The sequence below is a fragment of the Lissotriton vulgaris genome, chromosome 1_1, assembly GCF_964263255.1.
Source record: "Lissotriton vulgaris chromosome 1_1, aLisVul1.2, whole genome shotgun sequence".
In the NCBI taxonomy this organism is placed as follows: Eukaryota; Metazoa; Chordata; class Amphibia; order Caudata; family Salamandridae; genus Lissotriton; species Lissotriton vulgaris.
In genome coordinates, this window is record NC_141685.1 from 314,872,025 (window position 1) to 315,307,281 (window position 435,257).

Below are 435,257 nucleotides of genomic sequence, written 5' to 3' on the forward strand. Positions count from 1 at the left end.
CATTTTCAGTCCCACCATCAGCTTGACTCAGAACAGCACCTAGACCAGTATTACTAGCATCCACTGTAATGAATGAGAGAGAGTTCCCATCAAACGGTTTGAGAGCCGGAGCATGTATGATCAATTCTTTTAAGGACTCAAAAGCTACTTTGTGTACTTCATCCCACACAAATTTGACATTATTCCTGGTAAGTGACCTCAAAGGCTCACTAACATGTGCAAAATTCTGTACAAATCTGGAATAAAATTCACTCAAACCTAAAAATGATCTTAATTGATCCTTGTTAACGGGTTGAGCACAATCACGAATGCCTTGTAAAAGATCATGTTTTGGAGCGATGCCTTTGTGAGAGATAGTATGACCAAGGTATTCAACCTCACTAAGAAGAAATTTGCATTTCTGTTTTTTTACAGTCATGCCATGGTCACTTAAAATACCAATAACTTGATCAAGTTTGACAAGATGTTCTTCTACAGTGTTAGTAGAGATCAAAATGTCATCTTGGTAGGCTAGGACATCACGAACTTCCCCAAATAGCTGAAACATAAGTTTCTGAAAAACTGAGGCCGCTGAGGCAAGACCAAAAGGTAACCTCAGATATCTAAACAGACCAAAAGGAGTGTTGAAAGCAGTTAAGTCTTTAGATTCATCACACAGCTCTATCTGGTGGTAGGCTGCTCGTAGGTCTATAGTAGAGAAAACCTTTGTACCTCTAAGCTGAGCCAACATATCTTGAATACGGGGAAGAGGAAAACAATCTACCTGAATATTTTTGTTTAGAGCTCTTAGGTCTACACATAGCCTGAGTTCATCACAGTTCTTCTTAAGTGCGACTACAATTGGAGAAACCCACAACGAAGAGTTAATGTTTTCAATGACTCCCTCTTTAGTCAGTTGTTGAAGATGGGTCTTCAATCTTTCCATAATGCTTAGAGGGACATGTCTCACCTTATGAATTACCGGGACAGCATCAGGCTTCAAAATAATTTTATGTTCGTAGCCTTTAACTGAACCAAGATTGTCAGAGAAAACATTGTTGTATTTCTTTATGATACATTCTAGAGTAAGTTCTTCAGTAACCAGAGCATTAATATTGACAGAACGATCTAAAGAAATGGGATTTCTGGTACCAGGTCTTAGTACTAAAGGGAATTTGCCTTGATCTCTCCAACCCAAGACATTGTAACCTTTTTTTGAAACGTAAATTTTTGCCTGAATAGAACGATCTTCAAAAGTTAAACTGTTATTAAAGAAACCCATTAAATCAATGACTTTGTCATTAAATGCAACAGTACGTATATCGGGAGGAAGAAGTAAATTTTTGTCCCAATGTTTAAGAAACAAGAAATCCGCAATAATAGTAATAGGGGATCCTGAGTCTACGGTAACTCTAACAAGAATCTCACCAATTTTAAGATCACATACTGGATCATAGATAGATGGGTCTTCATGATCATCTATCATGTCAACGGATAACAGAATTTTTTTTACAATTTGTTCTTCACATGCATTGAAATTATCAGAATCAGAAACTTCAAGGTACATTGTCTTGGACTTGAACTTGCAAACTGTAGCAAAATGACCAATCTTTTTACAATTGGTACATTGTTTTTTAAGTGCTGGACAGGAAGTTGAATTGGCAAGGTGTAATTTTGATCCACATCTATAACAAATGGGAGGCTTATCAGACTTTTTCCATTCAAGTTTTGGAGGTTGACTACGTTGAGAATTATTTCTTGAGGAACTAGATTTTACTAAATCTACATGTGTAGGTTTATTATTGCCTAACTCTTTGGAGGCAAAAGCGGATCTTTCTATGCCTCTAGCTAATTCCAAAGTTTCTTGCAAGGAAGGGTTACGACAACATAAAATTCTTTCCTGAACTTTGTTATTAGAGCAATTTACAACAATTTGATCCCTGAGATACTGGTCAATAGGGCCTTCAAATTCACAAGTTGCAGCCAAGATTCTCAACTCAGCCAAGAAAATATCAATCTTTTCATATTCCCTTTGTTTGCGTGTATAAAATCTATGTCTCTCAACAATTACACTTGGTTCATCTTGAAAATATTTTTCAAGACGAGCAATAGCTTCAGTGTACTCATTCCAATCATCTGAGGGAGGTCTAATGACAGGGGGTTGATGATCAAAGATTCTTTGACCCTCAGCACCCAAGGCACTATATAACATAGCATTTTTTCTAGCAGCAGAAAATTTCACAGCATCAATGGCAATTATGTAACTGTTAAAAGCTTTGAACCAATGTGACCATTTTATCTTTGGAGTACCTGGATCTGGAAGAAATGAAGATGGAAGAACAGCAGTTTGTTGGGCCATCCTGAATAAAAATTAAAATAAGTAAATCAGTATATATATATGGTTACAATAAGTATTTTGTGGAAAAAAATGAAGATTATTGTAAATAATACATATTGCGATAAATATGTAAGTAAGCTGTGTGTATCAGCGTAGAATGATATTAGTTGTGGAATAATAATACTAGCCAGCTGTGTGTATCAGCGTAAATGATACACGTAGGAAAACCAGTCTTAAATGAATAATTATAAGGTATAAGCTGTGTGTATCAGCGTAAATGATACACGTTGTAATAGTGATGTGGTATTAGCTGTGTGTATCAGCGTAGTAATAGCTGAGTGTATCAGCGTGGTATAAGCTGTGTGTATCAGCGTATAAGATACACGTAAAGGTAAACAGGCAAAGGTCGGCTGTGTGTATCAGCGAAGAAACACACTTATGTAGAGAATTAGTCTTGAAGTATAGGATTCAAAAAGTATTAAATACCTTGTCAAAATCGCTGTCAGAAATGAAAGTTATAAAGCGCTGATATCCGCTGAATGTTGTACTTGCGGTGATGTTGTGTAGCCGGTAGCTAGGCAACCACAAAATGGCCGCTGCGTTGTAGGACGTGCGTGAGAACGTCAAGTCGTGATGACGTATGTAGCTGAGAAGATTGCCGATGGACGATGAAGATGGAAAATTGCAGCGCGCGTTGCTCTCGAGGAAGTCAAACCGCCATGGCGATTACATTTGAACGAGGAGAGAATTCTAAGTAGGTGGAACAACCAATACATTAATTATTAAAATAAACGAGTTTGAAAAACAACAAAATGAAATGAATAATGTATATATTAGATGCCTCTCAAGAAACCGGGTAGAATGAGAGAGAGGATGTGAAAAAAATCTCTCGTGGGTTGAATTTAAAGGCAGTGAAATTGGCAGTTGAATGTAGTCTGCCGCAGGTGCAATCAAGAGCACTATTAGAATAACAGCCGCTGAAATAGTGAACTAAGAGAATTAAGGTGAATAATGAAAAGGAAACTGGCGCTGGTGCAATCAAGGCACAGTGAGAAGATAAGAGCAGGCGCAGGTGCAATCAAATCACAAAGAGTAAATAAACAGTCATAGTTATTTTCTCGTGGCTATAGTAAGATTTAGATTTAAAGCCAGAAGAAAGTGACAGCTGGAAAAGTAGGCACAATTAATGAGCAGCCGCCGGTGCAATCAGGGCACAGATAAAATACAGGCGCTGGTGCTATCAAATCACGTAATATAAGAAGTATCTTACTTTAATATGAAGTCAAGGTAGTTGAATCTTACAGGAGTCCAATTTTTGAAGCAGGTTGATGGGAGACTTGAAACTTTTAGAAAAGCAAGGATTCAAAAATCAAAGATGAGCATCTGAAGTCTGATGAGATCTTGAAAAAATAAATTTGGGCGTAGGTTCGTAGGTAATGCTGACTTGACCACCTCGTCGCCAATTTATGTTGTATCCAAGGAATCAGAGGAGAAGAAGGTAAACTTAAGTATTAAGTTTAATCAGGTATTTCAAGTACAGCATAAGATCCATCAGAGTGTACATCCAACAAAGCCCCAGTCTTCAACTGAAGATCAGGAGCAGAACATTCTACTATCACCTAGCAACTAGATGCTAGGATGCAAACATAGGAAAACCAATAGCAAAGAAAAGCATTAACATAGGATATAACACTTTGCCATTGGAGTGGTGCTTGAATACCTGAGTATTGCGATATACCATGAGGAAGCAAATCTCATGGTGGAAATGTAGGAAGAACTTGCTGCTTATTGTTGATAGATAATCCCTTTCTGGGCTAAACAGTTCCTCTCCCAACTGGGCAGGATAGTGACATCCAAAATGTTAATCATCCAGAGAATCATGCATCACTTCCTGGCCCTGCTTTAGACATTAGCTGTAAATGAAGTATCTCAATAGTTTGCGGTCAAAACTAATCTGGGGCGCTTCCAGGCGGAAGTTGATTGAGAAGGCTATGCGCCTAATCTGTGGGGACGTTTAGGCACCCCAAATTTGAGGTATATTATAAATCTAAATCCACATTTGTAAAGTGCAACTACTCACCTTTTCGGGTCTCAAGGCACTAAGGGCCATCGTAGAAATTAAGTGAGCTATTGCCCAGAGTCACATGGTGCTATTCTGAGTCGGGGATCGAATCATGAACGCGGTGCTCCGAAGTCAGCAGCCCTGGCCGCTGCACCACACCTCTTCCCTACTATTATGCAGAGGCTCAGCTGATTTGTCCTACTAATTGGATGGGTGGCCCCCTAAACTTAATCGGAAAGGGAATTAAGGAGATCCACCTAGACATCTCCATTAAAAGACGCCTGATTGGGGGTGCGCCCTCGGGTGGAGTTGTGTCACCAACACTGTGGAAGATCAAATATTGCTCACAGCTCTATATGAAAAAGCTCATCAATAATTCCCTACAAGCCCCAGAATTGTCCACTTGGTATTTTGCCAGATTCAGGAAGTTGCTTGTATCCATGCAGGAGATCCTGGAGGAGGCTGGGCTGCTGTGCATTGCAGATTTTTTTATCAGGGGAGAATATTTTGATATTTGAGTCCATATTTGGTTTGGCCCCAGTCATATTCATAGCCCATGGATGTGAGACCATGACAAGGATCCTGACTGGGGGTGTGGGGCGACAATCAATGATGCAGATGTATGGAGTGGTGGCATCAGAGTTTTAACCAAACGTTTCCACGCTGAAGTCCGTATCTAAGGACAAACATGAAACTGTGAGCCTGATTTACAAAGGGGCACCGCACTCATGGTGGAGGCCTCTCAGTCATGGGAGAGTCTTTACACTCGGGCAGAATCTCCGCAAAGAGAATTCCGCACCAAGGGCCATATTACCAACAACTAGCGATATTTATCACTAAGTAGGCTTAGCGGCAATTTTTTTATTGCCGCACATCGCCGGATATTATTGCTGAGATAACGTGCTATTAGCAACGTTTATCTCAAAAGCAATAATATTTCCGGCGATAGCTGCGAAATCGTGAATATCGCTGAGAATACAGCGATATTCACGCATTATCGCTAACAGGGTCTTAGCCATTATATCCACCTCCCATTGGATATAATGGCTAAGAACTGGTTTGAGCAGGTGTTAGTTTCTGGAGATATTTGCACTTAGAGCAAATATTTCATTCGCTACGCCTGCCTTGCTAATAGGCGATAGTGATATTAGCGACTGCTTTCAGTCGCTAACAGGTTGGGTACGCCCACTTTGCATGTCTTTAGCGATAAATATCACTGACATGCAAAGCGAGCCCCAAACCGCTTGCTATCGCCTACAAGCTGTCGCTAACTGCTGGTAGCGACAGCTTGCTAATAGGGCGATACAATTATCGCTGCTTAGCTAAAGCGGCGATAATCACATATCGCCCACCTTGGTAATATGCCCCCAAGTGCAGAAAACTCCCCCACAACTGCTGGGCTTCTGCCATAAGTGGCTAGGCCCTTTGCGAATCAGGCAAAGAGTTTCCAGATAGGGACTGGGTACTGATACCTGTCTATTCTAAGACTGTCTAAAAAAACTCCCCCTTTTAAGTCCACACAGATTATTATCTGCGAGAGTCCTATCTGTTAGATGGGCGCATGATAATTGTGTGCCTGAAGTATCCTAGGCATTGGTCAGAACAGGTGAACTTCACGTAAATGATGTGAGACTGTGCAGAAGTAACACGGTACTAGTCTAAGGGCTTGTGCTGTTGTAGAAAGTAACTGAGAAACAGTTGAAGCTCAAGTTGGAGGTATGCTGAGATCGATAGGCACCAACCCTTTATGTAAATGGCTTGATCATAGCCAACAGGAACAATGCCATGGATTGGGAGGCCAGTCTTGCACCAATTGCTGGAAAGTAGCCTATAGACATGATGAGATGCTGTACTGCCTAGGTGGGGACACTTAGGGTGGAGAAAGGGAGAGCAGGCAGTGCAATATATGCACTTATGCAGGGCTTCAAGTGGGCCGGGTCCTGCCGGTGCTCAGCATTGATAGTATTAAAAAGGAGGTGCTGAGACGGGTTACTATCGGCCTCTTCATTTTGCCCTCACCCACAGGGTAAAAACAACATTTTAACCCTGCAGCAATATCACTATTCACTGCCTCTGATGTTACTTCAAAGACTCTTAATAGTTCTTTTACAGTCTCATCAAGTCAGAACTGAAGCAGTTTCGATATGTTATACAACAAGGCCATAGTGTTTGCTTATTTATCTTACGGAACTAGCCACCATTGACAAAGCCAACAGCCCTGGTTTGTTGTAGGTGTAATGTTACTTGTTGTATTATATATCTGGATGCAATGGCAGAAGCAACCAAAATACCAGTCAAGCGGCACATTATGCTAAGCACATATTTTTAGCTTCCGTGTTTGTAAGCCATGCCCTAATTACATCGACCACACCCCTTTGAGAGACCTACAGTTTTATCTTTCCACTTAAAGCCCTGCATGATGAGTGTTGCGGGCTTGGGATTGAGTTGGGGGGCATTAAACAGGCCCTATTACACAGAGGCTTGCACAGGTTTGGAACTATTGATGCCCTAACACGCTACAATGGTAGGTTAGGAGACTGGTTGATAAAGAATACTGCCGTATTGTTTGTTGTTTTAACTGTCACTGTTTGCTCATAAATTGAACGTAATGCTTTCTCAATATATTCTGGTCTTATATGGTGCACAAGAATGATGGACGGATTTATCGGAAGAAATATATTATATAATAGAATAATGAATATGAATATCTTTGGTAGTACCGATTGCACTGTAGTTCTTGCATTAATGTTCTCCACACAAAATGTTAATAAAATGCTGTATGCATGGCCACTGGAATTATGGGAGTGTACTGCTGCGGCAATTTTTGCATAGTTATACATTTGCCGCATTTGTCACATAATCCATCATCTGCTCCATAAACTGCAGAGTTTAACAAAAAATATATGAATTTCTAGCTCAAACTGTTCACAAGTTACTAAAACTGCAGCGCCACGCGTTACTGTGCAGTGGAAGGTCTTTTGCAAAGGTTAACAGGTTGCGCGGCTTATCACCCATGAGGGTATCCGAGCACAGTCCATATGCACGCGCAGCTTCATTGATTAGCCCAGACTCACAGGATGTTGCGCCTCATCACCTTTCTATTGCTTATTGCAATGCTTGGGTATTAAACTAGTAATAATGAGGTTCACCCAACAACCAGACAGTAATAAACAAGTTCCTGCTTCCCTGGGGTGCCAAGATCCTCGAGAAACATATTAACATCCTTGTGACTGAATTTCTCGAGCACAACCATCTGCTTGACATTTCCCAGACGGGCTTCCGCCCCAAACACGGGACGGAGACTGCCCTGTTGGCAGTGACAGAAGAGGCAAGGCGGATCTTGGATCGGGGAGGATCAGTTGCAGTGATCCTCCTCGATCTGAGCGCTGCCTTTGACACGGTAAACCATAAAATCCTCATAAACCGTCTATCCGATCTGGGAATATCAGGAGAAGCCCTGGGCTGGTTTAAGTCCTTCCTGAGTGACCGCACCTTCCAGGTGTTTGAAAGCTCGGCCGTCTCTTCAAACAGGCCGTTGGGATGTGGGGTGCCGCAGGGCTCCTCGCTGAGCCCTACGATTTTTAATGCATATATGAGGCCACTGGCTGGGATTGTTCGTCCGCATGGTATTAACATCATTACCTATGCGGATGATACTCAGCTAGTGGTCTCCCTTGTGCGAGGGAACGACTGCCAACCACAAACCAACCTAGCGACGTGCTTGGAGGAGGTCAAGAGCTGGATGACCATGTCTTGCCTGAAACTCAACGATGATAAAACGGAGCTCATGCTCCTAGGCCCTGCAGCCCCCACCACCTTGGAGCTGCTATGGCCTCTGAGCATGGGTGCTCCCCCCACTCCCAGAGATAACATAAAAAGTCTGCGAGTGTGGTTGGACAAATCGTTGACTTTTAATACCCAGGCAACCAAGGTATCGGCGGTCTGCTTTGGCCTCCTTAGGACGATCAAAAAAATCCTTCCTCTTCTCCCTTTCGAGGCCAAGCAGATAGTGATTCAAGGCTTAATCCAATCTCGCCTTGACTTCAGCAACTCCCTGTACCTCGGGGCCCCGGAGTACAGCCTGCAAAAACTACAGCGGACACAAAATTGTGCAGCCCGCACTTTGCTGGGACTCCCTCGTAGAGCCTCGATAAGGCAGGGCCTAAGGACCCTACACTGGCTCCCCATCAGGGATAGAATTAAGTTTAAGACACTGTGTATTGCCCACCAAGCCTTTTGGAAAACTGGTCCAGAAATTAATCACGCCCTGATCCTACCCTATCAGCCTAATAAATCACTCCGCTCATCAAATGCCTTTTTGGCTAAAGTCCCTAGGATCTACAGAGCTAGATCAGGAGGCCGCTCTTTTGCCTATAACGCTTCCAGTCTATGGAATACTCTTCCATGTCATCTGAGAAGCAACTCCAATCTGGCGAGTTTTCGTAAACAGCTCAAGACCTTCTTGTTTAACTAACTCTGACCCTCCCGGGATCGTCTCTCTGGAAGATACTGTTCTAGTTCTAGCGCCTGGACGCCTCAGGGCAACTGTTGCGCTCAATAAAAACGCTTTTCATTTCATTTCATTTCATTCATTTCAAGTGTAAAAAGTGCAAAATAATGAAGTAATACTATTAAAAAATGTGCCACATCACACCGCACAACTTGCCTTTCTGTGCCACATAATTTGACTCTCTCCTGCTGCATAATTCCAGTGGCCCCGGCTTTACGACGAAACAATCTCCCCAGGAAGTGGAAGTAAGAAAGACTGCACTTGTGTATACAGTGCATCGATGACATTAAGCATTAAATGTGACTTGCTCTAGTGCACGTTTGACATGTAATCGCCTCTCGTGCATTGCAATGCAAGCCCTCAACAGGAGGGGATTATGCACCAACCAGAGGCAGCCGGTAAGGCTGCACCGCGATACTAACAAAGCATCGGCCAGACGGCTAAAGCTAACATGCCTTTATATATGCCTCCTCTGTCCCAAAATGCTGCTCACTAGGATCTCAATATAGTTTGGACATTTTATTTTTTGGTCTTTGTGTTCCACACAGGGCTGTGATTGGGATTCTTACTGTTATTTGTTCATATTTATTACCATAGTTGTTATCACCAAACTGACATTATTGAAAAATCAAAATATCGTGGGAATAAAAAAATTAAAAAAATACATAATGTCTACAATTAGAGCACATTTTTGTTTACAATTGGACTTCTGAGGTAATTTGTGGGCGACTACTGCATTTATAAATATAATTACCTTGAAACTTTTTACTACTATGTCAGAGTTCATATATCATGACAGGAGATACGGCTGCCTGAAGCAATCCACGCCAGGTTTGTGCCCCGCCCGAAATAAAATTTAGAGTCGAGAGGTGTTGGATTCGATCCAACTCGCCACGCCAGGTGATTTTACTTCGGCAGCAGAATTCCTCGCTGACTGTTTTATTCAGACAGCGCGGCAGTGACAAGTCTCACCATGGTCCCTGAAAAGCTCCCGGAGCTCCTGCCGGAGTTTGCGTCGGATCGCACCTTTCTCTCGGCTCTGGTCGTCTGCTCGGGGGCCTCCCTCGTAGCCCTGAGATGGCTGAAGCAGAGAAACATCCGCAGGAAGACGGAGGAGGCGAAGAAAAGGAGCGAACTAGGACTTCGGGAGATGGAGAGGGCAGTTCAGCGGTTTCAAAAAGAGGTATTTCCAGAGTGGAGGGTAAAGAGTTGGATGTGGGCTGGGAAGAGGTTTTTCCTACCACTTACCATCCTTTTACAAATTATGCAAATCCTTTTAATGTAAAACTATCAAGTTCCACAGGCCTACTCGTGAGTAGTTTATCAAATTGAGGGATTCTATAGTACTAAAAATACCAGAATTCAAATTAAAGATCCTATCTCTGGTTGAACTACTCATTCATTTTGCTAGAAGGAGTTGTAGTGAAATTTTTGTTTATTTAAACCAATGGTTAATCAAACTATACTGTGCATACAGTACATAACCATAAAAGGTTTTACACATTCAAAATCCCAGCACCTCCCCCGAGCCGATAAAAATCTACCCACAGCACACGTTACATCCATTTTTACTAGGAAACGTGAAAGCTCTGTAACTTTTCCCCTCATGGAAGTGACACGTGTCCCCATGCCTAGTGTGGGATTTCAGTCATTCCTGGGGCCTCATTTATGAAAAGTGACACATCGCTGCGTGAAAACAGCGATGCGCCACTTTTCACTGCGCACTCCTTGCGACACCAATGATGCGTCATATTTAATGTATGACGCATCATGTTGCAAGGACTTACAGATACGTCAGTATTTCTGACGCATCTGTAAGCGCAAAACTGACGCAAGACCTCATAAATAAGGGCCCTGGCAGTTTGCGTGCAGAGCAGGCTATAGGGTGGTGGACTGGTGCAGCTGCGCCTGGCACGACCTTGGGGTTGTGTTTAGAAATAACACTGGCTTAAAAAGCACCTGTTGCAGAGTTCCTTGTGTGTCCTGCAGTTTTTGGGCAACAATAGAAATGTGCAGATAAATAACTCTGGTGATTAATGTTCCTGCTGAAGAGAGTTTGGGGTTTTGTTTAGTGGCCCTTTCCATGCAGAGGGTTAATATGCAGCGGCACAGAACATGTACCGTGGAAAATACAGAACTGTATTTTATGTGGATCGCTCAGAGAGTTACTGCTTTTGTCACAGAGATTCTTTTGTTACTTGCAGGTAATAAGTTGAAACCCTAATATACCACGGTGAGCTATGCACTGTCATCAAAGAGCTGCTTGCAAACTGCATGGTATATGTTAGAAAGTTCTGTGTTTTTTCCTCCAGTCGTTTATTATACTAATGTTGCTAAAATGTTGCTAAAATGGATTAAATTGAATAGAAATAATTCTTATTGGTAAAGCCAACTACTGTTAAATCACGAGTTTCTGCTTCCCAGACTAAAAAATCCTAAAATATACTGCCTACTTGTATTGGTGACATGTGACTCCTACACCTTGTAATCCTTTGTGTAATGTAAAATTCCCTATAGGCGTATTTACATACGTATGACTCATTGTACCTTGATAATGTGTGTGGTGTTAAGTGCTCTTGCACCCTTCACTGGTTTGGGACCTCTTGCGTCCCTGAATTTTTGAGCCACACTTAGCTGCCAAGTTTTCAAGTTCTACGTGTGATGAACTGCTCCAGTCTAGGATTTTTCGTTTGAATCCTGGGACTTGCAGTTCTGTTTTATATCGGAATAAGGAACACTAGAAGTCTCAGAATTCAAGGAAAAAACCTAGACTGGAGCAAAACATCAGGGATGAACCAGGGACGTGGCAGGATTGCACTTGGGATGGTATATGAGATTGCACTTTTAGCAGAATCTTCTGTTTTTCAATCTACCTGCACCACTGATTCTCAACCCCGATCCTCAGTGTCAATTTTCACAATTTTACCAATGCTGCACTTCAAGAAATGTAGGGGCATATTAGCAACAACCTCATTAAAATTGTCGACGTTTTAGCAGCAGGAAACTGCCGCTAAAATGGTGATAATGGGTTTGCTAATATGCGTTATAGAATTCCAATAGAAGCCCAGGTTAGATGTGCAGGACATGGGCTTCTATTGGAATTCTATAACGCATATTAGCAAGCCCATTACCGCCGTTTTAGCGTCAGTTTCCTGCCGCTAAAACGGCGATAATTTTAACAAGGTTCTTGCTAATATGCCCCCAAGTACTGTGTAGATCACAACACAAAATTGATTACCCTTGTCACAGTAGGCTTTACGATGTCTAAGGGCTAAATGTTGCGTAAAGGTTTTGTGAACAAAAGATCACCAGCTCCCTGGGCCTAGAAACAGAATACAAAGGTTCCAACTCTCATCATGCACTCACTCGGATATGCTGATTAGCCGACACCCACACAGGCTCACCGTTCAGTCTGCCCTCACACATGCTTACTGCTCTCCCGGCACTCAAACTTGCTCTCACACTGGCACACCAAACAATCGTGCATACACATCGCTCACCCTGCATTTACACAGGCTCTACCCTCTTATAGTTTCAGAGGCACATACCTCCCCCTGCTCTTACACTACTCACTCTTGCACGCCTTTAGGAACATCACTCAATAGGACTGGAAGGAGCAAAGAGAATCAACGGAGTTAGGAGATAGAACAGAGAGGAGTGGAAGTACCTAAAAGCTGCAGTACGAGGAGGGAAGGGACGGCACACTTAAGAAAGCGGAGGAAAGACAATGAGTTGTAGAGAAAAAAGAGGATTCGCAAGGCCAATAGGTCTGGCTTCAAGGGACTGTTGGATGGTAAAATGAAGTATTAAAAGTAAAAAGCATGGGAATAGATATGTATTTGTGTGGAAGTTAAGGGCTTTTCAATATATTGTTTTAGGTTTACAGGTCCGGCAACAGTTACACTGTAAATCTACAAAGTCATGTAGGCTATGCCTGCCCTCCCCCATCTGTGCTGCCAACAGAGAAATACAACATAAACTATCTGGCTACCTAGGACAGTTTATTAGCACTGCAATGGCATGTGCATGCCAATGAATGTTCAAGATTAGGCAGCTGGATATAAAAACAAAATGAAAACAGCAATGAATGGGAAGCACTTTTGTTGTGGAAGCACACAACGTCTGCCCAATCAAAACATATATTTGTGGCTCTCAAGATGTGGATAGAGTCAAAGCCTCTCGCTTGTGGAAATATTGCCTGGCAATAGCTCTGCTGGAAGGTCGGATCATAACATGCACTGGCAATACTGATGGGTCTGACTTTAAAATAATTTTGTATGGTAAAGTGAGGTATTACAAGCAGATAGCAGAGGAATCAATATGTATTTGTGTAGAAGCAAATAACTTTAAAGTAATATTAGTGCAGGTTAAAAGGTCAGGAGATATTCGCACTGTCAAGCCAGACCTAAAAATCCATGAAGGTTAATAACTACCCTCTTGCCATCTGTGCTGCTGCCAGAGAATTACACCATAAATTACCTAGTTATCAAGGACAATTTAATAGAATGTGTGTGGCCTTGAAAGTTCAACCTCAGACAGTTGGCTAAATAAACAAAATGATCATAGATGTGTGGGGAGCAGGCACTTTTTTGTGAAAGCACATACATTCTGCCCATACAAAACATGTACTCCTGGATTCCCGATATGTGGGTGGAGCGAAAGCCCCTCTCTTGGTGTTCTCACATAATTGCCTAGCAACAGCTGCACTATGAAGCCAGAACATGAAAAGGAGGCAGAAAAGAAAGACAAGCATTGGCAAAGCCAATAGGTCTAGCCTTTTTGAGAGGTAGTTGTATTTTCTTTTTAGCTTTGGTCTGTAGTAGTGTAGGTATTTATTTGTGAGTCAATAATTTTGTATTTTTTATTTGTTTTCTTGCATATTAAACTTTTCAGTCAGTCAAAAAAGCTTCATTTCAACCGTGTGGCCATAAAAGCACATAAAAGGGAAACAGTACAATATATTTGACATAACAAGGAATGATAAAAATATGTAATCATAAACTTTGTGTACAATGGTGCTATATAAAAAGATGGTACAAGGATCGTTTGTGCAAAATGTACTAGTTCATTCATTAATTCACTCCCTCACTACCGCACATGGTACTAACCTTGAATACAAATCTGTAATCAACAAGGTAAATGTATTCTGCCATAGGGGCGGGAGGGTTTAAAATATCGCCTATTAAAATAGTGCATTCATTAATATATATATATATAGACCTCCTACCAATTGTAAAAAAGCTTTTGACCTTATATAGTACATGTGTGTAACAATGCTAAAAAAACACATTAAACAGGTAATATAAAACATTTTGAGAAAAAAGGAGAGGAAAGACCCTGAGGGAGAACATTTGTGGTAGCAATAATCATACATTGAATATGTGCACATGTAGCATAGCAGCATGTATAAAAGGTACTAGGAACTAGGGGTTTCCTGCAATAGTTTTCTTTACAATTGTACTGCGACTGCACAACATCGAGTGAAGGAACCTGAAAATAGCGAACACAATAGGTGCATCAGTTTTGTGCTTGAGGAGCCTGTAAACCTCTATGTAGTGTCTGATCCCCATGTTTCTACATTTCTACAGAGTTGTAACACCCACTTAGACCTCGGCCTTCCATAGGCGGGGCAAAAGAAAAGGACATGTAGTTCAGTTTCTTCAACTTGGTCACACCCTGGGCAATCAAGTTTGTGGGCTACCTGCCAGTTGTTGGTAAATGCTCAAAGTGGGAGCACCCCGTGTCTGAATTGAAGAAAGAGTTTCTTAGCCAAAGATGGTTGGATGTGATCAAGCGCTGATTCCAACCTATATTGCTGCTTGATATCCAGGAACCTGGAGGTCAAGCTACTTGATCTGGTCCCCATACATAATAGGGCCAGTTTGTGTTCTCTTTGGGAGTCGAGTAATGCCTTTCTGGAGATTGTGGGGCAGGTCTCTTCTGGTGTGGTCCACATATTTGCCCTCCCCTAGTGCCTGACAATAATTCATGACTTTTCACTGGAAAGGTCTGTTGGACCAGTATCTCAATATTACATTACCCTGACAGAATGAGCGTTATCACAATATTCAATTTATAGGAAGTGTAAATAATTGGTGTTACTTATCCCAAATTTAGCAGCAATCTATTTTTTTACCTTAGAAGGCTAAACCCTAATGTTCACCATGCCAACTCTGTAAATTGCAAACAGTAGCTGACAGCACCAATGTCAATACGAGCACTTAAATCTGTGAGCTGAGATTGCGGTATGGCTAGATTTCATAGAGAGAGGGATTGCTGAACCGAAGAACGGTGCCTGATGACCGTAAAGTCTTAAGTACCAAGCTCACACATTCTTTACTCAAGACATTTCCTGTTGTCAGAAAGCACGAAAGGTGGACACTGCAGTGTATTCCAAAAACACAAGATGGCTACTTCAATAAAACTTGCATTTAAAACAGGCAATGAGGCATTGTTTTCCTCTTTCATAGGTTTATTTGTGCACTTGCTCCTGTTTTTGCCTAACTAGATCCGGTGCAATCGAATATCCATTTCATTTTTGGGCAGTGCTGCTTTAATGTCTTGTGTCTTCAGCGCTGCCAGTAGAGGCTGCTACCGAACGGATATGGGGGGCAGCGGGAGGGGATTAAAAATACATTTAAAAAACCTTACCTGGATGAAGCCGTCCACCACCTTTCCTCCTTCCTTTTGTACTCTTCCTAGCTTTTGTGGAATCAGGAAGCACTGAGGCTCCCCATAGCTAATCACAGTGCTGCAATGCAGAGTTGTGGTTGGTCTGAGCGCCATGGTTTGGTGCTCAGACAGGGAATGATACCCTGTGCAAGTTCCCCACCCAGGCTGTAACGCAGCCTGGTGGAGAACATGCAAAGTACTCATGAATGTGCATATGCGCACTTAGGAGGGTGCTACCAGTCCTCCCCAGCCTCTAAATAAACCAGCCCTGCCCCATCCCAAACAACGGAACCAGTACGTTTCAATAAAATGATAATAATGTTAAGTTATTATCATTTTATGTTTCCGTTTTTAATTGCTCACTCAGTGAGCAGTAGAGCGACGCTTCCCCACCTTAGTGGAGGCACCGCCACTGAGCGCAGCTGCTGGCTACTCATTGTCTGCATGTAGAAGCTCACATAATACAGATCAGGTATGCGGTTTGGTGAAAAATGTAAAGCAATATTTTGCGATAATTCATTTTTTAAAACCTTGATCCAGGCTTAACAAGTGGCTGCACTATTCTTCTGTTTAATATTTAAGAAAAATAGACGATGAGCTGATATTTTATGGGGTTAGCAGAATATGCCATCACTGTGTAATATTGCAAGCCTCAGAGGTGTGAAGGAATGCAATCACACAGCATGCTTATATAGTAAGAGCTTAAAGGAGAAATTCACATTTGTTTTCACTTGGCATGCCGATGACCACTATGTGCTGTTATCCATAAACTGGAGTCTATCAATGGAGCTTTAAATTCATTGTGTGAATCAAAAAGAACAAGCTACAAAATAGATGCTCCTGTGTATGTTTATTCATAAGAAAACACATAGTTTTTTTTCAAAGACCCTCACTCGCCAACCTAGTTGGTGACATGCTTCATCATTGAGTCCCACCCAAGGTCCCGAATGTTCCTTGGATGTGCTTCAACGCCTGGATACAGCAGGGCTGGCTTTGTGCGGTGAGTGTGCAGTGATGGGTGAAGAAATATAGTTTAAAAAACTGTCCTAAGGGTCCAGGAATAAAGAAAAGACTATTTTAATATCTGGGCCCTTGGCAGTGGTTAAAAACGAGAGGCGGATATCCCTGGAGGTCTTTAGTAGCTCCGATATCCCTATTGGTCAACATGTTTCAGCCATGCTCCCTTTATTAAGATGGCTTTCGTCAGGACCTAAAGTTAATGAGTGCAAATGTGATATAAAAGGGTAGTGTGTTAAAGACCAGCTATGTGGCACACATATTAAGGTGCGTTATGTGGCAGAGGAGAGTTTCCTCTAATGGTGCATTCCTGTAAGGGAAAGAAGTTGACAGACAGACAAACATACACGAAAACATTTAGAAGAACAATTGTTTCTTGGTACATATACTGACTGTGGAGCGTGGCATCCGTGCTCTATATGGGCAAAAGTGTAATTAGGACGGAGGGCGGTGTTAGGTGGAATCAAACTACGCCTCATTTATATGCGATATCATGTGATAGTCAAAGCAATTTCATCATAGTGCACATGTAAAAAGACAGATTGCTTGTAAAGCGGAGTTGCTTACCCAGAGTATTTCTGGAAAATGCCCCATGAGTTCCCGTTTGGGGGCCGACCTATTGTCACACTCTGTGTGTTGTAGGAGAGAAACGAAGAATACATAGATATCCTATTTAATTAAAAAACAGAGAAAAAAAAGCCACATCGTGTTTGACTGCTTGTGTGCCTGGCCGCATGTCACCGGGATTCTTAAAGACCTCCCTGTAATTTAAAAAGAAACGCAACTTACTTCTTCAAAGTCGAGGACCCACCTCTGGACCTACTGTGGCCGCATCAGAACTCCATTGGTGTGTTCCTGGTGCCGAGGGGGGATATAAATACTCTCCAGTTGGATTCCAGGTGCCGGCAATATTGATCCGCCAGTAGCATCCGCAAGTGAAAATAGAAGACAGCGCATGCAAGTGTTGTGTGTGTTGCGATGTAGCGCCTCAAGTTTTATTGAGACTGTAACCTCTTGGAAGTTTTGTGCATCAAATTCAAGTCTTGCTGGGAATACAAGTTTGGTGTATGAAAAATATCGCAAAAAGTGCAATTGGTCTGTTACATTGTAGCCCATACAGTTTTTTTGAGACCTTAAACTCTTGGAAGTTTTGTGTAAATAAATTCCAGTCATGCTGGGAATCTAAGTTTGGTATGTGAAATATATTGCAAATGCAAAAGAGAAGAAAGAGTATGAATACATATGGAAGGTGTCATTTTCACTGTGCTTGTGATGAATGGGCATGTTTCTGCTCTTGATTGTAGGCATATGTGCTTTAGCAGAGGATAACGGGTGTGTAGGACTTACACAAGGGTTTAGCACCTGCATGGTTCCAGCGATAGGTCAGCATCTAAACACCGGCTGGGCTGTGCAAGTATGAATAGGCCTATTCCTACCTGCTTGGCAGTGGTTATTACGTACTATGGGAAAATGGTGTTGGTTAAGCTCACAATGGCGTTACAGCTGAGTTTGAATGCAATATGCTGTAATCTGTTGGTGCATGCTCAATGGTGGGATATCTGAGGCTCATATACTACTAGTCCTATGGTGTCAAAAGGGTCTAAAAATATCTTTTCAGGCTGTTCCATGGGATATTATAGTTTAATCCTGTCTTGTGTGTAGACAAGTGATAAACCAAACGTTGTTCTTTCAGTAGTAATGTTTTGTCGTTTGTGATATTCTGGGTGTCTATTTTCTCAATTACTGTCCACCGAAGGTCATTGGGTGAGTGACCTGCCTGTATGAAATGATCAGTGTACTTACTGAACTTGGAAGAGTTTGGACTAATCTGCCCTCTGCCCAAAAACTAAAGCCCATCCCTCTCCGCGTGGCCGTTCAGCTCACAGGACACGCTAGAAAGAAAAGTACCCTGACGCTAGTGTATGCGCCCAGGTCTTTTTTTCCTTTCACACAAATTTGTATAATGATACAAAAATATCGAAATTAATACCCTCACATATTCTGCGACCTTCTGCAAATCACCACTGTGAACGTTTATAATATGGCAGTCTCAATAAGATCAGAATTTAGTACTCACTTTCACACTAAAGTCACCAGGAAGCTAAAATCCGAGAGCAGCCACAAAGCAGATGTTTGTCTCCTAACAACAAGAGGCACGGTCACTTGTCTTTTATTGCAGACCGATGAAAAGAAACTGAAGTAATTTGCATCACATTCCAGAGCGAAGCAGGTCAAATGCTGTACATGCAAAAGATGATGTTTAAAGTTAGCAAAAATTTGTAAATATTCCATCTGATGAGCCCATTTTCATCTAAAATAAAAACACAATCCCTTTGGCTGAGCACATTTTGTCATAAAAGCAAACCAATAGCATTAAAAAGTGCATACCCAATATAAGCGTTCACAAATAAATGATTTAAATATAATGGAGTTCCCTTTTAAAATAAATAACATACAAATAAAAAGCCTTTACACGTTCACTTAATAAATATTTAGGAAAAAAGTGTGTCTGTTAACTAAACATTTCAAGAACTGAGCGGGTATTGTTCTGAAATCCAAAAAGCACTTAATTCCTAAAATACAAATTGAAACAATTAAAAAAAATAGTGCGTCAAAACTAACATGAATAGCCATAAGGTTAAGGCTACAAGTAATAACACCAGACTCCCTGGGAGGGAGCAAGACACGAAAAGGAGGAACAAATATAACATTAACATCATACAAGCAATGCTTTTCGAAGGGCATTCAAAGTACTGAATGAAAAGTGATGGGTGGGCTTTAAACCCACAGATTGGATGCAGCATGTCTAGAACAGACAGTACATGCACTGCCTAGCCAAGACCTAAAAACATGGAGCCGAAGTAAAAATGCTTTTGGTAATCCTACTACCTGTTCTCTGCAAGTACTCACGATACGCACTAGTGAAAGAGCAGGCAGGGTTGCACTCATACTCTTGAGGTGCTCTCCTGTCTGGGGGCAAACTGTGCTTCTGTGGTGCTCGCCCATCATATAACTACACTGCTTAGAGACTACGTCTCTCGAGGTCTTCTCTTTCTCCCACTATTACTTCTTAATTAGTGCTCATGCCATGTCAGGCATCACAGTGAAGCACAGTGACACCCAACTGGAATTCATAGCCTTCTGCACTCCTCTGCAAGGCCACTTGCATTGTGGAGGTGGCATTCGTAAGGAATGTGTATATTTATTTCACAGAAAAACAAAAGTTTAAAGTTCTCAGAAAAAACAGTTACATTGCAGTTCAAGCCACAAAAAAAACCTAACAACTACTGAAAGGTGCCTATCATGGTTAGGTAAACTAATCAGAACTCACTGCTTATGACCGTACATATTACATCACTTTTGAAATGTTAAATGACATCCTTGATAACTTCTCAAATTGCATAACTGATGAATGCATCTAGTGGTACCGATAATATGACTTTTGCTGTGGGAATTGAAAGTTAGCCAGGAGAAGACCCTTTGTTCACCCTCTGTGAGCAACCAACCAGCACTGTACACTGCTGTGGGGGTTGGCGCCATATCCTGGTCGAACCTATGTCTAACCCTCTGGAGGCTGCCAACTCCCACTGCACATGAGCTTCACCTGTGTTCAATGGGGGCTGGCTGCAAGGACTGATCTATAGTCAGGCATTGAGCCTAACCCTACACAGGTCGCCGAACCCCATGGTAAATTAGTCAAGCACAGCATGGATGAATCTAAGGGGAGGCCCACAGTCCATTCCTTTGAGGGTGACCACCCTCACAACGCATAGAGGCTGATTCACAGAACTAACTTAAGACAAAATCCTAAACTTACTACTTTTGGTATTCACAGAAGTTAGGATTTTGTCTTAAGACAGACTTAAGACAGAATCCTAACTTAAGTCTGTCTTAAGACAAAATCCTAACTTCTGTGAATACCAAAAGTAGTAAGTTTAGGATTTTGTCTTAAGTTAGTTCTGTGAATCGGGCCCATAGCCTTTTAGCAGTGCCTAGCTGGTGTTGACCAAAGGGCTTGACCTATGGCCGGCCATGTCAACAGCCTTCCACAGGTGGCCAAAATTCACTGCGCACAACCTAAAACTGTGTGCAGGGGTGGATGGCCCAAGGGCATGATCTTCAGCCAGCCCATGTATCGAACATTTGTGCACATTTGCAAATGCCCATCAGCCATGCACCGCATGGGTTAAATGCATAGCATGGTCTGTGGTCTGGCGCTGAACCTGTTAGGATTCAAAGAATCAGAGAGCACACAGTATGTGCAATGGTTTATAGAACCCCTTGTTTGTTGAAAATTGGAAGAAAACTTCAATCTTGGAGGAAGCCTTGGAGTTAAAGAAACTCCAAGATGGCCGACGTATGTGTTTGAGGAACAGTTCTAGTTGTTCCCTTGATCTGCTATGTGAAGCACGTGCCTTCTAGAAGCTGCTCACTTCACTGAAGTATTATCTAGGAAGTCACCTAGGTTGAGCGGTTCCATCGGGACTAGCTGAATTCAGGGTATAGACCGTCATGAGCGTCGTTCTTTTAGTACCCTCGTCTGCTGTATTTGAATCTCCAAAACATCCTGTTGGAATTTCGCCACTTTTTCCCATAGATGAGTGTCTCATTTCGAGCCGGTGCAGGGCTAGTCTGTACATGTCTTATGCAAGCCCCTTTTTATGTCTTGATAGTCGTTTACCTGAGTATGCTCAGCATTAATTCTTCCTTCGTCAAGACCAGAGAAGTCAACAGGGAGTTTGCACAGCCCCTCCATTCCCAGAAGAGGTGTTTGAGAACACTCATCCCTTCAGAGTTGCGCGAAAAAGAAAACACCAAATTCCCTTCTCGGTTGGATTTTATCTTCGCTTCTCTACAGAAGAGTGGTAAAGCTAAGTATCCATGTGCTCAAGGTTTACCATATTCTAAGAACACAAAAAAAGGCATAATTATTAATTGCATATATAGTATAGGTATGATAAAAGTGAGCTGAAGAAAAATCCTTTCAGTTAAAGGGGAAAACACTCACCGGAGATCTTTTGGGAGTCTCTCGAATTCCAGAAAGAGAAAAGTAAAGACAAAAGTAAATTCACAGGAGAATCTGCAACAACCTAATTTTGTGAAAGAAATTCCACAAGACAAAATAAGACAGCTATTCTCCGTAATAGAAGAGAAGCACAAGCCAGGGGTTTCTGACTATGTACAGTAATATACAAGGGATATAGTTTAAACTCTATTCAAATAAAGTGAAATCCTAACTAAATGTTACTGCTTAGTTCCTAGGGTCATCCATTTATAAGACAGAGCACTACACCAAGATAAGACAACGAAGTATAAACAAAGAGGGTAAAGAAACAAGACGACCAGAGGCAATCTCTTCTTGTTCTTTAATATTTTATCTCAATCACCTTTCCCCCTTGGAGTTTCCCTGTAGCCAACTTTCTAATTGGTCACTGGTGTGATTCAGGGAGAGGTATTGGAAAATATTTGTCATTCTGTTCCTGCGTAAGCCTAGAGGTAGGATCCTTGACAGAGTTAAGTGCCCACGTTTTAAAGCTTGCACCTGAGCAAAAAGGCATAGGTAATAAACCTGCAAAAGCTCGGAGAGGTGTTCAATGTCATAAAAAAAGAACTAGTGGCAGTCAGAGAGGAAAATAAAGGTTTGCAGCAAGAGATAATAGCCTTAAGGAGGGAAACCTCAGAGTTAGCATCTAGAATGAATGATATAACTTCAGGAATGGGTTTTAAATTCCTAGCTACAGAAAATGAAACTACAGGTTCCCCAACCAGTCCTACATCTACAGTAACCACCCTAGTACTACACTCATCCCTTAGCTTCACCAGAACATTTTAGTAGGGATCCACAGAAGGCACACATTTTCTGGACACAATGTTCCTTACATTTTATGTGTCGTCCCTTGATTTTTCCTGACATACAATCTAGAGTGGCCTTCATATTATCATACCTCAGTGGTGATGCAGCATCCTGGTCAATGCCATTAGTTGCTTGTGATGATGCAATGCTTTACAATTTTGAGGATTTAAAAAAGTAATTTCAACAAATATTTGATCGACAAAAAAATTCACAAACAAGATAATGAACTTCTAGAAGGAAAACAGGGTAATAAGGACTTGGCATATTTGGCTCAATTTAATAAGTTGGTTGTAGAAATGAATTGGTCAGAAAGCAAGAGATGGCAGTCTTTTATCAAGGACTCAAAGATGAACTAAAAGATATCCTAGAACAAATTCCGATTAAACCCATAGAGATATCAGCACTTGTGGACTTGATATTAGAAATCAATTCCTGCCAAAGTGAAAGAAAAGTAAAGAAAAGGAAAGATTTCTGACCCAGATTTGAATGAGTAAAAGTAGATTTTCCCAGAGTGGGCGAGAATGAATAGGGGGTAGAACAAATACAGATTTGACAAAAGAGGAAAAGGATAAGAGATGACAGAATAAGCTATGCTTATATTGTAGAGTCAGCTGACATTTTGTAAAGTTATGTCCAAAAAAAACAAAGACCCCATTGAAGGTGAAGGAAAACGTGCAGCACCATCAGTAGGTGGAGTTGGACTGGTGAGTGCTGAAAAGAAAATAACTCTAGGAGGATATTAGCTGGAAAATACCTTACAATCATCAACCCCTCACGCAGTGGCGGTTTTTCCATTTGGGCGGTGAGGCGTTGCCCCACTAATAATTATCGGGGAATTTATTCGAGCGGCGCGTTAATAAAGGTTTTATAAATTAACGCTCCGCTCGAATAAATTGCCCGATAATTATTGCCCTGCGGGCGGCCGTGGTGTCAAGCTTCACTCATGTGTGTCACAGTATGCACTGTCTGACACTGAGTGGCGCTGGAGTGCCGGCACAGTGCGCACTGCGCATGTGGTATTTGCCCGACTTCCTTTCTGCAGCTAGCAAACTCAATGGATTTTTAAATGCAAGCACCTGCCGAGTACGGGATTTTCCTATGCAGCATACCCCAGTGCTTGAAAAATGAGCTGCGTTTTTTTCATGCTCAGTCCAATCCTGATGCTGCTCTCTTTAGAGAGCAGTTCTCCACTAAAGAGAGCAGCGTCAGGATTGGCTACTACTGTAGTGTCCTGTAACAGTAGTACTACGACTGAGTGTTCTGTTCTTGACTTGTTCACTGTCTAGTGTCTCACCGCGGGGTGGGAGGATCTAACGTGGTGGGCAAGCAATGCCCAATCACTGTAGTGGCTTAGTGTTAAGCCATTCAGTGATTGGGCATTTCTTAGTTGCTGGGCAATTCGGGCCGGCCCACGGCCAGTCACCCTTCCTCCTCATGGTCGACTCGTGACTCGTGCGCATGAGGGAGAGGGACTGTCTGGTCTGAGGCCTCACCTAGTCGTCGTCGAGTCTGTCATCATCACCCACCTGCACTTGAATTATTTTTGGAGCGTTCAGCATTGGACCTGTGTGCAGGTATGGACCTTAAATATCATATAAAAGTTAAACTTTTATATTTAAAGTTAAAGTTGATATCTATGCTCAGACAGAGCCCGGCTCCGGCTCAGGCCTCCCACCGGCTGCAGCCGATAGACAATTGGTTGAATAAAGAGAACATGGGAAACTGATCCGGGGTCATTGGTTGGAATGTTTTTCTCCTATACAAGATGTAATGTTCACTGGCGGTTACTTTAGCGACATTCAGTTTCAGATGGAAAGGGATATGCTTGGTCTCCAAAGCTAGTGCACTCCGCCATCTTTACATTCATATTATCGCCCCTTAAAAAAAGGTATCAAACTAAAAGAGGTAGCGCTGGAATCCACACCTAAGAACACATCATGAACAGCTGCGCTGGCTCAGGGCAGAGCTGAGCACCTGGTTTATTGGAGTTAACGTGGTTGATTATGCCCAGGATGCCTTGCACAACAAATTTAAATATTGCCTGGGACTTATATTGGCTGCACAGTCTGCACTATTGTTCCAGCGGGAGCGTGCGTGACTCTGTACTGTGTATTCTGTACTACAATCTGTTCTCAGCTTGTGAACAATGTCCCGGGGTGGGGGATGTGGGGGGAGGGGGGATTGGGGTCCAGCAGCATGTCCAGGAGTTATTGTATGTTATTGTTTTTCCTATAAAGTATGCCGGACTAAAGGAGTCAGGTGTAGGGCACAATGTGAATACACACCGTCGACTGCACCACCAGCGGGTGCCTAAAGCAACCAATGGGACAGTTGGAGGACAGATTGAGGTTAATGTTTGGAGTAGACATTTTTTTAAAGTTTGGCTTTTTTTAGTCAAGAATCTGAGTTGTTTACTGAAGTGCTTGTTCATCAGTCAGTGCATGGGTGCATCTATCAGTGCAGGGCCTGGGAGCATTATTCTGTATGGGAGGGAAGGGTGTAATCTGCTTAGATTTGTTGCATCTTTTCAATAAACCATTAAAAAATGCAACACAAATTGAAAATACTCTATTAAGAATAGAGGAGAACACCTATAAAATCAATGCTTACGTTGTTCATGGAGAAAAATATTTGTGATTCTAGGCCTGAGATTGTCTAGCTATGATAGATAATTTATGGGTTTTCTAGGACTGCCGATTTGGTAAATACAGAGCCCATTGAGTGTCTTGCTTATTTGATGTAGGACTTCGAGGTTTCAGTCACTAACTTTGAAATCCAAGACCCGATGAGTCTTGCTGTTTTTGAGAAGAGATTCCTCTCGATACCCCTTTCTCATTTCTTTCCTCAGTGCAGAGTAATAGCATATACCTTCCCCTACCGTCATGCCAAGGAAAACGTCTTCCCTCCTCATCGATAATGCCTTCTAATGTTTCACACCCTCATTTCTTACGCTGCTCTTCTTTCCTTCCTGACTCTTTTGCCTTCTTGTTTACTCCTTACCTCTCAGACTCCTTCTGTGACTTGTGGGACTGGCTGTTTTCACTTCTTAATCCATTCCTTTTCCCCACTTGGAGTGAACTCTGGGGCGATGTATGGTGGCCCTCTGAGCTAGGCCCCACTCCCACTCCGGTCTTGGAGATAAAAAACTTAGGGGTGTGGTTAGATCCCACCCTTAGCTTTGTCTGCCACACCAAACGCACTGCGGCCTGCTGCTTTGGCATCCTGCGTAGCATGAGACCTGTACTTAAATTCTTTGATGCCTCGACTAGACAGCTCGTGGTACAGGCGACGGTGATGTCTCAGCTTGATTATGCCAGCTCCCTCTTGATAGGGTTAAATCAGGCCGAACTCACTCGTCTTCAACGCGTGCAAAATGCAGCCGTCAGAGCAGTTGTAGGCTTACCCAGGTTCTGCTCCGTCTCTAACACCTTGCGCTCTCTTCACTGGCTACCGATTAGGCAGAGGATCCAGTTCAAAGTGCTTTGTATGTCCCACAAGATCCTTAAAGGTTCCCCTGCTCTGATTCTTCAGAACCTGCTGTCTCCCTACATCCCTTGTCGCTCACTACGCTCATCGGACCTTGAACTAGCAGTAGTTCCACGGTTCAAGCGTAGTCGGGCTGGGGGACGTTCTTTTCGTGTACGTGCTGCTGTCCTGTGGAATGCCCTACCATTCGAAATACGCACCCTTGCTGATCTGTTTTTATTCCACAGGGCTGTCAAGACTTTTCTGTTCCCTTAGTCCCTTCCTTTTTATTAGCCCACTCTTTTAAGTTGTGTTACGTTACTTCCTTGTCGAGCGCCGGGACGCTCCTTTGCTGGAGCAGCTGTGCGCATAATAAATGCTCGTAACATAACATAACATAACATAACATAAGACTAGCTTCTTCCAGAAATTGTAAAATAACCGTGGATTGTTTTTACTCCTATGGGCTTTTATACTAGTTTCCGCCTTTTTGAAACTGGCAGATTGAGTGTCTGCATAGTTGCAGTCTCTGACATTGACAGCTGTAATAATTATCAGACAGATTCACACTGCTGGCCTTTTGGTGATGACTAACTTCTAGCTAATTAAAATTCTTTAGCTGACACTTGAATCCTGCATTTAGCTGTGCTCAGTAAATACCAACACGTGTGTGCTCTGAGCAATCACGCTAATCGGGCTTCAAAAAGGCGGCAGAGCAATACAGGCAGGGAGATGGCCAGTGTGCATGCCATGTCAGGTTGGAGAGCCAGGTCTCTGATATGCGCACTTCAGGAGGACTCGAACCAGCACAGCCCTCCGGGGTTCTTTTCGTGGAGCTTTGGGTTCATCTGTCCTGTCATCTGAAAGTCTCATAAGACTTAAATGTGGTTTGTTTTTCTATATCTTCTCAAAACGAAAAACCCATTATTGTGTGGATTTGTTTCCGACAGGCCGCTAAATGGGGAGGCTCAGTAAATAAATTAAAAAAAAAAATAAAGGAGATGAAAGTGGGTCAAGTCATAGGCTTTAATGTAACTGTGGCTCTGGGGCATGTTTGGCCTCGTTTTCGACATCAGAGGTGTACCCTGCAGCACCCAAGCTGTTATAATATAGAATATGTGGCAATACCACCAGAACGTCACCTTTCCTTCACTGTGTCTGCGCAAAGTAAAGGTCGAGGCAGCATTTTTTTAGAAACACAAGAGATGAGAGATGAGAGGAGAGAGAAGTGGCAGCACAGAGGAAGAGAGTGCGATGGAAAGAGGAGATATCAGAGATGCAGCAGGAGTGATGAGAATCACAGAACAGGGCAAGAGAGAATTAAAGGTAGAGCAGTGTAAAATAATATGCAACACACGTATTGGAGAAGAGGGGTAGAAATCTGAGAGGAGAGAAGGAGAGATATTAAGCAAGGAGAGAACAGCCGAGAGAGCAGACACTTTATCTAGCAATTAAACATTGTTAATCTGTCACCATATAACATCTGTGTAACCCACCCCAGCATGATGATGAACACATGAGCAATGATAATGAATGACCAAGAGTTTAATAGTTGTGCCTCTACATTTTAGACTGTAATTGCGTGTGACCACATCTGGTATATGAAGGCTGTAATGAACAGGTGATATCTACAAGGAGAGCTCACATCGTTTTTCTGCCAATATCATATATCGAGCATATACTGGGAATGGAAATAATGTAAGCCAGCAACCAGTACTTGTGCATGTTTTGTGTAAAGAATTAGCCTAGCTATTTTCAATTTTGGAGGGGCAGCAACATTGTCGTGGTGTCACCAGGGCTTTATGTGGAAGCTTTTTCATTGTTATATACAAGCCACAGTTGCTGCTTATTTATCTTTTGCAACTAACAACCATCGACAAAGCCAGTAGTCCTGACTTCTTGTAAGTATGATGTTACTTGTTGTATCATATATCTGAATGAAATGACAAAAACAACAAAATACCAGTTAGTTTTCAGTCTTCCTTTGAATTTGTATTGTTGCATATTTTCCATAGTGCATGTATTGTTTCAATAACTTAGTTAGCAGTTGATTTATAAATTATAGAGGTAAAATCTTCTCCACACAAAAGGCATCATTAGGATCAAGTCATTGAGAAGTTTGCTTCCATGAAAAACAGACGTGCTGATTTTAATTACAAAAAGTGAACACTCTATTTAAATGCTGCTAGTTTGCGTCCTGTTTATTTGTTTGTTATTAAAATACATCTGTGAGGTACTCAGCAATGCATTGTGTTTCAAAGTCTGTTATGAAGCTCTGTGATTATGCTGAAGATGAATAAGCAGCTACCTATGTTATATGACACCACTTTATTAATGTAATAACTGCACTTTCACAATTGCTTTATTAACCTTCCTGCTTTCACAAATTTGCTTGAAAATGCACCATTTGTCCACTCTTTTTTCAAAAAAATTTCGGGGGAAATCCCCCCGAACCCTCCTTAGGGGGTTCGGGCTCGCTCGCTACGGTGCAGTATGATTATCTTGTTACGCCTCACCACTTTCAAATGTCACCAGCCGCCACTGCCCTCAACTGATTTTATCAATGACATTAAGCTGTAGGCAAACCTCTCTGTCGGACGTTTCAGTGATGATCAACACTGATTCCACCGGATATTTTGGTGATTTGAAATTTGTGGAAAAAATTGTTTAAAGGGCCATTCCAAAGACTAAAAGTGAACCAGTATAAGTGGTAGATGAGACTAATCTATCATCTGGGCCATTTGTGAGTCATACTGAGCGAGTCGAATTAACATTTTGGGAAGTACAGAGAGAAATCATTCTGTTTAATTTAATAGACGCTCCCCAATTCCAAATTATCCTGGGATTGCCCTTGCTCTCTGAACGTAATCCAACAATTGACTGGAGCGCAAGAACCATAGTGATGAATACTGATTTCTGCAAGGAGAATTGTTTTAGGCCAAGAGAAAAGTTGAGAAAGCAAAATACGGTTACCTTACTGTGCGATGAAAGAGCTTCATTGTGTGTCATACACATGAATGAGATTCCATAGGATTACAAAGAATTTGAGGATGTATTCAATTAAGTAGAAGCAAAGAAACTTCCACTGCATCGGCCGTTTCACTACAAGATAGATCTAGAACCAGGTTCATTATAGCTAATTTTCTGCCTTGATGGTGAAGGAAAAACAACATTTAAAAGAATATCTAGAAAAATTCTTGGCCAATGGATTTTTCCCTCATTCTCAGTCACCAGTGTCTTCTCCATCATTTTTCGTCTCAAGAAATAAGGAGAATTGAGACTTTGCATTGATTATTGAGCAATTAATAAGGTCAGCATAAAGAATCGTTATCCTCTTCCCCTTGTCTCAGCTCTTTTGGATTAGGTGAAAGGAGCACAAATCTATATAAAACCTGATCTAAGAGGAGCTTATCACTTGATAAGGATTTGGGAAGGTGATGAATGGAAGACTGCTTTCCGAACAAAATTTGGCCGATTTGAACTTTGAGTAATGCCTTTTGGGCTATGCAAAGCGCCAGCAGCCTTTTAGCATTTTATGAACAGTGCTCTGGGCGAATTCATTGACCAATATGCAACAGTGTACATTGACGATATCTAAATTCCCTCCACCTCTGAAGAAGAACATCCTGATCAAGCAAAAAAGATCTTAAAAAGGCTGAGAGAAAATAAACTGGATGTGAAACTAAAGAAATGTACTTTCAATGTGAAGGAAGTGGAAATCTTGGGATTTGTGCTTTCTCCATCGGGAATCACTATGGATGTACACAAAATAAAGAAATAGAAAGAGTGGAAATCCCCAAGTTATGTGAAGGAAGTAGAAAGCTTTATAGGTTTTGCCAATTTCTACAAAAGTTTTATTAATGAATTCTCACACAAGATAATTACTCTCACTGATCTCCTCAAGAATAGTGTTCCATTCGAGTGGACAGAAGAGGGAGAGAAGGCTTTTCAATCTTTAAAAAAGGAATTCACCACTGCACCAGTTTTACTGCATGCTGGTCCTGCAGAACCCTTCTATTTGAAAACAGATGTTTCTGATTTGGCCATTGGGAGAGTTCTTTCACAATGGCATAAGAAAACAGGACAACTTCACTCATTGGCTTATCGGTCAAGGAAATTAACCCAGGGAGAGATAAAGTACACCATCACCGAGAAGGAATTGCTGGCCATTAATGGTACATTTAAAGAATGGTGACATTACTAAGGGTGGGCGTAGTTGGCGGAGTACTACTATGTGGAATTCTGCAGAATTGATCAAAAACTCAGTGAATTCTGTTCCACAACTCCATTCCGTCTTACCACAATTAATAAAACAGAAACCTCACATACCCTTGGTAAAACAACAAGTAACTCTATTGTTACATGCTAAGATGCATATAATCATCTCACAAAAGTGAAAATGAAAATACAGCAAGCAGTGAGAGAGGTGATGAGTTTGATGTCCTCACTGACCTAGGGAGAGAGCAAAGCAGATGCCTTGAACACAAAGAGCATATCTTGCTGAATGATTGGTGGTGGATCCATCCTCCTAGGACCACCCCAAGCCCAGTTATGGGCAAAAAATACAATCTGAACCAAAGGCCCTGCAAAGCATTATGGGATAGTATTCTAGGGTGCAGTGAATAATATAGTATCCAATATCAAAACATTCCTCAAGGGGCAGGCTCTCTGGCTCAGCTGAGAGCTAATACTATAATATTTACTATACTCTAGAATCTTGCCCCAGAATGAGTTGCTGGGCCTTTGGTTGGCATTGTATTTTTACCCATAACGTTGCTTGGGGTGGTCCTAGGAAGATGGATGCACCATAATCATTGAGCATGATCTGCTCTTTGTTTTCAAGGCACCTGCCTGGTCCTCTCCCCAAGGTATTGGGAACCCCAAAATCATCACCTCTCTCATTGACTGATATTTTTCAAAGCTCGCTTTTGTGAATTGGTTATAAGCTTTTTATCATGTAAAGATAAAGTTGTTTTATCAAAGGGTTGTGTGTGCAGTAGTTTACTCCAGAGTTTATGCACGAACTCCATTGTCGTATATTTATAAAAGTTTTAAAATGAAATCTCACATATCTTTGGTAAAAAAAAAATATCTTTGCATGGTAAAATACATATAGCCATCTCACAAAAATACAAATATAGCAAGCAGTGCTTTTAGTCAAATAATAAGTAATTCTATCTTTGCATGCTAAAATGCATATAGTCATCTCACAAAAGTGAAAATGAAAAGTAGCAAGCAGCCAGAGACGTGATAATTTTGGGGTCCTCCCTAACTTAGGGAGAGGACCAAGCAAATGTCTTGAACACAAAGAGCACATCATGCTGAAATTATTTGGTGGTGGTCCCATCCTCCTAGGACCACCTCAAGCACAGGCCTGGGCAAAAATACAATCCCAATCAAAGGCCCTGTTAAGCATTATGGGGGGATATTGTAGAGTGCAGTGAATATTACAGTATTCAATATCAAAACACTCCTCAAGGGGCAGGCTCTTAGGATCAGCTGAAAGCTAATACTATAATATTCACTAAACTCTCGAATCTTTTCCCATAATGTTTTGCTGGGCATTTGGTTGGCATTGTATTTTTGCTCATAGCTCTGCTTGGGGTGGTCTCAGGAGTTTGGCCGAGGCTCCTGCATAAAGGGCAGTTCTGTATCCCAAACTGCTGCTGACGAGGGCCTGGGTGACCAATCTTCTCGTTTCAGTGGGGATCCACTTGTAGATCCTGCGGAGCATGCAGAGGGTGTTGAAGTAGGAAGAGGAGACAACGTTGACCTGTTTACTTATGGAGAGGGGGGAGTCGAGGATGACCCCCTAGGTTGCGTGCATGGTCGGTGGGTGCTGGAGCGGTTCCCAGTGCAGTCAGCCACCAGGAGTCGTCCCAGGCTGAAGGGGTGGATCCGAGGATGAGGACCTCCATCTTGTACGCGTTCAGCTTCAGTCAGCTGTTCTTCATCCATTCAATGACGGCCTTCATTCCTTCATTGGTTGGTTTTGGCAGTGTGGGGATCTTTGGTGAGGGAGAGGATTGGCTGGGCGTCATTGGCCCAGGAAATGATGTTGAGGTCGTGCCGACGGGCGACGTTGGCGAGCGGTGCCATGTAGATGTTAAACTGCATTGGGCTGAGGGATGATCCCTGGGATACACCGCAGATGGTCTTGGTGGCTTCGGAGCAGAAGGGGGAAGAAGGACACTCTGTGTTCTGCCAGGGAGGAAGGAGGTGGTCCAGTCCAGGGCCTTCTCTTAGATCCCTTTACAAAAGGGGGTGGTGATGAACAGAGTGTCTGAATTGAGCAGACCACTCTTACCCAGTCCAAAGATCAGGGCTTGATCCATCACCGTTATTTATCTCACTGCCCCATCCCAGCTCAGAACCTGGCTATATGCAAATCAGTCTGTCCCTGGCCCAGTGCATCATGGGAACAGGGCAGACTAAACTACCAAGCCAATTCTTTACCAGAAAGGAGACAAGCTACCGGGGACCGGTTTCTGGCATTTCAGCCTCTTCGGCCCGGCTTGCTTGAATCCTGATGGAGCAGTGAGAAAGGGACTCATGTCTGAGTATACCCTGCCACACCTATAGTGGCCAAAATCGATTTACCAAAGGGGGTGGTGATGAACAGAGTGTCTGAATTGAGCAGACCACTCTTACCCAGTCCAAAGATCAGGGCTTGATCCATCACCGTTATTTATCTCACTGCCCCATCCCAGCTCAGAACCTGGCTATATGCAAATCAGTCTGTCCCTGGCCCAGTGCATCATGGGAACAGGGCAGACTAAACTACCAAGCCAATTCTTTACCAGAAAGGAGACAAGCTACCGGGGACCGGTTTCTGGCATTTCAGCCTCTTCGGCCCGGCTTGCTTGAATCCTGATGGAGCAGTGAGAAAGGGACTCATGTCTGAGTATACCCTGCCACACCTATAGTGGCCAAAATCGATTTACAAAAGGGGGTGGTGATGAACAGAGTGTCTGAATTGAGCAGACCACTCTTACCCAGTCCAAAGATCAGGGCTTGATCCATCACCGTTATTTATCTCACTGCCCCATCCCAGCTCAGAACCTGGCTATATGCAAATCAGTCTGTCCCTGGCCCAGTGCATCATGGGAACAGGGCAGACTAAACTACCAAGCCAATTCTTTACCAGAAAGGAGACAAGCTACCGGGGACCGGTTTCTGGCATTTCAGCCTCTTCGGCCCAGCTTGCTTGAATCCTGATGGAGCAGTGAGAAAGGGACTCATGTCTGAGTATACCCTGCCACACCTATAGTGGCCAAAATCGATTTACAAAAGGGGGTGGTGATGAACAGAGTGTCTGAATTGAGCAGACCACTCTTACCCAGTCCAAAGATCAGGGCTTGATCCATCACCGTTATTTATCTCACTGCCCCATCCCAGCTCAGAACCTGGCTATATGCAAATCAGTCTGTCCCTGGCCCAGTGCATCATGGGAACAGGGCAGACTAAACTACCAAGCCAATTCTTTACCAGAAAGGAGACAAGCTACCGGGGACCGGTTTCTGGCATTTCAGCCTCTTCGGCCCGGCTTGCTTGAATCCTGATGGAGCAGTGAGAAAGGGACTCATGTCTGAGTATACCCTGCCACACCTATAGTGGCCAAAATCGATTTACAAAAGGGGGTGGTGATGAACAGAGTGTCTGAATTGAGCAGACCACTCTTACCCAGTCCAAAGATCAGGGCTTGATCCATCACCGTTATTTATCTCACTGCCCCATCCCAGCTCAGAACCTGGCTATATGCAAATCAGTCTGTCCCTGGCCCAGTGCATCATGGGAACAGGGCAGACTAAACTACCAAGCCAATTCTTTACCAGAAAGGAGACAAGCTACCGGGGACCGGTTTCTGGCATTTCAGCCTCTTCGGCCCGGCTTGCTTGAATCCTGATGGAGCAGTGAGAAAGGGACTCATGTCTGAGTATACCCTGCCACACCTATAGTGGCCAAAATCGATTTACAAAAGGGGGTGGTGATGAACAGAGTGTCTGAATTGAGCAGACCACTCTTACCCAGTCCAAAGATCAGGGCTTGATCCATCACCGTTATTTATCTCACTGCCCCATTCCAGCTCAGAACCTGGCTATATGCAAATCAGTCTGTCCCTGGCCCAGTGCATCATGGGAACAGGGCAGACTAAACTACCAAGCCAATTCTTTACCAGAAAGGAGACAAGCTACCGGGGACCGGTTTCTGGCATTTCAGCCTCTTCGGCCCGGCTTGCTTGAATCCTGATGGAGCAGTGAGAAAGGGACTCATGTCTGAGTATACCCTGCCACACCTATAGTGGCCAAAATCGATTTACAAAAGGGGGTGGTGATGAACAGAGTGTCTGAATTGAGCAGACCACTCTTACCCAGTCCAAAGATCAGGGCTTGATCCATCACCGTTATTTATCTCACTGCCCCATCCCAGCTCAGAACCTGGCTATATGCAAATCAGTCTGTCCCTGGCCCAGTGCATCATGGGAACAGGGCAGACTAAACTACCAAGCCAATTCTTTACCAGAAAGGAGACAAGCTACCGGGGACCGGTTTCTGGCATTTCAGCCTCTTCGGCCCGGCTTGCTTGAATCCTGATGGAGCAGTGAGAAAGGGACTCATGTCTGAGTATACCCTGCCACACCTATAGTGGCCAAAATCGATTTACAAAAGGGGGTGGTGATGAACAGAGTGTCTGAATTGAGCAGACCACTCTTACCCAGTCCAAAGATCAGGGCTTGATCCATCACCGTTATTTATCTCACTGCCCCATCCCAGCTCAGAACCTGGCTATATGCAAATCAGTCTGTCCCTGGCCCAGTGCATCATGGGAACAGGGCAGACTAAACTACCAAGCCAATTCTTTACCAGAAAGGAGACAAGCTACCGGGGACCGGTTTCTGGCATTTCAGCCTCTTCGGCCCGGCTTGCTTGAATCCTGATGGAGCAGTGAGAAAGGGACTCATGTCTGAGTATACCCTGCCACACCTATAGTGGCCAAAATCGATTTACAAAAGGGGGTGGTGATGAACAGAGTGTCTGAATTGAGCAGACCACTCTTACCCAGTCCAAAGATCAGGGCTTGATCCATCACCGTTATTTATCTCACTGCCCCATCCCAGCTCAGAACCTGGCTATATGCAAATCAGTCTGTCCCTGGCCCAGTGCATCATGGGAACAGGGCAGACTAAACTACCAAGCCAATTCTTTACCAGAAAGGAGACAAGCTACCGGGGACCGGTTTCTGGCATTTCAGCCTCTTCGGCCAGGCTTGCTTGAATCCTGATGGAGCAGTGAGAAAGGGACTCATGTCTGAGTATACCCTGCCACCCCTATAGTGGCCAAAATCGATTTACAAAAGGGGGTGGTGATGAACAGAGTGTCTGAATTGAGCAGACCACTCTTACCCAGTCCAAAGATCAGGGCTTGATCCATCACCGTTATTTATCTCACTGCCCCATCCCAGCTCAGAACCTGGCTATATGCAAATCAGTCTGTCCCTGGCCCAGTGCATCATGGGAACAGGGCAGACTAAACTACCAAGCCAATTCTTTACCAGAAAGGAGACAAGCTACCGGGGACCGGTTTCTGGCATTTCAGCCTCTTCGGCCCGGCTTGCTTGAATCCTGATGGAGCAGTGAGAAAGGGACTCATGTCTGAGTATACCCTGCCACACCTATAGTGGCCAAAATCGATTTACAAAAGGGGGTGGTGATGAACAGAGTGTCTGAATTGAGCAGACCACTCTTACCCAGTCCAAAGATCAGGGCTTGATCCATCACCGTTATTTATCTCACTGCCCCATCCCAGCTCAGAACCTGGCTATATGCAAATCAGTCTGTCCCTGGCCGGAAGGGTATATTCAGATGTGAGTCCCTTGCTCATTGCACCATCAGGATTCAAGCAAGCCGGGCCGAAGAGGCTGAAATGCCAGAAACCGGTCCCCGGTAGCTTGTTTCCTTCCCAGTGTAAGAATTGGCTTTTGTAGTTTGGTTTGCCCTGTTCCCATCATGCACTGGGACAGGAACAGACTAATTTGCATACAGCCAGGTTCTGAAACTGGGATGGTGCAGTGAGCTAAAAAACGGTGTTGGATCTAGCCCTGATCTCTTGACTGGGTGAGAGTATTCTGTTTAATTCAGAGACTCTGTCCCTCACCACCCCTTGTTGTAAATATTTTTGTCCACCCTAAGCGTGGAAGGGTATACTCAGATGTGAGTCCCTTGCTCATTGCACCATCAGGATTCAAGCAAGCCGGGCCGAAGAGGCTGAAACGCCAGAAACCGGTCCCCGGTAGCTTGTTTCCTTCCCAGTGTAAGAATTGGCTTTTGTAGTTTGGTTTGCCCTGTTCCCATCATGCACTGGGACAGGAACAGACTAATTTGCATACAGCCAGGTTCTGAAACTGGGATGGTGCAGTGAGCTAAAAAACGGTGTTGGATCTAGCCCTGATCTCTTGACTGGGTGAGAGTATTCTGTTTAATTCAGAGACTCTGTCCCTCACCACCCCTTGTTGTAAATATTTTTGTCCACCCTAAGCGTGGAAGGGTATACTCAGATGTGAGTCCCTTGCTCATTGCACCATCAGGATTCAAGCAAGCCGGGCCGAAGAGGCTGAAATGCCAGAAACCGGTCCCCGGTAGCTTGTTTCCTTCCCAGTGTAAGAATTGGCTTTTGTAGTTTGGTTTGCCCTGTTCCCATCATGCACTGGGACAGGAACAGACTAATTTGCATACAGCCAGGTTCTGAAACTGGGATGGTGCAGTGAGCTAAAAAACGGTGTTGGATCTAGCCCTGATCTCTTGACTGGGTGAGAGTATTCTGTTTAATTCAGAGACTCTGTCCCTCACCACCCCTTGTTGTAAATATTCTCTTAGATCCCGGCATCGTGGAGGCGTTCGCGTAGTGTGCGGTGGCAGACCGTGTCGAAGGCGGCTGATAGATCCAGGAGGATGAGGGCCGCGGTTTCTCTGTTGTCTAGTAGGGCCCTGATGTCATCGGTGGTGGCAATGAGGGCAGTTTCAGTGCCGCAGTTGCTGCGGAACCCGGACTGGGACGGGTCCAGAATGCTGTTCTCCTCGAGGCAGAGGGTCAGTTGTTTGTTGACGGTCTTCTCAATTATTTCCACCAGGAACGGGAGCAGGTAGATGGGCCGGAAGTTCTTGAGATCCTAGGGGTCCGCCTTTGGTTTCTTGAGTAAGGCGTTGATCTCGGCCTGCTTACAACTCTCCGGGAAGGTTGCTGTCTCGAACAAGATGTTGATGTCTTTCCGGAGTTGGGGTGCGATGGTGGTGTTTGCATTGTTGAAGATGTGATGTGGGCATGGGTCTGACTGGGATCCGGAGTGGATGGTGTTCATGATTTTAATGGTGTTGTTGTCGTTTATGTTGGTCCAGGAGAGCAGGCGGTCGGTACGGATGGTGTTCGTGGGGACAGAGGTCTCTGTGGTTGTCGGGGCAGTCAAGGTGTTGAAGATGTCGTGGATATGTGTGATCTTAAGATGGAAGAAGGTGGCAAGCAAGTCGCACAGGTCTTGCGAGGGTGGTATTTCATTCGTGTTGGAGCAGGGGTTGAAGAGTTCCTTCACGATATTGAAGAGCTCTTTGCTGTTGTGTGCGTCGTTGTCATTGTGGTCGTTGTAGGAGGCCCTTTCGGCAGATCTGATGAGGTGATGGTGTCTTAGGGTGGCGTTCTTGTGGGCAGCGTGGCTGTCCAGTGTTCGTTCATGGTGCCAGTTCTTCTCTAGCTTTCAGCATGTTTGCTTGGAGGCCTGGAGGTCATCAGTGAACCAGCTGGCTTTATTGCTGGTGTGGCTGTTGGAGGGTTTCTTTAACGGGGCAAGGGTGTTGGCGCTGTCGTCAATCTACTGTCTGAGGTTGCGGGTGGCAGTGGCGGGGTCAGTGGGGTCGGCAGGTGGGCTCCGGGCGAGGATGGTGGTTAGCGGGTCTTTGGTGACTTTGTTCGAGCAGTGGCCAGGAATGTGTTGGGTGCGGTGATGCGTCGTGGTTTTCCGGAAGGTGAAGTGGATGCAGCGATGGTCGGATCCAGTGGAGTTCGTTGGTGTGGTTGAAGAAGACATGGGGGCTTGCGGAGAAGATGGGGTCAAGCGTATGGCCGGCGGAGTGGGTGGGTGTTGTGACGAGTTGTCTGAGTCCGAGGTTGGCGAGGTTGTTGATCAGGGTGGCGGAGTTGGTGTCGTTTTTGTTCTCGAGGTGGAAGTTCAGGTCCCAGAGGAGGATGTAGTCCATGGAGGCGAGGGCGTGGGTGCTGATGAAGTTGGTTATAGAGTTGCTGAACTGTGGTTGGGGTTCGAGGGGTCTGTAGACGAGGGTTCCTCTGAGGGTGGTCAGTGTGGATCTGGAAGTGCAGGAGTTCAGCTGCGCTGAGGGTGTCGTTGGTACAGGCTGAGACTCTGAGAGTGATCCTATGGACAATGGCGATTCCTCCTCCCACTCTGTTGGTGCGATCCCTGCGTGTGATCCTGTAGCCTTCCGGGATGGCTATGGCTATGGCGATGTCGGGTGCCGAGGAGGGGTTCAGTCAGGTCTCCGTCAGGAAGGCGGCATCTGGGGAGGTTGAGTCGAGTAGGTTCCAGAGTTCGACAGCGTGTTTGCGTGCGGAGCAGGTGTTGAGAAGAATGCCTCTGTGGTAGTTGGGTTCTTTTCCGAGTGGGCGGGTTGGTGGGTCCAGTACTGGTGAAGCTGCAGTCCCGGCGGGAGAAGGGTCCTTAGGAGCGCTTCGGGGCGGCCCACACCAGGTTTGTGATTGTCTGGTATTGAGTGCGTGGAGGGTGCTGGCATCATAGTGGTGTCAGGTGTTGTGTTGGTTGCCGGGGCTAGGGGTCCTGGCGCTGCGCATGGTCCAGGCACGGATGGGCGCAGACACCAGCGGCGTGGTCACGCAGCACCTGCCATAAGAGGGGAGGTGGAAGGGAGGAGCAGCTGGGAGGTGGTAGTGGACGAATGGGCGAGCCAGGGGGGCGGCGCCGAAGGGGACGCAGCAGCAGGAAAACTGGTGGCGAGGGAACAGAAGGCAAAAAGAGGGCACAGGGCACAAAAAACAATGGGGAAGGAGGAAAAACAAGGCACTTGACGGTGAAAAACAGAGGCAATACAGGACAGAGCAGGGGGGCGGGACAGAGGGGACGCAGAGGCAGGAAAAACGGGGGTAGGAACGGCTAGGGAAAAGAAGGCAAAAGAGGACATGGGTCACAGAAAACAACACGAAGGAGGGCAAGTAAAACAGAATGACAGTAAACAGAGGAGAGAAACTAGACAATTGAACAATGCAACAGGAGCAATGCAGTGCAACAAACTACAGCCAGCCACTGGCAGTGAGCAGGGGAACACAGGCACAACAGGTGGTGCTGTTGCGGCGTGGGGTGTGACCTGCACGGAGCAGGGTCAAGGGTCGCTCTCCTCAACACGCAGCGGCCGCCATAAGAGGGGAGGTGGGAGGGAGGAGCAGCTGAGAGGGGGAGAGTGGACGAAGGGGCGAGCGGGGAGGCGAGGCCGCAGGGGACGCAGAGGCGGGAAAACCGGGGGCGAGGGAACAGAAGGCAAAAAGAGGGCACAAGGCATAAAAAACAACAGGGAAGGAGGAAAAACAAGGCACTTCACAGTGAAAAACAGAGGCAATAAAGTACAGAGCAGGGGGGCAGGGCTGCAGGGGACGCAGCTGCGGGAAAAACGGGGGCAGGAATGGCTAGGGAACAGAAGGCAAAAGAGGGCCCAGGTCACAGAATACAATGAGAAGGAGGACGAGTGAAACAGAAAGACAGTAAACAGAGGAGAGAAACCAGACAAATAAACAATACAGGAGGAGTAATGCTTCCAGTGCTTAGAACTACAGCATCACTTTTAGCGGATGTCCTCTACTGAATCCTAAATTATCCCAATCAAATAAGAGATTTGTGAACTTAGGGGCATATTTACAAGGGAATGGCGGAGCGTGGTATTAAGCACAAAATGCTAACACCACGCTCTGCCATTCTGTAAATGCAGGGATGAGCTGTATTTACAAAGATACGGTACATCCCTGTGTTTTCCCTTGTGCTGGCGCTAAATTAAGCTGCCTAACTCCAATGCAGGCACCCTTGCACCATAGTGTAAGGGTGCCTGTATTGAGAGAATGATTGTTTATGTGCAGAAAGGTACACCTTCCTGCACATAAACAATCATTCATGGCGTTTTGCTGTTTCTATGTGTGCTGCAAATTTTTCCCTGGACTTAATTTTGGCGCTGCCTCCTATTTACACTACCCTTCGTTTTTTAGTAGGCGTCAAATTACATTGCTTTGACATTTTTATGAGTTCCTGTCAGTAGGGTGCCATGCATTTGCTCAAGAATTCTAGAGTTGTAAACATAGGAACTAGGTCAGCGCTCTTGCGAAACATCTGAACAAGTTGAGGCTAATACAATAATCGGTATTTATCTTCACTTTAGATGTAATTGGTTTAAAGTAACCTGACACCTTTAGAAAGATTAGTGCCTTAAGAAAAGCTGAAACTTCTAAGGAAGGGATTACCCAGCATGCTTTGTACTCGTTGCAGTGACTGCCGAGAGTTAAGAAGTTGTGTACATGCCAGGATTCAAACAAGTGACTTACAGTCTCAAACAGTTGACCACAGCAGATTCGTCACTGGAATACGAGCAATATGAAAAATGGTGACATTTAGGGAATGATGGTCGAGCCCTCCAGAGCAGATCTAATAGAGGGATTTTACTACAACAGGCTAACTTTCAGAACCAAAATTCCCTTTTCTGTAAAAGCATTTCTGAAATGTAAAAGTCCTGCTACTCCAAATAATTGTAGAAACAGTGAAAAATTGGTATGATTTACTCAGAGATGTATGTAAGCCTTACTGGTTAATCGTTTTATAGATGCTTCCTTTACTATCATCATTCAGTGAGCCACCTGATGCAAAAGAAGTGTTGAAAAATGGGTTATTGGTAGGGATAACTAGGCACCTACCATTAGTAACAGGTCCACCAAAACAGTACAGGGTCCAGTAAAGGTCTCAGTAAATTAGCCCCTTGCTCAACCCTTGGTAGCTGACAACGAGCAGTCAGGCCTAACTTAGGAGACAGGAGTGTAAAGCATTTAAAACAGCAATACATCAAATTATTAAGACACACAACACACAATCAAAATCCCACATTAACTTCTAAAAATAGTAAATATTTGTAATGAACAAATAGATATCAAAACAAAACAATTCCAATATAGGAAACAGAGATTTGAATTTTTAAAGATTAACCACTTTATAGTGCTTTAAAACAGAGCGCAACGCTGGGACATCAGATCGCACTTGACCGGGCTGACCGCAATTGAGCCCTGGTCAGATACACTTAGCAGGAGGCCTGGTCAAAATGTTACCTTCACAATTAGAAACTTTTATGGAGATTTTTCTTCTGTCGTCTCTTGACCCTCCACAGCAGGCCAAGTTCAGTGAGGGTTCGCCAGCATGACTTTCTGCAAGGCCCTTGTCAAATCCTGGAAGTCAGGAACTTTCAGTGGGACTAACCTGAAATACAGGCTACGTCGCAGTTTAACATAGTCGACATGGCTCCTGAGATCAGGTCGGTCACCTCATGGAGCTTTTTCACAAAACATCTCCAAAGTTCTTCAAACTTCAGAAGGTGTACCCTGAAAGTATCCTTGTAGGTTCAAGGTGTCCACATCAGCAATGTAATGGTCTGGAATCTCCTCAATGGTCTCTGGGATGTCTGCAATACAATTCCCACAATGTAACTGGCCAAATCCCTAAAAGTCCACAGGACACACTCCAGGATCGGGACTCTTGTTGGAGAGGATGCAGGTGGGCTCTGTGAACCTGTAGCTTGCAGGGAGTCCACTTGTTAATCCTTTTTGAAGCAAGGCACCGTCCCCAGGGCTGCAGTTCTAGATTGTGCAGCAGGCTTAGGCATTCAGAGTGAAGGCCTTTGGGTGCATATCCGGATCCCAGCAGGCCAGTCATTTCTCTCCTTGTAGTTTCAGGCAACAGATCTGAGAGACTATGCAGCTTGCACACATTTATTCAGTGCTTTGTGGCGACAAGCTCGGGAACACTTCTGTCCATTGGGGTTTAGGACACTTGGAACTTACAGTTTCATCACAAACCTAGCCCAAATCTGAACGGAAGCCACAGTGTTTTGAAAGTGAGCAACAGGAAATCACCTCTAAATGACTGTCAATTATGGTAATTTTTGAGTTTGCAGTGAATTTCACATAATTTTGTGGTAATTTCACAGAATTAGGCAACACAAAATTATCAGATTTACACACACCCCTTATTGCAACTCAAAACTGTTTGTCTAAAGACGTCTCATTTCTACATCTCCCATGAGCAGTGGATTTTCATTGGAGGTAGATGTGTTATGCTATTGGTGGAAAATATTGGCATACATCTTAGAGAAGGATAATGGCTATGAGGCAGAAAGCAAAGTGCCTGGAAAAGAGTGAATGGATCCTACATTGCCAAATTGGGCATCAGAGAGTTCGTTTTATTTTTTTGTTCAATTCCTTCTTTAGTTTATTATTTTATCTGTGGTTTTCGTGTGTCGAACCAGACACTGTTGAATGGATATCACTGTATTTGGTATAAGAAAAAATATACTGCAGAACATTTCACCTCCATTGTTTTTTTTTTTATTTCACCAGGAAAACCAAAGTTAAAGTAGGACAAATGGAAAAAAGTTTTCACTCATTAATCTAAAGTGTGTGGGACAACATTGAGTGCAGAAAAACCTCCCTCCTCATGCATTATCTAGGTCCAGGGCATCAGGAGGAGTTTAACATCTTCCGGAATTTTATGATGCAGAGGCAATAGGGCAAAGGGAATTTGAGGAATGCATAAAAACACTGGATACACATGACTTATCCAAAATTAGAACAATTTTGGAATGCTATCATTTTGGGTGACAGGTCCAGTTGGTACGAGTAAGTGGAAAATTATGTAACTCAATTGCATAAATTGGCATCTTTGAGGGAAGTATGAAAGATATATTAGGGATCATTTAATGCTAGGGTGCAATATAAAAAACAAGTAAGAGATGCACTTTGGTGAAAAGATGATCCTAAGTTGGATGAAGTGGTTCTCATAGCAAAGAAAATAGAACACTCCATGGCATGTGTGGGGGTTATTATGAAAGAGAATGGAGGGTTAACCAAGGAACAAGTACAAACTGTGGTGAAGTCCAAAGGTGTAGATGTACAAAAGAAAAAACGAAAATGTTTGCTGGGATATGCTTTAGTTGTGGCATAGTTGGTAAAATCGACATAAAGTGTTTGGCAAGGGATGTTGTGTGCAAAGCATGTGGTGTGAAAGGTCACTATGCAAAGTTCTGTAGCTCACAAAAGAAGAATGCAAAAGTAAAGGCTAGATCTGTATGATGTTCCTGTAGAGGGTGAGTATAATGACTTGCAAGTTGGTGAAAATGTTTTACAAGTGTGGGAACAAGAGAAAGGATGTGGACTGAAGGACCTAGGGCAAGTAAATGGGTGTTAGGTCAAAATTTTGATGCAGGAGCAAAAATCCCTCTCATTGGCAGAATTATATTTGAGGAGAATTTGGCTGACAAGGTAAAAATGTTCAAGCCTGATATAAGACACCTACCTTACCGAGATCAACCTATCAAACTGTTAGGACATTTCTCGGGGCAATTAGAGTACAAAGAGTGGATAACAGCAGGTAAAGTGTATGTTGCAAACAAAGGCGATAATAGCATTAGTTGGATTTATAAAGGAAATTTGGAAGTAATGTTGGATACGAAAAGTTCACTACAAATTATTTTTAAAACAAAGAACACAGTATGGATCAGGAGAAGCAAAGTAGTCCTGGATTGCGTTCAGTGGGAGTTTCCAAGTATGAGATGGGTCTTGAGAGGAATTTGCCTTGGTAGAAAGAAATCCGGGAAGTGTTCAAAGACCGGTTAGGGTGCCTGAATGGAAACACCCATGATATAATCCTTAAAAAAATGCTGTACCAAATGTTAGTTAGTAAGGGGGTTTCTCTTGCTATGAGGTAGCCTACGAAAGATGAGAATGACAGGTTGATGAAGGAATGCATTATTGAGGAAGTGGTGGTATCCGAATGGGTAGCTCCAATGGTTCTCGCTTGCCAAGCTTTAAGAGGTATCAATTCTGTGTGGATCCATGGGGTTTAAATAAAGAGTTGATTGTAGATGTCTTCCCCTTTCCCAATATCTCTGACATGCTGATGCAGCTAGGATGGGCAAAACTATTCTCTACATCAGATTTAGGGCTGCTTACCATCAGATTGTGTTTGGAGAACATTCTAAGGCTCTCACCACTTTTATCACACCCTTTGGAGTGTTCAGAAATATGAGGGTGCCTTTTGGCTTTGTATCTAAGGCATCAGCCTTTCAGAGGGCAATTGACAATGGATTAGAGATGCTAGAAGGCATCAAGGGGCCTCAAGGCAATGTCTTGGTCAATGGGGAAAACATAGATTAACATGATCAATGCTTCAGAAGGGCTTTGAGACATTTTGACAACATGGATTCACACTAAGGGAAAGCAAATATGAGATTGAGTGTAAGGAAATCATTTACTTAAGTCACAAACTGACAGTGAGTGGGATCAGTCCAAATAAAGAATTGGTAGAGACTATTAAATGGTTGGCTACCCCAGAAAGTAAGGAAGATTTGATTAAGTTCTTGGGAATGGCTGAATATTAACACAAATGTATCCTCTATTTTGCAGACCAGGCATGTATAACACAAGGAAGCTCTTAAAAAAGTAAAGTTTTTATGGTATGCAATGTGTAGCAAAGAATTTGATGTTCTCAAAAAGTGTTGTCAAATGCACCATCATTGAAAATCTTCAAAACACATGATGAATCTATTTTAGTTACTAAACTAGGCCCAGTTCTGAAACAAGGGTTGAATAGGAGGGACACACCATAACGTTTTGACCAGCAAGAGAGAGAGAATATGTGTGCATAATTTGGGCAAGAACGAAAATGAAGAATTTTCTATGGGGCATGCACTTTGTGGTCACAACCACCCACAAACCACTTTAATACATTTTTTGACAAAAAAGGGGTGGACACAGTGCCAAGTAGAATTTGCAAGTGGGTAATTTCTTACAGGACTTTAATTTCAGGGTTGAGTATATACCGGGAACGGAGACTTGTGTGGCAGATTGCTTATCCAGATTGGTTCATGGGAATATGCAGGAAGTGGAGGAACCATTGTAGGAACATTTGTGGGAACTGGATGAGTTTGAGGTGTGCGAAATCACAGATGGAATTATAAGTAGGAAGGCATGGGAAGATCAAGTAACTAGAGATGCGGAATTGATAAATGTTACAGAAATGAGTGATAAAGGCTGGGGGGATGTACGAATGTGAGTCCATTATGTGAGAAATATTGGAAGGTAAGAAATGAGTTAGCAACACATCATAGGTCGGTATGGAGAGCCACTAAATTGATTCTGGTTGCAGCGCTAGGATGTAAATTAACGAATGTAGCACATCAGGGACACCTAGACATCAGTGAAACAAAAGAAACCTTAGACTAAATTTTTGGTGGTCAGATCTTGATATATAGGTGGAATATGAAATCAGAGAGTGCCTGAGTTGCAAAAATAGCCACAAGGTTTGAAAAACAGGAAAACAACCCATGGTGGTAATACAACAACTTTAAAGCCCTTGTAAGCAGGTTGCTCAAGACATTTGGGGGCAGATTTACAAGCTCCTTGCGACACATTTACGCTGCCGTTGCGTCACTTGTGTGACGCAGCTGCAGCGTAATCCATGCGCCATTTTGCGCTGTAATTACAATGTGACCATCTAGGGAGATGCGTCACATTGCAAAGCCCTGTGCCACATATGGGCGTTCAGTCACAGGGATGGGGGGCGTTCCCTCGCAGGTACGCCTGGTAAAAGTGATGCAGTGAAATCTACAAGATTTCATTGAGTCACTTTTACGGCCATGCTGCGTCAAAACCCTGAATTGACACAGCATTTTAGGCATAGGGGTACCCCGGGCCTTGCTGGAGCTGCGTTGCGCTTGCGACGCGACTCCAGCAATGCGCCTCCTTTCCGCTGGCAGATGCAACACGCATCTGCCCATCCGTGCACCACGGCACACCGCATTGTAAATGCGGCGCACCAGTGGTGGCGCACGGGTGGTTTTGCAGGTCGCAAGTGTTCTGGCGCATTCCTGCTGATTTGCAGAGATGCGCCAGACCTTGTAGATCTGCCCCCAAGGGTCTGCTGAACAACAATATAGGTCTGTAATACTTTTTGGTTTTGGTGGATTCGTTCTCAATGTGTCCAGAAATAAAGATTACTCAAGATGTTGAGGCAAGGCTTGTGGTGAAAGGTTTGAAGGATGTCTTTGCTAGAGAGGGAGAGCCTGATTCCATTTTGACAGACAACGTTCATTGAGAGTGTAGGAACTGGGGTCACCTGTTCCCCGGGGGTAGCCTGGCACGAGCAGGTAGGCACTCGAAAGCTTAGGTGTAAAGTGACTACACAGCACACATAACCACTGAGACAATAAAAGGCACGCAATGACTGACACCACTCCAGTGTGTTTGATTAAAAATCAAATAACTTTTACATAAGATTAAGGTTCAGGAGTGGAAAATCACAGTATCAGTTAATCATCAAAGCATACCATGACATTTCATTACAAAATTAACATTTCATTAGTTACCGAGGAACATTTCCTGAAAGAATTAACATCTCATTAAACAGGAGCAAAACATCTCATTAGGTATGAAGAAATCTCCATTTCATCAAGTAGGTCACCTGTTCAGTAGGTAAAACAATTACCCTCTCACCGAGCAAGGGTGAACATTACATAAAACTCCTTAGCAGGAATAAACAGTGCATTAAGTGAAGATAAAACCTTTTGTTAAATGTAAAACATTTCCTTAGCCGCTGCCTTCGGTTAAAATAACTCTTTCCCTGTATCAGGAGGAAAACAGGTCATCGAAGGTAAAACATGTCCTCAATCACAGGGAACACCCCATAAGGTAAACATGACCCTTTTATCAGCAATGCAGCACATTTCAATAATCATTTCAGGAAAGAAATAACGTTTCTTTACATCGCAGTGAACCTTCACTTAGCTGGAGTGAAACGTTTCATTAGTCAGGCTAAACCATACATAAGGCTAAGGGTAGAACACTCCCCTTTTCAGGGATAAACACATTTCATGAACCATAGATTGGGTCTCTCATTAAGCCTCGGTAAATCTTCTCATTACAGAGAGTTGGCCGGTGCATCAGGAAACAGTAAGTATTTCATTAGTCAGGTATGAACACCTTGTTAGATAGCAAATCCCCATCTCATCACATGTTGGACCACCTCTCATTAGGAGGGCAAAGGGTGCGGTTCAATGATCCCTGTAGCATTGAACCGCACTAGCTATTTCATTAAGGGATTGCACATTGCAGTACTCCGTAATAACCATGTCACTATCTAACAGTAGAGCTTCAGGAAAGGCTGCACTAGGCAGGAGTAAAGCATTTCCTTAATCAGACGTACCCCTTCCAATCATCGCTTTAAGCAGAAATACACCTTTCCCTGACTAGGAATAACAATTTCATTTAACCTGGGTTGCATTAGCTCTCCCAAACTATATTTCCTTAGGCCTAGGTGGAACACTAGGGTAAAGGGCCGGACAACATCTCTTCACAGGTTAACAGGCATCTCATTCGGTAGGAATAACCGCCCATAAAATGTAGAACAGGTAATTAGCCAGGTAAACCCTTTCAGTTAGCAGAAGTAAACATTTCCTTATGTCAGGGAACAGCAGGCCAGAGGGAACATCTCCTTTACCCTGGGTAGCCTTTCTTTAGGCCGCAATATTCACCTGCTCATCTATAACACTCATTACGCCATGCAACAACAACAAGTCATGAGGCCAGTTCACGTGAAAACGCTGGGTCGGCCTAGGCGGTCGGGAGCATTCATTCTTCAAATGGGCCATGGTAATCGACCGTAGGCCCCCCAAGAGTATTTGAGGGGGCCCTGGCCCAGTTCTTTGCTTCTAAAGGGTCCTTCAGGGCCAACGGGGCCCAGCAACAGTTTTCAATGGGGCTATTCCCCAGTTCAGGGAGCCTTGTGAGGGCCAACGGGGCCCAATTCCAACTTTACCCCGGGGAGGGGCGAACGCGGGCCTCCTCCCAGGGGGTTACCTCCAATCTTTGGCCCTCCGGGCCCTTGCGGCGGCTTCCGAGGCTGGAGGGAGGGCTCGTGCTCTACTCAGAGCCCTCTGGTCTTCTCTGCGCTTTGGGGCCGGTTGCGGGGCTTCTCGGGGCCCGTGCCGGGGTTTCCGCCAGCCCTGATGGTGCAGCAAATCGGAGGGGGCTCTCTCACCTCCTGGCCCCCTCTGCGACGTTTCTCAGGCCCGGCCGGGGCTTCTCCCGGTACTGGGCCAATCAGAGGCCTGACTTGATGAGGGCGCAGCCCGGCGGCCAATGGGAGCGCGGCGGGGGCGGGATCACTGATGCGGGCAAAGGCTTCGGGGCCTGTCGGGCCTAGCGCCGCCTGAAGAATGTTGCGGCGGCCCTCTCCTCACACCGGGGGCCGCCGAGGGGGATGGCAAAAGCGGCACCAACAGCGACAGTGCCCGGGGCATTCGGGAACGCTCCAGGACACAGCGCGTCCACAGGCAGGATGGCGCTTGACGAGGGCTGCGGTGGTGAGTGAGGGCAGCGCTCCGGGGCCCGCACACAGCGCTAGAATGCGCGGCAGTGGTTCTAGACACCTGAGGGGGATAAAGCGCTTTTCCTGACACAGCGCTCTGACGGACACCACAGTTCCAGCGACAGCGCCACGTGGGCAATTTCACAGCCGGCTTAGCGCTCAGCAGAGTTAGCGGTCGGGGGCAATTACGATAATGGCGCTCCTGGCAGCAACATCTCCTCACATGACAGCACTAAGCAATCAGGGTCAATAATGTTGGCAAGGCAGCAGTCCCAGCAGTTCAGGGATAGTGCTATGAAGGAGGAGCGCTTTGCATTCACTTCAGTGGGCACTTCCCTCAGGACAGCAAATCAGCCAATTCATTCAGGGGGGGTAGGCAGGACAGCGCAGGCCAATACCTGGTTGACACCCCAGCAGACCTGTGGTAATTAGAAGGTCTTCATGGCGCTTGATGGTTTATCGCGCCCTTATAAATACCAGTTCCTTGCTTCTTGATTTTTGAAGGGGGGCTGAGTTGGGGGGCTGCAGGCAGGTTTCCTCTGCAGGTCACTGTAGATGGCCCCTGGGGTTCCCTACCGCCGGGCCAGATCAGGGGGCTAGTCTAGGACACCTCACCCAGCTTAAGAGGCAGCACCTAAATCCTGTCACTCCCAGTAGCATAGGTTCCTAACTAGGCCCTCCCGCCTAAAACTCCTGCGTGGGTTCCCCAGGTCAGTGATGCCCCAACTGACTGGAAAGTTTCCCTCCCTTTCCTTATATAGGCCCGGGTCAGGTGACCACCCTCTAAGGCGGCAAAACTAAGCTCTGCCCTTATTCTAGAAGGTTCCAGGAGCTTCCCTACTCTAACTGTGGGCAGGCAAGGCAGGCTGGAACGGCAACATTGTTTGGAATCCCTGCCAGCTCCTGGCAACTAGAATGTGCCTTAATAAGACCACACTGCAGTAACAGGGGCCTATGGCAGCCATGTTGAAGGTAGAGCACCTGTACCTAACATTGATTTTAATAATACACAGGGCATTATAACCTCGCAGGGCCTATATAATTACATTATAAATGGGGGACATCCTGAATTAGGGGAATCAAAAAGCAAAAAAAATCTGGGAAAAGGGCCAAGTCCAACAGAGAGGTATCCATCATAAGAAGTATGCTTTGTGCCGCCCAGAGTCTAATGGAGTAGTGGAAAGGTTCAATAAAGAGCTTCAGGATACCAATAGCCAAACAAGAAGCAAACGTTTGGAGAGATGAGATTTAGACAAGAGTCGAAGAGTTGCCTCACTCAACATTCATTTACTTGCAAGGTGCATTTTTGAGTTGTTCAGGGGAACAGATCCCAATTCTTTGATGTGCTCGCCTTAGATTAGCATCTCCAGGGAAAAGAGGCAGAGGTGGGAATGATTTGGAACAGGCGGCAATAAGAGAAAATGTTAAGTAGGAAAAAGTACTATGACATTAGACAGTCAGTAAAAAGTACAGTAGTTTCTGCAGATGATTTGGTCAGAGTAAAACTGCAATGAATGGATCAAAATTGGCAAAGTGTAGTAGCCCTCAAAGAGTTGTTATGGTCAAATTGGAAGATAACCGGATTTGGATTCTTAGCAGAGTGGTGGTGGTTAAAAGAAAGGATGAAAAGGCACTTTGAACATATCACTAAGAATCCTGAAGTAGACCCTGGTACAAGCCAGGCGGCAAACAAGCTGCTGAAGGGAAAACACATTGCATCAAGAGAAATGACACTTAAATAAATCTGTCTCATATCATAATAGTCTTTCGACTTCTTCACAACTACGATTTCAAGACCACTCACCTGTCCTCTTTCCTCTGCTCCCAACCGCACTTTCTTCTCTTTTTCTCTGCCTCCTCCTAGATTATTTTTAGGTTTCGCCTGGCGATCCGCTGCGCAGCAGCGTTCGCGCAGGCGAAATCTTTTGAGAACAGTCTGGGGCTTTGTTCCGCCTCTCTGTTCTATTGGCTAGCTCCATAAATGGAGGCTAGCCATTAGAACAGAGATGCGTCACTCATTTCCCGAGCAGATTCGTGGGCGTTCCGGCGATTTTTACTCATCCCGCCCATTTTCATGAGTCATGCGGCGGTGGGCGTTTTTTAGCAAAAAAACATTCCCCCGAATCGAGAAAATGGCGGCCCTTTTGTTATGCCATTTCGCTCTGATCTCCACCGGAAGAAGTTGTGCTTGTTCCTAAAAGCGATCTCTTTCAGTTTCGTGATTGCCCTCATGCTCCCTCCCTCCCCACTCCTGTCTGTCCATCTGTTTAGAAGCTCTCTCTTCTGCTGCCTTGACCCCTCCGCTGTGTGCTCACACCCTCAAAACCTTCATATTCGATGTGCGGCTCCCCCATTCGAGGCACATATTTATACCCTGGCCACAAGAACGGCGTTTACCTACTTGGTGCAAATATTACTTTTGCATCCCCCCACAGTCTTCATCCTCCCCTCCCGCCCGCCCCCCACCACCCATCACACATACTGAGCCCTCCTCGGGGAGGGGGGCAGCAGGCGGCTCCCCCAGTCAAGGCACATATTTACACCCTGGCCACAAGAACGATGGACTGGTGATTTCTAAACAGCGCCGTGAGCGGCAAGCCATGTTTTTATACCCCCCCCAGCCCCCACTATTCTGCCCCTGTATCTGCTCTCGTCCGCCATCACCACATCTATCCTAATAGAAAAGGGAATAATCACACCAGTAATAATATTACCGGCTCCGCACATCGCGTGTGACAACTTGACGAGGCTCTTAGGGGGGAGGAGGGGCGTGCTCACTGCCTGCCTGCGCACAAGTGCTGATGTGCGTGCATGCCGCATGCACGCGTCCCTTGGGGGGAGGGGGTGTTTGTGCATGTGTTCATGTCTTTGTTTGCGTGGATGTGTGTGCGCATGTGTGTGCGCGCGTGTGTGTGCGTGTGTGTGTGTGTGAGTTTGTTTGAGCATGTAGCCCGTGGAGCCTGCATCCTACTGACGTCAAGGTCTGAGTCTAACACCTCTTGTGAGAGGACCCAGCACCTTGAAGTGTATACTATAAGATTGTGAGTTATATAGTCATCCAATTTACCTACTTGGTGCAAATATTATCCAGAAAGGTCACGCTACAGGTGGCCTGGCAAAGGCCACCTTTACAGGCAAGTGGAACTGTGAAAAAGGACCTAGCCCTCTTTGTTTTCAAAATATATCAACTGACCAGTCCACATCCTGTAGTGTAGATTTGTTATTTGCTAACAAGGGAGTGGCCAGCAACGCCCCCCCCCCACACACACTTAAACTAAACGTGTAATGACTATTATATAATGAGATAGAAGCAAGTAAGCCCAACCCTTCCCTGCCCCCTTGCTGTGTTTGCTTCCCTGCCCCCTCGCTGTGCTTGCTATCCTGAGTGTGTGTGTGGCTTTGGGTGGGTGTGTGTGGCTCTGGGTGGGTGGGTGTGGCTCTGGGAGAGTGTGTGTGGCTCTGGGTGTGTGTGTGTGTGTGCGTGGCTCTGGGTGTGTGTGTGTGGCTCTGGGTGTGGCTCTGTGTGTGGCTCTCTCTGTGTGTGTGGGTCTGTGTGTGTGTGGGTCTGTGTGTGTGGGGGTCTGTGTGTGTGTGAATCTGTGTGTGTGGGGGTTTGTGTGTGTGGGTCTGCGTGTGTGTGGGTCTGTGTGTGTGGCTCTGTGTGTGTGGCTCTGTGTGTGTGTGTGGCTGTGTGTGTGGGGGGGCTCTGTTGGTGTGTGTGGGTCTGTATGTGGTTCTGTGTGTGTGTGTGGGTCTGTGTGATTTTGTGTGGCATTTGCCAGAGATTAAACTATTGGCATTGTAAATGACAATGCCATTTATTTATCTGTTTTCAAAACCAACACATAAATACAGATGTTGTCATTTACAATGCCAATACAATGCCATTTATTTATCTGTTTTCAAAACCAACACATAAATACAGATGTTGTCATTTACAATGCCAATAGCTCAAACTTTTCAAAAGGCGAAACCATTGCATTGTAAAGGCTTGTTCTTCTGTAACTTTCCCTACACCACTTGCCTCTGTACACTTCTTTCCCAGTTATCTTTTCTTCTTCTCACTTGTTTTCTGTATCCATCAGCTCTCATCTCACATGCCTCCCTCTCTCTAGGGTGTCTCTTATACACCTATCTCCTCTTGTCTGAACTGTGCTTTTCTCACCTACTTAACCACACTCTCTCACTTATTCGCCCTCTCAGGCATCTTTCTTACCTGCCTGTTTCTGTTGATCGAAGCTCATTATCTCAGCTGTCTTCCTTTTAGCTCACTTTCTGAACTATGCATTACTCATCTCTCTCCTGTCTTTCATTACTCACTCTCCTATTAGCTGTCTCCTTCTCCCATCTTTTTACTGTCTTACCCAGCTGACTTTTTCCTTTTTGCCTGTATCATTAGCACCTTTTCCACCAAGTTCCTACTCTCTCTCTCTCTGATACCACCGCTCTCATGTATCCTCCTCTCCCTCAGTTTTATTTCTCACCTATTTCTGTTACACTTAGCTAGCTATCTCTCACATATCTGTTTCCACCATTTCACAACTCCTTATCACTCCTCCCTTTATTCGCCGTCTCTTTATCTGCTGTCATCTACATTTGCATTTCTCTCTCAGCTGTCTATCACCTGTCACACACACACACACACACACACACACACACACACACACACACACACACACACACACACACCGGTCTCCATCTCACAGCTGTCTCCCACTTTATCTCTCAAATGTGTGCATGTATCACCCCATTCCTGTTTCCACATGTGTCTCTCTCTCATCTCTGCCTCTCATCACCTATCTCTTACGCCTCTCTCTTGTCTCTCTCCTACAGCTGTCTCTCTTACCTCGCTTACACTTCTCTCACTCACAACTGTATCTGTAGAGCCATGTTGCCCTCCTTCCTTTTTTCTTCCCTTCCACTGCTCTGTCTCTTATGTATCTTCCTCCTTACTCACGTACCCAGAGACACAGAGCGCTTGCCTCTCCTCTTGCAAGAAATTATTTTGCAATATTGTTACTAATACTTTTTGCTCACTGCTTGGGGAAGAGCAGTGCTGGGTTAACGCTGTAAGCAGATAAGCGAGGGCTGCTCTCAAGTACTGTGGGTACTTTTTTTCCCACAGACTGCAGAAATGGATGAGGAGCCCCCCTTAGGCTGGGGCCCCCCCACATCACAGGCAGTACGGGGTCGTCTGTTATGCCCCTGATGATATAGAGGATGGGTAAAGCGAGCTGAGAACATTAAGAAGGAATCTATACAATTTGAATGTAATGATAATGATTAATCAATGCAAGCTATCATCTGAGAATGTTTGCTAAACTTAAAAAAACTTGAATTAAAAACTCATAGTGATTTTCTCCTGACATGCTATTTCATAAGCACAGCAGGCTTCGCTGTAGATATGTTCATTTGCATTTTGCCAGAGCTGTTGCTTCTCTTTTGTTTGATCTTGAGCTTCCCACGCTTTGCAAAGTATAGACTTTCTTTGTAATATGATCGCCTCTATAAACCAAATTAATCTTATAATTGGGTGCTACGGTGTATTACTGAAATACTTTGATGTATTACTTCAATCTGTTGATTCGATGGAGTTATACAAGTCTAACAGGTGGGTAGTCTAATTTAATTAAGATTTAGGGGCAGATTTACAAGCCCCTTGTGCCTCATTTACACATTATACAAAAGTGACGCAACGGCGGCGCAAATCCTGTGGTGGGAGATGCGTCGCGTTGTAAAGCCCTGTGCCACATGTAGGCGTTCCTGCGCAGGGGGGGTGTTCCGGCGCAGGAACGCCTCCTTAAAGTGGCTGAGTGAAATTTACAAGATTTCACTCAGTCACTTTTAGGCCCATGCTGCGTCGAAACCCTGCGCCTGCTTGAAGCAGGCGTAAGGAGTGACGCAGCATTAACTAGATAGGGCCCCCAGAGCATTGCTGGAGCTGCGTCGCGCTTGCGACACAACTCCAGCAATGCGCCACTTTTACGGCACAGATGCGTCACGCATCTGTGCTGCCGTTTTTGCCCCATGGTGCGCCACATTGAATGATGGTGTAGCTGTGGCGCACAATAACTAGCGCATCCCTGCTGATTTGCAGGGATGCGCCAGTTATTGTAAATATGCCCCTGAGTTTTTCTGGAATCCTTTTCTGATTTTAGTCTGTATGTGGCTTGTATTGCTTCTGAAATTTACCACACAGCGCAGTTCAACTCTAGCAGTCCTTCTACAGATTGACCACCAATGCCTCAATCCTGTCCTGTAGGGCAGATGGCTAGTTTACAGCCCTTGCTCCGTCACCCTATGGCTTCTTTGCTGAGACTGACACAAGGTGGTGTATTTATGTGGTTTTATTTTATGGTGAAACTGACACAGTCAAATGTGCATATTCGGATCAACAAACCGGTATATTATGTCGTCAAAACACAATTTTGGCAATGCAATTTTGCTTTTCCGTCGTTGCATATATGGGTACTTTCATATATTACTTTGTCTCTTCTTGTGGCCCCAAGTCCGCCATAAATGGTAATATGCCATTAGTAAATGTTATCTGTCGTTTAGCTGGAAGTTCCAAGTATTCCTTCTCTTTCCTTTAACCTGAATCCCTTTGCCTGTCTATTTCAGTCTCTCTTCTATGGCGCCTGTAGTTTTCAAACCTATTTTCTTTGCTCAATACAATGATGCTTAGAAATCCACTGGAAGTTATCCTTAGTATTCTAATCTTTCATATCCCTTTTTTGTGTTCTTTGTATTCATTACCCTTCCTTTAATGTTAATGAAGATCCTGGTCTCTGCAGTATTCCCTCATTTGGCCCCCTTCAGCCTTTTATGATGATGAAGATGATGATTGCATTTTATAACGCGCACAGCTACACCAAAGAGTGTCCCCGCAAAAATAGTAAATAAATGGTAAATCTTGCAGTCCTTTTAACTGATTACAAATATCCCCTGAAATCCTACCTTTGATTGAGTCAATTTTGCACAAAGGTGTAGAATAATTTAAACTGTTTTCAGGTCTTATTTTGCACTTTTAAAATGATTACGTACAGTTAATTTGTCATTTCCTATTCTAATGTTGCTTTTATCTTAAGCAACAAAGTTTTATTCTCCTCTACACTTCCCAATAGATTGCAGCCTACATGGGCATTTTAAGGTATATATGCACAAAATGTTGCAGGAGAAATTGCACAATGTCTTAATTTGATTTTTTTCCCCTAGTACGTGGATGTAAAATCACTAGTCACTGTATTACATTATTAGAGTGGGTACACTTAAAAGAATATATATGTCGCCTTTATGGAACTTAAGCAACTTTAGCTATCTTATATTTTCTCAGGTGTAGTCACCAATTCCTATTTCAAGTTTTTGCTGTGCTATTAGGCATTCAGTGGTTTTGGTATGAACATTTTGTTTAAGTTTGTGTATATCTTGATCAATTATCAATGTTTCTTTTTTTCTGATATGATAAATTTGCACTGAAAATGTACTCAGAAATACATGACACCTAGTTTTATTATTTTGATTCCCTTTGCCAATAATTCCTTTATTGCCCATAAAAGTTCTAAAGGTTGATTTACCCTGAGAGAACATGACTGATTTTTATTGATCATATATACAGTGCTTGAACAAAGTATTTTAATGTCATTCCTAAACGGACACATTACCATACGACGAGCAGCGGGTCTTTCAAATAAAACAACTAAGGGATTATGGATGGTCGATGTACTTAAAAGCACTTTTATTAAAATACCATCAAAATATCTGAATCAATCACTAGAAAAACCTATGCAATGGGAACTTGTCTTAGAGCTTATCCAAAAACGTAAATGATACTGAAACTGAATTTGGCCGGCTTAGAGAGGGAATGGTAGGTACCGAATTTCAGTGCTTCCTAGGATTTAGGTTGAGGTCATAAGGGATGCTCTTGATGAGATTTTTTTCAGTTGTGTATAACTGTATTTGCATACTACATTTAAAGCAAACATCCTAAAATGCATTGTGATTTTCACATCACATCCTAATACAAAAATCTCCGCACCAAGAAAATTAATTCACAATTCCCTATGACAATCATGGATGTTCCTTCATGAAAACCAGCTTTCACATAGACTACAACTTCTGCTGCAATTAATAATTCCAAAAGCAAATGTAGTGCTTCTCCTTAATTCTGCCAAAAAGTATTTTTAGCACCTAGTTTGATGACCAACTGTGGCTCTCTCTGTCTTATTTATTTATTTATTTATTATAAAGTTTTGTATAGCGCGAACAAGACCCGTGGGTATCAGAGCGCTTAACATGAGGTAGGAAAAAGGAAACAAGGTTACGTATGTATACATCATTAGCAAGCAATCGCAGTGAGGTAGATGACATATAAATTCGTAACACAAGTGACGTTAGCAAAAGTAAGTATGCTATGATTAAATAAAATACAAGACATGTATATATAACAAATATGAGGTAGCACGGTATAGGTTCATGTATGAGGTAGCACGGTATAGGTTCATGAAAGATATTGTTCTTCTGTTCAATTAAATCTCCATTCCTGTTGGCTATTGGGTTGTTCCCGTATCCTAGGATACATATTCCATTATAGTATTGTCTGAGCCTTCTATTTTGATGGCGTACATGATCTGTACTAAGGCAGTATTATAGCAAATCCATGATCCGTGATCTTCATTAAGTAATGTATCTATTCATCAGCAGGCTCTTCACTTCCCGTTTGAATGTTACCAGATTCTGGATCTTCCTGATGTTTGGAGGGAGTGAGTTCCATATTCTGGGGGCCGCTCCTGAGAACGCTCTGTCATAAGTTTTTTTCTTTCGGAAGAATGCTGGTCGTAGTAGCAGCTCCCCAGCACTCCTAGATGTTCGGTTGCCACCGGACAACTGAATTTTCTTTGCTAGATATCTTGGGGTGTTGTCGTGTAATGCTTTATGTGTGATACATGCTAACTTCATTTGTATTCTTGCTTCATAAGGTAGCCAGTTTAATGCTTTTAGGTGTGGGGATATATGGTCATATTTCCTAGTTCCGGTGATAAGTCTTGCTGCAGCGTTAAGGCAGGCTTTTAGTGGTCCTGTGGACATTTTTGGTAATCCAGCCAAGGTGGTGCATCCATATTCAATCCTTGAGACAACTAAGGATTGGATTGCCAATTTGAGGTCTGACTCTGTGATGAAAGGTTTCAATTTTCTTAGGTAGTTCAAGTGAAATCGGGCACTTTTCGCCATTGAGTTAATGTGGGCTTTCATGTCTAGATTCTCATCTAAGATGATTCCTAGTGATTTGGCTGAGTTGACAAGGGTAGGGGTACAGTTTAGCGCAGTCACGACTTTCATCCATTCCATTATTTCTGTATTCCTCTTTGGTGGAGAGATTAATAGGAACTCTGTTTTATGTGCATTCAGCTTCAGGTGGTTTGCCATTAACCATTGAAGTGTCATTTTTAGTGTCTCATTTATTAATTCCAATTCTTTTATGGATCCGATCTTTACGTATATTTGCGTGTCGTCTGCATACATGTGATAGGATATTTGAGATTTTTGTAGAATTTCTGTGAGTGGCTCGACGTATAGGTTAAACAGATCTGGGGATAATGTCGATCCTTGAGGGACTCCAATTGTGGTAGGGCACGGAGGGGAGATTGATTGGTTAACCAGGAAGCGCTGTGTTCTATTCTGTAGAAAGGACTCGAACCATTTCAGCACTGTTCCTGATATTCCCATCCTGTCCCGTAGCCTGGCCAGTAATGCTTCATAATTTACCGTATCAAATGCCGATGACAAGTCCAGGAGGATCAGTAAGCATGCTTGATTTTGGTCAAGGGCCTGTAATGCGTCATCAGTAATGTGGAGAATCGCTGTTTCAGTGCTGTGCCCTGCTCTGAATCCTGATTGGCATTCATCTAACAGGGAGAATTTGTTGATGTGTTGGCACAATTGGTTCTGCACACATTTCTCAGTCAACTTGGCCAGTAAAGGGATGTTGGTCACTGGGCGAAAGTTATTTGGATCTGATGTATCTGCTGTGGGTTTTTTGATTATGGGAACGACTTGACCTGTTTTTAGGCAGTCTGGAAGGATCCCTTGTGACAGTGACGCATTTACTATTTCGGTCCATATTGGAATCAAGATGTGATTGATTTCTTTTACGCATTTTGCCGGTAGAGGGTCTTGGTGGTGGTTGTTAGGTTTGATTCCTGAGAGCACCTTGGCAATCATGTGTTGGTCGTATAGTTCAAATGTTTCCCAGCTTGCCTTGTTTTTTGCCTTAGTGCAATCTGTTGTAGAGTTGGCATCGTTAGTAGCCCTAGGTTCGTTGGGAAGGTTTAATGCCGAGTCTTTAAGCTCTATTTCGAGTGCTTTGGCCTTTTCCATGAAAAATGTGGAGAAATCATCACAGCTTAGAGATGTTTTTGAGTGTTCTTGCACTGTTTTGGCTAGTTTGTTTGATTGCTCCTTTAGGATTTCAAATAGTTTTCGTGGCCTGTTTTTGGCATTATCCAGTTCTTCTCTTATAAATTCCTTTTTTGAGTTGATGATCTTTTTATTATATTGTTTCCTTGTTTTTCTGAGGGCTTCCAGTTCAGGAGTTGATGGGTGTTGCCTCCATTTTCTTTCGGCCATTCTCAATTTGCGTCTATCTTCATTTAGTCTTTCGTTAAACCATGGGTTTTTAGTCTTTTCTGAGATTCGTTTCAATTTTAGTGGCATGGTGTTATTAACGATATTTTCGACAGTTGTTATGTAGTGTTCCGTCAGTTCGTTAACTGTTTCCATATCGTTGGGTGGCTTTAAGTCTCTTTCACAGCTCTTGACCAGTAGTTCCATATTTGTTTCTTTTGTGTCTCGAGTCCATTTTTTGGTCTCTTTGCCTCTATATGGAGCTTTACATCATCCCGCCATAGTTTGTTGACCTGTTGGTGTAGCCTGTTTTCAAACTTTGAATCCTAAATAAAAGACAGAATGCCTATGTTCCAGATACTGTACTTGGAACCCCAGTGCACATTGAAAAACAATCGATATTTTTAAAGCTTCCACTGACACCGTATTGTGTTTCATGCAAGTCTTTCATATATATCTGCAGTTATTACAATAATGTATTGGATTCACCTGTGTGCTATGTATGTGTATAACCAAAGAATAGGTCAGTGTGAACAAAGAGAATGCCTATAAAGGCAGAAATGTGTGGACAAGAAATCCTCATCTTGATGCAAAGGTATCGACAAATTGAACTCACAAAGTAGAGAAGGAAGCAAATGTAAAAGTACATCTCTGATAAAGTAGCATTATTTGGTGAGACAGGAAAAGACTCAAGACAATTACAAATAGAGAGTTATTCCCACTGTTATTATCCACCTTGGCCCCTCTGACAGTTGTTAGAAAATCATTGACAACATTTGATTAAGGATGCAATTGTAGGTGCATATATAGCTGGATCCCCTCCGATAACTTTTTTAGAACACCACAACACTGAAGAAATTCCTACACATGCGTGTGAAAGCGCCATTTGGCCACATCAAAAGAATAGAAGATTTTTGGGCTTTGACCATTCTTATGAAATTAAAAGCACCACATGAGTTTGTGTGTCAGGAAAATACATGGGGCAGCAGAGAAAATGGAGCTGGTATTACATTGTAAACGCCTGGAACCTGTTCAGAACCAATTTGTACCTCTCCAGAAGGCCAGAGATCAAGTGTGATAGGAATCCCTAACATAGGTGCACAAGGCAATAGCGGACCTTTATTAACGTACACAAAATCAAACCAGATTAGTTATGACGGTATACTTGCATTGCCCAAATGAAAAGCTTTATGAGCCGGCTAGGGCTCGAGGTGATCTCAGATGATGAAGGTCACATAGTATCCATTCTACACACCTGAAATGTTTTTGAAGGTCTGTCAAATTGCAAACTCTACAAGCTTTACAAAGAAGAGTTCAAAACGGAGACTTGCTAGAGATTGTTACCACTTGTACCCCCACCGGCCACAGAGAGATTCTAGTGGATTGGTCAGAAAATATCTTTTACAGACACTTTATATATTCTTGGCAAGGCAGTGCTTGTAGTAAACTTCTTTCACTACCAGATTATGAAAGAAGATTTGTGCAGTTGGTAATGTTTGACAAGAATATTTATGAAATTCCGTTGTGTTGACAATTGTGGTGGCATTGATGTGCTTTGTTCATTGCACTATTTTTGTGGTGCATAATCGCCTTGTTCTGTTTTTTGCACTTTAGTTGTTGTGCTTCGTTCTGTTTAGAACCTTTTTCTGTGTTATGCCTGTTAATGGGGGTAAAACACTACTCAAGCAGCAACCATAATCCTTATCAGGGTGAGACACAATCAAACCCCAAATTAATCTGTGTGCAACCCTCTTGTAGCTTGGTACAGAGGAGGCAATGTGTATGTATGCAGTACTTTGAACAGTAATAAAGTGAAAACACAAGAAAAATCCCACACCAGTTTAGAAAACTAGAGTAAAACATAATAAATAAATCAAGACCAAAACAACAAAAATCCAGTCAGTACAACTGGAGGTAAGCAATTTTAAAGATCTAAGTGAAAATTATGCCAGGAAGCCCAAAGCGCCACTCGTGGCTATCTGGTCAGGTGAGACTAGGAGAAAGTGACAAGTTCAGGCTGACTGTGATGAAGCAGGGACCAGGTTAGTCCTGCTGAAAAGTTACCTCTCGGTTCAGAGGAAAGAGTTCTGTTGAAGTGGAGAGTGTACCGAGGAACGGAGAAGCATCGTGTATGGTTCTTGATGTACCACAAAGAGCAGGCCTAGCATCTAGGATGGTCATTTCTGTAGCTTGAAGATGCTGTTGTCATTACGAACGGTTAAGCCGAAACTTCGTGATGATGCGAGCTGTCTATGCTGTAGTGTGAATTGTGAGGCTGATGAAACTTCGCATTGGTGGGCAGTGCGAGTGACAAGGTTTAGCACCAACTGGCATGTAGGCAGTCAAAAAGAGCCCAAAAAATTAAACTCCAGTGAGACCAATGGTCCAGGACCTGAGGGGCCTTGTTCAGGATCAGCGGCTTCCTCCAGCTGGATCTGGGTTTTGGTTTGTGGTGGTGGGGAGACTGATATGTCCATGTGGCTCTGAACAGGAGACCAGCAGACTAGCCATTGGAGTCATTCTGGGAGCCCCAATTTCAGAAACAGGTCCAATCCCTCTGACTCAGGCAGAAGGTCAACAGGGCAGTAGTCCAGCAGAGTGTCAGTGCTTTCAGCAGCAAAGCAGTCCTTCATCCTGGCAAAGTCCCCAGAGGTCCAAAAGTGTACTGAAGATTTAGCGCCTGAGCTCCAATATTTATGCCACATGCTTCCTTTGAAGCAAGAGAAGCTTCTAAAATTTTCCCTTTCGGATGCACAGGAATCTTGTCTACCCTGCCCTGGCAAGTAAAACAAAGGTTAATGGAGGGCCTCAGGGGAAATGGTTTTTATAGACCTACTGGTGCTTTGTCCCCCAACTAGACTATAAAACACACGAAAAGTACCAGAAGTCTGAATTATAAGTGTACTCAAAAGGAACCTGTGAAAGTGTACCCTTTGAAAAAGAAAACCAAGAGGTTAATGTACAAGAAAAACATTACAAATGTGTTAATGTAGGAATAAACAGGAGGAAAAGATACATAGTACCAGACTAGAAAGTAAACCCATCAGCCCACTCAATAGTGGAACTTCATCATCTGGGTTGTATGATAGTGGTATCTAGGATGCCTCTCCTCGGGAAAAACCCGGGGCTAGCAAATCTTGTACCATATGGTTGACCCTCAACCATAGAAGACGACCGAGTAAAGGCTGTAGGGTACTGTAGTGGTACTGAAAAAAACAAGTTCTATATTCCAACACTGAACACCAATGTAAGAACTGGGTTAATACTTGGGCTGGGAGATACAACTGTCATGCAAGTCTAATCATGTGGAGAGAGGGGCCAGAGTGTACGGTTTTAATAAGGTCCCCATATAGGCCACAGTAGATTGCCATGTGTTTGCCCACAGTATGTAGATATTGGAGGATAGGCAAATGGGGGAGCTTTACAGGAGGGTTCTGCTTGTGGCATACAAGCAGTGTGTGAGCTTGCAATACCACCAGTGATCTGCATTCTGAAGCCCAAATTATAGTTGCAGTGCTGGGGGTATTTTGACCTGACCACTGTCAAACATCTTATCTTTCAGATTTGGGCCTTTCTAATGTCAGGGTCACCAAAGACCAGTTTAGCTTTTATACTTAGGGCTGCATTATGCCATAGTGGTGCTTTAAGATGCTTCAATGGAATGATGCCCATGAGCTTGAAGGCCCCCATTTCAGGGTTTGAGGCTATAGCATGGTCAGTCGTAATGAGATACATCAATACGGACAGGAGCAGGTAATTATAAAGATGATGTTAAAGGCACACCCATAGCTGTGTCTCCCATCTGGGCCCAGTTGTGCAGTAAATTGTGACAAGCCAAAGGCTGGACTAAACGTTGTCATAAGAGTCTCATGCCTCAAGCCACAGTATCCACCCACAGACTAGGTGCTTGAAACCTGGGTTACCCCCACTCCAGATGTAGTACTTGATTTTTGATTCTGTGCCCATCAAGAGTTGAGGCGGGACCCATATGGACAGCATGCTGAAAAAATAGTTAAAACAGGGTGCTGCTGTCATTTATATTGTCTCCATTTCCCCTCATAGAGACAAATTCTGTTTGATGCATTCCAACGTAAGGAGAAAGTTATCCTCATCCATGCAAACAGTTCCTTTGTTGACATGAATATCCAATTATCAAAGCCCTTCCGATACCCTTATCCTATTATAAGGATGCATGCAGGCATTGGTGGTATTTCTGGACATAGGAAGCACCTCACATTTATTTCCGTCAATTTTATAGGCCAAAAGTTGGGAGTCTTCATTGATAGACAAAACTGCAGCAATTGAAGAGCGTGGATGGAACAGGAGGAGCAGCATATCATCTGAACATAGTACAGATTTCACCTTACCCACTTCAGTATAAATACCCTACAGTCCCATGACCGTGCGGATGCTGATAGCTGCCACCAGGAGCTCCTGAGCTAAGAAGAAGTGGAAGGGGAAAGGGGACATCACTACCATGTACCACGGCTAATGTTACTAGTCTCAGAGAGAAATCTCTTACAGGTGACCTCTGTCTCTTGAATGTCATACATGAGATGGACGTTGCGTATGAAGCTGTCACCTAGCTTCATAAGGATATGGGGCCCGATTCACTGAACTAACTTAAGACAAAATCCTAAACTTCCTACTTTTGGTATTCACAGAAGTTAGGATTTTGTCTTAAGACAGACTTAAGACAGATTTAAGACAGACTTAAGTTAGGATTCTGTCTTAAGTCTGTCTTAAAACAAAAACCTAACTTCTGTGAATGCCAAAAGTAGTAAGTTTAGGATTTTGTCTTAAGTTAGTTCTGTGAATCGGGCCCATGATTTGGAAGACATACCACCACTCCACCCAAACGTTTTCTCAGCATCCAGTGACAGCACTTACTCTGCTGGGTTGTCCTCTGTGCACCACAGAAGCTGCACCAGTGTCCACATGTCATTGTGAGAGCTGCGCCCTTTAAATGAGAAGAGCTTACCTGGGCGCACTTAAGTACGAAAATCGGGCAGTAGCTGGGTCCTTATTTTCTTTAAAAACAAGGGTAATTGTGAGAAATTGGGTTGAAACCCTACTCAAGCAGCAACCACAAACGTTGTCAGGGTGAGGCACAAGCAAACCCGAAATTAACCTGTGCTCAACCCTCTGGTAGCTTGGCAAAGAGCAGTCCGGCTTAACTTAGAAGCAACGTTTAAAGTATTTATGCACCACTTCAAGCAGTAATAAAGTGAAAACATAACACCAATTTAGAAAAACAGAGTTCATTTTGATAAATAAATCAAGATCAAAATGACAAAAAACTGGTCAGTAAACTGAAGATATGCAAATTTGAAGGAGTTAGTTGAAATAGCTTCAAAAAGCACAAAGATCTAACTGTGGATATCTGGTCGTGCCGCACCAGACAAAGTCATAAGTTCAGGCTTACAGTAAATGAGCACTGACTGGCTACAGGGACCTAGTTAGGCTCACTGAACAAGAGTACCTTAACCCCTTAAGTGCTGCTGACGGCCAACGGTCGTCAGCAGCGCTACCTCCCCAGTGCTGCGCACGACCATTGGACGTCCATTCAGCACTGGTTCCAATGGACAGCGCAGCACTGGGGAGGGATGTTTACACGCAGCTAAGGTGTTAAATCCTGTTTCCGGAGCGCTGAGAGGTCCAGCGTCCAGAATGCTTTTGCGCAACAAAGGAGATGCATCGGTTCCGAGGAGCTGCAATGCGAGGTTCTGTGTCATCATAGAGGATCCCATCAACGAGGGATTGTGATGGGAAGAATGGCAAAGACGATGCATCATGTAGTCGAGGAGTTGGTTCCGAAGGGCTGTGATGCAAGAATCTGCTTCATTATCAATGCTGCAGTTGACAAGAGATTTACAATGTGAGGTTCTGCTTTGGTGAAGCTTCACACATCGACGATGCGTCGGTTCTGCTCAGGATTGCACCTCGCAGCAGAGATTAGTTTGTTCTGCTGGTTCCAAAGATGTGTTGTCAGAGCACTTTCAGGCCCACTCCCAAAGGTCCATGGCTAGGGTGGCACTACTTGGCAGGTTAGGACTCACAAATGGCAGAGAGCATTTGCCAGACCCTCCAGGATTTCGCGATTTCACGGTTTGCCGCGAAATCAGCACTTTTGTAAAAATGCCGCGATTTTTACAAAAGTGCCCGCGAAATCGGCACTTTTGTAAAAATGCCGCAATTTTTACAAAAGTGCCCGCGAAATCCAGCCTAATAAAGCAACCTCACTAAACGGTCAGGACTTCATGAATAAATCACTTCACTAAATGTGTCATTTGGGAAGTAAGAGTACTGGCGCTCAGTGTCGTGTTTCCACAAGGTCTATGAAATCTTGTCTCACTATATCTACATTTTTTCAGGAGTGGAGACAACTGCTTCTTAAGATCTTGCTTGTGAACTACACCCCACAACAGGCTAGTGCTGTGACTTTTTTAGGAAAAGCTTTTATTATGGTTCTCTGCCTGAAATACGGGCCAAACAGAGAGGGTCAATCACCACTCACAAACAAAGCACTGAATGAACTCCTTATTCAAAAAGTTGTTGTACCTCCGTCTCTGCCCCTTTAGCTCCGCTGTAACTACAGACTTTAAGCAGAGCTTTCAAATCAGACCACGGGTCACTTTCCAAGTGGTCAAAGCATGAATGGAAATTTAATGAGCTTTATCTGGAATTTCCTGCCCACAGCACAAAGCATAACTGGAAACTGTATCAAGAGTTTTACCATACATTCTCAAACAAGGAATACCATAACTAACCCCAGGCTTTTAGATTCAGGGGCAAGGAAAGCGTGGAGCAGAGCTGGTATACTAATGACATCAGAAGGCACGTGTGACGAAGGCAGGGTTTTGGCATCCATTTACCAGTACCATCAAGTGCACGGCTGCCAGTAAAATAACCACAAAATAAGGACTGGCGATTTAAATAAAAAGGCAGGCTGAGGTCAGGGAACTTTACCCCCGAATAGGTTAAAAAAAAAACAATGTGACTTTCAACACCATTTTCTCCCTAAGCGTGGAATTTCAAACATTAGTTTCAGGTAATTGACATACATAAGTCACAAATTCAGTCATCGGGGAAATATTACCATAAAAAAGCCAGCAACAAGATATACATGTATGCATGCATTTTAAGCAGGCAGACTTCCCTTAAAATACATTTTTGACAAAAATCAGGCGATAAACATGTGACCTACCTTCTTAAAGAAGATATTACTTGTCTTTAATACTTATATAAGCAAAGTGAAAGTCCTTTTCTTGTGCGGCTTCCCGGATACACTTACACACGCCGGGCTCGGCGAGAGTCATCCAGGGCTGGCTTCAGCGACATGAAAGGGAAAGCAACGTCGTACAGCGCGAGGAGGAAAAGAGGACAGTCGGTGGAGGGAGGTGTGAGGAAGAAGAACAAGAGAGCGAGGAGAGAAAGACGGTAGGGAAGGGGGGAGGAAATACCAGTGTCGTCTTAAAGATTAACACGACAAGCATACAGGTTCCGAGGGGATTTATTCATTAACATGTTTATGTCCTATATGTAGCCTTGAAGCCAAACAAAGTGTCTACATTGTAAAAAAAACAAATATTCATAGCTTCATGTTGTTAAATAACGCAAAAACAAAGATATCTGTGTTTGTTGTAGAAAAAACTGCCCCAAAAAATGCAGCAAAATTGCTGCTAAATTTCCATATTTGTGCCGCTAAATTTGCTAATTCATGCCGCTATATCCTGGGGGTCTGATTTGCTTGGTACAAGATTGTTGGAGCCTTCTGTCCCTGAGGCTCCAGTCAGGAGGCCAGCCAATTTGCCCTTGGAGTCACTCTGGGGTCCTGGGTTTAACAGATGCAGGTCCAGTCCTACTCACCCAGGCAAGAGGGTAGAAGGCAGCTCAGGTGGGTAGCAGTCCTTCAGAGCAGCAGTCCAGCAGAGTGGTAATCCTTTTAGCAGTATGTCAGTCCTTCTTCCTGGCAGAGTATCCACTGGCCCAGAGGTGCAATGATGAGTTGGTGTCTGGGGTCTAATTATTATACCTGGGTCTTCCTTTGAAGTGGCAGAAGCTTTGAGAGCTTCCCCTTTGAAGTCCCCCAGCATCCTGCTTTCCCTGTCTGGGATCCAGGCTGAGTACAAGGGGTATGCAGATCTTTTTCTGGTAGCAGGACACAGCCGTGATGCCCCATCCAGGCTCATCCAAGCTCTCTATTGTGTGTGGCTGTCTAGGAGGAATGGACTAAGCCCAACTGCCAGCTATACCCATTCATGTGATCCTGTGAGAGGCTGCAGGTCCTCAATGGCTAAGGCACGAAAATCTGACCACCATAAGAGAGGACTTTTCATTCCAATTCCAAAGACACCAAACATGAATGGGTTACCTTCTCCCATGTGGAGATTTTAACTTATCTATAATACTATTATAAAGAGAGAGCTGAAACCTTTGAGGCGGGTAAACTCAAGAAGTACAGCACCAATCACAACACCCAATACAGCATTGGAAAGGGGAGTTGCAGCAGATGGACATAGGCTATACAGGTGGCCACCATATACATTAGAAACGTCAAAGAACCTTAGGGGTAAAGTAGTCCCTTGTGGGCGTTGGGGGGGGCATGTTCGTGGGCGTGTTCGTAGGCGTGTCAAACTACACACATTTTACTTTGTGGCCATAACCGTTGTCAGAGGGGCGTGGGCGTGTCAAACTACACACTCAGAGGGCCGTGGGCATGTCGGGGGCGTGGTCGTAGCTGTGTCAAAGTACACACATTATACTTTGTTAGAGGGGCCTACCACAACAGCGTTCTCAGAGGGACGTGCCACAAATTTTATAACAAAAAAATGGCCGCGTCATTCAGTAGCGCGCCTTTCCATTCACAAGTTATAATCACTTCTCACACGTCCTTATAGAAGTCACAAGGTGCGCCGCATTCACGCACATTGCCATTCAGGCAGCGTTAATATGTGCGAAGCAACCTTTGTGGGCATAAGCGTTACCGATCTCAACAGGGGATAAACACAGGCGTCTCAGAATGCACACGCCCACACCTCTCAGAAAGCACACGCCCACACACAACAACGCTGAACAGCACGCACACCTCACAACGTGCACAAACGCAAATCTCACTGTGATGAAATTAGTGTTCGTGCACGTTGTGAGGTGTGCGTGCCCTTCAGTGTTGTTGTGTGTGGGCGTGTGCATTATAAGACGCCTGCTGCATTGGAAAGCCATGGGGTAGCGTTCGGTAAGGTTTGCCATCCTTCAGGTAAATCTTTTTTATACTCGGACAACGTCGGGACGGGCAGCTAGTTAAATATAATAAGGTAACTGTACCAGTAGCCTATGGGAGAGGTAGTCTTTGCAGTAGTGAAAAAACAAATGTAAGAGATTTTCACTACCAGGACATGTAAAACTAAATGTACATGTCCCACTTTTTAAATACATTGCAACCTGGCCCATGCTGTTCAGGGCCTACCCTCGGGTGGCTTGCATGCATTAAAAAGGAAAGTTTGGGTCTGGAAACAGATTTATTTTGACAGGTCAAAACAGCAGATTAAAACTTCACACACTGGCTGAAATGGCAGACCTGAGACGTGTTTAAAGTGCTACTTAAGTGGGTGGCACAATCAGTGCTGAAGGCCCACTAATAGCATTTAATTTACAGGCCATGGGCAAAGGTAGTGCCACTTTCCTACGGATTTGCAAATTAATTAAATATATCAATTGGGTATTACGCAATTCGACCAACCATCTTGCAAGGAAGAGACCACAAGCACTTTAGCACTGGTTAGCAGTGATAAAGGGGACAGAGTCCTAAAGCCAGCAAAACCGAATTCAGTAAAAAAATAATTGGAAGGCAAAACAAAGTCTGGAGATGACCCTGTCGAAGGGCCTGGTCCAACAAGAATGGTGACTCTGTTAGATATTGTCCTTGAGGAACTGTGCTTCTCTTACTTCCAAAATGCACAGGTCAGATGGGGCACCAAGGTCTTAAATAATTCCCCTAGGAAACAGTCTTCCCTTGTTGACTTGCATGTGGAGAGTGCTGAATTGGCTTCAGCTACTTCCTCTTTGGCGAATTCACCTGCTAGTAAAGCACAGCTTGTTTCTAATAGGAATGGTAAAAGGAGTGGTGTTATAAAATACTCTGCCTGTGAAGGAGTGGTCCCCCATTCCAGCTTGAAGAGAGAAGTGTACTACGAGGCAAATCAATTTCCAAGATCACAGTATGTGTCAGGAAAGTTTCCTGCACATCAAAGATCACTGGAATGCTATGAAGATGTGTGGCCAGCAGCCTCCTGGCTTTTTCTCTATGATCATATTTACATCACTGATGTGTGACTGCTGTGGTTAGAAAACAGTTCCAACATCTTTTAGCGAGTTCCATCTGATGCTTTAAGGCAGGAGTAGGGGAGCCAAGTACTGGTCTGTCAAGATGCAGACATATATCTCTAGAAGGCAGATGATGAGTTCTGTCTCATCCTCCTTCTCAAAGTGGCCTTACTGGCTGTCAAGAGGAGCCAGTGAGATCCATACTGACCGCTCATCACTGGAAAAGTATGATTGGATATGGTCACAGAACTGCTCATTACCTTCAGGTAGTTTGTAGGCAAACAACTCCATTAACCACCATCTTGTAGGTAGAGGTATTAACCCTAGGTCCAGGCCAAAGAGTACCCTGCTATAATTGGCAAGGCCTGCCACCAGGATATCGCAACTTATTCCATTGGGTGGCAGCCTACCGTCGATAAGGAAATATTCTTTGTGAGACTGAGTTCCAAGATGGTAGGGAAAAAAGGTGTAGTCCCTGTAAGACGGTTTGAATATGTGACAAAATTCCACTACCGCATGATCTGCATTGAATTCTCATAGGAGGGCACTATTGTAGCTCATTATATGCATCTGTGTGACTGTTCCTATTCAATATTGGGTCTGGGGTGGGACTCCAGTTCCCTCCTAATATAACAAGTGATTTTCCAAATAAGAGTAAAAGTCATGCACAGAAGTGTGTTTTGTTAGAAGTATGTGCATAAATGGAACCTAGAATAATGATTTTCTGTTGAGGACAAGCGCCCATTGACCCTCTGCATCCTACCAAGTCTTTCGGATCTCACATTTTTGCGAGTGCCGCTTGGTTAGGGAGCATCGACAATCCTGTTACTTCGGACAACTCTGACAATCCAGTCCTGTCTGACCTTTAATAATTCTTCCAGGGAGAGGTGGGTCTCCTGTAGCATGGCTATACATGCCCGTTTCCTATTAAGAGAACATAGGATTTTTCTACGCTTAACATATCGGGATTCATGGAGACTGTGGTGAGTGGTTTGGTCATTATGGGTTAGTGGGCGTCAGATGTGAGCTCTGAGTACCAGAGGTGCATAATAGGTGTAGGGTCCTGGGGGTAGAGGACAGAGAGTGCTGAGGTGGCACTGGATAGAAGGAACGGAGAGTGAACTCTGCAGTTTTACAGAGTGAACATGAGTCATCCCATGGACAGCTAATCTATGAACTCTTGCGCATCTGTCCATCGAATTGGGGACAAAAGAATACGGTCCGAATCAAACAATCCATCTAGGCAGTATCCAATGGATTATGTGGGGTCAACCAAGAGTGCAATGGGTTAGATGGAGTGTAATCGTCTGTCACTGGCTAGGGTGGGGATTAGCACTTATGACGGGGAATGATGGGACACTAAAGTTCCAATTTCAACTTTGAAATCAGAAATATGTCCTGTACCAGTCATCACCAGATCACCTACTGGCAGAAGCATATTTATAACGATGGGACCTACAGATATCAACTACTACAGAACCCAGAGGTGCCAGGTCTATTCCAGCTTAAGGCACTGATTAACTAGTCAATGGGCCATTTCGATGGGCCTATTTGCCTAGTGTGCTATCCTCAGTAAGGGCAATACAATAAATGATAAGCATGATGAACAAGATGGGAGGTTCACAAGGCCCCCCCTTGATGACAGGATTTTAGGGACCAGGTGGAGCCAGATAAGGAAAAAACGTACAAAATGAGGGGAAGGGGACCCAAGAAGAAAAGGACAGCAGCTGATCAACCAGCAAAGGCTGTAGTTAGTTCTCTTCTCCTTCTTCACTTTCCCCAGGCACAGGTTTCTCAATTGTTGTGTCCCTGGGTTGTGACAAGAGGTGAGCTCACTGACCATTAGGGTCTCTTAGCTTTTGCGGTGGCTCTGGAGATGACTTCTCTTTGGGCAGTACACAGCAGGCACAGTCCCTCTCCTTTTCTAGCCACCAGGGCCAGCTGGTGCAGTCCACACCGGAGAAGCCTCTCTTTGCTGTTTTCATGGTACAGCAGGGTAGTCCTTCTTCCTTCATCCTTCCAGTTCAGTCGAGATCTGGGTTTAGGGTGTCATGGGTGCCCTGGATATGCTCAGAAAATGCCCTTGGGCAGTATGCAATTGATAGACAATGGACTACCACATTCCTGCCCACCTGATGACCACTTCCTGCAAAGCGTGGCATGTAGGCAGTGCAGGATGCACCAGTGTGTCCAAGTCCATAATGCAGGACCAATCTCCAATCATGTGGCGGTCCCTAGCCTAACTCAGAGGTGTGGCAACCAAGAGGGCTACACTCCCCTGGAAAACTGGTTTGGCAACTGGTTTCCCCTCTTCTGTTCCAAGTACCAGCCTATCTGCCTGAACAATGGAGCAGCCTATTTCCCAAGTGCTATGCATCTTTCCTTCAAAGGTGGCTTCTCTGTTGAACCTCACCTTTTGGGCCAACACCCATTTGGGTTTCTACAGATGGGAGGTCATACCTCCTTCCAGAGCAGGGCTCTATTAGTATCCTTTCCTTGGAATCATTAGCACGTCTCCCCGGAAGAGCAGAAAGCTGTCTTGGGGGCAGGACTCCGTGTGCAGCTAGGATGGGCACAGGGGACTTAAGGCCTCAAAAAGGCAACTTCACTAAAGCTGAACACAGCAACTTGTGATGTTAATTTTGATCTGAGAACCAAGTTGAGCTAAATGTAACAAGTTGTTTGATACCTAGTATGGCCCACTTTCGTCACATTGTTCCAGAGTTAGCACAGCTGAGGGTTCAACGTGTACCCAGGTACTGAGGTCTGGTTAGCAGGCGTCATTGCACTCTCAGAGTCCAAAAAACAGCAGCATCAGTCCAAAACTTTCAGATGATCTTACAGAAGGGGCATTTCCAATCTTGGCATACACATTCATGTGCAAAACCAACAGTTGATGAACAGAATGCAGAACAATATCATACATTCACCCCAGTACAGAGATCTGGGCCTAAATCCATCGTTTTATTGCTCACCATGCCATTCCAGTTTGAACCCAGACATATGCAAATCAGTCTTGTCCCGTGCTCACTACGCCACTGGAGTCAAGCTATCCTATCTGATGACGGCTGAAAGCCAGAAACCGGTCCTAAGATGCCTGATTTCGGTCCAGGGAAGACATGACTTGGCAGTTCGGGCTGGACTGTTCCCATGAGGCACAGGGTCAAGACTGATTTGCATATGGTCATGTCTGAACTGGGGTGGCGTGGCAAGGAAAATAAAGATGGAACAAACCCAGATCTGTGACTGGGGTGAATGTTTTGCCAATGTGCAACATTCCATCCATCATCTAGTGTGTTTTGCTGTTCGCCCTATGTGGGAAGGGTATGCCCAGATGGGGGTCCCGTGCTCACTACACCACTGGAGTCAAGCTATCCTGGCTGATAACGGCTGATAGCCAGAAACTAGTCCTAGAATGCTTGATTCCGGTACAGGAAAGATATGGCTTGGCAGTTCGGGCTGGACTGTTCCCTTGAGGCACAGGGTTAAGACTGATTTGCATATGGCCATTTCTGAACTGGGATGGCGTGGTGAGCAAAATAACGATGGAATAAACCCAGATCTGTGACTGGGGGTGAATGTTTTACCAATGTGCAATATTCCATCCATCATCGTGTGTGTTTTGCTGTTCACCCTATGTAGAAACGGTATGCCCAGACGTGGGTCCCGTGCTCACTACGCCACTGGAGTTAAGCTATCCTGGCTGATGACGGCTGATAGCCAGAAACCGGTCCTAGGATGCTAGTTTCCAGTCCAGGGAAGACATGGCTTGGCAGTTCGGGCTGGACTGTTCCCATGAGGCACAGGGTCAAGACTGATTTGCATATGGTCATGTCTGAACTGGGGTAGCGTGGTGAGCAAAATAGCAATGGATTAAACCCAGATCTGTGACTAGGGTGAATGTTTTGCCAATGTGAAACATTCCATCCATCATCTTGTGTGTTCTACACATTCATGTGTCATCAATAATTATAGGAATGGCTACAGCTGTTCACCTCATAACAAATGCTCAATAGGGGGTTATGAGCTGATAGGAACATTTTCAGATAGTGTGCATGCTTTTCCACAACATACTCAGACTCCGTAATCTTCAGACACCACTCACCCTGAGCTTTTCCAGAAGCTACCACCGCCTAAGGACTGATCCAGACATGTCAGTCCAGTCCACCCTCTAAACCCACCGCCCAAGCGCCCACTCAAGAAGTCCAAAATCCACTGCATGCTAACCACTGTGTTTACATTCTCCATAATGTGTGTGGGAGATCGTATTTAAGAAATTATTCCCCCATCTACTAATAATGGAGCAGGCAGGTGAAAAGGAAAATGATCCAGTTGTATTGTGGAAAAGGATCCAGTTTGTATCTAGCTGCTCCTAAGATTGTCTCCCATCACACCTGCTGCTGCAGTGATCTTCCTTTGAGTCTCTGGCTTGGCACCACAAGAGTTATCTCTGCTCCGTAGCTAATATAAACTGGTTTCAGAGGTAAATATAGATGGAATCCGGTATTTGAGTACATAACTGCTAAGTGTTTGCAATTCTTGAGTGACATTTCCATATTTTCAGTGTGGATACGTGTGGCATTTCATTCCCTTATGTGCAGCACTTTGAGTGACCCATTTGTCACTAGAACTTGCTAAATATAAATAGACCGATCCAAATCTCATCATGTTCAAAATAGCAAAGTTATCAAACTTTCAGGCCAAACTGGAGTGGGGAGTAATTGTAGGAGGGGACAACAACCTCTGATATATTTGACAAAGAAAAGTGTTACAGCTGAGGTGACTTATTCCCTTTGCGTTACTAAATACAGCACTTTCCCTGTGATCAAAAGACCTTGTAAAGAGAGGGACAGAAAAAGATCATTCATTCCTGTCAATACAAATTCACATGGAAGGATGGCATTGTTGCAGTGTTAGTAGCTGCCAGATGTATGAAGCATTGTACTGCTTGCAAATGGTCCATCGGGCCTTTGTCACCTGAAACGTGCATTTTCTATGTACAAATCATATATTGAGAGTTGGTAACCTATTACCGTCTAGCAAAATTGAGCTTAAAAGTTGCTATTAGAAAGGAAAGGGGTGTGCCAAGGCAATCCCTTCCTAAAAGTGAGTCGCAGGTAGGTGTGGGATGTTTTATGACCGGAATGCGGTAAAAAAACAATCACAGTTTACCACCTACTTCAACTACTGTGATTGCTACTGGTTTACCACCTACTTCAAATAGGTGGTAAGCCAGTTGCATAGAGGAACTGGCTCACCACCTATTTGAATAGTACCAAAAACATTTTTTAAGAGCAGGCAGTGATCCCAAGGCCCATCTTCTACCATTAAAAAATGAAACAGAAATGTGTCATTTTTCTATTTAAAACACATCCTGTTTTCCTTTAAGGAAAATGGGCAGCATTTTAAAAAAATGTTGCGTTATTTAAAAGCAAACACGGACATGGTGGTGTGTTGTCCCCAGCAGGCCACCATTCCCTTGTTATTGCCCATTCAAAATGGGTCGAAAATTGGAGGCTGCCTCATGTATATTGATGAGTCAGGACAATTGCAACCTCATTGGGAATCGCTAATGTATCGCAAAAAATCACAATTACAGACTCGCAAAATGAAATGAAATGATCATACATCTGGCCCGAAGTACCTACCTACAGCATCTCAACATTTTGTGCTGTATTTCCTGGGAGTTCGGGGAAGGGGCAATACGATACATTAAAATGAACGGGTGTTCCAACTACCATTTTACTCTAGACCTCAAAAATCAAAGTTTGCTGCAACAGAAATATCTCTGCAGTCCACTGAGGGCCACCTGTTGCATTGTTCTTATGATTTCCTATTCAGTTCTCAGCTTGCTTTTTGTCCCTGTGGTTGGTGACTTTAGTCTCCTCTTGATTTGAGCAGGATCAACAGCTTGACCAGAGTGGTCCCTCACAGACGTCCAAACTCCCTTAATCCACACACACACACATGACCCACATGCGCAGCTACAGCAGGCAAGAGCATACATAAAAGGCACGCCCAGCCAAACCCCATCAATCACAGACAATGCCATGGATAGGTGGCCAATCAAGAATGAAGGCACTCACATGGCCTGGTCTATCAGACAGATGGATGCAAACATTCTCCTGATTGTCTCTCTGTGCCATCAGGCAGAAGAAAACTTCAAAGTTCAGAACAAACGTAATTTTCAAGAACACATCTTGTCTTATTTGTGTAAGAAATCTCGAATGCTGCAGCAATGTGGGGAAACTGCAGAGAATGCACTACTCTAACATGCTATAAGTGACACTTGGCAGGGATGTGGGTAAGGGGCCGAAATTGAGATTTAACCATGAAATCTGAGGAACTGGAAAATCCCTCATTTCAATTCCATGTCAGACCTAAATTTGCACCTAAAGGTCTCATAGTTACTACCAAGTTTACATGGTGAGTGACTAGTGTCGTTTTTTAGGCCTCGCCTATGCAGCGCACATGTGCTGCATAGGAGAGAGACCTTTAGCCATTGGCACAGCTGTAGGGGCAAAAACGTGCACGCGTTGCTTTGCTTGCAATGGCAACGCGTGCACGCCTGGTGATTCCCTGGCGGGAGCGCGCAGCGCCATATGGTGGCGCCATATGGTTGCAACCATTGCGCCTTGCTGCACGCTCCCGCAAAGGGAATTGCACAGACCCCCTGCTGCTGTGCCAGGCCCGTGCTTGTGCTGGTTCTCTTTCCCTCGGTTGACTTGAAGTTGTGTTCCTGTATTGTCTGCATGACCACAGCATCTTGGACTGAAAGTGCATATTCCCATGTTGTTTGACCTTAGGTCGGCACTTCATCTATAGGTCTATTAATAAATATGTTCTTTTGATTTATGGGCTCATGAGGTTATTGTTAACCATAACTCACTTTTTCGTGTGCCAGATTGTATTTTTCAGTTTACCATGTTTGGTGCTTACGCCATTCATGGCGAACGTATGGATTCTATACTTACTTTGACTATGACTTTATGCAAGCCTCTTTCAGCCTTTGGCTTCTTTTGCTTCACGACCTTCAGCATTTGACTAGACAATGAGATATTGCCATCGAATCTTAGATCTTCCCACAGATTCTTTCCCCTCTCACAATGTTGTATTTGTTTTTCGGTGTGTCCTTCTGGCTGCATTAGAATACATGAGGGATATGGCACTAGGAAGCGAGCACTGAAAAACGCACCCAAACTTTGTATGCTACAGAAATAAAGCAAACCATTTTGTTCTGCAGCTTTAATTTTTAGATGCCGTTCTCTGCACCCGCTCCATGGTGCTGCCCTGCAAACAAGCAATTTGGTTCGATGTTTTCATGTTCATGTGGCACTCAAAAGCACAACCTGCAAGCCGTATAGCTTTCAAAACAAATTAGTTTTCCAATAATTGTGGATGTCGCGGTCCTACCTTTTAGGAGGAAGTGCCTCAAAGCTCGTAAAAGAGAGAACACCTTTAGGTCAACAGGTTCCCTTCTTCTATTGGATACATTCAGCTCTTGCGCATGACATGCGACAGTGTGGTCGGGTTCTTGAATTTCTTCATTTACTATTACAACTGAAGGCCCGTCACTGGCACGAGGTGTGCAGGTTTTTTAAACTGGATTACATACAAGTTTGGAAAGGTATTTGTGTTCATCGACATGTGAAATGTTTAGTTGCATTTTTTTCCACGTCATTCTTGCATTAATTAGTCAGCACTTTTGTCTTCTTGCTCATGTTGGTTTAAGTTCATGCTAGTGCAGTATTGCCCGGGTGTCAATGCACATCTGCTGAGTCACCGGTGTGATCCATATAATTTGTCCTTTCTGTGAATAACTAACTCGCTCAGGAGAGTGGTCTGCGCCTTTATGTTATCCCACTCCCTCTGCACCAACTTAAATATTAAACAGTTCTTCTTTTGCATAACATAAAGATGCATACATGTGATAAAGCTCAGTAGAGTATGAACCCACAAAGGGATTTTTCATTTTTAGTGGAAGATCAGTTTGTCCTGGAAGTTCTTTCCCTGCAGGTCAGGCTCCCCTGAGTCCATGAGTGATGCTGTGCTCAGGACCTTGTTACGATCGTCCTCGCAGCAGAGTGGATTGGTCCTCATTGTCAGCCTGCTAGAGGGAAACCCGTTGGCAAGACCCTCTGAGTGGCCCATGTCTCTGCACTCCTATGGGAATACCAGGGCCAGCTCTCCACGATGGATTTCCTCCCCTAGTAAAACAAGCATTGGCGTAGCCAATAAGTCTCGCCTTTGTGACCTTTTAAGTGTTTAGCCATGCAATGGTTGATGTTGTTGCACCAAGGACATTGTGCTGCATAACTAAATACTTGTAGGGTCCCAAAAGGCAGACCTATTGGCTATGCCAATGCTTGAATCTATCTGGGACAGAATAGTTCATGTTGTAAATACAACATAAACAATGTGCTTTGGATAATCCCATAATTTAGCCTTTCTACATAGATTTGACGAAACTACATTCATTTCATCAACATTGAATAAATCCAGCATTACTTGAAACATCCCTGAAAGTGGCACTGTTTGTTAATGTACTTCAGGTGAGCAACCAGTTTGGTTTATCTGATCTAAAGTACCAAGCTGTTGTGCCATTAAGACATTGCTGTGACGTATGGAGTGTGTAGTACCTTTAAGAACGTTTTTCAGTGAGCAAGCTCGTGGTTTGTGGAGCGAGCTCCTTTGTCAAATGTAAATACATTCTGATAGCTATATTTCTCCTTAAATTACTGTTTTGTGACCCGTCCTGCTGTCCCGCATTGGTTGCTCAGTCTTCGTGGGTCATCTGAGGCATGAGGACAGGCGGAGTATGGGCTCCATATGTATCACCTTGTGTTTCTTGAAATAAATGCTGTACTTATCTCCGCTTGACTCCTGGAGTCTATGGCCCACATGCATCAAGCATTTTTGGAGTCGCAAACGGTGCGATTCCTTAAAATCGTCCGTTTGCGATTCCCAAAATGCTTTTTGGAATGCATCAAGCATTTTTAGAAATCGCAACATTTTTGCGATTTCTAAAAATGCGATTGCTTTTAAGAAATCGCAAATTTGCGATTTCTTAAAAGCAATGCATGAATACTTTTTAAATTGCGAATTCGCAATTAGAGGGATAAATTTACCGAGTAGTTGAACTACTTGGTAAATTTGCAAAAAGTGAAAATCACGCTGAAAATGCATTTTTTTAACATTCATGTTACGGACACACATGTCCTTAGGACATGTGTGTGTGCAACATGATGCGAAAACAGCATTTCATGGGTGCAGGGGGGGTTCATTTGAACCCCCCTCACCACCCTTGAAATGCAATCAGGATTTGCGATTTTCAAATTGCGAATTCGCAATTTGAAAATCGCATTTTTTATGCGATTCGGTAAAAATAGCGATTTCTACCGAATTGCATAAAAATTAAAAAAATAATCATGCATAGCCTTTTGCGATTTCTAAATTGCGAATCGCTATTTATCCCAATTTAGAAATCGCAAAAGACGACATTGATGCATGTGGGCCTATGTGTAATACAAGAAAAATACAATACTAACCTACCAAACAAAAAAATGAGTGACTATCATATGCTGCTGCTACAGCCTCCATAAATGTTTATTCAAACTAAAGGTTAGCAACACCTTTTGCTAACTATCGCCATTAAGGCACCAAGTACAGACTCTGCAATTAAAGTAAATGGAGCAGCACCATTTTATGTGGATTTAAAAAATGACTGAGCTGACGCTCTGCAGTAAGCCACCGACCAGTAGTCTCTTTTCGGTGAAAAAGTGAAGATGGACTGCGGAAAATGGATATTTCTCAAGTGACTTATGCTGTTTGACTCTATCAGGCAGCGACAACTGACAATTCAAATTCATCAGTAAATCTGCGCCACCAGCGTGCACATTGTTTATGAAAACAAAGGATCCAGTGAGGTAAGTCCTATGTCACATATTCCCGCACCTGGGCGCTGCGGGCTCCCGTCATTGTGAGGGTGTCTGATTGTCCCTTAGGCAACCAGGTACTTCGGGGTTCCATTTAAAGTGCGATGGTTAAGGTAAAACATGTTACAGAACTGCAAATTAAAGGGGTGGAGCTACATAGCCCTAGTTCTGAAGCCACTAGTGAATGCTGTATTTCTAGGATTATACAGGAAGGTTCCCCTCATCCAGTCTTAACTAAGGAGTGAGGATTTACAACAATATCATTTAGAAAGCGCTACCATATATATTCTCAGGGCAGCAATTTAGCCTTTCCTACTAAGTCCCACATTTTGGTTACACTCAGGTCTGCACTAAGTGTGCCCGATTCACAGAACTAACTTAAGACAAAATCCTAAACTTACTACTTTTGGTATTCACAGAAGTTAGTATTCTGTCTTAAGTCTGTCTTAAATCTGTTTTTAGACAAAATCCTAACTTCTGTGAATACCAAAAGTAGTAAGTTTAGGATTTTGTCTTAAGTTAGTTCTGTGAATCAGCCCCAGTAAGTCTAAGTTTACATTAACTGGCGTTTTACCAGAGATTTACTAAAAGTTTAAATTCTTGCCGTGAAACTGTCCTGGATACATTTCAGTCTCTCAGATGCTCGGTTTAGCAAAACAGCAATCATGCAAATGTTCTTCCATTTATGTGGCACCTTGACTCTCTTGCATCCAGGGCGGTTAACTGGGAACACCCTTCGGGTGCGGTTCATTTACTCGCGTGTCATTTCTCATGATTTTTATTCAGTGTTTTTCCGTTGTGCCCTCCAATACTACCAGTCATGCTTAGAGTGCACTGATGTGCTCAGTCATGCAGTGCCAGTATGTCATTGCTGTATTCATGAAACCCACAGCACTGAGATTGGCAACAAGTGGATTTTCCCCCTCAAAAGACCAGTTATGTGGTCATTTTAAGCAATGACCCAGTGATCGATAACAGGTGAGATAGTAATGGCAGGACCCACCCATAACCCAAAGATTGTATTAGAAGAGCCTCATGTGCACTCTCTGCATGATATTCCAGGATTATGATAACCTGTGTGGCCATTTATGGAAGCTGAGGGTTAATCCCATATTCCCCTAAGTAACTCCATCCTGCACCGCACAAACTGCTCTAAGGAGTGTATTAATCGGGATGATCTGCCCTGCAATGTACAGAAAATGGGATAGGATACAGTATTAAGGGTCATTCTTACTCTTTACTTTTCTTGCCAGTTGCCCCTTGGCTCCTTGATTTTATAGCCAAAAAATGTATATCTTGTTATCCCTATTCTAACTATCCTTAATCCTATATATCTCCAGAGAGCCAACTAAATTTGAAGGTCACTTAATGGAGAGTTCCTTTCACGGTGTTAATACCACAAGGGTTGAGTTACAAATCCTTCATGGCTTAGCATCCACATGGTTATACACGAAGGGGTAAATTTACAATAACTGGCGCATTCCCAGGGATGCACCAGTTATTGTGCGCCACAGCTCCGCCACCCATGGTGCGCCGCATTTACAATGCGGCGCACCATGGGGCAAAAACGGCACAGATGCGTGACGCATCTGTGCCGTAAAGGCGGCGCATTGCTGGAGTTGCGTCACAAGCTCGACGCAGCTCCAGCAAAGCTCTGGGGGGCCCTCTCTGTCCAATGCTGCGTCAAGCCTTACGCCTGCTTCAAGTAGGCGCAGGGTTTTGACGCAGCATTGGCCTAAAAGTGACTGAGTGAAATCTTGTAGATTTTACTCAGCCACTTTTAGGAGGCGTTCCTGCGCAGGAACGCCCCCCCCCCCCCCGCGACGGAAGGCCTCCTTATGGCGCAGGGCTTTACAACGTGATGCATCTCCCAGATGTGTCACGTTGTGAATACACCGCACCATGGCGCATCTTTTGCGCTGCCGCTTCGTCACAAAAGTGACGCAACAGCGGCGTAAAAGAGGCACAAGGGTCTTGTAAATCTTTCCCCCATAATTTCCCCCCTGAAGAGGTCAAGTGCCTTAGCTACTCAGGATGGTGGTCCAGGTGAGTTGAACCACCTAATAATGGTTAAGGCACTACAGGACAAGTATTGACAAAGCAGTAGGTCTGACATATCGCTGAATTTGATTTTTCATAGATTTTTTAATTTAGGCACTCAATCAGACATCATTCATGAACTCTGTCATCCACCCCTGTATTCAAGCAATCATTCATTCACCATGTTGTTGTGTTCACCCACTCGCCTATCCTAAATTGAAGACACGCACGACAATAAATGGAGAGGTATTTCCAGTTATGATGAACATTATGGTCATTTATTCCTATTCAGTATTGTACACCTCTTGTAACTGCTATGGCTGGACTTAAGGGCAAAGTAGATTAATATTTCTTAGACATGGGGTGGGTGTAAGGATGTTATAAAATGGAACCAGCAAACAGGAATTGTATTCCTTTCTATGTGTCAGTGTCTGACAAATGTAATGAAGGTTGCAGTCACGGGTTGTTAGGGAGTCACTGTCCCTTATGTTGATGGTAAGACTAGCGGCTGGCACTGAAGCCATGGATGTGGTGGTGGACAGATGTTGTCAATGAAGGCTGCTGTATCGACAGGCACAAAAGCCATATTGCATTGTTTTCCATACCCTGTTTAGGAGTGTCTCCTCCCCGGGTGTACTTGCAGCTAAAGGTTGAATGCATCTGGCTGCGGGGAGGGTCACTTTCCATTGTTCCCAGGGCTCTTTACAAACTTTTCAAGTTTCTTCTCTATAGTGTGACATTTTTCCACCATGTTTCAATTCTCCTTTCCTTGGCAGGTTCATACTCTCCCCTCCACGTCTTCATAGAGTCCTGGGGTCCTGGTGCTGCTAAATGCAGCCTAACAGTAGAGCTGCAACAAACCCAGAAAAATCAGTGGACAGACTACAACAAAAGTGATAATTTTCTTCTTGTTGACGAAATAACTGTCAGCTTGGTTGTGGCTTGTTTTCATCACGGGATGCAGCACTATTGACCTCACCAATCTAATTACCATGCTGACAGATGTTGCCTCAACTGAGAGCGCACCTCTCAAGGCTATCTTTCCAGATGCCGAGATTCCTGTGCTGGTTGAATTTTCCATGGTTTATGTAACAGTTATATAAATACCCTCGGTCCTTATTTGAGATGAGAATGCACTCTACTCATGTCTGGTCATTACAGTCGTATCTGCTCCTTTACAGAGTCAGCAATGTACTTGTTACGGAGGCTGTGAGGAAAGGCATTTTGTTATATGATGTGGCCACCGTGTAGTACACTCACAAACCTGTCTTTGGTCCAGTCAGGTTCATTTGCAAGACCTTAGCTCAACTCAGGGTAACTGTGGCTTCAAGCAGTCAGGCTTTGACAAAGGACCAAGTGTGAAGCATTTAGATGTAGAAAAACAGTGAATAATAAAGAAACACAACACTAAGAAAATCCGACACCAGTTTATAAAAATAGATTTTATTTTTATGAATTTTAGACAACTTCACCGGAGGGTTCCAGAGATGAAATTAAATGAAATGAAAAATACATTAGTATAGCGCATGGCTACCCGGAGGCATCCCAGTGCTGGTAGCAGCAGATTATGGAGTTTGGCCATTTAGGGGAACAACCAGGTCTTTAAAGATTTGCGTAAAGCCAGGTGATTGGTTTCATTTCGTAAGTGGGGTGGGAGGGAATTCCAGAGCATGGCTGCGTTGTATAAAAATAACGAACCTCCACGTCTGACTTTCTTGATCCTGGGAGCAATGACAAAATTAATGTCCTCTGAGTGAAGACATCTTTTAGGCCGTTAAGGCTGAATGGTGGTGTGAAGAATGGTGGGACCCTTTCCAGCTAATGACTTGCGAACGACGCATAAGGCTTTAAATTTGACTCTCTCATGGACGGGGAGCCAGTGGAGGGATTTTGAAGCTGGTTTCGCGGAATGGTATTTGGGATTACCTAAGAGAAGTCTTACTGCCCAATTTTGTATAGTCTTGAGCTTGGAGAGGATTGTAGTAGGAGCGCCCAAGTAAAGAACATTCCTGTAGTCCAACCGAGACAAGATAAGGGCCTGGACCAGGATTTTTCTTGCCTGGAATGGAAGAAGGGGAAGTATCTTATGAATCCCTTTCAGGATGCCGTAGCACGTGGCATCCATCTTCTGGGCTTGGATCTTAAAAGTGAGGTCTTGGTCCACCGAGACCCCCAGGCTTTTTAGTTGAGTATTTGGGGTGGGGGCAGGACTGAAGGTGGTCGGCCATATTATATTTAGATCAAGGGGGGAGTGATTTCCCAAGATCATTATCTCACTTTTGTCCACGTTCAGTTTCAGAAAGGAATCATTCATCCAGTTGGAAATTTCCACTAAGCAAATATGAAGACTGGAAGGGGAACTGTCAGCTTGATTAAGTTGAACCACAAGTTGCATGTCATCTGCATAGGTAACTACATGTACCCCAAAACGTAATACCACCTCTGGTAAGGAGCACATGTAAGTGTTGAATAAGGTGGGGTTCAAGGATGACCCCTGCAACAAAGGGGCATCGGAGTAGAGGTCACCCCATTGTCAAAGACCTGAAAGGATCTGTTACTCAGAAAGGACTGTAGCCAAGCCAAATCAGTTCCGGTCACTCCCAGTTTTCTGAGTCTGTGGGCCAGTAGACGATGGTTTACTGTATAGAAGGAGGTGCTGAGGTCCAGCAGAATGACCACTCCAATGTCCACTATTTTCCTTGACTCTTCCACGGCAGATAGTAAGGCTGTTTTGGTTCCCTGGAGGGGTGGGAAACCTGTCTGGGACAGATGGAGGAGTGTATGTGTCTCTAAGAACGTGGATAGTACAGAATTAAAGTGTTTTTCAGCAATTTTAATGATCCCCGGAAGAACTGATATAGGGCAGAGACTTCCAAAAACCGAGGCTAGGGGGCATATTATCAACAAATAGTGATATTTATAGCTAAGTAGGGTTAGCGGAAATTGTTTTATCGCCGTGCATCACCTGATTTTATCGCTGAGATAACGTGCTATTAGCAATGTTTATCTCAAAAGCAATAAAATTTCCAGCGATAGCGTCGAAATCCGTGATTATCGCTGAGAATACAGCGATAATCATGCATTGTCGCTAACAGGGTCTTAGCCATTATATCCACCTCCCATTGGATATAATGGCTAAGAACTGGTCTGAGCAGGCGTTAGTTATTGGAGATATTCACGCTAAGCGTGAATATTTCCATCGCTACGCCTGTGTTGGTAATAGGCGATAGCGATGTTAGCGACTGTTTTCAGTCGCTAACAGGTCGGGTACGCCCACTTTGCATGTCATTAGCGATAAATATTGCTGACATGCAAAGCGGGCCCCAAACCGCTCGCTATCGCCTACAAGCTGTTGCTAACTGCTGTTAGCGACAGCTTGCTAATAGGGCGATAGAATTATCGCCGCTTATCTTTCGAAAACAGCCGCTAAAGCTGCAATATTTTCCTAACGCCCCCCTTTATAATATGCCCCTCGTTTTTTTAAAGTGCCTTTACCATTGCTTCCTTCCATAGGGGTGGGACCACTCCAGAAGAGAGTGAGACATTAATCAACTCTAGAGATGACCGGGGAAACGACTCCTGCCACCTCCCTCCATATCTTTATGGGTACTGGGTCTTTAGGTGACCCGCTTTTTACCTGGGACAGGATGCTTTCCAGTCCTGGCCTATCCATCAGCGGAATAGTTTCCAGGAGAGGTTGGTTACTATAAGTATTAGTATGAGGTGTGTGATCCTTAAAGAGAGGGTAGGAGGTGAAAATAGTGTTGATTTTCTTGAAGAACTCCTCAACTAAATATTCACAGCGTGTGCCTGCGATCTAAGTTGCTAAGTAAATCGTAAATCACTGCTTTTAACTCCAATTACATGCATTGGCAACTACCACACTTAAGTTACTTTTAAAACGTTTGTAAAGCTGTGTTTGGTTAGTTTGGCCTGCTTTGGGCAACCGGTTCCAGCAGGAGGCAAGTTGCAGGGGCAAATAAGGCTTAGCAGGACAGTAACCTTACAGTCAAAGCAGTCTCCAGTCTAGTTTTGGTCTCTATATGCTGAAGGATGCTTTGGCATCTGATCCAGTTGATGGGGAGGGGGGGTCTTCCTGGGGCCACTGCTAGGGTGCAACTTTGAGTGTCAGGTCTCAGTCTCCCAGGCTGTCAGTAGAGATCAAGCGATTGTAGCTATCACCTCACCAAGGCAGCCTTCTTCAGCTTTTGTGGCCCTGGACCAGTAACAGGAAGTCCGCTAACTGGCTCTTGGAATTCACCACTTCTGTTTGGGGTCTGGGTGAGCTTTTCTTTGAGCACGGCACCACAGGCACAGTCCTTTCCCTTTGCTAGCACAGGAGCAGCAGGTACAGTGCAGTCATGGTGCAGACTCTCTTTCCTAAGTTAGGGAACATCAGGGCAGTCCTATTTCGTTCCTCTTCATAGTACGGATGTGATCTGTGGTTGTAAGTGAGGTACAACACTTTTATGGCCACAACTTGCCCTCAAGGGATGTGTGGGTCCTGATAGTCCTCCATGGAGGTGTGGTTACCTGAGGGATACACACTGCAGAGAAAACAGGTTTTGCAACACTTTACCTTTCTTTGTTCCCGAAGCCAACCTGTCTGCCAGAACAAAAGAGCAGCCTTATCGTGTGTGTTCACTATTGCCCTTCAAAGGCTGCTTCACCATTAAAGCTCGCCTTTTGGTCGCTCACCTTGCTTGGGCTTCCTACCAGGTAGAAGTAACGCCTCTTCGAACGGCAGGCTCCTAATGTGTCCTTTCCTAGGAGTCATTAATACCGCTTCTCAGAAGGCCCCCTCATGGCTAGCAGCAGTAAATGGCCACTGGCAAACTTGGGAACTCAGTGGCAACTCTCTAAAGTTGCCTTTTACTTAAAAGTTACATACAACTCGACTTGGGGACTAACCACTTCCGCGCGGATGACAAAGCCAGCTCGTCATGGGAGTTACCTGCGCTGCGTGCATGACGAGCTGGCTTTGTCACATAACCCGCGATTTTTGAAAATCCAGCGCACAGCGGGAAAACGCGGTAGCGCGGAAGCGGTTAAGTTGGGTTTGATGTAATTATTCTTTTGTTACTGTTAAAATGCATTCTTTAGTTACCTTTAGTCCCATTCAGAAGTTAGCATAGTTGAATCGTCAGCTTGTAACTCTGTACTTGCCAACAGAGCTAGCCTTTCTACAGCAAAAACAAAAGTTTGGGGTTTTTGCTTTTAGGACGTACATCCTACTTTTTAATATAACTACCAAAACGAGGAACTCATTGATCATTAAAGTGATATATATTGATTGATTTGCACAGAAAAAAGATTATGTTGAGGTGGAGCGATTACCTCACCTGTGCATTAGGGTTACCTCACAGTGGACCGCGACATAGTCTTGTGTACGGACACTTGTTGGATATAAAAAATTGGGGTCTAGGAATTGATTTTGATTGTTTGTAATTTTGTATGTAGTGTATAATGTTTAGCGTACATGTAAATTGTTTGTAGAATGCATGTAAAAAGATGATTAGTTTCAACCAGATATGAAATAAGAAATAAAGTACAGTTGTTACTTGGAATGAATTATGAATGTGATTTATTTGAAAAATATATTGAAATTTGATGGGAGTAGGATCCTATGCACAAGGGTAATTAAATGTATTCTGGTGTAATTATTTTCATTTCTGTTCCTCCACCTCATTTTGTCTCTTGAACTTTTCAATATACAGCACCCTGCCTCAGGACTCAATAGGCCTACCTTAGGATGGATATGTAAATCTTATCAAGCAATTGCAGTGCAATAGATCTCACATTCACGAGAGTTTGAACTACTGGCATTGTAAATGATTGCCTTTTATTTATGTGTTGATTTTTAAAACATAAATAAAAGAGCCCTGCTGAGATCGCCGCCAGAGCTGAGAGACACTGCAGCTTCACTGCCAGACAGCCTTTTCAACACATGCTGGTCTATCATCACAGAACCTCCATGAGACGACAGTAAAGGCCTTAGCATCCTTCATCACTCTAGTCCTACTCCTACATCCTTTGCTTCCCAGTCCCTCCTGCCTTCTCCTGTCCCATGCTCTCAATTACATCCCTGCTCCCTCTCTCCTTTCCTACAAGTTAAATTCTAAAAAACACCCTTGCACAATGCACTATCTCTCAGTTCGGGGAGATACTAGATATTGGGGGAGCACTCTTTCCCCACAAGATCTTCTTTTCTTATCTTCTCTATGTTGTCGCTTTCCCCTCTTTCGGCTTATCATAATGATTTTCACACGTGCACTGCACATGTTATATTCTTGCTTATCCCCTGAGAAGATGTATTGTGATTTATTTTATTGTTATAAGTAATGTTGTAAGTTGCAACTACGTGTCTCCAAGATCTATGCACTAGCCTGAAACTTAAATCAATATGGGCATTCCTCCATGTTTTTGGCGTTTATATGAAATATGTCTGCATCTATGTGTATGTGGTATTTCTATAGCGCAAACCTATATAAAGGGAGAAGGAGCACAGCACTGCGCAGGTTCGAGAACAGGCATACAGTCAACAGGTGATAATGGAGGCAGCTGCATTGTAAACTGTTAATGCATTGTGATATAGTGGTATTTAAAGAGGTGTGTGTTCAACTTTTCCATAACTGTGAGTAGGGTTGAGGCGGTCCTGAAGGATACACTGGCTGTAGATGAGGCCGCAGATACCATCTTGTGCTTGGCAGGGATGGAGTACTGTATTTCGCCGAGTGCAGCCACCCCACTAACACTTACTTTTGTTATCGCTGCGCGACATCGAGCATCACGCCATGCGGGAAGCTGCCACAATGACAGTGCTAATGAGTTCCAGCCCTTCAGTAAACCTTACCCGCCCATTCCAGGAAAGGGCAAGATTATAATACATGGGCCCAGCCAGGCCAACTCCTGCTGCAAGTTCACAGTCGCACCCTACTTTTCATTAACCCTCCATCTTCTAACACCGACGGACTGCAGGCAGGCCTAGGGATGATGAATGTAAATGTAAATGTAAATGTACAGGAATTTATATAGCGCAAATCACCGAGCGGTTTCTAAGCGCTTGCTTAGGGAACCCGTCCTGGTATTCCCCTGTGAGATAACCCCGGCAGGGTATCCACAAGGTGAATGCCAGGCATCCCGCCACGAGGGGCCGTTGTGAAGATTAAGCAAGCTATTGCCCAGAGTCGCAGAGTGTGAACCCGTGAATCGAGTAGGCACCGGAGCGAGAATTGTCGAGTCCATGGACATTTTTTTTAGGACTCAAGACCCCGCTGAGACGGGAATTGAACCCTGGTCCCAGGCTGACCTCTGCTTCCAGGTCTGCCTCCTCTAACGAGTGAGCCACACTTCTCCACAGAAGCCGGCACGGCACGGATGCGAGTGAAGAGGGCGGTGAGGCCAGGGCAGGGCATGAGGCCAGGGGGGTGGGGGGTCTGTTTCTGATCATCAATGGTGAGCTCCACTGCTATGGTCGGACATCGTGTATGAAGTGTAGACATCTATTTGCGTGGAGGGAATATACCTGCGTACGTCGCTGTGATAATCCGACAGTACACAAATTGCATTTAGGCACACAGCGCCTCGTCAGGGCAGGGTAGTAAGCGCTATATACACGTAATGCAATAGGGCACGGAGCCGAGTCCTCACCTTGGCACCAACGTGATTTCTTGACGCAGTAAAAACATTGCACCTCCAACGAGGCCACTTTTCACTTCAAAACAAACATTTAACAGCCAGAGCCAAAAATCGAAGGCCAATGCAAATCTGGGAGCCATCTAGCAGGGGACGGCCATCAAGTGATGTGACCTCAACTGGCAAAAGGATTTGATGATCCACTTAATTGCAGACAGATCACCTCACTGCTGCCTGGTTCTCACATTCTAGGACATGGGGATATCAAAGGCCGTGGTCCAGAGACTGAGACTTTTTCACACAGTATTTATTCCGAAAGTGGATTAAAGATTCCGTCTTGTGTGCCGCCGCCATTTTCGACAGATTTTAGAGCTCGTTCACAAACAACATGTCGTCAGTTATCACTTCCTAATCCTCTCCAGAGAGGACAGTACATGTTCCTTTCCTATGACCCAATCAATGAATTCAGTTACTTCGTTCCACTTCTTCGGAAACATCGGTTGTTTTTTTTTTTTTTTTTAAAAGAAGTGTGCTTGTGTTCTTTTCTGTTCACACAGATACGTAATGTCATAAATAGATATAAAAAATCACTGTATCTGGTTTCAGAACTTTACGTGTTCTTGATAGGCAAACCCTTCACAAATGCAGTAACCAGTGTGTGCTTGAAAAACATCCTTGGTAAATTTGGTAATGAGCCCAGTGCCCGCCACCATTACTTACCGATACTACTCGATAATACTTTTCTTTGTACAGAAAGACAGTCAGTGACAGTCACGGTCACACACACAGTCGTCTCTGCTGCCTGAGCAAGAGGTGTGGCGAGCTGAGCTCCAGGGACCAACCACGCAAGAACCGACGTCACAGCAGCGCACGCATCCCGGCGAAATGGCCAATCACTGCATGGCTGCTTCACATGAAGTCACACAGTGATTGACCATTAACAGTGTCGCTGAGGCAGTGTGTGCCACCCCCATGCGTGGCATCCAATGACGGATGTGGTGCGGTGGACCAGCCAATCCTGGTGCTGCATGCAGCGCCAGGATTGCCTAGGGGGGCACATTTGCTGCTCGCCCAGTTGCCGTTTGTAAACCCCGGGGGCTGCGGCCGGCTAAACCAGCACCCCCTGGTCCCGCTCTGTGCTCTCTCTAAGGGGAACTTACAGTGCGCATGCTCGCTCTAGTTGCAACCCCAAATTACACTTGCGCACTACGGTCTGCTGCAGCCTGAGTGTATGGACTGTCTGTCACTCAAGCTGCAGCAGGCCACCCCCCCTGCGCACTCCGAAATTGCCGGGTGTGTCACGGATTCCCGGCGGCTGATTGGTAATTTTAATTATTGGGATTGCGCCCGCAATGCACATTGACGCGACGCCGACGGTGGGTCCATGTGGCTGGTGGGGCTACGCCCCTACGCCCCAATGGACGCACCACGGCTGCCTGAACTATATCTACCTTCATCATACGAATGAGGGAACTGCAGCAAAACTATGCACTCTTGGCATAAAAAAGGTTTAATAAAAATGCAGTACTCTTGTAAAAATGTATTGCTTTTCTACAGCTCCTAAGAGGTGAAGCGAGCAAAACTTTATTTTACCTGCTATTTACAATACCTTTTAATATGATAAAGATTCGGATGCCAACGCCACTGGTCCCTCCTGCCTGATTGATTGAGAATTTGTCATTCATTTCTTCTTTTCTATTTGTCAATCAGAACACTCACAAGATTTGTGACATGTGCCCGAGTTGATCGCTTAGCATCTATTTGAAAACCTGTAGCTCATTTGCCTAGGTTGTAGTCTAACTCCTCGGTTTGCCTTTCCTCTGATCCATGTCTATAATAGTGCAATTATTCACAGGTTCCTGGATGGCGCGAATGTCGAGAAGCATCGCTTCCTGATGAAGAGACCAGATCCTAATATTTTTTAAATATAAATGTCCTAGACATCGACAAAATACGATTGGACATTGCAATAGATTAAAATGTAACTGGCAACAGTGGGACTCAAACCCATCCCGCCGGAGAGAACGTACCTGTTTCACAGACTGAACTTAAGGCTCAATTCTAAACTTACTACTATTTTGGTATTCACAGAATGCACATACTACTTTTGGCATTCACAGAATGCACTTACTACTTTTGGTATTCACAGAACTAATTTCCTACTTTTGGTATTCACAGAAGTTAGGATTTTGTCTTAAGTGTATCTTAAGTCTGTCTTAAGTTTGCCTTAAGACAAATTTAGGATTGAGTCTTAAGTTCATTCTGTGAATCGGGCACAGAAGCCTTAACCCTCCAAGTTAGACTGCTAGGCCACTGGCCTTTCTATTGGACCAATCTTTAATTCTAAAATACAGACTGCAAAAGGGAGGCACTTATGTGCCGGACAGGGCTTGCAAATATGCTTTTTGCTGGCGGCTGCCTCTTTTCTTCTGCAGGAGCACTTCTAAAAGGATCCTTTTTCCATCAGCTTTTCACATTGTTTTTTAAGTACGTGACTCACCATGCAAAGGGGCACATGCAACCGGAATTCTTCTATCGGAGCAGTAGCGACGTGCGGGCGCGGGTGGGGGGGTGCCACTGGGAGATAAGGTGATTTATGGTAAGCATGCACGAAGCTCAGCGTCCGAGCCTCGGTAAAGAAAGTAAAACAGCGTTTATAACTATTTGCTTCCAGGAATAGCTTTGTTTTATGTTAAAGGTGAGCATGGAGGCATTCCTCTATGCTAGAAACCAAAACCAGTGCCTACCTCACAAATAAATCATCTTCATTCGACAGATTCTTGGCTTCCAACTTAAGAACGTGATGTTTTTAATTTTTTTACATTAAGCAGGCGCCTTGCTGAAACAAAGCACGGCGCCCGTGCACATAAAACGTATGTGCATGGCGGCCATGGCAAAAAATAAGTAGTCCCCAAACAAAACACATCAAAATCTACAGTGTAATGAAACTTTAGTTGGGCGGTGCTGCTGGGTTAAAAACAGAAATGACATTTCGCCAGCACCAAACTATAGGGAGCCAGGATATAGGAGCGATGCCGGAGTAAACCAATGCCAAGCAGCAGGCGGGATTACACTCCGTATTGTCATTATTTCAGGTCTTGCAGACAGCGCATACGCTACCTAGGCTCGACCTAAAAAGGATGGTTTAGGGTTTACCATTGCTTTACATGGCAAAGTCGCGTTAGCAGTCTAAGACTGCTCTACCTGTCTGCAGTGGCAGGCTGTGAGACATGCTTTTACTTTGTCACACTCAGAGTGGCACAACAAGTGCTGCAGTCCATGAGGCACCTTAACTTACTGGCTGTGGGTACCCCTGGTACCATAGGAACTTGTAAGTAAGTGAACTTATGCCAATTGGATATAAGCCAAATAATTATACAATTTAAGGGTCAGACCACTGGCAGAGAGGTCAGGTCAGCAGGCCTCAGAGCATTCGCAAGTTCTAAAAACCAGCAGCATCAGTCCAAACCTTTGGGGGATGATCGTTCAAAAAGTGCCATCTCCTTGCAAAGTCCTGCTAACTTTAGAATTCATTGCTCTATCTATTGAACCTCTGCTAGTGATGATTAAATAATCCTCAGCAGTAACTTCTGCGCGGGCTACACCACAAAAGTGATTGCTTATGCAGAAAACCTTGACATGATCACGTCCAAATCTGACACTGCTTTTGTGGCTATGCAAGATCAGTAGAAAAATACAGACATGTTCAGGTTGTGAGTGGAGCATCAGCAAAACTACAATCATTGTGGGACAGACTTTTCCAATATGCTAGACATTTTAGAATATTTTTACTTTTAAGAAAAACCTTCTGAGAAGGAGCTTGGCCATGTTTGAAGATGGTCACCCTGTAAAGAAGCTCTGAGTCACAGTGCACTGGGGGCCCATGTCACCGATAAGAAAGGCATTAATGTTCACAAATACTCTCCTGTAAAAGGAAGCCAACAGGCACCCCTGGAGGTGGCGCTTGATGGACTCCAGTTCTCGGAAGGACCACAAATAGTGCAGGAAGGAGTGTCTCACACATTTTTTGAATGTTTCTGAACCCCTTGCTGTGGCCTGCGGAAGTAAGTTGTGAGGAGGATATATCACAGAGCAAAGACGACCTGGTGCAAACAAAGTGGTTGTCTGTTTTGCCCCACAACCCTCACGGCCTTCCTTTGCTGTAACTAAGATAAATACAATGGGCCCGATTCACAGAACTAACTTAAGACAAAATCCTGAACTTACTACTGTTGGTATTCACAGAAGTTAGGATTTTGTCTTAAGACAGACTTAAGACAGACTTAAGACAGACTTAAGTTAGGATTCTGTCTTAAGTCTGTCTTAAGTCTGTCTTAAGACAAAATCCTAACTTCTGTGAATACCAAAAGTAGTAAGTTTAGGATTTTGTCTTAAGTTAGCTCTGTGAATCAGCCCCAAAATGAATCAGGAGAGCAGGCAAGGGGAAATGCGTGCCTTCCTATTAAGACAATGAGAGGCATGCATGGTATTACAGCCACTTGTATTAATGCCAGAGAGTTGCTTACAAAGAAGAAGAGTCCACTGGCTCCTTTAGAGAGTTGTCTAATAACGCCATGATATCTCTAATTCCTGAGGAGGGCAAAGATGCCCTACATAATGCGGCAGCTATCTCCCTATATTGGTAATAAATCTAGATATAGAAATATTGGCGAACATACTGGTGTAAAGACTGAGTAAACTAATCCCAGTGCTTGTGCATGAAGCCCCGGTGATATTTTTGTCATGACACACATTCTGGAATCATTTCAGGCTTTCAATCCTGTCTTCTCCGGCAAGTTAAATGCAGACCAGATGATACAACAGCTGTAGCACTTGTTGCAGAGAAAACCTTTAATACTGTTGAATGGAGAAGTGTGGCTCAATGATTAGCGGGGCAGACCCAGATGCAGAGGTCTAGCCCGGGACCAGGGTTCAATTCCCTGCCTCGGCGGGTCTTGGGCTCAAAATTCCACGGACCTGATCATTCTCTCCTTCGTGCCTATTCCAATCATGGAGTCCAACTCTGGGCAATAGCTTGCTTAATCTCCACAACGGCCCCCAGAACGCTAAGGATGCCTGGCCCCCACCCTCGGGGTGCCCAGGAGTGGACGCCTCACAGGGAAAGCCAGGATGGGCTTTACAGCGGTATTCGTACAAGCGCCTTGAGATCCTTGTGGGTGAGTAGTGCGCTATACAAGTATCAATTTACAATGGGGCTATCTCTTTTGGCGCTTATGACGGAACCGTTCTGCCATGCGCCTCGGGTGAGCTGTGCTAGTGACGGAACGGTTCCGTCACGGCCTGCTTGACGCGCCGCGCGGCACTGATTTCGCGCCTGTGCGGCACGTTCTATTGAGCGGGCGCGTTCATGACGGAACCGTTCCGTCACTAGCACAGCTCACCCGAGGAGCGTGACGGAGCGGTTCCGTCACAAGCGCAGGTGCGCCGTGCGACCCCCCCCCTCCCCCTAGCACTGCGGCGGAATTGCCGCCGCAGTGAAGGGTTTAAAAGAGCAGATTTTTGTAAAGATTTTGTATTCATGGTCAAGAGGATATATGATTCACCAGCAGAACGAGTTAACTATGGATAATATCTATCGAGAACCGTAAATATTAACATACAATCTTCAGATTCCTTTTCTACTGGCAGCAACAATCTGCAGCTCCCCAGAGATTAAATGCAAAGATTCACCTGTGGGACCAATGAAAGTGACCACTCAAACATGCTTTTTCTACGCTGACAATGTATCACCTCAATCATCAATTTCCAATACATTTTTATGAATTGACTGGTTTGTGCAATTCTCTGGATACAGAGTATATTGAGGCAAGAGTGAAGGCTTGTCATTATCGCATTGCAAAATTAGGGCTAGTATAGAGGGATACATAATGAAATGGGTGCTTAAAGGTCTAAAATACATTTGACTCTTGATCACTAAAGGCCTTTAAAGAATGTTGGGAGATAATTTGTAGCCACTGATTCCCCAAATGAAGCATGATTTTGCAAAATGGGCACATTTAAATCAAACTGGGGTCATAAATATATTCCCACTTCCTGCCTTGCCCTCGGCCACCCAGCGCACCGCTCTCCTTCCTGGACCTGCTTAATAGAGGCCACAGCACAAACTCATTGAACACGTCCTCACTCCAGCTTCCCCTTGCTGCCCGAATTGTCGTTCTTGCCTTGACTCCTTACTGCCTTGCTTGTTGGCCTTTGTTTTGCCCATTGGACTGCCTGTTTATTATTCACTTCTCTAGTCCCATTGTTCTGTCTTCCCTTAGTTGGTGTAGGTAACATTGTCTGTAGCGTAACTGTTTTGTGATACCTACTGTTTAGTCTTGTTTTGGTGCTTTCTGTATTGTTTGTGGGTTTTATGTATTGTATTCCGTTGTATTTTTCCTCCTTTGTTTTGCTGTTTATTGTGCCTGTTTTCACTCTTGCCGCTTTCCCACCCATTTTCTAGCTGTTTCCCTGCCGCTTCCCGCCTGCCCCCCCCCAACCGCCACCCAGTTCCCCTCCCTCCTCCAAGGCTCCACCTAATGAAGTTCGCAGTGTGGCCGCGCAGCGGATAGGCTCAGATGGGCTTGCCTTTGGATCACCTTTATATTTCAAACTATGTCTGTGTGGGTACACAGACAAAATATCGATTTTTAAATATCGATATGCAAAAATATCGAAGTTTAAATATCGAAATACAAAAATATCGAAGGTAAGTAATATCGATAGTCTAAATATCGATATTGGTATGATATCAGTAATATCGAAGTTGTAAATATCGATGTTAATAATATCGAAATTAATAACTTTGATGTTACTAATATCAATTTTTAAATAAATTTAGTGTATATTATATTGTATTTATTATGTTTTATTATTTATTTTTAATGTTATTTTATTAAATATTGTCTTTTACTACTGTAGCGGGTTGTGGGTTTATAGGGGAATAGGGTGGGAAGTAATTTAATTATGTTAAATTAATTATTAATTAGTAGGAATTATTAATTAATTAATTGAGAATTAATTTTTAATTATTTTTAATTAATTTATTAATTGATAAATATGTTCTGTAGCGGGTTATGGGTTTATAGGGGAATAGGGTGGGAAGTAATTTAATAATAATTAATTAATTGATATATGCTTGTACATATTTTAATTATTAATTAATTGGTTATTAATTTCTATTAATTAGTTAATTAATTATTATAATTTTTAACATATTTATAATTATTAATGAGTTTGTAATTAATTATTATTAATTATTTAATTACATTAATTATAGTGATTTTTTATATATATAATTTATTGTTATTCTTAATTAATTAATTGTGCAAAATAATATTAATTATTAAATTAAATTAATTACAGCAAATGTGCTAATATATTTACTTTATTGTTATTGTTAATTAATAATTAATTGGTAATTAAATAATATTAATTAATTTTGGGTACAGGGGTATTTTTAAGGTTCAGGGTCAGTTTTCAGTTCATGGGTACAGGGGTATTTTTAGGGTTCAGGGTCAGTTTTCAGTTTTTGGGTAAAGGGGTATTTTTAGGGTTCAGGGTCAGTTTTCAGTTCATGGGTAAAGGGGTATTGTTAGGGTTCAGGGTCAGTTTTCAGTTCATGGGTACAGGGGTATTTTTAGGGTTCAGGGTCAGTTTTCAGTTCATGGGTAAAGGGGTATTTTTAGGGTTCAGGGTCAGTTTTCAGCTTTTGGGTAAAGGGGTATTTTTAGGGTTCAGGGTCAGTTTTCAGTTCATGGGTAAAGGGGTATTTTTAGGGTTCAGGGTCAGTTTTCAGTTTTTGGGTAAAGGGGTATTTTTAGGGGTCAGGGTCAGTTTTCAGTTTTTGGGTAAAGGGGTATTTTTAGGGTTTAGGGTCAGTTTTGGGTTTTTGGGGTACAGGGATATTTTTTGGGTTCAGGGTCAGTTTTGGGTTTTTGGGTAAAGGGGTATTTTTAGGGTTCAGGGTCAGTTTTGTGTTTTTGGGGTACAGTCGTACAGGGTAAAAATAAAATAAATTTAAATTAAATCAATTAAATGAAATAAAAAAATATAAAATTACATTTAATTATTAAGATTTTAATTTATTTTAAATGTATATGTATTAGTTTTCATTTTTTAATTATGTTTTAATATTTTTATTTAATATTTGTAACGTTATATGTATTTTATAATTATTTTTACATTATTATTAATACATTTTAAAAAACGATATTTTTAATTACGATATTTTTGTACTACGATATTATTTTTTCGATATTTTTGTACTTACCTTTTTGTATTTAGATATTTTTGATTTCGATATTTAGTCAGACATTCGTCTGTGTGATCCAAACGTCTATAAAAACTATAACATTAGAAGCAAGGAGTCAGAGCAAAGGAAATCAGAGATTCAAGGAGGTCCATGGAGCGAGGTTCTAGCCGAACCCACAATGTAGCAATGTAGGAGTTGGCCTATCGGCTAGGGCGCTCGACCTCGGACCTGGGGATCTGGGTTCGAGTCACGGTAACGACGCCAAACATCCTGTGATTCTGGGCAAATTACTTATTCTTCCCGTGCCTAACAAAAAAATGAATGTGTGTCCTACGTAACTGGTGCTATGTAAAGCGCTCTGATACCCGATTTGGTTCAGGTCAAGTTCGACGCACATAAAAAAAGCAAAGTGGGGGGGCAGAAGTTTCATTACCAATGCAGCAAAGGCCTGAAACATGATTCCCCCATATCTCAGAGGCATGACCAACCTGTTGGCTTTTAGGAAGTCCCTAAAAACGTGGCTCTTTGAGAACAGACATATCTCTCCCACGCTTACATTCCACAGGTAGGATTTCACCATAGCCCTAGGACACCTCAGGGTATCAGCTGCGCACTACAAATCTAGTTAACATTAACATTAACATAAAACTCTGCCCAAAAAAAAAATTATACCCAAAGATCAAAGATGGTCACCATCTCTATACAAGAATTTGTGGTTGTGGGAAATTGCAGTTCATTGTCACCTTACTGCCAAGCAGTGCATCCTTTCTGATGCTCACAACCTGAATCCAGTCAGCATCAGTCCTACGGATTGACCTTCACCGTTCATTCGCTGACAAGCCACCAGCAGAGCCAGTTTAAAGCACTGCTTCCGCAGTAAGCAGTACCTCCAGGCCCATTTCCTGACAGACTCTCGGTTACAGTTACCGAGATATATAGACCAAATTAACACCGCAGCGGTCCTAGATTGACCAATCATGTGGTACAAAATGACTCCAATAAAATGATAAAAAAATGTTTAGATTTTTTCAAAAACTTTTGTTAATATGCTGAATGGAATATAGCCATCAGTAAAATTGACAAGCTTTTCTTGTGTGTAACCAAAAATCGGAATGCACTTTAGAACACAGCCTTCTTGGCGTTAGTGTTCTTCATAAACATAGCTTGAGTCGCTTGTAGGCAAATTGTCAGCAACAGAAAGCAGTTTTAGGGTTTTCAAAAAGCCAAGGCTGTTGGAAGAAGACACATTGAACACGTGCATGAAATGTGAAATGTAACCAACATTGAAACAAAAGCTTTTCATAGGAAACTGAATCTCAAATGTGAAAAAAAACACAGACATCTTCTAAAACATTATACTTATATTATGCATGAAGAGAATACACTGAAAACACACTCTCAATTGGCCCGATTCACAGAATGAATTTAAGACTCAATCCTAAACTTACTACTATTTTGGTATTCACAGAATGCACTTACTACTTTTGGTATTCACAGAAGTCAGGATTTTGTCTTAAGTCTGTCTTAAGTCTGTATTAGGTCTGTCTTAAGACAAACTTAAGACAAAATCCTAACTTCTGTGAATACCAAAAGTAGTAAGTTCATTCTGTGAATACCAAAAGTAGTAAGTGCATTCTGTGAATACCAAAATAGTAGTAAGTTTAGGATTGAGTTTTAAGTTCATTCTGTGAATCGGGCCCAATAAATTGGGATTTCTTAAGACGTAAAAAAAACTGCTCCCAAGACCACATTCATTGTATCCAAAGAGATAATTCATTTTGTTTCACAGCGTTTCCTGTACTTATTTGCCAATTCATTCCTTTGACTCTTGCAGTTGCGTGATCTGGATATCCAAAGTGCCACCTGTGCCAAACAGTGAACTTGCATTCAGATAAATATTGAAAAAAGTGTCACTCCTAATCAAATGGAATTGAATTTGTGTTTAAACTACCTGCTGCTACTTTAAGCACCGAAATTAAAAAATCTGATGTGTCCTAATCTCCAAATAGGCATGTGTGGTGTCAAGTTGTGGGACAGCTGCATGCATGGATACAAAATAATAAGAAACCAGCTGTGCTCACCTGTAAAAATCAATGTAATTAGACTTAAGAGATGAAAATTCTGTTTTCTGCTCATCATTGTTCTTGATACCATGTGAAGTCTCCATGTCAAGGCAATGAAGTCGTTTGTAACTTATATAAATATAAGTAAAGGACAATAAGTAAGCAGTATGAAGGGCTGAGGAGATCAGCACTAACTGCTGTCAATGTTCTCTTTCCACCCTCATCACATGCCACTTTCCACATTCTACATTACATCAGCTCCTACATTCTAGATACCACATATCTACCTCTTACACAATGAATAAAAATAAACTGCAAAAATTATATCCAACAGTATACACAAAAACAAATAAGGAACTATAAACAATATTTTAAAAACTAGTCATAAAATCACAGGACTCAAATCATATAACTTGTTAGGCATTGTTCAGGTACTTCTACTCCTCCGTAACACAACTTCATTTTGATTTTTTATTAATGTATCTGTTTCATGTACAATTTTGCCTACTTTGGCAAGGAGTGACTTGTTCCACCACTGCCTATTGGTAGTTTTTACAGCCTGAATTTTTATGTCAATTGTACGTGTAGGGTCCCTGAACTTTTAACTTTCCTTTTTCCAACAACAGGTTTTTAATAGAACATAATCCTCCACCTGAAAGGTGACATTCAGCCTCTTCCTCACGATATCATTTTCTTACACTTCTAGCCTTGTGAGTTTCGTCCAAAACATCACATTTTTCACCAAATATTTTGATTTCCCAAAAAGGATTCAATGCAGAAAAAACGTTCCTGCCTTTCATCACCTCAAACTGTATTATAAAAGTAACAGACTGTGGAGTAGTCCTGAAGGCTCAAATTCATCCGCGGCTGGCATGACTTGTGGGTGTGTGGGATGGGGTCACACAGGGGGTTTATTATTAAATAAAAAATAAATAAAAACTTACCTTTGCCGGTCCGGTCTCGCATTGTGTCGTTCGTGCAGGAAGCAGGCAGACTCCCTCCCATCCCCTGAGCCAATCACAATGCTGCAATGGCAGCATTGTGATTGGCTGGGATGCCAACCACACAGGAGTCTATGGTGAGCGGGTTTTGTCCATGTAGGCTGCATGCAGCCTACATGGAGAAAAGTGAGAGTTTACATGACTGGTTTGGTCGGGCCTGGGGCCGACCAAACAGTCAGTGCCTACAACATTGGATAGCCACTCCTCCCTTGCCCTCGAGCAGGACCGCCCGCCCGCCCCCAACCAAACCCTTCTTCTGCGTTCTCACAGTTTTTTTAAGGTTTTTTTGTAGAGCGCGTAGTAACCCTTGAGCATCCCAGCGCTTGAACCTGAATTCAGGAGGGAACAGCAGCGGAAGGGACAGAGAATCAGGGGAAGAGAAGAGTTTTCAGTGCCTTCCTAAACTGGAGGAGATTAGGTTCAGTTCTTAGTCTCCGGGGGAGACTGTTCCAACGCTTAGCAGTGTGTACCGAAAAGCGGCGGCCTCCAGACCGAGCTTTTTTTACTCTGGGAACAGTAATGAAGTTCTCGCGGCTTGATCGAAGAGCTCTTGTAGCTTTGTAGGGAATGATAAAATTATTGAGAATGGGTGGGCCTTTGTTATGGAGAAGTTTATGAGCCAGACAGAGGGCCTTGAAAGCAACCCTCTCTCTGACTGGGAGCCAGTGAAGAAGCTTCAAAGCTGGCTTTGCCGAAGATCTGGCCGGGGTGTGAGTGAGTAGTCGGGCCGCGGCGTTTTGGATTCTCTGCAGGGTATTGAATGTAGCTTCCGGGGCACCCAGGTAGATTGCATTGCTGTAATCTAGCCTCGCCAAGATGAGGCCCTGGATCAGAAGTTTTCGGGAGGTGGCGGGAAGCAGGGGGAAGACCTTCCTGCATGCCCTGAGAAGTCCGAAGCATATTCCTGCCGTCTTTTTGGCCTGAGTTCTAAAGCTCAGATCCCTTTCGAGCCATACGCCCAGGCTCTTAACCTCCTCCTTAGGGGCAGGGGGGTCACCTAGGCAGTCGGGCCAGATGTTAGGCGGCAAGGAGGGCCCTTTATGTCCAAGCAGCAGGATTTCGGTCTTGGACCCATTCAGTTTCAGCGCTGAGGTGTTCATCCAGCTGTGGATTTCAGTGAGACAGCTGTGTAGATCGGAGGGATCTTGGTGAGGGTGTGAGAGGGTCACCACCAGCTGGGTGTCGTCGGCGTAATTGATGATCGTCACGCCGAACGGGGTGACCAATTCCTCCAGCGGAGACATGTAAACGTTGAATAACGTCGGGCTAAGAGATGAGCCCTGCGGTACTCCACAGCGGAGGGGGATCGCGGGGGAGTGCAAGAAGCAGAAATATAAATGGTATTTATACCATTTTATGTTTCTCGCACTAAGAGAAAGGAGTGAGGCAACTCTCCTCCACCCACATGAAGGAGCCGCACCTGCCGAAACTAAATCTCTGATGGCAACCTCACAATCGGCTTTAGCCTTAATAGAACTCTGAATGCACTCCACTAACACCCTGTTAAACCTCTCTCCTTTGCCATTTGCTTGGGGATGATATGAAGGCGTGCGTGAATGCTTCATAATCACACTGTTAAAAAAATCCTGTATAATGAATGAAGAGAATTGTACTACATTGTCCGTTAATAGTTCCTTAACACCTTGGCTGCTAATGGTTTTCCCCTCCTGTGCTGCTCCTACTAGAATCCCATTATTCTTGAGAAGCTCAGCTCGTTATAAGCACAGCTCCACTGTGTCTCATGACGAGCTGAGCTCGTCATGAGCAGCGAAGGGGTTAAGGACTCATTCCTTGCTGAGGACATCCTGTAAAACACGAATCATTGACTTTGAATTGGGTTCCGACACACCTCGCGCTTTCACCCACCTGGATAAGTAATCTAGTAAACAATGAAATACTTCATAGAGTTGGGTAAAATGTGAAAAGGCCCTAAAAAATCTACAGCCACTCCCTGCCATACTTGGTCTGGACACAAAACAGGATTGGGGAGGTGTGGACATGACCAAAGGTTTTTCACTATATGAGCATTGCACACACTCCCTCACCAACATCTCAACTTTCCGATCCACACTTGTCATGCCTAACTGTTCATTTTGTAGCCAACATTCCTAAATGATCAGAGTGAGTGGTTTATAATATTCTTTGTCTGAAACGCTTTGGTGGTACCAATGTCACCCCTTACTAACAATTTGTTTTCTAGTGATAGCTCATTAGCCACTTTGCAGAATCGTTGTAAACTTGCATCAACTAAAGTTTCCTTAGGCCAACCTGTGATAACAAACTTCATGACTTGTTTCAATAAATCATCCCCTAGCGCAGAGCTTTCCAAACTGTGTGTCCCGACACAGTACTGTGTCGCCTGCAAGTGGTGGGTGTGTCGCGGGATGACACCACCGGTATTAAGGGCACATACTGCTAATTAAGAGGCATTCCTTTGAAAGAGTGTCTAAGAGTCTGCCGCAGCAGCGCGGACTCCGAGACACTCTGCTCTATGGGGGCCGGCGATTCACAACAAAGCCCCATTAACAAGTAAATGGTCTTTTAAAGACCTGCAAGGTACTCAGGTGTAGCTGTGTGTGTGCCCTGTAAGCTGGGGAGAAGTGACAGAGGTTGACAGGCAGAGGGAGGGAGATAGGCACAGGGAGGGAGACAGGGAGACAGGCTGAGGGAGGGAGACAGGGAGACAGGCAGAGGGATTGAGAAAGGGAGAGAGACAGGCAGAGAGAGAGAGACAGGGCGAGAGACAGGCAGACAGGCAGAGGGAGTGAGACAGGCAGAGGGAGGGAGACAGGCAGAGGCAGGGATACAGGCAGACAGGCAGTGGGAGGCAGACAGGCAGAGAGAGGCAGACAGGCAGAGGGAGGGAGACAGAGAGATAGACAGGCAGAGGGAGGGAGACAGGAATAGGGAGGGAGACAGGCAGAGGGAGGGAGACTGGCAGAGGGAGGGAGACAGGCAGAAGGAGGGAGACTGGCAGGGGGAGGGAGACTGGCAGAGGGAGGGAGACAGACAGAGGGAGGGAGACAGGCAAAGCGAGGGAGACAGGCAGACAGGGAGATAGAGAGAAAACCACCCGAACCTCCCTTAGGTGTTTCAGGCTCACTACACTGCCTTACTGTGTCCCAAAATGATGCATCTCCAAAAAGTGTGTTCCCAACATGAAAAGTTTGGAAAGCTGTGCTCTAGCGCATTGCTCCACTTTTGAGTCCACCTCCCCATCCTCCACAGGTAATCTAGGTAAAAATCAGTCATACATCCTGAAATTTGAGTAACAGCAAAATTAAAATTCAAAAGGTTAGTTGCCAGTCTTGTTAATCTGGCTGTCGCTCTCCTTATCTTAGTACTGGATAGCATATCAACCAATGGTTTATGGTTGGTTCTTTGCCAAAATGTCCTACCCCCCAAATACGGCTTGAAATGTTTCTATACCCACACACACAAGCTAACATCTCCTTCTCTATCACTGAATACCTGAGCTCCACTTCATTCATCCTCCAGGATGCACATCCAACTGTGGCTTCTCTATTACCAACCATTTGTGAAAGTGCTGCCCACATTTCTTAAGAGCTCGCATCAACTGTTACATATGTTTCACAACCCCCATCATAAGCTTGGAGTGCTGAAGCTGCCACTATACTTTGATAAATTAACTGAACATTCTCCTTACAGACCGGTGTCTAAACAAAATCTGCTCCTTTGTTTAGTAGACTTCTAAATAAATTTAGGTCTGTGAACTACCAGATTTACACTCCCTTCAAAATAAGTGCTTACCACTATTGAAACTCATCCACATCCCCACTATCAAGACAAGTGTATTCAGGCAAGTGGTGAAACACATTCTGACCCTCAATTCCCACATAATACTACAGTAAATTCATTTTCTGTTTTGAATTTCAGCCCATCAATAGTACCCAAATATGTGTTAAATGATCTAAACCAGAAACACCATTTTACCGGTGGCTCACCAGGTTCACGTAGAAAAGGACTAAGAGGTCATAATGAATCAAATATGAAACAACCCAGCTGCACACTAAGGGCCTCATTTATGAAAAGTGACGCATCGCTGCGTGAAAACAGCGATGCGCCACTTTTCACTGCGCCCTCCTTGCGACACCAATGATGCGTCATATTTACAGTATGACGCATCATTGCGCAAGGAGTTACAGATACGTCAGTATTTTTGATGTATCTGTATGGCGCAAAAGTGACGCATTGCTGGAGTGTGTCACAAAAGTGATGCAACTCCAGCAATGACTCCTTTCACATGGGTCAAGCCCCATGTGAAAGGGCCTGCGTCAGTCTTACACCTGCTGTGAGGCAGGCGTAAGAAATTGGCGCATTTGCGACCTTGAAGGGGCGCAGTGAAATCTTGTACATTTCACTGCGTCACTTCTATGACCTTTTCCTGCGTCAGAACGCCACTCTGCATACATTATACCTGGCGAAGGTATAATGTAGCACAGGGGTTTACAAAGTGACACATCTACCTAGATACGTCACTTTGTAAATATGGTGCAACAAGGCACATTTTTTAGGCTGCTGGTTTGTCGCAAAAAGTGACGCACTGGCGGCGTAAGAGTGACGCACGACAGTAGAGAAGAGAACGGAAAAAAATAAAGCACGGAAAATAAAAACAAATCTTAAATGATTTGCTACATAAGTGTGCAAATCACTGTTTGAACGCTCAGTATGCAGCAGACAACAATGAAATAGCATACCAATCAAAATTGATTTGCAAACAAAGGGTGCCAATAATGTCAGCACCACCAGAATTTTGCCGAAAATGGTGCAGGATACAATATTCAATGAAAGGGGAAAAACAATGTGCGAGTTGGTGTTGGTTTGCTAACCAAGTGTGCAAACCACTGTGATTACTACAGGATTCTGCAGAAAACGATGATTAAGTGTATCAGTCGCTGTTGACACCAATAGCCAGGAGAAGGAAATCCTTTATTTAAGATGACAGGCAACACTTCAGAGCAAGCAGCACGATGGGTAAATCTTCTCAATTTCCCTTGTTTGAAACTAACACTTCAGCTAAATTCAAGCAGCCGCTATCACTCAATATGCTGCACTGTCAACATTCCAGCAACTGCATTCACTCCATATGCTGAAGGAGAAACACAGTACTGCTTAAATAAGTAAGCAGTCCAAAGGGCCCAGGAGATCAGTATTAACTGCTGTCAATGTCGTCTCCACACCTTCATCACAGTCTAACTTCCATTTTCTACATTACCTTCTCCTTCATTCTAGATACCACATATCCTTTAACTGGTCCGGCAACCGTAGAACCGACAAGACATGCGCCTACGGTTAAGTAAATAGGTCAGACTTCTTGAATTTCTCAAAGATATATATATTTTAAATTACTTCTACAAATTAGATGGATTTTCGTTATCCATCAGCACCCTACAGTCATACCGTCCGCTGTCTTGTGTACACCTGTTACCTTGTAAGCACAGCTGCTATTTGAGACCATATATCTTACTCATCCATTAGCCCAGATGTTTTTTTAGCTTGATAATTTACATATATTACAAATCATTTAGTTACATTGTGGAGGTATCTGTACTGGGGTGAAAGGTTCTTGTAAAAGCTGGTTATCGGTTAAGATTTCTGTGAATCAAATAAGAAAAACGCGTCAAGCTCACTCTGGACCACTATTCAGATGGACTCAAACAAATAGCTCAGATGGTTGAACCTTTTCCTTCAGTGTTGTATTTCTTCTTAATGGTGGTTGATGCCTGCAAGTGCGCTTCATTAGATTTCAATTAATAATTATTCTAATTTGTTTGGGGCCCCAAATTGTAAGCAGTAGTCATTGAAAGCGGGCTCATTGACGATAAGAAGTGCGCGCTTATAGGGAAGTCCAGCCCTAAAATGTGGTAGTATTAACTATTAAAACATTGTAATGAAGTTGTCATTAATGGTGCAAAGTGCAACGTGGACCAATTGGCCTTCATCAAGAGCTATCTATTCAAAGCTTCCTACACAGTAAAAAAACACGTTCCAGACTGGCATTTTCCTAGAACATAACAAAAGTTATAACTAAAGCAAAAATATTCTGTAAATAACATATGTCACAGTACCCGCGACCGAGAACATAATGCTTTCATTACAGAGCACTTGTAGTAACAGGGAAGGTTAAAAAAACCCTAGGGGCCTGAGTTAGATCTTGGCAGATCGGTTATTCTGTCACAACAGTGACGGATATCCCACCTGCCAAAATAATAAATCCCATTATATGCTATGGGATTTATATTTTGGCAGACTGGACATCGGTCACTGTTGTGACCGAATAACCTGTCAACCAACATCTAAATCAGACCCTAAATAAATAAAGAACCATGAGACCCCTTTTGGAGCTGTATATACTGCCAAATGTTTACCAAATTCCAAATGACCTACCACCTACATATAGGTAAAAAACTTAAATTGAAGACATTTGCTATGTGCAATGTACAGTATGGTGTATATATCAGATAACAAAGAATTTGGATGTGGTAGTAGTGGTCCCTACTGGAAAAATTACTGCACCTCAAAAAACTCCTTTGGGTGTGACAAAGATGTTTTTATTTTTTTAACCAATTTGTTAAAGTATGGAAGTGATATTATGATTCTGTCACCCTACTACCATTGATGGCAATTAGTACAATAGAAATCTAATGTACAACCAAATACTTATATAATAGAACCTTGTTCAGCACTCTCCTCAATTAGTAAACATACTTATTCAGTCATGAATATATTGGAATCATAAATACAGTTAATCCAAAATCATTCCAGCACAAAATATCTATAGTCCTTGAATATCTTTGCTGCGAAGTGAAGATATTACAAGAGTTCATTTGTTTTTTCAAATTAGTAAGTAAGTAAGTAAGTTAGTAATTTATTTGTTGATTAATTAAAATCATTACAAAAAAATACATATCAAGCAACGAGTCTGAATGAACATATACAGATACAATGCCTCAACATAAGTTGATCAACATTGTTCAACAGTTTTCCAGATAGGGACTAAAGTGCGTTGTGCTAACAGAAAATATTGTCCATTTGATAGTAACAGTCAACAACGACTGAATAAAGTGCAATGAGCTCATGTCACCGAAACTAATATGCATTGTGCTAGCAGCAAATATTAATAATTTTTTCAATGACAATAAGCAGAGTACCACGATCCCCCCGGGAAGCCATCTTGGGCGGGAGGCGAGTCTCGGCTGGTATGCCCGAAGCGGCGTAGCCGGGGCGCGCCTTTTCCCGCCCTAGAGTGGGTTGGCCTAGACACTGACGCGGCTGGCCACGCCCTTGGGGCAGGCAGGGGCGGGTTTACGCCCGCCCTGAAGACGGATAAAAAGAGAAGCAAGATCAGAAGGCATCCTCTTGTTCCTGTGCTCTGAAGCTGCACCTCCTCGCTGCACGTGAGCTCGAGACGGAACGAAGAGCCAATTTTGAGCGTTGTAATCGTTCTTGTTTGTTTTTCAGATACTCTGTTGGAGAATGCCGAAGAAGGCGGGAAAGCGCATGACTACTGACCAGATGCTGCGCGTTCTCATGAAAGAGATGACCGAACTAAAGAGGCGAATGGATGAAAACGAGGAAGGGGGACCGAAACGTCCTTTGGCGGGAGCAGCCCCGGGAGGGAAAAACAAGAGGCCCAGGAGAGGAACAGCTGGGAAAGACATCCCGGGTCCCAGTACCCCGCTCGAGGCACCCACTCCCGTGCCGGAGGAAGGGAATCCGATTCCCGTTGTGGTCACCCCCGTGTCCGGGGAAGATATGCCGCCCGAGCTGGCAGCACAATTAGCAGCGTGGTTGAGTAAAGGTAGCGAGGGCACCACGGCTGTCGACGCACAGGTGCTGATGAAGCAACTGCGTGAGTCACGGGAAGCAGCGAAGGTGTCCACGCCGGCTGCAGCTGTAGAGAAGCCACAGGGGACGGGTTCAGTAGCAGAGGCAGCGTCCGGTTCAGGTAAGCGGCCATTGCCGATTGCGAGGGATGAGTCAGCACCCTCTCGTAGGGAAAAGTTGGGTCAGCATGTTCCTTTGGCTATTAAAGAGAAGATATGGGCAGGGGAGTACGTAAACATCTTCTCGTTGCTTACTGATCACTATGAGATGGAGCATGTTAAGGGCCAGAAGGATCTCATGCATCCGAGTGTTTGGCGCGCAAAAATGGCCGCCTTTAAGGTAAATGAAAACATTGGCAATTGGGGCAAAGCGTGGGGGGTTTTTACATCGATCTTGGGGGAACGAAGGCCCGATCTGTTACCTGAATTGCCGATTTATCAGTCACGAATCATGGGGTACTCGGTATCACACGAGGGTAATCATTGGTTCTGCTATGATAACCTGTTTAGGAAAGCTAAAGAACATGATAAAAACTTAACGTGGGATTGTTATGATTCTGTGTCATGGTCCAAAATGGAGGATACTGGTATGATAAAATTGCCATTAGTAGGGAGTAACGTTGGCGAATCCTCCCGCCAGTATGCGGGGACGCCCTTTCGATCAGGTGCGGGTACCGACAATTACTCGAGGCCTGCCGGCAATACAGGAAAAAGGGGGGTTTGTTGGAACTTCAACAGGGGTAAATGTACTAGGCCCCAGGGATCGTGCAAATTTAGACACGAATGTAGTGGGTGTGGGTAATCATCCCATCCTGAGTCCACGTGCAGAGCCAAAACGGGTGATAACGGGGGTAGAGGAGGCGCCAAACAGGTCTAACATAGTCCGAGGGGCGCCTTTACCTACCCCGATTGATACCTTGGCAATGATTCCTTGGCTCAGTGAATACCCGGATCGTACTTCTGCTGGGGTGTTACGGAACGGGTTTTCTTATGGTTTCCGCATCCCAGTGGGTGACTTTCAAGGTGTAGAGAAATGTAAAAATCAGCTATCGGTCTTCCAGCATACGACCGTGGTACAGGATAAGATCAGAAAGGAGGTTACTCGAGGTCGAGTCGCCGGTCCGTTTAGTGTACCACCGGTTCTTAACTTTGTTTGTTCCCCTTTAGGTGTGGTCCCAAAGAAGGACCCGGGTGAGTTTCGGCTGATACATAATTTATCAGCCCCACGTGGTCTTTCCGTAAACGAAGCGATAGACCCGGAAGTGTGTTCGGTGCGGTACGCATCCTTCGATGAGGCCGTAGCCATTTTGAATCGCCTGGGGCCCGGGGCGCTGATGGCAAAATCTGATATCGAGTCAGCGTTCCGGTTGCTCCCGGTACATCCAGACGATCAGCGGCTCCTAGGTTTCATGTTTCAGGGTCATTATTACATGGATAGGTGTATGCCGATGGGGTGCTCTATATCTTGTGCTTATTTCGAAAAATTCAGTAGTTTTCTACAATGGGTTTTCACAAGGAAGACGGGTTTCCAACATGTGATGCATTACCTTGATGATTTTTTGTTCCTGGGGGCAGCCGGGGATCCGGAATGTGGGCAGGCTTTGGCGCAGTTTTGTGTCTTGATGAATCAGTTTGGCGTGCCATTGGCACCAGGTAAGACTGTGGGGCCTTCCACTTGCCTCGAGTTTCTGGGGATCGAGTTAGACTCTGGAGAAGGTTGTTTTCGTTTACCAGCTGACAAAGTGTCAAAGTTCAGGACATCCCTGCAAATGTGTATAAGTGGACCTAAGGTTAAGCTGCATCAATTACAGCAGTTAGTTGGCCAGTTGAATTTTGCCCTGAGGGTTATACCAATGGCCCGCCCCTTTTCCCGTTCGATTGCTCAAGCCATGGTCGGCCTGAAGGAGGGCCATCATCGCACAAGGCTCTCGGCAGAGGTCCGCCAGGACATGCGCATTTGGTTGGCATTTCTGGCGGATTTCAATGGTCGAGTCGTCTGGAATAAACCGGCCGTGTCCTCTGAGGAGCTGGGGCTGTGGACAGATTCGGCAGGGAGCATAGGTTTCGGTGCCATCTTCGGCACAAGATGGTCTGCACAAAAGTGGCCGACATGGTGGCATGACAGTGGACTGACAAATAACATTGCTTTCCTGGAACTTTTCCCCATTTTAGTGGCCCTGAGAACTTGGCCCGAGGGGTTCAAAGATCACTCTGTGGTATTTTGGTCTGACAATATGACCGTGGTCGAGTGTATCAATAGTCAGGCAGCACGATGCAAATGGATTTTGAGACTGCTCAAGGAAATTGTTTTACTGTGTATGCAATTGAATGTGCTATTCAGAGCAAGACATGTCCCAGGGGTAATGAACCAGGCGGCTGATGCACTGTCTCGTTTTCGTATGCAGGCTTTCTGGGGTTTTCTTCCCACAGCGGACCCGGAGCCGGCACCCTTTCCCGAAGCTCTCTGGTCTCTCGGTGCCCCGAACTTCGTAACCTCGTGGGAGAGAGCTTAGCACCCAGGACGAGGAAGGCATATGAAGGGGCGTTCCGGTCCTATTTAGCCTTTTTGGGGACTGATAGAGAGGAGCTTTGGGGCCAGGAGGAGTGGGTGGTAAATTTTCTGATGTCCTTACATTTGGTCGGGAAATCGGTGGCCACGGCTCAGAGGCATCGGGCTGCCATTTCCTTTGTTGCTAGGGCTCATGGTATCCATGACCCGACAGCGTCTTTCGTTGTACAGAAAGCGCTACGGGGGTGGCAACGCCTTGAGGGTCGCAGAGTAGACGAGAGGCGCCCGATAGGTTTGGATAGGCTGGCCCAGTTATTATCCAGACTCCCTGCTACGTGTTCATCTCAGTTTGAGACAGTGTTATTCCGAGCCGCTTTTACGCTGGCATTCCATGGGGCTATGCGGGTAAGCGAACTAGTGGCGAGGAACAAGCAGGATGTGACAGGAGGATTGTGCCAGGAGCACGTCCAGATCAGAGGGGAGACAATAACGGTCTCATTTGTCAGGTCCAAGACCGATCAAAGTGGGATGGGTGACTGCGTAATCATACGCAGGATTCCCGGGTCCTCCATGTGCCCGGTAAAGTGTTTAGAAGATTATTTAGCACGAAGGGTGGCATCATGGGGGGGGACCTTGTTGAGACACGCTGACGCCACCCCACTGACAAAGTTTCAGTTTCAGAGGGTGCTTGCGATGTCGATTGCCGCTGCGGGCTTGAACCCGGGCGAGTTTGGGACCCATTCCTTTCGGATAGGGGCTGCTACAGAAGCTACAGCCAGGGGTCTGAATGTGGAACAAGTTAAACGGGTGGGGCGTTGGTCCTCCAATTGTTATAAAAGGTATGTGCGGTTGCACATGTTGTGAAGCTGTAACAATGTACTCACGCTTCTTGTTTTTGTTTGGTTTTCAGTTGCGCAAGCCTACGAGGCGGGGCGGACTTTGCAGTCGACCCAACACCGGGCCAGCGGTCAGACATCACCGGCTGTGAAAAAGGAGGTGTGGGTCGTGGGCCACTCATACGTGAGACGTGCCGCAGACGTATTCAAGGCAGGTGACATGATTCACGTAGCTGGGGAATACGGGTACAGTGTGTCCTTCTACGGAAGAGGCGGTCTCTGTATTGACCAGTTTCAATCATTTTTTGAGGGTTTGCTAGGGCGGACGAGGTCACCGCCGTCTGTAGTCATAGTACATCTTGGGGGTAATGATTTGGTCACCACTGGTAGACGACTTCTTCTTGAGGCGATGCTTTCCACTGTAAGTTGGATAGCGAGGAGAGTTCCAGGGTGCACAATTGCGTGGTCCCATATGATCCCACGAAAAGTGTGGCGGGGGGCTATTTCGGTTCCTGCTTTAAATCATTCTGTTAGAAAGCTTAATAACAAAGTGAGTAGGTTGTTCCGTTCCAAGACACTGCATTCTATTTCGCATGGGTGTATTAATGATGACAGTATGTATTTGGGGGATGGAGTGCATTTGTCTCGGGTGGGGAATGAGTTACTCATAGGAGACTTCTTAGCATGGCTAAAAACGTTATACCATGACCTTTAGGTAGGAGTGTTGTGGGGGGTCCGGATAGCCGGTCAACTATCCGGCCTGTGGCGGTAAGGTCATGATCGGTGAGCACTAATTGGAAGATCCCTATGAGTGGGCGTCACCCAGCATGGATGGGAGCGCTCGGGGGAGATGGCCATTGGCCCCTCAACGGGGAGGCGGTCCCTTCTAAGGATGGGTCGCCGAAAGAAAAGGAAAGGCGGTCAAGGCCCCTTCCTGGGTAGGAGGGGTTACAGCCCCCTCCTGGGGAATTTCCCGGGGCCAGGACGTCTGCGACGGCAGATGTGGTAAGTTGTGTGGGGTTTGGGGGGGGGTCTACGCTACCTTCTAGATACCTCACACGAGTCCTCGTACGACCTCTAAGTGGCGTCGAGTTTTATTGGGGCCCCCGTCAAGTCAAGGGAAATTGGTAATTGCACTTGAGGTACGCCTCTGGGCTGCCCCTCACAAGTGAGGGCGATATTTCTGGGTTAGGGATCTTGACACCGGTTACGACCTTGCCGTTGGCCCTTAAACGTTAGGATGTACAATTTCAAAATTTCAAGTAAATGTTTTGTAGGATGTTAGTTCGGCTAGGAGAACCTTTGTATTAGAGAATCTGTTAAGGTTAGCCAAACATCGCAATGTGGTAATGAAATTGTAAATAATATGAAACTGTTTATTTAATGTTTTAATTTTGTTTCATATTTTAATAAATACGGCCGGGAGGGTTACTCCCTCCCGTCTTCCAAAAACTTCAGAACTGTTTCCGGTTTCCCATCCTTGGGGATTGTGTTGAGAGGGGGTGGCGGGTATCTCAGCCATATGGAAAGGGGCGACCACTCGGTCCCCCCGAACGTATGGCGGAGTACCACGATCCCCCCGGGAAGCCATCTTGGGCGGGAGGCGAGTCTCGGCTGGTATGCCCGAAGCGGCGTAGCCGGGGCGCGCCTTTTCCCGCCCTAGAGTGGGTTGGCCTAGACACTGACGCGGCTGGCCACGCCCTTGGGGCAGGCAGGGGCGGGTTTACGCCCGCCCTGAAGACGGATAAAAAGAGAAGCAAGATCAGAAGGCATCCTCTTGTTCCTGTGCTCTGAAGCTGCACCTCCTCGCTGCACGTGAGCTCGAGACGGAACGAAGAGCCAATTTTGACCCACCCACCAGCCCCTGAGGACAGCAAGTGGTTTTTTGAATAAAGTTGATGGATAACTCTGATTTTCGTTTACAGGTTGTGGTATTATCGTGATGATTTTGAGTATGTAATAAAGAATGGTCGATTTGTGTTACGTTTCGCAAATAAAGAAATTCTGCTTTAGTGTTCATTGGTAAGCATGCTTTTAATAAAATTGTAGTTGCTGCTGTCTTTTTAGTTTAGTCATTTAGTTAGCATTGTCGTATTTATTTTGGTCGGGCGGTAAGGTCATGATCGGTGAGCACTAATTGGAAGATCCCTATGAGTGGGCGTCACCCAGCACGGATGGGAGCGCTCGGGGGAGGTGGCCATTGGCCCCTCAACGGGGAGGCGGTCCCTTCTAAGGATGGGTCGCCGAAAGAAAAGGAAAGGCGGTCAAGGCCCCTTCCTGGGTAGGAGGGGTTACAGCCCCCTCCTGGGGAATTTCCCGGGGCCAGGACGTCTGCGACGGCAGATGTGGTAAGTTGTGTGGGGTTTGGGGGGGGGTCTACGCTACCTTCTAGATACCTCACACGAGTCCTCGTACGACCTCTAAGTGGCGTCGAGTTTTATTGGGGCCCCCGTCAAGTCAAGGGAAATTGGTAATTGCACTTGAGGTACGCCTCTGGGCCGCCCCTCACAAGTGAGGGCGATATTTCTGGGTTAGGGATCTTGACACCGGTTACGACCTTGCCGTTGGCCCTTAAACGTTAGGATGTACAATTTCAAAATTTCAAGTAAATGTTTTGTAGGATGTTAGTTCGGCTAGGAGAACCTTTGTATTAGAGAATCTGTTAAGGTTAACCAAACATCGCAATGTGGTAATGAAATTGTACATAATATGAAACTGTTTATTTAATGTTTTAATTTTGTTTCATATTTTAATAAATACGGCCGGGAGGGTTACTCCCTCCCGTCTTCCAAAAACTTCAGAACTGTTTCCGGTTTCCCATCCTTGGGGATTGTGTTGAGAGGGGGTGGCGGGTATCTCAGCCATATGGACATAGCGTTACTACATGCAGCAAACTTTCCTCACATAGCCATAAAGCCTACAAATATTCGATGTCCATTTATACTCCCATTTTGGGATTCCGTCTTTAGTTGGATAATTGCCAAACCTTAATAGCATAAATTTCCTTTTAATCAAGGGTTTTTCAAATTAGTTCCACTGTTGGTTTATTTATTATTATTTCCAGCACAAATCAGCCACAGATCAGTCAACACGTGTTTAGTCTATTACAGACTTATTCAAGACAGTTCTAAGTTCTGTTGACTAGTCATTACTCTCTGTACGTATTCATAGCCACGACATAAAAATTTCACGCCCAGGTAATTTAAGAATAAATCAAAGTTTGGAAAATCAGTCCAATCTCTGAGTGAATCGTCCCCGATTGAATAAAGTACGAAGTGCCGTAAGGTCAAAGTAAACTCCTAAAGCACATGGAGGCTTGTCTTTTGCAATCCTAAATCGGAAGAACTGAATCAAACGTTTTGATGAGGAAGTCCCTGCTAAGCTTCCTCACTGAGTTTCTGCGTTTTTAGTGCTGGACACGGGTTCCTGTAAACCACAACATGGCCATTCAAGGCCGGTGCAACCTTTCCCATCCTTGGGTGCATGCTTCTTCATTGGGTCCGTGCTCCACCTTTGCATGGGCTCGTGCTCCACCTTTGCATAGTAGTACGTGACATAGGCAGTTCACCTCTGTATTGATTGACTTCTTTGTGCAGGTAAAGAGGTGAAGCTAGAGAGTAAAGGGGTCCCTATCAAGATGACTTGTAGTAGGTAAAAGGCTTATCCTGGACCCTGCTTCCAAAGAGAAGTGAAGGGATCAATAAAGGCGTGAATTAAAATTACTTCAAGTTAAATTTGAGCAAACCTTTATGGGGGGGCCATTCAAAAGTAATATAGAACAACAGTGATGTAAGTCCTACCCTAAGTATTGGTCAACATGTTTCACCTCTATGTCAAAGCCCAATGAAGAGTTAGTTTAAAGGCTTTCTTCAGGGCCTAAATCAAAACAATGAATTAGTCAGACAGCTAAAAGAGGCAGGTAGACAGAAAGATCTACCTTAACAACAGGTGGCGTGCAAAGTATGATAATGATATCTCAAAATGTAAAAACAAAATGTTAATACTGAACCTGGGAGTTTCTGGTGCAGTTGGATAGGTAATGTGTTGAAATTAACTGGGGTGTCTCCTAGAATAAGGGGAAGACATAGCTTAGAACAACGGAAAGAATAGAGATAACAAATAATTAATGGTGGTATACAAATGTTTTCTTGCATAAAGGCTTTTGATAGTGAAAAGGTAAAATACTTTTTTTTAAAAATGTAAACACTACAATTGTAAAAAAAGGCCTGATTCACAAAGAGCCTCTGCAGTCATGGCGGAGTCTCTGCACTAGTAGCAGAATCTCTGCAATAAGAAGTGCAGTGTGGAGATTCGCCCACGAGTGCGAAGCCTCCCCTATGACTGTAGAGGCTTTTTGTGAAACAGGCCCAGAATGTTGTTCAGAGACACTTATCCAACTTATTTAAGTTTTTTGCCTCCCAGGGTTACCTACTGTCGATATCCCAGAATAGAGCTGAAGCAAAGAAAATGAAATTCAAATTTCTTTTGTTTAAAAAAGAAGAAAATTGTCATATCAACCTAGCCACAGCTAAACTGCATAAGTTAACCTTATGAGGGTACTGTGAGGTCTGCGTATACAGTTGATCTCCTGGTGTGGGGGTCTAGAATATTGTATGATATTGTCATATAATTATATGCATCTAAAGGCAAAGCAGAACACCTATTGAATAGTAATAATACTAGTGGTCGTAATTTGAATGGCAAGAAAGTGAGACTCACCTTATTACCACCAGTGATGTACATCAGGTCATGTTATACAATAATTGCCAAAGTACTTTATCATTCAGGCTCCTCAAATTGGCGTGAAGTTTAAAGACCCTTCTTTTTTTTTAAAGGTTTAAAGGAGCTTTCCTCTGCAGGATGTTGTTACAGAGTTTCTCCAAAGTGGTCCATTCAAGTGGTCGCCTGTAGGGGCTGATTCTAAATAATGTTTAGTAGAAGTCCACTAATATAGACTGGTGCTTCAGTGTTCACTGAACCACAATGTTTCTTTTCATGTGGGCAAGCCAGTATAACGTAATTTGCATGGACAAGTAATTATGTAGATTATGTTGTAGCATTTGCAGTTGTATATGTTGTTGCTACATTTGTGGTGTATGTCCTAAATACAGATTGTGTACATGTTTGTTCATCAGAAAGATTCTGCAATTACCCCATGACACAGGGTAACTCCCCAGTGCGAGGTATTCATGAAAGTGTGTGGCAGATAAAGATTTTGTGTACTAGCAACCCTTTGAAATTTCATTCACATTGGAAGGTGAACAGTGGTATTTCTTAACAATTTTTACCAACATTGAGTATATGGCAATATTTTCTGATCGATATCAGATATTAATTATACGTAACAAAAAAGATACTGAGTCAGGTTATTCCTGACATTAGTGTTTTGAGATATGTCTCTGAGAGCTTATCTGTGACATTTTCTTGCTTTGTGTGTCAAGTTAATATGATACCGTTTGTATCAAAGTTTAGAAGTGCGGATCTCAGCCTGTTGGTATGAGAAAAGGACAGTTGAGTTTTTTTAATCTTTAAAATTGGCTCAAAGGTAGATTTTCCCTTAAAGATCATGGGTCCTGGCTATCACAACATAGCAGAAGTTAAGGTTGGCAAGTTTTCTGTAAACCCTGTCACCAACCCACTCCTGTCAGGAATAATCACAAGGTCAAGGAAAGGGAAGACAAGTACAGCTGATGCAGCTGGCGAATCTAAGATGAGGGTCTACGGTGTTTATCCAGATAATAAAGTTAGATGTCTCCTCTTCATTGCCTATCCCTAGGATGAGGTTATCATCAATCTAGTTCTTCCAGATCCTTAGGTTGGGTTTGAAAGGTTTTATCTTGTTACTGAGAAATGTAGTTCCAAAATAGTATACAAACACATGTACTAAGCTTGGTACATATGTATTCCCTTTTGAAGTCTCACATGTTTGTAAATAATCAGGTGACCTCAAATTGAAACAAATTCTTTTTTAGAGCCAAAGTGGCACATTTCATCACAAAAAGATGAGGGATTGTAGTTCAATCTTCCTTTCTGAAAATGTTGTCAATACTTTGCAGAGCACATTTCTTCATGATGTGTATAAACACAGGAGGTTTCTACCTCTATCTGTTTTTTAATGACATGTGTATCTCTGGTTCTAAGAGAGACTTCTTTTCAATTAATTTATTTTCATGTGCATGCATGATGACCATCCTGTACTGGTCAACAAGATAGCCACTGTATGCATACATTCATGTATGTCATGACTGGTACCGTGCATTTACTCTCATGCCACAACTAGCCAACCATTGCCAAAGACAATAGGTTGGCACACTTCTATTAAGGCGAGATCTACTGGCATTGCCTATGCTTGTTTATTAATTGGATGTAATGATAGCCACGAATCCTGAATGGCCATATGAAGATTATTATATATGTGTAATTACCGTTGGCGTCCCGACATTCTAATGTGGCATCAATTCCTTCATGAGGAGTCTAAGAATAGTTTTGTTTTATAGGTCCATTTGAGTTTGTTAGAAAATTGTTTAGAAGATGTTGAAGAATTATTTTGTCAGTAGTGGATGATATGCTAAAGGAGTTTGATGATGGCCTGACGTTTGCCTTGGCTTTGTTATACCTCTCAGCAACTTTCGGTGCGTTCGACCATAATCTGTTGGTGGACTGTGTGCAGGACGCTGCACTTCAAGGCTAAGCTGTTGATTGGTTGAAATCTTATTTGGAGAACTGAGCTCAGTCGGTCTGCTTAGGCCCTTATAAGGCCTCTATGGTTTATTTGGATTGCAGTGTTGCACAGGGTTCTTCCTTATATCAACATTGTTTAACATCTACATCAGACCCCTTTGTCAGGCCCTTGAAAACATGAACTGTAAAACCTATAAATATGTAGACAGCTCTCAGCTACATTTAGATTGGATGACTCCCTAACCTCTCAGAGAAACTTTCAAAATACCATGTGTTTTATATGATACTGGATGAGTACAACATTTCTAAAACTGAACATGGTAAAAAACGAGATTGTGATTCTGATCAAGAAAACTGATATTCAGAATCCTTCTTTTTCGACTACTGAAATGGGAAATCCTCGTATCCCAAAAACGTCTGCAAATAGTTCGGAGTTAATATTGAGAGCATGCTCTTACTAAGATATCAGATTGCCTCTGTGATTTAGTACTGCTTTTTGAAACTCCAAAGAATTAAAAAGATCTCTAGGTTTCTCATTCATGAGGCACTGATGTTGGTGGTTATGGCATTTGTAACCTCCAGGCAAGATTATGTCAATTTCTTATGTATTGGCCTTCCACAAAATCAGTAACACAGTCTACAAATTGTTAAGAAATGAAAAGCTAGACTTATTTTTACACAACCCAGCAGTTGCCATGGTAATCCTATACAGAGAGATATTCACTGGTTCCGTTTGGAATAAAGAATTGTTTTTAAAACTTGATGTATCACTTTCAAACCCTATCACAGGAGGGACCTCAATTCAGTAAAACCAGATTCTAGAACCCATCCTTGCCAGTAATCTCCTCTCCTCCTCTTTTAACTCACTGATTACCTCTAAATTCAGAAAGAAAAGGATGAAAGGTATCAGATTTTCTGTGCACACTCCCAGAATTTTAAATTCTCTGCCCCTAACAGTACGCAGATTGGCGGACTATTTGAATTTCAGGACTGAGCTTAAAACCTGGCTATTCAGGCAATCATTTTATTCAGGGCTATCAGCTCACATAATTTGGTTTTTGTCTCAGAGATTGCAGGGTATACAACTTTGCTGTGCCTCAGCCCCAGGAAATCATATGGTGGATGTGCGCAATACAAATTCCAGTTAACATAATATAAAATGAGTGGAAAACTAACACTGAGCAAGGAACTCCGCTCCGCTACCAGAGAGATTTATTAACTACACATTCCATTAAAACTACAAAGCAACTTTACTTGCTTAATCGCATATATAACCAATTCACAAAAGTGAATTTTGGAAGCGAAAAGTATCAGGCAATGAGAGAGGTGATGATTTTGGGGTCCCCCCTAACCTAGGGGGAGGACAAAGCAGATGCCTTGAACACAAAGAGCATATCATGCTGAACAATTCAGTTGTGGTTCCATCCACTTAGCACCACCCCAAGCACAGTTATTGGCAAAAATACAATCCCAACCAAAGGCCCTGCAAAGCATTATGGGAAAAGATTAGCAGTGGACAGTGAATATTATAGTATCCAATATCAAAATAATTCTACAACGAGCTCCAGTTCAACTAATAGTTACTGGGTGTCCCTTAGGAGTCAAATGCAAAAGCATTTAAATTATTGTGGTGGGATTAATTCTTGTAGTTTTTCTAACCACTGGCAGTCGCTTGGGGTAGCATTCCATCCCACTGTTCTTTTTCCCCATGCCACCGCAGCTTGTGGATCCCATGATCACTGTGACACTCAAACCATGCTACACCAGACTGAGGAGCCCTAATTCAGGGTTTGGTGGCATTGAGAGATGGTTTCACGACTCTTTTCAAACATAATACAAAAAGCTGCATGTGTAGCACTGGACTGACCACTTGAAATCAATTTATGTAATGGTGGACGCAGAAGTTATCTAAATTAAAAAACTGTTGGGTTGCATGTCTTCTGGTTTAGGGAGCACCTGGCCTGTCAGTTCGGACTGGGCTGTTGCTATTGGAGCAGGATCAAGACTGATTTGCATACTGCTGGGCCCAAACTAAGGGCCTCATTTATGAGGCTGTGCATCACTTTTACTCTGCCGGTGCGTCACTTTATGTGACGCACCAGTGGCTTAATAAATTTGCATTGTTGCGCCATATTTACAAAGTGACGCATCTAGATAGTTGCGTCACTTTGTAAACCCCTGCACCACATTATACCTGCACCAGGTATAATGTATGCAAGGGTCAATCAATCAATCAATCAATCAATCAATGACACTTATAAAGCGCGCTACATACCCGTAGGGTCTCAAGGCGCTGGGGGGGGGGAGTGGGTGGGGGTGCCGCTACTGCTCGAACAGCCAGGTCTTCAGCTTCTTCCTGAAGGAGAGGTGGTCTTGGGTCAGGCGCAGGTCGGGAGGGAGGGAGTTCCAGGTCTTGGCGGCCAGGTAGGAGAAGGACCTTCCTCCTGTAGTCGCTCGTCGGATGCGGGGGACGGCGGCGAGGGCGTGGTTGGCTGATCGGAGGTGGCGTTTGGGAGCGTAGAAGTTGAGTCGGCTGTTGAGGTAGCTCGGGCCTTGGTCGTGTAGGGCTTTGTGTGCGTGGGTGAGGAGGCGGAAGGTGATTCTTTTGTTGACGGGGAGCCAGTGAAGGTCTCTCAGATGTCCGGAGATGTGGCTGGTTCGTGGGATGTCGAGGATGAGTCTGGCTGAGGCGTTCTGGATCCGCTGGAGTCTCTTCTGGAGCTTGGCGGTGGTGCCGGCGTAGAGGGCGTTGCCGTAGTCCAGTCGGCTGGTGACGAGGGCCTGGGTGACGGTCTTCCTGGTCTCGGTGGGGATCCACCAGAAGATCTTCCGTAGCATGCGTAGGATGTTGAAGCACGCCGAGGAGACGTTGTTGACTTGCCTGGTCATGGAGAGGGAGGAGTCCAGGATGAAGCCCAGGTTGCGTGCGTGGTCTGTCGGTTTGGGTGCGGTGCCCAGGGCAGGAGGCCACCAGGAGTCGTCCCAGGCGGAGGGCGAGGAGCCCAGGATGAGGACCTCCGTCTTGTCCGAGTTCAGTTTCAGGCGGCTGGTCGTCATCCACTCGGCCACCTCTTTCATCCCTTCGTGCAGGTTGGCTCTGGCGGCGGCGGGGTCGTTGGTCAGGGAGAGGATCAGCTGGGTGTCGTCGGCGTAGGAGATTATGCTGAGGTTGTGTTTGCGTACGATGGCCGCGAGGGGGCTCATGTAGACGTTGAAGAGGGTGGGGCTCAGAGATGATCCTTGAGGGACGCCGCAGATGACTTCGGAGGCCTCTGACTTGAACGGTGGTAAGCGGACTCTCTGTGTTCTTCCGTCGAGGAAGGAGATGATCCATTCCAGCGCCTTGTCCTGGATTCCGATGTTGCTGAGGCGCCGTACTAGGGTGCGGTGGCAGACCGTGTCGAATGCCGCGGAGAGGTCTAGGAGGATGAGGGCCACTGTTTCTCCATTGTCCATCAGGGCTCGGATGTCATCGGTGGTGGCGATGAGGGCGGTCTCGGTGCTGTGATTGGCTCGGAAGCCGGACTGTGAGGGGTCGAGGGATCCGTTCGTCTCGAGGAAGGCGGCCATCTGCTTGTTGACGGTCTTCTCGATGACTTTAGCTGGAAACGGGAGGAGCGAGATGGGGCGGTAGTTCTTGAGGTCGGTGGGGTCTGCTGTTGGTTTCTTGAGTAGAGCGCTGAGTTCGGCGTGTTTCCAGCTCTCAGGGAAGATGGTGGTGTCGAAGGATGTGTTGATGATGTCTCGCAAGTGGGGTGCGATGACAGCGTCGGCCTTGTTGAAGACGTGGTGAGGGCAGGGGTCGGTCGGTGATCCGGAGTGGATGGAGTTCATCGTGCGGATGGTGTCTTCGGTGCTGATCTGGGTCCAGGCGTGGAGGGTGGTGGTGGGGGGTGGTTGTTCGGTCATGGTGTGCGTTGGTTGGTTGTTGAAGCTGTTGTGTATGTCCGCGATCTTGTTGTGGAAGTATGAGGTGAGGGAGTTGCAGAGGTCTTGCGATGGGGTGATGTCGTTGTTTCCTGCGCTGGGGTTGGAAAGCTCTTTCACGATGTTGAAGAGTTCCTTGCAGTTGTGTGCGTTGTTGTCCAACCGGTCCTTGAAAGCTGTTTTCTTGGCAGCGCGGATCAGCTGGTGGTGTTTCCGGGTGGCAAGTTTGAAGGAGGTCCTGTTGTCCGGTGTCGGTTCCCTTCTCCAGACTTTCTCGAGGGCTCGGCAGTTCTTCTTGGAGCTCTTGAGTTCGTCGGTGAACCATGGGGCCTTCTTGCTGCCGGGTCTGCTAGGCGGGGTCTTCAGTGGGGCGAGTTCGTCAGCGCAGTTGCTTATCCACTTCGTGAGGTTGTCGGCGGCCTGGCTGGGGTTCGCTGAGCTGGCAGGAGGGTGCTGGCTCAGGGAGGTGGCGAGCTGGTCTGCTGTGATCTTGTTCCAGCTTCTGCGGGCGGCCTGTTGCTGGTGTTGGTGGGTCGTCGTTCTCTTGAAGGTGAAGTGGACGCAGCTGTGGTCCGTCCATTGAAGCTCTGTGGCGTGGCTGAAGTCGATGTCTGTGCTGGAAGAGAAGACTGCGTCGAGTGTGTGTCCGGCGAGGTGGGTGGGGGTGGACACCAGTTGCTTGAGTCCAAGGTTGGCGAGGTTGTCGAGCAGGGTGCTGGTGTTGCGGTCGTTGTTGTTCTCCAGATGGAAGTTGAGGTCTCCCAGGAGGATGTAGTCAGCGGAGGGGAGGGCATGCGGGCTGACGAAGTCGGCGATGTCCTCGCTGAATTGAGTGCGTGGTCCCGGAGGTCGGTAGATCAGGGTCATAGAAGTGATGCAGTGAAATCTATGAGATTTCACTGCGCCACTTCTAGGATGCAAATGCGTCAATATCTTACGCCTGCCTCACAGCAGGCTTAAGACTGACGCAGGCCCTTCCGCGATGTCCTCGCTGAATTGAGTGCGTGGTCCCGGAGGTCGGTAGATCAGGGTCATAGAAGTGATGCAGTGAAATCTATGAGATTTCACTGCGCCACTTCTAGGATGCAAATGCGTCAATATCTTACGCCTGCCTCACAGCAGGCTTAAGACTGACGCAGGCCCTTTCACATGGGCTTGCCCATGTGAAAGAACACATTGCTGGAGTTGGTCACTTTTGTGACACACTCCAGCAATGCATCACTTGTGCGCCATACAGATATGTCAGAAATACTGACGTATCTGTAACTCCTTGCGCAATGATGCGTCATACTGTAAATATGACGCATCATTGGTGTCATAAGAACGGCGCAATGAAAAGTGACGCATCGCTGTTTTCATGCAGCAATGCGTCACTTTTCATAAATGAGGCCCTACGTTCATACAGGGGTCAAAGAACAATGGTTGGAATGCGACCGAGCGTTGCCAGTCATATGCCGGGATGCCTGTCACCCCCTCCCAACACAATCCCCAAAGGATGGGAAGACGGACGCAGTTCTGAACTTTTGGAAGGCGGGAGGGAGTTACCCTCCCGGCCGTATTTCTTAAAATATGAAACAAAATTAAAACATTAAATAAAAGTTTCATATCATGTACAATTTTCATTTATTACATTTCGATGAAGACATGTCCATTGGCTAACGTTAACAAATCTCTAGTACAAAGGTTTTCCTAGCCGAGTCTAACATCCTGCAAATGCATACTTTCTAAATTAAAATTGTACATCCTAGCATTACGGGCCAACGGCAAGGTTGCAACCGGTGTCAGATCCCTACTACCAAAACTCTCGCCCTCACGGTGTGAGTGGCGGCCGCGCAGAGGACTGTACCCTCTGTGCCAACTCCAATTTCCCTTGTCTTGTTGGGGGCCCCCCATTTACTCTACGCCATCTTAAAGGTTGTCCGAGGACCCGTGTTAGGTGTCTGTAAGAAGGCAGCGTGGACTCCCCCCCCACCCCCCACTGTCTATCACATCAGCCGTCGTGGATATCCGGGCCCCGGGAAATTCATAGGAGGGGCATATAGCCGCCTTGAGGTTCCGTGACAATTGTAAGTGGTGTTTTTGACTCGCACGAATATGGTCGAGTCTGGTATCTACGAACCGCAAATGACGAGTTTAGTAAGTGTGCGCAGTTTCGCTGTGCTAACTTAAACCGTTCGTTTGTTACATGGGTTTTTCATCTGTACCCACGGGTTCCATCTTAGATACGGCATCCATTTTGTCTCTTGCCCTCAAGTAGCCAGCGAACGGACGTTGTCCGCTTCGCGACCCTGGGGCTCCCAAGATATTTGCGGAAGACACATGTCCTTTGTAAGTGTCTTTATGATGAGGGGGATGATACTGTAAGGCAGATGGCCCCGCTCGAGGCTCATCTCGCCGTGCCGGTTTATTGTCTCAGCCGTGCATCTCATTAGGCACGTCCCTTTGATGCCTGTAGTTCGTGTTTCCCGATACCTCCCCTTTTACACCCTTTCCAATCTCCCCACTGTTTCCATCTTCCTCTGCACCTGTTCTTGTTCCTTCTTCGATCTGTTTTACTGCTGATTGGAATGTACTAATGGTGGAAAGATGGGTTTTTACAGTTGGGAACCGCCAAATGTTTCCACACTTATGTTCCGGACCTTATGAGTATCAAAGTGACCAAAGCGACCCCTCTCGGGGATAATTGTGGGAACCGGGTTGTAAACCTTTGTGTGCTATGTAACCCTATGGGAGAATTCTGTATATAAGGAGCGATCCACAGAACCAATTTGAAGCAGTCTCCCCGAACTACACTCGTTGTACTTCCGTGATTTCTGTGTTTCCCTGCAGCAAATAAAACCTTGAATCTTTGACGCCGAAGGAAGTGTCCCGTGTCTCTGTAATTCGTACGCCGGAGCAGGTTACCCACGAAGGTTTCAGGTGTTGTCCCCTGGCACCGCTGGGTCTTAAAGAACCCAGTCCTTCAGTTGGCGCCCAACGTGGGGCTGCATCAGTGGTACCGGTCCAAGCCCGACGATCGTGAGGAACTTCGTGTGAAATCTCCGAGGGAAGGTGCACTCCGCTTCATCGATCCTGTTGTCGAAACAAGTGGCCCGAAGACTTTTCCCGCGAAGATTCCCGCCTCCTGACGGCTGCGACGGACTGCTGCCCTGACTGTAGACCTGTTTTGGCGCCTGGCGTAGACCTTGGTAGAGCGAGACGACTGACGGGCCTTCCTGGTGACGCCATCGATCTTTGAGTTAAGTATTTGTGGGTCGCTCCCAGAGTTCTTGGTTGTGGTTGCTTAGTGGTTGCATGGTTCCATTGCATTTGTGGTTCTTGGTACTTTGTTGTGTTGTTTGACGACTGCAGCCGCCAAAAACCGAGGGTTTTCGCTTTTTGCTGGGACTTGGTAAATCCCGTAACCCTTGAAGTTTGTGAAACTCGGCTAGTGTGCAAGATGCCTGGTCGTAGTACTTTGTTTAGTTGTTTCAGACGTTGTGGTGCGGATTCCCGACTGGAGGACTCGTGTCCGATACCTCCGGTTGGAACTCCGACTTATGAACTGTACAGCAAACATGGGCTAGGTCCGATTACTTTTAATGATTATTGGATTCGCTATACTAAGAAGAACCGTGTCCTTAGTTGGCCACCCCATGGTAGCTTTGAGACCCCGATCTTAGATAACCTAGAGGCTAAATTGTTCGAGAAAAAGTCAAGGCCGGCCATGTTTGATGCCTTTCGGTTGTGGCGTAAAGAAGCCCGACAGAAAGAAATCAGACAGACTAAACAAAATCAGAGAGATGGTGTTGCTACCATTGTAAAGAAAGCAGAGCAATTTCAGCGTGATAAGGAGGTTAAGGAAAAGGAAGTGTTTGATAGACTGCAGCGTATGACTATAGATAAATGTTATCCTGCTTTGCCTACGGAGTCGGAAAAGAAGGAAGAAGCAGTTGAGGATCCTTTAATGTCTTATCTTATGAAGTCGCCCCCTCCATATGTACAGGGTACCGCAGCTCCTGTGGTTCCCCCTGTACCTATTCCACCTATTCTTCCTCCACCTGTTCCTCAACCTGCACCCGTTCTTCCGACTGTTCCTGCTCCTCTGCCTGTTGCTATCCCTACTGCCCCTCCGCTTCCACATACTCCTGCTCCCGCTACTGCTTCTGCTCTGTTAACTCCTGCTGTTGCTTCTGTCTCCACTCCTTCGCTTGTTAGTCCTGTGTCCTATACTTCTCCCTCTACTCGTAGTCGTACTTCTCCTCTTGCGGCTAGCTTCTTTCATTCTCTCGGACCTGTTCTTGGGTCTGCTGGTTCAGATGGTCCTCAGAGACGTAGTCAGCTTCCTGGTAACAGGGAACGTGCTTTGCTATATAATATGGCGATGGGTTGGATGACACATCCTCTTAGAAATCCACCATGTGTCGTTCTCGATACGTTTTGTCAATTCAATATACCAACTCAAAGGTTTGTGTTCGAAGAAATGTGTAACGTTCTTCGTGATCAGATATCGGCCGATGCACCTGACGAGGTGCTGACCGCTTTGTCTGACCTACAGCTTCAGTTCTCGACTGGACTGATAGTGGATACCAATCTTCGACGTGCTGTTGAACGGTTGCTATCTTTCCGTCCCACTCCTATACCTCAAGCCCTCTTTGTTGAAGATGTTGAAAGACAGCCAGATGAGTCTGGTCAGTTTCCTATGCGTGAAGTTCCACCGGTGTGGATGCCAGGTAATCCTGCAGCTCAACCTCCGATCTTGCCGTTCTTTCAGAGAGTATGGATATATCTCCCATGGAAACGCTCAGAAGTGTTGCAGGTGAAGCAATCATTGCCTGACCCTCGCAAAAATCCTACAGGGTATTACAAGGAATTATCGCAGCTCGTAGATGCTACGGTAATGAATCTTGCTGATATTGACATGCTGTTTGGCAATGTTGTACCGCAACCGGTATGGGCTAAGATTCGTCAGGAAAATCACGCAAACGAATTAGGTGGTGATTGGGCTGCCATTGTAGCGGCGGATGGTCGACAAATTGGTGGTGCTAAACCCGAGCAGTTGATTGCTGCTCTTCCCCAGAGAATAATCACGCTTATGAAAACTCTTATGCCAGCTATGAGATTGAATTGGGACAAATTGTCAGCTTGTAGACAGAAGAAGGACGAGAGTGTCTCCGATTTCTTTACGAGATTTGAGGAGGCATTCATTGATCACAGTGGTCAGGATATGAGCACTGAGGGTGGTCAACGGCTGTTCGTGGACAAATTTTTTCGAACTTATTACCCGATTTGAGCAATAAATTGAAAAATTCTGAGAGTGCGTGGGCCGTTTCTACCTCAGCTCAGATATTGGCCACAGCACAATATTATGAGAATAGAGAGAAAGAGGAGAACGACCGTGCTGATAAAAAGAGGAAAGAGCTCAAAACTAAAGTGTTGTTACAGCAGGCCTATCCTCCACGTTCGAATCAGAATGCTTCGCAGCAAAATAGATCGCAGCCACAATCGAATCGATCACAATCTCGAAATGACTCCTCTTCCCAAAGATCTTCGTTAGGGTACAATCAATGTGCCTATTGTAGACAGGAGGGTCATATCAAATTCAATTGTCCTGTTCTAAACGATCGTAATAGCGGTAATTCATCCAGAGGAGGTCGTGGTGGTTCACAGCAGACATCACGCAGTAGGGGTCGTGGTGCTCAGAATGACCGTTCAGATAACTCATCAAATTCCGATAATTGTTTTGATCAACGTGGATCATCGCAAGGACGATCTGCGCAGTACAATGTAGACGATTATTACGTCGATCAGGGAACTGATGACAGTAATTACTAGGACAGCCATAGACAAGGAGAGGGAGTGGTATCAGTTCCGGTTGATCAGAGAGGGCCTTACGTCGCAGTTGCTACATCGGGCGTCGTTGAGCCTTTTCTGTTGGACACTGGTGCAGCGAAAAGTTCCATAAAGCATTCGAAACTCCCTGGCGCACCTTTGTCTGGCTTAACAAATGTTTCCGTTGGATTCTCTGGCGCCCCCGTTAGCAACCCAGTTTCGCGCCCTCTGCCCCTTACAATTGGGCCTTGTGAGCTAGAAGCTCCGTTGATTTTGACCACGGGCTGTGGTGAAAATCTTTTGGGCCTGGATTTGCTTAAACGTTTGTATGCAACTCTGTACTGTTCTCCTGCGGGTGTAAAGCTTACTTTAGGAGAGAGGGTCGTCTCTCCTATGTACTTGTCTCTCGATAAGCTTCCACCGGAATTGAGTTCTCTTCCTGCATCTTTGTGGGCAACAGGTCCCAATGACGTGGGCCTGCTTGACATCTCCCCTTATGTTGTTCAGTTGAAATCTAATGTGCGATTGCCACGTATTCCCCAGTATCGTATCTCTCTTGATGGTGAACGAGCATTGTTAGCGATCATCTATGATTTGATCGAGAAAGACGTTATTGAGGAAACGCGGGGAAACGTGTGCAACAGCCCTGTACTGCCCATTCTTAAACGTACTGATCCTTCGAAACCACCTGTTTATCGTTTTGTTATCGATTTACGGGAGGTGAATAAAATTGTGATTCCTCAGTTCCCCGTTGTGCCTGACATCACGGCACTACTGACTCTGATTCCAGCTTCTGCATCTTGGTTTTCGGTGATTGATTTGAAGAATGCGTTCTTCAGCATTCCCATTGCAGAAGAGAGCAGAGACCTTTTCGGTTTCTCTCTTGGAGGACGCAGCTTCCGGTTCAAACGCGCTCCTCAGGGCTACTGTGAGAGTCCATCGATTTACAGTCAAGCCTTGAAGGGTCAGCTGGATGCATTTACATTGCCGGCTGGTGCGGCCTTAATCCAATATGTCGACGACTTATTGGTAGCTGCAGATACTCAGGACATTTGCAAAATTGCTACGGTATCGCTGCTGCAACATCTCTGCGAGTTAAATCACAAGGTGTCACCTTCTAAACTCCAATATTGTTGTCAAGAAGTAACCTATCTAGGTCACTTATTGTCAAAGGAGGGAAGGCGGTTGCCCCCAGAGAGAATTGCAGCAATTGCGCGAATGGCTGTGCCAACAACCCAAAGAGATGTGCATGCCTTTCTAGGTATCACGTCGTATTGCAGGCAATGGATTCCAAATTTTTCATTGCTGGCGAAACCATTGGTGGCTCTTACGTGCAAGGATGTTTCAACTCCTTTACCATGGACGGAAGAATGTCAGAAAAGTTTTTCTGAATTACGTGACTCATTGTGTTCGGCTCCTGTGTTAGGTACTCCTGACTATAGCAAGCCGTTTACATTATATGTTCACGAGAGGGAAGGTTGTGCGTTGAGTGTCTTAACGCAACCTTTTGGTGGTAAGCAACGTCCATGTGCATATTTTTCCTCGACCTTGGACCCGGTAGCTAGAGCGTTGCCGAGTTGTTTGAGAGCAACAGCGGCAGCTGCGGTGTCCATCCGACAATCAGCAGGATTGGTCATGGATAATATGCTTACGGTGATGGTTCCGCATGCAGTCGACACTCTTTTAAATCGTACGAAAACCCAGCACTTGACGAGTATGAGATTGTTTGGGTATGAGCTGACGCTGCTGGCAAGTCATATTCAGATAAAACGTTGCAATGTTCTGAACCCGGCGACTTTGTTACCAATTAGTTCAGAGTCAGATGAAATAACAGAACACGACTGTTATTTGAGGACAGAGGAAGAAACAAAAGGTCGAGTGGACCTTAAAAACACTCCTTTGGAAGACCCAGATGGAACGCTGTATGTGGATGGTTCATGTTTTAAATTACCGAATGGCGATGTGACTACTGCGTATGCTGTTGTAACGTTGAATACTGTTGTTGAGACTGCACGATTAAATCAGAATTCTGCCCAAGCTGCAGAACTGATCGCTCTAACTAGAGCGTGTGTGTTAGCGAAAGGGAAACGTGTGAATGTGTTTACCGACAGCCAATACGCTTTTGGCGTCACCCATAGCTTTGGACGGTTGTGGAGAGAGAGAGGTTTTCTGACATCGCATGGTACGAAGATTCAGCATGGCCAGCTTGTGAATGATCTTTTGGATGCACTTACGTTGCCTAAGCAGGTGGCGATTGTTAAATGTAGTGCGCATCGTAAGGTGACGGATGATGTTGGTCGTGGTAATGCGTTTGCGGATGAGACTGCTAAGGAGACTGCCCGGAACCTTAGCACTCGAATGTATGTGACGAGTTCGGTTAGGTGGCCTACAGAATCGAGTATGTGTGAGGACACTATCGAGAGTGTGAAAGCGATTCAGAACGAGGCCACCGAGACTGAAAAGACGAAGTGGAAAGAAAGTACGGGAAAGTTGGATGTAAATGGTTGTTGGATTGATTTATCGGATCAGAAAAGATGGATGTTGCCTGATGCGTATGTGCTGGCTGTTGTGACATGGGCACATGGGTTAGCACATATTAGCGCGAAAGGTATTTGCAAGTTGCTGTCTCCTGTGTGGAAGAACGATGGTATCACGAAGTGTGCTGAACGCTTGGTTAAGAATTGTATGGTATGTATGTTGTACAATCCTGGTAAGGGAACCCCAACTCCTCCTGGTAGTTTTGCTCCCCCTTCATGTCCCTTTGAGGTGATCCAATTAGACTTCATCCATATGGAGCGATGCAATAACCTGAAATACGTTTTAGTTGTGGTTTGCGCGTTCTCCCGATGGATTGAAGCCTACCCTCTTAAGGACAACACTGCTTTGTCAACTGCAAAAATCCTACTGAAGGAATATTTTCCTCGGTATGGAATGCCTCGGATTGTATGGTCGGATAACGGAAGTGAGTTTGTGGGGAGTGTGATGAAGAGTGTGTGTAAGGGCCTTGGAATTAATCAAAAATTCCATAGCGCCAATCATCCCCAGTCAGCTGGTTTGGTTGAAGGGTATAACGGCACCCTTAAACTAAAGCTAGCGAAGATTCAGGCTACGACTGGTCTCTCGTGGCCTGACGCTTTACCCTTAGCATTACTGTCAACAAGGGCAACCGTACACTCCCGAGTAGGGCTCAGCCCCTATGAAATAGTGTTCGGTCGTCCTGCAAATGTTTGGGGGGTCCCTAGACCGGGTGTGTTCTGTGATCTTGAGTATCCAATGTTGATCGATTATCTCCATGACTTGACTGCTAAACTGAGGTTAATTCACCAACAGGTTTACGAAGCATTGCCGACGCAGACGGAGGGTCCAGGCCACGAGCTCCAGCCCGGAGACTGGGTGGTGACGCGAAATTTCTCGCGCAAGAAGAATTTGGAGCCCAGATTCACTGGACCCTTCCAGGTCCTCCTTGCCACGAGAACTGCTGTTCGTCTAGAGGGTCGGAAAAACTGGGTGCATGCCACCCATACCAAAAAAGTCCCTATGTCGTTGCCGGCAGACTCGTGGGTGAGGAGAGGCATTGCATCAACTGAAACCGAAGGATTGCCGGCGTTTGTACCTTTCAGCGACGCACAACCTGTCGGAGAATCCTCAGTGCAGCAGAAAGACACTGTTGAACATTTGTCATCAAAAGACTCAAGACCAGAACATTCAACTGATCAACAGAACGCTGTCTCTTCAACGGATCCTTTGTTTGACGAGCAGACACGTCCTGGGAAAACCCGATACTTTTTGCGATCCAGCACTAAAGACTAATAAAAGATCCTGTTTTGTCCCTTGACAATTGCATTATCCCGTTTTCCACGATCAGTTTGAACACTCGTATCATTGTAATTATTCCTGTATATATACATTGAGTTTTTGTTCCTCATATTTTTGCTTCCACAGCTGAGAGACACTTTGCATACACATAATTGTGAATAAAGGCCGTAGGGCCACGCGTGTACTTCCTTCTGGTTAGTAGGTCTTGACGCTAGGTTAAAGACCGTCGGTTCCTGGGAACTCCTAGGGATTGACTACTGCTACACAGAACGAAGTGCGTCAAGAAACGTTGCGGACGGTCGTAGGGGATGGCATTTTCGAAGCTGATGGACTTGGAAGAAGCTCAGGCGCAAAGGTTCAAGTTGCAACAACTTAGTCGTACCAAATGTTTTATGTTCCAAATATTCGTATTGCTTTTGACTGTTTCTGCATTATTGGCGGGTGGGGTGTATTACATGATGTCTTGTTTCTTATCTCCTGCCATACCTACTCCTACCCCTAATCCTAAATCTACCACTGTTGCATCTCCCCATTCTTTTCACTTCTTACCCGAACACGAACAGGCTAGACGTGCAGAATTCCACAACAATTCCTTTATTCAGCTCCTTCACCAGCATCAGTTAGTGGTTAACACTACGAATTGTTGGGTGTGTGGGTTGATGCCACATACCACGGATAAGGGAATTCCATATCTGGTGTTACCGTATAGTTCCCAAGGGTCTGCTCGAGCATTTCAAACAATGTTTCGAAGCGCATTAGATTCTCAACCCAATCGAGAGCCACGTTCTCCCTACCTTGGCCCTGGCTCGTACTATAAGCCTTTGTCTATAGCGATAGAAGACTTAGATAGAGATATCTATGAGCCGTCGCTCATTCCAGTGGAAGAGGTACAAGCCTATAGGGTCCTGAGTAAGGTCGAGTACAGTGCGCTCACGAGTGATAAACAGCTTAAAGGCTCGCCTCCGATATGGGTCGTACCCCACATTGGTAATTTTTGTCTAATGGGTCGTGGCCGAAGATCGAAAGCCCGACTTGGAGAGAGTGCTTGCACTGAAAATTACATGCTGACGATGATCTCGTCCCCTGTGTTTCTGGCTGCCAAGGGTACCTACTTTGTCTGTCATGATCGTGCGTATGCATGGTTGCCCTCTGACTTCATGGGCTCATGTTTTATCGCAAACTTGTTGCCTCCGACGTTTACCGTAGATGCAGATTATCACAAGACTAGAGTTGTGAGAGGCGTAATTAGCGAAGAGGATACTGCCGGTCAAGAGGCAGGAGACTTTTTCAAGGGTTTCCTCCCGTTTTGGGGACCTATGGTTAATAGTGGAAACCTGAGACAATTGACTCGAGTGGTAGAATCGACAGCTAATATTACCGCCAGTGCCCTTGGTAATATCACCACAGAACTTCAGGCGGATAGACTTATGACGTTACAAAACCGTATGGTTTTAGACGTGATCTTAGCAGATCGAGGTGGGGTATGTAAGGTGATCCATTCGAGCTGCTGTATTTTCATTCCTGATAACGCTCCGACTGTCTATCAAGCCATCTCAAAGTTGCATAAAATCTCTGAATCCATACACGTGGATGTAGGGGATTGGACGCTACTTGGGTGGTTTTGGGGCCTGATGTCGACTTGGGGTTGGAAGATTCTGATGATCATCGGAGTCGTTGTGGCGTTCCTGTTCACGTGTTGCCTTTGTGTGCAGTGCGGTCCTGCCTTATGTGGCCTCTGCGCTACAACGTGTATGAGACAGCCGCCTGTTGCCAATGGAACTCGGTTGGACAGAGCTATGCTACAGCAACATCTAGATGGTCTGATGAATATCGAGTATGATTCCGACTAGTGCTTGCCTACATGAGGGCAAAAGGAGCGTCTGAGGTTCCGTGACAATTGTAAGTGGTGTTTTTGACTCGCACGAATATGGTCGAGTCTGGTATCTACGAACCGCAAATGACGAGTTTAGTAAGTGTGCGCAGTTTCGCTGTGCTAACTTAAACCGTTCGTTTGTTACGTGGGTTTTTCATCTGTACCCACGGGTTCCATCTTAGATACGGCATCCATTTTGTCTCTTGCCCTCAAGTAGCCAGCGAACGGACGTTGTCCGCTTCGCGACCCTGGGGCTCCCAAGATATTTGCGGAAGACACATGTCCTTTGTAAGTGTCTTTATGATGAGGGGGATGATACTGTAAGGCAGATGGCCCCGCTCGAGGCTCATCTCGCCGTGCCGGTTTATTGTCTCAGCCGTGCATCTCATTAGGCACGTCCCTTTGATGCCTGTAGTTCGTGTTTCCCGATACCTCCCCTTTTACACCCTTTCCAATCTCCCCACTGTTTCCATCTTCCTCTGCACCTGTTCTTGTTCCTTCTTCGATCTGTTTTACTGCTGATTGGAATGTACTAATGGTGGGAAGATGGGTTTTTACAGTTGGGAACCGCCAAATGTTTCCACACTTATGTTCCGGACCTTATGAGTATCAAAGTGACCAAAGCGACCCCTCTCGGGGATAATTGTGGGAACCGGGTTGTAAACCTTTGTGTGCTATGTAACCCTATGGGAGAATTCTGTATATAAGGAGCGATCCACAGAACCAATTTGAAGCAGTCTCCCCGAACTACACTCGTTGTACTTCCGTGATTTCTGTGTTTCCCTGCAGCAAATAAAACCTTGAATCTTTGACGCCGAAGGAAGTGTCCCGTGTCTCTGTAATTCGTACGCCGGAGCAGGTTACCCACGAAGGTTTCAGGTGTTGTCCCCTGGCACCGCTGGGTCTTAAAGAACCCAGTCCTTCAGCCTCCTCCCCTGGAAGGGGCCTATGGCCGTCTTCCCCTAGGCGACCCACACTTAGTGGGTGCCGCCTCCCCATGGGAGGGGCCAATGGCCGCCTCCCCCCAGGCGCTCCCATCCATAGTGGGTGGCGCCCCCCTCTAGGGACCTTGAAATTACTGCTCACCGATCATGACCTTACCGCCACAGGCCGGATAGTTGACCGGCTATCCGGCCCCCCCACAACTCCTCCTACAGGTCATGCTTCCTCAAACCCCTTAGCCAAGCTATGAAGTCTCCTATGAGTAAGACATTCCCCTCCCGGGACAAGTGAACCCCATCATCTAGATACATGCGATCACCCCGAATACACCCATGCGGAATACTCTGCAACTGCGCCGAGCGAAACAACCTACCAATCTTGTTGTTGACCTTCTTTACTGAATGGTTCAGTGCTGATACCGAAAGGCCCCCCCGCCATACCTTCCTGGGAATCATGTGGGACCATGCAATCGTGCACCCCGGGATTCTTTTCGCCAGCCAGCTAACAATAGACAAAACTCGCTCGAGTAATACTCGCCTACCGAGTGTAACCATGTCATTGCCCCCCAGGTGTACTATGATTAAAGATGGCGGTGACCTCTGCCGCCCTAAGAGTCCCTCGACAAAAGATTTGAACTGGTCAATACAGAGCCCGCCCCTTCTGTGGAAGGTCACTCTGTACCCGTATTCCCCAGCTGCGTGAGTAGCGTCACCTGCTTTGAATACGTCCCCGGCCCGCCTCACGTATGAGTGGCCCACGACCCACACCACTCTCTCCTCAGCCGGTGATCTCTGACCGCTGGTCCCCTGGTGCCGGGTCGACTGCAAATTCCGCCCCGCATAACATGCTCGCGAAACTGTAAATCAAACAGAAGACAAGAAGCTTGAGTGCATGTCACTTGACTTCACAACATGTGCAATCGCACATACCTTTTAAAACAGTTCGAGGACCATCGTCCTAACTGTTTCACCTCTTCAGCACTCTGACCCCTGGCTGTAGCCTCAGTAGCAGCCCCTATCCTAAAGGAGTGGGTCCCAAAATCGCTCGGGTCCAAGCCCGCCGCTGCGATTGCCATTGTTAGCACCCTCTGAAACTGAAACCTCGTCAGTGGGGTGGCATCGATGTGTCTCAGCAAACTCCCACCCCATGTATCCGCCCTCAGCGCCAAATATTCCTCAATGCACTTTATCGGGCACATGGGGGACCCTCGCATGTGCTGGACAACAACACTGTCTCCCATAGCTCTCTGATCAGTCTTGGACTTAGCTATTGTGACTACCATGGAATCACCCCTAATTAGGATGTGATCCCGACACAGGCCTCCCTCCACATCTTTCTTATTCTTTGCGACCAGTTCGCTCACCGGCATAGCCCCATGGAACGCTAATGCGAAAGCGGCCCGGAACAGAACTGCTTCGAAATCGGAGGAACATGTCGAGGGTAGTATCGACATAAGCAGGGACAACCTTTCCAACCCAATCGGGCGCCTCTCGTTTACTCTACGACCTTCAAGGCGTTGCCAGCCACGAAGGGCTTTCTTTACCAAAAAGGAAGATGTCGGGTCCCTGATGCCATGCACCTGCGCCATGAATGAAATGGCCGCCCGGTTCCTATTGGCCGTTGCTACTGATTGGCCTTCCCTGTGTAATGCTAACAGAAATTTTAGGAAGCAATCCTCCTGACCCCATTTCTGATCCCCTGCCGGACCCAAAAATGCACAATAGGAACCAAACGCTCCTTCGTATGCCTTCCTCGTCCTGGGGGCTAAGCTTGCTGCCACGAGGTCTTGTAATCCGGGGCACCGAGTAGCCAGAGTACTTCGGGGAATGGTGCCACCGCTAGGTCCGCAGAAGGTAGATAACCCCTGAACGCCTGCATATGTAAACGAGAGAGTGCATCAGCAGCATGATTCAGTACACCCGGCACATGTTTCGCCCTGAACTGCACATTCAGTCTCATGCAAAGTAGTACGATTTCCTTCAGCAATCTCAATATCCACTTGCAGCGTGCTGCCTGATTATTTAAACATTCAACAACAGTCATATTGTCGGACCAAAATACCACAGAGCGATCTCTGAACTCGTCCGGCCATGCCATCAGAGCCACAAAAATAGGGAATAGCTCTAGGAACCCAATGTTATTTGTGAGACCGCTGGTGTGCCACCACGTTGGCCATGTTTGCGCCGACCATCGATTACCAAAGATGGCGCCAAATCCCACGCTCCCCGCCGAGTCAGTCCACAAACCTAGCTCGTCCGAAGACGCTGGTGGCTTGTTCCATACCACTCGACCGTTGAAGTCTGCCAGAAATGCCAACCAGATGCGCATGTCCTGGCGAACCTCTGCAGACAGTCTTGTGCGGTGGTGTCCTTCCTTGAGACCAACCATAGCTTGTGCAATAGAGCGGGAAAAGGGGCGGGCCATTGGTATCACTCTCAGGGCAAAGTTAAGCTGACCCACTGCTTGTTGTAACTGATGCAGGGTCACTTTCTCCTTACTAAGGCACAGTTCCAGGGAAGCCCTGAATTTCGCTACTTTCCCTACTGGTAAACAGAAACATCCCTCCACAGAATCGAGTTCAATTCCCAGAAACTCCAGTGAAGTGGATGGTCCCACCGTCTTACCTGGTGCCAATGGCACTCCGAATTCCTTCATGAGGATGCAAAAATCCTGTAACGCCTGCGCACATTTTGTGTCGCCGGCTGCCCCCAAGAACAGAAAATCATCTAAGTAATGCATAACATGGCTATGGCCAGTGGCTTTGGTGAATGTCCATTCCAAGAAACAGCTAAATTTCTCAAAATAAGCACAAGAGATGGAGCAACCCATTGGCATACATCTATCCATGTAGTAACGTCCTTGGAACACAAAGCCCAACAGATGCTGATCCCGTGGGTGTACCGGGTGCAACCGGAACGCCGACTCGATATCTGACTTCGCCATCAGCGCTCCGGGCCCCAGGCGATTCAACACGGTGACAGCATCATCGAAGGATGCATACCGCACCGAACAAACTCCCGGGTCAATCGCATCGTTCACCGAGAGACCCTTCGGAGCCGACAAGTTATGGATCAGCCTAAATTCCCCTGGGTCTTTCTTGGGGACCATCCTAACGGGGAACAGATGAAATTTGTTACTGGCGGGTGCCCATATGGGCCCGCCACCCGGCCCAGGGTAACCTCTTTTGCAATCTTCCTCTCCACCACCGCTGGATTATGCTGGGCTGATAATTAGTTTCTACAAAGTGGTTCCCCACGAAAATCCCCCGCCGGGATGTGGAAACCATATAAGAATCCATCCCTCAACACCCCAGCGGAGACATGATCAGTAGTGGATGATATGATTGATATCAACGGGGGTAGGTAACGGTACACAGTGGTCCCCCTCAGTCTTGTTTGGACCCTCCTCTACCTCCCGACCCGCCATTCTTGGATCTGCACGAACTCTCTGGGTGCGAGGAATTCCCGCATCCCGCACACGCATGTCTGAACTTACATGTCCCTTGTGGCCTGGTGCAGTTGCCCCTGTTAAAGCTCCAACAGACCCCTCTCTTTCCCCCATTCCCACCAGTCCTTGCTTGGTGGTCGCCACCCGGGCCCGCTCGAAAGGGCACCGCGGGCTGTTGGCGGGAAAACCCCGACCCATTCCCGCCTGGCGAGGACGTCTTCGTCGCGCCCGGCAGGAGCTGCTTCTGCCAAGAAATCGATTCGAGACAATCCCACGTCAGAGATGAATCGTACTCTTTGGCCTTACGGAATTTCATATCGTAACCCATCCACTCATTGCCCTCATACGTTTCATAAAATCCATTATTCGTGCCTGATAGCAAGACAATTCAGGCAAAAACCTCAGGCTTACGTTCCCCAATAATTGCAGTAAACATCGCAAAGGCCTTGGCCCAATTTGTGATTGTCTCATCAACCCTGAATCCCGCCATCTTGGCTCGCCAGACACTCGGGTGCCACAAATCTTTCTGCGTCTTAGCATACTCCATCTCGCGATGGTCAGTCAGCAGAGAAAACATATTTACATACTTGTCAGCCCATATCAATTCTTTCGTGGCCAACGGGATATGTTGAACCACTCTCTCCCGTCTCGAGGGCAAAGAGCCCTCCCCCACAATTGGCAATGCCTGCTTACCCGGCTCGGTTGTTGTTCCCGCTGTTTTTCTGACGCCAGCTGCCGGTCCTTCCGGGGTCACCTGTGGGGGGACAAGAGGGAGATTCGCCTTTGCGGCATCTCGCGACTGCCGCAACTGCTGTATTAGTAACCTGGCCTCTTCGGCCGTGTCTCCAGGTGCCGTAGCACCCCCTGTTTTTCTGCCGAGCCATGCGGCCAACTGGGCGGCCAAATCAGGAGGCATGTCCTCCTCGTTGGCGGGCGTAATCACAACCGGAATCGGCTGACCCGCGTCCGGGATTGGTACCGGAGCCTCGACTGGAATGGCAGGGCTCGCCGGGGGTACTTCGGGGACCGGAACCTCCCCCCCTGCCGCCTTATTCCTGACCCGTTTACCCCTACCCTCGGGGACAACTCCCGGCAATGCCGGGCCTATTACCTTCTTTGGTTTACCCGGATTGTTCATCGCAGCCATCTGCTTCTTCATCTTCGCCATATCTCGGCCAAGCGCCGGGACCATAACAACGTTTCGTTCGATCTTCGCCATTCTGCTTACCAGCATGCGAAGCACCTGGTCAGTCTCGGACTTCTTTCCTGCCTTCTTGCCAGACATTGTTTTCAAATACTCGATCCAAGGTGGTCAACACGGTCCTGGATCCTTAGCCTCGAAGTCGCTGGAAGAGAAACACAAGAATTACAAGTTCTCAAAATTGCTCCTTGTTCCGTCGAGGGCTCACGTGCAACGAGTGGGTGCAGCTTCCAAGCACAGGAACAAGAGGATGCTTCTTCGGATTCCCGCTCTCTTTATTCCTCTTCGGGAGGGCGTGAACCCTCCGCTGGTACGCCTACTGGGCGTGGCCATCGGTGTAGGTGTCTAGGACAACCCCTCTTGGGCGGGAAAAGGCGCGCCCCGGCTACGCCGCTTCGGGCATACCAGCCGTGACACGCCCCCCACCCAAAATGGCTTCCCGGGAGGATCCGGGCCCCCAACCATACGTTCAGGGGGACCGAGTGGTCGCCCCTTTCCATTAGACTTATTGCAAGCATTCCTCCCATCACTTTTTGTGTGCTTCATAAATCACTTGTAGTCAGTGTTAACAATGTGGTCAGACTACCTGGCACAGCTTCACTATGGTTCTCACTTTGGTGAGTTTCCTGAGGCACATTCTGTACAGTGAACCCTCTGACATACTCTGTTCTTTCTGTAGATATGATCTGTATGTAGATCCCTCTGTATAGAGATCCTTGTCATGCTCTCTGTCTCTGGCCAACCATCCCCTCAGACGCATACCACACATTCTACTCTTATGTATTCACTTCACACACACATTCTGTCCTCTCCTCGACCACTGGCCTAAATCTTCACAAAATCTGCAGACACCAGGCTCACATCGTCTAAAATCTGCTAATGTTATCACTTGAAAAAAACAAAACTTGAAGAGAGAAATAATAAGAATTTGTCAACTGCAACTTTTGCCATAAGATGAACAAATATTGAAGTGTGCTAACAAACAGGTATGTTACATGCAAAGTATTAAAACGTTGCATACAAGCACACTGCAGGACTGAAAACGTTGTTTGGAAATACATATTTTATAGATTAAAGGGTCGTTTAGATGCCGCAAAAGTAACTGCTTGGATTATTTTAATTATCTGAGGGAGAGGTCGCTATCATCCTCTAAACAAGTCACATAGGTTTTGGTCGTCTTAATTGCAACACCCAAAGGCAAGGGGGCCTTAAACGTGATCAACAGGTAGGACTAGAACTCTTTGGTGTTCAGGGTCACCACCCACCCTCCATATATGGATATGTAAGAGAAACTTTGTAAATTCTTCTTGAAAATCAGAAAGAAAAATATTCACCACAAACAGAGCAATCCTAAAGGTCAAGGGTCTCCAGCAGGTGCACCTTGGAGCACAAAGGGAGTTCCACAGGCCACCAAAATTCATTATTGGGGGGTGGGGCCTGAGATGGCGCATGGTGCTCTTTAATCCCTCATGGGACGGCTGGGATTCTGACTAACAGTAGACAGGCATTGGTTTGCCTCCGGCTTGTCAGGAGCCTGCTGCAAAAAAAAAGGGTGTCAAGGCATTTACATTTAATTAGCCTTAAATAGTTTTTAGGTGTTGCTTCTGACAGGAACAAGACTGGCTAGACTTTCTCAGAATAGATGGCAGCAGTTTGTTGAATTTACCTCTGACACAGGGATTGCCCCTGAGCCAACTCAACCCCGTAATCAAACGCAACATAACTTTGCCCACAAAAGAGCTGGAGGTCAATTGTTATGTTGCATGCATTGTGGTATAATCTTGCTTTTGATGACGCAATACTCAAGAGTTAGGAATATGAGTCATTATTACGCAAACCATTACTTTGCAAGCTTTTGCTACGAAGTTATTACTTCGCAAATACCGTTACTATGCAAGTTTTTAGTGGACATGCTTTAATTTTGCAACTGCTTTTAAATGTATTAAAAATGCTTTTACTACGAAATAAAATATCACGCATACAAACACAGCACATTTTAGGATCATTGTATTCATAAATTAATTCTTTTAGTAACCTATTCCCTGGGACGGGATGCCAGGGAAATAGGGGTTTTGGGTGGGGGAGTGTTTTTATTTGCGGTTAATAAATCATTACTCGGGTATTAGTTTTAAAACATACTCAAATAATCACTTCATTCCTTCTGTTTCTTTAACATTTATTATATAATGATATCAAATTCAAACGTCACCACTTCAACGTTCTTCTTGCTACTTTTTCTCTTTTCCTTTTTTTTACATTTTCCAACATGTAACTTTTCAACTCGTCACTATTCCAAATATGCTCCCTCCATTCTCCTTCTATTAAGAAGTTCCTCTACAGACAAAAAAAGTAATCATTTTAAATCTCTTACCTGTACAGCATGCTTTCTAATGGTAACTGCAAAGTAAAAGATGCGTATGAATGGTAATTCTAAGTAGTGGCTGCGTAGTAATGTTAATTTACCAGATTTAGGGGTGGCAATGCTATGGGTTCCGAGGAGCCGCCATGTTGTGGAAAGCAAACTTCTTATGGGGCAACCCAGTGTCCCTCAGAACCTGGGCAATACAATGATAATATCAACAATGGTCCTGTCGGGTATGAACAAAATTGCTTCAAATACTGTACGTATCTCAAAACATATTTACGGCATAATAGTATTACTTATTATGACATCTAGATTAAATCATTAAGTGCAAACCAAACAAGAAGAAGGGTCAGAGCATGTTTTAATCAATGAATTATTTTTCATTCATGTTTTGTCTTTTAGTTTTCAACTGACTCCTTAAGATATGCATAGAAATTATTTACAAATACGGCGCATCAATTCGTGAAAGTTGTGACATAAAGTGAAATATTGCGACTGAGTGACAAAACAATTAGTGACCTATATACATGTGGATGGGGAGTATTGAGGGGGAAAGAAGTTAGAAAGCCAATCTCTGGTTTAATGATCCTCAAATCCAACACGCTATATTAGTTAGCTATGATACGCTGGACTCGGTTGACTGGTCCTTATGGTATTTTGTCGACGTTTCAACCCTATAGACGCCTTAGTTGTGGGTCTCTGGCGGGTCTTCTTCAGGATGGGGGCAGGTTTGGATTTTGCACAAGGTTTACATTAAAAAAATAACAACTTTTTTTGTGGGGTTGGGAATCACAAATTACCGGATATTTTGGCACCAGCCTGGGTCCCCTCATGGGTTGGACACCTTGGAGTAGTGCTGCTTAGGGTCTCCTCTTCTGTGATGTTTAATCTGTGTGACATGGTAAAATTGTCAGGGGTGAGTAAATTGGACTCTAATTAAAAGTTTTGATGTAACCCTAGGTGATATTGTCAACTCACCAAATGAGAACAGACATATGCCTCTCATAATGATTCAATCATGTTGACCTAGGCGTTTCCTCGTTTTATGTAAATCATCTGTCGATTATTTCCGACGATCTGTAAGTTAAAGTTCGAGTGGATCAATACCTTATACAGTCTTTTAGGCTTATGGCGGGTTTGTGGCTAATGTTAGAAGTACGGCGCTAAACTCACCCTTGAGTTGCCTCCGTTAGTCTAGGAGATGACTCACTGTCTTAGTCTTGCTGCAATCTGATTCTCCGTTAATTATTTGCGGCAATCTGGAAGTTTAAAAATGGAAGTTTAAAAATGCGGGACAATAAATGCTAGTGCGTTATTGTAATACGGGATTCTAGGCAAGTATGCCCGCTGTGATAGCTGTACTCACCATAGTTTAGATTCTCGTTGTTACTCAGGGAGTCTAGAAACGGCCACCATCCGTTCTGCTCTATCAGTAACATTAAATCAAACGACCACGAACGCCATGTCATCACCGCAATTTGTGAAATTTGTGGTCGATCACACTAAAAGTTCCCCGCATTTGAATATAAGCTTTTAACATAAATACTGCATAGTGACTCAGTTTTATAATTGAACACCGTAGTTGCGCAATGACTACCAAGACAGGTCACCTAGCAACGATAGACCAAACAACCGTGAACGCCATGTCGTCACCACGATTTGCGTGTGACGTGTGGTTGCCTAGTGACGAGGCAACGTCCTCGAGGCAAACGCGGAAGAGAACATATCAGCGGCCCCGCACTCGGAGCCCGATTAGGACTGATATCACAATATTTCACTTTATGTCACAACTTTCACGAATTGATGCGCCTTATTTGTAAATAATTTCTATGCAAATCTTAAGGAGTCAGTTGAAAACTAAAAGACAAAACATGAATGACAAAATAATTCATTGATTAAAACATGCTCTGACCCTTCTTCTTGTTTGGTTTGCACTTAATGATTTAATCTAGATGTCATAATAAGTAATACTATTATGCCGTAAATATGTTTTGAGATACGTACAGTATTTGAAGCAATTTTGTTCATACCCGACAGGACCATTGTTGATAATATCAATGTTGTGGAAAGCATCATGGATATATGTCTAGATGCCTGTGATATTCTAAGTATGCGGGTGCATGTGAGTCCTAGGGTGACACCCGCGGGCAGTCCCTGGGACCTGTGTTCGGGCTGCAACCATCTTCTAGGGAATGGGACGGGGTAGGCCTGGCGACAGAGCAGCAATAAGGGACGTCTACACATTTGCTCTATTCGTGCCGTCAGCCACGTCTCTGACGTCACTCTTTATTAAATACTCCCTGGTCCGAGAGCGGCCCAGGGAGTTGAGTGCGATACAAAGTTTGGTAGCAGCCGGGTGGCTCACTACCTCCCATCCAACTAAGAACTTGGAACCAAACAGTAAAATATAATGTCACTCTGTCAGATGACAGAAACCACTCCCTGAACTAGTCCCCTCAGCATAGAACTTGGTCGGCATTCCCTCTGAAGCCCTTAACACTCAAACAGGTACATGCATCAATATTGCATTTTGCGATTCCTTAATTGCGAAAAATAAGGAATCGCAATTAAGGAATTGCAAAATGCAATGCATCAAGAAATCGCTAAATAAATTGTGATTTCTTAATATTCCTTAATTGCAACTCGCAAATTGTGAGTCGCAATTAAGGAATACCTCCCCATTAATTCCTATGGGCCTAGAGGCCTATAGGAATGAATGAGAAGACATTCTCAATTTGCGATTAGCAATTTGCGATTCGCAAATTGAGAATGCGATTTCAAGTGTGGATGGGTGTCCTTTGGACAGCCTGTTGCACCCCTGAAATCAATCTGTGCACATATTTTGTGCACACACATGCCCTAAGGGCATGTGTGTGCACAACAAGAAACTTTGAAAAATGCACATTTTTCAAAGTTTTCGCAAATTACCATGAGGTTCAACCAATAGGAACAGTCTAGCCTGAACTTCCAGGTCAGGTCCACCTTGAACTGAAACACAATCAAGTTAGACCAGTTTCACCCTTATTGGGGCTCTTCCGTCAGGTGTAGCTTGTTCTAGAGGCAAAATGAGCAGCTGAACCATGTCTGGGCATACCCTTGGCCACTTCGGGCGTTACATTGAACACACAAAAGGTGATGGGAGAAATGTTTGCAATAAGCAACCCCTGCCAATCGCTCGGATTGGCATTCCAACCCATCACTTTTTTCCCATCTTGCCACCTCATTTTGGATGCAGCCATAAGGAAATCTGTCTTAACCTTGCTCCGTCCAAACTACTTGGTAATGCCCTCCCTTAAGTACAAGATAAGCTTCCCCTGGCTGTTTTTTCTTTACATAACTTTTGTTTCACTACCTCCACCATTACATGTATATATTTCAAGTTGTCAGTCCAGCACTTCAATCAATCCATCCATCAATCAATCAATCAATCAAGGGCATATAAAGTGCAGCTACTCACCTGTGAGAGTCTCAAGGCGCTGTGGGTGGGGGGCTGCTGGTCGTACTGGGTGGAGGATCATTCAAAGAGCCAGGTGTTGAGGTCCTTCCTGAAACGAGTCAGTGACTGTAATTGCCTCGGTGCAGGGGCAATTCCAGGTCTTGGCTGCGAGGTAGGAGAACGATCTTCCTCCGGTTCTTGTCTTGTAGATCCTGGGGATGGAGGCGAGGACGAGTTGGGAGGATCGAAGTTGTCTGATGGGTATGTGGAATGTGAGGCGGTTGCTCAGGTACGCTGGTCCTTCATTGTGTAGGGTTTTGTAGGCTTTGTAACTCTCTTGTTGACTTGAAGCCAGTGTCGTGTCCCACTTAAATTATACACGGACACTGACTGAGTATATACGAGCTCTTTATTAAACATCTAGCTCGGTCCCCCGTCCCTACTCTATCTGGCCCTTTCCTGTCTTGACCCCACCTCTTCCCCTCTGCCCACCTAGCTCCACCCACCCCAACTACTGGACTGTCAACCCTATTACATCTCCCCCTTTCTTAACAAAATATCAGTGAAAGTGAAACTTAATCCATTTCAACGATCAGTCTCTTTGGAGGCTGCACTTGACGTCGGGGTCGAGCCGGTGTAGACACAATGTTCTCTACCACTTGTTCCTGCACCATGGGGGGTGCAGAGTCAGGTGCGCCAGCCTCTGGGACACTGTGGTTCTCCAGCGTAGAAGCTGCAGGTGTGCAGTCATGTCTTTCAGGAGGGCATTTCCTAAAGTGAGATGCATTGCGGGTGACTCGCCTATTCTCTGATTCAGCGGTCACCATGGTGCCCTTTTGCTGCACGATCGGTAGAGGCTCGTCCTTGAAACAACAGTCAGTTTTCTGGCGCTGCTCTTGTTTGACGAAAACCCTGTCACCTTCCTTGAGGGAGGGTGACCGTGCCCTCCGTTTGTGATCAGCATGTTCCTTCATCTTCTCCTTGTGATACTGATCTGTTGCAGCCATGTCTTTGAGCTGATGATCTGAGAGGGGTTTCTTCAGTGCTCCTTCCCAGGTTGGAATCCGGGTTCTCATTGTCCTCCCAAGCATGAGAGTGGCAGGGCATATGCCCGTCGTGGAGTGAGGAGTGGTTCTGTAGGCACAAAGGACTTCGTTCAGTGCCGCTTGCAGATCCTTCTTCTCGGCGGTGGCCTGTTGGAAGGTTTTCTTGATGGTAGACATGAACCTTTCAACGGTGCCGTTGGCTTGCGGCCAGAGCGGGGTGACCCTGCGGTGCTGGAAATCCATCTGTTTCGCAAAGTCGCCGAATTCATGCCCGTTGAATGGGGGCCCATTGTCTGTTTTGATGATTCTGGGGACACCCCAGGTTGCGAAGACCTCTTCAAGTACCTTGAGGGTACAGGTGGCGCTGGTGGAGGGAATAAACTGAGCTACCGGGAATCGGGAGTACTCATCCACGATGACGACTACGTATTTCCCTGACTGTAGAGGCCCATAGAAATCCATTGCAACTTCTTGCCACACCCCGTCAGGTAGTGGGGTCATCTGAAGTGGTGCAGGCGGAGTGTTGGGGCCGGTCAGTTGACAGGGGTGACAGTCCTTCAGAGTGTCCTCGACCATCTGGTCTAGAGCTGGGAAGCTCTCTGAGTGCTCTCTTGGTGGACACGACCCCTCGATGACCCTCATGCGCTAGGTCGACGACTCCTTGTCTCAGGGTGGCTGGGATGACTATCCGGTGGTCTCTCAGAAGGAGGCTGTCCTCGGTTATTGAGAGTTCGTCAGAGACGTGTCGGAAAGCCTGGAGTTCTTTCTTAGTGTCGGGATTCTCTTCTTCGTCTTGTGGATGATGTCTCCACCTGTTGGACAGTATGCGTTTCATCACAATTTGTAGAATGGTGTCCTTGTTGGTTGCTTCCTTGATGGTGTGCATTGGTATGGCTGGTGGGCGAGCATGACTTGACACGAAATGAATGTATTCCTCCGCTATGGAAGAAGTTGTCTCTGCAGAGTCCCGGGGGTGGCGGGACATGTAATCAGCAGGGTTCTCTCCCTTCCCCGGTTTGTGGACGATTCTAAACGTGTACTCTTGCAGGCGAAGGCCCCACCGCTCAATCCTGGGGGGCATCTTGCACTTCGAATTGCCATAGATCGTGACGAGCGCCTGGTGGTCGGTAATGAGCGTGAAGTGTTTCCCATAGATGAAGATGTGGAAGTTCTCGCACGCCCACACGACCGCCAGGCTCTCCTTCTCAGGCTGGGAATACTTCCTTTCCGGATCGGTGAGGCTTCGGCTGGCGTAGGCAATGATTCTCCGTTGTTCTGAATCGTCGTCATACTGAGCCAGGATCGCCCCTAAGCCCACCGGACTGGCATCTACGGTGATCTCTGTTTTCCGTCTGGGATTGAAGTAGGAAAGGCAGTCAGATGATTCCACTGCCTGTTTGATGTCTCTGAAGGCGCGCTCGCATTCCGGGGTCCAGTTGAAAGGCTGGTTGGCTTTTGTGAGGAGCCTCAGTGGGTGACTTATGGTGGCGTAGTCGCGAATGTAACGAGCGCAATAGCTCGCCATTCCGAGAAAGGAGCGCAGATCGTTCACGTCGGTTGGGCTTTTGGTGTTATTGAGCACAGCTACCTTGTCGGGATCGGGTTTCATGCCGCTCGCCGAGAAAATGTGTCCGAAGAATTTCAGTGTTGACTGGTGGAACTCGCATTTGTCTTTATTAAGAGTTAAGTTTGCGTCCATTAGAGCATGGCAGACATGGTCAAGGGCGATGTCGTGTTCTCGGAGGTTTGTGCCATACACCAGAATGTCATCACTGTAGTTGAGTGAATTTGGGATGTGGTGGATGATCAGGCGTATCGCCTCTTGGAAGATTTCGGCAGCCGAGGAGACGCCAAAACTGAGACGTTTGTACCGGAAGAGGCCAAGATGCGTGGCAAATGTGGTGATGGGGCGAGAGCTGTCATCCAGCTCGAGCTGGTGGTAGCCCTTGTTGAGGTCCAGTTTGGAAAATACTGTAGCTCCGTTGAGTGCCGTAATCATGTCGCTCAGGTGTGGGCCGGGGTGCCTTTCCCTTTCGATTGCCGTGTTCGGCAGGCGCATGTCTACACAGAGACGGACCTTGTCTGGAGTCCCTTTTTTGGGTACAATAACCACCGGGGACACCCAGGGAGTGGGCCCTTCGGTGCGTTCGATGATGTCAGCGTCCAGGAGGTCTTGCAGCTCTTGGGCCACTGTGGATTGCAGATGAAAAGGCACTCACCGCGGATGTTGAGCAACTGGTTTGACTCGTTCATTGACATGCAGATGTACTTGCCGACCTTTCAGCTTGCCCAGGCCCTGGAACAGTGATGGAAATTTCACGGCATAGTTGGAGCTGTCGTTCACGTTGAATAGGATATGCACCAGGCGCAGGCGCTCAGCAGTCGGAAGGCTCAGTAGGCAGTCGGCATCGGGTCCTTTGATGACGTGGATGACTGCTGGGATAGTGGTGCCGCCGTGCGTGAGGGTGGTGTCGAACTTGCCCAGGCACGGGAGTGGTTTTCTTGACATCCAGGTGTATACCCGGACGGGTGCAAAGCGCAGATGAGGTTTGGGAACCATTCGCTTGTGTTCAGCCACGGAGATGTAGTTGAGGGATGCACCACTGTCCATTACGAATTTTGCTGCATGATTGCCCACCATGATGTCAAGCCGTGGGTAGCGTTTGAGCTGATCGTTGTCAGCAATGTTGATATATTCTGTAGTGTAGGACGATCGCCTGGATGATGAAGACCTGGAGTCTCTCGAGGGGGAGCGGCGATCCCATCTGGAACGTCTGGATTCGTGACTGGAGTGAGAAGATGCAGGGGATCGATCAGGTTCATCCTGGACGGCTCTGACATGGTGCCGTTTGGTCTCCGTTCTCGAGGATCTTTGCTGGCTGGCACGTCGGTCATTGCCACCACGTTTCTCTCTGTGGTAATCGCTGCACATAGCCTCAAAATGATTGGATCGTCCACATTTTCGGCAGCGCTGGCCCATAGCAGGGCATGAGTCAATGTGAGGGTAGTCATACCCGCACCTGAAACACCGTCTTGTGCGTTCAGGTCGTCGATCTCTCCTCTCCGAATCTTTTGGCCGGTGGTCTGTTCGACGTCTGGGTGAGAATCTGGATCGGCGTGATCTGTCACGCGGGTTGCTTCTGTAGTCCTGTCGTCCATGTCGTCGGTCGGAGACACGGTTGGCATGTTCGCGGCTAGTGCTGGGCTTGACTTCGATATCCGCCGCATTTTCTTCGGCTTGGTCATATATCCGGGAGTTCTCTTCAATTTCTGCCAGCTCTTGTGGCTTCCTTAGCAGTCGTCGCCTCAGTGACTCTGAGTGGCATCCTGAGATTATTTGGGACTTGATGGCTGCATCCGGCGAGAAATTTGTGAAGTCGCAGTATTGGGACTGGCGTCGCAGTCGGTGTATGAAGGAGGTTAGTGGCTCATCCTTGTCCTGGCGCTGTTGGTGGAACTTGTGTCGCTCATAGTCAACATTTCTTTTGTGCAGGAAGCGGTTGTTCAATACATCTTTCACTTTGGCATAGGTGTCGCCGTCGTTGGTTGGGATTTCTCGCACTATTTTGCTGATCTCGCGTCCTCCTAGATTGCGAAGGGTTATTATTTTGTCTTTGTCCGTCTCAATTCTAGAGCCTTCAATATAGTCCTCAAAATCCTCCAGCCATTCCTGCCATTTTAGGCCCATGCTACTTCCTGTGGTGATCGTCAAGGGTTCCGGCGCACGCAGATGCGTGCCTTTGATTTCCTTTTTCGCAGAAGGGTTTTGGGCGTCTTGCGCGGGAGGGTTGGACATCTTGGTAGTGGTCCTTCCGGGCTTGCACTTGACTCTGGTCGCGGTCACCGACGTTCCCTCTCACTACTGTTTGCTGCAGCTACCAATGCTTGTTTGTTCACTACTGTTTGTTGCAGCTACCAATGCTTGTTTGTTCCACTTGTTAGCACTTGCCTGGCGGTAAGTGCTGAGTTATCAGGACACAGTGCATTAATTTTGGTGGTGCCAGTGCTTGTTTTCGACCTTCGCCTGACTTAAAGATGGCCGCCTTTCAATCAGGTAGGGTTTGTCCTTTGGGCTGCCTGACCTTAAGATGGCCGCCCCCTTCTGCAGTCCACGAGGTTCCTCTCTCTCTGGGCACACACACACTCGGTGTTGGGGAACTCACGGTTGTGCTGGTCAGATCTCCACTCTCACAGCGGGTTTGAGGTAAATGCTGTCTGTCCTGCGAGGGTTGCTGGCCTCGCGCACCGCCCGCTGCTTGGCCGGTCTTTGCTGTTATCGGCCGATTTAGCGCTGGCTTCTGTGTGGTGCTGCGCGTACTTGGGGGCTCTTCTTTCGCCTCCTCTCGCCTTCGCGGCGTTCTAGGCTCACCTGGGCAGCGTCGGAGTGGGCTTCCGGCCCCCCGTCAGTCTCGACGCACTGCAGGCTCTTCCGCGCGTCCAGCGCGACCGGCGTTCTGGCGCTCTTCACTTGGCGCCCTTTCTGCTGCGTTTTCGGCGCTCTGACTCAGCGCTCTCTCGGGACACTTCAGCGCTCGTTCGCTGGGTTGCTGTGTCTCCTCTCGACCCTCTTCCACTTGCGAGGGGAGATCAGGCCACTCCTGGGGGCTCGTCACCGGCGCCGCAGGGGCTACGTTGCAGCGGAGCTCACTCCACGCTGCAGGACGGGGCATTCGTGGGTGGGGGGGTCTGTCCGATCCCACCCTCGTCGCCAGCTGTCGTGTCCCACTTAAATTATACACGGACACTGACTGAGTATATACGAGCTCTTTATTAAACATCTAGCTCGGTCCCCCGTCCCTACTCTATCTGGCCCTTTCCTGTCTTGACCCCACCTCTTCCCCTCTGCCCACCTAGCTCCGCCCACCCCAACTACTGGACTGCCAACTCTATTACAGCCAGTGGAGTTGTATGAAGGTGTTGTGTGATGTGCCGTGGCGGGGACTGACAAGGACAAGCCTGGCGGTGGCATTTTGGACATTCTGTCGTTTTTTAGCTGTTTCTGGGTGATGCCAGCGTATAGTCCATTGCTGAAGTCTAATCTGCTGGGTGACCATCCCTCTGGAATCTGTGGGGATCCATCTGAAAGTCTTTCAGAGAAGAAAGAGCATGTGGAAGCAGGCTGAGGAGACTGCGTTTTTTTGGCAGTTCATTGTGAGCGGAGTGTCCATTATAATGCCAAGCTTTTGTTCCTGGTCCGTCGGGTTGGCTGTAGCACCCAGATCTGCTGGCCACCAGGAGTCGTCCCAGGTTGGCTTCAGGCGCAACTCTTTCAGCCCTGCCAAGTGCCATGCATCAGACAGTAGAATAGTGCGTTTTTGGCCCATCCTCCGCATCACCGATAGTATAGGACATTGTGAGGCAATCAGGTGAGTCCATAAGCTAATTGCATCCCTGCATTATGGATGTCCTCTGTGATTTATTTATTTAAGCTGCTAGTAGAGTAGGACCTTGGAGCAAACATGCGGGTCAGGCAACCGTAAAAAAGTACCACCAGCCTCTAAAACTGTGCAACTGGCAGTAGCGGGCTAAGAACAAGGACACACTGGTATAATATAACAAACCTTATTAAGGCACACTTTAACACTCAGCTTTATGTGGTCCTACTGCCCCTTGGCCACGATAATGCAAAGTCCAACTTTAGAAGAAAAAGAGTGTGTAAAAGTCCATCAATACTTTTTCTCACCAAAATTCAAAGAATAGCGTTCATTCCATAACTCTTTCTAGGCCACATTCAGCAAATAAACACTTGGGAGTCTTGTGTTTCTTAGTACAAATCCAAATTTTATTCAATCAATGCTTTCCATCAGAAGCAGTCCACGCAGCCCAGTCAATGCCTTTCGTCCCTACAAACATCATCGGGGCTCAAGATCAACATTAAATTTAAATTTCAAGATTCAGATCTTTCGTTAACTATGTTTGCCAAGGAGCAGCACATTTCACATTAGGTTCTGGTCTCCCGCTCTCATTGAACTCTTTGTCTAAAAAGCCCTATACAGGATGCTGGGATATGGGTTTTCGGAATTAATTAAAACGCCAGAGTACCACAGTCAACGCTCCTGCCACAGCTGGGTGACACAGCCCCGGAGTGGATCGCTACACGTAATGTGATCAACCACATTAATTTCTCAGCCATCTTACAGAGTCTGATACTGTTATATCACATGCTCCGCCCACTCAGCTCAGCCTCTTTCTGAAAACTAAAGTGAAACAGCCATGTGGGCTCCAAGTGTCCTGCAGGCTGCTGTCCTTCATACAGCTCATCTCTGTAGGGAAGTCCATCTTAACGCCAACTGTGTTTAGCGCCGACAGGTACGGTCCACCTTACCTAAAGAAATTCTGTGGGGACGTGTTTGTATGTATTTCACATCTTACATTCTACACCAGCTGCAAATAAAACGATAATAAAGCAGGTTACTAACCCTCTTCATTGTAATTTTTTTAAATACCCCTGGACCCGCCCCAGACCTCTGACGAGTCTTTAGGGTGAGTCAAGGGGTTAACACTGTGTTGGGGCAGTGCACTGCACATGGGGTGATTTCTGGCCGTTTCAGGGCAGCCAAACACTCATGCACAAGTAAGCTTTCCCCAGCCCCAGCTGCATTGCTGCGCTGGAGAAAGCAGTCACAGGCTCCCAGGCTGCCTGGGAGCACAAGGTTGTAGCGCTCAGCCGCAGTGCTGTCTGGGAGCCTGTCCCACAATCAGGAAGAGAGAGCTGGAGCGAACTGCGGAGGCGATCAGGTAAGTTTCTTTTTTATTTTTATTTTGTGGCCCCCTGAGTTCCCCCTCTCCCACCCCCTGCTCCCTTCCCTGCCCACCAACAACTTTTGCAGTGGACGGGCCGTGACTGGTCTATGCTCAAACTTATACAGTAGTCATACTTTTGACCCTGTCAGAAAATGTAATGAAAGAATGAGCTCAGTTGACGCACGACTGCCACCTAGTTGTCAATTGTGTTCAATAAATTTATGGCACAGATGGGAATGCGTAAATTAATAGTTTTGTTAAGAAGTTGTAACTCATATAATGGGTAGTATGCCTTACATGAGGGGACATATAATAATTGGAAATGATCATCTGGTAGAAACCAACAAAAAAAATGTGTATGTTATATATAAGATAAAATGTAAACCAGCACTGTCTGAAGTTTGGTGGCCTTTAAATTATGGATGCTGCAAAGCCATGCAAAAGTGAATCTGTAATTTGACCCTCACCCCTACCACTACCAAGGGCTGTGCCTTGGGAATTCTGATCAGACCACCCTCTTCCTGTCAAAGACTTGATTAAATTTGTAGTTAGGACCTTCTGTTTCACAGGTTTTGAAGTAGTTTCAAAACATTTTTAGAGCTTATCTTTGCTCAAAAGTGTGTAAGTTCTAATACATTTCTTTTTCCATGGTCTTCATTGATTGGATCTTGTTAGAACTGGGGGTCTCTAGTTGGCAGAGGTAGGTGTCTTTTGTAGGAGCGTAGGATTGGCTTACTATGGTTACCCCCACTTGTTGCTGGTGTTTCACTGTTTTTCGACTTTAGTCTGGCTGGGGCCCTGCTTTCCAGAACCCCAGCCTAGCTGCTTCCTCTCTAAAACGATTGCCTGTACTTTAGGTACACTCCAGTTTGGTTACTGAGTTACCCTTGTGAGTCCCTGGTGTATGGTACACTAGGTTCTAAGGGCATAGGTACCCCAGAGGCCTACTAGGGGATGAAGCATGTATTATATCACCCCTGGGAAGCCTTCCAAAATGACACCACAGGACTGCTACTGCGCCTGGGTAAGGTGATGCATACTCCCCATACTAAGATATAGGTTACCTATATCTACCTTTAAGCACTGACACATATAAGACTATCAGTTACTCCTATGGCAGGCCTTATCAATCCTGAAGGCAGAGTGCTTGCTTGTGTGTGGGAGGGTGTCCATGCATGAGCTGGGCCCCTCTGCAGCTTTCGGAGCCTCTTCTCTGGGGCTATTCTATGATGCAGCCAGACCACATTCTCTTAAGTGCATTATAACCTCGCCTTAAATGCTAAATTTGGAATGGCTGCATGGAAACCTGTCGTGTTTGATACTTAGGAATCCTACCCCCCGCCAGTCTTGGCGCCGGGGGTAGAATTCCACCCTTCTAAAGGGAGAGACATGTACACACTGGTCTGACCGGTAATAGTTTAAAACAGCCCTGGTATCACAAAATGGATGCTGCTGCCACAGACACGAGTCTGGCTTTCTGCTGCTGACCGAAAGTCCGGCAGGGGAGGCCTGGACAATAGGTTTCCTGTCACAAGGAGGTGTAACGACTTCCCAGACAGGCTTTAGTGTATTGGGGCTGGGTGGGTGCACTCTGAGAGTGCTTTGAAGTCTGCACTGGGGGCACATTTGGTGTCCCTGTACATTGTTCAGTTCAAACCGGTTGCAGGGCCTACCATCCCCTGCTCTGGCATGAAACTGGACAAAGGAAATGAGTGTAGCCACCCCTATTTCCAGACCCTCCCATAGGTGGGTCCCCAGAGTATGTCCAACCCCTTTTCTTTGTATAAGCAAGGCACCCCCGACAACAGGACTTTAGATTACACCTGGACGAAAATCTGAAACTGAATCCTGGAACTTCGATGCTCTACTAAAGACTAGAGAATGGAAGAATCTCCCTTGGGGTCAAGGAGTGACTCCCCTGCTCAAGCAGGCATCAATGAAGCATTTGCCAGTCTGCATTTTTAAAGCTCCTGCCGTACTCTGAAGTATTTGCAGCCCAGGAAGAGGATTTCTAGACTTCTCAAAGGCCGACCCGAGTCCCCAGCAAAGCTGAGACCTGCAGCCCTCAGGAGTGACATGGAACCGGAACCCCTGGACACGTGCACATTTGCTAAGTGCATTAACTTCCCAAGCTTTCCTCAATTTGTGCTTTGGGTTAATTATAGCCCAAGCCTCGCACACCATCTGCACCAAAGATTGTGGACCTACACTCCACAAGTGTTCCGTGAGCCTTCTTCTTGCATTTCTGCTTGAGGCTCCTTTGCGATCACTGGTCTGTCGACTGGTGGGTCCCCACGAAGGCCATTCTGATTTTCCTTGGGCTTTCCTGGTTGCTCCAGACTTGCCCTGACTCTCTACCAAGTGGTGAGTCCCTCAAACTTTGCTGGTCCACACCAAAGCATTTATTTGATTCCTGTGTGGGTTGCTGTTGCCAAGGCTTGTTGGGTCCCATCTGGAAACCAACACTGCAGCACTCAACACCCTTAGTGGCACAGTTGGAATCCAGCTCCTGGTCATCCTCAACGCCTCCTGGTCCTTGTGGCTGAAGAGTCAAGCTTCACTTTCTTCACCTGAAATCACCCGACACCTGTGGGCATTCGACTATCGTGCCCCTGGTCACTGGCTAGTGACCCAGACTCTGTCTCCTCTGCTTTCTGTTTTTTTCTGATCTTCGATCCAGGCTTGTATCACCCCGGACACTTTCTACTTCTTCGGCAGCAGCACTTTGCAGCAGATCGCCATTGAAAACGACGACGAAACCCGACACCAAAAGACACCTATGCACCCGGCTTCCCTGGGTGAGGTAACTCGAGTACTCCGATGCTCCCAAGGTGGTTGGCTCTAGAACCCCTTAAGTCTAAAGGGGTTTGCGGAAAGTCCTCCTCTAAGTGTCCTTTATCTTTAAATTTCCAACCGTGACTTTCACCATAGAAGTTAATGGTGAATCGTGGCTGTGTTTAGACACTGCATGTGTCCCCCGTGGATCCCCTGTGTCACTACCTTGGGTGGTTCCTGGTGGCTCCAACGGTTCTTCATGCTCTAGACCTTGTATTTATGCAAGTTGTGGTTCTTATACCACTTTCTCAATATATTGTTTGGTACGCCCCTAGGGCTCAACGTATATTGTGCTAATTTACTGTGTGTTATTGAGTTTACTGAATGTACTTTTGCCTCTAGCCTCATAAAGCGACTAGACGGATGTGTTTAGAATAAATACATATTGTTTATACAATGTTAATGTCCACTAATACAGATCGCCCTAAAAAACCTGTTGAGATTGCATGGGAAACTGACCTTGATATTTCTTTCTCTGTTCTTTTGTGGGATTGTATATGGTCCAAATTGTTTAAAGTATTTCCTGCTGCTCGCATTACCCAATCTTTATTTTTCATTTATCATAGAGTCCTTCTCACCCCTGTCAGTGTTCATAAGTTTTCCCCAACATCCTCTTCCCTCTGTTGGTCATGTTCTAGAGACACTGGGTCCCTTAAGCACCTATTATACGAATGTCCCCCAGTTTTATCATTTTGGAAAGAAGTTTGGAAGTTATGCATGCAAATATTTTCCTGCTCTATTCAGTTATCTTTACAGGCTATTTTCTTGGGATCGTTGTCGTCTGATGTTGATGTTATCTCTTCTTCTGCTAGATTATTGGATTTGTTAGAATAGCAATTTGCAAATGCAGGAAAACAGAAGGGGTGAAGTCTGGTATCCCTGAGACTTCGGTCAGGAGGCAAGCTCAGATTCAAGCCCTTGGGGAAATATTCTGCAAGATGAAAGTTCCTTAAAAGTTCCATCTCCTTTCCTTGGCAATAAAAAAACCCATTGCAGGCCAAACCAGCAAACAGCACACGGGCAGAGGGGTGGTTCACACTACTGCAGCTTCCTTGGTTCTTCTCTTTGGCAAAGGTTTGTCTTGTATTCCCAAACGTGATCTAAAGTCCTGGGGCGGCCGGCGGCGGGTCTATGTTGCAAGTCGGAGCATCCCTCATGGCTTCGATGCAGTTGGTGACGTCGCTCGCTGGCGTCAGTGTAGCAAAGTTCCTTCTGTAACAGCTAAAATTGCAAGTTCCAGATGCAGGCAAACAGAAGGGGTGAAGTGTGGTATCCCTGAGACTTCGGTCAGGAGGCACGCTCAGATTCAAGCCCTTGGAGAAATATTCTGCAAGATGATGAAAGTTCCTTAAAAAATCCTTCTCCTTTCCTTAGCAATACAGAAACCACTGCAGGCCAACGTAGCAAACAGCACAGTCCAAACTCATGCAGCTTCCTTGGTTCTCCTTTGCAAAGGTTTGTCTTGTGTTCCCAGAAGTGATCTAAAGTCCTGGGGTCTGGGCCCCAATATTTATACTGCAAAATCCTTTGTCCTCTGAAGGCAGAGGGTCCTGCACCTAGTCCAAACCAGTTCTGTGCAGTCCTAGAGCACTTTGTTTACATGACTCCTTCTTTCCTTTGGCAGGGTAGGCAAGGGTCCTCTGACACACCATAGGAGGTGGTGCCAGCATTGTGGAAGGCAGACACAGTCCTATTCAGGCCCAGGTGCTACTCCTCCCATCATTGTATATGCAGATAGGTCTATTCATCCCAGCCCCTGTCACTCACAAACAAGACATGTAATACACAAGCTAGCAGAGGCAGGCTGGATGGTTAGGTAAAATGTAAATGTAAATGTATTTGTATTTATATAGCGCCTTCTATATATATATATATAAATCTTTATTCGGTTTATTCACAGTGGAAAAAAACCATAAAAGAGTACAGTGTAACATACATTGTAAAAATACACAAGTTTAAAAACGATTCAGATAAAATTCATTTCATAATTAGGGAAAAAGGAAATTATTCTAAATATACAGGGTGCCGGTTGTGATAGATAAGACCTAGTCTTTTTACAGATTTTTTCTATGTTTTATAATACACTTTAAGAAACTGCTGACAAAGTAACAAACATTCACTGTTTCTAGCATTTGCAATCTTAGAAGAGCAGGTCGACACTGTCTCAATCCCCATGATTTAAGTATTGGTAGAAGCCAGATCTTTCTATGGGCTTGATGGTATTTACAAAGCAGGATCACATGCAGATTTGACTGCGCTGATAATCCGTCACAGGGACAGGGGGGCAATATGGGGTCCCAACAATTTTGTGATGGAAACGTGACCATCCTAAAAAAGATGTTTAGCCTAAATCTAGTAATTAACATTCTTTCGTAAGTTGTTAGCTGTAATTCAAGATACGGGTGAATGTCAAAGGCTACTTGGATCATATTTGCATGGATCACTGCCGTTTTCGTGGAATTGGATGCAAGTCTTAACAGTTCGAGATGACTTAATGCTTTCTGTTTCAAATCTTTTTTGGAGATGTCCATGATGGAAGACGGGTCAAGGTAATAATTCTCAAGGCCTAGATCATTGAAGAAGTTCCTAACATATAAAAGCCACTTTATTTTCAAAGAATTATCCAGGCTCATTGAGTCTGCAATGATAGCTTGTGACAGGGCATTTTTCTTTGACAGCCAAATGCGACGCCACAGCATCAAGGGCTCTATTTTGATTAGATCCTCCAGGTAAGGAATAGCTAATTCTAGGTGCATTGCGTAAATTGAGGTGCCTTTGGGGGTAGCTAACAAAAATCTTAAGAAAGTGTTTTCCACCTTCTGGATGGTACTGATGTCTGTATACCCCCAGACTCCTGCACCATATGTTGCAATAGCCTGGCATTTGGCTTTATATATCTTAAGGAGCTCTACTACGGGTCTTTTGCCTAATCTCTGAGAAAAGGATATTAAAGCGGCTATGGATCTCCTGAATGAAAGTGCCCTAGTATTGATTGCTTGCTTCCAGCTAAGTTGATCATCAATTATAACCCCCAAGTATGGATAGTGGGGGGTGCACTCTAACTTTTGATTATTCAGGAAGGTAGGGTGTGGTCGTTTTTGTCCTCTGCCAGCTGTCATGACGAACGTTTTTTTCACGTTCACCTTTAAATCCAGGTTGCCCATAAATGACGTGTATCTGCTTACTGATTTCTGGAGTTCTCTAGGGGTTCGGGCTAAAATAACCGCATCGTCAGCGTAGAGCAGAGCGGGGATCAGGCGGCGGTTTATGCGTGGGAGGTCCTGGGCCCCCCTCAACATCTCCTCCTCCAGACCATTAGTGTAGAGCGAGAAGAGGAAGGGGGCCAGGACACATCCCTGCCTCACCCCGCGCTCTACACTAAATGCTGACGTCAGCTCTCCGTTAATGCCAAAACGAACTCTCGCTGTGGCCCCAGTGTAGAGTTCTCTAAGGAAATCCAACAGAGGTGGATCTACTCCTAATTGGGCTAAGACCCTCCACAGCTTTGTGTGAGAAACACAGTCAAAAGCTGCGGAGAGGTCTACAAAGACCATATATATTTTCGTGGGGGTGGCCTGTGTGTATTTCCCCATTATTAGGGTAAGATTGAGGACTTGCTCCAGGGTACCAAAACCTTCTCGAAAACCGAATTGTATGTCCGAGATTATGCCCCTTTCCTCAGTCCACTGCTGGAGACGCTCGAGTATCACTCTTCCCACTACCTTTCCGAGCGAATCCAGCAGCGAAATGGGTCGGTAGCATTTTACATCTTGCCGGTCCCCCTTTTTAAAAATGGGGACCATTATTGACTTTGTCCAGGAGGTAAGGATTCCCTCGCTCGCTGCTGCAGTACATACTCTAGTTAGAATTGGGGCCCATAAATCTTGATTGCTTTTAAAAAGGTCCACCGGGACCCCATCGGGTCCTGGTGCCTTGCCTGATTTGCTGCTCTGCAAGGCGTCTATGAGGTCTGGGATAGCGAAGGGCACCAAAATGGGATAGTTCACGTTGGGGAACAAGGGTTCTGTTGGTTGAGTGTTTTTAAAAATTTCCCCAAAGTGAGAGACCCATGTCTTTTCATCAATGGCGACCTCGATTTTAGGGGTGTCATTTTCTGTAAGGAACGGGGATCTGACTGTACGCCAGAACAAATCACTGTTTTTTAAAACTGCGCCTTGATGGAGATCGTCCCATAGTTTTTGTTTTAATTGGGCCGTTCTGAGCTTTCTTTCTCCTATGTATTGGCGCCTCAAAAACTGGATCTGGGCCGGATCACGTGGGTTATTTTTAAGTGCGGATTTTAGCTTTGATAGAGCCGCTGTGCAGTTACTATTAAACCACTTTGGTTTATTGTTGCTGTTTGCCTTAGGTTTGGACGTAAGTAGGTCCTTTATAGTATCTAATATTAGGTTAAAATTTCTAAGGACTTCCTTATGGGTAGTTGTGAGATCCAGGCATTTCACTATATTAGGATAGGACCGATTTATTAGTTTTTCCATTATGTGTGCTGGATTAATTTTGGCCCATTTGATGGTCAGTCCATTGCGTTTACCAACCTGGATCCTATTCTGTTTAAGAGTGATCGCCATCTCCAGTTTGTGGGAGGCCTTAGCTGGGACAAGTAATGTTATTTTTAGAGCCGCGTGGTCGCTAAGGGGGGTGACTATGACCTCGAATTCCTTCAGTTTGGTCATTATATTTTGAGAAAGGAATATAAAATCTACTGTGGTCTTGTGTCCTCTGCCCACGTAGGTCGGGATAAATTCGTTCGGATCTGCATTTGGATGATTAACGATCTGGAGGTCCAAATCGGATAAAGCAATATTAATTATATTGCCTAGTTTAGTGTGGACAAAGTGAGATAGTGGAACGTTAGATTCGTCGACTATCCCACAGCACACCAGATCAGGAACTGTACAGGGGTGGAGGTTAAAATCGCCTCCCCAGATTATGTTGGTTGTCTTGTTTGCAGGGGACCGGTGTTGGATTTGTTTTAGTTTGTCAGTTAGATAAGTGAGGAGAGTTATGAACTTTTCATCGCTTAAGTTATTATATATATTAACCAGGATAATTATGTCCTTATTGAGAAGGGTTAGTGCTAAGATTTGATGATTGGGATCCTGGGAGAGTGAATCCACCTTACTAAGAAGTAGAGAGTTTGAAATATAGGTGGTAAGACCACCTTTTGGTCTACCCATGGTACTGGTTATAGCTGGGACATTATAGGTTTTGTAGCCTTGAATGTGCAATTCTTCTAGAGACCATGTCTCCTGAAGACAGATTATTTGATTTGGGTTTAAAAATTCCTGTGCGGAGCCATCGTTAATTTTATTACGTAGGCCCGCGCTGTTCCAATAAGTTACTATGATTTGTAAGGAATCATTTCCAAAATCAGCTTCTAAGGTTATAAGGTCTTCATTACCTATCGGTTGAAAAGTGATGGCAGGTTGTGATGAGGAAGATAATTGGGTGTTAGTGGGGGAAATTTCTGTTAGTGGTCAGTCAACCAGATCTAAACCGCTATACCTGTTGTTTAGCGGGATGTTGTGCCATGGATCCCATCGTGGTTGTTCTCTGTGTGGGGGCCATTGCGTATAGGGTTTTCTATCATCCCACCTTCCTCCCTGGTAACGATGTTTCACTGTATGCCATGAGTAGTCTGGCTCATACAGATTGGGGGGACCATGATATCGGATGTTTGATTGGTCATCCTGCCTAGGGAAGGGGACGGACCAGGGGGGTTCCTGCTCCTGTACATATCCGTCCACTTGCCTAAAGGGATAAAAGAAGGAGAGTGACTTGATCTTAATTCCTCCGTTTGGGGTAATGTCTTCCCAGGCACATACATAATCCGCTATTTGGGGATCCTCGAAGGTGATTGTTATGCAATCCCCAGGAATAGTTTTTCTGGTATTGCCCACCCACGGAACCCTAGCTACAGATCTAATTCTGCCACGCCAGGAGGATGGAATTGGGCGGTTGGTCTGGAGCCAATGCTGGACCTTATTTTTTAGGGACCAGACCGGTTCTGGGGTAAGATCTGTTAGTTCTGGGACTCCAGCCATAACCACCACATAGGGTGAGGCCTCAGGGGGGAACTCTGCCGGGAGTCTTGGGGGACCAGGATTCCTTGCAGTATTCCTCTTGGGCCTGTCTATAGGTGTTTTTGGCGGTACAGGTGGAGGGAGTTGGGTTTTCGTCGCTGTTTTATTCGGGTTTTTCGCTGGGGTTTTGTTAGCTGTGCTAGTAGTGGGTTTCTGAGTCCTATCAGTGTTCACGGCCGCTGCTGAGGCGGTCGCGGTACTTGTCTGTTGTGAATTACTAACAGAAGTTTGGGCTGATACAGTTTTTGTTGTTTTAATCGGATTAGTGGTATTTTTATTTGGGGGGGGGTTTGAAGTTGTTATTCGAAGGGTCTTTTGTTGTTGATTGGGAACAGATTGATTGGCGTTTGTTACGTTAGTATTGGTTAATTTTTTATTATTATTTCCAGGGAGTTTTTGAGGACATGGCGGAAGAAGTGGCTGTTGGTTTTTTAATAGGTTGGAGATTTGTAATTCAATGGCTGCTAACCGATGTTCTAGGGGTAGTAAAGCATGTTTGACTACATTAGCTATGCTAGGAAGGGTTAGTTCCTGGGCCTCCACCAAGTTCAAATCAACTGTGATTTGTTTACTGGGTTGGAGAACCGGCACTGTCGAGCAAGGTGGTTCCTTCTCTATCTGATGATATGATACTAGAGTCTCAATGTGTGACCCCCTATCATTTTGGGTTAATGCAGTGTTTGATGGTGATCTATGAATTGCGGGTGTGTTTAAGTTTCCGGAAGCCCTGTTCTTACTAATTGCTCCCTCCTTCCTGCCCCTTTCTATTCTTTTTTCTAATGAGGAGATTTGCGCCGGTGTTGTTGGGAGCAGTTCGGGGGTTTTCTCTAGGTCATCGCTGAGTTGGGAATCCGCTAGTTGTGAGACTGATAGATCCACTGTATTTGGTAAGCTACGTCTCTCCCTAGTCGGTACCAATTCAGCGTTTGAGGCAACTAGTATTGGTGATCTGGCTTCCGCTAGGGTGCCTAATGAGGATCTTTTTGCGAATGCCAGATCTAAGGAAACCCTCTCTTCAATTATAGATATACTTTCATCTATGAGTGTATTGGCCTTCGCTAGAAAATCGTCCATGGGGCCGAGCAGTTTACCCGCTGCTGTGGGGAGTTTGGTTTTATTCCCTCTCGTGTACACCATTTCTATTACTGTGAGGTTTAGGAAATACAGGGGATGCGGAAACGGTACAATAGAAAAAAGTCAGATTAAAAGATAGATGTTAAAGGGGTTGCCCAGTCCAGTCTCTACCAGCCTCTAACGGCCTAAAACGGCCCGGTCTTTGCCCGGGTCTTCGCCCCGGGCTGCGACCCGCGGCGCGACCCGCGGCGCGTCAGAGGCAATGTAGAAATAGAGGAAGGAAAGAGGGCGTGGCCGCCGGGGGAAGAGGCGCCGGCTGCAAAGAGCGGTGGTTTCTGGGCCTCGCAGTCCCCCGGTAGGCTTTTCCTGGGCACAAAGCAGCGCACTACAACCTGGGCGGGTCGCGCTGAGAGCGAGATGACAGACTGCCGATTGCAGTCACGCTCCCACCAGCCGACCACCGCCTCAGGGAATGCAAGTTCAACGAAGGGTAAAAGAGCAGTTCCTCGGACACAAAGCAGGTCAGTGAGCGGCACCCGCGCAGCGGGTGGCGCGAAAGGTATTTAAAGGGCGTTCAAATCAGTGGGCGTGGCCGCCGGGGGAAGAGGCGCCGGCTGCAAAGAGCGGTGGTTTCTGGGCCTCGCAGTCCCCCGGTAGGCTTTTCCTGGGCACAAAGCAGCGCACTACAACCTGGGCGGGTCGCGCTGAGAGCGAGATGACAGACTGCCGATTGCAGTCACGCTCCCACCAGCCGACCACCGCCTCAGGGAATGCAAGTTCAACGAAGGGTAAAAGAGCAGTTCCTCGGACACAAAGCAGGTCAGTGAGCGGCACCCGCGCAGCGGGTGGCGCGAAAGGTATTTAAAGGGCGTTCAAATCAGTGGGCGTGGCCGCCGGGGGAAGAGGCGCCGGCTGCAAAGAGCGGTGGTTTCTGGGCCTCGCAGTCCCCCGGTAGGCTTTTCCTGGGCACAAAGCAGCGCACTACAACCTGGGCGGGTCGCGCTGAGAGTGAGATGACAGACTGCCGATTGCAGTCACGCTCCCACCAGCCGACCACCGCCTCAGGGAATGCAAGTTCAACGAAGGGTAAAAGAGCAGTTCCTCGGACACAAAGCAGGTCAGTGAGCGGCACCCGCGCAGCGGGTGGCGCGAAAGGTATTTAAAGGGCGTTCAAATCAGTGGGCGTGGCCGCCGGGGGAAGAGGCGCCGGCTGCAAAGAGCGGTGGTTTCTGGGCCTCGCAGTCCCCCGGTAGGCTTTTCCTGGGCACAAAGCAGCGCACTACAACCTGGGCGGGTCGCGCTGAGAGCGAGATGACAGACTGCCGATTGCAGTCACGCTCCCACCAGCCGACCACCGCCTCAGGGAATGCAAGTTCAACGAAGGGTAAAAGAGCAGTTCCTCGGACACAAAGCAGGTCAGTGAGCGGCACCCGCGCAGCGGGTGGCGCGAAAGGTATTTAAAGGGCGTTCAAATCAGTGGGCGTGGCCGCCGGGGGAAGAGGCGCCGGCTGCAAAGAGCGGTGGTTTCTGGGCCTCGCAGTCCCCCGGTAGGCTTTTCCTGGGCACAAAGCAGCGCACTACAACCTGGGCGGGTCGCGCTGAGAGCGAGATGACAGACTGCCGATTGCAGTCACGCTCCCACCAGCCGACCACCGCCTCAGGGAATGCAAGTTCAACGAAGGGTAAAAGAGCAGTTCCTCGGACACAAAGCAGGTCAGTGAGCCTTCTACCCAGAGGTCTCGTAGCGCTGTATTCATACCGCTGTGGAACCCTTCCTGGCTTACCTGTGAGATGTCCACTCCTGGGCACCCCCAAGGTGAAGCCAGGCATCCAAGCGCTGCTGGGGCCGTTGTGGAGATTAAGCAAGCTATTGCCCAGAGTCACAGAGTGGGACCCATGATTAGACTAGGCACTGAGGCAAGAATTATCAGGTCTGGGGAGATTGAGTCTAAGAGCCGCCGAGGCGGGAATTGAACCCTGGTCCCGGGCCAGACCTCTGCATCAGGGTCTGCCGCTCTAACCATTGAGCTACGCTTCTCCATGCTTCTAAGAAAATACCCACTTTCTAAAAGTGGTATTTTCAAACACAGAATGTTAAAAAACGACTTTAATAAAATATATTTTATTCTCCTGAGTTCAGGCATACTAAATTCGAATTTCTGCTATGTTCCCTGGGTCAGTTAGGATTATAAGACGTTATAATCAAACTGCCCATACTGGCCTATGGGGACAGTTAGCCTTGCAATGGTGAAAAACTAAAATGGCTGTAATTCCCCATCAGGACGTGCCACACACATCAGTGCATGTCCTACCTTTTACGTAAAATGCATCCTACCCTTGGGCCTACATTAGGGGTGTCTGATATGTAGAAAAGGTAAGGTTTAGGGACTGGCAAGTGGGTGCACTTGCCAAGTCGATATGGCAGTCACAGGCTGCACACAGGCTCTGCAATGGCCTGCCTGAGACACACTTTACGAGCTGCTTTTGTGGATGGCACAATCAGTGCTGCAAGCCCACCACCAGCATTTGATTTACAGGCCCAGGGCACACATGGTGCACTGTACTAAGGTCTGACAAGTAAGTCAAATACATGAATTTAACATAGGGATCACTTGCACTGTGGCACTGAATAGCAGTGGCGCAGTTCCGAAAGAATCTAAACCAGCAAAACATATAAAAAACATAGGAGGCAATCAGTAAAAAATGGAAGGGCGACTCACCCCAATTGTACCAGGACTAAAAGGTCTGTTTGCAAGAAAGTTTGACTCCAAGTGTCACACATTTGTTGAGTGTCACTCATACGTATACTGAAAACTTGAAAAGGTCACACATATGCAATCGGAATACATGGCAGCTATCAAGTATGACCGATTAAGAGAGAGGAATTACTGAGACCAAGGACTGTGAAAAAATAAGAAAGTGAGGAAGGACAAGGGTATATTACTCAATATAGTAAGGGTAATAAAGAAATATTCAGGTGCCTCAGAAAACATTGAGGTATAACGTAATTAGACTCGATTTTACCAGACACACTGATAATTGACTTTCACAAAACATTGAATTTGTATATATTTATATATATTACATAGTGATAGTTAGGACCACATTTCCATAGGAAAAATTGTGTTTTCTTTGACTTACCTATCTCCTTGGTGCCGGTTGACGAATCTTCACAAAATTCTCCCAAAAGGTCCGATGCTCGCTTCAGCTGCTGTATGGGAAGTTTTGGGATGATTCGTGAGATGAGGCACGAGAAAAAGTGGGGGTCCTGAAATGTGTTATCCCGATGTTAATTCCTGTAAGAGTTTTGCACATGACTACAGCCCAAAACTCTAGACGGAATTACACTAAATATGGGTGAATAGTAGCTTTTGTTTGCAGATCACACTTTTTAGATTTAATGTAAATCCATTCAGTAGTTTTAGAGATATGAATAAAATCAAAATTTGTATGTATAGGAACGCAGATTCTCGGCAGATGCATGCGCCAAAGCAAAGTCCTGATTGGCTGGCCGCACCTTCACATAAAATTTGCAGCCACTATTTTGTTTGTCGGGGAACGGTTCCTGGGGCTGAGAATGTCTGTGCTAAGTGAATAGAGGGGTCAGGGTAGAGGTACCCTGACTCCATGGGTGAGTTAAAGGGGTCCCAGAGGGACTCATAAAGGACAACGTTTATTTATTTATCAATATGCGGTAATCTGTGGATCCTCTGGGGTGCTCAGTGTGACCCCTTCCCTGTGGAATAGCGAATCCTGATACAGCTCATCAGAGGCCCCGTCCCCTTTGTCCACCACTCTGCAAACGTGTCTCCTGGCCCACTTCTTGTTGGGAGATGAAGTCCCCTTGGATGTTAAGGGTCCTTGGGGGCCAAAAGCCCTCCTGTTCCCTCCAGTAAGTCCCACACAGCGCGATTGCTGAGAGCTGGTTGGAGGCCCGGCCCCTTTCTTCACCACTCCTCAAACACACCTCCTGGTACCCTACTGGTTGGGGATGAAGTCCCCTTGGGTGCTGCAAGTCCTTGGGGACTAATAAATTCTTCCGTTAACTCCAGTGAGTCCCACAAAGCAGGATTGCTGATAGCTCATCAGAGGCCCCGCCCCCTTACCCAGCACACTGCAAACACGCCTCTTGACACATTACTAGTTTGTGGATAATGTCCGTATGACTCCCGAGGGTCCTTGGAGGCCAACTGTGCCTCCTGTTACCTCCAGTAAGCCCCACACAGCGGGTTTGCTGAAAGCTCCTTGGAGGCCCCACCGTCTCTCTCCACCCCTCTTCAATTGTACCTCCTAGCACACTATGGATTGGGGGATAAAGTCCCCTTGGATGCTGAGTGTCCTTGAGGGCCAAGAACCCCTCCTGTTACCACAAGTAAGTCCCACACAGCAGGATTGCTAAGAGGTCATTGGGGACCCCGTCCCCTTTGTTCAACACTCTGCAGATGCCTCCTGGTGCACTACTGGTTAGGTATGAAGTCCCCTTGGATGCTGAAGAATATTAGGGCCCAAGAACACCTCCTGTTTCTACCAGTAAGTCCGACACAGAGGGATTGCTGAAAGCTGGTTGGAGGCCCATCCCCTTTCTCCACTACTTTGCAAACATGTCTCCTGGTGCACTACTGATTGCGGATGAAGGCCCTTTGGATGCCAAGGGTCCCTGTGGCCCATAAACCTCTTACCCGTACCACCAGTAAGTTCAAAACAGCTGGATTGATGAGAGCTCTTTGAAGGCCCTGCCAATTTATCCACCCACAGTGCAGCCCTATAGAGCTACTCACACACCCCTCAGAGCCCCATAAAACCACTCACAAATCCACTTGCACACCCACATAGCTACTCACACACCCACTCAAAGACCCGTACAGCCACTCACACATCCACTCACTGACCTATTCAGTCACTCACACACCCACTCTGAAAGTTTAGAGGTTACAGTAGAAAATACAATTTTAAAAAGCTTTGAAATTCACAAAAAAAGACATCACTGATAACATCAGTGTTGACATCATCCATCGAGCCACTCACTCACCCATAAAGCCATTCATACAACGATTCACTTCCCATACAGCTACTCACACACCCACTATCTCACCCTTAGTCAATCACACAGCCACTCACTCACCCATATAATCACTCACACACCCGGTCACTCACCCATACAGCTTCTCAACAGAAACTCACCCATACAGCCACTCACATAGATACTCACTGTCCAATTCAGCCACTCAGACAACCAATCATTTAACAAAACACCCTCTCAAATAGTCACTCAGTCACCCATACTGTCACTTATACACACAGTCCCTCACTGATAAAGCCACTCATACAGCCACTTAGTCGACAATACAGCCATTCACATATCTCCTCACAGACCCATATAGCCACTCACACAGTCACTGACTCACCCATACAGCCACTCATATACCCACTCACTCACCAATACAGATACTCACACACCCACTCACTCATCCATAGAGCCACTCACACACCCACTCACTCATTCATAGAGCAACTCACAAAGCCACTCACACACCCATACAGCCACTCTCACACCCACTCACTCACCAATACAGCCAGTCACCCCCCAGCCCCCACACCCATACAGTTACTCATACACCCACATATTCACCCATACAGGTACTCATCCCCACTTATTAGCCTATACAGTCACTCACACACCCACTCACACACCTATACAGCCACTCAGACATCCACTAACACATGGATACAGACAGTCACACAGCTACTCACATACCAGATGTTAGAAATAGTAACAGGTGAATGTCTTTTTTGGGGGGATTTAGATATTTCCATGTTTGCAGGGGCCCAGGGATCTTGTTTCTTTATCACTGCATGTGCAGTGCAGTCTCGACCTTGTCGGGGACAGAGCAGCTTGGGGAACTGGCACTGCGTGTGTTGGGTTTCATTCAGATGGTGCAACTGTGCAAATGTGGTTCAACAACTTAGACAATAAGTTGGTGTTTGGCTTAAACTGGTGCATTGCCACCCAAATACTAACTGTGCAGCTTTGAGCGCCTCAATCAATCTTCAACTAAAGTAGAACATGCAAAATACAGGAACCGACAGGCAAGCCGTCAGAACAGGATACTCCATAACCTGATTCCTATGCCTCAAGTCGTGGCATGGGCAGGAGCTGAATGCTGAAAGGAAGACAGCACCGAAAATGTTACTTTTGCAGAGCTGGGTGCTGGCCTGCTTGACGGACTAGAGAGTAGACAGATCTCTAAGAAAGCACCTTTTTTTGTATGACAATTCAGGGGAGTTTAGCGATACAGGAAAATGAACAATCTAGTGTTACTTTAACCCTTGATGACATTTGGTAGTGCTAATTTTATTGATCAAAATGCATTTTTGATAGGAAACAGTCTTTACAATGAGGTTTTTACTTTGTTAAGCCTTTACAACGCATTTTTAGAGCAGATATTTTTACCATGAATATGCATTTAAAACGCATGCCAATACAACACACTTAATGTAAGTTGAGGGGGATTGGGAGGTCTCCCTCTTACAAATAAATTGTTTTTAAATATAAAAGGAATGTGTGGTATTGGCATGCTTCTTAAATGTATTTTCACAGTAAAAACATGTGCTAAAAATGCGTGTAAAAGGCATGCAAAGTAATTGGTATGCAATGTACCGTCATACAACCATTTTTGATGGGTACTGGTGAAAGAGGATCATGCTGGGACATGTACCTGTAAGACAGGATGTTCTGTGAGCTACTGTGACCCATTGCTGTGACCTTTGATTTTACCTATGCTTCTTTCAGAATCCCAAATTGAACTCTAGGACGATCCTTTCAATGTCAATGGTGGACCTGGCTGATGGCCTGCAGAATGGATCTATCTCCCCAGAAAGTGTCCTCTACTCCTATATGGGGAAGGTGAGTAAACCTATATGGCTGTTTTAATGAAGCAATCCTGTTTCTTAAGCTGACATGAAACTGTAATATAAAAATGAAGTTTTCAGTCTTGGATCTTTCATTTGCTTTCAATAACAAGAATTTCCTGAAGCCTGATGGTGAGCATGCGTTTATTCATTTATGAATTGTTAGATTTGTTTTTGTGTTGCTCATTTTTGTTTTTTACTATTTGTGAAATTCTTTGATGAAATCAGCAAAAAATGTCAAATGTATTTAAAAATCAGGTGATGCAGTGAAAATCAAAAGAAACGTGCCTACTCTTTCCATCATGGCTTCCACCTGTCACCCATAAAATCCATGTAGATTTGTTGACAGCTGTAGCAAAACATGTCAAGAGTGTGACTGGCCACCTCAAGAACTAGCAATGCAGCGTCGCGGGGTGCACTCCAGTTACTCATATCTTAACCAACTCATCCAGTACTGTAGAAGACTGCGTGCAGCCTGGTAAAGTGCCTCGCCCTGGTGGCACTTGGATTCATGACAGAGAGATGCCTTAGAGGCACGAAAACAGCGGGCTCGGGACAAATGTTTAATGCATAATTTCTTTATAGTAATGTGATTAGTGTGTGATGGCTAAAAACATAGTTTGTCTATCGTCATGTATGGAAACTGGCCGAGGAAACTATGGGTGTATGAAGTATATTTAGAAACACTTCTGTGGTGAAATCATGTATTTAGTAGCTCGTAAACTGCAAATAGCATAACATACATATTGGAATGCATAAATAGTATATGAGTGATACATTGTATTCTATGAACGCCACATTAACATTCAGTCATGTAATTGAGTAATGTTTTCTGTTATTGTATAGTGTCCCCTGACGAAGGGCGTATCCCGCCCGAAATGCATTGGGCTTTTAATAAACACTGCTTGGAACGAACCGTGGTATCTATCGTGTTTAAATTTGAGGCTTGGATTGGCACAGTTTAACATGAGAAATTTGGGAAATTGCCATAGGAAACCCATAAACGGAGCATTGAACAAACAGAACAAAAATATGGGTTAATGTATGGAATAATTGGACAAGATGGATGAATTGATGGTTAAAAAGTTGAATCTCGAGCCATGTTGGCGCTATATATGCTGTGCGTCTGGTTTGAGGCGGAAATATGCCTCATCTCTCTGTCACCTCAAGAACTAATCACATCTCTTGTCAGGCTGAACCCTGAAAATCACTACTTACGGTAATATGTAAAATATTCATACTGTACCAATACTGTATTGAAGTCAAAACACTAAGCAATACAAAAATACCAATCCAAATTAGACAAATAGAGTACATTTTAATAAACAAAATTACACCAAAAGGACAAAAATCCAATAAGAGCAACCAGATATATGATTTTTTTTACATGTTAAGTAGAGATATCAACAAAAAGTGCTAATGGCTGTCTATCGTCACAGTGGCCCGGGACCTAAATGCAATGTCGTGCTGACCATGCTTGAGCGCAGGTCAGATACACGAACCAGGTTCGTCCCAGTCAAAAAGATTACATTATGTCTTTGGAGTCCCAACTTTTCAGGGTTTTCAGGAGAAACTCCTCTGGGTCATATCTAAGGCTCCCAGGAGCTAGGTCAGGACTTGGGGTCTGATCTCACTCCAGCAGGGTCCACCTGTAATGTCCAGTCGCAAGTGATCAACTGGGCACACTAGGGAAAAGGAATTTTGCCACTTTTTGTGTCCGTGTAGCTACACAGGATGTCAGCCAACTGTCCTTTCAAATGCACTTCTTAGTTCTAGGCTTAAGGGGGAAGGGTCCAGTCCCTCGAAGCTCTTCTCAGGTCACAGACGGCAAGTCTAGTCCTCTTTCGTTGTTCTGCAAGTCAAGAAATGTGTTCTGTGCAGGTGTCTTTGGGCGCCACATTTAAGACTGGCACCAGCTATTGAGTCGTGGAGATATCTGGCCACTCCCTTATCAACTGGTCAAAGTTTCTGGGAGCAACCCTACCCGCTTTTCCAGTAGTACCTGTTTGCTAACTTCAAAAAGGACAAAATGCAATGAGTCACAAAATGTTCAAGATGACAAAATCCTTTGATCAAATTAAACTTTGGATCTGAGGGTTGTGCTTGTGTAGGGGGATGCATTATGGGTATTACTTGTGTCCACCCACATCTATAACTAAAATCCAGTTTGAAGTAGGCACTGTACCAAAAACAAACCCGGAGACAGAAATCTAGTGGGACAAAAGCAGGGTCTTTAAATCTTTATTCGGTTACATGTCAACACATAAAAGCATAGACTCACATTCACAAATGCAGCACAATTAGCAAAATACATTTAAAACATGTAGCACAGTGAACACATTCACGAATACCTCAATCTCACAATGTCTTGTAAAAAACAGTCAACACTTTTTATCAATTAATAACTGTAAAAACTTAAAAGCTGATCAAACTTTTAAAAATCTTGGTTGAGCAATGAAAAAATAAAAGATTTCCTTGGCATGTTAAAATATCTACAAAACATGATACAATGCACTGCATCCTGTGGAGACACACTGTCGCTGCCAAAAGAACCAGGGGGCATATTAGCAAGCAGGGCGTTAAAATTATCGCCGTTTTAGCGGCAGAAAACTGCAGCCAAAGCAGCGATAATGGGCTTGATTATATGCCCTGGAGAATTCCAATAGAAGCCCATGTTCACACCAGAACATGGGTTTCTATTGGAATTCACAAGGCCATATTATCAAGCCCATTATCGCCGCTTTACAGCAGTTTTCTGCCGCTAAAACTGCGATAATTTTTAACGCCCTGCTTAATGTGCCCCCCAGAGACCCTATCTCATGCCAACCTCTACGTGAAGCAAGCAACAGGTGCACTAACTTAAATCTAAACCTAGTAAGCAAGAATCATTCTATTTTACTATTCCCACTTGCTAGTTAAGGTTCCGTGAAATGGAACCAAGGGTTAGATGTAGGTAATTTAAACTTTCCGATTTGAAAATACAGAATTTTACTGATTCTGTATTTTCGAATCGGTAAATGCTATGTGCGTAATTAGTCGGTAAGAAATACACAGAAAAGGCAGTCGGATCGGAGGATCGATGCTCAGTTGGAGAAGCTTGGAATACCAGACTCTCTGTGCCCAGTCCGTAGCCACAAGCATGAGTTGAAACTGGTTATTCCTGATGTTTTTGAGCACTCTGTACAGGAGTGATAGTTGCAAAAAGGCATACAGGAGACCTGAGCTCCACTTGAGATAAAAAGCATTGTACAGCGAGTGCCGTCTTTGAAACACCAACTGCTTACATGCCTTCTTGGCAGGGGCGAGCAGATCTAACCAAGGCTCTTCTCACTTCTGAAGGAGACCTTGCACCACCTCCGGATGGAGATGTCAGTCACCACTGAAGATCCTGTTCAGTTCCCACCCAGATCTGCACTACAGAGCTCGCATATGCCATCTGGCATGTGTCACAACAGGACGGAGGAGGCCATGAGGCCCAGCAGCCTCAGAGTCAGTCTCACTGAAATCCAGAATAGAGGCTGAATTAAGATATTAGTATCATAGCCTGAATATCCTAGACTCATCTCTTGGGAGAATAGGCCAGAAACTGCACGGAATCCAGAACAGCTCCAATGAAAGGGAGCGTCTGAGAGGGAGTCTTTGTGACTTTGGCACATTGATAGTGAACCCCAGCGAAAGCAGGTGATTCCCCATAGTCTGAAGGTGGAAGAGGGCAGTCTGGGGTGAGCTCTCATTAGACGGCTAGTAATCGAGATAGGGGAAGACTGGCTCCCCTGATCAGCGCAAATGGGCTGTGACCTCCACCATCACCTTGGTGAACATGCGAGGGGAGCTGGTAAGGTCAAAGGGGAGCACTGTAAACTCCAAGTGCTTGTGGCCTACCATGAACCACAGGTAGCGCTGATATTCAGACAGGACGGAAATGTGAAAATAGCCTACATCTGGCACCAGAACCCTCTCTTTGGCTCTCTTGGCCAAGAAAGTCCTGACTTCCTCTTGAAGCAAGTTCAGGTGGTCCTCTCTCAGTTGGTCATAGGTCAGATGCATGGATTGAGTGGTAGTTCCCTTCAGACTATCCGAAGAACCCACTTATCCTTTGTGATGTTTTGCCTGTGGTGGAGGCAATGGCTGATCTTGCCATCAACTGGCTGTTCATGATCTTAAAGGGCCAGACTAGGAAGGTTTAGAGGTTGCATGGGGAGGAGTGGACTGACTACAACTCTGGCCACCTGACCTATGGCATTGAAAGGAGCAGCTCTCACGGCCGCACTGAGGTTGCTGAACTTGCACGGTTTTGCGGCTGGGATATGGCTGGCATGGCTGAAAACCCCTGCCGTGGCCACGAAAGGGGTGAAAAGCAGACTGGGACGGATAGTCACCGAAAGGCCCAAAGATTAGTCACAGCCCATGAGTCCTTAAAGCGCTCCAGGGCCATGACTGCCTGGTCTCTGAAGAGACTGGTGCCATCAAAGGGCAAGTCTATATGGGATGCCTGGTCATCCCCAGAAAAGCCAGAAGTTCTGAGCCAGGCTTGGCATTGAACGGCCACCATCAATGAAATTGCTCTACCCAGCAAGTCGTTGGTGTCAAGCCCAGAATAAATTATGAACATTGTAGCATCTCTCCCATCTCGTACCACTTGGGAGAGAATGGCTCAGACTTCCTCTGGGAACTGTGACAATATTTGCGTAGCCGGGTTTCACATGGAGTGGGCGTAACGGCCCAATAGACATGCAGTGTTCACTGACCGCAATGCAAGGCTGGCAGAAGAAAAATATCTTCTTGCTCCAACAATCCTGGCTCTTGGATTCTCTGTCCGGGGGTGGGAAGGGAACATGGCTTATGAGGTAGAGGCCTGGATTACCATGATCTCTGGGTAGGGTGGTTGGTGAGGAATTGTGGCTCGCCTCGTGCAGTACAATGACAGCGGGCGACTGTCTTATTCACAGGAGTCCCTGTGCTGGGCTTGGACCAGGTGCCCCGAAGTACATCCATAAAGCCCTCATTGATAGGCAGAACTTCTACCAGAGGGAGCTGAAGGCCCAGGACATCGGCTGCCCTACTCACAACCATAGCATATGAGGATCCCTCCTCAGTAGCCATGGTAGGGGGAGGAAGCAGACAAGAATCGTGGGAGGTGTTCAGTCCCACAGGCCTCACCCAGTTTGTCATACCAGTCCATTTTGTGCTCAGGCTGGTCCTGAAAAGGGTCCAGAGACCCCTTCAAATCTTCCTCCATTTCAAGCCCCTCCAATTAAGGATGAGGAACCAACCTAGGACCCTAGGGTGCCATCAGCGCCGAAAGCAGCGACAATAGGCGCCGATCCAGCTCTGAGTCATCGGGGAAAAGCCTGGGGTTGGCACCGCAGGGGAGCTCCAGCAGCGTCGGGAGTGTCAATGCGGAGGCCAGCGCTGAGAAAGGTCAAAGGGGCACGACCAGCGCCAGTCCAGATCCACAACCGGAAGCTGTGGGGGTATCGGTGCCAGAGCCGCAGGTGCAGATCCTAATGGAACCTCCTCTGAGCATCCGGAGACCGAAGGCACGCCAGGGGTTCAGGTCACCTAAATGAGACACATGGTGTCATAGAATTCCTGAAGCTGGGTGGGGATTGCTCCAGCTCTTGTAAACAAAAATGCTTACGAAGAACTAGGTCTAAAGCATTGAAAGGCAGGTATACTTTAGTCAATTAATTATAACTTGTGGCCCAATCATGCATTCCTTTTCATCACATATGACATCACCTCATGACACGTTAAATGGCGTCATTGATGGCATGACTCGTTAGATATTGTTCCAATTACTAACCAGTACTGTGGTCTCCAATGTTAAAATGTGAGGCTATGTGTTTTTAATTATTTAAAAATTATTATTTATATATGTTGTTATTATAGCTAATTTAATGAATGAATTACTTAATACACATTTATTTAAGTTCATTTGATGTAACATTTTATTTTATTAGTTCTAGTTTGAAAATATATATTTAACATGAATTTACATTCCTATTTTACATTAACTTTTTTTATTTCAAAGAAGTATAAACTTTAATCATTTTCCTTATACTTTTCCATATGGAGACCTCACCACTGTGGCGGACATCTTCAACTACATGTGCAACATTACTAAGTAACTTTGCTCTAGTAAATCACTTTGTAGGAGGCTCCACCACCTTATTTGCTGGACTGAAGACATACAAGTCTACAGCTAGGTGTAAATTCACACTCAGCAATAGTGAAGAGCAAGAAAGTGTAAACTTACATCTAGGTGCGGTAGTAAGTATATGTGAGTGGAATTATACAGCCGTATATTTACCTTTGTGAAAAGGCCCCATATAATGCAGTGTAGAGGAAGCAAGCTTGTTGGTGTCCACAAAATGAGCTTACATACAATTGAGCAACACAGTATCTGAATAGGAATAATACTGTCATACAAATTGTGTAGCCAAATATTAGTGCTGAGATTAAAATTTCTGAGGGCCAAAGGAGCAACACTACTTTATTTCCGGCAATCCCTTAACAGCAGAACTATTAAAAAAACAAACTGAAACCAAGTTTTTTAAGATGCTTGCCTCAAAAGAGGTAAGGGTTAAAAAATAGCTGTACAGAGAAAAAGGTATCTAAAATTATTATCAAGACAGAAAATATCCAAAGGATTCAGGTAGGTTGATCGGCATGAAGGGAACACACAAGAACCCCCGCACACTGGAAGTGAGATGTAAGGACTCTGAGAGCATGTTTGTTACTACTTCCACTGATGATGAACTAATGAATCCACCCCCATTGTAAGGCAGAATGGTACTTTGTTGCCCTTTGTGCAGGGTAAGCATTTCTTCGGGTTTGTGACACCTAGAAGAATGACTTCCCAACACCTCTCGGGACAATTAGCCTCAGTAGGTAGCCTTATTTTTTTTTTCATGAGATTATTTCAAGAAATTTCTGGGGAATGTTTCAGACTAAATTCTTTAAAAAAGTGTTGTAAAGTTCACTATTTGACTCAAACGTTACTGATTTCTGTTGGAGAAGTAAACCTAGTCCCTGAATTCTCTGAAGGGTTGTCAGCCTGTTGGGCTATGGCTTCAAGAAGTACCGAAATATTCTTTATTTCTAGAAGTCACTTTCTTGTTCTTCTCTCTAAAAATACAAGGTTGTGCTCCAAGGTAAGAGACACACCCACTGATATGAGACTGTTAAGCAAGGCATTAGACCAGCTCACAATCTGAGATACAGCACCCTGTGGTGTGGACCTATCACCAAATGAGATAGGCTCAACTTTAGCAATGCTTCCAAACAATGAGTGAGACTGTTTTCCCAGATGGAAGCTCCCGCTCCAAAATTTGTGAGACTCGCGATGTTAGTGAGATTGTATTTGTTCCTGTCGGCTGTCTATCTTTGTCCTTCCTGTTCGCCCCCTCTTGCGTGTGTCCCTGTGACGTGGGCTGTTGTTGGTCTTCTGCTATATGACAACGCTACAACACCTTCTAAGATGACCGGCCCATTAAGATGTGGCCCTCTGATGAATTTCTAATTCTGGACACATTTAGGAGAACAGAAAATGGTACCACGGATAGCATTTGTGGGAAGGCCTTGAACTCTAAAGTTGCTGAAATATTAGGTAGCATTTAGAAATGGAACCAACAAAGTTGATTTGATATCTCATCAGTGCATGGCTTTTACCTGTAGAATCGTCTTTTTTGTTGAGTTTTAAATCATTTATTAATGTACAGACCTATTTTTTAAATTGAGATATAAACAAAATATTGAATGGTACTGGAACTGGTGTATGGACCTTTCTGATGTCTGGTTTCTCTGTGGATTATACTCCAGTAAGAGATATGAGCGCTGCCACCTTTGACTAAGAGGCACTGTCAACCGAGCACCAGAGGGGAAGATTGGCTTCTCTAGAATGTGCACATTTCAGTTTGATAATGTGTATGCTGTTTTGTTTACATCCATTTCAGGCCTTGGAGGTGCACAAGGAGGTGAACTGCATCACGGATTTTATGCAGGAGTGCGAGTTACAGCTGCATGAGCTCAAGAACCAGAAAGAAAAGGGGCCTCTCTATGGAATACCATTCAGTGTAAAGAATTCAATTCCTTGCAAGGTATTTCTTTTTTATGTCTTTTGAATATTTCATGTTAATCACTCTCAATGTGAAATGAAACTACACAAAAAGTATTCTGTGGGACTTGCTCAGGTCATTCATTCGTACAGTAATTCAGTCAATGCATAGGTTTTACCAAACATGTTTCGCTGCTAACAATGGAATGATAATCATGAGGCCTTCAGACTGAGTGGGCGCTGATTTTTCTAACTAGGTAGTAACAACTCAATTGTTTTCCTTTACTCAGAGCGACCACATGTTTCATAAAAACACTAATATATAATCAAAGTTGGACTTTAAGTTCATCAACAAGGCACCTTCTATCTAGCCACATTTTTTAGACGGTAAAAGTTGTCTTCTACTACAAATTCATTGTCCATCAGTTGATGCGATTGATCTTAAACCCTTAACACTAGAGTCATATTTATGTATATTAATACATTTTGAGAGAAACATAGGGTTGTGATGTATAACAAGAATATTACAACAGCTACATCAAATATTACAAATTTGAATCCAAGATATTCTCTGTACCAGAGATGCATCCTTTTTCAGCTTCAGACGACAATACAGCCCTCAGGTCTGCAGTATGCTGGATGCACTTTTACCTTAGGAGTTGTGCAAACACAGTTTGTGAAACTGCTTATTAGTGGGCACTCAATTACTACATGATTCAGAGTTTCAGACCACACAATGTGAGACTAATTGTACATTTGCCTCACATTCTTACGTCCACAAGGTTGTAAGTAGTGCTTTTTGTTTACAAGATAGGCATCACGTTTTGATAAATCCTATTGACAAAAAAAAACAAGGGGTGGGAACTATTAGCACAGAGTCAGAATCTTGATTTGAGCTCCGATTGGAGTTTAAGAATACGGATGCCACAGATGAAATCCATTTAGAATCTACAGATGTGAAGACTGAGAGCTTCACAGGTGAAACAAATCAACATGTTAGGATTTAGATTACTTATGCTTGAGTTCAAGGGCAGGAGAGCTACTTGCAAATTGTATGTAGCAGCTGATGGCTCATCAGATTTAGGTTGGAAAGACCTTAGGGCGTTACATAACGTTCTTGATCCTAATAGTCCAGAGCGGGTGTTGATTGCTTGTGATGGGGAGGAAACAGAAAATTGGAAAACTTAAAGGTTTCACTCACAAAACAGAGTGAAAACCTCTACATACCACAAAATTCACAAAGTACATAACACACCCATAATTGTCAGGGAAGAGGTGAAGCTGCAGCTCAAGAAATTACAAGAGTCTGGCATCTGAACTGACGTAACCACTAACTAAGCATGGGCGAATTTTGCGAATTCGCGATCCGCGAATTTGCGGATTTGCGAATTCGCGATCCGCAAAATTCGCGAATTTGTGCGAATTTGAGGATTTTTGTTTTTTTGCGTGTTCGCTGGGTTTTTTGCGTGTTCGCTGGGTTTTTTACATGTTCGCGGGGATTTTTGCGTCTTCGCGAGCCGCTTGCATAGCGAAGTTACCCATGCAGTCGTTTATGGGAGAGGGAGAGAGAGATAGATAGATAGATAGATACATAGATAGATAGATAGATAGATAGAAAGAAAGAGAGAGAAAAAGAGGGAAAGAGAGAGGGAGAGAGAGAACGAGAGAAAGAAAGAGAGGCCGGATCTCTGAAGGGCCAGATTCCTGAGTTGCCCCTACAGAACTTACAGCTTTTTATTTTTAGCAAAATGCATATGAAAATTGTGCTGTAAAGGTCTCTTTTAGTTTAACCCCTCCTGACAACTCAAAATGGGTGTATTTGCCATCCTCTCCCTTCTTCCTGTTTTTTATATCTGTAAGTGCTTCCTGATGAGGTTTAATTCCTTGGACAGGTGCCTCGTTGCCTACTTGTAACTATTCTCTGACCCTGCTTCAAGGGTCAGAGCAGGGTCAGAGAATAGTTGCAAGTAGGCAACGAGGCACCAGGGAGCAATTAGCAGCAGGTGTCCAAGTTGAAGGTAATTTGTTTGTAACCCTTTTGTAAAAGGTTACAAAGAAATTAGGTTCAACTTTTGCACCTACTGCTGTAACCCTTGCTTGGCTGAAAATTCGTCCCCGCTGATTCCGCGATTTCGCGAGATTCGCGGATCGCGAAATCGCGGAAAATCCGCAAATTCGCCCGCGAAACGGATTTTACGCCCACCCTTACCAATAACAGACGCTTTGCCCAAGGCACCCGCAAGATGAGCACTTCATTATCAACGACGGAGCAGATTGTCTTAGCCCTGCTATAACCGTCTGCAATTGGTGATGTTTACCACTAGATAGGGGCCCAAAAGAAAGCTTAATTCTTACTGAAATACAGAAGTGATTTCCGTTGACTCGGTCAATTACTCCGAAACTTACTCCACAAGAGATAAACCTGGACTTGAATTTAGCTGTAGAGCGTTCAGAGAAAGCTTAAGTAGCTGAATGGAAATATTGTTGCTATTTTTCCAAAAGATAAGTGAACACAATATTAAATTCCTTTGGAAACATGGGTGTAGGCGCAAGAAACAGGAATGCTTAAACACCAGTTAAATTTTGGAAACATCAGTGTAAAATTAGATAAATTAATCCTTTGAGAAGACCAATTGTAGAACAAATGAAGTTTAATCCAGAGCATAAAATGTCCCATCCATCAGCAAGCAGGAGTCAGGTGCAATTGACTCAACATTCATCATGAACATTCCATCTCCATGGTGCTAATCAAAGAGTAACGTATACATGGAAAATACAGATTGAATACAAACATAAATATAAACTATTTAACATAAGCACTATATTACAGTCAGTAGATTAAAACAAAAGACCTACCCATTTTGGAAAATATTTATTTTCTTTAACCCTGAAAGTAATATTGATTTTAGCTTTGATTCTTTCAATCTTCTATATGAAGCTAATTTTGATATTAGAATACATCAGTAGACACAAGTGGGTTCATGCGGCCTAAGGAGTGCATGTGCAACCCAGAAAATCCTTCATGAATAAAGTTGTTTGAGATTGATAAAGGGGATGAGGGCGTAGCTTGGACGGAGTTGAAGATTGCATTTTAATACTGCCGCTCCATTCCATGGTGCTACTTTTTACTTCCACAATGGCATCAAGTTCGACCTGTCCTCTGGAATGGAACATATTATGAGCATTGAGACATCCAATGCCCTATCGATGTGAGGAGAAACCCTGGTTTACAGCAAAAACTGAGATAAACATCTCTTCACCTTTGTGGCCTGATGCAACCTACACATCTGCCTGAACCACTCCAGTCTTCTCTCCCGGCTATACCAATGCAAACTTAATTTCCTTGTGAGAAGACACAGATGGTACTGCCTCAGTGATTCCAAAGTGGTTTTGAGGCTCTTGTGAGTGAACACTGATTCAATTTTTCACTGCTGTCTTTCAATAACATTTTAAGACAAACACACCTTCCCCTTTTTTCTGATCTATTGAGCCCATTCCAAGATAGGGACTGCAACAGGAGCTCAGATGCAATATTATCCCTCAGTCTCCAGTGTTGTCCTAGATAATATGGGGCTCTTCAAAGACTCTTTGTTTGCCCTACAAAATATATATGATTACAGCAAATCCAATCCTTGAAGCCAAACACAACTATTGATCTACTCGTCTTGTATACCATAAACTAAAATGGTTGCTATATGAGTATGGGGATGCCTAATTTGACCATTGTCACTGCGGCTGGGAGTGCTTTGGACTGCTTAACCCAGGACGCTTTATTGTGCTGTACCCACCTGCGTTGAGGGTAAGGTGCTTTTAGATGCTTGCATATCCATTACTATTCTTCTGCTTGTGACTTTTCCTGTAAGGCAACTTGGCATTTCCGAGACACTCCCAGTATACTCCCTGTACATTTATTCCAGGAGCTGAAAAAACTTCATTTCACTTGATTGGAGAGCGGAGGGGTATCAAACTATGCTTTGTGGTGCTGTATTGTACTGGTTCTACGAATACCAACGGGGGTCTTTACTAGGATAGTGAGTTAGTGGGGGATGGACACTTTCATGTAATAACTTGCACCTACTTTTCATTTTACTGTTCTGATTTATGACTATTTTCTGATTGTATTGCTATAAACTTTCTCCCCTATAAAAGCATTTCTTAAACATGGGCATGAGAAAACACACTCTTTTGCCAACAAATCCTTCACCCAGCCCCCAGACAAATCACAACTGTCTTTACTAAAATATATTAACAAGCATTGGCATAGCCAATAGGTCTCGCCTTTGTAACCTTATAAGTGTTTAGCCATGCAACAGTTGATGTTGTTGAACCAAGGATATTGTGCTGGATAACTAAACACTTATAAGGTCCCAAAGGTGTGACCTATTGGCTATGCCAATGCTTGTTTTTGTAATGCTTTGATATTTCTTTGAGTGAGATGGGGTTCTGCTCTTTTTCTCACACAGCTAGGTAGAAGGGTGTAGTTGATACTACTGTAGTCAGGTGAGGACTAACCAGGGCTCCATCATCCTTACCTCCAGGTGGTTGTGGGTGGCTGATGGCTCGTGCCCTTGCTGGCGGTGAGCTGGAGACCTCATGGGCTCAGACTTACAGTAAAGCCTGTGGCTTTCTTCTAGCAGTGTGGGGTGAATAGTTGAAGACCTGATCTCGGGCCGGCGTCCTTTTCTGAAAGCGTCTCTTAAACGTTGTGCAAAGGAAAATGGACCATTGCCACGTCATTTATTGTATGTGACGAGGAGTGAAAGGCTTTACAAAGGAGATCTTGTAGCAACAGGAAACCATCAAAAGGCTTTTGGGACAGGACAGGTGCAGTCCCTTTACCTGCAGAAGTTGTCTTGTCGCTTTGTTTTGACGTATTTTACCTCATCTCGAGGTTATGAGAGGTGTTTACATGCCCCAGACGGTAGAGGTACAGGGCGGAGGCGCAAGGGGCACAAGAAAAAGAAAATATATCTCAGGAGAGCACAAGAGAAGCATTCTTAAGGGGTAAGAACTGTAAAGGAGAGAGAAGAGGCGTGAACGACATTACTGGAACGGCGATGTAAGTACACTGAAGAAGGGGGCGTGGATTACATCAGGGCAAAGGCCTTGTGATACACCCTGCGGCAGTGAATTGTCTGTCATGACTCATTTTTCTTTACCATGCGTATCTCTGTGAACAAGCTGTCATCTCCACTGGCTAGCAGAGGGCGCTGCTGTTCCATCCTACTGCAGACTACATGCTTTGGGTGTTACAAACATGGGCGCACATGCAGGTCCCCACATTGTTATGCAGATGCGAAGCGGCTTAACTCCGATTCAACATGTGCACCAATTTTGGAGGGATAAAAAATGCTTGATTCCGAGCCAGGAAAGACATGGCTTGGCAGTTCGGGCTGGACTGTTCCCATGAGGCACAGGGTCAAGGCTGATTTGCATATGGCCATGTCTGAAATGGGGTGGTGTGGAGTGCAAAAAAACAATGGATTTAGGCCCAGATCTCTGTACTGGGGTGAATGTATGACATTGTTCTGAATTCTGTCCATCAACGTTGTTTTTGCATTTGTCACCCGAGTAGGATGGTATGCTCAGACGTGAGTCCCATGCTCTCCTCACCACTGGAGTCAAGCTATCCTGGCTGAAGACGGCTGAAGCCAGAAGCTGGTCCTAGGATGCTTGATTCCGGTCCAGGAAAGAAATGGCTTGGCAGTTCGGGCTGGACTGTTCCCATGAGGCACGGGTCAAGGCTGATTTGCATATGGCCATGTCTGAACTGGGGTGGTGTGGAGTGCAAAAAAACGATGGATTTAGGTCCAGATCTCTGTACCGGGGTGAATGTATGACATTGTTCTGCATTCTGTCCATCAACTGTTGTTTTTGCATTTGTCACCCCGAGTGGGATGGGTATGCTCAGACGTGAGTCCCATGCTCTCCACACCACTGGAGTCAAGCTATCCTGGCTGAAGACGGCTGATAGCCAGAAACCAGTCCTAGGATGCTTGATTCCGGTCCAGGAAAGACATGGCTTGGCAGTACGGGCTTGACTGTTCCCATGAGGCACAGGGTCAAGGCTGATTTGATATGGCCATGTCTTAACTGGGGTGGTGTGGAGTGCACAAAAACGATGGATTTAGGCCCAGATCTCTTTACTGGGGTGAATGTATGACATTGTTCTGCATTCTGTCCATCAACTGTTGTTTTTGCATTTGTCACCCCGAGTGGGATGGGTATGCTCCGACGTGAGTCTCATGCTCTCCACACCACTGGAGTCAAGCTATCCTGGCTGAAGACGGCTGATAGCCAGAAACCGGTCTTAGGATGCTTGATTCCGGTCCAGGAAAGACATGGCTTGGCAGTTTGGGATGGACTGTTCCCATGAGGCACCGGGTCAAGGCTGATTTGCATATGGCCATGTCTGAACTGCGGTGGTGTGGAGTGCAAAAAAACGATGGATTTAGGCCCAGATCTCTGTACTGGGGTGAATGTATGACATTGTTCTGCTTTCTGTCCATCAACTGTTGTTATTGCAAAATACATTATATGACAAGAAGGCTACATGAGAGAGACTTAAGTAGTAAGTGACAGAAGCACAACATTTTGTAAAATAGCCAACATTTTGAGGACTTTCATAGCGGAGATGAGAGAGTGTGTGTGTGTGTGATTTTTGTCAGTGTGTGCATGCAAAAATCCCAGGTGAAATCCAGTACGCACCTCACCATACCTAACTGAAAGCACCTGACCCAATTAGTCCTCAGAAAATACATTTATTAGGGGGGCGTAACACCCCAAACAACCCTCCACCACCGAAGCTACGCCCCTGGCCCTCTGGCCGAACTGGTACTGCTACACTGACCATGTTTATGGGCATGTCATTGGTTAATCCAGCTTGGTTATCGTGAGATGAAAATTTTTCCAGGGATCCAAGTCCCATCATCCTCTTTTTTCCTGTGGCAGCTGGACATTGGCGTGGACACCACTATTAAAAGACCAGAATTGGTGAGAAACTTTACAGAATCAGGTGCCCAATGTTTTCTTAGGCTGGGAAGTACCTCTAAATTGACCACCCCAGGAACCGAAAGATTGAGTTGGTGCCATCCTTAAAACATAGGCTGGGAAACCATTTCCACCAATTCTTTTTTAGGAAAAGGGTTGGCAGAAATCAGATGTTTGTGATAAGTTGTGTTTTGGATGTCAGGTCTAACAGAGATTTATACATTTTGATGTCATTGTTGAATGTGAATCCTGCTTTGTGGAGATTTCATCCTATGGGCCATGAAGGACAGCTTGGCTTGGGGTGCACTCAGTGTCATCACACCAGCAGTGGGAGCATTGTAGGATGCTGACAAGTGTGATGACTGTGGGGTATTTGGAGGCCACATGATGGTGAATAGGTTGTCTCACAGCTTGCATCAGGAGAGCTTGAAATGGCCTAACAGATATGTTACTGGAAGTAACTGAATGGGCATTACACAGTGATATAATATAAATACATCTGGTGATCATGGTTTGGCATAGGGTAACAAGGGCCATGTGTGGCTATTCTAGCCGACTACTGGTCACTTGTGGCATTTTCCAACACTAGCCACCCTTAATAGTTTTATGGAATGGAGAATCCTTACTTTTTCAGCTTGTGAAATGTAACGGGTTTATTGGTCATGCACATATTTCTTCCTTTTTTTGCTTACAACATGAAGGGGATCTGAGTCATGTAAAGATGCAGGATTGCTTCTAATTGCGCCCTATGTCTTTCCTTCGTCATTGTTTACCTCTATTCAAACGTACTTGTACACATTAGCTCTCGATTTGCATTTTTTGTTATTAAATGAAACACGGTTTGGGACCAGCTTTTTGATTTATATGTGGTTCCTTTTTCTTGTCCTTTAGGGTTATGACAGTGCTTCTGGCCTTTTACAATTGCACGATGTTCTGGACCAAGAGGACTGTGTGCTCATCCAGGTTTTGAAGAAGCAGGGAGGCATTCCCTTTGTGAAGACTAATATCCCACAGGCGTTGTTTAGGTAATTATGTGCTTTTAAGTCATATGGCTTTTTTTTTTAAGAATGAAGAAATAAGTGTGGCAGGTCCAACTGTTCATGCTTTGCATTCCTTTATTGAAGCTGGATGCTGAAAGAACATGACTGGGAAATAGTATTTTTAAATTGTGGTGTTACACAGGAGGAGCGAAAGGATAAACAGCAGCAAGAATTTAAAGTCATATATTGAAGTTCTAATCTAAATGTCATGTGAAGGGCAGACCAAATACCTTTACTAAGAAATGCTTCTTTAGTGAGTTCCTGTACTGTAAAAGCTTGTCTTCTGAACATAGGAATAAAGAAAGCAAGTTACAAAATTAGGAGCACTGACACATTATCAGCCACCAATATTGTGTTTCTTGTAGGGTGAACATCAAAATGTTTTGTGCAGCCATCCTTAGGCATCTGGTCAGTTGATAGGGCAGAAGCACCTATGAAGATTAGTCTGGTGATGGACCATTGAGAGCCTGGTGTGCAAAGCATAATCCATGGAAGACAGTCCGTTGTTTTACTGGGATAAAGTGAAGCATCATCAGAGAGGCTAGTGATATGATGTGTGCATTCCAGTCTGTAGAGAAGTTGAGTGACAGCATTGCTTTGGACTCTATTTATAGTATTATCAGAGAGAATAGTGTATGTAACATTACAGTAACACTTTCCAAAGAGGGCAGATTTGTGTCAGGGGTTTAGTAACTGATCCTGCCAATGACCCAGAGTGCCCAACCATCTTAAAGTATTCAGGACTTGACATATCACAGTTTCAAACTGTAGAATCAAAGGGAACTGGAAAACAAGGGGAGGGAAGTTAGTGAGCACATGTGCTGCTGGTAGGCAAAGAAGACTTCAATATCAATCATGGAAAAGCGTAAACTAACTGCCAAAAGAGTCAAATGGAGTGGCACTCACCACCTGAAGTAATGCAGGTATCGTTTAATGCCAAGTCACTTTCGATGCAAGTCTATGAGTAACATAAATAGAGTTCACAGTAGAAATAAAAAAAAACCATCATAGCGAAAACAAACAAAACAATAAAAGTGCACAACGGAGACTAGGCTAGTTAGAAAGTTCAGAATTAGTCTGGTCACAAACTATAATCTAGGAAACTTAACCAAAATATACACTAGTCAGGCAGCGTGCCAATATAATCCACACTGAATGAGGCTGTACTTACGGTAACTCACAATACATGGCTGCCATATTGGTTTAGGTAACTAAACCTTATGAATTATTGTATTGCCCATCAAAGCATGAAGCGTACCATAGGAAAACATTGTGAGCCCATAGTCTCCTGCTACCCTGATCATCTCCAGACCATAACAAGCCCTCTGGTGACGTGTTATGGCGGAATTGCATGGTAAGTGTGCCATATCCGAAATTACTTTTAGGTTTTCACTAACCTGTGAGCCTGTGTTTGGGAATATCCAGAAGTCCAGACATGCTGCTGAGCCTATCACCCGGGGGAAGGCATGTCAGCATGTGTAGGTTGTCTAAAATGTTTTTAGATACATTATTCAGCTGGCGGATCATTGAGACATTGATGTTATTATTAATGTGCAGGTTACAAATACTTTGATCTGGATGTGGATCATCCAGGTCAAGAAGGAGAATCTTGATCTTGGAGGAGTTGAGACAAAGGGTATTTTAATGTGTACATGTGAATTTATTTGTCATCTGCATACATTAAATTCAGAAGGGGGTGCCCACGACCTAAGGGGGACACCCCATCAAGTACGGCCCTCTCTGGCAAACCTGCTGGTTTATTTTAAGGACTCTCACCCACTGTGTTTTCACTCTAGTGGCGTGCTTCATCAGCTAGTCCTCACCACCTATATTCTAAACATATCTGGGGGGCTCAACCTTTGGGATTCCAAGGGAGCTCTTTTAGTCTCGCCTATTTTTAGGAATAGGGAACCTGCATATTAAAATTGTCTCAGGTTGCCCTTGTAATTGTTTTGTTATCCATATGCCCAAGACCCAGCAAGTGCAGCAGAGTCTTTAATTTAACATGATATTCGGGTCAAGAACAAATCCAACATTAGGACGCTGAGGGGGTGTTTATCTGGTTTGTGAGCATGCACATTTCTGAATCCTGCTCCAAAGTAGGAAAAAGATTAGTAAAGGACTCAAAGAAAACTACAACTAAATATCTGCAAAAGCCTGGCCCTAAAGCTTTATTAAATGTTCTGTACTGCTGTAGGGCACATATCTGGATTTGGGGAAGTAGGTTGTATCTAGTCTAGGTAGACTTGTCAAGAGTCATAGTTAATGAAGGGCTTGGCAAGTGTCCTCTGTGTCAGTGGAAGGATAGAGTGAGGTCTTTCTGTGGGAGAGCAAGGTTTCTGTACTCTCTGAGGACCCATGGGAAAGATGAATTCTTCTTGGTTGGATTATCTTATCTCATGCCTCAGACTCCATTTATTCTCTTGAAAAGAGATACATTTCTTGTGACTGCTTCTTCATCTCTGATATTACCCACAGGTGAGGTTCGTAAGGAATTCTGAATTTACTCCCAAATACCTCTTCTACTTTGATATCAGATAATCAAACATGATGACTGGGCATAGCTAGGTCATTTTTGCTTCCTAGACTTTGTTAAGAGACTTTGTGAAGTGCCTTCATCATTAGGTAGTTTCAGAGTCCAGAACTACTAATATAATTTCGAAACCTAAAGTACATTTTGATTTATAAAATGATACCAGAATGGAAAAAATAATTCACTTACCGGAAACATCTAAAGATGACAAAGTCAGCCCCCTTGCCCTGCACACGAATTGTTCGCCTACAAATATCACAGGTGCTTATTAATATGTTTAATCATTCCTTGTCTCATTATTCTAAAACGTTATGGTGCTTTATATGTTGAAACTCAGAACATGTATATGATCCAATTTTTACTCTTGATAATGTTTATTTTTCATCTCATTTTCCTGTACTTCAAATATACTGTTCTCTGATACTAATTGTGACTATTTTGTAGTGCCAATAAAGAAAGCCCCCCCCCCCCCAAAAAAAATCAAGACAGCAGAAATGAAGATAAGGACTTTTAAAGTTGTAAGTAAAAAAGCACCACCATCAGCAAAGCACCATCTGAAGATATCTGGTCCTGCAAGTTCATGCCGACCACGATGGAGTGCAGTCCGGGCGCGGACTGAGTTTAGCCTGCTGGGAGTTGTACCTTATATCCTTGGTGCGAGGTCTGCACGGCAGTGCTTTGCAAGGCTTCTTAGTGCTCTGCGTTGGTTCCAAAGAAGCTCTGAGCTGTGTGATGAGGCTTTGCAGGGCTTGGTGTCGCTCTGTATTAGTTGCGATAAAGCTTTCAGCTCTGCGGTGAGGTTTTGAAGGACTTAAAGGCGCTCGATGCCAGTTCCGTTGAAGATCTTAGCTCTATGCCAAGGCTTTACCTTGGGTCCGATGAGCTCCATCAGCTGTGCATTGAGGCTTTGCTGGGCTTCTCTACACTTTGTGCCAGAATCTTCAGTTAGGCAAGAAGGAGTTCTCTCTGATGCCAGCCAAGGGTCCAGGCCTTGGGCCACATCTTTTTCGGATCAGGACTCACTCCGGCAGAGACCAGTTGCAGGGCTCAGGCTGGTGGACTTGCAGGTCCAGAAATGCCCTGTTGCAGCAGGTCAGCTGGGAAATTGAACAGAAGCCTCTGAAGCTTGTTGTGTTCCTGAAAGCCGAAACCGGTCCTAGGATGCTTGTCTGCATTCCAGGGAGGACCTGGCCTGGCAGTTCCGGCTGGACTGTTCCCTCTGGGCACAGGGTCAAGACTTATTTGCATATGGCTGGGTCCTAACTGGAATGGCATGATGATCAAAAAACCGATGGATTTAGGCCCCAATCTCTGTACTGGGGTGAATGTATGACATTGTTCTGCATTCTGTCGATCAATTGCTCTTTTTTTTTTTCAAAACCGTTTTTATTAAGATCGCAGAGATAGACATACACAGTACTCCGAACCCCGGAGGGGCTGTGACAACAATCATGTTTCAGATGGTGCGATACATTGTAAGTGACAAACCCCTACCCTCCACCCCCCCCCCAACTTCCCAACCCTCCCCTCCCCCCTTCCTGCATCACGATTCCTCTCCGACACTGTTTAAGGTAAGTATCAATTGTCCGTAGAAATACCCTTGTCTCAACATGCCCATTACAACTGCCCATCCTCGCCTCTGGACGGTGACGGAGGCTCCAGCCACATTCCCCTGTAGTCTGCCCATCGCTTCCATATTTTATAGTGTTTTGTGGGGCAGCCTCATGCCTCAAACACCGGCCTCTCCAGTCCCATGCAAAAGTCCAGACCCTTCTTCCACCCGACCACTTTGGGAGCCCTGGGATCCTTCCAGGCCTGCGCTATATCCTGTTTAGCCAGAGTCAGCCCTAGCAACAGCAAGTGCCTCTTGTAGATGTTACCGCCCACCCCTTCTAGCACATGGAGCAGGCCCAGTTTCGCCGTACGGGGGAGTTCCCACCCCAGCACCTCCGACAGACAGTCCCATACACCTTTCCAAAATCTCGCCAGGACACTACATTTCCACACTGTATGTAAAAGGGTGCCTAACTCATGACCACATCGCAAGCACTCCGGGGACTCAAACAGGCCAGCCCTCCACAATCTCTCTCTGCTATAATAGGCACGGTGCAAGTATTTGAATTGAATGAGGCGTAAGCGGACCGCTATCGCCGCCCCCCCCCCGGGGGACTCGAGAGCCTCCCGCCAATCCTCCTCCACCAGCTCTCCCACATCTTGCACCCAGCGGTCTCTCAGGGGCTGTAAGTCCGAAGAACAATGTGTCACTAATGTTTGGTAAATTTTGGAAATCTTTTTGTCTTCAAGGTCCCCCATAAATACCTTCGCCTCTATCGGGCTGAATTCAGGCAGCGTATCCAAGCCCACAAGCGCAGGTGCCAGCGCGTGCCTAAATTGTAAGTATCGAAAAAACTGCGTGCGGGGCATGTCAAATTCTGCGCTAAGGTCCTGAAAGGATTTGAGTGTGGTGCCCCTTAGGACCAGGCCCAATGTGGAGATTCCTACCATATCCCAGCCCCTAAAACCCGGGAGGGATATCAGGGCTGGTAGGCGCCCGTTATGCCAGAGTGGGGTTTCCCCTGTCAATGTTCCCCACCATCCCATACGACGCAAAGACTGTCGCCAAATCTGAAAGACAACTTGTGTTGCCCGAGGCAATCCTTGCTGCAGCTGCGCCGAGTACAAGACCGTGTGTAGGGAGTCTGGTTCCATTAGGTACCTTTCCAGGGCGTATGCCGGATCCTCTCTGCCACTGTACCACCAGTCATTTAGAACTACCAAATGTGATGCTTGGTAGTACCATAGAAGGTCCGAGGTCGCTAGTCCCCCACAATATGTGGACAGAAAGCAGGTCCGCAGAGCTACCCGCGACGCGCCTCCGGCCCACAGAAATCGACCAAGCACCGAGTTGACCATTCGGAACCATTGTGGCGGCACTGGGAACGGGTGATTTTGTAGATGGTACAGCAGGCGGGGAAGCGCCACCATTTTAAAAATGGCGGATCTACCATATATGTTGAGGGGCATGCGGGATCAGCACTTCATTTCCTGTTGCTCTCTGTCCCACACGGGAACGACATTGCGCTCCCAGGCTATTGTCGGCATGGTCGTCAGGAACACTCCCAGATATTCAAGACCCCCGATCGCTCGTTGCAGTGGCGAGGCCCACGGTCCGACCTCAAAGAGGTCTCCCAAGATCCAAATAGTGGATTTCTGTGGTTTCAGGCAGAGGCCCGAGACTTCGCCGAAGATTTTCATAATGTCCAGAACCCGCGGCCCGGACCTATTCACATCCGTGAGGAAGAATAGGACATCGTCCGCATATAATGCGATCCTGTCCAACGGTCCCGCCTGCCACTCAAAGCCTTTCAGCTGTGCATCACTCTGAACCCATGCAGCCAGCGGCTCCATGGCTAGAGCGAATAAATAAGGCGAGAGGGGGCACCCCTGCCGAGGGCCTCGTCCCATCGGGAAGGCCGGCGATACTTCCCCCGCCACCCTCACCGAGGCCCTCAGACCGGTATACAACAGTCGGGCATAGGACATAAAGTGAGGCCCCAGATTGAGGCGCGGAAGGAGGGCGAATAAGTAGGTCCAACTCAAAGAATCAAAGGCCCTGTCAATATCTGCCAGTAAAAGTGCCGCTCGGTCTCCGGTCCTACTCATCGCCTACACCGCCACGTGGGCGCGTCGAATATTATGCCGCGTCGCTCGGCGGGGCATGAATCCGGCTTGATCCGGGTGGACCAAGTCCGATATGTAAGGGAGAAGGCGATTCGCAAGCGCCTTTGCAAGGATTTTGGCCTCGGTGTTTAGAAGAGAAATTGGCCTACAGGACTCGTGACGGTCCGGTGGTCGGCCGGGTTTGCAAAATACTACAATTTCAGCATGTCTCCAGTCTGCCGGCAGAAGGCCCTCCTCCCTCGCCGCCTCCAGGGCAGCCTTGTAATGTGGCCCCAGTTGGAGGTGGTAGCGCCTGAAGAATTCGCCTGGGAAACCGTTGGGCCCAGGGGCCTTACTCGCATTGAGCACCCCCAATGCCGTGCCCAATTCCTCAGCTGATAGCGGGGCCTCAAGGCGCTCGCGCACATCGTCCGGAAGCGCTCGGGGAGGGAGATCAGTTATAAATTTATCAATATCTAGCGCTGAGAGAGAGTCCCGCGGGGCGCACTGCACCGCAAAGTAGCCGGCGGAGCTGTCCACTAGCTCCCTTGGAGCAGAAATGGAGGCCCCGGCGGCATCTCTGAGGCCCGGCAGTTCCTGTGTCTGGAACACCTTTTGGCAAAGTCTACGGAGCATCGTACTGGATTTGTCGCCCCATTGATAAATCCTACTTCTGGTCGCCAGCCAGATCTGCCGGGCTTAGTCCAACTGGAGGGAGGTATACGATTGCTGCTCCAACAAGAGCTGCCCCATATCTTCAGGGCAACCCGCCACCCCACATTGAGTCTCCAGCCGCTCCACCTCCGCTGCGGGCCGCACCAGTTCTGCCTGTCGCCCGCGCCGCGCTGCCGCGCACCATGCAATATCTACCCCGAGCAACGTGGGTTTCAGGGCCTCCCAAGTTGTCCGTGCGTCAGACACCGTGCCTAGATTGCCATCCCAGTACTGGGCGATGGCCACCTCCATGTGCTGTTGATACGCCTCCTGCTGCAGATGCCAGGTGTAGAGGCGCCACCTAAACGGCCGTCTCCCTTTACCTAGGGCAACCTCTACCACCACTGGGGAGTGGTCCGAAAGTCCCCGCGGTAGGATAGTCGCCGAGACCACCCTGGGGGCGACAACACTGGGAACAAAAATGTAGTCTAGTCTCGAGAACGATCGGTGGACCGTCGAGACGTATGTGTACTCCCGCTCATGTGTATGCAAGTATCGCCACGTGTCCACCCAATTCAGACCATTCACCATATCATTCAATTTTGTGGGGGTATCAACAATGGGGTCACCCCTGAATCTGAGACGGTCGATCCAACACTGCATGACATCATTCCAGTCCCCGCCTATGACCGCTAGACCCTCCGGGATCTCAGCCCACACTGTGAAGAGTTTTTCAATCAGGGCCCATTGCAATGGGGGCGGAGCATATACGCTCCCAAAAATGACCGACTCTGAGCCCATCGTCCCATGTACAAAGACATAGCGGCCCTGGGGGTCTATCCAGTGTTTAGAATGTGTAAAAGCCAGTCTGCGGTGCAACAGCAGTGCCACCCCCAGAGATCCCCTCCCAAAGCACGCTTGGTAGACGTGATCATTGCCATATCTCTGTAGGCTCAGCGCTTTATTACCCATCAGGTGTGTTTCTTGCAGCATCAAGACATCCACTTTCTCCCTCTTCCCCTGTCGCAGCACTGCACCTCTTTTAATCTTGTCGAGCATACCCCGCACATTCCAACTCATCACCTTCATGAGGGCGCCAATACGCGCCCGCCCAGGAGTTTCAGCCCCCATCTAAGGCAGGTGGATTCGTATGGCAAATGATGGGCACAGCAGGCGTAGAGACCACAACAGCATCTTTCGAGACATTTGCGTGCAGAACAACACCCCCTCCCCCCACCCCCAGGACCCAACCACCCCTCCTCGCCATCCCCCCTCACACCAACAGTGATCAACTTCCCCAAACTCCCCCCCCCACCCCCACCCCATACCTCAAGGAACGATGAAGTACCTGTCGCGGTGTAGCCTGACTTCTGCCCCCAATATGAGACAGACCGTCCACCCCACCAATGGATCCCCATAGCTACCCTTAACCCACTAACAACTAAACTCAACAGAGGGGTCAAGTCCGCCCTCCCTATGCCGTCCCCCCACCCGGGTCCCAAAACCACAAAGTTACTTGTATAGGTGAATTCTTATGATGCAGTCCGTCATGGCTGTCCAAGTCTGGGAGAAGCAAATCAACCTCCCTGAATCCTGAGTGAGCAACTATCAATCACTGCGACATCTAAGAGGCTGGATCTTGAGAGTTCGGGGCCCCAGTAGTTTCGGCCGCCCCATTCTCCGGAGAAGAGTTCTTCTTTGAGCGGGACCTCCAGTTGCTTCTGCTGCATGACCGTCGCGGGGTCCGAGGGGGCCCAGTAGTGGAGGAGTCCGAATCACGACCCGGGGGTGTGTGCACCCTAATACGGACCGTCTCGTCCGTCCAGGCAAAGACCTCCTCCGGGGTGTTAAAGAATACAGTCTTGGACTGGAACACCACCCTCAGTCTGGCCGGATAGAGCAATGCATATTGAATTTTCAGGCCCGCAGTTTCGCCTTGGCCTCAGTGAAGGATTAGCGCTGCCTTTGCACCAATTTAGTGTAGTCTGGAAAAATCAGGATTTTATGATTGTCAAACAGCAGAGGTTCCTTCGCCCGGGCCTGTCGCAGGATTGTGTCACGGTCGTGATAGTTGAGGAGTTTGGCTATCACAGGGCTAGGTCGTTCCCCAACCGGCGGCTTCTGGGTCAGCGCCCTCTCGATAATAAAGCATCGCGATAGGGACTCCGGAGGAATCCAACTTTCCAGCCAAGTGGTCAGGTAGGCTTCCATGTCGCCCTTTTCACAATCCTCTGGAAATCCCACAAAACGTAGGTTGTTCCTCCGGGCCCGCCCCTCTGCATCCTCTGCCCGCAGGGCTAGGCCCCTCCGGGCACCCTCCAGATTCGCCACCTTCTTCTTAAGAGTCGCGACGTCATCCTCCACTCCAGTAATCCTCGTTTCGGCTTCGGTTATGCGGGCCACAGCGTTGCGCAGGTCCTGGCGCAGTAGAGTACATCTGCTCCGACCGCCCCAATTTACGCGTCCAGCATGTCCCAGGACTGCGTGATCGCCGCCAGGAGGGCGGCATTATCGGGGACAGACGCCGGTGGACCCCCAGCCGCACCGGCACCCCCGGGCGGCCCCGTAAACCTATCGATAGTGCCCTGCTTCGAGGTGTTTCCGCTGTTGCCGCCTCTAGTCCTAGTTGTAGGTAGACACAGTGAGCAGGTCCGGGGCGCAACCAAAAGTACTATCGGGGTGCAGGTGACCTTCCCCCAGGTCGAGTCGCGCTGCCACCTAAGATGCCGCACTCCTGCGCTCCAGCTGCACATCCACGGGGTCTCTCCTCACCCCGGAAACCAGTAGACGGGCACTGCCAGGGCCCGGGCAAATCACTTCACAGGGCACACTCCAAGGGGCCCACCACCACCAGGACACAAGCCCCCACCATCTGGACAGGCCGCAGGATGGAGACCCCCGTGGGATCGACTCTCCGCAGCAGTTGTGTTGCTGACCGCAGCTGCTTGTGGTCACCGCTGCACAAAAGGGCCTGCCCTGGCCCACTAGAGTCCCAAAGTCAGACAAGGAGGGGTCCCAGCACACCACGGGGGAAGCGTCTGACAGTGCGTCCCAGTCCAGAAGTCACACCCCCCCCCCCAGACAGCACCAGGATCCGCTGCCCGGGCGTTACCGAAGGAGGGGGGGAAATGTACAACGCCAGCAGGGGGGTGTTTCCCGCCACACAAAGCGGCCGCCGCCGCCAGTCCGCCGCAGCCTCTTGGGGGCCCATCCAGCTGCCGATTGAACTCCTCACTCGGCCGGCGCTTCAGAGCGGAGCACCCGGCAGCCAACCCACCAGCCTCCTCACCGGATCTCTCAGTGTTCCACCGCTCCCAGGGCTTCCAGGGTCACAACAATTGGGGACCGGCCATAGCTCTGGCAGCGCGCCGGCTATGTCGCACTTCCGGTCCGCCACCGCCAATCGAGGATCCCGGCGTCACTCGCGGCAGTAGGCCGCACGGCTCCGGGGGCCCGAGGTGCCGCCCAGCAGTCCGGCTCGTCTCCAGGTGATCGCCGAGGCACCGCGGCGATGTCTGACTGCTAAATTCACCGGTTTTGGGCCTCCCAGGGTAGTGATGACGGAGGATAAATACAGGATAGTGAGGTGGCGGGACGGAACTCACTCGAGCCACGTCCGCTATGATCGTCACCTTGGCCACGCCCCCAATTGTTCTTTTTAACTTTTTTAAAGTGGCATTTTCAAAATAGTAACTTTTCTAAAAGTTTAAGGATTGTAACTTAAAATTCAAGTTCACCATTAAGAGGGGTTTCCATTAAAATTCATTTGAGTGTATACATCATACCTCTATTTGCTCTCAATCTAAAGTTATCATTCGAGAACAAAGGGGTTGGGCCCATAGGCAGCTAGGTAGGGCTTATTCAACATTTTAAACAAACAAAGACCCAGCTGTTATTTTCGAGTGCTGCTTTTACTTCAACAGACTAAGAGCATTCTCTGATGCAAATGATCTGATGTATTTATTTACTTCTCTTTAAATCTTTTTGTTTGTTCATATCATTTGTGAAACATGTCAGTCTGAAAGACAGACCACCTACAACAGTTATCTACACACATATACACACTATACTAAACATTAAACTAAACATACAATATATACAAAGTATAACACCAATGAGCCAAAAAAATGAGGAGCACAACCAGAAATGTTTGCAAGAGTCTAGGAAGATTTCGTACATATCATAATGTCTTTAGCCAAATTATGACACAGTTTTTGACAGCAAACAATCCTAGAATACACAATATTCTTTCGGATTGCTTTTCATAAATTTCATTCGTAATTTTCCAAGTAAAAACAAAACGACATGTCCAAGATGAACAGCCAACATGTTTCGTCCCGATTCACTTGAGACTTCTACAGGGCTGTTAAACATAAAAACGTACAAACAAAACAGTACATCAGAATAAGCAATCAGCCACAAAATAATTACCAATAACAATAATTCCCCTGAGAGGAGTTCCTTATAATTAATTGAACAAGTAACAGATGAATTTCTTAAAAATATATCTATATACATTTATATACACACATTAGAGGTAGTCACTAAGGGTGGGCGTAGTTGGCGGAGTAACACTATACGGAATTCTGTGGAATTTATCAAAAACTCAGTGAATTCCACCTTCATTCCGTCTCACCACAATTAATAAATAAGAAACCTCACATACCCTTGGTAAAACAACAAGTAACTCTATTACGTGCTGAAATGCATATAATCATCTTACAAAAGTGAAAATGAACAATAGCAAGTAATGAGAGACGTGATGATTTTGGGGTCATTCCTAACCTAGGGAGAGGACCAAGCAGATGCTTTGAACACAAAGAGCACATCATGCTGAAATGATTCGGTGGTGGTCCCTTCCTCCTAGAACCACACCAAGCACAGGTATGGGCACAAATAAAATCCCACCCAAAGGCCCTGCAAAGGATTATGGAACGAAATTCTAGAGTGCAGTGAATAATATAGTATCCAACATCAAAACTAAGGGTGGGCGTAGTTGGTGGAGTACCACTACACGGAATTCTGCGGAATTGATAAAAAACTCCATCCACAACTATGAAAACTGAATCCTCACATAGCCTGGGTAAAACGACAAGTAACATTATTACATGCTAAAATGCAAATAATCATCTCACAAAAGTGAAAATGAAAATACAGCAAGCAGTGACAGAAGTGAGGATTTTGATGTCCCCACTAACCTAGGGAGAGAACTAAGCAGATACCTTGAACACAAAGAACACATCCTGCTGAACGATTGGTGGTCGTCCCATCCTCCTAGGTAGTAAATCTTCACCACCAGCCAATATCCTATCAATAGTGATGAATGACTTGAGTAGAATCAAGTTCTGTTGCTCTTTCACGCAGCTCACCATTGCCATCCATGGGCTGGGGAACCAGCTCCATTGGTGGAAGTAGGGCATATTTGCTGTTATTCTGGCTCAGTAACACTTTACCATCACTGGTAGGACTGGTCTGGTCGACATAGTATGGACTACAATACTGCTTCAACAAAACTCATATACTAATCCGTGTCTGTTTCACCTCGTTAGGTTCATGTTGGGCATGTCTGGCACTCTGCAATGACTAGGACTAGGACTAGCTTATCACATATTGGAAGTACATGTGTCTCATTCCACAATGGATCAGTGTTCCATAGCCCATATCTTCATTTAATTCGGAGTCACAGGTAGGCGTATCTAGCTTTCTTAACCCAGAGTATACAAGAGAGGTTTTGTATGGTAGACACTTTAACTAAGTACTTCCAGGTGCTCTCAATTGAGATAAATGTTTTGAGGTAAAGTTGTTTGCTTCCGATCACACAATTGGTCAAGGGAGGATCTGAATTTGAACCCTTATTTTCTCATTGCAGTATGTGCATTTCAGCCACCAGAAGGAAGCATCTTTTTTGTTTAACAATGACGGACAATGCTTTGTGTTTAAATATTTGAGGTGTTCATTTATACATATTAATAAATAAGTATGCATACAATGGTAAACCAATCTGACAAAAGAAAATGTTCTCGAAAAAAGTGCAAACTTATGGTAAGGGAAGGCAGCACACCCTGCTTTCCGGTCTCGCGTACAAACAGGTCTGGTTGTTGACTGTCAGAGACCTATTTTGAGCATTTTATATAATACATTTTAAATTAATTTAAAGATGACAGGGAAGCCTGGGCACTGGAGAAAAACTCTAATAGATCCTATTTACTGCTGAAATCCATTGCTGGTGTTGAACCTTATGTCACAGCATTCAAATATCCAAAGGACAGATCTTTGCTTAGTAGATTTCGTCTGGGTTCTATATGTTCAATCATCTGTTTCCCTCCAGGCCAGTTTGATCCCCATGCTCTTTTAACCTGCTATAGTGATGACAATCCTCCCCAGACCTTGATTCACCTGGTTTTAGTCTGTAAATATTATGATTTATCATATAGAAGGTATTTATTACCACTTTTAAAAGAGAGGGGTTTTACTCTGTTTCGCCCTGCCTTTTTATATTTACAGCTATTATCGGATCAGGAGGTGATATTGGTGGTTATTAAGTATTTAAAATGTGCCATACACTGGAAAAAAATAATGTGCGCCTAGTTGACTAGGTTAGACTGGGTTGCAAATTCTTATAAGAAATGTATAAGGTCCTTAAATGCTCACACATTGTTTCTTGGAATGAACTGTTTTGTAGAATGTTTGTAAGATAAGGTTATTTTAAGGTTTTAACGTGGCTTTTATGTATGTTTTTATCTTTTTTAATTAAGATATATATATATATATATATATATATATACATATATATTCAAATAAAGATTAATTGAAATTGAATTGAGCATAGAATGCATAGAGTGGGCTTTGAGACAGACCCTTCCTTACTTATGATTTGATGGTTTTCTTGTATCTCACACTTTCCCGGCCCCTGATTCAATTGCTTTACTACCTGTTTCTGTGTTTGCCTAAGGTGTATTTCCATTCCATTCCATTTTCTTTATTTCGGCAAATTAGCCATAAAAGATAAGACATACAATTTAGACACAACGGGAATCAGACATGGTATTACATCAATAGCAGGATAGCAGACTAGTACAAACAGAATAAGAAAGAAGTTACCACAGTACAATACAATTAATACTATAAAAGCCGATGGATAATCAAGACTGGGTAAAACAGGCTAGCAGGTTACAGTTAAAAATATAATCAGTTTAACTAAACAATTTTAACAGTCCATCTAAATCTTACTTGAAATAACGTAATATCTAAAAATTTGTGTGCTTGCTAGTGCGTAGTCTGAATGATAAGTGGAGTGTCCTGAGTGATAAAACGCAGTCTCTTATGCCAAGCTGCCTCTAAAAATGTGGCCATTACAAAAACAGTTATGTAGGAGAGGTCAGTCTTCAGGATTCTGAAGGCCTCGTGGCATTTAATAAACCCAAGATTTTTACAGTATGGAATTATCCAGAACCTTCTAGCCGCAATATATGCAGGACAAAAGAAAACTAGATGCAAATCATCTTCAAGACTGCAATTGAAGCCAGGACAATTTTCCGGTGAATGTTGCTTCCATTTACTGGTAAATGCCCTTAGCGGGAGAGTACCGTACCGCCATTGGAGATTGAATTTCTTGGCCAAATTCGGGAAAATATCATCGAGGACTGTCTCAAACTTGTAGGATTCTTTAACCCCAAGAAAGACCTTGGTTAGGGAGTCTGGTCGTGGAATGTGTGTGTGGGATGCAAGTTTGCAAGCATGGAAGGTGGCCACCAGGTGTTTGCGGGAAAGTCCAGGACAGGCTTGTTCAGGATCAGTCCAAAGAGTCGGGAGACCGAGCCGGGCAAACTCGGTTTTTGGGTATTTAAACCAGGGAATGTTCTCTATTGTGGGGAGAGCAAGAATTTCCTGTAGTTCCTGTTTGTAGTTGACTAACCCAGGAATGGACCATAATCTTCTCCAGAAGGTCAGGGGCTTTACACCCAGTACTTCATCCAAGGGTTTCAGATCCAGATCCAGCCTAAGGGGCAGAAGGGGGGTGCTGGCCGGTAGCTTTAAGAGTTGTCTAATAAACATGTTTTCAACAGTGACCAGCTCTTTTTTGCACACATGACCCCAAAGTTCACTGCCGTAGAGGATAGCACCTCTGGCCTGGAGTCTATAGATCTCCATCGAGGGGCCTATCGGTGTAGCAGATGATTTGTTGGAATTGACTAGCCTGATTATTCCCCCTGTTAATTGAGCTAATCTGATCTGGGACTTAGCTTGATGGTCACCCCATTCCAATTTATCGTTCAAGGTCACACCCAGATATTCAAACTGTATTTTGATGGAATGACAAGTATCCTCCCACTACTGAAATCATGCAATGCATTGCATGATAGTGCAATGATCTCCCTGTCCCCCCCACCCCTACATCTTGGGATACAAGTGTATAATGAGATATAAGTGAAGTTTAGTAATTGACTGCAGGCACAGTTTTATGTACTTGTACATGTTCCATACATGCTAGTATTTTCAAACTAGAAAGAGGGATATATTGAAAGAATCGGTGGTCTTTATTTACCCCATTGACTTACATTGACATAAAGGCATTTTTAGGCAGTAAACTGAAAAAATAGAGACTTTTTTGCTTAAGAAAATAGTGAGTTTTCTGTCTGAATAAGGTGTGTTCGCAAGTATGATGTTCGGCAAATGAGCGACGAGAAAATCACCATATCCGCCTAGCAGTTTTGTCTTTTAAAAACTATATTAACTAGGGGAAAAAGGAAGTGTCTGAGATTCCACCAGAACTCTATTACTCGCTCGCCAGCTGCCATGGGCCAGGGGCCGGGCCGGGCCAGAGCCTGAAATTCAGCCCACACCAACATTTATTGGCTCACGCACCTTTGGTATTGGAGGTGTATAAATCAGGGACTTCTGAACCTCTTTGATAAAACAGGGATACACCAGCATGTGCTAATCAATGACACAAGAATTAAGGTGTAGCGTTAGCACTATGTTTCACTGCATTGTTCTCTATGTGAAATAAACTTATTTTCCTATCCAGACAAATCTAAACCACTCCTTCTAAACATAATTTCATTTTGTTTCAACACTCACTCAGTTATGACTGCAGCAACCCAGTGAATGGGCAGACCGTCAATCCTCTTAACCACAAAAAGGCCCCTGGAGGATCCTCAGGAGGCGAAGGGGCTATCATCGCCAGTGGTGGCTCCATCATAGGACTGGGGTCTGATATGGGTGGAAGCATCCGATTTCCAGCCAGTTTTTGTGGATTATGTGCCTTGAATCCAACTGTTAGTAGACTAAGGTAAGTTCTGAAAACTGCATTTGGATGGTCCATGTTCGCTTGTGGTATTGCAAGCACGCTTTAACGCAGGAAATAACATTCTACTTTTCTCGGTGCCTTCTTATTGTGTGCAGGCCCTTGATCAACCGATGTCCGTTTGATAGAAATAGCATTTTGATTAGAGCTTTTTATATATGCATAGTAAATTGGGGCAGTAAAGATTTATAGTGTATCTTCACTCTTGCGAATATCATTCATTAATAGTTGAATCAGTCATAGTAATTTATCTTTCTATAGTTATGCACCTGTGGAACTTTCTAATGACTTTGGCTGCTTCGATACAGAGAACAAAAGCCCATTCCTTGGCTATTGTAGCATAGCACCAAGTGTACCTGCATGTGAATAGAAGTAATAGAGTTGTGATATAAATAAAACAGATTATGTGTGAACAGGTACAAGTTGAAATTGGCTTCATGTGTCTGCATGTGAAAAGAAAAGTTTTTAAAGTTCAGAATAGCGCCAAAGAGCTGTAAGCACCAACTGAGGTAATTTAGTTAGCTTGACTTGTCCCTAGGTGCTAGTTACGGCTGACCGTGATGGAGCATTGGTCAGATGCAGAAACCAGGTTCGACCCAATCAGAAGTTTTACCTTCAGACATAGTCTCTGAAATTCATGTCAAAATTCCACAGTGGTGCACAACAGCAGGCTGTGGTCGAAGAGGACTCTGAGTCACTAGAAAGTCGCTGGATGAGGCCTCTGTAAACAAATTGACTTTTGTCGGGAAAGCACAGAGGAATTCAAATTTTGCACCCAGTGAAGGTCACTCACTAGCTGGATACTTTTTGCGCCTTTGCCCGGGGAAGAGTTCTACCTTCAGACTTTGTCAATTTTTGGAGCTCAGATTCTTCCAGTGAGGCAAGGCTACAGGTTGTAGTCAAAGAGGGTTCTGCAAGGCAAGATACCTTCTCAGGAAATTGGATCTGCTGATGCGGAAAAGATCCAAATGGGAGCAACATGAATCTTTAGCCCAACGGCAAAGTACCTTAGTCATATCAGCTCAGCAGGTTGTTCCTAGTCCTCTGGTGGTCTTTGAAACCAAAAAGGTTTTAAAGTCCCAGGTTTCAGTAAATGTTAATGGAAGTACACTTTGCCACTTGCCCTGGGTCCAGGGCCTTGCAGACAGCACTAGGGGTGAAAGACTCACTCCAGCAGGGTCAAGGACAGGTCCAGTTCCAACTGGTCAGCTAGGTAATTGCAAATTATTTGTACTAGTTACAAGAGGGAGGACAGGACCAGTGTTCACGGCTCTTCTCATGTCACAGACAGGATGTCCAGTATGTTTTGTTCTTCCACAGGTCCAGAATGTGTTCTGAGGTGGGTACTGTGAGTGTCACCTTTATGTCTTACCCCAGCGTTTAGGTTGGTAATACCTCTGGCCACTCTTTAGGCAATGGAGAAACATTTCCTTGTGATGACCCTTCCCACATTTGTAGCACTTTTTGTGTTCTCTACTGCAAATAATCCCACAGTGCCCTTGTCTAACTAAAACCAAGATGGCAGAGGCCTCTATCCCTTGTGCAGAACTCCTGTTCCACCCTCGTGGTGAGACCGGGCAAATGTGCAGCCTCTGCACTGTGACCATGCAAAACTGTTTCAAGGTAGTATCTCATCTCCCAGTGGGATTGGTGCCTGGCTGACTAGAGGGATAAAGGAGTCAGACCCAGGTGTTAGCTACATCTACCTGAATAGGCACAGTTGAAGTTAATTAAAGTCACAAACACAGCCCAGATGGGCTTCCTGCTAGAGGAGTCAGAACAGTTCCCCACACCTGAGCCCTGTGTCTCTGCTATGGAGGTAAGTTTACAACTTATCAAAGGGCTATTCAGTTCCTGTGTGACAGCAATAACTTTCTAAAAGTCTCTCTTCCTTAATATTTATTAGAAATCCAACAATATTACATTTAAAATTCGATACTAATGCTTTCTTAAGGAACAGCCAACCCCGCTACAGTGAAAATAACGTTTTAGGCCTCTTCACTTTAAGGACATGTTTAAGATTAAATGTCTAAATGTCTTATTTTTAAATACCATGTACCCTACCTTAGGGGCAAAAGGGCCTAGTTGGGGTGGCTTATTAGTATTTGAAAGGAAGGCTTAGGCCTGTCAAAAGGGGTTATTTTGACAGGTCCAATTGGCAGTTTTAAAACTGCACAGCCAGGTTACAGAGTGTAGAGCTACAGTTTTGTTAGCATCGTCACTGCAGGGGGTGGCACAATGGGTGCTATAGCCCACTAGTGGCATTTAACTTACAGGCCCTGGGTACACTTTGTACCACATACTAAGGACTTATAGGTAGATTGAATATGCAAAATATGGGTATACCAATTTCATCAGATTTAAAAGGGACCACAGTAACAGGCTGCATGGAGTTCTGCAGCCAGCAAAAACAGTCAAGTCAAAAATGTGGGGATGTACTATCTTAAAGGAGGTCATTTCAAATATTGAGATTCTCAAATAGCTCTCTAAGAATGGGCACAATTACCATTACTAGTGGCATTAGTGCTAATCACTGTAGATATTCATACTAGCTAGAACCAGTACCAAAGTGCTCACAGACACAATCAATCAATCATGGACATTTGTATAGCGCACTACTCACCCGGTAGGGTCTCGAGGCGCTGGGGGGGAGGGGTCTGCTACTGCTCGAAGAGCCAGGTCTTGAGGATCTTCCTGAATGAAAGGTGATCCTGGGTCAGTCAAAGGTGGATGGGGAGGGAGTTCCATGTCTTGGCCGCCAGGTAGGAGAAGGATCTTCCTCCGGCGGTGGCTCTGCGGATGCGTGGTACGGAGACTATACATGTTTGTGATGCCTATAACTCTGTCAGTGGTCAGTAGTCTCTCTGTTAAAGGGAGGCTGGAATGTTGGCTGTTGATTTTTCAAAAATGGGTGCTTGTCATACATTCTCCAGACATCAATATATGATATAATAATTCCAGAGTTGGCACAGGAATCTTTAATGGAGCCTTAGGTATGTTACTTACTTTGTTGAGTTAGAGTATTTAATATAACATATCCTGAAATGCTGATCATTAGATCCATAAATACTGGCCTGGTAAGAAAGGTCACTTTTTGATTGTATAGGTGTAGCCTATCACTCAGTACGTTTACTAACTGCTGCAAGGCATTGTAATATGGTGTACCTTGTGCTTTGTGCTTGCATGCATTACAGCAGACTTGACACTCTTTAATGCATCTTTCCAAGAGGTACATGTGTAACAATTTTAGTAAGGTTGATTCTTCTCTCCAGAGACATTAGCTCATTTGGATATATTTTGAAGTCTTATATATGTTTGTAATATAATTTGTTAATTATTATATTGCATTTATATTAGGCTCTAGAGGCGTCAGCTCATTTGGATGTCTTTTGAAGACTTATATATGTTGGTAATATCATTTGTTAATTATTATATTGCATTTATACTAGGCAGAGCAACACTTTAATCAATCATTCGTAATTTGTGAAATTTCTGACATTTTATGTTTGGCTTGTTATGCAAAATTATAAAAAAGTACATCATGTATGTATGTATGTATGTATTGGTGCTTTTATATAGCGCAATGACTGTCACCCATCGGGTATCCAGGCGCTTCGTTTTAGATGATACAGACACAGTGTTTAGGCAGTTGCATGGCTTGCAGAGAAGAACTTTAACAGGTTTTTGGAAACAGGTACGTTTTCAAAGCCTTCTTAAAAGGAATAAATGTGTCCGTGCGGCGTAAGCATAATGGTAAGGAGTTCCACAATTTTGCTGCGGTGAATCTAAAGGATTGGCCTCCCATCCGAATCCTCAGAATCTTGGGAACTATCACCATACATGCTGAGGCCGAGCGGAGAGGTCTAGATGGTACATACCAGAAAAACAGGTCTTGCAAAGAAGAAGGACCTTGTCCGTGAAGGGCCTTATGTACCAAGCAAAGGGCTTTAAACTCAATCCTCTGGGGGATTGGAAGCCAATGGAGCCAAAGGTCCCATTTGACGTCAGGCGCCATTATGGATCAGTCGGAGCAGGGAGGCCGGACAAATTTGCATAGATTGTTCTCTGAGGAATAAAGAGATTGGGAGGACATCCCCCTTGCACAAGCGGCCACTAAAACAAGCAGGATTAATACTGCACAGAGGCATCACAAAATAATTTTGCTTTCCCTGGGCCATACTTAGCTTCGTGGACATAAACCAGAACTTATTAACGGTGGTTCCTCTGAACATCCGTATAGCTCTCCCAGCCGTAATTTAGGGTAAATTGTCATTGACGAACAGGACCCATACATCCATTTCATGGTTCACGGTACCTTCAAAGACAGAGTAAGGAGAATAAGCATCTCCCTAATTGTGCTAAGCTAAAGAACAGTCCTGAAGAAGGTGTTTTTAACTTCAAAAAAACGAAACGCTGCGTCGACAACTGCTTCTTGTTTTAGCTTTTCATACAGTACTTTGATACTGGTTTTTATTCCTTGTCTTATTTTTGCGTCTCATGCACGTGACAATTTTTTTATATTATAAATGTATGGAATAAATATGTATGAGATTTTTTTACAATAATTTGTGATAGTCTTGTTGTTCACCATTGGTTTAATTCTTGTGTTATATTTTTTGTTCTTCTTTATTATCATTGGCATTACGATTTTGTAATAAGAGAGCTCTTGTTATGTGATCTAGTGAGCTCTTGAGTATGTTTTGTGTGCTACATTTATTAGTTTATCCTTTTGATAAATTGGGAACCTTTGCATTCCATGACTAAGTCCAAGAAATAGAATCTCTACCAGAAAGAGCATTACCAAAAGTAAATGACTTGTTTATTAAATATGTCCTAGAGTGGGGAGGAGATCCAGGGGATGGTAGGTAGTTCCGAGTTTGGCAGGAGTCAGCGTTTGGAAGACAGGAGGGTGTGCGGCTTGCAATCAATCAGTCAATCAATCAGGGGTTTGTGAAGTGCACTACTCACCAGTGAGGGTCTCAAGGTGCTGGGAGGGCGGGTTCGGGCAGCTCCGTCTCATCCGTAGAGCCAGGTCTTGAGGCTCTTCCTGAATGCTTGCAGTGCGGGGGTTCTTCCGATGCTGAGGGGGAGTTTGCATCTGGTCTTCGCTGTGATGTAGGAGAAGCCTCTCCCTCCCACTCTGGCTCTGCAGCTGCATGGAAATTTGCCCAGGGCAAGGTCGACGGAGCGGAGATTTCTCTTGGGCGCGTAGAAGGAGATACTTTTGTTGCGGTATTGAGGTCCGGTGTTATGGAGGGATTTGTAGGCGTGAGTGAGCAGCTTGAAGGTCCCTTTCTTTTCAACGGGGAGCCAGTGGAATTCTCGTAGGTGCTGGGTGATGTGGTTTTGTCGTGAGATGCCAAGGACTAGTCTGGCTGCAGGGTTCTGTATGGTCTAGAATTTGAGGAGTAGAGATTTGCTGATTACGGTGTAGAAGGCATTCCCATAGTTCAGTCTGCTGGTTAAGAGTACGTGGGTTAAGGTCTATCTGGATTCAGGGGGGATCCATTTGAAGTTTGTGCGGAGGATGAGGAGGATATTGATGCACGTGGAAGATACAGCGTTGACCTGTCGGTTCATGGTGAGGGAGGAGTCCAGAATGATACCGAGGTTAAGAGCATGATCCATGGGTGTGGGAGGGTTGCCGAAGGCAGAGGGCCTCAAATTGTTGTCCAATGTTTAGGGGGTAGACCCGAAGATGAGAACTTCCATTTTCTCTGAGTTGAGCTTCAGACAGCTGTTGCTCATCCATGAGGCGACGTCTTTCATTCCTTCCTGGAAGTTGTGTCTGGTGATGTTGGGTTCATTGGTGAGGGAGAGGATGAGCTTGCAGAGAATCAAAAGGAGTGGGAGAAAACACAGGAAAGGAGCAGGAGAGAGAAACAGGCAAAGAGCACAAAAGGTAAGAGAGGATGCAAGAGATGGTGAAAAATGGGGGCAAATTAGCAAAAAGAGGGAAAAAAGTTCAATGGTCAAAGTAAAAGAAAGCAAGAGCGACATGTTAAAATAGGCAAAAAGGCAAAAGCTGGAAGGTAATGTAATAGTGACTGGGGAGGAGTGAAAGGAAAACAGGCAAAAAGTTGCGAAAGAAAGCTAGAGTGACTGCTCAAGAGTGATATGAAAAAACAGGCAACATGATAAGAACGTGAGGGAGCAGAAAGAGCAGAAAAACAGGAGTGCAAGGCTGGCAGCTTGAGTGTAGTGTTATGAGGAAAAGGGTCCAAAAGAGCAAGGCCTGAGGAACGGTGTTGGAACTGGTGATTTCTGGTTGGCTGAGGCAGTGCCAAAGCCTGGCAGAACCTATCACTCCTGTCAGGGTTAGGGGATTACAGTCACTGTATTACCTGCGCTCACCCTTGGGTAGCTTGGCACTGAGCAGTCAGGCTTATCACAGGGGCAATGTGTACACGTGGAGTATGTACATAGTGATTGTATTCAACACACACATTAATTAACACAACATGAACATCATGTATTTTTGGGCATAGATCATACTTGGAAATTTCACTCGCAGTACTAGGCCCAACATCAGTAGTATGCACACTTGGGAAAAATCCTATTTTACCCCCAGCACACTTACGCAGTGTGATATGTATAGATTGTCGGAACTGGGCCCACCCTGACAAAAAACACAATTTAAATCCACACATTTTCACGGTCACCCCAGGTCACAGCGATATCAGGAATGTGTACACACAGGAAGTTATAACACTTTTCAGCAGCACCAAGGGCCGAGGTTGAACGGTTAAAACCAATGTCAAAACAGAGTATTCGTTAGGTAAAGAAACAAACAAATAAAACCACACTGCAGCACAGTGAACTATTAGCAGGCTGTTCTTATTCAGCACACTTTCCCACACTCATACAGCACTGTAAAGTGGTACCATGGTACCAAGGATATTGGCAAGCCCATATGAAGCAAACTCTCACACACACACACACACACACATACACGCACACTCACACACACACACGCACACATACACACACACCAACCAATCCGTTGATATGAATGCGGATGCCTTGGTACAATCCCCCACAACTCTGCTAACCCCTACTACTCTGCCACCAGGCTAGAGTAAAAAAAATATATCCCTTACTAGACCAGTTTAGGGCCGGAGTCTGGGCCCAGGGGAGAAGGTTGGAGTAACTATTGGGGTAACCAGAATACAGTTGACAAATGGGTTGGTCACCACTCTGGACGTTTTCCCACTTTATGTGGAGCAGAAATGGGCTAAAGGCTGTCCCAGTTCATTCCAGCGGTCCCTCAGTTTGCCTTCCGGCACCAGCCCAGTTCTGCAATGCACAGGAGGGTCACACAGTCTCTTGACCCACTTCTGAACGCTCTCTGAAGTGTTCCTCAGCCCAGTCACTTACTCTCACCACCCAGGCCCGATCTGGGCGATATTACCTGGCAGCACGAAATTGTCGGGCAGGGCAAGGAGAGGGCATTCAATCTGGTCACAATGAACCATGGCTCATGTTCCCTGTAAATTAGGCACACTGTATGGTGCACAATGATACGAGACACACCAGACAATCCAGGCACAATGAACCAAATGTTGGGTTCGCCGTACCTCCCTGGAAATGAAAAAAAAACAATCGATGGACAGAATCCTGAACAATGTCATAAATTCAACCTAGTACAGAGATCTGAGCCTAAATTCATCATTTTTTCACTCAGCATGCCATTCCAGTTTGGACCCAGCTATATGCAAATAAGCCTTGACCCGTGCCCAATGGGAATAGTCCAGCCCGAACTGCCAGGCCAGGTCCTCACTGGACTGGAAACAAGCATCATAGGACCGTTTTGGGGATTTCAGCCCTCATCAGCCAGGATAGCTTTTCTCCAGTGACATGGAGAGCACGGGACTTACGTCTGGGCATACCCATCCCACTCGGCGTGACCAATGCAAAAAGAACAATTGATGGACTGAATACAGAACAATGTCTGCCCAGACGTAGGTCCCCTGCTCTCCAGGCCACTGCCATGTTGGTATGGTTTAGCGGCTCCCCACAAGTGTATCTCTGTCCTGCTGAATTATGGCACCAATAGATACACTGTATCATGCCTTTGAAGTTGAGTGTTGGTCTGAGGCTTCTCCTTTGAACCACAGATGTCTCCCCTAAATTTCAGTCCTGTCTTCCATGAGGCCTTGAAATATAGATCTTAATCTTTGGTGGGACTATATGGCTTCCCAGGGTCCAAGTGTCAAAACCTCTCCCCCTAATCTAGCCAGCCAAGTCCTCAAATGGTAAAGATCTGTCATTCCAGTTACATGCCTAATGTTTATGGTGGTCTATGGGGAATGCACATATGTGCTCCCCCAGCCTCCAGTGTGAACTAGAGTCAAACTAAAAGGTGCACACAAGAGTTTAGCACAGAGAAATGCCCTCTTTCTAAAAGTCGATTAACAAAAGGGGGTGGTGATGAACAGAGTGTCTGAATTGAGCAGACCACTCTTACCCAGTCCAAAGATCAGGGCTTGATCCATCACCGTTATTTATCTCACTGCCCCATCCCAGCTCAGAACCTGGCTATATGCAAATCAGTCTGTCCCTGGCCCAGTGCATCATGGGAACAGGGCAGACTAAACTACCAAGCCAATTCTTTACCAGAAAGGAGACAAGCTACCGGGGACCGGTTTCTGGCATTTCAGCCTCTTCGGCCCGGCTTGCTTGAATCCTGATGGAGCAGTGAGAAAGGGACTCATGTCTGAGTATACCCTGCCACACCTATAGTGGCCAAAATCGATTAACAAAAGGGGGTGGTGATGAACAGAGTGTCTGAATTGAGCAGACCACTCTTACCCAGTCCAAAGATCAGGGCTTGATCCATCACCGTTATTTATCTCACTGCCCCATCCCAGCTCAGAACCTGGCTATATGCAAATCAGTCTGTCCCTGGCCCAGTGCATCATGGGAACAGGGCAGACTAAACTACCAAGCCAATTCTTTACCAGAAAGGAGACAAGCTACCGGGGACCGGTTTCTGGCATTTCAGCCTCTTCGGCCCGGCTTGCTTGAATCCTGATGGAGCAGTGAGAAAGGGACTCATGTCTGAGTATACCCTGCCACACCTATAGTGGCCAAAATCGATTAACAAAAGGGGGTGGTGATGAACAGAGTGTCTGAATTGAGCAGACCACTCATTGCACCATCAGGATTCAAGCAAGCCGGGCCGAAGAGGCTGAAATGCCAGATACCGGTCCCCGGTAGCTTGTTTCCTTCCCAGTGTAAGAATTGGCTTTTGTAGTTTGGTTTGCCCTGTTCCCATCATGCACTGGGACAGGAACAGACTAATTTGCATACAGCCAGGTTCTGAAACTGGGATGGTGCAGTGAGCTAAAAAACGGTGTTGGATCTAGCCCTGATCTCTTGACTGGGTGAGAGTATTCTGTTTAATTCAGAGACTCTGTCCCTCACCACCCCTTGTTGTAAATATTTTTGTCCACCCTAAGCGTGGAAGGGTATGCTCAGATGTGAGTCCCTTGCTCATTGCACCATCAGGATTCAAGCAAGCCGGGCCGAAGAGGCTGAAATGCCAGTTACCGGTCCCCGGTAGCTTGTTTCCTTCCCAGTGTAAGAATTGGCTTTTGTAGTTTGGTTTGCCCTGTTCCCATCATGCACTGGGACAGGAACAGACTAATTTGCATACAGCCAGGTTCTGAAACTGGGATGGTGCAGTGAGCTAAAAAACGGTGTTGGATCTAGCCCTGATCTCTTGACTGGGTGAGAGTATTCTGTTTAATTCAGAGACTCTGTCCCTCACCACCCCTTGTTGTAAATATTTTTGTCCACCCTAAGCGTGGAAGGGTATGCTCAGATGTGAGTCCCTTGCTCATTGCACCATCAGGATTCAAGCAAGCCGGGCCGAAGAGGCTGAAATGCCAGAAACCGGTCCCCGGTAGCTTGTTTCCTTCCCAGTGTAAGAATTGGCTTTTGTAGTTTGGTTTGCCCTGTTCCCATCATGCACTGGGACAGGAACAGACTAATTTGCATACAGCCAGGTTCTGAAACTGGGATGGTGCAGTGAGCTAAAAAACGGTGTTGGATCTAGCCCTGATCTCTTGACTGGGTGAGAGTATTCTGTTTAATTCAGAGACTCTGTCCCTCACCACCCCTTGTTGTAAATATTTTTGTCCACCCTAAGCGTGGAAGGGTATGCTCAGATGTGAGTCCCTTGCTCATTGCACCATCAGGATTCAAGCAAGCCGGGCCGAAGAGGCTGAAATGCCAGAAACCGGTCCCCGGTAGCTTGTTTCCTTCCCAGTGTAAGAATTGGCTTTTGTAGTTTGGTTTGCCCTGTTCCCATCATGCACTGGGACAGGAACAGACTAATTTGCATACAGCCAGGTTCTGAAACTGGGATGGTGCAGTGAGCTAAAAAACGGTGTTGGATCTAGCCCTGATCTCTTGACTGGGTGAGAGTATTCTGTTTAATTCAGAGACTCTGTCCCTCACCACCCCTTGTTGTAAATATTTTTGTCCACCCTAAGCGTGGAAGGGTATGCTCAGATGTGAGTCCCTTGCTCATTGCACCATCAGGATTCAAGCAAGCCGGGCCGAAGAGGCTGAAATGCCAGAAACCGGTCCCCGGTAGCTTGTTTCCTTCCCAGTGTAAGAATTGGCTTTTGTAGTTTGGTTTGCCCTGTTCCCATCATGCACTGGGACAGGAACAGACTAATTTGCATACAGCCAGGTTCTGAAACTGGGATGGTGCAGTGAGCTAAAAAACGGTGTTGGATCTAGCCCTGATCTCTTGACTGGGTGAGAGTATTCTGTTTAATTCAGAGACTCTGTCCCTCACCACCCCTTGTTGTAAATACTCTTTCTAAAAGTGGCATTTCCAAGCTATTGATGACAAATCCAACTTTACCACAAGAGAGGGTATGTGATTGGGAATCCAATGATAGGACACATTATAAGGCTGCTCCACTGTCAGCCACATTTGCAGCGTGAAGTAATTTCAACTATTCCCCTATGTTAACCTATGGTAAGAGCAAACTTCATAGGTAGTGAAAACAGACATGGGTTTTCTTCACTACCTGGGCAGGGAACACACATGTGTACTTGACCTGCCGTTCATGTACCACTTGCTTCACCTCTCCCTAGGGGTGCTATAGTGTTAGTGAAAGGCACCCTCAGCATTGGCCAATTAATTAGAAAGACCACCTGGGTATAAGTGCAAATGCGCAGACACAGGCCTGCAATGGCAGGCTTGAGACATGTTTGAAAACACCAGGTAAACACCACTTCCTAACATGTGTAGGAAGGGCGGGCGCACTTTCACAATATATCACAGTGGGAAAATGCCCAGAGTCCTAAGGCCACAAAAAGAGAATCAGATAAACCTTGGAGGAAAAAGCCGAACGATTACGGATACGCTACCTCCAGAGTATCCGGTCTAACATCCAGGCACAGGTAAAACATGTGAAGTGCCTTATTCCTAAAGTATGTGCTCAATAACATGCATTGCCATCTAATCCCAGTTAAAAACCTGAGGCACTGCATGTGTGTGGCGGTGAGTCATCATAGAGCACTTTAAAAGATATTGGTGGAAGGGGTGTAATATCTGTGTCAGAATGTTAGTGCCCTTTGAGCTTTCTATAAAAACCTAATCACAGTGAAAAAGAGTACCCTGGTTCAGACAGATTGGGAAATTGTCCAGACTCATAACCAGGAAGGGAATGGGATGGATCTGGTTGCTAAGCTTGCTCGGTGGCTAGATGGCAATAGCACTCCAGATTGCCTTATCTCCATGAAGTTGCTTGGTTTTTATAGTTTGAAATTTTGTATTGTGGTGTTAAATGTTCTGTGAGTCTTCCCATTTGGTAATGAGCTCCTGGACTTCAGTTGTCCACGGTGCAAAGTTTTCCCCTTGTACTTCAGAATGAGGTGCATTAAGCATTGCACACGAAAAGTCACAAAGAGCCAACATAAGGTTAGGTTGTGCATGAATTCTTTTGTCAAGACGTTTATATGTGAGCACTGCTCGCGATTGTCCTGTTCAAGTTTCCAAATTTTAGTCAGGGGTTCCGATTTTGACATATTGCAATAATAGTCTTGATTGTTGAGTAGAATTACTCTGCTACCAAAGAACTACCAACCCCTATCATTTGGATGAGTAAAACGTGATTTGAGAAGGTATTGATTGGTTATTTGGATGAAGGGTCAGTTGGTATCTAATTGTGTCCTGGCTTATTGTCATAATCAGCTTTTTGCAGTCAAGGAATCGAGGTTCCACATACCAATATTTTTTCTGAAATATGTCACCTATTGACTGTAGAGGCAATGTTGGCCTTTTTCGAGTTTAAGGCTGAATTTGATAAGGTTACTTGGGTGCTTCTAAAGAAATACCTGATTGCATAAGGATTTCTAGTTACCTAGGGGTAGATCTATCAACATCCATGTTTGCGATTCTGAAATAGCGATTTTTTGAGAATCTCTATTTGAGAATTGCAAAATGGGATGTATTTAAAAATGTGCAATTCTTTTGCAAATTCTTACAATTCCTTAATTGTGATTAGAAAATTGCGAAGTCGCATTTAAGGAATGCCTTACCATTCATTTCTATGGCCCAGGAGGCCCATTGGAATGATTGTGAAGTCATTCTCAATTTTGCTATTCCTAATTTGAGAATCGCAAATTGAGAATAATTTCAAGGGTACAAGGGTGTCATAAGGACACCCTGATGCACCCCTGAAATTAACATGTGTGCGCATGTGGCACACATACATGCCCTAAGGGCATGTATGTGCACCACATAGCACCTTCAAAAATGCCAAAAAGTGCATTTGTGAAAGAAATCGAAAATTACCACCAACTTGAAGTTGGTGGTAATTTGCGATTTCTTAATGAGAAATCACACAACTTGGGTGCTTCATACATAGCATTTAAGGAATCGCAATTTGCGATTCCTTAAATGCTTACGCAATATTAAGAAATCGCGAAATTTGCGATTCCTTAATATTCCGAGGCAAATTCACACATACATCCCGTTTTGCGAATTTGTAGTTGCAAATGCTGCTTTTTTGTGAATTGTAGCGTTTGCGACTAAAAATACCCTTGATACATCTGCCCCCTAGTGTTGTAAATTCTGTGTTGTCACCTCAAAATTTCCCCCTTTTCATAGACCTTAAATTTGTTCAAGGGTATGAATGCTGAATTACGTGACTTGCGAATTGCTGCTCCTGGTGCCCAACAGCTTGACCTCTAGCTGCAGGAAGGCTGGGACATTGTCATTTAGCAAGGGCTATCCGACTTGGATGGGGAGAGAACAGCTGGCAGAAAAAGGACATCTTTCACAGCTCTCCAGATTATTTGAAATGCAATAGGGTTGTCAAGAACTGCTACATATCTCTGGCATGGTATTCCCCAAAACGTTGTACTTTCTCTCAATCCCTTTAATTTGTTGAACTCATTTTGTTGGCATTAGGACTTTACACCCCTGCTAAATCAGTGCTAAATTGCTGGTACTGTCTCCTTAAAACATGATAAAACTGGCCTACACCTAATTAGCTCATTTAATGTACTTGTAAGTACATGATACTACCTGTACCAAGAGCCTGTGAATAAAACTCTACCTGTTAACAGCAGCAATTATAGTGCCACCCTCAAAAACAGTATCAACCACATCAACACCGCGGGCCAAACACACAAAGGAACTCTTCAAAATCATCAAGGAGTTCTCCAACCCAACAGCCACAAAGAACACCTTCCACCCCTGACAAAAACTCCATGCCACCCGCTCAGACTACTACCACAGCAAGATTTCCAACATCTACAACAACTTCGACCCCCAAACAACCACTCTCAGCCTCAACAACCTCAACCACCAGGAAGCACCAGCTGAACGATAACCTCCTGGTCTCTGCTCACCACTCAGACCACCAAAGCCATCATGTTGTCCATCCACTCTGGGGAGACCAATGACCCCTTCCCCCACCATTTCTTCAACCTTGGATCCAACTCAATCAACACGGAGCTAACCCGCATAATCAACTCCTCCATCCTAACAGCAACCTTTCCAAATGGGTCGAAACACTCAAAGGTCAGACCGCTCCTAAAGAAGTCATCTGCCGGCCCCAGCCTGCTCAATGCCTCCCAATCAGGATTCCATGACAAGCACAGCACTGAGATTGTGCACATTGCCGCCACTGACGGAATCAGAGCTCTCCTCAGTCACAGAGAACTTTTGCCCTGATCCTACTTGACCTCTCTGCTGCATTTAACACCGTCTCCCACCACACCCTTATTGAAAGGTTCACAGCATAGGCATACAACAAAACGCCCTGAAGAGGATTACTTCTTTCCTCTCAGGACACGCACAGATCATCTGACTGCCGCCTTTTACCTCTGCACCCAAGAACATCATATGCGTTGTACCCAGTGCTTTAAAATGGGCCGGTACTCACCGGTACTGAGTATCGGCACTTTATATTTTTATCCCTTCAAATTCTGGTAATTCTCCCCCAGCAATGAGAGTTCTGGTACTCTTGCTGGTACTCTTGTCTGATATACTGTTTATTACTAATTCTGCAGAGGCAGGGTGGATCCTGCCTCTAGGATACTCTGACACCAAAGAGCTCCTGTAGCCCTGTGCTGTGCCCCTGCGGAACCGTTGAACAGCAGCTCAGTTGCATTGTGTCTTGGAAGTGTGGGTGTTGAGAATTTCACCTTCACTCTGAGCTTGACAGAGCAGGGTCCCTACCATTCAGACACTGCTCTGTCTATCACATTTATACTATGGTGTGCATTTGTGCACACCCTGGAATCCAGGCGACCACTGAGAGCTGCAATTAATGTAGCTATGGGCTTATATATTTTAGTGGTTCATAACAGTAAAATGGTTATTATTTAAAGCAGGTGTAGAGTGCAGAGTGTAGAGGGAACCTGCACATATGGGGAATTTAAGATTACAAACTAGGACAATGCAGTACAAAATGAATACACATCAGATGGAAGAAGTGCCATTGTTTCATATCCCACCCCTAGCTTCGCCCCTAGTCCCACCCACTACCCACGCCCCTAACTCAATTTGAGGAGTACCTGCACTTATTTTTTTCCATTTAAAGCATTGGTGGTACCCCTAGGATAATCCCTCAACCCCACCCTGCTCAACATCTACATGACCTCCCTTGCAGAAGTCATCAGATCCTACGGACTCAACATAATCTATTACGCAGACGACATTCAACTTATCCTCTCATTCACTGAGAACCCCTCTAATGCAAAACCAACTTCTGCAATGCCATGACCAAGGTAGCCAAATGGATGAGAGACAGGGGCCTCAAGCTCTACTCCGACAGCCAACTGACCTTGAAACGATAAGTCAGTGCAGCCACCTCTTCCTATATCCACATCCTCCGCATGATCTGCAAACTCTTCAGATGGATCCCTGTCAACACCAGAAAGACTGACACACAGGCCCTTATCACCAGCCGCCTCGACTATGGCAACACTCTGTATGCTGGAATCTCCACCCAGCTCCTCAAAAGACTCCAAACCATACAGAACATCGCAGCCAGACTCATCCTGGACCTCCCAAAACAGACCCGCATCACCCCTCTCAGAAACCTGAACTGGCTCCCCATAAAGAAGAGAGCTGCAGCTGCAGTGGAGGCCACTCCTTCTCCTTCATCACTGCCAAGACATGGAACGACCTGCCCCTCCATCTCCGAACAGCAGCCTTCCTGGTAAACTTCAGAAAGAAACTCAAGACGTGGCTTTTCAAAGGAGATTCTTCAACCTCAGAGCCCAGGTACCCTTAGGGGTGGCAGTGCTGCGCTATAGAAATGCTGTTTGATTGATTGATAGTAAACATGTCTCAGGCCTGCTATTGTAGTCTGTAGCGCAGTTTTACATTGAAATTTAGACCTGATAAAATAAACCTTTTGCCAGGTCTAAACCTTTTATTTAATACTTATGTCACCCCTAAGTAGTTCCTGATGGCTCCTAGGGCAAAGTGCATGGTATTTAACCGCATCGCTGCGGCGGTAATTTTTGCGCTACGCGGCTTTTTTCAAAAAGCTGCATTAGATGACGAGCTCAGCTCGTCATCCGCACACGCCCCCCGTGGCTGATGACGAGCTCAGCTCGTCATCAGCATCGAAGGGGTTAAAAAGTAGGATATATGTTAAAAAACATTCATGTCTTAGCAGTGAAAGTAATTTTTTACTGTTGCAAGGCTTACTCTCCCATAGACTAACAATGTATTGCCTTATTACACTTAATAAGTGCTAACTTCAGATGGGGGGAGGTGAGAGGAGATAGGGAAATTATGTCTACACTCAAATACATTGTAATTTAAAATCCTCTTATGATGGTGAAGTCGGATGTTATATTACAATTTTGGAAATGCCACTTTTAGAAATTATGCATTTTTATGCCCAAACCAACTATGCTTTTCCACCATGATGACATGACTGTGAATGCCTCTGCTGTTGTGGGTTGTGTATTGCTTCCAGACAGTGAGACAAAGGAAGCGTAGGTGTTAGGGGAGAGGGTGTGGAGAGGAGCTGTACCCTTTGTGGATTGCCTTTCAAAGGGCCCTGCCTGCAGCACACACAAAGGAACCTTCCGTTGCCTTTGTAACCCTAGACATTGTGGGAAGGGGAAAAACTGACCAGAACCCGTTTTGCTACCAGTACAGGGAATTCCCCCATTCAGAGACTGGCACCAGGTATACAATGGGACCTTCAGAACCTCTCATCAAAACACTCCTGGAAGATTCAGGAATGCTCTGCTGTCTGAGGATGAGGGATTGTACTGCTGCCTAAGGAAAGGATTGGACTTGCTTGCCCAGGTTTCTCAGAGTGACTCCTAATGTCAGCTTGTTGACCTCCTGTATGAATTACACAACACACTTCCAGAGGCCTCCCTGCTACTGCCCCGCTGCCCAACACCAACTAGACGAGCCAGAGCCCTGCTGCTGGCCTCTCCTGGAGTGAGTAGTTCTGATCCCCAAGAAATGCACCCCAGGTCCTGGACCCTTGGCTGGCATCAGTCTGAAATCCTCCTAAAGAAAAGGTGAAGTTCTAGATTTTTTTGGCTCCTCGTGACGCCAAAGTGACCTTTTCACTCTGAGAATAGACCGTCTGCGATGAACCGCCAATGTGGTACTCCAACATGACCAGCTCTTTGCGCTGATGGTGACCGCCCACGAATGCCAGCAATGCGAGACCTGCATTTGACGCTGACAGTAACAGCCTGCAATGTTTGCCAACGTGAAGCTCCAGTGACAACCAGCTTCTCACTCTGCAGCAAAAACCTTCTGCAAAGGTGCTGACAGCCTACTCCTCGTGTCCTATACTTAAAAAGATAACTCTTTAGCGGATCTAACCTGGTCCTTGCTTGTGACCTGCTCTCTATCAGTACGCCTGAAAGTTGAAAAAAGAAGGCTCCGTTACTCCTGACTCCTGGCATCCAGTGATGGACAGTGCTCTGCAAAGGTCAACTGTTTGACCTGCAGTTAACTACAACAGGGTTGCAAACCGCAGAAAGACTCCTGAATCCAAGTAGGTCCACGTGATCACTGAGGGCTGGAACTTTCCTTAGTCCGGGCTGAAGAAAGAGTCGGTGCCTGGAAAATTGGCCTATGGAACTGCGGACTGCAGGTCTGCAGCAGTGACCAAAACGAACTTTTCCAGAAAGTTGTAAGGAGTGGCAGTTAGTAATGTTTCCATCGCTCGAGGATTTGCATTGGGTGCTTCTGCTTCTGCATGGAGGGAACATCTGCTGCAGGCGAAAATATCAGATCTGTTCTGCCGGAACCTTTTGGTGTGCTGAATGTGGTACACAAACAATGATGCGTAGTCTAGGTGTAGAAGTAGATCCCTCTATATTAGTAGGTAGTTAGGTCGCAGGTTACAAGATAGGAAGTTACAAGGAGAAACCCCACCAGGAGAGAGCTACCAGCTCCTCAGCCTCAGATGACCAACTGACATTCTCAACACAGGGAGGCACACTAACATTCCATGATGTCACAGGACATTCTGATAAAGTGGTAGAGAGGGAAAATACATAGAACCATTTACCACACATCCTCTTCCGTTAACAAACAACAGCAAGTAAGAAGTCAAGACGAAGCAGAAGGATTCAGAGGAGACTGTAGACACAAGAGCTAGTCAAAGAGACAATTTGAAAAGCAAGAAACTCAAGCGTGAAAGCAGAAACGAAGGACAATAAAAAGAGGCATGTAGAAAGAAAAACATAAGATGCACAAATGGTCATGAACACAAGAATGCAAATTACATAACATTCCCATCCACCCTCCTGAATAAAACAAGGTAGCGATCCTGGCAAATCAAGCAGGGTGTAACAACTGAATGACAAAATGAGTGCAGATGGAAATAAGCACAATAAGATGAAGTAGCAACCTTCACAGAAAAAGGGGAAAAGGCCTGAAATAAAGACTAACACTAGTCTTCATCGCTAATGCAAGACGTGCACTACAACCTCCCCTTTAAGGGTACACCAAGAAAGGCAACCTTTAAACTGTGGAACAAAACAACTCCCCAAGAAAGGGTACACCAAAGGAAACTAAAGCCCCTGGAACAAAATACACAGTATCCACACACTAACAAAAGTGGCGGAACTACACCAAGAGGTAGCGCTGACAACGCACCCCGACTACCCACAAAGAGTGATGCAACTTAGACCAACACAGACAACCTCCCCTAACGAAAGGGTACACAATTGAACAATGTAGAAATTGTTCAACGCGACATCACTTAATGGCGGCGCTGACAACGCACACCACCTTCACCAGAAAAGGGTACACAAGGATACAAATCCTTGAAACTTTCAAACAAAATAGTTACATGCAGACAACCTCCCCTAAAAAAAGGGTACACCATGTTAAAAGTGCGCAACTTAACTTCCCCAAAGGGTAACAACAAGACCCTAGGAAACAAAATGTAGGCACTGACTGGCACCACAACCCCACAACTTCCCCTAAGTAAGGGTACACCATAAGTACTAACCCTACGTACATGGATGGGGTAAAATTAGACAGAAACACCCTAGCTGCCAAAGCAGTGTGAAACACAGGATGCACACCTTGTGAGACCAAAACTAGAACATCCCCTATAAATATACAGGGTACATCATAAAGCACAACATCGCCCTAGTTTCAAAATATGGCATAGACTAGCCACAGACCCTCCCCTAAATAAGGGTACACCGTAGGGTAAGATGTTGCCTCAGGAAACTAAACCCCCACAAAAGAGAACAACAAAAAGTACAAGATCACCCAGAGAAAGTTCTGTGTAACTCTAGGTGTACGTCACTCACACACAACATGCACGGAGATACTAAAAAGTTCACCACAATGAAATAATACAACCCCCCAAAGGTAAATGGAACAATCCATTATGCCCAACACACACATCAACCTTCAACATACACCAAAATACAAATAAGGTGAAGCATAGGCAAATGAAAAAAAAAAAGAGTTTTTAGCTCCGGTGAGCGATTTCTCACCCGAGATCTTCATGGCCAGGATTGTCCATAAACTCCGATGAGTGACTTGACACCAGGTGACGTGCAGGCAAGACGAGGAAAGTAGTCCAGGAGATCCTACGCCCAAGGAAACAAAATATACAACGAAGGGAATAAAACTGCAGAAGAAGTACATCTAATGCTGAGACGTCGACCGTCCCTGCGCCAGCATTGGAGAGGAAGGGAAACTTAGGCAAAAGCAACCACTCCACAGTAACTACGAGAGTCCCAGAACAAGCACCAACGAAACTGGAAGATGATATGCCAATAGTGCTTGACGCTTGTAATTTTACTGAAGATTACACTGTGGTTGGCAACGCTCGTGCGGAAGAAACAGCATGGGAAGCTGTCGCAAAGTGACCAGAGTAAAGCAATCCCAAGATGGCGGTACGTCCGCACGACGCACACAGGATGGCTCAAGGCACGTTGCTGCGCTGCTGCTGCGAGACTTCTGGGCAGCCAAGGCAAGACAGACGTCATTGAGAAATGACGGGGTGCCGCTCGTGGAGAGGTAAGATGTGCGCAGCTCGCGCACATTTCGAAATTTAGACAAGACAACGGTAATGGAGGGGCGGCCACTTACACCTTCAGAGTTGTTTGTGCGTGCCGTGTGCATCACAACAATGAAGGAGAGACGTCCACTCGCACCTTCAAAGTTGTACGCGCGCCCCGTGTGCTTTTCCAAGTTGAAAAATGCTTCAAAAACAGTAATTGAGGGGCGGCCACTCATACTTATAACTGCGAGAACGGCCAAGTCCCAACGGCACTCAGAATAAGACAAGTAACACTCAGGGCAAAGTAAAACACTCTCCACATAGAAAAAAAACGTGACTTCAACGACGAAGGTTGCTGTGCTTGAGAGTGAACTGCCAGCGCCAGGGGACCTCCATGGAGCAAACAAAAATAGTGCTCAAAATAAAAGTCTACACTGTGTGAAAACACACAAAATACACCGTGGCTGTAATAAAGGCGAACTGTCAATGCAGACAAGAAAGCCAGAAGGCACAACAGGGTGATCAGGCCCGCTGAGACAGTGGCACTTGTAGCAGGAAACAGTCAAACTCCAGATGTTAGAGAGATGGCAGTTACAGCTCTCACAACACAGACGCCCAGGGTGGAGGCTGTCCAAGATAAAAAGGACACTGGTGGGGTTTACTGGGCGTTACTCTGATCTCCAGGAGATAAACTTACTTAAGTTTAGAAGAGTCCTTGGTTTCCTTATAGGTCATTTCCAGTATTCCTTCTTTGCAGCAAAGGTTAGTCCAAAAACGTCGCCAAAATGTGGTACACAAACAAGGATGCGTAGTTGTAACGACCGGATTTTCCGCTCAGATGGAATCAGCCCCTAGGGGCCCCTCTAACCCAGCCGGAACGTAATCACCTCCCACCTCAGGACGTATTTACAATGGGTATATACATATATGTACGTACATCTCGTACCTAAGGATGGGGAAATAGCAATAAACATGCATAGGTTTTCTACAATATCCTATTTATACCACCTAGTCTTGCGGCCACTTCGGCCCAGACTGAATATATATCCTTACACACTGATCACTATCAGTGCTCACTCGACACACAATCTGGCGTGTCTACACGCATAGGTCTGCAGCCCCAGCGCTCTCATTTTCCAAACGGTTCACAATCAGGTGAACCTCCACACTGTATCCCCCCAGTGCTCTCACTTATACACACGGTTCACAATCCAGCGAACCTCCACACTGTATCCCCCCAGTGTTCTCACTAATGCCGTTCACTAATGACGACCACATTCCTATGAACACCTTCAGCTCTCTGACTCTCTATGTTGGGAAGTATCTCTCTCTATTCACTAAGGGTTTGCTACTACACTAATAGAAATTGGTATAAACTTTATCCCTTAGTTGCAGGTTTCCTATCTCCCTAATTACTCACTATCACTCACCTGATCAGGGGTAACATCTGTTCAGACAGTAATACCTGGCTAGGAAAACGAAGCTACCCCCACTGTATGGGGACAAAGGATATACACCACACTAGTTCACTAATTAAATGGGGTCATTTATTGTAACAATAATAAAGTACACATATACAAAACTATGGGGTCTCTATAACTAGCAATAACTTTAACACACTGCTGAAAGAAAAGGATTAAACATACAATTTATCTGCGGGGTAACAGGATCTTTTAACACACCGCTGAAAGGGAAAAGATTAGACATACAATAGCCTAGGGAATAAGGACAAGATTAAGATGCAAGTGTAAAGTAAACTAATGTGATGAAATTGATATCACCTGATTAGTGTGAAGTCTTGTTCTAGCTGTCATCTGGGTTCCTCTCTCGTCTGTGCCTTGGCTCATCTCAGACTCTCTCTCTCTCCTGCACTCTTGGATACACCTCTGCGCTGATCACTTTGCACTGGACTCCTCTTCCCCACGAACTGTCTCCACCTTCCAGCTTCAATCTAATGGTTCCTGCCGCTCTAATGCTTTTCATTCCACTAGCTTGTTCACTCTGTCTCTGCGCCAATGTCCAAATAACTCCAGCTGCTCCCACAGGTTAGTCCACGATCTCTCCTCCGTCTCTTCTAAAAGGCATTACTTCAGACTCCAGCTATTCACACCTCCTCCTGATAAGTAACTGCTTCTGAGTGCTTCCTTCAGTTCCAGCTCACTATTCAACTCAGCTCTCTCCAGCTTGAACCCTCTCTCTCTGCCAACTCCACTCGACTGCTTACCACTCCTCCACCTCAACACGACTGACTGGCTCCGCCACCTCCACTCGACTGCAACTCTACTCGACTGACTGACTCCGCCTCTGCACTTCACTGATATAGAATGCTGTTTCCTCATGGAAAGTTCCAGCCATCAGCCTGCCGCCCACCAGATCTCTGCATCACCTCGCATCAAGGACACACACCCAGCCGGCCGGCCTTTTGTTGTGTCTTCCACACAGAGAATAATACAGCCTACCGATAAGGGCTGGCCCAGACCGGTTCTCTCCAAGTGAAAAACAGCTTTAACTATAAACTTTACCTTTACCCTGAAAAGCCTCTCAGCTCCATCAAGATGGAGTCCCTCTAGTTCTAGGCCTGTAGGCCTGAAAGGGATCAAATACCCCTTAGCTCTGTCAGAATACCTACATAAACCATACCAATGTGTCAAATATGTCAAAGCCAATAGGCAATAGGCAGGTTAGAGTCAAGAATAAGGGATCTATCATCATATTAAGCAGCTATCCTCTTCTAGGTCTGGAAGAAAGGGCTTAAAAGGGCCAACACAAGCTAAGAATAGCTATCCTAGATGTGAGCAAGACTAAGATCTATATCACTGCTAAATAGAGCCAAAAACCCTGCCATTACATTCCACCCTTAGATCCTTATCTTGCGAACATCTATAAACAACAACATCCATATAAACAAACATCAACACAATCTATCAACAAACCAAAAACTAAAAAACTCTCTAAAAAGAATGACAACTTAAGGAAATTTCACCTGAAACTCAATGTAGGGAATACAAATCTAACAACCAACTGAAAACAAATCAAAGCACCCTTAACTTGAATGCTGAAACATATCTAAGATTGGGTCTGATAACAACAGAAACTAACCAAAGCATCCTCAAACTAAATGTGCCTCAACTTCTAGTGATAACTGGTGAAGTCTAGTGATGTAGGGACTTATGTGTTGAATGAAAACAGCAAGGGGCCTAAATGGGGCCTACCTACTTCGGACAACTTAAGAACTAAATGTGTTTCAACTTCTAATGAAAAAACAACAAAGGGCCTAAATGAGGCCTACCTACTATGGTCAACTTAAGCTAATGATGACTCATGAAATCTATTGGTGTAGGGGCTTGTTTGTGGGATGAAAATAACAATGGGCCTAAATGAGGCCTACCTACTATGGTCAACTTAAGCTAATGATGACTCATGAAATCTATTGGTGTAGGGGCTTGTTTGTGGGATGAAAATAACAATGGGCCTAAATGAGGCCTACCTACTATGGTCAACTTAAGGAAACATTTTGGTGAAATCTGAGAAATAGACATGACAAAGGTTCTCAAGGTCTGGGCAAACATTAATACATAATCATACTAAAAGACACACCTCCCAGGACAACCTAAAGTCTAGGGTAACCACCCTTTGATCAATTAAGGTGAAATTGTAATAGCAATAAAATAAAAACAACCCCATTCGTACAAGATAGCTGGTGTAGCACTAAGCAATGATGTATATATATAAATGCAGTGTATATGTAAAAGCACAATATCATAAAACAGTTAGCATCCATTTTACATCACACTGTGGAACACATGTGTGCACCACCATTCAAAAAAAAAAAAGTCCTTCATTGGCAAAAACAGTTTTGAAGAAAACAGGAAAACTATAATAGGTGACTGCATCCTAAAAAGCAAAGCAAAACCATGATGACATGTTTTTTTTTTAAAAGTGGGGCCTGCTCATAGTGATTGCAAAGAAAAAACATGGGAATAATGCAGGCCAAGGAATTACATAACCAAATCCTTTTGCGATTCTGTCACAAATAAAAAAGTATAATTGTTTTAAAAAAAAAAAAAAAAAAGTCCAATGTCAATTTTGGGACATCAGTGTAGGTCACCACCCTGCATCTTCGGTATCCGGACACTTCCTCCGATGCGGCCATCCACCACCCTTCCGGTCTGGTCTGGTCTGGTTCCATCTTCCAAAAATAACAAACTAACATAAAAACATGCATTTAAAAAACTAAAATAAGAAAGGAAGTGGGGGGGGGGGGGCCGACCCACGCACCAACACCACAACCCAGCAATCCCAGGACAAGAAAACAAGTATCATTAATCTTGCATGATAAAATTTTCTATTTAAAAAGCACCCCGGGTGCCTTTCATTATTGAAAAGCAAATATCCTAATTAATTAAAAACATTAGCAAAATCTAATTTTTAAGTACAACTAGAAGGGCCTAACATACCCTAATCCTCTGTGAGGCAGCCCCTCCCTTCCGAATACGCAGGAGCCAGGCTACAGTGTGAAGCAATTTGAAACACTGCCAAGTGGTGATCTCACAGCAGGAGCAGGGCGCTGCAAGCCTCCCTTTCCCTGATCAGGGAAGCCCGCCCAGGCCTACAGTATCTAACTAACTCCAAGGGCCAAGAGTCTGCAAGAATCCCTTATCAGCAGGCAATGAAGCAGCCTGCGTCGACAGCCAGGAAGAGCGAGTTCACCCCTCCCTTACATAAACATTCCGTCCGCAGAACAAAATTGGATTATAGCCAATCATAACAGGACAGGCTGCATTCGAAGCCTGCAGAGGAAAAAACCTGTCTTCACAAACCAGCTGGTCTGCCAAGGTCGACAAACAAATTCCTTGTAAGCTTGTTCCCAGGCCTGATTTCTCTAACTAACGAAAGCTAGCATTTAAAAAAAAAAAAATTCTGTTACAATGTACTGCTACTTAAAAGCTCCACTTTCTAAAAAGACTTTTGTCTAACTAATTCAGTTAAAAGCAAGACATTAGAAATATGAGCAGTTATTGAGCATGCAGATCAACATACAAAAAGGGGCAATTTACTTCTGCACACAAGATTATGCATTCTGCATTTGAAAAAACGAATTATCATGGACCATTGGATTTAATATTTCTCTGCACATATATCTATCAGGCAGCATGTTTATCGTGCAAGGTATTACCTTTCCATCAACAGCTTGTCAAAATACATAGGCGAGCCTTATAACTAAATGCAAATTAAACTAATGTAAGGGAGATGGTAGTGTGTTATAGTTATCATATTTTAACAATATATTCTGCTCCACCCTAACTATACACACTATCATCCAAAAAAATAAAAATATATACTGTCAGCTGTTGAAAGAGAAATAATTTTAAAACAACATAAAATGCAGACACATTTCACCATTGTATTTTGTTCAACCAGGGACAACATGTAATTTTGCATTACAGCGTAATTTATAGCGCAAACTTTGGAATTCAACCTAATAAAAGGGCCACATTCAGATATTATCAAACAGCCATTTATTTTCTAACTGAGTTGGTCAACTTACCAATGCCGGTTTTGCTGCATACATACACATTAGAAAAAAAGTTCAGTTTGCATTTGGGAAAATAATAATGAGAACACATTTATTTTAAAAGCACACGGTTGCCTTTCACTAATTAAAAGCACATGTTACCATGCACTGTTGGGCAAGATTGATTACTCTCAACCTTTGATCATTGCAAAACATCGGCCAGCACATTCCTTTCTAGATGGAAAACCCTCAAAGAAATAATTAATGAAAACAGCCCCGTAGCGTGCACTCTAACTGGGCCATCTTTTTAACATTTCACAGATTTTAAATCATGCATTCAAAAATAATTCTCCACACGTCAGTGGATGCATATTAAGAAGCACATTTACTCTCTCCGTGCAAACCCTTATCTCAATCCGACTGGTTGATTTATAACCGACCGACCCCTAAGAGTCAGACATATGAAGTCATCAGTTCCAAGGCAAACCCACACAAATTCGTAGACGCATTTCAAAAAGAATGTGAAATGAGCAGAACCCTTCGCAAAGCACAAGATGGTACCTTTCCGTCAAGAAGCTGACAAAGCACGTAGGCAGACCCAGGAACCAATAAAAGTCAAAATCAAACCACAAATCCTTAAAATAATCCACTGACTTTTAGAGTCAGGTCAAATAACCATGCAAGTTTAAACAGCATGTTAAAAATAAAGACTGCCATCTCAATCCAAGATATTAACCATTTGGCAGCACAAGCACAATCATTCCCCAATGTCCGCGGATACATGGGAAAGTCTTGAGCACATCTCTTCACGTTTACAGATAACACGTACACACATTTTCAAAACGTTATCCCCAAGCACCCGAGAGAGATCCAGCTCTCTCCTGCCAAACGTAATGATAACATGCCCTGTCCAAGCCATTACCACATGGCGCTATTCACAAGCCATATTTTCAAGACAAACTCTTCACAAACAATATATCCAAGGCGCAATTCACAAGGAACACAGCAGGTCAACATGAGAACATGCACCTCATAAGCCACAATAACATGGCGCTATTCACAAGCCATATTTACAAGACAAACTCTTCACAAACAATATATCCAAGGCGCAATTCACAAGGAACACAGCAGGTCAACATGAGAACATGCACCTCACAAGCCACAATAACATGGCGCTATTCACAAGCCATATTTACAAGGAGCTATATACAAAGAACTCCACAAATCAGAACACATTTCACATTGCACAACATAAGCAGATGCAGCAAACAATTTAAAAGCATTTTTTACACACATTTATACAATTGGACCATCATAAAGATGTAACTGGCTCCCTCATGTAATGCCATCCTTCAACCCTGACAGTTTAAACACCAAGATGAAAACCATTCCTTCCACCCTGAATAAACCAAATGCCATGATGTAATGCAATCTCCTCACGCTGCAACTGTTCAAGCCCATAGGACACACAGGCTACATAAACTGCAACATTACGCCAGATGGAACCGGCGCTCAGGGCACTCCCTCACAACACATGGGAAACTCTCTAAGCACATGGCCAGGCACACAGGCTTCGTAAACTGTTCGTAGACGCCAGATGTAATGTCTGGCGCTCAGGGAACTTCCTCCACAACACATGGGAAACAATCTAAGCACATGGCCAGGCACACAGGCTTCGTAAACTGTTCGTAGACGCCAGATGTAACGACCGGATTTTCCGCTCAGATGGAATCAGCCCCTAGGGGCCCCTCTAACCCAGCCGGAACCTAATCACCTCCCACCTCAGGACGTATTTACAATGGGTATATACATATATGTACGTACATCTCGTACCTAAGGATGGGGAAATAGCAATAAACATGCATAGGTTTTCTACAATATCCTATTTATACCACCTAGTCTTGCGGCCACTTCGGCCCAGACTGAATATATATCCTTACACACTGATCACTATCAGTGCTCACTCGACACACAATCTGGCGTGTCTACACGCATAGTTCTGCAGCCCCAGCGCTCTCATTTTCCAAACGGTTCACAACCAGGCGAACCTCCACACTGTATCCCCCCAGTGCTCTCACTTATACACACGGTTCACAATATAGCGAACCTCCACACTGTATCCCCCCAGTGTTCTCACTAACGCCGTTCACTAACGACGACCACATTCCTATGAACACCTTCAGCTCTCTGACTCTCTATGTTGGGAAGTATCTCTCTCTATTCACTAAGGGTTTGCTACTACACTAATAGAAATTGGTATAAACTTTATCCCTTAGTTGCAGGTTTCCTATCTCCCTAATTACTCACTATCACTTACCTGATCAGGGGTAACATCTGTTCAGACAGTAATACCTGGCTAGGAAAACGAAGCTACCCCCACTGTATGGGGACAAAGGATATACACCACACTAGTTCACTAATTAAATGGGGTCATTTATTGTAACAATAATAAAGTACACATATACAAAACTATGGGGTCTCTATAACTAGCAGTAACTTTAACACACTGCTGAAAGAAAAGGATTAAACATACAATTTATCTGCGGGGTAACAGGATCTTTTAACACACCGCTGAAAGGGAAAAAATTAGACATACAATAGCCTAGGGAATAAGGACAAGATTAAGATGCAAGTGTAAAGTAAACTAATGTGATGAAATTGATATCACCTGATTAGTGTGAAGTCTTGTTCTAGCTGTCATCTGGGTTCCTCTCTCGTCTGTGCCTTGGCTCATCTCAGACTCTCTCTCTCTCCTGCACTCTTGGATACACCTCTGCGCTGATCACTTTGCACTGGACTCCTCTTCCCCACGAACTGTCTCCACCTTCCAGCTTCAATCTAATGGTTCCTGCCGCTCTAATGCTTTTCATTCCACTAGCTTGTTCACTCTGTCTCTGCGCCAATGTCCAAATAACTCCAGCTGCTCCCACAGGTTAGTCCACGATCTCTCCTCCGTCTCTTCTAAAAGGCATTACTTCAGACTCCAGCTATTCACACCTCCTCCTGATAAGTAACTGCTTCTGACTGCTTCCTTCAGTTCCAGCTCACTATTCAACTCAGCTCTCTCCAGCTTGAACCCTCTCTCTCTGCCAACTCCACTCGACTGCTTACCACTCCTCCACCTCAACACGACTGACTGGCTCCGCCACCTCCACTCGACTGCAACTCTACTCGACTGACTGACTCCGCCTCTGCACTTCACTGATATAGAATGCTGTTTCCTCATGGAAAGTTCCAGCCATCAGCCTGCCGCCCACCAGATCTCTGCATCACCTCGCATCAAGGACACACACCCAGCCGGCCGGCCTTTTGTTGTGTCTTCCACACAGAGAATAATACAGCCTACCGATAAGGGCTGGCCCAGACCGGTTCTCTCCAAGTGAAAAACAGCTTTAACTATAAACTTTACCTTTACCCTGAAAAGCCTCTCAGCTCCATCAAGATGGAGTCCCTCTAGTTCTAGGCCTGTAGGCCTGAAAGGGATCAAATACCCCTTAGCTCTGTCAGAATACCTACATAAACCATACCAATGTGTCAAATATGTCAAAGCCAATAGGCAATAGACAGGTTAGAGTCAAGAATAAGGGATCTATCATCATATTAAGCAGCTATCCTCTTCTAGGTCTGGAAGAAAGGGCTTAAAAGGGCCAACACAAGCTAAGAATACCTATCCTAGATGTGAGCAAGACTAAGATCTATATCACTGCTAAATAGAGCCAAAAACCCTGCCATTACAGTAGTCCAGATGTAGAAGTAGATCCCTCTTTATTAGCAGGTACTTAGGTGGCAGGTTACAAGATAGGAAGTTACAAGGAGAAACCCCACCAGGAGAGAGCTACCAGCTCCTCAGCCTCAGATGACCAACTGACAATCTCAACACAGGGAGGCACACTAACATTCCATGATGTCACAGGACATTTTGATAAAGTGGTAGAGAGGGAAAATACATAGAACCATTTACCACACTGAAAACAGCATCTGTAAATAATTTATCATTATGTAGTGGCATGTTATTGATTTTGTAAAGTGCGCAAATGCCCTGATTGCTTTAGTTAAATAAAAATTCACGGATAAAACCTAATTTGACCGTGTTAAGCAGATTATTAAATCCTAATTGTGCACAGTCTGTCTTTGTAGTAACTTGTACTGGGGCTGTCAATTATATATAGGCCTGTGCAAAATGCCCTTAATTTCTTTTGCAGAAATTATGTGAAATTCCTAAAACTTAAGAAAAAATATGTGAAATTATGCTAAATGCTGAGTTAGACTTTTAAGTGCAAAATGCATGAATGCTTTTTGGGGTAATAAATAGCATAAAATCACAATATGACGTGAACAACATCAGCTTGCCGTCTTTTCGTTTGCGTTGTTCCTGTGCTTCTGAAATAGGATTGTTCCCAAACAGAGGCAAATGCATGACATATTGGAAGGGCATACTTCCAGGCATGTTGTGTAGCAAGTATTACAGGAAATGTATGCCATCTCAGACAGGAACCAACCATATGCAAATTAGCTCTTGACCTGCACCAATAGGAGCAGTTTCCCAAACTGCCAGGACAGTTCTCTCTGAACCGGAACAATCAGCCATGGAATTTCTGAATCGTCTGTTGCCATTTGGAGCAGGGTCCATACTGATACTGATTTGCATAATATAGCCCTCTGCTGCCTAGAGTGGTACAGTGGGTAGTAATTGATGGACTGGAATGCTACCCAGGTGAGTGTTTTAGACTATTTGCAAGCTTTGTATGTTTGACATAATAACATAACTGGCCAACAGTATTACCAGACATGGGTACCTTGCTTGCTGTTCTATAGGATCCTATCAATACCTCACTGATAGGCCCTAAAAAAGGCCAAAACGTTCTTGGGATGCTTGCGCTTTCTTTTGGAGGCATCCATGCCTGGCAGGTCGAAAAGTGTTGTTACTATGAGGAGCTTGCTCAGTACTAAGAGTGGACATCTGTCTAGAGTGGCAAAGTGGGTGAACACTGATGGGCTGGAATGCTACGCAGACCAATTACCAGTGCTTTAGATGATTTGCAAGCATTCCTCCTATCAGCTTTTGTGTGACTGTTTTGATTTCTGCCTGTTATTGTTACATAACGTTTGAGGTTGTGTATGCAGAAAATTATTTTTATTTGAATAATTTTATCTAAAATAAACATTTATTGGCCGATTTCCAGTGGTATTAAACAGGGAGATAAAACTCAACTGCTTGGTAGTTTGACTCCATGATAATATTCCTGTTCCTTCAAAGCCCACTAAAGCTGGCTCAGTCCCGAGAACAGAGCTTCTTCGGGATTACTTACTTGTCAGTTGTCAGGAAGTTGCCAGGCACAACATGCTTCAAACTTTTGACAGAGTTGAGATCAAAGGTATAATGTAACTAAGATTCTGTCCAGCAAGCCCTTTGGCACACTTTTACCACTAGGACTGTGCAGGGCTGGACAGGCCATAGCGGGCACTGGGCATTTCCCGGTAGGACGCTAGGGTGGAGGCTGGTTTTGGGCCCCTGGGGGCCATTTTTGTTACATGGGGTCGGCAATATCGGCCCCCGGTAACAAAATCGGTCAAAACCTGCCCTCGCAAATTGCTCGGCTGCACTCCCCCTCACCCCAGCAGGGGGCAGCTGAGCAGTTGGCCAGGGCCGGTTTCTGGTCTCAGTCCGGCCCTGGGACTGTGCTGCCGAGCCTTTTAGAACAATGACTACGGGGCATATTATCAAGAAACAGCGTTAAAATTATTGCCGCTTTAGCAGCAGGAAGCTGCCGCTAAAGCGGCGATAATGGGCTTGATAATATGCCCTTGTGAATTCCCCTAGAAGCCCAGGTTCTGGTGTGAAAATGGGCTTCTATTGGAATTCTCAAGGGCATATTATCAAGCTCATTATCACCTCTTTAGCGGCAGTTCCCTGCCGCTAAAGCAGCGATATTTTTAATGCTGTTCTTGATAATATGCACCAACATTTTTAGAAGAATACACATTGCACCCCTCCTCGCTTTAACAGATGTGGGGGGTGGGGACAGGGGGCATTTTTTACATAACAAATGAAATTGTTTGTAATTGTCACATCCTTGACGTCGCCTTTTGAAATTGGACTTGTCATTAAGACAATGATCTTCTAATAAAAGTGGCAAATGTCGAACTGCACTGAAGTCTGCACCTTGAACACTTTTCGGAGTGGGGTACTGGCCTGTGGCATATCAGGACTTTGCAACCACTTGTTTTACTTTCAGTACACTTTTAGACATCTGGATTTTCAAGGAGAAGAACAATCTTCAGGCTTTTAAACCTCCCACTCCCTCAATACAATTGTGATTTCCCTTACATGACATTGGATTTTTTTTCCTTGCTATACATATTTTTTTTTACATTTAAGATAACAATAAACTTTTGACAGTATCTATCAAAAAGTCATTTCTAAAACTAATTAACGTTTTTTTCTTTATTTTAGTGTTTCAGGTATGAGTATTCCAGTAGATGGACAATATCTAGGTATGTTGTTTAATATTTGCTACACACTTTAATATACATTAAATACACTATGTTTATTACAAACTACTTTAGAACATTCTTCAGTCTGTTTTACATTTAACTTGATTACAGAGAGCATTAATATTTACCAGAGATTCACAACCATCCATATCGCTTTCATAGCCCCTAATGTTAAACACTGTCTGTGATGTTTCTCAACTGTCTGAAGAGAAATGTGCAAAAAAAGCGAGGTTTTAATTCTGTTGTCATTACTAGGGGCTTTATTACGATTTCGGTGAGCCCGCCACCGCAAGCCATCGGTGGGGGCCCACCGGCATCTATAGCAGAGGTCCGACTGATGGATTAGGATCTGGCGGTCAGAGGCATCGGTTGTAGGGAGTGACCACTGCTTTTTCAAGCCTGTGGGGGTAGCGGTGGGACTGTAATCCCTACAATAGTAGCGGCGCCTGCTCAGGCACAGCTGTAGGGATTACGAAGACCATCCTCCCTTTTTCATGTAAATGCAGACAGAGTTAGACTTTGGGGGCCCCTAGCAGAGCCCCTGTGCCCCGAGGGCCTTTGCTATGGGCCCAGGAGGGTACATGTTGTGCCCCCCTGAATGTCCATGCACCTTCGGCCAGGCACCACATGGTGCCTGGTACACAGTGCATGGATGTTTGAAAACTGCTCTTTTGCATTGTAGCTTGTGCTGCAACCTTTTTCTATTGCAACAGCACAAGTTGCAATGCAAAATAGCAATTTTCCGACCGCCTGCAGGCGATCGCATTGTAATTGAGTAGGTGTAACCACTCACATGTAGGTGGTCAGACACCTGCCTGATACGACGACGGTCGGACGCTCGTCTGAATGCCATCGTAATGAGGGCCCAAGTTGTGGAGAAAGCCCTTCCCCAACAGCCCCATCATTGCCTATTGGCTGATTAAATCTGTGACCATTTCCAGGGTGGAAAAGTGTCAGATTGAGGTTGAGAGTGGCCACAGGGATGTTAATGGGTGTTCCAAGATGAAAATGCTATTGTGAACTGGACCCTAAATGTTGATGCATGTACAGTAATTTGTTAGGTTCATCTCATTTTGGTATGATACTGATACTATTTAGAAATAGTTCTCAATTGCAGTGATTTCTGTCTGTGTCAGATGAAACACACATTATCACTACTGGTTAGCACTGGATTTACAACGCAGCAAAGATAACAGATCATGATAGCACTAGATGTGAATACTGATAGATAACTTATTTTTATTTTTGAATGTTTTACATTTTCCAACTTCTAAAAACGAATATAAACAGCTTAAGCCCCTTTCTAGTAATCATTTTCATCCGACAACTCATGCAGACCTTCACAATATTCTACAGGGAAATAAAAAATGTTTAGATTTAATCAATATATTGCACGCATATTTTCTCAACTTTGTTTGCTTTGATGTAGAGGTAACAGCATCCTGAGACCTCTCAAATTTAAACTTTCGTGATTCCAGCATGCAGAACAAATCTGGTTCCCCAGAAGTCTGGTCCTCCCTTAACAAAACAATTAACCAAACTCCCCCAAAATGCAATCATCATCTTTAGTGGAGACTTAGTTTCCCAATAGATGGAATATTAAACAGACTTTTGACCTCCAAATTTCACCCATTAAGCTCACACAGACAGATTAGGAATCTATGCATAACACATAAACTAGAGGATGTTCGGAGACTATACAATTCTGGTGGTTAAGAATTAATTTTTTTTCTCTGTCCCACATGAATCACATTTGGGCATTGACTATATACAAGCTAATAACCCCACACCTGTATTCTGCTATGGATCTAAAGATCAAACCTAACCCCATGTCAGACCATGCATGTGTCATTTTGAGAACCCCCCCAATGGAGTAAACCCTGTGGGTAGGCCCTGGACAGTCTAGACGGGAAGGTGCAGTGCATTTAAAATCTTTGACATGTATCTTTAGGTTTTGTATGTCCTGGTAGTGAAAAACTCTTACATTTATTTTCCAATACTGCAAGGCCTGCCTCTCTCATAGAATAAGGTTAAAATGACCTTATTGCATTTAGTAAACTGTAATTTCCAAATGAGAACAGGTAACCAGTTCAAGTTTCGTGTCTTTGGAATTGTAATGAATCAATCAATCAGCATTTGTAGAGCACAGCACTGTCACCCCTGGGGGTATTTGGACACTGGGGTGCGAGGTCTCTGTCGAAATACTAGATCCAAAGGAAACTGTGGGGAGAGGGAAGATACAAGCAGAAATAGGAAAAAGAGTGGGCAGAAAAATTAGCAGATAGAAAAGGCAAGACAGAGGGCTGAAAATCAAGCAGAAAAGAAAAACGGAGCAGAAGAGGGAATAACAGGGGCCAGAAAAGACAAAATAGAGTCCAGAAAAACAAGCGGAAAGGGCAAATCAGAGGGCTGAAAAGCTGAAAAGGACAAGCCAGAGGACAGAAAAATGAGCAGAAAAGGCAAATCAGTTCAACAAATGAACAGAGGAGGTCAAACAGAGGGCAGCAGGTAAACAGGTGGCAGGAGAGGGTAGCAGACTGCGTGTGAGCTGGACAGGGGAACTGTCACAGGGGGAGTTGCTTAATGAAAAATCCTCTTCATGGTGAAGTTGGATTTTAACTTACAATTTTGAAAATGTCACTTTTACCAAGTTGACACTTTCCTGCCTTAGCCATTAGTGCCTGCAGCCTGTCCCTAAGGCACATGACTGGGTGTAGTTGATAGTTGGGCTTGGTGTATTCCTCCTAGACAGCCACACACAATGGGTAACGTAGGTGTGATCCTGGATGGGTCATCACTTGCTGGATGGAAGGGCAGAGCCGGGCACAGCCTTACCTACACTTGAATGGGCTGTTACATGCCTCCACACAAAGGCCTGCAGGTAGTGTGGAGCCAGGACAGGGAAGGCAGGGTGGCTGTGGACTACTAAGGGAAACGTCTAGAATGTTTTCCCACTTCAAAGGAAGGCCCAGGTATACATATTGGACCCTCGCCACCATCTTTTCAGTATACTTCTGGACCAGTGGATACTCTGCCTGGAAGAAGGACTGCTGCACTGCTGAAAGTACTGGCAGTCTGTTGGACTGCTGCTCTGAAGGAATGCTGCCCTGCTGTCCTTTTGCCTGGGTGAGAAGGAATGGACTTGGCATCTCTTGAACCCAGGACCACAAAGTAACTTCAAGGGCTAGTTGGCTGGTCTCCTGACTAGAGCCTCAGAGACAAAATGCTCCTACAACATTGAACTCAGCACCTGCACTGTACCATCTATTAATCCTACCATTCCAAGTGGTGCCACCCAAGTCCTGGACCCTTGGAAGTGGGCCTGAAATTGCTTTGTCAGCCTACCTGTGGATCAAGCAGAACTGATGCTTCGCCTCTACTGTGTGGTACAACCCAAGCAGAACCGATAAATTGCCTTTTCTGCAAGGGTTCTCCCAGTGTAACGACTCCACAGCGTACTTCGAAATCGCCACTGTGCCTTGCATCGTAAATATCTAATTGACTGCAGCTTCTCATTGCAACCTCACAGCTCCTCAGAAACAATGCATCTCCTCGACTGCACATGCTTTCTCGATGCCAGACTTTGCACCACAGCCCTATTCGGCAGGATCCTTGTCAACGACGCAGGACCTCACATCAGAGCTCCTAAGCTCCCTTGAACTAATGCATCTCATTGGCGGCACAACGCATCCTCGACACAGGACCTTTCAACAGTACGTAAGCAGGAATTAAGGTACAATTGTTCAGCTGGGTCCCTTTAGCCAACCCATCTCCATCGCAGTAAGCCTGAATGTGTGACTTTGTCCTTGTCCGGCATGACCAGAGATCCACAGTTGGAGCTTTATGCTTTTTAGCACTATATTTACTGAACTCTTCTATTCCATATCTCTAGTTCTACTGATTGGATTTTGTTTGTTTTGTTATTCGTTTATTTAGTAAAATCTATTCTGTTTCTAAATTAGTGTTGATTTTTTCATGTGTGGTGTTTTCACTTTATTACTGTTCGAAGTGCTGCATTAATATTTTACACAATGTCTCTAAATTAAGCCTGACTGCTCTGTGACATGCAACCAGAGAACTGAACACAGGTTAATTTGGAGTTTGCTTGTGCCTCACCCAAACAAGGATTGCTTATGCTGCTCGAGTAGGGTTTCACCCCATCCAACCAGTAGCACAATGTCTCACTGTAGGAAAAGGGAAGCTAAAATTATCTAGGATGCAATCATATATGTTTTTTAATGATGGACATCCTGAAAAGATAAAAAATGAGTACTGTAGTAGGACTATAATGGATACCTGAGGAAACTTCTGGAGGAATAGCTCCCAAAAGAAGGTCCATTTCAAGACTGGAACTTCCAGACTTCCGGAGGAATGGGACAAACCACCCCAAGCATCGACGCTGGGTTAAAAAATCAGGTTTCTTCAGCTTGGACCTTCTCTAAAGCGGCAAATTTGGTAGTTGATGTCAGCTGGTCCCTGGTTGTGGAGGGTCTTGAAGGTTTGGATCAACATCTTGAGCTGGAATCTCTTCTGAATGGGAAGCCAGTGGAGCTTCTTGAGGTGGGGTGATATGGGTCTGTTTTGGGAGGTCTAGAATGAATCTCACTGCTTAGTTCTATAGGATTTGCAGTCTCTTAAAGAGGTGCAAGGAGATTCTTATGTAGAGTGTGTTATCGTTGTCCTGGAATGGGGAAGTAACCCAGGACTCCCAGTGTGGATGGATGCAATTTGTGTTGCACATTTGTGCCTTTGCGTACTGGCGTAGGGGCAAAAATTTAAACTTTGTTGGGTACATACTCCACCTGGCTGTGTCTCTTTACTTACTCAAAAGTAGTTGCGTGTGATCTCTGACTGTCTCTGTCTCCCATCTATTGCTGGCGCCACTCCTGCTGTGTTAGGCTTAGGCTGTGCACATTCATCAGCGTGGTCCTTTAAATTACTTAATTCCACTTCTGTACCTTTCTTTGTATCAAGGTTGTGCAACATTGCGCAAGTTGCAATGATCTTACAGCAGATGTGGAGGCAGAGGAACCGGCTTTTTAACAGTTCTAAGGTGCGCTCCACAACGTTCCTAGTAGATTTGTGTGCCACGTTGTGTTGTCTCTCGCTCAGGGTTGATGGGTTCAGGTAGGGTGTCAGAATGAACGAGCGGACGGCATATGCACTATCACCTATGTGGAAATGAGAGAGCCATTAATCACATGCGCTACAACACATACATTTGCAATATCTATCAGTGTGTGTCGCAGTGTTTTACCTAGCAGGTATTCCCCGCTGTCAGGCATGTGTACATCCCTCTGTTCTGAAATATGTAGGAGTCGTGGGTGCTTCCTGGGAATTTGGCCACAATGTCTGTGATTATGTTGGCAGTATCACAGATTACCTGCATATTGATAGAGTGGGTTGACTTTCTGTTTCTGTAAATATACTCTGTGGCTGCAGGTGGACAGATTGGGATGTGTGTCCCATCAATACAGCCGATGACGTGTGGGAACTGTGCCAGTTGATAGAAGTCAGTCTTGGTCTTTAGCAGTTCCGCATGTGTGTCAGGGAAGCTGATGTAATGATGCACTCTATGCATCATGGCCTCCAGGAACTTCCAGAAGAAACAGAACAGGCAGCTCTGGAACACCCCACCTACTGCAGCTATCATCCTCTGGTAACTCCCAGATGCAAGCAGGTGTAGGCTACAGAGCACCTGCACATGTGGTGGGATGGCATGAGCCCTTGGTGTTGGGTGCTCCAGGAGTGGGTGCAGATCCCTAATCAAGTCCAGGATGGTGTGGGGGGGGGTAGCCTATACCTTTGCAAGATCTCTGCCTCAGTAAGTTGGAAGAGCGTGATCCGCTGTCTGTAGACTTGCTCCTCCCGTCTCCAGATCCTCTCACCTGCTGCCTGTAGCCATAGCCGCCTTGCTATCACATAGAATGGCGCCATTCTGGTCACACTGTTGCATTTTTGGGCCTTTTTTATAGCCTGCACCTGGTTACCACCTGCTTTCAATCCATGGTAATTACCGACTCTTAAATACCAAATTTCATTAAATTCGGTATTTTAAAAGTTACTTACATCTCTATTCTCATTTTTTACCATTTCTTATTTACCGATTCCGTAAATAAGAATTCTGTATTTTCCGAATTGGTAAATACTGAATCTGTAAATACCGATTTGGTAACATCCGCTTCGGAATTTACTGATTCATATTTACTGAATCTGTCTTTTTTGGGCTCGTACATCTCAAAAGCCTAATACCAGTCGGGAACGGACAAAATTCAGTAATTTTGGCCGCTACCGACCGGTATTGGGCTACATACATCTGGCCCTTAGTAACAACCAGTGGAACTGCAGCTTTGTGTAAGAACTTAATTGCTTTTGCATTTCATCTGTTAGGAATGTCCAGCAATCGCTAGTGGAACTGCAACTTCATGTAAGAATTTCAATGCTTTTGCATTTGACTTGTGATGGACACCTAGTAATGACATGTGCAACTTCATCTTCACAAAAGAAGATCAACGTTTTTGTAGGAATTTGAAAACTTTTCCATTTGACTTATGCGGAACACCTATTACCGAATTGTGGATTTACGCTTTAACAAAGGAATGTGAATGCTTTTGCTTTTGACTTGTGAGGGTAAATTAATAATAATTTGCAGTTTCATAGACGAATTTCAGTGCATTTCCATTTGACTTTTGAGGGACACCCAGTAACGCTGCATCTTAATGAAATAAAATCAAAGCTTTCGCATTTGACTTGAAAGTGATACCTAGTAATGATTAGGGAACCAGCAGCTTCAATAAAGGGTTTCAGTGCTTTGTATCTGAGTCAAGAGCAAACTCTAGTAATGTCTTGAGGAACTACAGGTCTGAGTAAGAATTTTGAAGTTTTAGCATTTGACTTGAGTGGGACCCTTGGGAACTACTTGAGGAAATGCAGATTTGATTGTGTGTGTGTGTGTGTGTGTGTGTGTATACATATAACCCTTCACCAAAATATATTTATATATATTACATGCTAGAGGTCGCCAGTAGATAGTAATAATTAGGACCTAGTGTCCACAGAAAGATCTTTTTTTCTTTTGCCAATAACTTTAGCGTTGTTTGACAAATCCTCGTGAAATTTTCAAAACGAATATAACGTTCACTTCTGCTGCTGTCCTGAAAGTTTTGTGGTGATCAGTTAAGCAGGTGCCTAAATAAAGGGGGTCCCAAAACACATTTCTTCTTGTTAATTCCCATAGAGATTCAGAGAATTTAGACATGACTATATCCCGAACCGCTCAACAGAATAACTACAAATTTGGCAGGGCAGAAAGGTAGCTGTTGGACAATAAAGTGAACTTTTACTAAATTGGTGTAAACCCATTCAGTAGTTTTGGCAATATTAAGGAAAACCCAAATTTGTATATATAGGGAAGTGGATCTTCTGAGGATCTGACAGTCCACAAGCTGAAATCTGATTTGCTGCCAACACTTCAACCAGGAAGTGTTGGAAGCCGTCTTGGGACATGGAGTCTGCAGAGTCCCACAAAAAACGTCTCAAAAAGGAGAAGGTGTCAGGGCAGGAATACTCTGACCCCCTATGCCTCTTGGTGGGTCCCAGAGGGTCCTCACAAGGACTGAAAAAATTATTTTTGCTTACATTATAGACGTGAACGCGTGACAGAGTCACAAATCTAGGGTAAAAAAAGAAGCAAGCATGGTCTCCTACTCTTGTTTCTGTTATAGCACCCTGGTGGGCCAGGTCCCACAGACATACTACAAAAATAGGAGGGGGAGCTCGGGCCTCCCCTCCTAGAGCTTATGAATGCCCTGGGGACTACCACCTCCCATGGACAAATGTGTGTAAATGAATGTAGGGGGGCTCGCAGGGCCCTCCATAGCCCCAGGGACCGCCACCTTCCTGTGGGGGCCACTTTGCCACCCTGCATCCCCGGGGGCCGTCACCTCAAGAGGCACCTAAAAATATGTATGCATGCGGGCCCACAGACTCACGCCGGGGACCACCACCTTCCTTGGGCAAATCACAATATAATAACGCAGGAGGGCCCGTGCAGCCCCGCCTGCAGCCTGAGGACCCCTACCTCCCAGGGGCACTAAAAAATATCTATTCGCAGGGCCCTGTACCCTAGGGACCTCCAACTCCATGAAGCAAATACAGTAAAATAATGCGGTGGCCTTCATGTCCCCGCAGCCCTGGGAACCACCACCTCCCCGGAGCAATATATTCGAACTAATGTGGTGCTGCGTGGCTTTACCACAGCCCCGGGACTGCCACCTCCCTAGGGCTGAAATTAATTAATGTAGGGGGTAGATCATTCTAATGTTCTCTGTTTTCTGTGACACAGGCCTTGGGATACACATAGTGGCACAAAGACCGCAGATGGCAGGGCCACACTGTACACAAAGACAACAAGAGAAAATTATGGCCAAAACCATTCCAAGGAAGGTTAATATCTTCCATCCCCAAGTGGACAGTAGTCCCCAAAACCATCCTATCACAGACCAATCTCCTGTGTTCTGGTGTATAGACTCGGATATGATATGCAACTTAGAGATGGCTTGGTATTCCGTAGGGGTATTATCAGGAATGTAAATGCAGCAACTAGACCCGATCAATTTACAGACTCCTCCACGATCTGCAAGGACAATGTCTAGAACCATTCGGTTCTGCAAAATCATAAGGCAATCCGCCTGAAGTTCAGCTGTCAAATTACTCAAGGCTCCAGAAGTTACATTTATGGTAGCCTCAACAACATGAACTAGCTGTCTGATGTCTCTGCTGTTGGCCATTGGGCCCCAAAAAGGAAGCAACCCTTTAATAAAGTCACCTCCTTCTTGTCCTGCTGTGTCCCTAGTATCAATAAACCCTCTGCCATATCTTTTTCTATGATGACCTGAAGGAGCGGTATATGTTGGAAGAAGAAGAAAAGCCACATAGCAAGTTCCTGGGAAGTAGGTAGGAAGCCACGTATAGAATCTATCATGACAGACAAAATATGTGCCTTGTGATGGCACTAACGGTGAAGAAATCTGAGGTGAATAGATATACGTATGGGAACAGACACTCTTCTCCTGTTGATTTTTAACATTTTGGCCATTGATCTGTAGACAGAAATGACCTCAATGAGGTAGAGTCCAAATTGGTGGGGATCTCCTTCGTCTAGCCTTATCTGTAAGGCTAGTAACATAATGAGTCACGTTCCAGCCATCATATGCTTGTTTCTCATCAACGGGAATCTTACTAATCTCAGCAATTCTAGCCATTGCCACTATTCCCTTTATCAAAGATCTGTGACTAAAATCTGCTCCACCACCTTATGGACTACCAGGAGGATATGGAAGTTGGTTCTGATATACATTAGAAAACATGGCCAAATAGGCCCAAGCAGAGCCTTCATAGGAAAATGGAAGAACTAAATATGGCATCCCTTTCTCTGTATTATGGGGCATAAGCCCACAGACCCAACAGTCAGTGGTGTGGATTACCAGTTGATGCTGATGAAATAACTGAATAAATGAATTATTGAAGTATTCTGTTCTCCTAATCTGCTCATGCTCTGGGAGTGTATGAAACTGATGTGGGAAGGCAGTAGTAGGAAAAGACAAAGAAACAGAAGTTGGATCAGGTGCTTGCTGCATAGTGTAAACAACCCAACTCACACAAGCCAATAGAATACATGAACATATTAAAATACATAAGGTTATGCCACATGGACTAACCAACAATTCTTTATATTTACTTTTCATGTTTGCATTCTTATCACTGCTTTCCACTTTAATATCCATTCTCTAAAGCGTTGCTCACGGCAATCTTCCTAGATCACTTAGCTGTGATTATTAGCCGTCCTATGCACTGCAAGTCCTGCAGACCTACTGTCACTACTCAGGTCACAGCTTAAGACTCCTACCGTGACCCTGCAACTTGATGGATAGTGGAAAAGAAATGTCTCTCAAAAAACGTAATCAGAAAAAGGAAAAAGAAAGTTCAATTGTCTTTCGTTGATCTGGATCTTAAGTTGTACCGAGTCTTATTAGGGATCGTTTGTTCTTGAAACAAAGTCTCTGGATTTACTGTGTCCAGTCGCAGATGTGATGGTACAGCTTCTTGCAACACGTCGTCATCTTCTTTCTCAGAGTTCGTTCAATCCAGGCGTGTACTTCTAAAAGGTACAAATCGAGGGGCCCTTTCGCCTTCCCTGTCACTTATACCCTAGCGGACCCACTGATCAAAAGGTAAAGGCAAATGTACCCTCTTACAGTGCACGCCATGGACCCAATTATTCATCCCGACGACCTTTACTGCTGTACGTGTTGCTAGTAGAACTTGCCCAGGCGGACCCCAATGAGGTTCCAGATAATTTTTTCGCTGGAAATTCTTCAGACAGACCCAGTCACCGGGTTGGATGGAGAGAGCTGGATCCGCAGAGGCCTCCGGTAAAGATTTTGAACCTGTTGGTGAAGAACACGCAATTTAGTGGTGAGGTCATGCAATTAGTCAATCAACATTGGGTATGGGATGCCAGAATACTTTTTTGGTCGAGGGACTCCCCAGACATTTACTGGGCGCCAAAAATTGAATTCATATGGGCTGAGTCCTAAACAAGAATGTACAGTAGTTCTCGTGGATAAAAGTGCCAAAGGCAAAGCGTCAGGCCAAGCAAGACCCGTGCTGGCCTGAATCTTCGCCAATTTAATCTTGAGAGTTCCATTATAGCACTCTACCAAACCTGCTGACTGAGGGTGGTTAGTCGCATGGAATTTCTGCCTAATACCAAGACCCGCACAGACTTTCTGCATAATTTGGCCTACAAATTCACTTCCATTGTCACTTCAGACAATTCGCGGCAAACCAAACCTCAGGAAAAATTCCTTCAAAAGGACTTTGGCAGTAGACAAAGCAGTATTGCCCTTTAGTGGGTAGGCCTCTATCCATCTGGAAAAGGCACACACCACCACCAGAACATACTTGAGGTTATTACAACGATCCATATGAATGTAATCAATTTGTAATACCTCAAAAGGGTAAGTAGGGGGAGCAAAATGACCTGCTGGAGTTGGGGTTCCCTTTCCTGGATTATGCATTAAACAAATGATGCAATGTTTCACCATATTCTCCGCACATTTAGGAATTCCTTCATTCTGCCATACTGGAGCCAAAAATTTACATATCCCTTTTGCACTAATGTGGGCTGGACCATGCGCCATAGTAACTACAGGTAATACATAGGCGTCTGGTAACAGCCAACGCTGATGTTCTGACAATTCCGTCCAACACCCTGTCGCGTCCAACATTCCCGTACTTTCTTTCCACTTACTCAATTCCTTCTCAGTAGCTTCTTCTTGAATCGTTCTCACACTTTCTATTGTGCCTCACACATTCCTCCCTCTCTGACCCATCTTGCAGGGCCTGCAACACATATGCGACTCGTAGCATCTCTCGCTGTTTCTTTCGCTACCTCATCTGCAAAAGCATTCCTGCGACCCACATCATCAATAATCTTCTTATGAGCACTACACTTTACTATCGCTATTTGGGTAGGCAAAGCAAGTGATTCGAGAAGGTCAGTTACCAATTGACAATGCTGTATCTTAGTCCCATGGAAAGTAAAGAATCCTCTTTCCTTCCACAAACGACCGAAGCTATGAGCCACGCCAAAGGCTTATTGGCTATCAGTGTAAACATTCACTCTCTTTCCCTTAGCTTACACACACGCTCTCGTCAGGGCAATTAGTTCAGCTGCTTAGGCTGAATTCTGTGAAATGCGTGCTGTCTCCACTACCGTATACAAGGTAGTAACAGCATAAGCTGCAGTCGTCTAGCCATTTGGAAGTTTGAAACAAGACCCATCCACCCTTAGGATCCCATCCAGGTCCACAAGTGGTGTGTCTTTTAAGTCTATTCTACCTTTCGTTTCCTCCTCTGTTTGGAGAAAACAATCATGCTGTTCTTGAGTGTCTTTCTCTTTCGGAATGGGCAACAATGTTGCTGGATTTAAAGTATTAAACCGCTTGATGTGTATATGGCAGGCCAAGAGCGTCAGCTCATATCCAGACAAGTGAGCACTCGTGAGGTGTTGTGTTTTGGTTCTGTTTTAAAGAGTATCCACTGCATGTGGTACCATAACAACAAGAGTGTTATCTAATACCAATCCAGCAGATTGACGAATGGAGATCGCTGCCTCTGCTGTAGCTCTGAGACAACTAGGCAATGCCTTGGCTACTGGATCCAACGTAGCCGAAAAATAGGCACATGGCCGTTGTTTGTCTCCAAATTGTTGTGTTAAAACTGACAATGAGCAACCTTCTCTTTCGTGAACAGAACATAGAGTGTGAAAGGCTTACTGTAATCTGGAGTACCTAACACAGGGGCAGAACACAAGGCAGTAGGTAAGCCAGTAAAACTCTTCTGACATTCATCAGTCCAAGGAAGAGGTTGGGGTGTATCTTTCAGAGTAAGTGTCAGCAGAGGTTTAGCCAACAAAGAAAAATTTGGAATCCACTGTCTACAATAAGAGGTAATGCCCAGGAAGGCCGCACCTCCCTTTATGTGGATGGTACAGACATTTGCGTGATTGCTTGCATTTGTTCTGGGGTCAATCGTATTCCCTCCTTCGACAAGAGATGACCTAAATAAGTAACCTCTTGGCGGCAATATTGCAACTTAGAGGGTGACACCTTGTGATGCAGGTCAGACAAATGACGCAATAATGAAACAGTCACAGTCTTACAAACATCCTCTGAATCAGCAGCAACTAACAAATCGTCCACATACTGAATAAGAGTGGCACCTGGGGGCAAAATGAAAGCATTGAGCTGAGATTTCAAAGCCATACTATAAATGGAGGGGCTCTCACAATAGCCTTGAGGCGCACGTTTGAATCGCAAACTTTGGCCTCCAAGAGAGAAGCCAAAAATATCCCTACTTTCCTCAGCAATAGGAACGCTAAAGAAACCATTTTTGAGATCAATAACCGAGAAACATGCCGTTGAAGCGGGTATCATAGTAAGCAAGGCAGTGATATCTGGTATAACAGGAAACAGGGGAACAACAATCTTGTTGACCTCCTGAAGATCGATCACAAAGCGATATACAGGAGGCTGAGAAGGATCAGTGCGTTTAAGAACAGGTAGAACAGGACTGTTACAAACATTACCTCTCGTCTCTTCAACCACACCCTTCTGAACCAGATCATAGATAATAGCCAACAAAGCTCATTCACCATCATTGGAAATCTTATACTGAGGAATGCGTGGTAATTTAACATTAGGCTTAATGGTAACCACGTAAGGCGGAATCTGAAGCAGACCAACATCATTCGGACCTGTAGCCCAAAGCGTGCAATTCAGGCGGAAATTGGGCCTTAGATAAATACATAGGAGAAGCCAATTTCTTACCCAAGGTAAGATGCACACCAGAAGGGGAACAATACAACGTTGCATGAAGACGTTTCAACAAGTCCAAACCCAACAAGTTCTCTCCGCAACCAGTCTTTAAAATAAGTGGAGCTTCCAAATCGTAAGGACCACACGAAAGAGGCAAAGGACAAGAAACCGGGTTAGTAACTGGGGCACCAGAAAATCCTACAGAAACATTGGTTAAGCCAGACAAAGGTGCCCCATGGAGTTTGGAGTGAATGATAGAACTTCTCATTGCACCAGTATCCAAATGAAATGGCTCTGAAACACCCAATGCAACAACCTCAACATAAGGCCCATTCTGATCCACTGGAACTGATACGACTCCCTTACTTTGTCCATGGCAGTCCTAACTAGAATGAAAATCCTGAACCTCACCCTCAACACATTAATCGTCATTGTAATATTGCGCAGACTGAGTATTCTGCTGATCAAAATAATTCAAAGAATTCTGAGGGGGAAAGGAACGCTGTCCTTGAGGCAACGCACCACGCCCTCTACCTCTAGGTGCTGATTGAAAACCACCACGGCCTCGCGGCCCTGGGAATCCACCATTACGCTGCAATAAAACCGTACAGCTATTCTTAAAATGGCCTTTCTGTTTACAATAGGCACATTGATTAGGACCAAGCAAAGGTCGTGGAACAAAAGTTTCAGGTTTTTGTAACAACCTCTGAAGCTGGAGAGGCTGTTGAAACTGGTGCTGGGCAGAACGAGGGGGATAAGCCTGTTGCAAAAGAACCTTTGTTTTTAATTCTTTAGTCTTTTTCTTGATCTTATCTTTCTCTTCTTTATCCGTATTCTCACAATACGGAGCAGTAGCCAATATCTGCGCAGATGAAGAAACAGCCCACAAACTTTCTGAGTCTTTCAGCCTTTGCGATAATTCAGGAAAAAAAAATTCCACAAATAATTGCTGTCCACCTTCAGTACTCATATCTTGACCACTATGATCAATAAATGTCTCCTCAAAACGAGTAAAGAAATCGGAGACACTCTCATCTTTCTTCTGCTTACACGCAGCTAACTTATCCCAGTTAACACGTAAGGCAGGCATCACCGTCTTCATTAAAGCAATGATTCTACCAGGCAATTGTGCAATCAAATCATCTGGCTTAGCACTACCCACTTGTGCTGTATCTGCGGCAGTTATAGTGGCCCAATTACCACCTAAAGCTTGGTTGAGGTCCTCCCTACGAATCCGAGCCCACACGCTTGTGGAACTACATTCCCCATCAGCATATCAATATCGGCCAAATTCATAATATACGCGTCAACAGTCTGGGACAGCTCTTTATAATATCCAGCAGGATTTTTACTAGGGTAGAGACTGTTTGAGCGCTAATACTTCAGATCGTTTCCAGGGGACATGTACCCATATACGCTGAAAATGAGCAGGGACACGCGGAATATTGCCTGCCTGTGGAACCTCCTCTCTCCATACTGGAGGAACTTCCCTCATAGGATAATGTTTCATTTTCTGTCTAAATGCAGGATCAGGTTCAAGAATAGTCTTAGAAGAAAATAAAGACCTGAAAGTGACAAGTGTCCTTACAGCGTCCTCAACTTCGGAACCCACAATAAGTTCTTTATCAGACTTATCCTGCACGTCCAACATACCCTGAGGAGTTATATCCAACTCCATATTCTCCCATCCTTTGACAAGAATATCACACATTACATTGAAAACATATCTCTGCGTGGGCGCATTCCTTTGGAGAAAGGTACTCAAAATATCGGATACACTATACTGTGGACCACTCATGATCCATTTGTGAGCAAGGGAGTCCAACACAACTCGTTCGTCAGAATCTGGAATTTGACTACGGGATTGCCTTTGAGAAAAAGCAGGAGTCCTATTAAAAGACCCAAAGAAGGGGGAGAAAAGACCAGAAACAGTATCAACGACTGTTTGCGAGTCGGGGAAGAATCAGACAGTATTACTGGAGACAAGGTATTAAGCAAAGGAAGAGAAGGACTAGTCGCGACAAGAGAAACTAAAGATGAAGGACACTGAGGTACAGAAGTTGGTGGCAAAGGAGGAGGGGGTGGCAATGCAGGAAGAGGCAATTGCGGAAGAGCCGGACCAACTGGCTGAACAACAGGTTGCTGGACAGGTGGCAACAATAAGGGTGTATTAGCTCCTGGTACATAAGGCGGAGGCAATCTCAACAAATGGGACATTAAGGGATCTTCGTCAAAATCCTTATTCTGTGGAGAAGTAGGCAACACAGGGTAGTATCTATCTATTGCCATACGTTGTTGTCTGTCTGAGACTTCAATGGCTCGATCAGTCTCATTGTCCTTGAACTGCTGGGCAGCCTGTATAATCGTAATATCCTTCTCTTTTCCATCTCTTTTTGCCTGCTTAATTTCTCTCTGCTTGGCTTCTTTACGCCAAAGGCGGAAAGAGTCAAACATTGCCGGCCGGGCTTTTCTTTTGAACAAAATTGCTTCCAAATTGTCTAATATATCAGGTTCAAAGCTACCATTTTGCAGCCACTGTAAAACACCATCTTTCTTTGTGTATTGGATCATTGCCTCGTTAAAGGCAATGGGGCCAACACCATGTTTAGAATAGAGCTCATAAGTGGGAGTTCCAACCGGAGGAATCGGACATGAGTCCTCGAGCCGGGAATCCCTATTACAACCAAAACAACAAAACTTCCTAAATTTGCTAAAACCGGGCATCTTTAATTCTCTGGCTTGTTTACCAACTTCAAGGGGTGAAAGCAAAGAACACAGCACAAACGTACTCACCCTTTGGCTTCGGCTATTGCAATAGTCGAATAACAAAATTCAAAAACAAAACAAAGAAGTGGGCGCTACCCACGAATACTTAACTAAGTGGTCTTCTCACGCCAACAGAGGTCCGTCTAACGTCTCGCGATACCAGTCATCACCAAAGGGACCAAGGCAAGGCGGCAGTCAGGGCAGCAGTCATCAGCAGCCGTCGGAAAGGAGTAGCCGCGCTGCAAAAGACCTTCGGACCACTTCGACATACAGGGATCGCTTGACGTGGTTCGCGAATCCTCCGGAATTTTTTTGCGAGGCTTCTCACGACCCTCGGGCTGAACCGCTACCACTGAAGCCGCCCCACGTGGGGTGCCAGTTGGAGAACCGGGCCTTATGGGCCAGCCGGCAGCGCAGGGCATGCCTTAAATCCCCTAGTTCACCTGCCATGTCGAACAGAGACACGAGACACTCTGTTGGGCGTAGAAAACCAGGTTTATTAGCTGCAGCTAAGCACAGTTGTTCCAGAAGTACGTGCAAAGTATATTCTGAGGAGACTGCCACTCTAGTCGGTGGCGCACAATCTTTTATAGCACACATATTTACAACGTTTACTCCCTATACATACAAAGCAAGCCAATAGGTGTCCCAAATACGCCACTCTCTCAAACCCCGTGTGTTACCCCTCCCAACAAATTAATCAGTGCTAGTACCGACAATCCAATTTGCAGGTGGCAGGACGTATTTGTGTGCCTCAAAGGATAGTTGTGTAACAAGAGAATACAAGGAGAGAATAGCGACGGCCAGTCGGATAAGATAATGTAAGGAAAGAATAGGAGAAGCCAAATAGTCAGTCGAGACAGGGATCAATCAACCCAGACATGGATTAACGAACTCGGCCAGACCCTGACATCGGTTTCGTAAACAAGGGCAGGGGGTTACTCTTTAACAGAAGAGAAATGTAGCAGCTGAGAAAAGCAAAAACACTCTGTTCGCCGTGCTGCCTGAGTGAGGGCAACACAAAATGGTGACGAGACACAAAATGGTGGCTAAATACGGGACGAAGTCAGAAAGCAAAGAACCTCACGGTTTACACCATCGATGATTCTCAAAAAATCGCCAGTGTCCTTAATGTAGTAATTAAGATCTCTGACCCATGGTGCCAGGAAGGAGGCTATGTAAATATAACAGTTCTCTAGCAGACTATTGATGGAAGCAACAATAGGTCTTCCTGGTGGTCTACCGCCATTTTTATGAATTTTGGGGAGGTGATAAAAAGTAGGGATTGCAGGATATTCACAGAGTAGGAAATTATATTCATCTGTGTCAATCAAACCCTCCTCCCTCCAAGACATTAACAATCAATGGAAAGTCTTGATACAGTTTGCATAGACCACTTTATTGGTTGGCAAATAGAACTCTTTATCTTCGACATAAATATATTACCCTTCACCAAATATCTTTATCTATTGGCTTGAATTTTTCTTCTTCTTCCCACAGTCTATATCATAAGGTAGCAGGCATTTTTTTTTGACTGGGGCATAACTATAGTAGCACACAAAAAAACAGTTTCTCATCAGTGCGGTAGAGTGCACTTGATTGCTAGTAACTATATATAGTAGGTTTTCTTTAAAATTGTCCCATAATAATTAAAACATTTATTGAAAGTTAGCTATTGATTCAGCAGCATTTGAATATTTACTTTTCCTATTGAAATAAAGCATAATGTATTAGAGAAGCAAAATTAGATTAGTATCTGTTTTATTTTTAATCCACACCTCTAAACTGTATGAAGGACATTTGAAGCAGTTGCATCTTACTCAAGTGGAACATTTAGTAAAGTTCTGAAGGGTTACAGCCTTTTTAAAGACTTCATAAGTTTTCTTCTGATGTGAAAAGAATATCTGGTAATTACTTGAGTTACTGTAACTATATTAAGGGCCTGACCGATTGGCTTTGCCAATGCTTGTTATAAAGTGGAGTGAGATTTTATTTGTGTTTTTGATTTTGAGCTTTACACCGTTTTAGTACGTCTAAATGCTTTTGCACTTTTTCTCAAAGTTGACGCTGTTTTCTCTGTGCATAGTGACCAGAGGTTGAACTCAGAATTAAGTGACTGAAACTTTTCACTGGACCTATCAAGATAGTGCCCTTTATTACTTGTGATTGTACAGCCAACTCCAACTGATAAACCACTTTCAAACATAACCCAATCATAGTACCTTACTCCAAATTGACTTTTCCAGATACATCCATGACTTTACTCAGTGTGGAAAAGTCTCTAAACAATCAAGTGTGTAATTCTGCCCTAATTTCATTATGGAAAACTACAGGAATAGTAAAAGACAAAATTCATGCTCTCAGGAAACCCTGGGCGTAGTTTGCTTAGTAGCGCTACACGTAGCTACGCTAAGTTCACTTCGCATTATGCGTAGCTACGCGAACTGCGTAGTGCGGTAGGAAAAATGCTGTTCGCTCTGATTGCAAAGTGTCGGATGCTTATCCGCACTGTGCAATCATTGCAAACAGCATCTTGCACAGTGCAAGCGGTCGTTTTCTGGCGCTTGAGTAGATTTGTACTCGAGCTGCAGCTTTCTCAACGCGGACTGGTAGTTTCTCCTCCAGAGCGGTCGCGAGCATAAGCAACCACTCGCAATGAGAAACCTGGCCTCCCTGCGTTGAGAATGTCGCCGGGAGGTATATTTTCCACGCTTGCAAATGGCAACTTGATGTTGCTGATTGCAAACGAGGAAAAAGTCTCACCTTGATGTTGATTTTGCTCGCTCGCGGTTGCCAACTTGATGTTGAGGACCGCGAACAAGCAAAAAAAGCACGCTAAGCGTTTTTGCACAGTGCTATGTGCAATTTGTGCAGCGCGTAGTAGCGCAAACTACGCACGCTCTGCGAGCATAGCGTAGTACTTCACCCAGGGTTACTCAGTACTTCCTAGGCTTATGAAGGAATTCTGTTAATAACATACCTACCTAAAAACAGCCAACCACTCTCATTCGCAGAACAGCAAGCCACCCAGTCTCTCCTCAACATAGACTTGCACTACTTTCTACATCAGGCTTCTCTAACGAGCACCTTGTGAGCTACTGGTAGCTTTCCAGCTACCTGTAAGTATCTCTTCTATGTCTAGACAACCCTATTAAATTTGAAGCTTTTGCTTGGCTGAAATAATTTATGTATACCAACATTCAGTTTGCATTTGAGATGAAAATATGTTAATTTTCAGAACTCATGAGTTGAAATTTTAGGGAAAATGGCTGATATTTGAGCAATAAATCCAGTGGCATTGAGGAGACTTTTTACAAATGTTATTATCTTGGTATCAGAGGCATTGCACCTAAGTCTGTTAAGTATTACCCATGTAGAGGTATTTCATATTAGCAAAGCCTTTTTTCACATGACTGTTGGCAACCATGCCTGATGTGAGTGCTGGTAGTAAATGTGCATATAGTGGCCACTAATGTATATTATCTGATGATGACACTATTGCAGTGCTAATAATATTAGTACCAAAAGTAGCTTTCATCACAGAAAAAGGTTGTGACCACAGGTCTATATATTAAAGTCAAACTCTCAAAATAAGACTCCCTAAGTCCTCGTTCTCCCAATCCTTCTCTAGAAACTGAATAAATCATGCCATGTAGCATGAAAGATCTATCAGTCAGTCAGTCAGTCAAAAGCTCTTATTTCGATTAATTAAAATCATAAAAGACAATACAGGAAAAAATAATCCTCCACACATTTAAAAGTGAATAAAAAAATAAAATAGTCATTCGATTATTACAATTCATGGGTACACTGTCTGCAATACATTAAAAACATCATATAGAGTATAAAAAAGACCCTTATCCCGCGGCTAGTAAATCCAGTATAAAGTGCATCATTAGGTGTTTCAGGTTAAAACTATAAGCCCCTTTTGACCCAGTTAGATGTTTACATTTGAAGGAGTCTTCTATTATTTACCCGGGCCGAGGCCGCCAAACAGCTGGCTACGCTATACATGACCTGGACAGAAGTAAGCATTTGTAGGTAAATGAGGGCAGGCCTTACTTGTACAAATCCAGCGTCACGCGAGATTAGGTTTAAAAAATGTTTGCACGCCTCTGAATAATGCTCACAGAACATTACCAAATGGAGTGTATCTTGCGTGGAAAACCTGTCACAAGAACATTGTGCTGCGTCTTGGAGTTTCCCCCATTTAAGAAATATACCCAGCGTAAGATGAATAAGGATGAACCGAAATCTGACCAACAAGAAGCGATAGAAAGGCTTGATGACACACATCAGATACGGCTCAATAGATGGGGAAGTTAATAGACCATAAATGCTTCTCACCACTGGTTTTCTTAGCTCCTGCTCCCCCCTTTCCGCCTCCAACAGATTACGAAAGTTGTGTTTAATCCACCCTATATCCTCTTTTTTTTATGCCCTGTGGCAATGAGTATAATTCTGGTCTACCCAGCCTGGCGTATGCCGCTCTAACATACGTCAGCCATGGGACCCTGTCCGCCTTCTCAAGGGCTACACAATCCTTCAGGATCAGGTGGTTAAGAGTTATCTCCTCGTTCAGCCAGGTTTTTGCCCAACAAATCAACGGAGCCATTTTTAGGTGATCCGAGACATAGCCCAGGCCAACTTCAGAGTGTATTGAAAATGTAGGGGATGATTGCGGGAGTGACAGGAGAGTTCTAAGAAACCTGTTTTCTGCAATTTGTATTTTGGGCGAAGCTACATAGCCCCAGATAGCCGCACCATAGGAGGCAATCGCTAAGCACTTGGATTTATAAATCTTTAGCAAGGCCTCCATGGGTCTTGCTCCCATTCTCTTAGAGAAGTTCAGGAGAGCTGTTGCGGATCTTGCTACTACATTACTTTTCAGCTTCAGCTGGGGACCCCAGTTGCCCTTCTCATCAAAGAGAACTCCCAAGTAGGAGAAAAAAGTACCCTCGACAGTTCCCCACCATTACACGTGAAGGTTTTAACCTTAGTATTCCTACGAGCTCCAGCCACCATTACATGGGATTTTTTTATGTTAACTTTTAAGTCCAGGGCCTCCATGAAGCTACCGAAATGATCCAACAGCCTCTGTAAGCTGAGGACCGTGCGGGCAAGTAAGACAGCACCGTCCGCGTACAGGAGGACCGGAGTACCCAATCCCCTATACGTGGAGTATCCAGTGTAGCCACACCCAGGGATTTTTCGAGGGCATTAATATAGATCGTAATGAGAAGAGGGGCCAGTATACAGCCTTGTCTGACCCCCCTCCTAGAACTGAATTGCCCTGTACATCGGCCTTCCCTCATAACCCTGACAGAGGCACAGAGGTCCTGGCGAAGATTACTTAAAAAATTAGTCAAAGATGCATCTAAACCGATTTCACGCAAAATCAACCATAATTTTGAACGGTTAACTAAATCAAATGCCGAAGATAGGTCCATGAAACCCAAATATTAAAATACCTCCTTTGCAACAGTATATTTGCTTATGAGGAGGTGTAGATTTAAACATTGGTCCATGGTACCCCTGTGCTCTCTAAAACCATACTGGAGGTTAGAGAGCCCCCAATCTCTGGAGAATAACTCTGCCCAAGATCTTTACGTTAGAGTCTTACAATGAAATTGGCCTATAACAGGCGGGGTCCCCTCTATTCCCCTTTTTAAAAATAGGGACTATGACAGAGGAGGACCAAGAAGAAGGGAAACCAGCTGTGGATACCGCGTTGAACACATTGGTCAAAATCTTAGACCAAAACTGCAGATACAAAATATACAAATCAGCAGGTACCCCGTCCGGATCTGGAGCCTTATGTCTTGTAGTCTCTCTGATCACCCTTTCTACCTCGGCCGGGTAAAACCTGACCTGCAAAGCATGCCGAGTAGTAGCTATGATGGCAGGCACTGTTCCCGTTGATCATAAATGCTCTTAAAATGTTGGAGCCAACTATCATCAGGAATCACGCAATCCGTGTCTTGGTTCTCCTGTTCCGAGAAGAACGGCTGATTTATAATGGCCCAGAATTTTCTGCTATCCCTTATCACGTCAGTGGATTTTAGATTTTCCCAAGCCTCTTCTTTAATTTGACGTTTGCGTATGCCAATGGTGATTTTATACTCCTTACGGAGATAAGCAACTAGGGCTCTGTTCCTCGGCCTGTTTTTAAGTGCCTTGAGTAGGGCGCCATGCGCCTTTGAACAGTTATTATCGAACCATTTATAGGCCCTCCTTCTATGTATACTATCGCCAACCTCTAAATCTGGCAATCTGCTTGGACACTGCTACATAAGCTTCAACAACGTCGGCTCCTCTAGCAGTGCCATCAAGGTAAATAGCTAAGTTAGCCTCGGTTCTACTAGCAAGCTCCTCGAAAAAGGCTTCTGGGACAACCCTGTTCCATTTGATCTGTCTCCCCTGGTCTGTGGTCGATAAATGCCTAGGCGCCCCCCCTTAGATCATTTTGGTCCCTAGAAACGCCAAGGTCAACTTCCAGAAGAACCGGGTTATGGTCACTGAAGGTTGAGGTCGCTACTATGTAGGCTAATGTTTTGGCCAAAACAACATGGGATAAAAAAATATAATCAATGATGGAATTAGCTCTCCGTCCTATAAAGGTAGGAGATCTCTCCTCTCCCTCACCGATACCTGGTTCAAATAAATTCATATTGGAGAGGAAAACCTCAAGGGCCTCTCCCTCTTTGCTGTGCTCAAAATGGGGGACCCCCCCACAGGGTTTCCCACCGTGAACATCACTGTAACAGTCCCATAAACAAGGGTGTATATTAAAATCTCCCAGAAGTACCACCTCTGGGGCAGAAGACTGATCAAGTTTGTAAACTGACAAAAATTGCTCCAAGGCACTAAGGTGCTCATTCTGAGGTGAGCCCTCCTTGGAATTGTAAACATTGATTATTAAAAATGTATGATGATCAGAAACAGTCCATTCAAATATTAGGAAGTTCTTTGAATCAGTTTCAAGTTTTTTAAAAACACCTGCCAAGTTAAGCGAGAAAAGGACAATCAAACCCCCTTTAGGTCTTCCCACTGTCCCAGGAACAGCGGGGGTGGCAAAACTAAGGTAACCGTCCAGTAAGAAGCAGGACGATGTGTCCCAGGTTTCCTGGAGGGCTAGAATGTTGTGCTGCCTTATTAACTCCATCCAAATCAGATCTGTGCATTTGGGTCTAATACCAGCCACGTTCCAGGTCAAACCTTTACATGAAGGTGTCTGGGCTCCTGACTAAGCCCTCAACTCTGCCAATCTGGGAGGTAGTCAATCATTCGACTCCATTGGAGACAGGGGAGAGAAACGATTTGAAAGACCTATCTCTAGAGTGGATTGACCACCGTGATGAGGAACTGATGATTTAATGGAAGGACCCCATTCCACCCTCCGTGACATCTCCTTTGTGGACATTTGCTGTGGGGTATTGTTAGCCTGGTGAAGTGGCGTCTGCAAACTGGTATGAGGGGGACCTTCCCGGTAAGAGACCGAAGAGTTACCTATTGACCTGACTGGCCTAACTTGGGGGTAGAAAAACTCAAGGGAGAGTGGTCTAATACCCTTGCTCGTCAGATCTGAGGAATCCCAAAACAATCGCTCAGCACTAAACTGATTGTTAAAATTTACCACTACGCAATCCCCTGGAATGCATTTTGGACAGCACCCAACCCAACTAACCCTCCTTGCCATAATGACAGAACTTGTAATATCAGCACCTCCACTACTAAACTGGGAACACCACTGCCTAGCCAAAAACATGAGGTCATGAGTTGTTCCGTTAAAGCCAGCCTTTGCTGGGGGGACCCCAGTAAAGACAGCCACTAGAGGGGCTGCCTTCGGGGGCAACTCCAGATAGCTGTCCCTTTGTGGGACCGGCCTGTGACCTTCTATACCGTTGTCCCTCCTGTTGCTATCTCCGGCGTTGATACTCCCGTCCCATTCCTCATGGACCCCCGCCCATCCAAAGCTCCCACTTTTACCGGGCATCTTTCCCTTAAGGCTTCTGGGGCCTTGTTCAAAGTGTTAACCAAAGACTCATTAACCATTGACTTTTGAGAGTGAGCCAAAATCCCCTTTTGACTTGTCTGTTGTTTGAGAAAAGCATCAATTTTATCACATTTACTCAATAGTCCCGCTACACAAACGTTCAGTGTGTCCACAATATCTTTCGCAATGGTCACAAGTGCGGGCTCGACTCGAGATGTGAACAGGTCTTCTATGATTTTGCCGATAAGGACCCTTAGGCTAGCGTCCATAGGGTTAGCCTTACCCGTTGTGTTTTTCCTCCTAGATGGTTTTGTCATTAGCCTTCGCTTGTGAATATGCTTAGGTGGGGAAACAAGTGGGGTTATGTCCTTTTGAGGAGCAGGATGGTGCAAGGGTCCTGACGGGGCTATCTGGGAGGGGGTTTTGTGATCACAATTGTTGGTTCCAAAGGGACACTCGGGTTGTAGTCAATTTCAAGTGCTGGATCAGTATTGGCAGGTCCCAACCCCAGTTCTTTCTCAGCACTCGCAATTTCTTTTGTTAAGACCCCCACAGCTGAAGTCAAATATGAGATTATTGATTCCGATTTCCTAGGAATCTTAGCGTGTTTACCTTCGTGTTCGCCCCGAAAAAGCTGCTTTCTCTTACCCATAGCGGATATTAGTGGGGTGGCCCAGCCCGGCTTCTGCCGTCCTCGGACGGCCTCACATGGCCCGCCCTTTGCCCGGGCTTTCCCCGGCTCGTTCCATGTCGCGGAGGTCAGTGTCAGCTAAATACTCCTCCTGGTGCTTTAGCCGCGTCGATTAGGCGCGCCGCCGCTGAGGCTGCCGGGAGATGTAGTCCCGGGGCGGCGGCAACGCTGGTGGTGGTGCCTGATGACACCTGGCGATGGTGGCTGCAAGGTAAGCCCCCCAAGGAAAGTGGGCTTGCTGGTAGCGTTTAGCATGAGGCTTCTGCCTAGGTCCCCCGCTCCACCGAGGTCAGTGTCAACGAAATACTCCTCCTGGCGCTTTAGCCGCGTCGATTAGGCGCGCCGCCACTGAGGCTACCGGGAGCTGTAGTCCCAGGGCGGCGGCAACGCTGGTGGTGGTGCCTGATGACTCCTGGCGGTGGCGGCTGCAAGGTAAGCCCCCCAAGGAAAGTGGGCTGTGCTGGTAGCGTTTAGCGTGAGGCTTCTGCCTAGGTCCCCCGCTCCACCGAGGTCAGTGTCAGCTAAATACTCCTCTTGGCGCTTTAGCCGCGTTGATTAGGCGCGCCGCCGCTGAGGCTGCCGGGAGATGTAGTCCCGGGGCGGCGGCAACGTTGGTGGTGGTGCCTGATGACTCCTGGCGGTGGCGGCTGCAAGGTAAGCCCCCCAAGGAAAGTGGGCTGTGCTGGTAACGTTTAGCGTGAGGCTTCTTCCTAGGTCAAATCAGCAGCAATCATAAAATTAAAAGGTCCTCCCTACTTTAACAAATACGAGAACAACTTAAAAGCACACTAAGAAAACCCCTTTTCAAGCTCACTTGGCCGATGTATGTGTACATCTTGCCAGGTGTACGTTGATTCCTGCACTATAATTCAAATCAGAATATTCTCAGTTCATCAAACACTCCGCCCAATCCAAACTTTCTAAATTGTGGCTAACTGACACAGCGACTTCTTGAAATTGTAAGGAGACCCTTTGTAACTCTGAACATATGCGTTTGAGCTGTAAATATATCACACTCTTCTGGGATAGAGTTGCCTCATACCTCAAGGACATCTTCAGAAACAACATCACTCTTGACTCTGGAGATTCTAGCGGCTGCAGCTTCACTGAATCTCCTAAACACAGACTTAATATTGGTGGAAGTGTTAATAGCCACTTCCATAAAATAGCATGGTGGAAAACCTCCAATCATATCTCCTTACATGCCTGGTGGCCGTGGGTAGTCTATTGTTGAGGTGCATGCAAATAATTCCAAACTCCACAATATATTTTTGTCGACTCTTCTCAGATATGCAAAACCCAAAACAAATTCCTTCAAAAACTAAAACCTCCATGAATCTTCAAGCCTACATCCTTCACAACTTTATTTCAGAGGAACTCTTTCTCTCTCTCATAAATTCCATCCTGGAAGTGGTAGGAAAGGTGCTCCAGCCAGTGGCTGGTGTATCGCACATTCCATGATGGGAAGGAGAAGAGACCACACCCAGATTTGCTGTGGTTTCAAGGGATGGGCTTTCTGCACTGGGAAATTGTGTTCCAAAGGAGGAAAAATGTGTATATGAGTAAGAGGCTCCATTCTACCTATGTGGAATTTAACCAAATATAACATTCCACACAGATGAAATAGAACCGTGTGGGGCATTCACAGTAATACACCTGGAAAGCTTCACAATGTGAAGATTTCCAGGTGTACTACTACAGATATTGGTGAATATAAAAAAAAGGAATTCTTCATATGTACCTAGGTACGCTCTTATGGGTACAGATTTACTTCTTACTTTGTTAATAAGACGTCTTTAAGTATTTTTCGCAAGAGCCCCTGCATAAACACTTGATGATGAATAGTGGTGAATGTCTTGGGTTTACTCAAATAAGGCTCTGAGGTTATTAGCCTTTTAATATACTTTATGTACGGTGATGGGATAGTTTAACTTTAAAGGATCGGTAGCAAGAACATTCTAGGGCAAACACTATCTACTCTCCCTTGGTCCCTTCAATGGCTGACACTCTTTCATGTTTACTTTGTTTTATGAAGTACATGCAATCTTAATACACAACAATTCTCTACCATACACTATGCATATTAAGCAAATGATTATTGATAACTTCATCATAGAAGCTGTATCACTGTAAAGTTTGGCTTTATTCATGACTTACTACAATGATAATATTTTAATGTGTTCTTTGATCTCACACTTCTAGTGCCTATAGCGATTGCCCCCATGGCAAAGGATGTGGACAGCCTAGCCCTGTTCATGAGATCCCTCCTGTGTGACGAAATGTTCCTCCTGGACCCTACCGTGCCACCTCTTCCCTTCAAGGAGAAGGTAAACAGACTGATACATTTAGTCATACAAATTTTAAAAAAGCACTAAATACTGATTATTATCTGATTTGCGGATTCAGAAAATAAAAAGAATGGCTTTAACTTTCCTTGTGAATTCAAAATTGTCAAGATTATATGTCACAACTGGGATGGAATGTAAAGCTTGGATTACAACTGTGTAAGAGTTGATTTAAAATTAAAAAAAAACAACACAGCACTTGGTGAGGAGAGACAACTTTTGAATTAACCGGACCCTGTGGACAAGTGAAGGTAATTGGTGAAACCTTTAGGAATCACTGTTGAAGACCTAGTGACAGAGAGAAATACATAATGTTCTGATAAAAAATTGGGAGCAAGTTGTGTGGATAAGGGATGTTATTTTTGTGCAGAATTATTCTACTAGTGGAAGAACTTGCAGAGCAACATGACTTTTTCAGTCTCACCTAAGACCACTCTTGCTCTGTGATTTGCAAGATCCTTTATTTTACTGAAAGTGGGCTTCAAGCCCCCCTTTACTTACAGTTGGTTGGCTCCACTGCCACTCCCAATTCTTTGCTTCTTACTGGGCAGCTGCCGTTAGCTTCCTTCCTCTTCCTGTTTTTGTCCATCCCCTGGGCGTATGGGCACATTACATTCCCTGCTTGCTTATCTAGGCGCTACTTATTCTTGAGTGTAAGTAATCGAGCAGTGAGCATCTTGTCACCTGGCTCAGTCATGTATTTCTGTCCCTTCCTTGTTGGCTTTGCCACCGCCCTACCCACCGCTATCCATTTTGGCCTTGCCCTATCCCTCCCACTGTTCATGTTGACTTTGCCCTCTCAATCCGTCCCACTGTCCTTGTTGTCATTTCCTGCTCTCTCTCCCTCTCTACATACTGGCTTTGTCCCCTCCATTGTCCATGTAGACTTTGTCCCATACCTCCCACTGTCTGTGTTGCCTTGCCCCAGCCTTCTTTCATACTGCTGCCCAAGTTGCTTCGTCCTCATTCTCCCTCCAGCTGTCCATATTGTCTTGCCCCCACCCTCATTTCCTCTGTCCATATTGCATTGTCCCCAACCTGAATCCCTCTGACCCATATGCGTTGCACTCCCGCCAGCCTTAAAAAAGTTCTATCAAGCGAACACCGCTGGCAGCGTTTTCCTCCCTATCTGCCCTCTTTGTTTCTTTCCCTCTCCCTCGGTGTTGCAAATTGCCCAGCCCTCCCTCTTGCCAGCAATAATAAAAAGTACCTTTGCACAGTTAGCACTGGCCATGTCTTAGTCCTTTTTTAAAACTGTATGCATGCTGCATTGCAGCCGCACTGCTGTGCATGTCTAAATAATTTGCATAAGCCCAATATCAGGCATAGGTGAGACCTGGTGCCTTTGCGAATGCTTTTCGAGGTTAAAATGGTATTAACTAGTGAAGAAAACGATGGACTGCTGAGAAGCAGCAGTTAATGAGATGAATACTGCAGAACTGAGGTTGGGCCTATGTGCAATAGTTTAAAGTGACCTATGCGATGGAACGAAAACACAGATGTGGATTGCATGTAACACATTGACTATATTGTCCGAAAGTTATCATTTTCACCCTGATCATTCCAATTATTTGACTAATTCTGATGATAACCAACTCTGATTGTGCCCTGGGCTCTGCTAACCAGATCCAGGGCCAGTGCTCTGTGTTAAAGGTAAATGGTAATTGGGTGTAATTACAATTGGTATGTCACCTTACCTGTAAACCCCTAGTATATGGTAGGGCATGTAGGTTTTAGAGGCACAGCAGATTTGGAGGCCCATTACTAGTATGGCACTCCACAGACCACCGGATTCATGGGGGGGCGGCGGGATCCCGACCACTCTATTATGATTAGGGCGGTAGGACCACCTTTGTTCTGCTCCCTGCAGGAAAATGCTGTTCCCTGGCGGTGTTGTGGCAGTCTCGAGGCTGCAATATGCTTGGCAGGACTGCTGCAGTCGTGTCAAGAATAATCTGAGTTTTCTTTCTGCCAGTGCTGTCTTTGAGGTTCCTTCTCCATGAACATCATGATAGAGAGTAAACAAAGGGCCCCTGTGCCAACTCCTCATGGAGATGCATGGAGGGAGGCACAACATATGCTCCCCTGTGTGCATGCACCCCAGTTTCTGCATGCATGAACATTTCAGCCTGTGCCATGCAGGAACTCTTTTGGCGTTCCCATTATGATGCCCATTTCCCGAGGCACTGCCATGGGAAATGCCAAAAACCGGCCTGCCAAACAGGAGGGAACCCTAATCTGACTACAGCTTTGGCAGTGCTGCGGCAGGCAGGACCCGGCGCCACACCACAAAAGCTGTTATCAGGACCTTAATATACTTAAGTGTGCACTGTTCAGTTGCCTGCTGTCAATTTAAAGGCAGCCCTTCTTTGCAAGCTGCTTTTAAAATTAAATTATATGCAGGTTCAACTTTGGAATTAAAGTCACTTCTAAAGTCTAGAACTACCTTATTTTTTCATATGTCTATCCTAAGGTCTCCTCTAAGGGCCCGATGAGGAGTCTGGCAGTCCCCGAACCTCCAGACTCGTGGTGGCATGGCAGTGGTGGTCTATACATCACAAAAATTGCAGTGCACACCTTTGTTCGTATGTTTATTCCTTCATTTCTCCCAAATCATTTTAAACTTGCTCTTTTTAGCGTGCTCCCCGAGTTGCGTGATCTACCCTGGTACCACGCTGAGTTAAACATCATGCATAGAAGGAGCGAAGTTTCACTCTTGAACCAGGTGCCCAGCTTTAAATTGGGGTTATCCCACTATTTTTGTCACAATTTTCCAATCCTTGACGAAAATGAATCACCGTACCCCAACATGTTTGTTCAGTTTCATTTATTTTCTTTGTTTCATTCACATGTGAAAAGATTATGAGTTTTACTGCTTCTCATGATCCAGATATGCTCATCCAAGCCTTTTTCTGGTCACGCCTAAACTCATAAAAACATCCTCAGTAGCAAATCATGTTATACCCAATGCATTTCGGGCTGTTCATAAGCCCTTTTTCAGGGGTTCACTACAATAAAAGAATATTGCAATTAGAATATGGCTTCATGCCCTGTGGCTGACAGCAAATATGTTTAAAAAACCAGTCTTATTACCCCAAATGTTGACAGCATTTTCCCTCTAAAACAAAGCATAATGCTACCGCGACAATGCCTGAAAAACCACCATTCTTCCACTTCGAGTTTTAAACTTTCCCCAAATGTAACATCACAGTTCTGCACTTATCCATGTTATCTGCTTCATATTACCTATTGTTTATCTACCATATCTTATCCCTGATTTGCTCATACCTACATTGCTTCTTGCCACATCTTTCCCTTTCACAACGGTTCCCTTCGTAAAACAGTACTGCTCAGCACATCGTAACTCCCCTCTGTTTTAAATCATGTGACATCACCCTTCTTCTGGGATTAACCTATCACCACCTGTTTTTAATCATCAATCACAGTGTAATGCCTTGTGAACTTCATGACCCATAATGCACCTCTTCTTGCATAACCGTCTATCCACCACCGCACTGGCAGTCCGGCAGCCCAATCACAAGTAGGCTGGTCAGACCACCCTTGGACTGCGGACGCCACCAGGGAACCACCATTCCCTGGAGGTGGGTTGGTGGTCAGAGGCCGCAGGGACCATGTGAGGTGTTCCCATTGTGGTGCCTTCAACAGTTTTTAAAAGAGGCACCACCATGAGAACACCACACTGCTACACTACAAATAACTTGTAATCTGGTTGGGTGGCAGCGGCGAGTCTTAGCGCTGTAGGAGCGCAGCAGTGGAGTACCGTCGTCCCCCGCATCACCAAAACTCGTAGTCTGGCCCTGAGGTTTTCAGGGGTACGGTGCCTTGTACTTATAAGAATCGGCATTTAAAAAAGATGCTTTATATGCCCATGTGGGGAAAAACTGCCAATTCCATTTGTCATTTTTCCCCTTTATAGTACTCCATAGACTAACATGGGAATGCTTTAATATAGTAAATCTTACTTATAAGAGTTAGCTGAAAATATACTTCAAAGTATTAAAATGGTGGAATAAATCTTGCAAAGGTTAGATTGATTATAACTATCACAGATAAGAAGTTATAGAACTTGCTTTCCTGATAAACCAAAATCCAGCCTCTCAATACCCTCTTCTCATTTCCAGATTTGGCATACTGAGCCAAACTGCTCTTATGAGATGTGAAGTGGCCTGCATAGAGACAAATAACATCTGGCGGGAGGAGATCTGTAGCTGCAGAGCAAAAAGGCAGAAGGGGGTGGAGTAGCCAAACTGGTCTGCAAAGAGGGACTGACAGTTAAGTTTGGACACAAGCTCACTTACACATCATGCATACCCAGCCAGACAGGAGCCTCAACAATTGAATTAGCAGAGGGGCTGGAAAGGGAGTGCTAGGGAAACTTAGCCACACCAGTGGGTTGGCTAAGTCAAATTTTAACATATAGGATAGAGTTTCTCCATTTTGGATTTCAAAAGAACAGAGTGCTTTCTGGGATACGAATATGCCACACTTTGGAGGAAGCAGTCATTCTTCTGGGTGGCACTCTGGCCCTTGTTGGTCAGGGGTGACCCCCTGTTTGTCGCCCAAGAACACTGGATGACTATGGGAGAGCTGCTCAACAATTCAAAGCCCTGCCTGAACTACAAGAAGAAAAAGGACTGCCCTGCTGATACATTAGCCTATACCAAGAGGATGCACCCTGAATGAATGAAGCTGCTGCACACTTTGGTATGAAAGCCCCAATGACTTTACCTTGCTTTGAAAAGTAAAGGAGTGGACTCCTTGAAAGCAACAAGCTAAAAAACCTCCACCTGCATCATCTCTAGCAAGAAGAACCCGACTGACTACCTCCAGCTTGACTTTAAAGAATTTGGCAAAGTGCATTGTGGAAGACCTGGTCCCAAATCCCAAGGAGCAATTTGGAGCTTCTGGAACCTTGGATTGGTGTTGTGGACACTTTGGAGCCCCAAAAGGACCTACTGAAAGAAGATCCAGAAGTTTGGGAAAATTTGGAGAATTTTTGTCAAAAAGCTCCTAAGTTGACTGACCTGTTGTCAAGAGTCAAGCCGACCACGCCGCACCACGACTCAGCCTGAGATTCAGGTTAGCCCTGCTGATGGTCCAGAGCTTTTCGTCATTGACAAGACTTCCAGGAGTTGACCGAGGCATCAAGCTGAGCCAAGCCACTGCCGAACCCAAAGCTGGCCTACCGAGAAGCCTTGCTTGACGTTGGGAGAAACAGCTCCAGAAATAGTGACTAAGTCATAAGGGACTTACCGCTATGTGTATCTGACCTGTGCTCTATCGCGTTTGGCCTGAAACCTTGCCTTTGTCCAGGTTAAGCGAGACCAGATATCCCAAAGTGGCCTTTTTGGCGTTTTTGGCTCAAGAACGTGTTTGTTCTTTAAAAATTATTATTTCCGATTCCCTACATTGGATCTTTGTCATTTGGTGTTATTTAATCATAAACATATTTCCTATTTTCATAAATTGGTGTTGGTTTTTTATTGTGAGTTGTGTCTTACTTATTTAGGGTATTGATGTTTTTAAATACTTTACTAACCTGACTCCTAAGTTAAGCCTGTCTGTTTGCAGCCAACTTCCAGAGTTGAGCAAGGAAATCATTTATTGAGACCTTGACTGGGCCTTATATTGTAATTATGGCCTTATTACTTAGTGGTTGGTACCTACTAACCTCTACTAATAAACCACATTCCAACATGGGTGATGTACAGAAACTGAAGTAAACCATGAAATCTGTCATTATAACTGGCCGACTAAATCTGATGTTGATAAGAATTACATGGCACATTGTGTCTATGAGTTAAGTGGAAACACGGCTGATAAGTGATAGTTAACCCAGCAATGTCACCTGTTTTCAGTAGGGGTAAGTCTACAAGTAGAGAACTGGGAAAAAGATGCTAAAAACTGACACAGATTGTCTGATTTCTGCATATTATTACCCCAAAAAATAATTATTTCGCCATCCCTGAGATAACTGGATTCCAGTAACAGTAAATTTGGTGGAATAACATAAATTATTATGGGCCGCTCGCAATGAGGGCTTTAACTAATGCTGCACAGTACCCTATGCATAAATAGTAGGCCTGTGCAAAATGCAAATTACCACAGGGTAATTTGCGTAATTTCTGGAATTTAGCATTCCACTTGTTAACGCAAAATTCCTTAAATTATGCCACTTAGCATAATTAATTCTAGAAAACAAAGGTCCTAAGGTTAGTGTAATTATACATGCAATGAAGTTATAGTCTTGAATCAGTACTATATCTGATTTTCCCGTACCCAGCCGGGTCAGGAAATTTTATTCAACATGTTTAACGATTTTTAGGTGACCACGAAGAGGGTCAAATACAAACATTTGATAGGGTACAAGCCTGTACCTATCCAAGAATAAGCAGTCAAGCAGTTTATTATGGCCGCCATGGCACACGTACGTTAGTCCTTTCACGCTATCTATAGGCCACCATTCCGACTTAAACTTCCGGCGTCCCAGACAGCCCTGAACCGATTTCCGTGCTGTCGATATCGGCGACCACTGAGTCCCTCGACGCCCGGTACATCGCCCGACTGTGGAGCACTACCGTTGCATGTAAACCGATACCAGGTAAGCACTTGGGCAAATGCAAGGCAACACTGCTCGATCCCATGCCCCCAAGCTGCCTCCCCTGATTCCTCTTATTATTAATATTTTTCAGCATCCCCTGAGGAAATACCGCCCAACTCTGGCAATCCCCGAAACGTGAGCCCTGACCAGGAGGGCAACTTGTTAAGGATCTAAATGCCCTCGACCCTCACCTGTGTCTAGACACGGCAACGAGAGGTAATTTCCTAGTCTTGGCACCGCCCGCTCTTGATGGCAAGCCCAGCTTCGGCAATAACACAACTTGTTTATTTTCTTAGGTATATTCACCGCAGACCAAGGTCGCGCTACGAGGAACAATCCGCCATTACCTAGATTCGCTTTTTGCATGATCTTGGAACCTTCCAGGTCAGCTGTTCTTTCCCATTACATCTCTATTATTACGAACACTGCGACAACATCGCCACTCGTGTGCATTAGCAATGGTGTAGCTCACTTCACGAGAACTCGGCCGCCTCTAAAAACTAGTTTAGAATAAAATCAATTGCAAATAGCTGCTGGATACGTTCTGACCACTTGGACAATACCGGAACTTGCCACTTCACAATTCGGCACCAATCACTATGCACCACCTATGGGCTCCGCAGAAGGAAATAGCCATCACAATGCCTGTCACTCTATTTAACCAATACACACACGACCTATAGTGTTCATAATGAGGTTGTTACTTTTACTGTACATAGCTCGGGTGTGAAGCATGTGGTAAATTATGAAATGGGCATGACATATGAAGTACATTATTTATGAATTCTGTTCGTTAATTTAGATATTGCTTTCTCTTTTCCCCTCTTTTTTCCCTACAGGAGCTTTAATATCTTAAACAGGCAACTAATTGTAAAGTCCTGATGATGGTCCCGGTTCATTAGGAGCCAGGGGACCGAAACGTCGACCGTCTAAACAATTCTGTAATATATCCATTGAGCCTATTTTTTTTACAGAGATTGTGTGTCTAAACTTGCTTCACCATTTACTCAAATAGCATGAGACAGTTGGCTCCCATGTCTTTTTTTGCCTGATATTGTTTGTTTTCTTTGACCTCTATCTTTCCTCTAAACTGCTTGACTGCTTATTCTTGGATAGGTACAGGCTTGTACCCTATCAAATGTTTGTATTTGACCCTCTTCGTGGTCACCTAAAAATCGTTAAACACGTTGAATAAAATTTCCTGACCCGGCTGGGTACGGGAAAATCAGATATAGTACTGATTCAAGACTATACCTTAATTGCATGTATAATTACACTAACCTTAGGACCTTTGTTTTCTAGAATAGATTGCCCGCCCATGGTCCGTAGGTATCCATTGGGTTCCCTTGTTATAACTTAAAAACTTAACATAATTAGGCACAATTTGCTGTAATTATCCTGAACACGCAGGAACAGCAGAACGTAAGCAACTGTTGTTTGCTGTGCTTTTGTTTTTTTCTCACTATTTTAGGGACAAAATGCACCCTCACTTTAAAAACTGACATGAGGATGCGTTTTATGCTAAAATATAGCCAGGAGTCGCAAGCTAGTGATGCAGGAGGCTATGCAGACAGGAGTTAAGAATGTCAATCACAGACTCAAACAGGAGCTGCAACAAAATTAGACCGAGTCAACCAAGTCTAAAGCCTCTGTAACCAGGGGGGAATCGCAGGGTAACACAAGAAAAGACAATAGAAGAACTGCTGCCCAGGTATCCCTACAGTCTACGTTATTAGTAGGTGCCGGGGCTATTAAAGTATCTTTCTGAAAGGACGATGGTCTTAGACACCGTGGAAGTCCCCCCCGTGCGACCCGGAATCATCCCTTTCTTGGGAGACACAAAATCCACCACAAACCGACCTTTTAGAGTCAGAAACAAGGACAGAGTGTGAACTTGGGATGGAATCCAAGTCGCATCTCAACAACAGCCCCACATAAGACATGCAGACTTCGGACACTCAATTACTGAGCCAGAAGACAACAGCTCACAATTACCACCCTGCACAATTTAACCCCAATAATGCAGGAAGGCAATTTAATGATCTTGAAAGACTTGTAAGTTGGATACCGCCTTACGCCTATTGTAATGTAGTTCCTATAAATCTATATAGGATCTGTGCGTTTAGACTACATAAACTATGGGATTAGTGTCCAGATTGCTTACAGACATCCCCATCAGGTATGTTCGCCTGTAACCCAGATAGCTCACACTACCACTGTAAACTTCTCTTACCAAGGAGAGAATAGTTAGTAGGAACTATCGAACATGACAACACTGTCCCTTGTGGGATCGTGGAAACAGTACAGTACTTTTCGCTCAGTCAATCGAGCTCACTTTGTCTCAGAGAAATACACAGAATAAACGGTGGGGGCGTTTTCAATAATCTTTTATTGAACTAGCGTCATTCTAGTGTAAAATAGGTGTGCCGAAACAACCATAAGACAGAAACAGATAGTAATGATTATAAGCACTAACAGAGTAAATGGATCGTAGATTTCTACAGTAGATCTAAAACAATGAATATGTGCAGGCATATAAATACATGACAATAATAATGCGTACTCGTACAATGCAACCCTAACTAGATCTGTCTAGCTTGTATGTAGGTGTAGAGCCAAGAATCTCCCTAGGATAAAACCAACCCCACACTCTGGTGTGAGAGAATGAAGGACCCCATCTTGGTCTTGAGATGGACCCCCACAAGGGATGTCAGACTACTGCGTGCTTGAGTGTCTGCGACCAGGAACCTTAGTGTCTCACACCAGTGTGTCAGCATGGACGTCTTTCTCCTCTTCTTGCCCCAGCAAAGATATGGGGTTCATATACCCAAAATATACCCTCAGGGGTTCTACCTTGCTGTGTCATTTTGGCGGAGGATGACGAGTATTATGCAGAAGATGCTAATCCTGCTGCGATTCAGAGAATCCTCGTGCATAACAAATGGCGCTAGTTTTCTGGGAAAACATTTATGCAGTGCCCAACTAGGTAAAAGGCCCATACTAAAAAGTTTTTGGTTATGTCGTACGATGGCAGAGAAAATGAGGGTGAAAGGTTAGGTGACAAATTAAGCCTATATTGGGGTACCTTACAAATTATAGCACAATGCACTAGGGACACAAGAATTAGCTGAAATGCATTGCATATGCTGAGCTCTTTGAATTCACGTTTTTTCCATTCTACTTGCAGTCCATAAAACGAGTGTGAACAAAATCAGTAATGGCTGACCATCTTGGATTGGAGAGCAGCCAAGATTACTCGTATCCTCAAGAGTTGCTAGTGCTCAGTACTCTTTTGAGATGGCTGCTCCAATACAATACAACTGTTGCACCTCTTTTGCTTTAAGATAAATGTAAGGAAATCTCGTCTCCCTGGGCGGGAGTAAACATTTTTCCTAAAAGCAATAACAGATACGCAGCAGGCAATAGCCTGTCCTACATTAGTCAGAATCCATTTTTATTTCAAAGTCAATTTCCCTTTACGAGACTTCACAACCTCTGACAAAATTGATTTGTTGGGAAGGTTGGCATCATGAATACATCTCGCACCAGTGTTTAACTTAAAAAAAGGTAAGTGGCTGTGTCCTTCTTGGGAGACCACTGCAGCCTGCACCACCCATTGCCCCTGCCAGCCCTGCCAAAAGCAGTAGCAAGTGAACTACTAACCATCGCACTTCTACAAGTGTGAACATTCTGCCTATTCTAGGCCATCCAAAGCTATAGGAATGGCGTGAGTGGCAGGTGTTGCCCTTCTTTAATGTGTTAGGCAGACAGCGCCAACATATGGTGGACTATCATTAGATCCGGTGTTGACAATTAAGTGCCGGTGCTGGGCACCGGAAACCACTGACTCAAATTAAGTACCTTCTTGCACCCAATGAAAGTTTATACTTGAGCAAAGTCCATGAGTGGCTTTACATCCAATTTCCACAGTCCTCTGCTGATTGACACAATTTTACAATGATTTTAAACAAATGTGCGGATGTCACTGTATTTGTGGAATATTTCTCATCTGACACCAGGCAAGAATTAATAGACCCTCAACCCCAGGAGCTTACACCAATGCAGGGACAGCCACAGGGCAGGTTGAGGTTGGCAAAGTCAGCACGTTCAGTGTGATGACTTGTTCCTGTTGTGCAGTAGGGAGCTGCAGAGGCACACAAAGGCTGTTACAGCAAATGCCTACTTTAAAAATGGATTTTGGGAGGGCAAAAATCATTTTCAAAAGTACCATTAATAACAATACCAGAAACCATGTTAATGTGGTTTAGCGTCTACCTCAATTTTGAAGCATGGTGGCTACATATCTTTCTAACAGAGACGATAACAAAGTTGGAAATATTACAGAGACAGAAGGTGCCTAATGTTTACATCTGAAAGGGGCTTGGCATGAACACATGGTGAATTTGACATTCTTTATGCCAAAACTAAAAAGCTTAGATCCTCAGGGGAGACTGTTGAAAACCTTTTAGACCAGAATATTTAAAAGGCTGGTACTGGAAAAGGTAGACCGAATAGTACTACAACCATTCCCAGTTTACATGCCGGGTCACGAAATGCAAGAAACAGTGCTTCTGGTGACAGTTACTTCAGAACAACTCCAGGATAAGAACTCGGCCCTAGTTAGCTCTGATATTATTCAAAGGAGAAGTATTAATGAATTATATGTCTATACTACCACTGCATCAACTGGAGTTGTTTTAAAAGTGTGGTGTAAAAAAGATTTGTAATTTAATTTACTGGACATTTCTATCACTCCACATAGTTCGTCCCACTTCCAGTTGAATTGTGTTGTATTTTGCATAATGCTTAGATGCCACAGTGCTTGAGTGTAACAGAATGTCCTGTAGGTTCCAATGCACAGGAGTTGGAAGCAGCAGGAACTGTGACGTTAAACAGCTTCAAAGCACATGCAGTTGCTACTTCTGCTACGTAAGTAGGCCACAATAGATAATGGTATAATGAAGTTATCATTTTCCTGGTTTATAACCAACTAGCTGACCCGTCACGCGTTGCTGCGATCTCAGAAGAAAGGAAATTTGAGGAAACTTGTTATGATAACATTCAATTTACATTGTGTCATTCTTATTGAAACGTATTCATTTTAATATGGAAAACATTTTAAAGTGTTGTTTTAATTCTGTTTATTTATTCTAGTGCTTGTGGATACATGGTATTTTTTGGTTTTCCGTCTAGTGCGTACACAAAAAAATCAGAAGGTTTTCCGACTCGTGAGCTGGCCACTTACAGTTGTCTATGTGAGAAGCAAGGATTCTCCAAAATTAGTCCACCCACTTGCAGCGATTGTCCTTGTGCTTTGTTGATGGTCATTGCAAAAGCGAGTCGCACCAGAAACTGTAAACGTTCAGTATTGGAAAGATTATGAGGGCACTGGGGGTCTAGGGAGCCGATATTTAACAAATGTATTATTTTTTTTTTGCCAGAAACATTTGCAAGAGTGTATTCAACAACTTACCAATGTTTCATGGCGATCGGATGAATGGTGTAGTAATGCGTAAAGGAGAAACAGACATATTTTCGATTTTATATGTATAGATAGTCACAAGTCAGTATTTATATTCCAAACATTTCATAGGCCATATCATGTACACAGTGCGCCTAGGTATGCATGCAGCAATCTGTATTTATTTTCGACACATTTCATAATGCGATGTTATGCACACTATGAAGCACAATGTCACGCATTAAGAATCGCGTGTAAATGATGCCAATCCAGAATGGGGAAATGCAAGGTCAAGTTGTGGAAACTAGGGGTGAGCGATACATTCTGCTGAAAGTGGAGTTGCTGGAGTTTTGGCCCCTCTGTATTACACATGTAATGCAGCATTCCTGCCAAATTCTGCCAACTGCTGCATGGCTGAGTTTTTTCTCAAGCACGGCTTACGAATAATTAGGTGGTGGGAGCGATGAGATTTGACATCCCATTGCATGATTTATGGTCGCTAGGAGGGCACCTGATGAGATTTTCCCAACACAAGCACTGCAATCATTTGTGTTCAGAAAGCAGCCTCTCAAGTAGAAAATCTCCTCAACTGGCAGCAAAATCAAATCAAGAAGGAGTGCCCTCTGGCTTGCTGCCGTTTGTGCTGTTTGATCAGCACGGAACGAGCTCCTGGCACTAAGATTCAGAATAAAAAGTGCAACATACCCAAATTCCATCTGTCATGTACTCCACGAAATTCCATGGAGCGAAACTCAGCGAGATCTACCCACCCCAGGTTGACGCAAATGCATGTCTATGTGAAGACGAAAACCAAGATGTTGGCATGCAGGCATAATAGCAGTAGTGGGCATGACTGGAGGGCAAGCACAGCAATGTTTGGAGCACGCTTCAGCCTTTGGATCATAGCCACTGCGCCAATGAAGAGAAAAACAGCCTACCATAGACATGGTACCGTTGTCACGTTTCCGTTTATAATATATCCACCAAACCTATTCCACACCAACGTAGAATATGCATCTGAATAACAGTATTGGAAATGTGGCAGGGATCGAAGAGAGCTCTGGTATCTCTCAATTTTCCTCATCAATTCCATGCCAGGGATGCATGCAGTTCAAATTTATAAAAACAACTGATGCTAGCAAGAAAAGTATAGGAGCTGTGCTCACTCAATTGGGAAGGATGGAAGGGAGATACTAATAGCATTTGCTTCTTGGTCATTAACTCCCATTGAACAGTTTCCTGTAATTGAAAGAGAGAATCTGGAGTTTTTGCTAAGTTTGGAATATTTCCATCCCTTTGGGAGGGGTCTGACAGTCATACTGAGGTGTGATCATAAACCACTTACAAGGGTGCTTACCACTAAACAACTTAAGGGAGTTTCTCTGCACATTGCACGTATGCCACTCAAATTGTTTGTTTACAATTATAAAGTATAATATGTACCAAGAGTAAAAAATAAGATGGCTAATTGCTTAATTCAGCTACCATTGCAAGTGTTAAAGCGAAGGAAGATGACTCGGATACTTGTTGTGTGGCTAGGTTACTAGGAATGGAAATCTCAGGGTTAAGTAAAGAAGAATGGGAGAAAAGTATGGAAGAAGATACCATTTTAAATAAAGTTAGTAGACTAAGTAGAGATTGATGACCTGCAAAGAATAGCATTACTAAGGAGTTGTTTGCTTTTTGGGAAGTAAGATATGAGTTTTTGGTGGATAATGGTAAGTTGAAGTTTGAATATTTGTCCTATAGGACATCACAGTATAACATAAACCAAGGTTAGACTTAAATCCTCATATTGGTGGATAGGGATGGATGTGAGGGAGGAGGGATTAGTGGGAAATTGTGTACAATTGAGAATTCAAACAAATCCTGTTTTACGTCAAGACCGCCTTTGTGTCCCATTGTTAGTCCCAACATGTCTTGGGAAAGGGTTGGGACTGTTATTATGAGACCATTTAGGGAGACAAGTGGAGAGGTGCAGTATATAACCGAGATATTAGACCATTTTTCTAAGTGGCCGGTGATAGAGATAATGAGTAGTGTGGATGGGCATGTGGCAGTAGGGTTTCTAGACAAAGTGTTTCTGAGAGAAGGATTACACAAGCATGTCATAAGTAATCATGGGCCGAAGTTTTTATCAGACTATTTCCTGGATCTTTTTTTAGAAAAAATGCCTTCGTGCATAAGACTACATTGGTTTATCATCCTGAAGGAAATGGTTTTGTGGGACACTTCAGAAGAGCAGAATTTGTAGCGGATGAAGGATGTCGCACAAATTATGTGATCATATAGGATTACGCCCTCTGTAAGTACTGGGCATAGTCCATTTGAATTGTTGAGGGGAAGGATAGCTTTCACTAAGGATAATATGTGTTGGATGCAAACATCTAGAAAAGTGGGATAGTCACCTGAATAAGTAAGAAAAGAATTTGCACAGGCGCGGTAAACTTATAAATCCTTGTATGATTATAAGCATGGAGGTAAATCGATGACTTTGGAGGTTGGAGATTTGGTTAGTTAAGGAATGTGTGTTGAAGTTGAAGGGTAAAAGCAAGTTTTCATCACCCAAGATGGTCATGAAAATATTGTGTAATAATTCAGGATAGTTGAATGATGGGAAATCTAGCACTATAGTGGATTGGCAAAGTGTAATTAGAATGGTAGAGAGGGTCATGTTGTTGATGAAGTAGATGGGAACTTGGATTGGATGGGGGATGAAAGAGTTGCTGGTGGTAGTGAGGGACACAGTGATAATGTAAGGAACTCATATGAAGGACATAGTGAAAATGTAAGGAATTCTTGTGAGGGAATTTATGGAGAAAGGAGAGTGAATGCAGAAATTGGACAAGCTTGCTTCATGACTGAACAGAGAGGGATATTTGGTAGGAGAATTGTAACACCAGGGGATCTGAAGATTTTGTTTGTGAATAAATGTATTCAATATATTGCAGGTACTAATACACATTTGATAGAGTAACCTGTAGGTAGTAAATATAGTAGTTTATATAGTGGTCACAAAGTAAGTTTAAATATATATGTATTTTGTCATGTCTTTATATGTATATTGTTAAGGGAGAAGATGTACTGTATTTTGCATCATGCTTAGATGCCACCTGCCTTGAGTGTTCCAGTTCACAGGAGTTGGTGGCAGCAGGAAGTGGCAGCAAGAGGAGTTGTATCCATGTACAGGGCTGTAATAAAGAGATACATCTGACTGCATTTGTTTTTTCTTTGCAATAAAGAGGTCGAACGTGCACATGAGACAGTGGATTATTGAACAAACTTCTGAACAGAGGTCCTGAAAGTCATACACCATATCAGGGCTGATGGAACAAAAATGGCAAGGTGGTTTATTCTTAATAATCTGATTTAGTTCACATTATATGCCATTATTGTTTATGAATAGGACTGTTCGCAACAAATTAAAAAGAAATATTGGCCCACATGCATCAAGCATTTATGGAGTCGCAAACGGTGCGATTCCTTAAAATCGGCCGTTTGCGACTCCAAAAATGCATTTTGGAATGCATCAATCATTTTTGGAAATCGCTACATTTGAGCGATTTCCAAAAATGCGATTGCTTTTAGGAAATCGCAAATGTGCGATTTCCTAAAAGCAATGCATGAATACATTTTCAAAAGAGAAATCGCATTTTGCAGGACAGATTTACCGAGTAGTTGAACTACTCGGTAAATTTGCAAAAACTGTAAATAATGCAGAAAATGCATTTTTAAAACGTTCATGTTACGGACACACATGTCCTTAGGACATGTGTGTGTGCAACATGATGCGAAAAATACATTTCAGGGGTGCATGGGGGGGTCCTTTGGACCCCCCCCCTGCACCCATGAAATGTTCTAAGTGCCACTCGCAATTTGCTACTGGCTTCAAATTGACTACATTGATTCCTATGGGCCTCTAGGCCCATAGGAATCAATGTAATGCGATTCCTTAATTGCACTTCGCAATTAAGGAATCGCAATTTTCGAAAATGAAGAAATCCTAAAAACTTTTAGGATTTCTTGATGCATAGCATTTTGCATTTCTCAAATAGCGATTCCTTAATTTTCGCTATTTGAGAAATGCAAAATCCTACATTGATGCATGTGGGCCATTGTTCCATACTGGATAAAGAGCACAGTGGCACATTGTAAGCACAGTATGTTTTCTTAGTTTATTTTTGTACAGCGCTAAATCACCAACAGGTCGCTAAGCGCTGCTAGAGAGGGAGAGGCCGGGCGTATGCTAATGGGTCAAGGGCAGCAGAGGAAGGGGATAGTTAGACAGTATTCAAGGCCTCCTTAATGAGGACAGTCTTGAGTTGCTTCCTGAAAGGGAGGAGTGCTGGTTCCATACGAAGGTAATCCGGCAGCTGATTCCAGAGCTGTGGGAGAAGGACAGAGAACACTCTGCCCCTTTTAGATGCAGTTTTGCAACGGGGGTATACAGGCGGCAGGCCTACGATGATCTCAGTGCCCGGCCTTGAATGTAATTCTTGAGTCGGTCTTTAATATATTTAGGGCTATTTCCGTAGATTGCCTTATGGGCAATACAGAGGCCTTTAAATTTTGTTCTTTGTTTGATAGGGAGCCAGTGTAGCTTACACAGGAGGGGGATGGCGTGAGCACTTCTGGGGAGTCTGAAAATCATCCTGGTTGCGTCATTCTTGTAGTTTATGGATGAGGTTTTGGGGGAGGCCGATGTAGAGGGCAGTAGACGAAAATTGAATCACATCTGTTGATGAAGTTGAAACTAAACAGACTAATTTGTGGGAGTTTTGTAGTTTAGGTATTTTTAAGTATAAGCTAGTTAGTGTGAGGCATCTGGCAGGTAAATACGAGCACAGAAAAAGAGACCCTTAGGAGGTAATACAAGTCAACATTTGTTTTTTTCAAATATATTGGAAAACGTGTGAGCCATTAAATGTGCACTCCATTTACTTTTGCTTAAGTGAAACCTCCATTTTAAACAATCACATCTTGTCATTCCAGGTTTATTCCAGTTCAGAACCTCTTAGGATTGGCTATTTTGACAATATGAGCTGTTTTCCAGCAGTCCCGAGTATGAGACGAGCAGTTCATGAAGCTAAAAAGCTTCTTGAAGAAGCAGGACACACGGTAAGCAGTGCCGAGCTTTATAATCTGATGTGGTACCACAACATTTTAATATTGGTATCCTCCTCCTTCAAATATCATTGTAATGGATCTTTTCTAAAGATGTTATCTTTACCACCATTTGTATCCATTTACCTATGTTTTAGGTGCATAGTCTTTCTTTTCCATGTTTCTTTAATTTAGGGTAATTGCTTGGTTTTATTGTTTTCTTTTCATTGAAATATGAAACATAGTATACCTTTGAAGTATTGTAACTCTAACGTTAAGACTCTCAAATACTAGTAAGTTATATAGTCATTATAGTCCGACTGATGTTTCAGAAGTCGGGCAGACCGCCACCAACGAGCTTTCAAATCCCTTCTGTCCGACATCGTAATGAAGCACAGGTTCTGAATCCCACCATTGAACACATTTGTGTGAAAGTGGATTATTACTTGTGGCACTATCCCTGTAAGGTCCAGTAAAGGCTTCAATCATTTAAACCTGAAATCAACCTCTCATAAACATGGCATAGAGCAGACAGGCTTAACATAAGAAAATGTGTAATGTATTTAGAAATACCAAACACAACACAATAAATACCCACCCACTCCACTTCATAAAAATAAAGAATATTTTAATGAACAAAATGAGATCAAAGCAACCAAACTCCAATTATATAACCGTGTAAATTAATTTTTAAAGTCTGAATTGGGTCTTAGCTCCACAAAGTGCCAACCAATGGCAACTGATCGTGCTAGACTGGGTCAAAGTCATACCTTAAGGCCAACTACAATGCAGTGCATGTCAGATACACAGACCAGATTCAACCCAGTTGGAAGCTTTACTTTCTGACTCAGTCTTTGAAATGTAAGTCAAATATTCTCAGTGAGGCAAGGCAGCAGGCTCTGGCCGAAATGGGTGCCACAAGGCCGGATAGCCATCAGATGAAGTCCCAATAAAGTTGTTGGCAGAACAGTTCAGTTTGGGGAAAATTCAAAATTCGCTCCCAAGGAAAGTCCCTCGCCGGGTGGAGACTTTTGGCGTCTTCACCAGGTGAAGATTTATCCTTTCAGAACTGGTCCTCTTTTTTAGAGCTCGGATTCCTCCAGCGGAGCAAGCCTGCAAGCTGTAGCGAATTAGGTTTCAACAAGGCTTCATACAATATTTGTGATGTCTTGCTGAAACTGATTAGCTGCTGTAAAAAATGGGAGCAACCTGAATCTTTGGCCCAGCCGCTAGCACCTTTGTCATAGTGGCTTGGAATGTTGATTTTGGGCTGCTGTCGGTTCTCGAGGAAAATATCCTTGAAAACGTTTCTAAGTCTCAGCTTTTAGGGTTAGGCAAAGAGTCTGAGGATCCTAGGGACACCACTTAGATGTCAGCAATAACTCTAGGATAATATAACAGCAGGGTCCAGGGAAGGTGCAGTTAGAACTGGTCAGTGGGGTCTTCAGGAAAGTGTGCTTCTTGTAGCTTTTGTGCACCTGTAGCTTAACAGGAGTCAGTCAAAGGACCCTTGGAGTCCACGTCTCAGATCTAAGTACAAGTGCTAGCAGGTCCTGCCCTTGGGGTTCTCTTCACAGGTTGCAACAGAAGGTGCAGTCCTTCTTCTATCTTCCACAGGCCCAGAGGTGTTCAGAAGAGGGTACGGTGGTGCCACATTTATGCCTGTACCAGCCTATTGGAGGGGGAAACTCGTGGCCACTCCTCAACCAATGGGGTAAAAGTTCCCTGGGGTGTTCTTCCCCACTTTTGCAGCACTTCCGGGATGTGTTTAACTGTAAACTTCACCAAAGTGCTACTCTTTAACTAAACCCTAAATGGAAGAAACTTTATTTTGCTGTGCATAGCTCCCTGTGGCCATCCAGAGGTGTGCCAGAAAAAACTCGTCTGTGGTCACTCAAAAGTGGTTCTCATGGCAACTCGTATCCCACTGGGACAGGCGCATTTCTGGTTCGAAGGACAATGAAGGGGAAAGGCACCGGTGTAAACAACATCTGCTTATAACAGGGTAGGCCTCCATTGAAGATAATTTTGTTCTTGGACACAGCCCAGATGACCATTCTGTCATGGAGAGAAACATCTTCCCAGGCAACTTGTCCACTGTCTGGAAGCAATACACATTTCACACAGGGGAGACATCAACAGCCAGGTGTCAGTGAAATCTGGCATAAAGGCACCTTTTTGTCAGGCAGGAAATGGCAACTTTCTAAAAGTATGCAAAAATTGATGGATGGAATGCTTGAATTATTCTCAGCCACCGGAAATAACTCGGGCCACATCCCAATGTGTTGTTATTTTGCAAACCATGGCACCTCAGTTTGGACCAAGGTATATGCAAATCAGACTTGAACATGCTCCAATGGGAACAGTACAGCCCAAACTGCCAAGCCTGTTCCTCCCTGAACCAGAACATAAAACAACCCAGAACCAGTGTTGCCCTCATTACATATAGTAAAAAACAACTTTCACTTCCATGGCATTCAAAACTCAAGTACACATGCCCTAATTTCCAAATACCCGGCACCCTGCCCTGTGGTCATGCAGGGCCTAATTTAGGGGTGAATTGTAAGTATTAAGAAACATGTCTAGGCCTAGCAAGGAGGTTTATTTTGCAAAGTCGGCTTGGCAGTTTCAATACTGCCTCCCCAACTTGCAGGGCCAGGCCTGGGGACATGATTTGAATGTCTCTTTAGTGGTAGCACAATAAGTGCTGCAGTCAACAAGTGAGATTTAACTCACAGGCCGTGTGTACACTTTTTTATCATAGACTAAGGACTTATAGGTAAGTTAGATATGTCAATGAGGATTGTAGCTAAATATCTATATGTTTTAGGGGGTCAGAGCACATATACTCGGGCCTAGTTGGCAATGCCCTAGTGTGCAGAGTCAAAAACTAACAGCATAAGTAAAACAAATAATTACTTGACCATACAAAAAGAGGCATTTGCCTACACACACAATTATACAGTAGTAAACTGCCTGAAAGAGGTGAGGAATGGTTGCTTCAGGGCATAGTTTGCATTAAGAGATCGTAAATATCCACAAACTCCTCTCTGAGGCTTTTTCATCATGGCAGTGGTTGGAGATTTCCTGGAAATGCTTCAAAATGCCCTCCTTCAGGTGTGCTGGTATACATATCACAGGGACTAATAATGAAATGAACATATTAGAGCACTGTATTCACACAGGCCTATATGATGGTTCAATGAGATAAGGCTTGATTACAGTATGTGCACATTGTGTTAGGATAGTGGTGGACAGAATCTTCATGTTTGAGGCATGTGTGGCTGTAGAAACAAATGTTGTGCATAGTCCTGCCATCAAATGTTGGGGCTGGGGGTGTGCCAGTTGTTTTTTTTCCAAGAAGGCTTTCCGGTCCTGAGGTATTGCAACTCCTCTTGGTGATAATACGCATGCTCATCGGCTCCATTGTTAGATTGGTTACTTTCTGCAGTCGGGGTTTGACATGTGCTCCAGTTCTCTGGGTCAATTCCATCAGTATTGTACTTAGAATCTGTCTTCCTTATTCTCTGTCTTGGATTGATGTTTGGTTACTTCACTCAATGGAGGTCTGGGTTGACATTGGCCCTTTCTGGCCCTCACCCTTCATGCCCTACTCCCATCTGTCAATCGAATCTCTCCACCATGCTCCGACAGTGAAGGAATGGATGCCATTTTGATATTGTCCTTGCTGCCACACAAAATATCTTGGATCGATCTCCGTCAGGTCTGCAATCTGTGTCTGTCGCCAGAACACAATGAAGTCCCCTGCCACGCCTGACACCCCTTCCGTTCTAGGAACTCTTCATGACCGTTGGGCACGTCAACTCAAGACGTCATGTAGGAGTGGGTACAGCACAACCCAGACCTCTTTGGTCCAGAGGACATTGGGAGGAACATCGTCCACAACTATTCGCTGCAGATGCAGAGGCCTTCTCTCCCACAGAAAGCTCTGCCTCTCAACTAGGGATAGAGGACTTTCCCCATCCCAGCAGTCTGTGAGTATCGCACCCCCCTCCACACCACTCTCAATCTGAGCAGACGACCACCAAAGAGCACTCAGCCACTTTAGGGCACCAGAGACAGACTTATGGACCACCACTGCCTTCAGGCTATGATCAGCACCCATAAGCTGCTTCAGATGCTTCACCCATCTCCAGTATGTTACCAAAGAAGTCTTCAAGACTGGCCGCTTTGGTGTGGCCCACTCCGACTCTAGCACTGAGCCAACCCTCAGCACCATTCACATCTTCCTCGGCACTGACCAGAACCTCAGTGCCGAAACTGAAACCAACTTTGGATTCAAAGACTTCAGCATCGACCAGCAAGACCAATGTTGGCCCAGTCAAGATGATTCTCCACAAGCTGCAGGAGTAGATTCACTCAAGACAGAAATATCTGGTCTTCCATGCCCATACAGATCCTTGCCTATCCTTTGGGCCCTCCTGTTCCACCTTCGAAATGCCAGCTGTCCTTCAAGAAAGCCTTGACCATTCAGATTCAACCAAAGCAGCACAAGAAAGCAGAAAAGGCTACCAGCCCCTTGGTGGGGGTGGCCCCTCCACATGGTGAACCATGGTACTCATATGATGCAGACCCATCAGGGGACCCCGACCCTGACATTCACCCTGCTGTCCCTCCCCTCAGGATGATTCCACCTACTGGAACTCATTGGGAGGGATGCTTTATTTCATATGGAGGACTTCCCTTTTGAAAAACTCTCCTACATTAACTGCTCAATTCAGTACTTCCCAATGGTTAAAGACATGCTATACCACACTAGCACTTATTCAAGGACCTAGCAACGGTCATAACCCATAGGGTGGATACAAAATATAAAACTTGCCTACTGACTCCATGTACATCCATGTCCAGCTCCTGCCTGATTCTCTGGTGGCCATTTTTGCTCGTAATAGAGCCAATTCCCAGGCCAGTGTCGAAGCCCCACGACCAGAAAATGACAGTAAGTGCATAGATGCTGGGGTAAAAAGGTTGGCAGCGCAATCAGCCAAACAACAGCATATCGCTAATTCTATTGGCCTTCTTGCAAGTTTGGATTGTGCACACTGGGACGAGATGGAGGAACTCCTCCAATACCTTAGTGGAGCACAGAAAAAGGGGGCATGAAATATTCTCTCAGGGCAAGCAGATATTAAACACCTCTATTCGCTGTGCCCTAGATGACACAGAGACCACTGTCAGAGGGGTCCATTCGAGTAGTCTTCTATGTAGACATGCCTGGTTCCATATCTTTGGGCTTAAGCTGGAAGTTCAGCAGAACCTGTTGAACATGCCTTTTGTTAGCCAGCCTCTCTTTGGTTCACAATTGGCTGATTTGCTTCACACTTTATCATGGAGGTTCAAAGACAACCTCCCCTGAAGCCTCCACGTCCTACCAGCACACCCAGGAATGGCAGTCCTCTTATTTCATTTATTTTAGAGGGTCCTACAAGGGGCAAAAACGCCCTCGGCTTGAAGGATACCTATTTCCACATACCAGTACATCCGGCCCATCGCTGATATCTCAGGTTTGCCGCCAGCGGAATACTAATTCAAGGTGCTCCCCTTCAGGGTTACTACTGTACCTCAAGTGTTCACCCTCAAGTGCCTTGTGGTAATGGGCACACTACTGAGCAGGCAGGGCGTCCATGTTTTTCTTTATCTGGACAACTGGCTTATCAAGAGTGGCACCCATCAGCGATGCCACGAACACACACAGGTCTACTCTGTTCTCAAAATGTATTGACTGACATTTTTTATTGTACTAATATGTTCTTTTAAAACACATTGGGCCCGATTCACAGAATGAACTTAAGACTCAATCCTAAACGTACAACTATTTTGGTATTCACAGAATGCACTTACTACTTTTGGCATTCACAGAATGCACTTACTACTTTTGGTATTCACAGAATAAACTTACTACTTTTGGCATTCACAGAAGTTAGGATTTTGTCTTAAGTTTGTCGTAACTTAAGACAAACTTAAGACAGACTTAAGTTAGGATTTTGTCTTAAGTCTATCTTAAGTCTGTCTTAATGTTGTCTTAAGTATGTCTTAAGTCTGTCTTAAGTTTGTCTTAAGACAAACTTAAGACAAAATCCTAACTTCTGTGAATACCAAAAGTAGTAAGTTCATTCTGTGAATGCCAAAATAGTAGTAAGTTTAGGATTGAGTCTTAAGTTCATTCTGTGAATCGGGCCCATTCACTTTTGGTGTTTCATGTATATTGATTTTTTTATTTGTGTAACGGTTCAGTTCTGAGCTGCCTTGTCTAGGGCTGTGAGGTAAATTATGTATTTGTAAAATGTGTAAGTGGTCCCTTTTCATGACATGTTAAAAATCTAGCATAAGTGTTAATGAAAGATATGTGATTACATTCATGGGCCAAGATTAATCAGATTCTTGTCATCGGTTCCAAAAAGAAGTGGATTAAAAAATCACAGCCAAATTCTGTTAATGTTCTGAATCCCTTACAGGTTGGGAAACACACTTTTAGGATCGGACCGTCCAGGGACAGTGTGAACCCAAATACTAGGGCCTCCACATCAACTACCTGAAACTTCTAGCCATTCAACTAGCGTTGAAGGCTTTCTTACCTCAACTGATAGACAAGTTTCCATTAAGGAAACTTCGTGCAGCCACTGCCAACCTATTGGTTCAGCCTAGATTTAAAAAAATCATGTTGGGGTGGAAAGAATATTGTTAAGGAAGCATCCAAAATATGGAGCACGTTTCCTCTGTGCAAAAAAAATTAATCCAGTCTTCTCTCTTTTGGGAAGGCTGTAAAGACCTGGGGCATATTATCAAGGATGGCGTTAAAATTATCGCCGGTTTAGTGGCAGAAGACTGCTGCTAAAGTGGAGATAATGGGCTTGACAATTTTCCCTGGAGAATTCTAATAGAAGCCCATGTTCATATCAGAACATGGGCTTCTATTGGAATTCTCAAGGGCATATTATCAAGCCAATTATCGCCGCTTTAGCAGCAGTTTCCTGCCGATAAACCGGCGATAATGTTTAACGCCGTTCTTGATAATATGCCACTTGGTTATTCAAATCTTTGTAACTCTTTCGGCAGTATTGGGTGACACTCGCAGCTGAAACAAACCAGCGCTTAGACGCCTCAGGGCAATAATGCGCAATACAAATAAAATTAACATAACATCCTTCTTTCTCACTACAGTCCTTCGTGTGTTGTTGTTACTCGCACATAGATGCCTTTTTGATGACAGCAGCACTCAATAAATTCCATTTCATGAATTAATTCTGCAACCTCTCTCCAGGTGTAATGTCCTCCATGATGAATGAATCATGATAGAGAGATTTTCAGGCAAAGCTGAAATATGACACTTTAATCTCTCACTAATTGAATCTGCTATTCCTAATTGTCTAGCAACATTTGATCACAATACAGAGGTGTCTTCCCAGAGGTGAGGCTATGGATTACACTCTCCATTTACCTAATTGTGTCACACAATGTCTACTCACAGCAGAGGGGTCCAGTGTGTTCTCTCCTGCTACTTATTCTCTGGTAACTCATTTCCTAGAACCCAACAATTGGGACACCTTTCAAGATACAGGCAAGGTTCCTGACTGGCCCCAGCAGGGGATCCCTATGAGATCTCTCTCTGCAGGCAGTTCTGAAAGGCTAGCATCTAGCATGTAACAGAACCTCTCAGACAGTGTAACTGGAATGTTCACTGTTCTGTATCTGAATTCTCCCTCAAAATCAGTTCATGTGCTCTTACCGGTCAGACTTCAAATCATGTAAGATGTACTATGCATTGAATGTACCAACCAGCTGTGCAAACTAATCATAATGCCCTCACATCATAGTTCAGATAATGTACAGAGCATAGAGGCAATTAAAGGAGGCAATCAGTGTTCACTAACCTGTGCTGCACAAAGTGACAGACTTAGTGACAAAGAAATCCCTAAACACAACAGATCCAAAAGAATTTGACAGTTGTCATTTCCTTTGAGCCTCACAATGTCAACATTTGGGGTTGTTACAAATTACAGGAAAATTGGACACACGCCTCTTTTCTTATGACTCTGGAAATTGCACCAATGGTTTGCAAGCACTGCAGCAATCTTGGAATATTAAAAGTTTATTGACTGTCCTTGCTGGTTTGGAACCATTTGGCCGGTGGATGGCCTTAAAAAAACAAAGTACTTACACTTTGCAATTGATTTTGGTGACAATGCGAAAAAGGAGATATCCACCCCATGGTCCACTGCGTCTGCATTCTCATTATGACACGATTTTGACCTTTCAGCTGCCCGGGGTTCTCCTAATGTTAACACCCTGGATAACTTTCCGCCTATCCACGCCGAACTGCTGCAAATACTGTGCAATAAAGTCGAGTCTGTCTCCCCTCTAGACCCGTTTAGGCCTGACCAATTTAGAAAAATGCTTCCTACTATTCTACCTTCCATGGGCCAAGTGATAAACGGGTCACTTGCTACAGCCACTGTGCCCAGGGCATGGAAACAGGTCATCGTAGTACCCTTGCTAAAAAAATCCTCCCTCGATCATGCCAAGCCAGAGAACTATCGCCCCATCTCTCTGCTTCCCTGGGTGGCAAAGATTACTGAGGCCTATGTCAAGTCTCTCCAGTCATATTTCCTGACCAGGAACAACTCATTAGACCCCTCCCAGAATGGCTTTCGACTGGGTCACAGCACGGAATCTGCTCTTCTGGCTGTGACAGAACATCTCTGGTCCGCCCTGGACGCCAGCTAAACGTCAGTGCTGATCCTGTTGGATCTGAGCACTGCGTTCGACACGGTGTCCCATGCCATTCTACTGCACCGTCTGGAGTAGACCGGCATCACTGGACTGGCATCAGAGTGGCTCACCTCCTTCCTCCGGGACAGATCATTTGTGGTGACAGTCCCCCCGTTCGCCTCAGGCATACACCCCATCAAACTAGGGGTACCACAGGGCTCTTCTCTCAGTCCTCTGCTATTTAATCTCTACGTACAACCCCTAGCCATTGTAGCTAAGAGCAGAGGACAGACCATGGTCTCCTATGCTGACGATACCCAGTTGGTGGTAGCACTCTCCAATAACACTGAGCGGGATGCCCTTAAATTTCAGGGCGACCTAGCGGCAGTTGCCGAGTGGATGACCGCCAACTGTCTCCAACTCAATGCCAGCAAGTCGGAAGTACTACTGGTGGGGAAGGACCATGGTCAGCGGAGTGACCGGTGGTGGCCTGCAAGCCTAGGCTGTGCCCCCCGCCCCCCTCTTAAGGAGGTTGTAAAAAATCTGGGAGTTTGGCTTGACTCATCCCTCAACTTCCGAGTCCAAACCAAAAAAGTGGCAGGTACATGCTCTGGACTCCTGCGGGGCCTTTGACCTCTTTTGTTTTTTTTTACGCCTCTGATCACCAGATCATCATTCAGGCATCTGTTCTATCTAGACTAGACTATGCCTCCTCGCTTTATCTAGGTTCTAATAAGGCAGAAATCCTGAGGATTCAAAGGGTACAGAACGTGACAGCAAGAACCCTTCTAGGTCTGCACAGGTCCTGCTCTGTGTCTAGCGCCATCCAATGCTTACACTGGCTGCCTGTGGTCAGGCGTATTGAAATGTAAGGCTCTCTGTATTGCCTTTAAATCCTTGAAACTGTCTTCTCCTGACATCCTGGCACAACTGCTCCTGCCCTATGTTCCCTCTCGCCATCTTCACTCACAGGGTCAACATCTGGCAGTTGTTCCCCGTACACTGAGAGTTTGTGCTGGAGGCCGCTCATTCGGTAGTACAGCTACCCTCCTTTGGAATGCACTCCCAATCCACATCCGGGGCCTAAGCAGCTATCTAGAATTTAGGAAGGCTATTAAAACCCACCTTTTTTCTGCAACTTAGTTTCTATCTCTGGCCCATCTGTCATGTCAGTTGCTTTGCTGTCAGCGCCAGGATGCCCCTTCGCTGGGGCAGCTGTTTGCGCTTTACAAGTAATGTTAACACAACATAACATAACTCCTGTAAAACATAGGGGCTGTAATACTTCTACTTAGTGAATTCAGAGAGGGAGGTTTGCTGTGAACTGGAGACCTCCATATGTGCAATCAATGTTGGCTGCAATGATTCACGGATAGAATCCGGATCATTAACATTTATGAGGCACAATTTACACAATTGCCTGAGAAGAGCCTCTGTGAACTTTGCCAGATTGATACACCTGGCAAGGTGCATAGAATTACCAAGGTTGCATTTCAGTGGAGCCTGGGCCAGTGATACATTTGGCCTAGTATATGGATTTTACATGATACAAATAACACAAATTGCCTTGACATTTCACAGAGATGATTGGCTTTCTCTAGTCCTCCAGTGGAGATGCAAATGTAATCAAATGAGTTATGCCGTTGCACTGGAAAGGGACACTTACTACCTAATTTAGTAGATACTGTTTACCTACATTTCTCAATATTAGCTATTACAACTCTACATTGCTTTATTGAGAAACCATTTACTCAAACCACTCAACATAAGCATTGACTTACCATTGATAAAAATGTGAAAATGCATTATAGTCAATAACATTTCATATTTCTCCTCCATGGATTACTACTTCACAAAATGGTTATCTTCCCCGATTGCTATTCGTGGTTGGATTCAATCATCTAGTGGAGCTCAGGCAAACTGTGACAGAAAATAAAATAACACAATAATGAAAGTCATACTTACAAGGGGAACGAATATTCAATGCTATGTATCAAGATAAATCATACCAGTGTTAAAAATACAGGACAGTTAATCAAACCAGAATTTCTACTTTTGGACAAGAATCATCATTCCCTATTGGAAAAAAACTTGTAAAGCATCCTTCAGAATACATTGTGTGTAGAGCAACGTATATCAATCAGGGTTGAGTAGCCAAATGAGCACATCATTATTTTTATGTTAGTTTTTGTTGATAAGGAAATATTTTCACTATTGTTGCTAACATTGACATTATTATGATTGCTTCTTAATGCAATATCATTTGGCAGCAACACAGTCAAAGTTACTGACCTCAGACAATCTCTGGGTGGGGAAAAGTGTCTTGCGCCTACATAATATTAAAGTACTTGTGGATCCCCTTCAGTCTGTAGGTACAGCTCCCTAAATGGTAGCCATACAGATGCAGTTTGCTCTTTAACCATTATCATCATTATTGAAAGAGAAGGAATAGGTTATACAATGCAAATAGTCAATATACATGTATCATGCCCTGCAAATAGATGTGGAACCTGCATGTACATACAAGGCCAAATATGTAATTAGGTACCAAATCGTTTGCTACTTAGGGCCTGATTTTTGGCATATGGAATACTCCATCTCAAAATGTGACGTATATCCCGGTCGGCATATTACATTTGCATTACACCGTATGGCATTTGTAATTCTGTGACGGAATATCTGTGCTGTTTGTGACGCAGTATCTCATCCATCAAAGTATAAATTGGGCCCTTAGACATTTGGCTGGTCTGGACGATTCTGATCTCATGGAGGCCTGCTAAATCAGAGGTTAATCTCAAATTGCAAGTGTTTTTTTCTGGGTTTGAGCATATGCATTGTTTAACAGATATCTCCACGAATGCCTCCTAGGATTCACTTATACCAGACCTAAGTATGGAAAATGCTGTGTAAGTTCTTTGTCATCTTGCCACGAGTCACCTATTTTGAGGCGTAAATTTCCTCCTGCCAAAGGAAGCATTCCCAGTCTGAAATAATGTATAATTCCAAACGTTTTTTTGGGTGAATCAAATGAAATATGGGCCGGGATGCCCACCACCCCTCCCAACACCAATTTCCCCATGAGAGGAGACAGACACAGATTTGAACTTTTGGAAGGCGGGGGGGCCTCACGACCCCCCCCGGCCGTATTTATTAAAATAGGAAACAAAATTTAAAACTTTAAATTAAAAACGTTTCATGAATTATGTACAAATTCAACTTCAATTACATTTTGATGAAGACAGGATTTTTAGGCTAACCTTAACAAATCTCTAATACAAAGGTTTCCTAGCCGAGTCTAGCATCCTGATAAATGCATTACATTTTTGAATTTGTACAACCTAATATTAAGGCCAACGGCAAGGTCTTAACCGGTGTCAGATCCCTATCACAAACTTCCCGCCCTCACGGTGTGAGTGGCGCATGCGCAGAGGACTTTACCCTCGCAGCCAACTGTAACTTCTCTTGTCGTGGGGGCCCCCTTTCACTCGACGCCATCTTAAGGTTGTCTGAGTGCGTGTGCGAGGTATCCGTAAGAAGGACAGCGTGGACTCCCCTCCCTTCCCCACACTCTCTTCCGCCGGAGCGGATATCCGGCCCCCCAGGAAATTCGTGGGAGGGGCATATAGCCGTCTCCCCCTGGGAGGGGCCTATGGCCGTCTCCCCCTGGGCAACCCATCCGTAGTGGGTGCCGCCCCGCCCTGTGGGAGGGGCCAATGGCCGCCTCCCCCTGGGCGCTCCCATCCATAATGGGTGGCGCCCCCCCTAGGGACCTTGAAATCACTGCTCACCGATCATGACCTTACCGCCCGACCAAAAAATAAATACAACAGTTGTTTTACCTACTAAGGAAAGAAAACTATGCCTAAATCTGCAACAGTTTGATAATTCAACGACTTCAACTTTGCTACAAAGGGAAAAAAGTCCTAAAGCAAAAAACAAAACCTTTCACAAAAATCTGCAACAAGGGGCTGGTGGGTGGGTCAGAAAAGTGCAGCTTGTTCCCTTGAGGGCTCACAAGCGACGAGTGGTGCAGCCTTCAGAGCACAGGAACAAGAGGAAGCTTTGTTGGATTCCCGCACTATTTATCCAGCTGCGGGAGGGCGGGGGCCCGCCTCAAGCACGCCCATCCGTGCACGGACTTCCGGGCGGGTGTTTAGGACAACCTCTTTTGGGCGGGAGGGGTGTGCTCCGGCTACGCCGCTTCTAGCATAGCAGCCGGGTCACGCTCGGGGGATCGGGGCACCCATCCATACGTTCGGGGGGACCGAGTGGTCTCCCCTTTCCATATGGGCCGGGAGGCCCGCCACCCCTCCCAACACCAATTTCTCCATGGAAGGAGACAGACACAGATTTGAACTTTTGGAAGGCGGGGGGGCCTCACGACCCCCCCCGGCCGTATTTATTAAAATATGAAACAAAATTTAAAACTTTAAATTAAAAACGTTTCATGAATCATGTACAAATTCAACTTCAATTACATTTTGATGAAAACAGGTTTTTTAGGCTAACCTTAACAAATCTCTAATACAAAGGTTTCCTAGCCGAGTCTAGCATCCTGATAAATGCATTACATTTTTGAATTTGTACAACCTAACATTAAGGGCCAACGGCAAGGTCTTAACCGGTGTCAGATCCCTATCACAAACTTCCCGCCCTCACGGTGTGAGTGGCGCATGCGCAGAGGACTTTACTCTCGCAGCCAACTGTAACTTCCCTTGTCGTGGGGGCCCCCTTTCACTCGACGCCATCTTAAGGTCGTCTGAGTTTGTGTGCGAGGTATCCGTAAGAAGGACAGCGTGGACTCCCCCCTTCCCCACACTCTCTTCCGCCGGAGCGGATATCCGGCCCCCCAGGAAATTCGTGGGAGGGGCATATAGCCGTCTCCACCTGGGAGGGGCCTATGGCCGTCTCCCCCTGGGCGACCCGTCCGTAGTGGGTGCCGCCCCCCCGTGGGAGGGGCCAATGGCCGCCTCCCCCCGGGCGCTCCCATCCATAATGGGTGGCGCCCCCCCTAGGGACCTTGAAATCACTGCTCACCGATCATGACCTTACCGCCACAGGCCAGATAGTTGACCGACTATCTGGCCCCCCCACACCTCCTATAGGTCATGCCTCCTCAAACCCACTAGCCAAGCTACAAAATCTCCTATGAGTAATTCATTCCCAGCCCTGGACAGATGCACCCCATCATTCAAATAACAGTGATCACCCCTAATACACCCATGGGAAATGCTTTGGAGATGAGCGGAGCGAGACAGTTTCTCAATCTTGTTGTTGACCCTCTTTACCGAGTGGTTCAACGCTGACATAGACAAACCCCCCGCCATATTCTCCTGGGAATCATGTGGGACCAGGCAATCGTACACCCCGGGAGCCTCTTGGCCAACCAGCTAACTGCAGACAATATGTGCTCAACTAACACCCGTCTTCCCAGTCTCACCAAGTCATTGCCCCCCACGTGCACTATGACTACAGATGGCGGTGACCTGTGCTGCCCTAAGAGTTCCTCCACAAACTTTTGCAATTGGTCAATACAGAGGCCTCCCTTCCCATGGAAGGTCACTCTGAACCCATATTCCTCAGATGTGTGGATCGCATCACCTGCTTTGAATATGTCCCCGGCACGCCTCACGTATGAGTGGCCCACGACCCAGACCACTTGATCTACATTCGGTGATCCCTTCCCGCTGGTCAGCTGATGCTGGGCCGATCCCAATTTCCGCCCCGCGTGACAGGCTTGCGAAACTGTAATCCAAACAAAAGACAATAAGCGTGAGTGCATTTCATCAGTCTTTTACAACATGTGCAGTCGCACATATCTCTTGAAACAATTCGAGGACCAACGGCCTAATTGTTTCACCTCGTCCGCCTGCAGACCCCAAGCCGTAGCTTCCGTAGCGGCCCCTATTCTAAATGAGTGGGTCCCAAAATCACACGGGTTCAAGCCCGCCGCTGCAATTGTAATTGCCAGCACCCTCTGAAATTGAAATCTTGTCAATGGGGTGCCGTCCATGTGTCCAAGCAGGGCCCCCCCCATGTTGTCAACCTCTGTTTCGGGTAGGCCTCCACATGCCCCACTGGACAACCGGGATTCCCCCGAGCGCGCTGCAACACCACACTATTCCCCAGGGCCTCCTGGTCTGTTTTTGACCTGGCAATCGAGATCAGCAGAGAATCGCCCCTTATTTGGACGTGATCCCTGCGTAGACCTCCTTCCACATCTTTCTCATTCCCTGCCACTAGTTCACTCACCCGCAGGGCCCCATAGAAGGCCAATGCGAAAGCTGCTCGGAACAGTATTACCTCGCTGGGCGAGGAGCATGTCTCATCCAGTTTCGCCAGTAAGGTGGTCAATTTATCCAACCCAATCGGGTGCCTGTTATCCTGTCTGCGACCCTCCAGGCGCCGCCAGCCGCGGAGAGCCTTCCTGACTAAGAAGGAGTTCGTCGGGTCCCTTATCCAGTGGAGCTGTGCCATAAATGATATGGCGGCCTTATACCTGTTGGCGGTTGCCGCCGACCGGCCTTCCTTATGAAGTGCCACCAAAAATTGGAGCAAGGACTCTTCCCGCCCCCATCTATGCTCCCCTACTGGCCCCAGAAAGGCGCAGTACGAACGGAACGCCCCTTCATAAGCTTTCCTCGTCCTTGGCGCTAAACTGGCTGCCACAAGGTCTTGTAGTCCGGGGCACCGACCTGCCATAGTGCTTCGGGGAAAGGTGCCGCCACTAGCTCCGCTGTGGGTAGATAACCCCTGAAAGCCTGCATTTTTGAACAAGAGAGTGCATCAGCTGCATTATTCAGTACACCCGGCACATGTTTTGCCCTGAACTGTACGTTCAATCTCATGCATCGCAATACAATCTCTTTCAACAGTCGTAAGATCCATTTGCAGTGTGCTGCCTGGTGATTAATGCACTCGACCACTGTCATGTTATCTGACCAAAACACCACTGAGCGGTCCTTAAAGTCTTCTGGCCATGCCATCAGAGCCACCCAGATGGCGAATAACTCCAAGAAACCAATGTTACCTGTTAGGCCGCTTGTGTGCCACCACGCGGGCCATGTTTGTGCCGACCACCGGTTTCCGAAGATTGCGCCAAACCCCACGCTCCCCGCCGAGTCGGTCCATAAGCCGAGTTCCCCCCGACGAGGCTGGGGGTTTGCTCCACACCACTCGACCGTTGAAGTCCTCCAGAAATGCCAGCCAAATGAGCATGTCCTGGCGAACCTCTGCCGACAGTCTAGTTCGGTGGTGTCCCTCCTTAAGGCCCACTATAGCCTGTGCTATGGAACGAGAGAAAGGGCGAGCCATCGGCATCACCTTAATGCAAAGTTAAGCTGACCCACTGTCTGTTGTAACTGGTGTAGGGTCACCTTCTCTGTTCGGAGACATTGTACCAGGGAAGCCCTAAACTTGGCCACCTTCTCAGCCGGCAGACGGAAACACCCCTCCTCTGAGTCTAGTTTTATTCCCAGAAACTCGAGGGAGGTAGACGGCCCCACCGTCTTCCCTGGCGCCAATGGGACCCCAAAACCCCGCATGAGCACACAGAAATCCTGTAATGCCTGCGCACAGTCCTGAGTGCCCGCTGGGCCCAGAAAGAGGAAATCATCCAAATAGTGCATCACCTGTCTATGCCCTGTGGCCTCTGTGAACACCCATTCCAAAAAGGAGCTAAACATTTCAAAATAGGCACATAAAATCGAACAACCCATGGGCATGCATTTATCCATGTAGAATTTCCCCTGAAACGTGAATCCCAGCAGGCGCTGGTCTCGAGGGTGTACTGGGAGTAACCTGAATGCAGATTCAATGTCTGATTTAGCTAACAATGCACCGGGGCCCAGGCGATTCAACAGTACGACTGCGTCATCGAACAATGCATACTTCACTGAGCATACCTCGGGGTCAATTGCTTCATTTACTGAGGCCCCCCTCGGGGCCGATAGATTGTGAATGAGTCTATACTCCCCCAGGTCTTTCTTCGGAAACACTCCTAAAGGGGAACACACAAAATCCGCTACTGGTGGGCCGCCAAATGGTCCTGCCACTCACCCCAAGCTAACTTCTTTCGCTATCTTTTTGGCGGCCACCGCTGGGTTGTGTTGAATAGACAGCTGGTTTTTACAGGAAGGGCTCCCCCAAAAATTGCCCGCCGGGATCCTGAAGACATATGAAAAGCCATCCCTCAGAGTCCCGGCGGACGCATGATCAGAGTATCGGTTTAGCCAAGGGGTCAAAGCCAAGATATCTACGGGCGAAGATGTTTGCTTCCGAGACACCGCATCAATCCTGCTTGGGACCCCCCTTTCCTCCCGCACCATTGGCTTTAGATCAGCAACTGGTTTCCGGGTGTGAGGAATTCCCACAGCCCGAGCAGTGTGCCGGAACCTACACATTCCCTGAGGCCTGTTACAAGTTCCTTTGTTAAATCCCCAACACACCCCTCGCTTGCCTCCGTTCCCGCTTGACCTGGGCTGGGATTCCCCCCGGCGCTCGCCCGAAAGGGCTGTGACGGCCTCTGATGGAATCCCCCGGAGCCGTTCGTGCTTGACACTGAAGCACTCGCCGGTCCTGGCAAGAACTGAGCGTGCCTTGACACTGTATCCAAACAATCCCATTTCAAGGCCTGGTTAAACTCCTTCGCTTTTCTAAAGGCAACATCATAGCCCTTCCATTCATTTCCCCCATACATCGCATGGAAATTCATGATCCTGTTCTGATAACATGCCAGGTCACTCAACACTTCTGGTTTACGTTCTCCGATAATCGCCGCGAAGATAGAAAAGGCCCTGACCCAGTTCACCATGGTCTCTTGGACCCTGAATTCCGCCATCTTGGCCCGCCATACACTGGGGTGCCAGAAATCTTTCTGGGTCTTTGCATATTCTAACTCATGATGGTCAGTCAAAAGTGAAAACATGTTAATGTACTTGTCTCCCAACACCATCTCTTTCGTAACCATGGGAATATGTTGAGATAAACTTTCCCGCCTTGAGGGCACCGGGCCCTCCCCCACCATTGGCAACGATCTCTTACCGGCTTCAGCCGTGTCCGTTGTCTTCTCCCGATCGTCAGCCGTGACCACCTTCGCCATCTGCGGGGAAATAGAAGGTACATTCGCTGTCCCGGCATCCCTTGCCTGCCGCAACTGCTCAATAATTATTCTGGCTTCTTCGGCCGGGTCTCCCGCAGCCACTGATCCCTCTGCTCCCTTCTTTAGCCATGGTAATACCGCTGCTAACTGAAGTGCTAATTCCGGGGGCATCTGGTCATCCCCCAGTGGCGTGATAACCACGGGAATTAGCAACCCCCCATCCAGTCCAGTCCTGGCGCGACGGGAATTGGTGGAGTTACTACTGGAACTGGGGCCTCGCTGAGACCTGCCCTCCCCTTCCTCTTCTTAACCTTATCCCCTGGGTGACGTTCGGCAATGCCGGTCCTATGACCTTTTTAGGCCGTCCCGAGGGGGCATTCTGGGCCTCCACCTGTTTCCTGATGGCCGCTAGGCCTCGATCTAGCCGGTCAACTTTACCCAACTTTCGGTCCATCGCCGCCACTTGGTTCACCAACGTGCGCAACATCCTTTCCATCTCGGAGCTCTTTCCGGGTTTCTTGCCAGGCATGTCTTCGATCAATCCGTCCGACCTGACTTGCAAAGGTGACTCGATCTCCAAACACGCCTTGATAACTGAAAGAGAAAGACAAGGATTACAAGTTCTCAAAAAAGTGCAGCTTGTTCCCTTGAGGGATCACGAGCGACGAGTGGTGCAGCCTTCAGAGCACAGGAACAAGAGGAAGCCTCGTTGGATTCCCGCACTATTTATCCAGCTGCGGGAGGGCGGGGGCCTGCCTCAAGCACGCCCATCCATGCACGGACTTCCGGGCGGGTGTTTAGGACTACCTCTTTTGGGCGGGAGGGGCGTGCTACGGCTACGCCGCTTCGGGCATACCAGCCGGGTCACGCCCCCCGCCCCCAATGGTTTCCCGGGGGATCGGGGCACCCATCCATACGTTTGGGGGGACCGAGTGGTCTCCCCTTTCCAATAGCTCCCTCTTACCGGCTGGTCCAGGTAAATCTGAGTCACAAAGGAGGTCATAATATCCATTAAACATCGTGCTTATTCTTTGAGAATAATCAAATCACAACCCACTCACAGTCCCATTAAAAATGTTTCCGATAAAATACCTTGCTATATTGTATTTTTAAGACCCCCTTTTGTATTGCAAAAAGGAAAACGGAGATGGAGATTTGTATATGCTCCTGCAAACTGTGGTTGGGGCTTTCTTACTAAATGTGCCTGTTTTACCTGCGTGTTTGTATGGCACAACATCTTGCTGTAAAATAGAAACCAGAGGGTATAGATTCTCCTGGATCTTTTGGAGGTAGTCAGCACTATCAACCACAGAGAGATTGTTCAAATGCGAGACAACATACGCAGGGTTCAGGGACACCACCTGATCCGGTTTCACATTATGCTTGAGGATTCTAGCTAGGCTCCAAACATTCTGACTGTATGGTCCCTAAATGAGCAACTGTCTCAAGGATCCTTCTAAATCTCTCACATTTTGAATGTCTATCACATCAGGCACTATATGTATGCTGATGTCTCACTCTCACAGACAATCCTAAATTGAGGAAGGATCTGGAAGCCTTCAAAAAAAGTGCTCAGCTGCGTGAAAGATGTCCAGTGCTGAACAAAACTAAATTAGATTTACCTCATCATTCAGAAAACTGAGATCCTGCGGAAGGGCTGTGTGTGCCCCCCCTTCCTACTGTTAACCGCAGGATTGGCCTCACCCACAGCAATTAAAAACGCACATAACTTGGGTATGCTATTTGACATTGATCTTTCCTTCAGAATTCAACCATCTTTGACTACTTTGTGATGTCCTCTTTGATTTCTGCGCAGCACCTTCCTCATAAGGTAGCCTTTCTTTTTATTGCTGTTGTCTGATTGCTAGGCTACTGGACTGACTAAAAAAGACTTTGCTACTTGCCAAAGGGCCCAAGATCATCACCGATCATCAGCGGCACTCCCAACCCCCCCGTGCCGGTGTCGCCGAGCTCTTTGCCGGGGCCGGTTTTCTGCCGATTTTGTTACAGGGACGATTTTGCAGCTATGCTGCAAAAACGGCCCTGTAACAAAAACGGCCCCCAGGGGCCCAAAACCGGCCCCCACCCGTGCGCCGCACGGGCGATCGCCCGGTGCCCGCTACGGCCAGTCCGGGCCTGCCTTTGATGCAGACATCACTGTGGGTGACATCTAAGTGTAAATTCCAGTCAATCCCTTGAACTATGCTTTAAACAATCAGCTTCAGTATCATGTCCGCAGTGGCAGACCTCTTTCATAAGGGAAGATGAAAAGTAGAAGTGCCCCAAAGCAGAGCTCCAACATAAAATGTCAAAGACCCAAACCCTAAATTACATTCGGTGTCTTGAAAAGGACAATAAAAAGGGGAGATTTGAGTCCCCAAAAATTGTCATCTTCCAGGCAGCTAGAAGAAGTGAGAAGGGGAAGCTCTGCAAGACTTCTGCCTGTGGCCAGGACTGGGGGCCAAGTCCTGCTAGTCTCCCTGCTGGGTGAGGGGGCATCCCCCAGCAAAGCCAAGACCACCTGCCCTGGAGCACCAGTGCCTGCTTGATTGCCAAGACTAGTGTGTGCCCTATGAGGAAGAGAAGAATGTTAGAGGGAGCATGGCCCAATGGGGAGTCTTACCAGAAGGACTCCTAATGCAAGGTATGAGGATTCGCTTTACACCGAGTGGGTCATGGACTGTGTGCTGGATTGCTTTTAACAACCCCGGTATGGCAAGAGAGGGCCACCATAGCCTGAGCTGTCGGTTGAAAGCTGTGTGGCTCTTGCTACACCCATACCAAGGCGCTGCTGTGACCCCTTCTGCCAGAGGAAGCCACTGATAAAGTGCCCATTTCAAGGAGTGTCAATACTTGTGACCATCTGGGCCGGGTAGTTTAGACTGGAAGGGCCTGAGCCTGTATCACCGTTTACCACGGCCACCCCGTAAGCCAGGAGAGGCAGACTGGACCACTGTTGCCCAAAGGTTTCACCCGAATTAGAAACTGAGGCTACCACTATTCAGTTGGCCCCGCGCAGTGAGGGAATTGCCCCTGACTCACCGCCGAGGACTGTCTCCGTGGAAGATGTTGCATCCTCTCTGTCTCCATTCATGAGCTGTAGAAAGGATTTCCCACCCCGTCGACCCAAATGAACTTAGTGCTTCTTGAGCTTCATGAAGCTTCATGAACCTACTCTTACATCTGAGGGGCCTCTGACTGAGTCGTTTTGTACAGACAGCTTGTGCCGCCGGGTGCTGCAGTGAGGGCCACGAGGAGCCTGACTTCTCTGATTGAGCAGGACTCACAACTGTGTATTGAGGCACCCGCTGCATTGCTGAATTAAGCTGGGATGCAAGACATGGTAAGATGAGAACAGGGCCAGTTGGGATCCGGTCAACCAGCTGCTAATGGTGCTGTGGCATCATAGCCACTTTTTGAGTAAGTTCTTGAAGAGTCAGAAGGAAGCACACTTAAGTGCGGACTAATAGCTTGCATTCTCTGGTGTGGTCACCAGTGAATGGGAAATAAGTCAGAACACATTAAAGTTAAGAAGGGAGGAACAGAGATTTGCCTAACCACTTACTAGAACCCCAACCTCAAGGGGAATTGTGTTATTGCTTCTAAATGTGGTATTCCTTTGCATCTGTCAAGGTAGAAATAAATTACAACTTTTCTTATAAAAGTATGTTTTTGGCTGGACATTGATTTGTTGTTCTTACTTTTTGCACTGTGAGTTATGAGTCGTGTTCACTGACCTGTATCTACATCGCCCCCAAACTGAGGGAGCCTTGACTGCTCGACCACAGCTATCACTGAGATTCAATTGCAGGTGGTGTACTTGGCCTAGTTGCTTAGGATCAATAGTAGACCTGGCCTTGGACATCAGGAGTAAAAGGCCTCAGCCTACCACATTTGGTCCCAGTAGCCCCTGCATTCCCCGTGGCTCTCTGAAAGGAGTTCTGACAATAATCAACACATCCCCACATGTCAGTGAACTTACTTATCAGTTTGCAGTGGTTATAAATTATTTATTAGAAAAACAATTTCATGGCAAACCATTACTGAGAGACCGTTTAATTTAAACAGTTTAATGGAAAATTTCAGAATGAATGGCATTTATCTTTTCATGGAAACCAATTCATAGAATGTCTTTGTGGTTGACATCGACTTTTGAATGCTCATCATTTTAGTCTAAATGCAACTGTGGAATGAGTTACTTTCAGAAACAGTTTTGTTTGAGTTATTTATTTCAGGGGACCTTATTCCATATTTATACCTCAAGCAATTACTTTGAATGCTTTTAATTTGCTGACCTATCACCACCTATAAACACTATCCATTGCTGACCCCTCACAACCCCTAAACACCATCAATCCCTGCCCCCTAAAACCCTTAAATTAACACCTGAAGCCTGAATGCCCTTTCTTCCCCTAATAGCCACCATCATTGAACTATATAATCACTCACTACCCCTAACATCATTCATTCCTGAACCCTCAGGACCCCTTTCTATGCCTCAACACCACCCATCCCATAGCCCTTGAAACACCTCAGCACACCCAAATTCCACCCATCCCAGAACTCCAAAAATACTCCACGCCCTTAAACACCAGCCATCCATGACCCATAAGAACTCCACATCCACAAAATACTCGGCCCTGAACCTTAAAACCCCCTTTATACACATAAACTCCAACCATCTCTGAATCCTTGTAACCCCTTACCACCCTAAAACCCACTCCATCCTGAACCCCAAAAAGTTCTTTACCACCGCAGACACTACCCATATATGAACCTTAAAAACCCTCACCAGTCCTAAACTCTGTCTATCCATGAACCTTAAAATTTCTTAATTCCCTTAGTTTCCACCCATCCCTTTACACACCTAATTACCATTCATCCGTAAACCCTGTAAACTCCTCATCACCCCAGCACTCCGCCCATCACTGAACCCTAAAATCCCTTTCTCTGCCCGATCTCCAATTATTCCTGCGCCCCAAAAAGCCTCACCATCCTAAACATTTCCCATCCCTGAACCCAAAAACCAACAGTAGTCCTAAACTCCACCCAAGTTTAATGTAATTTTGGATTTTGCCTTAAAATTATATTCCCTTTATTTCCATTTTCTAATAATTGCCTTTCCTTAAAACTACTTTTCCGGTTGGAAGGATTTGATAGCACACCATCACAGAAAAACGATGAGACGCCCCATTATGTTTTTAAGTTTTATATGATGACCACGTGGGTCTGCCCACACCCCTCTTTTATTGGCCTCTGTATCGTTCATTTTAGCATTCACTTTGGATTTGGGGCTCGGGCATTATCTAGGTAATGTGTTTTTATCTGCCTTTTCCATCTCGTTGATATTCCAATGATCACTGCAATGAGCGAAATGATGGTGATAACTTACGATGTACTTGAAAAAAGTTCAATAAACACGTTTAACAAAAAATTATATTTCCTTGGTTTCCATTTTCTAATAATTGTCTTTCCTTAAAACTACTTTTCCATGGTTTCGTTTCCTCCAGTGTGGTTTTTCAGTTTCCGTTTTCCCCTAATTGACACACATTAATTTGTTGCAACTTTTGCAATGAAATATTTAAATAAAGCACATTAACAGACGTATGCTTTGTCCATTCAATCACTGCAGGTACACATAGCATTTTCACACATTAATTTGTTGCAACTTTTGCAATGAAATATTTAAATAAAGCACATTAACAGACGTATGCTTTGTCTATTCAATCCGTGCAGGTAAACATAGCATTTTTATAGGGAGCCTAAAAAATTAGAGAATTGAAATTAAAACCGTTATGCCAATGCTTATAGCACAGAATAAAGGAGTCTGGCATTCAGAATTAAATCATCGGACATCCATCATTTATTTGGAAACGTGCACTGAGGATCGAACCTTTAATTCAAATTGGGGAAATTTGTGCAAGAGAAACTTTTTAGATTCTAGGTTAGTGATATGACTGATAACATTGATTTACTGTCTCTTATTTGAATTATTAGTGTCTAAAACCTTTTCTGTTAGCCTTGCATTCAATACAGTCCAGGACTGCTGTTTATATGTGACGAGCATAAACCATATATTGTAGTTGTTATCAATATGTATTCATTATGCCACTTATTTTAAGTGCGTTCCAATGACAAAATAGCCCATGCAGTAAGGAAAACCTCCACATCAGTATGCCCATCCCATCTCAGTTACTTTACTTCATTTTCACATTATACGTACCATGTGAATTAAATTAATCTTTATTTTCAATCTTAGTATTTCACTGCTAAATGTTTAAAACTGTAATGTGTTACTCAAGAAGGTATTTTGAACAGCTCTATCTCTCTACACAGCTTGTGGCATTTTCACCCCCTGCACTGGAGGGCGGTGGTGCCAGTGAGATGTTTTGCAAGTTAGTCTTTGCAGATGGAGGATCAACATTCGCAGACAAATTGTAAGTACTTAACAGTTCACCAAGTGACAATAACAAAGTCAGCAACCTTCACAAATAAATTATTAGGATCCTTGTATTTCACCAAGTGACACTAGCGAAATCAGTAACCTTTGTCATATTGTAAATCCTTTACTGGTCACTGAGAGGGATTAGTGAAGCTAGAAACCTTTGTGAATCAATTGTGAGATCCATGCAGTGCACCAAGTGACATTAATGAAGTCAGTAACCTTTGTCATTAAATTGTAAATACCTTGTGGTACACCGTGTGCCTGATTCATAAAGGCAAGCTTACCCTTTTATGTTAGCTTACAATTTACTGCAATTCACAAAACAATATTACGAGTAGTATCTTTATGACTGCTGAGTCTCTGCACATGAAAAGACAGACAGTCGTAAAGATAGTACTCGTAACATTGCTTTGTGAGGTGGAAGAAATCATACATTTACAGAAAAGTGTACGTTTACCTTTGCGTATCAGTCTCTGAGTGACATCAATATTAATTCCTTTGTCAAGAAATCGTAAGAACCTTACATGTACTCAAGCGACATTAGCAAAGTCAGCAACCATTGTCAATAGTTTGGAAGTAGATTACAGTTCATTGCCTAACATTAGTGAAGTCAGCCTTTTAAAAATGTGAATGATTGAAGCTACAAACAAGATACAATATCTCAAATGAAGAATTCCAGTTGAATGTTAGATTACAAATGAGTCCCATTTATTGATGATTAACATACATTTTATATCTTGGATTCAATGTGTGATTCTCTACCTTCTTCCGGCTCTTCAATCAGGTAGAATTCCAGACCTGATGAGCTCTGCAGGAAAGATTCCAGGTGATGTATGTCAAGTAGATTGAGACCAGGGTTGGGTCTGATTATTCAAGCAGAAAATGAATGGAACCGATCCCAGGAAGAGTGGGATTAACTAATAAGTAGAGGACACTTCTTGTGTAACTCCACTATTGATAAGCTATATACTTTCTAAGGGCCTTATTTATGAAAAGTGACGCATCGCAGCGTGGAAACAGCGATGCGTCACTTTTCACTGCGCACTCCTTGCGACACCAATGATGCGTCATATTTAATGTATGACGCATCATGTCGCAAGGAGTTACAGATACGTCAGTATTTCTGACGTATCTGTAAGAGCAAAAGTGATGCATTGCTGGAGTGTGTCACAAAAGTGACGCAACTCCAGCAATGCGTCCTTTCACATTAGTTTATTGAAAAATTATTTGGTAGTAGCTGTGAGAGGCTGGCGCAGTATATGACTTACACTTAGGAAGTGGACACCTTGCATTGATCCAGACAACCCTTATTGTTATTTTAGTGATCTTAGACAACTTAGAAAGCTCTCTAAGTGGTATCTGTGAAGGGCAGCCTTTAGGCTTATCAAGAAGGAGTGTAAAGCAGCTTGTTTTACCTGTATATAATCTTTTAAGTATAGATTAAATGAATAAGAACCAAACGCTGTATTTATAAAAATATGTAGTTATTATTAGACACTCACTAAAACATTTAGGTATCTCCCATCTGGATATATACACAATGCACACAATACTTTGCAATAGAAACAGGTAAGTAGCACATAAAACAAAGTGGTCACCAGGGGGGGACCGAACCATATACTAAAATAGTGGTATGCTAACCACGACTAGAGTCAAGGCATTACTTAGAGGACGTAGAAATTCCGGGAACCCAAAGCACCACCCAAGGTGAGTATCTAGGAGCCCCACGGAGGTTGTGTGCAGTGCAGGAACACGACCGTGTTCTCCCTACAGATCAACGTGTAGGTTGCGGTTGCAATTCTGAAGATTAAAGACCCTCCCCATGGGACCCTGAAGAAACCCTGTGGAAGACAGAAGGTTGGAGAGTCATCCCACCCGTGGATACCGTAGGAACCTGTCCGAGGGGAGCCCGGTGCAAATGTGTGAAGTGGTTTCGGAACCCGCAGTCAAACCCAATGTGGACTTCAAGAAGATGCTGCTGCTGGAGAAAGTGAGTGTCTAGTCGAACCCAAAGGTTGATTCAATAAGAGAAGTACCTAAAAACCTAGGGGACAGAGTCTATGCCACTTGGAAGTGACGAGGAGTCACGGGAGGCGAGGGCCCACTGATGTCGGGTGCTGTAAAAGAGTTGACAGTGACTTGGGGCTGCAGCTTTGAGGGCAAAGCAATGCTATGGACCTGTTTATGAGCTGTCCCACGTTGGTTGACGAGAGGGGTCGGTGTCCATCGGGATCACCAACAAGCCTTGGCAACTGCAACCAACAGGAAAATTGAAGAAGGTGCAATGTCGGGACCAGCAGGAACCAGGAGACTGACCACAAACAGGGGAGTCAGGGCAGGCCCGATCGATCAGGGGAGCCCAAAATAATTCAAAGATGACCCTCAAGAGGACCCACAGGCCGGAGCCACTGGAGTTGCAAAGGACCTAGAGCAGCTCACCAAAGATGCAGGCCCACTGTACAAGTGATGTGGTAAGGACAAATATATTGGTCACTGGAGATTCCTGAGGTTGGGGCTACTTGGAGCCCAAAGATCTTGGTGGGAGAAAGCTAACAAGCCTTTGCAACTACAATGTGAGGCAATGTGACGCGGTGCACAGAGGTTCGATTCCTGCAGCTCTGACACAGGATGCTGTCCTCAAGCTTGGTGAGCGGACAGGGCAGGCCTTGACAGATATCAAGAGGTACTACTTGTGTTGCTGAGCCTTTCGTAGTCAGTAGGAGCTCAGGATCAGCAGTCTGGTCAGCTTCGTTGTAGTGCCTGCAGATACAGGGAAGTGACTCCTTCACTTCAAGGGAGATTCCTTCAGGTGTCTTGGATGTCCACAGGCCCTGGACGGGTTCCTGTATGGAGCACAGGCACTGACGTTGCAGCAGACAAGCATGGCGAAGAGATCAGGAGCAGCAGGAGTATTCCCAGTTGCAGCCTTGATGCCCAGAGCGAAGTCCAATGAAGTCCAGAGTGCCCAGATGGTCAAAGTTGAAGTGGTGTCTAAATTGTATCATGTCCAACGATGAATCTAGGTACCCACCCACAGGTAAGCCCATAAATAGCCTAAGGAAAGGGTTGGGATGATACAGGGTTCCCTCCCTAAGGAGGGGCTGGACAAGAGGGAGATACTCCCTCGCCTTTGTCCAGTTTCACACCAGAGCAGTAGTTAATGGCTACCTGAACTGGTTTGAACTGTACTATGCATGAAGGGCACTAAATATGCCCTGCACGCAGACTATGTGGTGCTGGCAAGTGCACCCACCCTACCCAATGACCTAAACCCTATCTTTGACAGGATGCCTATTGTTCTGGCTTCCCCTGCTCGAGGTTGGCTCAGCAGCAGGAGGGCAGAATCGTATCTCTGGTTGGCCGCAGCCGTGTTGTGCTGTCTGGGTCTAGAAAACTGGTACCGGGAGCACTGAGGGCCTAACGGAGGGCCTTTACAGTGCTTGAAATTGGAGGTATGATTCCAACATGTTTGATACCAAACATGACCGGGTTGGTTACGGTCAGTTTCATGATGGTTATCGCCTAATGACGCGGTGCCCCTCTTTATGCTATATAGCTGTCTCACTTACAACCCAGGAGAATGGACTCAGAAGGTTGTAGGGGTGACCTGCTCATTCAGGGGCACCCTCACACTTATACCCGAGCACCCTGCCTTCAGGAATAAAAGGCCTGTGTTAGTGGTGACTTATAGGTTTTAAGTGCAATGACCTCTGATATATGCTAGCACCAGCTTACACAGGCTGCACTCTCAGGCCTATTGTCACAATTTGAGTGATCTGCCACAGGTGGAACAATACATGCTTCATGGGGACCCCTAGTGCATCTATGCCCTGGGAGCCTTAGTATCAGATACCAGGGAGTTACAAGGGTACATCAGTAGCCAATCTGGGTTACCCAAGTACTCAACATGTCCAATTTAGGGAGGAAGCACAGAGGCTGGTTAGCAGGTGTCAGTTCAACATTGAACATTGGGCTGGTTCTCTGAATGCCAGAGCAGACAAACTCAGCCGAAGGTGTCATGCAGATCATGAGTGGCGTCTCCATCCGGATGTGGTACAAGGTCTCTTTCAGTGGTGAGGAGAGCCTTGGTTAGCTCTGCTCGCTTCCGAAGAAAACGTGCCATGTCAGCAGTTTTGCACATTGGAGTTTCCAAGGCGGCTCTTGCTCAGCAACGCTTTTCGTCACGAGTTTCAGGCCTCCTGTATGCCTTTCCTCCCATACCACTCCTGCCCAGGGTGCTCAAGAAGATCAGGAGCGACCGGGAAAAAGTCATTTTTGTGGCTCCAGAATGTGCACAGAGAGTTTGGTATCCGGAGCTTCTAGCTGTGAGCATCAATCCTCCAATCAGGCTGCCCCTTTGGGAGGATCTTCTGTCGCAGCAGCAGGGGAGGGTCCTCCACCTGAACCTGTCTACTCTCTGCCTCCTTACCTGGAGAAGGACCAGCGACAGTTGACAGCTTTGGCATTCTTCCCAAAGCCTGCAAAGTTATTCTGCAGCCAGGCGCCCCTCCACCAAATCGGTATTTACCAGCAGATGGAATACATTTTGTAAATATTGTACAGAACCGTCTATTTACCCCTTATCTGCTTTTCTGGCTGATATTCTCCTGTTTAACCTTTCCTTGGCCCAGCAGGGATCTAGTTTGGGCACTTTGAAGGGCTATCTTTCGGTCTTTTTGATTTTCTTCGGCTTCCAGATCAGCCTTCACTTTTTAAGTCCCCTCTGATGCAGAGGTTTTGGAAGGGGTTAACGCAATTGTTTCCCGCTTCTCCTTTTCTTATGCCACAATGGGACCATCATTTTGCCCTTACTTACTTGATTTGTACACCGTTTGAGCTGGTGCACAACTCCCCTCTATGATTGCTCACTATCTGATCAGCTTTTTTGGTGGCAATTACTCCTGCCAGGAGGGTGAGCAAACTGCAGGCACGGTTATCAGAGCCTCCTTACCTGACAGTCTTGTGGTGCTAATAACCAGGGCATCTTTTTTGCCCTAGGATGTAACTTCCTTCCATGTGGAACAGTTTGTTACTCTGACCACTTTCCATGCACCTACACACCCTTCCACAGAAGAGGCTAATCTCCACCGCCTGGACCCAAAAAGAGAGTTAACATTCTACCTTGATCGCACTAAAGAGTTTTGGGTGGACCAGCAACTCTTTATAGTGTAAGTGGTAGCAAAGAAAGGGTATGCTGTCCAAAAGAGGACCATATCATGATGGGTTAACCTCTGTATCAAAATATGTTACGCTTTAGCAAAGAAACAGACTTCTGAAGGCATTAGGGCCCATTCCATCCGGCGAAGGCAGCCACCACATCCCTCCAGTGTGGTGTTCAAATTTCTGACATGTGCCAAACAGCCAAATATGCATCTCGGCACACTTTTGCCGGACACTATTGCAAGAATTCTCAAGTTTGCAGAGAGAGCCTGTTTGGCTTCGCTGCCTTACAGGATTTTATGATCTAAAGCTTTTTTGCAGTCCCTCCTCTGGGGAAGGTATTGCTTGGGTATCTATTTAAAGGTAAGGAATCTGCTGCTAGATGTTTCTATCAGATGGACAAGTTACTTACCTTTGGTAAAGCCTTATCTGGTAGAGACATGATATAGTTGCGTACTCCTTACTGACCCACCCATCCTCCCCTGCAGAATTGTTGTTAGTGTTAGTGGTTTTCCCTTTCAGGGACCTAGCTGTCTTTTTTAACACACCATGGTCAGTCACTTGATGGTTCCGCGCTTCTGGCATGGAAAGTCATGAAAAGTACTGACCTCAGCGCTCTCAAGTCATGCAGACGTCACAATGATGACAAACACAACAATGACGACAGCACGCGGAGTCGAACGACCTCACCTAATGGCAAACAAGGGGACTGGTATGAAAATATTCCAGATCCAGCCTGTCCCCTGTAAGTTCAAAGGTAAGGAATATGTGGCTAGATAATGTCTCTACCAGATAAGGCGTTACCAAAGGTAAGTAACTTGTCTATCACTCATGTATAAACCTGGAATGGAACAGAGGTAAGATAACAAACACTATCCCTACTTGAAGATGCATGTTGGTTTATTTAAAATTAAAATTGAGAAGTGCTTACAGAAAGTATCCACAAGCATTCCATGGAGAATAACCCTGAAGATACTCATCTGCAAATACATTGGCATGCCTTTAAGGCCACTCTCCTAGCAGTTGCATTAGCAATAACACACAGAGCTTGTTGCTAGTTGGCAGAAACTAAGCTGCAGGAATGACTGCAGTAGAAAAGAAACATAAAACCTATCCATGAAATTATGCAGAGATATGAACTTTATCCAAGGCTAACTTTTAGAACGAAAAAGGGGATGGCTTTGCTGCACTAAGGCAGTAATTCTGTGAAACAGAGAATAACTCAGATACTCTGTTAGTGCTATCCCTACTTGCACAAAGGGCAACAGCATACATAGCCCAAGTTAGGACAACACAGGGTGAACTGTCACAGAGAAACAGGACAAGAGAGCAGTTTTTGCCCAATTCACCCTAGGTTGTATGAGGTGTATTCTGCAGTCTCTTGCTAGGTCATGAGTCTGTTCTTGCAATACCTTGATAGCCTCAGACTAGACTGAGGAGCTGGGCAAACAACTTGGGAAGCAAGAGAAATTAATTTCCATAAAAACCATGAAAAACAAAGATGGCATCCTTCTGGCCTGCTACAATGATAAATGGGATCCTTTACTTCAAGCACACAATAACTTATTTAATTCTTTTATTTTTCGAAGTGAAAAGGAGCCCATTCAGGGATCACAAATGCTCGTATGTGGACTATGTATCCCACAATGCAACAAAATCAGCATATCAATGCGGAAACCCACTAAGGGTGAAAATCCAATAAAAGGTCAAGAAACAAACTAAGAGCATTTCCTGTTTTCACTTGGTATGCAGGCCTAGGAGGAAGAGGTATTCCAGCCTCGAAACGCGTCAGGCCAGGAAACATAATCGAGATGCCAGGGTGAGATCGTAATTGCAGGCCGGATGGCAGGAGCGCTGCTGTGTGCCCCTTCGAAGTTTAAGGGCATTTGATATTGAATATTTCTCACGCGGCGGCCCCGCTGCGGGAGGGAGCACCATCTCTAAGATTCAGAGCAAAACTGAAGAGAGGCTTTTGATGTGAACTGGTTACATCATGTGAAGCGCAGTAAGCCGAGTTGAAGACTCACCCAGACACCACGAATCCTACTGAAGGACATTCATAAAGCTTTTATTTTTCGAAGTGAAAAGGAGCCCACTCAGGGATCATAAATGCTCGTATGTGGACGGGAAACAGCTACTACAACAAGGCCGTTTCCACGAATACATTAACCACGCATGCATTACAACGCATGCGTGCTTACCATGAACGCCTTTACCACGCATACCTTTACTACGAGGTATGTAGTAAAGGCATATGTGGTAAAGGTTCAAATTAAAAAAGGGGGGTTTGGGGGGGTCTCCCCCCCAAACAAAAACCTCACCTGAAATCACGTCAGAATGTGCGGGCAATCGGCGTCGGTTAAGAGGAAACGGAAAGAAACTTCCGCTTCCTCTTAACGACGTACGACGTCACCACGGCAGACTAGAGGAAAAGGTTAAGCGTTGAAATACCATTCCGTTGTAACGCATGCGTGGTAAAGGCATGCGTTGCAATGGAATGCGTGGTAAGAACATACAACCGTGCGGAGTAAGCACGGTTGGGTGGTTTTGGAGTATGGTGGGGAGGGCGTTAAAGGGGGAAGGAGGGCTCAGGAAGGCAGACGCATGCACACTGATTGGGGTAGGGGCAGAGACAGAGGTGCTCCGGAGTGGGGGCAGGGGGACACTGGTTTGGGCAAATAGAGAAGAGGCAGCAGCATGTCTGGTTACAAGGTTTAATGTGGGAGGGAGGTCGTCCAAAGGAAAGAATGTTACAGATAAGGAGAACGGGGTGGGGGCTGGCTGTGATACATGGGGCGGTGGCTCATATCTGGTTGGTACAAGGGGGTTGGATGTGAGGTTGTATTGGTGGTAAATGCGGGGGTGGGGTTCTGTATGGGCCTCTTCTGTCTGCGACTAGGCAGACCACAGCATATAATGAACACAAGCATTTGCAATGCAATAGTCTTGCATTTGAAAGAGTTTGAGGTATTGGCATTGTAAATGATAATTCCTTTTATTTATGTGTTTTGAAAACCAAATAAAAGCCATTGTCATTTACAATGCCAATGCTTCAAACTTTGGCAAATATGATACATTTGTGCCATTTGCACTTTAGCTGTATACATCGGAAGCTAAAGAGCAGATGCAGAAATTGCTTATAAAGTAAAGAAAAGGGAAAAAAGGTCTATTTGGTTACTTTTTTAACAATCGCTGCACCCGCACTTTAGCTTACTAAGTTTACAGCTTAAGCACGACATTGCTGAATAATTCCCCATAGAGAGGGGGGTGCCTGGTCCTTTTATGGGCACTCATGGTGGAACTTTAAGTTCTGGCTTCTTTACAACAACGTCAAAGAAAAATAAGTTTAAAATGTTAGTTCGCACCAACCTTGGCTCGCAAGAGATGTATTCACGACGCCTGGGAGACCAATAATAAACCAGCTTTCGTGAACTGTTTAAGGTAGGAGGCATGATGTCACGGCCCTCCTTGGATACCTGGAGCTGTGGGGGGAGCACATTTGCAGTTTTCGGAGTCCTTCACCAGGGGTGGGGAGGGAAGGGGGCAGCAGGATCTGAGGGCTAGGTTTCCAGAACGCAAAGGTCAGAATCCTAGTTTGTCGCTCGAAACACGGTCCATAGCCATAGAGGACTGGAAAGCACTCTGTGGGTGCAGGAGGAGGCAAAAAATGCGCACAGTGGCGGTGTGTTTTGAGTGCTGCCTGGAAGTGCAGGAAAAGGGAGGGGGGAGAGGTCGTCGATGCAGGGTCGTACCTGAGGAGGTGGAGCATGGTAGAGTTTACCGAAGGCGGGCAGGGGCGCGTGCCTTCACCAGGAGCCCTCGGCCGCTAAAGTTTACCGAAGGCAGGCAGGGGCAGTAGCTACATGCTGTGGCAGGAGCGCGTTAACAAAGGTCTAAGGGCAACAAGCCCGGGAGTTGTGTGTGCACGTGCGCTAAAATAATTTTTTTTAAAAACTGGTGAGAAGTTTTACTACCGAAAGCAATTTTGTTTTATGAAGAACAAAAATGCAGTAGGACATGCGTAGAGTCCCAACTCGCAACAAGGCAACCTTACTAACAAGCAGCTCTAATAAGGCACAGTGTTTCCGCCGCATTAGGAGCTGGAACGTGTGAAGCTTTTTTTCTGGTTGGTGAGCAACCGGAGGAGGCAAGTCGTAGAAAAGCTTATTTTCTTTGTCTAATTGACAAGCGCAACATGTGAAACCGGAACATTATAACTGTGAGTCTCGCAGTCCGAAAGAGGCTGCAATAAAACCTTGGTATTTGTTGCGGAGGTAAGGAGTGCGTGCCACAATATCTCCTCCATTGTTCTGCTTGCCTGAGGCACGGACGCGCTGCAGTGTAATTCATTAGGGAGTATGGCTCCGACGCACGCACACTGCTTGTTCTGGAGCGCCAGCTGCACAGTGTGATTAAAATCAGATTTAAATACCACACCCCCTTTAACTGATCCACAGCGTAAAATTCCCTCAAACTTAACTTTTATTGATTTAGGTTTCCAAAATAAACAACCCAACAAGAAAGCTCTGCTCTATGTTTGAACCGCGTCATGCGAGCACTGAGATAAACTCGCTTATTTCACTGTTTGCCGATTTTTCTGGGTAGTGTTTGGCAAAAACAAGTATGGTTTGTTCACGCATTGCTGGAAAAGCGGGACGCGAGCGGTGCTTGGAGCTACAAGCAGGAGCAGGGAACATAAGCAGGAAATTAACAAAAGAAGCAAAGGCATAAGAAAAAGTAGAGCGCAACAGTTACTTATTAAGACCAACCGTGAACCAATGCAGGCAAGGAGGGCAGTCTCCAGGGCATGATGAAACAAGCGGGAGTAGTGCTGTTTGCCGATTTTTCTGGGTAGTGTTTGGCACACACAAGTGTGGTTTGTTCACACATTGCTGGAAAAGCGGGACGTGGGCGGAGCTTGGAGCTACAAGCAGGAGCAGGGAACATGAGCAGGAAATTAACAAAAGAAGCATAGGCCACAGAAAAAGTAGAGCGCAACAGTTACTTATGAAGACCAACCGTGAACCAATGCAGGCAAGAAGGGCAGTCTCCAGGGCATGATGAAACAAGCGGGAGTAGTGCTGTTTGCCGATTTTTCAGGGTAGTGTTTGGCACACACAAGTGTGGTTTGTTCACACATTGCTGGAAAAGCGGGACGCGGGCGGAGCTAGGAGCTACAAGCAGGAGCAGGGAACATGAGCAGGAAATTAACAAAAGAAGCATAGGCCAAAGAAAAAGGAGAGCGCAACAGTTACTTATTAAGACCAACCGTGAACCAATGCAGGCAAGAAGGGCAGTCTCCAGGGCATTATGAAACAAGCGGGAGTTGTGCATGCGCGCTAAAAGAAAATAAACAAGACAAGCCCAGCTTTGAAAGTGGTGCACGCACGAACGAAAGTGAAAGCAGCGCATGTTTCCAATGAAAATGAGACGCTGCGGGGGAGGGGCGGTGGAACGTTCACAGAGCAAGCGAGAGAAAAGCCTCCCGCCTAATCGGGTGCTGAAAGCTGCCAGCTGCGCGTGTGCACGCGCGCGTAACCACAAGTGCAAGGACAGCAAAAGCCTGTGGTAGCACTTTTAAAAGCCCACTACTAAATGTCTCGCAGAACAGCGCATGCGCTAGCTCAGGCGAGACCTAAAAAAGGACAATATCATTTTTGAAAGAATTGAATGGGATACAGTTGGTGATTTCTTTTTTTGAGGCACCAGTGGTACGCAGCAATTGGAACACATCAAGGACTTCAACGTAATTAAAAGGGATACCATTGATTATAAAATCAAAGCGATATGGACGTGGGGTGAAGGGTACTCAAAAGGGCGCACTGAATAATGACTACTTCTGCCACATCAGAAGAGATTAGTGTGTCTGAAGATGAACCAATAGGGAGAAACAAAACAACGGTCATTGGAGAAAAAAAGAGTGACAGAGAAAAGATGAATTGAGATCATGCCACAACATCAAGAGGTCCTGCTTTTTTAGATAAGAGTCCAGTCTCCAACAAGAGACCTATGATTAAAAATGTAATTGAGAAACAAGGAGAGGAAAAAGAAAAAAACTAAAGAAACAGAACGCAAGGACCTGAGAAGTCAAAGATCTAGTGCCACATGTACATTGAATTCCTTTTGCGAGTTTCAAATAGCACATTTTTGTGATTCGCTATTAGGAAATCACAAACAGCTATGTACAATAGTGTGTTTCACCCTGTTAGCAATTCCCAGTGGGGTCGCAATTGGCCTGCCTCATTAATATTCATGAGGTAAGACGCAATTTGCACCCCATTGGGAATCGCTAAAAGCACAGGGATGGTGGCCTCCTGAGGCCAGCAGACCACCCTGTCTGTGTTTACTTACATAAAGCAATGTTTTCGTTTTTTTTTAAATGCAGCCCGTTTCCCGTAAAGGAAAGCAAGATGTGTTTAACAAACATTACATTAAAAGTTTCAGTTTCATTTTTTTAAAAGGTTTTATTTATACCACTGCCTGCTCTTGAAAAAGGTTTTAGCATACATCCACTAACGGGAAGGGGTCTCTTGGGAACACCTTCCTGTTTGCGAATGGGTTACCACCATATTTTGTATTTTGTGGAAAAAAGGGAATGTTTTGTGACTGTGTTTTAGTCGAAAAACATTCATACATACAACTCCGAGTCACTATGAGGAAGGGACACCCTTAACATGCCCCTTCTGAATACCGAATTACTAACCTATTTTGCAATTCGGTAATAGGCTACAGTATCGCAAAACAGGGTTTGGTGCATGTTAAAATGCCTTTTGCATTAGCAAATGGTCTCAATTCTGTAAATCGGTCTGTTTGAGACCTCAAAAAGGCTTTGTACATGTGGCCCGTAGTGATTAATATTTTCTCAACCTCCATAACTGCACACCAAAACAAAAGTATTACCTAAGGGGACTTATTTGGTACCCACATACAAAACCAATAAGCTGTATATTGAAGTTGCATTTTTTTATTTACGTTGATGAGGAATCTGTGGTGAAAATTCTCCTTTGAAAACCTCTCAACAGTATTAATCAATCCAGGTGACCACATCTACAAAATATTCCAAACCTAAAATTACCTTAATGTCCTCTCTTGACATAAGACATTGGGCAATTTTAATACACTTGTCAAGAATGATTTAAAGAAAAAAAAATATGGTTTAATAGGAAAATTACCCAAACCAATTTCACTCAAAAGAACAGACTAACCTTGCGGAAAAACAAAATACCATACTACAGATGGGAGAAGGGAGTGGCTTTAGTAATAAACTCATAATGTATACAGGGCATTACACATGCAATGTAAATGAGCATGTCAATTACACCAATGTGAACTTTAAGTTACAAAGAGATACCACAAAGTAATTCCAAATATTCTTGAAATCATGCTCAACACCAAACGTTTTCTGACAAAAATGTATCCTAAAAACTCTAGATTCTACATGCTCCTAAAGATCCCTAACAACTTTATAGACCCTACTATTTTCCCATCATCACAGTTCTACCCATGAAACATTCAGTACAAACACTAACTCTCTCAAAATTTACAGGCAGTCACATTCACTGAGGTCAAACATTTGGCTGTATGCTATTGGTATTACTGCCTTATATACCTATATTCCCCACCTCAAGGTTTGGATGCAATGGAATGGGCATTGTTGTAGGAAGAGAATTTGGGAGCAAATAAAAGATTTCTATTAGATGTATTGCATTTTGCCTCGTTTCACATCTATTTCAGTTGGAAAGATGAGTTCCATCTACAGAAGAATGGCACGCCAATGGATTTTACCAAGGCCACCAACAACATAAATATTTTCATGCCACTTTTTGAGACAGTAAAAACAAGAAGGTGATTGATGGAATGCTCAAATTAACCTCAGACCCAGGCAGTCACTGTAGACCACATCCCAATCCATCGTATTTTACCCACAATGCCACCTCAGTTCAGACCCAGCCATATGCAAATCAGTCTTGACTCTGCTCCTCATGGGAACAGTCCAGACAGAACTAGCAGGCCAGGTCTTCTCTGAAGCGGAACACAAGCAACTCAAGATCTGTGTCACCCTAGTTAGGGCTCTTCAGCCAGGTAAAGCTTGGTTCCAGTGGCATAGTGAGCCAGGGACCGACGTCTGGGCATACCCAGCGCACTTAGGGTAGCAAATGCAAAAAACAAGGTGATGGATGGAATGTTCAAATAATCCATCATTATTTTGCCCACTATCCCACGTCATTTTAACCCCAGGCCATGACCAAAAGCAGTTTCTAACATGTGATTAGAATACACACACTCTTTCAAACCTAGACCTAATGACACACACCACAAGAATTCACTTGTCAATACCTCATTGGTCAACCTTAAAATAGTCTGTTCACATCTGTTAAGGTCACATCATTGTCAGTTCTTAGTGGAGACCTCGGGGCTGCCTATGTGGTCGTCCAGAATGTATTCTGCACCATTGATATGCGTATATATAGAGACTTTAAGCATTAATGCTTTTTATTTGATTGACAAACAGACAATTAGTATATTAAAACCACTGGGCTTTTGGCAGCATACAATTGAGCTATTCCTACCTTCATCTACCCTCTTCCTGTTGTTTTCAACAAGTAAGGTGCTGGATTTCCATCGAGTCACTACTAAAGATGCCTCAAGATGAGCTAGGTAGAGGTTGCATCCCTACAGTAATAGGTAACAATGAAATTGTGGATGTTATGCAAAAAATTTGGCCCGGGGGTAAAACTACCCTTCGCTCGCGTAGTTTGCACAACTACGCGCTACACAAATTGCACATAGCATAGGGCAAAAACGTGTAGCGGGCATTTTTTGCTTGCTCGCGGTCCTCAACGTCAAGTTGGCGAAAGTGAGTGAGCAAAATGACATCCTGGCGAGCCTTTTTCCTCGTTCGCGATCAGCAACATCAAGTTTCCGATCGCGAGCGTGGAAAATAAACCTCCCGGCGAGATTCTCAACGCAGGGAGGTCAAGTTTCTCATTGCGAGTGGTCATGTATGCTCGCAACCGCTCGCGATTGGAAACAACCAGTCCGCATTGAGAAAACTGCCGCTGGAGTACAGATCTGCTCGAGCGGCAGAAAACGACCGCTTGCATTGTGCAAGATGCCTTTTTCAATGATTGCACAGTGCGGACAAGCATCCGGCACTGTGCAATCATTGCGAACAGCAGTTCCCTACAGTATTACGCAGTTCGTGTAGTGCTACACGTAGCTCGCATAGTGCAATGTGCACTTCGCGTAGCTACATGTAGCGCTACTACTCGAACTAAGCCCGGAGTTCCGAAAAATGAACAGGCAGTTTTCTGCTGAAGGTGTTTGCAGTGAATTAGATACACCTGTGTATTTATCGCTTTGTGTTTTTGTGGGGCATGGATGATTGATGTGTTTTCCTTCATAATAGGGTACATCTCATGCATGGATTGTTACGTACACGATATTGCAAATAATGAAAAAATAGCTTGTTTTTTTACTTAATAATGCATGTCTCATCTTCATCAAGTAATTTTGTTCATTTTTGTTTGATATCCTTCTGAAATGCATCAGGGATGAGCAGGTGATGTGTTACTGGATACAGGCAATGACTATGCATGATACCAATAAAATATGAGAATGTGAGGAATAAAGTCACATGAAAACCAACACAACGGATTATCAAGAAAAGGGCAAGATTCGTTTTGAAAGAATTGAATGCAGTACATTTGGTGATATATCGCTTTTGTGGGGGCTGTTGTTCGCAGCATTTAGAGCAGTAGGTCTAAGGGACTATGTGTCATTCGACATGTCGTTTATTTTAATAGCAGGGCAGATGGCCAGCCCAATTAGTAATGGATTTTTGTTGACTTGCAGCACAGTTATATCAGTCATAACTGAAATTTGCAGCAAAATACCTCGGTATCCAGTATAAGTGATGCTGTAATCCTGCAACGGCAAGTTTGCACCCAGAATTACCAATACTGAAAATATCAGTCATTTTGTGATACAGAATTTGAGTCCATTTCAGAGTGTGCTCCTAACTGCTTGTTGAGAAGTAGAGAATTACTGTGTGAATCTGCACTCATGCACCTGATTGTGACAGTAATTTATCCAGTTTCCCACCCAGAGGTTTCACCAGCTTGCAGGTGGTGAAATGCCCATGAGGGGAAACACTAAGAGGCTTATTTATAAGCCCCTTGCGCCACTTTTGCGTCACTTTTAACATGGGAAAAATGACTCAAAAGTGGCGCAAGGGGCTTGTAAATCTGCTCCTAAAAGAGCGGCTTTCCCACTGCGTTTGTAATCCTGATTTAGCTGATGCCTCCAATTTGCATACTCATGAGGATTACCTCCCCACTCAAATCTGGTCCCTAGAAAACAGTGTGAGAAGCTGCCTCTTTGCTTTTGACCTGGATGCTCCTGGGATGGTGCATGAGTCTAGTGGGATAGGAGGACTGACACTCTACATTCCACATCATGAAAACTAGGGTTTACTCAGGCCCATCTCAAATCACAAATACTACTTGTGGCCACTATGGGCAAACCTAATCTGCACTTACAGCGTTATTCCCATATAATGTATTTACCCAACTGCTTTCACAATATACATTTTGCATCTTTCCAGCAAAGGAAATATTATTGAGCCGCTTCACCAAGGCTTAGTATCTACATTGAGGAGTCCAGTTTTCATGAAGAAAATGCTGGCCTTCTTCATGAAACCTTGGGTAAGTTGTGTTTCTTTGCATGCTTGCATTCATGTGGTAATTTCTTTGGTTAAATCGAGAATAAATAAACAATGGGAGTATTATTTTACTTGGGTCAATAGCGAATGCTCATGGGTCCTTGTAATGAGTGGACTCGAGATGGTTGTGATATTTGTCACACCTTATAAAATATGAGACATCAGAATATGCCAATGAATAAATAGTACATATTATAAGTGTATCCACAAATAATGGGAAATAACAGTACAAAAATCCAGTATTTACCAGGCATGTCTACCTTGTCACGTTCTCATAGGTTTGACTTGTTGAATTTAAACAGGACGGGCACAACATGTTGCACTCAGTTATTACCGGGTACAATAACATACAATGTACAATAATAATTCCAACTCATGCGCAACTATGGGTTTGCAAAGAGGTTGAGATACAGGGCTACTCATGAAATTGACATTAATCACACAAATTACAACCGATCCAAAATGCTTCAGCACAAGTAGTAGGAGACCAAAAAATATAGGCTCACATCTCTCCCACATTCGTCAACTGCCCTGGCATCTGGTGCACAAGAGATTCCAATTGAAGTTCTTATGGTTATCTTAAAAGCACTTTATATGCAATTACCCACTTTTTGGGTATCCAGTTTGAATGGCACATTCCTTCTTGCTCTTTTAACTGTCTGCAAAAAAGTGCCTTCGTTTCCTGTGATGTCGGTCGAGTCAATGGCAACTTTCGGGTTCTGTCTTCTATGTTCTTGGCTGCCAGAGGTAAGGCAGGCCTCTTCCAGTAGCTACAGTGATGCCGACTAGGTATCACCTATCAGCAAGGTCCTTCAACAAATGAGCCAGAAGAAGAAAAAAAGCAGCTGGCAAAAAATCGCCATAGAAGATGGTAAAGAGTAGCATTTGGGACTTGCAAGGCAGCTGGAGATGAAGGGAGAAGGATTTATAGAACTTGATAAAAAAGAAGAGTTAACCAATTCCTAGAAAAAACGTGGGACAAAAACAGGAAAGATGAGCAAGACCAAAAATATCTTTGTGAAAGCATGGAAGTGACAAGAAGCTCCCCCTCTTATAGCGTGTATGCCGGAAGGTATTCCACAATCTCTAGACCTCCATTTTTGTTTGCCAAAAATTAGATAGAATATTAAGTCCCATCGGCCATCTTGAATTTGGAAATAAGGTGCTTCCTCAACTCAACTCCCAGTGCTTTTTGGTAGGAGAAACAGCCATAGTGAGTGCAAATATGCGATGCAATCGCCCTGCAGCACTGTGTCCCCCGACAGGGAAGGCAAGTGCCTTAAGGGAAGCCTGCACCAGAGAGTCGGCCGCCTCCTGGTGAGTAAGTCCCTGTCAGTGCTAATGCAATGTCATGGCCCACCATAACCCAGCCCACTCCCATCTGTGCAGGCCTATGTTATTTTTCTCTGGGCGAGGCATCTGGTCAGAGCGAGGCGGAAGGAACTGCGTCAGCTCAATAATATTCCTGTCCTGCGAACAATCAGACGTATCTGGAAATTGCTTGAAGAATCTGGGTACCAATGCTGGAGCAGGGGCCAATGACGCATCTTACCAAGAATTTTCACTGAGCGAGTGACCTTTCAGAAATTGTAACTTTGTTAAAAAAAAAACAATGAGGCACAGCATTCCTATAATTCAAATTCTGCGATCAACCAAAATTGGAAAAGGTAACCTATAAGAAGGGGGACCTCCAAACTTCTACTTGCCACAGTACCCTAGTAACCACATCTGTTCTGCCAGCAATACACTAGTGACCACACAAACAGGCACAAATGTCAGTACAAGTGTTATTAGTAAAAAAATTGCAATGTCAGCAGTTCTGCAGTTTTCCAAGGCGACTCTTGCTTTTTAATGCTCTTTACCATTTTTACAGTATGCAATAATGGCAGTTACAAAAATACAATACAATCATATGCCATTCTGGGAGGTAATAGTAATTATAGGGAAAGCAGGATCATAGGTCAGCCCAAGAAGGAATAAGCATGTGCAACTGTAGAAGGAAGGCAGGCCAAATGTTAGCAGGCCAATCCACTAAAGGCCTAATTTAATTATGAAGGGGAGGGAAATTAATGAGGCGGGCCAAGCAATATGTTGTTGTTGTTGTATGACTTTATTCGATACAAATATCATAAAAGTGTACACAATTCCTTCATCGATTTAAAAAGACATCAGTGTTATAAGAAGAAAAAGGGTATCGTTTTGCCATACAAGCAGTACAAAATGGAATTTAAAAACAAGGTGTAAAAAATATAAAAGATCTATTAAAAAGTTGCACAGAATTTAAGAGCAATTTATATACAATAAATACCACAGCAATAGAGGGACGTTGCTGGAGCTCCACAAACTACAACTTGTTCGCCCGGAGGAGCTTTGATCTAATTAACCAGACACATCCCAAATTTTTTGCTGTCCCATAGATTACACTGGGGACGGAGGTGTCCATTGTGAGAATACGCAGTGCCTCCCTATAGTTCTTGGACCCCAGATTGGAACACACAGGTTTCAGCCATCTGCTTCTCGACTGTCTGAACACTGGACATGCAAAGAGAAAGTGAGGAATGGATTCCGTGGGAGAAGCACAGCCAGGGCACCCACTTTCCCTCTCCCTCGTGTGTTTCCACCCCACTGTAAAGTCGTTCAGAAGGAGTGTGCCAGACCTCAACTTCAGATACAGTACCCTGTCTCTAGGGGATTCAATGAAATCTAGGAAGGGTTCCAATTTGGGGGTAGGCTTGAAGTCTAGAAACATCTCTGTCAGAGAACCATGTTTCAAATTTCGTGTGACTTCATTAGACACCCACTCCCAATAGGCCTTCTTGACTACTTGCTTTAGTGGCGGGGTCAGGCTTTCCCAGGCATCAAGTTCAAGTTCAGAGATTTGTATAGCGCACTACTCACCCAGTGACTCTCAAGGCGCTTGAGGGAGGGGGGGTGCTTTTACTTGTCGAATATCCAAGTTTTTAGTTGCTTTCAATGCGATCTAGCAGGTATTAATATGGCAGTCTGGCGCTACGATACCAATCAGCAGGGAGCTGGGAGCAGCGTGAGGAGCGACCGCTTCTGAACAGATCAGGCATCTGCTAGACCAATGGCCCCCACCAGCTATTTCAAATTGGATACCCAGGATATCTTATGGCCTGTGTCTATGCGGACCAGTTCGCTCAGGCCGGAGGCATAGTTGCACAGTTCTGGGGTCCTTCTGAGGCGTACCCAAAATAGAAGAGTGTTTAACCTTGCTATGTCCCTTATGGAGTGTTTCCCAAAATCATGGTGAAGAGGGACCAGAGGGGTCGATGGAGGAAGTGAGACCAGGTCCCTGTAGAACTTATTCTCAGATCTCACTAGCTCCATGATGTTTTTGAAACCACACAGTTCCGCCCCATACAGGGACGAGTGCTGGGCTTTCTCCTCATAGAACTTGATGGCAGGGGCGACAGGTCTGCTATGGGAAAGGCTCTGGTGTCTTGTAATAGCCCCTGACACACTTTTGTCATTGAGTAGCTTCTTTGACAGATGGGGGTTCCATTTCATCAGGTTGGTGACCCGTACACCCAAATAGTCGAATGCTTCGAATAATTCTAAAGGGGAGTCATCCAACTTGATGGTGTTTCTAAAACGCTTGAATGAGGCCAGAGCCATTAGCTTGGTTTTAGTTGTATTTATGCACAAGCTATGTGACTCACAAAACTGGCTGAACCGATCCAACAGTTTTTGGAGACCTATCGGGCTTTTAGAGATCAAGAGGGTATCGTCTGCAAAAAGCAGCATAGGCGATTTTTTTCCCTGCCAGGGTTAGCGCGTCGGCGGGGTCCTCCCTCAGGTGCTCCACCACCCCGTTGACAAAAAGGGAGAACAAAGTCGGGGCCAGAACACAACCCTGGCGTACCCCTTTCTCTACCGCTACTCTATCGGTCAGGTGTCTCTGTTGGCCCCACCCCTCACTCTGGCAAAGTTCCCCTGATGAAGGCGTACAATCAGATCCAAGATCAGGGGGAGGATGCCCAAGTCGGACAGAACCTGCCAGAGCCTGGCACGAGGGACTAGGTGGAAGGCTGTTCTTAAGTCAATGAATGCCAAATAAAGGTTTCCTTTCTTGATTATTACAGATTTCCAGTAGATCATGAAAAATCTGAAGACCTGGTCCATCGTGCCCACCACCTGCCTGAATCCTGCCTGGAAATGAGACAGGACCTCATCCTCGTCTATCCAAGACCTCAGTCTCGTAAGGAGGACCCTGCCAACCACTTTCTGCAATACGTCAATTAGGCTAATCGGCCTGTAGTTGGCAGGATCCTCCCTATCCCCCTTCTTGTTGATCATCACCACCTCGGCTCCCTTCCAAGAGTCTGGAACAGGATAGCCACCCGCGATGCGATTCAGAACCCGGAGGAAGAAGTGGGACCAAAGCTCTCCATCATGGCGTAATAAATAGCAGATTGTACATCCTCGAGCCCAAATGCATCCCCCGGATCAGGAATCCCAGAATTGACCAGCCGTGGCCCCTGCTCTGGTGGCAAGTTACCCCCCCCTCCCGAATACAGACCATGGAATTGCTCAAACCATTGACGACCTGAGATATGTTTTGGAATTGGGGGATCTCCCTTCCTTGTACTGATATTGATAAGTTCCCAGAATGAGGTAGAGTCCTTCAACTGGGCAGCGGATTTGAGCTCCTGCCAGTGCGTTTCTTCCCACGCCCGCTTAGCTTTGTCAATGGTCCTATAGTAGATCTTTCTCGCTTGAGTTATTTTTATCTGATCTTTTGCTCTAAGAGCTAGCGATAGGTCCTGTCTCCTTTCCCGACATAGGGCAGTATACCACAGATTTGTTGCTTGTGTGGAATATGATTTGCGACCCCAATTGTCCTTTATACGGAATCCAGTGAGGCCATTGGAGTTGGGCTGGATAGTGAATCAAGCTCGAGAATCTTCAGCTCCAGTTAATCCCTAATGCATTCCAGGGTCTGGCCCTGCTTAGCGACCATGTGCCACCTCAGGCGGCGATTACAATTAGATGGTTTTGCCTCCCTAGTCAACAGCAACGGGTTATACCCATGGCAGTAAATGTTGTGTCTGTTGCTCGGATGAGTTGCATGGACAGGAGATTGTGATCACTGTCTATACTCGGAATGAGCTCCATATCAATAAGGTTGGCCCATAGACCCACATCTAACAAAATATAGTTGATGCGGGAGGGGGAGCTAATCCTATTGAAGGTGTATGCCCCACTAGGGTCGGAGCGATTCCTGCCATTGGCTGCTCTTAAGTTGTGCTCTAGGGCCAGAGCGTTAATTTGTATTGCTCTTTGGGACCATTTCTTTATTGGGGCTAAATTAAGTGTTGGAATATCCTATTTAGAGTCCTCGTCCCTGGTGCCCAAGATGTCTTCTTCACTCAGGGTTCGAAGGTGCAGTTAAAGTCTCCTGCAACGATGAGTGGAAAAGAGCGAGGGTTAAGCCACACCTGAAGAAGGCGACGGCGGATCCGTCTGGGCTGCAGAACTAGAGGCCCATTTCACTCCTCCCCTGGTGTGAGAAGATTATTGAAACTCTGTCCCACTATCTGGAACAGAATCACTGGATCCCTCTCAGTCTGGATTCCGTGCATCACATAGCACAAAGGCTGCACTGTTAGAAGTGACGGACACCATCAGGATGACATTAGACGGAGGGACTCCAGTAATCCTAGTCCTCCTTGATCTGTAAGCAGCATTTGATACCATGTCACACTGGTTGCTGCTTGTCAGACTGAGGGGGATTGGGGTAAGAGGTAAGGCTCTAAAGTGGATTCAGAGCTTTCTAGTGGGGTGGATACAGAGCATCAGTTGGGTTCATTTGTATCACAGACGATAGGGGTGGACAGGGGTGTCCCGCAGGGTTCTGTACTTAGTCCGACCCTGTTTAATGCATATGTGACACCCCTAGCCGACATCATCAGAGGCCACAGGTTTGAGACTATTTCCTATGCGGATGAAACACAGCTAGTTGTTCCCATTGAGGAAGATGTTATGTCAACCCAACGGAAATTTAGAAGCTGCATGTCTAGTATTGCCATCTGGATGAGGAGAAATTTCTTACAACTCAATTCCTCAAAAACAGAAAATCTACTATTTGGGAAGGCTGAGACAATCTGGTCCCCTGAGTGGTGGCCGCCCGAGTTGGGCAAAGCTCCGTCACCCAGGAGATGGGCCAAGAATTTGGGCATCAGGATAGATAGATGATGAATTATCTATGGAGGAGCAGGTCAAGACAGTGTCTGGCATGTGTTTTGGCACAATGAGGATGTACAGGACCTTTTTTTCCTGGGTCCCTTTGTCAGCGAGAAAAACCCTTGTCCAGTCACTCCTGGTGAGTCGGCTGAACTATGGTAACTCGCTGTTGGTGGATGCCAAGGAGGACCTACTAACACGTCTGCATGTAGTGCAGTACACTGCAGCCCGCCTTGCCCTAAACAAGCCGACACTGACCCCAACAGTCCCTCTGTTGAACCAGTTACACAGGCACCCAGTGAGGAAACAAGCTATTTTTAAGATGCTCTGTGTTGTTTTCGAATCATTACAGGGGAAAGGCCCTGTTTATCTCAGCAATAAACTCAGGCCGTATCATCCGGCCCGACAATTAAGATCTAGTAATGCCAACCTTCTGTGTATTCAGAAGATACAGAGGGTAAGGAAGGGTGGTAGAGCCTTCTGTTATTTGACCGCAAGCCACGGGAATAAATTGCCATCAAACATCAGCGCTCAATAGAACGCTCAGCGCAGGCACGGAATTCGCGCCGCGCATGAGCGGCGGGCGGGCCATGACGGAACCGCTCTGTCATAAGCATGTTTCGGAAGGTGAGTAACCCAATATACCCTTGCGGGCTCGGGCAGAGTTTAGTAGAATATGAATTGGCCAGCAAGGGATTTCATTTATATGAGTTTTCAGCACTAGTTTAGGACTTGTTGAAAAGCAATCCAAGTACCTAAATTTGAGTTCAATCAGTGGCTGTTCGAATAAATTTAAAAGTTTCTAACAATGAGAAAACACAGGATGTTACCACACTAACATCATAAGTAAAGTAAATGAATAATAAAACATGAAACCAGGATAGTTTTTTTATCTGAGGAGTTATTATTTTTAGATTCAAGACAAAGAATAATTCTGTGCAAAAAATCAACAGTAACATAAAGCAGGGTACATACAAAGATATATAATGGATATTCAAGGTATTGGTTACTTTTCCTATAGTATATCCAAGAAAAACTGTCCAGACTGCTAAAAAGGTGACAACTTGATTTCTACTATCAATCAGGAGAAAATCAACAGTCGGTACAAATCATACAGTGCAGAATTGGACTAAGTGGGTCGACGTTTCGGTCTTATCTTGATCATTTACAAGACCATCATCAGGACGGAATATTGATATATACAAGGTTGACCCTCTGTAAGAAAAACAACATAACATTACAGTGTATTCTGTTACTTTTAGATACTTTTAAATTCCTGGTTCGCTAACTTAAAAACTTTTGTAGTTACATCTTTATTCAGCAAATTTAAAGACAATCTAAAACAGTCGGTGTGGCGACTGGAGCAATACAACATCATTCAACAATCGTAGGATTAAATTGTTCCTAAGTCTTATTTGAGCATATGTTGGTTTACTCACTTTTTTATTCCAAATCACAACACTTATAGGCTTAAGTGACGGCCTCAGCTAATTTCTTTAAGAAGCGGGCAATGTGCAGACTCAATTTTGAGTATCACGCACTATTGGGGGAAAGAAGGTACTTTTAGTTTGTATCTTACTTTTATGCGCTAGTACATATATATTTCATGTTTATCAGGGGTTTACCTTGTGCATACAGCAGTGTTGCGAAAGACCGATTCTGGTGGTTTATTCAAATCGCGGTTCTTTTGCCAAGTGTTCACAGTTATCTAGGCGGAAATCAATTTAACCATGTTTTAGGAGATAACATATTGATGGGTTCATACAGTTCACGATACTTTCCAAAGGTGTGGGGCACCCTGATAAAGGTATCTTATATTGTGTATCTTTTTACTTTGACACCAAGCTTATTATTGGCAGAGAAAGTTATACTAGCTATATTGCATATTTTAGTTATCATAATGCATATATACAAACTGAGTATAAGGAGTCGGTTGTTGAAGCCCAAAACTTGTGCTGTTTGTGGAACAGAACAGCGCAACCAAGGTGCTTCTTTAATAGAAATATTTAGCATTGAATGGTAGAAAAAACGTCTTCTGCAGTGGTTGGAACGCATTACCGGCTAGTAGTGTGCATAGACGTGTTATGCTCCCAAAGTTACATAGGTTAAAAGTCTAGAAAGTGTGTAAACAAGAGTATTAAGTTTACAACAAACTAGCCCACGAAGCGTATAGTTAACATTGAATGGTAGAAAAACGTCTTCTGCAGTTGTTAGGACGCATTGCCGGCTAATACTGTGCATAGACGTGTTATGCTCCCGTAGTTACATAGGTTAAAAGTCTATAAAGTATGTAAAAAAGAGTATTAAGTTTACAACACACTAGCCCACGAAGCGTCTAGCTATCCCACCATTACATAGCATTTAGTACAGACGGGCATCGGTTCACTTACTTGTCACGATCGCGGGACGTCAGCAACGAACAGTCCGGAAAGTAACATTGTTACAATTTACCACTGTTTAAATACCGGTGTTGGTTCGAAGAAGGAATTGCGTGATCTCGCGATATTATGTGTGGCGATTTGGAGAATCAGAGTTGATTCGTTTCATGGCGGCCATCTTAACACAGGTTGGATAATGTTATAGTTTGTATGGACGGAAGTAAAAAGTATTGTTTCTTACTTATACAAGGTGATTTTGGTACTACGATTGCTTCGTAGGTCAAATTGAAAATTATTTTGAAAGTTCTTTCAATTATTAAATCCATTTTATAAACTAACTCGTTATGTCACTAGATTTCGTCTGTAAGTAGGATATTAAAGTGACGTCGGGCAGCAGAATATTATTCAAATGGAAATGTTAATAAGCCACTCGAAAACCGGTATCAGCCAGTGTTGCCCATTGAAGGTATAGAGGCTTAAGGGGCAGCCATCTTGGATTGGGGGAAGTCTTTGTTTTTTAGTAAAAGTCATCCTATCCTTAGTTTATTTTCGATTAACAGGTAAAGACCCTGGGTTTGAGCATTGTCACATTTTGAATAGGTACATTTGACTCTGTACAATATAGTAAAAATTACATATATTGGACACATAGTTCTTACAAGGTCAAAAAGCTTAAAGTACAGCATGCCTATCAGTGCTGTCACCAATGAGGTGCTCACATTCTAGTCTAGCCAAATGCACACAAAAAATAGTTCAAGTAAATACAGAATATATGGGTGTATATGGCTAGGGCAACTCAATATATGGATCAGGTTAGACAAGCAAGGGTATGCCATTCTGTACATACATTTAGTCCGTTGTTAACACTTTTGGCTACCTCAATCCAACGGTTCTCCTTAATGATTAGACTTTTCTCACAGTTTTTTTGTCTAATAGATGGTTTGATCACGTCTATCACCCACCAGATCATGTCATTTTCTGAGTGTTTGGCGGAGGAGTAGTGATCAACTAGGGGTGCATTTACCACTTTGCAGCGAATACGCGATTGGTGCTGGAGGATTCGCTGCTTAATCATTTGGGTAGTTTTCCCTATATACAGTTTGCCACATGGGCACTGTATACAATAGATTACATTGGTGGTTCGGCAGTTGGAGAAGTGTCTGATCGTGTAATTGCGTGCATTGATTTCAAAAGTTTTGATGTTTTTAGTTGTTTTGCAAGCCATACATTTGTTACATTTGTAGTGGCCCACGACCGGGGATAGCTGTCTCATGCTGTCCACTACGTTGGTGTCTTGTTTGTCATACGCATGCACCAAGTGGTCCCTGAGGTTTGGCCCACGCTTGAATGAGAACATTGGTTTTTCTCTTAGTTCTGGTAGCTCCTGTAGCAGGGACCAGTTTTTTGTTATGATCTTTTTTATTTTTTGACTATATGTCCCGAAAGTAGTCACACATACCAAGGGTGCCTGGTTGGTCTTGTTCTTTGTTTGCAGTAGACTTTCACGATCGTTGTACCATGCCCGTTTCATGGAATTTTTCAGAAGTTTGTTAGGGTAGCCTCTTTCCAGTAGTTTGTTCTTAAGGATTTTGGCCTCATGGAAATAGTCACATCGCTTATAGCAGTTCCTACGCAATCGTAGGAACTGCTCGAGTGGCTTATTAACATTTCCATTTGAATAATATTCTGCTGCCCGACGTCACTTTAATATCCTACTTACAGACGAAATCTAGTGACATAACGAGTTAGTTTATAAAATGGATTTAATAATTGAAAGAACTTTCAAAATAATTTTCAATTTGACCTACGAAGCAATCGTAGTACCAAAATCACCTTGTATAAGTAAGAAACAATACTTTTTACTTCCGTCCATACAAACTATAACATTATCCAACCTGTGTTAAGATGGCCGCCATGAAACGAATCAACTCTGATTCTCCAAATCGCCACACATAATATCGCGAGATCACGCAATTCCTTCTTCGAACCAACACCGGTATTTAAACAGTGGTAAATTGTAACAATGTTACTTTCCGGACTGTTCGTTGCTGACGTCCCGCGATCGTGACAAGTAAGTGAACCGATGCCCGTCTGTACTAAATGCTATGTAATGGTGGGATAGCTAGACGCTTCGTGGGCTAGTGTGTTGTAAACTTAATACTCTTGTTTACACACTTTATAGACTTTTAACCTATGTAACTACGGGAGCATAACACGTCTATGCACAGTATTAGCCGGCAATGCGTCCTAACAACTGCAGAAGACGTTTTTCTACCATTCAATGTTAACTATACGCTTCGTGGGCTAGTTTGTTGTAAACTTAATACTCTTGTTTACACACTTTCTAGACTTTTAACCTATGTAACTTTGGGAGCATAACACGTCTATGCACACTACTAGCCGGTAATGCGTTCCAACCACTGCAGAAGACGTTTTTTCTACCATTCAATGCTAAATATTTCTTTTAAAGAAGCACCTTGGTTGCGCTGTTCTGTTCCACAAACAGCACAAGTTTTGGGCTTCAACAACCGACTCCTTATACTCAGTTTGTATATATGCATTATGATAACTAAAATATGCAATATAGCTAGTATAACTTTCTCTGCCAATAATAAGCTTGGTGTCAAAGTAAAAAGATACACAATATAAGATACCTTTATCAGGGTGCCCCACACCTTTGGAAAGTATCGTGAACTGTATGAACCCATCAATATGTTATCTCCTAAAACATGGTTAAATTGATTTCCGCCTAGATAACTGTGAACACTTGGCAAAAGAACCGCGATTTGAATAAACCACCAGAATCGGTCTTTCGCAACACTGCTGTATGCACAAGGTAAACCCCTGATAAACATGAAATATATATGTACTAGCGCATAAAAGTAAGATACAAACTAAAAGTACCTTCTTTCCCCCAATAGTGCGTGATACTCAAAATTGAGTCTGCACATTGCCCGCTTCTTAAAGAAATTAGCTGAGGCCGTCACTTAAGCCTATAAGTGTCGTGATTTGGAATAAAAAAGTGAGTAAACCAACATATGCTCAAATAAGACTTAGGAACAATTTAATCCTACGATTGTTGAATGATGTTGTATTGCTCCAGTCGCCACACCGACTGTTTTAGATTGTCTTTAAATTTGCTGAATAAAGATGTAACTACAAAAGTTTTTAAGTTAGCGAACCAGGAATTTAAAAGTATCTAAAAGTAACAGAATACACTGTAATGTTATGTTGTTTTTCTTACGATAGGGTCAACCTTGTATATATCAATATTCCGTCCTGATGATGGTCTTGTAAATGATCAAGATAAGACCGAAACGTCGACCCACTTAGTCCAATTCTGCACTGTATGATTTGTACCGACTGTTGATTTTCTCCTGATTGATAGTAGAAATCAAGTTGTCACCTTTTTAGCAGTCTGGACAGTTTTTCTTGGATATACTATAGGAAAAGTAACCAATACCTTAAATATCCATTATATATCTTTGTATGTACCCTGCTTTATGTTACTGTTGATTTTTTGCACAGAATTATTCTTTGTCTTGAATCTAAAAATAATAACTCCTCAGATAAAAAAACTATCCTGGTTTCATGTTTTATTATTCATTTACTTTACTTATGATGTTAGTGTGGTAACATCCTGTGTTTTCTCATTGTTAGAAACTTTTAAATTTATTCGAACAGCCACTGATTGAACTCAAATTTAGGTACTTGGATTGCTTTTCAACAAGTCCTAAACTAGTGCTGAAAACTCATATAAATGAAATCCCTTGCTGGCCAATTCATATTCCGTCATAAGCACAGCGCAACCGACGCTGGTGACGGAGCGGTTACGTCACCAGCATGTGCCCGCCGCTCTTCCGCCCCGCCCCCTTAGCACTGCGGCGGAATAGCCGCCGCAGTGAAGGGGTTAAGAAACTTCTAAAGACTTGGTTGTTCTAGATGGGTGTGCCCTCCCTACTTCCTCCCATAGCGCCGAGAGATCCCCTTTTGGGATGATTTGCCTGCGCTCTATAAGTCCACAAATTAAAGTAAAGAAGCCCGAAGGCCAGTAGTGAGCAGGTGATGGGCACGCACAAAACAGGGCGCAAAAGTCTGCATCCTGTTTGAGGCAGTGGGGGCAAACCGCGTAAGCACCAGGAAAGTATCTGTTGATTCTTTCCAGAGCTAGATATGCTGTGTGAAGCATAAAGAATTGCAGGAGATTTAACTAGGCATTTCACCATACTGTCGCCGAGTAAACCAGGATTCGTTCCATTCCTTATGAGGGAGGGATCTGGTCTTGTCAGCCTCCCATTTGTCACTCAGGCGCATGAGGGTGACCTGCCTGGGGTATTGCAGTGGCCAGATAGCCAGGTAATAAGGCAGACTCTGGTTCCAAGTGTGTGAAGATATTAGAGGAGTGAATGAGACAAGGTTTAAATGGTAGTTATGTGCCGCATAGCACATAGTGCCCACAGCACAGCAGGATGTGGGAGAAAGTGTGCTTGCAGGGCATTACAGTTGCCAACTAGCGCAGCATAATGTATGAAGGCGCCATCCTCAAAGAGGTAGTCCAGGGTCAAAAAGCCCCCTGTTTGCCACTCTTTGAGCGTCGCTGGCGACAATGGGTACCAGTTACTCTGAGAGCCCTGTAGAGGCAGCAGAGGTGTATGATGGCAGCAATTTAGTAGTCTGCACGCTTCTTCTCGATTAAGTTGCCAATTCTGGGCAGCATGTCCTGCTTCGGCAGGAACTAGCCAGAAAAAGATGGTGTTTGCTGTGTGGTGTTGCTGGTGTCATTTGAGGAGCTGTGTTGACCCAGCCTAGCATGCATCCCAAGGAAATTTCCACTTGGGTACGGTAGCTTCCTGCTTCGAGGAACAATAGTATGACCTGCATTAAGGGATCCTTTACATTTTCAGGTAATACAGATTTGTAAAAACAACTAAACAATTATGAATCCATAGGAGATATTGTCTTCGTTGTGTGGCAATTAAGTTGAAAAGGCCTTGTCAGTAGGAGAGGTAATGACAGCCCATATAATAAAAAAGGTAATGCACAGGTTCGTTGGTGAGCCATTCCTTAACAACTGTGGAATAATTAGTCTCCTAACGAGCAGGTTTCAGCTAAGAAAAAGGACCATATTCACAAAGCTGTATTCGTCCTGGGTGAGAATTGCTACAAACGCTGAGAGAGAGAAATTAACTGAAGTCAAGACATTTGAAGACCTGCTCAGTGGATAGAGCTGCTTGAAGATCATGAAATGTCCAGAAAATGACATTAGATCAATGCTTTTTCAGGGGATGTGTCTCTTTCAAGAGATGAAACGCAGACTTTAAGCAGCTGGAATAAAGTACGAAATCAAATGTCTTTTTGGTGGCAGGTTAAGGGAGAGCTCGGATAGCTTCTCTTTGACCCTTTATTCGTATTAGGAGGAAACCTGTCTTGCTCACAGAAGGAATCCAAGTAGTGGACTGAAAAGCCCCCCCCCCCAAACACCTATAGCAGGATCACGGGAACCATGGTTAAGGTGGCTACCTATAAAGTTTTTAGGGCATTGTGAAAATGCAGAATATTTGTTGTTCAAAGTTAAATAGTAGTTTTTAATTCTGAAGGAAATATGTTCTCACATCCACTTATTTAAAATAGAATATGTGCTTTTAGAAAGTGCAGCTTTTTTCGTGAAATGGTGTTGATGCTTTTCAAATGATCTCTTTAGTTCCATCTTGATTGCATTAGAAAGGGTGATTCATTCAGGTAAGCACAGTGCTTCACAGAATAGTATACCAGAAAAGTGTAACCTTTTTCCTTCATGGCCTTGAACTCGTTGTCCATGAAATGAGCGCTCCTGTTTGAACTACCCACATCTTCCTCTATCAATAAAAGTAAGTTACTGCCTTAGGGTAACTTCAGGGGGTAAATGTAGGATTATTGCAGATAGGCAAGTTCTAGTTAAGGCATCAGTTTGCACTTCATTCATCGTGCGTTGCTGTTCTATGTCCACATTTTATCACGCAAAATACTTAGGGCCCTATTTACGAGAAACTAACACAGCGCAGGGCCGCAACTCATTTTGCTGCGCCATGCTGCCTTAGTTTCGAAGTACAGGCATTCGACATAGTTACAACAATATGTCACATCTTTGTGCTTTAACCTGCACTGGCGCACAAACTGCTGCCATGCGCCAGTGCAGTCACCCTTGCACCATGGTGCAAGAATCGCTGCGTCGTGAGGAGATTGTTTTTCTGCAGGAATGGGCACATTTATGCACAAAAACAATCAATTGAGGTGATTTCCTCTTACAATGTGTGCTGTAAAATGCAGCACACATTGGGAAAGAGGAAAAATGCAAGGCGAAATTCTCCTTGTTGCACCTTGCTATGCCACCCTTGGGGTGACGTAGCATTCTGACGCATTTCCAGGTTTATGATTGCTCGTAAGTATGGAACTGCATCAGGTGGACATGGGTGTCACATAGGAACACCCACAGCAAAACCCATGTCACGCTCCTAACAAGCAAAGTGTTGTGTGAAAAGGGGCTATATTTACAAGCACACTGAAAGCCATGCAGGGTGACTTTACATGTGCTTGTAAATATCACACAGCAGGTTGCACCGCCAGTGCGTCAACGCAACATGACGCACCAGCGGCGCAAGAGGCTTGAGAATAAGCCCCTTAACTTATAGCAAATATGTTATATTTGTTCCTTTTAGAAACCTTTCTTTACGGCTGGTTACTTGATTATGACAGACAAGACAGACACAGAGCACAGATTGCACTGAATGCTTTACGCAAATACCTACCGGTAGTTTTACATATATAATTCAGCTTTTTACTTTATTTGCGCCGTTTAATGTTTTATCCGTTTTCTCCTTGCCACCTAACAAAATTGCTTACTACCTACCAGATCATGGTGACAGCAGTGGGCGCCCTGCAGTCTCCCCGTTCCACCGCCAGTCATTAGCGGACTGTTTGATGTGGAGGGAGACTACGGGGTACAGCCGTTCTTTCAGAGTGCCTCACTTCCTGCCAGGGCCATCGACAGCTGCCATCTTGGAGAGGTTAGCAGTATAGTTTTCATGCTATTAGCCAGCCAGAGCACTACAAAGGCCAAGCCCGTCTGCGCCCGTCCGCGCCTCAACCGGGCCCAGGGCCTCTCCCCCTGGCCGTCAAACATAACTCCAAGTCGAATAGTTTTATCTTACTCCAGCTCCCAGCTACTTGACTTAAACAATACTGTCAATAATCATCACTGCCCCCTCTTCAAAGAGGATGCTTTATATAATAAGCAACTTTCCAAATGTCCTAACTGCAGATTTTGCATCGAACCAACATGGGATTTACATGCTTCAAGCACACACACTTCCCTAATTAAATCAGACACTATCAATTTCGCACTTATAAATGCCCGCTCCCTGCCCAAGCATAAGCTCGAAATACGAGATTTTCTCATCAATCAGAACTTGGATTTCCTATTCCTTACTGAAACCTGGGGGGATCCTTCCTTGGGCCCTGATTTTTGCGTAGCCACACCTGAAGGCTACTGTGTACTTAGGCAGGTAGGACATTAAAGAAAGGTGGAGGTTTAGCAATCATTTATCGAGATAAATACACAATTACAACTGAAACCTTCAACTCTCCAGTCTGTGAAGCATTAACCTTTTCTATCATGCTTTCAAATACTCAATTCTTTAAAGGTCCCCTATTGTATCGACCACCATGCTCGCTAACTGATTTTCTTGCGGAGCTCCATACTTTATTAGAATTAATAGCAGGAATATCAGATTATACTATCCTGGGAGACTTCAACTTTCATTTAGAATCTCCCAATGACAAGGAATCTTCCTCCCACATCACTGATCTTCTATCACTAGGCCTACATCAGCTAGTTACATTACCCACTCACAGGGCAGGACACACACTGGAGGGTCTTTTTACCAATAATCCCAACATCTCCTTACTGTTGGTTACCCCTTTGATCTGGACCGACCATTCTGCAATTACCTGCACCATTCGGACTAAGAAACCCAACTCTAGGGATATGGGTTCTCACACACCTAAATACATTTGTGCATGGAATAACATCAATACTCAGCTTTTGCAAACATATTTCTCCTCTCGCCATTACACTCCTTCAGAAGACCCTGAAATAGCATCTAATAACTACTCGATCTGGTTAGATGACACCTTCTCTATGCTAGTGCCATCCAAAAGGGTCTCTACGAACCGAAGGGTTCATTCCGCACCTTGGTTCTCAGAGGAGTTAAGACATTAGAGACAACGCTGCAGGAACTTTAAAGAGACACTGGCACAAAGACTATAATAACAACGCTAAAATATTATGTAAAGAGACAATGACAAAATATAAACATCTGATTACATTAGAAAAAAGTAAATACTACCTTACGCAAATAGAATCTGCTCAAAACTCCACCAAGGAACTATTTCAAGTAGTAACTAAACTTTCCACACCCCCAACAGGTACGTCTGTTGAAGCTTCGCAAGATTTATGTAACTCTCTTGCTAATGTGTTTAAAGAGAAGGTCACTCATATCTACTCAAATTTCGTCTACCCCTATATCCATCAAAGATCATTGAAAAAATTTATGAAAAGGCAACTAGCTCAATTCATCGACAATAATAAGCTGCTCGATGATACTCTATTCGGGTTCCGGAATGGTCATGGGACTGAGACAGCCCTCATCAAGACCTCGGACTTGATCAGGCAGATCTTGGATAAAGGTGGAGCGGCTGTCCTTATCCTGTTGGATTTGTCTGCGGCTTTCGACATGGTCGATCATACCATCTTGATCGACCGTGTCGCTGCCATTGGCATTGAACAAAAAGCTAGGGCTTTACTAGCATCATTTCTTGCCAATTGCACTCATTCGGACAAGCTGGGTGAATTAGTTTCCCCATCAGGGTGTAAATGCGTGTTTGCATTACAGCACAAGGCGTGACCCTGTGGCCATGATGTGTTCTGATTCTTTTGTCAGCTTGATTATACCTTTCTTCTCCTTCGCTGTATTGTTCTACATTATGCATAACATTCTCTATTCCCTTTTAGAGCTTTACATTCTGTATTTGTGTACATTCAACATGTGTTTCACTTCCAGAAGGCATTTGCTTCTGTAGGGTCAGTTTCTGCTGGTTGTGGGGTCCTTTGCTGCATTAAACTTCTAATAACCTAAAATACTATGCTCCTGTAGCTGTACTCTTGCCACAAATTGGCGACGAGTTGTTCTCTTGAGCCTACCAATACTTTTCTGACCACTCAACAGCCCTCTGCCACCCCGGGTGAATCTATTGATACAATTGTTTTCCACCTCGCACTGCTTTACAGATTGGACCTAAGAATGAGATATATAAAACAAAACTCTTTGCAGTCATTTATTTCTTCATTCAATTTGTCCTCCTTTTGGTGTTCTTTCTTGGCTTCAACACTTTTTTATGGCCTCCATACAGCATGCTCTACAACCACCACCCTTTTTACAACAGCCAGGAAAACCAAACATAAAATGGAAGGAATGGTTGTGCAAAGGAAAATAGCGATTTTATTCAATCATCTTGGGCAAACAGGTCAGAGAGTGTTTGATAACCTATGGGATGCACACAAAGTAAATCAGGAGACTTTGATGTTTACTCTGAAGCCAAAGAAATACTGTGAAAGCAATTTTCCGAGGGGCCAAGTGTACAATTAAAGAGAAATAACCTATTTAGAAGGAAGCAAGGAAGGGATGAAAGTGTTGATAAATATGTAGCAGCCTCACACATTATTGCTTACACTAATTTCGAACACTCCATTGAGATATATATATATATATGTATTTATTAGATGTTATTTTTGTTTTCAATTGCATCTCTAATATAAATTAAGAAGGCTTACTCAGTTGTATAAATGCCACTTTAAATTAAATGTTTGACACTGCAAAAAAGCATTGAAAGATCAATGTTTCAAGAAAAGCGTTCTGTTGGTGAAGTGCATTCACCTGCGAGCTCTTCTGGAGATGTAGAACAAGTGAGTATGATGAACACAAGAAGGAAGAATCAAAAAAGTATTAATTGGCGAAAATTGGTCTATTGTTATAGGTGTCGTTGGGAAGGACCTCCGGGTAACACTCTGATGTGTCTTGCTGCAGTGTAAAAATGTGTTGCTTGCAAGAAAATTGGCCACTTGTAATCAGTTTGACGTCGTTACAAGAATCCCACAAAAATTAGCAGTGTGTACATCAAGGAATGCAAGAGTAGATTGAATAACCTTGTACTTACCATTGATTGTGATGTTAATATCTTAGAAACATGCAATAAGAACATTAAGGGTCTGATTTGTGGTATTACCATTAGAGGCAGTACTATCAAAGTAATGGCTTATTCAGGTGCACCCATAAAAATGATCGCAGACATCCCATTTCTTAAACATTGGCCAAGAGGAACTATGTTACAGTGCACTGACGTTAACTTTAAAGCCTTTGCAGAATTTGATATAGACATGCTGGGCCTCTTCACAAGTTATTTTGAGTGTTAAGGAAGATAAATTGAAACCGAGATTTATCTGATAGTCAAAAGTTGAGACATCATTGGGTGGATGCACTTGGTAAGGTTGGGTCTCTATCTCAAACCATGTACTGATAATCCCATTGTGTTGGGAGAGCTTCCTGTTTTTGCCATTGGTCTTGAAGTGGAATTTGTCAGGGACTATGATCACTAAGGGCCCGATTCACAGAACTAACTTAAGACAAATCCTAAACTTAGTACTTATGGTATTCACAGAAGTTAGGATTTTGTCTTAAGTTTGTCTTAGGACAAACTTAGGACAGACTTAAGACAGACTTAAGACAAGTCTGTCTTAAGTTTGTCTTAAGACTGTCTTAAGTCTGTCTTAAGTTTGTCTTATTGATTAGCGACTCGCAAAATATGGTTTGTACATAGGGCTGACCTATTTTGCGGTCGCAAACGGGCCAAATTCCTGTTTGCAATGGGGAGAACATATAGTATCGGTGTTCTTGGTGTTTGGTTTATAAGATAGTCTCCCTCTTTTTTGGATAGCCATCCTTCCTCTTCTCCCAAATCTTTAAGCTTGGTCAGTTGCGAGATATGGATAATCTCGACAACAAAAAGAAGTACTATACCAAATGGAACTTACAAAAGGAAGAAAAACAAGCCCTGGACAAACTGAAGGAAAACAGCAACCTTATAATAAAGCCGGCCGATAAAGGCGGCGGAATCGTGATTCTACCACGCGACATGTATGAAACTGAGGTATTAAGACAACTAGCGGACGAAAGATACTATCGGAAAACAAAAGAAGATTGGAACAAGAACATAAAAGAAAAACTGACCAAGCTTAAAGATTTGGGAGAAGAGGAAGGATGGCTCCCCAAGGTTGTTCTCCCCAAGGTTCACAAAGACCCAAGAAATCCGCCAGGACGCCCCATTATTTCGGGAGTTAACTCAATACTAGAGCGGCCAGCAAAATACGTAGACACGTTTCTAAAACCTCTGGTGAGCTCTACGTCAAGTTACATCAAAGACACCACGCAAGCAATAAACTTCCTTGAAAAACATCCATTCGATGAGGAGTGTGAAATACTGGTAACTATGGATATTGTCAGCCTTTATTCGAACATTCCCCAAGAAGAAGGCCTAGAAGCATTAGAATTCTTCTTAGAAACAAGAGAAAGACCACACAATGTCCCATCCAATTTCCTGCTTAAACTAGCAGAAATATGCCTCAAGTACAACTTCTTTACCTTCAATAATGTACAGTATTTACAAACAATGGGTACCGCGATGGGTTGTCCCTTCGCGCCGGAGATGGCGATTATGTACATGGCGCTATATGAAGAACAGTGGATCTACAACAACAACCCCTACGACGCCCATATCAAGATATGGCGTTGTTACATAGATGACGTGTTCATGCTATGGAGAGGTAGTGAGGAACAATTACATGAATTTGCAACCTGGCTGAACGATAGGAATCCGAATATCAAATTCACAACATCTCACAACAAAAGAGAAATTAACTTCTTGGACCTAATGATAAAACAAGAAAACGGTGAAATCTACACATCGCTATATACGAAGGAAACTGACAGAAATACTTTCCTCCACTTTAATAGCTTTCATCAACGCAATTTGAGAGAAAACCTGCCATTAAGCCAGTTCTTCAGACTCAGGAGAAACTGCTCCAAAAAAGAAGATTATTTCTTCAATGCCAAAGAGCTCTCAATAAAGTTGGAAGAAAGAAAGTACCCAAAGAAGCTACTAAAGCGAGCCATGAAAAGGGCATGGTTTTCCCCACGGGAGTCTCTCCTCACCCCAAAAGTAAGAAACAAAGAAACGCCCTTGGTATGTGTCACGACGTTCTCCGGGGCCACTAATGATATCCAGAAAATTGTTCGCAAGAACTGGAACACAGTAAAGGGCTTGGAACCCTTTGAAAGTGCACCAATATTTGCCCTAAAGAGAAACAACAACATCAGAAACATGCTGGTGAGAGCAGACACCTATATGCCAAGACAAGAGACGTCCCTCAGGTCCATGTTGAGCTTACCACCAATCCAAGGCCACCGTAAATGTGGCAATTGCGTATCGTGTGACAGCACCTTAGAAGGAACAAAATTCGAATATGGTAACAAATATATTCTCCATGAAGAATTTACCAACTGTAATACGCACAACGTCATATACGGCATTATATGCCCATGCGCTATGGCATACATTGGAAAAACAAGCCAACCGGTTAAAGCCCGTATCTCACAACACCGCTCCAGAATTCGACGCAAGACCCCCAATGCACCAATGGTAACACACTGCTCAGAGAAGGGCCACAGACCAGAAGATTTAAAATGGACAGTGTTGAGACACATTACAGGAGAAAACAGGGAAAACACCCTTTCGAGATTGGAAGCTAAAACTATACTATACCTGGGAACAATGAACAATGGATTAAATGAAATGTCGGAGCTCTCTAATTATAACTAATAAAACCAACTTCCCCATACACTTCACCCCCTTACAAAATGGAAAACAGCAGCTGTAAATCACGAGCGAGATAACCCCGTTCTTTAACAAAAGGAGGATTCAAAAAAAGCATTCAAAAAAGGATTCATAACTTCAGATCCCCACCGCATTGATATCTACCCGAGAGAAGTAAAACCACGTCCAGTCACCTAGCAACCACGGCCAAACAACCAAGCACGCACCACGTGATTCCATCCAATCCCCATGCAGCTAACTGGAGCCAATCAAACCACATCTGCCTCCGGAAAAACAAATCACAGCAGAACGGCGCATGCAGATGCATATCGAGCAGGAAGCACGAAAGAGACTAACCGCGGAACGAGAAGAAAACCTAGCAGGTATGAACTCAGATCGGTCACAAAACCGTGTTCCGCCCTTTCAAAATAGAGCGCAACGCGAGCACAGGCTTGTTTTGAACACAAAAACGCGCCCTTACAAAACAGAGCACAACGCGAGCACAGGCTGCGTTAGGCTCCAGCGCCACAGCAAACACACGAGAGCCAACGCCAGGGGATTCTCGGATAAATTGTACAAGCCTTCCATAAACCGCAAAAGGGGTGATACAATAAAGATGAAGAATAAGATAAGATAAGAGTCCGAACACGACAGATTTTCACGCAGATAGCATTAGCGCTACCAGATAGCACACAAGCTTCAGCGCTACTGTGGTTTCTAATGAACTTCTAGGGGTTGACCAGCCCTCAAATCACCACAGAAAGTATGGACACAGCATACAGCCCCCATGAGACAGGTCACTCTAAGAGCAAGACTATACCAGCCACTCACAGAGTCAGTGAATTTCAGGCGTCATAGTGAAACACAAAAACCAACATGCCTGTTTTTTCGCTTTTTCCACACAGAACAGACGTTGATATTTGCAACAGAGATACAGAGTTGGGAGAACTGAGCCCATCACTATGGATTAAGAAAACCAAGGGTACGTGATCATAAAGCTCCATAAGCATATTCAGTTGGTTCTAAGTTAAGCGCATACACATACTGAAAACATATTATTATAATTTTCAGGTGACGTCCTACAGCCCAAGCACACAGCCCTGATGAAGACCGCACACAGAATATTTACCTTGTCCTAACCTTAAGACGGTCGAAACGCGTTGGCATCTAATAGTGGATTGGAGATATTGATGCTCTCTTGACCTTATTCACATGAGGAACACTGGACAATTGAACAATCTTTCAGTAGAGCACCATTGTATACAGTAATACCCTCCTACACTACCTAGGACCAGAGACACAGCTTCTAAATGAGGGACTAAATATCTAATCTCCCCAGTTAGCGAACCCCTGACTATATTAAGTAGGACCTATTGAATACTATTATTGCTTCTTGGAATGATCAGAACTAACTAAATGAACATGCACATAATGAAATAATTAGTAGCATGTACAGTGTATATATGTTTTGTGTATAGTTAAATGTACTGTGAATTTAAATGTATTTTGTTACAGTTGAATGTACTGTGAATTTAAATGTATTTTGTATTTTAATAGCAATATATGATTTGTATAATGGAGAGCTATGAAATGAATGCAGATACCAATATACAATAAGAGACATAAAGAAAAAGTCAAAATGCAAGACAGCACATAGTCAATAAAAGGGACTTATGTGTTAAAAATAACAAGCGTAATTTATGGTGTCAGAGGTATCCTTTGTGTTATAATAGTGTTACCGATTCCAGCCTCTGAAGTCCTTAATTGAATCAACCCCCCACATATACCAAAACTTCATGGGAACAGTCCAGCCCGAACTGCCAAGCCATGTCTTTCCTGGACCGGAATCAAGCATCCTAGGACCGGTTTCTGGCTATCAGCCGTCTTCAGCCAGGATAGCTTGACTCCAGTGGTGTGGAGAGCATGGGACTCACGTCTGAGCATACCCATCCCACTCGGGGTGACATATGCAAAAATGCTCAGACGTGAGTCCCGTGCTCTCCACGCCACTGGAGTCAAGCTATCCTGGCTGAAGACGGCTGATAGCCAGAAACCGGTCCTAGGATGCTTGATTCCGGTCCAGGAAAGACATGGCTTGGCAGTTCGGGCTGGACTGCTCCCATGAGGCACAGGGTCAAGGCTGATTTGCATATGGCCATGTCTGAACTGGGGTAGTGTGGAGTGCAAATAAAACGATGGATTTAGGCCCTAATCTCTGTACTGGGATGAATGTATGACATTGTTCTGCATTCTGTCCATCAACTGTTATTTTTGCAGAAACAATCTGTAGGCATTCCTTTTGGACTCTTTTAACTGAATCTAGGGGAATTCAGCAAGCATATGTCCAGATATTGCACACGTTATTGACCAACCAAATCAAGACTGTTACAAAACCAGAAAGTAAGGCTTTCCATCTGTAAATCCCTCTATTAATACCATCTAGTTAGCATGTTAGCACAGTTGTATTATATAAAGCAAAGAAAGTTTAGGTGATGCACATTTTTGTGATCTACAAAGGACTACTCTGCTGGACCAGGAGAGGTAACTCTTGCAATACAACTCCTCTTTGATGACTGCCCTAGCAATGGTCTCATAACTGTAGAGAATTAAATACCCATTGTCATAAACTGTAAACAATAAATCATGTTTCTTTTCCAGAGTCCACGTATTTCCAGGTTGCTAAGTACATTGTCGTCGCCAAGGTATGATTAACTGTCTTTTCCCTTCTTTGTGGTTTAATGAGTATGGTGTTACAAATAGTTGCATGTACAAATTTTAGTGAGCAGCAAATGCCATATTTATGTGCAAACATACATATATAGTTAATACATTTTTTTGTGGTCAGGTAAGTAATTCCATAACCTTTCTTTGAAAGTGTGTTCCTACATTCTTTATTCACTTTAGTATACCGTTTACTTGAGTTGATACGTATTCTGTTCTTTTGGACTTTTTCAAGGCTTCATGACAATCTGTATTTGTTTCTTATGAGTTCATTTAGTTTGTTGAAATATATGCTATATAAATTACTATCATCCTGTTTAGGAGTGACTGCACATGAGTCTCTTAACGAATTTTGAGTGTCAATAGCCATTCAAATGTGCATACTATTTGCATTGATGCAGTTGCATTGGAAGGGTGGGGACCCAGAAGTAAATCATCAGAACAACAATTATTCACTAGAAAGGTCAGTACCAAAATGTTGAACATATGAGACATAACATGAGGTATCGTAAACCTTACTACATAAAAAGTGAATAATGGAAGCCTAACTAATCTGGAATATATCCACTCATCCAATGCATCCTCATTCAAAACAACTCAGAAGGATGAGCAAAGCAGGTTGACTAGGGGTATGTAGGGTTAATTATACTCCCAATATATAACTGGTGAAATTGTTTTTTTAAGTAATTGTATTTGGAAAGGGAATATAGGGAGGTGAATACTCACCAAAGAGGGTTAGTTGGTGGAAGATATACTCGGATAGCCACACTAGGCCCTGTATTGTTCATGGCCCAACTCTTGTCAAAATGATTGCACTTCATACTAACTCTGTGAGTCTAGGCATCCAGTGGTACTCACACGTCCTTCCAACTAGGAACAGACACTGCTCTCTGCAATCACTGGTAATACCCATTTAAACAACCTACTATACAGCATATGTTTTTATTCACCAACTACCTTCTCTTCTGAAAGTAGGAAAAGTTGGATATCTTAAGAAAGCATTTGCCACTGACATCTTACTGACAAAGATTTACAATGAAGACATATGAACATTGTACATTCGTATCATAAGACTTGTTTTTCCTTTGAAAGCAAGTTAAAGCCCACAAATAAATTATCAATAATACGCCTCCTTGTTTGTCACATAAAGCTCATGGCAGATAACATAAAGTCATAGGTGGTGTGGGTAATCAAAGTCGTGGTTCATGCCATGTTTGGCATATAATGTAATTAACAGGACTGAGGAAGCTTGAGCAGTATGTTTGAGGAAGATTTTCATAGGATGAGGTCAAAGGAATACAAAGAGGAGTGGGTAGTAGGTAATGGACAGGTGATCGTATGTAACCTAATTTAACAACTATTAGCATATATCCATGAATTGGCAAATAACATTTTCACAAGTGCAATCTATTTTTGCAATTCACCAGGTTTGTAATTGTAAAAGGATTCACTCACACAGAGACTTCATCTGAATATATAACCTCCTGTGGGACAGCAGAGGACATTCCAGAGCAGAAAAGCTCATAAAAATATGCGAGCACCCACAAGCATAGTCATTATTGGGCTTTCACACACCAATCTCTAAACCTTTCCCATCCTAGAAATCGTGGGACATAGACTCTGGCAGAGGAGATAACGACTCACTACCATTGTTGCAAGGACAAGGGAACGTTTGTCAAAAAAAGTATTGCTCCCAGGTAAAGGGGTTGTGTCTCTGAAATAATTTTCTTTCCCCATGGAAGAAAGAAGGGAAAAAGTAGCAAGTGCTTGCTATATTTTGCTGTGCTAAAAAGTACTCTGGTGTGTGTTTGCCTGAGTAAAAATAATTCATATAACTTTCTCACCATGTTTAGTTTAGTTTTAGTTTAGTTTTATCGTTTTGTAAAGTGCATAGTTACACCACCGGTGTGTCCCCACACTAATATGACTACTGAGTGGAGCAGGACCTGTAGCTATACCAGCTATGGGTCACCAGAACATTAAAGAGGATCTTAGTTTTCTTGTTTGAAGATGGGAACAGCTTTCGCATGGTTCAGTTCTCAAAGTCCCTGGCATGATATTCCAAATCTTGGCTGCGAGGTATTCAAAAGATCGACCTCACATCATGAATTTTTGCATTCTTGGCACCCTGGCCAAGAAAGTTCCTTTAAATCTTAAATTACGCGCCGGTATGTAATAAGTTATCATAGGGCGAAGGTATATCTGCATTTTTTTCCATAGAATTCTTTGACAGTAGCACATAGCCTTAAAAGTAATACTCTTCTCCACTGGAAGCCAGTGGATGGGTAGGCAGAGCCTTCGAGGCAGGTGCTTTCATTGGAAGGTTCAGGACAAGGTTGCGGACGCATTTTGAATAGATTGAAGCTTGGTTAGGCCTTTTTGATACTCCCAGATAGATGATATTACCATAATGTATCTGGGATATGACCAGGCATGAACAATTATTTTTCTGGCAGCAATCAGTAATAGATCTAGGAGTTTCCTTAGGACTTTGAGAGTCCCAAAATATTTCCCAGCCACCTTCCTGATTTGGCTCACAAACGTTAGTTTGGAATCTAGCGAAACCCCTAGATTTTTAGCTTCTGCTTTCTGGGCAGGAATTTGCCCCAAAGCCCCAGGCCACCATGCTAATGACCATATAGAAAGGGCTTTCTCAACTATCAGTATTTCAGTTTTGTTGCCATTTATTTGTAGGCAATGGTTGGGCTAACTCCGCAAAGCATAAAGAGAACTGAGGGGAATATTATCAAGGCAGGGCGATGAGAGATTATCGCCGCTTTAGCGGCAGTTTACGGCCGCTACGCGGCGATAATTCTATTGCCCTATTAGCAAGCTGTCGCTAACAGCAGTTAGCGACAGCTTGTAGGCGATAGCGAGCGGTTTGGGGCCCGCTTTGCATGTCAGCGATATTTATAGCTAATGACATGCAAAGTGGGCGTACCCAACCTGTTAGCGACTGAAAGCAGTCGCTAACATCGCTATTGCCTATATCAACGCAGGCGTAGCAATGCAAATATTTGCGCTAAGCGCGAATATCTCCAAAACCTAACGCCTGCTCAGACCAGTTCTTAGCCTATATATCCACTGGGAGGTGGATATTCAGGCTAAGTCCCTGTTAGCGATAATGCCCGAGTATCACTGGATTTACAGTGATATTCACGCATTTCACCGCCATCGCCGGAAATGTTATCGCTTCAGAGATAAACGTTGCTAATAGCACGTTATCTCTGCGATAAAATCCGGCGATGCTTGGCGATAAAAAAAATGTCGCTAAGCCTATTTAGAGATAAATATTGCTAGTTGTTGATAATATGCCCCTGAGTGCTCTGGAATGCTGTAATGGGTGTAGTTTTGTAAGCTGGACCTGGAAACATGTTTTTGAAATCCAGACTGTCATAACACTGCCTCAATGGTGGGCTTCAAGTCTGAAGACATAAACTTACCACTGTTTTTGAGATTAAGCTTGATTGAGTAGTGTACAAAGTAGATGTAAATTAAAAAAATGCTTTCTGCAGTTGAAAAACCATATCCAACAAACGAACCCTAAAGTTTCCAGTAATTCTGGTCCCATTCTATTTACACAAATCAGACAACTTCAGAATGACTGAGAGGGTCATTCTATGAACACCTTGAGGAATAAGTAAAAATAAATAGAAAACGTGACACAAGGAAAAGCAGAAAGCTCACAGCCGGAACACCAAGATCACAGCGTAGTGTAGACCTAACTTACATGCAACGTAGACTTTGTTGCAGTGATTTGGTCTGTAGTGTTTTCAGCCGACCACTCTTGTCACTTAGGCTCAAGGCAGTCTATCCCTAACAATGTATCAAAGCTCACATAAAAAGGGGAATTTGTCAAGGATGTTGCTAAACTCAAATTAAGACTATTTGTTTGAAATATCACCAAGAGCCAAGACTAAGGAAAATATCATTTTAAAATTGACATATGCATCTAAAGAATTACTTCCATATCACGAAATACTAAAAGACTAAACAAGATTTGCAGCTTAATACAGATTATTTTAAAACTGATGTCCATTTATGTCCTTTCACCCACTTTTGTAAATGATGATCATAAACATTGGTTGCAATTTGTTTTAACAATATGGGGTATTGCAACTCTGTATGGCCAACAATGGTAGACACTGGGTACAGTTCATTTAGTAGTATGTTATTATTTCAGAATACATTGGGCGCTGGTAATGTGAAAATGCATCATCTAACTAATACCTTATTCCACAAGACAGTGGATCAGTTATACTGTGTATTTTGCATGTAATCTACAAATGTCTTTTAAAAACATGTAGGTCGGTAAAGACACTGTGGGCGGCCCAGAAAGAACAGCAGGTACTTCATTTTTAAATATCATTCATTAACTATCTTTTAAAATGTCACATTTTACTTGCCTCTATTCTTGTGGTGTACTCCTATGTTCCCATCCTTTTCACCACAGCAGCAAGCCTTTAGGTTCAAGTGTTATTAACCATTTGACAAGGTGTCTTTTGCGTACACTGTGAAAAACCCAGAAAAGCTTAACATCACAGCATGGGGCATGGTGTGAAAATGCCACAGTGCACAGATTAGATTTACAAGGGCCAAACAGCTAGAAGATAGAATATTGAAATGATTGCTACTAATTGGTAATGGGGTTGAGTTATTCCCCAAGAATTCAAGAAATATCTAGGCCAGATGAAAGGGAATTGTAAGGGATGGAAAGGATGTACCGCACAACCTTGCAACCACACGGGGAAATTAGAAAATATAAAAAGAATGGGTAAAATAGATAGATATTGTTTGTGGCAGAAATGTAGGCTCTGAAAATAGACGTAATAACCCAATAACTGTCCAAGCCTCATTGCTCACACAACTTCCTATTTGATGTGGAGAATAAGGATCTCTGACTACTTCCCACAGATGTAGTTATTGTTATTACCACATCTTGTCACAATACACATACTGTCACAATGCAATCTATGTGAATACCTGCTTTGTCTTTTTCTCCACTGTGCATGGTCCATCTTCTCTTAGCCAACTCTATTTTGCCCATGTTTTTGATTGATATGTGAACAATACAGGTGCTTGCTCTGAAGAACAAGAAACACATATCTATCCACCATGTCAGTTTTACATATTTTCATACATCGATTCACTGAGACAGAATTGTGTAGCCTACTCAGGGGGGTCCAAGACTGCTTAGAAAACTAAATACTATTAAAAGATTAACAGGGCATATAAATGAACAAGAAAAATGTGCACTTGAAAATTTGAATCCGTTTTGTAAATGTGAAGGAATTTAAATTTGAGGTTGAAAAATTCAGTTGCATCCTCAGTTTGATTAGTGTGAGCAGTGCAAGTGCATTAAACAAAATATAGTACAATGAGTGGGCTCAATTGAACTTAGAAAAGCTCCAACCTTCCTATTCTGAGTTGTTAATATTTGTTGTTAATTAAATAACATTTTTCATCATTTGTGTATATGTGTGATAAATCCTTCTTTCTGCATGTTTTTGTGTATTGTTTTTGCAGGTCAAATCATTGAAAATACTTAGGCCTTTGTCCTTGGCTTTCAGTAATGACTCAGTGGGGTCCTCAGATTCCAATAATGACTCAGTGAGGGTCGACACATTCTAATAATGATTCATTTTGGGTCCTTGGGTTGCAGTAATGAGTAAATGGGGGTCCAAAGAAGTCAAATGGTTAAGAACCACTGGTTTGGGGAATATGCCAACGTTGTTAGATTAGCAAAAAAGTCGTGGACTATGTGTTGGCCTTTCAGTCGCTTGTAGTAAGAATATCCAAGACGGTCCTCTGGGATAAAAGCAGTTGATAGTTATTGTAGACGAGCCCTTAAAAAGTTTTCAATAAAAATAAACCAATAAAATAAATTACATTAAATATATGCCAGAAACGGTGGGGCAGATGCCCAGATGTCGCTCCTGGAAGTTATCCATCAGGAGATCCTCGCCCACAGAGAGGAAACCCAGCAGGACAGCCGCAAGTCCCAAGCAGTAGTTAGGAAAATGCATCGCGTCATCAGGAAACTCTCCAAGGTCTGTACCAACCTGGGAGACCGGGTCTTGAACCTTGAGGAGAGAGTAGTCTCAACGGAGATGGAGGCTGCTGCTGCTACCAGCAAGGTTGATGCCCAAAGCTCCCAAGTCACAGACATTTAGTGGAAACTGGAGAACATTGAGAATCGCCTCTGGCAGAATAATCTCTGGATCCTTGGTGTGCCCGAGGGAGTCGAAGGAACCGATGTAAGAGCCTACATAATTAAGCTATTCGAGCAGGCTTTCCCGGAGCTCTCAAGCTGGAATTGGTCCGAAAAAAATCAGCGGGCACAGCAAAAGAAGGTGATAAACCTAGGGCAATTTTTATTTTCCTGGGCAACTCTGTGCTGAGACAAGCAATCATGGAAAAAGCCAGACCCGATGCCAAGAGGGTAGTCGAAGGGATGGCATTCTTCGTCCGTCGGGACTTCTGTCATATGACACTAGAAAGACGCTGGAGACACAAACAGATGATTAAGCCGTTCCAGGACAAAAAAATGCAGGCCTATCTGATCAATCCGGCTCAATTAAAAATAATTAATGAAGGAAGGACACTATTTTTTGCCTCAGAAATCAAAGCCAAAGAGTATCTAGAATCCCAGGGTAAGTAACGTATTGTATGCTAGTCTTTTTTTGCGTAGGTAATTGAAGGACCACACAAAAGGTCCGGCGGGTCGGAGGACTTCGGAGCACTGTTAGTTTTTGAGATGTAAGGAGCATGGTGATGGATGATATCCGAATGTACTGTATTTTCTCCACTGCTCCAACTGTGACCATCACGTGCACAGACTAGGTCTGAGCGCCTCACGAGTGAGGGTGCAGGGGATGGGAGGGGGGTGGGGCTCGGGCAGGGTGGGGACAAAGGGGGTGGAAGGAGGGAGACCTGAGAGGCCAGAGGAGTGTAGTTGGGGGGAGACGAGGGGGCAAGGGAAAAAAAGCAAAAAATTAGATAACATGGTGTTTTGAGGTAAACAATATTAGTTTGTCAGTATCATTGAACGTTGTTGTAGCAGTAGCAGTCAAGGAATGCTTGGAAGGCTCAGCTCAAAGACATGACAGGCATTAGAATCTGTACAGTTAACGTGGGGGGACTGAACGACTGGAGGAAGCGCCAGAGGCTGGGACACGCTACTAAGTACAATAACATCGATATTCTCTGTTTACTCATCTTCCCTGGGCATAAAGAAACCATATGAATATCACGGGGTATGAGCTGCTGGCTTGCTCATCCCAAACATCGACAATAAGGGGGTCGCTATCCTGGCAAGGCCCTCTCTTGGGGGGAGTAAGCGATCCAAGGCAGATAGCTCAGGGAGGTGAGTAGTAGTTGAGCTCAATATAGGCTACACCTTGTGTGTAGTTTAAAGTTCCAACCAGGACGACACATAAATCTATGATTACCTGGAAGGAGAGCTAGCCAACTGGCCTACCCCTATCATAGTCTGCGGGGATCTAAATATCTTGGTTGACTGGAATGGGGTAGCCGGTTATTCAGGACGTAAACCCAGAGTATATCGTGCACTGGACGCTCTTACAAAATCACATGGGCTTATGGCTGTCTGGGGGGCCAAGAAGCCGATGGATTCTGGCTACACATATTTTTCTGGCCCTTCTCAACGATATTCTAAGCTCGATTATTTCCTGATCTTCTCTCCAGAGATAAACAAGGTGCATATTAAGAAACTACCGAAGTCAATTTCGGATCATAATCCTCTGATGTTGGTCTGCAAAGTGACTAAGGTGGAGTGGAAGCACACTACACATATTTTTCTGGCCCTTCTCAACGATATTCTAAGCTCGATTATTTCCTGATCTTCTCTCCAGAGATAAACAAGGTGCATATTAAGAAACTACCGAAGTCAATTTCGGATCATAATCCTCTGATGTTGGTCTGCAAAGTGACTAAGGTGGAGAGGAAGCACACTAGCTGGACATTTGAGAGGAAACTACTCTCAGATGCCAGGTTTGTGGAGCATATTAGAAAATGGGCGAGAGAATTCTATGATGCAAACCGCTATAGTACGTCACGTAACAGTGTCTGGGAAGCATTCAAAACCTCTTTAAGGGGCTAAACGATTAGCTGCTCAGCAAGGTTAAGGAGAGAGGATAAGAGAGTGATCGAGAACCTCATGGGGGAGCTAGCGATAGCGGAAGAACAGCACATTAAAGATATTAGTGAAGGGGTAGATGGTCAGGTAAACTTAAATAAAATTACTACTATTAAAGCTGACCTCCAGAGAATAATAACACAGAAGGAAGTTAGAAAATACCAGGCTTCTAGGGCAAGGCGCTATGAAAAAGGAGAGCAGGCAGGGAGGGCACTGGCCTTACGGATAAGACAAGAGAGGACTAAGAACACCATCTCTTGCATACAGGAAAATGGAAATGAGTATAGCGAGCCAAGAGACATTCTAAGGGTCTTTAAGAACTTTTACCAAGCGTTGTATGATGATGTGGGAAGGATGTGCGTTCAAAACCCGGTTTATGAGGACCGGGGTCCAGGGCTAGATGAGCAGACCAGGGAAGACCTCGATAGAGACCTGGCTCTGAGTGAAATAACTACTGCCCTGCAGGAGCTAGCTGCCGGCAAGGCCGCAGGCCCAGACGGGATCCCCTGGAGGCTTATAAATGCATGGAAAAAGAGATTGCCCCTATCCTTCTGATTCTATTTAATGGTATCTTATGTACAGGTATAATACCGGACTCTTGGAAAGAGACCAACATCGTCATCTTTCATAAGAAAGGGAAGCCCAAAGAGCTGCCAGGGTCCTATCGCCCAATTTCGCTTATTAACGGGGACACAGAGTTATATTCCAAGGTCTGGGCTAACAGGTTGGGGGGGATCATAGGTCATCTTGTCCCCCTGTGGCAGCATGGGTTCATGCCGGGTAGAGGTACGACGGACCATACCAGTCAAACAATAGCCTTATTTGACGCCCTTGGTGCTACTGGGAGGGAGATGGCCATGATCCTCCTAGACGCGGAGAAAGCTTTTGACCGCGTGGTCTGGGACTTTCTGTAGGTCATTCTGGCCGGTAGAGGCTTGGGCCGCAAATTTGTGAGGGCTATTAAAGCCATGTACGCTGATCCGGTGGCTAGGGTCCTTGTTATGGGCCAGCACTCAGACAAAATATCAATTAAGAGGGGGACGCGCCAGGGATGCTTATGCTCCCCGATTTTGTTTTCCCTGTACATAGACCCCCGATTTTGTTTTCCCTGTACATAGACCCCCTCATACAGAAAATGTTAGCCTCCCATCAGATCAGTCCGGTGGTATGTAATGGCTTTACCACGAAATTGCTTGCTTACGCCGACGATTTGGCAATAATAACTACGTATCCTCATCGAGCTATGCCTGTCTTATCACAACTGGCCAAGGAATTTAGGCGTCAATCAGGCTATCGATTAAATGAAGGGAAAACCCAGATCATATGCACTAAGAATTCAGATTTTTCACAGTTCAGTGGGTTGAAAATCATGATTTTATTAAAGACACGGAGGCTGATATTATGCATATTTCTTTAATTGCCAACTCACAGCAGCAACAGCAAACAATGCAAAGAATTTAGAATTTAAAAGATAACATTCTAAAGTCAACAAGGTTCTGTGAAGGGCAGCCATATTCATTCATTGTTGCTGCTCACAGCCAAGATAAGTCATGTTTCTCTGTGTACCTGTTAGTTACCTTGTTTTGCCTGATTTTGGCCATGTTTGAGAACCTGTGAACTTGACTTCACCGTATTGACATTCTGTAATTGTACTTACTGATCTTGAGGACACTTTTCTTGTATTTTACGTTCTTCTTACTCCTCCATATGTTTGATTGTAAAACGAATGTTGTGATTTGAATGTAAAACGTTACATCTTGCTGTTTTACATCTTGGTGATTTCATAGATATGCGCTTTTCTCCATATACCTAAGGTTTCCCAGACCTATTATTCCTGAGTTTCCGTTACTTGTTATTCCTGAGTTTCCACATTACCACCAGAGATCTCCCCCTCGCCCCCTTCCCGTGTTTACCGTCAAGATCAGGAATCCCCTTTGTTGCCGGATCTAACACGGAGAAAGAAACCCTCCGTTTCCTTACTCGATCTTTCATTCACCCGATTCCGATTCTTATCTGATAGATCAGGAACCCCCTTCACCGCTGCATCTAAGATGTCTAACACGTAGAGAGATACTCTCTGTTTCCTTACTCGCTCTTTCACTTACCAGACTCTTCTCCTTCCTTTAACCGAAAGCCTTCCTCCGCTTTTCTCCTTCACACGCGCGATCTTCGGTCTGCACCCTAATGCATTTTAACCCTCTCGGCTTCCTGTCCCCGGTCACTTACGCGACCACCATCTTTGATAGTGATCCTGCCTATCAAACCCATGGGAAACCATCGGCCATCTTTTGGACATGTAAAAAGAGCCGGTTTTACAGTTTTCCCTCGGGACTTCAACATCGATCGACGAAACCTCTGTGCTCCTCACAAATTGATTGGATTTAACCCTCACAAATTAATTGATTTTAACCCTTTACCAATTTAACTTCCTAATTTGAATTTTTGAAAGGGTCTGATAACAATTATATTATGTTTAAATACTAAGACGGATCAAAGATTTGTAGATTCAGCTGTATACTTAGGGGTTAGGGTTAATGCCTCGGTAGGTAAGATCATTGAAGAAAACTACCCACCCCTTATAGAATCAATCGAATCCGACCTGAAAAGAATCAACGTGTTACATCTCTCTTTGATCGGCAGGGTCAATGTCCTAAAAATGACTATGTTCCCTAAAGTGTTATATCTCTTCATCCCACTATTATTAGGAGACAGTCTGATTAGGAAAATTGAAGCCACGTTTGTAAGATTTGTCTGGCAATATGGTAAGATTAGGCGCTCAATCAATCTTCTGTCACTTCCATTGGCAAGAGGGGGATTGGCTATGCCGAATCTCAGACTTTATCATCTTACTTGCTTACTCACACAAATGAATATACTGCTCCAACTCGATTCCGCTCTTCAGGAAGACCTGGCCAGGAATCAGAGCCTCACATCTATTTTTGAGCTGTTGTTGGGGAGGAAGGCCCTAGGGGTGTTGAATTGTGAAGTTGAGCGCAGGTACTACAGCAAAGCCAGATAAAAGATTATGGAAGGTGTATGGGGGACCTGGAAGGCCATTAGAAAAATTCGGAATATCCCTAAAATCAATGTTAATACGAATCTGTGGAAATCCAGCCTTTTCCCCCACCTTGGACAGTCTAATAACTCCATGGTTTGGAGGGAGCGTGGGATAAGGTGTCTGGGAGATATTATGTTAGGTAATGAAATTCTTAGCTTTGAGGTGATACAGCAGAAATACGGTGTCCCTCAAAGCCATTGGTTTTTATACGGGCAAATAGGTCAATCATTGTCGGCACTAAGACCAAGGTTCATGCTGCCTCCTGGTGACTCAATGGTTGACTACTTAATGGGAGGGGGTAAAAAGATAAGAATAGTCTATAATCATCTGCTCCTCAGTCTGCAGGACGACTTGGAGAAAACTGAAACCTCGTTGGCACAGAATCTGGGGGACCCTGATGTCGATCTAGACCTTGCCCTGCTTTTAAATAAGAAAATATTCAGGTCCTCAAACCTAAGGGCCCAACACTACAAGACCCTGTTCAATCTCTATTATACCCCCGCAAAACTGTATGGATTGGGAGTAAGAGAAGTTGATAGAAGCCCTAAATGTAATAGTGGCCCTGCAGATCTATTACACATGTTTTATTACTGCCCCAATCTTATTTTAATTCGTAGGGAGATAACTCTGTTTCTGGAGGGGCTGCTAGGTCACAACATCAATCTATCCCCTACCCTGGTTTTAATAGGGACAGACGACAAGCTAAAGGCGGGGAGGGATGCTAAAGCCCTTGTCTTTATCTCAGTCGCTGTATTGCGAATCCTAATTTCTGCAGGGTGGAAAGATACCACTGCCCCTACTTTCCAGATGTGGCTTGCCAGACTCCTCAGCATGCACAATGTAGAGTCATGTCTATACGAATTTAAGGGCAAAAAATCTCAAGAAATGGGCAGAAACATCTGGGCACCACTAAAAGATTGGAGGGATTTGAAATAATAAAACTTATGATGCATATTTATTTGGGGTTATTGGGTCTTACCTACCTTTCTGTTTATTTGGTCTCCTTGCATTTTAACTTGTATAAAATGTACATCCCCTGACTGTTTTTATGCCAACTAAATTAACGCCTATTAATAATATTGTATCCTCTGTATCAGGTTTTTAATGAACTGTATTTGTATTGATTTATGTTTTGGATCACAGCATGTCTCTCAATAAATAAAAATTTTAAAAAATGTATGCCAGAAAAACATGTCTGAGCGTGATAGAGTTTACACTGAACTGTGAGTGCAGGCATGTAGCATAGCACACGCTATGGGGCCAATTACAAGTTTAACAGTACGGCGGCGGGACTGCCCTACTGCCACACCGCCAAACCTGTGTGAGAACCTCCTGCTGTATAATTACTGGTGGTTCCTATAAAATAGGCACCGCAATGGGAACGTCAAAATAGGTTCCAGCACGACATGGTCCATGCCGTGCTGGAATTTCTGTGCATGCACACAGGTGGGCACATGTTTTGCCCCCCTCTGTACATCCAAGGCCTCCTTTGTTTCCTCTCCACCAGGGTTTTCATGGAGGAGAAACCACCATGACTACCTTAGCGGAGAGGAAACTGCTAGTATGCTTGTCGGGACCAAGCTGGTCCCTGACAACAGTCTCAAGTCCTAGTGCTCACCTCAGCTCGTTGCAGTAGCTGGGTCTAAATTACAGACTGTGCTCATTGGTAACAGCATGCTGTCCTAGTAGTGGGCGCAAGGGGATCCAAATGCATCTTTGGCGTGCAAGGCCTTTTAAGTGGTGATAGGTGGCTGTCAGAAAACCTTGGGCAACAGTCTTCACATTTCACTGCATTCCCTACCTAGTTTGGGGCCAACATTGATGTATACACAGCACCTCAGTTGCAGCCCAGCATAGGCAAGTGTAGGACTCATGTAGCACAGCAGATTGATACCTACACGGCCGGTTCAGAAGTCATGCAGCATGGCAAGTGCTGTGTAACATGGGTGGATATAGCATTAATGCAAGTTGGCAGTTGCAGCATGATATGGGCCAGTACAATATTCACACAGCAAGACAGTTGCAGTCCAGCACATGCCAGTGCTGGATCAATGCAGCTCAGCAGTTAAAGCCTAAGAGAGGTTTGTGCAGTTCTCACAACAACTGCGAATAGTGAATGGGATAGGTATTACAGCATGTGTCACAACTGTCTTCCCTCTTCCAGGCATTCCGCTTTCTCAAGGTGTCCTTCAGTCCAGAATCATGTTGAACTTGTCCTCTTGGACAACCTCTCCTCTTCTAGTGTCAGGTAGAATCTTTCCCTCTCTCAGCACGCATATAGGTTTCAAGTCACAAGGCTGACCTTGACCTCGAAAGTAAAGACCATCACCTCTGGGAATCTGGCTGTCAGGTAGACATCAGCTCTCCACACACAGCAGTCTTTTGAACATCTGTGGAGCACACCCTTAATTTGTTGCAAAGAACTTGGAACTACAACAGCGTGCAGTAGTATGAGTCCCACCTTAATTCACATTTTCTAGAAGTGGGATTGCAGAGCCAGTTTGGGGTTGTTCTCTTATATTTATACTTGCCAGATTGCTTTTCATAAAGTGATACTTCTTCCCACAGGTAGTATTATGGCTGTCTCCAAATTGGAGCATTTCCAACATTGGCATAATGAAGTGTGAGGTTTTTGCACTTAGCAGTACCTGTGAAGCAGTAATCAGGGTAAGACAAAAGGCCAGACTTGACCCAGAAACTTCCATAACTTGAACAACAGAAACTGCAGTTCTACCTCACCCCTACTGCAGTAAAGTGGGTTACTCGTTGCTGGAGGTGAAACCCTACTCAATCTGCAACCACAAATATCATCGTGGTGAAACACACGTAAACCCTAAATTAACCTGTGCTTAACCCTCTGCTAGCTCGGTACAAAAGCAGCCAGCCTTCACTTAGAGGCATTGGGTAAAGTATTTATACAGCATACAAAGTGTTATAAGGTGAGAAAACAACACAGGAAAAATCTCACACCAATTTAGAAAAATGGAGCAAAATTAAATATTTTTTTTTGACAGCAAAACATCAAAAATGTAATTAGTAAAACCCAGAAACATGCATTTGGAAAGGTTTGGGTAAAATTCATCCTTTAAAAGCAAAAAAACGACAACTGTGCTTATCTGGTCACGCTGGACTGGGGTAAAAACACATGTTTAGGTCCACCACAATGGCGCACGGGCTGGGTACAAGGAGTAAGATAGGCACCCCGATGATGGTTCCGAAAGCTGATGCGAGATTTGCGTCACACAGCTACTGTTCCGATGAACTTCGAGGGCTGCAATGTGGGTTTGCATGAAGGATGCTTTGTGCTGCATTCTTTCGTTCTGTTGAGAAGTTGTGATGCCGACTTGCGTCAAAGCGGTGTCACACGTCAGTTCCAATGAGGAACTGAAAGGACTGCGATGTGAGCTTGCGTTGAGGCTGTATCATTCTGATGAGGCGATGTGAGGCCGTGGTAGGTTTGTGACACTTTGCATTCATTTTGCTGAAGTGAAGGAATGGCAGAGTACCTTCAACCATGCTTTCAAGAGTCCATGTCTGGAAGGGCATCATTTGGTGGGGTAGGACTAACAGTAGGCATAGTCCAGGTGCAGGGATTAAGATGGTTAGAGCCATTTCTGTCCCAGAGGCTCTGGCAAAGAAGCCAGCCAACTAGAACGTGGAGTCACTCTGGTGGTCCTGAATTCAAGGTACGGTTTCTGTCCTTCTCACTCAGGGAGCAGAGTAGCAGGGCAGCAAAACAGTCCTTTTTTGCAGCAGAGCAAAACAAAAGTCCTTCTTGTAAGTCTTCAGCAGACCCAGAAGTGTACTGAAGAGTTGCGTCGGAGGATCCCCTATTAATACCTGGTGCCCACTTTGAAGTGGGAGAAGCTTCTAGAGCCCTCTCCGTAAAGAGGTGTCTGGAATGTCCAGCATCCCTGCCCTGGCCCCAGCATGACTTTGGGTGTTAAAGACTAGTTTAAAACTGTGTGTGAGTATGCTGTGGCGGAACAATTGTGATGTGCAGCTGTCAATTACTCCCCCTTTTCTGACAGAGATGGCCCATCATGCCAAAATCTATTCTCACTGTGTGTCACTGTCTGAGAGCAATACACAAAGGCCAACAGACAGCTACACCTAGTTATGTGTCCCAGGATACAGGCTGCAGGCACCGAATGGTTGGGACAAATTTCTAAAAATGGCATTTTCAGATTTGTGACTTAAAATCCAACTTTACTGTTAATGAGGGTTTTAAATTAAAATTCCTTAAAGAACAAACTTGACTTCCCTTACTGCTCACAATTGACGTTTTTCACATATTAAATGTAATAAGGTAAACCAATGTCATTCTATGGGGAGGCAGGCCTTTCATTAGTGAAAAACAAATTACATCGTTTTTTACTACTAGCACATGTAAAAGTTAAAAATACATGTCCAACACTTTAAATACACTGCATCCTACCCTAGGTATGTATTAAAAAGGAAAGTTTGGACCTGGCAAAAGGTTTATTTGACCAGGTTGAAATGTCTGTTTACAAGTGCACACATAGACAAATGGTTAACGGGCTGCTTCAGTGGGTGGCACAATAGGAGCTGCAGGCCCTCTAGTAGCATTTAATTTACATGTCGGAGGTACAGCTTGTACCGCCTTACTATGAACGTAATAATAAATTGAATGCTCCAATTAGGTGTAAGTCAATTTCACCATGTTGAAAGGAGAGACCACAAGCACTTTAGCACTGGTTAGCAGTGGTAAAGTGCAGAGAGTCTTTAGACTAGCAAAAACAAAGTCAGAAAAAACAGGAGGATTGAAAGTAAAAAGGTGAGTAAAGCACACCAAGGATGTTAGATCACCAACAATCAACCAAATGACTGTGCTCAGGAAAAGCTAATCAGACAACCCTTTCTTAAAAAATCTTGATGGAATTTATGAAGGTACCCATATCTCAATCCTCCCTACTTAATTGACTGGATATCCACCCTCCAGCCACATGAATGCAGGCAGTACACTACTGTTGTCCAGGGAAGCTGTCCTCATCATCTACCGTGCACTGTGATAAACCATGAGCATCTAAAATGGACCCAACAAGCTGCATAACTCAGACTAGTACACAGAGTCCGGCAACTGTAAATTTCCAACAAGCATACTATACATGCACACACCATCAACATACACACAGGGCCCGATTCACAGAATGAACTTAAGACTCAATCCTAAACTTACTACTATTTTGGTATTCACAGAATGCACTTACTACTTTTGGCATTCACAGAATGACCTTACTACTTTTGGTATTCACAGAAGTTAGGATTTTGTCTTAAGTCTGTCTTAAGACAAACTTAAGACAGACTTAAGACAAACTTAAGACAGACTTAAGACAGACTTAAGACAGGATGTTGTCTTAAGTCTGTCTTAAGCCTGTCTTAAGTCTGTCTTAGGTTTGTCTTAAGTCTGTCTTAAGTTTGTCTTAAAACAAATTTAAGACAAAATCTAACTTCTGTGAATACCAAAAATAGTAAGTTCATTCTGTGAATGCCAAAAGTAGTAAGTGCATTCTGTGAATACCAAAATAGTAGTAAGTTTAGGATTGAGTCTTAAGTTCATTCTGTGAATCGGGCCCCTAGTTTCTAGGTTTCACATAACAGTGAAACTTTACATAAGAAGGGACAGTAAGACATACTCTCAGATAAAACATTTTGGTCAACTATGAGGATTCACAAGACACAGTATGCTGCCACCACTGCTTTACATGCTAAACACTGCTCATCAAGCCCTTCATAGTTCCAGCTGGCCTGTTCCCATTGGAGCAGGGTCATGGCTGATTTCCATTTGACTGGGTCCAAACTGAGGTGGCATAGTGGGCCAAAAACAATGGCTTGGGTTGCAGCTCAAGCGTTTGCCAGTGACTGAGATTAAATCAAGCACTCCATGCAGCACTTTGTTTTTCCATGCCTTAAGTGTGATGCATATTCCCAGACATGGGTCCTGTGTTGACTGTGCCACAGGAATCAACCTATACTTGGCTGATGAGCCCATAATACACATGAAATCAGTCCTGGGTTTCTTGTATTCCAGTTCACGGAGGACCTCACTTTTTGGCCTGGACTGTTCCCAGTGGAGCAGGGTCAAGGCTGATTTACATATGGCTGGTTCAATTGAGGCGACATGGTGAATGAAAATAATGGATTGTGATAGGGCCCAAGCGATCAACAGTAGTTGAGAATAGATAAATCATTGTATACATCACTTTGTTTTTTTATACCCTTGGAGCTAACAGATCAACCTATCTTGGCCCCGCTGCAAGAATGGTAGGGATCTTGAGGATTTCATCTGAAAGAACTGAAATATTCCTTACTGGAAAGTAGCTAACCAATTCAGGATGAACCCAACTATCCTCTTGCTTGTGAAGATTGAATGCCAGTTTTCCCCCCGAATATTAAAAAAAAAAAAAAATTATTCTGCTATTGGATTGCGAAATTATGCAAAGCTGGCAAAGTTTAAAAAGAGGAGAGAGAAATGGGGATTATGTGACAACAGGAAACACTTGTAGGTTTCCCCTTAGCCAAACTGTGAGTCCCACTGGTGGAAGTCCAACCTTCTGAGCAGCAAGGAATTGCCTAAACCTGCCTGACAAGCAGAGGTAGGTTTACCCAAGGTTGCCCAAAGTTTTTGGTATACCTGAGTGCAGTAACACAGTAAGCTGTCATGTGCCTTACTGCGCACAAGGAAAATTGCCCCCCTAGGCTCGCAAGTGGGTAGGAAAAAATAAGTATAATTGGGTGAAATTCGGCCTGTTACACTTATGCCCTTAGTGCCACTTGACCTGCTGCACTAATAATAATTGCCTTGGCGATAGTATTAAAAAATCCTACTTTAGGCAAACAAAGCACCAGTTGACTATAGCTGGAAGTCCCACCCTGCCAGGAAGGATCACATTAACTCCAGGGAGTTTAACTTGATCTTGGGCATAATCATGAAACTTTGCCTGCCTTTTCACTTGGTGAATTTGTCCGGGTCTGCTGCCAAAACTTATTTCGACGCCCACTTAATCAAGGAAAGATAATGTCAGTAAAGGTGAACATTGGTGAACTTTCCTGAATTATGGTAATAAAATAATATTGATTATTCTTTTGGAATACTGCATTCCATATGTTCGCATCTCTAAATGCTGTATTAAAAGATGGTTATTATCCAAAATAAAGGTACTCGGTTTACCAGCCTACAGCATTGATGAGCTTGTCACCTTCAGACCAGAACTTATCCATAATAATAATAATAATTAAATCAGATTTATAGAGTGCATGGCTACTTCATTGAAGTGTCCCAGCACTAGAACTCCATTACAATAAGAACTGCTCATACGAGAGCTTAATAACATAAGGGCAAGAGCCAAGTTTTCAACAATTTCCTAATGGAGGCTTCAGATGGTCCATGCCGGATTTTTAAAGGAAAAGTGCTCCAGATCTTGGAAGCCGAGTACCTAAAAGATATGCCTCCAATTCTGACTTTTTGAAAATTTCGGACCTGAGCTAGCCTGGCACCAGATGATCTTAAATTCCTAACTTGGGACATAAGGTTTAGTCAAACACTGAAGTTATCAATGTCCATCATTTGACAGCACCTTGTAGAAATAGCAAAGAACTTTAAAGGCAATTCGCTTCTTAATAGGGAGCCAGTGCAGTTTTCTCAAACCGGCTCCAGTAGAGATGCGTCTGGGGAGTTTAACCCCTTAACTGCTGCTGTCGGCCAACGGTCGTCACAAGCACTACCTCCCCAGTGCTGCGCACGACCGTTGGCCGTCGGGCCAGCATTCGTTCTTCGAACGTTCAGCACTGGGAGCTGAACGTTCGAAGCTCTGATGAGGTTAAACAACAGATGCACAGAGGAATTTTGGATATGCTGTAATCTATTTAGTCACGTTTGGGAAAGCCTGAGGTAAAGGGGACAGTAGTCCAGCCTAGAAATAACCATTGCTTGAATGACTATTTTCTGGGATGACAAAGATAAGAACCCCAGAATCGTCTTAAGGACTTTTAATATCCCAAAATATTTTCCTGCTAGAAGATTTCCTTGATTGTCTAACAACAACTTATGTCTAGCCAGATACCAAGATTTTTTACTTTGTTTTGGTGGTGGACAAAATATCAGGCTGACAATCCAAAATCCTGTGGGGTATGTATAAATAATTAATTGATGGAAATTGACCTTGAAAAAAGAAAGCATTTAATTACTTTAGGACAGTTTTGGCAGTCACTGTCTAAGGCAATACAGACAAAAACACAGTTTTCCATTAAGAGATTTACAGAGCTGTTTTTCAGTTTAGTCTCTTGTGAAGAGTTTGCTACTCCTACATTTTGTTCTCTACTTCACTAAACTTATAAAGTACATGGCTACTCGAAACCAGGCTTCCCAGTGCTAGGGAAAAGAACAGTGAGGGAAGAAAGACAAACAAACCAATTATGGAGAAAGGTAAGTTTTTAGCTGCTTTCAAGTTCAAAAAGTTGTTTTTGCTTCCCAAATTAAGAGGCAGAAATTTCCAGAGCTTGATGGCAAAATAAGAAAATGAGCGTCTCCTACATCTGGCTCTGATTATTCTGAGCAGCAGCAAAAGATCAAGGTTACTAGATATGAGAACCCTATTGGGTTGATACGGTGTGAGGAACCAATGAAGACCTTTTGGGCTCATCCTGTGTTTGGCCCGATGTACAAGGCAAAAAGCTTGAAAATGAACTCTGTAGCTTATGGGAACCCAGTGATGGGATTTTAAAGCTTCCCTAGCTGACTGCAACTTAGGAATACTTCATAGTATCTTGACTGCAGCATTCTGAATTATTTAAAGACTTCCCATCACAACCTGGGTAGAGTGAATTACCGTAATCAAGGAGGGATAGGATCAGTCCTGGATCACTATTCTTTTGTACTCAGCCGGAAGCCATCTGAGAGTTTTCCTCAATGTTCTCAAGAGACCAAAACAGCTACCAGCTAACTTGTTCAACTGTGATGCCAGCTGGAGAGAGAATATATTCATGGAATCCAACACTTCAGTGGGGAAATGGGATATAGCCTAGCTCCCTCAAATTAGCATCCCTAGGAACTAATCTGGGATTATCCTCACCATCATTATGGGGAGGAGCAGGACTGAAGGATGAGTCCTTCATCCTGCTGATGAAGGTCTCAATTACAAACTTCCTTCATCAGCAGTGGGTGGGGAGAGAGAGGGAAAGAGAGAGGAAGAAAGAGACACTTACTCACTCTCTCACTCGCCCCTTTATTTATCTCTGCTCTATCTCTCTCTCTAACTCTCTGTAGATAGGTGGATATTATGCCATGGCAGTGAAAATAAATGTGGCCTAATAACTTTATTTAGAACCATGTTGCTGATAGACTTGCATTAACATATTTATTGCTAAAGTGGAAAGGTATTGGATTTTAACAGTACAGCAAGGATGACATGGGAAAAACCACATTTTACAGCCCCACAGTTTGCATATAGCAATTAATTCACAGATGGAAACAACTGTCCTTCTAGTCACGAGTGTGATATTACTTTGCTACACAAATTTATTCCCTTGTATCTGGGGTATGGTTAAATAAATTGGTTAAATACATACAAATGAAAAATTGTCCTGGCATAAACCGTATATGCAGAAGAGCAGAGTAATAATATACCATAATATAATTTAATATAGTAGGGCTAAAGTACCCCCCACCGCCATGCATTATAAAGATTTTGCAAGCCACTAAGAAGTTCCATGTCCTTCAAATGGAAGGTCATGGAACTCCAGTGTCACTTGCAATATCCATATAGTGAACCACGGGCATTTGTCAGATTGTCACATCAGCACCCTTCCCTCAACCACTTAACTGTTTTGTGGCATTCTCTTTATATGAAAGTGATAATATGACTGCAGACAAAGAATTAAAGTGGGATTTTAATCGAAATTAAGTACATCCAAAAGTAATTTGTTGCCCAAAGATTTCAGTGCTGTGAAAATCAAAATCTTAAAAATGCCTACACTAAGAAAGTGTAGAAAAATGCTGAGAGGTTTTATTTTTCCCTGTAATGACCTTTATTGAGAAAAAGTAAACATAGTGTGATACATATCTCCTTTATGCTCATTTTCTTCTGGAAAACATTTCTAAATGTGCAGAAGCCTATAAATTTAAAATGCATCAAAACTGCGAAAAAAGCATATTTACCACGGTTTGGGGACTTGGTCAGTACGTGGGGAATGCAAAGGGAGGGATTGGGCAGAGAAATCCAAAAAACTTGTAACAGGCAACCATAGTAAATCTATTTTAATAGCAAGAGTAACAGGGTAAACATAAGCCCTATCCAATCTGTGGTTGTAGCAAACTTCATACCACCAAGCTTGAAAGGAAATACTGGAGGTATCCTTCCAGGATTTGGTGATTTGTTGAAATGCAACAGCTATAAGTAAATCAACAATATTAGAATGAGTAGTGGATTGAGACCATATATCAGTGATACTTCCTAGAAAAATGTGTGACCAAGTGAAGGGAAACTGAGATGAAAAATTTTTATTGATCTGGAGCCAAACCTTGGACCAAAAAGAATGAACTGAAGGACACGTGAATAACATATGTTTGAAGTCAGCAACATGAGCAGAGCATGACCAGCAGGCCGAGGAGATGTAGGAGTCAATTTTATGTAATTTCACAGGGGTAATCAAAAGTCTATTATAGATAAAAAATAGGGTCTGAGTCGTATTTGCTGCTCTACAAGATTTCCTTATTTTAGACCAAATTTTTCGCCATGTTGAAATGGAAAAGGACTCGTTTAGGTCTAATTCCCAACCTAATTCAGTGGCAGTCTTATCACGGGTATCAGAAACTTCATGCAAAGTTTTATAAATTTGAGATGCAGAAGAGGAGGAATGCAAACATGAAATCGTAACAGGGTAGGGCTCAGTACGGGAAGAAGAAGACAAGAGAGCATCATAACTGCTTTGTGCAGCTGGGCAAAGTAATGCATATTTAGGAAGAAAAGAGGATGTTAGGGAAAATTGAGATTGAAGTAAAGAGAAGGGAATACAAACGCCCTCTCAAAAAATTTGATGGTCCAAGATTGTGTCAATCCTTCCAAAAAAGAGTCTTATTTTTGATTTTACTAAGGGGATTATACCAAATAGAGGATTGTAAGAAGTGGGAACGATCGTCCACACCATTCATGATAAGAGGAGAAATCCAGGAAGTTGACACCACCCATATGTTTAGGACATTTGAGTTTGGTGAAAGACATTCTAGCCTTTTTGTTTTGCCATAGAAATCGAGAAAGAATAGAGTAAATATTTTTATATGCAGATTTGGGAATGTTACCTGGAAGATTGGAAAGGAAAAATAAGATGATGGGGACTAACATCATTTTTATAGAGTCTAACCTACCCCACCAAGATAAAAACAAAGGATTCCATCTCTATGTGGAATCTTTTAAAGTGGTATGAAGAATTTTAATATTCAATGCAACTGTATCTTTAATTACTGGGGTAAACCATAAGCCTAGATATTTAATTTTAGTAGGGTTCCATTGAAAAGAGGAAGATAAGAAATCAGAGTGAAAACAGAAAGCATTCAGAGGTAAGATCTCACATTTATCAACATTAAGTTTGTAACCCGAAACCGACGCAAAATGGAAGACTTCGGATAAAAAAGCTGGAATAGACGTTTTAGGAGTAGAAATGAAAAGGAGAATGTCATCCGCATAGGAAGAGAGTTTCAGCTGAGACTTCCCATAAGGAAAACCCAAAATTTTGTTGTTCAGTCTGAGTTTTGTTAAAAAGAGTTCTAAAGTTAAAATAAAAAGAAGAGGGGAGAGAGGGCAACCTTGGCGGACTCCTCGAAGAAGAAGAAAGGAAGAAGAAACAAGACCATTGGCTAATATAAAGGATCGGGGAAAAGAATATAATAAAGAAACATAAGAAAGGAATTTTGTGCCAAAACCAAACCAAGTAAGAGTTGAGAGCATAAATTGCCAATCAACCCTATCAAATGCCTTCTCAGCGTCAAGGGCAAGGGCTGCCAACGAATGTTGATAGGATCTAGATTTGCTGAGAACATTGAAAAATAGGCGTGTATTGTCTGAGAGGTGACATCCTTTAATAAACCCGGGTTGTTCTTTACCAATAAGTAGTGGCAAAATGTTATCAAGACGGAGGGCAAGAATTTTAGCAAATATTTAATAATCTAGATTAATTAGTGAGATAGGACGATAATTTTTGCATAGAGTATGGTCTTTATTATCCTTAGGGATGAGACAAATCAAAGCTTCTTGAAAAAAGCCTTCAGACTTCTTGGAATCAATAAATTGAATTGATTCACTTTAGATATTAGAAGGGTGGAAAAATGTAAATAAAACTTGATGGTAAAACCAACTGGTCCCGGGGCTTTACCTTTCTTGATTACATTTATGGATTCTAAGATATCCTTAGACGAAATATCAACCCCTAGAGGGGCAAAGTCTAAGTCTGGATTTAAAGGAGAAGCAATCGTAGATAAATATTGGTCGATAATTGCAAGTCGAGGAGGGTACTCTGGAGTATAGAGTTGCTGATAAAAATTTGTAAATTCACGTATAATGTCTTCGTCTTCATGTAGGACGGTGTTAGAGGAGTTCAAAATAGACTCTATTTTAGTCCTTTCCCTTTATACCTTGAGATATTTGGCTAATACATTTCCAGCTTTGTTCTGCGCACTATAATATTTAGCACTAGATTTGAGAAGAGATAAATTAGCGGATTCCGTGGAAAGTTTGTTGAAGGATAACTTAGCTTGAACTAAATTGTTTAGATCAGCCTGACTATTAGTTGAATAGTAAGAATGTTCCAGGTGTTTAATTTGGGAAGAGAGGGATTGAATAGACTTTGTAGCTATACGTCTTTTCTTAGCAACAAATGAAATAATGAAATCTCTAGCAGCAGCTTTAAAAGTCTCCCATAGTAATTAAGGAGATACGTGGGGTGATTCATTAGTCGCAAAAAACATAAAGGCAAAGTCAAGGAAGTCTGATGTAAATTTAGTGTCTAAAAGAAGAGCATTATTAAATCTCCATCTTTTAGTAGCTTTCCTGGGAGGGAGTAATTCTAAAACTAACGAGACAGGGGCGTGGTCAGAGATTAAAATCGATCCAATATCAGAGTGCACAATGTGTTGAGATAGAGCTTTGGAGACAAAAATATAATCTATACAGGATTGGAAAGAGTGGACAGGGGAGAAAATGTGTATTCTTGCAAGGAGGGATGACAGAGTCTCCACGAGTCAACAAGAGACTTCTGGGATATGGCAGAGGTAAACTGAGTATGAACGGTCGAGGGAGAAAAACGTGACTTGGATTTCCTGTCAAGGAAAGGGTCTATAACCATATTGCAGTCACCACCTAGAATAAAGTAATCACCAATGTATTGCATTAAAGAAGAGACAATCTGGGGCCAAAACAACTGATCTTGTACAGAGGGGGCATACAGGTTAAAAATAGTTAAAGGAATTTTATCCACTAACAAGGATACTACAACCCATTTACCATCAGAATCATTATCCTGATTTAAGAGCTGAACATTTAAACGCTTATGACAGAGGATAGCAACCCCGTTACGTTTTCCTGTACCAGGAGAAGCAAAAACATGACCAACCCAGTTGCTACGAAGTTTAGTAGCCTCAACATCCTTAACATGTATTTCTTGTAACAATGCAATATCACATTTCACATTAGCTAAATGGGAGAATACCCGCTGTTGCTTAATAGGAGAACCCAAACCTTTAACATTCCAAGATATTAACTGTAGAGACATTTAAACTTTATTTTGACAAACAAAGTGTAACTGTAGATAAAAATGCGCTGAGAAAGAAAGCATCTGTTAAGGCATAAACAAAGTAATAAGGAAAGAAATAGGAAAAAACGGAGATAGACCAAAATAATGATAGGAGAAGAGAAGAGAAGAAAGAGATAGGGGAGAGAGAGAGCAATAGCAGAGAAAGAAAGGAGTAGGACAATACATGCAGATGTTAGAGAGACAGAATATGTAAAGATAAAATAATGCAACAAAAGACATACCACAAGAAGACGATAAGAACAGGGGTGGTGAAGCCACATAAGGGGAATGGGACGCTGACACAGAAAACCTCAAAACGAGGCTACGAGGACAAGAAACATCTCCAGGAGAGACAACATGAAGGAGAGAACGCTGAGGGACCAGTAACCAGATGCCTAAGAGATAAAGAAAAAAGAAAAGTTACGGAATACAGACATTATGGAAACAAAATACCTATTGCGGGACAGAAAGGGAAGCATGAACACTCATAGGGCAAGAGCACTTAACATAAAGAAACCACATAACATGACTGAAAAATACTGCTAATTAAATGGTGCAAGACAAAGGAAGGGCAGTGGGATAAAAAGACAATACAAACACCAGCAGAATTAGACATATTAATGATAGACTATCATGGCCGAGCAATATCCATGGCCTCCATTTTACAGTTGTTCAGAAATTGTTGAAGTAATTCAGGATCTTCGCAGGTTGTCGTCTTGTTATTGTAGGTGACCTTAAAAAGGCACGGGTGAAACAGACCATATCTGGTGTTCAAGTTACGTAACTCTGGTCTGAACTCCAAAAATCTCTTCCGGCGATCGGCTTTTATTTTAGCATAATCCAGAGCAAAAAATATAGTTGCGCTATGCCAAATGATCTTCCCACGTTGTTTAGCTGCCTGAAGAACTTTCACCAAATCGGTGTATTCTAAAAAATATAAAATAACATCTCTGGGCTTAGATGATGACGACATAGAACAAGGAGGGGGACCAAGACGATGAGCACGCTGGATATTCAATACAGAAGTGTCAGGAAGCCCCAAAAGCGTTGGTAAGAAGGTCTGAAAGAATGATATTGGCGTTGGTCCTTCAAGACCTTCCACAATGCCATAAATACAGAGATTATTGTGTCTATTGCGATTTTCCAATTGTTCAATTTGTTGTTTAAGATGGAGAATCTCGTTGGATATATTGGGGAGTTGGTTAGTAAGCTCCTGTACCTTATCAACACAAGACTCCAAGACTCCAAGACCCCAACTCTCTGCTCCGTAACCAACCAAGAAGACTCCAAGTTTTGCAGACGTGGATTAGTCTCTTCCATGTGCGGCTTAAGGGCACGAATTTCTTCCAAGAGAAGCTCCATAGATATGGATGAAGAAGAGTTGATGGGGGATGGTGGGTTTACTTTAACACGTTTGCCAGAAGTAGACGTTGTCGCATGGTTAGTTTTAGCACTTGTTCAGGAGATAGCAATAAGGTCTTTAGTGTGATCCTCTGTTGTGTATTGAAGTACGTTGAAAGGATTAAAGTTCTCCAGCACTGCCTTAGAGGACTGAAGAGGCATATTTCGATTGGTGCGAGGCATGGCCATAGATTCCACACAGAAAAAATAAATTAGAGTATGTGTAATTCCTAAAGTTGCAGTCAAAAGCAGTAGGCCCAGAGAAAGAGACTGTATTTGCTTGACAACATGCAGGCACAGAAAAAGAGACTTTAATTTGCCTGGCAGCATGTAGGCACATGAGAAGAGACTTTTATGTGCTTGGCAACATGAAGGGGCAGAAAAAAGGGACTTGTAGTTGTTTGGCAGCATGTAGGCGCAAAAGAAGAGACTTTTATTTGCCTGGCAGCATAAGTGCGCAGAAAAAGGGACATTTAATTGTTTGGCAGTCTATAGGCGCAGAAAAAGAGACTTTTTATGTTAGGCTGCCTGTAAACGTAGAAACCTAGATTTTTATTTGCTGGGCAGCTTGAAGGCATAGAAAAATAGACTTTTATTCGTTGGGCAGCATGTAGGCGCAGAAAAAAAAACGATAGTTTTATGTGCTTGGTAGCATATAGCAGAAGAAAGAGGCTATTTTTCAATAATGGTGCAGAATCAATTTTTTTTTGAGAAACAACAAAAGTAGCAGGCAGATTTGGCCGAGCAAAGTTCATAACGCCACAGTTTTGAAGCAAAAAGATACTCCTCAGAGGAGCAAAGCAGTTCGTTGCGGCATCAGCAGTAAAAACAGAAACAAAATGGCGGCTGCTACATTCCAGTGCAGCGTGAAGAGAAAAATGAAGAATATGCTTTGCTAGGCTCACCCGACAATGTCCTCGCTAGTACCTTGGGAAGCGCTCCTGTTCCGACAACTGCAAGTAACCAAACAAGGGTCCAAAACCGAAAAATATGCCCCGGAGACGTCGACGGCCCTCACACCTCAGCGGAGCTCTCGGCACCAGCAGCCATTCCGGACGGCTCCGAAGCCACGCCCCCTGGAAAACATTTCTAAAGTATGAAAAGATAGAAGGCATAGAAAAATAGACTTTTATTCGTTGGGCAGCATGTAGGCGCAGAAAAAAAAACGATAGTTTTATGTGCTTGGTAGCATATAGCAGAAGAAAGAGGCTATTTTTCAATAATGGTGCAGAATCAATTTTTTTTTGAGAAACAACAAAAGTAGCAGGCAGATTTGGCCGAGCAAAGTTCATAACGCCACAGTTTTGAAGCAAAAAGATACTCCTCAGAGGAGCAAAGCAGTTCGTTGCGGCATCAGCAGTAAAAACAGAAACAAAATGGCGGCTGCTACATTCCAGTGCAGCGTGAAGAGAAAAATGAAGAATATGCTTTGCTAGGCTCACCCGACAATGTCCTCGCTAGTACCTTGGGAAGCGCTCCTGTTCCGACAACTGCAAGTAACCAAACAAGGGTCCAAAACCGAAAAATATGCCCCGGAGACGTCGACGGCCCTCACACCTCAGCGGAGCTCTCGGCACCAGCAGCCATTCCGGACGGCTCCGAAGCCACGCCCCCTGGAAAACATTTCTAAAGTATGAAAAGATAGTTCCCATTTTTCTTCTTTAAATTTCAGCTGTAGTTATGCTCTGTGACATCTTTCATCTTCACTGGTGGCAGCAAACATTGTAATGTCAGAAATTACCTGCAATAACTTTACATGTCATCTCATTATTACAGGATACATCACAAGTCGCCTGTAATGTATCCATCCACCCCTCTCTTTCCAAGGCACATGGGGGCATACTAACAAGGGCTTTATCTCCATTTTTTTGGCTTTAAAAGCCAAAGAAGTGGAGAGAAAAATATTGCCCTATCAACAACAGGGTGCTAACATGCAAAATCGCATGTTAGCACTCTTTTTCACTACGCTTCCCTTTGCATCTCTAATGAGATGCAAAGTGGGTGTTCCAGAGGAAAATAATAGGAGAAATGTCGCTAAGCAACATTTCTCCTATCATCAAGATTCCCGCTAACCCTGTTAGAGACAAAAAAAGCAGCGCTAACCACAGTTAACGCTGCTTTTTTACATCTGCTAATTTTCAGACTTAGCCATGTAATCCAATGGGAGGTGGATTACATGCCTAAATCCACCATGGGCTATCAACAAAGATATCCCTATCCTTGTAGTTTTATCGCTGCATTACCAGCGATAACCTCCCAAAATGCCGCTTTCGCTGGATTTTTTATTGCCTAGGCAGTTAGCGTTGTTAGTAACGCGATAACCAGGCGATATTATCCTGCGATAGCGGGCGTTATAAAAATTAACGCTAAGCACCCTTAGCGTTAATTTTCCCTGTTCCTTGTTAACATGCCCCATGGTGCCTTTACTTACTCAAATATACCAGATGAAATCCAAGTCGATTTTTGGAAATACTGTGGCAAATGTATCCCCTGTAGTACTATTTGAGTATTATTTCGGTTAATAGTGTATGTACAAGATTGGATTGTGTATGTGCGCTCACTCTGACGTGCCGGTACGTAATTCTTGGATGGACAATATATGTGAGAGTGCTAGGTGTACTGAATGGAAGTGTGTTTATAGGAGTGGGCCTTTATGATAGAGGTAAGTGTGGGTGTAGTGTTTGGTTATTGATTTGTGTGGGGTCTGTGGTAACTTCATACCTATCTCTCCTACAACTCTGGAAACCAGCGGACATGCTAATATGCTATTATCACTTATTGGGACAAAACCAATGTGTGAAAAATATCTTATGTTGCCTTTTCTCACTTGATTCTTTCCTTTTCTACTCAGGACTACAAGGAGGAGTTTATCGCGGAATGGAAGAAGCTGAAGTTAGATGTTGTTCTTTGTCCAATGTTGGGTCCTGCTTTTAATATTGGGTACCCTGGACTTCTATTTGGTAATGTATGAGTCGGGGGGACCTTGCTTTCATGATTTGTTCTGTGTGCTGTGAACCCAAAATATGTTTCTGTTACCAGCTCTTGTTGGAAGTTAGTTTTGTGGGGCAGGGCCAGAGGTGGGTCAGACAGAGGGTTGAGGGCCTCAAGTCCTTCTCTGTTTGGCTCATGTTACTGTCACTTAATTGTAATCTTACTGAATTTTCGAGTAATAGTTTTGAAACCTTGCCATATAGAGTGTGAGTTATCTACTGCATGTTGGCATAGAGAAACCATAGCAAACCACTGCAATGTGCCTGGCCATTGCAAGTGGTTTCTGTAACTTTTGCATCAGGTAACACAGCTTTAAACTTTACACTTTGTTTAACTCTATAGACTCACTCATTAAAGTGCATGCGAATAATCAGCCACATTTCAATGTCTTCTCCCTCAAACTATACTCAAGGGCTCGAATTGCTGGGGCATGCACAGCTTTTAACAAGAGTCCCTGAAATTATGCAGAAAAGAGGGCCTGCATGATGTGGCAGAGCAGACTACATTGTATTACAACACAATTTAGAGTTTGCGCCAAGGAAATGCAAAATATGAGGCACATTGTTCGAACAGTGCAAAATGTGGAGTGTTGACAGCAAAACGACCTCCCTGTCATTGTAGAGGAGATTGGTCTTCACCAAAACTGTTTCTGGATTTGAAACACGAAGATGGAAAAGAAATCCTTATAAGTAGAGTAAAATGTGTCAAGTTTTATATTTAAGGGGCCTAACCACAGGTTTACGTCATTGAGTGACACACTTCAATAATGCTGGCCATTAATTAAATGGGCAAAGACTCTTTTCTTGCTCCATTTATCATCAGAGGTGGTTTGCCACCTTGCATGTGGGTGTCCTCATTACATAAAAAGTAGTATTAGGAGCACAGACAAGTATTTCTTTAGATCGTTCAATGGCGGATATCTATACTACTATAATAAAGGAAGAACTTTCAGCATTTGAGGCGGGTAAACTCGGGAACCACAGCACCAATTCACACACCCGATACACCGTTTGAATCGTCGGGTGTGTAGATGGTTATAGGCTATGTAAATTTAAAAAAAAAACGCTATTTAAGAAATTTACAGTAAAAAAAAAGTAGTCCCTCCGAAGTAGCGCCGCCACGACGTGCGTGCTCACGTCTGGAGCGCGGGGAGGAGCGGCGGACATTGCGCGGGGGAGGAGTGGTGACGTGAGGAGCAGCGGACAGGCCAGTGGTGGTGCGAGCAGCGGACAGGCTGGAGGAGCGGCGGCTGAGGTAAGGGAGCGTTGGACATGGCGCGGGAGGAGCAGTGACATGAGGAGCAGCGGACAGGCCAGCGGCGGTGCGAGTAGCGGACAGGCGGGAGGAGCGGCGGCTGAGGTAAGGGGACCCATGTCGGGGCAGGCGGGGGTCGCGGCAGGTGGGTGTCGGGGCCGGCGGGGGACGGGCTGGGCGGGGGCCCGGGCTGCTGGACAATGTCGGGGCGGGTGGGGGTCGGGGAAGCCTGTTGCTCCCGGACAAGGTCGGGACGGGCTACTAGTCAGTGATAAAATATTCTAGAGTGGTAATGGCTAGGATTTACAAAGTAACCATTTAAATGCTCAAAAAATAAAATGTTTGCAAATGGTTCTTTTGGGGTAGCAAAAGATGTAGAGCTGCTAATTCTGCATTTTGTGGGATGCTCTAAATGCAGATGTCCTGTGTAAGGAATAGGATGGTCTATAGCATGCAAATGTAGTCGACTTTTTGTGGCTTGACCTGAGCAATAAGACATTCCACTGATAAAGTACTTTGTTTAGTCAACTACCCCAACAACAGAACATATAAATAAAGAATCCACTCCAAGTTTGTAAAAATATTACAGGAATATGAAACTTAAAAAAGACTGCGAAATAAATCGAAATGGCTAATGGTTTCAGATATTATGGGAAAAGGGAAAATATATCTTTGCAAATCAATAGAGCATTACATTGTAATGTCAAGATAGAAATTAGTGTATTTCAGAGGCCCTATTGAGACAGAGGCATCTAAAGGGGCAGAGTCCAGGTAGCTGGATTAAAACTGGAGGCTAATCCTGGTGCAGGGTTATAATTCTGTTCTTAAAATGTTAATGTTTTGAGGTATTTATAATGCGCACAGCTACTCCATGGAGTGTCCCGGTTCTAACAGGTCCCCCTTGACAGAAAACAGTGTACAATCCCATCCCGCAAAGTCCCCATTACTGATGGAACAGCCAAGTCTTAAGTTGGCGCCTGAAACTGAGACACTCTTGTTCTTGTCTGAGAGAGAGAGGCAGACAATTCCATAGACTTCCAACCACCCCTTGGAATGAAAGTACCCACTTCCTACCCCGGAAGAAGTTAGGCACTGATAGCAAATGTTGGGTTGATGACCTCAATGTCCTGGCTGGGGTATAGGGTATGGTTTTATTTATGATGTACTGAGACCCACTATTATGTAAAGCTTTAAAGGCCAACACAAGGGACTTTAAATTAACCCTGCGCCAAGAAACTCCGGTGTCAGTGCACTTTATAAAAACAGCATAAAATAAGATAAGATAAGATAACCCTATTTTTCACTGAGAGTCAGTGCAGAGATTTTAAATGAGCGGTCATGTGAGTCCTGGGCCCGACCAGAGAGATGGCTCTAGCAGCCGCATTTTGAACTACCTGTAGGCAGCCCAATAGATTATTTGGGATGCCCAGGTATAACACATTTACATAATCCAGCCTTGACGTGATCACGGCTTGGACCACTGTTTTCCTATGGGTAAGGGGAGCAGCGGTAGGAAGTTTCTAATCATTTTTAGGAGCCTAAAACACATACCCGCCACTGATTGAACCTGCAACTTCATAGAAAGATCCGAGTCAAGCAAAACTCTAAGATTTTTCACAGTGGTAACTGGAATAGAAGGAGGAGACTGATCCTGGGGCGACCAATTACGCCATTCATCCTCCGGAGTGTGTCCGAAGAAGATTATTTCAGGTTTGCCAGAGTTACAGGACAGTTGATTTTGTCGGAGGCCAGTAAAAGACTTAAGTCAGGCATAAGTTAATTGTGTTATCACAAATCATCTTGCCCTTCTCGCATGTGATCAACAGTTGAGTGGCGTCGGCACAAGTTATCACTTTTGCCCCATGTTGTTCAGCTAGGGGTGCCAGTGGGGCCATATAAATATTAAATAAAGTTGGACTCAATACTGAGCCTTGAGGCACTCCAACTTTAAGCGGTGGAATATCCGCTGGGAAAGGTGGGACCAGACAGATTGCTGACGGCCTTCCAGAAAGGAAGAATACCAACTGAGAACCATGCCGCCAATGCCACATTCACAGGGACTCTGTAGGAGTCGTCCATGGGGCACGATATCAAAAGCTGCAGAGAGGTCCAGCAGTACCAATACTACCTTACCTCCTCTATCAAGGGTGGCTTTGATAGATTAAGTGACTTCCAATAGGGCCGTTTCTGTACTATAGTTCGCTCTAAACCTCGATTGACAATAAAGAAGTTTGGAGCAGAAACATATCAAGTGGGACTAAATTTTAAGTTTTACCTTAGCAGGGTTCCAAAGCACTGGTTATGTGTTGAAAGATCACTCAGGAAGGCACATCATCTGACAAGAAAAGCTCCAAAAGAAGCTAAGTAAGGACAAACCATGGGAGCTCATGGCTAGCCTAAATAGGTGGCTCACCTGTATCAATCTTTTTACAACCAGACTTTGAAACTTTATGAAGCTCAAAATATTTCAGTGGGACAAAGTCGATAGTCATGTTTGTACAGGCTTTACAAGGTCAGGTGAGCCTTGCAACATTTGAAAAAGCGTACATGGTTGTGCGGCTGTCTAAAAAGTTCACACATTTGATGCACCTCTTTTTTCCTGGTCCCAGATTCCTGCAAATATATAGCTTTTGTCCTTCAGTAGAGGAGAAATGCACTGATGCACTGAAAAATAAGGTTTGTAATGCAAAATACATTTTCCAGGGTATTCTTAAAGCAAATGTAGGACAGGTGCCTGTGACTTCTGACCTGTTTTGGCCACAAGTGAAGCAGGAAATTCTTTCATCTGTGCATCTCCTCTTCAAATCTTTTTCTTCCCCCTACGAGGCTGAACAAGGTTTCTTGAATGGAAATTCTATCAGACCGTAGAGGGTAGTCCCTAATCCAAACATGAGGAAAATTCTGAAGCTTTTCACTATTTGTTCATTACATAATTATGAAATTCCTTCTCTGGAAGTGACTCAATAAATTATCTATTGCTGGAGCATTCCAACATAAACAAGGGTCTTACTACCTAATCCTCCCACCTCTAATCATTTGCCCGATTCACCTAAATGTCAATCCTCTCTTTCTTCTTTGCACTCATGAGATCGTTCCTATGTACAATTAAGCCCCATAGTGTCATGCCTGAAAACCCACAGAGCTAGATAACCAAAGCTAGCAGTGCATGTACTCTGAATGTAAGCCAATAAATCGAACAATTTAGGCTATCCTGGCTGCTATGACTGTATTTTTTTCAGTGAATCCTGTACACATACAAGTCTTCCCTTCTAAAATCTTAACTTACCACCATCGAAAATGATGTATAGTCTCGGCAATCACGCCCACAATGCTATGCTTTGGCAAATGCAAAACGCAAAAATATATGTTGGCCTACTTTTTTAGGCCTGATAGATAATGAAGCAATCAGATTTTGTTTCTGTTAACATTATGCAAAGATTTCTGGCACCAGGACAACATGGACGGTCACAAATTGTGAAATAATTGAAAACAACTGTGTGATAGATCTGTTGCTTTATTTCTGTGATGCTGGTTTGTCATCATAGTCCATTGTTAACTTTTAATTAACAAGCATTTGCAATGCAAATTGGTCTCGCATTTTCTTGAGTTAGAGGTATTGGCGTTGTAACTGATAATGCCTTTTACTCATGTTATGAGTGTATGTATGTAGTGTGTAGTGGAATTATGTGGGTTGGATTGGAATTGTTAGTTGTGGGATAGTGTGGCCTGGTGCTGATTTCTGTGGTGGAATTCTGTGCCAAGGTGTGCAGTGGAATTATGTGTATAGTAATTATGTTGCATTGAGTGTACTGGTAGTATGTGCAGTTGGATTCCGTTATGGAGTGCAATTATGCGGAATGGTATTTTGTGTTGTGTTTGTGTTGTGTAGTGGTGTAGTGTGTGGCATGGTATTGAATTTTGTTGTTTGGATTGGATGAATGTGGTAGTTGTGGAATTGAGTGGTGTGGAGTGGATTTGTGGAGTGGAATTATATGGCTTTTTTTAAATTAACAGGTAAATAACAGGCTGAAACCGGGGGTAAAACATACTACCGAAAGGAGCAGAGAGCAGAAACAAAAAAAAAAAATGTTGTAGGGTCAATGTAACACATGTTGGTGCACTAGCTGAAGGATCAGTGGTTCTGAGCAAATGCACATAGCCCAAATTAAGGAAAGAATTAGTTCATTAGGAATCATTTGGCTTCAAGTTTGAAAGCAGTTATTGATGAGATTCTGCACAATTCCAGAGGAAGAGAGTTCCTGATCTTTGGGGCAGCAACGACAAGTTTCTTTTTGTTCATGATACCTGGTTTCAGGAGGAAATTGTTAGCGCTTCTTGAGGCTCTCTTGCCACAGGATAATTCAAGCTTTTGCGCTAGGTACCTGGGGGTGTTGGTGTACAAGGCTTTGTACACTAGGACACACGATCTTTAACCCGTTTGCCACGCCGGACATTCTGCCGTGGTGCGGGCGTTCTACAGAGTGAGCACCGTTGGCTGACGCAGCCGTCGGCCAATGGTCGTGTGCAGCACCCAGAAGGTAGTGCTCACGTCAGCTGTTGGCCGACAAGAGTACGGAACGGGTTAACTGAAAAAGAGCTTCGTAAGGCAACCATTTAGGAGATTTTAGGACTGGGGAAATGTGCTCATTACATTTGGTACCAGTAACTAGTCCAGCCACAACATTCAGTGCTGACCTTTGTGGAGCCAGGGTGTATTTGGGAAGGCCACAGAGCTAAGTACTGCCATAATCTAGCCTATTGCCCGGTGGTAGTGACTTCTCCGTAGGACAAGGATGATGTTAAGAGGAGAGCTCCTTGACCAGAAAGGAAGGATATACGTAGGGCATAGATGGTGTTAAGAGAACTTCCCATTCATTTGTTTCTGTTGCCATCCCTTTACAGCAGGCAAGAATATTACTGTAGTCCCTGCAGGTGCCTTTACTATCCTCTGTTTCCTTATGACCATGACCAGTTTGGTTCGAACACATAGAGGAACTAGATGATATGAAATGGTTAGGCAATAAGGAAGATAGGAAATCCTTGAACCAATTGAAAAAAAAACAACTCAACTTTCATTGAGAAACCACAGATGGACCGAGCCATTCCAAGATGGCTGCTACCTTGTCGAACCTATCTCGGACTGCAGTTGTAGTCCCTTGTTAGTTGTAAAGTGCAGTCCTCTTTTAATTGCTCTTGCCCACTGCTGCCCTTTTTGTGGAGAGTAGAAATGAGGCAGTAAGGAGGAGAAGCCCTGTTGTTCAAAATGGCCGGGCAATGTAATTGCAGTACCATTGTGCAAACAGACCGAACCGTAAAGTTTTACAAATTGTCTCTTCAATTTACAATCAGCATTTTTCATTTCCGCACTGCCGCAAGTCCCGTCCTGTCCAATCTCCCTTAGCAGGGCTGAAGCCCACATTGTGATATTCTCACTCATGTTGCAGTGGTAACCCTCCACTGGACACCCAGGGTGGCACCATAGAAAGGCAGGGGACTAGCACGGTCGCTCAAAGTGTGCAGGGCCTCACATTGACACTCCCTGACCAACCCTGCTGATTGCTGCTTTACAGTTCCATGATCAGCAATGGGGGAGGGGTGCGATCGATCTTCCCCAGTGTGTGCCTGGAGCGGGGGCAGCTACACCACGATACGTTTCCCTCTGGGTGCTGCCACCACTAGCCAAAATCTTAGCATGAGCACAGCACCAACGTGCCAGATCGTTGCAGGCAGTAGGCATAGGAACCCCGGAATGGCAAGCGGATTGCCGCGCGAGGAAGGGAGACTCAGCACTGCTTCCGATTTCTGGGCGATCGCCCGTGGGCTGCAATCCAAACCCTGCAACGGAGATGAACTCCTGTCCTCCCACTGTTGTCTGCCAGAATCGCGGTTCAGCGCTCAGTCAAAGGAAAAGAGGCATCCACCAGGATTCAGACAGGATCGAGGCATCCGGCATAGTCATCCAGCACCCCGCACAGCTGATCAATGGCCCCAAGTGAGGTGAGAGGGGTCCGTGACAGAAAGTCGAAGCGGACGGTCCACAAATGGTGTGAGATGACCTCAGGGGCAGCCGGACGATGGGTGGCTGGGTTGAACAGGGATATCCACCGATTTGGTGATCCCTAACCCAGGAGTTCAGTGGAGGAGCTCTCGTCTGGAGGCCATCTTGGTAGGCATGGTGCGCAGTGGAATTTTGTGTATCGTAATTATGTGGTATTAAGCATTCTGGGATTATATGGAATGGGATTGTGTGTTATGGTGTGTAATTATGTGGAGTGGTATTTAGTGGGAGTTTAGTTATGTGGTGTGCTGTAGAATTTTGTGACAATGTAAAATTCTGTGGTGTGGAATGGATGTATGTGGTCTGTTGTGTAATTGTGTTGTTGAGTTGAATTATGTGGTTTGGTGTCTAATTATGTGTTGTGGATTGGAAATGTGTGGAGTTGAATTGTGTTGATAATTTTTCCTTTTTGGTGAGGCAAATAACAAATAGGTAAGAGGTAAACTCCAGATCTGTGTTTTAGGGTGTTAAAAAAAATCTAGTTTCAAACGGTTGGAGGCGTTGGATAATAATCATACAGGGAGAAATGTATCAGTCCCTAATATCCTTATAGAAACTTACTGATGATCATGTCAAATCACAACAGGGTATTCGGTTATCTTTTTCTTTATGTAACAATGCCTATTACAGTGCATAAATTAAATACGCTTGCATGCAAACATAAAAAACCAACTGACTCAGCTGGTCTGAAAACAGACCATTAGTCTGAAATTATCATGCCATGCACAAACATTTCTTATGGACAGAAAAACCTTACAGAGGAGCAGCTGACACCTTGCCCTCATTTAGAGGAGGGCTTTCAGCTAGCGACAGCGACAGAGCTGGATGCACACCATTCTTTCTACAAACAAGTCAGTTTTGAGGAAGCTTTTATCATGGGAGAGGGCTATCCCGATGATTCTGGTACATAGATAAATGTAAACCTTTCTTCTTCTGAAAGGTTAGGTGGCAGGAGGCTACTTACATCAGACCAATGGATTTTGCAAACAATACAAGGGAACAAACTAGAGTTTAATTCCCACACTTTTCAGCTAAGGATTAACTAATCCTCTGAACATCTAGTGATGATCAAAGGTGTTTTGATTTAAAGTGGAGCAAAATAATTTTATAAATATTATTATTTTTTTCGATATGGCTATGCTCTTAAATCAAAGCAAGATTATTAATCAGTGTTGAAGGTTCCATTAGGAAGCACAGGTGAAATCAGTTGCCATTTAAACTTTATTATCAAGGTGGCAACCCCTCTTCAAAATAGTGGCTCATTAGGAGGGCCATAATACATCAGTCACTATTATTCAGAGAAAAATAATTTCCGACACCTTATCTATTATCAACACATTGTTGGGAGGAGAAAATAACATCTAGGGTAAAATTGCCATCTTTTGTTCAGAACTAGGGAGTATAAAATATCTCACCCAGAGTCTAACTTCATGTTGGACACATAATTTTGCTGAAGGCAGCAACCTTTGGTGCTACATTGGGTAGTCCAAATTGCAAGATCGCTGCCAACTGGCGAGAGGCACAATCCAATATATCCAATCAGCAATGTTCAAAAAACTATTCAATAAACAAATGCCTAATTTAATACAACTGCAAGTAAACACCTTGGATTTCATGGGGCCCGTGACCAGACATCATTTGACTTTCTGTTGGTAGTTTATGGCAGATTGTAGACCTATGTGGAGGGGGTTAGATTGATATTAATATATGCACTTCCTGATAGTCAACACATGTTCTTTCATGAAATGGTACGGTCCTAAAAGAGGGCTACTGATTTATTTCTCCAGCACTGGCACCATCGGTTCTCCCATAAACCTTTGATGCGTGCTAGGATTTGTGCACACCTGGTATAGAATGGGTGCTTTGTCATGAACACACCAGCAAGTCGTAGAGAGATGAGACACAGTCCTGAATGGATCCCTGCAGACGCACACGGTTTGCAGAGAGAGGCAGCTGATGAAAGCTGGCCCAGCAGGCAGCTGCCTCACATCCCACACAGAGTCCCAGGTCTCTCCTGTCGGCTGGTGCTCACAACCCAGTGGGCAGAGAGCCCTCCTGACCTGCTGTGCGCACTCCCTGTGCACAAGAAGCAGGTGTACAAAGAGCCGTTTGGACCTGCTTGTACACACCCCCGTTCACGAGAAGCTTGTGCACAGAGAACCTTTTCTGCCTAGTGATGCACACGCCCTGTGCACAAGAAGCTAGTGTAACCTTCCCTGCCTGCTGTTGCAACTCAAGCTAGGGCACAACAAACTTTACAAAATCCATTCCGATCTGCTGCACACCACTCAGGAGACGAATACTCGCAAAGACCTCCGTCCAACCTGCTACACACACCTCCAGAGAGGGTGTCCCTTAACCCCCCTCCAGCCTGTACCATTTGTCCACATGCCATCCTTCCAGTTCTAACCAAAGGAGAGCCAAATCGTCCCACAGAGAGCCGAGGCAGCCTGCACCCACACATGGGAAGGAAGCGCTTGACGGATCAAAGCACCTCCCGGCGCAAACCCAAGGAAGAGAGCAGTTGGTCAGGGCAAGCCTCTCCAATGCATATCCCAATCAATGGAGGTCTGGCCTGTGGTACACCCACCACCTTATGCTCGGAGAAAGAGGCGCTTTGCCAGAGAAATACACACCAGACTGGGGTTACCAAGCGCTAGGGACATGCCTCCAGCGAGCCCATAGTCAGGTAATGTACGATGCCACCTTTGCTCCAGCGTTTTTAGACTGCTAAAAACATTATTATTGTGTTGGCTCTGTTTTTTCGTTTTATATATAAAAAACAATTTGCATTATCCCGTATTCCCTTCTCATTGACCGTAGACCAAAGTATTTTAGAAAAATAACTTTTTTTTAACATTAAAGTCATATCTTAAGGGGACTCAACCCTGACGTATACTCAGCACATCTGTATTTTAACCCAGAGATGAGAGAATCCACATCCAAATGAAACAAGTGGCCGAGATTGTCCCGGCACCCTCGAAAGTGAAAGGGCGCATAGCTCGCTGAAAGTAAACAAAGCATGTCACGCAATAACCACTCCACGCTGGTGCTTTAGCGTAAAAGGCCATTTATTAGGACGGGTTGACAATCAATTCAAAATAACACCAATAAACAGTTAACAATCCCCCCTCAATTCTTCCACACATCATCCACTCTGATCCTCCACTTACTCAACTCCCCAATTCATGCCACAACCTCTTCACTAATATCATTCACTTCCACCCTTCTCATTTAGCCTCCTCCAATATCTACATCGCACTCCTGCCTGCCACACCCCCATCCTGCACTTGTATCTCCCTCGTTGGAAGGGTGATTCTGCCCATCATGGACTCCCCACGCCTCCCAAGTACCGCCAACCAGGGAACCCCCGGAGGGCGGTTACCTGCCCTACCCAAACCAGTGCACCTTTCGACCTCAGTCACGCCGACACCAGATAGACTCATTCCACAACAGACTGATAGCAGCCTGCATTTCCATCAAACAATACGCATTTCCCATGTACGAAAGGTGCCCTCCGTCGTCTTGAAAAAGAAGGTGTTCCTCTGGACGCAGGCCCGTGTGAGCAATCACTTTGACCCCTTTCTCAGCACAAAAAAGTCTCATGGCCCTATTCAACTTATGGCGCGCCCTTTCAATGACTGCGGGCTTCATTGCCCCTCTCCAAACACGTTGTGGCACAAACTCTGTCCGAACAATACAGGCGTCAGCCAGATTGCTCCTCATGGCTTCTAAGTCCCGTTGCATCAAATGTAGCAAAGCCACTCCCAACTGCTTGACTAAGTAATTTTCCCCCAAATGGAGCACAATCATGTCCGGGCAACCCAGTTGAGCCACCTTCCTCGTCAGTCAGGGCAGCAAATTGCCCCAACGCATACCACTCTTACCCCACCACTGGACCTCATGATGGCTGCTCCTCAGTCCCAGGCTACGGCCGTATACCTGTCTGTCCGCATATTTCTAGGCCCAATGAACAAAGGAATGCCCAACAATCCAGGTAACCGTCTTGGCCCCTGGACGCAACCTATGAAGAAAAAGAGATTAGCACCACAGCAAAACCAGAAACCGCGTCACTGCGGAAAAAAAACAAACGGCTCCCTTAAACACCCATCCCCTTGATCCTTATTTGCGCACATAGCGTTCACAACAGCGAAACCACCAGCGCCCGATACTTTTAATGGCATTCCAAGACCACCCCAAACATGCCACTGCCGTGGCTGCACCTATCCGAAAAGAATGAGTCCCGTACCGAGAAGGATCCCTACCTATGCGCCACAGCGCCATCCGCAACACCACCAACAACTGAAAAGAAGACACCCTCCTCTGAGAGGCACGCCAAAAAATTTCTCCCGACGACTTCTGCACCCTGCTGCAAAAAGCTCTCCACTCGCGCACCGGGCACACCTCCACGCAACCACTCTCCCCCAACCATACCCACTTGCCACGTCCACCTTGGTCTGTCTTTGAATGACCCAACCAGGCAGATTCCCACATGCGACTCATCCAACCGCACGTCCTCAAACTGCCGCCCAGACGCACCCCTCGCTCCCAGCAATTCAGACACCCAAAAAGCCCCAAAGAACATCCAAATCATGCACAAACGAAGCAACGCTACCTCCGGGTAATCATAACAACAAAGGGGCAACTCCGCCAACAGGCCTTGCAGCAACTCAAACGTGATGGCCTCCCGTGGCCCCTCGCCCCCTACCCCCCCGTTCACGCACCCAACCTTTCAGCATTCTACTCGGTAAAGGAGACCTAGCCGTATCAAAACCGAAATAAACCATGCTGTAAAAGGAAATCCCTGCCAGTTTGCCTGAAATAGTAGTCTGAGACAGCCCCTTATCCATGCAATGTAACACAAAACGAAACACACCTTGCTCACATTCACTTTCGGGCATACGCCATGTGCTCCTGATCCAACCCAAAACCGCTCCAAATTCAGACCATGCCAATCTGTAGGAGCGCCTTGTGGAGTCCGCAATGGATTTTTCAGCCAACCCCACAACACTCAGTCCCCCCAGGCCCAGATACTCTCGGGCACCTTGGTCTTGCAAGCTTCCGCTCCCTGCTCCAGCCTCCTGAAACGCTGCCACTGCGAACGAGACAACGCATCCGCAATGTCATTGCTTGCACCTAGGACATGTTGCGCACGAAAAAGCACATTGGAACGCAAACACAGCAGCATGAAGCTTCACAGCAAGTGCAGCACCTGCAAAACCCTTGCCTTCTGGTCATTCACCAAATCCACCACCATCCTGTTATCCACATGAAAAAGCACCGACCTGTTCTGAAATTCTGGCCGCCAAACCTGCAATGCCATCAATAAAGGAAAGAACTCCATGAAGGCAATGCTCCGTCCCTGCCGCAACCAATGATCCAGCCACTGCTCTGCACACCATCTCCCCTCCCAGAAAATTACAAAACCAGCTGCACCTGCCGCGTCCAAATAGAGCTGCACCTGCCACACCGTCTTATCATGTCCAAAATCCATAGATACGCCATTGAAGTCTTCCAAAAATGTCAGCCAAACTCGGAGATCCGACCGGACCCCCAAAGTGACACGGACCCTGTGGTGAGGAAGGACCGCCCCTGACATGGCCATGCCAAGGCGCCTACAAAATATCCTCCCTGCCCTCACCACCCGGCACGCAAAGTTCAGAAAGCCCAAAAGACGCTGCACTGACCGCAAATCAATCTTTCGGACCTCCACCACCTGCAACAGAAACACCTGAATCTCTGACACCTTCTGCTCTGGCAAGCGCGCTTCCTATGACATTAAATCAAGCTCAATACCCAAAAAGGTCAAACAGCAACCGGGCCCTGCCTTCTTCTCAAGCGCCAAAGGAACTCCAAACAACTGCGCCAAACTCTGAAACTGTGCCAACACCACCCCACACTCGCCACTCTCTCCTCGTCCCACAAACAAAAAATCATCCAAATAGTGCGACACCAGCCGGTGTCCACTCCGGTCCACAAAGGCCCACTGCAGAAACGAACTGAAGATCTCAAAAAGCGCACAGGAAATCGCACACCCCATCGGCAAGACCCTGTCCACAAAAATGGCCCCTGCAACTGCATTCCAAGCAAAGAGAAGTCAGCCGGATGAATGGGAAGGAGGCAAAATGCCGACTTGATGTCACATTTGGCCAATTCCGCCCCCCGACCACACCTCCGCACCAAACCAATGGCATCATCGACCGATGCATACAACACCCTGGAGTCTTCTTCCGCAATGAAATCATTCACCGAACTCCCCTCCGGCCATGACAGATGATGAATCAGCCTGAACTCCCCTTGCTCCTTCTTAGGGACCACCCCAAAGGTGAAATAATTAGGTCCGACATCGTCCATGCGTCAAACGGGCCCGCAATCCTGCCTTCCCTCACTTCCTTCTGCAATTTCTCCTCCACCACCTTCGGCAATTCCTTCGCAGACCTCAGATTCCCCGCCAACCTTCTCTCCCGAGACCCTGATACCCTACCCAATAACCTTCTGTAAACCCCCAATGCAACTTTAAAGCTGCCTCTCTATCAGGGTACTGAGAGAGCCATGGACCCATGGCCACCACATCAACCGGTGTAGGGGCCCTTTGGCCCAGACTGTCCCTGGCCCTTTGTAATCCTCCACTGCTCGGAAGTTGTGGCCAGCGTGAAACACTGCGTAACCGGATGACGCCCCCCACACTTGGAACACTCATGCTTGAATCTACAGGGGTATCGAGTGCAGAGGCCTTTATTAAAATTCCAACATGCTCCAAAGGTGGCTCCCCCAGACTTGGGCTGCTAACCCGCAGTCCCTGTGTAGGTAGCTTGACTCCCTGCTCCCGCGGAAGATCCCTGACCACCCGCCCCAGACTAGGCGGGACGCGACTGAAAGGACCGGTAGGCGACCGGAAGGCCACTCGCTGTGTGAGTAGATGCCGCTGCCTGGGTAGATGACATCCATTGAACCCAAAGTTCCTGATCAATATCCCCCCAAGGCTTGTCTGGGTTAACGCTAATCCTGGCCCTAAACTCCTCATCATAACTGAGCCAAGCAAATCCTCCAAAATGCAACTGTGCTTTACTGATGACATCCATATATTTGAAAAGAGCTATCTCCCTGTCCCCATGCTTCTCACAATAAATACTGACATAAATCAAAAACGCCTACGTCCAATTTTCCATCGTAACAGGTACCCTCGGCCGCCGCGTCAACTCCCATTTCTCCTCCTTGGACCCCTCTTTGGCCTGAATCTCTCTGTGCAACAGTTTAAAAACATCTACATACTCATGCTTCCATATCCTTGCCCTCGTCTTTTCCAACAAATGAGACCCAAGTAGCATTGCCAAGCCCATATAGGGCAACTTCTTCTTGTGCTTATCAGGTTCCTCAGGTTTATCATTTTGCACACTGGCGACCACCACCTGTGCTTTCCCATCTCCCACCTTCCCCCGGAACCCCCTTGTGCCACCCCGTCTCTGACAGACCCATTGCCTACCCCCACCTACCTGCACGCCTTCTTACAACCCCCTTTGGCCGCATCCTCTCACGCATCCCACCATGCACCCTCACCTGAGAGTTTGAAGGGCACCTCCCGGTCCTTCCGTCTGGCATCCACCGTCTTCACTCCCACCTGCGAGACCCGACTGGTCTGTGTCCCCTGTAACACACCAACCTTCTCGGTTGCCGCTGCATCCTTCCCCAAGCACCCTTCTTCACGCTACTCCCCTTCTACCAACTCATCCTCACCCTCGTCATAGTCCAATTGCTCCTCATCCACAACTTCAACCACAGCTCTCCGCATCTCACTCACCACTCTCTTCGCACCCTTTCCTCTCACCCCAGGCACAAAATCGCACTCCTGTACAGCTCCTGCCCGATCCCGCGATGGAGGGCAGGCCGCTGCGAACCCCCCTGCTGCTTTGCCCCAGCGTTTGGAAGCCATTTTGCGCCCCGCCGGCCCACCCTTGCCTCTGCCAGCTGTCACCACTGGCGTGTGCCCCCCCAGGCCTTGTGCGCCTTCAGGTCTCAATGCCGCCAAAGCAGTCCCTGTCCCCACTACCCAGACCCACTCACCGCTGTGCCCTGTGGCCCTCTTACTCTGGCCTCTACCTGCACCTGCGACCGGCCCGGGCGCCGGGGGTTCCATCCACCCGGACACCCCTCCCCATCAAGCTTCCCTGGCTGCACATAAAGCCTGCCATTTCTGTTCCATCTCTGCTATGATACTGTGCTGGTCACAGGCCCTCTCCTCCGGGGACATGCCTGCCCACTGCAAACGTCCAGGGGTCCTGACCCACCCCACCACCAACTAACCCAGCACCCAGGGGGGGACCCGGGGGGGCCCCCCGCCAGGTATGTCACACCTGCTTGCATTGCGTGTGCCCTCAGGGGGCCCTTCCCCTTGGAACCCTGCAGCTTGACCACCCCTTTCCTCCCACAGGACAGGTCCACAGGTTGCTCCACCAGATCTCCCCATCCCCCTCCTCAGACCCCTCCACGGACAGACATAGGACAAACTCCTCCCCAGCTGGCACCTCAGTGGCACTCTCTCCCTCACTGGCCTCACTAGAGTCCTCCTGCACCTCCCCAAAACCCCCCCAGACAGCACCTGGAGATCCCAGTGGTCACTGTGGCCTCCCAGGCCCCCAGACAACCCCTGACCACTGCCAGGCACCCCACCCCCACTGCCTGCTTTCCGAGGCTGCTCCAGTGCAGCCGGCTCACTCCGTGTGCACGCGGGCAGACTCACACACCTCCCACCGTGCTTCCCTGCCTCCACTGATTTACCTCCCCGCCCGACCTATTCTCGCCGGTGGCAGGCCGCCACCGCCGCCGCCACCCCCGCGGAAGCCGAGCGAGGCGTCCGGGTCATTCCGCCCACGCCTGCTCGAGGACACCGGGCTGTAGGAGGTCAGATCTCCCAGCACGGCCCAGCACCAGAAGCGCGTCGCGAACCGCCGCAGCGTCAGGCTCCGCCATAACCGCCCCCACCAACACGTCACCACCTACCTGCCTGTAAGGATTATGCAAATGCCGCATTGCCTACCAAGAGACACGCTCACACCGGGGCACCGGAGGATCGTGTTCCCTCATCCTCAGCACGTGTTCGCCTCAAATCCAAACCCGAGCCAAGGCCTACCCTAACACTCCTCAAACTTTTCCTAACCTAACCCTGCTGGCACTGGGACAGGAAGAGGAAGGACTTCCTCTCCTGTCCCCTTAAACAACCTAGCCCTAACCCTCACCCCTAATCCCACCCCTAGCCTACCTACACCCTGTCCTAGCTATAGTGCGAACACCCCAGGGGAAGACTGATCTGCCGACCTCACTTACCCTGGGGGCCTCAAGTAGGACAAACTCAAAGACTCTAGTAGTGCTTATGGTGTAAGAACTGAAGTAAAATGGCCAGTATCCATGGGAGGAATCAAATGACGACACAAAGAGGAATCAAAGGACGGACTAACAAGCCTATTTGGGAACCAAAAGCCAGCATTTACGAAGGACAAAGACACAGGCCAATGACACATATGGGCCGGTTAGTGGGCGGGGCTTCTCTACTGTATTGTATCGGAGATCTTCCCTAGAGCGCACTTACTCTAGGCTCGACCTAAAAATGGGCTGTTATGTATTGTAATGTAATGGAACATGCATTAACCTGCTTTTACCTCAAATATAGCCTTGCATTTTAAATTGAAATGTGGACAAGTCTACAAAGGTTTCGGTCCACTTCCTGTAGGTCATCTCAAGGGTTATTGGAGCAATGTACTCTGCTCAAGTTTTTGCCCTGGTACTAAACTTTAATTTGCAGTAAACAATGCTTCATTTCTCAGCACTGGAATTGAGTCTTAACCAGCTGGTTAGCGGTTGTGAAAGCTATCTCTGTGCCAAAACTATATTCAGGATGAACACTAGCAAATTATTCTGACTATGCCTCAGTATACTGTGTCAGCACCAGGACACATGTAGCACCAATTCACATTCAAGCTCCTCCGGTAGTCTACCAAATAGAACCCATTTTATCAACTTTAGAATAGGGAAAGATTGATTTAAAACATTATAAAGTATAAACAGCTGTATTGTGCTCTTGGAGCTATTTTCTGATGATTGAAACTTGTAACCAGCAACTGCAGAAAGATCTCGCTAGCCAGTGAATTAATCTCCTTAGTTATATTTACTATGATAAACGTTGCTATTTGCTGTGTACACATTCATCTATGCCATGGACGTGCAGTCTTTTCTACCACTTCCAATTGCCCTCACATTTTTGGCTTTCAGGGTGCATTTATTCTATTTCCAGCATTACACCTCTCTACTGCTCATGGTATAAAAGAGGTGAACACATTATTGCAGAGTTGGGAAGGTTTATGTTCCATGTCCTCCAATATTTAAACTGCAGTAACTGCCTTTTTACATAGTAGGGCATGCACATTTTTTACTGTGTAGTTTATTTCTGTTTCTTGTACAGCTCCCATTTGCTATACAGTGCTGTTCAATATCCTGAACTTCCCTGCTGGTGTGGTACCTATCGGTAAAGTGACGGAGGAAGATGAGAGGCAGATGAAGAATTACGGAAGTGGCTATGATGATGAGTGGGACAAGCTGATGAAAAAGGTCAGTGTATATCTATTGCCTTAATTACTGGGACCTGCCCAAGCCCAGCATCTGGGGACAGCTTCTGATTCCTGACTTGCGTTACTGAGCACGTTTGAAGCAGGCAGTGCTGCAGCAGGGTTATTACTCTCTGGGGTGTTTTACCAAACTATCTAAGAGAAAATATTGTGATACATATCGTAACTAAGAATACTAAGATTATAGGTTTTTAATCTCGTAAAAAATATTGTTGCTTACCATACTGTTGTGTTAAATGTTGATTTTACATTTTTTGCATGTGTTTACATAAAATATATGTTATTTAAAATTGCAATATGCAAAAGAAAGAATTGATGGATGAAATGCTGGGCAATGTAAACATTCACCCCCCAGTCACAAGGATCTGGGTTAAATCCATCATTCTTTTGCTGACCATACCACCCCAGTCCGGACCCAGCCATATGCAAATCAGTCATGACCCTGTTTCTCGTCGACCAGTCCAGCCCGAACTGCCAAGCTAGGTCCGCCCTGGACCGGAAACAAGCATCCTGTGACCGGTTTCAGTGTATCACCCTTCATCAGCCAGGCTAACTTGAATCCATTGGTGTACTGAGCATGGGACCCACGTCTGGGCATACCCTTCCCACGTAGGGCGACATGTGCAAAAGAAACAATTGATGAATGGAATGCTGGACAATACAAAAATCCAACACCAGTCACAAGGATCTGGGTTAAATCCATCATTCTTTTGCTCACCACAACACCCCAGTTTGGATCCAGCCATATGCAGATCAGTCTTAACCCTGTTGCTTGTGGGAACAGTCCAGGCCGAACTGCCAAGCCAGGTCCTTCCTGTACCGTAAACAAGCATCCTGGGACCGGTTTCAGGGCATCACCCTTCATTAGCCAGGATAGCTTGAATCCAGTGGCGTAGTGAGCATGGGACCCACGTCTGGGCATACCCTTCCCACTTAGGGCGACAATTGCAAAAGAAACAATTGCCTGGCAGTTCGGGCTGGATTGTACCCATGAGGCACAGGGTCAAGACTGAATTGCATATGGCAGTGTTCAAACTGGAATGGCATGGTGAGCAAAAAACAATGGTTTTTGGCCCATATCTCTGTACTGTGGTGAATGTATGACATTATTTTGCATTTTGTCCAACAATTAGTCTTTTTGCATTGGTCACCCTGAGTGGGACGGGCATGCCTAGACATGGGTCCTGTGCTCTCCATGCCACTGGAGTCAAGCTATCCTGGCTGATGAGGGGTGAAACCATGAAATCGTTCCTAGGATGCTTGTTTCTAGTCCAGGGATGACCTGGCCTGGCAGTTCGGGCTGGCCTGAACCTATAGGGTACAGGGTAAAGACTGATTTGCGTGTGGCTGGTTTCAAACTGGAATGGCATGGTGAACAAAAAAGTGACGGATTTAGTCCCACATCTCTGTATTGCCGTGAATGTATGACATTGTTCTGCATTCTATTCATCAAATGTTCTTTTTGCATTTGTCACCCCGAGTGGGATGGACATGCTCAGACGTGTGTCCCGTGCTCTCCATGCCACTGGAGTCAAGCTATCCTGGCTGATGAGTGGTGAAACCCCGAAACTAGTCCTAGGATACTTGTTTCCAGTCAAGTGAGGACCTGGCCTGGCAGTAAGGCACAGGGTCAAGACTTATTTGCATATGGCTGGGTTCAAACTGGAATGGCTTTTTGCATTTGTCACCCCGAATGGGATGGGCATGCTCAGATGTGTGTCCCGTGCTCTCCATGCCTCTGGAGTCAAGCTATCCTGGCTGATGAGGGGTGAAACCCCAAAACCTGTCCTAGAATGCTGTTTCCAGTCCAGGGAGGACCTGGCCTGGCAGTTCGGGCAGTACTGTACCCATGAGGCACAGGGTCAAGACTGATGTGCAGTTCTGAAGAAATCTTTTTTAGATTTAAGGATTTTCTTGTTATAGGTGTGTCTGGCCTGGCGGAGAAGTTTAAGATGGGCGGCTGATGGGTGTTTTTTAGAATTCGGTTCTGTTTGCCAGAGGGACCTCTTCTCATTGTTGAGGGATCTGTTGAACCAGGGGTTCCTGTCTTGGATCTGGGTTCTTTTTAGTTTTAGCGGAGCAAGGGCATAAATAATGTTGGATATAGTTGCGGAATAATGTTCAGTGAGGTTGTCGACCGTGGTGAGATTTAGAGGAGGGGGGAGGTCAGCCAATTTCTCATGGTCAAGGTTCTTGGTGTCTCTGATCCATCTTTTGGGGATCACCGGTTGCGGTGTCCATGTCTTGTGAGTGCCGGGCATGAGGAAGGTGATAGCATGGTGGTTAGACCAGTCGCAAGAATCTATGGAGATGAGCTTGACCGCAGATTCCTTGGAGATGATCGAGTATAGACTGGCACCTTTCAAGTGAGTAGGGAGAGAGCAGGCTTGGGTAAGGGCTTGGTCAGCCAAGCAGTCTGTGATGGCGTTGACCTGCAGGTCCTTGGGGTCGTACCAGTGCAAGTTAATGTCGCTAAGGAAAATGTCATTGGAGTTATGGGAGGCCTTGGCAGTGATGATATCCATGAAGTAGTCTGTGTAGGTGTCATTCTTGCCTGGGGGGTGGTAAGGGATGTGCAGTCTGCACTAAAGGATGGTGTTGCTGCAGACGGAGAGAGCAAGATAGTCACAAGAGTCTGTAGGTTTGGGCAGAAGTTCAGTGATAGGGAGGTTGGGGCGATAGATGCAGGCAATGCCTTCCCCCTTTTTTTCCTGATTGCCTGTCCAGCCTTACGATGTGATAGTTGGGCAGAACTAGAAGGTCTAGGCGGGGCGAGGAAGATTCATTTAGCCAGGATTCAGTCAAGATCGCTAAGTCTGCATTTAGGTTCAGGATGAGATTGGCGACATCAGAGGCATGCTTTTCCAAGGGCGGCAGTTGATAAGGATACCGGATAAAGGGGGGACAGGATGCATGTCATGACTAGTAGTAGAGGTTTGGACTAGCGCTAGGTTGCTGTTGCCTACCCCTCTGTTGTGGAGAGTAGCTGATCTGTAGGGGTTGCTTGCAACTGTACGTATAGGTTGTTCTTTCCTCAGGTCAGAGGGCATAAGGTTTCATAGCTAATGAGGAAGTCCACAATTTCTTCCTCCGAGAGCTCCAGAGGGCTAGATGTTCCAGGAGTAGGTTTGTAGGCTTGGAGGAGGGCCAGTACTTCTTCCTCTGTGAAGTGGCAGGGTTGTCTGTGAGGGCGCAAGTGTCTCAGAGTTAGAGGAAGGGGTGGCGAAGGGGCTCAGAGGAGGAAGTGGGAGGTAGAGTTCTGCGAAATCCTGATCGAGATTGAGAGCTTGGTGAGGTGCAGGACGTTCTTTAGGTCCATAATGGAATTGTGGATGCTCAAGGTTAATTCGGTAGTTTTGCAGTGGAGAGTGTCCAAATCCATAAAAGAGGGGTGCTTTTGCTGGTAGGGTGCCAATGGTATGGGGACAGAACTGGTGGAGAGTGCAATAGGTCCCGTAAGGAAGCTAGATTGGCCAGAGTCGTGAGTTTCAATACCTCCGCAATAGAAAGGATTTGAGGTTGAAGGTTTGGGGAGACTTCTGGTGGCTTGTGCTGGTGGCCGGGTAGATGGGCCAGGATGTCTGGAGGGTTGGACCAAGGGGGGTTATCAGTATCCATAGGAGAGGGATGAGAATGTAGGTTGGAGGTCAGGGGTAGGGGCACGTTGGAGTTGGTAAGCGCTGGATACATGGTAGGGGGGCTCTGTTGACCTGTGTTGGGAGCCCTGTCATGGATGGATGTAGAAAGGGTATGTTCCCTTGGTGGATTTTGCAGGGGAGGGTGGGGGGGAGCGAGGATGAGGGGGGTTGTGCACATATTTTTTAAGGAGAGAGAAGATGTCCGCAAATTTGTAGGTGGAGCTTGGATCAGGATGATGCCGTTTTTGTGATGGTGATGGTGAGGTCAGCACGCATGTTTGCAGATGGTGCGATTGTGAGTTTGTTGCAGTGTGGAATTTTCCTAGTATTATGTACGTTGAGGAGATTCAAGAATGTTTTGCGCCAGAGCGACGTTCTCCTGGAGTAGAAGATAAGGTCATTAATGATTGTGCGCTGGAGCGAAGGTCGGAAACTAGGGTCTCAGGATGCCTTTTCAGGATGGAGTGATTGAAGGATTTAGCATCCGTTTTGGAGAGGTTGGGAGGATAGATAAAGTTGTAGGAGCTGTCGTCCGTGGGGGTCACGCCAGGTCCTGCCATGTTGGGGAGAGTGTGGATGCTCTTGCCCAGGGGGTCGGTTTATAGTAGTGAGGTATGTGGTCGGTCAAAGTGCCCACAAAGATCTGCCCTATGAGCTAGGCTAATCTAAAGAGTGCACAATGATGCCACAATGCGTTGCCCCCTCTAAGGGTGCACAATGTAGTAAGGGTCCAGAGCTTCAGAACAAAAGGAGTACTAGGACCGATTTAAAAACAATGCCAGGATGGCAGCTACAGAAGCTCAAGTGGTCCTCATTTAATAGTCCCAGATACACTTTGAGCAATCCTCTTTCGCTTTCCCTGAGGAGGGATATGAGAGGACAGAGAGATTGATCAGTCCTCTTTCTATTCCTATGAATGCTTTGGGGCAGTCTTCTTTCACTTTTTATGGGGAGGGGCATGTGGAGTCATTTTCAGGCTCCCAGGAAAATGGAGAATCGGTTGCACATACCATATTTTTTAAGATGGCTGAGCCGGGTAGGCTCAGAAGCCGCCATGTTAGGGCCAGGCAGCAAGAAAGTGGTTAGATCATCTGGACATTAACCAATATGGGAGAAGAGCGAAAGAACTGTTGCCATCAACCAGATCCAGAACAGGGAGGTAAACAATGGTCATGGTGCAAGCGAACACCCGCGGGGCGGGGACCGCTACATGCTGATGCAGCCTCTGGTGTATGCGGTCACAGAGCACATAGCGGGGCAGCACGGACCTCGGGACTGGCTTAGGCGCTCACCCAGAAGTGCCGATTAGTGCGCGATATAGAGACCGGGCCGCAGAAGGCAATGCAGTCTCCTTACCGGGCTTGGGCGCTCACGAGCGTCGACGGAGCAATAAATCCTGAGCAAAGGGGGCTCGTCAGGGTCAAGGTAGCATCTTCACAAATCCTCACTAATCAGCCCGCAGCCCCAGTGTTGTTCTATCCAGCACAGCATCTGCCTCCCGCAACTTCAGCGGGGCGAGGTGGGATTGGCCAGCGGATGCTGCAAATCCTGAGAGTCGGCGCGACCGCCCCGTAGAGGCAGGCTTGACGGGGTCTGAGAGGCACCAGGTGCACTTGCCCCACTTGCCCACAGCCTGCAGCAGCCTGCGGTCACCAGTTTCGCCTCGCGGCCACAGCGCAGCTCTGGCCGTCTCACGACTATGCAGTGGTGAGCGAGACCGACCGGCATTGAGGGGCACTCATTTGATTAGTCCCATGGTCTCAGCGCAGCTCCAGCCGTCCCTTGTCTCTGCAGCCGCGAGCGAGACTGACCAGCATTATCACTGCTTTTATCGGCAGGAAACTGCTGCTAAAGTGGCGATAATGGGCTTGATAATATGCCCATGGGAATTCCCATAGAAGCCCAGGTAAAGACCAGAACCTGGGCTTCTATGCCAATTCACAAGGGCATATCACCAAGCCGATTATCACTCCTTTAGCTGCAGTTTCCTGCTGATAAAAGCAGCCATAATGTATCGCCCTTGCTTGATAATATGGCCCCTAGAGAGGTGGATAAGGAATGAGTGTTGTGCCATCCAGAGACAAATGGGGTGATAGAAAGACTTAATAAAATCATGAAGGAATAGATACAATTAGCAAGAGTGTTAAGGAGCGAAAGGGCAGATGTATCACCATTGTATTTCGTGTGTGTTTGTTGCTTTGGTGGCCAGCGTGCACCGGCAGTTGGAGGCAGGCACCAGGACTCGAAGCCCCAGGAACCAGCGGGGCCGTGAGCAGACCGACAGCCCCTCCCACACCATCAACGGGGGCTACATTAACAACTCGCGTCTCCCGCTTCGTGTGTGTTTGTTGCTTTGGCAGCCAGCGTGCACCGGCAGTTGGGGGAAAGCACCAGGACTCGAAGCCCCCGGAACCAGCGGGGCCGTGAGCAGACCGACAGCCCCTCCCACATCATCATCGGGGGTATTTAGTCCCGTGCAGTTTCCCGGGACGCGCGCAGGCGGGTGCCTGGCTAAGCCCGGGCAAAGGGCGGGCCGTCTGTGGCCGTCAGGGGCCGGAAGAGGCTGGGTCGGGCTATTTCCCTGACATTTGCAAAGAGGGCCTTGGACAAAAAGGTGCTGTTGCCTTTTAACATTGTATTAAGATTGAAATCCCGCAGGACTAATCCATTTACACTTCTGGCACCCACAAGGGCCTATTAAGGATACGGCGAAATCTTTGTGTGTGAAGATCGTAATTCTATATTATATTGGTGTGCATAGTCTACTCCCTTTAATATCCGGAAGCTCTAAAGATGGGCAAAAGGGCTTGTGCGGTCAAAAAACAAATCCCAGTTCCGCCCAAACCTAGCGCTAAGCCCACATTTATAGATAGGATGTTGGAGAAAGCCCTCGGAGCAGTGGCCTCAGAAATAGAACGGACCGAGAGGCGCTTATCCATCACACCAAATCTAGAATTTGAATCGTTGAATCTCAGCCCTTCGTGTGAAATAGAAGCCCTATCAACAGAGCTATCTAATGACACAATGAGCACGGAGTCTCCGAATTGTAGTGCTCCAATTCAGTTAGGCAGAAACACCGTTGGTGTCTAATCTTCAGCTCCAAATGAGAGCCGTCATTAAGGAGGAGCTCAGACCTATATTAGAAAGGTTAGAAGGGCTGAATGCAATTCTGAACGAAGGGTTAAAATCAAGGGAGATAACTAAGACCAACATTACCTCTGATATCATGACAAGTGAGCAGGCCACCAATAGCCACCCAGTAGACAGACACTGTTCTATTCCGCATGTAAGAGCGCCTTCATTAAACATAAATGTAAATTCAGATTGTGTACAACAGGTTAGGGAGCATAATGAAATAAGTACAGCAAAGTCTTCCTTAAACAAAATAAATGTAACAAATAAACATACACTAGCGTCTAAAAGATTAGGGGAAACTCACACTAATCATGGCCAGGTGTTGGAAGAAACGCAACCAGTACGTTAGCCTAATGATAAGACATATTGTCCGTAAATCTTCCCCTTTCTTCAACTCCTTATGTACTAATCTTGGCGGGTGTACCCGAATTAGGAAAGGGACAGACAGAATCCCTTCAAGAATTAAAGTACAAATGTGTCCACTGGTTAGCAAACCATAGCGATTTTGGATATGAAAACATCAAAGAGATGTTATCTACAAGAAGGGTGGGTTGGATTGGCGGACTACACAAGTACATACAAGGAAATTGTATAGTCATTAATTTTAGAAACCCAATGATGACTGAAAGAGTCCTAGCAACGGAGTATGGGAGGAATAAGGGTAATATTCTTTTTTTTTTACCCCTCTAATATACTTCAGCAGTTTGATTACCATCAGCAGTTGGGAAGACCTGTGCACAACAATTTTGTATTCCCAAACATAGGTCAAAACTGGAGAAATCAACCCATTTTTAATATCCTCACCGGGAACAGGTTCAGCCCCCTAGATGGGGTGGATTGACTAACGAAAATCCCCGAAATTACCCAGGGAGTAACATCCTCTGTGTCTACAGATTATGAATATAAGGGATGCCCTATAGGGCTACATCCTCAAAGTGTGGAAGGCCTGGTCGGAGGGAGCATGAGTGGCTCCCGAAGCAGCAACCTCAATGAGGGTTGTTTAGCCCAGATTGAAAGTTCCCAACAGTCTACATCAGAAGGGATATTAGAGCAGGTAGTCCCAGAAATAGGAAGAGTGACAATGAACATTCAGACCATGGAAACTGCTAATAAAAATACACATAACTGTCAGGTTACACGGGTCTTATCTTGGAACGTTGCAGGTATCAATAATTAACTAGATGACCCTGATTGGGCATCCTTTATTAGCCAACATGACATATGCATGTTCCAAGAAACATGGGCAAGAGGAAAGGTAACCAAATTGGGTTACGCCTCCTTTAGCATTCCGGCAACATCAGGAGTGTAGGGGGACCGTCAGGGGGCCTAACCACATGGGTAGGTGTTCACCTGGGTTCTACAGCTGTGCAACTCGATACAGGCTCTATTGATATATTGTGTGTCCTACTGCAGTTTCCTTCTAAATCCCGATTGTTTTAATTAATGTGTACTCAAGACCTACCGCTATGGGTAAAGAGTCCACTACTGTGGAGGAATTAAATACATTTTTATGTGCCACCGCTTCAAAACAAATGGTCATCGTAGGAGGGGACTTTAACGGCCAGTTCGAGCCCCTTGAGGGCCTGTTCCTTGACAGTTTATTTGAAGAGGATATTTGTAGACCTGAGGTCAGCTTTTGACCTGGTGCCAAGGGAAAAATTGTGGTCAGTTTTATGTGAGATGGGGGTTTCTGTGTATCTAATCCAGCTTATTAGGCGCTTACATGAAAATAACTACGCGCAAATTAGATATGGCAAGGACTGAAAACTCACAGCACTCATACCTATTAAACGTAGCGTACGCCAGGGCTGCGTTCTTGTGTTAACTTTGTTTAGCCTTTATATTAATGGCCTGATTGATGCCCTGACAATAGAAAGAGACTTATATGCCCCAGAATTAGCCTCACGTAGAATTTCAGCAATGATGTTCGCCGATGAAACCTTTCTGGTAGCTAAATCACCTATGGGGATTCAAAGGGTTCTGGATAGATTTCAGTTATTCTGTAGGGAAAGAGGCTTCGAAATAAATCTACAATAAACGAAATTCATGGTGTTTAATAGTCCAAAGAGCACCCGTCCAAACCCTTCACTTAATGGTAGACCCCTCGAAAGAGTTTCATCCTTCATTTATTAAGGCATCACCATTACTGAATCTATTGATTTGGGGGTCCACATTGTGAAGTCGACATTAAAACTGGCTCAGTCATCAGGGGGCATTATGAAGCTTTCTAGTAAGTCAGGCAGGAGAGCTGTTAGGCCGGCGTTAGAAATCTACAGGGCCCAGGCACGTGGGGGCACACTATGTGGTGCAGAGCTGGGGGTCATCTTAACACTGAGCCGCTATCACAGGTGGAGAACCAGTACATTAGACATTTGTTTAGGCTCCCACCCAGCACCCCGTTAATCCCACTGCGATTAGACGCAGGATTAATGGCAATAGCAGAGGTGTTGAGTCTTAAACCCTTACTGTACTGGTGCCGCCTGTGGACTACTCCTGAAGTTCTGCCCTACAGGTAAGAATTGTCTGAAGTTCTGAAGACAAGGGTTGCTGTTAATATTCCCTGGTTTGCCCATATTAAACATTTGTTAACAGACATGGGCCTGGGGGATGGCTGGGCTGAACCGGAGTTGGCCTGTTTACTAATTTCTAGGAACCAAATGAAGGCTTATTATGAGAACTATAGAATGGCCCTACTTCACACAAGTTCTAAAACAGGTAAACTAACCAAAGCTTTTCTAGAAATAAAAGACAGTGCCAACTTTGAGAAGGTGCTAGGGCCCACATGCATCAATATCGGCTTTTGCCATTTCTAAATTGTGAAAAATAGCGATTCGCAATTTAGAAATCGCAAAAGCCTATGCATGATTATTTTTTCATTTTTTATGCAATTCGGTAAAAATCGCTATTTTTACCAAATCGCATAAAAAATGCAAATTTCAAATTGCGAATTCGCAATTCCCATTCATTCCTATGGGCCAAAATGCCCGTAGGAATCAATGGGAATTCCGAATTCGCTATTTGAAATCGCAATTCATCAATCCATTTCAAGGGTGGAGAGGGGTGTCTAAATGACCCCCCCTGCACCCATGAAATTTACTTTTCAGTAGAAGTTACATACACACATGTCCTAAGGACATGTGTGTCTGTAACTTAACAGTTTAAAAAATGCATTTTTGTGCATTTTTAAACAATTTCCCAAATTACCACGAGGTTGAACTTCGTGGTAATTTGCACTTCCAATTTGAAAAATCGCACATTTTTGGGAAATGATGCATAGCCTTTAAGAAATCGCAAAATTGCGATTTCTTATATGCTATCGCAATTTTAGAAATCGCAAAAAAGTTGCGATTTCTAAAATAGCATGATGCATCCCAAACAGCACTTTTGGAATCTCAAACGGCCGATTTTAAGGAATCGCACCGTTTGCGACTCCAAAAATGCTTGATGCATGTGGGCCTAGATCTTATTAATCCCTGTACCCTAGGCTCGGATTAGTATTCATCTAATGAGGCATATCACTGTACTGGAAGTTATCCAATTTAATTCCTACGCACCCGCCTACTAGAACTTTGAGTTAGGCATTTATCTTCAAATGCCAAACCGTTGAAAACAAATCATTGTTTCTTTGAACATAAAAACAAGGGGGGAGAATCCAGAACTGCTTTTCAACTCGACACGACCACCAGTGACTGCTCAACTGAGACAGTACACAATCCCACACTTAAAACAAAAACAGACATAAAAGTTGTAAAAAATGTGTGGTGAGGAGGAAGGCACCGCACGGGAGAACACCCTCGGGCCGTTTGGCAGATGTTTACCAGTTTCTTGCCCCTTTTTCATCATCGGTCGCCTTACCTCCTCAAAATAAAGTGTCCAAAGAAACAGAACCATCATCATAGTGGAAACCTTATCCAGCCATATCCTCTCATACTAGCTGGAAGAGGAAGAGACTTTGCCCGTGTGTACGATTGATGATACAATCGACAGAAAAGTCTCTTCCTCTTCCAGCTGGTATGAGAGGATATGGCTGGATAAGGTTTCCACTATGATGATGTCCAATACTGGTGCAGTGACCAAGTGGTGAGCCCTGATGAATCTGCTGATATGTTTGTAGGGCAGTGAAACATGTTGGCTATGGGTATTGGTATGCGATATTAAGCTACCAGCCTTTTTAATTCACCGGCACACACCATAACTAATAATAAATTTGTAACTTTGGTGTGACTGCTGATTTTAATCACTTTTTCTGTACCAAGGAGTGATTCCTTGGATGGTTTTGTCTTGCACCTGTCTGTCTGCACACAACACGTGTGGTTCTGTGTGGGATTGTGTACTGTCTCAGTTGAGCAGTCACTGGTGGTCGTGTCGAGTTCAAAAGCAGTTCTGGATTCTCCCCCCTTGTTTTTATGTTCAAAGAAACAATGATTTGTTTTGGACGGTTTGGCATTTGAAGATAAACGCCTAACTCAAAGTTCTAGTAGGCGGGTGCGTAGGAATTAAATTGGATAACTTCCAGCGTAGTGATATGCCTCATTAGATGAATACTAATCCGAGCCTAGGGTACAGGGATTTTTTGGTATTGATGCTTAATGAGTGGAGGGCTATCCCTATAGTGCCCTTATTTCCCTTTTGGCTCCCTATTGTATTGCTAGATCTTATTAAACGTGTGACTGCAAGAAAGCTCTATTTACAATTTAGATTTGGGGTACTGCCACTTTGATGTTTAACATTAAAGTGGAGAGATCAAAATGCGGTCCGGTATCCTGCATGTGATCACTCTGAAGAATCGGTGCTCCATGTCTTCTTTAGTTTCCCCGGCAACCATAAAGCGAGGAAAAGATGGCTGGTGCAGATTTGCAGGAACCTGGGTAGTAATTGTTGCCTTGAGGTGTTTAGGATACTTAAGTATGACCTCAGTATCCCGGTTGTCTACTCAGTTGCAGGATTTCTGTTTTCTATGTGGTGCACCTGAAGGTTTTTTTTTAAAGCATCTAATGATCCATTGGATAAGCTATAGAAAATGATAAAGCTATTATTGTTATCTGGCATAATCTCCATCTGTAACATAGTATATAGTTTTATACTGAAGGGTTTTCCCGTTGCTTTTTATCAAAGTTGTTTATCTAAATTATTCATTTATTTATTGCAGTATGCACTTTCCACTAATATGTATGTGTAGGTGTCAGACTGTACTTTCTTGCTGCTTCCCGTTCTTTTTAATATGGAATCAATGTAATTGTTAAATCAAGCTTATAGTGTATTTAATCGTCTCGAAATGTCACGTTTAAAAAACTCTTCAATGTAATTTGCACAAATGAATGTTTTTAGCTGCGGCGCTATTTTAGGTCACATTGACCGAAATAAAGTTTCTTTGAAAAAATTAAATGTATTTTGTGATTCCTTAATAGCAAATTTTACAGATTCGCTATGAAGGACTCACAAAATGCAATGTACGTAGGTTTCGTTATCAAAATAATGATTCCTATTCCTTCCTTATTTGCGAGTCGCAAATTGTGAGTCGCAAATAAGGAATGGCTCCCAATTCATTTTTATGGGCCAGAGGCCCATAAAAATGAATGGGAATTGAATGGGAATTGCATGCGCAAATTGCCGAGTACACAATAGGTACTCTCAAAATGCGCATGCAATTTCGCGGATGCCAATAGGACACCCTTTAGCATCCCTGAAATATGTATGTGTGCACATGTGGCACGTATGCGCACCACATGGCACTTAGAAAAATTCAAAAAAGTAAGTTTTTCTAGGAAATTGCAAATTACAACCAACGTGAAGTTGGTGGTAATTTGCGATTCCCTAAGGCTAGATCACAAATTTTGGGTGCTTCCAAAATTGCATTTATGGAATCACGATTCCTTAAATGCATTTGCAGAAGAGGGAATCGCAAATTTTTCATTCCTTATTTTGCTATGGCCTTTTGGGATGATAGATCCCATAAGGCTTTTTCCCATTCGCAAACAGGCCAATTCTGCGAATTGACCCATTTGTGAATGGGAAAACGCTTCATACATTTGGCCCGAAGTGTGGTTGTGGGAGTTTGTGTTGAGATTAGAGCACCACCAGGTATTTTGAGTTGGTCCAAATTTAATAATCCCATGGCAATTATTAAGAAATCTTGAAAGCTATAAAAATAGATGATCAGATACTGTGAATTTTAGGTTGGATTTTGGTGCATAATGATGAAAAAGAAAGACAAGAGAGACAGTTGGAAGTTTGTGGGGTGCCTGACTGGTTTGGGGTGTCAGGCAGCTGGTGGTGACTTGGGGGAATCTCAAGGGAGGGGCACTGGTAATATTGGGAAATATGCTTTGAGAACTGTGTATCTGTTAAAGTATATCTCAACTTGAATAACTTCACTCAGTATTTAACCAGAATATTTAAGAGTTTATATCACAAATGGAGTTATTATTTGCACTTTTTTGGTGGTTTTCAGGGTTTTACTGGGTGTTCTTTTCATTTAGCCTTTCTTTTCTCTTCAAATTGGTTTTAGTCTTACCCTAGAGTATTGTTTCTTTTGTTAAGGAAGAACATGTGTGGTGTCTTACTGCTTGGTCGAGTTCAGAGTGGAATGTCCAAGCAGCGACACATGAAACAGATGGGTTGCATCTAGGAACGTATATGGTTCAGTAGGAATATTCTGTTATTTTGTTGCTGTTCATTTGTGGGGTGATTTGCTTAAATCTGCCCTGAACTTACCCGCTTGCCACCTGCATAGTTTTTTCTTATGCTATCCTTAAGTAATTGACAATTTATACTTTGTATATCAGTCCTGCAAACTTTTTTGTTGCTGCTGTTGATGCTCGGCTACTTGATATATGTTCTACTTTCTTCTCTGGATCATCTTTTTTGACTACGGCTCTTAATTCATTTTGTTTCCCTCATATTAGTTATGCTCCTCTTTCTTTCTCTTACAGGCTATAGAGAGTGGTGTGGGACTGCCTCTATCTGTGCAGTGTGTGGCTCTGCCTTGGCAGGAGGAGCTTTGCCTTCGCTTCATGAAGGAAGTGGAAACACTCGCCGCTGCAAAGAAGAAGTTCTAGGGGCTTTAGTTGAACCCGTCAGTGTAGAGGCATTTTGGGTAGAGGGACTAAGGTGGTCAGAGAAGGGGTTTCCAGTAAAAAAAAATGAAAGGCTAATAAAACTAATTTTCAAATGTTTTTTGATAAATCAACATGCATTGAAGTTATTTTTTTATTTCTTTGAATTTTTATTGTCATTTACAGTGTAAAAAATAAACATCTTATTAAATAAATTTAATATGTAATATTTGATACATTGTCATTCATTTCAAAGCCCAATGCAGTGTTTCAAAAGATTGAGAATACAACCGTGTGTGTCACAGAGACAACAACCACTTTGGGGTATACATTTTGTTTCACAACAGAATGCCAAATTGAGCAATCAGTGTTACACTTTATGCCATCTAAAAAAAAGGCTAAATGATCCTTCGTTTTGTCCTGTGGAGTGGAGGTATCTGGGTGGTAGGTGAAAGGAGATGTGATTGTTCAGGTTAGATCGACCTAAGTTGTGTAGTGTCTTGAATGTGTGTGTGAACAGTTGAAATGAGATTGTTTATGCATTGAGACCAATGGAGCTTCCTGAGGTGTGGTGTGGTGCACATTCTGTTTTGGAGGTTGAGGATGAGTCTGGCTGCTGAGTTATGGATGGTTTAGAAGTCTTCTAGTGAGTTGCTTGGTAATCCTGGCATCGAGTGTGTTACCAAAGCCTCCTTTGTTGATGACAGGGGCCTGAGTAACAGGTTTTTAAGTGTTTCTTGGGAGCGATTGAAGATTTTCCTCAGCATCTTCAAGTTGTAGAATCAGGATTCAGGTACGCAGTTGACTTGTGTAGTCAAATCCAGTTTGCTGTCAATAATTATTCAGAGGTTTCTGGCACTGGTGCTGGGTGTGGGTCCGAGTTTGGCTAGCTGCCAGATGCAGTACCATGGTGAGGTGTTCCTGCGGTAGATCACTAATTCTGTTTTGTCTGCGTTGAGTTAGAAACAGTTGACTTTCATCCACTTAGTGACTTTGGTCATGCAGGTGGTGTCTTGCGTTGGGGGTCTTATTTAGAGGAAAAGTATGAGTTGTGTGTCATCATTATAGTGGAGCATGTTGATGTGTGCATAGATGAAGTTGGCCAGAGGGATCATGTATATGTTGAAGAGGGTGGGGCTTAACGATGAACCTTGAGGGACTTCACGGATGAGTTTTCAGGCTTCTAAGTAGTCAGAAGAAAGGCTGACCACTTGTATTCTAGCGATTAAGAAGGAGCAGATGCAGTGGAAAGTGGGTACTTGCAGGCACCTAAAGTGGATGGATGTGAAACCATGTCAAATGCTGATGAGAGGTCCAGGAACATGACTGCTGCTGTGTCTCCTCTGTCAAGGATCATTTAGATGTAGGCTTTGGTGGTGATGAGTGCTATTATGTGGTTGGGCCTTAATCATGACAGCATGGCGTCAAGGAGCTGGTGGTTGCTGAGATGGTCAGTGAGGCGTTGGTTGATTAGTTTCTCTAAGACTGTTGCTGGCGATAGGAGGAGGGAGATGGGTCAGTAGATGGAAAGTGTGGCTGGGTCAGCAGTTGGTTTCTTGAGTGACATTTCAGTGGTGCCTGGAAATGTGGCTGAGTCAGTGGAGCCATTGAGGATGAGTGTTAGTGGAACACAGATTGGTTGGAGTCCTTTGATGCAGGCATGGTGGGAGCAAAGCTCAATTTGGCAGTCTTGAGTTGATGGGCCTTATAGTAGCAGCAATTTCGATGATGGTGATGTGATCCACAAAGTCAGGGTTTGTTCTTCAGCTGTGATGGGAAGATTATTTATGACAGTGATAGGGTCCTGTTTAAGGCCGAAATCATTTGTCCGAATATTATAAAAACAGCAAGCAGACACATGATAAGTAACATAAATAAAATAAACATTCTAGCATATTTTAAAATGTCATTTAAAGCATAGTGGCAATTACACAGTCTATTATAAAACCAGTAAACAGACAAATTATAGGTAACAAGAATACAATGAAATTGTTTAGCAGGTATTAAAATGTAATTTAAAACATAACAACCAAATGCCAATTTCTATGTTCTTTTTTTTTTTTTTTTTTTTTTTGGTAATCCTCATATATCACAGATGGAACTCTTGATGGGACACTGGCTCCTCCATGCACTGCTGGCCGTTCTGTACTGACCCTCGTTGGTTTTGGCCTGATGCAAGTTGGTTTGCCCGCACCCTCAAGTAGCCACTACCTTCCCCTCCAAACTCTTTTTCTTTCACCGATCCGTGTGCGCCCTTTGCTACTTAGGAGTACGGGGAACCAGCAGGGCTCCAGACAAATCATTGGAAAACCAATCATCGAGCTTGCCATGCCACCAAGGCTGCCCACACATTCGTCAAGCTTCTGGGATCGCATGCCACATCTGATTTACAAGTTAACATAATCTGCCTCAGGCAATTAGCAAAGGTTGGGGGAGTTGGATCTTTCCATGCCCTGCAAATCTCGCGCCTTGCTAAGAGGATGATAAAAAATACAAATTTGGTGGAAAAGTCATTAACTTGATAGTTCATCACAAGCCCAAACATGACTGTGAACCTTGGGAGTGCTATAGGCATTAAGAGGACTTCTTCCAGAAATTCCTTTATCTTCCCCCAATATTCCGCTAAATCAGGACAATCCATAAACATATGAACATCGTCAGCCTTCAAGAGGCCACACCTTGGGCAATTGTAGTCCATATTTGAGAATTTTGCCAATTTCTTCGGAGTTATATAGACCCTATACATAGTGTATAAGTGATTCCTTTTCAAGGCAGCCGGCTTGATTACGGCATTCAACACCCTGAAGGAGTCGCGCCAAGAATCCAAAAGAGGCCCATTAGTCGGGGTGAGGGCGTTACACCATAATTTACTGATTTCAACCTCCGTCACATCCTCCCCTTCTAACATTGCCGAGTACCAAAAAGATATTTGGCTTTTCCACTTACCCCTTCTAGCAACCGCATCAAATTTAGGGTTAGGGGGGTTATTATCATTAGGTGTCCCAGATCTCGTTGTCCACCAGCCTGACAATTGGTAGTATTTAAACCGCGTCAGGGCCCCCCTAGTTAGATTGGACAATGCGTCCCAACTTAAGAGTTGGCCATCTCCCTGCAGATCTCCCCACCTCTGCAGCCCTGCCTGTTTCAAAGGTAGTGACAGTTGATCATTAAGGCAGGCTGGGAGGCCTGGTGAGTCCCATATGGGTGCCTGTGGTGCGTAATAGGTGATGTTTAGTTTAGTCCTTACAAATACCCAATTTTTCAAGGCTGACCTTAAGATCTTCAACCTTACTTTTTTAAAGAATTTTGGGTCCCCAAACTTATAAAGAAAAAAACTGGAACCCTGAGGAACCTCCTTTAATAGCACAGAAAATAGCAGCCCCATTGATGATTGGTCCAGATGACCCGCCATAATTCTAAAATGCTTAAAATGAAAAGCGTGGCAATACAGCATTAGATCTGGAAAAGCGAGTCCTCCCGTCTTGAGACCCCTTCTTAATTTCTTCCACGCTATGCGAGGGCCTTTGGCATTCCAAATGAATGAGCCCAGTTTTCCTTGTAGTTTTTTAATTAAGGGTGCTGGAAAGGATAATGGGATGGCATTAAATAGAAAAGTGACCTTAGGGAGCACTATCATTTTCAGGAGATTCACTCTCCCGTATATGTTTAGAGGCAGAGAGGACCAACGTTGCAATAAAGCAATTGTATCTTTAATGATCCTTTCTAGATTAGTTTTGGGGATTTCATCTATCTCATTAACCAAGTGAATTCCCAGGTACCTCATTTTGTTCTTCTTCCCTAACGAGCTAGACTGCTGCTTCCATTCCATTATTTCCGTCTTTTCAGCATTAATTGCGTACCCCGAAATGTTACCAAACCCCATTGCAAGATCTAATAGTCTAGGGATTGCCTCATCCGGATTTATAGTATACATTAACAGGTCATCTGCGTACAAAGCCAACTTCAACTCCACTTCCGCAATCTTAAAGGGTTTAATTATAGGATCGGCTCTTAATAAACAAACGAAGGGCTCTATATACAAGTCAAACAAAAGAGGGGATAGGGGACATCCCTGACGAGTGCCTCGGGAGATATGAAACTGCTCTGTCAGAGAACCATTTACTGGGACCTTTGCTGTTGGTTCTGAGTATAAAAGCTTAATGGCTGTTATATAGTTCGTCGGAAAGCCAAATTTTTCCATCGCCAACCACAAATAGTTCCAGTCAACTTGGTCGAATGCCTTCGCAGCGTCTACTGCTACTATGGTCAGAGGCAGTTTCTTTTCTTGAGCTACATCAATTGCAGCCACCACTTGAAAGGTCAGCTCATTGAGCTGCCTGTCCGGGATGAAGCCCCTTTGGTCGCAATGTACTACAGATTTTACTACCTTTGCTAATCTCGTAGCCAATACCCCCGCGAATATTTTATAGTCAACATTTAGAAGTGAAATGGACCTGTAGGACTCAATCCTACTTGGATCCTTATTTGGCTTCAACAATAATGTGACCGTTGCCTCCGCCCATGATCTGGGGACCTGTCCTCCCCTGAGTAAGACTTCGTTAAATAATAGGGTCAGAACCCCTATGATCTGCTCTAAAACGGTCTTAAACAGCTCCACTGGGAGCCCGTCTGGGCCTGCGGCTTTGCCCTTAGCCATTTTTGACACCTGAGCCCTGACTTCCCCTTCTTTGATTTCTGAACTAAGATAAGAACAATCAATCTCAGATAACTTAGGGAGCTGGACATTTGCAAACCAGGATTCTGCTTGTTGCTTATCCCCAGAGGAGTTAGGTCCATAAAGAGACTGCATGTATCTCTTTGCTTCTTCTCTGATACAGTCATCCTTGTTAGTTTTTTCCCCTGTATCTGATAAAACCAAGCTGTCTATCTGGTTTCTTGTTCTGTCGGCTCGGGCCTTCCATGCCAAGAGACGTCCACACTTCTCACCGTAAGCAAACTGTTGTAAGTTACTAATGTCCCACTTTTCCTTTAGGTCCTTGTCCAACCCTGCTTGAAATTCTGCTCGCAGACAATCGAGCTCTCTCTGAAGTATTTGCCTGTTATCCGACTCCTCTGCCGATGCCCTCTGTAACTCCAGTTCCTTAAGCTTGATTCTAGAAATCCTTGCTTCCCTTCTCTCTTTCCTCAGTCTATTCCTCCTGATCATCAGAGTTGTTAATAAGCCTCGGGAGAAAGCTTTATACGATTCCCAGACAATTTGTTTATTTGCTGACCCTGTATTGACCCTGAAAAATTCTTCAGACTGGGTAACTAAATCCTGTCGCACTCCTTCTTCCAGCAGCAGCGTCCGATCCAGTGTCCATCTCCTATGATGTTTTTTCTGTATCATGTTGACTACCATTTCCACCATTGAGTGGTCTGACAGAATTGCAGGGACATAAGATACAGAGTCGACTGCCGATGAGAGGTTCTTGTCTACCAGGAAAAAATCTATCCTCGAATGGTGCCCATATCTTCTACTGTAGAAAGAGTAATCTCTTCCCCCTGGGTTTTTGAATCTCCAAATGTCCATCAAATTAAAATCCCTCATGATGTTCTTAAGTTCTAGACTATTTTTTTTTGGGGGGGAAAACTTCACTCTCGATGTTCTATCAAGATCTCTATCAAAAATAAGATTAAAATCTCCCCCTACAATTATCGGGCCTGTTGTCTCTATTAAGTTAGTTTTAAGTTTTATCAGAGCCCCCGGGGCATCTAGATTCGGGCCATAGTATACTGCGCAGACCAAAGGGGCACTTCCCACCATCAGAGAAGCTATCAACCATCTGCCTGAAATGTCCGTGTCGTGTTTTATCAACCTAATCCCTGAGCCTGCTCTAATAATCACAGCCACCCCCCGTGTACTACCGCTCTGTCCCGAGGAAATAATATCCTGGACCCATCCACATCTCCCGAATATTTGACTACATTCTTCCCTCTCTACATGCGTCTCCTCTAATAAACAAATATGTGCCCCTGATCTGAACAAAAAATCTATAACCCTTCTTGCTTTAGACCTGTCCCTTAACCCGTTAACATTCCAGCTTATAAATTTTATGCTATTTATGGTATCGGCCATAATTCTCTATGATCCCTTTAAGCGTTTTGAGCCAAGTCCCTACCTGAACATGAACTATTTTCAAACCAATATGAGGATTTATTTTACTTTTTTCCCCTGCTCCACTCCCTCCTCCCCCCCTCCCCTGAGGAACCCCCCCCCCTTTACTCCTATGGCGATCTTGTCGCCAGTCGGGAGCTCACCAGACTTCCGGGTGGAAACCCTTATGCGATTATTTTTCTATATACATGCGACAAAGGCTAGATAGATTAATCAATTCATCCCCTCTTCCCCACTGTTCCCCACTATTTCCAAGTTGAACAAGTTAAACACCCCTTATCTTGAAAGAGAATTCTTTTTTTTTTTTTTTTATTGATTTATTTATTTATTTATTTATTTTTTTCCCTCTTTTACATTATAACCCTCTTTTTATTTTTCCTTCTTATCTAACTTCCTAATTTACTTTGCCATTTATTTCCTTATTTTTGGAATCTACTCGCACCCTGAGACCCAATGACCCTGCACACACCATTTATCACCTTGAAAACACGTGATGCTTAGATTCAAAGCTAATAATCTAACTAAATTTACTCTCCACACCCCAGGGGCTTTTCAGAAGCTTATATATCTTCCTCGAAAGTACTTTCGCGCATCAAGATGAGGAAGGAGTCGACCTCTTGTACTGAATTAAAGTTATGAGTTTTGTTTTTCCAAACCACTCTCAAAAAGGCAGGGAACTTCATCTGCAACTGAGCCCCTAAACTCCTCAGATCAGGCATTCGACTCCCCAGCTCCCACTGCCTTTGTGCTGTTATCTTTCCCACATCAGAACGAATCAGGTAGTTAGCTGAACCTAATTGTAGAGATTTTTCCTTCAGAGCTTTACTCAAAATCAATTCTTTAACCGAAAAGGATAAAAAATTCACCAAAATTTTTCGAGGCTCTGACCTCCCTGTGCGCTGCCTAAAAGGATCTCTGTGGGCTCTTTGTATCTCTCTTTCAAGATCTATTTCTGGACTGTCTTTTAGGACGCCCTCTCTGAGGATTTTACATATAAAGGCTTTGACATCCCCATTTTCCAGCCCTTCCGGAATTTTTAAGAATTTCAGGTTGTTCCTTCTTGAGTGGATTTCTAATCTTTCCACATCCATCTGAAGGTCTCTATTTCGCGCTCTTAGTGTCTCAATGTCTCTTTGATGTCTCTGTGAGGCTCCTTTTAGGAAACTGACATCTTCCTCCAGCACCTCAGTGCGTTTGCTGACATCCACCAGTTTTTGCTCCAGACTGGCGCACTGATCATGAATGATTTTTTGGTTGGCCTCGGATGTGTCAAATTTCTGATCAAGTTTTGTCAATAAATCCTCTCTAAGACTTAGAAGAAGAGCTCCCACCTGTGACAAGCCTACGTCCGGGGTTGTCTCTAACGATCTTGCAGAAGATAGGGGGCTGGCCTGGGTGGCCTGTGCCGACGTCTGACCAGAAGGTCCTCCCTCTATTCTTATTTCATCCTCTTGCACTAGCTCTTCCTCTGACCTCTCCTGACTCTCTTGATTTGTCGCGTCCTCTAACTGTCCCAGAACCGTGTAGCTGTTTTTTAGAGTCACTGCGAAAGAAACACCTGGTATATCAGGAGAAGTATGATCCGATACATCTCTGACACTTTGAGGGTCTATGGCTTTTGGGCCCTTTGATGTAGAGTGACTAGACGGACCCGATGATCCTGATGAGCTGGAGCAGGGGGCACTCCCTCCCCCTAATGGGGTGTCAACCACCTTCTCCATTATTTTAAAGTAAGCCTTTAAAGAGGGGGTGGGCTTGGGGACAGTCCCGCAGGTCTTTAGTGGCTTCAGCTTCTGCTTCTGCCTTTGCTTTTGCTTAGTCACTTCCCCCACGATATTACTCCTACTACTCCTCTTTCTTCTTCCTATCGGGGAGATTGGGATGACACCTGTAGAAACAGCAACGGGTACCTCAGCTCCTAACTTCTGTATCGTGGACCTTAACTGATACCTATTCCGAACTGGTGGTTTGGAAGGGGGAAGAGGTGGGGGGGAGGGGGGGGGAGAGGAAAGAACTTTGAAGGATACGTTTGAGGATAAATTGGAGGGCACCTTACTCTTTCCCTTATCTTTGATGGCAGTCTTATTCTTATTCTTGCCGACCTCCCCCACCAAATTCTCTGAAAATGTAACTACCTCCTCGTCTTGCCTGAGGTGTGTAGGCTGATTCACTGGTATTGTGCTAACTTCAGAGTCCATGCCCTTATCCTGTAGCAAACGCTGGAGCTTACATACTGCCCCTCCACTGCTGAGTTTCAGCACAACAGTGCTCCTCTGGTGCCTAGGTATCCGCCCCCCCCCTCTCTTCACCCCCCTTCACCTCACCCTCCTCCTTTAAGGTGGCACAATACACAAAGTTGTTGATTAACGGCGAGCCGAGGCTTACTCTTGCCAACAGCCGCCTAGCTTGCCTCAATGCATAAGCCCAATCCCTTGAACCCTGTGCTATTCCGCCGAAATACCTCCTCTCCTTTCGTGCTGAAGAGTGAATACGGGGACCTCCGACTTCGCCGCCCGTTGGTCCAGAATCAAATTCTGGAAAACGCTTGATCAAGCTCATTACACACCGCCGGCCGGCCGCCTTCACTTCCTGGTCCCGTCTCCGCCTCCGTCTCCGTCCTCGTTCTCACCGCCCCTCAGCTCCCCCTGGGTCCTAGTGCCGGACGCTCTCCTGGGCTGGTGTAAACGCCGCCGCTGCCTCTTCTTACTTGATTACTTTTCCGTATAGCGGGGAAAAACAGAGATGAACGCCTTCAAAAAACCGCTCACCTTAATCAGTACATAATCCGCTCTGCTCTCACCGTTTTTAAGCCTCTGTCACTGCCTTTTCCACGGGGAAACCACCTCCGGACCGGAGCTCCCTCGGCAGACGTCAGCCTGCCGCCATGTTCCTCATTTCACACCAATCCCAAGGTGCTCAGCAATTTCTATGTTCTACACTAAGAGAGCATGGAAGGCAGAACAACTTTGAGTCTACACTTTCTTAGTAAGAAGAGATGCACTGCATACCTAGTTAACAGCAAAGGCTATCTTTATTAGCGGAGATGTGCAAGTGTTGCCTGTGAAGAGCGAACTTGCAGTAGCAGTCAGGTGGTCTTCCTCCAGGAGTCGGATTTATCAGCTATAGGCGAGATGAACATCCTTGAAATGTGCTGGCAGTAGGTGAGATCATCTCTGGTAGATTCTCAGGCGATTTTATTTCAGTTTGAAGAGTGTTCTTAAACGTGAAATAAGTGATTAATTGATGTTTTATCTAATGCACGCTTATGGCATGTGCTTTTATTCCGTAAATGTATAATGACTATGTCTGATAAGCAAGATCAATCAAAAACACATTCAGTGATAATTTAGTCAATATTTAGCTTAATAATGATTTCCGGAAGTCATAAATCTTACGACTGTGTCCCTCCATAGTTCTATTATTTTAATCACTTTAGGCTTGTTTCTTTAGTTCATTGTTCTAAAACACATACAGGAGAGGTTCCATTTTAGCTATAATCTTAATTTTAGTAAGCTTGTCTTGCTTGTTTACCTTTGGCCCTGGATCCATCCTAGATAATGGAGGACGCCATCTTTGACAATGAAGGTTGCCATTTTTCATCAAATTATGCAGAATCATCAAAGTGTTTACCTTTGACGCAGATGTCATCTGTGCTTATCTTTCCAAGAACTGTAAAAGTATCAAGAAATTCAGATATCGACATCAACAAAGCCCCCAGTGAGACATCAATCTAGGACAGGTGCTTTACGGAAAGTCAAATAGCAACCATAACTCAAATAAGGCAGTCCATAGGGACATATTTACCTTATTTGTGCATCCACTAATGTAAATGATTATGACATGACATTGCAAATTCCATCGTAGATAAGATACAATACATAAGGACTACCTCTTGACCACTTAGGAGACAAACTTCATCCAGGTCACGGACGCAAATCGCAGAAACCACTTAGGACTGAAACTTCACCCAGGCTGCAGACACAGATTATAGATCCAGATGAGCATGGCACCATATTCCATCTCAATTGAAGAAGCCTTCATCAGACTGCCGAAGGATCTTTGAAGCATTGCATTCTGCCTTCATGAACTGGTGCCAGGATTGGGTTCTCTCATCGACACAATATCGTAGCTCTTGTCCTTCTGCTTGAAATATCTGACAAGCTATTCCAAACAGACATCAAACCCTGTTGTCGAGGTATGTGCACCACCTCCGGATCTCAGGCTTATTTTTTATTCACCTGATAGGACTAGCATAGCACTTAGTGATAGCACAGTGATGGCACAAGGGCTATATATTGTGATTCTTTGTCACTGTTATTGAAAAGCTTGGTTGCTTTTTATTATCTTCTGTGATGTTACCAATATTATGTGCACTGGACCTTGGCATTTTAAAATACCTATTTAAAATAAATAGACTGAAATACATATTCCGTTTCTGGTGATCTTGATTGTGTAAATCATTGAGAACAATTGTCTGGATTACCACTGCTCCCCATTGGTAACCCAAAAGCTTTCATTTATGTACTCGGTGGGATTTTGCAGGCGACAATAACCTGTTTTTCACATTCAGCACTGGTGCATTGAGTAAGTTCCCCCATGTTACCCGTGGGTGTGAAAAAATCCTTGTAGAGCTAAAACAGAGACTCGATTTATGCAACATGTGGCCCTTCAACGTACGTATTTTATGGAATTTTTGTAGATTTGGATTACACACTCAAAAGATCAATGCTATGCTTAAAAATGGATGTTCGGACCATTTGGCATAATATACGTGTATTATCTCTTACTTGTTAAAACGGGGAGCAACATTCAACATAGGTTTTTTAAGCTCTTGGCTGATAAAAGGTTATTCCCCAATTGACCTTTTTCATGTTTATTGAATCTAACATGCTAACATGGCACAAGTAGCTTCTATTGTCATAGGAGATTTGTTCAGGGCACACATACATATCTTTTTAACAGAAGTGTTCCTAACAGGAAGAGAGAGTGAATGCACTCGCTGCATACCTCTTCCAAAATATTTGTAAATGCATTTGCTGCATTTCTTTTGCAAATATTTTCGCTTATGGGTGAAGGTCTGGAGTTTAATTACATAGGTCCCAAAACTGGAAGCTTTTAGACACAATGTTTGTTGTTAAATAGTTACTCAACTGAGCCCTGGAAATCCATTTGAGACATAATGAGCACCAGCCATCGTTTGGTAGTCAATTGCCTCATACATCACAGAATTTTAGTAGAGGTTTGCTAAATAAAGACAGAGTCACCTGTCACATGTTGGCTGGGCTTAGCCCATGTGCTGACAAACACATACTTACACAAGTAACACTCTTACTGAAGTAAGTATTAACAACACATAGGTGACTTAGACTATAGATCATACAAATGACTTTTATAGGACTAGTTAATACCAGACCTGCACAAAAATTTTCAATACATACAATACGTTTACGTTATTAATCGATAAATAGTGCTTCAGGGTAGTACAGCCGAAGAGATAAAAATTCCCTACAATCTTGGAAAAAAAGACTATCTGGTGATACATTTTAATAAACAATATACAGATTGAAGCGGGCATACCACATAACTTTTTTGGCATAATCTTTTGCAGATGTTGACTGGCCTTCAGTCTTTATGAAGGGATGCAGCTCATAGTAGGGAGGTCATAATATTACCATTTCTCCCTCCTTACTACCCGAAGAGCTCAGGGAACAATATTCAAGATTCAAAATTCAATACTTTTAAAATAGGCTCCCACCCTGTATAGAAATAAAGCAGTGTGGAATACAAAATGCAGTTATACATGTCATTCACAAAGTACAGGAAGACGGAAGCTAAACATGACATAAAAACTATTTTCAACTAGCTACAATATCTAGGCATTAGAGTGCCCTGTAGTTTTTTATTTTTTTAATATTTTATTTAGCCATAAATGCAAATCGATAAACAGAAAACAAGCATGTCAGAAGATTATATCGACACATTTCAAAAAGAAAGAGAAAGGAAGAACAAGGAAACACACAAGAGGAAAAAGAAATAAAAAAACAAAGATTCATTGATACTGGGTCCTGTTTTTGGGATCCAAATGAGAGCAATACACAAACGAGCGCATATGATTAAAATGTATACATATGCACCAGAGAGACAACATCGCCCTGTATTATCCACAGCACAATTTCCTTCTCTGCCATTTGAATTCTGTGTCCAGTCAAAATTGAAAGAACATGATTAACTTTAGACTAAAATACACTCAGCCCTGGACACATAATGAACATGTGGCTTCAATAAGCAGCATACATTTGACATTTTGGACAATATGCTTTAAGAGAAGATGATTGATTCAGAACCCATTTAGAGATTAGTTTAGGAGTATGGTACTGCATAAAAATTAACCTATGTTGCTGTAGCTTCAAATTGACTGATGCTACTGCTGTATCTATCGTCACCATGGATTCCTGTACTTTGTTTTATAGTTATATTGATTTGAAAATCCTAACTTAACTTTGCTGCAATTTGTATGCCATCATCACTAGCGGTAGCTAAAAGCTTCTTGTAGGCTTTGCCGATTAAACCACGGCCACAAGTCTGGAAGAGTACAGAGAGTATCTCAAAGGGACTTGGTGATATCTGTAATAAACCCAAGCCGCGTAGCAAACAGTCGCTTATTTGTAGATACTTAAAGAACATAGGGGCATATTATCAAGGATCGGTGTTAAAATTATCGCTGTTTTATCGGCAGGAAACTGCCGATAAAACGGCGATAATGGGCTTGATAATACGCCCTTGTTAATTCCCATAGTAGCCTATGTTAACATCAGAACATGGGCTTCTATGGGAATTATCAAGGGCGTATTATCAAGCCCATTATCGCCATTTTATCGGCAGTTTCCTGCTTGATAAAACTTGATAATATGCCCCACAGTCTGTGGCAACTCAGACTCTTCCTGCAAAGTAGCAAACAACCGGAACGCTTGCCCATCATACAGTTGGCCAAGTTGTTCTAATCTATACCCATGCTTTTACACCTGCATCCAACAAAGTCATGAAATACTTCTGGCTATGCAGGATTCTCCCGTAACCTAGTGTATATATGCAAATATGCAATGGAATATGCTTCAGAGATATCTTGCCATATCTTAACAATGTCTCTCAAAATCTTAAATCGCACCCTTTTGTAATAGTTGGGATCCATGGTTTTGTATAACAAAAACCCTGCGTCGGGCCATTCGCTATTTGATATGAAAGCCAGATACTGCCACTATCAGGACCATTAAGCAAACTTTGCAGTCGGCCAAAGAATGCAGCCCAAAAATATAAAGTCTGGAAGCATAAAACCACCTTGAATATAAGGTAGTTTAATAAAATGTAAGGCTCTCCAAGCACATCAATAGCTCCAGGTGTTTAAAAAATGCCAGGGGGACCCTATATGGGATAGTGCAAAATAAATACAAGAACTTCGCCAAATTATTCATTTTGACTATGTTACATCTCCCCACAATACTAATGGGAAGCCTATGCCAACTATGCATTTTTGAAACAACCCTCTTTAACAATGGTTCATAATCAAGCGCCATAAACTCATCTACCTGACTACAAATGCAAACCCCTAAATATGTTGCTGTTCATGTAATCCAGAAAGCCGCCAGGGCGGCATTTGATTGGTATTTCAATACTGTTTGGGTTTTGTGTAAGTCTAATTTAAAACCTGAAAATGACCCAAGGCGCTGGGCTTCTGAAGTGATCTCAACTATAAAGTCTACAGGTATATTAGAACAGACTGCTATATCATCAGCAGACGCAGTCAGTTTGAGCGCTACGCCATTAAGAAAATACTGGTGGAATCCTTGCATTACGTAGCAAGTGTTGTACAAAGGGCTCAATATGAAGAGCGAACAACAGCGGGGATAGGGGACAACCTTGTCGCGTGCCCCTTGAACTTAAAAAAAAGATGAGGAGAGACCATTAACTTTAACCAAAACTGTCGGATTGCTATACAGTTTCTGGATTGCCGAGATAAACCTCAGACCGAGACCAAGCATTGTCATTGTTAGCCATAGTGATCCCCAGACTTCTCAGCATCATCAACTGAACACGCTGTTCTAATCGGCCGGATACATCAAACACAGCAATAGCTGTATCAATGTGGGCTGCTGTATCTCTGCCGGGAAAAAGCCATGCTGATGCTCTGACACTAAAACGTGGACAACCGGGGCAAGATGAGATGCAAGGATTTTTGAAAATGTTTTAGCTTCGGCATTTATCAATGATATCGGCTTATATGCGCTCAGCTCCTCTGCTGGTTCCCACTTTTTTTAAAACACTACAATATTAGTGATATTCCAGGAGGGTGGAACTCCCCCCCATGCATGATCTCATTACATAGTGCTAGAAAAACCGGTAGGAACCTATTTTAAAAAACGTATAAAATTCCAGCGGAATTGTATCACCACCGACAGCTGTACCGTTAGGCGAAATATTAATAGTGCCCACTATTTCCCCCTGATCAACATCCCATTGTAAAAGCTCGGAAAGATAGCCGTTCAAGAAAGACATAGTGCTTTCCTCAATATAACCTGTTGCAATTTGATGGTTAAAGCAAGTTGAATCATCATACAAGTTGGCATAGTATGACTTAAATTGCTCGATTATATCCTCCAATCTGGTATATACTAACCCGACTGCCCCTTTAATACATTTGATACTAGATCTGACCCTCATATCAGCAATTTGATTAGCTAGCACATGCCCAACCCTTTCCCCATACTCGTACTGTTTATTTTTAAACTTATGGTAGCTATTTGCTACTTTGTCCCTTAAACTTTTTTTAAGTTTAGATCTGGCGTCTACCCCCTGGTGATAGATCAGCTGTTCCCCAGGGTCTTTTAAAGCAATAGCCCTAGCATGCTTTTGCTCTAAATCTAGATATGTCTTATGTCTTGGTTCCAGCTAGGATAGCCCCTATCTATTTTAAAAATATATATTGCAGTGTAGCCCCTCTAACAAATGCCTTCATACAATCCCAGACCATTGCCGTGATGTTGTTCCCTCATTATTTTTGATGAATTCCCCTAGTGTTCCTTGCATAAATCCCACGTACTCTGGGCTATTAAGAAGGTATCTGGGAAAAGAGAAATCTCTCCTTGACTCTTTAACCCCCCATTGAAGCTACAAGGTCATCATTACCGGATTAAGGTCTGAGTTAATCTTAGGACATACCTCAATTTGTGCCCTCTCTAACTCTCTATGTTTTATGATGGTTCGAAATATAAAGTATAACCTCGCACCGTAGGATTTAAGCTTCCCAATACATCCTCTAGTTGATGCATATGAAGAAGCTCGGATATAGCAGCCCTTTTCTTGCCCATCCTGGACCGGGTTAAAGTGCTAGTGGCATCTATTTTTCTGTCCGTAATACAATTTAAATCTCCCAAGAGGAACAGAACACCGTCCCATTCCAGTAACTAAGTACACAAATAAGAAAACATATCAGGACAGTCGATATTGGGGTCATACACTGCGCACACCTTAACTTTGTGCCCATAGATTTCCCCTTAGAATCAGCCAGTTTACGTAGTGCAGTAGCCAGGCAATTTTTAGATTTCATAATAGCAACCCCCTGAATGGAAATCGATTGCTACGTGCTAATCAGTACATCATAACCAATCTGTTTTAAGTGTGCTCTGTCTTTATAAGCCAGATGGGTTTTGTAAAGTCCTAATATATATTGGGTTTAAATATTCAAAGTTGCTCCGCTACTAGCCGACATTTCCCAGAATTGTTGAGGTCTGATACATTCCAGCACATACATTTTATGTACAGCATTTAACCATATTAAAAAAAACACTCCACTTGTTCCCCTGATTGCATTTCTCTTTCCCTTGTGCTCGATCAGTGTTGCCTTCACCAAACTGTGACTAATTAAACCCCTTCCTCCTCCCCTCCCCACCTGTCATATTGTAAGACAAGCTCAGAACACCCAGTTCAAGATCTCACCCCCACCCAACCAACCCTCCCCCTTGTCTATGGAAAGGGATAGCCCCCTTATCTGCTGTCCCACCCTGGCAGCATCAGGGGAGGATGCACTCCCTGCCTACCCCCGCAAGACCCCGGCCACCACCCAACCCCACCATGGCTACCTTAATACATATCTGCTTCTACCCATGGTTGTAATTCAAAACTCTATACAAATGAATTTATAAAGCATATTCTACAGCCAATCACAAATCGTTCTTCTCTATTGATCTAGATTGAGAGACCTCTGTTCCCCAGACTCTCTAAAAAAAAAAAGGAAAAAAGGAGAGAAAAGCATATGCCATTATGTATTTGGTCCCGTCTTGGCCGCAGACTGCCACTCCGAAAAAGCTTGTTTAGCATCATATTCATCAAAGAAAAAATTTGTTCGGCCTTCCTTCATTACTTTAAGGCGGGCTGGTTCTTGAGAAAAAACTTGTGAACAGAAGTTCTTGAAAGGATCCATCAATTGGCGCATCTCCCTTCATTTGTCCATTGTTTGCTTGCATAAATGAGATTGCACAAATATGGACATTGAGTCAACCTTAACAGGTGCTGCTGGGCGAGCCTTCAGATATATTGCCTGGCAAAACAGAAAATTGACAAAAAAAATAGAATTGGCCATGCAAAATTGGACCAGCCTTGATTAGCCTGTGTTAGAACCAAGGGCAGCCCATGCGCATGTTGGATCTGTGAATCCATGTCTTAGCTTCCTAGTGTAGTGTAGTTCCTAGTTTCCCACTAGGCCCTGCGCATTGGAATAACATAAACAGTAGTATCGACGTGGAACTGCTTATATTCCAGGCCTCCACTGACTATGCTAAACTTAATTGGGTTGTGTTACCAACTAGCTCAGAGGTCACTGGAAACTTTCTTCTCTGCATAGGAAGTGATCAGCTTCCTTGGCACAGACAAGAAGGGATTCAGCTTTCCAACAACCGTGCAACATGACAACTTTGCTCCTCAGATCAAGAGTCGATCTCTAGGGTCGTGTGAAACAATAGACATAGATTTCACTCAGTCAGTCTAGTGCAGTTTACTTTCACAGTATGTAGAGAATAGAGAGACGGGCGTGTATCAATAAAGGTTAACATTTATTGAACAGTCTTTCTTCTCGTACAAGAGAAATGTATTGCCACAATTGCAATAACTGTTATTATAAAAAGTACGTACAGTAAGATAAGTATTGCGAAATAGAACTGTAAAAGCATTGATATGGTTTCTTAGCCATACAATGGTTTAAAAGTAATAAAACATATATACAGTCATATATACATTAGGCTAACATACTCAACTGGTGCTTCTAACTAAGCCTACCCCAGTGTGCCTGACCTAAGCCTAACACGTGAGAAGGGGAGCAAGTAAGTAGCTTAAGTTAAGTTGGTTTTGCCAAGGTTTGTTTCAAGAATTCTCGTCTAAGGGTTTAGTCAACACCATACCTCTGAATAGAATGATGGAGGATTGGTATCTCCTTCAGGGGTCTCTCTCGATATCCCAGTCACCCGTGAGGGTAAACTGGAAGCGCCGGGACTGGATTTCTCTGCACGAGAAATGCAGCGGCTTCTCTCAGCGCGTCGAGGAAGGAGGGGTGACAGCGTCCGCGGGCAGCTGGGCTGGATGTCTTCGCAGAGGACGGCTGCACGGCTCCTCAAGCGTACTGCACCATAGGTCGCGCTGTAGCGGCGATAATGGTAATCAGCAGCTTCACCACCACAGGATAGCAGGCTGCAGCGACAGAGTGCTAGTTTTTACCAACACAGGGTCATGCAGGCAGCTGGCATCAGCAACAGGTTCGCTCACAGCTAACAGCTCACAGCTTCGCATTGCTTAAGGCAACGTTGGTAATATTTATACCTGACAGGTGCCGGGTTTGACGCAAGTTTGCTGGACATAAGACGTCAATTAAAGATGTCACTAGGAAGTGACAGTTATCAGTTGCTCATTAGAGTTCCATTACTAATCAAAACATAGCAAGCGGGGATTTCCAGGTTTGCTGAGTTTTTTGATCTTGTTGAAGAACTCGGAGTGTTATCTAGGAATATCAGATAGTGACTGCTGCTCTGTCATTGCACTAATTGGTCGCAAAGGAAGTAGCAGAGAGTCATGCTGGAATGTGGCTCTGTTCGTGTGAGGCCAGAGATGACTTTTCAGAAAATCGCACTTGAACGGTTATGCCAATATAGGGAATAAATGGATTTATAGCCGAATAGGGGCATAAGGTCACAGTATCGATCAGGAACCTAGATAAGCACGCAACACCCATTCCACGTATACATGTCCATCAAAATTATTAAAACTAAGCAATTAGATGTATGTGTAACATTGCCCACCCCAAAATACATAAATGCATTTGAAATAGGCGTACTTGCAATACATGGAATGTAGATACTGTACGTTTTTTAAAGCATAGTAATCATTCAAAGAATTATTGCATTTGAAATTAATGAACGATTATGCAAAAGGAATTACACATGAAGTATCTCTGACAGAAGAAATGCGAGATAAATCATCACATAAAAATGCATTGTAATAACATGTGTGCTAGAGGCTGGTGTTATGTTGTTATGTCTCTAGATGTGTTTAGAAATAGAAGTGTGAAGCTTCTGTTCTCTAAGAATAGTTTTTACGTTAAGCAAAGAATTATTCGTGCCAAAAAGAGAGGGTCAATATTTTAAAAAATTGTCCAATTCAAAGAAAAATAGATTTCCAAAGCACTTGGCAGTTTTTGTTGATCAAAACTGAAGGCCGAATTCAGAGTTCATGGGAACGCTGTGTGTCGGAAAGCTTCTCAAAAGTTATTGTTTCTCTATGGGTGAGAACATCGTATCAGACAGGCTCGCAAAGAATTGGTCTACAAAATCAGGTGATAGTTCAACCAAATTAGATAGCGCTGTAACTTGGCAGGTGTGAGAATGATTGCTGTCATCGAAGGCAGGACCAACAATGCTCACAGAACGTTGTACCTGGATGATGTTGCTTTTGTCACTCGCTCCACTGTTACCACTTGGCTGTAGTACAGGAGTCTCCACGAATGCCGTCATCAGGATTGGTAGCCGCTGGGGACAACACAATGCGTGAGCCGTTATCGGACTGAGCAAAGTATCGACGTCCATTGGTACTGCTGATGGAAGTGAAAGACAGATGTCCAACACGCATTCATCGCCGCAAAGCATACACCGTAGCACAGGTAAAATGCAATTTTGCCATATTGGTCTGAATGAAAGGAACCAGGTCATGTTTAGATCTCTCAGCCTGGCCAATCCGAGGACGTTAGTTATCCTGTCCCTGTAGCGCATTGCTAGGATTGTCTCTTCCATTCCCATGGGAGCTATGTCTGAGCCGAGGCTTGCCATAACGTAGCAGGATGGTCAAAAATAGAATCCCTGCGATGAGTCCCAAAAATAGTGGTATACCACCAAAGATGGAGTGCACAAAATTAGGAAAGATTCCCAAAACTGCCTGGAAGGGTGTTAGCAGTCCCGTAAAGACTGTCTTAAATATGCCTGGGATGCTTGTTGCACTAGACATGTTAAGGAGTTGGCTGAACATTTCTACGAAATGCACGGGGCAATTTGTTGATAAAAGGTCATGGACTTCAGTAGCCGTCCTTGCGACTAGAAGATCATACGTCTCTTTAGATGACGTTATAGGCACTGTTGTCTGTAAAAGCACAGATTTCATTTTGCTTAATGTATCAATTTGTATAGAAGAGAGATTCAGACGAGGCCAGAGAGGAGTCACTATGTCTGGAGGCCCGCTCGGGAACAATGCTTGCATGCAACATTTGACCATGGACGTTACTTGTACTAGATAACTTTTCCCTGGCGCGAGGCCACAGCACCTGTGATCCGTTCTAAGAATGTAACTCCCGTTTGCGAGTTGCATAAAGAAGGGCTCTATCTGAGTTGCAGGTGTGACTAGCTGGTGGCCTGAGAGGTTGTTTGAATTTCCATCACATGCTCCGTGTAAATTAATACCCTGACACAAAAGTATACCGCTTAGTGAGTGTTTACAGTTGTCACCACTAAGAAATACATTTTTGTCGCTGTCACTATAGCAAGAATGAGTGTATGGTAATTTCCATTCGGATTTTACATATCCCTTACCCAATTGTTCATACTGGCCAGCAGGTATGTACTCAAGGCATTTATGAAATCGGAAAGTTGTTATCGGAATTGTGATAATTCCGTGTATTATCCATTCAATGACAGGACTCTCTGACATTGTCAATGGTAATCTCTCGAGTTTCTCGATGCTCAAGATTGTATAGTCTGCTCCTTTCTGTGCCAAACTGATCTGTTTATCAGTAAGGTTAAAAATGGAAAATAATGACGTTGTGTTGATTAAACGCCAAGGCACATAGCCTGAACGAAGATTTTGCAGCGTCCAGCCTAGTTCTATAATAGAGCGTAATTGAGACTGGCCATGTTGTAACATTAGCAAATCTCTGTCTATCACATCAAAGGCAGAGGATACAATATTGTCCAAAGAACATATTCTGGAAGACAGAGTCATTAACCCATTGTCTACCACAGAAAGTGATTTCTCCAAATTAATACGATCAATTTCTCGTATTTTTTCAGCAGTTTCAATTTGCTTTACTTTCCAAGCCTCGTTGTAAGCAGCATAGATACTGGTCGCTATGAAACGCTTTTGACGCTGTTTGCGTGGTCCAAGAATGAAATCGCGCAAATCAGCACCATCTTTTAGTAAAGACAAGTGTTGCTTAATTTCAGCCAGTGTGGACGAGGTTAGCCATTCTAGGCAGAGTTTCCCTACACTGTATGTTGTTATAATCCCTGGATGTTGTCTCTGGGAGTATCTAGGGTCTAATCTGGTCATTTTTAACCCCTGTGTTTTATTCAGGAACCTATCTTGACAGCTATTTGTGTCTGTAGGCCAGATTAACCATTTTTTCCAATCAGGATGTGTTCTGTTGAAATGTAAAATTTGTGACACGTCTAACTCAATATCAGCTGTTGCGTTTTCAGGTATTGGTTTTGGTATAGACGGTGTTTTAAGGTCTTTGTTCTTGGCTAGGCCAAGACAAGATGTTTGGTGTACAGTGTCATTTAAAAATAACATTTGTTCAGGTATCATGCAGGTTCTAAACAGTGCTTCAATGCCTTGCACCTGCCAATCTTTTGTACCCCAAATTGTTTTCGTTTCAATATTATTTTTCCAATAATCAAAACCAAATGTCATCATTTTGTCATAAAATGCTTCTGAATATATCAATTTAGAATTTGTCAGCATTGTTTTCATACCTGTTTTATCTAACAGTTTATAATAAAACGTTTCTGCATCACTGTTGTTAAACCCTGAGAAGTATTTGAATTTCTCAAAAAATGCTTTAGAACTGCTTTTAGGTGGTGTAGAACAATGTTCCCATTGATTATACATAAAAACATTTCTAGGCTGTGCAGATTTATGCAAGTAATGATCCCCATAGTGGGTGTAACAGAATAACTGCTCATAACTAGATGAACCTTGTAAATAATCATGATCTGTGAATCTAGCGGACATTACTAAATCAGACATCATGTCGTTAATACTGTTAAAGTCCCAATCATCAGAGAATGTACTAGGAGTCACAAAGTCACTTAAGGAAACCTTTAGTTGATGAGGATACTTCAGGATTTCGACCGGACCATAGATCTCATAGTCTGTTTTCTCCCATACTACCCCACCAGGTATTGGAATTGCTGTGACATTTACTGTTGACAGTTCTCTTTTCTTCACGTGGGATGATCTGTGTGGTTTCAGGACTAGGTTGATGTTCTGACTTGCTGTGTCCATTGTAATATATTTTCCTTCAATTAATTTTCCCAAGCAAAGTACCATGATGAGCCAAAGCAGGAGGAAAAATACACCTAGACCGAACCAGAACTCTAGCCAAGGGGAAATTAGGTAGATTTCCTTCAGTTGATGAAAGAGTTCCGTTGCTTTTTCTTTAAAAGACTTTTTTGTTTCTGGCATCACTTCGGGCTCATTTTGATCTTCAGAGAAGTTGTCAAAGTTGATGAAATAACCAGAGGCAGTTCTGTCAATTGATGGGATTGTTCTTTCAATCTGTCTCTCGGTAGCACTTTCTGATGCCACATCATTGTAGACTGGTGTTGTTTCTTGACGAACTGTTTCAATCTGTGTTTCAAGAGGCACGAGTTCCATGGCATTATTGCATAGTCCTTCATTGTGCACTGCAGGCTGATCGAATGTGATTAGTCTTTCAGTTTGAACCTCTTGGATTGTTGCAAGTTTGGGTATTCTGTTGTTTCTTGGGAGTCCACTGGGCCTACTGTTGATTATAGGCCACATGCTTGTGGTTTTACCAGATCAATAGACACGACTCTGTTCTCCTTTTTACCAGCAAGGGGCGGTAGCACAACTGATCTTGTTCCGGTGACTGCTAAGACAGGTACTGCTTTTCTGTAAGAAGGCCCAAATTCCTTCTTAACCGCGATCTTTTCTCTGACTAGATCCCCAATCTTTGGAATCCAGACAGGCCTTGCTGGGGCTGTTGCGGGTGGTGCCTCGTCAGTGGTACTTGGCTGTTGCTTTAACTTTATGTTGCTTAATGATTTTCTTGTTTCATTCAGTTCCTGTAAAACAGCCAAACGGTCTTTTACTTCAAACTGCTTTGTTTCTGCTTGTACCACTGACATCTGACTATCGAGGTCCTGAACGTTCATTCTAATTCCGAACAATAGTTCGTATGGGCTGAAACCTTTTAGAGAATTTCTTGGCATGTTGTTAAGACTAGTCTGGACACTTATTAAATGTTTGACCCACCCAGCGCCTGAACCTAATACCTTCGCTGTTATAGATTGCTTTATATCCCGGCTTTTTCTTTCTACCACACTTGTGCGAAGGACAAGAATACCGCAACCCAATTCCCATGCTAGCCATGGCCTCCTTATAAGCTCGAGAGCTGAAAGCAGGACCCTGGTCAGAATGGAACGTGGTAATTGCGCATATGCCGATATGGACTCGCAAATCTTTTATAACCGTTCTAGCGTCAGCCGAGCGCTGGAGGCCTCATTATTTAAGTGCTTTTCGTCTTAACTGTGTACACTGGGACGCACTTCTCTTCTTTGATTGCGCAGATAGACCGCCTTATGCTGTCTAGAAGGGATCCTGAAACTACACTGGCCTGTTCATTACTGCGATCTCTGTTGCAGTCTTCACAATTTTGAGCAAAACATTGAATATCTATACTCATTCCTGGCCACCAGTACTCTGATTGTAATTCTTTCAGAGAGGCTTTGATTGTTTGGTGTTTCAGACCCAACCCCATGTGTGCTTCCAGTAATAGGAAGCCCCTCCTGCTCCTGTTTGGAATTACTCTGTCCCCCACTCCAGGGATTCGAGCAAAAGGAACGGAGTTTGCATCGATTATGTATGCATAATTGAGTGGATAGTTTATGGGTAGTGCTGCACAGTCGCCTTTTACGGTCGTTTTTACTGCCAGCATGGTTTCCCCGTCTATGTACTTATCTGTACGCTTTTTTGTGGCTACGGAAGCCGGGTTAGTTGCTTCCGCGGTGGCTTTATTAGCCAATGAATTCCCTGCAACGTGAACGCCATCACGTCGAAGACTTTGTGCGTGAATCACGTGAGTCTTTTGTAGTTCTTTGTGTAAAAGAGCTACCTCGTTCCAGAGCAATTTATGCTTTATTGTGGCACCTGTGTCATCTTTGTAGTCGTTTTTGATCCAACTCTGCAGTTTGTTATTGTAAGAATTGACGCAAAAATGAGAATCGCACACTATGAGTGTGGGGAATTCGCGTTCTGCATTTTCGAGCGCCATCTTTAAAGATCTGATTTCAGTTCTTTGAACCGAACAGTACTTTACTGATTCAGTTTTTGTTACTTTCGGTCTGAATTTACCGCACAGCCAACGACCTTTAATGATCGCACATGCTGTATTGTAGGATTTACTCTCTACATTAAAATGCTGTACAAAGCTATCTGTATAGATTATACAGGCGTATTGTGGGAGAGGCAGGATTTCGATTGGCAGAGGATATTCTTCTTCATATTCTAAATCATTCAGTTCTTCAAATTGCGGGGCGAAATAGTATTTCACGTCTTCTGCTCCTAGAGAATCTATGCACTGTATCCATTTCGGATCCAGTGACACTATAGGCAGGTTTACTGGGCTGAATAGCGCCTCGAAGGCGGATTCCGCTGTAAGTATATTAATCCGTTTGCCGTGTGCTAGTTCTCGTTCATTTGCTAATGCGATTTGCACTGCGTTCACAGTTCTTTCTGTGTGACTGAATGTTTTTTCTGCTTGTGTGTACAAGTGAGATTTAATTGAAATTGGTACCTTTTCTCCCTCATTAGAGGTTAGGTACGTGAATCCGCATCTTCCTGGGATGACTCGGATTACTAGATCGATCGTGTTGTCACGTGTATCTAATTTTGTTTTTGCTAACATGTCTGTTTGCAGTGATCTCAAAATTTCTGTGTGTTTTTGAGTCCAATTGATTTGTTTTAAATCAGGTTTTATTAGTTCGTAGAGAGGTTTAACCCTCTCTGCGTAATTTAGAATGTAAGTTCTTCCGAAATTCAGAAAACCTAGTATGGATTGTAAATTCTTCAGCGTTTTTGGAGCTTGGAGTACAGCGCACTTCTCTAAGAAGTTGTCCGCTAGGCTTTTCCCTTCACTTGATAATCCGTACCCTAAGAACAGTACTGTCAGATGGGCAATTCGGGACTTTTTAAAGTTGAATTTGTAACCCTCTGCTGCGAACCCAAGTATAATGGTGTTCACTCTTTTCAAGTGAGTATCCAAGTCGTCGTCTGTGAGATAAATATCATCTACGTAAGACAATGCTTCATCATCATAGATTTGTAGTAACTCTGTTACCCTAGCTGAGAATAGTCCTGGGCTGTTCTTGAACCCTTGTGGGAGACGACAGAATTTTTTCTGTGACCCAAATGCGGAGAAAGCGGTCAAGTATCTGCTTTCTGGTGCAATGTTTTGACAAAAGAAGCCCTTAGAAATGTCTAATGTCGTTTTATATTTTTTCCTAACTATGTTATTCATTAGGGCTGCACTATGCGAGTTTTGTACTGCAAAGGTTTTGCAACATGTATTAAGATGTCTGTAGTCCAAAACTAGACGATATGAATTGTCTGGCTTGGAGACAGGAAACAAAGGATTGTTCATTTGAGAGGTGCATGTTTCAATCACCCCCTGGTACTCAAGTTGATCTAAGATCTCCCTGACTTGTTTTTTAGCTTCTTGCTTTATGGGATACTGCCGTTGGGCAGTTGGTTCACTTTTTAGTTGGATTTTGTGAGGCGGAGAATCCTCATCCCATCCTACATGATTTTTATACAATGCAGGTGCCTGGGCCACTGCCCATTTCCTTGCATATGTGTATTTTTTATGAATCGGAATGTGATTCGAGAAGGCAGGCATAATCACTTCTTCGCCACGAGGGCACTCCCTGACAAACTCCGGGGGCCAATCTTTTTCAGCTAACAGAATATCATAGCCTTTTGAGAGCTTATCCCAAAATAGACCCCTAATTTTCCTAGTCTTATCACCCTCTATACGCAATGTTATTTCGTATATTTTATGGGGCTCGCTAAGTCTGGCGTCGGCAGTTTCAACCTGAATGTATTCATTCGTGTCCACTGTCTCCAGATGACTCATCAAGATTTTGCGCGCTATACTGATCTCTGCTGCACTGTCCAACATTGTCAATGCCCACTCCCCGTTTTTCAACTGTGTCCTCAGTATTCTCGGCATGGTTGATTACTCTAATACTGGCTACCTTCTTTTTCTGAAATTGAGATTTCTTATTTTGAGCAGGTTCCTTGTCTTTGGACTTGGTGTGCTCTCCTGGGTCTGACCGTCCTCTTCTTTCCGAATTCTGTGGAAGAGATCGAGAGGGACGTGTATCAATACTTTGATATCTATCAGGTTTTTTTATATTATCCCTATTTCTAAGGTTAAATCTTTTCTCAGAGGGCTCCCTCTGGGGAGACTGACGTTCTCGAGTCGGAGTTCTTTCCCTCCGTCGAGGAGACCTTCCTCTGGACTGGAAAACTTTTTCCTTGAGAGTGGATTGTTTATTTCCATCCCAGCTCTTTTTAGGAGTGTTTGAATTATTTTTAATAAATAATTTTTCAGGATTTTTGAGCAGTTGGGGTTTTACTGGTTTCCCACCCAAGCTGTCTCTACCTAATTCTTCATAGCATTTTTCTATGATTTTTGCAAGCTCAACAGGATCTTTTATATCTGTTTCCCTCAACTTCTGGCGGATCGCCACGGATGCTGCTTCTCCCTTTATGTTGGCTAATAATATAGCCGTGACCTGCTTGAAATCTTTCAGTAATTTCATACCTAGATTTAAAGCGGGCTCTGGACCGAATTCATTTTGAATCTGTTTTAGCACTTCTGGTATTACCGCCATAGACGGAACACCGTGTGTTTTTGTGTAAATGGAAGCAAAGACTGTACCCCAAGTGTCGCAGTCCTCCACGTGTGGTGCGATTCCCATAGGAAGGCAGATGGTCAAGATTCTGTGTTTCTCAATAGGGGTAGTATCAGGAAATACTGCCTCTATTTGAGTGATTTTCTGGGCTAACCAGAAAGGAATTTGTTCCCGTTTTACGGGTGTTTTACCAAGACATGACTGTATGTTCTGTGGTGTAATTTTATTTGTGTTCCCCTGATGAGGGGTCAGCTGTGGTGTATTAACAGCTGGCTGGACTGTTGCAGTCCGTATTACATATTGGACTAATTGCCTATGTATTTTTATTAATGTGTTAAGCTGTGCTAACAGCTCTTCTCTAGACATTCTTGCAATGTCAGGATGTGGTGTGTAGCTGGCTAGAACCGGCCACGTGGCTCCTGGTCTACCTAGTGGACCGAGCCTAGTTATGTGATCATTGTGTTTTAGGGCGCCATTAAACCAGAGCAGGTGCTCTTGAAATTTAAGTGGAATTTCAACCTCCTCGAAGGGGGCGTACTCATCCGGAGGTTCCTCTATTTTGTAATAGTGAAACTCTTGTGTTATAGCGTTTACCGCTGGAAAGTTTATCCATGAATAGAATACCTCTGTCTGCCGATACTCGTGAGCCTCTATCACGAAAATTACTGTACCACCTTGAGGTGGCAGTCCGTTTTCTATAAGTTTTAAAGTTATAGATCTTCTTAACTGGACCGGGATGATAATAGCACCCGGGTCTGTGTATTCGGGACCTTGCTGAATCGCATCTGCTGCGGCCCCAGGGGCTCCGTTTTCTCCTGGCATTGTAAAAATGCGAGGTTTGCAGAGTAGGTCTCCAAGGAGACAAAGATTAGATGCACAATATTTTGGAACACTGTATCCTTCAACGTTGAATAAACCAGAGCTTTACATAGGAATCTCTTCCTACTAAGGTCGGGCGGATTTTAACCTTTCACCCACTCCAGACGTCTATTGGAGTATTTACGGGAGAAAGGGTGTGAAATATGCACGACTGAGTTACTCTACAAGTCTTGCGTTAGTTTATCGCCTTACCAAACGTTAGGGCGCCATGTAGTGTAGTTCCTAGTTTCCCACTAGGCCCTGCGCATTGGAATAACATAAACAGTAGTATCGACGTGGAACTGCTTATATTCCAGGCCTCCACTGACTATGCTAAACTTAATTGGGTTGTGTTACCAACTAGCTCAGAGGTCACTGGAAACTTTCTTCTCTGCATAGGAAGTGATCAGCTTCCTTGGCACAGACAAGAAGGGATTCAGCTTTCCAACAACCGTGCAACATGACAACTTTGCTCCTCAGATCAAGAGTCGATCTCTAGGGTCGTGTGAAACAATAGACATAGATTTCACTCAGTCAGTCTAGTGCAGTTTACTTTCACAGTATGTAGAGAATAGAGAGACGGGCGTGTATCAATAAAGGTTAACATTTATTGAACAGTCTTTCTTCTCGTACAAGAGAAATGTATTGCCACAATTGCAATAACTGTTATTATAAAAAGTACGTACAGTAAGATAAGTATTGCGAAATAGAACTGTAAAAGCATTGATATGGTTTCTTAGCCATACAATGGTTTAAAAGTAATAAAACATATATACAGTCATATATACATTAGGCTAACATACTCAACTGGTGCTTCTAACTAAGCCTACCCCAGTGTGCCTGACCTAAGCCTAACACGTGAGAAGGGGAGCAAGTAAGTAGCTTAAGTTAAGTTGGTTTTGCCAAGGTTTGTTTCAAGAATTCTCGTCTAAGGGTTTAGTCAACACCATACCTCTGAATAGAATGATGGAGGATTGGTATCTCCTTCAGGGGTCTCTCTCGATATCCCAGTCACCCGTGAGGGTAAACTGGAAGCGCCGGGACTGGATTTCTCTGCACGAGAAATGCAGCGGCTTCTCTCAGCGCGTCGAGGAAGGAGGGGTGACTGCGTCCGCGGGCAGCTGGGCTGGATGTCTTCGCAGAGGACGGCTGCACGGCTCCTCAAGCGTACTGCACCATAGGTCGCGCTGTAGCGGCGATAATGGTAATCAGCAGCTTCACCACCACAGGATAGCAGGCTGCAGCGACAGAGTGCTAGTTTTTACCAACACAGGGTCATGCAGGCAGCTGGCATCAGCAACAGGTTCGCTCACAGCTAACAGCTCACAGCTTCGCATTGCTTAAGGCAACGTTGGTAATATTTATACCTGACAGGTGCCGGGTTTGACGCAAGTTTGCTGGACATAAGACGTCAATTAAAGATGTCACTAGGAAGTGACAGTTATCAGTTGCTCATTAGAGTTCCATTACTAATCAAAACATAGCAAGCGGGGATTTCCAGGTTTGCTGAGTTTTTATCTTGTTGAAGAACTCGGAGTGTTATCTAGGAATATCAGATAGTGACTGCTGCTCTGTCATTGCACTAATTGGTCGCAAAGGAAGTAGCAGAGAGTCATGCTGGAATGTGGCTCTGTTCGTGTGAGGCCAGAGATGACTTTTCAGAAAATCGCACTTGAACGGTTATGCCAATATAGGGAATAAATGGATTTATAGCCGAATAGGGGCATAAGGTCACAGTATCGATCAGGAACCTAGATAAGCACGCAACACTAGGTCGGGAAATGCTTTTTGAAAAAGACTAACAATAAATGCCCTTGGATCATTACCCTCCTTCCCTTCCGGGATACCAAAGGCCCTTAGATACTGGGGTGGCTGCCTGTTCTTGAGATCTTCCAATTTTGCTTGCATAAGCCTAATTTGAGAGTTTTTCCGATTTCACCAGGCTCACTGAATACGTATTAGCCTCCTCTATTACTGCAACCAGTTCCTGCAAATCTGTAACCTCTGAAGAGAGCTGAGTAACTTTGGATGTAACCTCCAACAGGACTTGCTTTATCTCCTACTGTCTACTTTGGCTTGTTGATAGTACTTGTGTGCCTATGTTCTCTGAATCAGTAGTGTCTGCTTTATTCTAGGCAGTGATGGCTCCTCACAACCTGTTAGAAGATACTCTTTGGGGGAGCTTCACTTGACTTTGGTCTGCTATTGCTCCAGATGATTCATTTTTGTTTGACACCGTGAGAGGACACCCCCCTGATGGTGTGCCCTGCAGTTCTAACTCTTGGTTTTCAGATTTTAATAAACATAACAAAACTTAAATGTTAGTATTAGAGTGTATACATTTAGACAAAACACATTATTATAAAAATAACTAATACAAATATACATTTAAAATAATAACCCTGGGCATTTCCAATGGGATTTCCAGCTAAACCTTGGGCCACAAAAACAAAATATAACCACTTTTCTTTTTTAAATAGGTTTCAGTATATTTAATCATTCATAGGCTAATAATAGTCCTGATTTGTTTGCAGTAAAACAGTGAATATTTCATAAGAGCCATACCTTAAAATCTCTACATCACACATTATAATTGGCTTTTCCAAACACCTGACTAGATAGAACATTACTTACCACACACATGTACAATATGAACTCTTGCAAAACAATTGCGTGCTCTAATGTAATTTCGCCTAGCTGAGATTTATCCAGCCCTTAACTATGTGATTATTTCACAGTCTGTGCTAACAAAACAATATAATCCATGCTGGGGATGTCATTTTTTTGAGAGGTTACTTAGTACATTATGCACAGCAAGTAGTAAAGTCTTTGTAATGATTTGTTGTAAATTCCATCTTAGATTAGATGCAATTTATAAGGATGACAACTTAGAAGAGAAATTTCACCCAAGTTGCAGACACAGATCCAGAAGAGCATGGCAGTTGGTTCCATCTTGACCAAAGATGCGTCCGGCAAGACTCCCCAAAGCTCTGTGAAGCATTCCATTCTGACTTCATGAACTCGTGAATGATTTTGTTCTGTTGTAGACACAGTCGCCTAGCTCTTGACCTTTTGCTCCAAATATCTGACAAGCTATTCCAAACATACAAAAAACCCTGTTGTCCAGATATGTGCACCACATCCTAAGTTCAGTTTAGTTCAGGTATTTATTCATCTGCCAGCACTAGCATAGTGCTTAGAGGTAGAACAGTGAGAGTGTAGGGCTTTAAGTTGTAATGTTTCTATTTTCCCCTATTTTCACTGGTATTGAAAAGCTTAGATGCTTTTTATAATCGTCTGTGATGTTACTAATATTATGTACTCTAGATCTAAGAATTTGAGGTCATGACTTTTGTTTTGGACATATTTGCAATTAATCTGTTCTCCAAGTTATGCCTATGCAAATGGTTTAATTGATGTTTTAGGCCTTTTGGCGTTTGTAACAGGATCACCAAGTCATCAGCGTAGGCCAAATATGTTATTTTTGTACCTCTCAGCTTCAGAGGAATACTAGTAAAAATAAATATGTTGACATAAATATTTTGTTTCTAATGATCTACTGAGTGTGGAAATTAATAATGAACAATCTTCAGGATTACCACTGCTCCTGTTAATAACCCAAAAGCATTGACACCACCACATTTATGTACTGGGTGGGATCTGCAGTGCTACAATAACCTGTTCTTCACATTCTGTGCTGGTTCATTAAACAAAGGTCACCCATGGCTGTGAAAGTAAACCTCATCGAGCTGAGC

At 44.5% G+C, this 435,257-nt stretch overlaps 1 protein-coding gene across 1 annotated transcript; it reads left to right on the forward strand.

The window, feature by feature from the left end:
* The first annotated feature begins 9,799 nt into the window (after positions 1–9,799).
* Positions 9,800–404,296, forward strand: LOC147747110 (vitamin D3 hydroxylase-associated protein-like). Its single transcript, XM_086952361.1, has 15 exons — positions 9,800–10,072; positions 169,736–169,849; positions 177,813–177,956; positions 185,795–185,928; positions 201,876–202,082; positions 234,064–234,104; positions 261,142–261,266; positions 278,360–278,485; positions 302,637–302,737; positions 318,512–318,611; positions 342,835–342,878; positions 347,205–347,244; positions 372,169–372,277; positions 390,074–390,219; positions 403,942–404,296. Exons 1-15 carry the CDS (start codon positions 9,863–9,865, stop codon positions 404,065–404,067), a joined length of 1,767 nt encoding a protein of 588 aa, XP_086808487.1. The 5' UTR covers positions 9,800–9,862; the 3' UTR covers positions 404,068–404,296.
* The last annotated feature ends 30,961 nt before the right edge of the window (positions 404,297–435,257 follow it).

Coding starts and splice junctions, on each gene's coding strand:
- LOC147747110 (XM_086952361.1), top strand. CDS start 9,863: ATGGTCCCTGAAAAGCTCCCGGAGCTCCTGCCGGAGTTTGCGTCGGAT. Junction 318,612..342,834: donor CCTTCTTCATGAAACCTTGG/GTAAGTTGTGTT, acceptor TTTCTTTTCCAG/AGTCCACGTATTTCCAGGTT. Junction 342,879..347,204: donor AGTACATTGTCGTCGCCAAG/GTATGATTAACT, acceptor AAAAACATGTAG/GTCGGTAAAGACACTGTGGG.